This window comes from Drosophila arizonae, chromosome 2, assembly GCF_054131065.1.
Source record: "Drosophila arizonae isolate 15081-1271.41 chromosome 2, UAZ_ARI_1.0, whole genome shotgun sequence".
Lineage (NCBI taxonomy): Eukaryota > Metazoa > Arthropoda > Insecta > Diptera > Drosophilidae > Drosophila > Drosophila arizonae.
This window is the reverse complement of record NC_142922.1, coordinates 30930381-31390426: the sequence shown is the minus strand read 5'-3', so window position 1 is coordinate 31390426 and position 460046 is coordinate 30930381. Positions and strand designations below refer to the sequence as shown.

Here is a 460046-nt window from a genome sequence, read left to right as displayed (position 1 = left end):
CTGCAAGAGTATTGGCTTTTCACTAGTCACCGATTAAATCAAAATATCCGCTTTACTTATATGGCGATTTGTCTAGAGATGTTTGCAAAAATTCGTTGCCTACTTTCGCGCGCAGTCAATAAAAGACGGCAGCGAGAGATTTATGAAACAATCGGACAGTCGGAAACAATCGGACAGGCATTTGGCTTAATTTAGAGCCTCGCGCAAACGATGCAATTCATGAGGAAATTATTCACTAAATTCAATCGCGCCAAGGCGAGTGGGACAGAGTTCAATGTACTGTTGCTGCAATAAATTGCTACAAGTTTTTGCAGCGCAGTTGGAGCCGCCCAGTCGATGTCGTGGCTTGGTCAATAAAGTCAATTCCCAACACAGATTGAATGTCAAGCTGGATATCATATGCGCAACATCTTGTGTGCCAGCAGCAGCTGGGCACGGGTGGCAGGGGGCGGGACCGACCGCAGGAATCGTTAGACGTTGTCTGTGCTGGCAAAACTTGTGGCACAAAACTTTGAACAAAGCGGCAAAACTTTGACAGCTTTTGTTCATCGTGTTGCAGCAGGCAGGAGGTGGCAGGGGCAGGAGGCAGGAGGCAGGCAGCATCTGATTTTGGCTCCACCGAATATTTTGGCTTGTAAATCAGAGCTTGCACCTCATAGACCGCAGCGCAGCAGTTGGCAACCGGAGTCCGATTCGCAATGCGACCACCCAGCTGCTAATTATGCCCAGCCAAAAAATGCAGGGGGCAGGGAGAAGAAGATGGCGTGGCGCGGCGACACTTTGGCTCCATTGTCTTGTTAACACTTTGGCCCAAGTGCGTGCGCTGGCCCGTTAAATCGCCTTAGCAGCGACTCCTGGGGCCCAGGCTGATTTAACTGAAGATTTCCGCTGCTCAGTGCTCCGTCAAATTAATCCTTTAAATGAGTTTTGAGTGACGGCCGCTGCGCCCCGTCCGCTGGCTCAAATTCATGACGAGTTTGCTTATCGCACGCCCAGCAATTGGAGCGCAGCGAGGTGGTTTACTAAGAGCAACAGCAACAACAACAACAACAATAACGATGGCCAAAACAACAATGGGGTCAGCATATCAAAGGACTTGCATTCCATGAAAAAGGGTATGAAAATATTTGCACCCAAACGAAATGGGAAAACAATGCCACAGCGCAATGATATAAATACAATAAATTGAATATCATTTGTTTATGCGCTCCAATGCATTTACAACTGACAGGGTTCAACAACAACAACAGCGCGCACATACACACACACATACACACTCACGCAAACTGCACACATAAAATGTAATAAAATGCGAGCATTGCAGGTGTCATCCAATGCGACGGGCAACTGTCAGGGCGATGACGCCGGCAAAGGCCACACTTTTGTGGCTAAAATATACAAGTGCACAAGTGAATACACATGAACACACACACACACACACACACACACACATATATACACTTACATGCTCATATTTATGCAATTTAAAGTAAAACACCAAACTGTCCCACTGCTGGTCAACGTGACGTATGCGCAATATGCGCTTGTGCCGAGCTGCTGTCACAGAGTGGGGCGGCGGGGCAAGTGGAGCGAGTCGGGCTGGGACGGCTGGCTGCTGGCTGCTGACTGCTGGCTGCCTCGGTGGCCGTTGGCAGGTGCAGTTGCGTGATGGCATCTATGTTAGCTATACGCTTTTTCAATTCTAACCAAAAATGTCGAATGCGCTTAGCCCTACTCGGGCGCCAACGGCGACGCTTTGACACGAAACAAATTTAACTTTTTCATCTCGAGCGCACAAACAAGCAAACAAACAAAGCAACATACACACACTCACACACACACGCAGACGCGCTGCCACGCACACTTATAGAGTCACTCGCACTAACTCACTGCAAGTGGAATGGATGTGTGCATGGGAGGTGGGCGTGACTCTGAGCGGCCGTAATAGAGATGGCTGCGTGCAGACAGTTGTGCCTTTGCTATTAAAAAATAGTGCCAGGGAATACCCTTAATGTGCATTAAAGTTTGCCATTGCACATTCACCTTAAGCAGCTTACGGAAAAGTTACTGCAGCGTTGTCAGCTTCTATAATATTCAGAAGAGGGACAGCTTGGAAATAAAAATAAAATAAAATAAAAATTCAAAAACTGTGCTCTAACTGGATAAATATATACGCTCCAATGAGTACACCAATTTCTAAATTATATATGATTTTTTATTTATTTTTTAGACGTTACAGATTGTTGAAGTGGGCGCGTCGACAATAAATGATGATTCCCTGTCTTTATTATATTTGGGAAGCTGTCCTCTTCATTCTAAGTGTATATAGCAGGTGCGACATGTATGTGTATGTAAAAGATAAGAGAGAAAGTACTGAGCGGAACACAAAGTACCGCTAACCAGTAGGAGAACCGGTTAACATAATGCTGTTAATAGCATAACATGGCGAAGTGGAAGGGGCACAAGTTTCAAATAAAACTAACATAAAACCACTAACTACTGCGTCCTTCGACTTATATTGTGTTTAATTATATGTGGGTTGAATTTTGTTTAAATCGCCTACTCAAAGATTGGTGGTATTTAGTATTTTATTGTGTCATTTGTAATAAATTTTAAATAAAGAAATGCTATTATGAAATAATGACAAAATATAGACATATATAGCTATTCATATAATAAATAAGGAGTTGTGAGCTATCAATAGTAATCAGACCCAAAATATATTCAAACCCAACTAATTGAAGTTTTGTAAGGCATTCACTGAGAATAGGCCATAAAAGTGTCACAATCAATGACATAAGTCTATGAAGGTATTGTTTAGGACTTGTGGTAAATTCAGTTTCAATTTTGTTTATTTTGCAATGAGTTTGCTCAAATAACTTACCTGGAATAGATTTTCTCTGATCTGAGATTAATTTTATTACAATTGATTTTATTACAATGTACAACGAGAGCATTATGGGAGTTCTATAATCATCGCTCTTTTTAAGTTATCTATCGCAAAATGCGATTATTCGAAAGTGATGAGAGAGTTCTTTTGATATTTGCGTTAACTGCAGATAGAAGCAGAGTTTTCTTGAAGTTGATCCTATTTTATTTCTTGACTGATAACAGTAAACGCACAAATTTGCCTTACATACTGCTAATGCCATATCCCATTAACAGAACTGATCCTCCCACACAAAAATCACTGCTATCAACATAACTATGTTAATAACATAGCTATGCCCTCTATATAATTTCTAAAAGTCGCTATTTTCTTATGCACTTCTTAGGCAAATAAAACTACTATTACGCGATCTCATTTCCGACTTTATTTTTGCATTATTCCTGATCTTCGAAGCCTCAACTCCAGCACATTTGCATATTTGCATATTGCAATACAAATTACACATAAGGAAAATTAAAAAATCCTCTACTTCCAGTTGGCCTAATGTAATTTAATTATTAATTTTTTTCTAGTGTTTAAAAGCTTTTCTTTTTTTTTTTTTTTTGAGCATTCGGCTAAATAAACAAACGAAATTAATCAATATACACAGTTTTCTTCGTGTGCCACACGGATGTGTGCTTATCCACCAGCTTTTTACAGTGAATAAATCAGCCCTACTCCTGCTTTGTCACTCGTCCCGGGCGTACGTGAAATCGAAACTTCCGTGGCACGAAGGAATGCACGGATCGTGGCCAACTCTAGTGTGGAGCAGGCAGCAATCGGTGTGGAGCGCTTTGCATGCTTCACGCTCTGCTTCATACTCTGGGGCAGCAAAGCGATTTTGCGTTTTTGGCATAGGACGAAGGCGTCGCCGAAGTGGGAGAAAAGGACGGAGAGATGAAAATAAAAGTGCAAAAAATAGAAAAATGAGCAACGTCGCAAAATGCATAAAATATGCGCATATTTAATTTCGACTAGGCATGCGGCTAGCAGGTGATGCAGGTGGTGCAGGTGGTGCAAGTGGTGCAGGCACAGGTGCCACATGCATTGCTCTCGGTGCTAGTATCGGGTGTCGCGATTGCTGCTCTTGCTGCTACTCCTGCTCCTGCTCCTCCTGCTGATATTGTTGTTGTTGGCTTTGCCGTAGCCCCCATTGCATTACATTCATAAATATGCATGCGGCAGTTTGTACTTTTAATTAAAATGCAGCGCTGCAGCAAACAAAACAAAACAAAGCAAAAAACAAAAACAAAAAAAGATGTGTAAAAAACGAATATCTGAGCCAAGCGCAGCAAAATTTTGGGCTTGCCTTGAGATTGATTGAATTTTCGTCTTGAGCAACAATTTCAATTACACAAAGTATGCGCAAATGCTGGGCAATCGCACTAGTCGAGCGCAACTGCCACAACTTTCGGCTAATTAATTCATGCAAATGTAAGCCCCAACCCCAACTGCCCTGCCCCACAATGGGGCTAATTATGCGGCGCCTGTAGCCTAGCCCATATCCCCCAGTCCCTGACCCCGCACTCGCAGAGTAGCATTGACATTTTTGTCAATGTTGTCAACATGGAATCCCAAACAGAAGTGTCATAAACTTTGACAACAGCAGATCGAGAGCGCCCTCCCCCCCCTCCTCCCACCCCTCCCTCCACTTCTTCAAGTCTCCTATTCGCTCCTCTTGCACTGCCCCCTATATCTGGCTCCAGTCACTCGCTGGCGTTTTGTAAAATTAATTAAACAAAAATGGAAGTCGAGTACAAATAATTTTCCGGCGCGTGCTTCAAAGTCGCCAAAGTCCAACTTAAATGAATTTCCCAGCATAACAGCGCAAAGACTGTCTCCCCATAGATAGTGAAGGGCTCTTTGAAACTTTTGTATACTCTGTTTCAATAGCTGACTAGGGTATATCTATTGTATGTTTATTCATTTGCTGTTAATAATTTTTTATTAAAATAATATTTTACAGTTCAAGTTTCACTCAAACCTTTACGAATTCTTTAAAATATGATATTCAATTATTAGTACTAAAGATTTGAATAAAATCAATATTATTTTTAAAACAATCGAATAATATTGATATAAATAAAATTTATTTAAATTTGAAAAAATTAAATTTTTGCGAAAATCAGCTGAAAACTATCAAGTCGAATAAACTTAAATAAAAAACTTAAACAAAAAACTTGAAAGCGTCGATTGATATGTTTTTAAGGTAATCTTGTTTCACCCAGCAGCTGGTGATATATGAAACAATGTAATTGGAGAGCGGCAATGGACGCAATAGATTAGCTAATCATGCTAAGCCGGCAATCTTAACTTTATAGTATATATATTAATAAATAACTTACTTACTTACGACCTGTGTACCAGAAGATCTTGTAGTGCTATTGACAAATACAGTCGAGCCTCGATAATTCGTACCCAGCCAAGTCGAAAATCGCGATATATCGAAAAAAAAAAATTCGATGCCCTTGAAAATAATTCGTTCTCAATAATTCTAGATAATTAGAATTTCAGTGTAAATAAAAAAAAAAAAACTGATCCCCTTGCCGTTTCGAATTATCTGGATTCTACTGTATATTCTCGAATTAGCTCCATATTCCTCACCAATATCATTATCAATGGGATGGTTCATTACTTTGTGAAGCTTCTTCACTTTAGACAGAGTATTGCGAGGTCCGCTGCAGTTGACGACATTGTTCTCACTTACTCTTATATTTTTCAGCGCAGTAACTATTAATGTTGAGAGGGGAACTTCTGCGAAGATTAGTAGAGAATGGCAATGCATATTTCATGTGGGAGCCCCAAAGAAAAGGGAGTAAAAGCTGTAGCTGAAGTGGGGGAGGAGTGGGCGTAAAGCTGGAGCTGTGCGTTGTGCGTGGCAGCAGAACGCAGGCTCTGACACGCCCACAGTAACAATGTAATTTGCGACAAAAGGTTTTACAAGCGGCACAGGCGCAAGGCATGAGCTGGCGGGTGGCAGGTGGAGCCGGTGGAGCCGGTGGAGCCGCTGCGAGTGGTGGGGCAGCCGCGTCGACAGGCCAAAATGCAGTGCAAGGAAATCAACTCGGGCAAAACAATGGAAATTGCACTTAAGAAAATGAATTGCATGCAAATGAGCATTCAGCAGGCAGCAGCCGTGGCTGCCAAGTGGCAGCAGTCGCGGCACTCGTGGTGGTTGCGGCAGTCACGGCTGCCACAAAACAAAACCACAAGTCAACCGCTGAACAAGCAGCTAAGCAGCAACAGCAGCAGCAATACGACGCGCAGAGGTGCAAGTTGCAAGGTGGCGCCACCAAACCGCAATCACGCTTTAAAATGCTATTCATATTGTTGTTGTTGCTGCCCCCACTCAGGAACAAAGCGCAATAAATTGTGCCATGGAAAAAATTTCGTACATTTGATTTGCAGCAACTTTAACGACATTTTAATGTGATTTGTAAACAAACCGAAAAGGCGAAAATAGCACACACACACACACATAGTCACATAAGGAGAGCGCCATTCGCTGGCCAGAACCGTTAACTTTGCGCGTGTGCGGGTGGCAAATAAAAATGCGCACTTTTAATCAAATTAATAGTTACGTGTGCGCCGGCTGGGAGGCCATGGCCACAGTGAGGTCAAGTAGTCAACGGTCAGTGGTCAACAGTCCGAGTCAACCCCGCCAAGCCCAGCCCAGCCACGCCTTCACACCATTCTCGCTTCACGCCCTTGCCTTGCCCCTTCAGTGCTCGCTTCCAGCGCCATTTGAATTGCGAGCCAGCAAAGCGTGTGCCGACTGAACATATTGATACCCTGTATGTATCAAGTTAAGCTATTGCAACAAAAATCGATTACACAGTCTAAGAGACAAAGTTATAAATGATCAATGATGAATCACACCAGCCGGCAAACTAACACTAATCCCTGACATTCAAACCGATTGTAAATAAAACATAAATTAAGCCGGATAAAATATTTGTCGGAATACCCCTACTTAAGATACAAACATGTCAATATACAACGCTTTTGTCAATATTCCCATAAAGCTTGGTCACAATTTTAAGCTCTTTGCCTCTTGCAATGGGTCATGCGTATCTTTTCTCTTTTGTCAGATTTATTTAAGTGTCGAATTAATCACAGCATCAGTATACTTTTCAATAAATCTATCACAATTTAATAATTCATTCTGCCTGAAGGTCTTTACTGCTCAAAATATAAAAATATAACATCTGCATATTTATTTATATTTAAAATTCATTACTTAAAATTCGTTTAATTAATATTGCAAAAAATTGTCACACTTAATCTCCGACGTACTTGGGATTAAATATGCCTCATTCAAGAGCTTAACGGTATCCATTGTAATCATTTTATTGGTACAGGATATAAAAGTGCAGTTTAGTATGTAAGTTGGATGTGTGTGTGTTAGTGGCGTGTGTGTGTGCATAGTGAAAACACTAAAATCGCTTTGGCAATCAAACGCGAAATCAAAGTCCGAAATTGAAATGCGCCAACGAAATTCTGAAGTGGACTTTCGTTATAAAGTGTTTGAAATGCGATGCTCTACTCCCAGGGTAAAACCTTTACAATGACATGTGTGTGTGTGTGTTTATGTGTGCTATTCAGTCACGGCACTGCATTAAGTGTTAGCTGCCAGCGCTTAGCCCTGCTGAAAGTTGAAAACAGCCAAGGGCCGCTACTCGTGCTTGGGACTAGCTCGAATCAATCAGGGCAACAACTGCAGCCACAAATAAGCATTAAGCTCGACCGCACTTCAAAATGCTGTAATTACTTTAACAGCCGCCAGCCGATGGCGCTGCCTGCCGCCGGATCGACCACGACCACGCAGCCACAGCCGCAGCCCGATTAAGCCGCATGGAAGTAGGTTTTATTTTTCACACCGTTTGTCACAATTTGGCAGCAATGCGCTTTTTAGAAATTCAAACGACAAACAGCTAGTCAAGATAAATAAATAAATAATTCAATGCGATATTTTATTTAATTTCATTTCATTTTTCTCCCTCTGTGTGTGTGTCAGTATGTTTTTTTTCCAATTGATTTCCGCTGCGGCCTAACCAATAAATCACTCATTAAAGTGCCCCAAACTAATGCGACAAATGTGCGCAGCGGCCACATAAATTAAAATTAACATTTGGTTCTGCGTGTGCATGTGTGTGTGTGTGTGTGAGACATCATGTGAATTAGTAAAATGAAACCCCAACATGATGACCACAAGCTGCCGCAGCAGCAGCGCTGCAATTTAATGAGTTCTGACTAAAGCACACATCCACACACGCACTTACACTGCAAGAAATTTCCAATGGTACTCACTTTTGTGTTTTCCTAAGCTCATCTATCACATATGCATATTTGTTGATAAATAAATAGCAAATAATTCACCTATGAATCATTTGTTACTAAAAATCATTTTAATTAAAGAGAGATAATTATATGAACGCATTTAAGCATGTTACATTTGTTACATTTTCAATAATATTAGTTTACATTCAGTGGCTGTAATATCATTTCATTTTGGATAAAATATTTGCACTTTAAACATAAAATTGATTTTTAGAGATAATAGCCCCGCCTCCTGCTCGAATGCAATAATGGATAGCGAATCATTGACCATAGAAATGTGAACAGTGCTTAGATATTAATACACAAACAAGTGCAATATTTGATCTGTGAAAATAAAAGCAGCTTGAGATATTTGCTGTCTGGTCAATTTGATGACAAATTAAACAACAACAAAATGAATTTGTACAAAAATTCGTAAACATTCTAAATTATTTATGATAATCGTTTCAAAGGGCGCATTTCAATTGACGCGCTCGCCGCACCGCACACAAAACAACAACAACAACAACAAACACCAGCCAAAGCCCCAGGCTCGGGGGCAACATTAAAAAAAAAAGATGCTTACACTGAAGGAGGAGAGCAAGGAGCAAAGGGTTAGGGCTGCGCACCTGGTATGGCCCAGGCGGTGAGCAACTAAACAAATTTGCAGAGCCTCCAGGCGACATAAATTCATTCTTATGAATAAATTATTAAACTCACAGCCGGCGGGTATTGCGACAACGTTTTGGGTCCTTGGACTCCGTTTAGTTCTGCGATTCGGTCTGTCGTGACACGAGCACAAATTTCTACGAAGCAGCTACTTAAGAGATATGCGAGCTGAACCACTTGACTAGGTCAACTTGACGTGCTCCACTTGCCGGAAAATGTCTTCTTTTTGCCTCAAGCCGCGGCCAGATTGTGACTAAGCATTTGGTGTCCTTCACAGCGCACAGTAGGACCGACCTGGAAGTAGACAGTAGAACCGAAAACCCTAGCTAATATGAATATGGATAGCTATTGACTATTTAGTTGACTCAGAAAATTCACGAAAGGTCAAAATTTGAAAATTATATACACATGATATATAGTATAGCTCTCAAGCTTTCAAAACAAACTAGTAAAAAGGCTGCATTCGGGCCTTGCCGACTGCGAAATACTCATTCACGTCCCATTTTCTGATTTGTCAAACCCCCCATTACCCAAAGATACCCTGTAAATTTCAAATGACTGAAGCGTCCTTTTTCAGAATTGACCAACAATCACATGTCAACTCCAACCAGGGCATTCCCCTAGTGTGGAATCAGATCTGAAAAAATTTGGAATATATACTCGGGTTGAAAGCTGAAAGCCAACTATGATATGATGTATATATCGTTTTTGCTCTCAATGGATTTTTTAAATAACAGCTGGACCACCTACAACTAAGCGAGATCTAACCTGAAACAAGTTAAATTGGCAACACTGATTGCAGCATTGTCTGCATATTCGAGTGTGAGTAAGCGTGTGCGTGTGCGTCAGGACTTGTCACATCAGCTCCGATAAGAGCAGTTCTATGGGCTTCGACCAAATCCGAAAACAATAAAAAGTTTGGGGAGCTCTAAAATTCATTTGCATTATGAATTGCATATTTAACTATACTTTATATTTAAAATGCCAGTTTCAGCCGTATATTGTGTGGGGTGGTACGCCTGAGTTGAGCAGCAACAAAACTTCCTGATGCCAAGACAGCGAGCACAGCACCGAGAAGTATCTGGGCGTAAAAGACATCAGAATAAGATCGTTTCTTGTGCGAGAGCAAACAAATTTGCATTCTTACCAATTTCATGTTGATTGTAACGATGATTTGAATAGGGCTTCCATTTTCTGGAAGCATAGCTGCAACGAATCGAAATAACTACGCGTATACGTAATATAGGGATTTCGCATTCACTAAACTATTATATTCGGAATAAAGTATATTAAAGTAATTCGATAACTTTTCACTTTATGTGCATGCGCTTGAACTTTTTCAAGATTAACAAAATTTGCATTCTTCATCGATATCATTGTCCCAACACAAACATGTTTATTTTTTTATGAATTGTCAAATGACCAAATGTGAATGTGCAAATGCAAATTATCGCATATTCAAACATTAGCACACAAAAAAATAAAGCTGCGCACAGGCAACACAACTTGAAATAATTTACTCATTATTATGCATTGGACATAAATATGGATCATTCAATAGAAACCTTAAACATATATATGTAGCTGCTTTTGTGTGGCTGCGGTAAATATTTATTTCTTTATTTGTTTCTGGTTGAAATATCAAAAGCAATCAAACTTGAAACAAATGTCACATTTCGATGTTGAATATATTTTTTACAATTGGATTTCATTTTGAATTCATTCGACTTTTAATGCAATTTTCTAAATTGCATTGATTGGTTGTGTGTGTGTGTGTGTGAGTTTCTGTTGTTGTGTGTGTGCGGAAACAACAAGAGAGAAACCATGCTAATTCAAATATCAAAAATAATTTCGATTCAGGACAACGATTGCAGTTAATTGTGCATTTTTACAGCTAATTTAAAGGGATCTAATTGAAATTGCTTTGGGTATCGAGCTACGGGGTCAAAGGGACAGGAATTCAATTGGTTTCATTAGCTATGGGGATGCTCAGTTATTAAATTGTTATAAATAAATATGAAATAAGTTTGGCAAACAGCCAAGAGGCATGAAAACGAGCAAAGTTGAGAAAAACCGAACGAAACATATTGCAAGTTTTATTTATCCTTTTGACGATTCGTAGAGAAATTCCAGCCTCAGCCCTTAAGCCAAACATCAATCAATCAAGGAATCGTTATCCCTGAACCCCCGCCAAGCTCACCCCCCCCCCCCCCCCTATACACAAATCCATGCAAAGGCCAACGGCCAACTTTTCAGCTGTGGCTGGACTTGAGCCCAAAGTATTTACAACATATGCAACTTGTACAACGTGGCGTATGATGAATATTTAAGAGCGACCGTTTCATTATTATCATGCAGGCCTTTAGCAGCCAATGGGCATGGCAAGACACATCACACTCACAGACACCCCACCCACACACGTACACACACACAGATACACAGACAGAGCTATGTATAGTTAAATAAATCCATGGGAAAAACTTTTTTGGGGTTTGGGCGTAAAAACTTTTGCGATTGGCATAAGTTTGCATCCACGCTTTTACACTTGGCTTTTTCTACGCTTTTCTATTCATGAATAATTAACGGCATTGTTGTTGTTCAATCGACGCCGTCGTCGTTGGCGGTTTGTCAAAGCGGCAACTGCAAAATTCGAGCCCGAAAAGTAGTTAAGAACGTCTGCCCAACTGCCAACTGCCAAGTTCTCCGCCAGCCATAATGCCAAGTGTAGATCTCTCCGTCCACAGAATTGGTTAAAGGTTGCGCTTAAAGTTATAACTGTGCCCGAAGGCAAAGGAGGAGCGTGCAGCGCTTGGCGCTTCAACTTGTCCGCCAAGTGCGCAATCGCCAAGAAGCTGGCGGAAGTATGGTTTATAAAATTGAATTGGATTCTGATGCTGGCAGCAGAGAAATTTGATTCAGCTGCACCCACCGTGTGGTGGTGGTGGCCCCTGCCATGCTCCTGTCGCCCCTGCCACATTGACTGCCATTTCATAAGCATATATCCATTGACTATTTGCACCACTTTGCTGCGCTGCACGCACCACTTGGCAAACTGGCACTTTTATTGCCCCTCACGCTGACCAGCAACAAAATAGCAGCTGCCTTCCGCAATGCCAATGACCGACTACGACTCAGCTCCTGGCTTTGACTGCGACTGAGAGCAGCTTGCAGGAAATGTAGCACTCCACCTAAATGCTCACACGTGATTCTCCAACATCGCTAAGATTTTAACCAAGAACTAGCAACTTGTCCTCTGATTCGAGGGTTAATCCGGCTTGCAAATGAAATTCACGGTTCTCTGCGCTTATAATCTTCAAGTCTTATAGGAAAATAGGTCCAAAATTGAATAAAAGTGAACACAATTTAACCTTCATGGTTAAATGGGCTATAAAATCTATCAACAATGTCTTATATCTACTGCCTCATTGTCTTATAAATAGAATGACTTTAGTTCCGGCAAACATTAAAAGAGAAACAAAACAGCGCTGTCCATAATCGACGATCCCATCTGGCAACACTATACCATTTGATAGGCACGATCAAAATACGCCGTATAGACTCAAAGCGACCATTTAAGAGATATCATATTTAAAAATTGGCATCAACAAATCTAGTTGAACCAAATTATATGATTATTATCTTCAACACAAATAAAAAGTGATTAAAGAAAAATATATGTGCAATATGGACATAGAACATTATGTTATGTATGTATGTATACTTATAAGATATACTAAATTATCATTATGAATAAATATTTTTCAAATTATATCAACAACTATTCTAGATCTAAATCTTATAAAATGTCAATCATTTATGTTATTTAATTTATCAAAATATACCATTTCCCACATACTATACAACTATTTTATTTTATATTTCAAATATTACTGTCAGCCAACCTTAATTTCCTCTTTTTATAAAGTCGGGAATGGGGTCACTTCCAAGCGAACTGCAGTGTTTTTAAATTGATTATATTTGATCTAATACCATAAAACTAATTCAATTGCAAAAGATAGAAGCTGACATGTCGTGCTGTCAATTTGTGGTCTCCTCTCGTCTCCAGTGCGACCCAGAAAACCTGCCACGGGAGATTCAGCGCGCCATACGGCGCGAGAGACAGTTCGACTGACTGCATCTATTTCAGGTTAGGACTCATAAGCTGACTGCTGGCCAGCGATTAAATCACGAGTGCGCGAATTAACAGTTGGATGGAGCAGCTTTTCTAATTAAATGAGTTCATTGAAGTCCAAAGACAAACAGCAGCAGCTGCTGATACTGAGATCCAGCTGCCATATCCGTTTCCGTCGACTGCTACAACAACATCAGCTATAGTTACAATTACAGTTACTGTTACAGTTACAGTTACAATTACAATTTCGCGGCGTTAAGCAATTCAATTAGGCAGGAGCAGAGGCAAATCAGCAGCGACGCCATCCAAAGAAGCCCCAACTGATGCGAACTTTTAATTACTGCGTGAAAAGGCAGAAACAATCGAGTTTGAGTTGATGATGCTTATAAATTGTGCAGCCAGCCCCTCGATGTCACCCGCCTCTGCCTCGCGCCCAGCTGCAAAAAGCAGCGACCGGGCGCCGACAAAGCCAAGTCTTAAATCACAGCATGTTATTTCCGCTGCACGCGCCCCTGCGTGGGGCAGGCGTCTGGAGCAGGGGCGTGGCATGGCCCGAGCTGTGCCGGCGCGGCGCATTTAACGTTTCGTTTCCGGCGGAGGACAAGGACGCCAAGGACGATTATGTCGCCCGCGCACGGAGATCCCAATCGCCATTGCGAATTGTTTTTGTTGCCGTTTGTGTGTGTGTGTCTGTGTGTTTTTTGTTCCACTGCTGCTTCAGCTGCGATTGGCTTGTTTTGCCCTTTTGGGTTTTATCAGTGGCGGCTTTTATGTCATCATAACCGCAACGACTATAACAACGCACTGTGTCCACATCCCAGTCGCCGGACAGTCCTGCCTGGCCAGGCAAAGCAAGGCAAGGCGAGCGAGCCAGCGAATGTCCGTTTACATAAATTTCGCCGCGCAGCAAAGGAAAACTGTCGAGCGTGCAGAAAAATGAGATGACAAATGAAGTTTGTCGGCTAATGGCAGCGGAAATGCGAACGGGATGGGGACACCAGCGACCATAGAGACCATAGAGCCGAAGGGGGTCCCGGCAAGGCGATGCTGCCGGAAGGTTCAGTAGGTAGCAGCTTACACTTTTTGCGGCGTGGCAATGAACGGAAGTTGAAACAAACAAGTAAATAAATGGCGCCAATTGGACGGCCACCCAAGCCCAAACCCAAACCCAACCCAGCCGTATCCTGCCCTGCCCAGCTCGCGCTTGTTGTTTTAAAATCGCTTGGCCATGGCTATGGGATAAGGCGCAGGAATGGGATGCGATGGGATGGGAATTTATTCGGTAATCTGAACTGAGTCAGCCAAAGCGGTTATTGCGAGTAAACACAATCCATTTTCGCGCAATGATTGGTGGCTGCTGCCTGAAGCCGATAATTAACAGCGAGCTGAAGAGCGAAGCTTAGGCAACATCATTAGCCGACATCACAGCCCTGCTGCTGCCCTGCTCCAGCCAGCATCCAGCAGGCAACAGTTACGGCCGTAATTCAATATTAAAAACCAATATCTTCAACTTGCACAACACTTGGCCACATAACGGGCAGCTTCGCCTAGCTGCATATCCTATGATAACACAGCACACACACACACGTTGACACGGGTCCACACCCCTCAAACCGCCCATTGGGAGCTGGAAACATAAACAAGCAGAAAATCTAATCGCCAACTACGATCAAAGTGTCCAGTTTTGATATTAAGTTCAACATTAAATGTGAAACTAGCCAAGTGTTTGGGCGGCGAGTAGCCATTGCCCCGGGCCAAAGTCTCAGCTGAACACACACATACACACATGCACACATATGAACATGTACATGCATACGTTGCGTATACGTAATTTGAGGGGCGTCATGTGGTATAATGTGCCATCAGCTTTGGATATGTCGCTTCGCTTTGGCTGCCCCGCAGCCGGCAGCCAAAGCATTTACCAAACACATAAAGTCAACTTTGTCGCCATAACTGTATCTGTATAACTGCATAGATGTGTGCGTGTGTATGCGAGTGTGTCGCCCCTGGGCGTTGTAAATATTATTCTTATCTTACACTATAAATCTACATATGACAATTTTCGCACAGCTGCTGGCCAGCGGGCAGCTGTCCCATCGAGCAACCAGCCGAACCAGCATTTGCACACCTTAAAGCAGACGCCGATGCTGATTTCCCCTCACAAATTATAAGTTACTCAATTTTCCATCTGAAAGTGAGCGACAGAAATGGTATTGAAGAATGGGAGTATCTTGCAGACATAGAATGCTGAGTTGGGTAATCAAATAAGTAATTATCCGATATTTATTTATTTAAAAGTTGTCCCCATGACGTTATGGCACCAAAAAGTTCAATTTGTCAGAATAGCTGCTGCGCGATTGAAAGCCATTTTTGAGCAGACTGACAACGGCAATGAAAAGAGAGTATAAGTGGGAATCTAAGCAAGGTATTACATAGTTTTGATTTGGGAAGATGAGAGAGATCGAGAGAGAAGGGAGACTTTAAGGCTAGTAGAATTTTGTAAGTGTGGGCTTTAGGTAATAAATTAAGCACTCCATAAGCACTCCACATAAAACTTTAGAGTGAAATTGTAAATTGTTGACAGATGCTCACAGACAACAACAAAACAATTTAAACGGGCTAAGTAAAGTTAATCAATCGAATTTAAATAAACAAGTAAGAAAGCTCTAGTCGAGACAGCCCGACTACGAGATCCCCTGAACCCTTCGAGCCACTGATATTTCATGCATATTCGCATATGCACACATACACGCACACACACAGGCATACGCACGCACGCATAAACACGCATTGGCTGCAGTGCACTATGGGGAAAAATCCAAATTATCGGGTATTAATTAATAACTTGAAAACTAAGCCAGATTTTTTGATCCGGTTTTTGTATTATTAATATGTATACCATCAGAAATATATTTTAGAAAAATGGGCGTGTCACCGCCCACCCAAAAAAAATTAATTAAAATTTTGTATTAAAAAATTTATTTTTTTTAAAGAATTTTGCTTGTTTATACTTTAAAATAATAATTTTAATTGAAAACAGTCGAACTTTCATAAAATCGATATTAGTTTTCTTCAGTTTCCAGTTCCAGATCAGCCAGAAATATTGATCCGCTGAAAAAATTAGGGTTCTTCAACTGATTTAATTGTGCCTTCAACTTTATATAATACAAGACGTACAACTTCATTAGACAGCGACCTTTATGCTTTGAAACTCGTTTCTAAAGATTTGCTGAAGAAATAATCTGATCAGATGTATCCATTGCTCTATCAACCATCAGCGAAATTATGGATTCTGCTATCCTTCTATGCGTGATGAAATTAGTCTGATTTATAGACCTGGTTGTGCAAATTAAAAGCTGCCTTGCCAAAAATGCCTACAGGATGAACAGTATTTTCCATAATTTGCCTCAAATGAACAATTATTTTATAAACATTTGCTGTCATAGGCAGTCATTCATAGTTCTCAGCTAGTTTTTGTTCCTGCTGCATTTCTTCCATTTGGCATTTATATTTTGGCAAAAAAGCGGCTTTTGCTTTTTTAATATCATTAATAAGTTGAATCAATATTAGTCTTATTTAGTTTCGCCTTAAAAAAAATCTAAATTACTATTTCTTGGTTATAGTTGCCTTTTACATTGAGCCAAATATCACACAGGTCAGCTCATAGTCACCTGCTAAAAATTGATTTCCGCCGGTTGTGCGCAAAAGTGCACATTGAGACAAAGGCACTAAGATCCCAATTGATTACTCTATAACATGCAATTGGAATTATACTTATGCGCCCTTGTGGCTGTTTTATATGTCTTTGCAAAGTTTAATTTTATTTACAAGAAATGAAATTTGACAACATTTGCTATTTATACAATAAATGAATAATAAAAAAATAAGTTCAAACATCAATTGGTTTTTAAGCCAACGCATAGTAGAAGCCCTAAAAATTCATATCCTTTTTAAATTTCTCAAAAAGAATGTCTGGTCATTGAATAACGATGATTTGAAAATCGGCTACCACAAATTGTAAGCTGAAGGCAAATGCTTTTCGAAGATAACAGCTGACTTTAACAGCTGTTAGGCTTAACAGTGGACTGTTATTCAACATTTTGAGTACAGTACCTTAAAGTTTGGAGTTTTATTAAGATGTTAACATAAAAAAATTATAAATTTTCATACTTCGCAAAAATGACTAAATACCCGAAAAACGGCAAAATTCCCCATAGTGCAGTGGTGGCTTACTATGGGAATTTAATTGTTTAATAACTTTTCTTGTGGATGGACTATATTTATGAAACTTTGAGATTATAAATATAACGTAGATATATATATTTGGTAAAGCACAAGTCCCTAGTATTTGAATTACGCCTTTTACAAATGTGATGGTGAGGGGGTAAATTAGGGGTGAGGGGTAAATTTTTACAACAACCGAAATTGTATAAAATGCATATATGTATAAATGCATATACATATAATATTTGGAGACTCTAGCTTTAATGATGTAAGAGATATCAATTTATATCGATAGCAAAATATTGGGCCAAATTATCGATATTTAAAGCAAAACTCGAAATGCGCGTACTATACACACACCTAGGAATAGTCTGAGATCGACGCGTTCAAACATACGGACAGACGGACGTATGCGTGATGCGCGTTTATGCGTGCGTGCGTATCTCTGTGTGTGTGTGTGCATGATGTGTGTGTGTATGTGTCTCCAGTATTTGAAATACGCTATTTACAAACATGGTGGTGAGGGGGCGGATATGGGAGTGGGGGTAAATTTTAACAAAAACCGAAATTGCATAAATTGCATACAAGCATACAATAAAAATTTGAAAACTCTAGCAATAAAGGTGTAGGAGATATAATTTTATAACTGGTTTTCGATAAGGTTCTTTATTGATTGGGATGAGTTATCGATTTTTAATGATAAACTTGATATCCGCGCTGTAATTACGGACATTTAAAAAAAAAAATTAAAGTCTCTAGCTCTTATATCTTCTGAAATCGACGCGTTCATACATACGGACCGACGGACAGACGGACGGACAGACAAACGGACAAGGCCAAATCAACTCAGCTCGTCGCCCTGATCAAGAATATATATACTTTTTGGGGTCTACCACGCCTCCTTCTGCCTGTTGCATACATTTCAACAAAACCATTATACCCTGATTTCCCATTGAAAATGGGTTCAGGGTATAAAAACAAGTAAGAAAACTCTATTCGAGACTGATCGACTAGGAGATACCCTGAACCCTCTAATCTGATATACTAATCACTCTGCACTTCTTTTCGGCACACATACATACACACGCACGTATTATAACGCGCTCTGCTAACTGCGCAATAAGCAGCGACTGCGCTTGGGCTGCGCTGCAGTGTGGGCAACATTATAAGAATATTATTTGTTGAATAATTTAATTTCTAGACGAACAATCTTAATGAATCTTTTAAAACGTAATCATAGTATTCAAATGTATGTACATTCCAAGTACAAATCTTTAGTACTTGAAATGCGTTTTTTACAAACTGGGGGCGAAGGGGGCGTGGTATCCAAAATCTGTAAAATACAACATGTTTGTACTTAACATATCTATATACATAGTAAATCTGAAGTCTCTAGGTCTAAAAGTGTTCAAATTAGGCTGAAAAAACAAATTAAATTTTTTGATTATTCTCGAAAAAAAAAGCTATCGGATGAGTTATCCAAAAAATATGATAAACTTGTACCATACGGTTTGCTCATACGGACGGACGGACGGACGGACAGACGGACAGGGCTATATCGACTCAGCTCGTCGTCCTAATCAAGAATATATATACTTTATGGGGTCTGCGATGATTCCTTCTGCCTGTTACATACTTTTCACAAAACCATTATACCCTGATTTCCCATTGAAAATGGGTTCAGGGTATAAAAATGGCCAATATGTGCATGAGCTTGAATTTTCTCAAGATGAGCAAAAATTCAAATTAATGATATTGCTAGCATTTCACTGATAGGCAAAAGGAAGACTGGCAAACCCCACAAAATATATATATTCGTGATCAGGGCGACGAGCTGATTCACTTTAGCTCTGTCCATATGTCTGAATGGATGAACGCGTCCATCTCAAGCGATATAAGAGCTAGAGGCTTGAAATGAGTTGGTAGGTTAGTTATACCTGCCATAGTTATTAGTAATTATTATTAACTCCCAACCCTAAATCCACCCTCATCCCGTTAAATTTGCAAAATGGATATTTTAAATACTAGAGATTTGTGTTTTAGTAAGTACACTCCTTAATCCTTGATATTATAACATCTTTGAAGATAGTTTATCCCCAAGAAAATAAATCAAACAAATGAGCTCCCATAGTAAGCCCACATTACATCTAAGAGATGCTAAACAAGTTAGAAGTTATCTAGCTTGACAGCTGTCTGCTAGTTGTTTTATGGTTGTAGTGCCTAATTAAATGTTTTCCCATATTTTAAGCATAAAGTTCCAGGGAATTATAACACAAAAGTAGTGGGAATAAAAGCATTTGCTCTCTGTCGTTGGGGACAACGAAAAACGTGTGTTGGAGTTGGACCCGGGCCACGCTTATCAAAGGGTCTGTCTAGCACTTAAGGTTCTCGGAACATGAATAAGAGATTCGTAGAGTTGTCATAGAGCTCGCATAAGTCATGGCCGCATGTTACAATTGTGGCGTTGTGGCAGATTTTGTGGCTGTGGTGCAGGCACCGGAGCAGTTGCCACAGTTGGCATGCCTTATGCGGCATGTTTTGCAGAAATGTGGCACATGCATGGAATTGCATAAATCAGGAAACTGGATACATGTTGCGCTGGCATACGAAAGGATATACAATTGCTGATAGCAAAGGACCAAACACACACACACACACGGGGAGAAATGAAAAAAAAAAGGATAACAATTTCTAGTCCGACTCGCAAATACTCTATAGAAGCAAAGAAAGTAAGCAAAGAGATTGCAACATTTATTATTAGGATATTCAAGTCTTTTTTTTAACCGACTCTACTACCTTATTATATAATATATATATATATTAATTTAATGCCAATGCAACTTTTATTTGCATGTTCTCAAAAAAAGTTGTTAAAAGACTATATTTTTTCAAAATTAAAAATTTTATTTTAAGAAATAAATGACAAAACTAGTAACATTTTCGGCTGAAATCAATTTTTATTGCGAAAGAGTAAATATAAAGCTATAAACCTGTATGTTAAATTAATTAGACAGTTAGATCTTTACAATTAAAAATTTACTATTTTGCATTGATATATGTGTATACAAACCACATTTAGTTACAATGCATAGATTCAAGGTTTAATAAAAGACTTACTTAAAGAGCACTCAAAATAAATGCCGTCTTGAAGGGTATACCAAGTGTACAACAGTCCACTGCTCGGTCACAGTTGCGCGCTGCAACAACCACACATCAGAGGCAGCAGTGGACGGCAGTGGGTGGCAGTGGATGGCAGTGGGCGGCAGTGGGCGGGGCAGCAGAGACATGAGACGGGGGCGCAGCTGGACATGTCGCAAGGCAAAGCGCAAAATGCAGAAGACAATAGAGTGTGGGATCATAAAGGCAGCGGCGGCAGCGATGTTTAGTTTTATGCCATGGAGAGGGGGAATCGCACTCACACTCACACACATGGGCACAGACACAGGCAGGTGGAACAACAAATAGGTATCCAGCGAATGAAGCTGCGGCTGATAAGATAGCGGGCATCGGATGAGGCTATGCGCGAGGGTGGGAGCGGGGCGGCGGTCGTCAGCTGCACGTTGATTGCCTCGTTTGGTGTTGCGGGCATCAAAAACAAAGCAACTGGCGGAGGGTCCAGCGACAGCGACAGCGACAGGATGACTGCCACTTAACTTTGACCCTAACGAATACACGCAATAGCTGAGCAAGCCCAGCCTTGTGGCTTGTGAGCGTGGCTTGTGGGCCATTTTGCTCTGCGTTATCAGCGGTCAACGCAGCAACAGCATCCGCATCCACATCCGCATTCACATTCGCATCCGCATCAGGCGCCGTTCGCCAGAGGCCAAGTTGTTGACACTTTTATGAACTCCACAGATTGGCCATGTTTTGTGGCTTTTGCTGCGGTTTGTTGGCTTTAACAGCTACCGCCAGCACGACTGGCCTTTTTTTGCTATAGATGCCGCTGCTGCTCCTGCTGCACCAGCTTTTGCGAAAGGAGCCCAGCCTGAATGCTCTGTTATACACCTGGCAGCAGAAATTGGCCTACTGCAGTGAAGTCAGCTCTCATTTCTATTCGATTCTATGATGCCTCGAGTCACAGATATTCCAGAGACATCGCAAAGAAATAGACATGCATATGTATAGCCATTTCTTCCTTCAAGTGCAGAATATGGACATCATTATTACAACACATGGATGGTTAATTGTTTTTAAAGCTCCAAGCCCCTTTGTGGACTAATCGAGGTCTGGTAAGGAGGAGTCCTCTAGCCAGCAGGCTGCCTTGGGGCGAAGGGATTGAATTGAATTGAATTGAATTGAACCTCAATTGTTATCGACAAGAAATGTGATGAGTTGTTCTTAAAGTTATAAAAAGGAAATGATAGGTATAGTTTAACATGTAACAGTTCTCTACCTTTTGTGGCTTACTAGATCTCTGCTCATAAGTATTACGGGCAAACGAACACGGACATTATATCACAGGGCAGTGTATTAGGGCCGCTGCTTTATTCCATATACAGGGCCGACCTACCCTCCCCTAGCGTGCACCACATGTCGAATCCTGGCAAAGCCCTTCTCGCTTCTTATGCAGACGACATAGCGGACGACTCTACAGCTCAAAATGTCCCACTGAGGCAGCAAATGGAGTGGAAAGCTACCTAAATACACTAGCAGCTTGGTGCAAAAAATGGAATTTGAAGATTAACCCACGCAAGACCACCAACCCTTGCTTCACCCTGAAAACCTTCATCAGTCGCACCCCGCCTATACGTTTAGATGACGAAACACTGGATCAACCTTCGCAGGCAAAGTACCTTGGCATCACCCTTGACAAGCGTCTAACATTTGGTCCTCCTCTTAAGGCAGTGGCTAGGAGATGTGGGCAACGCATGCAACAACTGTGGTGGCTGGTCAACAGACGCAGCCCCATGTCACTCAGAGCTAAGAGAGCGGTTTATGTCCACTGTGTAGCCCCAATTTGGATCTACGGTGTGCAGATTTGGGGAATATGCGCAAAGTCCAACTATAAACGCATACAGGTCCTGCAAAATCGACTATTGCGACCAATCACAAACTGCCCATGGTACGTGCGCGGCTCCACCCTACATCAAGATCTGAAACTGTGTACAGTAGAGGAACAGATTGAGAGACACACCAGCAGATATAGGGACAGACTGGCTAGCCACCGCAGCAGACTAGCGAGATGATTGCTCCCTGCGAGGCCACTAAGGCACCTAAAGCGCTTGGGTTTTGCCAATAGTATTAGATAATTTAAGCTTACTGATATTTTTAATATTTATGATTCTTCCTGTGCATATCAGAAAGTTAGGCTCTTTATTATACCCTGAACCCATTGAAAATGGGAAATCAGGGTATAATGGTCTTGTGAAAAATATGTAACAGGCAGAAGGAATCATCGCAGACTTCTTTTATTTTCTAACTGTGTTGTTAAGCTTCTTTAATTGCATTGTACGGATTTAACGCTTAAATAAAGAAATAAATAAACGAGTAGCAAGGCCCCAGTCGAGACTGCTCGACTAGGAGATACTCTGAACCCTCCAAGCTGATATTCTAATCATGCTGCACTTCTATGAACACATACATACACATGCATCCAGACGCACTTATAGCAACGCGCTCTGCTAACTGCGCAGTAAGCAACGGCTGCGCTTGGGCTGCGCTGCAATATGGGCAATATTATGAGAATTTATTTGTTGAATAATTTAATTTCTAGACGTACAATCTTAATGAAACTTTTAAATTGTAATCATAGTATTTAAATGTATGTACATTCCAAAGCACAAATCTCTAGTACTTGAAATGCGTGTTTTACAAATTTGGGGCGAAGGGGGCGTGGTATCCAAAATCTGTAAAATACAACATGTTTGTACTTAACATATCTATATACATAGTAAATCTGAAGTCTCTAGGTCTAAAAGTGTTCAAATTAGGCTGAAAAAAACAAATTAAATTTTTCGATTATTCTCGGAAAAAAAGCTATCGGGTGAGTTATCGAAAAAATATGATAAACTTGTACCATACGCATATGGTACTCAAAAGTATGCATGCCAAATTTCAGCTCTCTAGCTCTTATATCTTCTGAGATCGGTTTGCTCATACGGACGGACGGACGGACAGACGGACGGACGGACGGACATACGAACAGGTCTATATCGACTCAGCTCCTCGTCCTGATCAAGAATATATACTTTATGGGGTGTGCAATGATTCCTTCTGCCTGTTACATACTTTTAACAAAACCATTATACCCTGATTTTCAATGGGTTCAGGGTACAAAAAATGCGCAATTTATTACAGTGATGGGTAAACAGAACTATTGGTGGAACTATCGACCACTATCGTCAGAGTGGCATCATCGATAGTATACCGATAGTACTCCACCATCAATAGTGACTATAGCGCCATCGGAAGTTTGGCACCTCTAGTGTATATGTTAGTGAGTGGGTGTGCCTTTGTTGTCTCTTGTGTAAGTTTAAAAGCAGCTTAGAATTGTAGAAATCAGCTCGGGGAAATTTTTGGCCGAGCAGTCTCGAATAGGGCTTTCTTTTACAGTTTTGCTGCTGTTAGGAACACTCATAAAATGCACATACTTAAAACCCAGACTAGGCGGGGATCATCTAATACCCTTGTCTGGCGCACCCATCTAGAGCTGTCTTTATTGTTTTTATCTCTAACTGAAATAGTCATCTCGATCCCTGTTTTGATCGACTTATACGTACATACTGTGGTTTTCAATTCTCATTAATTGACGCCCCCACGGATAACATACTATTTTGTGCAGCTCCTGTCAAAATCGGTCAGCATCGATAAGAGCAATTCGTCTACAGTATTAAATCTAAACTTAGCTACTTAATTGCTGATGGGATGTGAATGAGTATTCTGCTGATTGATCTACTTGATTTTGAATGGACTCAGGTTATAAAAACTGTGCAGAAAAAGTTCTAAAAAATCCCATTTCTTCACAGCTCCAGCGCCATCTAGCAAATCTAAGCTGAAGTAGCAGCTGTAAATTCAAACATAAGTGAATCACAAGTGCATGTTTCAATGAATGGGAAAAGAGCTTGTCGCTGCTTATCACGAGCTTTAACTTTGTAATTTGTTTAATAACTTATGTGTGGGGCCCAAAGGCTTACGATCTGAGTATTCTATCAGAATACTGTTCTAAGTTAGAACAATGCGGAGACATTCACATATTGGCAGTAAAGATTATGATTTCTCAAAAAGGAGAATTGCAAATGATTAATGGATCAAATTTTTTTCCCAGAGAAAAAATCAACGAATTTTTGAGTTAATCTACATACATATATTCTCTTAATATTTCAGTAAACAATAAATACAAGTAAAGTGCCATTTTTAATAATTTTTTATGTACAAACATTTATATTGACTTCTTTATTTACACAGCACGGCTTTAATTATATTATAAGCTAAAAATTCAACGATTTTATTTGAAGAAAATTCCAGTACTGAATTTTAAATGCCATAATGTTTGCATTTAACTATTTATTATTTTATTTACACTAGCCTCTCATTAGGGTAAAATAAGCATAAAATATATTTGTTGCATATACATACATACATGGATTATATTATGCGATTTCTAATTAAATATGGATTTTAAGTAAAAGTTGTTAGTGCATCTGAAATTGTATTTCAGATTGAGCAAAACAGACCTTTAATTTTAAAATATATTTAAATACCATAATTTTCGATAGAACAGATGTATTTCGATGCAACAGCTAAACACGATCAAGAAATCCGAGTTGCTGGAGCTCTGCCTTTGCATCCGCAGAGGAAGCTGTGGAGCTGCAGAGGCCAGCCGCAAGGCCATTGCTCTAATGGTGTTCGGTCTGGCTCAGACAGCTACGAAGCGGAGAATGCCCTGACATTGCCATGCCCAATCCCATTGCCATTCGCATTCCCTTTCTCCTTCCCGTTCCCGCTGTCAGCTGACAACGTTAACCCTTACGTGACGTTGTCAGCGACCACGACGCAAATACAGCTGCCACTCGAACAGGTGCTGGAGCTCGGGGGCAACCGCAGTGGGCGAACTGGGAGGGCGGGGATGCTGGCATCTGTGGATAGGAGATGCAGATGAGGCCTGGCGAGCTGCGGCCTCTCGGGCAGAGGCTCACAAGTGGGCAATTGAGGCACATAATTGCCATCGTGATGGCTCATAAAAATGTCAATTTTCATAAATTCCCATGAAAATCGATGCGACATAAAAAAGAAGACAACAGAGAAGGCGAAGATGGAAAAATCCGCGGTATTCATTTGCCTGCTGAAGCGAAGCGCGGCAAAGCCTTCGCTGACATTTTCATTAGCCCGGCATTAGCCACAAGGCCACTGTGAGTGCGAGTGCGACAGGAGGTGGGACATTTTCGATTGCTGCGCAGCGCATTTGCAATATTTTAATTAAAAAATATCTGCGGCTGTTCATTATGCGCCTGCATTGTGTGTGTGCATTTGGTTTGATAGCACATTAAGCCCCAACTCCATTCCATTCAGCTGGCATTCCCTGCTGCAACTAAGGCCGGCCTGACAGGCTGACAATTGTCACAGTTTGCAGCCGCACTTGAGGCGCAAGACAAGCCCGTTTTATTTTCCCTTTTCACTTTGCTACAGCGAGTCCTTGGGCAGGCGATTTGTCAGGCTTGAGAAATGACCGCATACAAAAAGACGCAATAACTTGGCCAACTGGCTGTTCAGTTTCAAATTAATTGTTTGCGCACAAATTGTATCTGAAATAGAAAACGCACACACTGCAGCTGCTACAAGTATTTATATATATGTGTGTGTGTGTGAGTGAGAGTGACTTGCAGCCCAAGCAACGCCCTTACATGACAGCAAGTGACAGGCCACATGGCGTATGCGTGCTGCCAGCTGTCGGCAGCTAATGGGATACAAAACAACTGCAAGTCGCAATGAAAGCTTCTCTTTCTCTCTCTCTCTCTCCCTCTCTCTCTTTCACTCCCTCCCTCATTCTGTATGTGTATGTGTGCTTGTATTTTAGGCAAACATAAATAATGAAACATACCACACTTGATTATAGCCCCAACGCAACGCATTGCGAAAAAAAAGTAATTAAAATTTGTCAACATTTTTTTAGCACTCACTGTGTCTCTTAGAGTATTAGGCGCTTGCTTTTAAGCTACATTTGTGCGTGTATGTGAGTGTGTGGGTGTGCGTGTGTGTGTGTGTGTGTGTGTGGTACAATACAAATAACGCGCATGTTCAACACCTAACCAAATAGCATATGAAAAGCCATTAACATGCAAAACTGTCGCAACAATTGTGTGGGCGTGGCGTCAACCACAAATGCTTAATAATAATGTTTTTTAAATGCAAATATTTAAATAGCAAACAAGCGTTAAACATAATTGCAACACTGCCAGCTGTTGAAGCGGACACGAATGTTTCATTTGATTTTTCCACATTATTTCCACATTTGTCAGACACCCCAGTGGAAATATGTATGTATATATATATATATATATATATATGTATCCCTCTCTCTTTGTCACTTCCATATATTTTTAGCCTATTTATACGGGACATTAACAATATTATATTGGTCAAAGCAAAAACATTCTCAGCTCTCTAGATATTTGAAATTTTCATATTTCCACCATCAAATGATGAATAATATTTGCGTATCTACAACAACACAAATTAATATATATAATAATAATATCTGTATAAGCCCTTATATTTCACATTTTTTATTGCCTTCTCTGTTTGCTTAAATACATTTTCGCTGCTAGTTCTGGGGATGCGTTATTTATTGTAGACCTTATGCGATTACTGACATATCACTCGATGGCGACATTTGTAATACCCAGTATAGATAGTATTATTGGGTTTGTTGAAATCTATTACTCAGCTGGCAAATCGAAAAGAAAAACTAGTTAGCATCAAGTGGGTGCATGGGCGTGGCAATCGATTGTTGTCATCATATTTGTGCGATTTTCGGCTTATCATTATTTACATGGGCTGAGCTCGAAGCGCTAATGGCTAAACTATTTTAATCCATTGTAAATATTTGCGCAAATGCCAAACATAATGGCGGCAACAATGTGGCTACATATGTCTGTGTGTGTGGCTGCATGTGTGTGCGTGTCATTGTCTGCGCTGAAATGTGGGTCGCACAGCTTCATTAATATTTAGCGAGCACTGGGCCGAAGCAAATGTATGTAAATACTGACACACTTTAAGCGCCTCACATTCCGCCACAGCCGAAAAAATCTTTTGCTGTGTGCTGAGCTCGGCATTGTGAGTACGAATATTCGATGGACCGCAAATAATTAATTCAATTTAAGAAATTGCAAAGCCCAACATCCATTTGCCGCTAAATACAATCAACTTCTTATTTGATTGCCATTTTTTGCCTTTCTGCATCGATTAGCAGCAAACGAGCAATTAACATTTGCGATAAAAACAATTTAGATTTGGCAAATCAAATGAATCAAGAAACCACTTATTTCTTCTACAGTTGAAGAATAATTGAAATTTGAGTGATTGCATTTAAAGGCTTAAATCAATCGATTGTACTTTGGGACACAGTCTTCTTGAAGTCTATATATACAGTCGAGTCTCGATAATTTGTACCCAGCTGAACCAAAAATCACGATGAATCTAACCAAAATTATATCGCCTTGAAAAAAAAAATCGTTCTCGATAGTTCTCGATAAATTGATTTTCTGTGTAAATCGAAAAAATAACTGATCCCCTTGCCAATTCAAATTATCGGGACTCGATTGTATTGTGTTCTCGCCGTTGCCCTGCTCACTCACTATAAAGATCTTCCTCGTCCAACAGAATTGCTCCAAGTCCCTTTTTTGCGTTCTTCTGTGAAACTCAGTATTTCCGATTGTATTCTTCTTGACTATCGAAATAATTGCAACCTTATACTCTCACTCCAAAGCAGCCGGGACTAAGTTCACCAACAGCTATAGTTCTTTCTCTTTCTCTCTCTCTCTCTCTCTCTCTCTCTCTCTCTCTCTCTCTCTCTCTTAGTGAGAATACATCCTTTATATTCTCTCTAATGCCACTACAGCAGGCAATCCCGATACAGTAACTTATATATAATGTCATATTATCAAACCAAAAGACAGACATAGCATATAGAGAGATTTTAAATATTTAAAATCACATATACTAGCAATGTTTACAAGCTATTGTCCACCATTGTCAATCCAAATGTGAGTACCAAAATTAATGCACTTTACTATTCACTTTCACAAACATTCTTAAATAATTTTAAAGCCTTCATAATTCATTTCTACTGTAAAATTCACAGTTTCTGTTTTATTTTCTAACATTTTATAAATTGTTGTCGAATCAAATATCAATTTGCAATTAAATCGCCTTATTTTCAATTTATGTACCTCTGCATGTGGGTGTGTTTGCATTTGTGTGTGTGTTAGCGCGTGCTGTAAGCCTAATTTAATTACAAATGCCATAAAATTGACCAGAAACTGGCTAAAAAAAAAAAAAAAAAACAGAGGCCGTTCGATTCTTTTGGACAATAACTGTGAATTTTAATTAAATGCAAATAAGTGATGTGTGTGTGTATCTGTGTGTGATTATGTGCTGAGCGGGTGTGTGTGTGTGTGTGTGTGAGCTTTTTCATATTAAATTTGCACAATTTGGTGAGTTTGATGCTTTTGAGGCCGTGCACCGTGTGACTTTTCAATGTGCGCAGCAGCTGAGCGGCATGTCGACCGCCGTCCCGAAAAGTATGCAACAAATTTCAAATCAAATTTTGGCCATTTTATGCAATTATGCATGCGATTGTGGCATGCGTGTGTGTGTGCGGGTGTGTGTGTGTGAGTTTGTTTGTGTGGTCGGTGTTCGGTGCTGCTGTGAATAGAACTTTGCGTTTTTCATTTTGATTTGATTTTATTTGCGGCAATCCAAAATTTGCAGCGGCAACGTTTCTGCATTTTTTGTTTAACCCTCTTTCTCCCTCTCTTTGTGTGTGCCTCTCTTTCAAATTTTTTCTTTTTTCCTGCTTTGAGGGCCAACGGGCATTGGAGCGACCATTAATGCCACTTCAACTAAATTATGACAATCCAGGACAACACCCAACATGCGGCAACAGTGCAACTGTGAAGCTGCGAAACTGTAAAACTTGCACATAACATGGAAAAGTCCTTCGCACATCAACATCAGCGGCTGTTGGGCGCATGTTAAACACTCGAATGCAATTTGTTAGACAAGATATGTGGCAAGCGCGCTGCAAATGTGCCACACACTGCCAACACTCTCCTAATCCCGGCTTCCTCAGGCTTCCTCACTCCTTGGCCACGCCCTATACCCTTGCCTGTCCGCTCCTGGCGCGCTGCCGGCAATGTTGGCAGCTGCGAAATTTATGCAAACGCATGCGCCAGTCGAACGCATAATTCACATAATTTGTAGCAGTTGCATTTTTCGCCAAATGCTTCATCCTGCTGCTGATGCTGCTGCTGTTGTTGCTGTTGCTGTTGCTGCTGTTGTTGCTGTTGTTGTGGCATATTTGCGTATTTTGATATGTTCGTTTGGGTTGTTGCTGCGTCAAGTGGCATAAGGCAGAAGACAGTAATCGCCGCTGATGCATTGTTGATGGTCGAACAATTTTGCCAGCCACTTTGCAATGCAAATTGCCAACTGGAACTCTGCCTTGCAGCCCACAATCAGCTGGCAATACAGACCCTCCCCAGCAACTGTCACTTGGTTTGGCCAAGGATCAAGCGGCCGGCTAAACGCTTTAACCAACTTATTTCAACTGCTTTAAGGGGATTCGATATTTAAGAGCAACCTACTGACAAAAGCTGCTGTCGACAGGCCGAAACAGAAGGACACAACTAACGCAGAGTGTTTAGGCAGTGTATTATAAAACAAGTAAGAAAGCTCCAGTCGAGACTGCACGACTAGGAGATACCCTGAACCCTCCAAGCTGATATTCTAATCATTCTGCACTTCTTTTATGCACACATACATACACATGCATCCACACGCACGCATAAGCCTGCGCTCTGCTAACTGCGCAGTAAGCAGCGACTGCGCTTGGGCTGCGCTGCAGTGTGGGCAATATTATGAGAATTTATTTGTTAAATAATTTCTTTTGTAGACATACGATCTTAATGAAACTTTTAGAGCGTAATCATATGGTGAATATGTGTGTATATTCCAAAGCCCAAGTCTCTAGTATTTGAAATACGCTTTTTACAAAAGTGAGGGTGAGGGGGTGAATTTAAGGGTGGGGGGTAAATTTTAACAAAAACCGAAATTGTATAAATTGCATATAAGCATACATTAAAAATTTGGAGACTCTAGCAATAAGGGTGTAGAAGATATAATTTTATAACTGGTTTTCGATAAGGTTTTTTATCGATAAAAAAATATCGGGATGAGTTATCGATTTTTAATGATAAACTTGATATGCGCGCTGTAATTACGGACATTTTAAAAAAAATTTGAAGTCTCTAGCTCTTATATCTTCTGAAATCGACGCGTTCATACATACGGACGGACGGACGGACGGACGGACGGACGGACGGACGGACGGACGGACGGACGGACAGACAGACGGACAGGGCCAAATCAACTCAGCTCGTCGCCCTGATCAAGAATATATATACTTTGTGGGGTCTGCCACGCCTCCTTCTGCCTGTTACATACTTTTAACAAAACCATTATACCCTGATTTCCCATTTTCAATGGGTTCAGGGTATAAAAAGGGTAGCCCAAAAGGTAGCAGAACGGTCTATTTGGGACACGAAGATTTCGCTTTGGGCAGAGCCCACACACCTGCCGGCCATAAATTATGAATGCCCTCGGGGCTCTGCCAGTTGACACATGGGCATAGTTAGGCAGATCGAAGGCAGCAGCTGCGTTGCTTTCTCCCGTGCTTTATTTATAGTTTTGCCCACTTAACAAATTGATGGTTGAATTAGGCCGAGCAAAGTCTTGAATATTTAAGTCGCTGGCAGATATTCAACTATAACTATTTGACAACCAGATACCTAAACTATCTCAGCGAGAGCACTCGCATCGAACTCATTTTGTTTTCTTTCCATACTAATTTATGGTTGTAATATCGAGCAGCCTCAGATGTGGGTGGCAAAGTTTTTAATTAAAAATCTGCCAATAAATTATTTGTCACTCGAACAAAGGCAGCAGCAGCAGCAGCAGCAGCAATGATAATAATAATAAGCAACCACAACTCAAAAGAAAATTCATTACAACAAATATTTCTCATTAACTGATTATGCAAGGCATTAGCATAGACAACAAGAAGCCAAGTTGCTGCCACAGCCTTAGCCTCCTGTCTCCCGCCTCGTGCCTCCTGTGCCCTGCCTCCTGCTGCATGCAGCCGTTGCGCACTTCTTGTCAGGCGTTGTCTGCGCTCCAAAGTTTTTCTAATTGAAAATGCAAACGCGCCTTCAACTGCACTTGGCCACGTCTCGCGCCAATGGCCGCTGTCCGAGCTGCGCGGGGCGTGGCGCGGGTGGCGTCAATTGTGGTCATGGCGGGCAGGGTGTGCAGGCGGGCAAGGCGTGCAAAGCAACAAAGCTTGCCCTATACACAATACAAATAATAAATTTAAAATAGCCACGAAATGGCATACAAAAGCGTAAAAGCGCGAAAATACAAAACAACGGATGCAAGAGCATTCGACGCAGGCATTCGAGAGGGGGAGGACTGGCTGCTGGGTTCGCTGGCAACTCAAAGTCTTAAATTGAAAATGAAACTTAAATTAAAATGCTAACTGGAGTGGAACGAAAATGATATTAAAACCGAAGCAGCAGCAGCAGCAGCAGCAGCAACAACAATTACAACAAGAACAACAACCATGGTAGACAAGGCGTGCCACGCCTGTTTTGCTATTTGTCCGTGTTGGCTGCATTGGCATTGATAGTTGACAGTTTTGCAACAACAACAACAGCAGCGACCAATAAACTGCTTCAAGTGGCATTCTGTGGCATGCCACAACAGCCGCAAGTTTGTCAACAATAATGAAATTGTCGTTAAAGCCATTGTCGCATTTTGCATACTCGGCACAAAGCACTTTTCTAATTAAGCAGCTGAAAGGTAATTTATACCAATATGCAGCTGCCACACGCTGCACACACTGGCGCAGCAGGAACTTGACAAATAATCTACGGCAATCGATTATACCTGGCCGTATGCGGCGTATACGTAATATAAAGTGCCGCAGCACTAAACTGTGAATAATTATGCATTGGCTAAGATATAGCGCAAAATTAAAAATATTTAAAATTGCAATAAATCAGAATCACATCAAATTCGCAATTTTTATCAAACATACTTTAATTTAAACTAAAAAATGGATAAACAATAATAAATAAATATAATTTAATTAATATAATTTAAGATCAAAAGCACATTTCTATATAAGTATGCCTATTCTACCCATCAATTGCTGGGATCTACGATAAAAATAGGGTATTTAGTAATCGTTTACTTTTAGCTGAAGAGCTGTCGCTAGTTATTTATTTTTGTGAAGAGCAGCCGTAAAATAATTTCTTTACTTAAATAAAGAATAATGAATTGCCAAACAAATCAATTTAATATTTTTGCATTTATATAATAATCCTTTTTCTCTGCATGATATATTTGCCTTTGCTCCTGCTATGAATTATTTGCTTTCTCAGCCCTAACAACGTTGACAGGCCAACGGAATTAAGTAACCGAAAATCCAACGAAAAACATGCAAAGCAAATAAAAATATTCTTTATCATTGGCTTTGAAAAAGACTTTCCCAAGTTTGAAAATACGCTTCAATAAGATCAAAGATGAAAGTCTTGTTACCTTTCTGGTTTAAAATTCAAATTCAACATTATTATCAACATTTTTAAAACCTTTATTTTTTCGTTGAGCCGAATTGATATGATATAGATTGGAATTTGACAGTTAATATGCACATAGTGGCATAAATTATAATTTTAAATGATCACATAGTGCCTAAAACAGCCTTCAACTAGGGTTGAGTTCCAACCTTAAAGTCGCCTAACATAAGCAGTCTGAGAGCACATTTTAACTGCGCTATTCGGCTGCACTCTGGACAAGCAAGCATAGAGTGGAAAAACTGATAGTTCAAATCATTTCAGTCATAATATAATGACCGATGCGAGCCTTTTGTGAGCGCGCAAAACAAGTTGAGAACACGCTTTAAGTCTTTGGCAAGCGGCTTACGTTGGCAGCCAAAGCTCGGGCACAAACATTTTAGAGTGTTGAAAAGGCATTCGATGGCTGTGTTCTTCCATCGTTGGGCAGTCAATAAAAATAAATGTCATAAAGAGCAGCTTAAGTGCGACAAATGCGTCAAGCGTGCAAATACAAGTGCAAGTACTCCTGCTGCCAGTCCAAAGACTCCAGCAGGAGCAGCAGCAGCAGCAGTTGCTCTTGCGATTGCAGCCAGAGGCACTTTGGCTAGCCTTTGAGCTGAGACTCAAACAAACAGGCAAACAAAACAGCCAAGCACGGTTGGAATATACGTTTGCCTTGGCATTTGCTGTTTGGTCAGTGAAGATGGCAAGATAGCAACGTGAAACAGAGAGTGGGAGAGAGATAGAGGAGGCTAAATGGCATATAAGCTCGAACAGCTAATCAAGATATTCTCTCACTTTTGCGTAAACTCAATTTGCGGGAGTCGCTAATCTGCTTTCGTCGCGGTCGGTTGTGTCACGCATACACAAAATACGCGAATTTTCTACTTAAGCTAAAAATAGCCCTAACTGTAAAAGACCTAACGGTAAACATCGGACGCTGTCCCGTGCAGTGTCGGCTGCCCGAAACAACGAACAACAAGGGGTCTGCGACAAACCAAATATACTCGTTGCCCACCAGGGCCACACTTATTACCCCTCTACGTGCGCGCCGCTGCACACGAGGGGAAATAAACGCCGTGCTCAGCTGATATTCTGCTTCGAAAATATAACAAAGTTAACAAATACGAATTAAAATGGACAAAAACCTTTCTGCTAACTCTCAGCTTAGAAATAAGCCGATTGATTATGCAAGAATGTGCCAAATAGCTGGGAAAACACCTTTTGAGCTGAGGGCTGAATTCAATAACCAACGCCTATCATGCACTGATTCTCAGAATCTCAGCACCATGACAACAACAATCACATTTACTAGTGCTACTTGTAGCACAGTATATACCACCGCAACTGCTGCAATTAACAGCGCGATCCCTAGCGGAAGAATGGATAGTCAGGCAGCCGGCTTCCCACCTGACTCTGTAAAACTCACTGGAGCTGCTACAAAACTGGCAGCAGCCCAGAAAATGCTTAAAACTAAAAGGAAGATACCTCTATCTCCCAATAACAATAACAAAAGAGCAAACAGAGTTGAGGTCTCACACTCCGCTTCAACTAATATGGCAAAATCCAGTAACAGCTTTGCTTTACTGGACATGGATATGGACGCAACCAGTGAAGGCGAGGATGATGTGAATCCCACTGCTTCTATTGTTAATCATAGCAATACTGCTGATGCAATTGATACAGTCAACAGCCATCAGAATAAAGAACCCAGCAACAACCAACAGACTCTCGGGTCATCTAAGCCACCGCAAATCGTTGTGAGTATCACTGATCTTAATGATCTATTTGAAATCATTAGTGAAGTCACCAGTATTGATAACGTATCAGTCAAGATCAACCAAGGAGTGACGGCTAGAATATTTCCCAAAGATAGCGACACTTACAGAGCTATCGTAAGCCATTTTGATGCGACAGGTATTGAGTTCCATACGTATCAGATGAAGGAAGAAAAACCTTACAGAATTGTAGTAAGAGGGCTACACCATAGTACCTTGAACAATGAAATAATTGCCAATTTTAAAAAATATGGCTTCGATGCTCTGCAAATTCACAACCCAAGGTCACGGTCAAACAGGGATGCAAAATTAAATATATTTTTTGTAAACATAAAACCTTGTAAAAACATTAACGAAGTTTACAATATAAAAACACTTTGCCGCCAAATGGTGAGAGTTGAAAGGATGCGTAAAACTTCTGAAATCGTCATATGTACCCGATGCCAAGAATATGGCCATACAGCCAAATACTGCCGTCGCCATCCTAACTGTGCACGCTGTGGCGAGGACCATCCCACCAATCTTTGCGCACGTTCACAAGATGCACCGCCTACCTGCCTTCACTGTGGAGGTAACCACATGGCAAGCTACAAAGGCTGCCCGTGGTACCAGGAGTTCTATCGACGTTCACTGGGCTCCTCTACGATCAAGAAGAATCAAGCAAGACCACAACAGCCACAACGGAAGCACCAGCATCAACCAACGCGTCCACAACCACAACCACAGCAGCTATCAAATACTTCTGGAGTTGGAGCAGGTGGAATATCCTATGCCGCGGTAGCAAGAAATGGAAGCGCATCTGCTCAAAGCCGCATACATAATATTCAAGCGCAAGCCCAGTTAGCTAAACCTATAGGACATATCTCACAGCAGCAGCATCAAGTTGATGTCCAATCTTTACTGGAACAACAACAACAACAATTTTTGAAATGGCAAAAAGACTTGCAAGTGCAGCAACAGCAGCAATTTCTTTCATGGCTTCAAGCACAACAACGCGAACAGCAACAACAAAACAAGAGAAACAGTGAACGACTAGAACGTCTAGAAAAAATGGTCCACGAAATGGCCAGCATGCTCAAGCAATGGACTGGGGAGTCATCGACTCACCAGCTTCTTAACAACGCCTCAGCCTCACAATGAACCCACTCAAGATTCTCATCTGGAATGTCAATGGCATTGCAGGAAAAGCCAGAGATGTGGAGCTATTCGCGCACAACAACAACATCGACATTCTACTATTAAATGAAATCAGACTGAATCGAGGAGATACAGTCAAAATATATGGCTACACCTTCTATCCAGCTTACAAGCCATCAAGCCACAACCATGGTATGGGAGGAGCGGCTATATTCGTTAGAAGTTCACTGCGCCACTTCCCACAAAGGGTTATTGAAACTCAAAATATACAAATGTCTGCAATCAAAGTTGCCACTGGATTGGGAGACATCGAATTTTGCGCCATATACTGCCCACCAAGGAACAGAATAGAATAAAGACAATTCAGCGACATACTCGCTTCTTGCGGCCAAAGGTATCTTATTGGTGGTGACTGGAATGCACGACACTGGCTGTGGGGAGATTCATACAATTCACCCAGGGGAAGAGAACTAGCAGAAGCCATCACGGCCAGAGGAGCTAATATTCTTGCAACAGGTTCTCCTACTAGGTACCCATATATATCCAGTCATACTCCCTCTTGCATTGATTTTGCATTATACCATGGGATACAGCATTATCAAGCAAATATTTACCAAAGCTGGGACTTAGACTCTGACCATTTAGCCCTTATTGCCGAGTTACACATCGATGGTCATTATATCAGGCCAAGCCCAAGGCTAATAACCAGCCGTACTGACATCGAGGCTTTCAGACAACAGCTAGATGACTCCATTCAATTGAATTTGTGTCTGAACTCCGGCGAAGACATCGAGAATGCGGTTGATAATCTCTCGGAGAATATATATAGAGCTGCTGCTGCTACAACGCCGCTTAATCCTGCGCCTCGTCCCAATAATTATGGCATTGTTCTAACGAGAGAAGCCAAAGAACTCATCAGAACAAAAAGGCGCCTTCGTAGAAGAGCAATTCGATCCCAAGATCCTTGGGACCGCCTTTTGTGGAACCGGGTAGCAAGACAGCTACGTAACCTTTTAAGGGAACTCAGAAGCGATTTCATTGAGCAAAAACTGGCTTCCATGGACTACACTATTGATGCAAACTATTCGTTATGGAAATGCACAAAATCACTCAAACGACAACCTTTTAGACAGGTACCTGTCCGATGCCCTAACGGCGAAGTTGCTAAATGCGAATTGGAACAGGCTAACGCATTCGGATGCCATCTAGAAGAACGTTTTACTCCATTTAGTTATGCTACGACGGAGCAGACCATGGAGATACAGCTATATTTGCAGACCCCCTTGCAGATGTCTCTGCCTATTGAGCCTATAAGGATTGAAGAAATTACCGAAGCGATCCAAATATTGCCGAAAAATAAAGCTCCCGGAATAGACAAGATTTGCAACGCAACGCTGAAGGCCTTACCTACAAGAGCGCTACTTTACATTGTACTAATCTTCAATGCCATCATCAGGCTCCAAGTGTTCCCAAGGCAATGGAAATTAGCTGCTATCTTGATGATCCACAAGCCTGGCAAGCCGGAAGAGGATCCAGAGTCATATCGGCCTATAAGTCTACTGCCCTCCTTGTCTAAACTATGGGAGAGGACCATTGCCAACCGCATTAACGCAATATTTAGACAATCCAATATCCTACCGGATCACCAATTTGGATTCCGGGAGGGACACAGCACAGTGGAACAGGTCCATAGACTGGTGAAACACATCTTGCAGGCTTTTGATGACTCTGAATACTCCAACGCTGTCTTTATAGACATGCAGCAAGCGTTTGATAAGGTGTGGCACGATGGATTACTGTACAAAATAAAAAACCTTCTACCTGCTCCGTACTATGGCCTCTTAAGATCTTATCTAGAAGACCGTGTGTTCCAAGTCAAGGTAAAAGATACACTCTCGTCCACATACCCTATGAGAGCAGGAGTGCCGCAGGGCAGTGTTCTTGGTCCGCTGCTGTTCTCCTTGTACACCTCTGATATACCTAGCCCGTCCTCTCAACATATGGATGCTCCCTCGAAAGCTGTCATTGCCACATATGCTGATGATATTGCCATCATCTATAACTCAAAAAACGTGGTTGAAGCAAGTACAGGACTACAGAGATATCTGGATAATCTCGCTGATTGGTGCAAGCGGTGGAATCTCAAAGTTAACCCGCTAAAAACATTGAACCCTTGCTTCACCCTAAAAAGGCTGGCAATGCATACCCCCCCAATCCAGATGTCGGGAGTAACCCTACAGCAACCTGCTCAGGTGAAATATCTTGGCATCACACTGGACAAGCGCCTCACCTTTGGTCCACACCTCAAAGCTACGGTGAAAAAATGTCGTCACAGACTGCAACAATTAAGATGGCTCACCAATAGAAAGAGCACCTTACCGCTGAGATGCAAAAGAGCTGTCTATGTGCACTGCATCCTACCAATATGGCTCTATGGAGTGCAAATCTGGGGGATCGCTGCAAAATCGAATTATAAAAGAGTGCAGGTTTTGCAGAACAGAGTGTTAAGGCAGATAACAAACTGTCCCTGGTACATACGCGGCTCAACACTGCATAGAGACCTCAAGCTGTCTACTGTCGAAGAACAAATAAATAAACACACAAGCAGATACTCAGACAGACTTGTACGACATCAAAGCCTACTCGCAAGAGGTCTAACACCTGCCAGACCCCTAAGACGACTTAAACGGCAGGGCTTTGCCAAAACAATGGGTATTCAATAAATATTATTATTATTTTTTTTTTTCTTTTTTTTCTCAGTCCTCACAAATTAAGTGAGGTTTGGCTCTAATTTTATGTATATATATGTGTTGTTAAAGTACTATATGTGATTGTACAGTTTCTACACTTAATAAACCAAATATAAAACAAGTAAGAAAGCTCTAGTCGAGACTGCTCGACTACGAGATCCCCTGAACCCTTGGAGTGTTAGCTATTTCAATCATTTTTCGCGTCTTTCAGCTTACACAAGAAACACACACATACACAAACACATACACATACAAGCACCCACGCATAAACACGCATGGGCTGCAGTGTGCGCTTACTATGAGAACTTAATTGTTTAATAACTTTTTTTGTGGACGTACGATCTTCATGAAACTTTCAGATTATGATTATAACATGAATATGCATGTAATTGTCAAAGCACAAGTCTCTAGTATTTGAAATACGCGTTTTACAAAAGTGAGGGTGAGGGGGTGAATTTAGAGGTGGGGGGTAAATTTTAACAAAAACCGAAATTGTATAAATTGCATATAAGCATATATAAAAAATTTGGAGACTCTAGCAATAAAGGTGTAGAAGATATAATTTTATAACTGGTTTTCGATAAGGTTTTTCATCGATAAAAAAAGATCGGGATGAGTTATCGAATTTTAATGATAAACTCGATATCCGCGCTGTAATTACGAACATTTTACAAAAAATTTGAAGTCTCTAGCTCTTATATCTTCGGAAATCGACGCGTTCAAACATACGGACAGACGGACAGACGGACAGACGGACAGACGGACAGACAGACAGACGGACAGGGCCAAATCAACTCAGCTCGTCACCCTGATCAAGAATATATATACTTTGTGGGGTCTGCCACGCCTCCTTCTGCCTGTTACATACATTTCAACAAAACCATTATACCCTGATTTCCCATTTTCAATGGGTTCAGGGTATAAAAAAAAAAAAAAACTCAATTTGCGGGATTAATAGTAAAACTGTTGCATACTTATCTGGGCGCTGCCTCCATACATACTAATGATGTGCATAGCACATGAAGCTGATTTAATTTCCGTTACACCTGAACACGCATGGGCTGCAGTGTGCGCTTACTATGAGAACTTAATTGTTTAATAACTTTTTTTGTGGACGTACGATCTTCATGAAACTTTCAGATTATGATTATAACATGAATATGCATGTAATTGTCAAAGCACAAGTCTCTAGTATTTGAAATACGCGTTTTACAAAAGTGAGGGTGAGGGGGTGAATTTAGAGGTGGGGGGTAAATTTTAACAAAAACCGAAATTGTATAAATTGCATATAAGCATATATAAAAAATTTGGAGACTCTAGCAATAAAGGTGTAGAAGATATAATTTTATAACTGGTTTTCGATAAGGTTTTTCATCGATAAAAAAAGATCGGGATGAGTTATCGAATTTTAATGATAAACTCGATATCCGCGCTGTAATTACGAACATTTTACAAAAAATTTGAAGTCTCTAGCTCTTATATCTTCGGAAATCGACGCGTTCAAACATACGGACAGACGGACAGACGGACAGACGGACAGACGGACAGACGGACAGACAGACAGACGGACAGGGCCAAATCAACTCAGCTCGTCACCCTGATCAAGAATATATATACTTTGTGGGGTCTGCCACGCCTCCTTCTGCCTGTTACATACATTTCAACAAAACCATTATACCCTGATTTCCCATTTTCAATGGGTTCAGGGTATAAAAAAAAAAAAAAACTCAATTTGCGGGATTAATAGTAAAACTGTTGCATACTTATCTGGGCGCTGCCTCCATACATACTAATGATGTGCATAGCACATGAAGCTGATTTAATTTCCGTTACACCTGAACAGCAGACACACGCACATTTGCACACACGCACACACACATACATAGACACGGTGCAATGGACACCACCGCAAGTCGCAACAGCGGCATAAAAGTCAACGGCAGCGATTCGCTGGGAATATAACTTTGCCCACAAATATAGCTACTTAGGTATGTGCGGCTGCGTATGTGTGTTGTGGGAGGCTTGTGGGTGTATGTCATGCATCAAACTTTAACATAAACTTGGTTGCCGCATCCGCTTCCGGTGCCTCTCCTCCAACGATGTCAGCTCTCTAACGTAGTCTGTTTCAACTTAATTTTCTTCTAAGAAGTTTTTGCTGTATGTATGTGTGCATGTGCGTGTGCGAGTGCGAGTGTGAGTGAGAGTGTAGGTAGTTCGTGTAGCTACTTAAGCGACATGCCACTGCCACAGATACTGCTGCTGCTGCTGCTGCTTCTGCTGCTGCTGCTTCTGCTGCTGCTGCTGCTGCTGCTGCTGTCGCCAACATTTTGTTGTAATCTAGCGTAAAAAATGAATTATGTGCACATGCATTTCTTATATGCCGCTGCGTACGAGAGCATCTGCGAGTTCACGTCCCCACATCATCTCATGCTGCCGTTTAAGCCGTTGAGTAATGAGCAAATGAAATCCGGCTGCTTATCTTTGTGCATACAAGCAGCGCCTCTTTGCGGCCGCTTTGTGTGTCCCAGCAGAACATTAAGTCCTCATCTCCATCTCGGCTCCTTACATATATTCTTTATTATTATCCACTTCAAGAGTGCTTGCTTTCCCTCTCTTCCTATCTATGTTTTGCTTACTCTCTCTCTCTCTCTCTCGGCCTATGGAGTTTTCCTGCAATGACTCTACGCACTGTCGCAAAAAGTTAATTGCATTTGCATTTCAAAAGTTGACCCAGGTAAATATCGCTAACTCAGCCAACGTTATAGTTATATGCAGCAGACAACCATTGATATCACCTTTCAAAATCAACTAGATTAAATTAGGGTCGTTAATATGACCTTCCCTTGGCCACAAGCTACTCTCCTTCAAATCAAATGGCGGCTAGAAATTCTACTCAATTGCAGAATTGAATGTGAGTTGACTTATGCATGGTGAAAAAAGGGCTTCAGAATTATGGGATTAAAGGAATTAAAGAACATAGCAATTACATGCGGAAATTCGAGAAGTAAGTAATAATTGTTAGAGAATAGAGAATGAGACTAGTTACAGAGGCATTTGCATTTGTATTTATAAAATAGATAGAGAGAGAGATGATGATACGATTATTCTATACATACATAAAGACCACATATATAAGGCTACAAAATAGGGCTTGATAGTTAAAAAGACTATATAATAAATAATCTATCCTACCGGATCACCAATTTGGATTCCGGAAGGGGCACAGCACAGTGGAACAAGTCCACAGACTGGTGAAACACATCTTGCAGGCTTTTGATGACTCTGAATACTCCAACGCTGTCTTTATTGACATGCAGCAAGCGTTTGATAAGGTGTGGCACGATGAATTACTGTACAAAATAAAAAACCTTCTACCTGCCCCGTACTATGGTCTCTTAAGATCTTACCTAGAAGACCGTGTGTTCCAAGTCAAGGTAAAAGACACACTCTCGTCCATATAGCCTATGAGAGCAGAAGTGCCGCAGAACAGTGTTCTTGGTCCGCTGCTGTTCACCTCTGATATACCTAGCCCGTCCTCTCAACATATGGATGCTCCCTCGAAAGCTGTCATTGCCACATATGCTGATGATATTGCCATCATCTATAACTCAAACAACATGGTTGATGCAAGTATAGGACTACAGAGATATCTGGATACTCTCGCTGATTGGTGCAAGCGGTGGAATCTCAAAGTTAATCCGCTAAAAACATTGAACCCTTGCTTCACTCTAAAAAGGCTGGCAATGCATACCCCCCAATCCAGATGTCGGGAGTAACCCTACTCAGCTGAAATATCTTGGCATCACACTGGACAAGCGCCTCACCTTTGGTCCACACCTCAAAGCTGCAGCCAAGAAATGTCGCCATAGACTGCAGCAATTGCGGTGGCTAAACAACAGGAAGAGCACATTGCCGCTAAGATGCAAACGAGCGGTATACGTCCATTGCATTTTGCCTATATGGCTTTATGGAGTGCAGATTTGGGGGATTGCTGCCAAATCCAACTACAAAAGAATCCAAGTACTGCAAAATAGAAAACTTCGACAGATTACACACTGTCCCTGGTATGTACGTGGATCCACACTACACAAAGATTTAAAGCTGCATACTGTCGAAGAGCAGATTGGCAGGCACACAAGCAGGTACAGTGACAGACTGTTGAGACACCGCAATCTACTCGCAAGAGGACTGTTACCTGCCAGACCTCTAAGAAGACTCAAACGGCAAGGCTTTGCCAAAACTATTGGACAATAGTAAAACCTCCACAACTTAAAATCCCCATAACTCGGTATGGGGTTCGGCTCTATTATTAATTTACCTTCCCTGTGTTGTTATGGTTATATTTTTGATGTACCGGTTCTACACTTAATAAATATATATATATACAAAAAAAATAAATAAATAAACAAATAATCTGAAAAAAGTATTATTAAAACTTAAAGCATCATCGCAGCAAAATACACTAAAAAAAAAAGCTAAATAAAATGAGTAGAGCTTTCTAGTCGAGAGAACCCTACGAGATCCGCTGAACCCTTTGAGCTACTAATATGTCCATATCTCCAAGCTTCTCAGAAGAAACATCATACACACATACAGCATGCACACGTACACATAAACAGCGGACTTACTATGAGAACTTAATTGCTTAATAATTAATTAGATGAACTATCTTCATATCATTAAAATGTGTATTTGCCAAAATACAAGTCTCTAACACTTGAAAACGGTTTCCCAAATAAATTACACCGTCTTTCTTTTCGTCAAATTTCCTTACTCAATTAATCTGAAGTCTCTGTTCTAACAGTATTCAACTGATGCGTATATTTAGCATATTTCAGGCTAGATCTGGCTTGTTGATATTAAACCCGTAAAATGATTATGGCAGACTATGCAGAAGTCCTAATCCTTAAGAGAACTATAGAACTGATGAAACTTTTGTCTACCTACGCTATTTAGCATATATATTCTTAGAGTAATCCGATTTAACTACGCGTGTTTGTTTGCATATATGTACATATATTTGTTCGTCTATATTTGTTGTTGTTGTTGTCTGTCTACTTGAGCAACGCAAGGGATGAAGAAGAACTACAGAAAGCCATATAAGTTGTTTATACATACGTATGGCTTAATATTCATTTCTCTGCTTGAAGCAGCAGAGAGTGTTCCCATTGGTCACTTAAAGCTCAACTGCAACGACCTGGCACCGGGCTCAACATTTGGGTACGAAATAGTGTCTGAGAGAAAGTCGCCCTATATAAAGTCTATATAAAGTTCTTCAGTCGCCCAGATATGGTGGGCGTTAGTTGTGCAGTGCAGTAAACTGAAGTATCTGATAGTAAGGGAAATACGTAGAGGAGATACATGACGAAAATACATAGAAGGAAATACGAAAAGGAATTACGTTGAGGAGATGCGTAAGGGAAACACATAGAGGAAATCAGTACAGACACGTAGAAGAAATACTTGGAAGATATACTTAAAGAAAATCTGTTGAAGAAATACTAAGAAAAAATATTTGGAAGAAATGAGCTTGGATGAAATATTTAAAGGATATATTGAGAGTAAAAGAATTACTTGTAAGAAATATTTGAAAGAAATACTTGTCGAAATATTCAGAACAAATATTTCTTTTATTATATTATTTGGCTTAACAAGTTGAATATAAAGACACAATTATTTACAGTACAACACTACAGAAATTTCATAACAATAACAATTTACAAAAACATCAAGATACAATAACAATTTTTAAGTAAATCACATTCAATTTTACTTGATACATTTTTATAGAAACCTTAAACTTAAAGTGAATTCTAGGCTCTATGTTATTTTTGTCGGGTTTTGTTTTTGCTGGGCTCAGGATATAAAAAGTAAACGGAACAAGTAAGAAAGCTCCAGTCGAGACTGCTCGACTAGGAGATACCCTGAACCCTCCAAGCTGATATTCTAATCATTCTGCACTTCTTTTATGCACACATACATACACATGCATCCACACGCACGCATAAGCCTGCGCTCTGCTAACTGCGCAGTAAGCAGCGACTGCGCTTGGGCTGCGCTGCAGTGTGGGCAATATTATGAGAATTTATTTGTTAAATAATTTCTTTTGTAGACATACGATCTTAATGAAACTTTTAGAGCGTAATCATAAGGTGAATATGTGTGTATATTCCAAAGCCCAAGTCTCTAGTATTTGAAATACGCTTTTTACAAAAGTGAGGGTGAGGGGGTGAATTTAGAGGTGGGGGGTAAATTTTAACAAAAACCGAAATTGTATAAGTTGCATATAAGCATACATTAAAAATTTGGAGACTCTAGCAATAAGGGTGTAGAAGATATAATTTTATAACTGGTTTTCGATAAGGTTTTTATCGATAAAAAAATATCGGGAGGAGTTATCGATTTTTAATGATAAACTTGATATGCGCGCTGTAATTACGGACATTTAAAAAAAAATTTGAAGTCTCTAGCTCTTATATCTTCTGAAATCGACGCGTTCATACATACGGACGGACGGACGGACGGACGGACGGACGGACAGACAGACGGACAAGGCCAAATCGACTCAGCTCGTCGCCCTGATCAAGAATATATATACTTTGTGGGGTCTGCCACGCCTCCTTCTGCCTGTTACATACTTTTAACAAAACCATTATACCCTGATTTCCCATTTTCAATGGGTTCAGGGTATAAAAAGTAATGAGTTAGAAAGCCATCTAATATTGTATTCTATTCTATTTACATTTGAATTGAATGCGACTCATTTAAATAGGCAAATGTCGAGCCCACATATAATGAAAGTAAATAAAAATGACATATAAATATGTGAAACAAAGACTGTGCTCATATTACCTAAATTGGTAAAAGCTTACCATCATTTATGTCAGCATTCCATTTGTTGTATTACACAATTCCTTGTGACTTCCAGCTCTGTTGTTTGCTGTCTTGCTTTTAGATATATCTATATTATATCGTTGACCATTGGCACACAAAATATTCAATTAACTTTTCGATTTATCAATCTTGCACACATTAAAGTGCTTAGGAACAGTACACAAAAGTTCTAAAAGCCAAATGGCAGCTCGAGCCATTTGATGACATTCCAAACCCATTTTTATAAACATTTTCGGCGGAGCAATCGGAGCGATAAAACTGGCAATGCAACACTCACATTTGCCGCAGTCAAGTTTTAGCAAGAAAAACTGCAAACTGCAAACTGCAAATCAATAAATCATCCGATGGCACCCAAAGAACTGGGCTAAGCTCAACTGCAACATCAATCTGTGCATCCACTGAGGGGGCGTGGCATTTGCTGTGGGCAGTTGGTAGGGATCGCATATTGTTTCAATATTTGAATTCAATTTAATGGCAGCTAATTGAAAAAATAGTGAGCTGAGCCCAAATTGCGGCAACAGTAATACATCAGCGTTTGTTGAACGATGGTATCATATTTGAATACCCTATAAAAAGAAGAAGCGGACACAAGGCAGTGCAGGCCCACCTTGGGTTCATTCTAATGCCATCATAGTAAGGATATGTTGTTCGATTTGATAGATTCCAATAATAATAATAAAAGATCTAAAATATATTCATTTAAGCTCGATATGACGTAATTTCGCCTGACGACTTCAGACGATCTAATATTATGGACCAGTCACGGACAATAGCATCTACTGGATAATGTATGAGTTGAGGATAATATATAGGCTGGGTAACTTTGAGAAAATCTATTGCTCTGTTCCCAAAATATATTTTAGGATTGTAGCACTTTACCCATAAGGCGAAACATTTAACGTCTATCGACGCGATCGAGCAAGATTCGACTACAGGATATCAGAGAATCGAGAACTTTCCACTACAAATTTTACTGGTATTGTCCTTTTTATACCCTGAACCCATTTTCAATGGGAAATCAGGGTATAATGGTTTTGTTGAAATGTATGTAACAGGCAGAAGGAGGCGTGGCAGACCCCACAAAGTATATATATTTTTGATCAGGGCGACGAGCTGAGTTGATTTGGCCCTGTCCGTCTGTCTGTCCGTCTGTCCGTCTGTCCGTCCGTCCGTCTGTCCGTCTGTCCGTCTGTCCGTATGTATGAACGCGTCGATTTCAGAAGATATAAGAGCTAGAGACTTCAAATTTTTTTTAAAATGTCCGTAATTACAGCGCGCATATCAAGTTTATCATTAAAAATCGATAGCTCATCCCGATCTTTTTTTATCGATAAAAAACCTTTTCGAAAACCAGTTATAAAATTATATCTTCTACACCTTTATTGCTAGAGTCTCCAAATTTTTAATGTATGCTTACATGCAATTTATACAATTTCGATTTTTGTTAAAATTTACCCCCCACCCTTAAATTCATCCCCTCACCCTCACTTTTGTAAAAAGCGTATTTCAAATACTAGAGACTTGTGCTTTGGCAATTACATGCATATCCATGTTATAATCGTAATCTAAAAGTTTCATGAAGATCGTACGTCCACAAAAGTTATTAAGCCATTAAGTTCTCATAGTAAGCGCTCACTGCAGCCCATGCGTGTTTATGCGTGGGTGCTTGTGTTGTGTATGTGTGTGTGCATGTGTATGTGTATGTATGTGAGTGAGTGTATGCGTTTGTGTCTGTATGCGTGTATGTATGCCTGTGTGTGTGTGTGTGTGCGTGTTTCTTGTGTAAGCTGAAAGACGCGAAAAATTATTGAAATATCTATTGCTCCAAGGGTTCAGGGGATCTCGTAGTCGAGCAGTCTCGACTAGAGCTTTCTTACTTGTTTTTTTTTTTTTTGTCCAAAGTGCCAATAGTTTTTTTGTGTACTGGTCAGTGGACACGGCTCACTGGCTGCTGTGAGCCATATGCATATGCATGTGAGCGCGCATATCTGCGTGTGTGGCTGTGAGCTAGTGTCAGCTGTATGTGTCTATCCTGAGTGTTGAGTTATTTGCACGTTTTGATAAGTGGATTTAACAATCAGCAGCAAGTGCATAAGCCAAAAAGATAAAAGTGATTCCATTCTTTTTATATATGTTTTTTTTTTTTTCGATGGTTGCTCAAAGAGTCTGCGACTTTTTTATGAGAGGTGAGAGGCAAATACAAACAAAAACGCATATATAATAACATATATTGATTTATTGATATGTATCAATGACACACCTTTGAGAAAAAAAAAGCACCAGGTTGTTTAGATTCCTTATCAAAGGTATTTATTTATTAAACTGTTAAATCAAATTCACAAAATATATAATAATAATAATAATAATAATAATAATAATAATAATAATAATAATAATAATAATACTAATAATAATACTAATGAAAATAATAATAATAATAATAATAATAATAATAATAATAATAATAATAATAATAATAATAATAATAATAATAATAATAATAATAACAAGTAAGAAAACTCCAGTCGAGACTGCTCGACTAGGAGATACCCTGAACCCTCCAAGCTGATATTCTAATCATTCTGGACTACTTTTATTCACACATACATACAGATGCACTTATAAGCACGCGCTCTGCTAACTGCGCAGTAAGCAACGGCTGCGCTTGGGTTGCGCTGCAATGTGGGCAATATTATGAGAATTTATTTCTTGAATAATTTCTTTTGTAGACATACAATCTTAATGAAACTTTCAGAGCGTAATCATATGGTTAAAATGTATGTACATTCCAAAGCACAAGTCTCTAGTACTTGAAATGAGTTTTAACAAATTGGGGCCGAAGGGGGCGTGGTATCCAAAATCTGTAAATTACAAAATCTTTGTATCCATTAACTTTATATACAACGCATATTTGAAGTCTGCAGGTCTAAAAGTGTTCAAATTAGGCTGAAAAAACAATGTCGATTTTTCGATTATTCTCGATAAAAAAGTTATCGGATGAGCTATCGAAAAAATATGATAAACTTGTACTGCCTATGGTATACACGAGTATGCATGCCAAATTTCAGCTCTCTATCTCTTATATCTTCTGATATCCTTTTGCTCATACGGACGGACGGACAGACGGACAGGGCTATATCGACTCAGCTCGTCGTCCTGATCAAGAATACATATACTTTATGGGGTCTGCGATGATTCCTTCTGCCTGTTACATACTTTTCACAAAACCATTATACCCTGATTTCCCATTTTCAATGGGTTCAGGGTATAAAAATAATACATATATTGATGGATGACGCAAATAAAGGAAAACTAAATTATCCACAATTTAATAACTATACAAATTACATCTTTGTTGTGGACTGCCTACTTAGCAACTGGCTTCCCTACATTAACATTTTAGACTCTACACTACATTTATAATATATAATTGAGTTGAAACATTTATGATTCACGTTTTATGCAACTTTCAGTTACTTGGCCTAGCGGCGCGTTTTCTGATTATTTGATTCTCGCCTGGTCAATATTTTGCGACTTGCTTGGATATTTTGAAACATGCACCATGATAGAGCACACGAATTGGCAAGCAAACAAAACAGCGCCGGCGATATTGAAAATGCTTGTTGCTGTTGCTGGCATTTGAAAATCACACAAGACGTGACCAGAAATTAAATATTGCCGCACACAGACGAAGCTTTATAAAAATTTTATAAAAAACGAAAAAAAAAACCGCAAAGACCCAGGCAAAATGGAAGCGTACACACATATTTTACAAAGAAAATAAATATGAAATACGATAGTATCACACAATATTATATCTAGGAAAAGAGAATATATGTACAATTCTATATGTAATGAACATATATATATATGTATATGTATTTTTTTTTTTTTTATATATATTTTATGAGCGGGCGGTGAACTGAGGCGCAAGTTGTCCGGGCTGCCAGCTGCAGGTGATTCATAAATTCATCAAATTGCGCGCCGCATGTCGGATTTATTGTGAGCCAACTGCCAACTGCCAACTGCCAAGCAGGCAGCCCTGTCGATAATATAGCCATTTCCTATTTCCCATTCGCTCGGCCACTGCCAACCTCTGTGGTTGGCTGGGAAGACGTAGGAAGCAAAAGGCGACGCTGTCGCGCAGCTCGCAATGTCGCTGTCGTTTCTCGCTTTTTAACAGTTCGCACACTCCAGCGCATAAATTGCTAATATTTCTGAGTGCGTAGTCAACACACTCAAGCACACACACACACACACTCACTCGCCCAGCCACACACAGTTTATAGAAAGTGCATTACATGCAATCAGAACGTTTTGTTGCAAAACGTCGACATTCAGTGCGCCAAGCAGGAGCAACATATTAAAACAACAACAAAGACGACAACAACAAAAACATCAACAACAACAACAAATATATAATACAGCTGAAAAACTCATAAAATGCAACTTTTGCCAGCCAAAAGCGTCAAATGCTGTACTAGCCAACTGGCGAATACTTCCCACAGCAAACACGCACTCAAACTAGGCGGCATTCCCATATACTATACTCTGCAGAAGAGGTACTTTGAATATGTTAAGGATTTTGACATACATGGAAGAACTTGATGTTGGCATCCAGCTATCTATCTAACACCACAAACTTGCTTATTGTTTGTATTATTAACAAACAAGAAAATACTTTACTACTATATGTCATATCTTTACTTTATATCATATCGAAAATTATTTAGCGTATAACTGCAAGCTCTACTATTATGTAATGAGCTAGACTTTATAAAAGTGAAATAAAGGCCAAATTTTAGACTATACTATACCGTATACTCTGATATATTAACGTATATACTGTTGACCATAAGACTGATTTCAAACACAATTCTACCATCTTTCGTCACTCCTTCGATATTTTAAATATTGATAAAATAGTTCAGATAAGGCTTTTACCATTTCGACTCATTTAAATCCCTTCCAAGCCATAGTGTATATTCAATATGTCATGAACAGTCTTTTTATCGTCCCTTTTTTTATTTATTTCATTTTATTCTTTTTTGTCCAGCTTGTTTTTCGAGAATCCAGCTAATGCACGAGGATGAACATGTGTTTGCATAATGAAGACCTGGGACCATGAGCGCGACTTGATCCTTTAAAAGCATGCGGAATGTGTAGAGGCTTTCGAGCAATTACTATATACATACATATATTTGATGAGCAAATCTATTTGACGTACATCGTGCGGAGCAGCGCAAAAAACTTGTACGACAATTGCAGCAGCTGTAAAACAAAATTTGAGCAGAAACAAAAAGTTAATGGACATACAAAAAACCAAATCAGCAAAATGCTAAAACAAATCAAGAAAATATACCGAAAATATATATGTATATAGTTGAACTTTTGAGTAATGAACAATGAACAGTGATGAACAATCCATAAGAATATTAATCGATACACACTTCATTAATGAAAATTTCTTTTAGGTAAATCTGATTTCTAAAGCTGCTATTGACTTCGACTTTCTCATGAAACTTACATCAGTCATGGTGCCTCTGGTGATCTGTATAAACACAGTTGCCTTCAGATAAGTTGGCTTCTGAGAGCGCATCATGATAAAGACAAGAGCTTTGCGGTAGCGCACATCCGCCTTGATCCAGTTCTGATTATAGGCCGCCATAGAAAAGCTAGAGCTCTGAATGGAAAAGGTTAACCATGGTGAAGAGCTGATTCATTGAAGAATGCAAATGTATTGCTTATGTTTTTCATTTATGAATATCATTACGTTCTAGCAACAACAGAAACATGCGATCTCTAATCTAATGTGCCATCACTAAGAGAGAAGCGACAAAACAGAAGAGATGTGCTAATGCGTAATTTGTATGTCCCATATTCTCTTCTACGCTCTTCCTTCTTGTGCCTTGTGCCTCACGTTGTAGCAAGAGAGACTGCGTAGCTATGAGGCAGAAGGAGGACGCATGCCAATTTTGTGAGTATGTTTTGCTCGATCAAAAACGAAAGATGAGCACGTGGAATTAAATGAACATGCTACATGTGTATGCACATACATACATTTATGTATGTATGTATGTACATATATAAAACTTCAAACGCAAATAACACATACTATTCATTGAAATTAAAATGTAAATAGTAAAATATATGTAGATAAGAAAATTACCTTTTGATTTACAAAACTAACAAAAATAAATTAAATAAACCAGACTAGTACGAGCTTTTGCTATAGTTTAATATTTGGTATAGTGGCTAAGTCGTATAATATAACACTGCTGCAAATCCAAATAGCGCAAATTAAACAATCAACGGGTTCTTTCCCGAAAAGGCAACCTGTCATAAACATTTTTTAACACCATATATAGCGCCAAGTTTAAATCCTTAGCCAAAACTTACCATGGGCCAAAAAGAAACAAATTTAGCTTTGAAGCAGCATAAACTAGTGCTCCCATTGAATTTGTAGGCCAAGAAAGGGCCAGAAGAAAAATTGCTCGAGTTCTGAAAATATAGCCACGATGTAGTAGGTATTTGCCTTTACCGCGTCAACTATCAGTTGTCCATGATAGCAAATCAAGTAGGCCTGGCACAGGGAGGATACGAGAAACAAGAGCAGCTTGATCGCCTCGTCGGGCTTCACACCCACGGTCAGTTGAAAGCTCACAAAGCAGAGCACAAACGAGGAGATCAGAAAGTTCAATATCAAAGGGACACCGAATATCTCGTTTAGTTGATCGGAGAGGCGTAGCAGGCGATTGTGATAGTGCACGACTTCGGAGAGGAAGCGCGAGTCCTGCGCCCAATCGCCGGTCAGCTGGTGATCCACAAACTTTTGTGAGAGATAGTTGAAGTGCATGATGATCTGGGTGGCAACGGCGCAGAGCAGCAGATCCGTAGACACCTGACCCGCCGCGGAGGTGTAACCAGCAAAGTTCTGATTGAAGAGCATCACCAGGTAGTTCAAGCCGTGCCCCGTGTCCCAGGGTACGTAGACGGGATAGGGCAGCGTTTCGGGAACAACGCGCGTCTGCAGCCACCAGTCGTAGATGACGTACTGTATGAGATTAAACAGATTAAACGTCCAGATGAGCACGGAGTAGAGCATGGAAAACGTGAAGCTGATGCGGGAGCAGGAGCTCAAGTAATAATCCAGTTTACAGGCAACCTGCGCTGGCTTGTCGCGTGGAAACAAATCCTCTAGGTCCCGAATGATGTGGCTGAGTGTCGCCTTATTCAGCCAAACGAAGAACATTTTGCTGAGGCCCACCACGATGAAGCCTATGTAGGACATGACCATGACGGCCAGCACAATTTCCTTGTCAACGACGAGGGCTTTCACCACAAAGGACGACTCGGCTATCATTATAAAGACCACATTAACGATGTTTGCCCAAAAGACAAAGCTAATCCAAGCCGATGCTGCTTTGGGGCGCGTGCGGCTCGAATAGGGCTCAATGCCAACGCACTTGTAGAAGAAGTTGGCATACTTCATGAAGCTATCCATCTTGGCCAGCGGCATGGTCGGGCGTTCCTTCTGGACTTTCAGCTGAACGGGTGCCAGCACGCACTTTTATAGCCCAGGGAAATTCTATTTACTCATTCAAATTACAGTCCTCGAGCTAACAGTTAATAGTTTACAGTTACGGCGCGTGGGAGCCATCGGCTTGATCAACCCATATGCCAAATTATAAGCTACGCAGCTCGGCTGTAATTATTGCTTACGTTCATTATTTTGTATAAACAATTGTTGGCTAGGGCTCAGCCCCAGAAGCGTCTGCATAATAGATCATGCCAAGATAAAATCGACATCAATACACGCAAGGAGTGAAGTGGGTATGAGATGAAACAGTTGAGATATGTCTGATCTGCTATATATGAACCATATATACTGCTAGTTTTACCTTATATATCACGTAAGTAGATACACCTATAGGAAAAAAATATACATTTTTTTCACATTAGATAAATTATTTTGTGGGTCTCGTGATATTTCTACAATTTGAAGGTTCAGACTGTCTTTTCTAATTTGATAAATAAGTTATCATGATATATGCCAAAAATATACATTTTATGTCATAATAAAATACAATTTTGGTTATTTCTTTTAAGGAATGTATGATTTATTTAACGAATATTTTGACAAATATTTATAATTCATCAAAAACCAATCCTCTTCCTCTTCTTCATTTTCGGGGGCTTTTAAATTTCAATCTACTAAATATCTGATAGCTGCTTTTCTGGTTTTTGTTGTCCAGCTTCTATTTTCTTTTTTTTTTTTCGAGATTCTAGGTAAAGAATGTGTAGAGGCTTTCGTGCAATTACCATATATGTATGCCGAAATATACATGACATATAATTGATAAAGAATTCTACTTGACGTACATCGTTCGGAGCAGCGCAAAAAATTTGTACGACAATTGCAACAGCTGTAAAACAAAGTTTGAGCAGAAATAAAAAGTTAATAAACATACAAAAATCAGTAAAATTCTAAAGGAAGTATACAAAATATACAGAAAAGATATATAAAAAGTTGAGCTTAAATAGGTGAACAATTTATGCGAATATTGATCGATACATTATTCATTATGATCAAGTCGTGTGATAAATATGATTTATAGAGCTGCAATTGAGTTCGACTTTCTCATGAATACTTTAACTGCAAATGAGTGGAATTCCTGTATCAACTTACATCAGTCATGGTGCCCCTGGTGATCTGTATAAAAATAGTTGCCTTCAGATAGGTTGGATCCTGCGAGCGCATCATGATAAAGACAAGAGCTTTGCGGTAGCGCTCATCCGCGTTGGTCCACTTGTGGTTATAGGCCGCCATAGAAATGCTAGAGCTCTGAATGGAAAGGAGTAACAATTAGAGGGCTGCATGGATTTACTCACAACATATGTACGTTACATAGAGTCCATTCGATATGAAGCTGAATGAGTGAGTTGGAGTGAGCTCTAGTCGCCATAACTTACGGCCTTAAACTAAACAAGAAAGTTCTAGTCGAGACTGCTCGACTGGAAGATACCCTGAACCCTCCAAGCTGCTTTTCTTTTATGCACACATGAATATACACGCAAGAACATGCACGTATATCACTTGCTCTGCTGACTGCGCAGTTAGGCAATATTATAATAATTTATTAGTCGAGTAATTTCTATTGTAGTAAGACTATCATTATGAAATTTTCAGAGCGTGATAATATGGTTAGAATGTCTGTACATTCCAAAGCACAAGTCACTAGTATTTGAAATAAAATTGGGAGCGACGGGGGCGTAGTATCCAAAATCTGTAAATTACAAAATCTTGGTATCCATTAACTTTATAACGCAACGCAAATTTGAAGTCTCCAGGTCTAAAAGTGTTCAAATTAGGCTGAAAAATAAAGCCGATTTTTCGATTATACTCGATAAAAAGTTATCGGATGAGTTATCGAAAAAAATAGATAAATTTTTACTGTGTATGCATGCCAAATTTCAACTCTCTAGCTCTTCTATCTTCTGAGATCGGTAAGGGCTATATTCACTCAGCTCGTCGCCCTGATCAAGAATATATATACTTTATGGGGTCTGCGATGATTCCTTCTGCCTGTTACATACTTTTCACAAAACCATTATACCCTGATTCCCCATTTTCAATGGTTTCAGGGTATAAAAATTAGTAACAGAGCGTCATCTGATAAATCCAGAGTAACGGCTGGAAAAGCCAGAAATCAATCCCAATTCTTAGAATATGCTAGAAGGCGTGCTTTTGAAATGAATGTGTGCACACGCATAGGAAAATAGCCCAGAACTGCTGCTAGCTTGGGGACGGTAACCAAAATATAAAACAAATCGAAATTGTTTAAATTTTAGATGTAATTGGAAAATGCTAGCTGCAGAGATGTACTAGATATAAAAGGGAATAGCTATCGGTGTTTCTCAATTTTAATGGGAAACTTGAAAATTGCACTACATGCTCCGGTTGACTGCGTTTGGGATGTGAATGAATATTATAAAGTCGGTAACTTCCGACTGCAACGTTCTTACTTGTTTTTTTTTTTTTTTTTTTTTTTAATAAACTACTACGTAATTGCTCGGCTAAGTCGTTTGTGGCATGATCACATTTTCATATGTCATGCGATATTTTTGCGTTACTCTTTCTCTTTCTCTCTCCCCCTCCTCCTCCCCCTCCCCATCTCTCTATCACACTCTCTCTCTCACTCTCTCTCTCTCTCTCTCTCTCTCTCTCTCTCTCTCTCTCTGTCACACACTCTCTCTATGCTCCCATCCACTATGTGCTCAGAAAAAAATTGAAATTTGTTGGTGACGATCACATATATTCTCTTCTGAGTAAAAAGTATATCGAACTCATGCAAGGATTTGACATGCATATGAAAGGTATGAAACTGTTGATGCGCGTTAAGAATATGTTTTCGCGACACACACATAAAAATAGTCCCGTGCTGCACGTATGAGCACATTTGTGTCTGTCTGTGTTGCTCGGCTAACTTTTCTGCCTCCGAGTCATACACGAACGCCCTCTTTCAATCAAACCGTCTTCAGCTTAGCTTCTGTGTCCCTCAACATATGTACATATGTATGTATATTGCGCATTTTTAATTCGAACACATTTTTTCTCGCACTCATGCAGCTAATAATTGTGTTCAATGTAATATAAATTGATGCATATCAGTAAAGTGCGATCTCTAATCTAATGTGCCATCACTATGAAAAGAGGCGACAAAATAGAAAAGAGGTGCGGCGTAATTTGTCCGTGATTCTCTGCTACGCTCTTCCTTCTTGGGCCTTGCGACCCACGTAGGGGTCTCACGTCTGCGTCGCAAGACAACGATTAGAGTGAGAGAGACAGAGTGCGCAGCTAAGAGGCGTGAAAAAGGTTGCTCTAGCACAAACGAATGAAGATGAGCAAGTGGAATAAAATGAACATGTTACATACATATACGCATATGTATGTGTGTAAATATGCATGTATATAGTAGGTTATGCAATTACCGCATCAACTATCAGTTGTCCATGATAGCAAATCAAGTAAGCCTGACTCAGGGAGGATACGAGAAACAAGAGCAGCTTGATCGCCTCGTCGGGCTTCACACCCACGGTCAGTTGAAAGCTCACAAAGCAGAGCACAAACGAGGAGATCAGAAAGTTCAATATCAAAGGGACACCGAATATCTCGTTTAGTTGATCGGAGAGGCGTAGCAGGCGATTGTGATAGTGCACGACTTCGGAGAGGAAGCGCGAGTCCTGCGCCCAATCGCCGGTCAGCTGGTGATCCACAAACTTTTGTGAGAGATAGTTGAAGTGCATGATGATCTGGGTGGCAACGGCGCAGAGCAGCAGATCCGTAGACACCTGACCCGCCGCGGAGGTGTAACCAGCAAAGTTCTGATTGAAGAGCATCACCAGGTAGTTCAAGCCGTGCCCCGTGTCCCAGGGTACGTAGACGGGATAGGGCAGCGTTTCGGGAACAACGCGCGTCTGCAGCCACCAGTCGTAGATGACGTACTGTATGAGATTAAACAGATTAAACGTCCAGATGAGCACGGAGTAGAGCATGGAAAACGTGAAGCTGATGCGGGAGCAGGAGCTCAAGTAATAATCCAGTTTACAGGCAACCTGCGCTGGCTTGTCGCGTGGAAACAAATCCTCTAGGTCCCGAATGATGTGGCTGAGTGTCGCCTTATTCAGCCAAACGAAGAACATTTTGCTGAGGCCCACCACGATGAAGCCTATGTAGGACATGACCATGACGGCCAGCACAATTTCCTTGTCAACGACGAGGGCTTTCACCACAAAGGACGACTCGGCTATCATTATAAAGACCACATTAACGATGTTTGCCCAAAAGACAAAGCTAATCCAAGCCGATGCTGCTTTGGGGCGCGTGCGGCTCGAATAGGGCTCAATGCCAACGCACTTGTAGAAGAAGTTGGCATACTTCATGAAGCTATCCATCTTGGCCAGCGGCATGGTCGGGCGTTCCTTCTGGACTTTCAGCTGAACGGGTGCCAGCACGCACTTTTATAGCCCAGGGAAATTCTATTTACTCATTCAAATTACAGTCCTCGAGCTAACAGTTAATAGTTTACAGTTACGGCGCGTGGGAGCCATCGGCTTGATCAACCCATATGCCAAATTATAAGCTACGCAGCTCGGCTGTAATTATTGCTTACGTTCATTATTTTGTATAAACAATTGTTGGCTAGGGCTCAGCCCCTCCCAGAAGCGTCTGCATAATAGATCATGCCAAGATAAAATCGACATCAATACACGCAGGGAAAATGTAAACGGTAAACGGAAGAGCGTAAGAGCGGAAAAGCGGAAAGGTAATGCCAGCTCTTGTAGCCAAACAAAACAGAAATCGAGCAATTGAAACGCTTAAATAAATGCAATGGCAAACGAATCAGCGCATCGAAACCAAAATGAAGTCATTTTTTACCAAGCGATAGATGAATTCAAAATGGTTGAGCGTGGAATCGAATCGAAATTGGTTTGCCAAATGGCCACCCCAGCAAGTCGCCACCAACTGAAGCGCACTTCAAATAAATTAAATCTTCAAGTTTCTCGACAAGGCATCGCACCGAATTGCTTGCATAGAACACGCTAGCCCCAATTACAAGTGTGCGTTCTACACTGGCACAAACCGGAACCGATGTGTCTAAGAAATTGTCGACTTGAAAAAATACAAAATACAAAAATGTTATTTGAAAGTGTTTTTTCTATTCCTTTAGTTTTACATAAGGTTCGAACATGACTATTATAGTTGTCTATAAGTATTATAAAGACAAGAACTTTAGTTGGATTTCATTCAACAAATTACTTCAAGAACACTTCTGAAAGATGCCAGTTATTAATAGATGTTAAAAAATTTAGAGTGTAATGTCTGTGCTTTGAAAATGATCCAACTGGGGATGGATATTTTATATCTCAGCTCTCTCTCATTAAAATTAGATGAACTGAAGAGGTATGAGATAGAGCAGTTGAAACCTGAACTATGTAAGATATTTAATATTATTTATTTTAATTTCTATTATTTGTTATAAGTACTTTAATTCATCTTCAATCCACCCTTTTAAGATATTCTGATAGTTTATTGAATATATTATAATAGATATGACCCCTATAACTTTTAAATGTGGCTTTTCAGTTTTTCCAATGAAGAGATACAAGTTCTTACTCTTGCTTTTTCCAAGTGTAGAGCATGAAGCTGTTTTTGCGTTGGTCCCCACGTTTTTTCTTCAATATGATAAAGTCGACTGATGATAGAGCAGCTCGGAAAGGTGTGCCATGCTAGGAATGGTAAAGCAGAGGGCTTCTATGTGAGCCAAAGGCACAAAAAACACGGCCAGCAAGTGCGGTTAGTGGAGACTCCTGCGAAATTGAAAGACAACCCCGATGCGCGGACTGTGTCCGGCAAAGGAAATCCAGGCGGGCAATCGGAACGCATAATATGCCGAACTTATCACGCATGAAAATGCGTATGTGTAGTTCGAGTTCGAGTTGTGCGAGTTTTGTGCAGCTTTCCACTTTAGAGTTTTAGTTTTCTTTAGCGAATGCTTGAAGCTGAAAATACAATTAAGCCACTGGGACAGAAGTTTCTCAAGTGTTGGTCCCCGCTGAATGAAATTGTTTTGTTGCACAAATCAGTGCGAAGAAGGCAACTTACGAGCACTGGGGCAAACACACGTGACACGACACGACACGAGGGGACACGGCGAGGCAACGCGACGGCAAACTTTGGCCAAACTTTTATGAGCAGCGAACTAATTTTACATGAGTTTGCCCATGTTTTGCTTTGGTTATTGCGCCGGAGACCCCGTGCTGCCCATGGTGGGAATTGATTTGAGATTTGATGTCAAAGCATGCGCCCCAAATTTGCATGTGAAGAAGGGGAGACGAAGGAATAGAAAACTGGCCGAAAGCGAAGCCATACTTTGGGCTCACTCGTGGCTCACCTGGTAATTCCAGTTGCAGCAGTACTCATAGAATCTTCTTGCACTTCATTAAGGCAATTTGAGCTAAACGGCTGCCCACAGAAGTCAATTTACAGGCACCCAACTTGGCCTGCGCTTCACTTTCAATTGCAACCGATTCAAAGCTCAAAGTTCTCATGACATGTCGCCATTAACTCGTAAAGCTGTGACAGTAAAACCGGAACTCTATCCGCTTTAAGTAAGGATTAAGGACAATCAAATACCCTGCAGAAAGATTTTTAATAATATTTTCATTGATAATTTGAATAGGTCGATATACAGACCCACATACATATGTATGAATATACGGACAACCACCACCCTATGCTATATGAAGATTCTGAATAAACTAGATTTTTTATATTTTGTATCTGAAAAAATATATTTGAAATTTTGAAATTACTGGTGTATCGGCAAAGGAACAGATTGCTTAAACATCACCCTGATTTAAAAAAAATATATATATGCTCATTACTTCAGAAAAGTGTGCTTTTTAGCGGCTACCTTTCTGAAGAAATACCTATATGTATTTACATAGGACACACCGTTTCTACTCCACTTGTTTCCTGGATTAAACTGATTTTCGATACAAATAACGATACTATAGATTAGCTTAATCATTTCTACCGAACAATATAAATATACGAAGGTAAGAAATTTCAAGTTAGTTTTATATTAAATCTTAAATTATCATTGATTTTATTGTTACTCACTTAGATTTGTTCCTGCCTAGACGTTGAACCTGTTTACAAAAGTCTGAAAAGGGTGTAGAAAAATTACACTCGCACTCACACACACACACACACACCCACATACTTGGACACATACAGCTAAGAGATAATCCATTGTTAATTTTACATTTGGTAACAGCTTCCGCATGACAAGGAAAATCGTGCAGCGGCCAGTGTCAGAGGCAGAGCCAGATGTTGGCCATGCCGAAAAGTAGATGTAATGCACTTGGCCCCAGAGTCTCTCTCTGTATGTGTTTGTGTGCGTATTTGTAGGCGTGTGTGTGAGTGTGTGACATTTGACACATTTGCTGCGGAAATGTGGACAACATGTACAGACAGACTGCGAAAGGCTACGAGTGTGCGTGTGTATGTGTGTGTCTGCATGTGTGTGTGGTGAGGCTCGTTTGTTAGCAGCAGCCGCAAATTTCTATTTGATGTGAAGTCTCTGCGGTCTTGGCCACAATTTTTGGTTATGCCCAAAGTGCGGAGAACAGAGAACAAGGTCCGCAGTTTAAACTCTTTGTGTGTGGCTTTTTGGCATTCAGTTATTCAGGCTTCAGCTTTAGCCTTCGGTCTGGCCAATAACAATTGATTGTCTATTGATGACTTTGGCCTATTGTTTCGGTTTGATGGACGGGGCAAGGGACATGGAATAAGGCCCAAAATAAATGCACCAATTAATAAAATAACAACTTTTGCGTATAATTAATTGTATATTATGGCTCGGCTTGTTAATGGCAGATGCATCAATCTACACACACACACACATGCACATGTATATATATTCTGCTTATCGGTCCAAAAACTACGGGCTGCTAAGGCCTACAGTAAAATATTACAGCAAGCACAATGTCGCCTGCTGTTTCACAGTTGCACCGGATGCTATTTGGCTTGCTCGTGTTGTTGTAATTTGTATACTCGCTCAGTGCAGAGAGCCGACCATATTGGCTTTAAGCAAAAAGACGCAATGTTAAATAAATATATTCTTGAGCAATAGTAGTGAACAGTATTAAGTGGAATTTATGGAGTAACATGATGTATCTATGGAAAGTGTTTCATATTTGAGACCTTGAGCGAGTATTAGGCAGTCAATCATACCTGGTTTCAGAACTCTGACTTGCTGTTGTTGTGGTCATGCGCACCAATGGGCAAATGAACAATTTATAACCGCTTAATTGAACTCATTTAGAAGGAACCAGAACCACACACACACAGACCCACACACACATACGCACTTGGCCATGGCTAAGCAAATCGACCGCACCAGCGGCTAGAATAGAAGACAATGCAAGGGGCAGGACAACAGGATAGATGAGCTGTCTTAACCTAGCCGAACGACATGTCTCTATAAAATCAATGGAAAGCCACATCAATGCCAGCCACACGGGCAATTGCTTCAGCAGGATATCAGGGATGGGACGAGTGCAGCACGTCGAGTACACAATTTAATAATCACGTCGTTTATTAATACCTCGACTTAACTACAGTGAACACTCAACCAACGCAAGTCAATAATCAAAAACCAAAAACTTTTGTATATCAACACTCGAGCAAACAAATCCCCATTCATTCCATTCTTTTTTCACGAAATCTCTCTTTTAAAGAATTTTGATAAAATTCTATTTATTTTATAGTCAAAGAATTTTTTAATTCGCTTGCAGGCAAATTTTTTTGTGATATACATACATATATTGATTTCCAAAGTTGTTATTTTTTATTTGTATACTCTTTCACAAAAGTGATTTGAGCATATTGGTTTTGTGCAATGTCCGCTATTGAAACTAGAGATAAAAAACTTGGCACAAATGCAAATGTATACCCAAATTGTAAATTTCTTACTCCTACTGGGGGCGTGGCAAATCTAAAAATGGATCTGGCAGCGTTTGGGCCGTGAATGAGTATTCTGAATTCGATAATGGCCGTTTGCAGCAATCTTACTTGGCCTTTGATTTGCTTAAAGTTTTTAAAATTTTATGGATTTTTATAATAATTGCTCCAAAGCAATGGCGGTTTCTATAGATCTATAGCGTTTGTTTACCTCCTGGTGCGCTTGGCTATATATGGCTTGTGTGATATAAATATGTTAAAGTTTATTTAAATTCAACTGAAAATCTTTTAAATAAATTAAAAAGTAGCTTAAATGCGCACAGACCTCTGCCTGATAGCTATCAAAGAATATACGTATGTATATTAATATATTATATTTAGCATATTTTATTTTATATTTAATGATTTGTCTAATTGGTAGTACCCATTTTTTTTATCATTTGTTACTTTTTAATTATTTGTATATTTTATTAAACACGTTTTTATAGCTTCACAGCTAAAATATATATATACGAGTATATATATAATATATTGATAGCAGTGCATATTATCTTTTAAATTAGGCGAGACATAGTATTCATACTTTTTGTTTACTTGCAACACTAGTTGCAAGTTAACCTTGTATCACTCTTCTACGCTTACACATCCATAAAGCTTTCTCTTCACGGTGTGTTCAGGCTAATATTACGAATATTTTCGGCGTGCATCACTAAGCAAATAGGCAGTCTTCTGTTTTAGTCAAATGGCAATTAGGACTTAACTGTTGGCTAATTAAATCCGTCGCCGACTGAAAGTTACGTTCGCATCTGCTACGCCCATCCGCTCGCCAAGACCTGAGAAACTCCCAATTCCCATCCCACAGTCCCTGCAGTTTCCTTTCACCTTCATCGCTTTCAGATTGAAGTGTGTATTTAGCGTCAAGTGGCATGTCAAACGCAAAGATTTATTCAGACAGTGCAGTATATCACCTCGAGTAAATTAGGTAAGTAGCTGCCATCCAATGAAGATATGCATGAAGTGATTCCCCCTACACGATGTGGGACTCTGGACCATGGCAATTGGCTGTCTAAGCCGCAAGAGCGGAAATCACACAAAAGACACCGCAATACCCAACAAGGACAAGCCAGAGCATCTACTCGTTCATATTTCTCGAATACAATTACTTAAGAACTTCAGCTTTGTCAGCTATGTCGCGTTATACCCGTCAGATGAGCCGCAACACAACAACCCAACCATCTCAGTATAATAATATTTGGTTATTCCCTACGCATTGTCAAGTGCGTCGAGTAGGGCATCTGGACAAGACACTAACATGAAGAGTGTACCATTCTTCTATTTAATTATTTTCTGAATTCCAATAAAATATAGAAAACACTTACATGTACATATGTATGACCTGTTCAATGTGTAACGAACTGACAAAGTTATCTTGGAGTACAAATATTAAAAATAAATAAATAAAAATAACGTCAAAAAAACAATTATTATACTATAATTAACAGTAATCTGTAAACAAAATATTCAATGCTTATTGTACCAAAATTTAAACACGGATAAAATTGTTATACTTTGAAAGCTAACTGATACGACACACCAGTGCAATAACAAACAGCATATATCGATACCTGTGCCAGTAACATATCGATATTTGAATATAGCGCTAACAAATTCAACAGGCAATCAGTAGGTACGTTATTTTTACACACTTATTATAATCGAAAAAATACAATTTAAAAACGAAAGGATAGATATATATATGAATGCCGCAAAAGCACAAGCTATAGTCTCATGTAACTCTCGCCGTATCAAAGTTCAAAGGTTACATTTTTGTCCACCTCATCGGGCGGTTATGTATCAAAAGCTAGCTACGGTCACACTAGAGACAGCTGTTTCAATTGTTTTGTTTACATGTAAATGGAACGCAGTTAGCGTTTCAGCACATTTCAGTGCATTTGACGCACAATTCATTCTCGATTATTTCTCCGTTTGAAGTCCAAAAGCAACTGGCTATTGTCATTTAATATCCAACACGCAGCTGTAGTTAAGCAACAACTGCTTTCACAAATCGGTTTTTAAGTACAACAAGTACGTCAAAGTCAGACAGAATAAAGTGGAAATCTGCTTTTATCAGCCTTTTGCTTGACCCGCGCATTGATAGGTCAACAGTATCATTTTGCTTGTAAACCAGCTAAATTTAGTAGTTAACGTTTTGTGTGTGGTCGTGATAAAGTTTAAATCCAGAAGTGCAAAAAAAGTACTTCAATAGATAAGATTATAGGCCAATCTTCGGACTTGTGGCCTTCGCCTTGGTTCGTTTTCCGCTAACGAACAACTTAACCGTCATTAATCCATTAATCGTTGTTAATGCAGCACCCATAATGGCAATACAGAGTAAACTGCTAGATCCGTTGTGCATTACATGCCAGGAGTTCCAGCACCCCTGGACGGATAAGTGCGTCAACGCCACCGCAGGCATCCTCCTATCTGCCACGCCCTACTGCTTGCGTGTCTACACAATTGTATACGCCTTTTCGCTACTCATGCGACACCGAGTGCCAACTTTGCAGGATCTGAAGCGCACTCTGCTGGGGATCATCCAATCAACAGCCTTCCTGGTCACCAATGCGTACACCTTTATACTCTACAATTGCTTGCTGCGCAATCTGCTGGGTCGCTACCATTTCAGCACTGTAGCCTTTGTTCCCTCGTTTCTGTCCTCACTGACAGCTATTCTGGTCGAGCGCCCGGCCCGACGTCCACTGCTGACGCTCTACGTGGCCAATGTGGCCACCGAAGCGCTTTGGAAAATGGCCGAGGCTCGCAGCTGGGTGCGTTCCATAGCACATGGCCAGACGTTCATCTTTGGCGGCAGCATGGCAGCGCTTCTATATCTGTATCGTCTGAGCGCCAACGACGACTCCATCTTCAATATTTTGCGCATCTTTGTGGGCAAAGAGGAAGCCGGGCCCGTGGTCAAACCTGAGCCTTTGGCGACGGGCGACCAGCCAGCACCCTCTCGACGACGACCCAGTGTCAGCTTTGCCACCACCGCCGACTGGGTGCGCGTCTACAGCAATCTGATCCATGCCAAGCATGCCAGCTGTCGCCATAAGCAAAGCTGTCCCAGCTATGCCATCTTAGGTGGCCTGCGTCCCTTTGCTGGCGGTTTGGCTCTGCAGGTAGCGTTGAAGCTGGCGATGAATATCAAAAACATATTCCGAGGAAGCATGCCATGGCGCAAGCAAATCTTCAATCGAAGCACCTTGCAACTTGGCATCTTCATGGGCACGTTTTCGTTTCTATACAAGGTAAGGCATTGCTCATATTGGATATATATATTTCACATATTCGGCTTGGTTTCTTCAGTCCATGTCCTGCCTGTTGCGCCACAGCTTCAATCGGGACGATGCGGTGTTCGCAATACCAGCGGGTTTGGTGGCCTCAGTGGCATTTACCCAGTATCCAGATAATACGGTCGCCTTGTATGTCATGTGGAAGGCCATCCAAGTGAGTTTTGATATTCTCATGATTATTTACCCAATCTCAATTATCGTTTTTTTTTTTTTTTTTTAGATACTTTGCAGCATGGGCCAAGAACGAGGCATTCTTCCGCGTATTCCTAATTTTATGCTCTATACTTATGCCTTCTTCACGGCTGTGCTCTTCCATGCGGGCATCGTGGAGGCACAATCGCTGCGACCCAATTACTACAAATTCTTGCAGGCCATATCAGGCGAGAGGCAAGCTCAGACCTGTGAATCACTTTACATATCTTTTCTTATATACATATATTTATATCTCTTATGACAGGCTCAACAAATTCAATTTGAACGCCTTTGACGTCTTCGGCCTCAACACGCAGCAGCAAACAAACGAAATGCTAAAGAGCCTAAAAATCGTCGACAAGCAGACACTGCCAGCATTTTCGTTTGCCTCCTGAGTGTAGCCACGTTTGAAGTCGAACTAAGGCGTGCCTACCCAACATTTCTTACAATAACCCTCAGCACTTGAAGTGCGCACATTCAACATTCGATTCGTCTCTCCAAAATGATATTTTATCATTGTACATGAATAGTATATGTTAGTATGTAAGTCGATCGATTTCACTATATAACGCTCATTCTGGGCGTGCTCGTATATAGTGTCAATAGGCCTGGTGGTCACTCAAAGTGGGGAATATTGACAAATTATCTCTTTATTCTTTTGGTATCAGCTCTTAATAAAGTAAACAAACGCTTGTTGACTTATAACTCTTTCTGCGTAATGGGTGTTATTATTTAATCATGGCAAATATATATGTTAATGTTGTTAACTCTACTCTTTTGCTCTGTTATCTTCCCCTTTGTTTTCCAACCATTTCCTCTTATTTGACTTTCTGTTTTATTTTCGTTATCTTTTTATTCAACTCTTCTATTGTTCTCTCTTAAAGACTATTTGTTGAGGGTATTTAAAGTGCGAGTTGACCCAGTCGAACTTTCATTCTATTTATATTTAAGAGAGCCGCAAAGAGAATAAATAATTGATAAAATGTCACAATGTTAGGGCTGATAAGAACGTCTGTTCTCTTGGCGTCCAATCGTTTGTTTAACTATATCTGATAAGGGCCAATATGGAATGTTCCGAAATGAGTCGTGTTTAATAGGTGGCCGGCGAGCATGCAGTCATAGCTGGAGCGCGTAGCTGTCTGGAGTACAGAAGATATCAAACTTGTTAATCGGGTAGTGAAAGTTAATTTGAGACTCAGTCGAACATATATTTAAATATTTGTTTAGCAAGCAAACTTTCGATTTCAACATAACGTTTGCATTCGAACTTTGTGCGCGACGCGTGCTTTATTTCTTAATCTTATCAATTGTGCGATAATCGTAATTGATTTTAATATTAAATCGAAACACCTATCTAACACGCACACATACAAATTATGGCCGTGCAGAGCAAACTGATCAAATGCAGCTGCCAGGAGTATATCCACCCGTGGACCGCTAGCTGCGTCAACGGCGCAGCCGGAATTCTTTTATCCAGCGCACCCAGCTCTATGCGCACCTACTGCATTGTCTATCTAGTAAGTCATAGTAAACCTAACTTATTCTCAACAATAGAGATTCTTATTCTAATTGTCATTGTCATTGTCATTGCCCTGCTCTATTTTCAATGTTCTTTTCCTACTTCATTTTATTTTTTCTTCCGTTTTTTTCTCTTTTCCTACTAAATTCATAGCTTGCACTGGTGATGAAAATGCGTATCCCCCGTTTATTGGACATTAAGCACACGATTATTGGCATTTTGACATCGTCGGCCTTTCTCACTACCAATGCGTATCTCTTCTCGCTGATGGTGTGCGTAGTGCGTCGCCTAGTGGGCGGGTTCCACCTGAGCACTGTGGCGTTTATTCCTACGTTCATTGCCAGTTTTGCGGCGCTCTGCATTGAGCGACCGGCACGCCGTACTCCACTGGCACTATACGTGGCCAACGAGGGCACCGAAGCGCTCTGGAATATGTTGGAAGCTCATGGCCTCGTCCGTTCCATACCCAATGGACAGGTCTTAATACTGGGCTGCAGCCTGACAGCCTTGCTCTACATGTACCGCCGAGGCGTACACAAGAGCAAAGTGAAAGATGTCACGTTCAAGGCTCTCGCAGTACTCATGGCAAAAGGAGAGGAGGGTCCAATAAAGCCAACAGAGGTGGTACCAAAACAAACCTCGAGCCGGCCTCCGCTCAACCTCCGCAGCATATCCGCCTATGTGCAGCTCTATGATCGTCTACGCAATAGAAAGCATCCCAGCTGTCCACACCGGGAGGGTTGCGGCACCTACGTGCTGCTTGGCGGCCTGAAGCCGCTGCTGGGCGGGGTTGGACTCCAAGTGGGGCTTAAGCTGCTGCTGAACATAGGCCGGATAGTCAAGCTGAAAATGGACTGGCGCAAACAGATCTTCAACAGAAACTCTTTGCAACTTGGCCTAGCCTTGGGCAGCTTCTCCCTTATATTTAAGGTAAATGAACCAATTACAAATTAAGGTAAATGAACAAACAGACATTTATTGTTATTTTTCTTGGCGTTTGTATTCTTATTTTCATATCAACATTGAAAATGGGAACTGTAACATTATAGGCTTGTCTAACAATTAAGTTCCCATAGTAAGCCCTAAGTTTAGCTCATGCGTGTTTTTGCATGCATGCCTATGTGATTTTATTTTTATTTTTATTTATTTTTATTTTTTTGTCTAAGTATTCGAATACAAAACAGCCTTTTTCAAATACTAGAGACTTGAGCTTTGGCAAATGCATGTATTCAATTCAATGTTATAATCTCGATCGCAAAGTTTCTTGAAGATAATCCATTTACAAGAAAAGTTATCAAACAAGTAAGTAGTAGTAGTCCCACACTTCAGCCAAATCGTGTTTATGCGTGCGTGGTATGCCTGTGTGTGCGTGTGTAATATTTTAAATATGAATTGCTTGAGGGGTTCAGTGGATCTCGTAGTCGAGCCGTCTTAACTAGAGCTTTCTTACAGGTTATTTGTGGCTCTGATCGGATAATAATTGATAGCTTTTACGGTGTCATTGCAATCTACTAAACTCACTGTCGATATTTTTTATATAATTCTGTACTATAATTTGGGTTGCGGCTACAAACACCGCAATGTTTTCAAATGTAAGTTCAGTTGAAAATATAGCAGATATGATACATATGTACATACCTAATGCAATATGAAGATCCAAGGCTACGAAGCCTTGAACATTCACAAGGTAATCAGTATAAAACGAAAGCATTTTCTCTCTATATAAGAGTGTGGTGAGTTATCAGCCCCTACTTTCGTTTCGGTGATGACGTAATCTCGATTTCTTATTCACATACAACTTTAAGTCGTTATCAAAATTACTTATTGATTAAGGTGCGAGTTTAAATTATTCATGGAGATTTGTTCAAAAATGATTTATATTAGTAGATATTATAAATTAACTTTTTAAGCTATTGCATATATATACATATATAGAATATATAGAAGTGTAATTGGGTTTGTTTTATGAATGTACATTTATATTAGATACAAGATATTGCATAGTATCATAACATCGATCGAAGGTGTTTCTGGGTATCTATTCTTCGATGACTCACGACTAGAGCTTTATTACTTCTTTAGATTTTACCATATTAATTTTTTATTTTCAGTATATATATTTTTATCATGTTTTGTTTAATAATGTTTAGTTTTCATAAGTAATGTTTTTAATTATAACATTATATTATATATCTTGGTAGGCCGTTTCGTGTGGCCTGCGCAACGCTTGTGGCTATGACGCCGCCTACTTTGCCATTCCCGCCGGACTATTGGGCTCTATTGGACTGCTGCAGTACCCCAACATCACGATCTCGCTGTATGTGATGTGGAAAGCACTGCAGATGCTCTATAACTGGGGCAGCGAGGAGAATGTACTGCCAAAGGTACCCCACTTCAATATGGTGTTATATGCGAGCTTCACAGCTGTGCTCTTCCACTGCGCCATTCTGGAGGCAAGCTCGATACGGAACAGCTACTATAAATTTCTCGTGAATATTTCGGGCAGAAGGTGCGTCTGGGCAGGGCTCTTCATAAGTCTATAAGGTCTAATATGCATTAACTTTCCTCTCCACAGAATAAATTTGTTTGATAGACGCCCTTTCCAGTCGTTGGGACTGAAAAGCCACGATCGATTGCAAGAGGTAATCAAGAGACTCAAAATGGATATGACGAATCCTTTGCCCATCATGCCGCTGACCGTCTAATTCTAACAGGATAAGTGTAAGATCATAAACATAAATAGTATTTAAAACTATATATATGAATAAATTGTTCCTTATTAATAAAAAATTACTGACTGATTGATTGATTGATCAGCAGCAAACATAAACATATAAAGAGCTTGTGATCTAAATTGGGATTAAAAGGTGATGAAAGTTTGTATAAAACCAATTTGATATTCAGACAATTTTCATGACCTACCTTGCTTTTCCTCATTTTAACCTCGCTGCACCTGTTTTCTAATAAATTGTATTTAACCTGACTATAATAATTGTTTTAAACATGAATTTAGCTTATGATACACGAGCTAATGAATCACCCTTTAAATGGTTGTCTCTAGAAATATAAATATAGAAAAACTTATGATGAGCTTTAAAACTCGGCTATGCTAATGTGCAGCTTTTCGCTGTAGAAAGGAGCTTTAAAAATCAGCGCAAAGTCTAATCTAGAAAGATTGTAATATTTTCCCATGTTCATTTGTCGCATTTTTCATGTTCTCTTGACTTTAGTTCTGTTTTCTTTTCCATCATATCAATTTGGACTAAAATTTCTTTTACATTTCATTTTTTTTTTTTAGCTTATCCTGACTTCTTTTATCTCCATTCTATCTACAAGTTATTTAGGAAATTTACTAAGAGCCGTTTGCACAAGGCTTTGCCAAAACTATTGGACAATAGTAAAACCTCCACAACTTAAAATCCCCATAACTCGGTATGGGGTTCGTCTCCATTATTAATTTACCTTCCCTGTGTTGTTATGGTTCTATTTTTGATGTACCGGTTCTACACTTAATAAATATATATAAAAAAAAAAAAAAAAAAAAAAAAAAAAAAAAAAAAAAAAAAAAACTAAGAGCCGTTTGCCAAAAATTTCTTATCTAATCATATATATTATCTTGTTATCAGTGATACCTCCTTTTTTTTCATTGTTGTTGATGTTTTTGTAAATATTGTAAATATTGTTATTGTTATGAAATTTCTGTAGTGTGTACTATAAATAATTTTGTTTTTATGTTCAACTTGTTAAGCTGCCAATTAGGTAGTAGAAAGCCTGTTTAAATAATAAAATAAAATAAAAATCTATATATATAAAAGAAAGTTGTGTAAAAGTGAAGACTGCTTATAACTTGATTTAGGCTGAACCAATTTTCATGGTTTTTGATTTGTTGGATTTGTCTCCGCAACGAGTTTAGTATAGGGTCTTAAAAATACTGAAAAAATTTGCCGAATACTTGAAAAACGCGGTTTTTTCCCCAAATGTTCAAATTTTTTTTATACCCAGTAGGCTTGGTAACAGTGACAGTTTTGACAATAGTGTAGAAGTAAATAAACAAATGTAGTCAGTCAGTCTACGGTCTCCTGACCTCGAGCAGACCTGACTATTCAAAAAAAAAAAAAAAAAAAAAAAAAAAAAAAAAAAAAAAAAAAATTTCAAATCAAAAGGAAAAATATTTCAAATCAAAAATCTGCAAAAAATCAAAAGATTAAAACCTGACTGTTCAAAAAATAAATTAAAAATTAAAAATTCGAAATTAAAAAAAAAAAAAAGGTAATTATTAAAAAGTGTATTTTTGGCTTTTTATATTTTCGGACTTTTAAACTTTATAAATATTTCAAATCAAAAATCTGCAAAAATTAAAAAAAAAATCAAAAGATTAAAACCTAACAATCAAAAATAAATAAAAAATTCAAAATTCAAAATTCGAAATTAAAAAAAAAAAAGTTAATTATTAAAAATTGTATTTTTGGACTTTTACAAAAGCTAAATATCTCGAAAGTTCAGGTATTTGTTTGTCTCAAACATAAATTTGTGTAAATTATTTATATTTATATTTCTCGATTGTTTTATATGGTTTTGTGCGAGGGCAGTATTACTATTAATAAAAATGCCGCGTCCTAGAAGATCTAATCTTTCCCGGCGGACCCATAATGCAATTAGGCAACGGAATAGCGCGAGTCAATTATCTGACGAAGAGCGAGAAATCGCCCGAGAAAGGCTCCGCGTTAGTACCCAGGGAAGAAGGGCCTTAATTCGTGCTTCTCAAAGAGAGGCAGCCCGTGAAATGGCAATAAGAAATGGTTCAAGGATTGATTTGAATCGAGCAGCGTTTCGATATGATTGCACCATTGATTACAGCTTGAATCGTTTAGTTTGCATTGGTCCAATGGACGTTGTTTGCTAGCATTGTGGCGCATTGAAGTTTGCTGGTGAAACGCCCGGTTTGTGCTGCCTTAGTGGTAAAGTGACATTGCCATTAGCGGTCACCATAGCCATTGCGTTCCCTGCTTTATGGCGAAACACTAGAATCACGACATTTTCTAGCGAACACTCAAAAATACAATGCCTGTTTCCAAATGACATAATTTGGGGCGGAAAATATTGGAGACGGATATTTAAGGTAATTTACGTTAAAAATTTTATTTTCTATGACTGCCAAAAAAAAATTTTGAATAATGTAGTTTGTTAGATTTCTGTAAATAGTGTTTGTAAATATAACTATAACTATGGCTTTGAATTTAAAGATTCAAGGCCAGATTTGCCATCGCATTGGATCATTGCAACCTATTGAAGATGCACAGCAAAAATTCTTGCAAATATACTTCATGGGCAATATGGAAGAACAACTTGACCGGCGTCAAGAAATGAACACAGCTATGAAAAGAGCAATTCTCCATGATTTGCATGCTTAGAAATTTAAACCAACCAAATTGTGCAATGGAACGCGTTTGGTGATAAGAAAACTGATGAGCAATGTGATTCACGCGTTGATACTCAAAGGAAAATTTAAAGATGAGGAAGTTCTTATTCCTAGGATTCCGATGAGCTCAACAGATATGCCCTTTGAATTTAAACGAATTCAATTCCCGCTTCGTCTTGCCTTCGCCATGACGATCAACAAGTCACAGGGCCAATCTTTGACTATTTGTGGCCTCAATCTAGAAAATGCGTGTTTTTCTCATGGTCAATTGTACGTGGCATGCTCACGTGTTGGCAAACGATCCGCATTATTTGTTCTTGCACCCGACCAAAAAACGAAGAATGTCGTTTACAACAAGGTGCTTGAATGAAAATCCGATTAATAAATTTATCAGTGTATCCCAGCCTGAACAACATAGCTTTCAACAATTTTTTACCTAGAAATAATATAGAGGGCAATGCAACGTTTGCCGGGCCAGCTAGTAAATAAATAAATAAAAAAAAAAATCATATATATTATCTTGTTATCAGTGATACCTCCTTTTTTTTCCATTGTTAAATTGCCAAATTCAAAACATACCTAAATATACGATGACAAGTGCTCACATATTGGCCTAAGCCTATCTCCGTAAATAAATATAATTGCTAGAACAAAGTGATATAATTTGCGGGCATAAAGTGTCGACGGCGCCCCGACAATAAAAAGTAGGAAAAAGTTTTGAAATTAAATGTTTGTGCATGCCCAAAGTGCTCATAAAATGGGCTGAAGCGGGTGAGCATTCATCACACGATAAAGGACAGGCCTCATCCTTGGCTGGCAAAATGCGAGATGGTAATGGGAGACAAAGGCAAACGGAGCTCCCCAGCTGACGGCGCTGCTCCAGACGAGAAGTGGCGGCTGAGCTGTAGCTGTGCTACTGTGCTACTCAATTATTTACATTTATATGTCATAGAAATTTATTGCCCGCCATAATTCACTCGGCTAGCCCAAAGTGCAGCGTTTAAAATTTACTAAAAACCAAATGGAAGTCAGAATGAAAATGTAAATAAAATAACATAAAATAAAATAAACGCAGCGCTGTCCTTCGCCCATGATTATCTTAACAGGGTGCGTGCGGGCTTAACAAATGAATTATTGGCCGGGTCAAATTTAATGCCTACACTTCGTTATTCTAGCCCACAGTAAAATCTGCCAGGCTCAGCTCCAGTCAGTCGTCAAATGGATCACATCCTTGTTGTTTCAAATTGAGATGCGAAAAGTGTAGCATACATCTCAGGGCATGCATACAGAAAATAAATATAGCATACTTCTCAGGGCCTGCAGTTGCAGCCTCTTAGTATTTATGAAATGGTATATATATATATGAATTTACATATATATGTATGTCGTTTGCTTGAGGGCCAGGCGCAACATGGAGGCAAGTCAACAGCTTGGAAAATACAAATGAACCAAGTGACAAATCGCATTAATCACAGCCAAGATTTTATTTTGCAATGAACGCAGCTGAACAGCGTCCGCTGCCTATGTCCTATATATGTATGTGTGTGTGTGTGTGTGTGTGTGCTTGTAGCTGTGAAATTATCAACTTAGCAGCTGCAATTGTTGTTATTATTGTTGCTTATCTCATTTTTCCGCTGGTGTCTAGAGGGTAACAGAGAGAGAGCGAAAAATAGAAAGAAAGAGAAGAAAAAAATGCATATAAATTGAATATTATAAATTGTCTCATTTCAACTTCTGCTCAGCTCCGTAGTTAACGCTGCGTTTAGTCGATTTTCCTTGGAACGTCTTGCTGCAAAAAGTCGTAACTTCATTTATGTCAATCACAATGCTCTGCCTCGCTAGTTCTTGTTGCGCTCGACCCAAATTGTAAACAACTAAATTATGCAAATAAATTAGCTTGCCCTAGTTCGCTTGCCATGTACCAGGCTAACAGAGGGCGACCATAGGAACGATGTACATGGTAAACAATTAAGAGGAACTACTTAAAAATTATTTATTTCTTTTAATTTATGATATATTGAGTTCCGCTCCAGGACCAACGCATTGCTGGGAACAGTTGTCTATTTCCTCATTTCATTTATTTGTCTTCCGCATTTTTTGCTTAAGCTAACCTTATCTTGGGCGTGGCAACACCCAGATAGATCGATGACAGTTTAAGTGTAGGACTGTCTGGACCTTCATCAATCAAACGGGCAACGATTTTCGTTTCAACAATTTCTGTGTTAAGCATATTTTATTACAAGCAAACACTTTATAAGTGGATTATATACAAAAATTCTTTAGTTGAGGCTTACGCCAGGCTTTCAGTGTGTGGAAAAGGATATCTATCACATATATCAAACTTAAATTGTATATTTAAAAACAAATTCCAAATTGAATTCTCATGCAAATGAAGTTGCTCCTGTCAAAAAACAAAAAAAAAATAGTAAAAAAAAAATAACAGGAGGTAAATAACAACAAGCAGAGATGTTGCACCTATGCATGCAGGTCCTTTCTGCTGTTGCAGTAAATTACATTTGATATTTTTACGAAGACAGGCCAAATGACAAGGTATGTCAACGCAAGATAAGCACTAAGTGCGACCCGGCCAAAGGCAACCGATGATGCTTGCTCTTGCCAGCCAGGAAATGGGTGTGTACTGATAGTGTCCTTGTCTATTACAGAAGCTGATACAAATTTTCTTCACTTTTCATACTTTTAGAGTTGCTTTTTTTTGCGGAGCAGTTGAGTATTTTTTAATTAAAATTTCTTGGTCACTCATTGAGATGTTTCCCAGTGATAAGAAAATTGAAATTAAACTGAATGAGCTAAACGCTGTGCAACATAGAACAGTGCAGTAATAAAAAACCATTTCGTAAAGGTTTCAAATTTAATACAAAGCAGCATTTGACGTGAATGAAACTATGGGTACAAAATGTGCATTCTATAAATATATGAAAACATAATTCTTTATAATATATTATAATATATAATATATATATATATATATATAAAAGAGAGTTGTGTAAAAGTGTCCAAGCACTTATAACTCGAGATCTGCTGGACCAATTTTCATGGTTTTTGATTTGTTGGATTTGTCTCTGCCACGAGTAGGTCAGTAGATCTTTAAAATACTGAAAAATTTTGACGAATACTTGAAAAACGCGGTTTTTTCCCTAAAGATTCAAATTTCCATTTATACTCAGTAGCCTTGACAACAGTGACAGTTTCGGTCCTGTATAGAAGTAAATAAACAATGTAGTCAGTCAGTCTACGGCACAGCCTCGAGCAGACCTGACTATTCAACAAAAAAAAAAAAAAAAAAAAAAAAAAAAAAATCAACAAAAAAAATTAAAAAAATCAACAACAAATATTTTGTTTCCAAATCAAAAAGAAAAATATTTCAAATCAAAAAACTGCAAAAATTCAAAAAAATCAAAAGATTAAAACCTGACTGTTCAAAAAATAAATAAAAACTTCAAAATTCGAAATTAAAAAAAAAAAAAAAAGTTAATTATTAAAAAGTGTATTTTTGGCGTTTTATATTTTTGGACTTTTAAACTTTATAAATGTTTCAAATCAAAAACCCGCAAAAATTAAAAAAAAAAATCAAAAGATTAAAGCCTGACTAATCAAAAATAAATAAAAAATTTAAAATTCAAAAAAAAAAAAGTTAATTATTAAAAAGTGTATTTTTAACTTTTTATATTTTTGGACTTTTAAACTTTATAAATAATAATTGTGCGCGTGCGTACAAAAGCTAAATATCTCGAAAGTTCAGGTATTTGTTTGTCTCAAACATAAATTTGTGTAAATTATTTATTTTTATATTTCTCGATTGTTTTATATGATTTTGTGCGAGGGCAGTATTACTATTAATAAAAATGCCGCGTCCTAGATCTAATCTTTCCCGGCGGACCCATAATGCAATTAGGCAACGGAATATCGCGAGTCAATTATCTGACGAAGAGCGAGAAATCGCCCGAGAAAGGCGCCGCGTTAGTACCCAGCAAAGAAGGGCCTTAATTCGTGCTTCTCAAAGAGAGGCAGCCCGTGAAATGGCAATAAGAAATGGTTCAAGGATTGATTTGAATCAAGAAGCGTTTCGATATGATTGCACCATTGACTATAGCTTGAATCGTTTAGTTTGCATTGGTCCAATGGACGTTGTTTGCCAGCATTGTGGCGCATTGAAGTTTGCTGGTGAAACGCCCGGCTTGTGCTGCCTTAGTGGTAAAGTGACATTGCCATTAGTGGTCTCGCCACCAGAGCCATTGCGTTCCCTGCTTTATGGCGAAACACTAGAATCACGACATTTTCTAGCGAACACTCAAAAATTCAAAATACCTAGAAATAATATAGAGGGCAATGCAACGTTTGCCGGGCCAGCTAGTATTTAATAAAAAAATATAGGATAAATAATAATACCTTACATCAATTTGATGGCAAACATTGCGCTGCTATTTCGCAAATCTTCTATAAATATATTAATAAACAATGTCTCCACATTGAACAATGAACTTGAACTGAACTCTTTATGTGCAATATCTTATGTACCTGACATGAGAATCTTAAAAATACTTTCAACCACTGAAAAGGTACAAATTTATCTCCTTTCAGTTATTGTCTCATTGTCCAGGCTGGTCGTTACAACTAAGATGACTTGACGTCATAACTCGGTTATCGAAATGTGCTCATGCTTGGACACGTAGTGTTTTTTTCAGCTAACAGAAAAAGGAATAAACAATGAATCAAAATTATAAATACTTTTATCTCATTTAGCTCAAACTATATTCACGCCTTTCAAAGTTGTCAGGTACGGGGCATGACGATAAGAAATACTTGAAGCTATTTGCCCAGAAGTCTCTGGGTGAAGGTTGAGCATAAGCAGATAAGGTGCGTCCCGCCTCGGCGTGCAGCTCGATTCACATATTGTACTTTAAAAACATTATCAGAGAATCGGCAGTCAGATTAAATCAATGGATTTTCGGGTTACTCGGGCTAGGCTAATCAATAGCTGGCTAATAATATATGTCTTATGAGCATTATTCAACTTTTTATAACATAAATTGCGTATGCTTATCAAAGCTCTACTAAACATGCGATAACAGACTGTAGCCATAAAGTAGCCACGGCTAGGGCAACATGTGCCCAAGCAACTGAGCAACAATGTTGCGCAACATGTGTGCAAGACACTCGAAGTTCAATCGAACACGCTCGAACCTGGCGCCAGTCCAATGCCAAATCGTTTTCAGGACGACGCTCGACTAGAGCTTCGGCACCGAGCCGAGTCCTGCAGTCCTCGACAGGAGTCGCGTGGACTCGTGACTGCAGTTAGGCGTGCATTACGGTACGCATCCTGTGGATTGAACGCGACTCTAAGTGGGTTAGTAGTACAAGTTCAGTTGAAGCTTTGGCGCAGCGTATCTGTTCCACTTGCCACAAATGAAGCTGCAACATCGTGGAACTGAAACAGGATGAAACGCCGTTGCTCGTTAGCAGGCGCCGTGAGTAGCTCATGAAATGCCGCTGGGAAAACAACGGCTCGACAGCAATAGAAATGATAAACGCCACTATAAATAGCCACAACAGCACCTAAGTGGATAAACTCATTATAAATATGTTTAATATATCAAATATATATATATATATATATATATATATATATATATATATATATATATATATATATATATATATGATGTATATATATCTGCTGAGCCACTTCAGCTGTTTAAACAGTGCTTACCAATTTGTTAGCTCGACTATCAACAACTGCTCTGCCATCTGGTCGATTTGCTGGCTTTGTCTTTGCCATTGCCTTTTGAAATGCTCTTGTTTGTGCTGCTGCAGTATCAGTTTCCTGCCTGCCACCCAGCTGGCAGCTGCAACAGCTGCCCAGTTATTGGCAAATGGTGGCGTCTGTTAAACGCTTCCCGTCTCGGCGATGTCTTTGTTCGACAGCTTGCCGTGTGTTTACCCCGCCCCATGAACCAGCAGCAGCAGCGCCACCCCGCCCTCCAGCCCCTCGGCCACACCCACGGAGCACATTTCTTTGTTATGCTTGCCGCTCGACAATTGCGCCGCTGATTGCCCTCATTTCAGACTTGAAATAATATTAAAAACTTTTACTCAACTCAATGCCGTCTGTCTGCCTATATAGCTCTCTCTTTCGCTCTGTCTGTCTGCCTATCGGCCTATCCGACTCTTTCTGTCTCTCTCGCTCCTTCTGCCAGTCTGTACGTCTGTCTTTCTGTCGTTCAGTCACACCGGATTTCATGTTCGCTCCGGCTTGGTTTTGTCTACCAGCATTCTTCTTCTGCATTCAGTTTGCTTTGTCTTCGACGCTTCTCAATCCCGCTCCTCCCTCCATCTCTCACACTCTCGCCCTGCGCCTAAATGTATGCTTCAACCGCACTTTGTCGATGGCTGCTGATGCAGCTGCAACTGCCACTGCCACAGCTACTCACGCCACTACCCTTCCCCTGCCACATTTTCTCCTGCAGCTGCAGCTGCGCCCGTATCAGCGCGCTTTGATTCTCATTTGTGTCTGCTTTTATTTACCACATAAATCACGTGCTCTGCCACTAGCCAAAGCCAAAGCCTTGGCAAAGACATTTCTATCTATCTACTTAGCCGCTCGCAGTGCTGCGAGCACTTCCTTTGCCTTTGCCTTATCTGTAGTCGCAGTTGTTGCTGTTCTTATTGCTATTAGCTTGTAGTTCTCCTTCTCGACTGTGTCCTATATCCCGCCCTTTACCTACCACGCCTACTCTAACTATACAATAACAGCACAGCTTTTCTATTTTTTTTTTTTTTTTTTTTTTTTTTTTTAAGATGTTAGTTTCATTTATACGATTGCCCATTTCTTTTTCATTTCATAGAATTTTCATTGTCTACTTGGCACACACCCTATCTCTCTCCTTCTCTTTTCTGTTTCTATGTCTTTCTCTCTCTCTCTATCACTATCTGAAGACATATTTGTTATACCCTAAAAAACATCGTCGACAAATCTCGGGCTTGAGTTTTATTCGTTTTGGATTATGTCGGATAATTAGCTTTATTATAGAGTTGTTATTATATTTACATTTTCTTTTAGATTTTATTAAAATAAAATACATAATTTAATAATACATAATCCATATTTAAAAAAAAAAAATAAAAACATATTAATGAAATTAAAATTGGAGCTATAATTTATTAACCGAATGAAATGAATAAATGAATTCTCTAAGCAGCTAAAAATTAATTTTAAGGGTTTTCTTTAAAAATTTTTACTGTGTATTTATATAATAATATCTATATTATATAAATATATTATACTAGCTGGCCCGGCAAACGTTGCATTGCCCTCTATATTATTTCTAGGTAAAAAATTGTTGAAAGCTATGTTGTTCAGGTTGGGATACACTCTGATTAATTTATTAATCGGATTTTCATTCAAGCGCCTTGTAAAGGACATTCTTCGTTTTTTGGTCAGGTGCAAGAACAAATAATGCGGATCGTTTGCCAACACGTGAGCATGCCACGTACAATTGACCATGAGAAAAACACGCATTTTCTAGATTGAGGCCACAAATAGTCAAAGATTGGCCCTGTGACTTGTTGATCGTCATGGCGAAGGCAAGACGAAGCGGGAATTGAATTCGTTTAAATTCAAAGGGCATATCTGTTGAGCTCATCGGAATCCTAGGAATAAGAACTTCCTCATCTTTAAATTTTCCTTTGAGTATCAACGCGTGAATCACATTGCTCATCAGTTTTCTTATCACCAAACGCGTTCCATTGCACAGTTTTGGTTGGTTGGTTTAAATTTCTAAGCATGCAAATCATGGAGAATTGCTCTTTTCATAGCTGTGTTCATTTCTTGACGCCGGTCAAGTTGTTCTTCCATATTGCCCATGAAGTATATTTGCAAGAATTTTTGCTGTGCATCTTCAATAGGTTGCAATGATCCAATGCGATGGCAAATCTGGCCTTGAATCTTTAAATTCAAAGCCATAGTTATTATAGTTATATTTACAAACACTATTTACAGAAATCTAACAAACTACATTATTCAAAATTTTTTTTTGGCAGTCATAGAAAATAAAATTTTTAACGTAAATTACCTTAAATATCCGTCTCCAATATTTTCCGCCCCAAATTATGTCATTTGGAAACAGGCATTGTATTTTTGAGTGTTCGCTAGAAAATGTCGTGATTCTAGTGTTTCGCCATAAAGCAGGGAACGCAATGGCTATGGTGACCGCTAATGGCAATGTCACTTTACCACTAAGGCAGCACAAACCGGGCGTTTCACCAGCAAACTTCAATGCGCCACAATGCTAGCAAACAACGTCCATTGGACCAATGCAAACTAAACGATTCAAGCTGTAATCAATGGTGCAATCATATCGAAACGCTGCTCGATTCAAATCAATCCCTTAACCATTTCTTATTGCCATTTCACGGGCTGCCTCTCTTTGAGAAGCACGAATTAAGGCCCTTCTTCCCTGGGTACTAACGCGGAGCCTTTCTCGGGCGATTTCTCGCTCTTCGTCAGATAATTGACTCGCGCTATTCCGTTGCCTAATTGCATTATGGGTCCGCCGGGAAAGATTAGATCTTCTAGGACGCGGCATTTTTATTAATAGTAATACTGCCCTCGCACAAAACCATATAAAACAATCGAGAAATATAAATATAAATAATTTACACAAATTTATGTTTGAGACAAACAAATACCTGAACTTTCGAGATATTTAGCTTTTGTAAAAGTCCAAAAATACAATTTTTAATAATTAACTTTTTTTTTTTAATTTCGAATTTTGAATTTTGAATTTTTTATTTATTTTTGATTGTTAGGTTTTAATCTTTTGATTTTTTTTTTTAATTTTTGCAGATTTTTGATTTGAAATATTTATAAAGTTTAAAAGTCCGAAAATATAAAAAGCCAAAAATACACTTTTTAATAATTACCTTTTTTTTTTTAATTTCGAATTTTTAATTTTTTATTTATTTTTTGAACAGTCAGGTTTTAATCTTTTGATTTTTTGCAGATTTTTGATTTGAAATATTTTTCCTTTTGATTTGAATTTTTTTTTTTTTTTTTTTTTTTTGAATAGTCAGGTCTGCTCGAGGTCAGGAGACCGTAGACTGACTGACTACATTTGTTTATTTACTTCTACACTATTGTCAAAACTGTCACTGTTACCAAGCCTACTGGGTATAAAAAAAATTTGAACATTTGGGGAAAAAACCGCGTTTTTCAAGTATTCGGCAAATTTTTTCAGTATTTTTAAGACCCTATACTAAACTCGTTGCGGAGACAAATCCAACAAATCAAAAACCATGAAAATTGGTTCAGCCCAAATCAAGTTATAAGCAGTCTTCACTTTTACACAACTTTCTTTTATATATATAGATTTACACAAATTTATGTTTGAGACAAACAAATACCTGAACTTTCGAGATATTTAGCTTTTGTAAAAGTCCAAAAATACAATTTTTAATAATTAACTTTTTTTTTTTTAATTTCGAATTTTGAATTTTGAATTTTTTATTTATTTTTGATTGTTAGGTTTTAATCTTTTGATTTTTTTTTTAATTTTTGCAGATTTTTGATTTGAAATATTTATAAAGTTTAAAAGTCCGAAAATATAAAAAGCCAAAAATACACTTTTTAATAATTACCTTTTTTTTTTTAATTTCGAATTTTTAATTTTTTATTTATTTTTTGAACAGTCAGGTTTTAATCTTTTGATTTTTTGCAGATTTTTGATTTGAAATATTTTTCCTTTTAATTTGAAATTTTTTTTTTTTTTTTTTTTTTTTTTTTTTTTTTTTTTTTGAATAGTCAGGTCTGCTCGAGGTCAGGAGACCGTAGACTGACTGACTACATTTGTTTATTTACTTCTACACTATTGTCAAAACTGTCACTGTTACCAAGCCTACTGGGTATAAAAATAATTTGAACATTTGGGGAAAAAACCGCGTTTTTCAAGTATTCGGCAAATTTTTTCAGTATTTTTAAGACCCTATACTAAACTCGTTGCGGAGACAAATCCAACAAATCAAAAACCATGAAAATTGGTTCAGCCCAAATCAAGTTATAAGCGGTCATCACTTTTACACAACTTTCTTTTATATATATAGATGTATTATATTATTAACTAGCTGGCCCGGCAAACGTTGCATTGCCCTCTATATTATTTCTAGGTAAAAAATTGTTGAAAGCTATGTTGTTCAGGCTGGGATACACTGATAAATTTATTAATCGGATTTTCATTCAAGCACCTTGTTGTAAACGACATTCTTCGTTTTTTGGTCGGGTGCAAGAACAAATAATGCGGATCGTTTGCCAACACGTGAGCATGCCACGTACAATTGACCATGAGAAAAACACGCATTTTCTAGATTGAGGCCACAAATAGTCAAAGATTGGCCCTGTGACTTGTTGATCGTCATGGCGAAGGCAAGACGAAGCGGGAATTGAATTCGTTTAAATTCAAAGGGCATATCTGTTGAGCTCATCGGAATCCTAGGAATAAGAACTTCCTCATCTTTAAATTTTCCTTTGAGTATCAACGCGTGAATCACATTGCTCATCAGTTTTCTTATCACCAAACGCGTTCCATTGCACAGTTTTGGTTGGTTGGTTTAAATTTCTAAGCATGCAAATCATGGAGAATTGCTCTTTTCATAGCTGTGTTCATTTCTTGACGCCGGTCAAGTTGTTCTTCCATATTGCCCATGAAGTATATTTGCAAGAATTTTTGCTGTGCATCTTCAATAGGTTGCAATGATCCAATGCGATGGCAAATCTGGCCTTGAATCTTTAAATTCAAAGCCATAGTTATTATAGTTATATTTACAAACACTATTTACAGAAATCTAACAAACTACATTATTAAAAATTTTTTTTTGGCAGTCATAGAAAATAAAATTTTTAACGTAAATTACCTTAAATATCCGTCTCCAATATTTTCCGCCCCAAATTATGTCATTTGGAAACAGGCATTGTATTTTTGAGTGTTCGCTAGAAAATGTCGTGATTCTAGTGTTTCGCCATAAAGCAGGGAACGCAATGGCTATGGTGACCGCTAATGGCAATGTCACTTTACCACTAAGGCAGCACAAACCGGGCGTTTCACCAGCAAACTTCAATGCGCCACAATGCTAGCAAACAACGTCCATTGGACCAATGCAAACTAAACGATTCAAGCTGTAATCAATGGTGCAATCATATCGAAACGCTGCTCGATTCAAATCAATCCTTGAACCATTTCTTATTGCCATTTCACGGGCTGCCTCTCTTTGAGAAGCACGAATTAAGGCCCTTCTTCCCTGGGTACTAACGCGGAGCCTTTCTCGGGCGATTTCTCGCTCTTCGTCAGATAATTGACTCGCGCTATTCCGTTGCCTAATTGCATTATGGGTCCGCCGGGAAAGATTAGATCTTCTAGGACGCGGCATTTTTATTAATAGTAATACTGCCCTCGCACAAAACCATATAAAACAATCGAGAAATATAAATATAAATAATTTACACAAATTTATGTTTGAGACAAACAAATACCTGAACTTTCGAGATATTTAGCTTTTGTAAAAGTCCAAAAATACAATTTTTAATAATTAACTTTTTTTTTTTAATTTCGAATTTTGAATTTTGAATTTTTTATTTATTTTTGATTGTTAGGTTTTAATCTTTTGATTTTTTTTTTTTAATTTTTGCAGATTTTTGATTTGAAATATTTATAAAGTTTAAAAGTCCGAAAATATAAAAAGCCAAAAATACACTTTTTAATAATTACCTTTTTTTTTTTAATTTCGAATTTTTAATTTTTTATTTATTTTTTGAACAGTCAGGTATTAATCTTTTGATTTTTTGCAGATTTTTGATTTGAAATATTTTTCCTTTTGATTTGAAAATTTTTTTTTTTTTTTTTTTTTTTTTTTTTTTTTTTTTTTTTTTGAATAGTCAGGTCTGCTCGAGGTCAGGAGACCGTAGACTGACTGACTACATTTGTTTATTTACTTCTACACTATTGTCAAAACTGTCACTGTTACCAAGCCTACTGGGTATAAAAAAAATTTGAACATTTGGGGAAAAAACCGCGTTTTTCAAGTATTCGGCAAATTTTTTCAGTATTTTTAAGACCCTATACTAAACTCGTTGCGGAGACAAATCCAACAAATCAAAAACCATGAAAATTGGTTCAGCCCAAATCAAGTTATAAGCAGTCTTCACTTTTACACAACTTTCTTTTATATATATAGATTTACACAAATTTTTGTTTGAGACAAACAAATACCTGAACTTTCGAGATATTTAGCTTTTGTAAAAGTCCAAAAATACAATTTTTAATAATTAACTTTTTTTTTTTTAATTTCGAATTTTGAATTTTGAATTTTTTATTTATTTTTGATTGTTAGGTTTTAATCTTTTGATTTTTTTTTTAATTTTTGCAGATTTTTGATTTGAAATATTTATAAAGTTTAAAAGTCCGAAAATATAAAAAGCCAAAAATACACTTTTTAATAATTACCTTTTTTTTTTTTAATTTCGAATTTTTAATTTTTTATTTATTTTTTGAACAGTCAGTTTTTAATCTTTTGATTTTTTGCAGATTTTTGATTTGAAATATTTTTCCTTTTGATTTGAAATTTTTTTTTTTTTTTTTTTTTTTTTTTTTTTTTGATTAGTCAGGTCTGCTCGAGGTCAGGAGACCGTAGACTGACTGACTACATTTGTTTATTTACTTCTACACTATTGTCAAAACTGTCACTGTTACCAAGCCTACTGGGTATAAAAAAAATTTGAACATTTGGGGAAAAAACCGCGTTTTTCAAGTATTCGGCAAATTTTTTCAGTATTTTTAAGACCCTATACTAAACTCGTTGCGGAGACAAATCCAACAAATCAAAAACCATGAAAATTGGTTCAGCCCAAATCAAGTTATAAGCGGTCATCACTTTTACACAACTTTCTTTTATATATATAGATAATACATTTAAAATAAGACGAAAAATTATATAAAAATTAGATACATAAATATTTATTTTTTGTTTGCATTTTAAATATTTTATATATATTATATTATATATTATTATTATGCATAGTTTCCCTCGTGAGGGTATATTAGGTTTCATAGCTAAAAAGAAAAACATACATTTTCCCTAATTTTTTTATATTTCTTTTATTCGACTTGTATTTGGCGATAGCACACGTTTTCGCTTTAGCGATTTTTCAGCAATTGCAATTGTTATTTTTATACCCTGAACCCATTGAAAATGGGAAATCAGGGTATAATGGTTTTGTTGAAATGTATGTAACAGGCAGAAGGAGGCGTGGCAGACCCCACAAAGTATATATATTCTTGATCAGGGTGACGAGCTGAGTTGATTTGGCCCTGTCCGTCTGTCTGTCTGTCCGTCTGTCCGTCTGTCCGTCTGTCCGTATGTTTGAACGCGTCGATTTCCGAAGATATAAGAGCTAGAGACTTCAAATTTTTTGTAAAATGTTCGTAATTACAGCGCGGATATCGAGTTTATCATTAAAATTCGATAACTCATCCCGATCTTTTTTTATCGATGAAAAACCTTATCGAAAACCAGTTATAAAATTATATCTTCTACACCTTTATTGCTAGAGTCCCCAAATTTTTTATATATGCTTATATGCAGTTTATACAGTTTCGGTTTTTGTTAAAATTTACCCCCCACCTCTAAATTCACCCCCTCACCCTCACTTTTGTAAAACGCGTATTTCAAATACTAGAGACTTGTGCTTTGGCAATTACATGCATATTCATGTTATAATCATAATCTGAAAGTTTCATGAAGATCGTACGTCCAGAAAAAAAGTTATTAAACAATTAAGTTCTCATAGTAAGCGCACACTGCAGCCCATGCGTGTTTATGCGTGGGTGCTTGTGTGTGTATGTGTTTGTGTATGTGTGTGTGTTTCTTGTGTAAGCTGAAAGACGCGAAAAATTATTGAAATAGCTAGCACTCCAAGGGTTCAGGGGATCTCGTAGTCGAGCAGTCTCGACTAGAGCTTTCTTACTTGTTTTATTTATTTTTATACCCTGAACCCATTGAAAATGGGAAATCAGGGTATAATGGTTTTGTGAAAAAGTATGTAACGGGCAGAAGGAGGCGTGGCAGACCCCACAAAGTATATATATTCTTGATCAGCGTGACGAGCTGAGTCGATATAGCCCTGTCCGTCTGTCCGTCCGTCCGTCCGTCCGTCCGTCCGTCCGTCCGTCCGTCCGTCCGTCCGTCCGTCCGTCCGTCCGTCCGTCCGTCCGTCCGTATGAGTGCGTCGATCTCAGAAGTTATAAGAGCTAGAGAGCTGAAATTTGGCATGCATACTCGTGTGGACCATACGCAGTACGAGTTTGCTTTATTTTTTCGATAAATCGTCCGATAACTTTTTTATCGAGAATAATCGAAAAATTGATTTTGTTTTTTTAGCCTAATTTGAACATTTTTAAACCTGGAGTCTTCAAATTTGTGTTGTATATAAAGTTAATAAATACAAAGATTTTGTAATTTACAGATTTTGGATACCACGCCCCCTTCTCCCCCAATTTGTAAAAAACGCATTTCAAGTACTAGAGACTTGTGCTTTGGAATGTACACACATATTTACCATATGATTACACTCTGAAAGTTTCATTAAGATCATATGTTTACAAAAGAAATTATTCGACAAATAAATTCTCATAATATTGCCCACACTGCAGCGCAGCCCAAGCGCAGTCGCTGCTTACTGCGCAGTTAGCAGAGCGCAGGCTTATGCGTGCGTGTGGATGCATCTGTATGTATGTGTGCATAAAAGAAGTGCAGAATGATTAGAATATCAGCTTAGAGGGTTCAGGGTATCTCCTAGTCGAGCAGTCTCGACTAGAGTCTTCTTACTTGTTTATTTTTATTTTTTTTTTTGCAAGAAATCGTAGTCGTTGTTGAGCTGGTTGCCAGTGTTACAGTGTGTGTATGCCCTGTTCTGTGTCCTGCATAGGTGTCTGCTTTTTGGGTAATTGATGATTTACAACTTATTTACGCTTCAATTGTGCAATAATTGAAAATTGCTCCAAATTCATTTGGGGCACTTGGCAACTGAGGTAGCGTAGCTGTTTGCTTGCTGGCAAGCTGGCTGGCTAGCTGGCTGGCTGACTGGCTGGCTAGCTGACTGTGTCTTAGCGGGTCAGCGGAGGAGGCTATTGATTTGGCCATGCGGCAGATTCTTAAAGCTAAAGCAGCTAACACATAAGAAAAATTTTAATCGGCTTTGCCACATGCCCCGCCTCGATATGCAGCACAAATGGAGCATGGCAAATGAAATGGGTAACGGATTAAGCAGCAGCTGCTGCTGCTGCAAAACTGTTGAAATCTCTGGCATGCAGACAAAGAGAAATTTTGATCCAGAGCCGGCAAGGACAAAGGACAGAGGACAGCTTGGCATGGAGCCACATTAAAATTGAAATAGATGCAGCAACGTGGCCAAAAGGCTGGCCAAAAAGACGGCAGTACGGCTTGCCGTTTAAATTCAATTCGAAGTAAATGAAGCAGGCAGCAACACATTCTTACAGCGCAGCAAATTTAATAGCTCTCAACTTGACTGCAGCAGCAGTGGCTGTGCCACATGCCCCAGGAGCTGGCAGCTGTCCGACAATTGGCTACAAAATTGTGGCCAGAATCATACGTTAATTGCATTACTGTGTGGCTTCATATTTTGTGTGTATTTCAACTGGTGCCACGTCGAGCTCTGCTGCTGCCAATTATTAAAGTCATTAGTTGACGTTGCAGTTGGCAGCTGCTTGGGTTGGCCATAAATCGCCAGCTGGCCAACTGTAAACACATGCCAGGTAACGGTCAGGACAAATGACAGCCCGACAGCAAAATGTTGCCTAATTTTTTTTACACTCTTCCAGCCATGGCCCGCACGCAGCGCCAACATCGACGTTGACAAAGTTGCAGTCAACGCTAAGCGAACCACATAAATTTTTTCTGCTTGCTCCTACTAATTCGCCAGTGGGCGTGGCCATAAATAAAGCAGCCAAAAAAAAGCAGCAGGCAGAGAAACAAACGCAACAGCAAGCTGAAATTATGCCTAGAAGCTGGCGACAACAAATGCGATGCTGCATTAGCTGCAACAACTGCAGTCGGAGGATTCAACAGCTCAGCTGGTCGCATGGCCACGAGGCCCGCTCTGCAAATGGCCTTCCACTGGCTATTAGATTACCCAGCTACCATTAAGCAGGCCTCGAGCCTCCTCCTCATTCTCTGTCTCCTGATCGAGCCCAGTTCGCAGCGCAGCTGCTGCCATTTTGCAAACCCATTTCGCATTCGCGCTGTCATCGCCCAATGATATGTGTGGCTATCTGTGTGTCTGTATGTATGTGTATGAGTATTGAGGTGTGTGTGTAGTGCTGATTATTTTGTCGGCTAGTAAAATGAAACCAGTTTCTGGCAGATTTGGTTTCAGCGCTTTAAACCCTACTTTTTGCAATTTGCATTTGCATATCAGTCCAATGGGGCGTATACGTAATATTTTTGTAATCAAGTTTTAGCGGAATGTGGCAAAGACCGGGCCAAAAGCTCTACAGGCAGGTTTTACTACACCAATTGAAGCTGGCTGAACTCAGAGCTCGTTATAAATGGAAAAATAGTCGAGTTAGTATGACAGGAAATGCTAGGCTTACAGTTATCTAGATTAGATTAGAGTTTAAATGAAAATATTTTAATATATATTATTTACTTATTTATTTACTTTTCAAGATATAATATTATTAAGAACGCTACGTTGAGGCTAATTTGGAACAGTGTCATTTTTTTTTTTTTTTTTTTTTTTTTTTTTTTTTTTTTTGGTATGCCGTATACTAAGTCCAAAGAAGTTTTTTTCAATAGTCTTTTAGTTGAGTAGTTAATCTGAATATATTTTCTATTAAATATTAAATTGTTGAATTGACTTGAATATTACTCAATCTACGCGCTTGAAGGCAAATTTCGTACAGAGCTCAAAGATTAAAAGTAACAACGAGCAATAATATAATATAAATATAGAATACAATATTTAATATTTATTAATATTAATAATATTTATTAAAAAGTTAGACCTAATTCAATTTAACTTAATATTAAGCAGTGACAGCTGGGCATATTCTGCACCGATAATAAATCAATATAATAATAATACATTATTGAGAGTAGGACTTTGTAAAGCACAAAGCCCGTCTAAACATATATAACGTATACGTCACGTATGACGAATATTCATTTGAAGAATATTCATTGAAACTGTATGCAGACATGTTCCTTAGAATCTATTGGCGATATATAGATATATACTACTTTTTAATAACATAATACACTAACATAATACACTCTATTATTCCTTTATAACGATCATATGAAGCATGAGAATCTAGAAACGTTAAAATGCGAGGGGATCTCGATGGACTCAGTTAACCTTCAATGAATGTTCTGTCAGCAATTAGTGCACTACGATTAGAGTATTAAACTTGATTTTGCAAATGGTTACGGATTACACAACAATAAAGTACTCTCTTTAAATATACTTTCCCAGGGTAGCATTAAAAAGCAATTAGAACACAGTAAAAAATTGGAATTGTCGCACACTTGGCCAAACATTTGAACTGCTCTTATCACTTCAAAGAGGCATCATGAGGCACTGAGCCAAGCTTCCAACTAACGAACACAGCTCGAGTTGAAGTCGAGGCGCTGTCATTTTCCCACTAGATGAAGTACGTCGATTTGCCTTGCATATATATATACACATAGATATACATTTATACATATACATGTACATATAGACATATATTTGTATGCCTGGTGAGGCATCAGCAGTGCTTCCCCTCACGCAGTCAATTCCAGTGCACTTAAAACGGAAACGGAAGCGGTGAGCACTCATTGTCAAGCTCAAGCTCAGGCGCAACCGTTGTTTGCCCATCGCCAACGCCAACGCCAACGCCAACGCCATCGCCAGTTCCCATTTCACATTTACCATTTACCACTTGCCATCTATCCGTTGCTCTATCTTTCTTCTTTCCGTCTATCTAGACTACGGCACATTTTTTTCGAGATGTTGCCCTAGTAAAGGGTATTTTAATTTACTCAAAGCAAGTGTAACGTATAAAGGAGAGGGAGAGATTGGGAGAAAAAATGTACAACCACAAAAAGAAAGGGTCAACAAATACTACTACTACTCGTAGTTTTCCTAATGCCAATGACTATTGATAGGGCCAAAAACCATTAATAGTGGCGCAGAAAAATAAAAATTCGATACCTCAATAGTGCCATCGATAGTTTCCCAGCTCTTCAGCTAAAGTAGTTAAATCACTTATCCCAAATCATAAGCTCGATTGAATGGGCTACCTACAGTCCGACGTATATAAATGTTTAATATATCGTCGCATTCCCGCGGTGCGTCAATATGACGTGGGTACACTTTAAAGACCATTTTCTAAGCTTTGATATACCTGGAAATAAACTTTTACCTGTTCGGCTCAAGATTTACTCTATAATGAATATAAATTCTGTATTTCGATATATGTAATCGTAATTCAAGATAAGACACCTCTCTCATATGTTCTCCCAAAAGACAATCTTTTGGAAACCCTTTCTCAAAGGAAAGGGTATTTCGTCTGCTGCGTGCCTTTCCTTTTAGTGTTTCTTTTTTGCTATCGCTTAAATACTCTGGGCTCGAGCGTGTTAAAGTACATTTGATTTGATTTGTTGTTGACGGCGTCGTCGTCGTCGTCATCGTTGCTGTTGCTGTTGCTTTTGCTATTGCTGGTTAATGGACAGCCGAGCAGCAGTTGTTAGTCTTACACTAATCGCTCAGTTAGCTGACGTTCCCAATCGAGCGACCAGAACCTAGCCTGTCCCCCTGTGCCCATCTCTATCTCCCGTTCAGATATAGCTGTCCGTCAACAGACGTTCGAGTGCCACAGCATTTTTAATGCAATTTGTCTGATTTGTTGTTGACATATCTCTTATTGTTGTTGTTGTTGTTATTTTTGTTGGACTGTTGGTTGTCGTGATTTGTTGCTGATTTTGTCATTCAGTGATTATAACGGTTTTTTTTTCTATTTTGTTTGGCCCTGCACATACACACACACACACACAGACAAATTACTGTGCGACGCAACCATTACTAATTGTCATCAGAATTAAGTGGATTTCGCGTTTAATTGAAACCGTAAAGTAAATCAACCATCTAATCGTTAGAATGGGTTTTAAAGTCAAATTAGTGCAAGTTGTTTCAACAATCATCTGCTGCTGCTGCTGCTGCTGCTGCTGCTGTTGATGCAATTGAAGCTCTTCCCCAAATGAGCCAACACGATGCCAGTTCTGCTGCTTCTAAGCCATTTCATTTAGGCTTTCTGCCAAGCTAGCTGGAAACAGGTAAGGTACTACAAATTTTAATTCATGTAAACAACAATTGAGCTATCAAATTACAAAATTCTGTCTGTAAACTTGATTCTTATGACTTGGAATCATTAGTGAGTTAAAACAGTTAAGCCTCAAAATAGATGTATTCCAAAATATTTAATATGATCAATTATTGCTCATCAAAATTTGACTGAAATTTACTCCAATTATATTGAATAGAAATTTTGAAAACGATCAAAATTTAAAATGATATGTTAGATTTAGCTTTTTGAATATCAATATCAATTGATAACAAAAAAGTGTCTGTTGATCACTGAGCTAAAAATACTTTAGAAATAGGATCAACATTAAAAGTAGGGAGTGTTGAAATATCATTAGATAATTACACAATCTATATCAGCTTTTAAGCTAATCACTGCATATATTTATGCAAATCTACACTAATCTATATCCATTGACTCAATTTGGACTGGAAGTAGCTGCAATCATTTTTGCCAGCACTGGCAAAGGGCCTCGCTCCAGGCATCTATGCAGTCTAGTGCAGTGCCGGTCCGAAGGGATGGACAACCGACAACAATTAATGTTCCCTAATTGTTTCCGAAAAGATTGACTAGCCGACTATTGTAGTTGGGGCTCAAGTAAGGTTCTGTCTGCAGTGCATGGAAATGTGCAGCAAATGTTGGCATTGGCAATGGCATTGGCAGAAAGAGCTATAATAGCAACTGCGACTGCAACTGCAGCAGCCGAAGCTGAAGCTGGAGCTGGAGCTGAAGCTGGAGCTGGGGCTGAAGCTGAAGCCACAGCAGACAACTGCTGCAGTGGCTTGTCGTTATCTCAATGATGTGTTCTACCTACTTCCGGCATGGGTCTCATCAACAACTAGCACATATGTAGCTGTGCATGTGTGTGTGTGTGTGTGTGTGCGTGTGGCAGACAATTACATGACTTAGCTGACCAACTGGCCAGCTAACCAGCAGTCCAGCGTAGCAGCTGGCAATCATGTCTGATGAGCAAGCGACTGCGGTTGGAGCAGTCGCATATTTGCCTCCGCCTGTAGATACAAGTGTGGCATTATGACATGATGAGCCTCATTCAGTGGCAAAACCATTAAGAGCCAGCTGGAATGCACCGCCAGGCGATGAAAGCAAAAACGGACTTTTCGAAAAGGAAAAGTTTGTGTGCGTCGTTAAATCTAAAGCTCGATTGTTCTAATGAAAAGAAACAACTAGAAAATTGTTGACAGGATACGCTTGCGGATATGCCTTTAATTTGTTGCCAGACTGCAAATACTTGGGTAGACTCCTGACAAATACCCTACAAAGCAAAAATATAAAAATGGAAAAATTAAAAATAAATGAATGCCAATGTTTATTATTTGGAAACACGATATTTCTTTAACTCAATATCACAAATGTTTTTTATTCACCAAATGTGTATTGCATTACAATACCCATTTCATCACTCATCACACTGAATGCCACACAATGGGTTTTTGTTTCCAACCAACTTTTCAAAGTGACCTTGCCCGTGGCTCTAAATAGTGAATTCATTCGATGGGGCATTGCAACAGGAAATGCCATTTAATTGTCCCCCAACTTGTACGTAGTACCCAATAGATTGGACTGATTTACTACCTATGTATAGTATATGGCAGGGCGGAGCAGTTAATGAATGTATAACAGCCCATGGGGCAAACTTATGAGTTCACATGGACGACGAGCTTAAGTAGCACAGCATGCTGCCTTGGTAGAAACATCAACACCAGCCCGAAGGACACCATCAGCACATCATAAGGGAACAGAGTGAAGGCTGCTGCTTGTCCTACTGCTGCAGCTTCTGCTCGGCAATTATGGCAATTCAAAGTCACGTAGTATGGCAACAGATTTTTTAAATGATTTCATAAGTGCTAAAAACGCACAGAACTTTTCACAAAGGCCAATGCCAACGAACTGTGGGACCAACTAGTTGACATGGGATGTCCCACCGTGCTTCATTTCGCACAGCTTTAAGTCTTTAAGCACTTGTTGCATTAGCAATCGAAATGTTTTTTTTTTTTTTTTTTGAAATTAAATACAAATAAATTAAGTAGGCGATCCACAGCACCGCGGGAAACACTCCCAGCAGCCCTGTGGTCGGAACATTAATCAGAACTATGCCGGCCTGCAACCAAACAGGCGCCAATAAGAGCCAAAAGGCCCATTTAAATGACATTCAATGAGCCCGCGAGCTGCTCGGCGCTGTAAAGCCCAGCGTAGCCCAGGTAAACAAGGTGAGATTGAAAAGCAACACGGCTATCGATGTCCGCCTTGCTCCTCCTGCTTACTTTTCCAAAGTGCAATGCCAATAAATAAAATGCCATCGAGAGCCGAGCAACGCACTGTGGGCGAACTCAAAGTATAAAACTGATATCATCTATACGAATGTAGTACAAATAGTTAGTAAATATATGTGAATATATACACTTAATCAAATTATACTTGTGTAACCAACATTTTTTAATTAATCATTTTTTGATAAAAATACATGTTTATATCTAAAATTTATTTCACTTATGCCACATTTTATACAGATATTCATATATGACATTTTATTGTTTAATTTTTATTTTCATTTCATCCAAAAATCCTCAGAGAGGTATTTAAACAATGCTCTAGCTTCTGGACTCCTCGACAACACAAATAACAGCGAACAAACAGAGAGTAGACTAGTAGAGAGTTAGTTAGAGTTACTAGTAGATAACGTTGGAGTTCAAACCATCCGGTTATTTATAGTTATAGTTTGAAGATTTGCTTATTCTTTTGTACAAGACAGATTGCAAATAAAAAATATATAAAAAAAAATTTCATCCATCTTAATAATTAAAATGAACATTGATATTGTGAGTGTGAGTGTGAAAGATATATATATACATAGATATATATAAGACGTTTCATTGGATTTCCATTCGCCAGGAGAACGTGAAATACTTAAATCAACCAAATATAACTGTCTAATAATTTACAGTTTCCACATAGTTCTCATAAAATATAATTAATGGTTACAATGCTATATCTATACCCATAGCTACACCTACCTATACCTATAACTATTATATAAAGAAGAAACATTTAATTCACAAACTTCACAACTTTTACACTGATGCTAAAAATTATTTTGACAACAGAACACTATATCATCTCTGATGAAAATAAGTGATAGATAATGCTGATAAAATTGCAATGAAAAACTACATATCGATTCATTCGTTGAATGCCGTTAGTAATCTATATAGAAAATAATCTATAGCATTAACAAAAAAATTGCATTTGAAGATTTCCTGCCTTTTCTGATTCCCGACATTGTCTTTAGAGTTCTATCATTGCACTTTGGTCAACATGACTGATTTTTTGGCACATTTATTTGTTAAATTTATTATAGAATTCTGGATTCTTATTCTTTACATTTTAAATAGAAAACCAGCAGCACATTTTTAACTGTAAAATTTAAATAAATTTTTTTTCTTTTTCGTTATCTAAAAGAATTTAATTTTGCCCATCATCATCAAATCGCGGATTTGAATGCATTGTTGACAATTGAGTTAAATTTAAATAATTCATTCGTTCATGGATCGTTTGAATTGTGGCCACTGTCGTTGAGCTGCGCGACGCGGTTATATAAACAATGTTTGAAATCAATTTATCAGCTTGACTTCGATGAGGTGCTGCCATAAGCTTGGCCATGGCCGAAGGGGCGTGCCTGGAGGCGTCTATAGTTTGCTTTAGCAGCCGGGTTAGCAGTCGCAGGGCTCGTCAAACTTTATTGATACGGAAAACAATGCCAAGCGCAACAAAATTTAACAACGAACTCTGTTTACCTCACCGGCTTAACACGCGATTAAATTCTAATATGGATTTTATGCGGCAAACGGTGCTGGGCACAGGTAGCTGACAAATGACAGGTTCGTAAAGCGCGCATCATTGACACGTTGGCATTAAAACCGTTTATTGTTCTTGCGTAAGGCTGCGTTAAAATAAGTAATGACTGCCTTGGCGGGATGCTGGTTTTTGGGATTTTATTAACGCGCTTAGCTGGCAAGTGGATGAATTCCTCTCAGTTGGCAAGTGGCAATGACTTGATAAAGATTGATTGATTGATGGACCGTTGCGACTGCCACGCCGCTGTTACTGCTGCTTTACTCTGTGTGCTATGACAAATTGAGCTGTCATAATTCCGTATTCCCGCTTCCCGCTTCCCGCCTCCCGCCTCCCGCTTCCCGCAAGATATGCGCGCGTTCGCGGCGTATGAGTAATCCAATGTTGCGTATACGTCGCATGACACCCAGCACAATGCAGCGCACATTAGCAACAAGAACACACACTCACACACACACCATCAGCATTAAAAACAAATAATTTTACACTACTCACACTCACACACCCACACACTCGCAAGTGCTACGACTGTGACAGTTAAGCTTTAATTTTGTGCTGCTTTATAGATGGTTTACAAGCGTTTGCTTCACACATTTAACGAGCGAACACACACATGTCTGTGCGTGTGTGCCTGTGCATGTGTGTGTGCTTGATGAGGTAAATTAAATATTGCAACACAAATAGCAATGAAAACATGATGCGTAATTGCATGCATTTTATCACACGGCCAAAGTAACGAGCATTAAAGCCAACATCACATTTGCAGTATTAAGAAAGATGACGGCGCAGACAGGTGTTGCTCGGCTAACCAGATGTATGTGTCTGTGTGTGTGTGTGTGTGTATATGGGAGACACTCACCCACACATTGTATTTAATTACCAGGCATGTAGCACACGCTTAGCTGGACATGCTGCCATTGAATCAGCCACTGATTGCATAGCTCTGCAGCCTGATTAGCGCAACTTTGTTGGCTGCCACACGATGTTGTCGCATGTGCCACTTAGGGTAGATGCAAGAAATTGAAATGCATTATTTTATGGAACTTATGCGGGGGCAGCTGCCAGCCATTGAGCAAAAAATCAAAGTCGGCAACGCCCAAGCCAAAAACAATGCCAGCCATTTGCAATTGTTGCCACTTGTCGCGCTGTGTGCCCCCATTCTCCAGGGTGTCACATGGCAGAAGGAGATGGAACAATATAAGAGATCTAGGGCAAATTGCAATTTGAATGCCCTTGCAGACAGTCCGAATGATTTCAAAATATACTTATTAGGCAGAGAACTCAATTGATAAACTGTTCACTAGCAGGTCGAAGATATTTGAAAGTCTGAGATATTATTTTTAAAAAAACTGCAGAGTTTGCGAACTGATGGTGTTTCAATTTTGTGATAGGAAATGACTTGACTTGACAAACTGTAAAAATATTTTACTATAATTTACTAAAGACTAAGTAAAGTCCGTTATATTTATAATGTGCAAAGCTATTGAAATTATAAATCAGTTTCTGCCTTTAACTAATGCTTATTAATCTGTACTTAGAAAGTATAATACATATCTATTACCATATTTTGCCATTTCGACCTTAAATCAATATTCAATAGGAAATATATGAGTTAATATATATGTATGTATATTTATAAACATTTTTATTACATATATAAATATATTTTATATTTATGTATGACCTAAATAAATTTGCTGCTCTGAAATTTTCAAAGCCTATTTATATAAAGATTTCCTAGAGTTAGAGCTCGATTCATGCATAGTTACTTTAGTATCGGCTTAACTAACTTTTATAAAAGGCTTAAATACAAAGTTATAGAAATATGCGCAAGGCATTTTACAAACATCATGAAGCATAAATTTTGTATTGTATGAATACAAATTATTTAAATAATAATATAATATATAATTTAATATAATTATGGTTTTCCAACAGTTCCCCAGAGTGGAGATCATATCAGAGTCCTGATCGATTTCAGTGCTCACAAATATAATGCTCACACCAATTTATACAGCATTGTCTGTCGCACTAACATGAATATCGATAAGGCGGTTTATTCCAATAAATAATTCAATTTCAGATATCTACATATGTATATATTCACAAAAGAATAAATGGTTCTTTTGAAAAATACTTAAGTTCTCGTTCTAAGCGTTACAAATGTTGCACAAGTATGATTAAGCTTAGTCTTAGGGTAAATGAAAATCCGTGCCACAAAAATGTTTTATTGTGTCGCATTGCATCGCGCTGCATCGCGTCGCTTCTTGTTGCTTGTCTGGTTGCTCGGCTTTGTTTCAACTGTCAGCTGTCAGTTGTGTTGTTGCGGTTGCTGCTTGGAGTCGGTTTGGTTTAGTTTAGTTTGGTTTGGCTTGGCTTGGCTCGGCTTGGCTTGGCTTGGCTTTAAGCTGCTCTCGCACGCTTGCCAGTTGGTGTGGCACAGAACTGTTTGTTGATACTAATATTTGGTCTTAGCTGTTGCTTCTGCCACACATTTGTCTGCATATGTATACGTGTGTGTGTGTGTGTGTGCGTGTGCGTGTGCGAGTGTGTGTGGGTAAATACAAAAACTTCTGCTTAACTCCTGCAACATTTCATTGTTTATTTTCTCAGTTTTTTATTCAGTATTTTTGTTTCTCTCTTTTTGGCTTCTAGTTTGAGGTTTTTCAAACAAAAGCTGCTTTCCTGCCTGTAGCCCAACGCACTTTGCTAATATTAATGCCAAAGTGCAAAAGGTGAAAAACTTGTTTACTCAAAATGGACTTCGGCACGGAACAGTTGTCTCAAAGTTGACCAACACACTTTTCTACAGTGGGCCAAAGCTGCAAATTTTACCTCAAAATTGTACACTATGACGGGAAATAGTTTAACACCATAAAGCACCTTTGTAGATGTTATTTTTTTTTTTTTTTTCAATTTGAAAAATGTTGCTTAAAACATATTACATAAGTCAACATAGGTTAGCCAGTTCAGAATCTTACATTAAAAGAATTTAACTTTAGCATTTTAAGTATTGGTTACCCTTTGCTGAAGACAGTTCCAATTATTAACAAATTTAATAATTATATGCAGACAATGATGAAAATATATGTATATTAACATTATCCTTTAACTCTGAAACGATCGAAAAAATGTGAAATGTTAGTCTTTATGCTAAGGAAATGTAAGATTGACAGCTAGTTGTAGTTTAGTTCATAGATATCTTGTAATGAGAGAATCCTAAAAAAATGCAATATGCTCCATTTTCTTTATCCCTTAACTCTTTGGGGCTTTAAAATTGCAATTTTCTACAAAATGTTGACTGTTAACAAATAAGATTACTGTCATACATTTATATGCTCCTGTTAACTTACCAGCAAGATGTAGTTATTATATGTTGAACATATTGCGATGACAGTTTTGCTAAGATATATTATGTAATAACATATATATATCATGTATAACATATTTTATCAATCGATTCCATTGCATAACGTTTTTCGAAAGAGTAACTTTCGACTCTTAAATTCTAAAATGACAATAACAAAAAACATTTTTATACCCTGAACCTATTGAAAATGGGAAATCAGGGGTCTGCCACACCTCCTTCTGTCCGTTACATACCTTTTCACAAAACCATTATACCCTGAACCTATTGAAAATGGGAAATCAGGGTATAATGGTTTTGTGAAAAAGTATGTAACGGGCAGAAGGAGGTCTGGCAGACCCCACAAAGTATATATATTCTTGATCAGCGCCACGAGCTGAGTCGATATAGCCCTGTCCATCTGTCCGTCCGTCCGTATTAGTGCTCGAGTGTACCATACGCAGTACGAGTTTGCTTTATTTTTTCGATAAATCGTCCGATAACTTTTTTATCGAGAATAATCGAAAAATTTATTTTGTTTTTTTAGCCTAATTTGATCATTTTTAGACCTGGAGTCTTCAAATTTGCGTTGTATATAAAGTTAATCGATAAAAAGATTTTGTAATTTACAGATTTTGGATACCACGCCCCCTTTGCCCCCAATTTGTAAAAAACGCATTTCAGTACTAGAGACTTGGGCTTTGGAATGTACACACATATTCATCATATGATTACGCTCCAAAAGTTTAATTAAGATCGTATGTCTACAAAAGAAATTATTCAACAAATACATTCTCATAATATTGCCCACACTGCAGCGCCGCCCAAGCGCAGTCGCTGCTTACTGTGCAGTTAGCAGAGCGCAGGCTTATGCGTGCGTGTGGATGCATGTGTATGTATGTGTGCATAAAAGAAGTGCAGAATGGTTAGAATATCAGCTTAGAGGGTTCAGGGTATCTCCTAGTCGAGCAGTCTCGACTGGAGCCTTCTTACTTGTTTAGTTTTAACATTATAATTGTAAAATTTTAAGTACGCAGTTCGAGGTCGTCATAAATGTATTACAATGAGAGATTCTAACTTCTGTTACGTAATAACATATTTCAGTAAAATAACAGCCATTGTCAAATAATTATAAACAGTTTCCCCATTTGATTAAATATCTAAATCTTAAATATCTAAACACATGTCCATAAATATTCCATAGTACCAGCTCAAGTTGCTCTCTCGTGTATAGAAATGAAACATGTGCACAAACCATATGTATTATAAAGAAACAGACATATTTGTTATATGCTTGTATATGTTGCTATGCGCTTCAAATGAGTTTTGCTTCAATGTGAGTGAATTAAAGCTCTTGCCTCTGTCATTTAGCATTTACCACTGTACATGCGAAAACTTAGCAAGCCGCACGACCACGCACACTCACATATGTATGCTGATACATATGGACTTACTTACATACACGAGGAAATAGGTTTTATATATATGCATATACATATTTATATGTGCTTGCACCTGTTTGCATCGCCAGCTTAAAGCTTTGGGTCCAGCTGGTTAGCTGTCTGTCGGGCTGTCTGTCTAGCCTGGGAAAGGGCATGCACCTTGTTTCTCATTGCAAAGTTTTGGTTGTGGCAAATGGTAGGGTTTTAAGTTACCTAGAGTAAACATAAATTTTCAACATTTTGCTCAAATTGTTCATATTTATATTTCGGCTGCATGTGTAAATAGACAGTTTAAAAGTTGTTAAGGGGCTGTGTTAGTTGACTCATTTCAGGCGAAAGCAAAATTTTAATCCAACTCATGTCATATAAACGTTTGTTAGCCACAAACACACAAACACACAAACACACACACACACATAGGGCTCACAACAACAAATAGTTAATAAAATTGTGCAAATATCTGGCATGCTGCATAGCACACATTTTGCAATATTCTTCGTCTAGTGGCAAGTTGCAAAGAAATCTGAGCAGAGTGTTGACCACAAAAAGCCAACTTGGCAACACATCCCAGCTCACATAGTGACACACACACACATGCATACTAACACAGACACACACACTAACACACTCGCCTGCGCAACTGGTAAAGTTCATGGCATCAAGTGCGAAAGCAGCTTTGGCTAGCCGCAGGTGACACAACTTGAGAGGCCACCTAAATGGATGACTAATACATTGATGCAGCAACACAATGCTCGACCCAAAAAATATACATATATAAATAACGAACGATTGCTCGCCTCTGGGGCGTGGGCCACAGTATTAAACATAACATTTAACAGCATTTGTGGCAAGCTTTTATCAAATGCTACGTTTGCGCGAAAATAGTTTATGGTCGCCCTTTGTAGTTGCTCTCAGCCTTTTATATACCCTGTGAATGCATGCCAAACGAAGACTGTCATCGTCTTATATTGGATTATAATTTCAAAACGATTGGCTTAAAATTTTATGAATTGCCACCATTTGGGGGTCAAGTTTGATGCATGCAAACTAGAGCTGTAAAATCCATCGATCCACTGATGATTTCCCCTATGAAGCCTTTTATATGGAAAGAGAGAAAGAGCAAGAGAGTGAGAGGAAGAGCGAGCGAGAAAGAGAGAGATAATAATGATAATGCTATTAATAGCATAGCATCGCCATATACAGGAAGATGAGTTCATGTTGATGAAATCTCACCTCAACAATTATTTTAACCTAGATCTGAACATCTCTGCCAGATATCAGCTCTAGAGCAGTGTGCTGCCTTTAATCCATTCATAGCCAAGATTTCTATATATGTATATATATTAGATAGCCTCCCTAAAGATCTTCAGTCTATATTGACTATGTAAGCAAAAAAAATATTTTAGATAGGGCAACCTATAACTTATAAATAGAGAAAATCAAGACAACTGCAAGGCAACTGCCAGTCGTTCACTGCCCGTACTCGAGCACTTTGAATTGTTTTTGTTTCAACTTTTTGGCTAGCCAAGTTGCCGCAAACCCAACGCCAGCCGCAATATCATAAATATTTTATGTTGCGGCATGTTTTGTAATTCGTTTGTGTTTTGCAACTCAATTCCTTCTTTTTTGTGTTCGAAATGCTTTTGGAATAGTTGCGTTTGGGCCAAAAGTTCTTTAAAGCTGCCGCAGATAGCAGCAGAGCTAACTAGCAGCAAATTATTTTAAATGCCACATCCGTCCCGGCAACCGCGAACTTATGTTTAATTACACAAAGTGCCTGGATTTTCATAATTAGCGCGTTGCATGCAATCAGGCAACGAGCAGCTGCCGCATTCAAATCGGGGCAACATTTTGCTGTAACACGCGCGGCGCGTAATTAAAAATTGCAAAGAAATAAATGCTCACAAAGCCAAGCCAGTCGCAATGCTCTCCTGCAGATCCTGGACTCTCTGTAAATCCGTACCGCAGCAAGTAGCCATCGATCTACTTTAAAGTCGCAAACTGGGCCAATTTTCAGAATCCGGTTGCGAGCCGCCTTGATAATTGAGAAAGAGAGAGCAAGAGAGAGAGAGAGAGAGAGAGAGAGAGAGAAAGAGAGAGATGGAGTCGGAAGTTTGAGTGGAGGACAATGCTTCAGGGACATGTTTGGCCCGTTGCAGTTGCATTTGCATTGTTGCTGCCTCCGCTACCTGCAGCAACTCGGCACAGCTGAGAGACCGTGCGACAGCGGCAAATGTTGCAATTATTATGCAGCAGCCACATGACGTGACAGTATACCCGGCATATGCATATGCATATGAATGTGCATGTGTGTGTGTGTGTGTGTGTGTGTGTGTGTGTGTGTGTGTGTGTGTGCTGCTGCTGCTGTGCACAAAAGTTCAATATGTAAATGGGCATTGTGTGCGTGAACTGTCAACACATGGGCAAGCGAACGAACGAGCCAACGAAAATGCAACCGTCACCTTGGGAGTCATCAACATGTACAACGAAAACAGGCACTCACACTCACGCACACTCACTCACACTCACACACACTCACACACACACTCAAACAGAGCCGTGCAATCATTGACCACGAATGCAGCAACAATTGTGTCACATATAGCTGCATTGTGGGTCACTAGCGCAGAGCTAATAGAGACAATAAAATGAAATGAATGAGAGCGAGTGGAAGTGTAAAGGGAGCTGGGTACTGAAATCGCCAATTGTGGCACACAGGCAATTTAAGCCATTTATTAATTATGATTCAAAATCAATTTCCTACGATATAATACTCATTATTGAGATATAGTAACTCTTAAGCTGTTCTGTTACAGCCCTTGCTTCAAAAGGTTACAAGATCTAAACGGATTTGATTCGGTATAAAAGGTGTATTAAAATATATATGATACAAATATGTACACATATGTGTATATTATGTGGCACACCAATAGAGTTTCGAGCTAACGCGCTGCCAATCAGCGCGAAAATATATTTTATTTTTTCGAATTAGTCTAGCTAGTCTTTCCAATTTTGGGAGTTACGCTTCAAAAATGGGTAATTTACAGGGTATTTTGAATATGCCACGCCCCATTAGTCAATAACGAAGATTGTCAACATGAGTATATATGCCAAATTCATGCCTCTAGTAGTCAAAATCATTGCTGAAATATAATATATATAGTATTTCTCGATTGATCACAATTATAGAGTATTGGAAAAATCTGAATTATAAAAATATCAAAAGAACTACTTATAGGTAAATATTTCAATATTGGTTCGAGTTTCTAGCTGCAACAGCCATGAAAGGGTTCGCACTCATACGGACAGACACACGGACGGACAGACAACAATACGAGCATTGCACCAATATGCTGTATCACATTGCGCATAGTATAAAAATGAATGCATCAAAATTATGATTTAGAATATATATTATAACTAGCTGGCCCGGCAAACGTTGCATTGCCCTCTATATTATTTCTAGGTAAAAAATTGTTGAAAGCTATGTTGTTCAGGTTGGGATACACTCTTGATTAATTTATTAATCGGATTTTCATTCAAGCGCCTTGTAAAGGACATTCTTCGTTTTTTGGTCAGGTGCAAGAACAAATAATGCGGATGGTTTGCCAACACGTGAGCTTGCCACGTTCAATTGACCATGAGAAAAACACACATTTTCTAGATTGAGGCCACAAATAGTCAAAGATTGGCCCTGTGACTTGTTGATCGTCATGGCGAAGGCAAGACGAAGCGAGAATTCAAATAAATTCAAAGGGCATATCTTTTGAGATCATCGGAATCCTAGGAATAAGAACTTCCTCATCTTTAAATTTTCCTTTGAGTATCGACGCGTGAATCACATTGCTCATCAGTTTTCTTATCACCAAACGCGTTCCATTGCACAGTTTTGGTTGGTTTAAATTTCTAAGCATGCAAATCTTGGAGAATTGCTCTGTTCATAGCTGTGTTCATTTCTTGACGCCGGTCAAGTTGTTCTTCCATATTGCCCATGAAGTATATTTGCAAGAATTTTTGCTGTGCATCTTCAATAGGTTGCAATGATCCAATGCGATGGCAAATCTGGCCTTGAATCTTTAAATTCAAAGCCATAGTTATAGTTAGATTTACAAACACTTTTTACATAAATCTAACAAACTACATTATTCCAAAATTTTTTTTATTTTTTTATTTTTTTTATTTTGACAGTCATAGAAAATAACATTTTTAACGTAAATTACCTTAAATGTCGGATTATATCCGTTACCAATAATTTCCGCCCCAAATGAAGTCATTTGAAAACAGGCATTGTATTTTTGAGTGCTCGTTAGAAAATGTCGTGATTCTAGTGTTTCGCCGTAAAGCAGGGAACGCAATGCTCTGGTGGCGAGACCACTAATGGCAATGTCACTTTACCACTAAGGCAGCACAAACCGGGCGTTTCACCAGCAAACTTCAATGCGCCACAATGCTGGCAAACAACGTCCATTGGACCAATGCAAACTAAACGATTCAAGCTGTAATCAATGGTGCAATCATATCGAAACGCTGCTCGATTCAAATCAATCCTTGAACCATTTCTTATTGCCATTTCACGGGCTGCCTCTCTTTGAGAAGCACGAATTAAGGCCCTTCTTTGCTGGGTACTAACGCGGAGCCTTTCTCGGGCGATTTCTCGCTCTTCGTCAGATAATTGACTCGCGCTATTCCGTTGCCTAATTGCATTATGGGTCCGCCGGGAAAGATTAGATCTTCTAGGACGCGGCATTTTTATTAATAGTAATACTGCCCTCGCACAAAACCATATAAATCAATCGAGAAATATAAATAATAAATAATTTACACAAATTTATGTTTGAGACAAACAAATACCTGAACTTTCGAGATATTTAGCTTTTGTAAAAGTCCAAAAATATAAAAAGCCAAAAATACACTTTTTAATAATTAACTTTTTTTTTTAAATTTCGAATTTTTAATTTTTTATTTATTTTTGATTAGTCAGGTTTTAATCTTTTGATTTTTTTTTTTTAATTTTTTCAGATTTTTGATTTGAAATATTTAGAATGTTTAAAAGTCCAAAAATATAAAAAGCCAAAAATACACTTTTTAATAATTAATTTTTTTTTTTTTTTGAATTTCGAATTTTAAATTTTTTATTTATTTTTTGAACAGTCAGGTTTTAATCTTTTGATTTTTTTTTTGAATTTTTGCAGATTTTTGATTTGAAATATTTTTCTTTTTGATTAGGAAAAAAATTTTTTTTTGTTGAATAGTCTTTTTTTTTTTTTGTTGAATAGTCTGGCCTGCTCGAGGCTGTGCCGTAGACTGACTGACTACATTTGTTTATTTACTTCTACACTATTGTCAAAACTGTCACTGTTACCAAGCCTACTGGGTATAAAAAAAATTTGAACATTTGGGGAAAAAACCGCGTTTTTCAAGTATTCGGCAAATTTTTTCAGTATTTTTAAGACCCTATACTAAACTCGTTGCGGAGACAAATCCAACAAATCAAAAACCATGAAAATTGGTCCAGCAGATCTCGAGTTATAAGTGCTTGGACACTTTTACACAACTCTCTTTTATATATATAGATATTGTAAAAGATTATAAAAGCAACCGTCCAAATTTAATTATTATCTTTATTCAAACCTCAATCATGTTAGGAATCAGGATATCAGGAGCCAAAGCAGCCTGTTGTCTCAGTAAATTACCAAGAGCCTTTTATAGCTTAGCATATCTTTTCCCAAGAATCACAACCAAAAGCAATGACCGAAATAGTAAAGTCAAAAAGAAGTCAATCGAGACTGCAGACGTACTGAAGTGAGGAAGAGCTGAACCAATTGCAAATATTCGGCAGAGAAGACAAGTTAAAGAGAAAAACATTTAGATGCGTCAGATAGAGCTTGAGCGCTTAACTCAGTAAGCCTTGAAAATGCATGGGGACATATCTAACTAAATCGCAAACCCTGCAGACTTTAGTGCTTAGTAAAAAGCGTTAATCACACTTTGGCGCTGACACTTGAGCATGTTTTTCTCGAAAATGTGAAAATGTGAAAATGCAGCAAATGATTTGCAAATATTTTGCACAAGAGTTGGCAAGTGTTGTTGCAGGAACATGCGCGAAAATTCTTAAGACGGATGACACCATCACATAGGACATACATATACACTGGCGTGTGTGTGTGCTTACAAGTGTTGTGTGCATTTGTTTTGCAGGCACGCACTCAATAATTAAGCATATACATATGCTACAAACACTTACACACACGCACACAGAGACAATCCCGAGACATGTAATCTAACTGTTCTTCCGATTCTGTATGTTGCTGCAACATGCGGCGTACTTTTGTCCGTCCAACAACCCGCTGACAGGAGCTCCGCTTCGGCTGCCACTGCGGTTTCTCACATGTCGACTTAATTAAAGAAAACTTAATTAAATGATAACACAGCAGCCAACAGAGTTATGCGAAATATTTCATGTATCCCTGCGCTCGACAACGACAACCGAAACAATCGCAATATGCCAGTTGCATTGACATTCACAATATATTCTCATTTTGTCTCTCACTTTCTCCCTCTCTCTCTCTCTCTCTCTCTCTCTCTCTCTCTCTCTCTCTTTGTCACACACGTTTGATCAGATTGTTGCCTTAGTTGAGCCGCTTAAGGTAGTGAGCAAGCGTTCTATAGCTTTTCACTTTTATGACAGGCAATTGAGGACAGCCATTCACCTACTTAATTGCCGCAACAATTGGCCAACAGGTGTCTGTAAATGGTCGAAGCACTGGCAGAGAGCCATTCAACGCTGCGCCAATTATTTTTGCCTGAATGCCGGAGATTATCAATGCTGCCAATGCTGCCAGCAGCCAATTTGTGAATGACGCAAAAACCGAATAAAACATAGTACATGGCGAGGATACACTTTGCTTGCAGTGTATTCTGGACATGCCGCACATTCATATAAATATGCTTACGCATGGCCAAGTGCATTAAATAAGCAATAGGATTCCATCAGTAAAGACAAACAAGTGTATAAGCTGTTTCTCTCCCTCGCACCCATCAAAATGCTGTATGCATATTGGTTTGCTTGAATTGATGCAATCACTCGAACAAACGCTCGCTACTCATCTCGCTCTCTCTTGCATAAATGCGCCTAGTGATCGTCATTTTATTTTCGTCATACAAATTTAAATAGCTTACACATACACATGCATATATATACATATATGTACATGCACATGCACTTAGTCAACGCCACACAGAGCGATACTCTTATTGAAACGCCTTCTCATTCTTTAGCACCCAAATATAAATAGTATAAGAGCATGCGTATGTAAATTACACAATTTGAATTGTTAAACAGCTAAACTCTGCACATACATATATCAGACCTGAACACTGATCCTACCGCTTATTGATTGATCTCTTGTACAAGTGTATTCAGCATTCAGGAATTTCTAAATGCTTCATATGTCCTTGTTATTTTTTGCTCATTCGAAAAGTGGGTTAAAAAACATGCAGTACTCAACTCCGGCTGCTTAAAAGGCCCAGCAATTCAATCGTAAACGCTGCAACGCTTGGGATACACTCGTAACGCCTCGTCCTTGCTAGGACACACAAAACAGATACATTAGCGACCATAACGCATGAGCAAGCGAGTGTGTGTGTGTGTGTCCGTTTGCATGTGTGGGTAGGAAGAATGGTAGTGCTTTTAGATGACTGTGCTGAAATGGCTTTATAAGTGTTTATGCAACTAGTCGAGGATGCATGTATGCATGTGTGTGTCAGTGTGCGTGTGTGTACGTATTTGCTGCCGCCTGTTGCCAAGAAAACAGTGACACTTTTCCGCATGTTATGCCTGTTGTTGCAATTGTTTGGACTCACCCACACCCACACAGAGCTACTCACACACACAGACTGGCACAAAGGCACACACTCTCATGATTTGCTCAGTGCATGCATTATGGCATTGTCTCTGTCAATATTGTTGCAACGTGGCACTGTTTCGACAATGCAGCCGAAAAATAACATTTTTTGCAGACATCTGGGCCTCGGCCTTTTGGCTGTAGTCCCTTAAAGAGGCAGGCATGCAAATTAGCTTTAACTCGGTTCAAGAGCTTATACATGGCAGACTTTACAGTTGCATGTCCACTTAATTTGCAATTGTGCTGAACGTCCCACCCAGCTCACACGCAAACACACACACACACTCTTAAACTTCCGGCGGAATAATGCTTCTGTGCACACACACACACACACACATACCACTCCAGTGGACACATCCTGCCCAGCGGAGGTGCCAGCGATTTCAGCAATTTGTTGTTTGCGCGCATTGATGCTAATGCCAATTGCTGCTGTTGCTGTTGCAGTTGCAGTTGCTTTTGCTGTTGTTGTTGCTGCTGCTGCAACACGAATTTTAGGGTCATCGATTCACTAGAATTGTTACTGCCAACGCGTTGGCAACGCCTGCGTCACATCCTTCCTCCTGGCCCGCTGTGTCGGCTGCTTTTTATAGCTGTTGTCAAGTTACATTTTATTATGATCACGAGCACGTGACTGCAGTCAGACAGGCTTTTGAAATTGACTCAAAAATCGAATATAAACAAGTAGGAAAACTGGACTAGAGACTACCCTGAACCAAATTTCGATATATTTAAAAATATAAATTAAAAAAAAAAAACTCATTTACTTATAAAGTGTCAAATATAATAAAGCCACAAGCTGTAACTATAAACTGCTTCAAAAGTCCTAGCACTAATATATTCTTCTTCATTTGAAAAATTGAAATCTGCTCGCGACAAGCAGCCACCAGGTTTTGATCTAAGAAACATTAGTCGAAGCTTTGTCGGCAGAGTCCAAGGGATGGCAAAAAATACATCGAGAGAGTTGGATCTAGCCCCCGTGACCTAGACCCAGAAAACCTATTGAGCTGGATCTCGACTCTCTATATTCTGCGCCGCTCTCACATAACCTTAACGAAAATATTTAATTAATTTCATATAATTTAAGACACCAGTCTGCAAATATTTCATAAGATACACATATAAGTATTTTATTAAAAAACATGTTATATATAAAAATCTTTGCAATCGCACATGTCATTTGAAATTTCCAGGTTAAAAAAATGTTCTATCGCTTCGTAGTCAAATTATCGATTATTATTATCGATAATAAAGAAATGGGAGTTATTGTTCTAGTTAAAAGAAAATTGACTTCACTGCTACAGTGACATTTAGCAAATCTAAGTATTTTACAATATTAGAGACTGCACGCACTTGAAATATGTGAGTACATGCATAAAAAACGTTCGCATGTAATATGGGAATAATGCTTGGCACTCAAATTAATGTGATGTTCCACATGACTTAGTTTCAGTACAATTAACTATTATAATTCGATTAAGGCGTGTCGGAGAGCAAATTTATTTCGTTATATACCAGTTATACGCTTATATGATTTACTCGTTCTTCGTATGCTTTCAAATAGGTATAAAAGGGAAAGCCAAACCCCGAAATCTATCATCGTTTTTGAACGGAAGCTACAATTTACATGAAACTGGTAAGAATGCAAATTTGTGTTATTTCTGACAAGTAACAACCTTATTTTGTTTCTTCTACTCACAGATACTGTTCACTGCTGTGCTCGCTGTCTTGGCGTCCAACTGCTTTGCTCAAGATGGAGCTACTCCAAGTCATGATCCACCAACTGAAGTTCCAGCAACTGTATCAGTACCTAGGCTAAAGCTCCACCAACTGAAGTTCCAGCAACTGTATCAGTACCTAAGCTAAAGCTGCTTCTTGAAATATAAAGTTGATTCAAATATTCATTCAAAATGAAATTTTTGAGCTGGTCCAATTATTTGTTGGGGCATTAAAGTCTACAAATTTGGTTTAAGTCTGGCCTGTTCAAACGCGTAAGACTGCCCTTGTCAAAAAAAAAAAAAAAAAAAAAAAAAAAAAGAAAAAAAAACAGTCACAATAAGCAACAACGCATGGGCACCGATTTTTTATGAGAATTTATATTAAAACTAAGATAGCTATAAATATTTTGAAAACAATTCGATACAATTCGATCTGCCTCGCCTTGTTCCGCATGTTACATACATTTGCACAAAACTATTTTACCCTGCTTTTCAATGGGTTCAGGCTTTAATAAGTCAACGTTTTTTAAATTCTGCGACTTCAAATTGTGTTGCAGTTAGGTATGCCATAAAGTTAAAACATTCCAGGGCGTGCACAATGAAAGCTCTGCAGCAACTCTCACACATATATACAGTATGCATTCCATCCGTGTGTGTGTGTCCACTTGTTTGTAACTTTTTTAGCATACTTTCGCGCGCCAAAAAATAACTGATGGCATTTATTTAGTACATTCCCCCCCTCCCCTACCAACCTCCCTTCTGACGACTCTTTGTGCCTATTAGCATGTGCATTATCATATGTATTTGTATTTGCCCTTGGTTTTTTATTTTGTTGCTGATGATTTTCATTGCCCGCCAACTCTTTTCCTTACATATTCCATTTGATTGGTGTCCTGTTCCAGTATTTCGATGCTGCTGAAATTGCGTGGATGTGATTTTTCCACTTGGCATCGCATGTGGAAATTAGAAAATTATTTTTACTGCTACATGGCTTTGAAGCATTCAGTTTCATGTGTTTGCTATTGCATTTGTACATAAAAAGCGATACGAACGAATTTTCACACAGATACGAAATTAAACTTCCTGTCACACAATTAGTATGGCATCCGTTAGTTAAATGAAATATAATGTCCACAAAGGGTAGAACGCGATTTTGTTGCATTTTTCATTCATCTGCATGCATAAATTTGTGGGAGCACTTGATTCGTTTTCTACTGCATGAACATACACATACATATACATAGTATTGGCCAAATCGATTTTTGATAAGCCAGTATAGAACTTGTTCACTTTGAGTCTAAGGCAAAATATACTAAACTAATTTCAAAACAGCAAAAACAATGACAAAGAGCACACATAAGGACTTGGCGAAATTCGTAACAAGTAAAAGAAATTAATTTCTTCCCAAGTCGCTAATCCAATACACTTTTCTCCATCGTTAAACTCAAGCGATTACTTGAATTCTCCTCCGATTTCCATAGATTTCATCCACTAGCGAAAGCCTGTCACTGCTGGCAGAGTACCCAGTGTAAGGGTAATAGAGACACAAGGCAATGGAATACTCTGCGCGCAGCCACAACATGATGTGGCCATGGGGCTGGCGGTAATGAAAATGACTCTTCACGGGGAGGGATGGCCGCAAAGAGTTTTTTGCGCTGATGTTGATTGATTTCGCGTTTGGTGCAGCTGACAGCAGAGCGCGATGCCCAACTATGACTTATTTTTAGATGAGCTCGCAGTGGCGATTGCTTAATTAAAGCACAAGGAAAAAGAAATCTGCTGTAACTCATGAGCAGGAGTAGCAGCAGAGGCGGCAGCAGCCGGCGGCAGAAAGCAAATCAAAGCATTTTTAAAAAGAAAACTTTTTAATGAGTTGTGGCAGGCCCACAGGCAGCTGTTTTTCTAATAATTTAACACACGTTGCGTATGCGCCGCATGTGACGCACCCATAGAGCACAATCCAATCAAAAGTTTACAATTCACGCTCGAAATGTCACGCCTCGACGTTATCTGTGGATACCTACACACCTTCCCCTCCTCTACCGCACCGACCCACACCGCCCCGTCCTAAATTCAAGGCCCACACAACAATGGATCGCGCTCTCTTTGAACGTGTCGCAGCCAAAGTTTTTCGGCATGCTAGCTAGGAGTCTAAGCCGCTTAGGCCAACAGTCCCCCTATCCATCCTCCTGTACAAGTATGCCATAAAAGATAGCTGCTAACGTTAAGTGTACCGCATTGTAAAAAATTAAGTACCATGCGCCAGCTGTGCGGCTCTTATACCTAATAACTGCCTGCCAATGTTTACTCGATTTATGCTCCCAGGCGCATGTAAATCCTTATTTGCTCAACAGCTCTGATACTTATTACGATTTAAGGTGGCACTTGTTCCGAAATGGCCATGAATTCTATAACATGTGCGTCAATCATAATTTGCCTTGGCATTAAAAGTAATCAATATGCTGTGTGCTTTGCATTTACTTATATTATACTTATATATATATTCACCTAGCTTCCAAAGTGTGGAATGGGAATGGGAGAAAAGACAATTAACTTATGGAAATCTGTTGTCTATCAAAAAGAAACTGTGCTGCAGGCAAATAGAAACTGTTATATAAGTTGGCTGATTAATAATTATATGCCAGAACGTATCGACGGAAAAGAAAAGCAAAAGAGATATGCTTTCAAAAAAGGTTACAATAATTAGAATGTATAATAAATGTGCTCTTGATTTAATTTTAAAGTTTTTCTTTCCCTACACACATACGATGCATTCATATGTATTTTTTCTCCATCACCCTTGCCATGCATGTGTGGAATGTGATGTATTTCCCCTCTCTCTCTCTCTCTCTCTCGCTCACTCTATCGAACTTTCTATTTATCTATTAATAAATCTATCTTTTATCTGTTCCTCTCTCTCTTACTCTCCCCCCCCCTTCCCCCCTCTTTCTCGCACTCTCTCTCTCCCCCTCTCTCTATCGATCTATCTCTCAATATTTTGTCTATATACATCATCAAGCGAATTCTCACTTTCTCTCTCTCATTATCTACATCATATTTTAATATATCTATCTATGCTCCTAGAATATGTATATGTATATATTCAATTTGAAGTAGCATATCTGTTATACATGTATCTGTTATATATATATACATATATACGCACAACCAGCTCACATGCTCGAAATTCATGACTTGCTTATGAATTCATTGCACATTACAGATGCAGCAATAGCAAGGGATGGGCATGGAAGGCGACTGTAGTCTATGACTTGGATCAATCTTAATGCCAGTGCTGCTGCTGCTGCTGCTCCTGCTGCTTCTGCTGCTACTCCTGCTGCTGATGCTGATGCTGATGACGTTAGGAGGGAAGCAACTATATTAGGATCCATCAATGTCAGCCAATTTATGCGCATATTAAAATGTGGTCTGCCGATGACAAACACAGCGGCTGCGACCCTTCAGACGCACAACACTGTCAGTAACGCGAGGCTAACGCGGCAAGGACCCAATGACGACAGCCGAATGGTGCCAAATTGAAGAACAAGTCAGGAACGTGACAAAAGCAGCAATATCCCAGTCATAGATCGAGAATAGTTCAGTGTGAGACGGGGCAGCAGGGGTTTCGCTTTAGCAAATGTAACTTTAATGCAAGCTCTGGAATGTAACCGAATGGCAACGGCTGCGATTAGGATATATACATATTTCAGTGTGTGTGTGTGTGTGTGTGTGAATGTGTGTATGAAACTTGAGTATATCTTGCACCTGCTGAAATAATCAATGCACACACAGCTGCTGCAGAGGGAAGAGAGACGAGACAGAGAGAGAGTGAGAGCCACAGACGGGTTACTTAAACAAGCACTCTGCCGCCAATTATGACAAATGCATTCAATTGAGTTGAAATGCATAGCCTTATCAGCACAAAGGACATGCCCAATTGTGGGCGGAACAATGCAGCCTTGCCAGTTTAAGCTGGCCGCCTTATCGACAGGTTAGCAGGTGTGCCCGATTGACACTAATACTAATGACAACGATATTGTCGCAGCTGCTTCTCCAACACTCCCAGGCAAACAGAAAACACAAAGCGACTAAACGGTTGAATGTAGCGGCTGTTGAATGGAGGGCACGTGCAGCAGTATCACATTGCCGCAGCTAATATTCCAATTGCTTACAGTGAGTGTTTGTTGAATTTGAGCAATTAATGCTCAGGTACGATTCAATATTCATGAATTTCATATTCATACCGACGATCTTGAACGAATACACTTGACTTTGAGGGCGTTTAGTTGCGTATTGATCTTTATTCTTCTGAGCCTCGGTTTTTATACCCAGACTCATGCATAATTTCAGCCCTTAAATCTAGTGCGTCTATTGCTGAGTGTGTAAGGCTCAGCATTGGTCTATTACATATTCTTATCGTATCGCAGAGTTTGTAAGGCTAAGCGTGGGTCTATTAGCTATTCTTATCCTATCGCTGAGGTTGTAAGGCTCAGCGTTCGTCTCTTACATATCTGACTCTGGGGTTGCAAGGGTTGGTGTCCATTTGTCTATTTATAGAGTCTGTACATGTGACCCTTATCTTTTTCCAGCGCACTACCTGCTAGTCGTAGAGTGCGTCGGAGTCATCTATACGATCTTCGTATATTCATATGTTCATGCGTGAACAATCTCTTTAATCTTTAATTATTTACTTTAATGCAAAGGAAATCAACATCCATTTAGTGTTGCCATTGACTTTGAGATATTTTTATTTTTTTTAAATATTCTGTATGTATTGTAATTGATTATATAAATTGTGCGATATCTGTGGAACGGGCCCCTAACTAATCCGTCTACCCGATCGTCTTTTTCAAATGCAAATTATTATTAAAATCATTTTAGTTTTGATTTTTTGTCAATTTTTATATTTCTATGATAGCAATTATGAGACAAACGATAAATTAAAAATCTGTATTTATATGCATTCATACCACCTCTCTGTTGAAGAAACTTTCAGATATAAAATATTTTTTTATATTGCGGGAAATAAAAAGCCTTATCTTTGCAACGCTTTCCTCTGCTTTTCAGAAATTGTCTCAATTTAACTTCGTCCATTTAACAAAATTTAATAAAAATGAAATTCGATTTTCTATTTCAAATTTCAACCGACATCGATAACTATCTTGCCATTTACCCCACAATAGGGTACTTTAAATAAATTTGGCTTAAGGATGCATACCTACATAGGTGAATGGCATTCTCAATCCAATCAATCTCACAAAGTGCAATACATTAACTTTTGGCCTCAGCTATAATTACGGCACACACACACATACGAAAACATGTACGAAATACCTCTTTCGGCTGTCAGGAGCTCAGGCAAGTCCTTGTGACGTCGTCCTATAGGCATCAATAAGTAATCATTAAATAAGCGAATCCATTTCAATGAATAGACACACATTCTTGCTTAGGCCAATCTGTGCAGAGCACGACACACCTGTCCGTCTGTCTTTCTCTATATTGTTATTATCTTCTGGCCAAGGCTGGGCGTAGCCGTAGCAAGGACCAGCAGGGTCAACAATAACGATAGAAGTAATTATTAACCTTCAATAAATTTGAGACACGTTTGACTAAAACGTTTGTCTAATTTTAAAGAATATGCTCGGCACTGAAAGAAAATAAAGATAGTAAATAACATGAATATTAAGCTTTACAAAATCTTTAAAAAAATATTTATGTAATAAAATTCACGCATTATGAATAACAACATTTACTTTACTAACTTCAGAATAAATAATAAATTAATAAACGAATCAGTCTAAGTTTGACTACCAAAACTTATAGCAAACTCAGTAGATATAACAGCTAGAGACTTTAAGTTTTACAATACGTCAAGCAAGTTTATCATATTTTTTCTATAACTCATTTCATTTCTATTTTACCGACAATAATTTAAGTCGTAATTTGCGTATTTCTAGGCCTAGAGGCTTCTGATTTACTTTGATTTTTGAAATTTACAGATTTTAGATACCACGCCCCCTTTTGTAAAATTAGTTCAAGTACTAGACACTTGTGCCAATACATAGTCCCATTGCAAGCGAATTTATTAAATAAATACGTTCGCATACTATCCCACTGCAGCGCCTCTAGGGCAGCGTGGCTTCATGCCTATGTATATGTGCATGTGCTCTTGAATGTGTGCATAAAAGAAGTGCAGAATGATTGGAATATCAGTTGTTTGCAGTCTCCATTAGAACTTTTTTACTTGTTATTGTCTCAGTTGAATAATAATTACACTTGTCGTCGAGCAGTGTAATATGCATTCATTTCTGTAAATGGCAATTAATGTGCAATTTCTTGAAATTGTGGACTTAATTATTTATAAAGAACGAGTAGTGGTCAGAGCCAAATCCTTTCATATAATGGTAAATACAAGTAACTAAACAGAAACAAGTTTCATTTTTTGTTGTTTAATGATTTAAGAATAACAAACCATTTGCAAGAGGAATTTTCAAGCATTATTTTGATTCATCTGTTCTATTATTGTGCGTACATAAACGTATTTGAATAAATAATTTAATCATCCAAATTAAATCTCATCAGTTTATAAATTTAAGTTTTATAAATTTAATAGATGTAATTAATTTGTAGATTAATTTGATAATCTGCTATTCGAGCTACAGCATATTATGTAATATTTATTGTGGTTTATATATGCGCAGTTAACTAACTTCGTTTATGTAATAAACTCTAGAATACATATCTGCCTATTCCGTTGGTCCCAACTGGCGTTGATATAAAATATTTGATTTATCTCAAATTTTGTCAAGACAAGACATATCTATCCTTTAGAAAGTAAACATGTAAACATGTCGGCTATTTGCAAGCGTAATATTGAGTATGCTTACCCATCAATTAAAAATATTTAATTCAGACTAAAATCTGAGTATACTGCTGTCACAAGTTTGGCAATGTGTTTCCTAGTTCGTCCGATCAGTATGGTGGGGTGGGCAACATATCAAAACATGACAGGGTGCGCTAGTCGAGACTCAAGATCTGTTAAAAGGGTGCAAATTGGGTTTAAACCTATCCTGTTGGAGCGCGTAAGATTGCCCTTGTCAGAACAGACCGCTCTAGTCGGGACTGTTCAACTACGCGATCCCCTGAACCTCTCGAGAAACCATTATAGCCTGATCTTGCATTTCAAATGGATCCCAGGGTATAAAAATCAAAAGCAACTTTCTCTCCTTCTCTCTTACTCGCTCGGGCTACACACCTACAGCCGCCGACATATTGCAAATATTAACGAAATTAGCGCGGTACCAGAAAAATGCATTTAAAATTGGGTGCAAACAGAGCTCTGGACCCCTTTTTTGCGCCACGTAAAACGCCCATAAAATGCGAATGCGAAACTTTGGCTTCTGCTCTTTTCGCGCTGAAAAAGCATTGCCACGCCCCCTATGGCAAAACTTGCAAATGGGTTTCGTGTTCGTGTACAAACTGTTAAATCAGACTTTATGCAGGTGTTGCCGATTCTTATGCAGAAAAAACGCTGCGCCAATTATAGGTCTGTGATATAAATGAAATAAAGAGCGTGTGTGTGTGGGTATATATATGTGTGTATCTATGTGTGTTGTTAAAGTTGGATGCACGCAATAAAAGTTGTTTTCAATTGTAATTATGCAATAAGCGCCGCAAATCAACTAGGGAAAACAACATCGGCCTGCGTGCCAATGTGTGCAACAGTTTTTCCTCGTTTGCAACTCACCTCAAATCAGTTAAGCATTGCAATGCATTGCATGGTTTGTGCTAGACAACAAATACTTTTTGAATTGACCCAAACCAAAAGTTATATAATAATTATTTGAGCTTTATTAAATAAATGTTAAGATAATAATTTAGAAATTCATTCATTTCACACAACTTTGAATATTGCAATTAGACCAAATGTTTTCCAGTTTGTATTTAATGAGTATTTAATTATTATTATTATTTTTTTATTTTATTTTATTTTTTTTTTTTTTAATATCCAAATATTCAGCTCTAATGGATTTGATGATTCAAAATTTAAAATTGAAGGATTTTTAGTTTTATCTTAAGAAAAAATATAGTTTACTAAGTGCATTTAATTGTTTGCAATATGTTTGATTTTAATTTTGGCTAATAATAATTTAATAATCATTACATGGTAATAGTTATACCCTGAAACCATAAAAACATGGTAACATCAAGGTAACAGGCAGAATCGTGGCTATAACAATAAGTCATCCCATTTAGCGATAGTAATCGATAAGTTGGCATTGTCTTTTAAGCGTATATAGAATACGGTAAGGGCTGGAAAAGGATTCACATTCACATTATGCGTCAACTGCGGAGTTTTAGTATAATATATTTATTTATAATTTCTTATTAATTGTTTATATATATGCATTTGATATATTTTTACTTATTATATTATTCTCTCAAAATTTCGAAGTTGCATAAAAAATTGGCTTGCCGCATATAGTAAAAAATTGTGCAAAATAATACTGATAATACGAAGCTTTAAAACTGTCAGCCATGACGGCTCCTCTATTTCCATAAGACTTTAAAAGATTGGGCAGACCTAGATCTTTTTCCAGTTAATTAAAGACCACCTAGGCAGCTTAAAGACTCCAACAACAACAGCCACAGAAATGGCCCAATGCCAGCTGATTGTAGCCCAGTCCAGATACGCGTTGCCCAAGCGCCAATACTTGTGCATATTTTGCTATGCATGTGTGTACGATTGCCGAAAATGTGGAGCAAGCACAGACACTGCGGCGTTATCATTGCACATTTCACTGTTTGGTGTAACAATTACAGCAATAGAAATAGCAACAGCAACAGCAACAGTAGCAACAACAATAAAAACAACAACATTTGGCATACATTCAAAATTGCCAGCAGCCAAAACAAGCATATTTCCGTAGCCTTGCCTCACACGTCTACCCCGCCCCGCCTGCTGTCATAAGTTTGTGGAAATGTTTTTGATAATACTGTGGAACAAGTCACATGCTCGCACTCGTGTTTACACACGTTCATACACACATATGTATGTATATGTTGCTCTGTGGGTTTTCTTTTCCTTTTTTTAGGTTCCCGCATAAAAGATATAAAGGCTAAGGAAAATAAAAGTTTATGGGTAATTGCTTTGTTTTTGTGGAAGACGACAATTGCCTGTTGTAAGTAGGTCTCGTCAGACATATCTTAACTAAGATCAAACCCGAATCTTATTACTTCTTCGCTTATTACTGAAAACTTGATTAGGTTATTGTTCAGCTAATTTGTCTGATCTAATTGAGACCACCAAAGCAAAGTATCAAAGTAAATGTATGCAGGCCTATCAAATTGAAGAGTAATTATCATTCCTTACTAGCTAAAGTTTAATTCAACTATTTATCTGAAACTCACATTTCAAAAGGGCAGTTAGATTTGATTTCCCTTAGATGTGGACAGGAGTCTAAAATACAGTTTCGAATAAATATGCCGTCTATAAACCAGTCTAACAATATTCACCCCCACATTCAAAACTTTTATCCAAATAAACTAGACACTATAACTGCATAGGCCAGGTTGAGCCAGGTGTAAATTTAGAAGGAACCATTCGACTGTTCAGATATTTATGCTTATAACATGATGAAGAGCTCAGTACACATACAACAGCACTCTTAATAAATCTGTTGGAGCGCAATATTAAAGCGATAGCCATTTGTCGTGTTTGCCGTAGTTATCTAAATAGTTGCAGCCAGGGCAGGACAAGCATTTTAATTAATTAACCTTGGTTTGACATCAAAAACCTATTTAATGCAGAACGCCAACGCATGAGAAATGGGAAATGAGCAATGGCACGTCCTGAAATGAATATAAAACGCTAATTGCATATGAAAATAAATCTGACATGACAATGCGGTAATATAAATACAAATGCACTTCATTAACGACGCTCTAATAAATGTGCATTATCCACATACTCGCTGGCATTTAAATAAGCATTTCAAATGGACATGTACATTATTTTATGAAACCCACAAAAATGAGGTCAACTTCCACGAGTCGAAGAGACATTGACTTAAATAACTTTCATATTGTGTTTAAATTTATGCAAGGAAACTGATTCAATAGAATTAAAGATAGACAGAACAGATTTTTATCATATCATATTATATAGTCATCCACTCCAGGTGTTCCTTATAGCTAATCTGTCTACTGACAGGTGAAAGAGCGATATCTTAACGGCACTAATCAATATATCCAGACAGACGTCGTAACGTGCACGTAACTCGTTGCAAATCCATATTGCTTAATCTAAGACATTCAGATGCTATAGATGAAACAAGTAAGAAGGCTCCAGTCGAGACTGCTCGACTAGGAGATACCCTGAACCCTCCAAGCTGATATTCTAATCATTCTGCACTTCTTCTATGTACACATACATACCCATGCACTTATAAGCACGCGCTCTGCTAACTGCGCAGTAAGCAGCGGCTGCGGTGCAATGTGGGCAATATTATACGAATTTATTTGTTGAATAATTTCTTTTGTAGACATACAATCTTAATGAAACTTTCAGAGCGTAATCATATGGTTAAAAAGCATTCCAAAACATAAGTCTTTAGTACTTGAAATGCGTTTTTTACAAATTGGGGGCGAAGGGGGCGTGGTATCCAAAATCTGTAAATTACAAAATCTTTGTATCCATTAACTTTATATACAACGCAAATCTGAAGTCTCCAGGTCTAGATGTGCTCCAATTAGGCTGAAAAAACCAAGTCGATTTTTCAATTATTCTCGATAAAAAAGTTTTCGGACGAGCTATCGAAAAAATAAAGCAAACTCGTACCACGTATGGTATACACAAGTATGCATGCCAAATTTCAGCTCTCTAGCTCTTATATCTTCTGAGATTCTTTTGCTCATACAGACGGACGGACGGACGGACGGACAGACGGACAGGGCTATATCAACTCGTCCTGATCAAGAATATATATACTGTATGGGGTCTGCGATGATTCTTTCTGCCTGTTACATACTTTTCACAAAACCATTATACCCTGATTTCCCATTTTCAATGGGTTCAGGGTATAAAAAGTGTCAAGTCAACAGACTTTTACATGCAGCACGCATCAGCCAGCTCATATGACTGTCACTTGCCTGAAACAAATATGGATAGTTGTAGTTGAGCACAAAAAAAAAATAGATGGACGTAGCAAAGTTTGGCTTTGAAACTGGGAGAAGGGGAGGAGTTCAGAATATCTGTAAGATACAATTGTGTGCCAAGGCAAGTCAAATTTAATGTTGTCACACAGCAACTGCACAAACAGATACTCAGATAACTGACAGGCCAATGCTGTTACTCAACATATTTCTTGTTGCTCGACTCAGAAAATAAACCTAAGATGCAATAAAGAACAGAATGGAAAAGGTCTTAGAAAACACGCAGCATGTCTTAAGCTGACAGAGGTGACCTAAAAGCAAGTCAACAAATGTTAAATGGAAAATGGAAATAAGAATGATACAGATACAGATACAGATACAGATACAGATACAGATACAGATACAGATACAGATACAGATACAGATACAGATACAGATACAGATAGACAGATACAGATACAGATACAGATACAGATACAGATACAGATACAGATACAGATACAGATACAGATACAGATACAGATACAGATACAGATACAATACAGATACAGATACAGATACAGATACAGATACAGATACAGATACAGATACAGATACAGATACAGATACAGATACAGATACAGATACAGATACAGATACAGATACAGATACAGATACAGATACAGATACAGATACAGATACAGATACAGATACAGATACAGATACAGATACAGATACAGATACAGATACAGATACAGATACAGATACAGATACAGATACAGATACAGATACAGATACAGATACAGATACAGATACAGATACAGATACAGATACAGATACAGATACAGATACAGATACAGATACAGATACAGATACAGATACAGATACAGATACAGATACAGATACAGATACAGATACAGATACAGATACAGATACAGATACAGATACAGATACAGATACAGATACAGATACAGATACAGATACAGATACAGATACAGATACAGATACAGATACAGATACAGATACAGATACAGATACAGATACAGATACAGATACAGATACAGATACAGATACAGATACAGATACAGATACAGATACAGATACAGATACAGATACAGATACAGATACAGATACAGATACAGATACAGATACAGATACAGATACAGATACAGATACAGATACAGATACAGATACAGATACAGATACAGATACAGATACAGATACAGATACAGATACAGATACAGATACAGATACAGATACAGATACAGATACAGATACAGATACAGATACAGATACAGATACAGATACAGATACAGATACAGATACAGATACAGATACAGATACAGATACAGATACAGATACAGATACAGATACAGATACAGATACAGATACAGATACAGATACAGATACAGATACAGATACAGATACAGATACAGATACAGATACAGATACAGATACAGATACAGATACAGATACAGATACAGATACAGATACAGATACAGATACAGATACAGATACAGATACAGAAAGTGCAGATAAGATACAGATACAGATACAGATACAGATTACAGATACAGATACAGATACAGATACAGATCCAGAACAGATACAGATACAGATACAGATACAGATACATACAGAGACAGATACAGAGTCCGATACAGCATACAGATACAGATACAGATACAAAGATACAGATACAGATACAGATACAGATAACAGATACAGATACAGATACAGATACAGATACAGATACTGATACAAATACAAATACAGAAAGTGCAGAAAAGACCCCACAAAGTATATATATTCTTGATCAGGGCGACGAGCTGAGTCGATTTGGCCCTGTCCGTCTGTCTGTCTATCCGTCCGTCCAAAAGATATAAGAGCTAGAGACTTCAATTTTTTTAAATGTCCGTATATATAGCGCGCATATCGGGTTTATCTCCAAAAATTGATAACTCATTCCCTTAATTTATTTTTTTTTTTCATATATCAAGTCAAATTTAATGTGATATACGTAAAAATTGTTATTGTTTGTTTGTTGATATTTTTGTAAATTGTTATATTGTTATCGTTATAAAATTTCTGTAGTGTGTGCTGTAAATAATTGTGTTTTTATGTTCAACTTGTTAAGCTGCCAATTAGGTAGTAAAAAGCCTGTTTAAATAATATAATAAAAAAATAAATAAAAAAAAATATATTTTTTTGTTTTCTCGATTAAAAACTTTATCGAAAACAATTTATTTAACTATATCCTATACCTTAAGAGTAAAAGTGTCCAAATTTCAAATGCATTTTACTGAATTTTTATTTTTGTCAAATGTACCACCACCCCTATATCTACCCCTCACCAACAAATTTATAAAAGGCGTATGTCTGAGTTTTGTGTTCAATCTACAATCAACAATCTACATAACTCATCCTAAACAAATTAAGATAGTAGGTAGAATGGTTATCTGCAGTACCAGAACAATTAGCAAATAACCCATCATTATCGCTAGGTATAAGTATTGGGTTATCTGTTATAAGATAGCCTTTTCTGACCGTAATAAAACCTTTTATATATTTATTTAGGTTTATTAAATAAGTAAAATTCCATAATCACTGTCTTGTATTGATACCTACCACCTAAAAATAGTATATAAGGCCATTACGTTCATAAAATAAATTAGTAAGAAAATAGCACTTGAAAATAGAGCAACGAGTCTCGTCTTTCACTATTTTGATACTCATCTCCGTTGTCCAACTGGTTCAAGTACTTGTTGCGACGCCCGTAGTCACTGGTTCTGTACTAGAGGCTTACAATTAAACACAAATACAACTACCTAGTCTTGGTTTTGTACCAAGGTCTAATAGATACTCAACATTTGGTGACCCCGACGTGAAGGAAGACGAATTTTTAGAAATCATAGCGTTCATTTGGCGAACCCTATTTCTAAATCAACCGGTAGACGTGGTCAACTTAACGACCAACATCTTCATAACCAAACAAAATACAGTGGATTCATTTGGCGAATCCTATATCTTCGAATTGATCAACAAGTGGTCAAACTAAGCGCTGAATCGGCCTCAACTCAATCAACCAGACTCACCAGGATTGTCATCTTGGCGACAAGTCAGCATAGGCATCAGCACTACTGCATCATTCTGATTAATCAAACATCAGACAACAAGAATTAAGAAAAAAAAGAAACGAATTTATAAAAAATAAAACAAATCAATTAAAAATGGAGAGTTTAATTAATAACCAAACCACGCTTGGTGAGGAGATCCAAGCTCTAATTAGGAACTATAAAAAGGATCCTCAGGAACGGAGGTCAAATGCAACATACTTCCATAATAAGGCTGCTCAGTTAAATCAGCTTTGGAGTGCCTTCGATCAAGGAAATGAGAAAATAAGGAATCTAATGGCGGAAAATCCTGTGGAGAATCCTTATGTAAGGGAAGGTTACTTCTCAAAGATCAAGGACATCGTAATTAAATATCAGGAGGAATTTTCCACAAAACTGAACGAGCTAAGCCCTCCAGATACAGCACGCTCGGACTTGATACCTCTCCAAAGGCATCAAACCGCGTTACTAGCAGCGCTACAAAGACTGATTGGTCAGATAACACAAGAGTCACAGGCCCGATTCAGGCCCCTTGTAACAGAATATTGGGAAAAAATAAACCATATTCACTTCGAGATCTTCAGACTGTTCGAAGATCCAATAGCTCTTGGATACAACATGGAAAATTATTTGAATGCAGAAGCAGCCATATTCCAAATTCAATCCACGCCTATTGATGTGAAGCCATCAATTAATGCTGCAGCCGCCCAAACGCAAGTACAGCTACCAAAGGTATCCATACCACAATTCGACGGATGCTATTTAAAATGGCAACAATTTCATGATCTATTCACAAAAATGATTCATGAGTCAACATTGCCAACAGTACAAAAAATGTGGTACTTAAAATCAAACCTCTCTGGAGATGCTGAAAGACTGGTTAGACACTTGGATCTAACAGAGTCCAACTATGAAACTGCCTGGACAATGCTGAAGGAGCGTTTTGACAACAAGCGAGTCCTGACTACAACGACTCTACACAAACTTTTGGATCAACCATCAGTGACAAACGATGCATCATCAATAAAAGGTTTCCACGATATTATTCAAGAAACGTTAGCTACGTTGAGAAACGGCGGCATAGAAGTCAACAATTGGGATCCACTTTTGCTAGTGCTACTGGCAAGAAAATTGGACAGGACTACTCATGTACTGTATGAGCAATCCATTAAAGACACAAGAAAGCTACAACCCATCAAGGAATTCTTAGCCTTCTTAGAACAAAGATTCTTGGCACTGGAAGCGATAGGAGGGAAACAATACGTCCCTAAAGAAAAGCAAAGGATATGCGCGTCTGCCTCAACAGAAAAGAATAAAGGCTGTCAATTCTGTGATTCAGCAGAACATAAAATTTATCGATGTGACAAGTTCGCGTCAAAATCTGGAGACGCACGACTAAAATGGGCACTAAACCAAAAACTGTGCCTAAACTGTCTGCGGCCCAATCATATGGCAAAATCATGTTTCCTACGCAATTGCATGAAGTGCAACAAAAAACATAATACGTTGCTACATCTGGAGAACAAAGATGACGTCAAAATAACTGCCGCAGCACATAGTACAATAAATAATTATGTGCTACTCGCCACTGCTCGAGTCGAAGTGCATGGAAACAACGGCCAATATGGAAGTTTCAGAGCACTCCTGGATTCAGGCTCTCAGATAAACATGATCTCTGAAAGAGCTGTAAAAACATTATCACTTGCAGTCAAAAACTCAACCATGCGAATCGAAGGCATTGGAGGAAACCCAAGTTCAATGAAATCCAGGGTCAATGTCCTCATAAAATCTCAAAATGGAAGTTACACGACACGGGTAGAGGCGTTCGTATTACCACATATTGTGGCGGATCAACCAAACCACAAAATAGACAACATATCTTGGGTACCAAGCAACATACCATTGGCGGACCCAACCTTTGCGAAACCTGGAAAGATTGACTTACTACTCGGAGCCGAACATTATTTCGAGCTCATACTACCGGAGCAAATCAAAAGGAGCCCAAAATTACCTATGATGCAAAACTCCAAACTAGGCTGGATAATAGCTGGAAGAGTTAACAGATCAACTTCGACAGTCGCCACATGCTCGGTAGCAACTACAACTAACGACACATTGGGACGAAAGGGAAACCCAAGGGCTGTAGCAGCTCCTGTCGCAAAAACATGTGATGTAATCTATTCCATCAATCACAATAATTCCTTCCGAAGACTACAACGCATTATAGCATATATAATGCGGCTACGACACCCAAACAAAAATGGTAATACACTCACACATGAGGAGTTGGAACGTGCCAGGATTGTTATATTACGTAAGATTCAACAGGTAGACTTCCCTGAGGAGTTGACGAACCTCACAAAGCATGGCGTAGTAGACAGCAAAAGCAACCTCAAATCTATGACACCGTTTCTAGACAAGGATAACATCATACGAGTGGGCGGTAGGATCGAAAAATCAGCTCTATCATTTGATGAAAAACATCCTATATTGTTACCATACAATGACCCAATTGTCAAATCACTGTTACGAGAACTCCACATAGACAACATGCACTGTGGACCACAAGCACTACTTGCAAGGTCAAGGCAAAATTACTGGATACTTAAAGGCAAAACATTAGCACGGAACATTACTCAAAACTGCGTCCGATGTACTCGAGCAAAACCAAAGATGTTTCAACAATTAATGGGCAATCTACCGGAACTACGCGTCAGCCCAGCAAGACCATTTAAAAATGCTGGGGTCGATTACTGTGGCCCATTCTGGATTCATCATAAAGTGCGTGGAAAGCGCCCAGACAAGGCTTACATCGCGATATTCTGTTGTTTTGCGACTAAGGCCATCCATATGGAAACAGTAAGTGATTTAACCACTGACAAATTCATTGCGGCCTTAAAACGATTTATGGGACGGCGTGGAAATTGCCAAACACTACACTGCGACAATGCTACAAACTTTGTGGGCGCCAACATCAAACTGAAAGAGCTAGAAGACGCAATCTACAGCGACAAGGCAAAAGACAGGATATTAGCTGAATGCCACAAAACAAATGTAAAATTCCATTTCATTCCTCCTCGAGCACCACACTTTGGCGGGCTCTGGGAAGCAGCAGTTAAGTCAGCAAAACACTTACTATTGAAAAATGTATCGACCGCCTCATTAACGTATGATGAACTTGAAACCGTTGTCATTGAGATAGAGGCAATACTTAACTCTCGGCCAATAACTCCTATGTCAACCGATCCAAATGATCTTGCTGCACTAACACCTGGACACTTTCTGATTGGAGAACCGCTAACAGCACAAGCCCATGACGTAGAAAGGGAAGACGGAAGGTCGCTTGGACAAAGATTAGAGTTAATTCAACATCTGAAGCATACGTTCTGGACTCGATGGTCACAGGAATACCTCCACGAACTTCAGCAACGTACAAAATGGACGAGATCAACGGCAAACGTATCAGAAGGAATGTTGGTACTCATCAAAGAGGACAATGTACCATGTCGACAATGGCCTATGGGAAGAATACAAAGAGTATACACCGGCCCCGACAACCATATACGAGTGGTCGATGTGAAGACAGCACATGGCACCTTCAAACGACCTATACACAAATTGGCGCCACTACTAGCCATCGATGAGCCACAACACAAACATCCACTCGAAGACATATCACAAAATGATCCCTCGGCTAACCAAAAGGCGAAACGGCTCAGAACACCCTGGACGCCCTCCCTTACAACAATGCTGCTTACCATCATATTGTTTCTACCACTCATATTGACGCAATCTATCAACATTACATATTTTGAATCTAAGCCTGGTATCTACTACGAACGAATCGGATCAGCTCGATTGGCAGTTGCAGATTGGACCATCATTGCTTATTACGATCTGGAACCATATTGGAATGAAATGAAAACATTCTCTAAAGGGATCAACCGCATAAAGAAATTATGTGCCGACCTAAGTATCACAGTTCCATGCCAGAGCGTGTATCAGCATTTCAAGCATGTGGAGACCGAATTATTAGCTGAAAATGAGCTTCTACAACAAGCAAGACCTAAAAGAGCGCCACTGGATATAATTGGAAACATAGCGAGCAGTTTATTCGGGGTGTTGGATTCAACATATGCAAAGGAAATGTCCGAAACGATTTTGAAGGTGAAACAAAACGAAGACTATTTGGTATCAGTCTTAAAAAATCAAACCTCCTTGGTGGATTCCACATTCAACGTATTAAAACGTGACGAAGCCACAATGGAAAGACGTCTAAATAACATGGAAGACCAACTTAACGCCATGATTACAGAGAAAGCCCAACATAATCTCTTTCATTGGTATATATCTCTGACAACGCAACTAACATTAACGGCAGCAAACCTTCAACGAATGCAAACAGAAATTATAAAAGTACTGATGGATGCTCGACACAACACAATTAGTCCACTGTTACTATCGCCAAGCCAACTGCGAGATCAATTAGAACAAATGAAGGATCATTTAAAAATAGGACAACAAGTTCCTAGTACAAATGGAAATGTACTCCAGTTATATAAAATGATGCAAGCCGAAGGAGCCATTGTAAACAGGCACGCTGTGTTCAAAATAACATTGCCACTTATATCCACACAGATACTGGAATTGTACAACTTGATACCTATTCCAGTGGTATCCTCCCGAGGAATCACAAAAATATCAATAAGCGTGCCACTAATTGCCGTTAATGATCATCGCGATGAATTTCTGAGCCTTACACATGAAGAATTCAGACATTGTCATCCCCTTCAAACTAGTGAACACATATGTTATCACAAACAATCATTGTTCAGAATGGAACATTGCTGTGAATTCCTCATGTTCAACAATAAAACGTCAGATAATTGCAAAACTTCAACAACAAACCACTCGCTCAGTTGGGCCAATATGTTTTTTAAAAATCAATGGATATTTGCGACACGGACCCCAATGGATCTCTCCGCTGTTTGTCCTGATGGCACCTCAAGCATTGGACTACGAGATGCTGGACTCCTCATCATGAAGTCAGGATGTAACATCCGCAACGCAGATATGATCATAACGGGTCATAGCACATCAACCAGCACCATGTATTCATCTTACATGCGATTTGGCAATTTAACCACACAACCACCTCATCAAAATCCATCGAGAAATAAGTCAAGTGAGCTACTCGAGGCAACTAACCTTAAAAATATGCACTTGATACCAGCATCTGAAATTCAACTTCCACAATGGATCTCGCCGATAAATCATTCCGTCATCATGTCATATGTTGCACTAGCAGCGTCATTGATCTTGCTTGCACTATATTTCAGCAGAAGGATTAATCAAGCAGGACCAACAACACCCAGGACACAAGACGGTATATCGGCCCCAGCAATTGGACAAGATGCCTTCCGGATCAACGTATCTGATAGTTAAACCATCGTTTAACGGCCGGGAGTATGTCTGAGTTTTGTGTTCAATCTACAATCAACAATCTACATAACTCATCCTAAACAAATTAAGATAGTAGGTAGAATGGTTATCTGCAGTACCAGAACAATTAGCAAATAACCCATCATTATCGCTAGGTATAAGTATTGGGTTATCTGTTATAAGATAGCCTTTTCTGACCGTAATAAAACCTTTTATATATTTATTTAGGTTTATTAAATAAGTAAAATTCCATAATCACTGTCTTGTATTGATACCTACCACCTAAAAATAGTATATAAGGCCATTACGTTCATAAAATAAATTAGTAAGAAAATAGCACTTGAAAATAGAGCAACGAGTCTCGTCTTTCACTATTTTGATACTCATCTCCGTTGTCCAACTGGTTCAAGTACTTGTTGCGACGCCCGTAGTCACTGGTTCTGTACTAGAGGCTTACAATTAAACACAAATACAACTACCTAGTCTTGGTTTTGTACCAAGGTCTAATAGATACTCAACAGCGTATTTCAAATAATAGAGACTTGTGCCTGGCAAATACAAGCATTTTAATGATACAATCACAATCTAAAAGTTTCATGAAGAAAGTCCTTCTACAAGAAAAGGTTTTAAGCAATTCATTTCCCATAGTAAGCCCACACTGCAGCCCATGCGTGTTTATGCGTGCATGCCTATGTGTGTCTGTGAGTGTGTGTGTTTCTTGTGTAACCAGAAAGACCCGAAGAATCATTGACATAACAGTTCCTCGAAGGGTTCAGGGGATCTCGTACTCGAGCAGTCTCCATTAGAACTTTCTTACTTGTTTTTCATGTTATTGAAGTCAGTTGCAAATTTTGCTAATGTGGGATTGAGTCTGAACTTGTTGATAGAATACTTCGATGACATGATCAGCAGATCATTTCACTAAAATCAATTGGGTGGTACAAACATAACATATCAAACCAAAAGCAAAATAAAAACACGTGACAGGCACGTGCACATATATTCAAACATGCAAGCACCCTAAGACCATTGAAAATTTAAAATCAAGGTATATCATGATAGTTTTTTTAATGTATCTAATAGGCGGTAGGAGGTGTGTTAGACCCCATCAAGTACATATGTTCTTTATCAGGACGGCGAGCTGAGTCTGAGTCCGCCAGCTCGTCAGTCTGTCCGTCCGTCTATCCATTCATCCGTCTGTCTGCATGTTTGATCGCGTCGATCTTCAAAATCTCTATCCGTATGAAAGCAATTTTCAGCGCTATTGAAGATAGAGACTTGAAATTTGGAACACAAAATTTATAAAGTGTTAAAATTTTTCCGATCCATCTATTAGGAGCATGGCTAATCGGAAAATGTATTTCCAATATGCTAGAAATCACATTAATTGAAAAGTTAGAAAGCTGAAATTTGGAAAGGAGAATTGTGTCGACCACCCAAGCTCAAAAAGTTATATACATATCTACGACTTTGGAAGCGTGGCAATTCGGGTAAAGCCGTATCTTCTACAGTTTTAATGCAGGAAGGCTGAAATTTTGCACATGAGCTAATGTTACGATATGTCCACGCATGGCAAGTCTGCTATAATTTAAACACTTGATGCTAGAGTCATGAAAATGGTATATATACTCGGGTTGACCACCTAAGTCCAAAAAGCTATAGTGGATATATCGACGCTCACACAATTTATATGGTTGATGATGCCCGACTACAAAAAAATAAAAATAAAAACATCTTTAGAGCTAGAGTCTTTAAATATTTATGTGTATTTTATAGAACCAGTTTTATTATAATTCACCTCTAGTCTCAAATCTAGTTCAAATACTATAGACTTCTGTTTAGGTAAATATACTCATTTGAATGTTACTATCACGATCTGAAAGTTTTATGAAGATGGTCCATCTTAAAGAAAAGTAAGTGTGCGCGTGTGTCTGGGCTGTTTCTTGTTAATTATTAGAACACGCCCCTTTGCCAAAGCTCTAGAACCTTGTGCTTTGCCAAATAAACACATTATCACATTCTACGTCGATTGCGCAATCAGCATAGCATTTTTTTTTATTTTAATATATGCAATAATGAAGCATAGAATGATTGGAATATCACTTGTTCAAAGGATTCCTAGTCGAGCAGACTTGACTCGCTCAGCCAAATTGTAAGTCTATAATGTAATCGAAGCTGTTTGGGACAGCGACTATAGTCGTTGTCTAGTTACTATTAACTATCATCGATTTGATGAAGCTCATTTATTTCGACTTAGGCTCAATTAGGGACGCCCACATAACTGGAGACAACTGTTACTATTCACAGGAGCATGCTAATTGAGAGATTTCTGAGCACGTTAATCAAGTGGGCGTGGGTTTGCTCTAGCTAGCAATTATCAATCGGTCGATGGTGCTATAAAAGCGCCTCAATCTGTTGGAGGTACAGGCAGCAGTAGAGGAGCTCCGATACAGAAATGGTGTGGAAATTAGAGAAGTGCTCAAAAGAACAAAAGAACGGAAAGACCAAATCACTGTACATGTTCTTTCAATATGTGGACATCTTTTATTTCTCCATTGGCATGAAGGCTTACGATCGAGCCCTTTCTAGTACCTCGGCAAATACAACCGATTGGCGCAAAACAATTTTGCGCTGTTACTTCATATTCCAGATGCTAAATCTGAACTTGACGCTGTTATCGGAATTGATCTATGTATTCCTGGCGTTCAGCACTGGCAACAATTTCCTGGAAGCCACTATGAACCTGTCTTTCATTGGATTTGTCGTCGTGGGCGATATAAAGATTCAGCACATCTGGGGCAAGCGGGGGCATATCACAAAAGTGGTCCACCGCTTGCAGCTGCTGCATCCCGTAACAGCTGATCAACAGAAGGAATATAGGTTGAATGATTACTTGAGAGGCTATAGAAACGTTAGCATCTTCTACTTTGGCATGCATATGGTGCTCATCTGGACTTACAATCTCTATTGGGTCATCTACTATTTGGTGTGCGACCTCTGGCTGGGCATACGACACTTTGAACGGACGTTGCCTTACTACTGCTGGACACCGTGGAATTGGAAAAGCAATTGGAGCTACTATGTCATGTACGTCTCCCAAAATATTGCCGCCCAGACCTGCCTCTCAGGCCAGCTGGCGGCGGACATGCTCATGTGTGCCCTAGTCACGCTGCTGATCATGCACTTCAAGCAATTAAGCAGACAGATCGAGCAGCATGTGGCAGGCGTACAGTCTGCTGACCAGGATCTGAGCTTCCTCCAGAGGAGCATCGCTTACCATCAGCAGCTACTGTGTCTGAGTCAGGACATCAGCCGGATCTTTGGAGTTTCACTCTTTTGCAACTTTGCCAGCTCCTCGTTCATCATCTGCTTTGTCATCTTTCAGATAACCATCGGGGGCAACATCGATAATCTGGTCATGCTGATGCTCTTTCTGTTCTGTGCCATGGTGCAGGTCTTCATGATCGGTAGCTACGCGCAAAGCTTGATCAATTCGGTAAGTAATTTGAGGAGCTATTGACCCAATATAATTTTGTTTCGATTGGCAGAGCGAGCTCATCGGCCAGGCCGTTTACAATCACAATTGGTACCTGTCCGATTTGCGCTATCGCAAGCTAATGCTACTGATCATGCAGCGTGCCCAGCGCCCCAGTTACCTCAGGGCTACCAACTTTTTGAACGTTTCCCTAGTTACCGTAACAGACGTAAGTTGATCCTAACGGTGCCTAATACAATTTCTGTTATCCGCAATATCATTTGCAGCTGCTGCAGCTGTCGTACAAGTTCTTCGCCCTGCTGCGCACCATGTACTCCCAGTAGAAGAGATGTAGGTGGTATGACGTAACCGTGAGCTTTCTGTCATTGTCCGATAGCGTGTGCATGCATAGCAGGCAGCCTGTGCAAGTGACAAAAAATGTGGTTACGGAAATGGTCCAGTCATGGAAGGGCAATCATTTACGCCAACCCTCCTACAATTGCAGCTTCTAATTAGATTGAGCAGGCAGTGCGATGGCATCGCCACTGGCAAACGTACAGCAATATCGATAAAAAAAAAAGGAAAACGAAAAGAGAAAAGCTAAAGAAAACTACGCCCTTTGGCCAACATGAGTAGTTAAAATCCAACACTGATTTTACTTTGACTCGGGCAAAGCGCCAATTCTTTACTGTAGTCGATTGATGCTTAAGATTACATAAATATTACTTCTTGAAAATAAAAATACTGCAACACAATTACATATTTGTTTCTGTACTGGGACTCAGTGAAATATATGTAGATTATTTATACCTTCGCAAATTTTCATTTAAATATTGATTTTTTTATTATAGTTAATAATTTCTATTTACATTTTTCTACATAGTTCTATCTCTCTACAGCCTAGAAAATTTACATAATAAGTAAAGAAATATATATTTAAATAGTCAAATTAATTTAATATAATATAATTTAAGAGGTATATTTTTTTTAACAAAATACATTTTACAAATCTATATAGTTTATTTTATTTTATTAGGAGTTGACATTGTTTAATAAAATTTTATTTATTTTATTTTTTATTTTTATTATTATGTTTAATGTGATGTTTTTCTAGTTCTTGTAAATTTTACATAGTATATAATTAATTTCTGACCAAAAGCTGTATTTTGCATACTGTGCAATAGCAAAGTGAAAAGGTGAGAGAAGAGCTCCGCAACCACAAAAGCGATGATTAATTAACGCTAAGACAAATCTCTCATTTTGAACTAATATTGGTACAGTGGCGCTGTACGATTGGTCATCGCAACATTTGCGCAGTCCTTCGTTAAGCATTTGCCAGGCATTTTAATTAAACTTGTAATCACGCTCACACACACACATACACATTTACACCGACACACATTGGCTATTGGCAGTTAGGCGCGGCGCCTGAGCTTATGCAACACTTAAAATTAATTGCAAAATTGGCTGGCAAATTGCATTTTTATGACTGTAAAATTGAAAAGTTGACATAACGTTGAGTTGAATGGAAACGAGAAGGAAACTGAACGAAAAAATGGAAAAGTGAAGCCTCTGGACGTGGCTAATTACATTTGTACGGCTGTCTGGCTTGAGCTCCAGGGGTGAGGTCCACTCAGTTAGATAGATGGCAAAATTGAAGAATTTTTTCAATTAAAAATTTTGTAAAAAGTGGCAAGAACAAGAATACGGCACGATGCTCGCACAAGCAAATGGCAATCACAACAACGCTCGCAATTCTCAGCGGACAACTCGGACAAGTGGGCGTGGCTGACTGGTTGACTGGTTGACTGGCTGACTGGCTGGTAGGCTGACCTAATCTAATTAGAAATACGCGCGTCACGAACTTGACTTCACTTGATTCCCATGCCATTACGCAGCGCAGCGCCCGGCCAAATAGTTTCGACTAATTTCATTTGTATTTGCAGTTTTCACTCGCAAAGTTGTAAAAACTTTTGCCCAGCCCCAAACCCCCATTACCAATCCACTCGCCACACATTTGGCTGTCCGTTGGGAGGCGAACCACAAGCGCATTTCCATTCGATGGCAAACCGCTATTAATCAAAGTAATTGCCAGCGGCAAGTGGCAGCAGCGCCTGTTGCCCAGGTGTGCTTTTAATCTGGCCTTTAGTCTTAAGCCTTCAACAAGATGATATCGAGCATTGGAAGTCGGGTTGACCAACCACTAAAGCAATTGTATAGCAATCACAATTTGCAGTCAAGTTATTATATGCCTACCTATCTATCGCGCTCTAAAGAACTAGTTTATAAGGCTGTGAAAATAGAGTATTGCATGGCTGTCATTTAATATCTGGATTATAGATTGGAGAGCTTCAATGTAAGAGGGTAACTGGGCGTATGATCAATATTAATGTGAAGTTACAAAATCTGTTGCATACTTTTTTGCGAGCTACAATATTTTTCTTTTCCTTTAGGAAAATAAGTACTTAGTGTGTTTATATAAAACAGTTAATTATATATATATTAGTACGTTAAGCTGTTGCAGTAATAAAAATAACGCAGAAAATAATTAAAACAACGACTATCGTGTTCGAGGCTGTGTTCATGTGGTCGTGACGTGTTGCAAGAACCAACGGCTGCTCATCTCTAAGAGAAGCAACAATTCGTAAAAGCAAACAACATTTAATTCGAATAGCAACAATGCCAAAGAGAAGCAAACTTTCATGATATTCATGTTTATAGACGCATCGGGCGAATAAATTAATTCGGTATACAAAACTTTAAATATGTATGGCCAAAGTTTCTTGGTGGCCCAAATCAGTGAGCAGCCGCGTCGCCCTGTTACTACTGTAATCCAAAGAAATATTGACTTATAAAAACGTCAATATGCAGCCAGCGGGCAACGGAAGAGCGCATTGTGCGCCAAGAAAATTGCAATGGCAATTGCAACTGAACTTTTTTTCGCTTCAGCGTGTTGGTGTTTGAGAAATTGTATTTCATTTCATCAAATGAAGAAAAATCGTATTTTTTTATAAGGTCAGTGAAGTGAACGTCTGCAGATTGCTGGCAGCCTAGTGGGCCAATATATGTTTTCTCAAGTCGAGTCGAGTCGGGTCGGGTCGAATCCTTGGCGCCGCACTAGCTGCACGTCATTTTCTCACACAGTTATTGAATTTGACATACTAGTGTGTGCAAAGCACATACACATGTATACATGCAGGCATACATATATGCATGTACATACACATATACATGGCATTTATTTATATATACTGTGACATTTTTGGAGCACATCTCATATGCCTTAAGCTCGTCAGCTTGACCCACTGCTAAGGCAAGCTCCAGGCATGTTTCCCCCCTCCTAATCGCAACGACTGCATTTGTCAATTCTCACTTACTTCATTTGAGTAAACACATTTGCTGCATTTCATATTTCCAGTCACGTTTTTAGCATAAATAACCAACACCCACACACACACACACATTGCTTATGACAATTGTGCATATTTCTTCAAGTCGACTTAAATTTTAAAGTCCTGTTACGATGCCAGTGTACCCAGAACTGTATCCAAACTAATTTCAACCTAAAATTTAAAGGTCTTGAGTGTTAATAATCCAATTTCATACATATGCCCGAAAATATGTGTTTTTAAAAACTGTTTCTTTTATTTTATTATACTTTTTATCGCATAGTATCCCATTTCCACATCATCGATAATAAGCTATAATTTGATTTATCTTGTAAGCATGTAATATTGTAATATTAAGGCCAAGAACTTTGAATAAAATTATAAAATGATAATTTTTTGATTTTGGATACCGTTGTCTTTTGCACAAAATTTACATATATGATGTATGTAAATTAATCACATTTTTATGCTTATGCTTTATAAATAGTATAATATAATCGAATCGTAAAGATATCCAATATTCAGTTTAAGTTTAAAGTTACGAAAAACAATGGGTTTAAATATCATCTGAACGAGATTAAAATAAAACAAGTAAGAAAGCTCTAGTCGAGACTGCTCGACTACGAGATCCCCTGAACCCTTGGAGCAATAGATATTTCAATAATTTTTCGCGTCTTTCAGCTTACACAAGAAACACGCACACACACACACACAGGCATACATACACACACACACGCATATAGACACACATACACACACACACACGCATACATACACAAACGCATACACACACACATACACATACACACACACATACACAAACACATACACACACATACACAAACACATACACACACAAGCACCCACGCATAAACGCATGGGCTGCAGTGTGCGCTTACTATGAGAACTTAATTGTTTAATAACTTTTTTTATGGACGTACGATCTTCATGAAACTTTCAGATTATGATTATAACATTAATATGCATGTAATTGCCAAAGCACAAGTCTCTAGTATTTGAAATACGCTTTTTACAAAAGTGAGGGTGAGGGGGTGAATTTAAGGGTGGGGGGTAAATTTTAACAAAAACCGAAATTGTATAAATTGCATATAAGCATACATTAAAAATTTGGAGACTCTAGCAGTAAAGGTGTAGACGATATAATTTTATAACTGGTTTTCGATAAGGTTTTTTATCGATAAAAAAAGATCGGGATGAGTTATCGAATTTTAATGATAAACTTGATATGCGCGCTGTAATTACGGACATTTTAAAAAAAATTTGAAGTCTCTAGCTCTTATATCTTCTGAAATCGACGCGTTCATACATACGGACAGACGGACAGACGGACAGACGGACAGACGGACAGACAGACGGACAGGGCCAAATCAACTCAGCTCGTCACCCTGATCAAGAATATATATACTTTGTGGGGTCTGCCACGCCTCCTTCTCCCTGTTACATACATTTCAACAAAACCATTATACCCTGATTTCCCATTGAAAATGGGTTCAGGGTATAATTAATCAGTTTAAACTTCCTTATGCTTGCATTTAAACGCAGCTGTTCCACAACTCAACAACAACTCAAAATTTGCTTTCATCAAATATACAGATGCATAATATATATATGTATATATTTTTTTTGCCATAGTCCTTAGCTACTAAACAATTTGAGGCCCCTTCGCAAGAAATTTATAATAAACCACAGAGTAAACAAAATGCGCGAAGCCTGCCGCAGGAATTTAAATTAAATGAAAATTGAACTGAAAGCTTGGACAGAGAGAAAACCAGAACAAAAGTTGAACAATATTTAATATATAATATTATGCTTCTACATGTATATGTATAAAACTGTATAAATTATTTCAAATAGATTTCATTGAGATCAGAGGCGCAAACCGAATTTACAAAAGCTAAATCGGATTTACATTTTGGATTATTAAAGCAATTAATTATTTAATAAACTTAAATACAAAATCTGAAAATTGATCAATGAAATATAAAAAAAATATATATATATACATATATATAATTTTTTTTTTTTTTTTTCTTGTACATTAGATAATATTGAGAGAAAGATGCAAACCACATTATATGTCTGCCATTCTATTGAAACTAGAAACTGCTTTATTCGTACTAGCTTTTCATTTATATAAGCAGCTATTAATTAATTTAATACCTTTTAATTTTATTTATTTTAATAATTATGTTTGAATTGAGGTTAGAACATTTGTTTTCGTGGCCTGAAATTGAACGATCTAAATTTAAACTCACCAAATATAAATACATATTTCAGTTTATGTAAAGTTGCAATATTTAGTAACAATGTTCAATACATATTTTAATTTCTCTTGAATTCGCATACCTTCATCTCGTATATAAGATATTATTCATTAATGTCTATGAAAAGTTCATTGGTATGAATAATTTCTGAGAAAACATATACAACAATCCCGCAATCCCGCATGAAATATTTTGTTACTGTAGAATTCCGTAGGACTGAGCAATTACACAAAGATAGAAGGAGGAGAAGAACACACACTTTAAATGCTTTGGCATCGACTGCATTTGCTGCAAGAATAGCAATTCGAGTTTGCAGTTCCATCTTGCTGAAATGCAATCGCAAAACGCTGCTCACAGAGGCTTCACCCACGCACACTAACACATATACACACACAATATAAACAACAGTGCTGCCTATTTAGACTTTTTCCTGGGAAATATAGCCCTTTTAACGATTTTTTAGAGTTTTCTGGGAAGATCTAGCCTTTTTTATTAACCCTTTTTAAACATTTTTTTACATAACTAGACGTTTTACATATTTCGTCGAGAAAAAAATGATTGTTTAATGAACATTTATATTTAATGTCCTCAAAAAATAATTTGTATACTACGACATAAATAGGAAGTAAAGCTGCAGATGTGATATACTTGTAATGAGGCATGTTTATATAATATAATATAATCTAAATAAGGCAGCAATAAGCAATCTCCGAGCCGTAGTTCTATCCATCTGTATGAAAACAAAGAGTTACATAAATACCTTGACTTGAAAATCTTTGGAGTATAGACATCCGAAGGACGTTTTATAATTCACCCTAAGCTTAAAAAAAAAAAAAAAACAATTTTAAATTGAGTTCTACATCTTTCTTTAATGTTTGTCGATCTGTCCATTTTTACAATAGTTTGCAGTACTGAGCAGCACACACATTCCACACAAACACACATGTATCCCACCCAGCTACATAAACAGAGGCTATTCAAAACATAAATAAACGTAGCCATCAATTGTTGTTGTTCAATTCTCAACTGTTTTGCATCGAACTGGACGCCACATTTATTTTGCAATTTATGCAAAGGATTCACAGCCGAGATACTGCAAATACGCAATGCTGTCCGGCTACCCCAGACAGGCAGACACAGCCGAGCAATAAAATATCTGCAAATACTTTACGGTACTCCAAATTCAAGTATACACAATCATAAACAATCAAATCAATAATAATACTCGTTGCAACAAAACCCCGGAGCGAACGATTCTGTTTGCATTTGTGTGTGTGTGTGAGAGAGAGAGAGAGAGAGAGAATGTGTAAAGATAAACCAAGACCCATATGCCAATGTAAAACGTTTTAAAAGAACTCTATACCAAGAGGTGACTTAACTATTATTTTATAATCCATAATGTATGTATGAATGCGTTTAAGTACTAAGTATTAGAAAATGAAATTGTATTTACTCACACAACTAATTAACGGCCGCACTTCTTCCTATCATAATCCTACTCGAGTGCTCCAACAGATTGTGGAAAACTCGAACGAAATTAATGCCGCAGGTCCACGAAATCAGCCTCTCTCTCTCTCCCGCTCTTCCTGTTTTTCTTACTCTTTTACTCTCTCTCTCTCTCTCTCTCTCTCTCTCTCTCTCTCTCTCTCTCTCTCTCTCTCTCTCTCTCTCTCTCTCTGTCATTATCTTTCCCTTCGAGTCCCTTTTCTTGCCACCAATTTTATGGCTCCTTCCATCTCTCCTATCCTCCTCTATGAGTCCCAACCGATTTTCCATTTTTTTTACATTGACATGCATCTCATTATACATCTCTTCTTCCCCTCCAGACTATTTTCAGATAATAATAGTACACATCGTTTATACATTGAGGGATCTGTCAGTGCTCCGCCAACTAGTAACAATAAAATACAACCGATATAATTAGTATCTTAGTAGTCGTTGAATATTACACATTCATACTTATATTATATTTTTTCATATTATTGAATACGTCTTTTTATACGAGTTCCAAATAACTTCATGCCTAAATTGACTGTTAATCACAATTTTCTATACAAAATGACTGAAATTAGCTTAACGGACAGCGAGTCGACATGGGATATGCTAGAAGAGAAGACTGTAAAGAAATTGTCTGATAAGCATAGAAAACTTGATAAGCATCTGCGCCGGGAGGTGGTCCAGCTTTTTAGGAAGCCCAGCTTTGTGCGAGAAATATCCGAGGAATTAAGACTACTAGCTCCGAAAGCTGTTGAGTCAAGCCCGGAAAATAAGTTCGTGAAGATAGATGATCTCAAGGAAACTGTGGCCAACCTCATCTCTCGCAATGTGGTCGGCCAGAGCTTGGCGATGCTGCAGGATAGCAACAAGCACTTTGGCAACGCCATTGACCAAATAACCGAACACTTAGTGCAGCTGAACGAGCGGGTGAATCAGCTGGCATATGATTTGCAAGAGATCGCCCAAGAAAGGATATCAACCGGTAGCACCCCAACGCGTCTAACCGCTGGCGCCGCCTTAACCACACGCCATTCGTGTGAAAGTCAACCGTATATAGCCAAGCCGGAGAAGTTGCGAATGTACAATGACCTAATCTGCAAATACAACAAGCAACTTAAAGATTGGTCCTCCAACGATATGTGTAACTCAAGCAGCGCATCGAAATCGGCAACTCCGGCGTCGCAGACCAATGAGAAAGAGAAGCCTGACCACTTGTGGGGCGTGCCACAATTCTCGGCGCCAGACTCCAAGTGCCCAGACAGCAGAGACACAGAATCCAAAAAGAAGCTCCGCTGCAAATATGACAGACGTGCAGCTGAGCGGCGTCAGTTCGATGCGAACATGCTCATGTATCGCAAGTCCCAATTCAGTTTGAAGCTAAATAGTCGCAATGAAAACTTCCCATATAAGCTCTGGAATCGTGGCTATACATCCGAGCACCTTAACATACCGCCAACATTTCAGTAGCACTCTCTTCTCCAGGGCAAACTTTTCTCGAATAAATGGATAATAATTACGAAACAAAATATTGTCGATTTGTCGGGCAGTGCAATGATTCTTTTCAAGGAATACTTTAGGATACTATTCTTAGAAGATGTTGAAAATAGCGAAGCAGTTTATAGACTTCGAATCTCTGTGTTGCACTAATACACTAATAGGGAGGTGGCGATTTCAATAAGAAAGAATAACATATAATTTGATTCTTTAATTTTAAACAGTCTATGCATGTAGTTATATGAGTGTTGAGATTGAACTTGATTGCAATCGCAGGCAGAATAAGTGAAACGCTTCGTGCATCGTAAATTAAAATGTAGTGTAAGAAAATAGGAATCATACATTATTGTGTTTGTCTTGGGCATAAGAAGTTTGTTTAGCTTGGTGTTTGTCATGCCATCTCTTGTGTATATGTCTCTAGCTTTAGGTGCCTTTTTTCAGCCAGCAATTGCTCCAAAGATAGCAGCATTGCATCCAGGAAATCCGATAGAGTTATCTTCTGATCAACCTCAAAGAGATCTCGGCTCGTATGCTGAGCATGTGCCAAAAGCGGTAATTTACGCAGAGTGCGTCCACTTAATCCAACACTGCGCTCCGCCAGGCTGCTGATTAGATCCTCAGAGTCCTCCTGACCTTTTTCCAAAGGCTCTGTTTGCACAATGCCCCTTACCATCAGCTCCGTTAGCATTGACTTGTAAATAGAAACAATGGCTGATATAGCCGGCAATCCTATGTACTGACGTATATCTGCACGATCCAAGAAGGCGAGATCTATGCTATGTGCCAAGTTCGATGTGGCTAAAATGAGCACATTTGAGCAGGCCTTGATGTCATCCAATTGGGTAAGCACCGCATTAACCACTCGCATCGCATCACGTGGCTCATTGCTGCTCATCGCACTGCGTTGATATGCCAGGGACTCCACCTCATCAATGAGCACGCAGACCAAATTATTTTTATCCGCAACGAGTTCACCTATTTTGCCAAAGAGGCGTGCAACCAATTTGCCACTTTCCGAGAACCACTTAGAAAACAGGCTGTGGCTATTAATCTCCACAAGGTGTGTATAGGCATACATCTTTTGCGTCCTCACAGCCAGCTTTTGAGCGAGCGCTTTGCACAGACTCGTCTTACCGGTGCCGGGTGGTCCGTGCAATAACAACAATCTATTACAAGCAATCACATTCGAGTCCACATTATGTTGCGAGAAACTTAAGGCGGACAGAGCGAACTTAAGCAACTGGAAAGTAAATTATGTATATGAGTATGATTATAAATCCATATATATGTAAATAAGCCTGACTGAACACACCTTTTCCTTCAGTCCTTCCTCGTAGATTAAATTATCCCAAAGGCCAACAAACTCACTGGCAGGCAGCAAGACATGATTGGCAGAAATCACACTATCCAAATCATCGGCGTTCACATCGCCTTCGCCATCAAAGAACCCGCCGCCTGATCGTAGCTCCGGGCGCTGCGTCATATAATAATGATAGCGGAATTTTAATCTATTGTCCAACTTCACGATTCCATTTTCGCCATTGTCTTTCTCCAGCAGTATACTTTGAATAGCTGGAATGTGTGTACTCGCATCAAAAGCTAAATTCCAACGCAAAGTCTTTAGCGATTTTAAGTACGCGTCTAACTGCGGTTCGATTTCAGCTTGAAGCGTTTGCATTCGCCTGAAAACAGAAACAAAGCTCAGCTATCTTTTTCACAAGTTTATGTCAAATAGTTTCACTTACTGTTCGCATCGGTGCAGGCGTACTTCAACGTGCACCGTGTTGCTATTACTTAAAAAGTTCATTGTTAAAAAAACGCGCCGTGTTAAATAAAAATAATTTGAAGAATGCCAATGCCAATATCAATGTGACCAAACACTGGTATTGCCAAAATATTTGGCAACTAGTATTATCGATAATTATGTAAAAATGCCGACATTTACAATGGAAAACAGTTACATTTATTCTGGTATTATAATTAACTTCAGTACTTAATCGTTGATTCTATAAAGTATTTGTTAAACTTGCGCCATCCAAACCGCTTCTTTGGATCCTTTTTGCTCCAAGACGGATTAAGGTTAGGCATTAAGCCAGCCTTCTGAGCCATAGTAACTAACGCCCCCATTTTCTTTTGTTGCCTGTGGCACAATCCAGTTATCCGCCTGGGCAGCATACAGCCATCAGATCGGACGTATTGTGATAAAATAAGCACATCAGTGTGTTTAATGTCCAGACCCAGGGTACATTCTGGACAGAAGTTCGAGGTGCAGGCTGGTTTCAGCATCTTTTCTGAACGTGGCGACCCCACATTTACACCCTCATAGACCAGTGCATTGTTTTCCAATTTCTCGTGTACTTAAAATACAAAATATTTAAGTTTCAAGCCAAATCTCAACAAGGTTATGAAACATCGCACTGTATGCATGGAATTTTACTTACTTTCTTTTATTAGCAATGGTGGGCTTGTTGCAATGCTACGCGCCTGCGAAAATGTACTCCGAAGACTACTGGTGGCAGCTCTCAGCAATGAAGCCATCTATTAATTTACTATTTTATTGATAAAGGCAAATTCTCCTATTTACAATAGACGGTCTTTTACGTCTTATCGATATAAGTCGGTATTGAGTATAAATATCGATGTTTGAAAGTCACATATTCATATGCTAATCGATAGGTGCTCCCTTTCAATAGACGAAACAATTGAATTCCCAGCTTAAAGATGTGTAAGTTTCGTTTTTTGTAAAAATGCCGGTGAAGTAAAAAATAATAATAAATATGCTTTCCAGCAAAGTCAATTTCAACCAAAAGCCCTCTGATCTCAGCCATTATATCAGGCATACTCAGCTTGGTAATTTTTGCAACGTTGCGTTTCTACGCCCACTGGTTTAACACTTCCCAAATTAACACTCTGTTTGGTGGCTACTTGTTCTCTTGGATGTTTATTTTGAGTCTCACTTGCGTGTCGAATGCCGAGACACTGGTATTTGGGGCCGATTTTCAGGCCAAGCTTGTACCCGAAATACTATTGTGCTTAACAATGACGGCAAGCGCTGCTGGCGTCGTTCATCGCGTTTGTGCCACAACCAGGTAAGTCATAGCTGATATCTACACATTTTCTGAAGTTTTAAGTAATATTTGTATTTCTCCCAGTATTTTCTTCTCCCTCGTGGGCTTATATTTCATCAATCGAATCTCTTCCAAGTATTACAACAGTCCCGTGGTTGTCGAAGATTTACCTTTGCGAAAAAGCGGCAAAAAGAATAAATAAATTTTAAATAAAACGAAACTACCTATTCTATTATAATATATATATACTAATGTATTGTATTTTATTTCTATTGTACAATCTAAAAGCTTATTCGCTTAAGAGGCGCCTCATTGCCAGTCTCTGAAGCGACTTCACTACTTCCTTCTGCTAAAAAGCTTATTATATTGTAGTCAATGAAGCGTACCAACTGAAAGAGAAATGGATTTCATTAATTTTAAATTTTAATTTTTGGTCTCGCTTACCATCAAGATGGACTTCGTTCCGTCCGCTGTATGCTTATCTTTCAGCTTATTTCTAAGCGTTTTGAACCACTGAGATATCTCATTCTCTATCTCTGCGTGAGGCAATTCGAAGCCCCGATACCCAGCTTGCTTTAAAGCCGAGTTTTTGGTGTTAAGCGCAGCCGTTGACAAACTTAAACTGAAGCTCTTTATCAATACATAAATTTTATGTATTGACCATTCGTCCAAAATTGTGTCCAAATTTATAGTTTTTACCATTTGCCAGATTTCTGAAATCTTTCCATTTTATACGCATTAAAAATCGTATAAGTACCTATTATATAAAGCACTTACATTTCTATAAATGTGCATCACAATTGGAGTTTGGTTTGCCAGTTCAGCTATAAAAGATCGCAGCAATCCCAATGATATCATTTTTCCTGTCTCGCTTGCTGTGATTATATGCGGCATGGCCCATAGGAAATAAAGCATATAGTCATATTCTGTATTGCTATCCGCGAGGCTAGATGCATATTTAAAGTTTTCAATTAATTCCCGAGTTATATAGTCAATCATTGTCGGCTTTAATGTATCTGAATAGTTTAAGCAGTCGTTCAATAGCTCAAGACGTCGATTCTGTATTTCGGGATCACTCACTAGTAACAACATAATTGCAGCTGAATATAACGACGTTACTTCCTCCAAACTCAAGTCTCTTTTAAGTGCCTTACAAAAACCTTCACAGACCTTAAATATTTTCATATGTATATAAGATATTAAAGTTATTGATATGTATCATATTTGCTGATTTACCTTTTGCACGTCACTCTGGGTCTCTAACTTGTTTTCAAGCGTGCTATTGTCATAGTATTGCTCAAGAGGTCTTAATTTTATTAGAACTTGATGCAAGTGTATATATTTCAAATTTTTAAAATTTGAATTAATGTTTACCATTTTTAGGAGTACAATAAACAGAATATCAGCTGATTTTTCTCGTCGTGGATTTTGTGATTGTATCGAATACCTGCTGCCATCGATAAGTTCGTCGCAATCGAAATACAGCAGGGTTGATTATGCTGCTCTTGCAGCACTGCATTAGTGATTTTCGCACCCTCGCACACGGACGGAACAGCTCAATTTTTTCATCAAAACAGCTTTTTTTGTTTTAATCGTAAGTACAGAATCCGAATTTTAAAAAGAATATTCATAATAAAACTAGTATAATATGGTGTCTGAAATTCATAATCTTATGAAATGCGCTTTGTACGACCTCAAGTCGTAGTCACCTATATATGAATACTTTTAGTAGCCACGCATACATATACATAAATGTGCTTGTATGTATATCTCTATATAAAGATTGTAAGAAAGGTTATGATGAGTATGTATTGAGTGCAAGTGAAATATGTTGTAAACCTGAAATACATTTAACCGATGATGATTCATATTCATTGCTTGTTAAATGTACAAGTGCGACTGTACCCTCATAATTAAATAAGAGCCATGAAATACGCTTTCATAATTTTTAATGGCGCAAGAGAAAGCAGTCACTGGGAATGAGTACGTGTAATTTTCAACGACATTCTTTAAAGATCTAGTTCATTATAGCATTTGCAAGAAGGCAGACCCACACAAACAGAACCTCGAAATTAATATTCTCACACAGGCGAAATACACGAACATTCTTGAACGTGTATATGTGTTTTTTGAATGGCAATGTATTGCTACAAAATGGCGCCGACCACATGTCGTTGTCGTGTCGTTATCTTCGGCATTCAACGAACTGTGTGTGTCATTTGCTTTCTGAATTTCGTTTAACAAAGTGGTGTGCGCAGAAGAGGCGCTCGTACGTCAAAAACACTTCAACAGAAAAGAATACACATGTATGTATAAAGTAGTCGATTGTGATATTTATTAAAAATAGAATTTTTGACGTACCACTGAATTTAAAAGCAACAAAATTGTTAAAGTTAATTATTAAACAAAATAAAATCGGCAATTTCTGCGGCTTTCTCTCTCTCCCTCTCTCAACTGTTGAGTGTATTTGTGTGCGTGCGTGTCAATTTTACAGTTAATTTATAAGAAAAAAGACGGCAAATTTAAGAAAAATATTGAATACAAATAATTGCTTTTGCTCTTATAGTTCAACACTTCAGAGGTTAAATTTTTAAGTTTCTCTGCAAAAAATTGTGTTGAAAAGAGTCCAATTACATATTCATACACGTGCCATCTAGCCCATAACTAATTTTACACATACAATACAGTAAGGACCGTACACGCGGAAGATCTTTGGCAAACTTATTTCCTTTAAGTGAAAGTGTAAGTTTAATTAAGTGGCAATCAAAACCGCTAAAACAAATGGATGTGTGTGTACAGACTATATATTACATATACATTCATTGACCTCGTTGGCAAACGCGCGTCGTCAGTAACGAAAGTCAACGCGCTTATATACATATTTTTTAAAAATTTCACTTTATTCTGGTGCTTCTATGCTCGGCTCTTCTGTAGTCAAGTTCTCGCAATTTGCCTTTCATTCGCTCTTCTGCTTTATCAAACTGTAAAAAGATTATTCGAATTGGTTGTGAGTGTGCATGTGTGAGTGCGTTGGGCACACACACGATCAAGCAAGCAAACAATTTTTTTTTTAGGTTATATATCATTGGCACACGATTTTATTCAACGTGTAATCGTTTCCATATTTACAAAATTTAGTAGCCTTGCATATCACGTCATATATATAGGTTTATTTACTACTGTATGTACATTTAATAAAAAAAAAAATAAAAATTTTTTTTTTAATATTTCGTTTAACCTCTATTCCAAATATACAGCAATTTATTGTATGAGTCAAAAAACTGAAAGACCAGTGCTATCGGGTCAACGCATCAAGACCAGAAAAAGAGGTAAGTCCCATATAGATTAAGCTTCATTTAAATATAAATGCAATTATTTGCTTTTGTGCTCAGATGAAAGAGAAAAATATGACCCAACGGGATTCCGTGATGCGGTCATTGCTGGTCTCGAAAAAACTGAAGGCGACCTGGACCAAATCTCAAAGTTTCTAGACAGCGCGGGCAACAAGCTCGATTATCGTCGTTACGGTGAAGTGCTGTTTGATATATTGATTGCGGGTGGTCTATTAGTCCCTGGCGGCTCTATATCTCAGGATGGCGAAAAGCCACGCACAAGTTACTGCATATTCGATGCACCCGAGGATATGGAGTCAATGCGCAACCATGAGCAGGTTAGTAAATCTAATATATATTGTAGAGACCAATTACTAGGAGCGTTGCATATTAATTAGAACCGGTTATTGGACCTTGCAGCTGTCAATATATGCCAAATGAAGTGCCTTATATTACTTGTCTTTACTTTGTTAAATAGAAAAAAATACAATGTACACATTTCAAAGGCTGCGACAAGTCAGCCGATAGAAGTCGAGAGTAGTCTGAAAAGTTTCCGACTACTAGAAGGAAATGAAATGTTTACTTCAATATTAATTTTCATTAAACTAAATCTCAAATATTTCTATCTACCCTCCACATGTCTATACTTGATTAATATAAACATCAAACGCATATTATTAGAACCGGTTATGCTTTCTTATAATATAATCGGTGTCAAAATAATGCAAAATTAAACGCCACATTTTACTTGTCTTTATTTATTCGGAAAACTCGATCTTTAAAGATTTCTAATGTTGCGACAAAAATATTTTGTTAAAATTATAAACCAAATCTAATTATGCCATAAATTTAAAATAATGTATACAATAATCTTTTCAGGTGTTTGTTAAACTCATTAGACGGTACAAGTACCTTGAGAAAATGTTCGAGGAGGAGATGGGTAAAGTTTTGTTATTCGTAAAGGGCTTTACGCCAAGTGAACGTATTAAACTCGCGCGCATGACTGCGCTCTGGTTAGGTAAGCATGGTTACTATATTTCATATAATTACAATATCTATATGTAGTATTTATCATAGTCAACAGTTATATTAAATGGGTTCTCGGAACAAACAAATCATAAACTCGTTTCACAGTTGACTAATATTATATTTTACTCTTGGTATACTGACTATTGCATGCAAAAATTCCAAGTGCAAAAGCCACGAGCCCAAGGACAATCATTTTAGTTATATACACAGCAGTTTTACTTACACCAAAAATTAATATAATAAACACCCAAAAAGTAATCTAAATAGCTGTTTTATCCGATTTATCAACAGTGTGATATCATAAACAAACCAAAATCGATAACAATATGATCTAGATGCAGTGAAAACAGCGTCCACCTTTTGCGTGTTTAAGCATATTTTTGAATAGATCAGTCAGTTTCATTATCCGTATCTTGTGAATCGTTGACAGTCAGTTTACTAATGGACTTTTCTATATTATTATGATTTACAGTTAATGGCTCTGTACCACCTAATGTATTGCTGGTACTAAACAATGAGCATCTGATTAAAGATGGCATTGCACTCGAGTTTTTATTGGAGCTATTCTTGACGTTCAAGCAAGAGAAGGGCATTGCATATCTTATTCAGGCGCTAAAAAAGGGTGGACTGGAAAGCAAGTAAGTATATAAGTACTAGAGGCAAATACTTTGGAATGTTTTCAGGAAGATCTACATGTATATATTGTTAATCTTTAATTAACATTCCTAGATTAAAGCATTTACTTGGAATTTAATGCATTTCGCAAATAAAGCTATTTAATTTATTTGGGTGCCCATTTAATCCCGCACATCATCAAAACAAAACCTGTGTTATATTTGCATATAGAGCTAATTAAATTATAATTATTGTTTGCAGACTTATGGACTTTTTCCCACCAAATAAACGTACTGAGGAATATTTTAAACAAGTTTTTCTTGACAAAGAACTCAATGAGATCATTAAATTGCATAAAGCGCAAGCTAGCCAAGAGGCCAAACGTGAACTGCAGCAGACTCTCATTGACGATATTAACGACGAAAAGGCACACAATGAGATAACTGCAGACATCAAAGAGTTTGCACTACGTACCAACATTCCTGATCATGAGATAATTGTTATTGTAAGCTAAATGATAAAAACCGAAATCGATAAGTATAAATTATTATTGTATATTCCCCATTGCATTCGAATTGTTAGATTTGGTCCACAATAATGTCACTGGGAGAATGGAACAAAAAGGAGGAGCTCGTCACAGATCAAGCAGTGCGTCATCTAAAAACATATTGTCCACTGTTGCAGGCGTTCGCCTCAACGGATCGTTCAGAATTGGCATTGATATTAAAAGTGCAAGAATTCTGTTACGAAAACATGAATTTCATGAAAGCGTTCCAAAAGATCATCTTATTGTTCTACAAGACCGAAGTATTGTCCGAGGAAATAATCTTGCGCTGGTACAAGGACGGTCACTCCAACAAAGGCAAGATGCATTTCCTTGAACAAATGCGCAAATTCGCTGAATGGCTACAATCTGCCGAGGAAGGTTAGTACATTATATAGATATAGGTATATTTTGTTAAAACATGAATATTATGTTTCTAAAATATATAAAAATTACATTATGTATATGATGTATCTAGATGTATATGCAGCTTGGCAATTTTTGAGAATGTTTTTGCCTTTTGACGTGGCTCTTTCATTGTACAAAATTGCAATAGCATTTGGGTTTTTTGCTTGCCTCGTTGTTTTTAAAATACAATAAACAATGAAGGCCAATGAAAGCCTGGACACTTGAAACTATTTACGCATATTTCCTTACCAACTTTTTAGTGAAACAAAGTCGCAAAAAGCCCATGTATAATATGCCAGAGCAAAAGAATGATTGGGTGTCCACATAACTAAACATAGTTAAAGTCGGCCAATAATCGTTCGGACAAACATTCATTTATATTTTTCTTTTGATTCAAATGTGCATACCCTTTTAAAGATCCAGAGTATATACTCCCCATGAGTAACACTTGATTCAAGGGTATGCCAGAGCAAAAGAATGATTGGGTGTCCATATAACTTAACATAGTTACATTTGGCCAATAATCGTTCGGACAAAAATGAATAGATTAATAACTATTAGGTAACTAATGTGTATATTTTTATTTCACTATCTTACAGAATCTGAATCGGAGGATGAGCAGAAACTAGGCGACTAACAATTATATTGAGAGCGCAGTCTATTATATCGGCATTAAAACAAATTTTGCAACTATACGGAGCCGCCATCATCCATTATATATGTTTATCAATATAAATATATATATATACCCATATGTATATGTATTTCGCATTAACAACAGCCAACCGAACTACACTCCCCTTTGGAAGATATTCCTAGAAGTTAAAGAAAAATATATACCCCCATGGACTCTGCGTCGCAATTGAGAGAGAGGAGAGAGCCAAGCCACAAAATTCGAAATTTACTGTACACCGTTTAATAGTTTTCCAAAACTACTTTCTCCATTTCAAAATGTGCACTTAAAATTGTTACATTTATTTCATTTTGAGCAATATTTAAGTGAATTTCACAAAAAAAAAAAAAAAAAAAAAAAAAAAATGAAAAACCTAATAACTGGACAAATTATTTACACATTTTTATAATATATGTGTGCGAAAAAATCGTATGCTTCAGTTACATCTGAGAACAAAAAGCAACAAACACATTCAATGTATTTCTCTTATTTTAAAGTCAGCAAGAAATGATTTTTAAAACACTGGTCAGAACTTTTAGATAAATAGCAAAGGCAATTTAAGCAGTTAGACATCGAGAAGACATTAAAGACAAGCCTGATCGGACCATTTTGAAGAGATGAAAAATATATATTAAATAAAAAATACATCTCAACTGAAATTTTGGGGAATATGAATTTGAAACGGAAATTGCATGAAAAACAATATACATACATTAAAATATACAATTAAAGTAAACAAATTGAAAACAGACAACTTAAACTTGTTTTATTATTTTTGACGTGTGGGAAAGCGTTCCGGGTAAATCAAAATTTACATTAAGTTTCGCTTGCATATTGAATGTGATGATATTTTAATTCTAATTCAAGCTTTATATTTTCACTTTACTTTTGAGATTGTATACTTAAAATCCAGAGATGGCGCAATATGTTTATAGACGAACAGGAAGTTCAAAAAGAGTCTTCGACAGCCCAACTAAATTTCACACTAATCTCTTTAAGTTATACACGAATATAATCTGTCCCATAAAATCAATTTTGTTTTACATACCAATATTGCTATGAAGCTTCCAGATATCAGATACTTTTATACCCTGGACCCATTAAAATTGGGAAATCAGGGTATAATACTTTTACCATATACTAAATGGGTATTCCCTTGGGTTATCATCAGCTGCATTATAAATTATGACATATCTTTCCTGATATATATGTAGCGTATATTTGAATATTTTAATTTTAGTAAATTAATTGAAGCTGTCAGTTTCCATTTTTTAAACAGAAGTCTAGTTTAGCTGTGGATGCCCTATTTTAAAATTTTTCTATATATGTATATAAATCTGTATATCCGTGACTGAACCGATCGTCATTCAAATGTATTTTCAGGTAATCTTACTTGGGTGGGAAGTTAATCTATTTTACTATTGCAAATAGCATTGTTAATATTAGAGCGAAAACTTTTGTTTTGTTTTTGGAAATACTGTTTTTATTCAACATAAATTTTGTTTAAGTTTAAAAGTAATTTTGTTGCATTTGAATTTCATTTTACTCAATGTTATATAATAATGCATATGCTATTGATTTTATTGTATTTGTTGTATGCTAAAGTTGTAGTTATTTTTCTTAGTTTGTGTTTTGTTTATTCATGAACACGCAAACATTTAAAATACATTTTTGTTTTGTTTTTAGAGCCAGATATGAAAGTGCGCTTTATAAAGCAAATGTGCAACAGCAGAAGCGACAGCCACATATAAATTGTGCTTAATAATTTCCATTTTTGTATTTTTACTTTAATATTATATATTTGTATATGCATTGTTTTATATGATTTGGAATTGGAAGCAGGTAAAACATTGAGGGCATTTTAAATGTTTAACAAATTTAGCTACTTGGCCGCTTGGCAATACTTCTTTAACGGATGATGCGTGCTTTCGATGCAGTAACTGTGTATTCACATGTTCATTTGTATTTGATTTCGAGTTCAAATATTCAACAACAGACATTGTGTTCAACATGTGCCAGTTGCAAGGACGCAGGCGCACATTGTCTGCGAGCCAGCGAAATGTGAACGAAATGCATTTCGGTGACGGGCAGACAATAATGCTGAGTGTGCGCATGCAGCCTTTAAGTGGCACATACATTGATTGTTTAATTGATGGACTGATGAAAATAGCTGCCGCTGCGCTCGCACATTGCAATTGAATAACATTTCTACAATATAACAGGATAACAATAATAAACAAATAGGAAATTACAAATAAAAATGTACAAGAAAAATTACAAGAGCAAAATAGTATAGGAAAATTACAAGAAATTATAATATATATGCATTAAACACCAAAAGAAAAACGGATCGCAAAGTGTTGAGGAATGTTATTATGATTAGCTTATATTGTTAACGCCGGTAAGTCATAAAAAAAAAAACAAACTTTAACAAACTCTTTAACGGATTTGAATGCACTTAGAACTTTTGCTTTATCTGAAATATACTCTAAAATATATATATATATATATATATATTGTAATAATTGGCAAATATGCAAGTACGTATAACGCATAATTGTAGCTCACATATCTGACCAAAAGGTTTTTGCTTCACTATAAAAAGACAACGGCAATAATAATTATAATTGATAGACACAATTTTGTTAAATGAGTTCAAGAGTATGAGTTTTCCTTTTCCTCCATTTTTTAGTTTTTTTTTTTTTCTTCTCTTGTGGTTGTAGTTATTATTGTTGGTATTATAAGCTTGAACTTTTTTGTTGATATTGTTGTTTTTTCTTTTACTGTTTTTTGCACTTAAAGAAGAATTTTAATCAGTGAATTTGCGATTAACGTTGCGGCCGAACAGGGCGTTGCGGATCTCTGGCACAAGTTGCTGCGAAATCAATGCTAATCTGGACTCCAGAGTATTTGGCACCTGCATAAATAATCAGGCTCCATCAATAAGACTTATGTATTAATTAAATATTTTTCTACGCACCTTGATGCGTCCGTTCAAGGCAAACAGCTCTACACCGCCACAGGTATCAGCTGGCAGAAAATCTTTCTCATCAATAACAATTTCAACGTCCTGTTTCATTGCCGCTTTGTACTGCTCAGCAGATGTTGGGATTACATCCCGGACGAGGGGTACATCAACTTGACGGCAGCGTAGGATTACTTTAGGTTCCATCACCTGATACAGGCCCTGCACAATCAGTTTGCTTAGCACGACCTTGTATTCGCTCTCGTTCTTGGTGACTTCACCGAGACGTTTGCGTGCATCATCGAGCACACTGCTTACGTGATCCTCACGCACTTTGAGCACCTGTGAAAAAAATACATATTAGATCGTCCTTTTATGTGGAACTTGGACTGACCGACCTTCAAGCGGGCTTGGTTGAGCATATTTGAGGATTGAATTTTCTTCTGCAGCTCAACCTGCTTCTCCTTCTTCTCGTAGTACTCCATTATCTTGAGACGCTGTTGCTGGACAAGACGTCCCTTCTCGATATTGAATTCTTCCTCGGCTTTGGCATCAATCTCTTCCGCTTTCTCATTGGCCTCTTGCTCAATGAAAGCCATCATATGTTTAATCTGTAACGGAAGTGTATATAAATAAAGTTATAAAAACAATGTTTGTAATAAACACCTAAAACACAGTGTAAAAACAAACCTCAAAGCTAATCACATGATTACTTATATCTAGACCTATGTATTTGAGTGCATCACAGACTCCATTAGCAGTTGTTTCCCGGCACAAACTTAACCATTAGCAAATATTATATTTACTATGTTTTTACTTTCTGTAAAAATATTCAATGGCATTGATAAGGCGCGACAAGTGCATTTACAGACAAGTCGTGTGACTGCGTTGGCAATAGGGTGTTCGGTGCTCTAGTCGTCTCGCTTTAGCACACAGCTCAAATGTAATGTCTGTCACATGACCAATAAGCATTTTGGCTAATGCGTAAAGTTTTTAACAATTGTTTTTTGTTTTTTCGTCCACCGAAACATAAAACACATACTTAATTCCTGATGAATATACATACTTTATAGTATATACACATCATGTAACGAACGACTATGAAAATTCATCTTTAAAATATTTAGCAACAGAAAAACTTTGTACGCAAAATTCACATGACTACGGCGAGAATCCCATGACTTCGCCATCTTTATTGCTACCAAATCCGTGGCATTGGAATTCTAATGCTCACTTGGAGAAACAATTATTTCATATATCCAGCTTCCCCAAAAACATTGTGCAATTAAATATTTTTTCAATAACACTTATATTTACCTGTTTTTGTACATCAGCATCGCTCAAAGCCATCTTGACTGATTTTTCTCACTTGCCACAAAATCGAAATAGAAGTTCAATAGTTCCGAAGGAATTCACGTACTACCGTGCCTGTAATTATTTTTAACTCTTTAATTAATATCTTAATTATACAACACACCAGTTAAGGTAAAATATTAAATTATTTAACACGAGACTAAAACGAAACCGAAGATTTACTTGCAGTGTGTGTGCCTTCTGTCCGTCGTCTGAAATTTTCACTACCACTAATCGATCATATGATTTTTACTTCGTGATGCGCAGTGCTGTAAAATACCCAAATTCGGGGCAAATAACAATCGCAAATATCGATATTAATATATTGCATCAATGCATCGATTTATATAAATATCAGCTGCAAAGCAATCAATCGATTAAGCATTCGATTAGAATCGTTAAAAAAATATGTTTGTGAATAGCTAAAATCAAAAGTTTATAATTAAATGTATATAAAAATTAAGCTTTCAAATTAGCAGTCTATTTCTAATACAATGTATAAACTCGATACCAATATATATCGAGTGCTCATTCTAAATTGTCATCACTAGTATCGATACATAAAGTGCAGCTCTTAAGTACGTATGTACACACGCTATTTCGTGAAAATTTATTATTTCTCTCAAATAAACAATTAGCATAATGGAGACGCTACTAGAGCAGCAGCGTCGCTACCATGAGGAGCGCGAGCGTTTGATCAAACTAATGGTCGATGAGCATGCAACGAAAAAGACCGGTGAAAAGGAGCGCATACACAGTGAACACCGGCTTAAGTATTTAATGGAACTTTACCACAATGCTACCACTCAGCTGCGCGAGCTGTACGAGGACAAAGATAATGAACGAAAGGCTGAGATTGCGGCGCTGTCCGGACCAAATGAGTTCAATGAATTTTATTCCCGTTTGAAGCAAATTAAACAGTTCTACAAATCCCATCCAGCCGAGGTCAGCGTTCCCCTCTCAGTTGAGTTTGAAGAGATGATCAAGGTCTACAATAATCCTGATGAAATGAGCGCTCTTGTAGAATTCACCGACGAAGAAGGCGGCGGGCGGTACTTGGACCTAAATGAATGTTATGAACTCTACTTGAATTTGCGTGGTGTTGAAAAGTTGGACTATATCACGTACCTAATGTCGTTTGACCATGTCTTTGATATACCACGTGAGCGTAAAAACCGCGAGTACCGCAAGTACATTGAGACGCTTAATAATTATCTACACAGCTTCATATTGCGCATCCAACCGCTACTAGACCTTGACAGCGAGCTAGTTAAAGTGGAGCTTGATTTTCAGCGCCAATGGCTGCAAGGCACCTTTCCTGGCTGGTCGTTGAAGGAGACAGAATCGGCGCTCGCCAACACGGGTGCGCATTTGGATCTCTCCGCCTTCTCAAGCTGGGAAGAGCTGGCCTCGCTGGGCTTGGATCGCCTTAAATCCGGCTTGGTTGCCCTGGGCCTTAAGTGCGGCGGCACCTTGGAGGAACGGGCTCAACGTCTGTTTAAAACCAAGGGGAAGACTACCTTGGACCCCGCGCTGATGGCTAAAAAGACAACAGCGAAAAGCGCCAACGCACAAACGCGCGAGAATGAGCGGAATAAAGAAATCGCACAGCTGGAAGCATTGCTCTATAAATACGCCGAGCTGCTGTCCGAGCAACGAGCGGCGACCAAGGAGAATGTGCAGCGTAAGCAAGCGCGTACTGGAGGCGAGCGGGACGACAGCGACGTCGAGGCCAGCGAGTCGGACAACGACGATGATCCCGATGCAGATGATGTGCCCTTCAATCCCAAGAATCTGCCATTGGGCTGGGATGGCAAGCCCATACCCTACTGGCTCTATAAGCTGCACGGCCTGAATATCAGCTACAATTGCGAAATTTGTGGCAACTTTACCTACAAGGGGCCCAAGGCGTTCCAGCGGCACTTTGCCGAGTGGCGACACGCGCACGGAATGCGCTGCTTGGGCATACCGAATACGGCGCATTTTGCGAATGTTACTCAGATCGAAGATGCGATCACGTTGTGGGAGAAACTCAAGTCGCAAAAGCAGAGCGAGCGCTGGATCGCTGACCAGGAGGAGGAGTTCGAGGACACGCTCGGCAATGTGGTGAATCGCAAGACATTCGAGGACCTTAAGCGACAAGGATTGCTCTAAAACGAACTATGCAATTTATGTCACTAAAAGTTTTGTCAGTCAATAAAAAATTCGGAGAAAATATTTATACAAGTAAAGTATAAAAGAATTATGTAAATTTCTACAAAATAAATATATTTAAATATTATATACATATAAATCATTAGTATTCACTTTCCCGCGGATACTGTGTGTTGCTGTTAAATCCATTTAAAATCGCTTGGCAACTGACAGCTAACAATTAGTTATTAATGGCAAAAGTTTCCTGCAAAATATTAGTGATTTTCTCATTGCTTTGTTAACACAATATGAGCTGGCAAAAGTCATCTGAAAATTTAATACTTAATAATTAAAGTTGTACAACTAATTGCATATATATGCTTCCATTCGCAAACCGACTTTATCAACTTTTGACAAGGGCAGCAGACATAATTTTTGTTGCTTCAGCTGGTGCGGACTTTCAGTTGACTGCAGCCAGGGAAACTCCTGGTATTGCGCGCCGTGGTTGAGCTGTGTAAATGCCGTCTGTGTTGTATGTATATGGACCTTAAACTTGGAATTCTGGCCAAGTTTTGGCAAATGTTTCACGCGATCCGCGAATTTGTAGAGGGCTGCCCTTAACTGTTGCTCGTAGTCCATTAAATACTGGTCTTGTGTGAAATCAGCCTGACTTGGTTGCATTTCCAGAAAGTAGCTCTCCTTATGCTCCGATCCGTTTGAGTATATAATTATTTCCAGCTTTAATTGTTGCACCGCATTTGTCAACAAATTCTGCACAGTTTTCAAAATATTTGCCAGGTAGGAATTCAAAGCTGGGAAAGCGACTATAAAGACTGGGGTGTTGTAGACACGCTGTTTCTTAAAGATTTGTGCCGGATAAACGCCACGTATATAAAGTATATGATTTAAAATCACTTCGATGGCTTCCACATGTATTGCGATAATCTCTTCGAGCTCCATTTATACTTTTTAAAGAACTATTTCATTTCATTAGCTGTTGTAAATAAAATATAAATAAGGCACTAAAAGAAGCCTGAAAAACACTACCTGGTCACACTTTGTTTTTTACATCTATGTATGTATATACTATATACATGTGTATATCCAAAAGGGATCGTTTAATTCCCAATCTTTCGCTGAAAATAAATTGATTTTAAAATCCAAAATACCAGTCTCACAATTGACTTCCAAATATTTGACCAGGTTTGAATATAAATCATTGTTTATATTTTTTTTTTGTTTATTTATTTGCGTAAAAAAGCATGCCTTAATTAAGCTACTAGAGCAGATGCTGTGCTGGACTCGTATTTCCAATTAGGAGGCAATACGCTCTTTGTTTTATAGTAGCGTGCCAGACGGTGAATTCTAGATTCTACCAGAATCAAACGGAACTTTCCGTCCTTATCCTTGCGATTGCGCTCCAAGTGCTTACGGATAGCGACAGCCTTCTTGATCATATGGTATAGATCCTCAGGAATGTCGGGTTTCAGACCAACCGACTTCATAATGCGCAGGATTTTGTTTCCGTTAACAAAGCGCACTTGAGCCACGCCATGAGAATCACGCAAAATTATACCTATGATTGTAGGAAAATTCAGTAAACATAACCTCAAAGCGTAAACACAAATAATAAAAATACCTATTTTTGAGGGAGTCAGGCCTTTCTTGCCAAGCTTCTTGATCTGTTCCTTAACATCTTCAGCGTTCAGTTTCAGCCATGATGGCACTGTGCGTCTGTATGGTAAAGCTGATTGGGAAATACCCTTGCTGTAAATAAAACAATTGTTAATCTCTCTTGAGACTGACAACAAGGGCGGCAAGTGTTATCGTAGGCAACATGTGCTTCTGCTCATGGCATCTTTGTCGTCACATAGTAAACGTGAATGTGTCTAGCAATAATTACACATGTTTTCGTACATGGAGCAGGTTAATGCTACGAGAACTCTTGCTCATTACACCTATCGAAGGTCCATTTTACCCTGGAGCGTGCATACGACCCATGTTGAGCGCTTAGTTTTTGACACCGAAAAGAAAGTGGAGACTTATAAAACGCCAAATTGAGCAAAATGTCTACAAATGCATAGTGCACGAACAGAGTTGATTCATTTTTATAATTATCGTGAAGTTATTCCGAAATATCGATTTTTGTAAATATTGAAATTCAAAATATAATAATAAATTTGTAAATACTTGCAGTGTTGTTAATGAAATTTAATGGAGAATTTGAACTTAAAATACTTGGTTCAGAGGGCCTATTTTAAAAATATGTAATTATACCTTTTTTATTTTAAATGAGAGGTCTTCATTGCAAATGTTGTGGTTCCGTAATTAGGTGTGACCAGCATTGCATCAAAATACTATCACACTGAAGTACTAGTTCATTTTATTAGCGGGTGGCGTCTGGCTGAAATTAATTCAGCCCTGTGAGAAAATTTTTGCTTCTAAAACTGAGAGAGCAAAACAAAATCGTGAGTACATAGATGCATACGGAGTTAATTGGAAAGAAGATACAGTTCGCGCCATTTATAATTCCTAAATATTAAAATAAAAATCAGTTGCTCATGCGTTAATATTGATTTACGTGTTTTACTGCAGACAAACAAATATTTGTTCCACCATTTTTGTTGCGGAGACGTTTGTCGCGCCCCATGTTAATTGTGTACGGTTTGTGTGTGTGTGTGTGTATGTATACTGCGAGGCATGCACACAGTTCCGGAAAATATATACAAACTGTGCTTGTTTGTTTTGAGATTCTCATTACGTCGTTAAAGAAACAGTGAAATGGATACAGATACTGAAGACGGTAAGTGTTCCCTAGCAATTCCTGTTGATATCGCCAGCTACACATTTTATGGCTACAAACACACATTAGTATTGGCTTCACTGATTCAAATCTGCTTGTGTAAGTACGCTCATATACATGTGTGTATGTGCATATACACGTGTTGTTGTTCGTGCGTTATGTATGAAGATCGCTTTAAGTCGTTCGCTCAATTGGTCAGTCAGTTGGTTCTTTGCTCTCGCCATGAACAGCTCTCATCGCCGGCGGCCAAGCGAAGATGGCGATACATTTTACGGTGATTAAGTCAGACTCTATTTTAATCTAAGCGGTTGTCGCCAAACCAAGAAGAAAATAAACCAGCCAAATCAACACAATAGGCACTGATATTTGATATTCTGATATTTGCTTACAGACGCACCCAGGGCTCGGACAAGTGATGTAATAAAACATTTGCTGGAAATCGCAAATAGTAGGCCTAGCACCAATGTGGCTAAGGCAATTCTTGCCTACCACGAGTCTGCCAGTCTGGCAACGCTTCTACTGGTCCTGGAAGAGGTGTCGAAAAATACAGATTTCTCGACAGATTTGCGCTTGTCGCTATCCTATGTAAGTAGCTGAATTATTTTATTATATGCGGTTTATCGCATTTGCGTATTTTTAGTATATGGATGAGTTCTTAAGGCAAGTCTCCGGATCAAAAGTGCCGCGCCGTTCGGTCATTGCTGCCGCCGGAAATGTTCTTCAATACTGCAGCAAGGTCTATGGCGACAGAGTGGAGTACATGTATCAAGTGGTGGAGCATCAAATCGAAGCTCTGCTCATAGCAGATCCCAAAAAGGATGAGAATACTAATAAGTGAGTAAAAAGAAAAAATGCCATGTGGTTAGCGGCTCATCATGTGAAGATCTGTCGCCATGCAGTCTGTGTCGGACATCTTATCATGCTTGCTTATCGCTGTTTCCGTAATTCTCTTCTGATTCTTCGGCTACATTCATTTTTTGTTTTTCTTTTGAAGTTATTGTCATGTTATGATAGTGTAGATAATTTTCGTCACCAAACTTATTAATCTTGATGCGTTTTATAGTAATAAAGATGCTAGCAAACCGGAGGAGCCGCGGAAGCGTCGAGTTAAGAAGCTTACACAGAAGGAATTTGATCCATTTTCGTACAAGATGGAACCGAAAAAATTCAAAATAATGTCGGAAGAGAAGCGCTTTAGTCGCGTTGGCTTTGAAACAAATAGAAATAGAAACCGTACAGTTGAGCATATGTATCAGGATCACACTCCGTCGCATATGTGGAAATACGCTTCGATTATGGATCCAGCCAACCCCTTCGAAAAGGATGAGAAGAAAAACTACAAAGTATTCACGTACCATCCGGAGCCCAGATACAATACGCTTCTGCCGGACATTCAGTTTGACCGTCTAAATCTTATCAAAGAGTATGTGAACAGGAATCAAGTGAATGTGTCTGACACTCTAAACAGGAACATGAGCAATAAAGAATACTTAGATGAGTACATAGCGTTGGAGAATCAAATGCTAGCTTCTCGCTATGGGGAGAAGTCGTTGCTGAAACGCACGTTGATTGCCGATGAAGAGGAGAAGGCGAAGCGCCTGCGACTGGAGCTGGAAAATTTGCAGAAACCTTTGTTGCACAGTTGTGGACAAAGTCCGAAGCGTATGAGGCTAGCAGATGATGTTGTTAATAGTGAGGATATGAGTGGTGCGCAGCCGGAGGCAATGATCAACGACTCGTTCAAAACGACGTTCGCGGATACAATGGAGAATCATCTCGAAGAATCGTCGCTAGCCGTGAATGATGCCAGCTGCATGGACAGCACGCGCTTGGATCAGCAGACGCATCAGAAGTCACACTCTGACGACAGTCAGTTGCAATTAGAGCTCAGCTCAGCTAGCAAAGGCGACGAGAACAATGAGAAGTTGCTGCAAATCGATTCCGGCATTGGGATGGATGACATAGCCGATACTCTGCCAGCAGGTAAGCTAAACACACGCTCAATGTTGACTCGTGCGTTATATTAACGAGAATCAGGCTGAGTTTTTTGTTAATCTTTTCTTTTGTAGACATTTTTTGACTCACCTTCTTTGTTTATTTTTTATTTTTATTTACGTATGTATTTCGTTTGTTGTCTGCTGCCTGCATCCAATAATGTGCAGCTCAATCTTTTGATGACGAGGGTGTTGTTCTTGCAGATTTAATAGAGGAGCAGCGTCTCCACTCACTGTCACCCAAGGTAATGGTGCACGACATATTGCCCGGTGTGCCAGATAAAGCGAATCTTAGCGTTCGTGTCGATGCCGAAATGCTGGCACTCAGCGGCATCAATGAAACGATCGAGGAGGAGATTGTCCAGGTGCAACGCGATGTGCACTTTGCAATTAGGCTAAATTTGTTTCTGCTACCTGAAAGAAAGCTACGCAAAGATTGCATGTTTAAGCTAAGCAAAGAGTTTGATATATTTAAGAAAGCGGTAAGCATTTGTGACTATAAGTAAAAGCAATACTATAATCGTTGTATTGATGCATATATAACTATCTACAGCGCATCCCAAGTAAGCGACAGACTGAACCGAAAGCTGCCCCGGCGCCTAGGATTTTCCGCGCCTCCTCGCCCACGAATTCCTCGACGTCGCTAAGTAGTTTCTTAGACTGGCCTTTGGATCAAATGGAATTCGATGCAGACGAAAGTATGCTAATATATAGAAAATGTCGATTATGAAGTTTAACGTTTTGATATCTCTCATTTGTAGACTTTCGTGGCTTCAGGCGTCCTACTTACGATTCAGGCATTGATCAGGAGGAGGCTAGAATGTCAAACTCGCCTGCGGACGATGGCATTATCGCTGATGTGGACACTGATGGATTGCCCGATTTGAATGCTATAGAAGAAGAATCGGACCCAGCTGAAATTCAACCAGCTAGAAGCTTAGAGCAAACAGAGAAGGACATGACTTTACCTGAAATTCTATTGGATGCAGCGGAATTAAATCAAACACAACCAATTGCTGACGATACAATCGCCCAGAATATCAAAAAAGAAAACACACTTTCTTTGTATGCCCCAGCTGGAAACATAACTGAGTTGTCGAATGTGGATACAGCCAATGACTTGGATCAAGACTGGGATGCAGAGTCTTGCAATTCGACCTTCCAAGAGAACTGCAATAGCATAGACGCTGAGACTGACGCCAAGGTAAGAAATATTTGGATAGCAGTCTACTTCTACTGACTTAAAGCATATTAGCAGTCCTGAATTTTAATTATATAAATAATTGTATTAGGAAGTCAATTATAGATGATTAGGTAACGTCAAGTTGAGACTGTCGCGTACTTTTAGGTGTTTTAATTTCACATTTTACTGATATCGTTATGACTTACAGATTATTGACTGGCATCGTAGGCTTGCGCCCACATTGGAAGCAGCACACGCCCGTCAAAACTTTAGTATACGGGATTTAAACGATGAGATAATAGCGAAGTGTCAGGAAAGAGGTGGAGTGGCCACTTTGGCGGACGTGCTGGAGGATAAGGATCCAACCAAACTATGTTGCTATATGCTGTCCTCATTACTGCTGGTGAATCACATTGATGCAATATTTTATTTGGTGTATTTTATAACAATTTTAAATATTTTATAATAGACGAATCAGCGCAACGTCGATCTACAAATAGATAAGCGCGATAAAAGCAAGCCCATTGAGATGAAACAGTTTAAAATGAATTTAATAAGCACGGAGAGGAAACAAGTGAACCCGGAGGATGATATTGGCAATATGGACAATGCCTGCCATCGAGGGAAACAGGTAGCGGGCACATCACAAAAAACGAAAACACCGCTTCACCAACAACAGCACTGTCTTAAAACAGTTAATGTAAACAACGTGCGACTTATAACACCGGTTCCCAAGGCAAATGGACGTCCGGAGGATGCCGACTCGGGGTTGGCATCTTCGGTGTCTAGCTGGTCCCTAGATACATAACAGGCGCTGTATACTAACTATTCGTGTGTGTCTTTAGTTTCTGTTTGATGGACTGGCTCTCGATAAAGAATTTTGTATCATATGTGAATAGATGGGTATATAAGTGTATAGAATTTGATGTCCACCCCCGTAGCCATTCCTAGTGTAAACGTTTTATTTATATATCACGAATATTTTAAAGCCACTAACTAAATTATTTATTGCAGCCGCTGATATTGCATGGGCTGCTACCCCTTTCGCAGGCATTCAACAAAGTTAAAAACCTACGTTGGCCGCGTAACTGACAAATGCAATATTCGACGATATATGTATATATAGAAATCTTTTTTTTTTTTTTTTTTGTCTTGACATATGTACAAAATCTAGTTTTAAGAGTTTTTTTTATTTACTTTAATTACAGTTTTAGTGTTATTTTATGCTGCCAGTCTTTAGATTGCTTTACTTTAGGTTCGTTAGTGTAAAAAGCAAATTGAAGCAGTATTATTTAGGCTCGATTTCCTTATATTTGAACTTTACCGTTTTCTGTTTATAATTTTACTTTTCATTAGTTTTTTTTTTTTACATTTAATTTTTCATTCACAATTAATTTTCTTACACTCAATTTATTTTTGTTTATATTTTTCATTTTATTTTTTCTTTTCAATTTCAATTTATCCAACATTTTTCATTTATTTCTTAGTTTTTCATTTCATTTAATCATTATCATTTATTTTCCCTTAATTATCTTTCAGCAGGCAAAAGTTTCAATGAAAAAATGTATGAAATTTAAATCAACCAAAAGGACATATTTTGGAAATCATGTAGAGCTAATAGTACTACGAAAATCAAGTACCTGATCTCCTAGTGTAGCGAAAAGATTTTTTTTTTAAGAAAAAAATATACTATGTACACCGATGCAAAAATGTATCTATTTACATCCACATATATTATATATACATACCTATGAATGTGCAAAAACAAAGCAACTTTTTTTTTTTGTAGTATATTAAGAAAGTATATAAATGCAATGGAAAAAAGTAAAAGAAACTTAAACGCAAGTTGTTTGAAATATATGGGATGTTTGGGAATTATACAATACGTATTAAAAATTCGAGAATTTCGTTACAAATTAGGTTGAATTTACTTTGCGCTAAACCGAGTACTTGATTACAATTGAAAGATTATGGGAACAATACAAATTAAAATTCTAAAACTAATCGGAATCGCTGCTGCCGTCTGATTTTGTCTTTTCCTCGTCCTTCTGTTCTTCAGTCTTGTAGTGGCGATATTCTTTCTTGAGCTCCCACATATTCTTGTGCGGGTTCTTCATATTGTAATCGCAGACATCTTTAAGTATTTCCTTCAGGTAGCTAATAGGCTGATTGGTTATTTTCACCAGGTCCTTAATATTATAGTACTGATGCTTCTCAAATGCATGGAAAAGCATATCCATCACAGCATTCTTATCGTCACGTGCCTTCTTGCCCTCCGCTTTCTTGCGTTCACGATACTCGATCTAAATTGTAAGATATTATTATTAACTGTCGCAGCAAAATAGTCGATGCAGTTCGTCTTACATTGTGTGCATGATCCTTAACTGGCTTGTAGTTTTGCACAATCTTGTCAATTGGCTGCACTCGGCGCTGTGGCTCGGAGGCTTTGCGTATGGACTCGAGCTTGAGCTTCATGTAGCAAGTGTCGGCAATGGGTCGGCATTCGAGTTTTTGGACGATACGCCCCTCCATATATAGCTTCTCACTGTCTGGCGTCGCGGAAGCTGCAGCTGATCCATTTTCCTTTCCATTGTTGGCGGCGGCTGTCGTCGCTTCCGTTGGAGCCATGTGGGAGAAAACGCCTAGGGTCTGCTTTGTAACCTGTGACACGTCGAGCACATGCTCTGTGGGTATTTTCTCGTCGGGGTCAAGCGCGAGCACTGCAGGCGTGAGTGAAAGTGAAACTTGGGCCTTCTGCCCGGGTGTTTTGCTAATTCTCAGCTTGCCAACGTCCATGTTGGACGGCGCTTTTTCCCATTTTTGTGCAATGTATTTGGGTACTTTGACTAGCCAAACGCCACGACCTGCATTCGACAGGTCTAGCTCCTTGTCGATGATTTGCACTTTGTCCTTCTCATCCTTAGACATGTTGAGGCTCAAATGTTTTATTAATTGCAACGGCACGTAAAAGATGCAACCGCAAAATGTCGATTGCCCAGCTGTGAACGCAGAGCTGCCACCGTGGTAAAAATTTACAGCAAGAGCATGTCCACAAAGTGAAATAAGGTTGTGCAGAAAACCGGCGATGTATCATATATGTATGTAAATATGGACATCTTGGGCTGCCACCGTGGTAAAAACCTAAGAAATGTCAAGTATACCAATGACGATAAGGTTGTGCAGAGAAACTCGCGCTTTCAGCAACCCAAAATACATGACGTCATAGTAAACAAATGAATCGAATACTTCTTGTTTAATATTAACATCTCAATGACTTAATAGGTGAAGTAATTTAATATTTTATATCATGTACAATATGTATGATGACTATATTATGTTAATAATTTATCTGTTATGCATTGCATTTTATTTAATGTTCCCAAAAGAGCTTGCCAACTCGCTTCGTTTAGACACTAACCAGAGAGGTTTAGACTTTGCCAGCTGTTGTTGTTTCACACGCTGATTTTCTGCTCGCGATAATTGTGTGTGGAAAAAAAGCAGTTGGAAAAGGGGATAATTAAATATGGCTCCTCCGGCGGCAAGGGCGCGCTATAATGCCAACAAGGCGGACAACCAGATACTCACCAAAAAACCACCGAAACGTCTTAATGGCAACAAAGATGCTGCCGGTGTCGCCGTTGCCGGCAACAGAAAGGAGAAGAAGAAGAAGTGCTTACATACAGCATAATAATAAAATGACAACATTAACAACTAATCACTCTTTATTTTGTTAGTAAAAACTCAGCGACCGCACCAAACGCAACCGATAAGACTCAGTCCAGCCCCAATCCGATTATGCCCAGTGTTCATACGGCCTTCAAAACATTTGTGAGCGCGCGTCTCTGCAGCGCCATTTGGGCGTACATTTCCGACTGTGATGAGACTTTCAATTACTGGGAACCGCTACACTACATAATCAACGGCCATGGTCTGCAGACCTGGGAGTATAGCCCGCAGTTCGGTTTGCGTTCCTACACATATCTGCTTCTGCAAGGCGTTCCTGGTTGGATCTATCAGAAGCTGTTCAATCCAAGTCCGATATTGATTTTCTATATGGTTCGCTGCATGCTGGGCTTTGGCTGTGCGCTCATGGAGCGCTTTATGTACAAGTGAGTTATCGTCTTGAAAAGATTGAGCCCAGTTATCATTGACTTGCTTTGCAGATCTATTTGCCAGGAGTTTGGCATACACGTTGGTCGTCTCTGGCTGATCTTCCAGCTGTTCAGTGTGGGCATGTTTGTGTCCAGCACTGCACTGTTGCCATCCTCGTTTTCTATGTACTTTGGTTGCTCTGCCCTAGCTGCCTGGTGGCAGCAGCGCTACAGCCTAGCCATATTCTTTACCGCCATCTCGGCACTGCTTGGCTGGCCCTTTGCGGCTCTAATTGGAGTTCCACTAGTGCTGGAATTGCTGTTTCGGCAGCGCGATTGGCGCACCTTTATACAGTGGACATTGATCTCTGGCCTAACAATTGCACTGCCCATGATTGCCATCGACACGAAATACTTTGGCAAACTGACCTTTGCGCCGCTCAACATTGTTTGGTATAATGTGTTCACTAGCCACGGACCGAACATCTTTGGCACCGAGCCCCTCAGCTACTACATCCTCAATGGTTTCCTCAACTTCAATATTATTTGGGTGAGTAACAGGACTAAACTTAAAGGGATAGTAGAGTCCTCATGGCGTATTTTGCATTTTTAGCTGTTGGCACTCCAATTACCCTTTATGCTGCTCATGGATTATCTGATTGTGCCTGCCAAGTTTAAGTCGACGCTCAACTTTCCGCGCTATATATCTCTGGCGCCTCTTTATCTCTGGCTGGTGGTTTTCATGGCACAGCCGCACAAGGAGGAGCGCTTCCTGTTTCCGGTTTACCCACTGATCTCCCTCTGTGGCGCCATCACTGTGGACGTCTATCAGCGCATCTTCTTCCGTATCAAGACGCTGGTGTTTAAGATCAAGTCGGGCATTCACTACTTAGACCACAGCATGTTCATTGCAATTATCGTGATGGTGGCTAGCACTTTATTGGGTCTCTCGCGAGTATTTGCTCTCTATCGGAACTATCATGCGCCAATGGATCTAATGCTGGAGCTCAATCAGTTTAAGAATTCGCCACAGTATCGTCCGGATGAAATCTACAACGTATGCATTGGCAAGGACTGGTATCGCTATCCAGGCAGCTTCTTTTTCCCGGCACGCAATTTCCGATTGCGTTTTCTGAAGTCGGAGTTCCGCGGCATGTTGCCCGCTTACTACACGGAAGGCGCCAATGCCACCCAGGTGGTGCATCCCTATTTCAACGACCAGAACTTGGAAAACGAGCACATGTACTTTGACTACGATCAGTGCCACTTCCTCTTGGACTTCGATGAGGGTAAATACACAACACTCGAGCCGAGCTATTCGAGGCGAACGAAGGACTGGTCTATCATGAAATCCTTGCCATTCCTCATACCGGAAAAATCGCACAAGGTGCTGCGCGCCTTCTACGTGCCATTCCTGACCGACAATCACATAAAATATGGAGATTTCAATCTACTTAAGCGTAAAAAGACGCGCAATGGCAGCTAGAACCTAGAACCAAAAGGATACTTTTCATCTATCTGTCATTAACTAAATTAATGTAATTTATTTTTCCCAAATAAGTTTTCTTTCCTGTTTGGTATTTGGTGCAATTAATAGTCCTTTTTATGTTTCCTGGTTTTAGTCCATAAGTCAAATGCTTTCACCTTTGTTTCGTTACCTAAAAATTGCATGCCAAAGCTGTACACATTATGCTGAAACGAACTAGAATTTAAGACCAAACATAATAAAAGCAATCGATTCTAAAAATCAGTTTCAAACTACACATATATAAACCATATTAAGTTCCACGTCAATTTGAAACTTCTCTATGAATCTTAATACCAGTCATAGTCAATGAATTCTTATATTATCCAATTAGTTCCATAGAGTTTATTCTTAAGCTTGTCGTTAAAAGGTATCGTAAAAAGTGGGTAGCAAAATTGTACAATGGAATCGCTTGCTTAAACTACAAGTGCTGGATGTTTACAATGCTATATTTGGTCTACTACATTTACAATGATTGGGCATAAAACCTAAACGCGACTTGGACTTAAGACCTACTAAAGTTTATATTAAGGTAAGCAATATTTACAGGCTGAAATCGTCTCCAGCTTAACTTGTACTCAACTAGAAGTAGACTGTCAAATTGTTTTCGGATGAGCCCATCGTATCCGACGCGGTCATCAGATTGGAAGCAGCTGCACGCCCATGCACAGCCCCATTTGCCGTCGTAGTGATCGTCGTGATGCCTCCCGTCACAGGGGCCACCGTCTTGCGATTGTTGTTCTCCGGCGTCGTCTGCTGCTGCTGTTGGCCGTGCTGCGAGAGGGAGTCGTGCTCGATCTCGTCTTCCTCGTAGAGCTGCCCGTTGGCAGAGGCGCGCGATACGATGCCTGGTAAGAAGACTACTTATAGTGAATGTTCTGGGCTGATTGGGATGGTGGGGATTAAATCGGACAATACTTACTGCGCACCGTTGCCGCATAGCTTTCCCGCTGTCGCTCGCGCTCCCTTTCACGCTCTCGCTCCAACAAATTGCTGGCACTGCTGAGCACCATGCTGCTGCTGGCGCCATTGCCCACATGATGCAGCCCATTGTTAATTGGATTGGCCATGCTGATGTTGCTGCTGGGATGCTTCATATGCAGAACGGAGACTCCACCACTGGTGACAGTGGCTCCATTGCCGTTGCCCGCCAGTTTTTCATGTGTCACCAGGTTGGCAGAGGACACGCTACTGTGCGCTTGGCTGTGCACACGATTGCGTCCGAGGCTGAGCCCGCCGGGGCTGCTCTTCCGTTGCTTCTTGGAACGCACGATATAACAGCTGAGCGCCACGATGATCAACAGGAACAGACCCACAATCATCCCAAACATGCCCAGCATGCTGTTGTTCCAGCCGGACTGGGCGAGGGTAAGTCCCTCCATTGTGACGCTGACTGGGACAGAGGTGCTACGTGGCGGTACACCCGAGTCCGTGGCAATAGCAATCAGGTGGACCGTGGACTCGTTCAGACTTTGTAGCTGCTCCGGGCGCATATAAATGTTTCCCGTTGCATCGATTTCGAAGAGACCCGCATGCTGGCCGCGCAACGACAACTCCAGCTTGTCGTTACGATCTCCATCCGCCGCCTCCACCTTGCCAATTAGCACACCCTCAAAAGAGTCAGTCCGTGACTGCAGTGACTGCTGGAATCGGATTGGAACTATTCATTAATATTCATATTCATTGGATCCCTCCTCTCTAACTTACGCTCTTGGGCACCACAAACTCGTAGTGCGTCTCCCGGAAACGTGGCTCCCAGTCGTTGACATCAATCACCTCCAGTGTGACCTCGGCCGTCGTGCTGTTGGTAAGGCCATCGCTAGCTATGACCTGGAACTCGTGTTTGGTCATCTTCTCGTAGTCCAGCGGCTTTGCTAGCACCAATTCCCCCAGTGATCCAATGCTGAAGAACTGCGAATTGATTGGATCTGCAATTGTGTACTTCAGGTGCTTGCCAGGCTTGTTGGTGGGCAGGGCCAGGATGCGATTGCCCACAGCCGTATCCTCGCGTATGCGCATCACAAAACGTTTCTGAACAAACGCGAGTGAGCTGAGATCACTGTGGGTGCCCGGCCGGGTTAGCTGCACTGTGGTCAGAGCGTATCGATCCGGATTATCTATCTGCGTAGCCTTCACCACCAGCGTGGCCCCATGCGTAAGGTCTGAGTAACCGATGGGAGCGAGCTGTGTAATCACTCCATTATGTGGATGCACGCGGAAATACTTTGCATCCTGCGATTGCACAATGGTGTATTGGATGGGCGCACAGATCCCCTCATCCTGATCAACGGCTTTTAAGGGTTCTGGCCGCACTCGCAGCTCGCCAGCCCGACCATCTGCGGGGAGCTCAGCACTGTAGGATTCACGTAGAAACTTGGGATTTTGGTCATCTGCATCTGTTATGACCACGCGTAGAAGCGTATCCGAATGCCGTGGGGGTGTGCCCTGGTCCTGGGCTCGCAATTTGACTGTGAAGTTTTGGAGTTGCTCGTAGTCGAGCGCCTTCTTTAGCACCAACGTGCCTTCGAGGGGATTTAGAAATTGCACCAGTTCCGCATATGGACCGGGTAGTACCTGATACTCAACCGTGGAGAAGGGCCCAGGCTGATCGGCATCCTCGGCGCGGGCGCCTTGAAGTATCCGTGTACCGGGCACCGTCACCTCCGAGAGGGTCAGCGTATAGGGTGTGCCAATCCATTGTGGTGCATTATCGTTGACGTCCGTGACGCGGACATTGACGGGAATGACGAAGCTCTGCAACAATAAAGAACAAAGGCTCCACATTGATTAAGGAGTTTAAAGATAAACACCTTTTGAGACCTGCGGCGGACTGCCGAGCAAACAAACAATAGGCAAGTCCTGGTCACTGACCCCAAAAATGAGTTCAAAGCGCCAACAGCTTGGGAATACGTGCTAAGCACTAGGCCCTCAATTGCTCCCCAATACGTCCCGCCCTTTCAAAAAACACTGCATATATTTGCATGTTTAGAGGGCTCACAGAGCAACCCCAAAGAAACTACGGAAGTACTAATGGCTAATTTATGGCCACTGCCTAGGCCCACAGTAAGCCACAGGCCTCGTCCTCGTCCTCCTCTTTATCCCAATGGAAGTAAAAGTTTAAGTTGGTTTCTGTTATGTTGATTCTAAAATTGAAATTGGCGTCGTTGTCTGAAAAGTTTTCAATTGTTTATAGAGTACAAGAAATAGCCGCAACTTCTGTAAATTCCCTCCCAATGGGGCTGAATGGGCCAAATGCGAGTGTGAACATTCCGAATCGTGTTTACCCGATTTCATTTAACTACCTCGCTTGTACTTCGAGATTACGCCCCTCAATACAACGGCACACGCACAGCCAACGTCAAAGTCCACTTCCATAGGGAATAAGTGGAGCTAGGGTCGATTTAGGTTAATTGGTTGCCCATTAAGTATTGGTGGACTGCATCGCATGAATGAAGGAATGAAACTTCTGCAGGTGCTGTATGCGTCTAAGAGTTTGACTCCAAGAACATTCGGGGAATAATGTAATTGAACTCCATGTTAGGGTTAATGAAATTGGTTACTAGACGTTTTTCATTGACATTTAAAGAAAATAAAAAGTAAGAGTAAAAGTGCTCCCGACTAGAATCTACCCTGAACTTTGCGCTCATATTTCAATTAGTCACGCACACTCAAGGAATAACTCGCGCATAACAGTTATCTAACTGTTACAAATTATAGTATTGCAGGGAAAACTCTGTAAATTCGAACTCTCTGAAAACTGCTTGAAACTCCGAATAAGAAATTGAAATAAATTGATAATATTGTAAGGCTTGTGGTGTGCACGTGTATAGAAATTCCAAACTAGACTTATAATACATTTTATACATATTCTTCGATTTTCTAAACATACAAAAATAATCAAATTTATTTGAACTTACCGGATCCGTCGATCGTCTTCGTATGCAAATGACATTCACATAGATCGACGATGGTCCTCGAAGACCTTCTTTATCGAGTTCTACCGATAAGACAAGATCTTTGGTTCCTGTCACAATCTGCACGGGCGCGTTCTTCTCTCTTAGCGACAGATTAATGTCACCGGTGTCCGCATTGGGATCGCCGTTAATTCGCAGTTTGCCAATGATGGAGCCCACTGGAAGATCTTCGGTAGCCAGAAAGCTCTCCGCCGACCCACCCCCCTCTAAATAGCATCTGGAGTCGAGTATGGCTGCGTTTGCAACTGCAATGAAAATGAAAAAATAAATACATAAAGTGAAACTGTGCAACTCCCATACTACTCTCTCTCTCTCTCTTCTCTCCCTCTCTCACACAGACACTCTCTCTCTCACTCTTTCCCTTTTAGCTGTACTCTATTTCCTGTTAGCAAGCAATTAGTGAGCTTTAAGTAAATTGTAACAGTGTAGTACACTGTCCAGCGGCGGACATGTTTGTTCGTACTCTCGATGCGCTCTACTAAGCTTCCGTTTATCTCTCACTCTTGGGCGAACGGTTCGCTGCAATTGGGATGCGACGGCTGTCTACCAAATCCAACTTTGTGTTGAAGACCACAAGCTGCCCGTCAAAGTGTATATGTATGTACATAAGTATGTGTGAATGTGCTTCGGTCTTGCCCAAGCAGCGCCAATTGTATGAATCATAGCCTGAGGATTAAATTGCTTCGTCTTTGTCTTTCTGGATAGGCTCTAGTACTTATGAATTCTGTTCGTTATCATATTGATATTTAATCAATTATACAAATTGCTTCACAGACATTTTGGCAGTACAGGCAAACGGCAAATGCAAAAATAACTGTTAACTGTGAATTGACGTTTGTTTACAAGCTATGTCTGGCGTTGTCATATGATCATGCATATCGTCATGCAGATCACATTGCACTAAAAATTATATTCAGTTATTTAGATTGCCTTAACTCACTAACCAGATAAAACATCTGTGAACCGATAGGGCAGCATGGATAAAACTTTTGAACAGATATTCATAAATTCATTTTGATGGTACAGATGTAGGTATGTAGGTACATACATACATACATACATATGTGTATTCCCACATACATACATATGCACATGAATACACATGTATGTATTGTATGTACATTCATATGTACATATATACGACTAACCGAACTATAACTAACTAACTATACTATATGTATATACTATACTATACTATACTATTCATGACTCTGCGGCACTCCAATCTAAGAATGGAAGGAAACTTAATTTTTGAGCACTGCACTATGTACGTATGTATGTATGTAAATCAATTGTATAGGTATATGGATATGTGATGAAGATTTAGTTAACATTAACTACATTAAATTATTATTGAAAATTAAGAAATAAAATATAATATAACAAACTGCTACTAATGACTAATACCCATTGATCTTAAGAGCTATGCATGTATGCACTTTTATACCATTCCTAATGCTATGTTAATTATGCTTAGCGGACCCTAATTGCATCATTTAAGTACATACAAATGTATAAACACATATGTACATAAGTATGTAACTATATATGTAGCTGGTATTACAATTCATTCTTACATAACTATTATCTTGAACATACATACATATGTATGTAAGACGATGGTATAACACCCTTCATAATGACTAACGTACAAAAATTAATTAAAACATAAATAACTGGACTGCGAACTTCCTATAATGTGTTCCGGTTATGTCTTGGACACCCCCTGCCTTAAGTCGAGTTGCTCAGTAAAGACATACATATGTATGTAAGTATGTGTGTATGAATGTGTTATGTTCTTTCGACCAACAACGAACGGTTCTGGGCAGTGGTTTCAAGAGCAAAATGTTAGGGTTCATCAGATGACCCTGGCGAGAATTTCTCTTTGTAGTATAGCCGTGGACACATCTAAGTGCTGGCGGATGATATACAGTGAGTCAAAAATGTATACGCACACCATCAATATGAAGGTTTCTAACGTTGGCTTTATGCACGTATGTGCATGTTTTCATTTCTATATGCATGTACATATACATATGTGATAAACAGTTATGCATAGACATGCATAAATATTTCTTAAAAAAGCTTAACAAAACATTTTCGAGTCACTGTGCGTACATTTATGCATACATATGTACAACAGTAACAACTGACTGAGATGTGGTGAAATCTTCTAGCTTGTTTTTTAGTCTCGTGCCGTCTTCGTTCCAAGATCTTTATTGTAGGTTAATTGTTATGACATTGTGCAATGCATATACATACATATGATAATATCATAAGTAGACTTTCTTTGGCAGTTAAATGTTTTGACAATCCATTTGATTGTCAGCTGAAATTATATTTGCAAAATCGGTCTTCACAGTTTTCAGATATGCTGATAAGCCACGTATAACAATTCAATTCACTTTCCTCACAAAAAGGAAAGTCAAGTTTATAGATTTCGCATTTATGAAAATACGTGCGCTCCTATTATCGCAATCTACACATTTGTCATGGAATTTCGAGCGAGTCGAGAGAAAAACAATGTGAGCATAAATATAAAGATAATACATTCGTAATCTGGAATAGTCTGGCTAGTCCTACTTTCCCCAATCGAAAGTCTGGATGTATGGAAATCGTTATGCCATTACAAAACATGTTCTTTATACATAACAAGTTCCTCTACTTGATAAGAGTATTATGGCTTTACTGTAAGTTCTTGAAAATTTGATATTCTAGAATTCTCATGGTTAAAAGCTAACATGGCACGGCATTAAATATATAAATGGTACTTAACGTAAATTAAATGAAAATAAATAGAATATAACAAGCTGTGGAGCTATGATCTTTAAGCTTGAATAAATTGAAACTTCCAATTATTATTTTTATTTTCTTTATTTAATATTGTTTACCGTCAACGAGCATTACATAGTTTGTTGCACCAGACTGAGACGTTCTTACTAATTTTATTGTTGACAAGTGACTCGAAAAATTGCATAACTGCCTTAATTAGTTTTATAGCAAAACTAATTGGGAGTCACCACAAAAACATAAAGTTCAAATATCTGAAGCGTAAATCCGCGAAAGTAGTTGGACTATATTAGGCAGAGACTAAAGAAAAACACATGAGCAGGCATTACGTAAACTTCATATGTTTTGCTTGTTTTCGCAAAGAGATGGCGTAAAATAAACTAACTAAATGAAAGTGACTGAAAAATATGAATAAAATAAACAAATTTTAGGCAAGTGTGTGAGAAGCCACCCACAAGAAATATTATGAGGGAGAGAACGATAGAGAGAGAGAGAGTGAGAGAGCGCCAGATTCAAAGAGAGGGTAGGCTTTGCTACTAAAGTAAGAAACACACTCGGTTAGCTGGGCAGGGAAAAGTTTTAAAGTTACAAAAACAAAAAACTTAAAAATAAATAATGGAAAAAAAAAAAACAAAGTTCAAGCAACAAATTTGTTCACCGTAGTTGTATGCAATCGGTTTTTGTTTTGGTTTTCTTTGATACATTTTCGTTCAGCTTGATGATTTCCATCATGAAAAATGAAATGTGTTTCGCTCGACGAATATTTGAAAACTGACTTTTGGTTTTCAATGGGCTTTGTGGTTGCAGCTTTTCGGGGCTAAAATTGCCAGCGGCAACGGCAATCTCTGATTGCTCTCTGTACGGTTAAACAACATAAGTATACAAAATATGTCGCAATCAATTCTTGTGGCCCAGGTCAAGCCGACGAACCGGTAAAGAACTGTGGCAGTCATGTCATTAAAGTTCCGGATAGAATTTCTTGAGATCTGACATACATAGTGTATCTGCGTAATCAGTGATGTATGACAATGTAATGAACCGATATTAAAGGTACTGAAAACTGGAGCAGTACGTAAATATCTTTAAGAATTACCTACTCCACTTCGAGCGGCGTTCCAGAAAAGGAAAACGCCATTTGCATGAGACCCCCCCTGAAGAGCTCTGGCTACGATTTGCCTATCCGTAAGTCACGTAAATAGTTTTATTCGTCATAAATCGTTGGACCAGAACAATGTTGACGTGTTTTGAAGTCTTAACATTTTAATGTTTTTTTTTCTGTCTTTTTCTTGTAGAGCTTTTCTCTCATTTATATAGAGCCTGCACGGCGCCATTTAGTTTTGGAATTTCACTATTTTTCAGTTTATTACTTTTTACTCTTCAGTTTACATGCGGCTAATTATTTTGTTTGTTTTCATAATCAGGCAGATGTCAAGAAATCAAGAGTAACGCACCCACAAAACTACTGAAAATGTCAAAGACTTTTGACAGAAAAACTTCTTAAGATATAGCTCAATTAGCGTTTAATTTGCTTACCTTCGGCCAGCCAACAAATTCCACAGATTGCAAGGAATAGGCACAACTTAATCCACATATTGTGCGCTCTTTTGTTTCGGATTGAAATATTTGTTAGTGTAAATGTTGTATATATCTTATATATATATATATATTTAATTGATCAAAGCAACATAATCAAGCTGGATCAGAGAAATCTTTCTTTAAATTTCCTCAGCTTGCAATTGAACATAATTTAGGCAATTGAATTTAATTTATTGTTTATTAACTTTGAATTAATTTTTTTTTTTTTTTCTGTTTTCCGTGCTGTATTCGTTTGGTATGCTCGCCGTTCACTTTGTTTATTAGCTTTTATTTAGGTAATTTACAATAGTATATATGTATATATGTATATACTTATTCACTTATTCACATGAATTCATTTTACACATCACACACATGTATATATTGTACATATAGAATATATTCCATATCAGTGCTAGAGCCTTTTACCATATGAAATTTATGCAAAATTCTCTGTTCTTATTTGAATTATTATCTTTTGCACACCTGTAAATATCAGCACCGCATATGCTATGTTACTGTGTAGATAATACATGTAAACATTTATATGTATATATGAAATGGGCCTGTAATGTGATATGACCTATAAAGAGTGTTGCGGAGGGCTCTGGCTCTGCAGAGACAGAGAGAAATATCTAGATTATTACAAGATTATTAGCTAGACAAAACATTTTAGCACAGAAACCAAAGCAACTGGAACATTAGCCGAACTCTCAACCGTTCTTTGTCTTCTGCCGTGAGTGTCGCACACATGTCAACCCTCCTGGTCTTCCTCTTCTCGTTGTTGTTGTTGTTGTTGGCATTTGCTGTATGTTTCTCGTGTTCGGTTGCCAGCACACATTGGCTGGTTGGCTTTGTTGCTTGCCATTGCAATTGGCGGCATTTTAGCCAGAGTCATTTATTGCCAGGTATTTGCAGCTGTTTCCTTGGTCCCGACATAGCCGTAAATATTTTTCTACGGTATGTACAAGTATTTCCCCGTTTGGGAGACTCGACCAGCACCTACAGCCACAGGAAAAAGAGCATGGACTCTGAGCGGGTAAATATTTAAATTGGGTCTGTTTGTCCAGTTTGACTGAAAGCTCACGTTCCGTGTCCAGTCGCTTGGAAACAGGATAAATTTGACTGGAAAAAAGCCAACCTGGCAGCACTGGTTGGCTGGTGTTTTAGCGCCAGATTTATGGCATGCCAGGAGACGCCGCACACAACCAAACAAACATTTTTCTATGACCAACGGCACTGGCCAGCGGCCAGGTGGTGGGCAGGTGGGCAGGTTGGCAGGTTGGCGAGTTGGCGCAAATGAAAACGCTTTTGACCGGAAGTCGCGGAAGCGCACTGAAAAAGTCATTCACCTGTGTAAAACCTATTTTGCAAGTGCAGCGGGGTTTTTAAAAAGGATTTTTGACGCTCGTGGCTCTAGTTGAGGCGGGATTACAACTCAGTTTGTTATACTCAGTAAACTTGAAAAACTTTTCGAGCAATTCAAATAGTTTGTTTTATATTTGACATCTAATAAGTATGGAATGGAAACCGATTTGTAAGAATTTAACTTATAATACGCTAGTAATTAATTTTTTGTTCTTATAAATTTTTATTTTTTGGCCTTTGGCCGCTCCACTTTTTAATGCAATTTCATTATGCATTGATGCATTAACTTTAAAAAAAAGTTGATTTACACTTAAGGGTCAGATGCAGATTTATGTTATTCAATTTAGCATTGAGCTACTCGTTTTACACATGCGTCCACAACGCGGTCCAAACACAAACTGATTTTCCATAGTGTTGCCAAAGCCCCTGACAACGGCTAAAGCCAACGTACAACAACAGCAACAGCAACAGCCTGTAATGCCGGTGCGTTTGCCTCAGTTGTTGTTGTTGTTGTTGGTCGTATACTCCTCACGTACATACATATGTGAGCAGAAGTCGCGTCTGAAGACTCTCTGGGTCTGGGTTGTTGTATATTTTGTTATTGCTTTTGCTTTTGCTTTTACTCGCCTTCCCTCCAGTTGTTGCTGCTGTGTTGAAAATGTTTCCACATCACTCGTCAAGCGTTTCCATTTAAGCTCTTCATAAAAACAACAAAACAAAAACGTAACGAACAACAACAATGGCAAATGTTGGCTAGTAGTGGTTGAAAGCAGATACTATGACTACGCTGGGGACTACGCGCACGCGCCCAAGCTCAAATTGCGACGCTCCATGAATGGGCCAGTCCCGCTCAGATATCTACCAATATTGAAGGCACAAGCTCGCACCTCTTCTCCTTCTCCTACCTCTTTAGTACAGACTTATTTGGTCGTTGTCGAATTTAGTGCTCGACAAACCCTTAAGTTTTGGATGCACCTGTAGTATCGTCGTTGCGCTTGGCTGAGCCGGCTTAACTTAAACTCACCCCATTGAGAGAGAGAGAGGTGGAGCGGACTGGCTCTCTTAAGAGGGAGCGGCAGCCGCTGGCTCTCTGTTTACATTGTAATTTCTCGCCCTGGCAACGGAGGCGTCCTAGTAATTGCCGAGCCGGTTTAGATACCCTCAGCTCATAGAAAATGGATAAAATGGGTATTTTGCTTTGGGTAGGATTTATGCTAGCTGTAAAAGTACATATTGTATACGGATTTCTGCACTATGTAGTCTATTGATCAATCTCTGAAATAATTGGCATATGCTTAATTACAATAAGTGTAGATATCTCAAAAAAAGGAATACACAATGTATTCTAGTCAGGCACTCTCTCCCTCTCCCTTTGCTTTTAGTTTTTGCTCCTGTATTACTTTTCGTATGCCATGAGTCAGTGACGTTGCATTTGCATTTGCATGTCGTTAATTGCTATGTTTTGAACTGGACGTCGGGCCCGGCTCCTGCACAGTTCAACCTGTCCCCAAGAACATAATTGCGTTGGCCGTGCGCCCCTTTAAGTAGTTTTGCTTTCTTGGTGTGTGTGTGTGTGTTCCGTCGATTATTTTGCTACATATACAGTTACATGCTTTCTTTGCATACTTTTAAATGTTTTTTGGGCCATGCTTTCATTCGATTTCTCACAATGGATTTTGCTTTCCTCGAGCAGTGACAGCCAATCCATTTGACTTTCTTTATGACCTGCTGGTCGATTATGCTTGCTTTATTGAGCTTTAAATAAAATTGAGCTTTTACTGAAATTGTAATGTCAAAGGTTTACAGAGTTGGTTACTTAACGCTTGCCTGACTGAATTGTGCTTAATTATTGCTTAGATAGTTAGTTAATAGATCACATCAAGTGCCTTTACTAAGGGCTTTATTATAAGATTTTGGCTTAGATTGGAATTCGATTCGACTTATGCATAGCAGTCAGATGAATACTTTAAGAACATCTACATAAATAAGAAATTAGCTAAATCTCAACTGGGACTCTATAGTTCCGTATGACCGAACTTATCATAGAAGCGCTCACAGAGTGCCGACAGAGCCTGGGATACCTCCAATCGATATTCGTCTTGGCTGTGCGCGAATCTGTTGCGCACCGTTAGCAGCGCATGCCGCAGAGTAGGACTCTGGGACCAGAGCGGCTTGCAGAGACTTTCGGTGGTTTGTAGTGCATCTATAAATTGCTCGACCACGTCTGCTTGATCCAGCATGTGTACATAGTCCTTGCTGAGAACTGCTTCTAGGGCGGCACAGTAGCCGTTCGACTGCAACCACGACTCAAACTCGAGTAGCACGTATTGCGCTAAGGCTTCTTCTTTGCCTTCGTCGAGGACATGTCTTTTCTCTAGCACTAAATCGCCAATTAAGGTGACTACCTTGGCCTTATTGCGCAGCTCTATGTCTGCACTGCGTAGCAGGCCAATCAAAGCCTGTGTTCCCGAGGTGGAGAGTACACGGTGCTGAGCCAAGGGGAACTTGCGCAACAGAGCGCCGAACGCATGCAGCGCCGTTGAGATTTCGGCGCTGTTCGTCGAGCTCATCATGATTTGTGCCAAATGAGAGCCGAAGTTGCGCTCAAAGACCTTGATCTGTGCCTTGGGATTATTCCCCGCCAGAGCGCCCAGCACTCGCATTGCAGAAACTTTGAGTGCCGTGTTCGTATCGTTCACCACAATTGGGAGTAGAACATCGTCCAGTCCGCCACTGTCGATAAAAACCAGTGCGTTGTCAATCTGATGCAGCATATATCCTAGATTCTCCAATATATTCAACTTGGGCTTCAGCTCTATGTCAAGCGGTGTTTTGCTGAAGTTACGATATTCTTCTATCAGCTGCACGACCACTTCGGCATCAGTGCGAAAGTTCTTTTGGAAATCTTTATAGGCTTTTCGCAACTCTGCATAGCTGCGATGTTCCTTTACCTTTCGCACCGACTCCTCAATGAGGTCTGCTTTATATTCAATGGATAAGTGGTCATTTGTCGACCCAGATCCTGATTTGTTCTCGCTGGATTGCGGCTGCAATGCAGTATCACGTTCGCTTGGGTCCAGTAACTTCGCCTCCTTAAGGCCTGTCTGCAGATTAATGCGAACGTGTAGCCCCTTTGGTATGGCCTGACCTAAAAGAAAAGGTATGTTAATTAAAACATGACCCGTAACTGATTGGTACACGTAATAAAAACCTTCGGCTATGACTTGCCATTCATCAGTGGCAACGAATTCGGCTGATTTGTTTACACGTGTTGATGCCGACACCTGTAGACAGACGAGCATCGAGACAACCGCTAACCTTGTGCATAATGTGGACATATGCATTATAACTGATTTGAATGTACTGTATTCTTATCTATAATCCAGACTCTATTGTGCGGTTATTCCGCTTTGTATAATACCACTGACCAGTGATAATACGTTGGTCAGTGATAATACGTTGACAAACCGTCAGTGATGTACAAAGAACTGCTACATGTTGTATTATCGATAGAATAGCCATCGATAGCTAGAATGATTTCCACTTAACAGTCTGGCTACACTATATTCTTAATCTGAAAGTATGGTCAGCTTATATTTGTAGTATAACAGAATTTAAATTCAAATAATATGATTTGCAAAAAATAATTATTTTCATTGTCTTACGGCTTATTCATATATACATTATGCCATTCAATTACCAAGTCATTATTAGTGTCAGCTTAAAATAGAAATTAAATAATCAATAGAAAGTGTCTCATGTAAAAGTGTAAAATGTATTTAAACTGGTTTTGACATAAACTCATTTGTCGCACTTAACGAGCTTATGCTATTGATATGAATAGCAGGTTTAACATTATAAATCTATTCAAATATATTCATTCGTCGAATGTCAATATCAATAGAACACTCGCGACTTTACATAAATGATTTGGCAATTTTTTAAATTTTCTTTTGTTTTGTTTTGTTTATGTTTTTTAATTGTAATCGTCGAATGTAAGCTATGAAAGCGTCTGGGAATTCGTATACCAATCAAAACAAAAACTTTAATAGTTTATACATATATACATATGTACATATCTGTATATACATATATATTATCAAATATTAAGGCGTATGGCACTGGCGCCAATTGAATGTGTAAATAAACATATTGCTTAATTCGCTTCTATTCACGCTTTTCTGACTCGTTCATGACGTAAAAAGAGTACATATAGGAATACTATAATCAGATAACAAAGTTCAAAAGCTAGAGTCTCTAGAACTCCAAATATATAATATATATGTATGATATTTATAACTTATGCATAGTTGTTCATATAATTTATGTAAAATGTATAATGTGTGCATATGTTTAAAAAAATCAATATCTTGCATTTTACAGATATGAATAAAATTAGTGCATATCTTTTTTAGTTGATGAACAAAAAAATATATATTCTCCAGTCGAAATGTCAATATCGATCTGTGAACGGGTATTTTTCAGTCGGTCCCGCCAAGCAACTTTTTTAAAATATTATTTTTAAGGTGGCTTCTCTACAGGTAGATAATATGCGAACTATTGATGACGAATGCTTTAAGATTTCGGTAATATCTGGTAATATTTGCTATATTTACACGACGCATACCATTCATAGTTTGAAAGTGAGGCCATTAAATTCACAGGTTGTCTGACTAGCCTATTTGGTATACCCTGAAATTATTAAAAACTTTTCAACAACTTTTAAAGTTGTTGTTAAAATTTATGCATAGATATAAGAAGGCGTGGTTGATAGCCGGCTGGATAAATGCACATATATATTGATATATATTAGTTCTTAGTTCTACGTTGTTTCAAGTCAATAATAACATTTTCTAGAATGTTTTCGTTCAGGGCATCTTCTGATCAGATACTCCCGATTAAAGAAAAACTGATTTTTGTGCTTTTTTGTTTGTTTTATTTTTTTAATTTTATTTTCAATGTTTGGCAAATTGGCAAACCAGTCTGACACTCGCTATATCGTTCATTATTATAGTTGTTTCTAATTGCTGTGCTGCGCGAGTTTCTAAATAGATCTTGTCTCTGATGATGCGGTTATCACCCGAAACGGAAATTCCTCAACCTGTCTGCGCATTGTGTTTTCGCTTGTGTTAAATAGTTAATCACCTTGAGCTGTTACGAACATACGCTTGTTTTGTTTGGCTTCTGCACAGTTAGGGGTTTGCAGATGATTTCGGTGATTAACTCATTAGTTGCTAGCAAATGAATAGATTCTTCAGTTAGTTCCATTTAACGACCTCAGCAAAACTGGAATTAACTAAACTAAAGTTGCATGATCTCAGTTTTAAAATGAGTATGAGTATGAGTATTTGACATGCATGTCCGATCATTTAACACTCGCTAAATTTCGCATGAAAATCTCTACAAAAGTCTCTAATCGAACCCCTTTGCAAACTGCATAGGTATATGTATGTAGCTGATGTCAACGCAAATACAAAATGAATACTATACGTATCCATACATATATCTAAATATTTATCTATATTATATTTATTGTTATTTCTGTTTTGTGCTTTGCCAACAATGCGAAAGGCAGACAATAAAATTGACATTTATAGATCTTCATACAAAAAACGCATTAAAGAGAATGTGTTATAATATGGTATATGTATGTGATATTGCTAGATATAAGATCGATGCAATGATGGAACACGATATATCCTAGATCAATCTAAAAGCTAGATAAAAATGTATACATATAACTGTACATTTATAGGTAGATATTGTATATTTAGTCTAGAACTGCGTTTTAGAATTCGCATTCTAAATTTCAAATTTTAAACAGTTACTTACATCGACGTCTATGTAAATTTAGGAGCTGTTTAGATATCTATGAATAGTATTTAGAGTTCGTCATTCGCAGCAAACATAAACGCCTTTAAAGACGTCAAAAACCAGCTAGCGAAACGGGAATTAAAATGAATAAATTCACTTTTGATTTTGTCGCACTGTGGGACCTGTTAATAATATCAATTATTAATATTCTTGCCATCGTTGTTGTAGTTACTGTTGTTGTTTTTTGCTAGCTACTCGCACAGTGAATATAAATTCGAATCTATGTTGATGCGAAGATAAAAAGCAACTGCAACAACAGTAAGAAGAACAACAACAATAACATCGCTTACGCGGCGAGCTGCGAATTCGAATTCGAGTTCGAATCTATGCTGATGAGAAGCCAACAGACAAAAACAGCAACAGACAACAACAATAAAACGACAACAACAGCGACAAGAACAGAAAAGCGACGCGAAGCGAGACGAGCTGAGAATGAATAAACTTTTTAACGTATTGGCCGAATTGTATTGGCGATCTCCGTCTCAAAGTCTATAAATGGCTGCGTTTGCTCAGAGCCAATTTACAGTTTAGCATTGAACTTGGTCGGGAGTTCGCGAAAAGAGCCGTGCGCTGCGTCGCCTTTGATTCCTGTCTTTGAGGAGCTGTATTTGCTGCTAAACATGCTTTTTGCCGTGTGCTCCGTTTTTCTGTTCGCCTGCCTGATTAGTGTCAGTGGTGGCGCCAGCCGCCCATCTAATTTTCGTGAGTCCAATGAGCCGAATTGGCGCCAGCCGAGCTCCCAAGTGTTTTGTATTGATTTTGTATTTACTTAGCCGCCGAACTGCCGATTTGCCATTACGGCGACACCGAGTGCATCATCAATGTGTCCCACAAGCTGGTGCGCCAATATGCGCGCACTGGCTTTGCACCCGCTGCATTCCCACAGGTGGAGCCGTTCCTGATTAAGCGCTTTGATATTTCGGATGGACGCAGCGGCTCGCTGAGTCTCAAGCTGAACTTCCGGGACGTGAATGTGGAGGGCTTGTCCGGCGTCAAGTTCGACCGGGCCGTGTAAGTGGACACAACAAACATTTATGTTTTTATATTATTTGGTATTCATCTCATTGGTTCTCATTGTTTACTTTCAACTCGCAGTGGCTTCGACAGGAATCCATCCACAAGTAAGTTTGAAATGTACGGCGCGTTCTCGAAAATTGTGCTGCGTGGTAAGTACCTGGCCGATGGACGCATTCTGATTCTGCCCATACGCGGCGATGGCGATGCTGACATCACCCTGCACAATCCCAAGTTCTCGGTCAAGTTCAAGCCGGCCACACAGGTGCGCAACGGACGCACTTTCCTCAGCGTGGACAAGCTCAAGGTCCTCGTGGAGCCACAGAAGTAAGTCGAGAGCTGTTCACATAAGCCAAACAAACTATAAGTTGGGATTCCTTCCCTAGAATGAACATCAAGCTGACCAACCTCTTCAACGGTGACCAAGCGCTGGGCAACAATTTGAACCAGTTCCTGAACGAGAACTGGGCCGATGTCTGGAGCGAGCTGCAGCCGTCGGTGCATGTCGCCATTGCGGATATCATGAAAAGTATTCTCGCTACACTTTTCAAACGTTTCGCCTACGAGGATTTATTTCTGGAGGAATAGATAATCGCCGCCCCCACTCTTTGAATGTGACATATCTTCATATACCTATATAAAACCTTAGTCTATAAGTCTTTAGCTATTAACGTGTACGTGTGCGAGTATTTTTTATCACAAATATGCTTCAATGGACTGTTTGCTTAAGCAACACTTACAAATATAAGAACACTTTTTAGAATATCAACAATTAATTAATAAAACAAATTTAATAACTGAAATTTAAATTTTTTACACTTGTACCTGTACACTTTTTGTTTATCTCATTTTAATTCTCTCTCCTTGCCTCTGCCTTTGTTCTAGCCAAATCAGATTATCATTTTTGTCAGTCAGTGGCTTTTGACATTAGAACAGCATTTTATATAGTATAGCACTGTATACAGTATAATAAAGTTCTTGTTTTTATTTCCGCAAAGCTGACGCATAAATTTAAGCCAGGAATTCGGCAGCCGATTCACGTGATTGATTTGCATACAAATACGACGTCAATCACATTCACATTTTAAATCCAAACTGTTTTTTCGACAGTGCAGTCTGGTCTACAACAGAGCCACAGCCGGCAAAATATATATGTATATTGTGCATGTATATGCCTCTAAATATATGTATGCATATAAAAGCTATTTAAACCTAAACCGCTGTCAAGTTCAAGTGTAGCCAACGGTAAAGCCAACAAATGAAGCAACTGATAGCTAGTTAACCTTGGAACTCTACGCGAAATCTTCCATGTAAGCTGCACGAGTCACTCAACTGTTCGATGGTTACTTAGGAACTAAGAAGCTGGCTGTCAGTATTACGATCAGGTTGTACGACTTGTTATTATTGTTATTAAATTTATTGTTGTTTACGTTCATTTTAGGAATCTGGAGGCTGGTTAACTGGACAATCAAGTGTACTATATACATATGTAGTATATATTTAGCTCTGCCTGCAGGCAATTTTTATTCATAGTATAGATATATTTACAATAAAAAGGAGTTTACACTCAGGTGTAGCCGACTACCAGATACCCTGAGATATCAAAAAGTATGCTTATAGAGATAGATATAGAGATACAGGTACAGATACAGATACAGATACAGATACAGATACAGATACAGATACAGATACAGATACAGATACAGATACAGATACAGATACAGATACAGATACAGATACAGATACAGATACAGATACAGATACAGATACAGATACAGATACAGATACAGATACAGATACAGATAAGATACAGATACAGATACAGATACAGATACAGATACAGATACAGATACAGATACAGATACAGATACAGATACAGATACAGATACAGATACAGATACAGATACAGATACAGATACAGATACAGATACAGATACAGATACAGATACAGATACAGATACAGATACAGATACAGATTACAGATCAGATACAGATACAGATACAGATACAGATACAGATACAGATACAGATACAGATACAGATAAAGATACAGATACAGATACAGATACAGATACAGATACCCTATCTGGTAATTTAAAGTGTAAATTAAACATGAATTTTTATTATTTTCATGCTCTCACCATTACTTAAGGGGATTATCCCCCCAAAAAGTTGCCCCATCATGATGTTAGGCTAATTAGTGCGAAACTCGTTTTTGGTTTTAGCTTTCAGCTGTCAATATTATGACAGGAAGACAAATAATGCGAATCATTTGTTTGATTGCCTTGTTTCAACTTGTACTTTGCTTAGATGACGATTACCATTCGTTGGAGAAGTTCGCTTCAACGCAGCCAGAAGTCACTCAGGCTTATAATTATTTATATATAATAATTAATACATATATTTTTATATTACCTTTAGATTGTGTAGTATACACTGAGTATATCAAATGTATTTTGAGGTAATCTCATATATGATATTGAAACTTAATATTTTTTTTTCCAGTTTTTAGAACCTTCAATGATGATGATACCGGTTCATATGTACAATAATAACAAGTATTCTATGATGTGAGGAAATTAATGGGTTGCTGTAATCACAACGATTAGATGTAATTAAAAAATTATCGTTTATCGTTTAAATGTGAAAATGCACTGCAAAAACTAATTATTAAAATTTCCACTTTTAAATTTAGAATATTTTTATACCTGAAATATAAAAATATTATAAAACAAAAGTTTCAAGCGATACTTATCAAAATTAAAATAATTTTATTAAAATAACAACAAGAAAGTTTCGTTTTAAACATAATTTTTTAAACCTTTTTTTTTTTTTTTTTCGTAAAGTTGGTGTCATGAAAACAATTACGGTTTACAACATTCTAAATCTAACGAAACATGCAACTGAAAAAAGAACCTGTGTTAGGAGACAAAATGATTTGTGTATTAACTGAGTAAAATGGATTCTGGCTCAAACAATAATTTTCTTTATTTGATTTAAGCATATTCATATCTTAATTTCTATATTTGTTGAATAACTAATTTGCCTCTTTTTTCTAAGTGTGTTTTTTTTTTATTTTGCAATAAAATGAAATAAGTGCTACTCATATTAATCTTCAGATTACCCACCATTATATTATATTATGAGATAGAATTTTATGGAGCTCAAACAGGGTCTATTTGTATATGGGGACATATCACTTTTTAATAGACTAATTTATATAAAAGTCATATATTTTCGTTAATAAACTACAGTGTGCTTAGGCGCCCTGCTATAAAATCGTACGTAGACTTTAGAAACGAGTTAGTTGCTACCACAATTTCACTTCAGTCAGTTTTAAGCTTTATTGCACCGGGAAAATGACGCGAATTATTTTGAGCATCGTCGTTTGTTTTGTGCTTGGTGTGCGAGCCGATTTTCGTAAGCAAGGATCATGCTTCCATATTTGAAATCCTTGTCAATTTTATCATGTCTATGTTTTATAGCCGCTGATCCTAAGCCATGTAAATATGGCGATTCGGACTGTATTGTAAAGGTGATGAACGACTTGATCAGTCATAAGGCGACGCAGGGCGATCAATCTTTGAATTTGGTCAAGCTCGATCCGCTGGCGGTGACTAAAATGAACATCAAACAGGGAGCCGAAAGTCCAGTTAACATTGATCTAACATTTACGGATAACAACGTTTACGGCATTAGCTCCATGAAGTTCCGCAAAGTCAAGTAAGTGGAGGATCACCGAATAGAAGTCATTAACTCATATATCTAAAATACAGGGGCTTTGGGAAAAGCATTGACAAAAAACACGAACTGTTGTTGAATGCAGGCAAGTTGAGCCTTGTTGGACCCTACAAAATCAAGGGCAAGGTCCTAATACTTCCCATCAGCGGCAATGGAGAGAGCAACATGACATTGGGTAATTATCATATTATGTAAATTCAACAAGCACAAATGGCAAGCGAAATAATATGTAATATGTATGTAATAGGAACCACTCAACAACTATGCGACATTTTTGCCATTCATGATCACACAAATTCATTCAAATTGCACAACAAATTCAATTGTAATTGAAGTTCAAGGTGAAAAAATGACTTGGGACATTTGAGATTGCTGTGTTCATACATGTTGACATGAAATGAAAACAATGACAATGAAATATAGCTGAAATATTTTTAAATATATATAGTCGAATAAAAAAGTTGATCAGTGAAACAGATAGCCAAAACTTGTTGAGTATATAGATGAGATTCGAAATCCTTCGTTTTTATATTGGTATATTGTGCAAGGAGATAATTTAGTCTTTTCATTAATATTAATAATATTTATCTCCCACAGTCAACTGTGACGTTATAGTAAGCTTTACGGGCAAGCCCGTGGAGAAGGATGGCGAGACCTATATGGAGGCAACCAATCTGAAGTTTTCGACCAAGCCGGAGCGTTTGTATTACCACTTCAGCAATCTGTTCAATGGAGATAAGGCCTTGGGTGATAACATGAATGCGTTCCTCAACGATAACTGGGAAGCAATATTTTTAGAGGTGCAGCAGTCGATGCAATCGGCATTTGCCGAAATATTCCAAACGATTATCTCGAATGTTTTCTCAAAGTATCCCTACGCCAAGTTCTTTGAGGAGTAAATAAGCTGTATTGTATGTATTATAATAAATTACACAAAAAAAAAAAAAAAAAAAACACACACACACACACGCATTTAAATGATAGTAGCTGCTATATAATTGACCAATTTAATGGCACTAGGTAAATGAGTGTTTGTTTATACAATAATAGGTGGCGGTATGCCAATTAATCAATTACAATTATCAGCCTGAATACATGCTCTTGGGTCATTAAGCAAATGTATATTATACACACGAATAATAATAATATGTTTACAAATAAAATAAAACCTTGGATTTTTCTTAAGTATTTAAGACCAATAAAACAGTGACTCCTCACACATGGAATAATTGATACGAATAGGTAATTTATTGATTAATAAAATTTATAAATATGACATCATATATTATATGTATATATGTATATTAGATTCCATTATATTCATAAAAGCTGCTTAGTCGAGTATGAGCGACCCTGTACTCAATGTCCCTATTAATGCTATATAGCATATGTAAAGCAAGAGGTAATTATAACTTTTTTTTTTAATTCTTGGTTTACCTGCAATCTGTCTTATATCATAAGCATATTTATTAAAATTAACAGTAACTAACAACTAACCGGACTAACTAACTAACTTTAATTTCTATTTGTCAATTCTGGAACGTGAAATCTTTTTACCATACAATTACTGTTGTCTATTATTATCTTGAGGCATGTTTAAGATAATGAAAACATAAATATTTGTTTATTATTCATATTATTATTCAGCTGAATGGGTTGTAACTAAATGTCTTAGCCACATTTAACTCTAAGCCTTGAACATCATAAATCTATACTTATTTAACTTTAACTTTAACTTTAGACTCTGGCCAGCTTGCAACAAGTTCAGGCGCCAAGGCATGACGTTATTTGCAACGTCACTTTGAAGACACTGCCTAGTCATGCGGTCTGCTTCATAGCGATGGTGTTCAAGACTATTGAACACTATCAATCAATACAAGTGGAAGCTCGATATAATAATCATGATCCACAAGCCTGGCAACCTGGAATGACAACAATTCTCCTTCGGACCGAAGAGTCTTCTTCCTAGCTGTGAGGCTGGTAAATATTATGGAAGCTCGAGGGATTTTTCCTAGTTGGTTTCCGTGGTGGACACAGTTGCTCAACAGAGCAGCTTCATCGAGTTGCTGGCCAACTTTTTACGGCCTATGACAATAAAGACTATGGTAGTGCCCTCTATCTGGACCTCCGGGAGGCGTTTGATTGAGTTTGGCAAGACCCTATTGAAAATCCCACCGGCTTTCCCTGCGTCATATTTATAATGAAATAAAGCAGTAAAATAATAAAATTAAATAATAAATTCAAATTTAAAAAGTTTGTTCGCGACAGATATCTCTTATAAAAGGGAACAAGTAGCTCCCACAGTTTCTTTCCGAAATCAGACCAGTCATCATTTTAGAAAAACCACTTCACAATGGATGTATTTAAAAATTAAAAGATTTCAATTCAAATGCGGCCTAAAAGTATGCAATTTATTTTCAATTGCAATTTGAACATACTTGCATATATAAGTATAACTACAAAATTATTTATTTTTTAGACATTAGAGTTAATATTAAATAAAAACTAATTCAGAGAATAAACATTGACCACTGGAGAATGCGGCTTATTATATCTTCAATTATATCTTGATCGGATAACATTACGATCAACTTGTTAATTTCAACTAAATCCTGGCATGATCAAATGAATCGATTTGACTTTTATTTCTCATTTATTAATCATAGAAACCGGATACCTTAGTTATACTGAACTGGCGCATTGCAAATGGTATTAGGAATTTTAGTCTCTCCTGCAGACACTTCAACGGTAGCAAAAATATTTATCAACCGCAAAAGTCTTCATATTTGTTTCCAATTACATTTAAATTGATCTATTCTCGACTTAAAGCTTACATCTGCTCAAATGCTTTTGACATTCTCAACTGAACAATTGAACAGATTGCGAAATTAATTTGCTCTATTTTCTAATTCAACATCAACATTAGATATATAACTTAATCGTTTTAGAAAATCTTATTATTTAAGCAATGAAACAGTAGACAGAGTATCCTAAATATTCAGAAAGATCTGAATTTCTCACGTGAGTCGTTTGCTTATCCTAGCTAAAGTATACAAATAACGATCTGCTTATGAAGGTTGATGACTTATATATTGTACGGAGACCAATTGAGAAGTGAGTGTTTATTTGTTGACGCAATAACTTTTTTAGTATACATTTTACCCTTAAAAACTTTTTAAATACCGTCTTACTCGCTTAGGCATTGATACACATTTAATTGATTTTAGATGTTGACCAAGTATTATGATATCCGTCTTACCCGACCCGAGGTGGAGAGTGAAGCCTCATCACCTCCCTGGCTTTTTAAAGGTTGTATGATAAAACTACAAAAAAATGTTTCAATATTGAAGTAATCCTGAACATATTGAAAATAGGAAAATTAATGTAACAGACAGAAGAATGAGTAAATGTTAATCATATCATATGACATTAATTCCAATCAAACAAACAGTGAGTGAGAGAGAAAGAAGTGCTACAAATATGCGAAAACCAGATAAATAGTTATATTTAAAATATGAAATATTGATATTTTCTATTCCGGATTAAAACCAGTTGATATATATATAAACACCAGCTTGACGTAAATAGATTTAATAGATTTAATGCCGACGGCTGATATTGTCGCATACTACTTGTAAATGGCGCGACAATATAAGACTGCGATTTCTCTACTAATTAGCTTATTTATTCCAAGTGCAATCAACAGTTATATAGGTTTATCAGTTGCAGTCAGTTAAGAACGTTTTAGGTAGGTCAAGGGTGCCTGGTATATTAACCAGTGGGTTAACAAGAGATTTGGGTGTTCACCGAATTGTAAATGTTCTACAAATTATTCCCTAAATATTTTATTAATGATTACTTAGATATTAGGTAAAAAATATGAGAAATATTAGCATTTTTAGTGGATAATTGCAATTATATGACAGCCCAATAAAAACTGCATTTGGGCTATAAAAATATCAAGATTGTTATTGCAAATAGCTGTAATAGATGAAACAAAGTATTTTTGTAACTTTGATTAACAACATAACCATTACACGTAAGCTGGGAAGAGGGGAAAGCCCGCTTGACATACCCGACTAGATATACCCTGCATCCTGCGTAGAGTTGATTTCAGTTTCGATTTTGAAGGCAAAGGTATCTTAAAATGAAATTATTTAAAACTAAAATAAAAACGACTCAGATTGATCAACGGTTGAAACAATAAAGATGCTATATATATACATATATAACAAAATGTCTCCCATACTTAAGTGTCGGGTATTTGAAAAAGTGTGTACAAAAGCTGCCTAAGCAGACGCACGAAATCTCGATGACTTTACGAGTCGAATGAGTAACTCAACAACTGGGGAGCAGAGAGCTCAGATAAAATTGAAATACAGCAGTATAATAATAAAATATGTATTTTTAATAGCTTGCTCGCGACAGATATGCCCTATAAAAGGGAACACCTAGAAGTAGCTCCCACAGTTTCTCTCCAAAGTCAGACCCGCCATCATTTTAGAAAAATCACTTCACAATGGATATATTTATAGTTTCCCTATTGATCATCAGTAGTTTGAATATGTACTCCTGTGGCTCGAGCTCTGATTTACGTAAGTATTAAATATGGAAATAGTCGATCAGAATCAAATAAAGGTTTAGCCGTCTTGCAGCTGGAAACATTACGAAATGCAAAATTGCGGATGAAAAGTGCTTGTTGGATGGCATGAATTATGTGCTCAATAATTTTGCTACGACAGGCATCAAAGAGCTGGGATTGGTTAAATTGGATCCGTTGCATATCAAGAAGTTCAGCCTTGCCAAAAACCCCAACAGTCCAGTTAGCATCGATATGACTTTCAGCAATGCGGAATTGATCGGTCTCCGTAGCTCGCAAGTTAAGCGAACTTCGTAAGTGATTAGTAATTCCGTGCATATATACATATATATATATAGCCAATATGAGCAGATCGTATTTGATATGATTGACAATATTCGTTCCGGCAGCACTTTCACGCGCGAGCTAAGTCGCCCGATTGCTTTCGAAATGTTTTCACCCAAATTAACACTCAAGGGTCCCTATAGCATAGATGGAAAAGTTTTGATACTGCCCATTGTCGGAAAGGGCGATGCGGAGATAAGCCTGGGTTTGTATGAGCTTCTAAGTTGTAAAACATTTAGTGTTTATGTGATTCATAGATAATGTCAAGGTCAGCGCCATTGTGAAATTCGTACCAGTGTCCAAGGGTCCACAGCAAACCTATGCAAAGGCGATTGAGGTTAAGATCAAGTTGGAGCCATCTCGTGCTACCTACAAGCTGAATAATCTTTTTAACGGCCAGAAGGATCTCAGCGACAATCTTCATGTCCTGATCAACGAAAACTGGCGCGAGGTCTTCAGTGAACTACAGCCTGATATATTCGGTGCTATGGGTCTGATCTTCAAATCGGTTTTAAATAAAGCCCTATCCAAATATCCCCTGGAGCAGCTCTTCTCAGACCCTTAAGTGCTTTATATACTTGCGTGCTGTTGTATTATATTGTAAGAAATTATACAAGAAATTTACTCTAGATTGATTGATTTATAAATGGTTTTAGGATGAAACAAATCTGTTTTATTGTACACATTTTCATTAAGTGCAAGAACATTCCCTAAACTTTAAAGATAAATAATTCATTTTAAACATATCCTTTCATTAAAATCGATAATGTAATATGGTTTTACAGCTTCTGTAAATTTACTTAAAAATAATAAAATTAACACAAAATTAATTCAATTCAAAATTAATTCAATTTCAATTAAAACTAAAAATACTTTCTTCTGCATTAAGTTTCAGTGTTGATTATAATCTATGATGCGATTCATTCCGTTCTTAAATTGGCGACAAATTTGTTGCTTTTCTGTGTGACTTGCTTAATCCATGTAAACAATTTCCGTCTCGCTCGAGTCTCTAAGCCCGATTACATTTGGGAACATGGGAGCGATGATTCACTCTGGGCGGTGATGATGGTGCCAAACCGAGAATGTCGACACCAAAGACCATGTTCTCTATGCCGTCTGCAAGCTCATCGATAAATACGGGTGGCAAAGGTGGCAAGTAAATATTATTCATGATCTTGGGTGGTTGGCACAAATCAATGATCTCGGGTGGGAAATAGTTCTCGGGTGAGTTGAGCAGTGCGGTTAAAAAGTCCTCGTGTTCCTTAGCACAACTGACCACATTGCGCAGCTGATAGTGCTCGGCAAGGACCTGTTCTTCAATACTAAATTGGCGGCACTGATCCGCATGCGACTCTGCGGCCGCCAGTGCCAAAGCATTCTTATTCATCTCCTCGAGACTTGCTGTCATGGTTGCTGAATAACGATGCTCTAGATCCATTTCCCAGTTGAATACATACACGTGAATGTGAGCAGACTTCAAACGCTCTTGCAGATCTTCCATTACTATTTCCATCTGAGCAGCATTCTCTGAGGATGAATGGGCTCAATCGAATTTGGAATCTAATATCTAGTTTAAATAAAAGCTTACCGTTCGCCAAACGACCGATAAGATGCAAATTGCGTTGACGCATTTCCACATTTGTGAATTGCTTAAGAATTCGGAGGCCCTGCGCGGTTCCATTGATTAGCTGATCGCATTCAACGTACTTGGTGTAATCGAAGTGACGATTGGACTCCAGTAAGCGACGCAGTCGTCCAATGAAGCGATCCAACTTGGTGCAAACCACATGCACTTGATGGCGTAGGTTCAAACTTTTCGGCTTGGTGTGCTTGCTGGGCAACTCGAAAACATAATCAGACGGTACCGAGTTCAACTGATGACTGGGAAAGTCTGCATTGAGAAGCTCATGCAGCGCCTTGAACAAGTTGATCAGGCGCAACACAATATTACGCTCGCGGCTGCTTAAATGAATTTCAAATATAAAATTGTTATCGATATCGCTTTGGCGCACTCACCAGTTGCCAAACAGCTCAATCAACTTCATCTGGTCCCTGGTAAGCTCCACCGATATGTTCTCTTTTTGCAGTAGGTTTGCATATTGGATCGCATTTGATTTCAGCTTCTTCTGATGATCAGTGTTGCTCGACAGGATCTGACGCCTTCCCATGAGCCGTGACTCAATGCAACCAAATCTATGGAACTCAAACTGTGGAGCACTCGAATCGAATGCTAGTTCGTGCACTCTGGGGTTAAATTCTTGCAAAGCGCTCTTAGCAGCACCGCCTTTGCTGCAACCCGCAATCTGTACAGGTTGTTGGTCGTCAATCAAGAAGCACAATTCCGAGTAAAGCTTTTGCAAGTTATAGTTTAGCTGCTGATCTTCAGCGTCGATTGTATTTTCATTCATTTCTAACAAGCTTTAATAACTTTGCGCCAAAAAATGAGTTTTAGTAACGCCTGAAGAAAAACCCGCGAGCGCCAAGCTGTCTAGTCTGCGAGTTTTACTCAAGTACTGAACGGAATGAAATCCGCGCGAAAGTTCGCGCTGCAGACAAACAGTCTCGTCTGTTAGCCTTAGTGATGATCGGTTGCCTATCGATATTTACTCATCAGCCATTATTCGCACTGGGCAGCACTTGAAATGTGAAAACGATAATAACAGTGGATAAATGTATCAAAGTTTACAGAGATATGTAATTGCAGGGCGCGCTGTTTGCGGCGCTTTCCAAGACTGATTTACAGTAATATGTATTTGAAGATCTATGATTTAGTTTATTGAAAATCGTGTCTTCGGTGTATTTATTGAATTTATTTTTAATGTTTTAATTTTGTATGATATACACAAACAGTTATATGTTTTACATTGTACATTTTGCTTTTTAATATGTATACTTAATATGTATTATTACTTGTAGTTATATTTGTATATGTGTACGTATTACTTATGCAAATGGTTATGTTTAATATATGTTTACCAGAATTGAAAACAAAACAGAAACAAAACACCATTTAGTTTGGATTAGCACTACGAAATTTGTTTTATATTCTCCTCTGATTGATTAAATATTATTATTGCTGTAATAATAAACAATAGACGATTATAGATTAGTAAAGCTACAACTTAGTGCGCATTCTTGTACTTCAATAAAAGACTCTACATCAAATGGGACATAAACAATAACAATAAATCATAATGGATCATCAACAAACTAGTATTGCAAAAAAAAAAAAAAAAAAAAAAAATAGTTTAAACACTTACAAAACATTGGATTTCCACTAATTCATTTTTTATATCACAAGTTAAAATTTTGATTATTGTTTGGTCAATTTTCTTTTTGTTTTGTTTGATATATATGTATGTATGTATACGTAAGTATGTATTTAGTATGCATATGAAATGTATGTAAATTGTATATGTATTTCATATATATATATATATATGTACATAAGAAAATATACTAATGCCGTAATTTAAAGATAAGCACATTTCATAAACATTGTATTATAATAATATTGGTTTTTGGTTTTTTGTTTTTAGATATTTAGTTATAAATACATATGTATATAAATTGGTCTACACTCAAGTCATGAAGTTGCTTCAATTGGTTTAGCGTTAACAATTAGATACATAGTAAAAAGATGAAAGATTTATTTGTATTTTAGAAATTATTGTTATTGTATTTTAGTATTAGATTTAGTATTAAAGAGGTTACACAGAAATTCAAATTCGAGATAGTTGCATGCAGTTAGATTTGATGGTTCTATAGAAGTTTATTTATTGATTATTATGTGGATTAAAATCGTGTTCAGCCTTTGAAAAGGTTCCTCCCTTTCAAAATGAAAACTCAACATAAAATTTGGAATTGCATAGAAGAACTTAAAGATTCAAATCTTGCGAAACTTATAAACAAGATTACCAAAAGCTAATTTACAATATAAAATATGACACCTTCTAGATATAGATAACATAGGACTCAGTGAAGAAAACATAATTGCTGCTATATAGTTGACTTTGGTTCTACTCGTATATATGTCTGTATGTATATATGTATCTGATCGTGTTCAGATATGTATGTATGTATTCATAGATTTGGTTATGTTCGAGTTTCCGCTATTATTAGTTAGCCTAAATTCAGACCAACGACTCTCTGACGTTGCCTTTTACCTGTAAAATAGTTTCAGATTCTGTATAAGTAGGGTATATTTGATATAGGGTATTTAGCTAATTAGTATTTAGTATTTAGTTTGATATTTGAGTAGATATAGGGGCGGGCGATATGTCCTTGTCGTGGTCATGGGCGTAGGTTAGGATCACGTTCTAGGATCGGGTCGCGTTCGCTTCAAGGTTGACTTAATGTTCCTGCTCATGCTTCTTTGTAGGATCGGGTCAGAGTGGCTTTTAGGGCGAGAAGACGCGCAGACTGCGCAACAGGGTGGCCAGCACATTGGCCAGACACTCTGCCTGCAGGGCCAGCTGGCCCGCTCCGATGGGTCCGATCTGCACGCCAACCAGTTCACGAAAACTACTCGCCACATCGTGCACCTTGAGCACGATGTTGCGCGTCTGCAGCGGCGCCGAGGTGTGGCGCGTCATGTCCTGAGCCAGCTCTGTGATGCGTCGGATAGCCGTCAGGCAAGACGTGAGGTGATCGGGTAGGTTTATCAGCGTCATGTCGGACATGGAGGCTACCAGAAATTTGCTGGCTGTGACTAAGGCCAAAGTCTGCTCCGTCAGCTCGTTGCGCGCGCGTTGGAACTTATCCTCATCGATGCTGGTGCCGCCGCCAGCCGACTGGGCGGCCGAGCATTGGGCGGCCACCTGGTCCAGTTTGATCAGCAGCCCAGCCATGGCCACATCCGTTTTGGCCAGCAGCGCCTCGCCGTCGATAAGGTGTCCATTCTTGATGAATAGCTTTTCGCCGTGTAGCTGCTGAGGCTTCTTCGGCAGCGTGGGTTGGCCACCATTGGAATGCGCGTTGGGTAGGCGGGTGGTGGCCGGTATAGGCGGAGATGTGTTGCTGGCGGGTGTGGGCGTGCCATTGACGGGGCGTGGGCGATTGGCTATGGGTGGCAGCGGAGGTTTCTTGGGCGCACTCACCGCCGATGTAGCCGGAGTTGCTGTCTGCGGTGTGGCTGGCTCCGAGCTGGCTGTGGGGCTGCTGCGTGGGGGCAGCTGTGGCGGGCACAGCTCACGCAGCGGCACACTTACCACCGGCTGATGACCGACGATTCGCACCTGCTTCTTGGGAGAGTACCTCTGCAGCAGCTCCGCGCTTTTGGGTGGACGCGCCGGCGGCGGAGTCGTTTGCTCTATGGTTGGGGTGCGCGGTGGCGGCTGCAGTGGTGCTGCTTCCTCGAGTGGTGCTGCCTCTTCCTTTTTGGATGTGGGACAGCAGCTGAATTTGCTTTTTCGCTCCACGGTGGGATACTCAATGACATGCGAGGCCTGGTCCTTGTGGTTGTTCTGCTGGATGCTGTTGTTGCCATTGGCAACGGCCTGGAAAAACTCGCGCTTGGCCTGCACCGAATTGCTGTAGAGGCATTCCTCGGGTCGCTCGGGCTGCGCCTCTAGGTTTGGCGGCGGGGGTATAATGAAGGACATGATCTCCTCGGGTGTCAGCTCCTTCGCGGGCGTTGCTTTCTGCGTGGGCGGCGCCACCAGCATCTGTTGCAGAAAGCTGTCCAGCTCCTCGGCCTTACCCTCAAATCCTTTGGGTGGTGCCGCATTCAGCAGCGACAGCGAGTCTAGCTCGTCGGGCGTCTGTGGTGGGGGTATGGCACGTAGATCAATTAAGTCCGTGTCCGTCTCAATGAACGTATCCTCGCGCACCTCGAAGCCATAAATCTCCGATAGCTGGCGAGCAGCGACATCTGTGTCGGGCACATTGCTGATCTCTTTGAGCTGTTGCAGATACTCGCGCAGATTGTAGTCCTTTGTCTCAGCCCCAAAGTGAGTTCCATCCGGACTGTGCAGACCAAAGCTGCTGCGTTGAGCCAGCTGCTGGTGCTGCTGCTGCTGCTGTTTGCTGCTCGCCTGCAGCAGCTGCTGGGGCCGTCGAGTCGTCGGCGATTGGGCTGGCGAGGCTACCGATTCGGAGTCGCTTTCGCTCTGCGAGAAATCTGTGCCAAGAGCCTGCAAATCGCTCAGCAGCTGACTGAAGCCATTGAACTTCCTTTGAGGCCGTGGACTGGAAGTGCTGCACAGGCTCGGCTTGCGCTTGGGTGTGGCAGGTGTGGGCGGTGCGGATGCAGAGATCGGCTCCGGTATGGCATTGAGACCCTGCGTTATGCCGGTCAGTTCATGGCTAATCGTCTCGGCCAGCAGAGTGAGCGAGTCGCTGTGCTTGAGCGAGGGCTGACTGACGTGGTTGCTTTCCTCCGTGGAGGACACTTTGCTGCTGTTCAAGCTGTCGCAGTCACTGTCGAACTCCAGCATAGCCACACTCTGGCCCATCTGCTGCTGCGTCTGCTCCCGCTGCTGCTGCTGTAGTTGCTGCAACGGCACCTGCTGCAGCTCCTGCTCCTGTTCGCTGAGATACTGTTCGGAGCATTGAACGAGTTTCTGCAGCTCCTGGACTCGGCGCAGCACCTGCTCGTTCTTCGCCTCTACCGCCAGCTGAGTGCGGCTTTCGCTGCAGTAGTTGCTGCCGCTGCTGTCGCTCAAACCAGAGTCCTTGGCCGCCTCCTCCAGCAGCTCGGTGGCCATCACGCTATGCAAGTCCAGATCGGTCGCATAGCTCAGCTGCTGCTGCTGCTGCACGGGCTGCGGCTGCGAGAGCACCGCCTGCTGTGGCATTGGGTGATATGGTGGCGTCATCAGGAAGTTCACGCTGTGCGCCCGATTGTGGAAGGGCAACAGGTAGCTCCAGCTAGCCGGCAGCACCGTGTGCTGCGACAAGAAGGCGGGCGCATTGTCCTCCTCGTTCGGTTCACGTTCCCGCAGCACGTTCAGAACATTTCCTGAAAAAAAGGACCCATTGCGTTAAGCCAACTTGAATCTAAGGCACTGTACTGCATTACCTGTCAGCAGGCGGTAGTAGCCGCCTAGCACCAGGCTAAATTCGCACGCATCGCGATCCTCCATTATGAACTTGACAGCCCGATCGCCCAGCATGTAGATCGAGACGCTGCAGGTGATGTCGTCCTCGCGATGCACCACGACATGCGTAAAGTCCTCTATGGCCGAAATGGGCTGTGGCTGTTGTTGGTTGTTAATGTGAATATCATGTAAAAACTACCCATTTAAAATATACCGTTCCTGCTTACCACTGAATTGCGTGCGCTGGATATTTGGCTTAGACCGAAGCGCGGACTCACGAGCAGAACGCGCTCCATGCCCTCTCTTTGGTTTGTGCTGAAACATTTGGCGCCGTAGCTTGGTAAACTAGCGATTATATCTAGATAATGGAGCTTCGCCTGCAAACACGATAATGTTCCATCAAAAATTCACATCGAATAACACCTCCATATTCACTTTAATTTTAGCTTACCTGCAGCTGAGTTAAGACTTTGCTGGACCCCGTCATCTCCGCATTGACCTTCAAGAAGTGTGAGAAGAGTCGACGGAGCTCCTTGCGTTTCATGCCCTCAAATAGACTAACGGGCACAAAGCGTTCCAGACCAAATTCACGTCTAGTAAAAGAGAGAGAGAGAGAGAGGGAGAGAGGTAGATAGATAAAAGTGTCAAGGAGCGGTAAATGCAGATTGTTGTCGGGACACTCACTCGACCAGCTTGACGGTGAGCTTGGCAGGCGCAAAGTTGTTGGCCAGCGCATGCTGATGCATATGCAGAGCGGCCAGACGTAGAGCCAGCTCCGGCTGCAGCTCGGGCGCGAAGCGCTCCTGGTTGACGTCGTTGCAGCACTGCATGTACAGATAGTCCAGTGCGTTCAGATCTCTCTGGGCCAGCTCTGCCGCCGAAATGGGCACGAAGGTGATGCGGAATAGGCAGCGCAGCTTGTGAGCGCCCGGTCGGGCAGCAATCTGCAAAGGCAATACAATATGCATTACAGACAAGCAAATAAATAAATGGATGGTATCGGACGTATACAAGTTTCCTCAATTCAAATGTAAGGTCTCTTGAGATCGGCCTGTTCATACGGACAATAGGGCGGACGTAGTGGTAAAGCGAATCAAGACTATGTATATACACTTTACAAGTGGATCTATAATAGTCCGCCTATTGACTTACCCGTGCCAATGACTCCTGCGGGTCGAGTAGCGTGAGCTTGTTGCGTTTCAGACTCTTGACATGCTCTAGCACCAGGCTGAAGAGCTCACCACAGCACAGGCAGAGCTTGTCCAGCAGCGAGCTAACCACATCCTGTACTGTTGTGGTGGCATCATACTTGAACGACTTGGTCTGTCCGTTCTCCAGGAACACCTTCAGCACATTTGCCATGGGCGGCACACAAATGTCGCCTAGTGAGAAGGCCGAGGGCTGCAACAAAGTTATCGCAAGCAATGTCATAACAGTCTACAATGGACTCATCCAGGATGAGTTTGACTTACCGGAAACAGGGGCGCTCCATTGACGCACACGCTCTCCGCGAATCGAACTCGACTCGGACGCGTGCGCAGTTTGGCCCGTTTGCCGGCGGAGAGTAGCGTCGACTTTCGTCCGGGCAACACGCAGTGCGCCATGGGCTGGCAGACGAGCAGCGAGACCTGCGTCTCGCAGGCCCGCACCAATTGTATGACATGATCCCGTGGCGCATCCTTCACATCCTCCCCATTAACAGCCAGTATCTGATCACCTGGCTGCAGCTTTCCTATGCTGGGCCCGCCTTCGGTAACAAATCGCACAATAACCGGCCGCTCGCTGCCCGCCACAAAGCCGAAGCCGAGACTAGCGCTGCGTTGCAGCTGCACGAGCCGTGGCTCCGGCGGATGCTCGTCCCAGCGTATGCATTCCGGCGCCTCATACGTAGTCGTCTTATTCAAATGGCTATGCGGAGCGAAGGAAATTTTAATGTTGGTTATACGCCACTAGGATGTGTTGGTTATACACCACTTGGATGAGGTCTACTTACTTGATATAATAGGAACGACCCTTGGAATCTATGGCACGCTCCCAGCCGTAGGAGAGCTCCTCATGCTTGCTCCAATCCTCGCAGGCGGGCAGCCAACCAGATGACTGCGTCAAGTGGCTATCAGAGAAATGAGAAGAAAGGGAAAAAATGTCAATAAGCAACTGTCAATTTACAACTGAGCTTAAAATACTAGTTAATGATTTTGAATGAATCAATTGATATTTGTTTAACTTTATTTTAAATAATAATCGGAGGTACACACAGTCGCTTATGCTCTGATTATAATTTGGTTATTATCTTAGTGCCTTTCTATGTGATTCTCAGAGATGTATAATTATATACTTCCTCTCCGATTGCTTTACGATCTAAAATATCTAGGCAAACACTCAACCCTGAACTTGTCGTCAAGCAATTTCCCCCTCCAATTGGACTATGGCCCCATTTTTGTGTGCTGTCTGGCGAAATGCATTTCAATTGAGATTAATCAAACCTAATTGGGTTATTTGCGCGGCTTTGCAACAAAGTGCAGCCATAATCGGGCTAACTCAGGACAGTCCCTGCCCCATGTCCATGTCCATGTCCATGACATAATCGTGCGCTCAAGCCAAGCCACCTTGGTGGCTTCCGTTGCTGTCTTTCTTCATTTCCTGGGTGCCACACAATTGAGATAATTAGTTTTGCACTTTGTCCGACGGCTGAGAGGCGAGAATCGCGACCCGAGAGCCGACAGCCGAGAGCTGGTTAGCACAGTAGCTGGTGGAGCGCATGCCAGACCCAACCATTGTTCATTCATTCAGAGAGGCAGGCTGTCTACCAGCAACCCACCCAGCAGCCCATTTGCATACCCTTATGCCGCATGTGCCATACTCGTCCGTGCCCTGAGCTCTTATGGCATTTGATGTGCAACAAAGTGTAAAATTATTTAATAGAATTTCGTGCATAATCAATTTATGTGCAGCAGCCAGGCATTCAGTCAGAGAGAGGCAGTCAGCCAGCTCGACAGTCCGACCCGATCCTTTGAAAAGGACACACTCGGCTGAAACAAAGGCCATGAGCGTGGGTGTTTGGCTTATTAATACTCTGCAAACGATACGGATATCTACATTTATATATATTACATATGTTTTTTTAGTATTTAATATTTTTTTATAAAATTATTATATAATTTGACATCAGCTGAAATTCAGAACCCAATTATATTTTATTCAGTAAATAATACAGATGCATTATCATATACAAATTTAACTCTGAATATTTGATTGCTTGGTACTAAAGAGTTCAACATTTTCTGGATGCATCAATAGTAAAATTATATTAATATATTTGAAGAAGATGTATTACGAATTGCATTATAAATTCCATATACCTTCAGGAATTAAGAGTATTTTAAATGCCAAAAAGCCTACGATAATTAAGTTAAGACACAATGCGAAACTCAATTAACCTATATAGCAATGTACATATATGTATACGAATATATATTTCTGGGGCTGTTTCGACTGAAAAATAGGCTGTAAACAGCAATGCTAACTTCAGGCTTTGTATTGTTAAAAGCCAATTATAAAGAAATATGAATTCATAAAGAAACATGCAAGCGGATCGATTTAAGGCCATGCAACCCCTAAGACTGAAAAAATACCAAAGCTAAATCAGACTATAGCAGAATCATGTAATAATAATTTTATTATATTATATAATAAATGTGCATATCAATATGTGTATATTATTGTTTGTATTTATATTTAAACACACATATAAATTGTATATCCTATTCATATGTATAACGCATTTTAATTATTTAAAAATAAAAAAAAAAATAAACAAGTAAGAAAGCTCTAGTCGAGACTGCTCGACTAGGAGATACCCTGAACCCTCTAATCTGATATTCTAATCATTCTGCACTTTTGTGCACACATACATACAGATGCATCCACACGCACGCATAAGCCTGCGCTCTGCTAACTGCGCAGTAAGCAGCGACTGCGCTTGGGCTGCGCTGCAGTGTGGGCAATATTATGAGAATTTATTTGTCGAATAATTTCTTTTGTAAACATATGATCTTAATGAAACTTTTAGAGTGTAATCATATGGTAAATATGTGTGTACATTCCAAAGCACAAGTCTCTAGTACTTGAAATGCGTTTTTTACAAATTGGGAGAGAAGGGGGTGTGGTATCCAAAATCTGTAAATTACAAAATCTTTGTATCGATTAACTTTATGTACAACACAAATTTGAAGACTCCAGGTCTAAAAATGTTGAAGTTAGGCTCAAAAAACAAAATCAATTTTTCGATTATTCTCGATAAAAAAGTTATCGGACGATTTATCGAAAAAATAAAGCAAACTCGTACTGCGTATGGTACACACGAGTATGCATGCCAAATTTCAGCTCTCTAGCTCTTATAACTTCTGAGATCGACGCACTCATACGGACGGACGGACAGGGCTATATCGACTCAGCTCGTCACGCTGATCAAGAATATATATACTTTGTGGGGTCTGCCACGCCTCCTTCTGCCCGTTACATACTTTTTCACAAAACCATTATACCCTGATTTCCCATTTTCAATGGGTTCAGGGTATAAAAAGAAAAAAAAAAAAACATAACCTGATTAACATTTTCATTTAAATTGAAGTGCTCGTTGAATAGATACAGCTTTTGAAACTATTTATTTAAATTTGCATATATATATATATATATATATATATATATATATATATATATATATATATATAAATGCTGTAAATAATTCACTTACTTGCAGTAATAAAGCCTGCCATCCTTTGCCACATGCACTGTCCAGCCAGCTTTGAGTTTTTCCTGGACTGCGTCCAAGTGGCGATCAATTTCACCCCAATTTCCGATGGGAGCGTTGCCCGCATGGCTTGGTCCCAAAATCGGGCCATAGAGGGCGCCAGCCCCGAAACCCGTGTTAACGGCGTTCACACTGGCCGCCGCTGTTGTTGCTGTCGCTGTCGCCGTCGCTGTTGCTGTCGCTGAGATTGCCGTTGTTGTCGTCGTCGCCGAGGCTGTTGTTGACGTCGCTGCTGTCGCCTGTGTTCCGGTCCCCGGCAGACTTCCGGCCGTTTCTTGTGCTAATGTCGCGGCAAAGGCGGCTGAGGAGTTGGTGCGCAGAGCTGTGTGGGCGTTGGCGCCGCCACCGCCGCCGATGCCTCCGCCATTTAACGTTTGCAGCGTCGTCAACTGTGGCGATGATGTTCTTGTCAGTAACAGAGGCTTGGATCCGCCTACGCTGGACGCTGAGGCGGTTGTTGTGTTGACATTTTGCAACGGATATACATCACTATTCGAACGCCCCGAAGGCAGTAACATCATTGAAACACATTCGCTGCAATGCAAGAAAGAGAGAGAGAGAGAGAGAGAGTGAGATAGCGATGAATGGGAGTCGAGGCGCACATATTTTACTCTCGTGAGAGTTGGCCACAAATCACATTCCACAACGTTGACCCACTTTAGCAAACAAGCTCGTCTGGATAAGCTGGGTCGGGCTACGCCTGGATGGCCCATAAGTCAACATATCAGCTGCATCTGCATTGGCGTTGCCTTTTGCGTCAACGTGTGGCAGTTGCAAAACAGGTCTCTCAAATCCCAGACTGTGACTGCGACTGTGACTGTGACTGCCACTGAGATCACTAGCAGATACACTGTGGGATAGGTTCAGGTTCAGCGGCAAACTTGCTCGGGCCAAGTTGAGCGCCTTGCTTGTAATGTTATGACACAATTTCGGATTTGGACTTTGCAGCTCTTGCACAAGTGGGAGCAGGACGGCCGCTAAACTAGTTCAGCGGAGAGTCAATGAAATGAATCGGAGCAACTAGTATAACAGATCAAACTGTCTGCTTTATACAGTTAGCTTTAAACAAACTGGCTCGAGTACCAAATTGATTTTGACTCAACTTTTGAATTGGCTCACTGGATCAAGGACAGCGGGCTTCATAGCTCCGTTAACATTTATTTAGCTTTAAGGTTGATCATATTGTAAACAGCATGCGCTGCTGCCATGATTATAATTTGCCCAGCAACCCAACTGCAGTGCGCGAAAGCATTTTCAGTTATTTAACCAAAAGCAGCCAAAAGGTGTTCAGCGTAAGACTTAAGCTCGACTAAATCGGCTTTAATGCTTGGAGCTTGGAGTTCTAATGCTGTGAAGCGCTTTCAGGTAATTGACCAAAGCTCTTAAGCGGCTGCCTCAGAATTAGGTATTATATACAACATATTGTAATCTAGCCAGGCTAAGCTGCTAGGCCTTTTAGTTCTTTAAATTATACAAAATAAAGTTGTGTTTGGCAGAGGCTGAGAATTGGTAACGGATATTTTTTTAATTTATCAGGGATAAAAATAAGATTAAATTAAAACTTAAGCACTTGTACTTGGGGCCTTTGGGCGCTTTGCTTGTAACGGTTCTTTTAATTATATTAAATGTTTACCAAGCGAACGATATTTAACTTTTGAATTTATTTCATAGTTTCAACAGTAAAACTTTTTACCATTTTGTTTACTTTGGCAGAAAGTTGAAAAATTTTAAATCAGGACTGAATGCTCTGGATATTTTTTAGTGCTTACATCAGCTGCATTTTTCTAACGAGTTTTGCGTTTGTGGCCTGCACAGATAGCAACAGAGATATGTCAACGCCCGGATGAATCCAAACAAAGAGCTAGAGAGTGACAACTAGTCAAAACAACAACAACTGCAATGGAATGTATGTGACTGTTTGCTTTCATTCTGGCGAACTTGAAGTCGGATCTGCTTTTGGAGTAGTAAGTTACAGAGAAAGAGAGAGGGGGAGGGGGAGACATAGCGAGTGAGAGAAAGAGCTGTGGCATCAATAAATGCGGCACGGTAAGCGGAGCGCAAACAGGGCGATGTCCATTAAGCAACGCCGTTAAGGACCAGTAGCTGGCGAAGACGATGATGAGCATGATGAACAAAATGACGACGACGATGACGAGGCAGGAGGCAGAGCTAAGTAACGGCTTGGCAAACAACGGCCACTGCTGCCAACTGGCAACGACATGGTCAAGTTCTCTCCTCTGCTTCGAATATAATTTAAAATTTTTTTCTTCGTTTGTGCTGTAAACAACTTTACACATATGCACATGAAAGAGAGAGACAAACACAATAGAGAGAGAGAGAGAGAGAGAGAGAGAGAGAGGAGAGAGAGATGGGAACTTTATACACATACACTTATAAGTAGATAGAGAGAGAGGAGAAAAACTGGAGCATTTGAAAAATGTTTTGAATTACATTTTTTTTTGTCCAGCGCTTTTTGAATTTGTCTTTGTTTGGAGGGGGGACAAGAAGACAAGTGCGAAAATGTTGATAAAGTTTTTTTTGTAGCTTATACATCAGCATATTTGAAATGTTTTGCAAATAATTTAGCTTGTGCTGCGCCTTGCCTCTCTCTTCACTGACATTCAGAACATTTTAAAAATGTCTGTGAACAATTTCTTGGCCAGCAAAAGCTGAAGAATAATGCTAAAGTAGCCGGTTAAATAAAATGCGCTGTTTGATAAAAGGCCAAATTTTAATATTCTGAAATTTAATACCAAGTCAATTTATTCAATTACAATTAAATTAGATTATTATATATTGATTAAATTCTATAATATTCAATTTTTTTTAGCAAACTTATAGTCAATATAATAAATAAATTCTCTTGTTCATGTTGAGCCAAGTTAAGCATATCTAAGTTTATTTAGTCAAGGTTAACAAACAAACTATTCAAACTATTCAAACTAAAATCGAAAAGGTGTACTAACATTTTGTCATGTGGTTGCAGTAAATGCCTTTGTGCTGAACCTAAGTGTAAGCGATACGAGTGCTAGATACATTTGGTCACGGAGCTCAGCCCGGAATGGAAAGGAGGCGTTGGGGCAGGGGAAACACTTCCAGCGAATGATTTGTGTCAACAGCAGCGACAGCTGTAAAATGCTCATGCAAAGGCCGGCAAGCAGAAAGAGAGATCAAAACAGAGAGCAAGAGACGGAGAGAGAAGAAGAGCAGTAGTTGGCCAAGAATCAAGCAAGACCCGGCTGTGGACAATTGTAAAATGGCGTTGCGGAAATTGTGCGAGCAATGAAAAGAAATGAAAAGATGTCGTCGACTGTCGACACCTCGTGATGAGGCGATAAAAAATGTAAGCAAAAGCACAAAAAAAAAAAAAGAAGAAAAATAGAATGTCACAAATTACATCGGCTAGCGCCATGTTGAATAGCACAAATTGCTCCAGTTCCATCAGCCACACAAAAACCAACCTGTGAGAGCTCTACAGATCCCTTTGCCCCACTCTATCCCCCAATTGAATGGAGAGCCCCCTCCGCCTCTCCATTCAATTATCAAGCAAAAATCTGCACAGCAAAAGAAATTAAACACAATTAGTATCTTTGTCTCATTTCTTCGTTTTTATTACTATTTGTACTTATTAAATACGGGCAGCAATTTGCCAAGCTGCCATTTTCCATTATCACACAGCATGGCGTGGGGAGTTCGCGGGCAATGCTATCTATAGATAATGCTGCATTATGGAGCCCCGTGCTCAACATGGCGCTCGTTACTTTTGCTTTTACCAATTATGCTCCACGTTGCTCGCATTGTTAATTGAAAAGAAATTACAATAATAAAATAATATCAAGAAATGAAAGTTGTCTAGCTGCTGCATGGTCCGGTCAGTATACCCTACAGAATATTATAAATAGATGGAAATCCCACTTGAATAATATCAATATATCAAATAATATTAGGTCGCAAATATCTTATTATTTTTTATTTTTATATTTTTATTTTTTTATTTTATTTTATTTTATTTTTTTTTTTTTTCTAGAAAATATATAACTTGCATGTAAGGGCGCAACGGTTGGTTCTCTTCAGTTGTTCAGTTTGTGATATATGAAAACTGCATAAGACGAGAGACACATATCTCTTTTGTTGGGGGCAGACTGTATTATCAAGCATAATGCGCGCTCGGGGCATTGCTTGAATGCATTCATATTGCTCGACGGCAATTACTTTCTTGCCATTGTCATTGTTGACCGTCGTTCACTTTGATTACGATTCGCTCAAAGTAAAAGTGGAAAATGTTGTCGCCCTCTTCGCGACACTCACCCAAAATGTAACTTATACTATGTAGCGCTGGCATGTCGCTTGGAATCGTAAAGCCAGAGCTGCCAACCGAATTGCAATAACCGCCGTGTGCACGTCATTTACCGAGATCGTTATAAGTATGCGCATATAGCTCGTCGCCCGTATAGTCAACAAAATATATCGTGGAGATTGTGTGGTAGTTGAACGTGATTTTAAAAATGTCACGAACAAAACTGTCGGCAACGCCAACCAATAAATAAATAAATTTCCAACCGCTTGCTGGCAGGAATATTCATCATAAAATGCTCGAGGCACTGATAAAAAACTCAATCATAAAACTTGGCTTTCACACTGAAGGCAAAGTCAAAGATGAAAATTTGAGATGAAACCAGTAGCAGCAGCTTGGCAAAAAATAAAGGTGAGCTGAGCATTTGCCCACCAGTTTAAGAAAATATTAATCAGAGAAGGGCGAATCATAATGCTATATTTTATATTTGATTACTTCTATATTATTATTATTAATTATGTATTATATTTTATTATGTATATACATTATTTATATTTTATTATTTATTATTTGGTTTTTATTATTTATTATATATTATTCATTTATTATTTACTGAACTCTATTAAGTGATGTCATTGACATCATTAAAGCTGACATAATTCGTTAGTCTGTGCAAGATCTTGGCTATGAACGTTGGCTCCTATAAAACTAACTTGAGAATTATTGCTCTCCATTAATGCGTAGACAGTCCTGAGGATGGCTATGGGCGACTGTATAATTCAGCTTAGAAAGAGACTTGGACTCGAGTAAGTGCCTTCAGATTTTTAATTTTTGTTGAAAATATTACTACCATACTTATATATACATATATATATGTTACATTTGTACTTTACGTGAATATCACACAGTCTTCAGACACTACCACCACATTTAATTGCATCACCTAAACTGAAAGAATTTTTTATTGTCTTTCATTCGGCATTACCCAAAAATGTCAAATATTTTTAATTGTCGTTACACTTGACAGAAAAAGCGCCTGAAAATTCATGGAAGCAAGAGGAATTCATTTTTGATTTTACATTAAAACTCTGAAGAATGCTAACAATCACTTAAGTTCTGTCTAGTTTATTCACCTCTATCATTCATATTTCTCTTCAGTACAGATGTACGATTATACAGATAACTATCAATTGAAAATTTTGGAAGATAATTAAACAGAATATAATGGAATATCAATAAAAGATAGCTACAGAGTACTTATCTCTCATTTGCTATGCTGTTTTTACTATAAATTAATATTAGAGGTGAAGAACTCAAAGAATAATTGAATAATGTTACAGCTTGTTCTGGTCATGCTTTGAATCCGGCTCATTAACAGACACATTTAGTTCGCCCGACAGAGTTTAGCACTCAATGAGAGAAAACACAGGACAGCACAACTTTTGTTTGGTTCTCTGCAGACGCTGTGTCGCATCATTTATCAAGCTGGGTCGAACTTTTAATTGATATACGCGCACAACAATGACCAAGCCACACAGACACCCACACACACTCATATGGATGGCAAACTTGATCTGGTAATGACCTTTTAACAAGTTTGAGTAACAAAACCTAATCATACATCCATCGAAGACAGTCCGCAACTCTCGATTGATTGACTGCGAAAGAGCAAGTGGAACCATGAGTAAGTGGATAAGTGACACACGATGGCATGCCGTATTGACAAAACTTTTTAATAAACAAACACAACTGTCACATGCAACAGCAGCACAAATGTTGTCGAACCACCTGGCGTGTAGCGCCCCTTACCTGAGCAATGAATTGCAATTTTCACGTATAAAAGCCACATCTCATGGAGGTTGGCTTTTTGACAACCCTGATTGATTTCAACGTATTTATCAGCTGGCTGCCTCAACCTTCAAGACCTGACATCCTCATTCTATTGCCCATTTCGTTTCGCATTCCGGTTTCGTTTCCCTTACATACGCATCATACTTTGGCCCCTGTTTTCCGCCGTGCACGTGCTCAGCCACATGTGGAATCATTTTTCTGGTGTCACGAATCGAGTTGCTCACAATGCCTAAGAGGATTATTCGAGCCGACCTCCGCTTGGCCTTAAGGCGGTTTCTCTTCCCAGCCAACTAAAGTGCTAACAGCCAGTGCTGCAGCACAGAGAGGTAGAGCTAGTCTCTACTAGGCCTTTAATCAGGTCTTAAAATATCTTCATGTGTACGTTGGATATTTCTGATATACAACGGATTGCCATAGGGACTAGCTTTATAAAAACATATTAATGACCAATTTATATATACATTTATATATACAGAGTATTTATTATACTATTATTTCATAGCATGTACAACATACTTATATATCATTAATGAGTTTAACAGAGCTTTACTGTTGTATTTATATATATATATATATATATATATATATATATATATATATATATATGTGTGTATTTCATTTGTTTGTACATCATGCATCTCTACAGTTAATTTGATTGTATTAAATCCATTTGTATGGTCAAACTTCACCTCATACAGGTATTTGTGTCCAACCGTACAAATATTGTATTCAATATTGATACAATGTGTCGTATACGTAACGTGTGCTAAATACTTAACAGCACGTGGTAAATCGACCGATTGACCATTTGACCATTATGTTTGTCAATATGTTAATTGAACGCTAAGAGCAAAAGCAATTTGCAATTCAAAGTAACTCAAATCTCGTACATATCCAAACAAATGTTTACCAAACAAGCCGAATTAAATTTTCCAATTGGGGAACTTAAACAACAAATTAAGAGCTATTCGCAGCAGACAACTTTTGAATGCCTCAAACAAATCCCTGAACGCATATAAGAGTTGACAATTTGTTTGTAAAGTGCGACATTTGCTTAAAATGGCCCACTAACACTTCAACCAGCCAAATGGCACCGAGAAACAGCCAAGAACATCAACACAGAGGTGAGAGTCAGTTCTGAGCATAAAAGTCCCGCTATATCATTAACAGCTGCTCGCATGATACAGGCGACAAATAATGAGGCTCACGCCTACAATGGATGTAACTGAAAAATTTCAAGTCATTCTAAATTAAAGCTGCCTTAATGATTATAAGACTGTTCGATGTTCATTTATTTCTTAAAATACCAATGTTAAGATAACATTAATATGTTAGGTAAGCTCTGCAGCTGTAAAACAGATATGTTAAGCCAAGCTAAGCTATGAAACTGAGTATTTTATGTAAGCAGTTGATACTTAATTTATCTTATTACGGAAGGAGGACAATTATGTAAAGCAATCAGCTTCAATAATATGCAAATGTTAACTGCTATGCAATAAATTTGGAGTAACAAATTAAGAAATAATTATTATTTTCATGGATAATTTTAGATAAATAGGTAATTATTAACTGACAGATTTTCTAATACTAATTTATTACAAGAAATACGAACTTCTAGCGGACCCAAAATTTTGCTAATTTATTCCATGGTTCAATACACTCACAATTCACAGACATACAGATATATAGGGACAACAATTACACGCGATGCTGTCGCTAATGTCTATGAATGAACTCCTTGACACAATTACGAGCACACGCACGCACAATTGCACACGCACAAGGTGTTGGGGGAGGAGGAGGCGCGAGACTTGCTTGAATGGGGATGGCTTAAAAGCAACTTGTGAAACATTTCAATGCCAAAGCAGGTGACAACATTTTCGTAAACGTCTCCTGCCGCCCCCAGCCTTGTCCACGCCCACGCGACGCAAAGTGACTTGGAGGCAGCTCAAAATAATGGACACAAATTGCAAAGTTGTTTAATGTGCGGACCGAGACCCCACAGCAATTTGTCGTCCTTTGTTTTCGAGCAAGAGGCATGCGGCATGCAGCCCGCGTGGGGGACATGCGGCCAGCTACCAAATGTTTCAAATAGAGGCCGAGTTATTGATTTTGTGAATTTAACGGTTTTACGGTTTATTGGCCAAGCCAATTGTGCGCCATTTGTTTTGCCTTTAGCCAACGAGCTTTGCTTTTCACTTAACTATAATGTCATTTCGATTTGGCCATCCACAAATCGTTCGTAGTGCTCGGTTTCCCAGAAGTGTTCCCCAATAGACCAATTTACCATATTGATTAAATGAGTATATTACTTTCAGAATGTGGAGCAGTCATCATTGGCTAATAACACAGCAGACCTTTTATTATTTATAGGGTATATTTGTAAATATTAGACATTCTACAGTCTCTATAGACTGTTATTTCATTTAAAAATTATTATGAATTGAATTGTATTATCTAACTACTTATTATGGGATGGTTCATATAACAAAATAAAATTCAAGTACAGTAGCACCCGGCTACGACGGTTAACGACTCTTCTTATAGCGTCCGTACCGTAATTCTGGTCCGCAGACAAACTTTTATGATCAATGAGATCACTCTCGCATATTTAACATGAATAGATAGTGTATAGGTAATTCGATCGGGTGACAACTAACTTCTCATCTTCTACTGCCTTGGAAATTGGCGCTTATGCTACACATCAAGCAATACCCGAGCAGTAGGTGTGTAGATGTGTATTGAAGGCAAGCAAGCAATTTACTGCATACATCGAGGGCGTTCCGATAGCAATATAGCCCTGCGGTCACGGGGTAAGCTGAATGGGGGACGGAGGCGGGAGGGAGAAAAGCTGTTGGGCGTTTCCAGTCAGGCGGCACTAACAATAAGACGCAGCCAGTGAACGACTTAGGCTATCAATGAAGAGTCATTTGACCTTTACCCCTCCCCCCCGCCTAGTTAACAGAACAATGTCGTCGACGCTGCGAATGCCAATACCCTTGCCACACACACACACTCACACACACACACACACACAAACAACAGACTGGAGCAGAGTCTGGTAGAAGTACGGAATCTCAAACTGAAGTCAACTTCATGGCATAACTCTGAACTTATTGCACGGCACGGCACTCACAGATTCCAATGCAGACATGTTGACAAATATTTTGCAAAAGCTAGGCGAAGCAGAAAGGAAGGCAAAACGACGCGTGCAAATGAGGCCAGACAAACCCTTTTTCAAAAGTAATAAATAAATATTAAAGCGAATTTTTTGGCATTGTATTAAAATCAATAAGAGATCAATGAAGAACTCTGTCATAATCCTGATGCAAAGTCAATGCTCTACGAGTGTCGTAAGATTAATTTTCACTCTTATTATAGACCCACGAGGAAGAAACTGTTCCAATTCCAAATTAAAACATCTGGAGAAAGTAATCCACTCCCAGGTATACTTAGTGTGATTAAGCGACACATCTTCTTCGTTTTCTTGTCCATTTTAACTTTCGTCTTGAGTAAACTTTGATTCCCAATGCACAATCACGTGCGAATGAGCACAATGCACAAACAGGGCATGGCATAAGGGTATATACACAGGTATGAATACAAATATAGAGCTGAATATGGATTGTAGAAGGAATCATATGACCTGTTACAACGGCCTGATGGAATGAGCATATGTAAATATGTATATATTAAGAATAACCGAAAGTTAATAATATATATATTGATTTAAATGTTACCGTTGATCACGTCTACTTATTTATCAAAAACAAGTGCGTTCTCTTGAGTGGCGGCACAATTATCTTCTACAGCTATTGAGCCTTAGTTACAAAATATTACAGTTATGTTATTGTCGACCTCTTCTAATTATCCAAAAGCTGATTATATATTACGTCTGTATGAAAGTCGCGTAGAACGGTATGACTCCACATTGAAGTCCGCTTTAAAATCCGAGTTTAGTGACTACATTATTTAGTAACAAGTGAATAAGCTCTAGTCGAGACTGCTCGACTACGAGAGCTCCTGAACCCTTCGAGCAACTGATATTTCAATAATTATTCGCACATGCACACCCACAGGCATACGCACGCCCGCATAAACATGCATGGGCTGCAGTGTGCGCTTACTATGAGAACTTAAGTGTTTAATAACTTTTCTTACCAAATCACAAGTCTCTAGTATTAGAATTACGCCTTTTACAAATATGTGGGTGAGGAGTGAATATAGGGGTGGGGGGTAAATTTGAACAAAAATCGAAATTCTATAAAGTACATATGAGTCTACATTAAAATTTTGGCTACTTTAGACTTAAAGATATAGCAGATATAAATTTATTACTGGTTTTCGATAATGTTTTTAATCGATAACAATATAACGGGGCAACTTATCGATTTTTAAGGCAAAACTCGATATCCGCATGGTATACATCTCTAGCTTTTATATCTTCTGAAATCGACGCGTTCAAACGTACTGACAGACGGACAGATGTACAGACGGGCGGACGGACAGACAGACAGACGGACATAGCTAAATCAGCTCAGCTCGTCGCTCTGGTCAAGAATATATATACTCTGAGGGGTCTGCCACGCCTCCTTCTGCCTGTTACCTATATTTTAACAAAACCATTATACCCTGATTTCCCATTGAAAATGGGTTTAAGGTATAAAAATCGTCAAAAATTTGTATTTTCACATTTTAGGAAAATTTAACAGTTTTACTTATTTAAATGGGAAACGAAATTAAATTTATTTAAAATTTTAAAGTATGTAAATGCAATCATGTCTTCAGATGTTAAATTTGTTGGAATATGGAAACTTCATGAAATGATAAACTATCTATTATAGATATTTTAAATTTTAAATTAAAATCTCGCTACTTATTGTTATACTCTATGTATATTAAACAAATTTAATATAACGTAACTGGATATGCCATAACTAAGCTTTAATTGCAGCAGGGTAAGGAAACAATACAATAGCTAAGGTGTGATAAACGTGCAGTATTTCCTGTTAATGCAATGTCAGCAACCTCCCCACACACAAGCACACACACACACACATACAGACTTATACATACAGAAACGGGGAGCTCTCATCTTCATCACGGTGACGAGTGTTGGCTATCCTCAGGCAGTCAAGTTTGCCCTATTGATTCATTATCAGTGCGAACCATGTTCAGGTATCGTCAATGCCAGTCGCTTGGCTGACAAAGCGCTGCCATGGCTATTAATATAAACACTCACACACGCCCACTCACACCCAGCAAAGAGATGGAGCGACGGCTCAAAGGACTCGCAGGACTCATAGGACTTGACGGTAAACGCCCCCAAGGCACACATTAATTACAACTTCCGGTTTACTGGCAGCCTCGTCAGATAAGTCTCGCACACGCACAGACAAACAAATCGTGTACGCCAGTCGGCATTGCTCAACTAGCAGATACCCAACACTGAGCTGATTTCTATAAAGGACATATAGAATAGACTTTAACTTACGCTGAACTCCTAACATACCTCAAAGCCTAAACATATTAATTGGGAATAGATTCTTATACCCAATTGCTTGATGCTAACTCTTTAATAATCAATTTCATGAAAATGAAAGAGTATCTAATGGCTTAAGGCAATTCCGAGATTGGTCATCGGATACGACTGCTGCTGCCGGTTACATACATTATAGCCAAAACATGTTAACTAGGGTATGCGAAGAGTACGAAATACTGATTGACTGATGGAATACTTTATTGAACCAATGAATGAATGACGTTCGCTGAGCTTGACTTAAAAGTCACGTTCAGTCTAAGCAAAAAAGAAGCATTTGAAATCGAAGAAGAAGAAGAAAGTTCGCAACTGCCAACTGTGAAAGCAGAAAATACGCTTTGAGGTGCCTCCACCAGCTAAATTTAACGTAACGTAATGGAAATGCAATCAATAAACGTGTGCTGCAGGACAGGTGGAGATGCGTGGGTGTCGTGCACCTCTTTGGCTCTTTGGCTCTTTGGCTGTTTATGCCACGCATTTGTAATTTTCGTCTGAAGTAATTTTTGTTTACACGCAACGATTTGTTAACAAGTGCGAACAGAAAAATTCAGCTAGTCAAATTGTGAAACGAATGCTATACACGTGTGCCTGTGCCTGTGCGTGTGTGGGTGAGTGTGTGTATTTCAAAATACCACAAACAATGGCCAACACTTCGCTGTGGCTCGTTGGGTGGGTGAGTGTGGTTGAACGAAAGGGATTATTGACTCGACGCAAGTTTATTTTACGCCAAATGAGCTCAGCCACAAAATCGATCGATTTAAATCAAAATGCTCCAACGATTTGCTGCCAAGTGGATTTGCGTTGCCGTGTGGAGTTGGGTCATTGCTGTCAATCTTCTCTCTCTGCCTCTCTCTCATTCTCTATCACTTTTCATCTCTCTCCTTCTCTGTCTCTGCCTATCTCTCTCTCTCTCTCTCTGTATTTCTATCACTCTGTGTCTCTGAGGCAGGTCTCGTCGCTGCATGAATGGGAAATCGTGCACTTGGTCAACAGGGCCAATGGGACTATGTAGGGGTGAGAATATGGAATATAGCGGAGCCCGCTGAGGCTGCCGGCGCTGTTGCTTCGCTTAGTTCTGCGTGTATGTGTGTGTGTGATTGCGTATGTGTGATTGCGTATGTGTATGTTGGGTACCGTTGACGCTGTTGATTCGCTTTATTATGTCCGTCAGTACTGCCCATTTAGCATTTTCCTGTAGAGAGATCAAACCCTTTTTAAATTGAGCTGACAAAAAATGACATACATATGTACGTGCGCAATTCGAAAACTTTTCCTATTTGTTCAAATGTATATGGGATAAAAAATAGTTATTTATATTTCACATGAAAAAAGTATAGAATATTAAAATTGGATTTTATAATCATATACAAACATGCCAAATGAATGAACTTTATCTGTAATCAAAAGCAGAAAACAAATGGAAAATTTCTGCCGAAAGTAGTAAATTGATCATGAACATATATCGATTCATATATTATTGATACTACCATAGACAAAGTCTCAGATAAGCCCATCAAGAAGGTAGGTAAAAACAATTTGGCCGTGTTTTATCTACTATTCTAAATTTCTTTTGTCTTTATTTTCACTTTATTTGGTTCCATTTTACTTTTTTGCTAGATTTAGCTGGCATCACTGATGAGTGTGTGCATCTGTGTGTGTGCGTATGTGTGCGATATTTTTAGACCCTTCGACGTCTCAGCTATAAATATTATTTCTATTTTATTACACATTTTTCAATGTGATTTTGTACATTTTTTTACGCACTCGGACAGCAGCCGTCCATAAATTTGCCAAAATGTATAATTATACTCATTCCCGAAATGAGAGGGTATATTGGCTTTTTGGAATGTCTACCTTGTTATCGAATGAACGTAAGACTTTCGAAGGTATATCTTCGCTTATTTGGGAATTGCCAAATCACATCTTCAAATGTTTTTATCCTCAAGAATCAGCAGATTTTAGGCCAAGATTGAGTATTATGCAGTCGGTAGCATCTGACTGCAAGATTCTTTTCTATTAATATACTCATTCATGAAAGTAAAATGAGTATGTTGGCTCTGTGAAATGTCCGTCTTGCTGTTTGTATGAACGCAATTTACATTCTACAGTTTATGAGCTAGAAGCTTCAAATTTGGATAGTTGAGTTACTAGTAACCTGTTCTATCGATGACCCAAACGCCATTTTATGGGCGTGCCATATTGAAAAATACGCTGTGAGCGTAAGTATCCAAATTTTGCAGTTAGCTTACCGTAAACTTGTTCTAAGAACTGGCCAAAAATGCAGTGTCAACGCCCTGTAAGGGCGTGGCAAATCGGGAAAAACTGAATTTTACAGTATTAGAGCTTATCAGCTTTACTAAATTGCTGATAGGATGTGAATAAGTATTCTGCAGTTGGTAACGCCTGACTGCAACTTTCTTACTTGTTTTTTTTTTTTTTTTAATATATTCGAACACCAAAATGTATATATTTATATATCTAAGCCGGTGTAGCATGCCTATCTAAGCTAAGGCAACATCTGCCGTACACGTCACGTGCCAATGGAGTCCGTCCATTTATGGCTAAGGCGATTGTCTGAATTGGACAACGAGTCCATAGCAGAAATCGATGTTCGAATAAAAATCATAAAGTTGGCTTCATAATAAAGGATAACAACCAGCAAATTGAAAGATTGTAAAAGAACATCAATTTTGCTGAGAGTTTATGAATTTGGCAAAAATACTCGTCAAAGGTTAAAAAATAGCTTTTATGATTTTTCTATTCTCTCTCTTTGAATCAATTCAAAGGAAGGAAGTAAGGGAGGGAAGAACGTAGCCTAAAAAATGAGCTTCTAGCAAAAATATTGTTCATAATATTTTCCTTTAGCACAGTCAAAAATTAGGACAGGCTACATAAAGAATAACATATTAGCAGGTATTTAACTGGCGAACGGCTTTCCACTTCGAGATATCTATAGAAAGAGCATATATAATATAATATATAACATATATACTATAATAATGTAACGCTGCTTCCTAAAATTTTTTTCTGATTGTATTTTTATGAAAGCAAGTAGTTTTATATATTGACCAATTGATCTAACTGCTAAGTTACATTTCAAAAACTACATAATATATTTTAATGTCAATCTAGAAGATGTCTGCAAAATTCTATCTTTGAAATTTCGATAACGTGGCAGCAAAACAATACATAAGACTGACTACAATTCTGTAGCTTCGAAAGTGGCGAAATAGTAGGAGATTAAACATTGCACATGACCAGTCCTATACTTTCCACCGGTTCCTGACTAAGAAATAGTATTTTAAATTATTAATGAATATCCAAATCTAAATAGTTAACTGGTTCCAGTTTTTCACCCGAGTTGTTATATTTTTTATACCCTAAGCCCATTGAAAATGGGAAATCAGGGTATAATGGTTTTGTGAAAAAGTATGTAACAGGCAGAAGGAATCATCGCAGACCCCATAAAGTATATATATTCTTGATCAGCACGACGAACTGAATCGATGTAGCCCTGTCCGTATGAGTGCGTCGATCTCGGAACTTATAAGAGCTTGAGACCTGAGATTTGGTATGCATACTCGTGTGTACCATACGCAGTAAAAGTTAATATATATTTTTTTTTACATTTTTAAATTTAAGTTTTTAAGTTTCATATTTTTTCGATTACCCATCCGATAACTTTTTTGTCGAGAATAATCTAAAAATTTATTTCGTTTATTCAGCCTAATTTGAACACTTTAAGACCAAGATATTTCAGATATACTGTGTGTATACATTGATCGATACGAAGATTATGTAATTTACAGATTTTGGATTCCACGCCCCATTCGCCCCCAATTTGCAAAAAACGCATTTCAAGTACTAGAGACTTGTGCTTTGGAATGTATATACATTTTCACTATTGCATGTCTACAAAAGAAATTATTGGACAAATAAATTCTCATAATATTGCCCACACTGTAGCACAGCCCAGTTAGCAGAGCGCGTGATATACGTGCGTGTGGATGCGTGTGTATCATGTGTGCATAAATGAAGTGCAGAATATCAGCTTAGAGGGTTCAGTGTATCTCCTAGTCGAGCAGTGTCGACTAGAGCCTTCTTACTTGTTCTTGATTAAATGAGTTAAAATATATAAATTAAATTGTAGTGAAGTTTACAAGATTTCTAATTTTTATTAATTTCATGTTCGTTTTTTTAGTCTCGCTCTCAAGTTAGTTTTCCTACCATGCACACGCTCTTACTTTCAAACAGCTCTCTATATGAATTACCTATGCCCAACAACCAGCACTTCAGAGGCCCACACGCTTCGGCCTTATCTCATTTAGTCTTCATCCCTCGTGGTATATAAAAATCATCATCATCACTACTGCATCTCCGACCTAGCACAATAGATTGTCTCTTTATGGCGCCTGCACAAATATTGATAAGAGACGGTAAGAGAGAAGACAATTCAACTAAATTACTTTTGTCAAACAAAGGCCTCGAGATCCTACGAGTTCACCTTGCTTCACACAACAGTTAAATTTGTCTTTATACACGGATTGGACTTGTTTTCTGATTTTATATCAGATTTTTGTTTCTGTTTTGTTTGTGTCTTATTTACCTGGCCAACAGCGTTGGGTGCCCTAAGCGGAATTCTCTTGAAATCGGCTTTCGATCTTGATAGCACACTTTGGTATTTTCGATTCTGTTTTCGTATTCTGCTTGGGAACGATCTATTTTCCGTTCGTCGCCCGTTTGAGTCTCTGCCATATACTTTGCTCATTTAAAAAATTGCTAAGGAAGGGATTCTGTATCGTTATGGAACATTGAAAATATTGTAGAGATGATGCAATGAACGAATACTTTTTTAATATCATAGTACGCCAATATCATTCACTCATACATGGGCGCCTTCGTGATTCGAATGATTGTGCGGGTGTTAAGAGTAAGCAAGATGTTGACCATTTGAGTAGAGAATATAGAGACAAGAGATCTTATGTTGTGAACATGTTTAATGTTGTTTTTACTACAGCATTTCATTTCATAATTATTTTCTTTGGGCAACAAAAATATTGCGCAACGCCTTGAAATTGAACATTGAACAGAGCTGTCCCTGCACGCATAAATATAGAAAATATTGTTAAGAGCCTATTTACTTAAGACTAACATGAAATATTGAAAACTTATAGAAGACAAGATGACAATAGCCTTACGGAAGATAAGGCCCCTACCAACCAACAAGATTTAATATAGAAATCTAATATAATGAGTATATTTTAGATATTTATTGTATAAATTTAGTTTTAAATGGAAAAATGGTTTTGTACATTTATTTCGGTATCCCATATTACCGTACTTTACTAAACTACATGGAACAGTATAATAATAATACTTAAATCTATCGATTTAAGTTAACAATTTACAATCGTGAAAATATTTGGAATGTAAATCAGTAACCATAATGCTTATATACCATATAATATTTTTAAATGATTTGAATGCATGAGGCTTAAACAAAAATGAAACTGCCGAATTTATTTTTGACTCATAATATGATTATTTCTTAAATTTAATAGTTTTTTACAGTTTCATAGTCTTGTAATATAATCGCATTTAATCTGTACGTTCGGCAAGCACCTCTCACAGCTTTCATGCTCAGGGGTCAGTCAAGTTCCACTTAATGAGTTACTCTGAAACTATTCTCACCCAGTGCCCCCCGGAATGCCATTGTTGCAATGCCAAATCAAGTTGACCAAGTGAGGCAACGGAAGAAAGAAAAGCTATACATATAAATGAACTAATTTACTTTTCTCAGCGGCCGGTCAGCAATGAAAAGCGAATGCTGGGTGGGAAATTCTCACAGTGTAAATGAGCATTGGACGCATTGTAGTGTAGCATACATTTACTTTATTAAATAAAAAAATAAAAATAAAAATACAGCAATAGCAATAATTCTTTGGCGCATTTGTAAGTGGTCTTCAGTTCCGCTCTTCAGCATCTGCGTGGGCGTTGGAAATGGTTGCTATTTTGGCTATATATTTTTTTTTTTGTTGCTTTTTTTCTATACGTAGACTTGTATCTGCATATATCTATTGTGCCGACCACGCGGCAGTCAGTCAGTCAGTTTGGCTGTCGGACTTGGTTAAGAAAAATAATTATGTGGGATACACACAGCACACACAACGCGCAACTAAATTAAGCATATATTAGCTATTTTTATATAGAAAAAAAAATCTATATAATAATGCCATCGCCGACGTCTGCTTCTGTTGCTTCTTCTTCTTGCCGTTTGTTAATGGCTTTGAAATAACCAGGGGCTGGCGAAGAACCGACCCCGCGATGAGACGAGGCCACAGCCAACGATGAAACTCTTTCGCAAGATGAACGCCAACGACAGCGACAAATTCCACCTGCATAAAAAATGCCTACGACGAGCCAGCGTCTCGTCGAGCACAGTGATCCGCACTCCCTTTTTTACTCAGCAAATATACATATATGTATATATAAATATATAAATAATATATATATATATAAATATATACCCTATATTGTAAGCGATGCTCTGTGAGCAGATTGGATATGATAATATCGTAAGCATGAATAATTGTCTCTAAGGTGTATTCCAAAAGCGGCTTGAATACTTGATATTTCGGCATTGACTTGGTGGTAGGAGTACGACTTCTGAAAGTCAGATGCCATTCCCAAAGTACAGGGTATTCAGGAATTAGCACAGAACTCATGTTACAAAATTGACTACAGGGTAACTGCTAGTTAAGTGTCCTGTCAAGTACAGAAACTTTATTTATTTTTACATTTTTTCTAATTTATTTTTAAATTCATCCCCACAAGCGACTTGCAACTCACAAAGATGCATCAGCTAAAAAATGAAGAAAGAAAAGCCCAAAACAACAAGAAAACTGAAAATGGAAAAAGAAAAAATAAAATGAAATAAAAATTGACACCGGAAGTGGCTGCCTCATCTGCGTTGGATGTGTCGCTGGGCGAGACAAATTACTTGATTTGCATACATCTACAGCTAAGGCCGAAGCCGAATACCCAAATAAAGCAAGTAATACGCATTGCTGTGGGGCAGAACCGACTGCACAGTACTCGCTTACATAACACAAATACTGACGATTTCTATACATGTGTCATCAACTTGTAATTTCTGACAAAGTTTAGATATTTAGCTATAGCTCATCCGATAGCCAAGACCCAAATAATATATCTAATCTTGGCAAATTTGACAATCAGCATAGAGAGAGTATATATTTCAAGTTCGAAGTCACTAGCGGCCTATACTATACACTTTCTCATCTACACTCTCTTTAATGTTCTCTCATCCATACACATGAAAATGACAAGAGAGAGTGAAGTATACAGAGCTAGCCATACTCCACACTCTCATTTTGTGAACGAGTATGCAGATCTCAGGCTTGTCATTTTCATACTCGCCTTTTTCCTATGGAAATGTATGTGTGTTTCATTTCATTCGCGAGCGAATTTAACGCGCAACGAAGCGCAACAACAATGAACAGCAACAATGTGAGGGCGTGGCTAAGTGGGAGTCGGCGTGTGAGCTGCTGGGCATCTGTCTGCCAGTCTGTCTTTCTGTCGGTATTTGTGTCTATCTGTCTGTCAGTCAGTTAGGCCGAGCTAGCTTAGCTCGAAGCTGTGTTCGCCCCATTCGTTTATTCATTAAGAGCAAGCGCCAATTGATGCTTTTTTATTACGCGATTCGCTTTTATTTTTCTTCCCAGATTGCAGCTAACGTAATCCCCATAAGATGGTAGCAACTGTGTCTGTTGCGTTGCCAAGGCAGCGATTACCGCAACAACAACAATGGCAACAAAACCAACAACAGCAATGCCAACTAAAAGAAAAGCCAAACTGTTGCACAGTGTGACAAACTATCATAGAAAATGCTCTGTCGACTATTCATAAGAGAAATTTATGACTTTCATAACCCCGATTCAATCAAATTCCCAATAATATTTTTATATTTATCGATTTTTGACCATTTACCAATTTCTTGAATAATCATAAGCTATCCAAGAAGTATTGTGACACAGCTTAAGCAAAACGTAATATAGATATAATGAATATCAATCTGCTTACTTATTGTTCTCATTTGCTCTGTACTTGCATTATACATATACATTTATCTAATTTTATAAAATCTCTCATTTAGTAATTTAATAATATATAACAATAAACAATGGCAAACGAGCATGTAATCGCTAGTACTATGTGCCTTTTGTCTAATTATTGATTCCAAGTGATTAGAAGATCTTTGAATATAGATTATTCTATAAATAAGCACAATAATTATATATTGTATGCAGGCTATATAACACATTGCAGGTTGAAAGTTATCAGGTGTTTTGTAAAATGGCAATAGGTCTGATTACAGAACCAGAGAATAGACTCTTAAAAGGTATTTCAAATGATTATAGCATTACTTTTTATGTATCAGACTTCGTCAAATATGAGGCTAGAATGAACTTCGAATATTTCTGATTTAACGATGACTAAAAAGTTGGTAAGCTGAGACATCGGTTGGTCTATCAATTGTGTATGCATATGATCAAATATGTATGATCAAGCTAATCAGCGCTATCAGCTTATCAGCACGCCTCAATTGCACCTATTTGGGCTGGCGACTGATTGGCGAGTTTAGGTCGCAATCATTTCAAAAGTAGCCTCACACACACACACACATACACACTCGAGTTGCACACGTAAAAAAAATTGTCAATTTCAAAGGAAATGCAAAAAAGACAACTTCAACAAAATGGACACGCAATGAAAATGAAAAAGCAATCAATTCAAGATACAGATAGAATAAGATTCAGGCAAAGATACAGATACTAATGTGTCTGTACAATCACATACATAGATAGAAGCTCAAATGTGTATACATAGGGGAAGACGCAAATACAAATACACAGAATATACAAAACAGATATATATTGAGATACAGATACAATTGATACAAGATACAGACACAGCTACAGATACATTTTTGCACACACACACACACGGATGATGCAGATACTAACAATGATGTAGATACTGACGCAGTTACAGAGATACGGTATGCGGGGCTAAAATATAGGGAATTAAGTCAGTCAGTGAGTGTGTAACTGAATTTGTCTGCCGTCTGTTGCACAATCGAGAGCGAGTGGCCTATAGACCAGATGGAAAGTCTTGCTCAATCTACATGCAACGCTGGCACGTTTAATGTAAAACTCAGCTTCAATGCAATCGCAACTGCAACTAATTAGTTTGTCGGCTGCTGCTGTGGCTGCGGCTGCGGCTGCGGCTGCTGCTGTTGGTGCTGTAATCGTAGCGCAACAAACGACAATTTTCCCACTGAATTTTCACTTTTCTTTTTGTGTTCGCTCTCTTTTGTTTTCATCCCGCAGAAGGGAAATTAAAACAAAACAAAACACAAAAGAATTTATGAGTTCGAAAACTTTTCAAATAGTCAAAGCGACTGCCAGCAGAGGCGGCCACGGGGATGGGGCGTGGTCGCATTTTCATAACATTCTATACAGTACGAGCCGAACGCGCGTATCTTTTATGTGTCCCATTGGCATCGTTTACGTACCACAGCCGCTCTCAAAATATTTAAAAGACCATAATGAGCATAGTTTAGAGTCGTTAGATGGAGTACTAAAATAACACAGCTGATAAACCAGTTGCCGCTGCTTATTTGAACTCAATTAATTAGCCAAACAACATTTAAGCTAAATAAGAACGAGCTACGTACGCCAAAAAAGAAACAATTCTGTTTTATATTTTATAAAACATTCTCTTTCCGCTCAGTCGTTAATTGCCAAACTTCACTGTTTTAGTATCCACTGAATGTAAATGCAGAGACGACCTTTAAAAAGATTTATCTGAAAAATGTTGAGAGTTCCTTCACTTATTATATTGTATATATGTATCTAAGCTGGAACTTTAGAAAACAACTTTTAATGGACTTTTGACTAGTTGGAAAATGTGCAGCAGCTAGTGAAAATCGAGTTTGATTTATCAATGAAAAATGTTTGAAGTTTTGAAGTTGTGAAGGCATTATAGAAGCAGTACACATATATGAAGAAAATTTAATACAAATATCATAAAATAAACAGTTTTAGTGAGTATAAATATTCACAGATTCAATTGGAACATTCATAAAAGTCTATGAAAGGCTTAAAGAAAAATCTATAGGAAATAAACTCTTCCGCATTATAGGAAGTGTAAGAGTACGACTCTGTATATTTATTTCTATATGAATTTACTGCATTTCATTTACACTACTTCAGTCGTATGATCAACATAGTTTCAGTATTCATTATCGTATCGCCAAATCACATCGAAGTGCTCTTAGTGGCTGTATATGGGTATCGGAATAGGTGCCAAGTACCTTTTAGGAGTATTGTGTGTTTTTGCTTTTCTTTTTGTTTTTGGTGCTGCAGCTACTTAAATTCAAATTCAAATCAAATTTGAATCCGAATTCAAAATCAAATTCAAAATCATGGCCATGGCTCACATGCGATTTCTCGATTGCGGCTTTCGGCCACAAAGCAAATACAACACATGCCAATAACAACAATAACAACAACAACAACTCAAATACATAGAAGAAGAAAAATAAACAAGCTTGGCGGAATAAATGAATATTAAATGGACAAACGACGACGAAAAAAACAGTTGAAGTGGAAGAAGCAGCAGAAACAAGTGAGAACGCTGCAATCAAGAAAAGACTTGACTGTACGATAGATACTCTGTGATATGCATACTAAGTATGCCCACTAAGTTCAAACAGTTGCAGCGGCAATAAATTAGCTGATCCATTGTAAACATTCCAAATGTCATTCCTTACCTACAATATATGGTCGAAACATTTTCGTTACTCTCACATGAATTCTGTAATAGTAATATACTCGCTTTCCCGCAGAGACTAGGGTACATCAATAATACGTAAATAAACGTATGGCAAATCCAAGCGATATTCGATACGTAAATGCCATAACATGTTTGCATGTCTGATTGTTTGCGCTATCAATTTGCATTGTGAATGGGTGCGAATGGAAGTGCGACTGCCAATCCGAGTGTGCGAGTGTGTGAGTGTAAAGTACGCAAACTACGCAAAGCCAAAGCCAAAGCCAAAGCCAAAACCATAACCAAAGCCAAAACCAAACCCCAAAGCACATGCAACCAAATGCGACGCGGCGAACGGCGCTGAAAGCGCACAATTTGATTGACGGCAACGCTGACGACGCTGATGACGACGTCATCGTCAAAGCATTTCAAGCTTGAAACTTGGCCTAAGATTTCAGCTCAGGCGACGGCTGTGTTGCCGCCCACGTACAGCCCAACAACAACAGCAACAACCACAGAGAGATACTTTTACACTCAGACCACGGGAGCGGAAGCTACAGCTCTCAAAGTCGACTGTGTAAGAGCGAGGAGTGTATAGCGGAGAGTGGTGAACGGAGAGCAGAGAGCGGATAGCGGAGACCCGTTGAGCCATGGGCAGCGCGATTGGCGTGAGAGCGACTGTCGCAGCAGCAATGTCGACGAGGGGCAGCGGGTAGCCGGGCTGTCAAGCTTTTGCGGTTTTTAGTTACAGCGCGCCAACTTGTTTGCGCACCGTGGCCCGCAATAGCGAATTTCCCATGCTATGCGAATTATACAATATTTGTTTTGTTCGGGTTTGCTATTGGTCTAGATTTATCTATTAAGTACGCATTCTATTAAATAAGTTTTAGCACGGGTATTTCGACATTGTAAAAGTAGTAGTAGCAGTTGTAAAATTTGTATTAATTTATTTTATTAATTTATTATAATAAATTATAATGCTAACTGCGCAGTAAACGACTGCGCTATATCGACTCAGCTCATGGCCCTGATCAAGAATATATACTTTATGGGGTCTGCGATGATTTCTTCTACATGTTATGTACTTTTCACAAAACCATTTTACGCTGATTTCTCATTTTCAATGGGTTCAGGGTTTAAAAAAGTTATTAGAAAAGAAAACACAACATTGACGAGGAGGGCCCACTGTGCAGCGTGCTTTTGTCATTTACATTGTGGCGAGCAATTACATGCGACAAGCCAGGCAACTGTTGGTTTCTTATGCCTTTTTTTTTGTAGGCGTGTCCCAGTTTTGGTTTTGCTTTTTTTCGTAGTTTGCCACATTTGGCAGACACAATTTATGTCAAGCCGACATCTTTGGCGCTGTGCGAAAACATGCGTAAAAGTAGCTGCAAACGGAACCTCCCAGCCCCCTATTTTACTGCTTCGGACTCAACAACAGTTGTGGCAAGGCATAAGTGCGAATGCGTGTGTGTATGCGTGTGGCTGTTGCTAATAGACGCAAAAATTAAAGCGCCAGCAAACCCAAACAAACTTTCTGGGCAACAATATAAAGTGGCCGAGCGTATATGATAGCTAGTTATGTGCGATAGAGAGAGACATATATATATATATAGAGAGAGAGAGAGAGAGTGATAGAGAGACGGAGAGCAGAGGGCGCTGGCAGAGGCTGAATTTAAAAGCGGCGTTGACAGCCACAGTGACGACGCCGGCGACGACTGCCAGGCTGTTGGCTTCTGTCAAACATGTCATACGCAAAATAGCTTAGCTGTCATAAAAACAACAGTAAGCAGCAGCCAGGAGGGCCGTAAAACTCTTTATTGCAATCCTAACAACAACAACCGCATCAACAGCAGCCGATAACACAGGCCGTGGTTATGTCTAACAAGTGCAGGGCGTAAGGTAAGTGTGGGAGGGGCACATTTGGGGGGAGGTTGCATTTAAATTCTTATTGAGGAATTCTCCTGATGTTTTGCTTGTAGCCTCAATTTACATTCATTTTTATGTTTTATTTGATTTATTTATTAACTAATCTCCTCGCTCTTGCGGCTTCTCCTTTAGCCTGTGTGCCCCCTCTCTCTCACTCTCTCGCTTGCTGAAACGCCAACGCCTCGTAGGCGCATATATGTATATACACACACTCGCAGCAACTGTAAATAGTTTTTCTTTTTGCTGTGTCCGTGTCTCTGCCTCTCTGTGTGTGCGTGCATGCGGTATTTTAATAATAGCACACACATACAATATAAAAGCTCCCGCTGGAGCTAAAAGAAGAAGAACGTAGGCAAAACATAGAAAAAATGTTGCACTAAAAACTTCAACGCCCGCATTCTGACAAATACCCACAGAGCAGAAAGCACAAAACTTCTATGTGGCTCCACGTCACACACATATATACACATATATATACACACCCACACACTAAGAGCCCTTTGGTAATGGGGATGTGGAAGGGGGATGGGGTCAGTGCTGAGTTAGGCTGCCGCAATAAAGCTCATGTTGTGTGCGGCAACGGCAACAGTTATACCCATGTACACATACATATTCGAGCGTATATGTGCATGAGCAAGCTGATTGGCTAGGCGGTGGTGGGGATAGGTAGCTGAGCTGGGGATGCAACCCTTTCCCCAAAACAGGAAGTTTGTAGTTTTTTTCAATTAACACTCGCGGAATGTATGCGAGAAACTAGCTACCCCATCTAGCAAAGCGAGTGAGCAGCAGAAGGAGAAAGAGATAGACAGAGAGAAAGAGAGGGAGGTGGAAGAGCACAAAGGCAAGTCGAGAACCGATTCGCTGCATTCGCTATATCATAATACACACACACACACATGCAATTAGATATTTACTTGTATATTTGCGCGATTGCTATTTATATTTGTTGATGTTGATATTGTTGTTGTTGTTGTTATTGTGACGGCATAAACAATCCGCTTATACAATGAAGGCGCGAATTTGGATCCGTTTATTGTTTGTCGTTGTTGTTGATTTCATGACTGCCGTGGCAAACACGCTAATAAAACATACCACAATAAAACTGCAAGTCACATATACAAACAGACATGTATACATGTATATGTAAATATAAAACTACCTTTTGGTGTCGGCACCTCCGAAGGACGTGCGGGACGTCTCTTTTGACTCCACCGAAGAACAACAAAGACGACAACGAAAACCCCGACAACCAACAAAACGGCCACGGGAACGTTAGGAGCGGCTGCACAGTGCAACGCGGCAACGGCAACTGCGGCTTTTGGTTTGAACTTTTGCTATTTGCCGCCTTCCCTAAAGTAGCGAGAACAACGACCGTTACTTATTTTCTATTTTGTTGTTTCTGTATTGCGCGTACACTCTTACATACGCACACGCATAAACACACTTACACACTTTTTACTTGAATCACAAACAAATTTTGTGTTTTAACACTTTGTACACCAAACGCGAGCGCGTAGCAATCAAACATCGACGCTTGTTCTCTCTTTTAACGACTGAAACCGAAAACAGCAAAAGCCCTGTTGAAACGGGCAGTATGACATCAGCTGATTTTCACAACAGTGCTGCCAAGTTCGATAAACTGAGCTCTGTCATATTTAGTACATTATTCGATATTTGAATGACGAACGCATTTTTCATCAGGTGGCAACTATTAAAAACAACAGCTGAGTCAGATAAATAGGCGCGTAAATTCAAATTTTTTCAACAGGCAATCTCAACAACATTGCAGGAAAACTGTCTTTCTATAATACTTAAAAGCGGTTTAGCTAATTGCTTTGCAATAATATCTTCCTATCTCTCTTATTGGCAGTAGATGGCAGTGCTTCATAGTATTTAATTAAAATTGTATTACTTAAACATCATATCATCATTTAAGGGAAAGTTAGTTAAAAATGGGTAAATATTTGTTGATTTATCTCATTTACACCATTTCCAGATGCAGCCATAGTTTTTATTACAGCCAAATTCGCCCGGATATATGTCACAAAAATCCTCGGATGCCTTGAACTCGCAACTATTACTAGGGCAGAAGTAATAGTAGCAGCCTGTCGAGCAGGACTCTCGCAAACCTTGGGCACAACCAGAACAATTCAGTACTCCTGAAAGTGTTTTTAAGCCACATAAAATAAATAGTTTTCAAAATAATTTCCAGATAGACTTACCGCTCTCAGGACAATCGGGAGTCATGCAACTCGAAATGGGGGGATTTGGTGGCATCACCAACATTCGTGGATTGCCTAACTCTACTATTTCCGGGGGCTTGAGATAAATTACTGGACTAGTACAAACCTTCGGGTCGCAGAGCTTTCGCTTTTGATTGAAGCAGACCCATTTGATTCCATATTTTCGGCAGATACGTGGACTATTGACTGTACAGCAGCTTGCAGATAGCTGCTGAGTCAAACTGACTGGTGTCGTGGTTTCGACAACAGTATTGACCTTTGACTCTACGTATGCATAACTCTGATCCGTACTGGGATCGTAGGGCTTAATGGTCTTATACTCCACTTTGTTCACATTTTCGGTTGCTGTGCGAGACTCGTGCTTGTTGTTTATTACATTATCGATCTCCAATACTGTTGTTATGTAACCAGGCTCTTGGCATTGCTTGCGCCACCACACGGTGCCCATTGGACAGGCGGGTGACAGGCAGCGACCATCATAGTACTCGCCCCGGGTGCAGAGTATCTTGCGGCATTCGTCCCTGAAGTAAATTGAGCCAGGTGGACATCGAGCTTGTTCATCGGGCTCTCCAACTGGCGGTGGATCGTAGCTGATGATCGGTTCTTCCTCTGGTGCCGGGGTTGTGGTAGTGGTGCTGGTACTAGTTGAGGTTGTGGGCATCTGATAATATGGGCTTGGAGTGGTGATGATTGGTTTGGTATCATAAGGGCAAGGTGCGGGATTAATCAAATGACACATGCCATCCGTATGTAGATGGTAGCCTAACCCAAATCAATATGTGTATGTATTGTGTGGGTATTTTATATTTGCATATATATCTTACCTTCCTGACACCTACTCGTACTATGGCACATGCCATTGATAGCTGAATAGCCTTGGGGGCATTCCATCCACTACAAAAATCCAATTAATATATATTTAATTCATATGTTTTTATTTACTACCTTGCCATTGGCATCTTGATAACATTGCGCGACGCATAATACGCTGAGTATTGACAAAATCGTCCACATTGAAGTCAACTTAAATTTGACGTGATGTTTTAGTGGCTAGGCTTGACCGACAACTAATCAACGTCTAAGTCTCTCCGATGCTTAGCTGGCGCTATAAACATTTTTTTTTTGAGCTCTGATAACCTTTTTTGATACCCTGAGCCTATTGAAAATGGGAAATCAGGGTATATTCCCTTTGTGAAAAGTATGTAAGTAATCAGCCTAACTTGAAGACCTGGACACTTCAGTCTTAATGTGTATGTACATATGTACATATATTTAATGGTTAGCTTACAGATTTCGGATACCGTGCCCCCTTCGCCCAAAATTTGTAAAAACGTATTTCAAGTACTAGAGACTTGTGCTTTGGAATGTACACAGATTCAACCATATGATCATGCTCTAAAAGTTTCATAAAGATAGTGTTACTACAAGAAAAATGATTTAACTAATAAATTATCATAATATTGCCCACCCTGCACTATACATGTATGCATGTGTGTATAAAAGAAGTGCAGAATGATTATAATATCAACTTAGAGGGTTCAGGGTATCTCCTAATCGAGCAGTCTCGACTGGAGCCTTCCTACTTGTTCTATTTTAATCTGATGATGTGCTAGTTGCGACGTTTACTTCAGGCATTGTTTTCTATTCACAGCTTATTTCTAATCGGCATGTTCGCTTATCAAGTGCTGATTTTTCCTTGCCTGCTCTTGGCTCTTGATCCTGCTGCTGCTCAATATCTACAGAGCTCCGTCGCCGTTTCGTGTACTACGCCCTACGTGCTTCAAAATGGGGCTTGTGTGCTCCCAACGGTTGCCTCGAGTGAGTGAAATTACATTAAATGTACGAGTCTAAGCGATTATTTGTGCTTAATTCATATTTATAGGCCCTTTAATCAATATTTATGCGATGACAACTTCACCATGCTCGACTCAAGCGGCTCTTCCCTCTACACCTGTGCAATCTTTACCTGCACTTTGTCCTAATCAGCCTGTAGCACCCTGTCCAACATCAGGCTCAACTCAGCCTAGTGTTCCTGCTCAGCATCTTCCGTGTCCGAATCAACCGGTGGCACCCTCTCCGACCGTTCCAGTACAATCTCAACCGCTCCCTTGTCCGAATCAACCTGTGGCACCCTCTCCATCTGTTCCAGTCCAACCTCTGCCTTGCCCAACAGAGCCGAGTGTTCCAGCTCAATCTCTTCCGTGTCCGAATCAACCGGTGGCACCCTCTCCGACCGTTCCAGTACAAGCTCAACCTCTATCATGTCCAAATCAACCTGTGGCATCCTACCCAATCGTTCCAACTCAACCTATACCTCAAACTCAACCTCAACTTCTCCCTTGTCCGAATCAGCCTGTGGCACCCTCTCCGACCGTTCCAGTGCAAACTCAACCTCTCCCTTGTCCGAATCAACCGGTGGCACCCTCTCCGACCGTTCCAGTACAAGCTCAACCTCTATCATGTCCAAATCAACCTGTGGCATCCTACCCAATCGTTCCAACTCAACCTCAACCTCAAACTCAACCTCAACTTCTCCCTTGTCCGAATCAGCCTGTGGCACCCTCTCCGGGCGTTCCAATACAAACTCAACCTCTCCCTTGTCCGAATCAACCTGTGGCACCCTATCCCATCGTTCCAGTGCAACCTCAACCTACTCCCACACCGGCTCAACCTATTACACCCTATCCTCCTGCACCTACAACAACAACAACAACAACGACAACTACAACAACAACGACGACAACCAAAAGACCAACCACCCAGCCGCCTCCTGCTCCATTGCGCCAATGTCCAAAGGGCACAGTGCTCATCAACGATACATGCCACTTGGTTTATTGTGGTAAGGGAGTCTATAACGATGTTCATTGTGTGGAGCCGCGATGCCCTAAGGGTACCTATTGGTCGGGTCTGAAATGCGTTTATCCACAGCCCGTGGAAGTGGCACCGATTCACCTCGAACGAACAATCATCCAGGAATCCAAGAGCACGCCCGACATTGCGCTCAACAATGTGCAGCATCTGGCAGTCAACGCTTCGCTGACTCTGCCTACGGACTATAGGGATTATGTAGAGGAATCTGAAGAGAAGGAGATCTTACCGCCGATTGTTCTACCCACATCTAGGCCACCACCCAAATGCTGTACGGTTCTTGCACCACGCACTTGTCGAAGCTCATCGCAGAGCAATCGCTGGCAGTGCTTCAATCCCAAACAGCAAGTATGTGGCGACGTATGCAGCGCCCCAAAAATGGCTTTAAAGCCAGCCAGGATTAGCAGCTGGAACGAGAACAATTACCAAATGCTCACCATGCCTCCCAACTGGAACTCCGATTGCCAGATGCAGGGCAACTGTCCACGAACATCAAGTAAGTGGAGCTGATTTCTAGATCTTAAGTCAATAATTTTATTTAACTGGTAATAGAAATTTACGCAGAAAATTTTCAAAGTCAATCTTGATTTATCAAATATCAAACATCTCATTGATTCATTGTTTGTATACTCGATTCATATTCAATATTTCAATATCTAATACTAATCTGTGACTTAGATATCACATATGAAATAATATTAATTGATCTTAATAATATTGATCTTAGTATCTTGAATCACTTAAAGATAAACCTGAACGATATTCATTGATGTATTCTATTCCAACAAGATCGTTATGACTGTAGCGGCTGCGCGTTCGGCCACATGACATTCTGCTCCTCGTACTGCTACAACTATCACTGCCGTAGTCCCACGTGCGCCTACTACGATCAGCAGGAGTTCTGCGATTCTCCACAATTCGCCGGATCCGTGGGCTGCAGTCCGGATTATGGATGGCGTCGTTAATTAGATTGATTGCAACTTAATCGAATGTTGTATACTTTGTTTCAATTGTATACATATATATGTACACATATTTATGTATAATTCTTTAAAATTTCAATAAAATACAAAAAATACACGCATAAGTAAGAGGGCATGCAGAAAGGAATGAGGCAAGTAGGCGAAAGCCCAATATATTCAAAATACTTACATATGTATATCTATACTATATCTATCTATCTTATGAATAAAATTCTCGTGTCATGGTATTTGTTGCCAAACTCCTCCGAAATGGTTCAACCGATACTCACGAAATTTTATATGCAGGTCGGGTAGGTCTGAGAATCGGCCAACATCTACTTTTTATGGTCCTAAGTTTAAAAGACGGGCCACCATCCGTTTTTATTTATACCCTGAACCCATTTTCAATGGGAAATCAGGGTATAATGGTTTTGTTAAAAGTATGTAACAGGCAGAAGGAGGCGTGGCAGACCCCACAAAGTATATATATTCTTGATCAGGACGACGAGCAGAGTCGATTTAGCCCTGTTCGACTGTGCGTCCGTCTGTCCGTATGTTTGAACACGTCGATCTCAGAAGATATAATAGCTAGAGTTTTGCTTTAAATATCGATACATTTTCCCGTTATTTTGTTATCGAAAACCAGTAATAAATTTATATCTGCTACATCTTTAAAGCTAGACTCCAAAATTTTGATGTATATGCATTTTATACAATTTCGGTTTTTGTCAAAAATTACCCCCCACCTCTAATTCACCCCCTCACCTTCACATTTGTAAAAGACGTATTTCAAATACTAGGGACTTGTGCTTTGGCAAATACATGCATATCTATGTTATATTCATAATCTGAAAGTTTGATGAAGATAGTCCATCCACAAGAAAAGTTAATTAAGTTTCCATAGTAAGCCAACACTGCAGCCAATGCGTGCTTATGCATGCGTACGTATGTCTGTGTATGAAATATCAGTTGTTCGAAGGGTTCAGGGGATATCGTAGTCGAGCCGTCTCGACTAGAGCTTTCTTACTTGTTTTTTTTTTTTACGCAACGAAATTTCGATATTATTCAGTGACGCAATGTACAATGAAGCTTTGATTGCTATTGAGTATCTTTGCATTGCCATTGAGAATTTACTCAGAATGCCTGATAACAGTGACAGTTTTCGGTCATGCTCTCATGTTAAACAATTATTCATGCACATTTTGTTAATACGTAAACGTGATTAATAAATATACGTGTAAAGGTAAGCCAAATAATGAGCAATCGAATACAATATTACGTCACTGTTTATCACCAAACAGTTTTTCTACTTGATTTATTTAATTCAATTCATGTTTTCAAACGAGATTGTTTGGAGCAACGGAAGTAATTGAAAATACTTCTGCAAATGGTCAACAATTTAATTCCACATTCAAAATCAAAGGCCACGTTAACCAGATCCAGATGCTGTTTGTAGCATTAAAACACAATCATCCATGGCCACTAAACTTAAACAGTGTAAAATTATTATCTGGGATGAATGCACCATGGCACATAAGCATTCGCTGGAGGCAAAGCAACGCTTGTCGGGTTTATATAAAAACTATTATATAAAGAGGAAAGATCTTCTTGTTTGTTTCTTAGTGTTGAATATACCCCAAAACTACTGGAGCAATTAAAAGTATAGACTATAGAATATTTTCGAAAATGTAAGAAATAATAATATATTATATATTATAATAATATATTCAAAACAGTTTTTTTTTTTTAATTCCAAAAACTGCTAACGAGGGAATCATAAATACGTTTTCTAGGACGAAAGTCCACAGTCGAATTTTAGCTCTCTGAATTAGATCGTCTCCTAAATACGATCCACAAATTGAATGCTCACCTTTAATAAAAAATGAGAAAAGCATACCATCGACAGGCAGTCTTTTACCACCATCAATCTACTCACTGATATTGGGGATTATAGCTATTAAGTAAATGCAATGAATCGGTCAGAGTTTGTTTAATTAATTAAAATGCATGCTACAAACGTGCAAATAATATTTATAGGTATGTGTATGTACAAGATGTTTTGTTGCAGGAATATTAATAATGAATGTATGGGAGCTGCCGAAAAAGTCGCTCTCTCTCTATCTCCCGCGTTCTCTGTCTCTCTCTCTCTCTCTCTCTCTCTCTCTCTCGTTCACCGTGACGCTCAAATCAATAAATTTTGAAAGATAACGATATCTAATCTAAACTTGGTTAATAGTGACTGCATAGCGAGGCAATTCTACAGTAAAGTAAGTGAGTTCTCAGCTGTTAAACGAACCAGGAAATAAAGTTCTCTTTGACATATTCATACTTAGACTTTTCGAATCATTCCTGAAAATGAAGGTGAGCTGCAAAAGCTGAAGAAATTTTTGAACTACATTTGATAGGTGCAATCCGTATCTCATATAATTGATATTAATTTATTAGTCATGGGCTCTGCTGCTGTTGCTGGCTGTTGGCGGCGTGGTTAGTGCCGAGGACGCAAAGGAACCATCAACCGTCAAGGACACGATTGTGATACAAACGAAGCTCCAAAACTATGAAAAGCCCTCGCTGCGCGACTACAAGGAGTGTCAATCGAATCGACAGAGCTGCTTGGATATCTGCGCTGGCAGTGAAAAGTGCGAGCTAGAGTGCCCCCTCTGCCCGGAGCTGACGGAAGAGCCACTCCTAGTACACGGCATCAATGATACCAGCTACGTGGCACCTGCTCAACCCCCGCTGAATACCACCAACATCATCAAGCTAACGAATGAGATCACAAACATTATCAAGAACGATATCAAGGGTCGGAATGAGATAAATGTCCAGGTGCATCAGAATGTGTCCACGGTGGGCGGCCGGTTCGGTCTTGGCTACAATGAGCAGGGCTCCTGCTGCTATGTGGTGCAACGTGACCGCAGTTGTGAGCACCTGGAGCACTGCCAGGAGCGCTCACGACATCGCGTCTGTGGCGCACGATGCCGTGCGCGAGTGATGCATGCCAAACGCGTGCTGCAATGCGAGCAGGACCAGCCAGAAGAGTGCCACGAGACGGTGCAGTATGTGCCCATGCAGCGGCGCAAGTCGATAAAACGCACCAGTTTCCCATTTTTGCCCAACAACCAGCCACAAACACAATCCCAAGGATGTTACTACACAAACTCCTGTGGTCAGAATATTAACAGCGCGCGACCGAGACTCGACAACTGTCTGAAATGTCAGAATCTGGCCTATGGCTATGTCCTGCAGAGTGGCATCCCACTAGAGTGCATGGGTTGCTTTCCAAGCTATATGTCACAGGCTGTGCTGATGCCACAGCCTGTGATCTACCCACACTATTTCGGTCCCATTTTTGACTACAATTATCGGCCACAGCGTGAATCACAACCTGACGAAGAAGATCAATACACATATCCGCAGCAGGAGCAGGATTGGGAACACGATGATCAGGATATTGAAGATGGAGACAGAGACAGTGGCTGGGTTCTGAAGTCAGAGAAATGCATGGATCCTAGTGGAGAATTGGTGAACTGTAAGGATGGCCAATTGCCCCCAGCACACTTAGAGCGGAACAATTATCCTGACTACAATGTAGCTGCCCAACGCCGACGACGCCGTCATGGCAAGTTTATTCGTTCCCTTTACAGTCGTCGTGCCTAACAGGAGGTCACAAAGCTTATATTGAGAAGATAACCACCAATTTAGATTTTATTAATGCTTGAATTCGGAAAATTAGTCTATGACAATAAATAAAAAACTTTATTTTTCAGTGTTGGTATTTTGAGAATGGGCGATCCGGCTAGAATGATGGTGTTAAAATATACAGGCACTGACCAAAGAAAAACTGTGCATTAGATACTAGTCAACTTCGTATTTGCTCGGCTCAGTCTCTTGAGGCTAGATCAGGGGAAATATTGCGCGACAAAGTCGGTGCGCTGCAAGCGGTCAAAAGAAACGGTCTCATTCTTATATGAAGCACGGCTATGCACTATTTGCCTACTCTCTCTCTCTCACTCTATCTCTCTCTTTGGTCTCTCAAATCACCGAACTCAGCAGCGCACAAAAATTGAATTTTGTTCGCGATGATCCCAGCTCTTACCTTTTGAGTGAAGGGCATACCTAAATCATAAACGCGTTTGTCACGCTCATGCAAACAAAATGTAAGCGTTTCTATGGTTATTCGTGGTCAGTGATACAGGCAAAAGAAGGTGTGGCAAATCCTATAAAGTGCAAAGTAAAGTCTTCTTAATCAGGGCGACGAGAGTAGAAAGAGAGTATCGTCGATTTCAGAACCAACAAGTTGAAAGAGTTTTATGGCTGTACAATAAAATTAACTGTTTTTTTTTTCGAGATAGCAAATCCAATTTCAAGAATAGTTGCGTAATAATATAAAAGCTACTACAGTGGACCCTCTGTCAAGAAAATCATTTCGTTCCAGTTTCTTGAAAATAGTGACAAAAATACACCTATTTTGTTGTTTTACACGGCTGCATTTCGCATACAATAAAGGTTTTGGTTGTTATGTAAAATGCTCGTCCTCCGAGGCGTTCGTCAACCACTGTCTCGGATGTGACACATCGTCAGCGACTTCAACACGTAGCAATGTCATCAACATACATACATGACTAATGCAGAACCAATGATAAAGTGCTGCTTCTATTGAGTCAGATCCCTTAACTTTATCAATATTTCGCAATTTGCGAAAATCGATTATGATTATATTGCTGCGTGCAAGCACTCCAAACACAAAATTGGAAAATTCGGAAATTGAAAATGCTAAAATGTATGTATGTCCTTGTATAAATTCTTGATCAGGACGACCAGCTGAGTTGATTCAGCACAGTCCGTGTGTCCGTTTGTATGAATCCGTCGATATCAGAATTTGAGAAATTTTTCAAGTATGATTAATGTTGTCGTTTAGAAATCTTATCAAAACGGAAATATACATTCTTTATATATACTCATCTCGTACGTCCTTGGAGCTAGAGTCTTAAAAGTTGGCATTTACTTTAACGCTAATCTAATAGAATTTTGAATTTTGTCAAACCGGTGTCAAATTTCGCTGAACTCTTTTCATTTTAGTAGAAAATATAGATCACATTATCATATTCTTAAGAATTGCAATTAAATTTTTGTTTAAGATTAGATGTGACTAGATTAGGGTTGCTCTTACAGCGACATAGTTTAGGATTTGCAAATTATTCATTGATAGAGATGTGGTTTCGATGCTCGCCGATGTTGAGTGTTATTTATATCAATTTGATTATAAAAGTACGTATAAAAAGAACCCGTGATCTTCTGTCGTTCAGGTTATCTGCAAGTCGATAATATGAATATGTTTCGGTTTTGCTCAACTTTATTATGTTCGTTTTTATAATGTATGTAGCCCATTTATAAAAATTGTTGATGCAATATGAGGCAGTATATCATACGTTACTAATTGGGCGTAACTTAAGGGAATTTCCCTAAACGGTAAGCGTAACTCATTTAATTTATAGTTCAATACGTTCTTTGTCAAATATATATGTATTTCAATAAAGTGCAAATAACTTTCCGAATTGCCAGATGCCAGTGTGCCACGAGTTGCAGATAGGCCTTGCAATTACATAATGTGAGGTCAAGAGATTTCTGTGTATCTGTGTACCATAGTAATAATAATTTAATTGGTTTTGATAACATTTTGTTTGTGTGTGGGACTCATATCTGCTTAAAGACTAAACAACATTAAATAGAATCTTCTCATTTTGCATAAATATTCTCGAATTGTTCTAGCTGTTGCATATGAGCGTATAAATTTGTTTAAGAAAAACAGTTGAGGCATTAGGTAGACAGTTTCTTCGTGTGGGCATTGTCGTCTCATGGAGTACAGCGTGCCCTTTGAACATGTGAAATTACTAAACTTATGGTAATATTGCGCTGTATGAATTGTTCGTAAAGCCAGTTGCTGACGACCAGGAATTGGGTTTGGTTTACTTCATTCCCAGTTCCTTCAACTCAGTTTCCTCATCCACAGAGTCCTCCTCATCGGAGCCGTGCACCGAAGGTGCGGGTGTGGTATGCCCTATATTTAATATAGACGAAGAATAGTATTATTTACGTATATATAATATAATAATATCTAATTTATAATCAAGTGGTTTTGATATGATATATACTTTAAGTAAAGAAAAGTATCAAAACTCAACAAAGTTGACAACGCTCAATGATATTTGAAAGTCACCTAAACCTACCCATTGTGCAATCAAATCAATATGAAAGCGCAAGCGAGTTTTTTTTTTATCAATCCACCTTAAATGATTTATTGGGACTTACGCGATGAACTAGGACTTGGCGGCTCGCTGTGTGGACGAGAGAAGATTAGATTGTTGCGAGAGCCATACAAGGTGCTTTCGTCCACATAATCAGGATAGACAGCCTGCAAGGCCTTCACCCTAGCCTGTCTGTAATACTGCAGACATAGAGACAAAAATACAGATATGGACAGCTGTGTCGAGCAATGGTATTATTTGAATACATACAATGCCCAGTGTACGCCAATCAAGCAAATCGCTGAGGCGCTCTGTGCGATTACGCTGAATAATGCGCTGGCGACGATTTAAGCGGGAGAACTCCATCATGAAATTCGTCAGCTGCTGCACGCTGTTCTCTAGGCCAATATAACGACGATCGACAATGTAGATGCCATACGATTTTGGATCGCTGATGTGTTCCTGCATGAAGCAACCGAAACCAGATAGATTTGTGGTTACACTTGGTATGCCCATGACGGTACACTCGGCTGGCGTATAGCCCCACGGCTCGTAGTACGATGGGAAAACGCCCAAATGACAGCCGCGTACAAATTCCTCGTAGTCGATGCCGAAAAGCGGATTTGTTGAAGTCAGAAACTCCGGATGGAAGACCATTTTGACGCGATCGTGAACCGAGTTGAATAGCTGACAGCGCCGGATCGAGGACAGCACCGGATCGTTCCAATCATCAGCCACATTGTGCGTGGTCACTGGCGGCATCGAATCACGTTGCATAGCATACATGCAACGCTTGATCTTAACCAGATCATCCTTTTGCAGCAGCTCATCGGGGCCGGGTATGTGACCCTTAAGGCATGTATCGAACATCCGCTTGCCCACCGCCTGCTGAACATTGTTGATGGTGTCACGCAACTGCTTGATCACAGCATGGCCACGCAGTGAGTCGACATTAAAGTTGTTCGTCTTGGTGGGAAAGATAAGGAAGGCCACCACAGTGGTGTCCGGTTTCTCGTGCTTCAACATCGCGTTGAGGCGAGCCAGCGACTCAATGAATATGTCAGCGCCCTTATTACCAAACTCATAGCGGCCTGCAATGAAGAAGTACAGCGTCTTGTCCAAATCGAAATCGATGTGGCTGGAAAAAAGAAATTGCATTCAATTAAATTATGTAACTAATTTCATTTAATAAATTAATTAAAGTAGTAAGATCACCGACAGCAAACTTTCGACTCACCCATAGAAATGACCGCGCACGAACTCATTGATCTTTTCCTTGGCAACGGCATGCAAATTCTGGAACTCATGAATGGCCGAGAACTTTTTCACGTTCAAGCCATTGGGCGTGATTATATCAGGTTTGCGCTTGAGCAGATGCTCGGCCTCATAGCCCGTGATCTCCGATACGGTTGTGAAGACGTGGGCCAGGTGCGTGGCACCACGCTCCAGGCAATACCGATGATAGATTTGACGCTTGCCTGCCTCCTCGTCCACCGCAAACTTGTCCAGATTGTTGTAGAAATCGGTGTTGCCGGCGCATAAATATCGACCCAGAAGCGTGGCATGTGTGGTGAACACGGTGGCGATCTCAACGAGTCGTGTTCGCAACACAATCAAGCCTACGCCGGCTTGCCACTCATGAAAGTGAGCAACGATGCGCGGTGCACTGAGCTCATTGTTTTGGGAGTAGGCGATGGCAAAGTTGCGGAACTCCTCGAGAAACTCGGCAATCATGAAGCCCAAAATGATGGCATCGTTCGTCTCAATATCTAAATGGGGCACGCCAATGTTGCACTTCTCCCACATCTCAAGCTTAAACTGATCCAGCTTCCATGCGGCAGAGCCAATGTCAAACAGTATCAGCTGAGGATTCCCATCGACGAGCCAGCGACCGGTGTGAATTTTATAGCCTCTCGAGCGCAATGCGTTGACCGCATCCAAAAGCGGGTTGCCACGGGGAAACTCCATTTCTTCCATTTCAGTGCGTGCACACTGCTCCTTATAGGGACCCATCATGCACAGCTGCTCGCCCATCTCCTCGGTGGACACATACGCCTTGGAGCGTATCACTGTGTAAATGCCGCCCACTTTGTTGGCCACCTCCCATGCGACTTCGAAGTTCCAGCGATTCTCTCGCGATGCAATATCGCCGCGATCGAAGTAGTCCTTCAGGTCCGCGCCGGACTCCACTCGTGAAAATCGCCGATTCATCTACAGCAAAAAAACAAAAAATTAAATGAAATAAAATAGAAAAAATACCGAATTTAGTATGATTTGGGAAATTGAATAAGAATGGTTGTTGCTATATGCTATAATTGTGTAACCCGGAAGGTCATAGGTGAAGCATCTTGATCTTCAAAACGATAGGACATCTGGCGCCGCATTGTCATATTGCAGTGGCAGCTCCCAGACAACCTCCAAGTCCAGGCAATCGAAGCGTACTGATAATTCACACACAATTTAGCTTCTGCTTGCCCCAGATTATAAAGTTGTAAAGCTGTAAACTGTAAGCCTTAGCATTACACCGGCTCGCATCAACATCGGAGCTAACATTAACATCGGCATCAAACACAATAGACGGGAGTGACTGACTAGAAGATACCCTGTACCCCCTCTCAAGTTGCTATTGTACATATTTGACCGCTACGCAAAAACGTTTTTACACCAATAGAAATCTATATGTAAATACATATCATTCAGGAATTTACTCTCAATCCACTAACAATCACGTTTCACCATGTTTGCAGGCTTTCATTGAGTGAAGGGTATAACAACCCGGCAATCCCAACAATCTGGAGGTGTGCCCCAATGTTCGAGCTTTGAACTGATAGTTGACAATTGATAACAACGCATGTGCCTTTTCGCCCGCCTGCCAGTAGCACTGACTTTGTCATCGTTGTTGTTGTGCATTTACCGTCCAATTCGCAAATGCTATCGGCTATATTTAGGTTGGTTGGACATGAGCTATTAAAATATCTGACGCTGCCAATTTATTCATATATATTCATATATACATATAAATATATATGCCAACTTCCGTCATTGAATGAAATTTTGAAAACATATTGAATATTTTAATATTGCAAATTATATAACAGCAATTGGAAAATATTGAAAACAGTTGAATATATTATTATTATTACATAAATAATATATATACACCATTTATCAATTAATAATTTATTGGTTCATTCTTAAATTAATTTTCTAATCTTTAGCTGGAGCTTAACGCAGTAATTTAGCAAGCTGTTATTATTCACTAATTTTCAGCAAGTGTTTATACTAACTACTAACTCAACAGTTGCCATTTAGATCTGAAGACGTCATGACAAATGTTTCAACTAATATTTTACTTTGTATTTCTGGTGCACTGAATATAATATACACTTGCAAACGTATTGCACTGCCTAAAATTAAATTGGACTGCTTCAAAAAATATTCATAATTTGTCTATTAAATTTATATTTATTATTAAAGGGTAATTTATGTCGTGTTCATGATAATGAAGAATTTCAGGACTAGAAATATTAAAATATTGTTTGGATTAAAAATTTAAAATACATGCAAAAATTCATAATCGATTCTATGCTATTAAATATTTTAGCCAAAAATATCTTTCCATTTAAATTATCAATATGAAAATACTTTCCTTTATTAATTAATTATTATTTAATATTCTATAAACATTTTTATTTTTTTTGTTTACGTTTTCAAAATCGAGAGTTTTATTTATGATTACTATTTCGTATAGTGTTAGTACTTTTAGTGAAGCCAAATTTTCAATTGTTTTTCTAACAATCTTTTCATGGGGTCTGATTTATGCAATTCATTTATCTAATTTCCAAAGAATTAAGTGAGTATTATCTTCACTTATGCTTTTGTAGTACATTTTTGGTCTATGTATTGAATTACAGTTACGCTGGTCCCATACACAAATCTTGCACTTTTTTAATGCCCGATTTGTACGCATAAATTGAGAATTTGGAACTGTTTACCATTTAAAATTAGATAACAATAATTATTTAGTATATAATTGAAAGTATAAGTTAGTGGGCATCAAGAAAAAAAAACCAATAATAATTTGTATGTTTAGGAAAAATTTAACAATAAAAAGTGAATAATTGCTCCTCCTTTGGCACATGTTCAATTTGCTTACGCTTTTATTGAATTAAATTTTTGTATTTCAACTGATGAGTGTGAATGGTGAGACGAGGCGTCTCTTGCACGCGCAACCTGAATGTGTATGTATGTACATACATACACACAGGCAGCACATAAAGATTCGAACTTTGGCTGCGCGGCTGTCTTCTTCGCCTTTGCCTTGCCTTTGCTATTGCCCGGCGCGGTCGACGGTACCGTCGCCGGCGACGTCACCAATATCGGCTGCAAGAACTTCAACAACAACAACCGCACAACGCAGTGGTATATACACAACATATGTATGTATGTGAGGCAGGCAGTGCCTGTATTTTTGTTATTCATTGCCGAGCGCAGAGACAAGAAGCGTAAAAGTCAAATAAAGGTCAGTGGCTGCGTCGCTGTCGCCGCTGTGAGGGCAGAGCATTAAAAATGTTCACTATTGTTGGTAGTTTCTTAGGTGTTTTACTCGCTCAACAAGTCTAACTTGATAATTTTGTTGTTGGATTCGTTCACACGAAGGAATATTGCTAAATGGCAGCAGTGGTGCGGCTTATCAGCGTTTTGTTTATGTTTCACCGTTTATATTATTATGTCGGCGTTGGCGCCGACGGCTATATAGCGATAATGAATTTGTTATCATATGTGTATAAATGCACACGCGCAGCTGTTAATTTATAAAATTTTACGCAAAACTCATTCACCTTACAGCCGTCGTCGTTGTAAGCAGGTACAAACAAAACAAACAACTGGCGGGTAGTGTTGTTCAGTCATTTAAATAGCCGAGCGGTGGCAACACCACTTGTTCGGTATCGATAACAATATCATGGATGCAGAATATATTATGTACTGTTTCCTAGATTTTGCCTATTATTTCCTATATTATATATATTTATTTTATTTATTTTTATTTATTGTCTGCATACAAGGTTAAAAAGGTGTTTATTGTATTGAATATATATTGTATCCCTGGCTTGCAGAGTTGCCATATAATAAGTGGGGATGATTTCATATCAATGAGCCTTAGAAGTGGACTAAGGCGCGAACTTTTAAAAAGCTACCAATTGATAAGAATTCAAGGTTCCGTCTTCGCTACCATGATTGAACTAATCGTCTTAGTGTTTGTGTTGATTGCGTCACATTTCACCTCGCAATTTTTCATAAAAGCTCATATTTCAAATATGTCCAACGCCAGTCGTAACCTTGCTCTATAAACAATTTAATATCATTTATGGCGCTTGCTCGCTCGCTTAACCTCAATTATTGCCCAGCACAAACACGCAAATTCCATAGTTCTGGGCATAATTAAAATACACAAACCACTTGCACTATAAGAAAACTTCAATTGATTTTCAACTTCATTGTCTAATAAATTGAGCTGACGGAGGAGTTGGTAATTGGGCTACCGCGGTATTCGTTACTAGCTCATTATTATACCCTGAACCCATTTTCAATGGGAAATCAGGGTATAATGGTTTTGTTGAAATGTATGTAACAGGCAGAAGGAGGCGTGGCAGACCCCACAAAGTATATATATTCTTGATCAGGGCGAATAGCTGAGTTGATTTAGCCCTGTCCGTCCGTCCGTCCGCCTGTCCGTCTGTCAGTATGTTTGAACGAGTCGATTTCAGAAGATACAAGAGCTAGAGTCCCCAATCTTTTTTGCAAAATGTCCGTGTATACCACGCGGATATCGAGTTTTGCTTGAAAAATCGATAACTACTCCCGATATTTTTATCGATAAAAACCTTATCGAAAATCAGTTATAAAACTATATCTCCTACAACTTTACATCTAAAGTCTCCAAATTTTTAATGTAGATTTATATGCAATTTATACAATTTCGGGTTTTGTTAAAATTTACCGCCCACCTTTATATCCCTCACCCTCATCCTAAGCTTTGTAAAAGGCGTATTTCAAATACTAGAGACCAATGCATGCATATCCATGTTATAATCATAATCTAAAAGTTTCATGAAGATCGTATGTACACAAGAAAAGTTATTAAACAATTAAGTTCTCATAGTAAGCACACACTGCAGCCCATGCGTGTTTAGGCGTGGGTGCTTGTGTGCGTGTATGTGTGTGTGTGTGCGTGTGTATATTTGTGTGTGTGTGCGTGTGTCTTGTGTAAGTAGAAAGACGCGAAAAATGATTGAAATAGCTATCGTTCGAAGGGTTCAGGGGATCTCGCAGTCGAGCAGTCTCGACTAGAGCTTTCCTACTTGTTTTTATTTGTTGCATATTCCATTCTTAGGCTCTACCAGCACTTAATCAATATGCAAAAACAATTCGTCAGCTGTGACACACAGTTGGCATCGTGCTCAGTCATCATTAAAGGGCATCATTCAATTTGTTGCTCTGCCTACAACCTGAAGCCAGCTCGAGCCTCAGCATCAACCTCTGCCCCACAGCGCAGCCAACTGACATTCTGTTTGCTAGACAAGGTCAAATGGCATTTATGTTTTATTATTTTTCTAGCGCCCGTCTCCCTTCTATTTCATGCTCAACTGCTTCTTGACCATGTTTTTCCTTGTCTGCCCTTAATGTGTATGTGTGTGTGTGCTCGTGTGTGAGTGTGTGCTTGCCTAGGCATTCGATAACAGACACAACAAATCTCAGTCTACAGACGCAAGTTGCTGGACCATCATGGCCAGCTTACATGCATTTTCAGTTGCACTTTTAGTTTTAGTTTTTATTTTGGTTTTAGTTTTTGGTTTTTCAATTACCGCTTAGCTCAATTTTGCAGATTACCCCCAATGTTGGCAGCTGGCTGGATATGTTGGAAAATGTTAGTGGTTATTGCAGACATTAAAACGCTCCACAAATACACACGCACACACACGTAACCATTAGCGGTACATGCAGCTGGGCTATGGAATATGTTTGACGCTATAGATTGGTCACCCAAGCATGAGCAAATTGCCAAAATATAATCTTTGACCGCAATTCATTTCAAAGCTGTGCTCACAAGTCGACAATGGCAGCAGATGACGTTAAATTGCTGAATATCTCTAACTGTACTAAAAATTCAACTGATATACGATTGCTAAAAGCTGTATTCTCAGTATTTACTAAAAATATTATATACAACAAGTAAGAATGCTTTAGGCGAGACTGCCCGACTCCAAGAAATCCTGAACCCTTGAAGGATTTTCTATTTACACAAGATGTTGCACATACACACACTCACTCTAGCTCACACTCTATTGATAATACATATATTGAAAATGTGTATGCGATGGAATCAGAAATTAAGACACACTATACAGAAGTCCGAGCCCTAAAGTGAACTATAGAGCATCTAACAATTGCCAAAGACTGGGATTTGCAAAGTGTGGAGGAAGCACGTGCTCCAAGCACTACTGCAGAGGTGGTAATCTCACCAAGGCATGAGTACATGCTGAAACTCCGTGTCGAGGAAGAGGATGCCATCCTAAAATGTCGCCAGGTGCTGCGGCGTATAAAATCCGCTGTCGCTAGGCAAAAAACATCAGTCTGCATGTTAAAAGCGGGGTATCCGACCTAGACGAACTGCTAAATATTCTAGGACACTGTAGGAACTCCTGGAAGAAGCTGGAGGCTGAAGCAACCAAGCAGAAGCAATTAGAACCAGCAGCAGAGAGGCACGGATCTTGGAAACGGTGGAAACACCTACCATTCAAAAGAGACAGGCCCCTAGCCCCTTAGAGTCAGATAAAAACTTTGCAAGGGACAACAGAATCTGTGGCAAAAAGTCACCAGAAAAGGGGCTTCGCAACAAAGAGCGGATAAAACTACTTCGGCACCCGTAGAGAAGCCGAAAGTAGCAGCGAAACCAATAAGAAAAGAGAAAAAAAATCTCGCTCAAAGCTACGTAGATGTTTTAAAAAACATACGCAGCAAAATCCAACAGGACGAAAAGACAAATGTGAGAGGCATAAGGAAATCCGATCTGGGGCACTCCTTGTAGAGCTGAGCAAAGAGGAAAAGTTACAACCGGAGCTGGTTGAAAAACGGTAGCCGAGTTAAAGCCTACAGCAACAGTGGAGATCCGAGATCTCGACTCACTAACTGTTGAGTCTGAGGTGGCTGAGGCAGTGCGACAAGTTCTTGATAATGCATAAGAGGACTTATGCATAAAAGTCACTGCCCTGAACAGTCGAGAGCAAGTAAGGGCTTTCGTAACTTTAGAAAGCCAATTAGCGGCGATGTTGCTAAGCTCAAACATCAAAATAGGGTTTTTTCAGGATTAGGCCCAGAATGTGTCAACCCATCCGCAGGTGCTACCGATGCTTTGGGGTCGGTCACCTGCAGACCAACTGCACAGGACCAGACCGAAGTACCGGTGGCATCTGCATTAAATGCGGTGAAGCAGGCCACAAGATGAAAAACTGCAAAAAACCAATAAAATGCTGCATTTGCGTTGATGCAGGGCGTACTTCTGTTGATCATATACCGGGATCGCAGAAATGCCCAAGCACACGACAAACTACAGCTAAATGTTGAAAATTCTCCAAGGTAATCTATCCCGGAGCAAAACTGCATATGCACTTTTGACACAGGTCGTAGCGGAACTTGCTATAGATGTAGTGATCATCAATGAACAATATAAGCGAAAAGGAGTCTGGTTAGAGGACGACACCAAGACTGCTGCCATATGGATACCCAGTAGCAACCGACAGCTGCTACTAGAAAGCTAGCTAGGAAACTGCTACGTCTACACACACTTCAGTTGCTACCTAACCCCTAGCGACGACATAAACACCTTCCAAAATAAATTGGACGAAATTGAGGATCTGCTCGTGGATCGACGGCAGCCCTTCATTGTGGCAGGCGATCTGAATGCACGAGCAGTAGATTGGGGAATGCCATCGACTAACTCTAGAGGACGGAAAATTATGAATATGGTCGCTAGGTCCGGGTTAGTGATAGTAAATAGCAGAGAATTGTGATAGTAATAGCAGAGTTACCTTCCATAGGCCAGGATGTGAAGACAGAATACGTGACGGAACCTATGGATCGGAGCACATTGTAGATCTGATAATGGACTGGAATATACTCGATGACCAGAACACCAATCGGCAGAACTTCCCATCGTGTCCAAGAAAGACTTCCCACAGATGGGATGTAAGTAAGGTGGATAAGGACAAATTACTAGCTGAATTAGATAGACAAGTAAGACAGTTCGACGCATGAGCGAGCACCTGTATTATTATATTACAGATACTCGTTAATAAATAAATTTGCCTATCTCGAAATTTTGTGGTCCCAGCTGTAAAATTAAGAAGGATATAAATTTTGAATGAGTGTTAATATATATTTATATTTATTTAAAATTCCAGAGAGTGTTATCAAGGTCAAACCGATTTACTCAAGGTGCAGCTAACATATTTAAGTATGCTCATATATATTAAATTAAATTAATTTAAATGAGCTTGCTTCTAAATTCCCGTATTAAAATGATTTTTGGTTACACTAAATATGGTTATTTATAGGTTCAAGAGGGACTTTCATGTGTCAAGCTTATCTTACGTTGGTCTATTTTAGAGACCACTTCACAATTGGGTCAGTTTTGCCATTGCCACGACATTAAGAGCTTCATTAAAAACTTTGGCATAATTCATTAGTGTCCCAGAGGCACGTGAACTTGAGGCCGTTGGCAAAGTCAAGTGCTGCTGCCTAGGTGACTAATTTCATTCACAGCCAACCAAATATCGCACGACAATAAAGATAATAACCCAATGTGGTGGCAGCAAAAAAAGCCGTAAGAAACAGAAGAGGCTAATGGCTGACGGAATAGTCGACTGCGAAATACCCTATAAACACTTATAGTTATTTCATATATTATTATACAGTATATTTAATTGATTGTTTATTGTGTATCAATTATAATATTTAAATATGCAAAATTTGTCCTAATTTAATTAATTTAATTTTAATTTATTTTAATATAATATTAAATAAACAACATTTTCAATTTAAATTTTGAATTTCGAATATTTATATATTATTATTTGCTCTATCATTAATCTTCTATACACATTGTTTTGACTGTTTCCAGGGTATGTAAATAGCGAACGTGAGCTCTACACCCGAAAAGAGGCGCCAACTTGCAAGGCGTTGATAGCGGACGTTGTCATTATGAATTGTTGCCTACTTATCGGCGCATGCGTCAGCTAGAATTGTTACGGACTCTGGGGCCGTGAGGCATATGCAACATGCTGAACCTTGTAGCTTATTGTTGATGGTTGTCCGCTGTTTGAGCAGCAATAGCAACAGCAACAGCAACAGCAACAGCAACAGCAACAGCAAAGCAGTAGCAGCAGCTGACGACGATTTCGAATTTCGAATATACTCGATTTCGAATGTTCGAAGACTGTTATCACCAAACAGGGTACCTTGCCTATGTGTGTGTGATGCTTTGAGTAACAGCAACAGCAGCAGCTGACGGCGATTTCGAGTTTCGAAACTTTTTTTGAATTTCGAAAACTGTTATCAACCAACAAGCGATATGTGTGGCTGTTTGTGTGTGTGTCCCACCTACAGCTACTGTTGTAAGCCAATGAACGTGTATCGCAATGGCAGCTGTACGTGTGAGCGTGCTTGCGGCTTTGCATGTGGCTGCCTGCGTGTGTGTGTGTGTGTGGAAATGCTGCTTCAGCCACAGCTTTTGCCAGATAAAAACCCATCAGTTGGCGGCTGTTGCACGTCGCGTGCGGTTCCTTTTTGCTCCTGGACTGCTGCTGTCTGCTTCTTCTTCATAGTTCTGTATGAGTTGCGTGCCGCTTCGTATTCAAAGTGCGTTTCGCTGTCTCATTTACTTTTTGAATAAGTCTACAAAAGAAATAAATAAAACGAACTACTCCATGCACCAGCTGTGGTCTAGGCAAGTGGCCAAGTTGTCATTTGCCAGTCGCAGTTCGCGGCGTAAGGTCATCCTCGCGCATTCTCCAACTCTTGGTAAAAGTGCTCTTGGTAAAAGTGATGTGACTTTAAATTAACTATAAAATAACTAAATGAAATAAGTTAACTTTTACTTTAAAACAATAAATAATTTTTTCATAATAATTAAAAATTTATCAATATATTTTAATTAATAATTAAGGTTTAAATTCAATAAACAATTAATGTAATAATACAAATAAAATAACTTTAAATGTGCTTTGAGAAAAAAGATCAAATATTTAGTATATTCAATGATGAAAATTACAATAAATTGCAGACTCCAAAATTCCGAGTACTTAATTAATTAAAATTCATGAATTTTCAAAATGTTATAAAACAGAACATTTAAATACCATTGATAGTATATAGAGAAAGTCACAAGATTATCAGAAATAACCTGAGAAATGAGAAAAACAAACAAATTAATGCATTTGATGTTTTGAAGCAATTTAATTTATTTAATACTTTTGTATACCTTTTCGAATGGATACTAAAAATACTTAAAGTTTAGCTTTATTAGAGAACTCATTAGAGTTGACCCCATAAAATTATTAAATATGATTTGTACTCCGTTTGGTAAATTCCATTTACCAAACTATTTTTCATTTTTAAATGATTAAACTGTGTCCCACACTTCTATTTAGATTACGGGGGTCAACTTAATTTTCATTTTAGTTATTCTATTTGACCTCGGGGTTCCGCATGATTATGCAATGAAGCTTAAGGGTTAGAGACATCAAAAACCACAATTATAATGCGATTGCCAGGCTCATAAAAATAACCAAAATAATTAAAATAACAAGTAAATACCTCAGCAGCCGATTCGGTTGGCTCATTTAAATTCATTACGAATTTTGGTAGCAGGTCCCCAGGATCTGAGCGCTGCCTACGAGGGGTGAACAGCATCAATTTTTCAGGCAATTTAATTGAAGAGCGCTCCAGAATTTTTGATTTAAGCTGCGTGGCAGCAGCAGTAGCAACAGCAGCGTCGTCATTAAACAGCAAATAAAAACGAGAATTTCTTTATATGGGTTGTGGAAACGTCGTTGGCTGAGATTTTGGTTTTAATTTTTTTCTTGTTCTTTATTCTTTTTCATTTTTATACAATTGTATCTCTGCGCTGAATAATTTGGGCATCGCCACGCCCACAAAAATTACAACGAAAAACACGTGCAAATTGCAAATAAAAGAAATGAATCAAAAGCAAAGCCAAAACGAAACGAAATACAATCAAATGAAATAAAATTGTATTTGCTTCGAAGCGTCGCTTTAATACATTTAGTAAACGAGCTCTTCACATACATACGTACATACCTACATATTGTTTATGACCATATCCTCCAATTGAACAGCGCCAAATCTGCTTTTCGTAATGGAAATCAAAGTACATAAAAATCAAATTAAGTGCCATAAATAAAACCATATAAACATAAATACAATTATATGCATCCTCGCGTGATCCGCGCGCGTTGCTCTCGCTCTCTGCGCTTTTAATTCTGCTCTACAAGCGTGCCGCATATTAAGTATTCAAAGTCCTTAAAACAGCAGCACCGTCATTTATAGTTGAGTGAACACTGTGTTTACCCGGACATCACATCAGCTGCTTGGTGAGTATTTGCGAGACATTTTGGGTGCTTTCCTTTATTTCGGATCTTTATTGCAAAAACCTAAATGAATTTTTTCTGCACACTGAGAGAAATAACGGTATCTATTAAAGTTTTAAGAGAGAGAATAAAATAATAGATTTAAGAGAGCAAAGGATTGCATTGATCTGCTACGTTATCAGTACAATCCTTTTCTGTCTCTTATAATTAACTACATGGCAGATTATCATTCTTTAGCTGGACAAAAGTATTTTGACATCTCAATTAATTATCATATTCCTCGTATCCCGTCTCCTGTTCGGAAAGTGTTTAGATGTTTATTTTTTCAAGTCATCTTTTAGTAAATAAATAACTGATAAATTAGACATACTGAGCGTAACAGCGTGACTTGACAAATTCCATGAAAATAGGAAAAGTTTATTTCAATGTGAGTTATTTAGTTCAAAAGATTTTATTTAAATTGTATCTTAACTATATTTGAACTTCATCTCTTGACGACATTCCAGTTAAGTCTCGAGGTCCCTTTAATTATTTATCGATAATGTTATAAATACATGTCGATAGCTAACTCTGAGCATAGGGGATATTCCTATCTACTACTACATAAGTTAATTGAATCGAGACTGCAGAACGGTCTATATTTCATTTTTTTTATTCAATGCGGTTTGAATTGAGTTTTTAAAATGTAAACAATCTGTATCTAAAGTTTTATTTTATTAATATTTAAAATAAGCATTTAAATATCAATAAATATTGTAATGCTCTCTGTCACCTCTCCTGAGTTTTATGGGGCTGGCTTCTCTGATATGTGTATACATATTGTTTAGGTATGGAAGGGCAGGGTTCCTTCAACGCCACCTGATGTAGCTACATAATACATTTGCATATATAAACAGGTCAAGCATTCCCTCAGATGTTTGCTATAAAAACGACAAAATTATTTACGGAACGACAACCACATTTCTCAGATCGCAAATATTGTTAATTTGTCTGCTGCAAATTTGCTAAATACACATATCAGATATATTCAGATATAAATAATATGATTATTTACTCATATAGATACGTTTCATTTCTTATTATTTTTGTATGTATCTAAAACTGAAATATTTAACCTCAGAAATAACGAGAACAATCTTCTTTATGAAATCTCCATATAATTATTTTCTTATATGGGACACTTTATTTTTTTAATCAATTTATGGTATACAAAAGTGTTGTGTTTTACATTTTTTTAAATTTAAGAGTACAGGACATATTATCCTTTTCTACTTAAACATAATATTTTATACCATGGAAATTGATTTCTTAGAGTTTAACATAAGCACGGTAGGAAAACTTATATAAATCCCTAAACATGGGGAACCTAAAAATCTATTTATAAAGTTAGAAGGCAGCTTATCTATTCTAGTTGATGCTAGTTCTACCTTTGGTTTAATAAGTATGTAACTCCGGAGGGGAGTCATATTTCTATATACAAACTATATTTTGTAGGGTTTTCGAAAATATATCGATATTATTTTGCTTAAAAGTTATATTTATATCGGGATATTTTGTGCGATTTTTTCAATCAATCTGTGATAAGTAAACCAAGCGCAAAATTAAAAAAGATATAATATGGTGAAAACGAATAATAAATGGAACAGCCAAATATAATATGTGGCTTAAATTAATAAAAACATGTGGTAACAATTAAATATGGTGTCGCATATGAAAAACAAGCACTATGATGCTTACACTGTGCAGTACACTGTGCGGAAACAAAGGAGCTTGTGATGTACCGCAGCTTGCCGCAAACATCTAGGGAAAGCAAACTAATCATTTTTTGGATTTCTCATAAGGCCTGGTAGCTCAGTGCCTTCGGAGCGACTTGCTTCGGCATTAAAATGTGTTGTCAGCGACAAACGAAGTCGAATGACGGATATTCATAACACATCGCGCGTTTTTTTTTAATCTTTGAGCTCCGAATACTGGAGTAAAGCGGTTTTTATCATTTTAACAAATAATACTAATTCTTAAAAAAATCGAAAAACATTGATATATCAATATTTTAAAAATTTTCAATAAAAAAAAAATTCGACAGTCCTTATATTTTGTATATCAATCAGAATTTATTTTCAAGCCATATTTAATATGATTCAATTTTATTTTCTAGTCAACGAAATAGGCTTTGCTTGTTTTGCACCTTAGCATATACATTTATTATTCACAGATCCTCTTTGGTTGGCAGCCCAATTTTATATTACTGTTGAATTCCGTGATAAGCTTTCATATATTTATATATATAAATGTATACAAAATTCAGCATGGCCTGCCGGAAGAAGCCTTTCGTCCTTTGTTTCACCCACTTACATTCCTCCAAAGGCCGTAGAAAAAAAAGGAAGGAAAACCGTATGAAACTTTCAACGCATTTTTTATTATTTGTTTCTCGTTTTCTATTTTTTGTGCTTTGCTTTTGATTTTATTATATGTATCCCTTTTTTGTTGGCGTTATTTGTTTTGTTTTGCTTTGCTTTGTTGCTGCGGCTTTTTCGGAATTCCAATGCCTCAACGCCTTCAGCGGTAGAGACAATAAAACTGAAAGGACATCGCAGATCCTCATTTGCATAACTCGCCCGATGCAAAGCCACGCGAACAAATTGTGCAAACTGTCGAAATCATTCTGTGAATCGCACTTTAAACACCAAAAGTCTGTGTGGCAAGCGTGCCTGTTGAGCACGGCAAAAACCGCTGTCTGATTGCGGCCTTTATGCGTTTTTCATTTTGATTTTATGCTGCATTCTTTTATGCTCGGTGCATAAAACTATTTATGAAATGCCACACACTTATTGCCAATGCTCTGGGTCGCTTTTATGGCTGATAGATGGCCCGGCTTTAAGCTGTCCAAGATTTTGTTTTATGCGTAGAGCCATGTAAAACTTCGTCCAGGGGCCTCATAAAAGTTAAAGTGGTTTATTTAGGAGCAAATGCGAGACAAAAAAAAAAAAATAAATAAATAAAATTCAATCTGCCAACGGCACCCGTGACGTTCAATATTAATCAATGGACCCGCAGATAAATCACAGTTCTGCTCATTGCGCAGCTAACGACTCGATTGTTGGCTGCAAAAAAAAAATGTCGAGCTCTTAAGAAGAGACAGCGCTGTGGCTGTATTTGTTTTCAAATATTTCAGTTGAATGTTATTTAATGGGACTATTGCAGGTGCTTCAGTATTTAGTGGAGATAATATGTAGCTTCTTCAAGCATATTTTATTGTATACTTACCCAAAGAGACAACGCTGCGTATACGCAATGTGCTTACCAATATATAGTCCTGACAGATGTGCGAACACCAGGCTTTTCAGTAAGCATCTGACTTAAAGCTAATTATATTTTCTTTAATCTTTAATCTTTAATTGAAGTCATCAATATCATTTCAAATATTGATGACATGTGGTCAATTAAAAGAAAATTTCGAATAGACTATATATACATACATATGTACATAAATAGATAAATAGTAAATCGACCATTTCATTTCTATTATCAAAATAGGCTTAAAACGAATATTCATATTCTTTATTATTATCGTTAAGATTCAAATTATAATTAGAAAATAAGAAATAAATTTATTGCAAAATTTTAGTTTTCAGTTAAGGACATCGAGTTTCATTTTATGTATCAATCACAAAGCAGATGAAATTACTGAGAATAAGAGCACTCGAAGAATATCATTGTAAGCAGGTAAAAGCCTTATATTACAAGTTTTTTATATGCAAGTTTTTTCTGTGGCCAGACTTGATTCCATAATCATGTTTATCTGCATTTCAAATAATGCTGACACTTTTCTAACCAATTTCGCCGTCTGTTGACGGCCTACACAGTTGAATGTGTCAAAGGTAAAATTGGAAAATTGTGCGAAAAGTGAAAACAAAATTTTCAATGAGAAAATACCAGTAGGCATTTTATCAAGCGGCAGCAGCAAAAGACAAACACTTGCCACCTGTTGCCAACGCAAGGTGAGGTCGAAGGGCCATGTCAGGTGCTTAACGGCTCGTCGAACTATAAAGTGCCAACACACACACACACTCACACTCACACACACACACACACACTCACAGTCACAGGCAAAAAAGGGGAACTCTCATGAACTACTAAAGTTGATAAACACAAAAACGGAAAAGAAACGAGTGCTTGGGCTCAATCGACTACATAACTCTTGCCCATGATACATGCATAGTTAGCTGTGTTTATTAAAGACCGCATAATGAACAAATAAAATAATTCATAGGCAATCAAATCAAATCTGTTGAGGAGCCAATAGTGAGTCAATCAAATAATCAATGAAATTAATCAATCAAATCAAATAATTTAGACGTTTATCCGTAGAGGAGGTCAATAGTGAAGCACTTGATTGATTTTGTGAGTCTCCCAGACATTGTAGAGCCCAATATGCCGCATTGACTTTGTGAACGGGTATAGTAATTTGATGGAGTCAGCTTGAAAATTGAATTCCTTACAGAAGCTTTTCCATGCGATTTTCAAGCGATTGTGTATGTGTGTGTGCGAGTGGCTGTTAAATTTAATGTTGCCTACAAGCAATTTGCATGCATATGGCCGAGTCCTTATCATTATAAACTACAGAAGGGGTAAAAAAGAGGTCTGTACGCCGTTTCAACAGGTCCTGCCACGGTCCTAACGAGAATGGTCCTACGTGCTCGGGTGCTCGCCGAGAGAGGCAGCATCGTAATTTGTATACCTAATGCTGCGGTCGGAACCTGTTTCATATTACCTTATGAGGCACTTACAGGAATATAAAAATAAAAAAAAAACTGAACCAAATATACAATTTTATGTGGAGTTTTGTTTATTTTTAGACAACAATTATATTGATAAGGTTAGTACGATAATTGGCTCTGACTGCAGCCGTGACCCCCATGATAAGCCATCGAAACAGCAACCAATACAACTTTTTGTCCATCTGTTTCAGTCAACCTCCCCATCTCCCGCTCTGCCCGCATGCCGTTGCATTAATTGTGTCCAATTATCTAGTTGCCGGATACACACGCTCCAACAGGGCCAACTGGCTTAGCGGTATCATATACGCAATGGATATAAGAATTCAAAGATACGCAATTATTATGTTTTATTAATTAAATTTTTTATGTAAATAGTATTATGAGAATTATTTTGAATACCTGTTTATTCTTTATGATGATTATTATATTATTTATGATGATTAAAAAGATGTTTACACTACTCAAATTTTTATACTTAACCAACCAGGCACTCTTAAGCGCACATGAGGTATATGAGAGTCGTGTATATCTTTAAAAAAAGTACTTCAGCTATTTCGTTTTGTGTTTGCATTCCACTTGCCATCTATTTGGTTTGTCGTTCGCCTCGTCGCTCGCTTTGTTTTGGTTGCCTCTTCGTCGTTGCGCCGTTTATTAAGTTAATCACTCGCTGTTGCCGTTGTTGTTGCTGTTGCTGTTGCTGTTGATGTTGCTGGCTTTGCTGTATCTGCTGATAAGCAATATTACACTGCGCTGTGATTATCATCAATTATTGACAGTTGATTAAAGTTTCGCTTTGGTGCGCTTTGTCTGTCTGCGGGGGAATATTGTACCAAGGCAGGAACAGCACGTCCTGCTGGTAATTGAGTAAGCGTTCCGTTTGGCATAGAACGAGGGTGATTCTACGGCCTTACAACAAAGTTGGTCCATACCTAAATGGGAGTTTAAACTAAAGCGAGCACATCGAATGGCATTGGTTAACGTCTTTTACTTTTAGGAAGCACTTTAGCCATCTAGAGGGAAGCACGATGGGTTAAATATATTTTGTGGGATTACAGAAAATGTCTCTCAATTCACTAGTCTCGATTTATCCAAATCAATAATATGTTTTGTCTTGAAATATAAGAAAATTAAATTTTCTGCTATAAAAATTCAAGGTCTTTAAATGAAAAGTTTATTTATATCACTCACTATTTTTAACTGTGTACTGAGGCATAGCTGACTAGGCGGGTAAATAAAACGATTCCATGATGTGGAGATACATTTTCTCTACAGTGGGGTTCATTTAACCTTAACTGTTTATAGAAGTAAATGCCCAATTGACTGTTGAAAGCAGGAATCGAATGAAAAGCACCTGAGTGGCACAAGGAGTTTCAATATTGAATGTTCAAATATTTCAATCTTTAAAACAACTGGAAAGTTTTATGATCCCAATAAGCAATAAGTACAATAACAAGTAATAACAATTGCACATAACGTTTCTCAGATATACTAATAATAATATTATGTATAATATTAAGTCAGTAGTCTTATTTTTAAATATTCATACATATATATGAGTAATGGTTTATTATTATTTTTATCATATACATTAATTTTAATAATTAAAAATAATTTTTTTAAATAACTCAAAAAATTATTATATATTGTCACGGTTCCTGTAATAATACATTTTTTTGTAAATTCATTTCATATGCTGAAGTTGGTGCACTCCAATTGACTTGTTTAAAATGTATGTTAATGAAGATTTTATTTACACATTTTCTGTCTCTCTCTCTCTTTCTCTCCCTCACTCTCTTCACATAACAAATCTAAATTGATAAACCAAACTTGCTTACCAACTGTTCTACTACTAAGAACTTAATAATGCAAGTCTCATACACACCCACACACACGCACGCTTATGAGCATTGAGGCCTCCGCAGAGTTTGGAGCTCGAGCTTTAACTTTCGTCTGTCTGTGTGTGTGCTGGTTTGTGGGTGTGTGAGTTGATGTGTTTGTCTCCTGGATTGTGTGGGCCAATCAGAAACTTTAACTCACGTGCCTCTAATGATGCCCCGATGCGTGGCATTCGTCAGATGCTCATCCACTCGATGATTCGCCCGCAGCGCGTGAATTGACGATAAGTTATGCATTTATGTGAATGCGGATCAAACTGAATTAATTATTCAAATGAGTTCGCATAAACCAGAGGCATAATTTGCAGCTGCCGCGCACTTCGGGACTTGTAATTGTGGGGCAGCAGAGAGCAGACTGTGCCCACAAGTCGACCTAATAATAGATTAAAATCGGAATTTCAATGAGAGCACGCAGATATTTAATGCTCGTGAATTGGGCCAGCTAAATGTTATTGCAAATGTGGCTAAAATTGTTGCTGTTGCTCAGCCAGATGCCCACAGTCGAGAGGGCTGCCCATGCAATACCAGTCAAGTCGGACAGCCTGCTGGCTGGCCATCTAATTTGCATTTTTATTCCCTTATTCCGTTGTAAATGGAATTTGAAGGTATATTGTTTTTTTCTTTTGTTTTCATTATAGAGCAAAGGTCGTGTCTAGGCTGTGCATATCTACATATAGACGAAAACTCAGGGGAAAGCCTAGTCGAGTACTCCCGACAAGAGCACTCAAGCTTGTTATGTCTGTGAGCGATGCCTCTAGCCTCCATCCCACTCACTGTCACTGACAATGAGCGTGGTTAGGCCGTGTTCTGAAGCATAAGCGAAATTTAATGCTTACCAACATCCGAGTCTTCGGCCTATCGACTGATTCACTCTCTGCCCGCCAGTGCTTCAGCCCTTCAGCCCTTCAGGCCATCAACGTTTCTGCTTGGTAGCTGTGTGATAAAAGTCTGAATTATTAAATAAACATAAATCAGACTACTACACATGTACACAGTACACATATACACGCAAGCATTGTAATCAGATGGACAAAGAGGAGGCCTGCCCTGAGACCCATCCTGCGCAGCAATCGTCAGCTTGCGAGGGCTGCTCAAAACGTGCGAAATATCATATTTGACAAACTGTAATAAATCCTAATCGGAGTTAATATTATTAATTCAAGTAATTTCTGCTTTTAATTTGATTATTTTTAAAAATAGACTTCATAAATGCGAATAATTTATATGTATATACACATATATCAAATATTTAACTTTCTTTCATTTCATAATTGATACTTCTAAAGATAAAAGGGGAACAAAATTTCTCCCTTTATTTAAAATAGTCTATTGAGTTGATCTCGGACTTTGATTTAAGTCCTTTGATTTAAGTCCTTTAGCAAACGCCGTTGGCCTTCATCAGGTCCATATCATTAAAATTGCATAGCCTTGGCCTTTAAGCATTCTTTACATGCTATTTGAGTGTGTGAGAATGTGTGGATGCCAGGCGGATGGCGCCTCGTGTCAGTGTGTATGTGTGTGTGTGTGTGTGTATGGGTGTTTTAGTTAACCAAGTCTATTGGCTATCCCCAACCCCTATCGATATCATATTTCACATGTTTACGCATTCAAGTTCCCCCATTTGCATAATCAGCCTTCACATAATTAAAAGGCTACTGAGGAGAATAAGTAGCTTTCACTTGGACTTCAGCGTCATGTTCGACGTTGCCAAGGTGCTAAGGACAAACTTTCTACACGCTATGCTAACATTTTCAGCTTGTTGCCACGTTGTGCTTTCTCGTCTTAGCCATTTCCTTTCGACGTTTATTACTCTGGCCCACTCAGCACACCTGTTACTCGTTTCTATCCTTGTTCACAGCAATGTCAATCACTGGCACGAAAATGAAATTGCCAAGGCAGTTCGCCTAATCGAAAACGGATATGATGGCGCCGAAATCCGTGCGTATGAGTTGAGCTTCACTCTGCCAAGGATCTGCACGTAAAAGTATCTGATATTATAACGGAATTGTGCGCCATTTTTCAAAGGGATTAGATGGCATATGCTTGTGCAAAAAACTTGTTGATTCAAGAAATCGGTAAATTTGTATCGCGTCTTTGAACACTAATTGAAATGCTGCTTAACGTGCACTCAGTCTAGCTTAGCTGTTTAATTGGACTTTCAAACTTGACTCTCTTCTAAGACATTCGCTGTGTAAACTTAGTGAAGTTTTGCCTTTAACTGACAGCCTAAACAAGTGACTAAATGGAAATGAGTTAGGATAAACTTTTGTGCGGGAAGAAGCTAAAAGGCTTCTTCCTCTTCTCGTGAATAGCTATTAAAAGTTACTTCACAACAATGTAAACAATTTGAAAAGCTGAACAACCATTTTATATAAAATTCAATTTCAAGGTTAAAAACGACACATTACGCATACGCAGTGTTATATAAAATTGCGTATACGCTGCGTGTCGCACAGTATTTAAACCAATGTCGTTGCTTTGAGTCTTGGCGAATATTCAACAGCCTAGCTGTGTCTGTCTGCTAGTCGATCTGTCTGTCTGTATGCCTCTTTAACAGCTGCCCAACTGCGAAACCCATTAAAGGTCTCACGTGTCTGTTCGCCTTTTATTGCCTATGTATGTATGTGCATATGTGTGTGTGTGTGTGTGTGCGTGTGTGTGAATGTGGGAAAAAGTCTTTTCTGCTCGACTTTTTGCCACGTTTAACGCTCATTAATTTGCAGCGTGTATGTTTTTAATGAAGATGCCTACCCGCGCTCACACTCACACACACACGCAAATATTCGAGTAGAGTAGCCCATAATTAATGCTAAGCCAAAAAGTTAATCCAGCGCTTGTTAAATTTATCATCAGCATTGACAACAGCAGTCTTTAAAAAGCACCCTAAATTCTTAAGCTAATTAGCTGTTTTATTTCAATTATGATTAATTACTACGTAAAGAAATTTTGCTTTAAATTTCAAGGCATTCTTTGTTGAATCCCTTATCGCCTTCTTTTATTTTTGTCTTAATATAAATCCCGCCCACGCCAATGATAATAAACGCAAATGCCGCGTAAGCTTGCCCCACAATAACACAAAATGTGCATCAAGACTCTTTAAGTGCGTTGGCTTGATTTAAATTCTTTATTTATTTACTTTGGCTCTTTAACGAAATAAAATCTTTAAGTTGTGGCTACGCACTCATATTGACACACACATACACATACAGAGATACACTAATGCAAACTAATCGCCGTTGACAGTAAAATGAACGAATGAAACACAAGGCGCAAAGGCAACTGCGAACTGGACACAGCACATTTAGCAATATTCCAGTGCAGCATAGAAAGTCATAAAAGGGACCGCCTCATATGATACACACACACGCGCACACATACAGACAAGGAATCCATTTAATAGCAGCTGCGTGTTTAGCTCTTGGCTTGCTTTTGCTTTTGCTTTTGCTTTTAATTTAAGTTGATGTGGCAAAGTGCAAATAAAAGAAGCAGATTTATAAACAGCAGCTAGCTGTGAGTTTATTTTCACAGCTCTCAGTTTTGCTAAGTGAAATATCTGTGCACAATGAGACAAACAACACGCACACAGGCAAGCAAACACACTTGCAACACAGCAGAAGGATAAACCACCGAGCAGCAAGCGGGCGTCATATGTGACTGAAGCTTTGTCAAATTCAACCATTTGTGTTGCTAGACAATTCTATTTTCAGTGAATTTGCAGGCATTTCAAAAATAAAACAAACCCAAAAACGAAAAAAAAAGAAACATTAATATACTTGCATAGCTGTATTCGATACGGCAATACCCTGCATTGAACATTATACTTTCACTACTCACAAAATTGTCTCTGTTTATGTATATATTAATACAGTCGAGTCTCGATAATTCGTAATGGCAAGGGAATCGAACTTTTTACGAATTATAGAGGTTTTCGATTTACCGAGGTTTTCATTTAACGGGGTGTAAGAAATCCAAATACGTTTTTATATTTAACTTCATTTCAACAATTTTAACTTATTAAAAATAAATAAAATAAAATAAAATAAAATTTAATTCAAAACAAAATTAAACTTAAACAAAATCATATTAACGAAAAATTTATAAAGATTTAAAAAAGCTTGTAATTTTTACGAATCATCTGCACGCTTCAAATAAAGTGAGGAAACTAATGTAAATCCAATAGAGAGAACAACGAAATTTCGCACATGAAGCGACATAAAGGCGCCATGCGTAATAATCTGCGAGGTCTACATATTTAAGGCTGCAAGCATAGGGCGCGCTGAGACGAAGAGGAAGACAAAGCTGAAGACAAGACTAGTTGCATAGTGCAAAAAGAATTGGTTGTACAAACAGCAGCGGTTGAAGCTTGCGTTTCATTTTCATCTTCGTCTCAGCGCGCACTGTTTCATGCCTAACTGTAGTTTAACAGAAAAGTCAAGAATTACGAATCACAAGAAGTTACGAAACGAAATTACGAATTATAAGAGGTTTCGAAACGGTTCATAAGAAGCAAGATCATGGCCGAGTAGGCAGAAAAATTACGAATTAACGAGGGGACCAAATTAACGAAGTTTTTTCAAAGGACCAGCAGTTTCTTACGAATTATTGAGGTTTTCAATTTAGCGGGGTACGAATTATCGAGACTCGACTGTAGTAAATAATTGAGGCTCGGTTTGTGATATTTAAGAATAATGTATAACAAGTAAAGTCAACTAGCAAATAAAGTTAATAATTTTTAAAATTCAACACATGTTTAGAAGTAGCATTCTTAAATGTTTTCTAATTCCAAATTTGAATACATTTTTAACAATTTTAATATTGGCATTACAAAAGCCTAAGGAACTGAGAAAACAAGTTTACAATTCAATGCAAATATATTTACCTCTAAATGCATCCTAAATGCTGGGTATAAAATGTAGGAGCCGCAAATCCGCAGCTGGGACAAGCGTCTAGTAAATATTCTTAAATATTGCATTTGTCTAACTCCCAACATATGAATTTCTTAAGTTTATATTACACAATAATAATAATGTGAAATAGATAAAAAATATTGAGACTAAGCTGATAGCCAAAATATTAAAATACAAAATATTATATATTCGTTTTTGTATATTTACCTAAGCAACTAGCTACTAAGACTCGATATACCTTTAAACGCATCCTAAATGCAGGGCATGCGAAGGAGAAGCCACAACAATTTACACAACTGGGACAAGCTCTGGTATTAGGAGCTTTTTAGCCAAGTTGTGTTTAACTAAAATTGAAGTAAATTGCTGCTCATAAATTAGTTGTGGGCGGGCCACTGTCAAAATTTGTCCATGCCTTGATTTTCTCGTCGTTTATTTAATGAAGATGCGCCGCTAAACGAGAAGGATTTAAGGACCTCCCGCTTGCCCTAATCCTATTTCAAATGACTATGAGAAAAGAAAAAAAAAACTGAAAGAAATTATAATCGGTCAAGAAACTAAGTTTTGGCCGAAAGCGATTTACGCCATTTTATTGAAATGTCCGCAAAAATAGACCGAAACTATTATCGAAATAAGGGTTTAAAGATAATTAGCTTTAGCAACTTTTTATGCTCAAACTAACAGTTAAGTCCAGATCAAAGGTTAGAAATACAAAAACAGGAATCGGCCTCGAGGTAAAAAAAGGATACGGTGTTACATATGTTGTGCCTCGAATTCACAGAAAAATACAAAACAATTTATGGGGTATGCAAAGCAAGAGCAAATACGATTAGGTGCCCAGGGCAACATATTTTAAAACGACAACCAAGCAATTTAAAAAAAAAAAAAAAAAAAAAAGGAGGGAAATATGCTGCATAAAGAAATACCCTGCAAATGAAATACGAAATATGGGAAAACTTAACGTGGTCGAAATACAGCTTCATTTTTAATGTGATTTTGATATCTTAGAGACCAACAAAATAACCATACCAACCAAATTATATATATAACCAAAATATATAAATATATTACATTATATACCTGTATAGCCTGTATAGAATGCTGAGATTTTTGATTGTCAAGCAACACTATATTCATTTCAATTGCAAGGGATCTAGAAATTACTCTGAAACCGGCTGATGTTTAATCACTTCGAATGACCTAGAATATTCAAACAGACTAAACAATATCTATGTAGAGCAACTTAGTTTGTTGTCTTGATCTAATTCATCCTGCTACTGTCGAATTTATCCACCAACTCATTGCATCCATATGAGCCAATATACCCTCTTTGCCTATTGTACAATGTATTCAGGGTACAGAAAGCCGGCCTAAGCTGCTGTCCTCCACAGAGTGAGAAACAGACGATACAGGAAACAGGCAGAAATAGATGCTGGGAGCTGCTTATATTATTTATGGCGTTCATTTTAATGCCAACTGTCAACGTGAAAGGCCGGAAAGCTGCTTATGCGACATTGCGCATACGCCGTGTGTGCCGCACTGAATTTGTTTGCCTGAGCCTTGTTATGCTTAATTTATCATAAAAATAAAGTGCACACGGCTCACGAGTCGCACTCGCATTCATGGCAGAAAGGCAGAAAGCAGGTGCCATATTCCAGAAGACAGCTCAAATTATTCTGCTTATAATAACCAAGTGTTTCAGCTGGGGATTCTGCCAACGAGCTGCACCAATATTACAAAAATAATAATTATAAATGTACCTTAGGGAACTGTGAAATTGAAGCCTCGCCAAAAATTCGAACTATGCCATAGAAGAGAGCTTTTACCATCACATTATATGTTATGTTTCAAGACTCTCAAATTGTGATATATGACATGTTATAATATCATCTGCTTCCTTACATTGAGCAAACATATAGTAGATATGTATATTCCCAGTAAGCTCTCATCTCTTGGCAAAATAAATGAAAATACAAAATAAATAAAAGCCAGGTAAGCATGTGAGAATTGTGTGTTTAAATTGTGTAATCTCGAAAATCAAAACTGAACAGCGGAAGAAATCAAAACCGAAAAATGTAAAAGTAAATAAAAAGCAAAGTAAATAAAGGCTAACGAACAAATTGAATTTTAGATTTGCCAACTGGGGAAATTATTTTTGGGGAAAATTATTTTTGGCACTTGGCATTAAGCGAACCTAACGAAAGCAAACAGAATGCGGCTAACTTATCCGCTTTAAACACATTGCCCCAAACTTAAGCTGGCGAATACTTACTCACTTACATATATTGTCTGGCACATTCAGCAGTTTGCTATTTTATTAGATTTTCGTGCCGTCGAGGAATTTTCATTTTAATTGCAGTCAAGCGATAATTTAAAATTCTCCCTCTGTTTGCCGTTGCTAGTTTTCTTGCCTTTTGAGCTTAATTAAATTTGAATACCCTGTAACAATTTCCATATAGATCTAGATAAGAAGATTATAACAGATATTTTTACTGTCAATGTCCTTTGACCAATTACTAGACCTGGAGCTGCTGTATGGCTAGAGATTTAAGTTTTTATGAGGACGTTATTTAAGCAAACTTAATATATAGAGTTATTACACATGTAAAAAATAAATGCAGCTTGTATTTACCACACTTTTACATAAAAAAAGACATTTCAGGGATGCAACAGAATCTTTTAAATTTCTCGTGTCAATCTTCATAATTTCAATCTTATATAATTTAAAACTGTATAGCCTTTCTATGACATTTTTGAACTGATGTAAAAAGAAACAAAAACCAGGATTCTAGTAAATTATCCCAAAAAGAGAGATATAGAGCGACTATTCCTCTCCACCCTCTCTCGCACTCTCTCTCTCTTACTCTCCCTCTCGCTCCCCCTCTTCTCTGTCTCCCTCTTCTCTCACCATATCATTTTTTGTCTCTGTATCTACATGTTGTAAGCATTCTAGTTCTCTATATCTCCGTGTTCCTCTATGAATATTTTTAAATCTAATTACATAGATTTCAACATCTTTTACATTTTAGTGTCGTGCACATGGAAAAGAAATTGCCGAATGGAATCAAATATTCGTATATATAAACTTTCTGGTAAGTTCAAATTAATGTTCATGTAGCAATTTAAAATGTGTACTTTTTAATGAAATAAATTAAATTTAAGCATACACCAAGCTCTGATTTGTTGATTAGAGCGCAGGAAATCTGTAGGTCGTGCATTTGCCACAAGTGAACTGTTATCTGTTTAACTTTTTACTCTGCTTCAATGTGGTTTCTCAAACAATGTAGCTGGAGATTCTTGGAATTATATAGAAAAGAGAAAAGTTGCAACCCTTTTGCGGAACTCTTTATCAGTTCGCAGGCCAAAAAGATATAAACTGAAGTCTCGACTCTGGTTTTTTGCAATTTCAAACACGCTTGTCAGTGGCAAATGCAATTTGAAAACTGTTTACCACAGCAAATACCAAGGAGTCGAAGTCCCTAGCTGAGTAATATAAACAGTTGCCAGGTTGTCGCAACTTTGACAGTTTTATTGATATTTTGTATAAAAAATAAAAAAGAAAAACACAGAATTCCAAGCCAAAAGGCAAACATCATTTGATAGCTTTTCGTAAAGTTAATGCTGACTCTTGCATACTTTTAGGCCTTGCCTAGGAATCCCGTTTCCAATGTGCCTTCATGTGTGTTTGATATGCTTAATCGGTTAGAAACCATATGTAAATACACAACTCAAATAGCCGAAAGTGTAAACGGTGCTATTGTGTGTGTTTTGTGAAAGAGTTGCGTGTTATTCCTCTCTCTCACACTCTTTCCATCACTTCGTACCTTTTAGAGCTTAAAGTTTCAGCGGAAATAAATCTGCTTAAAATTCAAGTCTTAACAAAGCTAAAAAGTTTTAAAGAAAATGGTTTACATATTCTAATTACCTGCGACATATGTTACATATTCTATATAAATTTAAGAAAAAATATAATAAAATTATTTACAGATTTAATCACTCAAGGCATCATGTCAAGATTTATGCAGATATTTTGAAAAATGAGTCTTTAGAATGTCCTCTAGGTTTTCTATAAACATATTTCTTAGAATTTTCTTAAGGTTTTTTATCATAATCTTCTTTGCCTACACTTAATCTTTAAACATTTCTCAAATGCTCTCAGGATGAAGCGACTTACGATGGTTTTCTTGTCGGTTTCGTGGGATTTATTTACTCTTGAGTAATTCTCATGCTACAATTATTCGCATTCCACGACATTCGTCCAGCTATTACGAGACTGGGTTTGATCCATAACTTACGCTGGAACAACTGGTAATCGCTAACAAGTGAATTGTATTTGTCTACCCTCTGGTTGTGTCGCGCATTGCAATGTCAACAAATGAGGGGCTCTTTGGCTGTTTGTATGTTTGTTTGTTATTTGTTGACGCGGCCAATTGGTGCGTATTTCCAAATTTGATTTGTCTCATTGTCATTGCTGTCGTCGACTTTGAAGTGATTCGCTGCTGCTGCCTTTCAGCTCTTCTGGTTTACTGTTCATTAACATACGGACGGCGGCTGCCATTCAAGGTTTTTCTGTCATCAAATCTACGTGCACAACAACAACAACAAATGACTTCAGACATCAGAGAGCAGATAAAAGTCTGAGTGCTATACAATGCTCGCCTCAATACAAGTAAATACGCTTAAACGTAGTATAAATAAACCTACATAAGGCTTTATGTACCTATGTGTGTGTGTGTGTTTTTGTGTTTGTGTATTTGGCAGGAGGGTCAGCATACTGCCCCTGTTGACCCACATATGCAGTCATTGACAGACGACCAGGGGACTTTTGGGGGCCTATGTGAACACATACATATATAAAACATTAAGTGTGTGCCATATATAAAGAAAACTACTTTCAAACATAGGCAAACAGGCGCAGCTTCTCAACTTTATACATTGTCCTAATGAAAAATCCAAAAATTTCGAGGAAAATAAATAGATTCTCATGACAATTTAAACAAACTTCGTAGCAATATTCAATAAACAAATTTAAAATGACAAATTTAAAATGTTTAGCATCGTTTCCTAACTAGTTTGAAAGCCACTTTAAACATTGCCTACATTTAGCTCACATACATAAATCACTTTGCCACATAAATCTTTTTTTATTTCAATTTTCATATCAAGTCGTGCAAAAAGTCGAAAACGCAGCGAACATTTTGAGGTTATGAAAATAGCCGCCAAAAGGGAAATCAGAAGCAGTGTGTATATATATGGATGTGCGTGTTTTGGTGTGTATGTGTGCTGCACACAAAATGCCTTTTATATTTGTCTTTCAATCTATAGCTCACACTTTCTCACTCGAACATTCGGCTAGCGGCGCTCTCTCTTTCTCTTTCTCTCTCAGTCTATGTCTGCACCTGCCACCACCCATTCCTCTGCTCTGTAGCCGAATGTGTGTGTATGTTTTTATAGTTCACACCTTCCCATTCTCTATTCCCATTCTTAAATCTCTTTGCCTCTGTCTCCCTACTCTCTCTCTCTCCCTCTATCTCCCTCTCTCTCATTTGCCTATCTTTTGTATGTTTCACATGCTGCGACTGCCACCGAATTGATTTTCAATTTTTACGCTCGCCTAAACGGAAAATTCATCATGAAACATGGAACATGGAACATGACAGATTGGACTTGTCGCAGGAGGAGCACATATTTCATTTTGCTCACAATTTGTTATTGTTGTTGCCCGCAAATTGCATTGACTAGAGGCCTGATTACTGCAAAATAACTGTATATACCCTTCGCAGTAGATTAGCGGAAGATATTGTAATGCCTTCAGTAATGTGCCTTAAGCAGCCATCAGCAGTTTATGACAGCGCCAACTCCCACCTAAGCACTCAACGCACAGATTCTCAGATGCCTGTCAGTTGTCACAGAAATATGCAAACAATTTGCATATAATTATAAACATGTTTATGCCCAAGCTGAAAGCTTGCTCATCTGGTGACGAAATACTGAACAAACTGAAGTTTAATTTTTTACGGTAGTCCTTTACTACACACATAAGATGCTACGTCTTGGATAAGCACGTAAAAAATTCTAGGTCTATGCATATTATTTTACGAGTCAAAGGCTCTCTCTTCAGTTGTGAGCATACCTTTGGAATGACTATGATCATTTTTGTAGATTAAAAATAGTTTTATCCAAGATCTGATTACGATTGAATACAATAATTTTTACTTACAAATATTATTTATTTTTATTTTCATTTTATTTTTATTTTCTAAGGCATTCTTTCCTTTCTTTTTATTTTGATGTCTACTAGGGTATTGAATACTCGACGCAAATTATATTGCACTTCTTATTTACTTATTATTTGGCGGCTATTGTTGGAAAGATAAATAAAAAGAAGGCGGATGAACGAAATGAATAGTGCCCAAAGCAAGAAAATCCATACGTTTTAGTTAGCTGTTGTCGTGGCATTTGGGTTGCCAAAGTAAGCAAAGCATAATTTGATTATAAATAACCAATCTAATTATAGAACGACTAATATAAAGTTATTCATAGTACAATCTCTATTTGTTTGGCATAAGCCTTATGTATGTAAACAGGTTCAAGCATAAGGTATTATTAAATTGCCTTATTAAATATCAAGCAGTTATTACATAGAGTAAACAACTGAGTAGTCAATAGGTATTTGCAATTTCTCGACTCTTCGTGCTTGCCAACATTGTTGAACTTTGCTCGTATTCCAAGTAAATGCAAGTTGCGCAAGTCGCCTACACCATTTTAAATTTTCAATTCGAATTGCCAAGCACAAAGTTAAAGAGATATTGTAGCTCACTCACAGAGCCAGACGTAGGCGTTTGAGGTGGCAGAAAGTCGGCTCACTCATAATTCACGTGGCACGAGGCGGACTTTGAGTCGAGGCTGCAAACAAAATGGGCGGCCTTGCCATTGCCTTTGTTATGGCGTCCTGAATGTAATCACTTCCGCTTCCGTGAGTCTTTCTGCAGCTTTTGGACTTGACCCCGCCAGACTGTCGAAATTCTGAGAAGCCAAGCAAACTTGACCTTCGTTTCATGCAGATTTGGCAGCTGTGACAGTGAAAGCCGCAGTAGCAGCCGCATTGGCCCCTGCTCTTGGTCAACTGTTAACTGAAGATGCCCAAGATAGATGACCATGGAGCAACGTTTCGTCCCTCACATAAAATCAACTTTCATTTGTTGCTGATAATCAGTCACACTTGTTTCATCTTTTTCTCTGAGCCTCTCACATTAATGAGTTTTTTTGCTAATCAATCAATTCACTTCAGCAGGCGCCTGTCAAATCTGTTATGCAGCTGATACATATCTGCGCATTGGACTAGCATACCCCCTTTGGCTACTTGCAATGAGCAGAGGAAATAGAAAACACAATTCAAGCAACTTTGCTCGAGCTGCTTTGCCTTTCAGATTGAAAAACTATGTTTTACTTGCAGGAACTTGGTAAGCCAGATAAGAGTTGAGCAGTACAGCCAAAGTTGGCTACATTCGCCGGCTTGCCTTGAAGTAATGCAACTTTGCCACTTGCGGATAGCTACAGGTGCGGCCCGGATAATGTCAATGTTCGTTGTCCTTGCTTCCATTTCCTGTCCTTAAGTCGGCCAGGCTGACTCAAGAAAAGACCCGAGCTGACTCTTAAGCCAACCCAAATCCTGTTTTGTTGCGCAGCTGTTACAATGCAACAATGCTGCAAATCGAAAATAAAACTGACTGCACTATGAGCAGAGGCTGGCAACGAGCAGTAGAAGTAGCCAGAAGCATCTCACTTCCTTGAGCTGGGATGTTGTTTGCGTCTTATAACTGCAGTTTGTGCAACATTTTAAGGAAATGTAACTTCAATAAAACTTTTACTTATGTACAACCATATACTTAAGAGTAAATATTGATCATTGGGCCTGTCGCTGGCACTCACACTACCACTATACACACCTGGCAAATAGGCAAATTTACTAGATCTCAGATTCGTTCACCCCATGTCAAAGATGGCCTGCTACTCGGTGTAGCCCAGTTGGCATAGGGTAAAAGCTTTTAAGTGTTCAACAAACTGAACTCAACAGGCAAAGTAAACAAACTGCGTCTGATTCACAGCTTAGCAAAACTGAAGCCCAAGCTGTCCCGGTCCCTCGCAGGAACTTAGCCAGTTACACGAGAAACCTTTCGCCAGCATCGACTTGCTCTCATTAACTTTAATTTAACCTTCAATAGAACACTTAACCCATCGCCTGAGCAAAGTCGCCCCGAGCGACAATTAAAGTTGAATCAACGTTTAAATAAATAGAATAGAATAGAAACTTTATTGCAGACAGCTCAAGTATCTGCCAGTCAATACATTCTCATAGCTGCTATTTGAGCTGCCATTGTGTCTTTGTTTCAATTAAGCGCTTTTAATTGTGGGATGTCAGACAGCCTTTGTTTGCCAGACATTTTGGCTTTCGCCGTCTGCTGACATGCATCAATTATTTTCGAAATATTTATGTTGTGAACAATGATGATTTAATTTTGGCGCACTCCAGTTATTTTTATTCCAGCAATCGACCCAGAGCTCAGTGATCCGTGCAAACTTCAATGCATGACTTGGATGCGACTTGGCATTGTTTCCATTTGAACAATGCAAAGCAATTAAACCCTTTCAGCTGAGGCGGAAACGCGCGCCTAAAAGCTCGCAACATTTTTCTTTCTTTCCCTTTTGTGGTCTCGAATATGTGACAGGCATGTCAAGAAACAATCACGCCCTCAGCCCACAAACCCCCTCTCCCCACGCCCCATAGCAATTAGCAGCAACAGTCGCTGTCAGTTGTGGAAAACGTAAAGCAAGCACATGCATCTGATGGCCAAAGTTGGCGTGGTCGAAACTTTTGGCCGAAATATAAATCTTACGCTGTCCGGACAGACGTCAGCAACAGGCGCAAGAAGAAACGTAAAAGGACAAGAGCAAAGTGACTGCCACAACAGAATTTGGAATGCCCTTTTACTAATCTGCTTTATGAATTTCTGACAACACAGAAAATGTGAAAATTATCTGAAATAGTTGCTCATACATTTTATAAAGTTAACTAAGTTCAGCCAAAGACTTCAAACTTCTGAAGTACTCGAGACTTAACAACATCAATTGTACATCATTGGGCATCAAATGAACCGCAAAATGTAAAGGCATTAAAATGAAACGACAAAAAAAAATTTGAAAGCAGTCAAAAGTTAAAATTTTTTCTATTTACATAAATACATTTTATATTTTAGAAATATACTTAAGTTCTGATAGATTTTTTTCCCCCAAGGGGGAATTTGTAGCTTAAGTATTTGTTTAGATTTGTCAACTTTTTGACTAGATCAGCTTAAAACATGAATGCTGTATAGGGTTTATATATAGAAGAGGATATAAGAAAAATTTTATTGAGGATTTAACTTATTGTGATAGTATAGAATATTAATTTACTATATATATTAGAACAATAAGAAGAATATTAATTTAATATTTATATTTATGCTATGATTATATAATTACATAAATTTTATTTTATTTATTTCTAATTTTATTTTATTTTAATTAAAAAATATAATATAATTTTATTTTAATTAAAAAATAAAAAGTCCATCAAAAAGAACTTACAAGCAGGGATGCTCTGTTACTCTATTAGTGATGAGATCAAGGTCGTAAAGATATTGCAGACTAATAAATGAAATGCTTGTACAAAATCCACATAACCTGATATACCACTAGATAGTTTTACTAGATCATTTTTCTCAAAGATTATTACATAAGTAAATTCAAGAGCAATGCAACTGCAAGGTTCAGTGATCCTAGGTTTAAAGCTGTGAAGAATGGAATTCCTATAAGCCGTGTCATATTATCTTGAAGCTTATGTCTGATCAGTGTCTTGTAAAAAGGCCGAAATTTATGCTGTTTCCGATTCTTACACAAGTGTAAAATAATGTTTGTTTTATGTTTTAAAATGGGTCTTTTTATGCAAATGATTACACCTCAACGAATAAAGCAGCCGCAAATGCTTTTTAGTATATGCGCTGTGAAAAGCGTGCTAGAGTTTCTTCTAACAACTTTGTGGCACTCCCGGTGTGTGGACGTAGGACGCAGAGCGCAGGAGATGCGGGTAATTTGACATGGAGATTAAATTTTTAATTAAACGCTTTGGGCACACATTGAAAAGGATGTCTCCACATGACTTGGCATACGCTCCGGGAACACATGAAGGATCAACGGTATACCACTTGCCAAATCATCGAGGGACACATCAAAACAACAGTTAAACGTAATTGAAATGATGTAAGAAAAAAAAGCGACATGAACATCAAATCTCCAAAGAACAGAACCCAGGCAGGAAATATAATTGACATTGAATGACCTTAGCCAATCGAACTGGTGTGAATCAATAATTAAATAGAAGAAAAATTCGAAGCAGCAAGAGAAAATAAAACATTGTAGGCAATGGTCAGAAACAATAAAGAAAAGAAAATTAGGGCGCTCCAGCACAATGGAGCGTGTGCATATGTCCATGAGGACTCGAAGGACTCGTTGCAGACTCAGCACAGCAACAGTAGGAGCAACAGCAACAAGAACACCAAGACAAACAAAAAGTGCGAAACAATTGCGTGCTAAACGCCAAAAACGTCAAAGTCAAAAAAATTGTTGAACATACGAAAAAAGTAAGTGGAAAGAGGAAACGATAGCAGCAACAGCAGCAGGAGCAGCTACAGCAAATGAAAAGATAAATGACATTGGCAGAAAAGAAATGGAAACATGGACAGTTCTATGACATGTTTACAGCGCTGTCCATTAGTTGACTAAGCTCTAGATGTTTTAAATTAATTAAGGTCAGAGTCCAGGCACGCAGCGTTCACGAAACCATTCCATTCATATTGGCCGTTGCTCATTTTAATTTCTCGCTACCCTTTGGTAGATACAAATTCGGCACCATTAATTTTCAATTTCAGTTCATGTCAAAAACTCTCTTATCTGCCACATAAATTTGACATGAACATTCAAATAGTATCGGTCAGCAAGAATTTCCAAATAAGTTGACATAAAACTAAAATGTGTGTAGTTGCTGAAGCTCAAGTCTTAACTACTTTAAGTACGCTTTTTGCAAATTTAGGGGGAACGGGTTGTACTTGATGGTGGGAATAGAATGCGCAGGAATCTATGAAAAAAAAAAAAAAACAAGTAAAAAGGCTCCAGTCGAGACTGCTCGACTAGGAGATACTCTGAACCCTCCAAGCTGATTCTGCACTTCTTCTGCACTTCTTCATTCACACGCAAGTATAATCACGCGCTCTGCTGACGGCGCAGTTAGCAGCGACTGCATTGCACTATGGGAAAAAATCCCATTTTTTTGGCATTAATTCCAAATAATGAGCTAGAGATATGAAATTTTTTGTGGATGCTCTTCAGACTTTAATTTAATTTCGGATTTTTTTGGTTTTTTCAATTTGACCCTGATTTGACCCCTATAATTTTTTTCTTTGATATTTTTTGCCGTTAGTATGAATTTGACAGTTCTTTTCATATTTTCATATTGTTGAACTAAAATTAGTCTCATTCTTCTTCTAATTCAATATTAAATGCAATATCCTCGTCTTCTGTCCATTCGTCACTTGAATCACCTTCATGATTTTTCATATTTTCATATTGTTGAACTAAAATTAGTCTCATTCTTCTTCTAATTCAATATTAAATGCAATATCCTCGTCTTCTGTCCATTCGTCACTTGAATCACCTTCATGATTTTTCAAAATATGGTCGGGAGATTCAAATTGTGCAACGACTTCAGTCGGAATATTCCTTTTTTAATTTAATTTTTGGCGTTCATTTAGGCAAAGGCTTGATAATAGAGGATCCGAAGAGTCTAATGCTCTGTTGAAAACATCAGTTATGTTATTCAATCTGCTGCATTTTCTTGCATGAGATCTTCTGTCATTCTTGTATATTTTATTTCTGGCTTCAGATGCGTTCTCTCCAAGCACTCCGACAGGAACAATGCATTTATTCATTATTTGGTATCCGTGTACCAATACTTTGTGTACTGTCGGTGACATTGGGTACCAATCATACAATTTCATGTAAAGCTCGAAAGTGTGGGCGCAGAAGTCTTTAAATTTTTCGACATTAATTCTAAATTCGGAAGATATTGCAATTAATATTATAAAAAAATTCTTTATAATTTCATAATCAATTTTTAAAATATCTGAAAACAGTTTAGTATTAGAAAAAGCTCTCCTAGCAGTATTGTCATCATTGGTACTACCACTGCCGTTCTGTTTTGGCTTACTTACATTAAGACCTAATTCTGACCACAAGTTCTCTTGAATGTGTTGCTTGCGTAACTGTACAAGCTCTTTGTCCATAGTTTTAACGTACCACGTTTTTATATGAATTCTATAGGAAACATTTAAAACAAATTCAAAAATTCTAATCCACGCGTGAAGTGGGCTAATTCCATACTGTAAATTCTCGCTTTTAACATTAAAGATTGACGAGTTAATATTTTTAGTATGCAATACTTGAGTCGGCTTGGCTAAATTCCTCGACTTCTTTTTGGATAATTTTTTCAAGATCTTCGTTCACATTGTTGTTAAAAGATTCGGCAATAAAAGATATTACAGCGTCGTTTTGGCGGTTGTTGCATCTCCAAAATTCCAGCAGCACTGAGCGTCTAAACTCAAGCGCAACTACAACATGTCAATTTTCGGGAAAAGGGGCAAAAACGGGCAAAAGTTATTAATGGGTCCTTATAGTATATGGTTTAGTTAATTACCCTCAGCTAAAACTGCCGAGGCCTAGCGAGGACTGTTAAAGTTATACTCCACAGAACACAAACATATTTGTTAGGATTAAGCTAAAAATACACATGAACAACACATTGCACAGTTACACAAAAACACAGAAGTATACAAAATCACTACGGACACTTATTATATATACCTTTATTAACTTTTTCCATATTAAGTTTTAATTTATGCGATTAACAAATAAATTTTATACAGCTAAAAAGCTGCGATCTACTTGGCGCGCTTTTTCACATTGCAATGCAGCGCTGAATCAGCTGACTTTGTAAAATTATCAAATAATAGGGGTAGTCCCCAAAAATTTAACAAAAATATTTTGATTCTATCTAATGAATTTAGAATTGGAAAAAAATATTTGTTTAGCGGTTTGAGACAACAAAAAAATTGTATTAATGCCAAAATATCGTACTTTTTTCCCATAGTGCATTGGGGGTGCGCTGCAATACTGTGAGAACTTAATAATTTCTCTTGTTGTAGGACTATTATTTTGAAACTTTCAGAGCGTGATCATATGGTTAAAATGTGTGTACACTCCAAAGCACAAGTCTCTAGTACTTGAAATACGAAATTCAAATTGAGAGCGAAGGCGGCGTGGTATCCAAATTCTGTAAATTTTCGTGTTCATCAAATGTAATAAATATATAATAAATCGGGAGCTTGCAGGCCTAAAAGTGTTCAAATTATGCTAAAAAAAAACCACAGTCAATTTATCGATTATTCTCGATAAGAAAAGTTATCAGATGAGTTATCGACAAAATCTGATAAACTTGTACTGCTATGGTAAACATACATACATGTATAAGTACATGCAAAATTTCAGCTCTCTAGCTCTCATATCATCTGAGATCTAGGCGCTCATACGGACAGACAGATGGACAGAGCTAAGTCGAGTCAGCTCGTCGCCCTAATCATGAATATATATACTTCATGGGGTCTGCCAGGCTTTATTCCGCCTCAGAGTATAAAACCGAATATATATGAAAACAAATATTAACCATTTCTATTTTTATTCAAACTCTTTACCATTGGTTTATTCCTGCATGTAAATATTAAATCATTTTTAGTCAACTTTGACTGAAAAACTTTTCAGTAAGAAAACTAAGATATTTTAAATAATTTTTAAACGCTCGACGGACAAACTCTAACAAAAAGAGTAAAGCGTTTCTTATATGTATAGAGACAGAGTTAGAATATATATATAACATATAGTATAAAACATAAGGCTGTAAGAAAGTTGACTATATTTTATTGTAACGTACGAGTATTATCAATAAATTATGAACTGAAATGTTCAACCTTATTGTTTGTCTCTTTCCTCCATCTGTAATGGCTTCGAGGATTACTAGCACGGCAGGCAGCATCTGAGTAAATGTAAATCGAAAACGCTTTGGGCTTTTTGAACTTTTTATTATTTTTTTGTTTTTTCCAGAATTTCATATTTTGTTGTAGACATATTACAAATTGAAAATATGCAAAGCCGCAGTGTTTGATTGTTTGCATGTATAATATGGCAGATATTTTCTCTTATATGCAGTGAAAGGTTCATCTATTCTTACAGCATTAATTTTATTATGAACTTTGAAATTGAAACGATTTATACTTGAAATTCGAGTATTTTTTATGTTATTGATACAAATAATTATAGTATATATATGTAGCATCTAAGATATACAAAAAAGGAACAATTTATGGCGCTCGGGCTGTTCAAGGGCGACTCATAAGAGATTTGATTCATTCTTTTATTATAATAAATGTAAATCGATTTTTTGGTTTTTCATATACTTGCACTTATTACTAAGACATGAGCTAAAAAAAAAATAAATAAAATTGCAAATAAGAATTTGATATTGAGAGTTGTTGTTAAAAAGGTTTCCCTTTGCATTCTTCTCCTTCCTTTATTATATAAGTATTATGTTTGCTATTATATTTACTACGGGAAGTAAGCACTTGATGGCAATTTTTAAAGTGGAGGCAGCACCCGGATCTTCTGGGGCTGGCAGTTTTGAAAAAATTCAATCGTTGTTGAGGACTCAAAGGCTATATATATAGTCTTTATATAGATATATTTTGCTACTTTCACTGATTTCCGGTTCTTGACTTGGAAACCAAAAAGCTAGTCGTTGTTGGTTATTGGGGACCCCATTGATGCATTCGTTGTTGTTGTTGTTGTTGTAAGTGTAGTTGTTGTTGTTTCATAGTTCGTTTTCGTTCGTTTACAAAATTGAGCGGTGAGCTGTAGGGAAATAATTCGTTAATCAAATGTTATCATAACTGAATCGATAAAGAAAACATATATGAAAAAGTTTGCGTGCAAATTTTCTAAGCAAATTTTGGTAATTTCTAATTGGTTAATCACAATTTTCTAAAGTTGTTCAAATTGTCAAATAATTGTTACCACTACTAAAATCTATATAAGTATATAAAAGTATGTGAATTTACTACGAATATCAAGGGGTTCTACGGGATAGTATGCACGAACAGTATTTTGGACATGCTGCAGGGTTTTGTTTTGTTTTGTTTTTGTTTTACATAATATTCTTACCAATTTGTTTGTATTGCATTTCGTTACATGTAATTTATGTAAATTAAAGTACAAAAAAATTACAGAAGTGCTATGTGATATAGCATCGGTTGTTATTAGAGCTAACGATTTTGAGTTGTGATTTGGCTTTATTTTGATGTTTATGTTTCATTTTTTATGTTTTAGAAAATATCCTCTGCCTCAGCTGTGTTGGGCACAAAAAAAATGTAAATAAAATAAAAATAATAATGTTAAAAGATCCATTTTGAATAAAATTACAATGGGAATTTCAATAAACTAAGTTTCGACCAAGTATGTCTAAGATTTTATATCTATCATATGCAACTCGCTCATGCTTTGAATAAGTTTTCTTTGAGCAGCATTTGAAATGAGATTCATGAATTCCAAGATAGTGGTATAGAGATTGCCAGTGAAGAGCAAGAGAAGAATATATACAGGGTGCTTTGCATTGTATATACAAAATAAATATATATCTGTATATTGGCAGTGTATGTCGGCTTGCCAGTACTTACGTGTCAGGGGTCTGGCTGGGTGTCTCGACCATAGATAGCGGTTCTTCACCGGCGACAAATACGAATCACGGGCCACGGGGCTCGAGGCGCGGGGCACCGAGGTGGCTCGGAAGGGCACCAGATCATCCACATCCCACCAGAAGGGATCGCGCACAATCGACGAGATCGGCAGCTTGGGGCTGGGGCTCAGCATATCCCTGAAGCGGTTGCGTGGATGGAAGATTGGAAGTCCTGTTTGTGGTTCGACATAGCGATTGGGTTCGTGTTGTTGTCATTGTCAAGTAGCAGAGTCATCGTGTTGTTGGTAAAGGGTATGCAATAAGATTTGTAGATTTGATTGTTTGTTGTTTTGTTGTTGTTGTTGTATTGCAATGTATACAAGAAGAGCAGAAAGAAAAATATGTTTGGCTTGGCTTTTAAACTAAAATACAAAAATTAAACAAAAAAAACAAGAAAAGACAACATAAACAATTTTTTTTCTTGATATTTCCCATGCGTATGTGAGGTTGGAAAAATTACCAAAAAAAAAGGGAAGTAGAACATGAAGAGTATATGTAGATAGGCCAAAGAGAGAGAGCGGGTGAATAATTTCAACAGGATAGGCAACAGGCGCTACGAAAAGCATTTCTAAAAGCAATATGAAGGAGGGGAAGTAGCGCTTAGGTTTAAGTACTTTAAGCACGGCGCTTACTGCTGAGCTAACATATATTTTTGTTGCCATGGCTGTTTGCAGTACGTAATAAAAATGTTGAATAACAGCCAAAAACAAATTTGATATATATATATATATATAATATTTTGACAAATTCTGCCGACAGGCACTGTCACTGAAACAGATACGAACGCATCGCGAAAAATATGGCAATAATTTTTCAACACGTTCATCAACATCAGCATCAGTGGCGTCATTATCATCATTGCCATTAAAACAACAACGAGTAAATTTTGTCTCTTCTTGTATAAAAGGAAAACGGATAAGAAGAATTTCGATTTTTACCCTCAGCATCGTAGGCGACTTCGGTGGGGCGTGGTCCCCAGCGACCGGCTTTGACAGGAGTGGGACTTGGCGAGCCGGCGCGCTCAAAAATCGAAGGCCTAGTGGCAGCTGCTACATCGGCCTCGGCATCGGCCGGGGCCACAGAAATTGTTGGCAACTTACTTTCAAAGAGTTCATCCAACGGCTCCAGCGAGCTGGCACGGAAGCTTGGCCGCGTGAACGGAGCCAAGCTGGTGGCGCGATCGAACACCGATGGTCCACCACGTGGCACGCTGCTCTCACGGTTCCAGTAGACTGGCGGAGGCACGTAGGGCTCGCTGCCAGCCCTGCTCGTGCGGCTGGGACGGAACGGCGAGGCCGAGCGACGTGCTGCAAAATATCAGAAATAATACACAAATATATAATGCTATAGTACAAGCCAGCACTCAAGTTGCCTCAACGATAATACGTTTCCTGAAGTTTTCAGTCTCTAGAAGATGATAGCTTTCTATTAATTTATGAACCTTAACCTTTGCCCCCTTATAAATATCAACCGCCTGGAGAAAGCTCAATTAGAAAATGGCCTCAATGTGTTACTAGTAACTAACACTTGCTAAGGCGCATATACATAATATCGTAATATTAACGAAATTTATTCAACTAAAGATGGTGTTATATTGATTTCACTTTGTAATTAATCTTTATCGTACAATATAATGATGACCTACGTATAAGATTTGAAATCCATACGACATAGAATCAAATAAATAAATGTAGTCCATATGAAGACCAATGTATAGAATTATCTTTTTAGCTAATTAAAATTTACAAAATATATATAATTTAGTTTAAAAGGATAATCCTACTCGCTCTGCATAAGACGCGTTCACTATTCCTTTTAGATGAGTCGAGACAGAAGCTCAAGATTAAATATATTGCTATTACTAGAGTGAGCAAGCTTGTTGGCAATTCCTCAAAGAATGTCAAAATATAAATTTAAGTCACTTTAGCCAGCTAGTTGTATATTAAGAGCTGCGAGGCACACACAAACGAATGGAGACGTGAATAAAAATGTGCTCTCTCCTGTTGATAAGGGAATCTGTTTGACAATGCCTTTGACATGTTTGCTTATTTTTCTCCACATTTCTAGCTAAGTAAGCTCAAAGGTCTCTTGACTACGTCAAAGAAGTGTGTGCACTGCACTTTTTCTGAGAAGAATATAAGAATATATTCAGTTGAGTGGCTCTGCTCTGTTGACTGCTTGCGTCGTTCACATTAATCAAATGCATCGCTTTGTCATTGCATTTGCAGTCGTATTAGAATTGACATTAGAAGAAGGCTAGTACTTACCAAATTAGTTTCCAAACAAAACCAACCAAAAAGCAACCCAACGATGATTTCATACATATATCGAAACCCTTAACAACACACTAACCAAAATACAAAGTACAAAATTACAAAACTGTGGGCACGAAACAATTTGATTTGAAATTTTTGATACAACAATTCAATGGATGTTTCACAATTATATTTATGCAATTTGCATTTCAACGGAATACTGCCAAACGAGAACTTTGAACAAGTTGAATACATTGAACATACGATGATTCGTTAAATATTTCATTTGATTTTAAGGTTTAGTCTTTTAAGTATTGGCAGTTTATTTACAGGCACCGCACAGTGTATGTATCTATGTTCTTTTTTAGTAGTTGGAAGCTGGGAGGGCGACGAAGAGATGATATAGACGAACGCACTAGTGGACGAGGGACAACAGATAGTATTAATCAAATTACAGAAATAAAAACAAAAAATACTTTTTAAAAATTAATCAAAGTAGTTAATTATTCAAAATAGGCAAACACGACAGAAAAACTCATTTGTCGACAAAAATTATATGCAAAACACAGTTTGTTTGTATTTCAAAGTTTTTATTGATTAATTCCTTTTGTAGTAATCTAAAGTTTCGCTCGGAGTAATGAGTTCAGTTCATATAGATTTCCAGCTATATACACATAGATATGCATGAAATTGCATACAGAACATATTTATATATGTATATATTGAGCTCACATTTATCTATGGTACAGCTGTTAGAAAAAAAGTGGTTAGGGCTTAAAGTAGTTGGATGTGGACTTTGGGGTTTATTGATGGGATCGAGTGAGCTGACATGATCTGAATGCAACGGGAAGTTAAAATGTTTAATATATATTGAGAGATATATGAATGCTTATAAATTTTAATGGATGATATCTGCTGAGTATGTCTAAATTAAAATTAGCATTTGTTTTTATTTTAAATATGTTTTGTTTGGTTTTATTACTTTCGTTGTTTTTTCTCATGTTGTATAAATAAGTTAAAAATAAAAATTAAGTAAAGCATCATATCATACAATGAAACATTTAACGAAATTATTTTGTTTTGTTTTGTTTTTCATTTACTATATTGGGGCTGGATTCTTTTTACAGACATATTATCATATCATTAACAATTTCTGCATAATTTTACAATTTACTAAAGCTATGCCAAAACAAAAGCCTTTAACCAGTTAGCTTTTCTCGAATGTAAACGCTCAGCGCTTCAAACTTGAATTGCTGCAAGATATAGTATATACGATACAGAGTTAAAGACATATAGTTCGATCGGGCAGATACTCGAATTTAGAAATCGTCAAATGGAAACTTGAACAAAGCGAATTTCTTGGGTTAAAAAATTAGCTTGTCAAGTTTCGAATTGGTGTTTCATGTTGTTCTTGTTGTTGTTTTTAATGTCTGTAAATTTGTTTGAGTGAATTTGAAAAAATTCTGTTGTTGTTGCTTTTGCTTTGTTTCGAATAGATGTTCGCTATTTTTTTTCGTGCTTACATTTTGTAATTTTCTGACATTTTTACAAATCTTTTTTTTTTTTTAAGTATTTGGATTCGATCAATTAAATTTTAAATTTCGTAGATTTTTATATAAATGTTGATGTTGTTGTTGTTGTTGTGTTGGTTACTCAATTTGTTGATGTTCTTGAGAGTTTTTTTTTTTTGACGTATTTAGAAAATGTCTTTGATATCCTTACCCTTGTTGAGTTCAGCCAACAGCTTATCCTCTGGCTCGTATTCCAAAGGCACCAAAGAGTTTGGTGTGAGTGGCTTGTCTCTCAAATAGAGACCATAGCGAGATGGGTATCTGAAAATATGAGATGTTTGGTTAGGTCCCTTATATGATTATCAATAATATGCAAAAATCATCCCAATGAGAGCTTTATGAATATTCTAATCTCATGCTACCTATCTATATATTAGAAGATATATACTTTGATTGTCTACAGAAGCAGGTGAATTCATATAAATTAATTTGTTTACACAGACAGATAAGTGCAAGTATTTCAATTGAGGCGCAGTCTACATTTAAAGTGTTATGTAATATATGTCTACACACCTGCGCTCGATTTCTTGCATGCGCTTCAAATGATCATTCCATGCCTTCTCTGCATCGTAATTAGCTGGAACTGTGGAAAGAAAGTATTTATATCAATATTCAGGTGTACTAAAATCAATATTGAAATACAGCTATCGAAAAGCAAAAGCAAGCAAATTAAACGTAACTCAAACAACAATTGCAATATGCTTACATTTGAAGGTAGAATAAGAGTTTATTAAAATCTATTAAGTTGGGGCTCGAAGCGTTTTGCGTTTGCGTATGCATTTAATTCCCATTTGTCAATAAAAGCAGTTGGATATACGTACGATATTTATCCAATAAAAGCGGGTTTTAACAAAAAATAGTCAGCAGAAAAGAAACAAAAATTGAAAATATAATATTAAAAAAGTTGCATTTGAACTAAATAAGCCTTGGGAATGGAAAAGTCATGAATATGAAATCACATGATGCTTAAATTCGGAATACGATACAAAATACCTTGTGAGTCTCATGAATGTTAAATGCTTTATTGAAAAATAACGTTTTCCACAGCGAAAGAAAATGTTTTCAAAAAAAAAGTTTAATATTTTTTATTGAATTTCAGCCAACATAAGGACTATATAAGAAACAGGGCTAGAAATCATTCTGAGTATTATACTACACACAGCTACGGCTACAGATTCTTCTTTTAATATTTACTAAACATATTGTATATATATATATAACTAAATGTTGATTTTGTCTAGAGAGAAAAGATTCGTAGTACGCTGCGTTGAAGCATATACATATGTATATATGTATATGTATGTTATATATATTTTGTATAAATATATTTTCTTAAAATCTTTTTCTTATTTTTTCTGTGTCGATAAACATTTATGTTTTTTCTGAAACATTTTGTGAGAAAAAAGAAAGAAAGAAAAAATTGGTTAGTTTTGAAAAACAAAAAGTACATTTGACTGTGGGGGTACCAGGGATGTGTGTAGGGTATTAAATAAATAGAGCAGGGGAATGGACAAATTATCAACAATCGCGAAATTGTTAAAGAAACAAAATGTGTATCTAAAATTTTGTGCCTCAGTCATTTGATCCGGAGCACGCATGAGCAAATAGAAAATGTTCTCCCAAGCCTTATGTATACCGCTATATAGTATGTATATATAAATATCCAACGGAGTATCTCTGCATGTGTGTGTGTGTGTCTATGTGTGTGTTTACCAGCAGAAAGCTTATGAACATGTGTATATTTTGCCTACAACTTTTGTGGGCCTTTGCCAAAAAGAAAAGAGAAAAAGAATTAAATACTAAAAATCATTGACGTAATTCTATTTTGGCTGTGCGGCGGTTCTTTCATTTTCATCTCTTTTATTATTTATATAATTATGAAATCATACAGAAAAATGTAGCGTAATTTTAGCATACCGTCAGCGATTCAAGGTGTGCTGCAGGGCGAATGCAAATGCAGAATGGATTTGCAGAATGCAAAATCAGTAAATAATATATTGATAGTTAGACTAGAACTTAGTCAAATACTTTTCTCCACACTATTAATAATTGTGATTGGTTGATGGATTGATGGATTTATGAAGAGGCTGATCCTTGAATTAACTAGCAGTTAGCAATTCAGTCTTCAGGATAGATGTCTGCGATATGCACTGATTGATGGCATGATTGAGCCATGAATGAAAGTAAAGTAAAGTAATCAATCAAAGCTCATAGGCAAAAGAGTTGTGCGGGTTACTGTCGCTGTTGCTGTAGGAAAAGTAGTAGTACATAGAGTAACGGCTCATTCAACGGGCCAACTTACTTGTTCTGCTGTAATGATGATCGTAGATGGCACGTGGCGAGTAGCCGTAGGTGTCGCGGCTCACTGGCAAGTATCTGTAGCCAGATGACTGAACGCGCTCGTTGGCCGTTGCGGGCTCATCGTAGATGCTCCTGTATGTGGGCGAATCCAGGTACGAGCTGTATGGGCGAGAAGCTCTTGGCGCTTCATGGGCACGAATATCCTCGGAGCCTATCGAGTGTTTGGAAACGAATCAAATATTAATGCACATTTCTATATACACTACTATTATTCGCCTTACTTCATAAGGCTTTTCTGAATTTTTGCGCTATTTCAGCCATTTGGCTCATTGCCAAAAAATTGATTTCATTTATGTGTTTCGTATATTGAATTTATTTTTTTCTTTTCGTTTTTCATTTCATTCTTTTGTATTCCCAATATGAGCGCCTAGTTATTTTGCCTTGGCGCAACAGCCGCATTTTCTCGCTTTGTTTGGCTCATGAGCACATAGTTAAAATATTTTCAATATGCATATATAAAAGAGATACATATATTTTAAATATAATTTCGAAAAAAAGCTCTTCACATTTATGGGACTGTGAGTGTAGCTTTTAAAAGTGACACCTGCCAAAAAATAGACCAACATTCTATATGCTGCTGAGCTATTTATGTAGCTACCAGTTCTATAATACTTTTCATAGGCTGCTTCTCACAAAATACAATACAATAGATGCTAGCTGCCAGAGATACTACTGATAGTTTTGAGCATATATCTTTCAGTACACTTACCCTTCAGGGATCTGATGTAGGATTGCCAGAATTTGGCCTTCTTGCTGGGGCTCTCATTGCGCCCAATCATTTCCAAATGGTTTTTGAACATTTTGATCGATTTGTTTTGTGTCTGTTAAGCACAAGAAATATTCGTTGAACTCGTTCGCTGCAATATCAAAAAGTTTATCAACTTTATTAACAATTTCTTTTATCTATTGTTTATTTTTTGTAATTTGTATTTTTGTTGTTGCTTGCACTTTGCACCAGTTTTAAACAGTTTTTCTTTATTTTTTTGGTGTTGGTTTTGGCTTTGTTTCTTTTCTGTCAACGCCCAAATTTACGAATCTGAATTTTGTATCGCACGTTTTGGCTCTGTAGTCGATCGTTCAAATGTCAACACGCACGAGAGAGTTGTTTTCCTCCTAGAGGTGGCTGATGTACAAATCTTGGCTGACTCGGCGCTTTTGCTCAGTTCGAAAATAAACAGACTGTGTGCCACTTAACGGCAGAGCAAAGTATTCAACAAAATTTTATAAAATAGTTGTCTACTTGTGTATATATTTACTCAAATTTATCTATTCACAACAAGATCAATCACTAAAAATAAATGTATTTCTCAAATAATATCGTCAGCATTATACATATATGCGCTTGTATGTATATACATATCATAAAATCTATATACATTTATTTCTCACACTCTCTATAAATACATACATACTTGACTAGCAAAATTCTATATACATGACTATATATTCGTGTGTAGTGTGTGTGTGTGTATGCGTGAGTGTGAGTGTGATGAAGATCGGCGCGAGCTGCAGCTAAATTTGCGTTATTTATAAATGTCCTTGAGTTGAATTTTTCCTGACAGAGCATACGACGCCAAAATTCTCAATTCAATTATATCGAATTTGATTATTCTTTCAAAAAAATCGTTTTCGGTAGTTATGCCAGATTCAAAACATTATGTGCCTTCATTTTATAATTCTTATGATTATAAATTAAAGTTTAAATTCTATTTGAAAATTATGTTTAACATTTAGATTCGGATCAGATTTGACACTTCACACTTGCTTTGCTAATTAGCAATCAACTTCATTAATGTTCACTTGGTATCAAATGTCTTTAGCTCTTATATAATCAGACATTGGCATTGTCATATTTTGTCATAATTCCATTTTGAAATGGAACCAGTTTAATGAGGGCGGGCAGATCACGATTTCAATTCGAAAATATATACACTTTGTTGATTGCTCGACACAATAATTGTTCTGTAGTAGTGTAATTGTTCCATTTTCCATTTTTTATTTAAACTGATATGCATTTATAATTATGCATTCGTTTGCTCATATTCTATTAGAGTTGATTATTTTTGATGTGGCTTACAATTTGCTTTACTCCTAAAAAATAGCGATCTATCCTCAACGAAGAATTTTTTCAAACTGCAAACCATTCGAAATTCGCCTCACCAATTTTACTCGTTTCACCATTTGCCATTTGTTTCACAAAAAAGCACGATATTCCTTTACGGCGTAGGTAGCCGATCTCTATATATCTATGTCCAAACCTCGACGACCGAGTATGCATGCGTGTGTGTGTCTGAGTGTACAAGTGTGTGTGCGTATGCGTATGTGTGGCGAAAAGCTCAGCCAGTTCGGCTATAGCTTTCAGCCGATATCTCGGTGGGTAGTCGAGGGCGGCAGCGCCCACTCATTGTTGTGGATTCAAAGACGATGACGGCGGTGCTCACAAAAAGAAAGGCCCATATTAATTCATACACACACACAAACACACACACACCCAGAGACCCAGAGACCAAAAACCACATTTCATATCGTAATATCTGCTCTTTGTGCGACTCTAACATACATATATATTTTCGTATTTTTGTACAATTTTCTACATACTTGGTCCCATTCATATTTACGCTCTTAAATCATTCAGAACAAACATTATCCATAGGAAACTACGTCAATTGTGATATTGAACTGAGCATTGAACTTGGTTTTGATTCATTTTCAATTAGAGTTGCGATTTAGCTAGCAGCACTTAAGTATATATACTATTAAACTGTTTGTTTAATGTATTTTTGCTTAAATACAACAATTCCATTCCCTTTAGAGGATAGGAGGTGTGTTAAGTTAATGTAAAGATTGCATAGTAAATTCATTAAAATTGTGCAAATATATGCAAAATAAACAAAAGGAAAGCTCTTCTTTTCATTAACTGAGTTAGACTAAGCAGATGTGAATTATGAGGGAAGTCTATATACTATGGCAATTTCTAAAGATACTCGATAAACATATACGTGTATATACATATGTGTATAAAATACAATAAATAATCCTAACGCTCTAATCAATTTCTATTATAGGAAAAAGTAATTTTTCCTAATCCTCTATCTTAAATTTTCTTTTTCGGGAACTTTTCTAACTACCTTTGCATACGATGTTTATTGCAATTTAATTTAATGTTTATTTCAGCATTTTCATGTATTTTTACATGAGGGCATTTTGCGGATACAGCGAAATACCTGTACATGCTAATTGAAATTGGAAATTGAATGCCAAACCGAAGGCTCCATGTGGTCAATAAATAAATAAATTGCCCCGTGCGTAAACTAAAAGTCCACAATTCAGAATAAACAAAGCAGATTCGCTGAAAACACAAACAGGAAAAACATCTACAGCAAGTCGAATGTGGGCGTAGGTGACATTCGATCTAAAGACAAAAAAATATCTTAACCAATCTGACTAAAAAAATATTTTTGTGTATAGTAGCCTGTTTGAACTTCCAGTTAACAGTTAATACTATGGTCGTAACTTAATGCCCAGTTTCCAATTTAGTTCTTTATATAGAAAATATAGTAAGTAAAATTCAATTTGCGTGATTTCCATGTTTTAAGACTGCGGTTGCAACTGCAATGGACTTTGCACCTGTTTGTTTACGTTATGTAAGGCAGAAGATCTGGTTTTTCCCTTAAATAAATAAATATACAAATGGTTCTGGCACAACTTGTGGACTTGATCTTGACTTTGTGGGCAAGAACACCTAAGGCAAAAAAATAAAAAATAAAAATAATTGAACAATAAGAAGAGAGGAAAAACGTTTGGGAAATACCTGGCAAAGAGCTCAATTGGCAAATCGAATTGTAAATTGCACCCATTAAAAGTTTCGTATTAAAAATCGTTTCAACTTTTACTTTCTGGCACACATTCGAATTGGCCAAGCGCAACAATTTGGTTTCATTTTTGAAAATGCCAGAAGAAAAGCAAAAGACAGAGCCAATTCGAAACTAAAAGTAGTTTAATTACTTTGATGTTCATCTAAATGCCAAGTGCAAATGGCTTTCACTTAAATGCCCCTAAATGGCCATCTATATCACTTCTATAAGAGAATAGAATAGAAATTCTCGAATGTGACTGCATGGCCAAATTTTCCTACAAACCAAAACTGAATGGCTTTTAGCTAATGTCTTTTTTCTAATTACAAACAAATTGTATAATTTGTATACTTCTATTTGCGATTATCTACTATATAATTCATCGCCATTTAAAATTCTTATATTTCTGGTATTTAAGCAAGATCTTAAAAATACATTAACACAATACTTTAGATAGATAACTATTCGAGTATATAAGTATTGAATTTTTGGTATAATATGAACGATTTTTTTGGTATTGGATGCTGTATTTAGCATAGTTAAATGTGGTATACAGATCTATGTCTGTTTGAGATGAAAAAACTACAGATATCTATGCGGAATGAACTCCAATGTGGAAATTATAAATTATGCTGAGCTGTCAAAGATTGATGCCTCGGAGGATCAGATAAATGAGAATATTGTTATGGAGAAAGGGTTAAGGATGGTCGCAAAATGCAAAACAAATTTTAGTTGGGGGAAAAATTGTAAAATATTATTGATAGCAAAAGTTGCTGGGTAAAATACATCAGACCCGATACGTTCACTGTTTGAGGCTTTGACCCCGTAATTATTAAAGTCATCTGTAGATATTTCTCCCATTTTAGGTCGAGTACCATCAATTGAATGGCTGACTCAGGCAGTTCGCTTCAGGGCAAAGCTTTAATATACGTTTCAGGGCTTAGATGAAAGCACATCAGTTACACAAGCCGCTATTCCCTGAGGTGTTTAGCACGAGCTACCGCTTATAATTCCCAATTGGCTCTGCCCACAACAGAGAAACCTCACACCAAAGCCATTAGCCAAGATGGATTTAGCTCTTTTTGCCACCAACTTGTAACCTCTTGGACTTAACCCAGCTTAACTTTAAGACAGCCGAATAAATTATTTATAAAAAAAATCCTAATTATTTGCCAACTAAGAATTTCACGCTGCGCCCACAAAAATATACCATAAATAATCTACATATATATGAGGCAATTATTAGGAAATGAGGTCAATTATTAAGATAATTTCTTTGTGCGCTGTCGCTCTCACTCTCACTCTTCGCCTAATACGAATAGATCTCTCCCGCTCGCACACTCTCGTTCTTGAAGTGCATCACAGCTGTAATTTAGCTGTTGCCAAATAATTTCCCATAAACTATTGACCAAATGCCACACTGTCAGCTTAACAGACAGCCATATTTATAATAGATTTATTCTAATTAAATATCTGCAGTAATTTGTATATTTGAATTTGTATTTGTATATATAATGAGAAAAAGCATTAATTCTCTATTTGAACAGCTTAAATTATTGTGCACTGCTGTTTGAGTGTCGAGCGAAATGGAACGAAACGAGACTGAAAACTCACAATGTCAACGCGTATGAGCAATTTTCCACATTACGCGAACTTGTCTAGAAAACAAAAGGAGGGGGCCAAAAGCGAATCAATGTTTGAGTCATGCCATTATGTTAAGTTAACCAAGAATATTTCTCGTTTGTGTGGAGAACACAAAAATATATAAATTTAAACGAAACTGAAAAGCTCTCGATACCGTATAGCCCCTATAGCCTATATGTTATGTATATTTAACCTTAACATATAGCAGCCACCTTCAAAGCGCAAAAATTTTCAAATACATTTACTCAAGAATGATAAAAATAAATATGTGCATGTACATACTCTCGGATCATATATATACACATCTACCACTCTCTCGCTCCCTCTCTCTATCTCGCTCGCTCTGTGAATATCAGCATTTTCATATGTACTATGTATATGCCCTGCTGGGTCTTGGTACATCTCTCGGCATTACCCACGCAAATGAACTTGAAAATTAATTGTTGGCCTCATAATTACAGTCATGCATGAATTCATATACATACACACAAATGTGTGTGCGTGTGTACAGCTCTGCACATAAGTCAGCTATGTATACAGCAGATATTTATTTGCCAACTAGGTGTTGGTCTGGCTTCTATAATGTATTTGCCTTTCAGACATTTCGATTGTTTATAAATTCATTAAAATGTTTTTGCCACCGTTCTGCGTATGATGTGAGTTTTTTTCGGAAACTAGAAAAATAAAAATAAATAAAAGCTTTATCCAGCGGACACCTTGAAGCAAAACTCTTTCAGCTATTGCCAAATTCAGTCTGCAACGAGTTGATTTAGTTATATCAAACTATTTCTATTCTCTTACCAAACTCTTTAAGCTTTAGCCCCATATTAAATCAAACTCAGATTGCGACGAGTTGATTAAATTATATTAAACTCTTTCTATCTGAGGCCTGTCAAAATCTGCAAAACAATTTGCACCTCATAGCACGTCATCACTCACTGTCAATGGCCATGACAAATTTGCACATCCATCTGCTGCGTTACATGGCGATGGTCAAGGACATTGAGGTCAGCCTTGTAAAGTCCAACTTGATATGCACTTTTGCAGTCTGTGGAATATGTGGTCATAATTTGACATGATTGATGATAACAAGCCGCAAAAAGCTGGCAGCAAGTGCGCATCAGTGGATCACATCGCAGTCTTTTAAGAATACTTTGATGCTTGTTTTAGTTTTTCATTTATTGCAAAAGTCATTTCTGTTTGTTTGTTTGTTTATTTTGTTGTTGTCAGTCAAATGGGAACATTTTATGGGCTTTGAAACACTGTTGCTGACAGTCGCAGTTTGTCTGGTTTAATTAGTTGGGATTTGCGATAGGCACGTGTCTCTAAAGAAAAGACAACTCATACTAGGTTGTACTATTACTTATAATTATTATTATCATTACCAAACATTATGATGAAGTTGCAAATGATCATTTTTTTTTTTAACAAAGACATAAGCTATAGTTTATACTTTCGTTTTATACAATTTTATTTATGAATACTTCACATTTTTTATACTTCATAAATAAAAATATGAATGATATGATTATTAATTTAAATAAACTTGCTTGACAAGCAAGAATTCATGTTATTAAATCATTTTTCTGAAACATAAAATCTAAAAAATATATGTTATATATATGCATATATGTTTTTCTTTTTTTTTAATAGAATTAGAATTACTTTTTGAATTCATGTTAAGTTTTAATTATTTCATAGATACTTCCATTTAGTTAATAATTTTTTATGGTTATTGCATTCGTTCGTTATCTCCGTCTGTCCATATTATTAATCTCATAACATAAAGCTATAAACTAACAATTTAGACTATATACTTGTGTAGATTAACCTTCACTAAAAATATATATTTATACAAATATATAATCAATAATAAAAATATATGTAACTCTAAATTCTACAGTTTTCGGACTAAAGGTTTAGGTTTCGTATCTGGACTACTTTAGGTATCCTTAACAAAGCGATCACAGGATTTTTAATGCAAGCTCTGTGGAATGTCTAGATTGAGTCTTTAGCATAGCTTTCAAACTACTGTTAACCGTTTTATTGTTTATTCTCAAATTCAGTTGCCCTCAGTTGCGTGAGCTATCGCATACATACCTAAAATTTCATAATTCATATTTTCAATCAAAGGTCCGGAAAGAACTCAAAAAAGGCTTCTATCCGAGCTCGTTGTAGAACCGACCTAATCGATTGCTCTCTGAGTTTATTCAAAGCGTGAGTGAAAGATACTTCTTTGCGAACACCAAAGACCGTTATTTAAGATCTATGACCGTTAGTGATTTATATTATGCAAGTATTTTTATTGCTTTTAGATGCTACCCCCAGAATCCCCTTGGCCTTGTTAAATTCCTAAACATCAATCAAGTTTTTCAGCTAGATAATTATCGACCTTCTTCGGAGATATACCCGGAAAGCTTTTATATACAATGCAGCCCTCGCTCAGCCCTTTCCCTCCCTAAGAACAACAGCTATTCTTATTCTGAGTTTCCTATCCATTCTCAATAAGTGGTACATATATGTACCACCCACTGTGCTTCCTCTCACGGTCGAGCACTTCCTCGGATAGCATTTGATCAGAACATCCAGAAGAAGGGTGCTGACGTCACATACCCGAGCAGAGAGTCACATCCTGTTTATTATTTTGGCATTTGAAACGCGCAAAATGTAAAACGCAATCATATACCTAAAATATAAACAAATGGGCAGATCTGTCGAGATATTTGCATGTCCGTCGAGTATTCCATTCATAAATAAATGCCGCGGCGTAATTGGCCAATAAAAACAAGACAACGAAAATGTAATAAAAAAATAAATAAATAATATTTAAACCGAAGAACTGAATCGTATGACAGCATTTTGGACAATGTTTTGAGGCGTTTGGCACAAGTGTTTCGAGGGCCTTCGAAATGTCCAATGCCAAATGGCTTAGAGAAAGTGAGGAGGTGAACGAGCCACGCCTGAATTGAAATCGAAAGTTATTGCTATGATTGTTGTTTGTTGTTTAATTTATATTTCTCACAATGTTGTGTTGACAATTTTGTCTAATTTCTGCTAGTTTCATGTCTAAATGTGTGATTTTGTTGTTTCTAAAATTTGCCTTGGTTCGCACATCATTGTATTTTAAAAATAGCTGCGTTTTCTATATATCGAAAAGATTTATTTGCCTTAAGGCCAGCTTTTTTAATAATGTTTCCCAAATACATATGAGCGAAAGAAAAAACACAGAACAGGAAGGTACTAAAAATATCTTTTCCCTCTCTTCTATACAGCTGACGTCAAGGGATTATGTTTTCGTTTAGCTGAAATCGTATGAGCTATTTAATTATATTCTACCTCTGAGATCAATTGACAAAAATAATAGGCAAGCAAGTAAGATCGTTGCAATCTCACGCATAACGGACTTCATAATGCTCGCTCAAGAGGCAGATGAATCATCTGAGTTGTTGATTTACATATAGGAAGAGGAACTTAGCCTTGACCTTAGTGATTCAAATTTGGAAATCCTGAAAGATATACATATGTAAATTCTTTGTATAGCCCACAGCCTAGTGGACATGATTAAATAGCTATAGCTTGATCGGTAGAGAACGTTTTCAGTAAATATGAAACAAATGAACGATATCATTTTTAGCGCACCAGAAATGCTCTTTGATCTTGCTGTAATATACATATACGGAAATGTGTTTTTAAACCCAAGACTTTAGATTAAATCGCGCACCACAAAAAAAACCAAACAAACAGATTAAATCATCATAAAATGAAGAACTATATTCTAAATAACAATGAAACGAGATGAATTATAATTATTTAGAAAATCATATGGAAATATCTAAATATGATATCAGGCATGGTTGACGTATACCTGGAATACAAATTCACTCAATTCAATTATTCAGTTGTCTCTCTGTTTTATCGACGTTGTATACTCGGCACAAAACCAATATACTCCTTTGACGTCGTAAAGGAGTATCAGCGTTAAGTTCAAAGCAAATCAATATGATTGCATTTATATGGTAATAAATTTCACTTTTTCTGAAACACAATTTCCATTAAATGCAGTGAAGTAAAACGAGCGAGCGAAATGCAAATTCCTGATTTTCCACAAATTTATTATTTTCGTTTGTTTTACTTTTTGTTTTTTGTTTTGGCTTTAGCTTTAGGTTGGCAATTTTATGCGCTGCGCCGAAAGATAAATTTATGTATGTTTGGGATAATAATAAAGCATACAATGAAATATGTTTATGACAAAGCAAATGGCAGTAAAGCGCGAATAAAGCCATGCAAAGTGAGAGTAATGTCTGATTTTATTTCCTATTTGTATTCTCCGCTACTATACGCTCTTGCAGTACTCGCCCCGTGAGTTGTCTGTCGTCTTATTAAAGCCGTGCAACGGCAATTCGTGTTTGATGTAACCACGCAGTCTCTGAGGATGTGCGAAGCGGTAATTGAGAATGTTCTTTGCGCTACTTTCGTGGCATTCCGTCGAAATTATTTACAGAATTCACCTTCAGTGTGATGTTTCCCAGAGAAACTACTGGTCTCATCGGCTATGCCAGCAAGTACTTCGCAGCCTCTTCCTAATTTGAAGCAGACTGTTGGCGAGTGCAGCCTCGAGTCTCGACTCTCGAGTCTCGCTTGCATAACTCAATTTACAGCAGCTCATGCTGAGCGCATATGACATTCAATTGACACGAACATATGCTGGCTCGGCTGCAGCAGTAATGCTAACGAATGTCACCCTGGTGTCCGTCCGGCTGGCTGTCGCAGCTGTTTATTATGCAAGTTTGCGCTGAGGCGTCTTCAAGGCAATGTTGGCTTGAATATCTGGCCAATTACTCGGCCCTAGTTAGCTGCAGCGGCAGGTGCCTTTGAATGCAATTGAATTAGCGTTGATTCGAGGCGAGCCACTTCTCAGATTGCCAACGAATGTGCCAGCAAACCATGCCGCACTATATAAATAGCAATTGTCCTGCGCATTTACACTCAATTGTTGGCTGTGTACACATAAATTGACTTGGCTCAATTAACAGCCACTTACGTTGGCAATAAAGGCCGGCCGACCGCCCTCGCCGTAAGGCATGCTCTGCCGGACGTAAGTCCAAATTAACTTGAATGGCTGACGTCCACAGAAGCATTCCAGCCATTGCGAGACAAACTCTATCTATCGGCGCACGCTGCGTATGCGTTATAATTGAATATGCTCACTCAGGTTGTTCCGCCTGGCTGCTCGTGCATCTAATTGTATTTGCTGCCAGCCGCAAATTTTATTATTTTATGCACTCTCCTATTGACAAATCAATTTACTAGATAATTTGTTGATGCATTTCACAATTCAGCGACGGGGAGCGGGAAGAGGAAGAGGAACAAATCAAATTGCTTTTACCTCTTGTTCGGCTTGCATACAAATGGAAATCAAGACCATTTGAATTTACACTCTATATATTGCATGCCACTCACTCAGACGACCAACTTTATATCGAAAGGACTCTGTTTATATCGACATATATAGGAGGCATACAAATATGAATATGAATAAGGTCAACATTAATACAATTTAGAGTATCTGTAAAAGTGCTGAATGTTGCTGGGTTAATTGGCGATGTAGTTCCAATGAAAGTAAACGCGATGTGATTCCGTTATCACATTAATAGGGAATGAAAGCTGTGAGAGTGAAATGTCAAGTACACTCATTGTATGGGGTTGCCAGATTACTATGTCTATGTTATGTTAATGTTAACTTCAATTACATTTCGATAAAATTCTGTACAAGATACAGATCTTCCCAATTTGCCATTGGTAAACACGAGTATTCATTATATACTTTAACACTCTAGACTATTAAAAAGTCTAGAGTGTTAAAATATATAAATATATAGTAGCTGTCGACTTGTTGGCGAATCTTAACATTATCGAACAGGGATATATTTTAAATTGTAAATCCCCAGCTCCAAAACCAATCAAATAGTTGTCGTTCATACGGACTGACTGACAGACGGACAGACAGCAAGGCTGACATTGCTTGAAACCAATAGACCCATTTCACATTTGTGAATAGAACCCATAATTAGAGTTCATATCGATTGCTTGAAGTTGAGAAACTCATAAATTATCCATCATTGAGATGTGGTTAAGCTAAGGTATTGGCATGCTCATTTTCTTAGCTGTCTCCTCAAGAATCGTGACTAAGCGAATCTTGAAAACGTGCCATGCCAAATGAAAAGTCAACAGTAGCCACAAATTTTCTATCACTTGGCCGCCCAATTGTTGATTTAAACCACAAGTTGATGAAATCCTCGCATCAAAAGATGAGCAAATCTATTGACATATTTCCCGAGAGGCAACATTAAACAAAAAAAATCATCGGATTTTGCTTTGCGGCTGGCATAAATTATGAGGCGCCAAATGTCTGGCGCATTGCGAAAATGTCAACATTGGTTGGTCGCTTGCCTCCGGGGATTTGCCCACAATATACACAGTTATCCCAGAAAACCGAAGCCACCCGGTGCTGACCACAAATTCTAATGCAATTTGACTGAAAAGCACCACGGGGCGTATACTTAATGTGAGAAATGTGCTAAATCAATTCGAGTTTGTTGCCATGAACCGAACAAAAATGTAAACAAGCTTGGATTTTAAGGAGCTTAGCTTATAATTTCGAAAGGCAAGAGTCGAATCTATATCTATTTAAAGAGATAATGTGGACAATAAAATTAAAAGATAAGTCACATTTCATATTCATCGAAGATAAGTGCAGTCCAATTTGAGACGAGTAAAGGCCAAATATAATTTAATTTTTGTATCCTTATTTAAAGTTAATTAGTTACCGATCCATTTATTCACAGGTCATAAATACTGTAATTCTTTAAAAATGCCAGACGCTAACTGAGCTGAAAACCAAATAGGGCCAATTAAATCGAATCTCCGCTAACATGTATGGCTTACTGCTGGAGAACCTCTCCGAGTACATCAAATCTGTGTACGGCGAGGAGAAATGGGAGGACATCAGACGACAGGCGGGCATCGATGCGCCTTCGTTCAGTGTCCATCAGGTGTACCCCGAGAATCTGCTGCAAAAACTGGCCAAGAAAGCGCAAACGGTGAGCAAAAAATTTCGAAAAAAAAAAACAAATTAATTGATAAACAAAAAACAGAAAAAAGTGAACAAAAAATATTTATTTACACAAATTTTAAATAACAATTTATGAAACTATCTACCTTTGCATATTTCATATGTTGCTTAGGTTCTGGGAGTATCAGAGCGCGAGTTTATGGACCGTTTGGGCGTCTACTTTGTTGGCTTTGTGGGTCAATATGGATACGATCGAGTGCTGTCTGTGCTGGGGCGGCACATGCGTGACTTTCTCAACGGTCTGGACAATCTGCATGAGTATCTGAAGTTCTCATACCCACGCATGCGTGCGCCCAGTTTCATTTGCGAGAACGAGACCAAGCAGGGACTCACACTCCACTACAGATCCAAGAGGCGGGGCTTTGTCTACTATACGATGGGGCAGATACGTGAGGTGGCGCGCTACTTCTACCACAAGGAGATGCACATTGAGCTGGTCCGTGAGGAGATTCTGTTTGATACGGTGCACGTGACCTTTCAGCTGACGTTCGATAATCGCGCATTCACCCTCGCCTCCCTGGCCATGACCCGCGAGGAGAAGCACTTACCCATCAGTGCGCACGTGCTCTTCGAGATATTCCCGTTCTGCATCGTGTTTGGGTAAGCAGAGCTGTCTGAATATATTACACAAGTCTCCAAAGGGCTTTAGCAACAACTAACTCTAATCCCTGCCTGCAGCGCCGACATGGTGGTGCGCAGCATTGGCAACTCTTTGATGGTTATACTGCCCGAGCTGCTAGGCAAGAAGATTACAGCCTGGTTCGACCTGGTACGCCCGCTAATTGCATTCAAATTTCAAACCGTATGTGCTTTGCTAGTCCCCTGTCTCTGCTTGCTCTGCCTAAATTCTCCTCTACTATCCCCCATTAGATACTCAATCGCACGAACAACATATTCGAGCTGGTTACCGTGGATCCAGTTACGGAGCGTTTGGATGCCCAAAATGAGGATCTGCTGCTGCATGATGATGGCAGCGAGCCGGAGAAATCTCTGCGACTGAAAGGTAACTCAGTTTAGAGTAGTTTTTAAATTAACGCATTAATGATTTCATCATAGCGAGAATAGGAAATATTACAAATATTTTGGAAAAAAGTTTTAAGTTCATAATCAAATTACATATTTGGCTTAAGAAAAGATATATACAACAATCATCATCAGCGAATTTTGAACCCCTCTATCAATACTTTTATATCCCAGAGCACCATCTATCAAAGTGAATCACAAAAGTGAATTAGTATATTGGTTTTGTGCAATGTCCGTCTGTCCGTCTTGTCTGTCTGTCCATATAAACGCAACTTTTTCGGCGCTATTGAAGCAGAGACTTAAAATTTGGAACTCATACTTGGGTATATCTCCGATTTATAAAGTCTTAAAATTTTCCCGATCCGCCCACTAAGGGCGTGGCAAATCGAAAAATGCATTTTCCGATTTGCCATGCCACTTCCTCTATCGATGCCCCCAAAAAAATTTTTACGCCTCTTTAGAGGCGTGGCATATCAAAACATACCCTGTAATATTTACATTTTTTGAGCATAAGCATTCAAATTATGCAGTTAGGGTACCGTTAGCTCTTTCTAAGAACTGACCAAAAATGAGGTGTCTACGCCCAGTAGGAGCGTGGCAAATCGGGAAAAGCAGAATATTATACAATACTTAGCTACTAAATTGCTGATGGGATGTGAATGAGTATTCCGCAGTCGGTAACGCCCGACTGCAACGGTCTTACTTGTTTAGTTTATGGATTTTAAAGAAATTTAGAGGATATGATCTATTTGTTCGATAAAAAATTGGCCCGCCTAGACCAAATTAAAACTTGTTCACATATATGGATATATTTTCAACTGACAAAGGAACAGACGGATGGACAGAAAGACAAAAATCGACCTCGCTCGACATCCTGATCAATAATATATACATTCAGCAACTATTTTAGCCTGATGTCCCATTTTCAACGGTTTTAGGGCATTATATCTAACCTTCAGTTTACTTCAAATGTTCTATAAGCACTGACTAACACACATAGAATCTTGCAGGTCAAATGGTTTATATGGAAAATTGGAGAATGATAATGTTCCTCGGCACTCCAGTGATGCCAGATCTGACGTCTCTGATCACAACTGGTCTCTACATCAACGATCTGTCCATGCACGACTTCAGCAGAGATCTCATGCTGGCGGGCACACAACAGTCCGTGGAACTGAAATTGGCCTTGGACCAGGAGCAGCAAAAGTCCAAGAAACTGGAGGAGTCTATGCGTAAGCTGGACGAGGAAATGCGACGCACCGATGAGCTCCTATATCAAATGATACCCAAGCAGGTGGCGGATCGTTTGAGACGCGGCGAGAATCCCATAGATACCTGTGAGGTGAGATTGCTTCAAGATTCCTCTCGGGGATGCAGATCAAGTGAAAGTTATATGAATATCAATCCAACTGCAGATGTTCGACAGTGTGTCTATATTATTCTCGGACATAGTCACGTTTACGGAGATTTGCAGTCGCATTACTCCCATGGAAGTGGTATCGATGCTGAATGCCATGTACTCAATCTTCGACACGCTCACAGAGCGCAATTCGGTCTACAAAGTGGAAACAATTGGTGATGCGTACATGGTAGTGGCTGGAGCACCCGACAAGGATGCGAATCATGCCGAGAGAGTCTGTGATATGGCGCTGGATATGGTCGATGCCATAACCGATCTGAAGGACCCTTCGACGGGACAGCACTTGAGAATTCGTAAGACCATTTTATCTTCTATAAGAGTCCCTAGCTTCGTTATATCTCACACGTTTCTCTTGTTCGTGCGGAGTAGGCGTGGGCGTTCATTCGGGCGCCGTTGTCGCCGGCATTGTGGGCCTGAAAATGCCGCGATATTGCCTGTTCGGCGACAGCGTTAATACCGCCTCCCGAATGGAGTCCACCAGCATCGCCATGAAGGTGCACATATCGGAGTCTACAAAGGTGCTGATCGGACCCAGCTACAAAATACTCGAGCGCGGCGAAATCGATGTCAAGGGCAAGGGCACCATGAAGACCTACTGGCTGGAGGACCGAGAGAATCGCCTGCCGCTGCAGCTCACCTCTGGACTGCAGTTGAATCCCATGTCCGCGGCACCGCCGCTTACACCCATACCCAAGGCCATTCTGCCAGCGTCCAAGCCACATACACCCAATGCAGCGCAGACAGCCGAGGCCCCGCCGGCGGCTATGTCGAACGTGGTGCTGGGAGCAAGCGGTGCCTTGGTGGCTGCCTCGGCTCTGACTCATCATGCTGGAGCCACCGGAACGTCTGCAGCTGATGAGCGGAGCAGTCGCATCTACTCGCCGGTTACTTTCAAGGACGTGGCCAGGAGAAGCATCGCCAACTCACCAGTGCGGACAAGCGCCTGTTATCCAGAGCAGAATAAGCGCCGCGAATCCCGTTCCAATTCCACTGGTCACGTTTTCATGCGCTCGCCCAGCGACATCTTCGGCTCGCTTATACTGGACACCGAGGAGTTTCTCGAGGACTTGCAGAGCTCCCGAGGCCCACTCACCGGCAACAGCAACAATAACTGTGAGTCGCCATGTGGCTTCAGTAGTCCCACGCCACCCTTCCGCATCGGCAGTGCCCCGCCCAAGCCACGTCCCAGTCACCCGGACAAGTTTACGCCCGAGGAGCTGGCCGCCATGGATCAACTGACGCCTCCCTCAACTGCGCCGGCACGTGAATCGGCCACATGCAGCAGTGCGAGCATAAAGCCCTCCACATCCAACGCATCTCTGGAGCGGGACAAGGCTACCAAGTTGAAGTAAGTGGGACTACTTGATGTAGAACGACACCGACTTCACTCTAATCAGAAAAATCACGTTTTCCACCAGCACCACCCTGGAGGCAATCAACGTGCCTATTGCGACGACAGCCAAGGATGCCTGTGTGGCTTCAGGGGCTCCACCTGAAGGAGCTCCGATTCCAAAAGTTTGTCCTATGCGCCGCAGCACGTCGCCGCCGAACGGAATGGGCACAGCGCCAGCCGCAGTGCAAGCGAGCAGCAGCAACAGCCGACCAGGTAGTAAGGATTCCATGTCATCGATCTCTCTGCATTCACCTCCACCACATCGTTCCAGTTCTGCGCCAGCCAGGTGAGATCTAGCCAAAACTTGAGTTGAGCTAATTAATCGAAATACATTTTTGTTTTAGACCCCATTCCATGTCCAAGGCAGCGCGGAAAGCTTTCCTCGCTGCCAAGCAGACAAAGGCCATGGAGAAGCTGGACAAGATGATTGAGGAAGCGCAGGAAGTGGAATCACAGTCGGTGGCCAAAGCGGCCAACGTGCGTCTTGCCATTTTTGGACACGACGGCGGTGGCGATGACCCGGCTGCAGGCGGCTGTCCACTATTTCTGCCACCCCCACCAGCACAGTCAATGGGTCGCATAATGCCGAGCTCCATATCCGACTCGAGCATTTGTAACCATGGGTAAGCCACTTTCTGACATGTGACGTGTGCAGCAACAGCAACATCTTAGCAAATCTCATGCAAATCTTTGCAGACATAGTCATGCGCCCAGCTGCCATCACACGCTGCACGAGCCGAAGATGAGCAATAGCCAGAGTTTCCAGCACGCACGCAGATCGGGTCCCATTACTCACCAGTGCTGCAGCGGATTCGGAGGCCATGGCAACGGCAGACACTCGCATCGCATGCACTCCAATGCCTGCAGCCTGCTGTAGACCTCTCGAATAGGGAAATCTCGGACTCCCAGTCATATCGTCTCTATGTCAATGTGCTTTTCTAGAGTATAGTCAGCAATTGTAAGCTCTTAAACTATGGTTGGTTAACTGTTGATTCTCATATACGAGAGTGTATATGTGTATGTATCTGTATTCAAATATACATACATATACACCTAACTACTCTCGTTTATACTGGCTGCAGTATATACACATATATCTAAATATATATTGTAATTTTTAATGACAATGAAATTTACTTTTAATTTTTAAGATTAATTTTAATTTAGTATAAAATTACTTGTTTGATTTAAATGATTTAATTATAGTAATTTATTAAGCTATTTATTTTTTACGGCCAGAAAGATTTCAAGCTACTCTCACATACCCATACATATGTATGCAGTTTGTGTAAGCCATAAATATAAATACATATACATATACATAAATGACTGTAGCTAGCGAAAAGGCTTTTATGTGCATGTCTATTAAAAACACTGTAGAAACTATTCAAATTCAATAGCTAAATGCAGATTTGTAAATGTACCTTGATCAATGTTAACACAAGATACAAATTCTTAACCTCTTGAATATGACAATACGAATAAAAAAAAAAAAAAAAAAAAAAAAACTAAATATCAAACGAAATTTTTAAACTAAGGCTTCAGACACCACCTGACACTTATATTTACGTACACATAAATGTGCTCAAACATATTGAACTCTGCATATATTTAAATAAAGAAATTGATTGTATTATATTGTACTACGCGTGCTCCAGCTCAAGTAGTAATTGCTTTAGAAAGACCAAAACTCATACTCAATTGATTATTTTTCTAAAAATGTCATTCAAAGTCTATATTTGTATTTCCAGAAATGCATAATTTTAATTTGTGGATAAAGATAAAGATAGATCGTACTTTCAACAATTCGTGCATATATTGAAAGAACACAAGGCAAAAGCAACGCTGAATTCTACTTAAATTATAATTGTTAGGCAGAGCTTAGCAATATATATTTATATATGTTAAGTCTAAAAGTTAAGAGCCGGATTGCGTCTGAAGTTTGTTTTCTATGTATCAACCCAAAACGAGACCATCTGAAGAATTATAATTAAATAAATGTCAATCGTACAATCTTAGAATACTTAGGAGAGAGGAAAAATATTGTATTGTACTTAAAGACGAGTTCCACTGTTTGTTATGAATTTTAAATGCATACTATTTTAGAAATAGTTTCTCTGCTTACAATATAATAGTTATAAATATGAATTTTGAAGTTTGTTTGCTCATAAATAATAATCAAAATAATTGTGTAAACCAAAGATCATAAAATGGTCACATATTACATATATATATATATATATATATATATATATATATATATATATATATATATATATACATATATATATATCAATATATATTAATGTGCCTACTATTTAATTTAGTGTGTACTTTGTTTTAGTTAATAGCGCTGTCTAAATTGCGCTCTAGCATATCACATCTCAAATGATTGCAAGCATAAAAAAGCATGCAAAATGAATAACTAAAGTTAAAAATATATAGCTATGTATGTACTTCTGTGTAAACCACCACACGTTAAGCGTAGCAATTTTTTCAAAGGTGACTAGACGTTCTTTGTGTACTGCGGTGGGTTTTTACTGTTGTTTAAGCACTGTCGGTAGCGAGCATTTCATCATTGGAGTAGATGAGGGTGCCATCCAACAGTTCGATTGTCTGTATGGTGGTCTTGCAATAGAAGCACACTTTGGAGTTCATCATGTGCTGCATGATGCAGTCGCTGCAGGATTGATGCTTGCAGGGCGTAAACACGGCAGTGATTGGCTTGGCACAGCAGATGGGACACAGCGAATCCTCCGACGGCAGCGTTATATCTGAGAGCAGGCTCTGCTTGATGCGCAGACATTCAATTAGATGGCGAACATCCTCGATTTCTTCGTGGGAAACATGCGTCGGATCTGAAAGAGAGGATTAGTTATTTAAACTGAAACTATCTACAAAGTAGGATCACAACTAACAGTCAGAGAGCGCGAACTTAATGATCGGTGGATCTGCGCGTATGCGCTTCGAGTTGTTGAGATGGGGCAGGCGCACATCGTTGGTCAGCGGATCGATGTGTGGTCGCGACGAAGGATCGAAGTTGCCACGTGGTATCTCTTTTTGCTCCAACAGCGGCGTTCGTATCTCACCCAGCGCAAACTCCAGCGTTGCGAATTGAAAACTGGGATCGGTGAGAAAGGCGCGAGATATGCGAGTCACCTTCTGTGGGGTCACATCACTGTCCAACTCACCGCGCATCAGTGCCATCAGAATACCCAGTGCGGCAGTGATAATCGGAAAGTGGGTGACAGCATTCAGATCCGCCGAGCACATGTCCACCACAAATTGAAAGCAGCCAGGTGGGACAGTGACACGCGAGAGCACTTGACTGATAAGCTGGCAAATACGATTCAATAGCAAGTCACTATTTGGACGCGACTCGTCTGTCACAACGTCCGGCGCAACGGTTATTATCATTTCCAGGCAACGCATCAGCGAAACAGTGAGCTCAAAGCACATGGAGCAGATCTTTAATTGTTTCGGCTCAAAGAGCGTGTTCTCCTGCCGCTGGGCCGTATTTTGTATCTAAAAGAAATGAATGTGAATGTAATTGAAAAGGAAACTGTTAAGAGCTCAACATTTTACCTCTTGCAGCAACAATATAAATTCAGAGAAGGCCCAGTTCAGCTGACTCAGCACCGAGTTCATAAAAGTCGTGGCAAACGGCTCGTCTTCATATAGCTTAGATCCAATTAGTCGTTGAAAATGCTTTGAGGGATTTGCCGGCGCCACATTGTGCAATAGTCCAGTATGTGTTTCGTTTCGCGAGCGACTTCGGCACAGGCCCTGGTGTAGGGGCTGCGAGCCACCTTGCCATACGCTGGGCTGGCGTGCATCCTTGAAAGCATAGCCCTCGCCTAACCAGAATCGCAGTAGTAGCCAATTACTTTGTCCCCACGCACGGTTCTCATAGGGGCGCAGAAGAGCGCGCACTAAAGACGATTGAGCCCGCTTTGAGCTACGCTCGAGAGCACGTACGCCCGCCTTGTGGCAGGTGAGGGTGCCCAGAGCCTGCAACAGAGAGTCCTTGCACGATGCAAGCACAATACGCGAGTCCGCCGAATGGATTGCCAAAAACTCTGCCGCCGAATTCAAACTGCACTCGGCATCCGACACATCAAACTGTGTACACATATCGTGATGACTGAAGTCCATCACGCTGTCCAACAGAATAGGCAAGGTATTTATATAAACCTCTGGCACAAACGCAAAGAGTGAGCCCACGCTCGAAGCGCTCTGTAAAGGAACAAATTTAATTAAAATAAATCAAATGCAATTTATATGAACTGCCTACCGATAATGAGCGCAAAACTCGTTCCAATAGCCATATCAACAACAGGCGTCGGTGATTATTTAGGGCTACTGCTCGAAGCCAAACTTGTTTCCGTGCAAGAGATATAGAGCGTGTCTGTAGAAATTTATGGATTGTGTTATATAAAAGTATATAGTTGATAAGTTGTAGTCAATAAGTGAACTCCTTGGGTGCACCAATCAAATAGCTCTCAATATTGATCTACAATAATTAATGAAGTATTCTTAGTAAATTCTCTTACCGCAAACACATTTTGCCGCTGACTGAATTTGGAACGTAGCTCAGACATCACATGCTGATGATTCTCATTCATGCAGACACTCGTATGCTGCTCAAGTGCTAGCAGCCGACGTTCAATATCTTCGCGATAGTATTTCGTCTCTTTGAGCACCTCATTGAGTGTGGCTATTTCATCCCGTACAGACGCTATCTTAACAATGTATTTGTGTCCTGCGGAGTAGTAGAAGAGCACGCAAATGTCTAGCAGCTCGCACAGACTCGCTTCGGAAGACAAGTTGCCGGGACCTGCATCCGTAGTTTGAGGTGTACGCGGATTTAGGAAATGGGTGAAAGTTGAATTATTGGCACCTTGTGTGTGTCCAATGACCGCAACATTGTTAATATTCTCGCCTAGTAGGTAGAGCGTAGTATCTGAAAACGTTGTATATCATCAAAATGGAAAGTAAGTCCAATGCACTCATCATACATACCCACTTCGTTAACTCTTACGGAGTTGCGATCTTCGTCATAGATTTGCTGAGTGCGCTCTGTGCCCAGGTATGTGTCAATGTCCGATCTGTGGACCTTACGCAGGTGCGACAAGACGCCGCCAACGCGATCAAAGTGCATATAATCAAATGTGCCATCAATAAAATAATCGGCATTCACTTCCATTGTGTGAGTGGGCAGCTCCTCCTTGAACAGTGAGCGCACCTGATCGATTAGTATGCAGACGAAAGCCAGAGCCACCGGTGAATCCAGCGGATGTTGTATGCTGGACTGCATGAAGAAAAAGGCATGGAATGGCTGCAAACAACACGTAAGAATTAGTTCACTTAAAGTGGCTGCAAGCGTCCATTTCATACCCGCTGCTCCATGCTTAGGTCTATCACATAGCGTCGCATTTTGCTTAGAAACAGCTTCCGACTAGAAGGCGAATCTGGTCCCCCATCTGAGTTTATCATCAACGTGTTGAGCAGGTCCTTTTGAGCCGCGTATAGGTTTTCTGTGAGCTTGCGTACCTTTTCCACAGCATTTAAATACTTATCCTTAGGTCCATCAATTCCCTCCGTCCAGGTCATATAGTCGGGCAGTAGTTCCTCCAATATATAAAACTCCAGCGGATGTATATACAAAAAGAAGGCAAGGCTAGATTTTAAGAAAGAAATTTTAATTTTAAATAATTTCTATTTTTAAATTAATAAAATTTTAATTTAAAAAATAAAAATAATAATCATCATCAAAAAATCGATTTGTAATTGAACAAAATTATTTCTTTTCACCGAAATTATTCGTATAAAAATTAAAAAATATAAACATTAAAATTGCTCATATAATATAAGATTAAAAATAAATTATCTATCTAAAATTCAAATTTGTATAACTTAACCCTAATAAAAAATGATAACAGCAAACATAACTAAACTTACAAAATATTTAGTAAATATATAAATTTATATATAAACATTTAAATCAAAATGAATCATCCGATTTATAACACTTACCAGTGTTTCTTGAACAGTTTGCTCTCGAGCAGGTATTTACGGGACTGCTCGTGCAAACAGATGCAGTGGAGGGCGTTTAACGTCTGCCGATGCTTCTCATAGTCCACGCCCTGCACGGTATGTGTGTAGGTGGCCAAGAGGGCGTTGACAAGCTTTCGCAGCACAAACTTCACTTCATCGGCCTCCATGAAGTTCCAGAGCAGGGACAATAGGCCCTTAAGTACACTATGTGGGTTTTCCTTCTCAGCCTGTAGCGTGGTCATATGCGTTATCCGTGTCAGCAGGACATCCTCGATTATGTAGGGATCGAATACCTCATTCGTGAAGCGTTCAATAAGCAACGTTGCGAAAATGCAGTAGACTGTCTTCTTCGTTGACACGCGTATTTCGCCAGGCACTTCGTCCTTTTTGTCAGCCTGCGCGTTATAGTGTGAGAAGATACCGGCCAAATTGACGAGATAGTCCATAATTAAATTGGCACGGCGGAGCTTCAGAATGGGCCGGGCCATCAGTGGCTGAAAGCCGGGAACTGGATAGACAAACGGTCGGTTACCAAAATTCGCCTGCACGCCTTGTGTGTAGCCCAGAGAAATGGCAGGGAAGAATGTGATTCCCGGTCCCCGCTGAATCTTGTCAAATGCCACGCCCATAGAGCGCCCGTTACGATAATATTCAATTATCTCCCTATCGACGTCAATGGTGACACCTATGATATCACCAATTTGCCACTTGTCGCCGTACCTAACAAGGAGTCTGTTGTTAGTAAGCAACCTTTACGGTAGACTTCCACATACTTTCTGGTAGAGATGTGCCAGACCTGTTGTTTGCTGCCGTCATAGCCGTAGCTGAGCTTAGTGTCGCCTACACCGCTATTCTCATTGAAGCCACAGCTGCTGCCACACCAACCCATTTGCATGACACCCTTTGTGTGTAGTTGAATCTAGGGAGGAAGGAAGAAGGCTCCAATTACAAAATGTCGATAGCGCTTTTATCGATAATTGCCCAGTCTCCCGAAAGTGTTTACGCCTGTTCAGTGTCATTGACCGTTGGCCAAGCAACCACCATACGTAACTCGAAACTCGCAACTCATGGCCAACTATTTGACAGTAATAGCGATATGATTACCTCATACATCCAACGGCCTCCGTAAACGCAACAATTTGCGCGCACCGTATTAAAGCTGCCTTGCGAACGTAAGGCCAATCTATCAGTGGACACACGCACAGTAGTGGTATAGTCCACATCGAATATGGCCAGTTCCGGACCGATGCGCGCCTCTGTCTCCACATAGAGCTTGCGTATTTCCTCATTGCTGTCCGTTTGAATCTGCTGGAACTTGTCGTCCAGCCAGTTGCGCACAATGGTCATCTGCCTGAAAAGGATGTGTGTGGATATAAATATTGTCCTCATCGCTAAACAACTGACAACTGTTGCAACGCACTTCGACACGGAGAGCTCTTCGAGCTTTGGCGATCGCGGATCGGGTATGGTCGAACAATTGGCTCCTTCCAAATCATCCTCCAAGTCAGAGTTGTAATTATCCTGATCCAATTTCTCAAATATGTCTTCATTGAAAACTTTCACGAATAATTTTGAGATCGACATATTCGCAGGGTTAGTGTTTGTAATACATCGCTTGCTTTATGCACACATGCCTATCAATTCACATATTTTTATGTCCGACAATTCGATCCAAAGTTGGTTTAAATATAATAATCCTTCTGAGAGGTGTGACCGTATGTTGGCCGTTCTCAAAATACCAAAATTATAGCAAATGTCAGTCAGCTGATTGCCTGCAAATTAACAAACCGTTAAATTATGGCAGCCCATCAAAAAATTTAAAAAGCAAAATCTAAAGCTAGTATTCACTTAAACACAAATAGCAATTTATTAAAAATAAATTAATTTTCTTTAATATTCTTTCTTTTAAAATAATAATGCAATTGATTTACAAAATTTGTATAAGAGCAAAACAGCTGATTTATCGATAAATTAACGATAGAAATAGATTTTTGTTGACGCGTCACATTTCTGATTTGGATCAATTCAATAAGATTAATTGCAATAATTATAAAATAAATTTTTTAAAATGAGCAGCGATTGGGACGAGATAAAACGCTTAGCCGCCGATTTCCAGAAGGCACAGCTAACGTCCACGCTGCAAAAGTAAGTGGAAAACAACTAATAAAGTATATAGCTCAACAGCTGTCATGCATATTTTCATCTTTTAACAGGCTCTCGGAGCGGAATTGCATTGAAATAGTTACGTTGCTGCTGGAAAAGCAGCTGCTGGATGTTGTTTTTACAAATGACGGAAAGGAGTACATAACACCGGAACATCTTGAACGCGAAATCCAAGATGAGCTGTATGCAAATGGAGGTCGGGCCAATCTTGTGGAGGTCAGCAAAACTCTTAACGTGGATCTTTCACGGATTGAAGCGGTGGCGGAGCGCATTGCAGCAGAGAATCCACAGATTCACCTGATGTTGGGACAGCTTATCGATGAGGACTACATCACGCATATTGCACAGGAGATCAATGAAAAACTGTCGCAACGTGGCGAAATCTCCATATCGGACTTGACATCCCAATTTGATTTGCCATCCGAGTTTCTTCAACACAATGTGATGGAGAAGCATTTGGGCAAGACTATCAAGGGTCGCCAGGACGCCACCAACCCGCGCGTGTTCTTTACCCAAGCGTACATTCAACGCTGCAAAGCAAAAATACGCGGCGCCCTAGCAGCCATCACCAAACCCACAAATGTGTCCGTGATCTTGCAGCAGATCAATGTGCAGGAGAAAATCTTTCACTCGCTGTTAGATGAGATTATGCCCGCTGGTCAGGTGACATCGAAGCAGGCCAACGCCCAATATGTGCCGCACATTTATGCAAAGACGCAAGCGGAGTGGGTCAACTCGTTCTACAAACAGAATAGCTTCCTGGAATACGAGGCCATCAATAAGCTGGGCATATCCGATGCCAAAGCCTATATTCGCAAACAGTTCCCCAACGAGCAGTTCCTGTTCTTGAAGCGTGTGGCACTCGGTGCACATCTCATAGAGCTTACAGTTGTATCTGCTTTGAATGAGTGCAGTGCAACGAAGCAATATCTTGATTTGGCTACCATCTTGCCATCGAATTTGTCAGAGGAAGACATCGAGGAAGCCTTCGAGGCTGTGATGGCCCAGAAGCACTGCAATCCCAGCCATTTTGTTTACCTGCAGAGCATTGGTAATACATTCGTTTATTGACTTACTAGTGTATCAACATACTCACTTTCCATTTGCAGTCTTCTCACAGGCATATCTTACTCAATTGATACAACCTTGTCACGACATGGCCCACGCCCTGGCCAAAGCAGCCATCGACAGCGGTGCCTATCAGCAATATATTGTGGAAAAGACGCTGGCGCAGAAGGGCAGCAATTCGAGCGCCAACTTCGATGCGGATGACGATGGTAAAGTGGACAAACGAGATGAGCGCCGGAAGAAAGCCGCCTCTGGAAAGGCGGGTGGCGGTGCGCAGGGAAGGGAGACGAAAACCAAGTCAACCAAGAAGCATCAGCGGGGCCGCGCGGCTGCTCACAATCATGACAGTGACGATGATGAGGAGACAACTCAACAATCTGCGGGCAGCTCGCGAAAGTCCGTCAAGCCATTAGAATTGGTTAAGAGTTCAGATATCATAAACCGAATCAAAAGTACGCTGGAGGAAGAGGGACTCGAACATCTTGCCAAGCCAATTGCAGGACTCTTCGTGAAGTATGCTAACCTCACTAACTTTCTTTTTCGTCTATTATTAATGATGTCTGCACATTTATAGCCAATTGAATCAGGCTGCTTTAGCTAAGGCGCAGGAACTGTATGAGGCAACACCCCAAACGAATCGACGCCAGACTCATGCCGCCATTCAGGAACGCGTGAACACGTTACTAGTGGATCTACGCCTCTATGAGAAGGGTATAAAGCTATTCAATACAGAGACCCAAGCGCAACTAATCAAGTACTTGCTCAAGTCCTTGGGCAACGACATTTGCAACGAACTGACCCTCTATGTGGCAGCCGAATGCAGTTTGTCTGTCAAGATGACCAATCTAAACGTCGATCAACGTATCAAACTAATACAAGAGTGTGGTAACTAAAATCATATCGAATAACAAATAATACTATGAAATATAACATATTTCATATAACCTCTTATTCACGAAATAGATGCACAGTATCGCAATGCTCTACTTGAACAAAACAAAGCGCTGAACAAGAGCATAGAAGACTTTGAACTGGCTACGGAGGCGGTGCTAAAAACCTGCAGCATGATCATTAAAAAGGCCGACAAGAAAAAGGATCGCGCACTGATTGTCAGTCACAAGGAGAAGCTCATGCAACAGCTATCAGAATGCCGTGAACCCGCTCTCTTACTTCACCTTGCTGCACTGATACTCTTCACCACAATTACAGGCTGCATTTTGCACGCGTCCGGCAAATTTGTTTCGACCATTCTGCAACACATTCGACCGACTCTAAATGAGTCACAAAATGCGCTCCTTCTGCGTTATCATGGTAAGGCTTGTGCATTGCACTTCGTTTTACGTTCTTAAATATTAAAGATCCAAATCCTTCGCAGATCTTGTTTTGCAAATGCTGCAACAAGGCACTACGGACAGTCCAGAATCCAAATCCCTCAGCGAACAATTGCAAACGCTGCAAGCGGAAGTTGTGGATCTCGCCCAGAACTTTTCCCGCGTTTCGGTATCCAAGGCTGATTAACCTTTTATTCGATAAACTAGAATAAAAATTGTTCAGTAAACGGTAAACACACTCTGGATAAATGTTCAAATGAAATTGCACTTTTATTGGTTATGGTCTGCATGAAGTAATATGTATTTTGGAATTGTTAAGTAATGTGTACATAATTTAAAAATTGTTTTTATTATTGCTATGCACGCAAGTGTCCTAAATACAATGAAAGTAGTTTTAGCAAAAAAAATAAATTTAAAAAAGAGTGCATTTTTATCACTTTTGTATCATTCCAATCGAAACACTAGGATTTGTCGCCATTGAAACGCTGAATCCTACATATATACTAGACAAGATTTCCTAAATGAAATTTGTTTTTCATAGCCTTTTTGTCTAACCAACAAAAGCATAGAAATTCAAGTATTTCAATAAACATGCTTAGAAAGGTATTTACAATCGCGTCAATTATGAGCAAAGTTTTGTTATGAGGGACCTATGTATTGCTATGTTTCCATTCTTGTTTATCTGGATTTTTTGATTGTGTTTCGACATATCAAAGCAAAATAGCCTTCATTGAGCTAAGTATAAATTCTGATAAATGTATAATCATTTCATTTTATAAGCTGTGTAGTCTTTGTAGTATCTGCTTCGCCTTGTCGCAGGATTGCCTAAAAGTAAATATACATATTAACTCATTACAGGTAAATTCTGATTTTCCATTTACATACATGAGAAGCGGGTTAGTTGCATCGCAATTGTCCAACGTTTGTCGTATATAGCTAATGAACAACTCCAAATTCTTTAGCGTGTCACTGTTGGTCAGCAACCAAACCGTTGGCAGAGTATTCACAATAATCGAGACCTTGCTAATAGCATCATTTGGTGTGCACACGCGCATGGCCATTAGCAGATAGCGATTCAACAGAGCTCCAATAGCTAGTTCTCTTAAGGGCTTGTCTGCCAGTATGCCCTGCCAGCTAAGAAAGTTGCGGAACAGTTTAAGCCCACTGCAAAACTGACGCTGGAAGAACGAGCCTTTGGCCTCCTGCACCCTACAATCAGCATTGTATATCAATTTGAATATATTCATATTATAAATAGTGTTCTACGTACTGTTTAGGAAAGATGGGAATGAAAACATCATTTTCGAGTGCGAGTCGCATACGATCCATAATTGACTCGAAAAGCTTCTTCAGTTGCTTACTGCTGCTGCTGAGCGGGAATTCACGAGTCAGACGATTGATGAAGCCGACAAGACGAAGCGTCTGTGTCGTGGACAATGGATCCCAGCATTCCGCGACCAGGGCTTAAGCATTCAATAAAAAAAAAAAGCCCAATTAATAAGCAACTCAAAATTATAATTGTGCCACTTACAATTCACTTTGGGCAACACAATCTTTTCTATAAGCGAAGGCACAAGGTTGAGGTCTGGATCCTGTTTGAGTTGTTCAGCCGTTTCATTAGACTGGCAGGCGTAGAGCATACAGGCTTGATACCAATTCATTGTCTCAATGTCTGTGTATTCCTCCAACAACGGGGACCAGAGCAGGAGCTCGTGACGCACTAGCGGTGCGAGCAGCTTGGGCAGACAAAGACTGACAAAGGCGTCCTGATACGAAGACATGTCTGTCTTACGCCAGGCATAGAACTTCATAAGTATAAGATCAATTTTGCAGAAGTCATCGTTGACGTCTTCAAAGACCTCTGCCGCTTGCGCTTCGATCAGGGCCTTCGTCGCGACGCACTGTTCCTGTTGTTGATCGGCAATCTCGTCATCGCTGGACATGCCATCCAGGTGGGTGGCTAATAAATAATTTCGTTCACGTTCGCAACGTCGACGCGTGCGTCGGCCTTCCCGCTCAGCTGCTCGCCGCACTTGTTCCTCATATTCCGGCGTTTTACGTGCTGCCGCTTGCACAGGTTCTACGAATATAAATTATATATAGATTCATTTTTTTAATATAAGCAAATTATTTTCGGTTCGTTTACTTGAAGCCTCCGCCATTTCCTTGGCCTGATCACGGACATCCTGCCGCCTTCGATTAACCAAATAGCGTTGATTCTTGCTGTAGAGCTGCAGAGCGCGTTTCTCCAAATCGTTGATCACCGGAGATTTGGCTGCCAGACAATCTATCAAATCGTTCACATAGCACTTGATCTCTTGATAGAATTTATATTTAGCCGCCGCCGTGGGCGCATTCTGTTTGCACTCGCTCTGCTTCAGCTTCAAAGATTTCAGCTCCGCTTCGATGCGCGTGATGCTCGCATTGTGTTCATCGTTCCGCTCTCGCAGTTCCGTAAGACGCATTACTATCGTGGAGCGCATCTCCTGTGGAGTACGCAGCGCGGTTGCCTTCGTTTTCTCTCGCTTGGTCTTGTGGAGAGTGGCACGAATGCTGGCTGCCATTATACTATTTTTGTCCAGGTTGGTCTTCGCATAAGCCTGCTCCAGCAATGTCGCAGTCGATGGCGTCACTGGATCCACATCCATCTCGTAAGCCCCATCATCTGCTCCACTATTCGCGGCCGGTTTGATCATGAACCGCGATAGCACAGTTTCATGCTGGGCGTGAACCAGCTGAGCACCCGTAACGCCTTTTCGTATTTGCTGATTCTCCCATTCGTGCATTTCGCGATCGGAATCTTCCTCAGTTACTAAAGTGAATTGAACATATTGAAATATTAGGCAATATATCCACATCAATCATAGCAACATAAAAACGTCGTCTGGTCTTGGACAGAAAGCATTAGCTATCTAAACTACTACATACAATCATTCTCGACGGCATAGAATTGTTCGCGACGCTCTTCGCGCTCCTTGCGACCCGTTATGTCGTTCATATCCATGCGCTCCTCATCGTCCGACTGATCGCCCTCCACATCCTCGCGTGGCAAGCGTGTACTCAGCTTTGGCGTTTCCTTCGGCTCCTCGATGGGTATGTAGTCCACAGCCCCTGGAGATATGTTTACATTTATTAATATACATATGTATATGTCAATCAGTAGATTATCGAGGTGTTTACCTTGCTCTCTGGCCCGCTGTCTACGCTTCCGTGCCGCATGTATCATTGCAGCATCTGGTATAGAGCCGCTCTCAAGCATTTGCTTCAAGTGCTCGGGCTTTGAGAACCGATGGCGCGTCTTATCGCTCTCGCCATCATCAAACTCATCATCATCGCTCATATCGTCTCGACCAGCACAAAGAGCGGCGCGTCCATTTAATAGCACATCTGGGGTTTCCGACTTCTTGACCACAAGCTAAATTTTTGGAGCAAGATTAATATAATACATTATTGAATGCATTTACGGCAAGATTAAATACATAAAACACAAATTTGTACACAGTCCGAGATAGGTTATGGTATATCATGTAACATCTCATCTTTAATCTAATCTCGAATAGTGTTTTGGGTTTAGTAAACATGCAAGAATTAGTTATGTTGCAATGGTTCGCTTAAAAATAATAACTAAATACGCATTTGAAATTTATCATAGGCAAAAACATATTTACAATATGTATTATAAAAGTACAGGCAAGGATTCGTCTTATGACTGTAGCATTCATTATTTTCGATTTAATTTGGATTTAAAAATTGAATTCGATGGTTTTAATTATATATGCAACAATCAAGCCAAAGAATTATCCATGATTAAAAAAATTTTCTCATACTGAGCTCTACTTCATATTGATTTAATGCATATTTGATTTTGTACGTAAAACGTAAATAATTGTGTTTTTTATAAGAAATTGAATAATAATAACCTTACCACAAAGTCGTCTGTGCGTATTTCGGTTTGGATCATATCATTATCACACTTTTTACTTTTACTTTGTACGCTCGCATTGTCGCTAGCTATCGGAGTACATTTATATCTACTAGAGAGATTGGCTGAACCAGCAGCACCAGAACCCGAAGCCGAAGCAAAGGCCGAAGCCAAAGCCGAAGTGGCACTGGACGACTCTAAATGCTGTGTATTACCACCATTCTCATAACCAATGTGTCCGCTGTGTCCAGTTATATCCGCTCGTTCCTCGCGCTTCTTTTTGCGACGCTCCTTGTCCAGCATTCGCATTACTTTCTTGCTGTGCGACGATTTGCGCACTTGGAACACTTCTCCGTCGTCCTCTGCATTTATAAATGAATTAATCAATAGTAAATATGAAATATTAATTGAAGAACTAAGGAATTTCACTAACCATCGTCAGCAAAGCTGAGAAGAGCTTTTGGTTTGTGTTGGACGGCAGCTCCGCCAGATACTGCTCCACTGTCATCGGATAGTCGAATTGTTTTCTTGCTTTTATCTTTGTCACGCTTGCCGGATAAGGAGATTATTGGCGGCGGGGGTGGGGGCGTTTCCAAATCGCCATGGATGTCCACAGCCGAAATATCCTCGTCCTCGTCTGCATTGCTGGAGAACACCCGTCGCTGTATTTTCTTGGGTTTGCGAAAAAGCGACATTTGCTCCACGTGTGCCTACTAAGTTAATCGTAAATTACAGTAACTAACAATAAGCAATTCCAAATTTAGCTCACAAGACGTTTTTGCAAAAAAAAATTTCTTCGCTTTTTTACTCGATACCACCGACTCGATATGATGTGGGCAATCGATTTAGTTTAAGGGCTGCAGTAAAAATGTTCAAGGAATGTTAGTCCTCTCGTTAACAGCTCACTGCTTTTCAATGAAAAATTTGTTATTTAAACATATATTGACAACAAAAGTCCACGCGGCCAAATTTATTATTAAGTGAACATATTAACTTAGACCTAATTATAAACAACGTCAGCTCGTGATTTAAGATTTTTGTTAAGTAGTAAACTTTGGCGCCATTCGCAAATTTGAAAATATTTAAGATCAACATTTGCTATACCTGCCATTACAATTAAAAATTAAATTGAACGAATTTTTATATATGTATGTTGTATATTACTAAATTAAACGAGCAACTTGGAGGCAATATTACATGCAAATTTACCCAATAGAACAATTTACCTCAGTCATGACGTCACGACCATCAGCGCTATGACTTATCGATAGCTGGGAAAGGCGTAATTAGTAATTCGATAGATCATGTAAATTAGACAGTCAAAATTGAGAAATAAAAACTCACACATATCGCACTTATCGCACTCGTGATATCGATATAATATCAACAATCCTAGTACTGGGCAAAGATGGCTGCTTTATTTTTCATGGAATTTTTTGTTGCTGTAAAATTAGTACATTCCGTGCGTTAAAACATTGTTGTGTGTGTAAACGTGTTACTAATAGAAGTAAAACCAACTGCACGGGCATTCGGCGAAAAATAAAACAGCCTAGCAGTTGTCTGGCATGTAACAGAAAAAGTGTAGAAAATTCCATCCAAAAAACAGAAGCAAGTTGGGCCATATTTATATGTATGTGTATATGTATATATAAATATATCAGTGTGTGCCAGCGTGTGTGTGTACGTGCAAATGTTTATAAATAATTTATAATATTCAAAATCAAAATGTGCATATGTATGATCGCTGCTTGATAGTCGGCAGCGTCGACTTCGTCGTCAGCAGCAACAACAGAAGCGGAGCAGCAGCAGCAGCATCAAAGGCGTAGAGGAATGCCAGACAACAGCCGCAGCAGCAGCAGCCGCCGCAGCAGAGCAATAGGAATCAGGTAAGGCTTCAAATGTGAATGTAATGTGAATGAGAATGATAGTGTGTATGTGTATATTTCTGTGTGTGTAATATTATGGTGTTGTTTTGACGTAAGGACTACCCAACGCCCTTTTTGCGCGTCGTGCTGTCTGTCTACGTGCGTGTGCGTAAAGGCGTTTGTGTGGGTGAAAGTGACGAACACTGGCACAAAAAGGATAAGGCAATCAGCCAGGCTGCTGTGCCAATAAGAACTAAAGCAAATTCATGCTCTCAATTTTTTTTTTGTTTTTTTTTTTGCTATCTGCCATCTACACGCATTCCACGCATAGGGCGCGCCTTGGCAGTCATCTCTCTCTCTCTTTCTCTCTCTCTCTCTCTCTCTCTCTCTCTCTCACTTTGTATGTTTTATGAGTGCAGCTTTTGTGTGAGTGTAAATTTTTGAGTAATAGCTAAAAATTGCGTAAAAATATGTTTGCAATTTTGCACAAACATACATATGTATGTTATTTATCAATGGAGTGATAAACTTCGTAATAAATTAAACAAAAGCTTTTATCAAAAATCAAAACAAGCTTTTTTATGTTTGTTGTCTGAGGTCAACTATTGTTATGTATATACATAAGTTGTGAGAAATCTTTTTAGTAAATATGTATATCTCGATGTATACACACATACTCTTGTCTGAATTTATTTGTTTTTGCCTTATTTGACGCAGTCAAAAACGAAAGCAAAAAGCAAAAAAAAAAAAAAAACAAAACAAAAGCAAAAAAAAAAAAAAACTACGCAATTTCAACAACAAAAACAGCAGCAGGAAAACAAAAACACGTTTTACAACTCTGCGCTCCAATGGCGCGCAATTTTGTTGCTGTTGCCTTTTAGGCTTATTGTGAATAGCAAGCGAGGCTTCACATTCACACACACACATAGATTCATATATATCTATATGCACGCATGCAAAACAAGCGGCTCCATGAATGACCAAATTTTATACAACTACAATAACGACCACATAGCAATAATTAACGGCAATAGCCGAAGCGTAGCGCATCGTAGTTTCCGTTGTAGTATGTGTGCGTAACTGTGGTGCTGTTGTTGTTTTTGCTGTTGCTGGTCAGTCGGCAAATGTGTTCGTCGTAGCTCTGACGTCACACAGCCGCTGCTCTTGTTAATGCTGTAGCAAAGCTTTCATTGGTTATTGCAATACGGCGTGGGCGCTGTAGACAGGCTCCTGTCTACGTGTGTGTGTGTGCGCGTATGTAAATGTCAAAAGTGCGTGAACTTCTCATACTCTGGAATTTGAAGTTGGTAAGTTACCAATTAGTCCACATTCTGATTGTGTTATATAATAAATAATTTATATTAATAAATATGTGTTAAAAATAAAAATTATTAAATAAAAAACTTGTAATTCAGTTAGTAACTGTGAGAATTTCGCAGCAAAATTGTGGTTAACATTGCTTGCATAATTTAGCACAAGTAATCGCTTATCATATACATATGTATATGTATTTATATCATCAGTCGGATGACGCGTGGGTTTCAATGGAATTACATTGGAGCACCTGTCGTTATCGCCCTCGTTATCGTTATCGCCGCACACAGCAATGTGTAAAGACACGCAGCAGAGCAAAAACAACAATAGCAGCAATGTTATTGTTGGTGCTGCTGTGCTTTTAATTCAGTATGTATTTTCGCAGTGCTCATTTTTTGCATGTATTTGTCTTTTGCTCTCGCTGCATATTTGACCTGAGCTTTTCGCTTTTGTTTTTGTTTTTGCTTTTCATTATTTCTTTGCTTTTCGCTTTTTCCTTTGTTTACTTTGAATTTGACTTTTGTTTGTGTTTAACGTGTATTTGCACCCAGACTTATTTTTAGCACACTTTAGCTGATGCCTGTTTGTTTGCCTGCGCGTGTGTCCACATCAGTGTTGCCAATTTTTGTTGAGCAAAAAAAGCTGTTTTTAGTGGGAAGATACTTAAAAAAAAAGCCGAAATTTTGTGAAAAAAAATCAGAAAAAAACTGATTTTTTTTGCTTTGATTTGACTGATATTTAAATGTATTTTTTAACAACTTATAATCATGGCATCATTTCTTCAACCACCGCAAGCCGTATCTTTGAAGTTTTATAATATATATGTTTGACCTGATGCTTAAAATTGAGTTAAGCATCACAGTATTGATCTGACGAAAAATGTTACCCACTTGGGCATTGACAAAGAAAGAAACGCAAAAGTGGCCAAGTTCCTAAATTTCTTATATCCTATCAAACCCTTAAAACACGCTTCTCAACTCAAAACTTTATAGCGTCTTGAATAGTTTCCTACTGAATTGGGTGGATGTTCTTATATTGGGGTTCAATACTATCAATGTTCTCCAAAAATATATATGCATGAAAAGGAATCAACATTTTTCACTATACGAAAATTTGTCGGCAACCTTAAACACATCAATTCTTGTACTACACACTATCAAATTAATCTTTTCGTTTCATTTACATAGAATCAACAAGTTCGATATTGTTGTTCACAATAAGTTGTTCTGAATTAAATATAAATTATATCCTAGTCTAGTTAGTTCCATATTATTACAGCTTGGTTCGTTCATTAAAAATTGAATTACTGAACTATTTGGTTTTAATTTAACTACAATGAAGAAAACTTCATTCTTCATACGAATTATATATACAAAATACGAAAATTTCTTCAATAAATAAAATAGCGTAAATAAAGCAAATTATTCTTTTAAAAAATCCAGAATTCCCGCTGCCCGCTGTTTTGGAATTTTTCCCGCAATCGGCTTTTCAAAAAAGCCAGATTTGACGGGAAAAAAGCTGATTTGGCAACACTGGTCCAGATATGTGTGTGTGTGTTGTACGAGAGTATCAGTGTTGCTGATTGCGCTTTTTCCAACACCTAATTTGGCTTGTTTAAAGCCAAACTGTGGAAAATATGAAAATTGATGATTTATTATTCACGTATGAAGCAAATTAGGGCCGAGTTCCTTGACTAACAAATATATTGAAAGCTGACTAATTATACCACGACAAAACGTCCAGCAATAAATTTGCAAAAATATAAAATACAATATATTAGTTATTAGAATATATCTCTATTTATATATACACAACTATTCGCAACATTTTTATTCTCAATATATATGGACTGAACGGTCTAGCATATTGCTGTTCCTTTTTTTTTTCGAATTCCATTGCAAATTCCTCACTCTCTCTCACTCACAGTATCTAGAAATGATTTCCCTTCGTCTTCTCGTCATTTTCGTATGCAATTTCTATTCACATCAAAGTGCTAAGCCTCAGTACAGTTCAAGTTGGTCATCGTCATCGGAGAGCGGAGGTATGTGTGTGTGTTTGCCTATCAGTGCTAACTGTATACTCATACATACAAAGAAAATGCAAAGTAGCGAAAATTGGCAAAATATCACGAACTGCAGTAACAATAATAACAAAGTTAACAAACAACGCATTTGTTTTTTTATGTATGGTTGCAATTTGTATGATTATGATACCCCTCACTCAACCCATTGAGAGAAGCGAATTGAGGGTATATTGTTTTTGTGGAAAAGAATATTATAGGTGGGATTAGGCTTGCCAAACCTGATACAAGCTCAGCCAATGTCTCTGTTTCTGTTAGATTATTATGTCTCATTCCATTCTATGCTTTAAGTTAAAAATGAAAATGAAAATTCTTAATAAATATGTTAAAATAGAAAAAGTGTTTCTTTGATAAATATTCACTTTTGAATTAAAATTTTTCTATTTTTCCCTCAGACCAAAACAAAAATTATTTTGAAACCAGTTATATATAATAGATATAATTTTATATATCTTCTACACTTTTATTGCTAGAGTCTCCAAATTTTTAATGTATGCTTATATGCAATATATACAATTTCGGTTTTTGTTAAAATTTACCCCACCCTTAAATTCACCCCCTCACCATCACTTTTGTAAAAAGCATATTTCAAGTACTAGAGACTTGTGCTTTGGCAATTACATGCATATCCATGTTATAATCATAATCTGAAAGTGAAGATCGTACATCCACAAAAAAAGTTATTAAGCAATTAAGTTCTCATAGTAAGCGCTCACTGCCGCCCATGCGTGTTTATGCTTGTGTGTGTATATGCATGTAATTGTTTGTGTATGTGTGTGTATGTGTGTGTGTGTGTGTGTGTGTGTGTGTGTATGTATGTGTGTGTATGTATGCCTGTGTGTGCGTGCGTGTGTGTGTGTGTGTGCGTGTTTCTTGTGTAAGCTGAAAGACGCGAAAAATTATTGAAATAGCTATTACTCCAAGGGTTCAGGGATCTCGTAATCGAGTAGTCTCGACTAGAGCTTTCTTACTTGTTTTTTATACTTTCAATGTAACTGGAATGGCAAGAACAAATTACTTGTGAAACGAACCCAAAAGAAAGACAAGCACAACAACACAAACGACTAAATAAATTAAATTTGCAACAGCAAGAGAAGGAATTACAATTAGAATGTACTCAGGGAAACGAATAATAAAATAGAGATAAAGAAAATAAATAAATATAGATAAATAAATATATTTAGGTTAATGGAATTAAAAAATTACTTAAAAACCATCTTGCGAACATTTCATGAAGTAATGTTTAGCCTTATATTTTTTGGAAATGTCATTTAACACAAGTTGAAAAAAAAAAATAAAATAAAACTAAATAAAGCGACTTGCTTGTTTTGTCGGCCAACAAAAATGGTCAGAAGCCCAAAAAAGCTTCCCAGAAAATTAAGTAACATTTGTTATTGTTAATTATGCTTTGGCAATTAAATTTTAAGTCTAAGCCTAAACAGAGCGCAGCTAAAGCAATTTCGTATAGCATGCAATAAATGCAAGTCAATAGATATGGGTATATGTATGCATTAAAATACTTCTCTCATGTGAGAAGCCAATCCATTTGTGTATATCGCATGAAACTTGAATCGCATACACATACATAAGCATACCTTTTTCAAGAGAGCTGCACTTGTTATTCTCTTCATGACTAACTCCACTGCAACGGCTTTTGCACTGTTATTTATAGGCTTAACATAGAAGTGTGCTGTTTGGTAATTACAACACTAGCAAAGTCGACTTAACACGCTGTCGCTTTCGTATATTCCCAGAGCATTTAAGGCTATGCACACACACGTACATGTACAGCCCATGTTCATGAGCTGCACTTGTTACACTCTCTATGAATACAGTGTGAGAGCACTGCATACAGGTTTAGCAGAACAGTGCAATGCACTCTCTTAAGCTGCACACGCACAAGTCAAGCTGAACTCAACTTAACAGCCGCAGCGCTGCGCTGTCAGCTCTTCGGCTTGTCTTGTTTATGCCGGTCACCACTGTTAGACTCAAGTCAGTCTGCGACTTGCAAGCAAGCCGATCGGTTGGAAGAGCTCGGTTCGTTTCGCCCATGCGCTACGGTTTTCGCTACGCGTCGCGTGTTTAAATTTCGTTATTGCCAATTATCGAATTGCAATTGCTTTGTCTTTTTTGCAACTAGCAACAATTAATTAAACTTAACGGCAGTGTGTACAAATGCCTAATAATGCAAAGCATGATTGTGTAACAAATATCTTTTAAAAATTTGTAATAATTAATTAAATGCAGGCAGAAATAAGTTTTATTTTTTGGCATTTTATGTATTTATTTGTTTGCCCCGAGGGAAGATTAAACTCTTTCCATATGCAAATTACAAAATCGCTAAAAATAAAAAATAATAATAGCAAAACCCTTGACTCTCAAACGTGTTGTTATTATATATGCAATATAGTGTGTATATATAATGTATTTAGTTGTTGCTGAGTGTTTGAGATGAAATTTATCAAAGATTGGTTGGTGGCGCAATAAGCTTTTGTTTAAAAGGATTTCTTTCGATTTGTTGTTTAATTATATCTTCCATCTCTATTGCATATTGCAGAAAAATTGATTAACATCTGTTCAATGTCATTTATGATCATTATATAAATCTCTCTCTGTCTTTGGCCGGATCCATAAATTTGGCAAAACTTTTGGATATATTACTTTTTTCTTCAGTAAAAAAATATCTTATATAAAATTTATGAACTACTGTTATATACGAAGAACCACTGTTTTATATGTTTATATATGTAAAGAACAAACATGTTATACATATATACATTAGCAATTTGTTTATCTCCCCCGTTACTCCATAGTTAATCCCAGTTACAGCTAATTCCAATTGCATGAATCATTAGCTTTTCGCAATTGATTTCCACGCTAATTTTGGCGACGTGCTGGCACTCGAGATCAGAGCCAAGAGAGTATTTGACAAAATGTTCGTGGGCCCGAGGCTCGTTGAACGTTGAACGTTGGCGAAAAGTTATTTTCAATTTTCCGGCGCATTAGTCACCGTCTCGCCTTAAACTGTAACTAGTTTTCCCGTCTCTCGAAGTATCTGTCTCTCTCTATCTCTCTTTGTTCACTCCCCTCTTTAGCTTTGCTCCTTGCCAATTTTCATGTGGCAAATCCACATGAAACGTCATCATCCTGAGAGAGTTGCTCTTGCCCAAGTGAAAGTGGACAAGACATCAACAACAACATCACTGCAGACGCGTGAATTCAATTTTAATGTATTTGCTATACTCCAAACATATTGTTTCTGTGTGAACGGGGTATATTAGTTTTCATGAATTGTATTTAACGAGCTGTAGTAAGAGTGATTAAAAGCTTGACCCAATAAGAGCTAGATTTGATGTTTGCTTTAATCATCGAAATGTTCTTCCATATTTAATTAATTTTATTACATTTATAAATTAATATAGAATATATTCAATTTTTAGCTCGACTTAGTTTACTTCAGTAGTTCAAATACATTAATACATATAGACCTATGTATAGAAACGTCTATTGAGTTGATAAAGAAGAAGAAGCAGAACCATAACGTGTCTCAGGGTATCTCCAAGTCGGGCAGTCTTATAACTTTTTTGGTCAATTTTATATGTTTTGGTTTTTGTTAGTTTCTTATGCACATATTTTCTATCTAGTTAGGCAATTTGCCATTCACTGCACACGACGCAAAAGACTAAAACAAAAATTAAAAAAATAATTAATGAATAAAAAGCGATTCGAACGGAACCGATCCCCACAAATAACCCATAGCCCCAACAGCCAATGGCGCATTTCATTTTCCAATTGCATTTCATTTTATTTTTTCACCTCCATTTTTAATGTTCGATTATTTCTTTTAGTTTATTGCTTTTACCTTCTACACTCTTTGTATAGTGTGCTGTTTATGGGGCATTTGCATTTAGTTAAAATTTTTACTGAGTTACTCAAAAATTGTTTCATTATATTTTAAGATGCTTATGAAAATATAATAACTTAATATATGTAAACGTGCTGAATTTCAAAATAAGATTTTATTTGATCTAAAAAAAGTATTGATGGCTTGAAAACTGCTTCATGTCGTTGGCTCTAATAGATTTCGGGATTCATGATGATTGATGCATCGAATTATTGAGTATGAAGAGCCTTCTGCCTCTTACATAAATTCGAATCAGAACTCATTTCTATCTTATATGATATATCTACCATGATGAGGTTTTCTTTCTGTAGTTTTCACATTTTCCACACGTTTATGTTTAATGCGTGTCAGCCAACAAATTAATTGTACATTTTTCAATACTTAATTAATCTTAACTGCAACGCCCTACAACGCGTACAATGTACGAAGAGCAAAGTAAGAAGAAATACATAAACAAAAACGCAACTTTCACTTAGACATATTGCAGATATTTACACGTATGTATATACTATATACATATGTATCCATATTCATGCAACAGGTAGCTCTGCAGGCTATCCAACAACATCAGCAAAAAAAAATAAAATAAAAATAATAAAATATAATAATTTGAAGTCAGCTTGAGGATATCCCCATTGTTTTTCTGTTTCTTGTTGCTTTGTGTGTGTTTTTATGGCCTTATTGTTTTATATTATTGCCCACTTTGTTGTTTAGTCAAGTTCAGGTTTTGTTTGTTTTTGTCTTTTTCTATTTTTGTTAGTTTGCTTTTATTTTAATTTCGCTTTTCATTTTACATTATGGTAAGGCGACAACAAAAACTTGTTGTCTCATATTTCTGTTGTTGTTGCTTTTCCGTTTTTTTGTTTTTTTGTTGTTTTTTTTTTTTTTTCAATTAGCTTCTTTTTTTTGAAATTCTTCTTTCGGCTGTTTCTTCCACTTCTTCTATGTCGTCTATTTCCTGTCCAGAGAGAATTCCCGTCTCTCGATAAGCAATCGCTTTCCACGTGCTCAATTCTTTTGGGTTTCAACTCATTTCCATAGTTAATTATTCCCTCTCGATTGACAATCGTTCTTAAGTTTCTTGAAAAATGTTAGAGTTGAAAAGCTCTCTAACAGAAATTAAATCTAGCTTTGGTAGCAAAACTCTAGAGTTGACATTTAGTTCACGTTTATTTGTGAATCAGATTCATGCCCCTCTAGATTAGTATGTCTGCAGGCTTCATTTTGATATTCAAAATAATCTTATATTAAAAGTTGAATCTTATGAGCTTTACGTTTTCCTTACTCTGCCTCTTTGATTTTAACAACTCTCTGGTTGAAAAATAAAAGAGCAAACAATGAAAATATGCATTAATTCACACTCAATTAACGTGAACTATGCAACTTTTCGTATTTAGCTTCTTTTCTTTTCTGTATAACACTTTTAGCTGCACTTTGAGTGTGTCGAGATTTGCACATAACTGTAAACATTTCACCTGCTTGTTATTTGCAGACTTTCCCAGCGTATTTGTGACTGACTTGATTAAGATATAGTATGTACTATATAAACAAAAGCTATAACAATGGGCGTTGTCTGCATTCCCACGCCCAAAATACACGTCTCTACGTAAATATATATAGGTATATAACATACATATGTATATATATTTATTTAGTTTTTATTCCCGCAAATTCCTATTCAATTCATGCTTCGTGTTTCCCATCCCATAAAAATTGAACAGAAAATAAACAAACAAAACCAAAGTAGACAATAAGTAGTTGAGCTTTAGTCAAGAGGCCGCATGATCGGGTACAATAAGCCCTGACATCCACTATTAAAGAGTTCAATAAGTTTGATTCTAGATGTGAATTAATTTTATAATGATAGTAGAATCCACACTACAATCTAGTTTGATCTTAAAGTTATGCAAATCTTATTGAAATCAAGTATGATGAAATAAGAGATGGAAGTTATAGTATATATATATATTTATATATATATATTACAGTACAAATTTATAAATACTTCGGTTGGTTATTTTGGCTTGATCGATCAACTATCCATAATTGATTGATTATTTTGGATTAAAAATCGTCATCTGTTACATTTATGAGCACTAAAACAATAGACCCTCCCAACCCATATTCAAGAGATTTGGCAAAAAGAACAGAACATTGATATTTCAACTATTTTCATTTCTATCATTTATTAATGAGAAAAATGTAATAGACATTTTTCTATGTGATATCCATGTAGACATTTTTTGTTGAAGTACAATTACAGTTAAAATAGCAAACTGCCTCCGAAAAAGAAAATCAACTTTACAATTACTCTTATTACTGCTCTATAAAAATCTCCCCCATTCTGCTCCCCTTTTATCTCAACTAGTGTTGACAAATATGGAGCACAATTTCTGCTGCTGCTGTTTTTGTTTCACTTTTTTTGTTTGCTCGCTTGGATTTTCTCCACAGATATTTTTAATTTGCGCATTTTGTTGTCTGCTCTGTCGGCGTCTCGGGTATTATCATTATTTGTAGCTCCTTTATTGCCTCGGTGCTCCATTGATTTTTTTAGTTCCCCCTATTGTAAATCGAAAAAAGTCCAAGTTTAATTAGTATTATTACAAAGAAATACAATTTTCGCAGTGCACTTTGTTTGCCTTAGGCATTAGCCTCGATTCAACTGGGGCAGCTCTGAGAGCTCTTTTGGGCTTGTCTCTATAGAAGCTTCGCTCTCCATTGTTGCTAATGATCTCGATAATGATGATGATGATGATTTTGATGAGTTCAATGGCATTTAGAGTATATAACGTTATATATAACGCAAAAAGCTTTAGATAAATGGTTAATAATACATATTTAACAATTGTAGTTTAATTAGGACTACGAAATGTAAAACGATGTAATCATATTTACATAAAAAGGAATTTCGCTGTTAATAAACATTTTAAGGTTGAAACCTAAAGCAGAAGAGCTACAAAAGCTATTTATAATCAGCAATATATTAAATAATAAATATTTTGAAAAAATGAAAAAATAAAAAACTTCTCATATTTGCAATTAGACAATTCCAAGTTGCGCCACCAAAAAAGTTTAGTTAACGTTGGCTGTAATGCAAAAATAATATATTAAATAATATTTAGCACACATGCATATACATACAAATAATTAATATCGAATACATGTATATGTGCAAAGTGAGTGGCTAGGGGCAAAGGAAATGCCGCGTGGAACATGGTGACAACTATAAAAATTACCTGCGATGGCGTCTTCATCCAATCCAATTCGTATCTCACGCCTACGCAAACGAGCGCCGCCACAGCGGCAACTGTTGCAGCTGCAGCAACAGCAGCAGCCGTTGCCACCGCCAAGGGACACAGTTTGAGCAACGACAGCGACAACTCGCAGACAAGCAGCGGCAGCCAAACCACCAGCGCTACCCACCAGAGCTACAACAGTCACAGTGCCAAGGCCAAATCCACGCGCTCCAATTGCAGTCGACATCATCGAGGTGGGGGCGTGGCAGCCACGCAGGATACTCGCAGGCGTTACTATTACTTTGGCAGCAAGGATGTTTATTGGTGCAAGCAGAGCTTGACGCGCAGCGCCAGCAGTCTGGGCCACCGCGAAGCCCACAGCAGCACCACCTCAACCACCGTCAGTAGCGGTGGCCAGCTAATTGCCAAGGCGCGCCGCCGTCCGCTGCAGCTGTGCAGCAGCCTGAGTGCCGCTTATGCACCGCCAAAACGCAAGGAGTTCTACTTTTGTGACAAATATGCATCCGCTGGCTCTGGCAAATCCAGCAGCAATAGCAACAGCATTAGCAGAGGCAACCACACGGCTGCAGCAGCCGCAGAAGCAGAAACTAACGCAGGTGCGCAGCCAATCGATGTGCGTTTGCTGAACTTTCTGCGCAATGCACAGCGCAAATTTCAATCAGCAACGACAACAGCAACAACAACAACTAAGCCAAAGTCTGAAATCAACAGCAGAAGCAACACCAAAGAACGTGCCTCAGCAAGGAACTGGAGCAACAACAATAATAAAACCAGTAGCAAGAACAACAACAACAGCAACAGCAGTTCCCTGCCGCTGATAATCAGCACCGATGATTGGTTTGGTTAGTATAGTAACTATAGATTATTCTATAGAATAAACCAGCTACTTAACATAAGACTAACATTTATAAGTTTACATAAGGTGCACTATAAGATGCTGTCATTTCTTTGAGAAGAGATGTTTAGAGAATAGATTAGTAAATGCGAGTGGAAGATGTGGCTTAGTACGCTATGATAATCGTTATCCAGTAATAATAATTATCAGAAACGGTTTCTGTTAGCTTATGTACCGACTGTTAACTGTTGTTTGGAGTGGAGGCGTATGACCTCTATTTGTAGTAGATAATTAAAAATGCTTGTTTTTGAAAAATCATAATGCTTTATTCAATTGGAATATCAGCTTCTTTTTGAAATAATATGCAAGTATCAAGCAGAACTTTAAGAGTAGAGCCAACATATACAGGAGTAGGAGCTATGCTATTAACAGCGGATAGTGCTGTTAATAGCGTAACATAACGATGTAACGAAGGAACAGCTCCCGTTAATGAAATCTAACATTAACAACTCATAAATGTTTAATTAATTAATTGTTGATAATTTGTATTATTATTTGTTATTTTATTATAATGAGTTATATATGCGGCTTAGACAACTCAGCAACACGTATCATGGCTCAAATTCCTGGCTATTGTACAGATCCTGTTAGTGCCTTAGCCGAAACTTAATCAAGAACCTAGCCAGCTGACGAACAAACGTATATTATGTTTGCGGTTTGTGTGGTTGTCCCTCTCTGATATATGTGCTGTTGTTTTTCGCCTTGCATTAAAATTTCTTAAAGCGCAATGTAACAGCTGTGTTTCTTTATATCATGCCAAAAAAAAAACCAAACAAAACAGCCCTGTGCTCAATGTCGCAAGTGTTGTACTGCATATAAAGATATAAAGTTACCATCGTTGCGCTTGGTAAATCATCAAACATCGAAACCAGACAAGAGCTAAGCCAACAACTAGCCAACTACACATTCAGCGCCTTATTTCGGTTGACATTGATGTTGGGTTTAGAGTTTTGGATTTAACAAAACCATAGCAGTTAGTGTCCAATTGCAAGATGTTGCCGAATCCAGGGGGCTGACCGACTCGTCGATGAGGCAATAAACCAACATGTAGTTGTTTTTTTTTGGCTAGAAAATGAAGATTTTTGCAAAAATATTTCAAAGTGAATGGAATGCGAAATGTGTTTCTCACAAAGGAAAAGGCCCCAATCTGATTGGATTAGATAATATAGTTTATATATAAGTATGTAATATTCGTTTAAAAAATGGGAAATTTTTAATATTCATAGGCTCAATTCCTTAATCGAAGTAAATTCGAAATTAATTCGTAAGCTGGTAGGGAAGAAGAAACAGCTAAATAACTGACTGAATGCCCCACAGGGGCACTCGCAACAGCAACTGGAAGGGATCGAAATTGTATATGCTGGCAGTAAGTAGAATGAGTAGGAAAAACAAAGCAAAATATATGCAGTTCACTTGTAGAGGTAAAAAGTACGTGAGAATCTTTTGTATTGCTTCCTCATTGTCTGCAGAGTTAAGGAAGGAACCGATGGGAGAGAGCATGGGCGGGAGTAAGGGAGCCAGAAAATAATGTTTAGTTTCGAGCTGGAAAGTGTAAAATAAAAATAATAACGAAACGAAAGAAAGAAAGAAACAAACACAAGTAAGTAACTTTAGTCAGTCATATGAGAGAGGCATAACAAAAGGTGTGAATGGAACGAACAGAGGAATGGACCGACCGAGCGGCGGCCACATGCTGATGATGGTATGAATGGCGTGCCACAGTCACATAGAGAGAGAAGACGGCAGTCGGGGGAGAGAGGGAGCGGTCCGTTGCTCTGCTGCCTTTTTGGCCAACAATTTGCATGCATATGTGTTGCATGCATGCGGGCCGAGGCAGAAACCGCAAGCAGACAGCAGGAAGAAGGAAGCCAATTTACATACATACATGCATATGTATGTGCAACATGCAAACTTACCTACATAGAGATACTCGTGTACATCAGCTCCTATATAATTACTAATTGCATATGTCAGGCGAGCAGAGACAGAGCCAGACACCAAGTAGGCAGTGCCGTGAAACAGTTTAAAGTTTCAGTTGGCTAAATGGGAATGAGCCCTTGAAAAGGATATTTTCCATTTTGTGCTCAACATCTGAAACTCTATTGGTATAGAGATATTTGTTCTTTAAGCTTAAGCTGTCTGCTATTGACTTCTTTCGCCTGGCATACGGGTGAGCTAGGTACAATAAAGGCATTCGACTCGAATAATTTAACGGATTGACTACAGCCGATTTGAAAATTTGGAAGGGTGTTTATATAACTTTTTTGTTGCACTACCGAACCGCCACGATTATTATTAATATCGATATTAGGAGAAAATCGATCAAATCAGTTGTTAATATGCAATGGCATTGATTCGTCGTCTGTTGTTGCTATGTACAGCAAATGCATTCTTCCTCATTTGATTTACGTAGTGAGCTTCGAGTTTTGCTTAATTAGTTCTTTATTCGTATGGCAATTTGCGCAAGCTAATGAGAATTACCTCATCCATAGCTAAACCGATAATATAGCCATATAAGCAATCGTCTATTGGCTGGCATACTGCGCATTTTACACACACCCACAGCACGTTTCCTACATCGAGTTACTGAGTGAAGTATGTGTGTGACAAAAGAGAAACGCCAACAGCAGACGTGCCAACTAAGAGATACCCTAGACAACGCACCTAATAGACGTTTCATGATGCTGTTTAAGAGATATCGTAATCCATGGGAGAAGTCGATGAGCCTATCTAGAAATACCTATCGATGTACCGCTATGCATATCAGAAGTGCTGTCTCTAAAAAATCAATACCCTGTCACCCATTTTTATAGCTATAGGGTATGCAAATAAATAAAACAAACAATTGTCCATGAATCATTGATGTTTATGAGGATGCTTTTGCGCTCATGTCCGGCAGATCATTAACTTTTATTTTTAAAGCCAACCCTTTCACAATTTATTTATATACGTATTGTAAACACGCGTACAACAACAACATTATTTGGTTTTGGAATTGCCCTTTGTTTTTGTTGCTATTGACAATCACTTTTTTGTTTGAAGTTTCGCAAGAGATATTTTGCTTATGTTTACAGATCGTGCGTGCGTGCGTCTGGAAGCGCAGCCAAGTTAGTGATGCGATATATTAAATATATCGCTAGCACGCATTGGCATTTAAGCAACCACAGCTCAACTGACATTGCACTTGCACAAGACTCAAGTGCAAAGCGAAAGTCAGAATCTAACTGAGAACCTGCACACATTATAATGTTAATGTAGATACGCCCATGATGTCAGGTCTAGCGGGTGTTGTCATCTCTCTGTTGACAGTTATTGTACTATTTGCCCCGCCCACCCACAAGTCAGTTATCATGCGTGTGTCATATACGTAAATATGTAATTATATTCAGCTCTGGCTCACAATGACTCGTCTTTGTTTGCTCGTCAACTCTGTAGCGTCAGCATATAGATATATGTATATGCATATAGCATCCATATGGCATATGCTCAAGTCTGACTCATGCATGACAATGAAGTACGTAAAATTATTAAAATTGAAATTGAAAGGCAATGCGACAGGCTACTCTCTCAGATCCTACAGCCGAGATGACTCTGGAGGTCAAGCCTCAATTTATTTTAATGCTGTGTGACAGTAAGGTACAGAAAAGTCTATTCCAGTCAAGGCTAGCCGACTTTCTTTACGTATAAATTTATCCTCTACAACCATTTAAAACTATGGCGAGATACACTTATATATTTCTGTTAAGATCTATTCGATGGTGCAATTCTGTAGTGTCTCTTGAAGACCTTAACTACAGAGTAGAATGAGTGAAGGGTTCGTATCAATAATTGATACTGTCAGGGGTTTAATTGAAGTGAAATTTAAGAATTGATATTAATATTGGCATGAACGAATAAAAATATAAAGTACAAAGATAATTTTAATACAAATTCAAAGTTAATCTAAACTACATCTATATAAATATACTGAATGTCAATATAACGTTGATTACGGATCTCTCTTTTTCTCGGGAATGTTGCCTTATTTGAGCAAACACTTGCTCAATGCAATCATTAGGGTAATTGCACTTTGTTTTAAATGTGTATCGATTCGCGTGACTTTCGATCAGGAAACTGGCGATAACGTTGACTGCCTGACTGATGACTACAAACTCTATTTTCGGGAAGTCATGCTCAAAATAATTTCCAAAACATCAAAAAGTAATAATAAATGAGTGATAAATCGTACACAAAAGTGTGAATAATTGCAAATGGCATGAGTCTCAGGCACAACGGATGTGGCTTAAAAATGCTATTCGTATTGCTATTGTGAATTGGGCAAGGTCAAAGCTGAGCTTGGCTAATTCGATATGCTTTTACCACAGCAATTGGAGTTGCAGCACCTCCCTTTCACACAATTGAAGCATAGCAGAGTGATCTATAGATGATTCTCTCACGATAAATTGCTGTCTCGCGCCGCGCAGTGAGAAGAATCGAGAAATTAAATATGCAAAAAGTGTTTCCGCAATGAAATTTACATAAACTTTGAAAATTAGGCAATGCCAGCAGAAAAATGCCCAACCCAATTAATTTCAAACACAATTGCGAACCAAATGAATCCACAGAACAACAATTAAAAAACAAATAAGAAGGCCCTAGTCGAGACTGCTCGACTAGGAGATACCCTGAACCCTCTAAGCTGATATTCTACTCATTCTGCACTTATTTTATGCACACATGCATACACACACATCCACACGCATGTACAATCACACGCTCTGCTGACTGCGCAGTTAGCAGCAACTGCGCTTGGGCTGCGCTGCAGTGTGGCCAATATTATGAGAATTTATTTGTTGAATAATTTCGTTTGTAGACATACAATCTTAATGAAACTTTCATTCCAAAGCGCAAGTCTCTAGTACTTGAAATGCGTTATTTACAAATTGGGGACGAAGGGGGTGTGGGATCGACAAAATCGTATTGTTCGTATCGATCAACTGTATATACACAGTAAATCTGAAGTCTTTTGGTCTAAAAGTGTTCAAATAAGGCTGAAAAGACAAAATCAAATTTTCGATTATTCTCGATAAAAAAGTTATCAGACGAGCTATCGAAAAAATATGAATTTGTACTGCGTATGGTACTCACGAGTATGCATGCCAAATTTCAGCTCTCTAGCTCTTATAACTTCTGAGATCGACGCACTCATACGGACGGACGGACAGGGCTATATCGACTCAGCTCGTCATCCTGATCAAGAATATATATATATACTTTATGGGGTCTGCGATTACTCCTTCTGCCTGCATAATGCTCGTTTTCTGTATTCTTTGAATATATATTTATAAATAACTGAGGACGTGCAAAACCAATATACTCTACTTACTTCGTGAGCGAGTATAACTTGAATATGTAAGATCTGCGACAGAAACTAAAAGTGAGTGGGTTTTGTCACGCTGCGGATTCATGGCGAAGTTCATTTGAAGAATGCCTTCAGAATTTGAATTGCCAACCTGGTCAATTGCTGATTGATTGTATAATTCAATGTGAAGCATTTTGCCTATATCTATATAGGTTTATATAACACTAGACAAGACTACAAAATTATCTTTAAATAGTATACCTATTTTTATTGGGCTTATTCCTTTTCTCAGCTCTAGTAATTAATATTAATTTTGGCTGTAAATATCAGCTAGCTCCCATTGTTGTTTGTTGCATGTCACATACCCAGCTGGGGAACTGAAAGTCCCCTTTATATGACTCACTATCAGTGCAGGGTATTCGGCTGGATGTGAACAGTAGCTGAAAGTCACTCCCAAAATTGCGCAGTAAAAGTTTCAATTATGCATGTCACATGCAAATTTTTTACATTTGCCAAAATCTCCTCAACCTTCTCAGTCGCTCTTTAAACGCCGTCTCGCTCCCGCTCGATTTCATATTCATCTCTCTCACTCTCTCTGCCTGTGCGTGCGTGGGCGTTGCCACTGCGTTTTATTATCGCTCATTTAATATGCGAGTAACGTTTCCACAAGCAATTTAAGTTTTGTAGTGTAAATAAATGGATGAAAAAAAAGAAATGTATATTTGTAATACATTTATATGTATATATGTACATGTGTGTGCTTTTTAGTTCAACAACTTTTTGCGTAATTGTTGCTGACTGTTTGGTTAAATTGTTTCACCTGATTAAATAAACGTGCATCGGATTAGCTAAGCACATATATGATACGTCTTAAAAATGACACTGATAAACACTGGTACTTTAGTGATATATTTTATACACTCTAAGAGAAGATTATAGCTAAACACGTGTCTAAATAGAAATTAAAATCACTTAAGAAATTAATTAAATAAATCGACCAATTTTTGTAATATACTCAAGCTATCAATCTTATCAATCAATTAAGCTAGCAGTATTTATAATTTTGTACTCGATCACGATGCGAAAAGAATATATTTTCTAAAATATCAAAATATAATATTTTTAGATTGGGCAATTGGGCCATTTACTTCATATATGATATTTGTCTTAGAGAATAAAAACCTAGACTCTTAAAACTGCAACAACTAATCTATATACTTATATATAGATCCGTCGTTAGAATCCTACAATTTTCAAACCACTTCAAATTATACATGCAAATATTGTATTTTAATGTTAATCGTTGGATCATCAAGTTTTTCGAGTAAATGCCTCTCAGCACAGATAAGCTTATTCTTGGGAAAATCTTGGATATCTTGAGTATAAACCAGTAATGTACTGATCTTAATAACAATCACAAGAATTTAATTTACAAACAAAGATAAAGATGGGAAAAGAAAAACGACAGTTAATTAACCTAAATTAATATTTGGATAATTTGATGGTGGCTGGGACGTTTTCGGAACACTGTCGTAATTCCCTAGGTGACCAGGGCGTTGTCTAACATACGTAACATGGTTGCAAATAAAAATGTGTTTGCTTCATGGTGAGCTGCATTTGAATATGAATTTGAACTTGAAATCCTATTAGCGAATCTTGTGAGTAATGCTTGAATAGTTGAATACTTAGTATGATTTATGAATATATAATGAGCGTATACCTTGTATATGCACGATTGTGTGTGTGCGTTTGCGTGTAATGGTGTCTGTGCCAAAGTTAAATTTACAATGGCAGTTGAGCTGTGCGCTGTGTTGTGATTAGATTAGCACAAAAGTGCTAAAATTGTATCAATTGGCTAAATGAAATTTCCACTTATTTTTACAGACGAAGAGGGAAGCGAAGCAGCAAAGGAAGCACAGACAGGCGTAGCTAAGGCAAACGACGAGGCGCTGATAGCCGTTCGTATCAAGCAGGGGAAACACCAGCAAATCCCATTGAAACAAAAGAAACAACGCCAACCAACAGCAGCAGCAGCGCCAGCAGCAACAGCAGCAGCAGCTGGGGCAGGCGAACAGGCGACAAAGCCAACAGGTGAACCGAACGTTGGCAGCTGCAAGGTCGAGGATATGAACAGTCACGCGACCGCCACACAGAACGGACAATCAACGGTAGTTGGCCATCATCGCGGCTACTCGCAGCCATCGATCGCTGCCACCGCCGCGACAGCCGCGTCCGGCGGCACTGCCGGCGATCCATGGTATCTACAGGCGACTGGGCATCAGATGCCGCCAACCGCTCCGCTGAGGCACAATAAACGGCCCGCACCTCAGCCCAATTCGCTGGGCGTGGTCGGCGTCGGCGTCGGTGTTGGTGCGGCAGCAACGCTGCTGCATCAGCAACAGCTGAGTCAATCCCAGCCACACATTATGCCGCCAAGCATACCACCGCACCATCATCATCATCATCGGGAGAACAATGCGGTATGTGCAAAGCTTGCTTAATGTAACTAAATTGAGTTTCTAATCAAATTGCATTAGCAGAATGCAATAAGTACAGTCATCTTGCTTTTAATTGAATATGATTTTTTTTTTAATTTTCACGAACATGTAAATATATGTTCTATTGGTTCAGCTGAATAGACAGGAATTTCGCAGTGTTTTACATTAAGTATATATGCTCATCCTAATCCCCAGTAATATCAAGTATACGCCCTTGGCAAATCTAAGTGAACGATTGCATTCAATTTTCAATTATCTAGGCTCAGTAGGTTCAGCAGGATATGAAGCGAAAATGATAATAGTTTATATCGTAATTAGATATACACCTGCGTCATGCGGAACTATCTTATCTAATAGATAATAACAATAAAAATAATAATCATTGCTCGTAAAGGTTTAATGAATTAATTAATACAGTCAATGAAATGGAATAAAAACATTATCAATTTAATGAATGGAATTGACTGACTCATGGATAAAACAAAAATTTGTTTCTCTCATTCGATTACAGCACCAAACAGCATCAGCAGCAACAGCCGCAACAGCTTTGCATCTGTCATCGCATGCGTTAAATAGTCATAATTTAATCAACAATCATTCGCCAAAATCGCCCAATCAAACACAACAGCAGCAGCAGCAGACGACGACAATACAACAGCAGCAACAGCAGCAACATAGCATACTGTCAACGTTTGCGCCCGCAACGGCAGCAGCAGCGGCAGCAACACATGTCCAGGCCGAACAGGCGGCAGTAGCAGCAGCATCTGTAACGGCAGCAGCTGTTGCCGCCGTCACCCAGCAGCAGCAGCAGCAACATATGCAGATGCTGGCCAACTGCGCTTCCAGCAATAATCTAATGTCCTCCTCGCTGACGCTACAAGCGCCGGTTGGCGTATTGCCGCCAAAAAGCTTAGCCCTGAGCAGCAGCAACAGCGCGACCAGCAACAGCACCAGCTTGCCGCCAACAGTTGCCGGCAGTGGGAGCGCCACCAGCAACAGCATTAACAACAACAACACCGCCAACAGCAACTGTAGCACCGGCAACAGCACCACAGGCATGTCCACGTCGCTGCACAGCTTCGATATAAACGGCAGCGTCGGCGCCGGCACCATGGACAAATGGGCAAGTGGCTCCACAACTGCAATGAATCATGCGTCGCTATCGCCTACGGGCGCACCGCAGCAGCATCACCTACGCAAATGCGAGGTCAAACTGAATGCAATGCCGTAAGTTGAGCTGATTTATGCATTATTATCATTGGTATTGGAAAATTGGAAATTGAATTGGAAAAATATTTATATATATAATAAATTATCAACATATAGTATGTATATCTGTAAATCGAATTTACCTTTTCAACTCTCCAGTATCCAGTTGAAGTCAGTTTTTACTCCTATATCACTCTCAATTCTCATATCTGTGTTTCCGCTTTCTTCCCTTAGCTGGTTTCATGGCAGCATAACGCGCGATGAGGCGGAACATCTGCTCCAGCCACGCGAGGATGGGCTATTCCTAGTTCGTGAATCGACCAATTTTCCCGGCGATTACACGCTGTGCGTTTGCTTTCAGGGCAAGGTTGAGCATTATCGTGTCAAATATCTGGAGAATAAGTTAACTATCGACGACGAGGAATACTTTGAGAACCTGGGACAACTCGTCGCGGTAAGTCGATGCTGAAGCCAGCCTCAAGGCATAAGCATTATTAAACTTTCTTTCTTTGACTATCGACAGCATTATGAGGCCGATGCGGATGGGCTGTGCACGCAGCTGGTTAAGTGTTTGCCCAAACTGGGAAAGCAAGAGTACTGCATTAACTCCAAAGAGTTTGTGGATAAGGGCTGGGTCATACCTGAATCGGAGCTCCAGCTGCGCGAAAGCATTGGCAAAGGCGAGTTCGGCGATGTCCTCTTAGGAATATTGCGCAACGAGAAAGTCGCTGTCAAGATGCTCAAAGATGAGGGCGCTGTGCAAAAGTTTCTCGCCGAGGCGTCAGTAATGACGTAAGTTATATATATTTATATCTATAAATATAAGTGCTGAAGCAACACAATTGTATTTCTCATTAACAGAACGCTGGAGCACGAGAATTTAGTCAAGTTTATAGGCCTTGTTTTTACAAGCAAGCATCTGTACTTGGTGACGGAATACATGAGCAAAGGATCGCTGGTTGATTATTTGCGTTCTCGTGGACGACAGCACATAACCAAAAAGGATCAAATCAACTTCGCATTGTAAGCCCCTTATAAATATGTGCATATCATCGTTTTATTTAATACGGTTTATTTTCATGCTCTTTCGTAATTGCAGCGACACGGCCTCTGGCATGGAGTATCTGGAAGCCAAAAAGGTTGTGCATCGAGATTTGGCTGCACGTAATGTTCTTATCTCGGAGGATTGTGTGGCCAAAGTATCCGATTTTGGTCTGGCACGCGAGGAATGCTATAATCTTGATGTTGGCAAACTGCCCATCAAATGGACAGCTCCCGAGGCACTCAAAAATGGCGTACGTTTTTTAAAGCTAACAAAATCCAGTTTAAGGCCTCAAGGAATCAGAACCAACTAAACGAATAATCTTAAAAATTTTATTGGGCTACGTTATTTAAAAACTTTACTGTTTAACTAGTGTTCTCGTGTTTTTAATATTTATTTATATTTTTCAATAATAATATTTTTATTAATTTGTATATTCCCTTAGCGCTTCTCCAATAAATCGGATATGTGGAGTTTTGGTATACTTCTGTGGGAAATCTATTCCTTTGGCCGTGTGCCTTATCCCCGAATCGTAAGAATATATAACCAATATCTATTGCTTATAACACTTACGAGTTTTTCTTATAGCCCTTGGCGGACGTGGTAAAACATGTAGAAGTTGGCTACAAAATGGAAGCACCCGAAGGTTGTCCAGCGGAAATTTACGAGATGATGCGTCAGGCGTGGGACTTGAATCCAGTGAAAAGGCCAACATTTGCGGAGCTGAAAGTGAAGTTGCAGCAGCTAAACAATGCAACAGCGTGAGAGGCGTGTGAAAGCCAAAACAACAATATTTAAAATTAGAAATTCAAAGGAAATCATTTCAACAACTAATCGAAATTTTTGTTTCAAAACAAACCTTAGTTTGTGGGCTGGAAAATAAGAATGAGAAACCGCCAAGGCATAACGAAAGCTTCATTTATACACTGACACTGAACGCAACAATTTTTCGTACCAATCTATATATATATATTTATATATATATGTAATTATCTAGACGTATATAACTAACTTAAAACAATTTATTTACATATATAATTTATACGATAAGTTTTTTTGTAAGCTTAAGCGAAGAAACCCAACACAATCAAGCAATGTTAGTAAGTTGCTATCCAGCTAAACGTATAAACACATATGCAGCATTGTTTAGCTTACTATTACTATTCGTGTTAATGTAAGTTTGCTATTTATATAGTTTGGCCCCTCCAACTCCTTCAACTATTCATCTTACCGTCACTCTCTATCTTATATATATATATATATATATATATATATATATATATATATATATATATATATATATATATATATATATATATATATATATATATAAATCTATGTTTTATGTTATAAAATACACATACATATGATTATTAAAATTGTTTATAGATTTTGTTTTTAACTATTCAGCTAATTTGTAAATCAAAATTTTAGGTTGAGTTTTGTATATTTTCTGTTAAACATTTTCTATTTGTAGCACAAAAGCGAAACGAAAAGAAATAATTGTAATAAGTTGCTGAATCACTAAATAAACTATCACTACATTAGCAGTATAATTAATACAAATAAAATGCTCCTGCAAATTAGTTAAATTTAGTTACATTTACATTTGTATATCTAATCAAAAATGAGCAAAAATTCAAGTAAATTGAAAATGAAATTTGGTAAAGAAATCGATATTTTATCAGCTTGGGCTGTGTGTCCTTAGATCCACATCAACAAGAAACAACAAATATTGTGAAAATATGCATTACATTAATAATACTAATCATAAACTAAAAAAAAAAAAAAAAAAAAAAATATGAAAACATTAAACTCTTAATAACATACTTAGTATATTATGTGGCATGTTTATTGTATAATAATCATAATAATATAAATTTAAATTATTACGCGAAAGTTTCATCTATGTAAAATCCCCTCAATCGTTCTGTCTATTTGTTTATGGAATCTCTTGCAATTTTATATATACATGTATGCTGATATACCATACTGTATATGTATATAAATAGATAATCAGCAAATCAAAGCAGCAGCTTAAGAGAAATTTTTTATTTACTGATGCATATTAACAACAATATACAGTTTACTTAATTCTTTATGTTTATCTGTAATGTCTAATACGTTTCTTGTTTCATAAGAAACTTGTACAATTTTGCTTTAATACTTACTTTTATTTTGCACACGCAGAGACACACACACGTACACGTCCACTTAAATTTACAATTAATTTAAATATAAAGTTATTACTTTTTTAAAAGAACGACAAATCTTAAGTAAAATTTATACATAACACTTTTTGTCAAACAAATTTTAAGTTAGCAAAAAAAAAAAAAAAAAAAAAAAATCATATACAAAAATCGCACGAACACGTAATATTTAAAAGGAATGGAGTTGCAGATTGAGATGAATATAAAACTTTTAATAAAAGTGAAAAATTATACAAGCTTTTGGTTTTTACATCAATGTTAAATGTGTTTCTATCTCAATGTTAATTTATAACAATTGCTAAATTTTTTTTTTTTTTATTTGAAATTTGAAATCTGGAAAAGCTGATGGATCCGACAATAGATTAGCGTGTGTTACTCAGAACATGAAATGGTTTGATAACACATTTCCGTTTTATAAACACGTCCTACTAAAACTAGATCTAATAATATTATATCATGCAGCTAGCTCTTAGGTATATAAGACCTTATCGACGCAATAACGAATTGACTTTGATTTGAAACGTTTATCGAATCCCAAAAATGCGAATTACGACTGTAGTTGCAAGCATATTGTTATCAGTATGTGCCACTTCTGTCAGCAAGGTAAATCTAGAGAACCTAGTATTTTATATAAACGGCAAATATAAGCATACCTGAAGACATTTTTCCAACAGCGCCATTTCGATGCTCTAATTCTGTCTTTTGCTTCTAACTCTACGGATGAGAGCAAATCAAAAGTTGATCTGCGTGTCGACCGAGTCTCTCATGGCGAAACTGTTTTAAATGGGATTTGGGAATGGCAATTTGATGTAGACAATACTACGATGGTAATGTTAATGGGCCTTACTAATTTAAATTGGTCACAAATGACGGACCTATTTTTGTGCCCATTATTTTTCTTTACATAAGTTGGAAACGACATTCTATAGCTCCGATAGTGGATCTGAGAATGAATATAAGAAGTTACCCCATGGTATTCCACCAATTAGCTTTGAAGAGTTTTTGGACCAGCACTACAATGATATTATATATGAAAATTTTAAAAATTGCTCAAACCTCAAAGCATATAAAAACAAAGTGGAAACGCCCTGGCAAAAAGGAACTTACACATTTAATCAATGCCGGCCGAAAGGACATGGGATGCCCGAAATTTTAGCCGATGGCTTCTATAAAATATATATCCGACTAAGCGCTGATCCTGAAATCCATATGGTTGTTGTTTTCAAAATCTCTAACACTTTTTATTAACTGAAATCCGCAAATGGTTTTAATATTTATATATTCAATTTTAATGCAATAAATATTAAAAGAGCATATTTTGGATTTGTAGATTCTTTGAATAGGTCAATTTCGGGAGATCTCTACTGCCTGATGACCGATTAAGTGTTATCCTGTATCAAGTGCTAAGAAATATAGCATTATAATTATATTGTAAATATATTTTACTTTGCTATTTAAAAATGATCAATTATTTAAATTTCCAGTATCAAGTCCTAGCCTCAATTGCGGAAATGGTTTACAATTTGCTTGCGTATTTACACATTTATTCTTTTGTGATTTTTATTTATTTTTTATTTTCTCATTTGCCAAATAACTTAATAAAGACTAACTATCGTTGCAGATTATAACTTAACTTCATGCATGGATCAATTGCATTACTGAAGGCCTAAATTTAATCAGGATATATCTTAACGGTCGAGTTGATTTCTACTTTTGCAGCCGTCTCGTGGCGCGTCGTATGGGTCGGTTTTCCGGAGTGGTGGGCGGTGCAAAGCGATTCATCTGCTGGCCAGGCATGCCCGGAGCTGATGTCGGCGTGGAAGGAGCATTAGCGCCGCTACCAAAGGTAAAAGGCGCTGAGCCATTCATAGACGGCGCTGGGTTGCCAAATGTAAACGGTTTATTGGCCGCATTGACCCCGCTGGCCTGCGGTGATGTGATACCACCAAAAGCAAACGGCGCATTGGCATTTCCATTGGTTGCGCTGCTGCTGTTAGCCGTGTTGCTAGCGCCAAAGGAGAAGCCACCAGGCTTAGTCTGCTGCTGGTTCTGTACAGCGGACACTGCGCTGGCGAACAAGTTTCCGCCTTGATTTGCTCCATTGCTGGGAGTGGCACTGCTCCCAAACGTAAACAGTTTCTGATTGTTGGCAGCAGAAGGCGCCGGTGCTGCTGCCGGTGCCGGTGCCGCTGCCGGAAAACCACCAAAGCCGTTGCCTGTCGTGGCTGCGCCCGCTGGAGTTGCTGCTGCTGTTCCTAATGTTGTGTTGCCTCCAAAATTAAAGCTTGGCTTCACTCCACCGGCTCCGACGGCTAATGGTGATTTAAACAAATTTGTAGATTCGCTTTTTGGAGCCACAGCTGAAAATGAAAAGCCGCCCACTGCTGGTGCTGTCTGCTGCTGCTGTTGCTGTTGTTGCTGCTGCTGTTGTTGCTGCTGCTGCTGTTGCTGCTGCTGCTGTTGCTGCTGCTGTTGCTGCTGCTGTTGCGTGCTCTCAGTGACACCAAATGTAAATGGTTTGCTTTCTGTTGCATTGCTGGCTCCGAATAAGGGCGTTGACTTATTTGGTGCACTGAAACTGAATGCATTTGTAGCTGGTGCACCGCCCACTGATACAGCAGAAGCTGATCCACCAAAATTAAAGGCGCTGGGCACTGCAGCTGGTGCTGCCGTGGCTGGTGTTGCTGCCATTTTTGCTCCATCGCCGCCAGCGCCAAAGCTAAATATATTGTTGCTGTCGCTTTTGTTAGGCAGCGTAAAAGGCGTGGCTTTAACCGTGGGCTTGCTGTCACCGCCAAAAGCAAATATATTCGAGTTGTTTGCTGCTGGTGTTGCGGCTGAAACTGCATTGGTAGTTGAAGTAGTTGCACTAGCGGCAGAAGCAGAATCAGTAGCAGTTGCTGTGCCACCAAAGTTAAATGCAGGCTGTGCTGTTGCTGCTGTTGTTGTTGTTGCTGTTGAGCTACCGAATACGACAGGAGCGGCTGGAGTTTTGCCGAAACTAAATATTGCTGGCGCGGCTGGTGCGGCTGTTACTGCAGCTGCTGGTGTTGCAGGAGATTTAAAGCCGATGGCAAAGCTGTTGCTATTGCTGCTGCTGCTGCCAAAAGGCGTCGATTCCTTGGGCTGAGATGCTGCTGGCGCAGCTGTAGTAACAATTGTTGCTCCTGTTTCACTGTTACTGTTGCTGCTGCCAAATATGAGAGGATTGTTGCTGGTTGCTGCTGTAGTTGTAGCTGGAGCTGTGCCAAAACTGAACACGGAAGTGCTTGCTGCTGTTGTTGTTGGCGCAGTTGCTGATGTTGCAATTAACGTACTACTTGTTGCCGCACCTGATGCAGGCTTCCCAAAGTTAAACGTAAGGGGTGCTGATGGCGCTGCCTGTACTGCGGTTGATGCTGCTGCTTGTGCGCCTAATCCTGCTCCTGTTGCTTGTGCATTATTTGCGCCAGTGCCAAATGTAAATGGTGTTTTCGCTGGATCCGTTGTTGCTGGTGTTGCTAGTGTTTCTGTTGGTGCTGGAGTCTGTTTTACATCTGTTGCCGCTGCCGGCTTGCCAAAGGTAAATGCAGGCAACCCAGTCGATCCGGCTGTGGTTGTAGCTGTCGTCTTCGAATTCATAAACGTTAACACAGGTGTAGATTCTGCTGTTGTTGTAGTTGCTGGCTTCTCTGTTGCTGTTGGCAATGTAAATCCTAGCACAGCACCTGTTCCAATTGTTGCATTTTCGTTCGATTTTCCTGGTAACACAGACAATGTGCTATTGTTGGCGGTAGTTGGCGCTGGTGTTGGTGCAGACATTGTTGTTGCCGCCGTTGTTGTCGTCCGTGCTTCTGTTTCAGTTATTGTAGATACACCTTGAGCGGGGGCGGTTGATACGGTAGCAGTGGCTGGTATAGTCGGTTTCGTCGATGCAGTGTTCGTTGTTACATTTGTGTTTGTTGCTAGATTTGTATTTTTTGTTGTCGGTGCGACAGAAGATGGGGTTGTGGAAGTATCTGCTTCATCAGCTGACGTTTCATCTTGAAAGATTTCACCCCGCAGACTACTCAACATCAAAGCCAGCTTCGTTTTCTGTGTACGCTCCAAATGGGAGTTTTTGCTGGTGACAAGTGATTGATCCTGTTTGGGCCTCACAAACTGTATGCCCGCATATTCGTTGGCATCCACATCGGGACTATCCAAGTCAACCTGCTCTTGAGTGTGTTGTTGTTGTTGTTGGGGCTCTGGTGGTTCTTGCTGCTGCTGCTTCTGTTGCGGTTGTCGTTGTTGTGCATTGAACAATGTCAATTTGGGTTTGTGGTCGTACTTGGCCTCTACCAAGGGAGCGGACGCCGCGCGCTGGGCTGGAGTAGCTGGCAGTGGAGTGATCGGCGTGCTCTGCGTCCTAGTCAAATTCTCTAAATGTAGATCCGTTGTAGCCGCCTGACTTCGCTGTATCTTTGCCACCTGTGGGCGCGGCGAAGTTTCAGGTGAGCTACTGTTGTTGCTGCCGTTGCTGGCATTGTCGTTGAGTGCGGACGTATTGCTAGCTGAACGCATGTCATATAGCTTCCGCTTATTGCTATGCAGCTGACTGGAGCTTAATGAGCTTGCGATGTCATTGCTGTAGCTGCAATTACGGCGCTTGGCCTGCTGCTCCGGTGACTGCTGTGGGGAAATCCTCTCAGGAAAATGATGTGGAGACATATGTAAAGTGTGATGTTGATGCTGGTGAGGCAGCGCTATGGCCGTATGTTGCAAACGGCGTGGTACTGTAACAGTCAATTCACGCTGTCGCTTGAAACCCGACTGAGATTGCAGCATGGATAACTGATGCTGCTGCGGTTGGTGCTGCTGGTGTAAATGATGATCCACATAGTCAGTTAAGCGATTACAGCTCTTTTTACTAGTGTAATCGTTAGGTTGTATTTCCTGCAAATAATTTGTATTAGTTGAGCCAAAGCAGTTTCCACCATGGCAGTCACCAATGGTTAGACGTTGACTTACACCGCTATTGATGCGCTTGCGTGATATCTCCTTCAGCTCCTCAAGGACACTGCGCGTGGGTTCGCTTTCGTGCTGCAGCGGAGGTGGATGCATAATTGGACGATTCTCTCTCGACAACTGCTGGTCACTTTTTTTCTCCACGCCAACCAGCGAATTCGAGCGCAGCAAGCTGGGCAATGTGTTGCCACAGTAGAAGCTTCGCTCAGGCGGCGCTATACGTGTTATAGACACTGATGGCAGGTTGGGCTTATGGGATAGAGGCGATGAAACTATACTACAACGGCGTGGCTGCGTAAGTGGATTATAAATATTATTATAGGAGATGCTGCGTTGCAGACCACGGCCACCAGTGCTACGGTCCCGCTGGTATTCCACAATACGCGACGCTAATCCGCTGCTGTTTACGTCCGCAAACGTTCTAAGTGGGAGAGTTATTATAATTATAAGTATAAAGTATTATATGCATTACTTACTTGGGATCCATATGACTGAGATTTAGCCGTTGTCGTGCCGTTTTAGATACACTCGATGTTCTCGATGTTGTATGTAGACTCCTATTTTGCGGTGAATCATTTGTAAAGCTATTGCTTAGACAAAGGCTCGAGTTGTTGTGCTCCCTCGATATAGAGCTCCTTTGCATTTGCTGTGTCATTGATCGCTGCGTCCTGGAAAATAAAGTTTAGCATTAACAATGTACATTGATAAATTAATTTATTTTAATTTATGCATACGCAGACATGCCACCAATCCATGTGGAATCAGCCATGGGTTTTGACAAACGAGGCGAATTGCTTAAGCCGTAACGATGTTCCATGGCTTTGTTTCTGTGGATGTACTATATACGTAATAGTCAGTTTTTTCTGGGTTAATATGGGCACCAAACAATTATGTTTGAGAATCAAACTTACAGATGTCGAGTGAAACGTTTGTTACAATACTTGGTGAAACAACAAAAAACACGCCAAGCAGGCCTTACGAGTTGCGCCTTTGTACTAGCTATCGATAAGTAATAGCGTCCGGCTGCGATAATAAGAACATGCAACTCTGCCGATTTTGACAATGCATGGTAACCCTGTCAATTTCCGTCCTCCATCTTTCTGCATTGGGTTTTCACGATGGTGAGTTCGGCTGCTAAGGTTTTTTATACTTTTTAAATGGTTTGCAGCATGGAAATGGCATTTAAGTGATGGATATACTGTAATAAACTGGCGATAATGTGGTGGGCTATAAATTAAGTTACATTTGTGAAGCCAAACATGTCGGAATCTACCTGTGCGTGCAGCAAACAAACGAGAGATCCATAACCTCGAAAGTGAACGTTTTCAAATCATATGTGCATACCAAAATACACATAATTTATTTTGAAATTACATATATACCCATTGTACATAATATGTGTTTGTTTATTCGTAACAGCCGCCTAAGAAGGACGCAAAGTCGTCGGCCAAGCAGCCGCAAAAGACACAAAAGAAGAAGGAGGGCTCCGGTGGCGGCAAGGCCAAGAAGAAGAAGTGGTCCAAAGGCAAAGTCAGGGATAAGCTGAACAATCAAGTTCTGTTCGATAAGGCCACCTACGAGAAATTATACAAGGAGGTGCCCGCTTATAAACTGATCACACCCTCGGTTGTCTCTGAGCGATTGAAGATCCGTGGCTCTTTGGCCAAGCGCGCTCTAATTGAGCTGCGCGAAAAGGGTAAGGGAACATAATCTGATTGGTGCACATATAGAGCATAATTTCAAAACAAACTATTTCTAGGTCTCATTAAGCAGGTCGTGCAGCATCATTCCCAGGTCATCTACACACGTGCCACCAAGGGTGATGAGGCGTAAATTTAGTTTTACCACACATCTACAGTGCCGCACGCGATTTTACAATATAACAATTGATTGTATGGAAGTACCAAGGCTCTGCTACATGTAGTAGAATGTTGAATAAACTTGCTTTTTGATGTAAGAAACATGAGTGTAACATTTGATTGTATTGCATTTTGAAATACCAGAGGGAATGGGAATGTTTTAGTTTATTTAAGCATAAGCTGTATTGCAGCTTATAGGCTATTTACTACATACTTTTTAAATTAAATATTTGTTTGAGTAGACTGCATACACGGGTTCGATAGTTTTGTGTGAATGCCAATATCGTTAGTTGTGCAACCCTGTTGACGGAATGAATGTTTACTGGGTAACCAGACGTCTATTTTGATGACAACACGGCAGATTGGTGCGGATTGTGTTTTCGACTGATTTAAAAAAGAAAATGAATTAAATTGCAAGTCCTCAGTAAAATAAAAAAATTCAAAAACAAAAGCGGTACTGCCAACACCTGTGTAAATAAACGGCTGTCTGAGCGGCACGTTGACGCAGCAGGAAACGTTGCGTGCGGCTATTTACACAAAAAAGTTGCCGCCGACGCTGCAGAGAAATTCTTAAAGCGTTTAAAGCAGCAGCAGGTGGAGTGGGCCCAGGCTTAGCCCAGCGATAATACCACGTATGCAAACAATTACGAGCTAAATTAATGTGTGTATGTGTGTGTGTGCGTGTTGGTCGTGTGTGTGATAACAACAGTAAAGATTTTTTTTATTGTTTCATATCTCTGTCTCAGCACATTCTACACGTTTACCGCTAAAATGATACCATTAACGCACAAGGATCGCAGCAACTTTGGCTACCGAGTGAAGGAGAAGCTGAACAGCTGGAAACGCCTGATCTTCGCCGATCCCAATTCTCGTAACTTGTTTCTCTTTTTGATGCTCAATCTTAGTTTTGCCTTCGTGGAACTCTTCTATGGCATCTTGACAAATAGCTTGGGTTAGCATAACGAACATATTTATATTGTATTACTTATAAGGTTCATAACTATATTTATGTTTATAATCAGGTTTGATCTCGGACTCGTTCCACATGTTCTTCGACTGCACGGGGCTGCTAGCTGGTTTGGCTGCCTCGGTCATAACGAAATGGAAAGCGAATGATAAGTTTTCCTATGGATATGTGCGGGCCGAGGTACTAGCTGGCTTTGTGAACAGCTTGTTTTTGCTCTTCATTGCCTTCTTCATACTTTCCGAGGGCGTCGAGCGTCTCATAGAGCCGCCCGAAGTGAAGCATGAGCGGCTGTTTGTGGTGTCTGTGCTAGGACTTCTTGTCAATCTCGTAGGTATCTACGCGTTCAATCATGGCGGTCATGGCCACTCGCACGGCGGCGGCGGCGGAGGACATGGGCACTCTCACGGCGGAGGGGGCGGAGCACATGGACACTCTCATGGACACAGTCATGACGCTCATTCTAATCACAATCATCAGGCTATCTCTATGGACAATGGTAAAGAGTTGCTATAGGCGTAGTTTGCCAATAACTGTATCTCTCTCTCTCTTGCTATGGTTTTCCAGGTCACGGACACTCACATGATCACAGCATGAGCCATGGACACTCGCATGATCTTGGTACTGGAAGCAATTCGCAGATCATGCGCGGCGTCTTTTTGCACATATTGGCCGATACGCTCGGCTCGGTGGGCGTCATCATTTCTGCAGTGCTCATGCAAATGTTTGGCTGGATGATAGCGGATCCAATTTGCTCCATATTCATAGCGCTGCTTATTGGGCTTAGCGTGCTCAGCTTAATCAAGGAATCCATACTGATACTGATGCAACGCCAGCCAACCGCACTGGATCGTTCGCTGCTGCAGTGCTACCAAAAGGTGACTGGCTTGGCTGGAGTCTATTCGGTGCAAGAGCCGCACTTCTGGACGCTTTGCTCAGATGTCTATGTGGGTGCCATCAAGCTGGAGGTATCGAAGAATGTGGATCCCACGTATGTGGTAACGCATACGCGCATGATCTTTGAAGCGGTGGGCGTAAAACAGATCTACATTCAGCTCGACTATGTGTGATCCAACTTCCTCCTGTCCATGTATATATATGTTATTATATATATATAAACACTATGTATATTGAGCAGCGCGAGAGTTGTGTGTGCGTATTTGTAGTACGATGATAATTATGTGCTTTTATTTACCCAAATTTTAGTTTAGTAGGCTAAATGCACTATAAAATAACAAAAACAAGCTGTAAAATGTAAATCTAATTAATTGTGAAAATTTTGTTAATTTATTTTCTACTTAAATTTGTTAAAATGATTCATTCCAACATTATCAAAGCGAAGCAAAGTGAATGTAGTGCAACAATTCAGCAACTGCTGTCTATATAGAATCCTAGTATAATTGTAATATATAAGTCCAAAACTTGTGCATTCTTCATGGTACATGGAGTTTATTTAGTCTTTTTTTATGATTGGACAGAACAAACCTACTTCATATACATATGTACGAAAAGTTTGACTGAATAATACACACATCTACCAAAATTCCATTGTTTAAATGGAAATGCGAATCAAAATTGCAATAAGCCACAGTTTTTGCTGCATCAAAATACGAACGAAATAAAATAGAATTTGTTAAAATCGTTTTTATAAACAAAGAATGGTTTAGTTTTTTTTTTCTCAGGAGTACTTTCTGGCCAGGCTATCAGAAATTCCATATTCCTGTCTAAGAAGATAACATCCCATAAACAGTAACTAACTTTAAGAAATATCTTCATTTTGAGAAAGAGCTTAATAATGAATATTAAAATATTATCAAAACTAACAAATAAAAATAAAATATATATGTATATATGTATTTATATAAATATATTAAAATACGTGCCTCACATGTAGTCATTGTAGGCAGTCCGCACTGTACGCAAACGTACACGCGATCTAACAGGTATACACGTGCGTCTTTGTGAATGTGCGAAAGTGTGATTGTATACGATAAGCTTCTAGACTATAGACGCTCGAGCAGAGCACACACAAACAAATGTGAAAAAGCTTTCTTGACGTATGACGTACATATACATATATATACATATGTGTGCATTGCACAGCTCAGCAAAGTGGTATGCAGATGATTGAGGTTATATTGAATTTCTCAAAGCCTTCAAAATATAGGACAATTTACTTACGGTGGTGCATCAGGACAAGGCGAACAAATGTACATTGCGCATGACAGCAGTCGTACAGACAAACATTCGTATGTATCACTGCCAAAGGTCAATAACATTTGGGTTGCCTAGACCTTGTCTGAGTCAATGCCACACGAAGCGTGTGTTCATAACAGTAGACGCAGCTGCAATGCCGTCTCGCCTGTGCCTACTTGAACCCACCAGAGGAAGAAAACGTGTTAATATAATTTACGAATTCAGTTTGTGTATATGGTTTCCGTTTTATATATTTGTTTTAATACATACAAATTTTCTTATTTTTCTTGTTCCTTTTTTTTTTTTGACATTGCGTGTTGAAAACATATAAGAAACTACACAAAAATTGCTTTGCTGTATAAAAATATTAAATTACGCTGCATTCAATTACAATAGTTATACGATAATTTAGTTATTTTTAGCTACTGTGTGAGTGTGGCTCCTGGTGAACTGGTTCTTCTTCTTCGAGGCTCTCCTTCAGTTATAACTACAAATTTTGCTCATTCCATAAAACAACATTTACATTCATTGATTCTAAATAATAAAACGGAATTAACTCTCCAATTTGTTTTCAATTTTTCATACATAAACATAAATTTTATCGAACTGCTGCCAAAAATAAAAAAAACCGTAACTAAAGAAATCCGTTTGAAATGGGTATGTATGCGTGAGTATGTGTCCGCTGTCTGCCTTTGTGTTTTTGTTAGTTTATGTTTGTTCGTTCAGTGGTGGCTGTTGCTTTTGCCTTGCATTGGGCGTTGCTCGCTCTTCTGCAGTGCAAGCCACTGAATCGAAACATACAGAACGGAGCGTGCAGCTTAGACCTTCTCCTCCTCAAGTCCATGCTTGAAGAACATGAAAACTGGAACGCTTTGGCCATCGATGTCTCGGTATTCACACATGGCTACCATGCCGTCGACATCCATGGATTCTCCCGTGAAGAACTGGAGCTCCTTAAAACGGCCCAGAATGTCTTTCATAGCTTTGTTCATGTTGGTTTTGAAAATTTCAACCTGGTCGGGGGCGGTTTCCTGCAGTTTTGCCAGAACTTTCTTCATGTATTCTTTCAGGTAGACAGTGTACGACTTTTTATCTCCGAAGGCAAAAGATTCTGCCAGACGATGATTCAGAACAATATCGACTCCTCGCTCGACATTTACTTCTGTGCCTTCATCTGCTTCCTCGGCCGAGGGATTGGCGCCTGCAAGCTGAATATCTCCCTCTGTACGGCTGATTAATTTTCCATAGACTTCGTAGATAACCTCATCAACCAGTTTTATTTTGTAGGTGTCGGTGAACATCTCATCACCGGTAATGATATCCTTGTAGATTCTCATCTTGGCGTTGGTGTTTTAAAATATGAGTTCAAATTTCTGGCAAAATTGCAATTAACAACTGCACGGAACCGGGGCCACAACTGCCACGCGCTGAAACAGTAAAAAGAAGGAACGATACGAAAAAAATGGCGCATGCTGTTAACTTAGCATTTTGCTCAACTGTTAAGAGCAGTGAGCAATAGTGTTACCAGTGCTACTATCGGAACATTTTTATTGTAAAATAAATTTCATACAGCAAATAAAATAAGTTCTAACTACTTAAAGTCTTGGTAAAATTCGTTTAATATTGCATGGCGACTCAATCTTTGCTAATGGAATAAAATTTGTAGAATTAGCATCAAGTAGAATAGAGAAGCTGCATTCTAACTTCATAAATAATGTTCAGGTTCCATTTACCCACACATTAATAATATTATCTTACATATGTACATAGTAGAAATAAGTTTAATTTAAATTCTTGTTTTTAAGTCAGTTATTTTTTATGGGGTTTTTATATATAATTATGTTAAACTATAACGAATCAATTTCCATATTATAAAAATATAATTGTATATAAGTAGAAAAGGACAATGTGTCCTGTACTCTTAAATTTAAAAAATGTTAAACACAACACTTTTGTATGCACTAAATTGATTAAAAATAAAGTGTCCCATATAAATAAATAAAATGAAATTAAGAAATAAATATTGACCAACAGTCTCAAATGAGTAGATAGGAGTGGACATTGATAATTTTGGACTATCGTCAAAATTTGTCGATGAGTAGCTTTCGATTTTATTTTAATGTCCGTTCAATTTAAAAGTTTGAGTACTTGAAAAAATAAGTAAACCTACGCAATCTGTTGCAATGTACATAGTTTGTAAAGGCAGCCTTGTAATGTGCATTCAATTCCTTGTAAAAAATTGTGGAGCCGTTTTGGAAATCAGATAAACAAGTTTCGTATTTATTATCAAAAAATTCTCAGCGTTATTTTTTTAATTTTTTTGCGTCATTCATAGAACTTTGGAATTGTGCCAAAATATGAAATATAGAATATATGTATGTGCATACCGTATATTGAGAAGCTTTTTATTAATTCAAATCAGCATCTTAAAATAAAGGGAGGAATATATGTATGTATAAAATACAATATATTCTGGGTAGTAATATGAATAGAAAATATATTAATACTTAATTAAAACCACTAATCATAGAACACAGTGGTCAGTGATAAAACCTATACATGGTTTTATTGATGTGCAATCGATAAGCTAGCACCACTAACCAAACACGCAAGCATCTATCATCTAAAGATTTTGACGATAGTCACACACATTTCTATAAAATTATTTAACAGTTCCATGTTAACCAATATTTAATTAATATTTAGATAAATATGTTTTCGCCAACAAAAGTATAATCATCTTATATAACTTATCTAAGGAACGACTCATTCTATATTTCTTCTTTTTTTTAAATTTAATTTTATTGCTGGCCTTAATTACTATTATCAGAGATTAGACGATTGGTGATATTCTAGCATTTAAGATTGATTCACATCACTTCGGCCTCCATTTGGCAACCATTCAAAGCCGCCAAAATATTTCTGGCCGTTATACGGGACATCTCCTTGCGGGTTTCAATGTCTGCGCTGCCAATATGCGGCAATATAACAATATTGTCTAGTTTTAAGAGTGGATCATCAAGTGGCAGTGGTTCAGGTGTGGTCACATCCAAGCCTGCAGCAAGTATCCGCTTCGAATGGAGAGCGTCATAAAGAGCATTTTGATCCACAACTCCACCTCGTGCCGTATTGATAAAAATGCAATTGGGTTTCATTTTCTCAAATGCAGAAGCATTAAATACTTCCTTGGTATCAGGGGTTAGAGAGCAGCAAACCACAATAAAATCCGATAAGCAGAGCATCTCGTCAAAGTCCACGCGCTGAGCATTAACCTTAGCTGCCTCCGCTGGCCTAGCAGTGCGAGTCGTATAGGTTATCTGAGCTGGTTTGAAAGGTACAATGCGAGCAGCAATCTCCTGACCAATGCGTCCAAATCCATACAAACCAACACGAGAGTTCTTCAATCCTTGACCACACATCCACATGGGTGCCCACGATTTCCAGCCGCCATTGTAAACCTGCTTGCTGGCCTCGAACAAACGTCTATTAGTAGCTAGCAGTAATGCGAGCGTTAGCTCGGCTGTGGCGTCGGTCAGTACGTCGGGCGTGTACCCAACGCGAATGCCACGTTTTTTGCACTCCTCCACATCAATGTGCTCAAAACCTACTGAAATGGTGGCCACGCATTTTAACTGCGTTCCAGCCGCATCAAGCACGGCGGCATCGATTTTATCCGTTAGAGCACAGTATAGAGCATCCTTGCCCTTAACCTGACGAAGTAATTCATCTCGCGGCACTGGCAAAGGCTGTGACCATGTTGACACATTGCAACTGCTCAAAAACATCAGATAACGAGATTAAAAATAATTTAAGGCAACAAACAACAAACAACCTCTTACGCAGCAATTCCAGTCCACTGTCATCCACATCCGGACGAGTCACATAAACATTTGGCTGGGAACTCATTGATACCTTTTGTAACAGTTGAGAAAGGCCTCTGGCCTGTTGAATGTGTCGTAGCTTTATTTTATGCATGTTAACTTCAGCTCGGGCTCAAGAATTATGTTATCCAGTTTTTCTTTATTGTGTGCATTTGGATTGTCGACTATTGGTCACACTGTTTTTCTAAACAGTTTCTTTTGAGTTTAACAGTTGATTGTTAGTAACTAGAAGAATCTAAACAGTTTTCCAACTGAAATATTCGGTAATTTTTCTGCAATGGATTGGTACGTTGGAAAAGAGTGGAGCGACGTAGCTCGTGGTCTGCAGAAAAAAGTGCTAAGTTTAGAATTCCAAAGGGTTGAGAAACCTCTTTTGGTAAGCACTGTCGCATTTACCGTAAAAAAGCCGTGCGCTAACCTGGGCTCCAGGCCCAGTAAATACTTGGTTTCCAAAGAGCCACAACAGTACACATTGGATATGGGCAGCGCAGATAGCCCCATTGATTGCTATATAGAAATATTATTGCAACAGTTTGTAATCGGCGAAACCTCAGCTTGCAGCATTACCACCAAAACTGGCGAATGTTTGGAATTTGAGCTGAAGTTAGATCGAATTGTGAGCAATAAGCAAATCGACAAACTGAGCGCAGGAGAAATGTATAATCTGGCATTAAAGTACAAAGAGAACGGCGTAGCCATGTATAAGGCATATCCGAAGTTTGCCTGTGACTATTTCTCACGTGCAGCTAAATTACTAATCACGTACAAACCATTCGACAAACTGGATAAGCAAAAAAATGGCATCGCTGGCAATGAAATGGAGCAGCTCTTCGTTCAGATACAAACCAACTTGGCTGCTTGTATGATACTAGAGAAACGTTACGAGCACGTTATATACCACACAGAATTTGTGGATACCCAGGAGCAACCGAGCGAGAAGAGTATCTATCGGCGCGCATTGGCCTTCTATTACCTGAAAGAGTTTGAAAAGGCGCAAAATTTGATCGAGCGAGTACCCCAGTACGAAGATAAACGAGAATTTACTAAATTGCGGGACAATATAGCAACAAGCTGGAAAAGCAGCAATGCCAACTACAAACAGCTGGTGCAGCGAATGTTTACCTAGATACGGATGTCACAGAAATAAATCACACTATGTATTCATAATAATATTCTGCTTTTGTATTTGCTACTTTTCCTTAGACTTCTTTAAAGGTTTCTGATTTAATTTAGCTTTCTTGTTTTTGTGCTTCATACCGGCTGGTAATTTGGGCCGCTTTCTTGACGCCGTGTTATCCAACTTAAAAAGTTCTGTAAAAAGTGATATAAATAAATACATATAATAAATATTGATGCATCAGGACTATATCAACACTAACCCTCGTCCGGTTCTTCGCCAACTTCATCTTTGTAATATTGAGCATCATCGTCCGCATCACTTGCATTTTCTTCAGTTTCTTTGCGCCTCACTTCCCTGTTTTGCTCTTTCTTCAATTTCAAATTGCGTTCGCGATTCTCGTTCTGTTGCTTCTTGCGCAGCTCTTTCAATTTGCGTTTCTTTTCAATTAATTTACGTAGTGCTTCCTTCTCTTCCTCAGTTTTGACAATATGATCGTGATAAAGCACTTCGCCGGTTAGTAGACCCTCCTCGATCTTCATAAGCTGCATTGTTAGGCGAGGTCCAATTTCGTGCAGCTTCACAGAGCTTTTGTGGTTTTCGAAATTCCCTTTGCCTTTCACTGTTTGGGGCAACACCACATGTGATTGCTCATCGTCGTCGGCATCCGCTTCCGAAGCATATCCATCCCTACAAAATTTCAATAGTACATAAAATGGCTTCAATGTTAGACAATATTGGTCTTACTTCATCACAAAATCGACAACTTCCTCACATTTGTTGAGATTTGGCACATTACCGCTGACAATTTTCTGCACAGCTCGTTTTAGACCCACTGGAACCACCTGCACCGCATAATGGCGCATGTCTACAAGCTTTGTTTCTGAATTATAAGAGAACAGAAGGCAGCGGCGTATGGTATCAATGTTAACTTGAGCCAAATTGATTGATGGAAACATGTTCTGAAATGTTGCGGCCATTAATTTCAAATGTTTCCCTTCGCCGCTAAAGTTGTTCATGATCACAAGCGGTGGATGTTTGAAATAATCAACATCAAACATTTGCTTCTTACTGCTAGAGATGACGTCACGTGCAAGCGTAAACTGATGTACCTGTTGACCACGAGAGGTTTTATCATATATGTAGACAATTCATTTTCATGGTAAAAGCAAATCTATTCAAAATACCTTGAACGTTAAAGATGGGCCACGCGGTAAGCGAAGCACTTTAAAGGACAACTGTGTAGATGCTTTGTTGAAAATTGCCATGTGCGAGACGTGAAAGAAGCTGCTTAGACTAACAAAATCTTTGATGCGATTTATTTTCTTTTCACGCAAATTGGATGCAGTAAACGGCTCCATTATTCGACGAAAGTCAACAGTTAAATCCGCGATATACGGACAGGACAGACCGCGGTGTATGACGAACGAGTGTGGGGCCTCAACTATTTCACTTGGTTCACTGGCTTTGAACGCTGCAGTGCGCGTTTTCGGATGTACTTTCTTTTTACCACCTCCCATTTCCTTTCTTATAAAAATATATTTAAACAATTATCAAAGCCACAACCGCACGTGTTGCTAAAGCATTCAGCTGATTGGCTCGATACATCGATAAATGCATTCAAGAATTATAAGGTGACCAAATATATATATATATCTATAATAAAATATATCGATAAATTTTTTCTTAAATATTGCATTCCATTTATTTTAATAATATTGGACACTACAATTCGTTAATAAATTGATTGATGTATATGTAAATTTATATTTAATATATATATATAATTATCATGAATAAATGCACTGCACATAGAATGTCGTGGATTATCAGTCACAAGTTAGAGTGCCCATTTACAACCATTTTTTGAAACGAAAAACTGTGGCGGAAAAAGTACACTTTAAAATCAACAGTTGATATACAAGCGTAAACTTGATTTATTTAAATTATAAACATTTTCCAACATAGCTGTTTGTTTGTGTATTTAAAGTTTCATTACTGTTTATTTTATCAGCTAGCTATTAACGAATTCCTGTGGTCAATTTTAAATTGAATTTTCGAAGTTTCTGCATTTATGAACTTTAATGTTAAAACTAAGCATAATATTTTAAATTTAAGTTTCAATTTTATTTCATGCTTAAAAAAGGTATTACATTAACCAATAAAAAAGGGTTTGTAACGACGCAAGCAACTGCAATGTAGAGAAATCGTTTGACGTAAGGGAAACTTGAAACTTTAATGATAAATAGACTATAATGAATAAGAGCCAGGTCAAAAGTGTATTCATTTTATATGTATATGTTAAGTATGCCTAATTTTGCTGGAAAAACAATACGACAACTAATGGAACTTACAAAGCAATTTGTAGTTGTTTAATTTCCTTTTTTTTTTTGAAAATTACAACTATATATTTATATTGTGAAAATTAATAATATTAATATATTTAATATTAGCATTTATGTATATTTATATAAATTATAGTTACAGCTACAGCTTAAACTGAATTTGGAGTGTTTTAGTGTTTCCCTTTATGCTTTTGTAACTATTTTCATCAGACCTCGAAGTTATCGATGCTTTATGCGATATATATTAAAACTTCAGTTTAAACTGCTGTTAACTACAGCCGGATGTTGATGTTGCGATTGTTGTTTTGCTTTTGTTGTTGGTATTTTTTTATGCATATATGACAAACTGCTTGTGGCTGTGGTTCAAAAAATAACATCTTATGCCGTTGTTATAGTTGTAATTGTTGTTGCTCTTGCTCTTGCTATTGCTGTTCTGGCTGTTACAGGCGGCAGTTGCTACTCCTGCCGCAGTGAATCGTTGGGGCGGTCACTGACAACACTGTTTGCGAACATCGGCTGTAACAGTGGGCTTTACATCGATGGGCTCCACATTTGAGGGACGAATAACATCACCTTCAGGAGGATCTCTAATTTGTTTCTGCGACACAATGCGATAGATCTCTGTAAGCGGAAATCCGGTTAGAATTTTTAGATTTACTTTACAGTAAGTGGAATTTTATACCTGTGAGTATATTTTGGAATGCGGTTTCAACGTTCGTCGAGTCCAAGGCCGATGTTTCTATGAAACTTAAGCCGTTGCGCTCCGCAAACAGTTTTGCTTCATCCGTCGGCACCGAGCGCAAGTGTCGCAAATCAGATTTATTGCCCACCAACATTATTACAATATTCTGATCGGCATGATCGCGGAGCTCTCGCAACCATCGCTCAACATTCTCGTATGTCAAATGCTTGGCAATATCGTAAACGAGCAGAGCCCCAACAGCACCACGATAATATGCAGAAGTGATAGCTCGATAGCGCTCCTGACCGGCTGTATCCCAAATTTGCGCCTTAATTGTTTTACCATCCACCTTAGAGAGCAAAAAAAAAAAAAATTTGAGTTTAAATTGCATTGCATATGAAATTGACTTAACACGGTTAGAGATATTTTAAGAAAATATAAAAAAATTAAAAATGAATTTTGTGAAATTAAATAAACTATAAAAAAAATGGCCTAATTTGTACTATATATTAATCTGAATCTGAGTAGAAAAATTTTACTAACTAGCCTTTATTCTTATTTTTATTTACTATTCGCAATTCATGGATTAATTGATAATATAAAAAAAATCTGAATTATGCTAATTTTGGCGATAGTATACTCTATTTTTTAAATCTCTCGATCTATTATGTATCTATCGATCAATAAGTTTCATCTCTTTCATTATGATATTTAACTCAGTTTTAATAAATATTTGATCCATTCATACATACAGCATAGATGGAGTGGGTTGGATCGGCATAGGTCGTGGTCCTAACCAAGAATGTATGTATTGGCCAACATTCGATTTGCCGATATAAAAAATCTCCATATATTAAGAACTTTTCGGTGATTTAGAGACACTATACTATGATATTACGTATGCATATGAACAACTGCAAATATGTGTATACATTAAATGTAAGATGATATTTGTCTGGAATCTGGAGCGCGGATTGAACATTTGTAGAATCCAAGTCCCTTCTCAACACACTTGTAAGAATTGTTTAGTTTTTCAATGGAAGTCCATCTGGAGATGGATAACAAACTTAGCCAGGCACACTTACCTCTATGCTTCGTGTGGCGAATTCCACACCAATTGTTGATTTGGACTCCAAATTGAATTCATTACGCGTAAAGCGCGACAGCAAATTACTTTTGCCTACGCCAGAGTCACCGATCAGGACAACTATAAAAATTGGGATTAAAGAAAACATTAACAGAAATAAAGCAATAATTGAGCTTCGTCTCTGTAGTTGCATAATTATTGGCTGCGCAGTTCGTTTGCTGGTGCATGGGGTCAACGGGTCATGGGTCATGGATAAATTCCCGTATTCAATTATTGACGGTGCGTGCCTGAAGGTCAACTAATTTCTTGTTATGCTCTTGTGGAATTTTAGTGATGGTGATAAAAAGTAACGCTTTATGGACAACCAGATCACTCAAATTTGTCAAATTTACTGATTCCTACATTTGAATTTTGCTACACTGTTAATAAATTGATAACATATTCGGCATAATTTTTATTGTCACATTTGCAATTTCTACTTCTAGCACTATGTGTTTTGTTTATCTAGTATATGATAATATAATCTCTGTACTCTCTCACACTCACACACACGCTCTCACTCTCTCTCCTTCCCTTCCTTTCTTATTCTATCACTTTCTTTCATTTTTTTTCTCTCTCTCTCTCTCTCTCTCTCTCTCGCTCTGTTCTCTGTTTTCTCTTACTCTGATTATCGCTTTCGAAGCTTTTTTTTTTAATGTTGTAAATGTGAGTTCTCAGTCTGAAGCTATCAGCATTATTTTTGATTGCTTGACAGCTGCTCACGAGTAACGGTGATTCATAGCTTTATTTTCTTTTTAAAGATCTGCTCTAGGTCCATTAAGTTAACACAACATCCATTTATGTAGAAGATATTTAGCGTGCTTCTACTGTCTGTCACAATGTACAAAGAGAAAAATGTATAGCAGATTTTGGATTTCAGACATGAAGTTACCAAGTCAACTAATCGCTTATCTTTTTTTTTACTGTGCGTCAGACTTTAAATATTTAACAAAATTCTGATAATTTGACAAATTTAATCCCACTTAATAGTCACAACACTCTCGCGCAATGCAATAATTGTTCAAAAAATCTTTAACTATATAACGGGGCGACTTCACTTTAGAATTGAGCATTTTGAAAGCCTAGTACCTAGTACCCTCGTATGCAAACGAGAGTACGAAGAGAAAATGCTGACCCCAAAATACCTAAGCACACACAAAAAAGCTGACAACAAAGAATAAGTGAGAAGTTTGTGACTGGCTGCCCGCATACAGCAGTAATTTATTTAAGAACTACAAAACTTACAATGTAGATGAATATGCTTTGAGAAAATTGATCTAGTCACACAGTGCAAGCAGAAAAAGAGTAGCTTTAGCATCCGCTGAGCGTCTACATACTTATAAACTCTCCGACAACAAAAACATGTAGTTTTCATTCAGTTTGTGAGCAGAGTGAGAGAGCGACAATAAAAGCAAAGCCAACTCATAACAGATGTGAGCGAAAAAAACATGCAAAAGAAATTGCAAAAATTCAATATAAAAGCTATCGGACAGAAAAAAAAACAATAATATATCCACATGTATATACTAAATGAGCTGCTCTTTAACCGCCGTCTAATTTAAAAAAAAAAACACACACACACACACCTAGTTTTTGTAGTTTTAATATAACTAAAAGCTAGTCAAAGTAAAATCATTGTTTTTACTATTTGACTCTTTTATCATGATTATTATTACGATTTATGCAACGTGTCACACTGGCTGCTGCCAACAGAAGCAAAGAACGAACAGCAATGGAAACGCAATGACAAACTGACAGCACTTAACGGCGAAGTAGTTACGGGTGTATTTGAACAAAGAAAGGGGACGATGAAGAGGCACAGCTATAATGTAAAGAGAGCACGAGAAAGCAAAAGGGCACACAACAACAACAACAATATACACACATAAAAGTCGTATAGAATTCAGCTAAGCACCGCTAGGGGGCGTATTTTGTGATATTGCCCTGAAGAACATTTTTACCAAATAACGCGATCGGAAATAATAATAAAATAAACGACATATGGACTTTAAAGCATAGGGGTCTGTGGATGTATGAATGCCATGTCTGCATTTGTTATGCCAATTAGTTTTAATTAGTGCCGTTGAACTACTGCGTCATAATTGCCACATTAAAATTGTAAGCCTTGTTCCTTTTCGAAATTCTCGAGTCCCACGACCAGTGAAACCAACCAACAACCGGCTAGTGGATAATTAATTACAAGCAACGCAACCTTAGATCCATGTTTATAATTTTTACCTTTGAAAAGATAATCGTATTCGTCTTCCCTTGCACCCATTTTGATGTGTGTTTAAATAACTTGTTCCTCCTGCTCCTACTGATTGGGATACTCGCGTGTGTGTGTCTGTGTAAATGTAAAATCCAATAATCCTTACGCGCCGCCGTTTCTTAATGCGTTTTTCTTTATCCGTGTATTTTGCTCTCACACTTTGCACACTTTTATTTGTAGTTGTAATCGGGACAATATAAAGAAAAGAAAAATTATATCAATTTGATTTCAAATGGGCGTTTGCAATTTTTAATCTTGCTTTCACGTAAGGTAACCGTTGTGCGACAATTACTGCAATAACAGTTGCCAGTTTGTGGGGCGTATTAATGCATTTATTATTAATTTTCTTAGTCGCGACACACACTCACTTAGACTTAGTCACTCCCAATATATTCAGCGACGTGAAGTAGGCTGCGGCATGTATGACAATGCAAGTGACAGCCATGAGTACTCGATACTCGATACCCCGCCATGTTGATGACGTCAGTGTAGACCCCCTATGTACGTTAAAATTTGATTTAAATCTTCTTGTAAATTGAACTTTCAGTTTTAGAAAAAGGCATAAAAATGCATTTATTAAAGTATATAAAATAAACACAAATGGAAAAAGAAGAACAGTAGGTTAAGTATTTAAGGCAAGTAATACTAGTGGTTGCTATTTGTTCAGTAAATGTACATTAAATTTTATATGTATATAATTTTGTTCTTATTCCACTTTTAAAGCAGATAGATAGCTTTAAATACGTGCACGCTGCAAAGCAAAGGCCGGATAGACAAGTAGCAGTCCACCAGCTATATACGTGATCTTAGAGCCCACGCACCAGAATGCTAAAAATAATTTAAAGATTTAATATAAATCCAATAGAATGCAGTAGATGAATAAAAATTACGTATTAGAGTGTAGCACTTACCTATAGATCCGACAACTGGGCCCAGGGCACGAGCCAGCGCACCTAGCGAACGGAATATCCCTAATACTGAACCCTTTTGATCATCGTTGCCATAGCGGGACACTAAGGTAGTCAAACAGGTAACTGCAAACGCAGTGGAGATTGCGAATAGTATCATGCCGGCATAAAGCATTCGACTATTGTCTGCTAGGCCGACTAACACGAAAGCAGGCACAATCAAGTACAGGCTGAATATGGCATAATTTTTTATCTTTGCTTCTGGTAGACGACGTACCACGGATCCCTGTAGCAGAGTCATAACGAGCCCTGTCGTTAAAAACATCTTGGCCTGATCCATCGATGTGTACCCGAACTTATGATACATCAGAAACGTAACAGTGAATTCCAATCCCGAATAGAGGAAGAGATAAAGAAAGTAAATGAGGCCAATGCTGCGTAGTGCTTGTATATCTTTTTTAGGCACATTTTTGATGGCGGCAAACCTGCAAAACAAAAGAAAGTTATTTTATACTATTGGGCTGGCATATGGGTTACAATGTAGTAAATTAATTATGGGAATTTGCGAAAGTAAGCTAAGTTAAGTATTAGGTATCTAAAATCCAAATCGTATAGAGCACTGTGTACTCCTTGTAGTGGGGTATGTCCTACCTCATTCTGCCTATTACATATTATGTTATATATTATTGGAATTTTAAACAGTAATCATAATATTTATATCTTCTAATATATTATAAATCCATATATTTATATTCTACTATACATTTGTTAAGCACATAGATGAATCAATTTTTTGATCACAGATATTAAAGTGTATTAGCTAGGAATTTTGAAACATATTTATTTAATATTGTGAAAGAACATAGTCTGGAAAAAGCGAAGAAATCTATAGATGTGAATAAACAGTTTTTGTTTAACTTTTAATATATATGGAATATATAATAGCACTCATTTTGGGAATATTAATATGTATATTTAAAAAAATTGAAATTTTTTTTTTTTTCTACAAAACCTACCTCTCTGAATTTAGGACATATTTAGAGATACACAAAACTTTGATATTATATAAAAACACTAGTTAGCAATTTAAATATACAATTATGAAGACAAATAATAAATAAATTATTAATATAGTTATCACATAGTATAGTGCATCGCAAGTCGAATAAATAATAGGTTATACATTGCACCTTTATGTTTAGTCATTTCACTTTATAATTGAGCGAAACAAGTAATCATGCGCATTGATAAGGCAAATCAAATAATGTCCAGCTAAAAACGTGGCCAAGTAGGGCTAAGATAGCGGAACGGATAGCGGGCCATCGCAACTAAATAACCTGTTGGACTAGCAACTGGGCAAAGCATATATAAAAAGACTTGCGATTTGTTTCGAAGATGTGTTCTTTAAGTATATAAATAATCGAATGGTAATAATAGTAATAGTACTCACTTAAATATGGAGGAGACGTTGAGCAATTGCAGGCCATATGACAAAGCAGATGATATTTCGGGAGCACGTTTCTCCTGCACAAAAAAGTAAAAATAAGAACTTAAACAACAAACATACAACATACATTTAAAGAGTCACTAAAATACCTCAGGTAGTGTTTCCCGCAAACAGAAAGCAAGAAGCAGCACATCTCCTAAAGCCAAGCCCAGAGCCAAGAGGGAGGGCAAAACAAACCAAGCACCGCCGCTGGCGCTTTTATTCGAAAATATTGCAAACATAGCACCTATCATGGGACCCACAATAAACCCAAGGGAAAAAGCAACTCCGACGAGAGCCATGCCTTTACCACGCGTCCGTACGCTGGAGACATCTGTGATGACGCTCATAGAGAGGGAGATGTTGCCTTTGCTGATGCCGCCAACAACGCGCGCCAGCACAAATAGGGCGAAATTGCGGGAGCAGGCCCAGATAAGATAGGAGAGAGCGATACCCGACTGAAATTGGTAATATTAAATTATAGTAGTACATTGACTGGAGGTTCTCCCATGGTAACAAACATACGGCACAAATGAGCAGAACGGGCTTCCGTCCATAGTAGTCCGAGAGGCTGCCGACAATGGGGCTTGCCAGGAATTGTAAAAAGCTAAACATTGAGCCCAAGAATCCACCAAAGAGCACTGATAAATACCGTTCCGGAGCACCGAGTAGCTGCTGGAACCAACGCACACGCGTCGTCAACCAGGCATATAAGCCGGAACTATCATTTATGCGATAATACTCCAAGAGCGAAGGCAACAAAGGCAAGATGATTGTAAACGCAAGCAAATCAAAGAGGAGTGACAGGAATATTATATATATCATGGGATCAGTTTTCTCTTTCGGCGCAGTAGGCTTTCCATTGTTGTTATCTTTGTTGTTGCCTTTGCTTTCAAACGGTTGTTCCGTTTCTGGTTCTGTTATTGTTGTTGTACTGTGGCGACTCCGAATGGTGGCCATGTTATTCTAGTATGGGTGCTAAATTGCGTGCGTGTACATAAATTGATTGTATTATTGTTGAATATGATGACACGGCGTCGACCGCATAACTGTTTATGCGCCCAACTAGTAACTTGGCAAAACAAAAACCAATACGCCAAGTAACCCGCTAAGAAGCAACAGAAGTGAAAGTTGAATTCGAGTGGTTGAGTTTAAGCAACGTTCAGACGGTATGATGAACATTTGAATTGAGCAATTTCGTGTTGTGCTTGCTAGCTGAAAGTACTATTTTTAATTATCTAAATAAATAATTATAAATTGGAATATTTTATAGCAACTTGTTGTATATCTCATCACAGCGCACTAGACAATTGTCGATAACATAAAATGGGATCAACAGGTTGTTTCAGAGCTGTATCGTCTACGCGCCCCGCGTGATTAGTGCTGCACAACGTTCGTAAACAGCTGTGCCAAGCGCGTTGATCAACACGCAACAATCAACTGAAATAAATAGGAAATTTTACAGAAGTGCAATATATTGGTTGGGAAAGAAGTAAAATAATGGCTAAAGTGACGGTACAAGACATAGAGGCCGTTGATGATTATTGGGGGCCCACATTTCGATCAATACTAGAAGGTAAGTCTGCATTTGTCTAGTTACAGCGCAGCATGATGATTAACGCCCACTTTACCTCGTCGCAGGTAACAATACCAAGGCAATCAGTGAGCAGTTGGAGCAACGCATACGCAGCCACGATAAGGAGATCGAGCGTATATGCAACTTGTATTATCAGGGTTTTATTGACTCCATACAAGAATTGCTCCAGGTTCGTACGCAGGCCAAACAGCTACATGATGAAGTCCACTCACTGGATACATCGCTACGCACCATAAGCGCGTCACTTATACAGCAGGGAAACGAGCTTGTGCGAGCTCGTCAAATCGAATCAAATGTGGCCAGTGCCATTGAGGCGCTTAAGTCCTGCCTACCCGCTTTAGAATGCTACATGAAATTTACACAACAGGCCAAAAACAAGCAATATTATCAGGCACTGCGCACGCTAGAGACCCTGGAAACGGAGCACCTATCGCGCCTAAAGCGACACAACTATCGTTTTGCCACACAAATGCAAACACAGATACCCATCATTAAGGAAAATATTCGCCGCTCATCGGCGGCAGATTTTCGTGAATTTTTGGAGAACATACGCAAGTTTTCGCCGCGTATTGGGGAGCTGGCCATCACCCACACGAAGCAACTTCAAAAGCGTGATATTAATGCCATTATTCAGGAACACAAACAACAGAGTAATAGTGGTGCTAGTGGCGATGATGATGGTGGCAATGTAAGCGCACAAAACTTAATCGATTTCTCACCCATTTATCGCTGCCTGCACATCTATATGGTGCTTGGGCAGCGTGAGTACTTCGAGAAGGACTATCGCCAGCAAAGGCGCGATCAATCGAAGTTAGTTTTGCAGCCTCCACCAAATATGCACGATAATCTCGAGGCCTACAAAACATACATATGCGCAATTGTGGGCTTCTTTGTGGTCGAGGATCATGTGAAGAATACAGCAGGTGATGTGGTCACGAGTAGTTATCTGGAAGAGCTGTGGTCAACATCGCTAACCAAGTTCGTCAATGAAATCAGCATGAGCTCCTCCTCATGTACAGATCCAAATATATTACTACGAATCAAAAATCTTATTATGCTGTCTATAAACACCTTCAAGTGCTATGGCTACACGGTACAAATTTTATGGGAGCTGCTGCATGACATGCGCGATCATTACAATGAGGTAAACCGATAAAATCAGATATTAAATAACCAAAATCATGCCTATCCCCTTTTTCAGGTGTTGCTGCAACGGTGGGTTCACGTTTTCCGTGAGATTCTGGACAAGGAGCAATTTGTGCCCATGGTTGTCGAGAACATAGAAGAGTATGAATGCATTATTGAGCGATTTCCATTTCATTCCGAGCAGTTGGAGAATGCTCCTTTCCCAAAACAGTTTCCATTTTCGCGCATGGTGCCTGAGGTTTACCATCAAGCGAAGGAGTTTATGTATGCTTGCATGAAATTCGCCGAGGAGCTGACACTGTCACCCAACGAAGTGGCCGCCATGGTGAGAAAGGCAGCCAATTTGCTGCTAACCCGCAGCTTCAGCGGCTGTCTTTCAGTGGTCTTTCGCCAGCCAAGCATTACACTGATTCAACTTATACAAATCATAATAGATACGCAGTATTTGGACAAGGCTGGCCCTTTTCTTGATGAATTTGTCTGTCATATGACGAACACGGAACGCAGCATTTCGCAAACGCCTTCGGCCATGTTTCACGTGGCCCGGCAGGATGCCGAGAAGCAGGTGGCAGTTCGTATATGCTTCAAAATCGACGAGTTCTTCGAATTGAGCGCCTATGACTGGCTGCTGGTAGAGCCACCCGGTATAGCCTCCGCGTTCATCACGGACATGATCTCGTATTTGAGGAGCACCTTTGACAACTTCTCATACAAGCTGCCCCATATCGCCCAGGCTGCCTGTCGTCGCACCTGCGAACACATAGCCGATAAGATCTATTCGATTTTATTTGATGAAGAGGTCAAACAAATATCTACGGGCGCACTTACACAAATCAATTTGGATTTGATGCAATGTGAATTTTTTGCCGCTTCGGAGCCAGTGCCAGGTCTTCGTGAAGGAGAATTGAGCAAATATTTCCAACGCAACCGACAGCTCCTCGACTTGCTTATATTGGAAGAATGGAGCACGTATTTCCATGACTATGGCAAGCAGGAGAATCGATACCACTTAGTCCAACCCCAGTCGATAATCACGATACTGGAGAAAATACGAGAAGCGGACAAAAAGCCAATTTTCTCTCTGGTGCGTAAAAATGATAAGAAAAAGCTACTTGAGACGGTTCTAAAACAGCTGAGGCATATAGCGGAGCGACAGACTTAAAATGCATTCAAACAACACTGTTCAACAAAATGCAACTTTTTTCAGGCTACGATCTGATCGTTGCTTTACTTTACCCTAAGTGGTCATTATATTATATATTTGTCTTTAATACATATTTATGTAGCTTTTATTGTTGTTTGATTTACTGAAAAACAATTAATAATATTGAATCGATGATCGTATTAAGGATTGTAATTAAAAGAAACAAATTATTTATAATATAGAGCACCAAGATTGAAAAGTTTTTATTTTTTTAACACAAAGTCAAAATAACGATTTGATTATTAATTCAGCTATATCTCGCGTATAAGGAGATAGGAATATTCTTAGGCATTAGTTTCACCAGCACACATTTCATATTGCATGGACTCGTTCGAAAGATATATTCCTTTTGGATAGTGCATAAATTGACAGTCGTAACAGATTAAGAAGCATGGAGCATATTAATGAGTCAGATATTTCAGCACTTCTAATTTAAAGCAGTAAATTCTGAATAAGCAGTTATTTGCTAGAAATTAACAAAGAATTAGAGAAAGCAATACCCGAGCAGAATTCATGCTGTGCCAAAAAAATGTAATCTCTCACACAAGAGAGTTTTTTAACTCATCCATTCATTTAGCACCATTCCATTTTCTTTCTGAGAAAGTTGATAAATTTTGTTGATTTCGCGTTAACAACTCGTATTTTTAAGTTATCTGAATCAAACGAATGAAGAAGTCTGTTTACCTCTAAACAAAATATTTTGTAATACAATGAATGCATTTTATTTTTTACTATGTATTCATTATTAGTCGCATAATATAAATCGCAAATATAGTATATATCAGATTGTTATTTTAAAATCAACTGACAGCCCCCAAAAAATATTTGATAATAAAATTTAATGGGGTTTCCATATATTTTTTATATTTTCGTATTGGCAATTTGAATTATGAATACACAAAGTATATTCGATGTATAAATTTGATTAACTATATTTTATTTTTATTCATATGAGCTTTAAACACAGTTATCAATCATTTTTGCATTTGGGATTTGCGAGTCATTTCAGTTTATACAGAATATTCATTAATATTAGTTTCCTTTTGCTTTCTGGAAGTGTTTCTAGCTTGAATATGATTTCTATTTAAATGTTAAAATTGGAAATTGGAAATCGGAATTTTATATTTATATACAGAAAATGCGTATTATAAATTTTTAGCTTTAACTCAGCTCAAACAGAAGAAGAAAACGAAACACGCAAACATGAAACAATAAACGAAACCAAGAGCTAATAACAAATTGTATATATAATTTATAATGTATACGTAAGTTTATGTCTGTGTATGTGTGACTGTCTGTCTGTGTGTATGTGAATATATACCAGCAAAAGGTTGTAAACTAATTTCTATTTTACGTATCGTATATGCATCATTCAGGATCCGGATTGCTTTTGTCAACTTTTCGTCTCCAGATGCTTGGGCGCATCAGCATATGTGAACTTCAAGCGAAACGCCTCAGCGAGCAGCACATTTATTTGTCGATCGGACCAATTATGCGTTGGCAGATTTTGTAGCAGCAACATAAGACCCTGCACAATATAAAAAATAGTTTAATAAGCTGATAGAAGCAAATGAGTTATTTCTAGCTATAACAGCTATTTCGTAAAGCCGATCATTCTCATTAAAGAGATTAAGAGAGTTACCTGAAAGTCATTCTGTTGCATTAGCTGCTCCTTCCAGTGCAGCAAAAACGCCGCACACACATACAGATGGAAGAGCGCAAACCCATCCGATTCGGCCAGATATGTGTCCCACAATCGGATTGTGCAGTGGAGGGGTAGCTCGCGTGTCAGTAAATTGTTCATCCAACGAAATGAGAATTGTAGATAGTCAACGCCATGTGTCTGTAGATGACGATGCAAATTGACTGCAAAACACAAAAGGCATAAAATAATCAATAATATATTACAATCCATTATTTAATATAAAGCTCTAGATTTCAATACAATGCACCAACGCAAAGATATTTATATATGTATATATGTATATACATTATATATACTCTATATATATAAATGGAGTAACGCTGTTGTGTTAATAGAACTTACCATCGATACGTTGTATTAAATCCTTCAGCTGATTAACTTTCTCCTGTATGCCCAGCTGGGCAAATATGTAATTATCCTGTATGCAGTCAAGAAACTTGGATAGGCACCAAAAGGAATCGGCTTCGATAATGTTGCGCGTTTCCTCTGGCAGTTGTGACATATCGTATTTCTCAAGATCTGTATCCGGCGTGAGTGCTTCCTGCAGAAAGACTATGAAAAACGGCGTGACCAGATCGTTGATGCCTTGCACATAGCCGGAGGCGGGGTGACGAATGGCCCATATGAAGAGTACACGCTCGAACATTTCCTGCACGAGCTGTTGCTGGAAGAGCGGTATTTGTGGATTCATGCGCGGCACATCGATATGTATCTGACGGTACGTGTCCTGTTGCGTTTCATCCTGGCTGTCCACCTTGAAATAGTTGTGTCGCAGATCCTGATATCCTTGCCGTTTACTCTGCAGCACGGCGTTTCGCCTCTCACTTGATGGAGGCAAATACTTTGATAGCAAACGCCAGCTAACAGCGCGCATCTGCCGGAAAAAATATTATTAAGAGTTCATTGTTTTTCTTTCACAGTCCGCTTTAAGACTTTACTTTTCGCGGCACGCCCGACCAGCTTAGTTTTTTGAGCGCTACCAGATCCAACTGTGGCGAGTCCAGCAGCAACTGAAACTTTTCTATCTTTGTCTCGAATTCCCCATCTTGCGAATTAGTGCTGATTTTCTGCAGCTGTGGCCGACCGGGATAGTTACGCAATCGAGATCTGTAAAGAGTTTAAGCCGTCAAATCAATCTGAGCAAAAATGGGAGCTTGTCTCTGAATTTAGATTTAAATTTAAATGAATCGCTATTGTATTAACTGTTAATACAGGTTTTGGGATATATGTACAAATTACGCGGCAAATTGGGGATTAGGTAAGGACGATGACGACATTCGAACATAAAACGAGCTTTACCAAACTCCTCTACCACTGTGTTAAAATCAATTTAATAGTTTCTTAGCTTGCAAAAATTGCAAAGTCAGCCATGCATTTACACAAATTAATAAAACATTTTTATCAACTTCTTTCAGTTTGCAGTTATGATTTAAATATACATTGTTTACACAACTGTGACAGGCTGTTGATTGTAGAATGTTGACTTTTCGATGCCCACCTGTTTTCGTTGCTGTCATGCGATGACCTGCGGTCCTGCTTAATGTCTTCCGCATAACTAGCAGCGCCTGGAATGAGATCCGCATTGCTAGCCTGCACATCAAGCATTTCACTGCTGGTTGAGACGTGATTTTGATTGCTGCGCGAATGCGTTTCTATGACGTTAAGGGCTACAGTTTGTGAAACCTGTCGCGATATGCGCGTGGCATCTGAGAAAGTAAATGTTCAGCAATGAATAAATCAGCTTTTATGTGTTTGCTGTTTACCTCCAACTGCTGCGGCGGCGGCGGCTTCGTTGCTGCTTATTATGCAAAATTCATCGTCACCGGTGTCCCAGGCATCGCTCACCGATTGCTGATAGTCCCGAAAGGTTGACACCATTCCGCCAGCGGCCGCACGATCTCCACGCTGCACCGCTGTCCCACCTCCACCGCCCGACTTGCCGATGTTTGTGTTTGTGTTGTCGAGAAAATCGCGTTTCGGACTGGGCCGCCCGGGCACTGCACGGCCGCTGTTCTTCCAGAACGATGCTGAGTTGGTTAAAATGTTTGTGACTGACCTAGCGCCAATTGAAGCGCTGTGTGTCGCCGCAATTAATTCGTTCGAATTAGCTGTTGTCGTCGCAATTTTTTGTTTTTCTTCTATTTGCCCTACATTATTGTCCATAATAAATATCGAAGTCCGATGTCAGTGTCAGCGTCATTGCATTTGTAGCGGTGTGACCAGCCACGCAAAAGCAATAAAATACCGTGCCTACGGCCAACTGTCTGTTATTTGTGTTATTTTTAGTGAATGGGTAGCACTGGGCATCAATGTAAATAAAAAATAATTTTTTTGCCATTAAAATAAAAGAAATAATTTCTAAAACATATGATTTATTATTGACAAATTTCAATTACAACAATCTTGTATATGTTTATGGTTTTTCATATTCTTTAGTAATTGAATTGAAAAATTACTGCAATGACTTGCACTTATTATTATTCATTATTCACATTTTTTAATAATTGATATTATTAATACATAATTAATTATATTAAATAGCATTCTTGGTAAAAAGAAAATTACCATATGTCACCGGAATAAAGAAGTATAAAAGTCTTACACTTTTTGTTAATCGGTCACACTGCAATTGAAGCAAGTATTATTTGGTGTGATAAGGAGACGGATTTCATTACTCTTTATAAAATTGCGTACCAAAATATGCTTCTACGGAACTAGCAGAGAGAAAAGTTCGGCCTAAAAATGCAAAAACAAGAGGAGATCACTACGCGCCTCAAGAAGATCTTCGATTTATTTCTGCGCGACAACTTTTCGACAACCGACAGTGTTTACTTTGAAAAGCTCATAACGCAACTGCAAGCAAAGGGTAAGTTTGTTTGTGTGCGTGTGTGCAACAGGCGGGCGGCATTTCTAACATTGTTTTTGTGTTTGTTTTCCGATAGAGAATGCTTTTGTGCTGCAGGTGCCTTTCGTCACGGATTGGGTGGACAAGTGTCTGACTCTAATTAGCGCCGATTTCCATCGAGTGCATCCCAAAGTGATATCGTTTATGCTAAATCTTATCAGTTTCATGACATCCAACGAGTGGATGGTCCTGCGGTTGCGAGAGCTAGACATAATGCATAGGTAATGGCGCATCATCAGCTACAACTTTGTTGACATCATTGTACGAACTTTTGCAGGGTTGTGTTCTTTATGCAGGCGCAGGAGCGCAACTTTAACCCTTCGATTAAGCTGAGTGGCATCCGCGTGATGAAGGCCGTCACAAAATACAGCATGGGTCTGGCATTTCTGCGCATGCAACGCACCTGGATGCTGCTCATCAACTATAGCAACAACGAGCACACGTTATATGTGGTGCGAGAGGCTCGAGAACTGCTTTACGAGATGATATACAAGTTTTGCGATAAAATGCACGACGAGGCTGTTACCCTAGAGATTTTAGCAGAGATCATGAAGCCCATACAGGAAAATGTCTACATAACAGAGAATACCAGTGAAAGTACCAGCGGCAAGGAGGAGCGTATTCATGTTATTGTGGATGATAACGAACTGCTGCACAAAATCTCCTCAACGGTGGATCTTCTAAGCTACATACTTCAACAGACGCTGCTCAGTGAGGAACGCACGAAGCTAGTTTCGCTGCTTCGAGAGCACCACAACATAGACATAAACATCTGGAAGCTCGTTGAGATGACACATAATACTTATTTCATGGAAAAGATGCTCAGCGCGCTTTGCAGTTATCATTTTGCCACGCTACTTCACGAGAAAATATTGAATCCCGATTGTGGGGAGCCACCAGAGCAGTTTACCGAGTTTGGACTCGCATTTTTTAATCTCATGAAATTCTGCATACAGCGTAATGATGGAATCAACTTTGTTAAAATGGCTGAACTGCATCACATACTGTGGAAGAAGCTTGGCAATCGGGTGCCTAAGGAAATCATTATACAAGACGAACGGGTTTCATTTGAGAATCAGTTAATCTGCTTCCATATGATGCCGTTGCTCTTCTCAATGAAATTTGCCATGAAAATGGCAGATGAGTCGAAGAGCGAATTATTCGACACGTATATTATAAAACTTTTAGAAATGTCCTGCGAGCAAACGTTGCGATTGTGTTATGCATTAAGAGATACATTTATCACGCCTGAAGGTCGCACCAATTGTAACTTGTTCACACCTGAGCTGGCCTGGAAATGTGTGCACAGCATTCTCTCATTGGAACATATACTAGATCGCGAGCAGGCGGTCACCGTCTGTCAGGCCTTGTTGTATGCCTTGCGTGAGGTTGTGGCCCTCAATCATGCCAGCACTCACGCAGAGCCAGAGGATTGTCATGGTGCAAGTACATCGAATAGCTATTCCGACATTTATCCACGTGGCTCGGAAGTTATTATCAAGGATCCCAAAGTGTTACATTCCGTGATGGTTGGCCTCCGCACGCTCATCGAGCGATTCAAGATCACGTGGAAAGAGTCTGTAGAGACAATAGGCCTGGTTAACTGCTTGGCATTTGTGTTGGAGAACTGCAACATGGATCCAACAGTGAATAGACTGAATTAAACTTTAAGAAACTAGATACTAAGTCTTATTTACTTGCAGTGTACTGTACAGGCCCTGAAGCTTGTTCAATTGGCTGTGGAGCATTTCCTGTCCCCCAATATGGCATTGCTTGTCGATAATCTACAGGGCTCGGCATTGGTTTGCCTCGGTCCGATAATAATTAAGCGAATGCACGACACCGCGTGGGAAGTGCGCGACTCTGCCCTCGAATTGACCACATCCATTGCCTGTATCTCTCGCATAAGTAATTGCTATTGACACTCTTGAATAGCTCAAGTCTAACTAGTCCTGATATACATATTTACAGAGTTTCCCGCATTCCAACAATTTCTGATCGATGGCAAAATGCCAACAATCGTTTACGAAATGGCCAAGCATGACAGTGAGCCATACGTACGTGCCTCTGCTTACAAATGTCTGTCGCAAATGGTGCCCATCAATTCGATATGGGAGAACGGACTTAGCCAATTGGATATGGTGGTAAGGATTGGATATTTATTATAGAATAAGTAGCAGCGTGAAATTTGTACGATAGTAAGTAATATATGCTAGAGTACTGCTTATCTGCAAATACTCTCTTTTAATTATGAACCAAATTAAGTGGTGTATATAAAAAATTCAATTTTCTTTGCAGGATCATCTGCTCTACGTGCTTTATCGCGAGAATGAGGATATTGTGCGCTCCGAGGCCATTTTAACTCTTAGCAAGATCTATGATCATCGCAAGATTCCCAGCAAATATAAGAATACATTATTTTCAACGCTCAACTATTGCGTGGTTGGGGATCATCACTGGGAAGTCAAAGTGAATGCGCTTTGCTTTTGGCGTATGGAATTCAATCGGCAACTGAACAATCAGGGCATGATTGATGGCTCCTTTCCCACCGTCACGTTTTCCAAAGAGCACAAAAAGATAGTCACACTGACCAGACGTGAGGTTAGGCTGCGCGTAGCTAAAGTTTTAGCGGAGGTACAGCAGTACGGTTACTATGGCATTATACTTAAGTGCCTTCAAGAGGAATATTCCAAGGAGGTGCTGAGTCTAATAGTGACAGGCATCAAAGCAATGAACGATAAACTAGTTGAATATGACTTTGAGATCATGTTAAATGAGATTGAAGCGCTAACTCCGCCCATAAACAGTCCCAATTCTGACCCTTCATCAACGGTCGAAGAGCCAATGTCAGTTGAGGAGGAAGTGGAGGAGTCTGAGCTAAATGTGAATGCTGAGCAGACAGACGATATTATCGAATCTATATTAAATGCACAAGACGTTCATCTATTGGAGAATGCATTTAGAAACCAAATGCAAATCGATAACGAGGATACATCGAAACGTCATATTGATGAATTCTATTATAAGCAGTTTGCAGTTTCTGTGCGTGAATGGAAACAACAAATTAGTAAATTCGATTTGGATAAGCTCGTCAAACAACAGGAAGAGTGGTTTGATTGCAATGATAATTTGGTTTGCCTTTTGGATGACATACTGAATGCTATAAAACGTGACGATAATATGATATCTGATTGCTATTAATTCAGTCAAAGTTGTCTAATGCTTAGCTATTTAAGCAAAAAAAAAATTGTTTTCCTCAAAATAAAAACTATTTTTTCATAAATACGGAGATTTTGAATTGGGAGCGCTTTTTAGCAATAATACACATATAGATTATTGGTACTCACCACAAAGAAATACAAGTATGTACATAGTTTGGCTGGATTGATTGCAATGCACAGCCCTTTCCGATATCAGAAACATAATTAAAAATTAAAAATAATACATTGGTGCCTACTTATAATATTAAATATAATAAACCTTAGAACCGTGATATATTGATTGAAAAACCGCCAGCTGGTCTTGAAAGAAATATTCACTTTCTAAGTCGTTATTTTATTTGGCATAAATTAACTTCCAATACCTTCAGTTTTTTATATTTGTATCAAAGCAATCTTAAATTTAAAATTTAAGAAATATATATACATATATTCATCAATGTTTTAAACGACGTTAATATTTAAATCAAATTAACATTTATATTGATCGATAACAAAATTACAAACTATGATAAGTATCAGATTGCAGCTGGGCTCATCTCTAAAAACGATAATATTTCATGTGTATTTCGAGCACATTACTCAGCTGGCAATGTTATTCTATATGTATTCAGTTAATGCTTTAAAAACAGGCAAGCATACAAAAAAGCCTATAAAATGGGTACCTGAAATGGAATCTGTATGCAAATCTACACGGACTTAACCAAAATCCGACTATAAGTTAATCGTTAACTAAATATTATGTTTACCATGCGATATTTGAACTATCATAATTGTGTGACACGGTTCCATCTCCGTAATTTCAAAATGTTATAATGTGGTCACACTGTTTGACCGACACAGTTAGTCATGGTGGAAAATTCGAGGAGAGCGTACCTATGCGCAAGAATAAGCTAAGAAGAAAAAAGTTGAATATTGATTAAAATTTCTGCAAAAAAAATATATATGTAATTATATATTGTAAATGTCTTTAATTTAAGTGATATAAATCAAATATTTGTGTAACGTTTAATATTTTAATACGCGTCAAAGTACAACGAGTGAAGCTAATCGCACACAAAGAAAAAAAGCAAAAGCACCAATTAAATATATAAAAAAATTAACGCAAAAGCGAAAACTTTTCTTGTGTGTGGCACAACTACAAATTTAAGATTGCAAGCGGTCGCCGTGTACTTTGCGAAAATAATAAAAAAAAAATTGTAATGAATACAACGTTAAACAGAACCGAATCAGAATCAGTTAATAGTGTGATTTTTTTGAACCTTTGTCTGTAAGTGAGAGGAGAAAGCTTTAAGCGGAATCCCTTTAAGCAAACATCCCGTCGCCATTTTGAAAGTGATTTTATATACATACAAATAAAAATATATATACGTACACACATACACATAACCATCAGAGAAAATAAACAAAAACAACAAACTATTCACGATCCCCCTACAGAATAACTATCGCAAAAGCAAAAATAGTTGAACAGTGAAAACAAATTCCTAAAAATAAATTCACAAAAATTAATAATCCGTATAACAGAAGTGGAAAAGAAAAACCCCCCGCAGCTGCAAAGCAATCAGTAACTGCGACACACATACAGTCGTCTTCTTCACTCTCACACCGCGTTACCAAAATCAGTGAGTGTGCGAGCAAGCTAGACTGAAGCAGCAGCAACAGCAATATTCGTGTGAAAAGGTTTACAACTCAAAGTAAGTCGCAAATGTATTAGTGTATTGTGTATAGAGTTTGTCTTTACATATGTGGATTCATTAATACACGTTTGACGTCGTTGCAAACATCACATACATATTTTATTTCAAAAGGCAATCAGAAAAAATTAATGTACGTGATTCCATAGCTAAATACCTACAAGTAGATTATTTGGCATAAATAAGGTCGACACATTGTTTAAACTTTCTGAAAATGTACAACCCTTTTTTCAAGTGTCAAGCAATGGACGTAAATAGAACATACATCGTATATACATACACATATATTTACTCACATAAATACATGTATACATGCTATGCGCATGCATGTATTTATACAATGTTTGTTTGTAATTTGCTTATGTATTTGTGTTCGCTTTCGTTACGTTTTTTGCTCAACAATTTTTTCCCGTTTGTTTTCTTTCTATTTTTACTTACACCAATGTACAGGACCCGGGACCCAGGCTTGGATGACAGCTACGACAAAGGCAAAAAAAGAAGAGAAAAAAGAAAAGTAAGAGAGTTGGAAAATTAGGGCTAAGAAGGATAGCCTAACAAAAAGAGATAAATCAACAGACTGATAAACAATACATAAAGTTAAACTATATAAAGTATATTAACTAAAGCTGTATATATATAACGAGACACAAACCGAACCCAGCAGCTACAGAAGTAAATAAGAAGAAAATTGAACAACGTGAGCAACCGTAAACCCGTTAGCCGCTACTATAGGATAGATTGAGAGTGGAGCAGGAGTTGAAGAGGGAGAGAGAACGGTAGTAGCATCGTCGAAGCGAACCAGAGTGACGAAGGAGACAACGGATACGGAGGAAGCAAGGTAGCAGCAGGTCGCGTTTGTTATCGATAAATAAAAAGAAAACTATAAATAAAAATTGATTTTAAGTGCGTGTGATATTTAACGTTAAGCATTAATTTAGCCAATAACCAAAAAAAAAAAAAAGGCAAAAAAGCAGAAATTTTAACAAAGAAAGAAGAGAGATAGATCGAACGAGAAAGGAAAAGAGGAGAGAGCGCACTTTGGGTTAAGCTCAGTTTAGATTGAAAAAGAAGAGGAAGAAGCAGCAACAGTGTTGGAGAAGCTTTTAACAGTGAAAGCAACGAAAAGCAAGAAATTACTATGACATACTCGCACAATAGTGTTAGAAACAACATCAAAATGACAACAGCATCTGCAACAAAGTCCATACGCTTGAAAAAGGGCGCCACAACCCCATCACCGCCCCCAACATCCACAACAACAATAGATACAGCAACACCCACGGTAAATGCACATTCCAACAGTATTGCCAGCAGTACAAACTTCAGCAATCAGCACTTCCAGCAGCAGCATGTTTTAAGCACATCGCCCACCCACTGTGCCCCCATCACGCCCAACAATCGCATGCAGCAGCAGCAACGCCTGCAAAGCCAATCCGCAGGCGCAAATCAGCGTAGTCGCCAGCAGCGACAATCGCCCCAGCAGATGGGCGGTGGCGGCTTCTTCTTCGCGAACAATAATCGACGCAATGGCGGCGGTCCCCGATCGCCACAGTCAGCAGCAGGAGCGGCAGGAGCTGGAGCAACCGGCAGCAACAACGGCTATGTACGCCAATCTCCGGCTACGATTTTGGGTGGCGGCTTCTCACCGGCTGCATTTGGTTCTGCGCGCAAGCAACGTCGCAGTCCAACAACAACACCAACGAGCAGCTTTGGGGTGGGCGGGAAAATATCACCACAGCATCAACTGATACCCACCGCCTTGACGCATTTCGCTGGCAGCAAATGCTTCGATGCACCAGCACCAACGGCATTGCCCAAGCCGCCGCAGCACTGGACATCACTGTCCAAATCCGAGGAGAAATTGGTAGCCAGCAGCGCTGGCACCGCCTTGCAGAGTTTGTTGCGTGGCGGCGACAGATGCAGTGCGTCCAAATTGCAGCAGGGCCATGGTGGCGCCGGTAGATACGTGGTGAAGTCGTCCAAGCGCAATCTCCTGGATGATTTCGATACGCACAATCTGAAACTGTTGCTGAACATGCAGTCGTAACGCAGGAACCACATCTAGAACTACAACAATAAACTGAACATGGAGGACCCAACACGAACCCGTCAGACTTGGAAATGAGAAAGGAAACGATAAACAAAAATAATAAAAGGATCAAAAAATATAAAAATTGTAAAAACTACACTTTAAAAAAAAAAAAAAAAAAAAAATTAAAAAACTACAAATCATTTCAACTGAAAATTTGAACTTTTTTAACAAAAACAAAAAAATACAAAAAAAAATAAATAAATAAAAACGATGAGTAATGTTTGTGATCTCAAATGTATCATAAAACAGCAACAAATTGGGAAACTAAAAATAAAAACAAAAAAAGAAAAATTCCAAATGGAAAGTAAACAAATGAAAAAAAAAAAAAAACAACAACGACAAAAGGTACACAACAAAAAGATGCAAAATTCCCCGTTGACAAAAACAACAAGAACAACACACTACCACAAAATTCAGCTCTAAACTTCAATATGTAAACTTTGAATAGCCAATCGACGATTTCAAGATTGAAAACCTTAACCTAAAAAGATGCAAAACAAAAACAAATTTAAATTTAATATATGGACGCTTGGCTAGTTGGAATTTTGGAGAGAACAGAATGGCTCTATATGTATGTATAACGGATACAACAACAACAACACACACAACTGAACATTGTTTTATAAACGTGATACGCAAATAGACTTGAAAAATGTAAATGTAATTAATAAGTAAAATTATAAATTATATAAAATATGTACGATTGTATTTATGAGTAATTAAACAAATGACGCTAGAAGCGCATACGCATAAGTACACAGCTTATGTTTACATATATATAGATTCCCCAAGCGGACAACATGTGCAACGTACCTTAAAGATGATGAAAGAGTAACTGTTGAGAGATGAGCACACACACATAGAAATTGAAAACTGAAACCAGAAAACAGCGAAAAGGAAGAAGGAGTATGGATAAAATTTAAATTAAAAATCTTTAAAACAAATAAAAAGAAAACATTTATAACGATAATAAGAAAAATGATAATAATACCACCCACCAAATCACAAAAGACTAATTCAACAAAAAAAAAAAAATAAATGAAAATGAAAATGAAAAAAAGAAGAGAAAGAGAAAGTAAAGAAAGACGACAAACTCAACGCTGCAGCAACAGCAGAAGCAGCGCAAAATGCATTCAACTTGCCTAATATATATTTAAAAGAAAAAAAAAACACACACACACACACTCATACCCACACACACAAAACGAAACTCAATGGCCTCTCTACCTTAAGATATCATATAAAACAATCACCACAAATACCCACACACTAGCGCCAGCCTCACTGGGTATATACATAGATAGGTGTGTGTACACTCATACACACATAGACACTCAACCGCCAGCCTCACATACATGCATATATAGTAGTTATATATGTATATAGCATAAAAACTTCCATTAATTTTAGTTTTAAAAACGAAAACATTGTAAAATGATTTAAACACAAAAACCAATGGCTTTAAAATTATAATTTAAACATTCTTGAATTGTATATAATGTAACTGTAAAAAAAACATAAAACCAAAATATATCTTGAACGAAATTGCCTATGTTTATATAAAATTTATATTTTGATGAGCAATTTTTTAGCGCAGGCGCAAACATTTTATTTCAATTGCAAAAATAAATGGTTTTTGCGCCCCAGCTAAAGAAAATTACAAAATTAACAATTTCGAAAAATTGAAACTTTGTTGCAATTCTCCACACCCCCCGCAAAATACGCTTTATGTAAGATTACGATATGCTTAGAGTTAGAGAGGAGGGTGATAATCAAACATTTAAAAAAACAAACTACTTTCTGTGTAAACTATGCTCATATATTGAAAATAACTAAAAATACGAGAGACAAAAGCAAGAAAAGAATGAAAGATGAATGATAATGAAGAACGAAAAAAAATGAAAAAATGAAACACTTGAACCCAGTACCTTATTTTCATTATTAGCATTTAATATTAATTGTTAATAATTAATATGTATGTAAATTATTTAAGCATAAAGTGCCCAATCTAACCTGTGTCTATGTATACCCCACCCTTCCCACACCCCGTTCCACAAATCCCAAAGTTAATTGTATTTTGCGTAAAATATGTGAAGAACTTAAAAAACAACAACAAATAGAAATGTAAAAAAGCAGCGTGAGTTTTGTTGTTCCAAATATTTTCTTTTCCTTTTCTTTTTATTTTTTTTTTTTTAAATTTTTATTTTTTTTTACATGAATTGGCTCTTTGTGTGATATGCCAAAAGAAAGGAAAGAAATCCCGCACAATTTGATTTTTTGTTCTACATTTGTAGATAGTTTGTTAGTTAACTTTTCGCTACAGCAAAATTTTTGAAATGGAAACGAGATACGATGATGTTAGTTTTTAGTGTTGAAAAGAAAAGCCAAAAAAGTCATGCATTATTGATTAGGTTTACTTGAGAGCAAGTTGTCATATATATTGGTAGCTTTAAAGCTTGTATTCTTCAAGTTACTATACATACATACATACACACTCAGACATACACACACACATATAAGTTTAAGGCTTGTATTCTTCAAGTTACTATACTCACACACACACACATACATATACAATCACACATGCATGTACCCATACATATACACATTTACACTATACTACTAAGAGTATTTTATGAGGCAATTGTGTTCGAGCAGTGCTCAACACTAAGTCAATAAACTAAAAACTACACAGAAATACACACACACATACACTCATTTGCATGCATGCATATATACATACATACGTACAGTTTGAGGTAGCTGAGAAGAACTCAAGAACTTGTCGCGCAGAATTTTGCATTTTTTTAAGAGTGTAAGCTATTAAAAAATAGAAGATGAATAAATAAATAAAAAATAAAAACATTTGTTACTGAACGTCAATTTAAACAAAGCGTACATTTGATAAATATGAAAACAAAAACAAACCTATAATAGAAAACACAAATACTATAATGAAAAACTGTACCCGAACCAAAATGGAGCACATCTAGCATGTGCTTTTTTTTTACTTGCCTTCGAGTCGTATGAGCGCCAAACTTTGATAACTTTTTAAATACAAAAAAAGAAAACACCAATCAGTACAAATTAATTTCCATTTTAAAGTTTTGGAGCCTTTAAGAGCCAGGCCCCTATTACAAAGTGTGTCGCACCACGATTCGAAGCTAAATAAAAAATAAATGAAATGAAAGAAAAGAAAAGAAAAAAGTTTTAAAAAATTGTTAATTTTTTATTTTATTTTTTATTTAATGACGTTTTGAAATGTAAAATCAGCAATAAAAATATTTGTATTGGAGTTCGAATATTAATTTTACCATTTTAAGCAGAGATTTGTCGGTCTTACCTATATATATATATATATATAATTCATTGATCTAATTTACAATTTAATTTGCAATTTTTTGTGATACTTTGCTATATAATTTTAAATCCTATTTATATATATGTATATATGTAATTATATATGTATATATAAATAAATTAAAAAATTATAAAAATAAACCTCACCCACACACAATTACCATAAATGGACCACTGTACCAACTGAAGAAAAGCTTTGTAAAATTAAAGAACATTTGTAAAAGCAATACTTGGAATTGTGTTAAAAATCAAGTCAAAAAAAAGAAACGAAAAAAATGAAAGAAAGAGATGAACCCAACCAACAAAAAAAAAAACAATAGAAAAAGAAAAAAAAATAAACAATTGTACACTGCTTTCGTAAAGAAATTTATTGAAGCTTTGTATAATTAAAAAAAAAAAACTGAACTTTTGTGTTTTTATTTGATTTATTTACATACATATATGTATGTATGTGGCTATAGCCCACGCTCTTAATGTCTCCCCTACACAACAGGTTATAGCGGAACGTTTCACACAGAAAGACGACGCATGGCTTCCACGTGTGTTTTGCCCACACATTCTCGCTTGTTCCAGACTCTTGTGGAACAGTATTTCTCATTTTCAACATGTCCATATACATACATACACATTAGCTGCATGTGTATGTTTGTATGTGTGTGAATATGTTGTATGCTGCACTGCAGAAGATCCGATCCACATGTAGAAAAAGGAGAGTAGTCGAACAACGCGATGAGAGACAGAGAGAGAGAGAGAGAGACAGCGACAACGACAGAACTTTGTCTTTTGGGTTGTATGAGAATTAAAATACCCTTGCAGAGATAATCACCCCTTGCGTTTTTAGTACTGTTTGTGGATATATGTATGTATGTACTATTTGTGGATCATTTCAACATTAGAGATCATTAGCGAGCACAAAATTTTAAAAATAAATTAAAAACAATGTTTTCTAGTAGACCACCTTAAACAGCATGATACACAATTTTGTTATTTATAATTCTAAATAATTATCCCTATGTAAATGCGTCATTTCATACGTACTTAAAACTACCAATCAACCGCACACACAGATCAACAATCCTTAAGCCGCCATCCTAAAACCAACAACCAAACCCCACCCCCCTCCCCCTTAAACCATGATACAAAGAGATTTGAAAAATTTTCAATGGCCCTCTAGACGACAACGTTGCGGATGTGATGTGACTCGATGGAGGCTATGCAAACATCATTGAATTTTGACTCAAAGGTAGGTGGGTAATACCCCTTAAAACTCAGTGTCAAATGGAAACAGAAATACAAGATAGATACACAAAACTGGTATACTACGCTCCACTTATTAGCAAACATTCATACATATTTACATATGTGCATATGCCTATATATGTATGTTGAGCATGACTCATTTAACACGGTTTCTTTAAACTAGTATTATCTGGCTTGCTTATAAAACTTATGTATATGCACACATACATATGCATGTATATATATACATATAGTTTTGAATTGGCATAGGTGCCAGTTAACAGTATTAGTAGTGGTTGCTCGACGTCTCTTTTAACAAAGACATCAAAAGAAGAAGAAGAAAAAAAACAAACAAATAAACTGTAAACGTGCCTAGCAGCAGCTTCGCCTCGACGTCACTCTTTAAAAATTAAGCTCAGTTTGTTGTAAAGAAGAAGAAGAATCGATCGCTTCAAAGTTGCTTATTAAACGCTGTCGCAAAATAAAAACTGGATTTACAGCAATAAATGTACATACATACATGCATACGCACGTGTATGGGCAGGCAGCATGTCGGCATACACACACATACATACATGTGTATATACATACATTTGTGTTTCCCATTAATTTAAACATGCAAAATCACTCCATTATAAAAAAAAAAGCAAAAAAAAACGCTGAGTAAACGAATTTCATGCCCTGTGGAAATATATACATACATATATACATATTTATATGTGTATGTATGATTAAACACGATTTCTATATTTAAAGATGTATGTACATACATTTTAAATTTACTTATGTACATACAAACAACATATGAATTTTGAAATACATAGATATGTACATTCATAGACGCGTAGTTAGCTAGGATTTTTTCTACTAAATACATACATATGCTTGTAACTAAAAAAATTATTCGCTCTAGAAAGCTGTTAGGAGAGCTTTCACTGTGCTCGCATCTTTTTGAATATATGTATGTATGTACATACATATATACGTATGTGTATACATACTGCACTATTTTTTATGCATACGTACTTATGTACATATGTCTACATATGCGAACACGCACATGTGTTTCATTATGCATACGTAAGTAAACACACATGCATACATATAATGCACATATACATTCATCCATACATACATACATACGCCAAGCTCATCATATGTATGTATGTACATAAGTACACCATTTTAAAGAAAACGCGTAAACAACATTTATGTTTTGTTATTTTTTCTGTTATGGGTTCTACTTGCGATAATTGCAATCAGACACAACCGTGCAGACAAATACAGTTGAACGAATAGCCGCGACACACTCATATACACATATACGGGCATGGATGTGACACACAAACGTATGAGTGTATATGTATTGAGACATAGCGCGATGTTGACGTTGACTCGCTTACGTCTACCGAACGCGCTTTCTTCCAACAACCGCGTGCTCCACCCCCCGCCCCATTGGCCGTAGCTGTAGCCACGATAGCGAATACGAATTCATGTACATATGTACATATGTATGAAAGACTAGAAAAAAACAACACGACGGGCGCAAAGCGGTGGTCTTTAGTTTTGTCTACGCAGTTTGTATCTGTGAGATAAATAGAGGCCTACGTAGCCGTATATATAAACCATATACATATGTATGTATGAACAACAAACGTAATTTTGTAAGTACGTCTGTATGTAACCGCCAATATGCCCTCTTACGCGTACGCACACACAGATATGCACGCATACACGCAGTCGGACGTCGCTCATGCTTACAAGCTTTGTGCGTTGGGCTCTCAAGCTCCGGCAACACATACAAATTTATGATGACATGTATATGCTACATGTGTGTATACATACAAATGCGCGACATATGCACATACATACATATGTATATGCTACGTAAGCGTTAAAAAATACAAAAATAATTTTTGGAACACAAATACTTACATGTGTGTGTATATGTATTATTTTGTTTATGCGTGATAGGTACATACATACATACATGTGTATGTATATACGATTGTTTGCGCGAGCGTTTGCCAACGGCTTTTTAAAGCTATGGAATTATTTTATTTTACTGCGCAATTTCTACTATTGATTTGCCCGCTATTTTTTTGCTTGTATATTGTTTTTTTTTTTCTTTGTTTACTTAATATTGCTGCCGCAGCGCCGTTGGCATTGCAGCTAACGTTTCTGATGCAAATGCGTGCACATTCATATCTATGTACATACATACATACATATGTACGTATGTAGGTACATATGTATGTATGTATCTATATTTTTACAGTTGCATAAAGCAGTGCATGAATAAATGTTTGCTTATATGTATACAAAAAACAGTTTATAAATTGTGTACATCGTACAAATGTATATACATATGTACGAATATTGTCTATGTATATCTATACATATATATATATGTATGTACATATAAATGTTGTGTAGAATGCTTGTTGCTGCTTGCTTGCATAAACAGCACAAACATATCCATATGTATGTACGTACGTATGTATGTATGTATGTATATTAAACCAAATGTTTACATACATACATATGTACATATGTATGTGTAGAGGGCGTTATTTCGATTTCAGCTTCCCAAGGTATACATAAATATTAAAACAACGACTTCAGATGGCCTACGTGACTTGCGGCAACACAAAGCAAAGCCATCATAATTGTATTTAAAACATTCAAATAATCACAAAATATGCATGTAAACTTTTTGTTTATATACATGTGTATGTGAACTCTTTCATACATATGTATGTATGTATGCAGTTTGATTCGAAGGATAATGTTGTCCAAGTCATGTGGTCCATTCTATTTATTGCATTTCATATTTACGAGTGACAATAAATATACATATGTACATGTGCACATTTTCGCACACACATATTCAAATACTGTTAGAAACAGCTTTTACGGAATTTAATCACGTTTTGAGTGGTTTCTGTTTACAAAATAAACTCTTTAAGCGCACACATATACATAATATACACATGCACATACATATGTACATATTAAGATAGTATATACATACATACGTAAACAAGCACACTTCGGGATATTTGAATAATGTCAACTGACATTTAATGTATTTATTTATAATTTTCAGGATAGACCAAAAATGATATGAATGTGTGTTTTTTTAATGAAAAATATATAAAGGGAAAGTATAAAAATAATAATAATAATAATAATAATTATAATAATAATTTGACTCATTTAAGTTTAATGCATTAGTTTTTATTTGTTTCTGGTCCGTTCCGTCAGAATTATAATGTAAGGTAATCCGATTTAAACATCAATTTCATGAAATTAAATCCACGTGACTTATGGATCGCCTTTGACAGAGTGGCAGAGGCCAACGGGAATTGAACCCTGTGCGCTGCCTGCTGCCTGCCATTCATTGAGTAGTAAAATTATTATCAGTTCAATTGAACTCGGTGTGTGGAGAATGATAAGCCGGCGGGCTCAGTAATAAATGGTGTGATCAGTGGCTCATCGCAGTTGAGAGTCCAGTTGAGTTGTTTCCAGCTACGTTGCAAGATGTTCCCCACTTGGCTAATACTGTGCATCAGCGTTCTAGGACTGTGCCAGGTAGGAGGAATCAACTAATTCACCTCTCACATATTGTCAACATTTTATTGTGAATCCTAGGCAAATGTTATATTTCACTTTGCGCTGGATTTCCATGTGAAACAGCCGGAAAATTCAACGGAGCCCATAGACAAAACCATCCTGGTAGATCATAATCAGGTCTTCGTACAGGACAGTAAAGTAAATTCATCCTGGCTCGAGCAAGATCGGTATACTGAGGAGGCGTGGCACCTATTGATGGACACCAAGCGCGTGGTGCAACAACTGAATGTGGAGCTCTCTCCCCTGGTGGGCCGAAGCAACGATCTGGCAGCTCGCCTCAAGCAAACCATGCGCTATGCAAACGATGTGGACGCGTGCCTAGAGAATGGCCATTTCGGCCAGCAGGTGGAGCAGTTGCGCAAGTACGTCACCCTGGTCGATGCTCTCAAACTGCCAAGCAACACGGCCGGATCGCGCACCCTGGAATTTGTGGTGCTCAAGCTGGCCCTGGAGAAGTATCAACTGCCAGCCAAGCAGCTGCAGGTCGCCGACTATCTGCAGCGGGCGGATGCTGCGTGGACGACATATAAAAATACACAGATCATTCTAGCAGATAGCTGAATCTAGAATTCCTATATATAGCTTAATTTCACTATATTTGTAGATTTCCCTCGATATTTCTGTATCGCAGGAGTTGAAGAGATGTCAATCTAAAATGTATATACATACATACAAAGCGTGTATGTATATATGTATATTTAAGTGCGTTAAATTAAGAAACTGATGATAACATTTGACTAGTTTACTTAAGTTATTTATAAGAATACAAATGATCAAATACAATTAATACATCAAACTGCTTGCTTTAACATGAAATATATGTATTTTATGTGCCACGAAGTGCAAGTAACTAAAAGCTTATATCAATCAGCACCTGAAGACACTTTAGGCATCAAAAATATCCAAACTAAAAGAGATATCGTACAAAATAAAAATTGTAATTGAATGTAAATTAGAAAATATTACCATACTTATTTCAAAATATACTTTTTAATACATTTTTTACATAATTTGTTATATATGTATTTGCTTATAATAATTAATTATACTACTTAAACACCATCCCATCATGCGAGTAGAAATAGCGTTCTTTACAGTTTCATCATACTGCGAAAACAATACCTAAAACACAAAAAGGTTTCTATCGTTCCATTTACTAAGCCGCGATGTAAATGGTTGAAATCAGCTGTGAAAATATATTCTTAAAAACCGTTAGTGCTAGTCAGTTGCATTTAATTTTATATTCTGATATCTCTTTTAATTTAGATAAAACGTACGTAATGTGCATACAGCTAGCTATCTTGATAAGCCTATTTGAAGCTAGTTGTCTAGCAAAGAAGGGATCATGAATACATTGGTGATATTAGTTTAGCAGTATTAATGGAAATACTGTAGGACAAAGGTTTTTAGAAAATAAATTCAGCTTAACAGTTTAATACATGGCTATGTATTCACATATAAATTCTATGTATGCATATATGTATTCTAGGGAAGGGCCCGAACAAAAGCCGACTTCTATTAAGTGAAACAATAAGTAAAGGTGGCATTCAGAAAAAAAGGACTTCCTGTCGCTGCGTTTCGGTGTTCCACTTCAATGCTCGGCATTGCTACAGGTACAAGCCATAGCGAGAGCGACTGAGAGAGACGTTCATCTGACCTAAATCTCCCCTGGGCTGGTCCCATGGAAAATACGTTACGCACGCCGGGAATACGCTATAAGTGGAGGACCTCAGGTAGTCGCAGACAAACATAGCCACACACAAAGTGCGCCGACTGCCGCTGCCAGCTGCCACAGCCGTTGCCAATGCGCATGAAGAGAACAGACGGCGCAATAGGGTCGCTCCTCTCTCCATTCCTCAGTTCTGATATTCCTGAAACCCAAAACCACCACCACAAGCGTACAAGCTGAATATCAGAGTTGCCCATTAAAAACTGCCAAGTTTAGCAGTTAGTTGCAGAGTGAAGAAAAGGATAGAAACAGTGCTTAAACAGCTGAAAAAGATTAGAAATCCCGCAGTTTGCGCAATTAAATAGCTATATTTGGCGGGAATATGAAGGGTTCCTGTCAACACTGCTGCTTGTATATGTATATATGTGTATACTTGCATATGTATATACATATATACTTTTGTGTTGTGCGGGTAGGTACTTAAATGTGTATAGTGAAATTCTTATCTCAAATATGTGATACTCAATCACTTACAGTACTTGGTGTACTTGTCTGCTCTCAGTTTCCCTTAACGCTTCATTATGCTGTCAATAAGAACTACCATGAACAAAATTTTAATTTTTTCGTTGTATACGCAGATGTATACACACATACATACGTGCATATACATACAAGTCCTGCTGAGCATTGGCGAAATAATAAATCGGTACATTTGTAAGTGTATATAAAAACACGATTGGCCAATGCTGTAGCCAAATACAGGTTTCAGTAAAAACTGATCGAACCACTTTAAGCTATATATGCGAGGGCTGTTTTATGTTATGGTGAGAGATTAAAGCTAAGTAAAAACTTAGCAATATATGTATATACAAAAAATTTATGATGAATGAAGGAATATCAAAGGATATCACAAAAATTAAGTACACATAAATTTGAATCCAAGTCGAGTGTGGAACAGAACAATTCCTGTTTGAAAATAATGTTAGCACTAACAGCAAAAATCGATAACGATTGTCCTTTACAGCACGAGCTCAAGTTACACAGTGCCACAGAAAATATATCGACTATACCAGTATTTCTTAAAATGTATTAGTAGGTTATTGATCAAATCGATCGTATTACCATAATTATATGCTACTTTGATCATACAGCGATATCGATAGTTACGATTGGTGAAAGCTATTAATTGTCACACAGAATACAAACAATTTTTTACTCTTGTGATTAACGTTTTTCAAAGTATCTTATTAAGGCTTACCAATGCCAAGTCACATTGGATTTTAATAAATATTTTGAAATTATGTTTTAGGAATATTTCAATATGCTTATAGCTAATCTTAAAGCTGTTGTTTCTATTCAGAAGAACAATGTTTATTAATTTGGTTTAAAATTCCGTAGTATTTTCAGCACCTCGATTTGAAAATCTAGTTTCTGATCACTGCTCATGCGCTGCATGTGCGGCTTAATGCTATCGAAAAATGCCTGATCTGGATCCGGATCGGCACTGATAGCTGTTGCAGGAAGCGCAGATGAACTATTGAGTTCCGCAGTGTAGGAGCTGCTCGTGTCGGTTCCCTTAGCGACAGGCAGGGTTGCGTCGGTGCCTGTTGTGTAGTTTAAGTGATCCAGCACCGAGTTGACACTGTCCTCCGCCAATGTCGTCTCATTGTCTTGTTCTGGTGCAGGGTTTTCTGATGCACGACGCCGTTTTACCGGCGTTCGTGATATGCGAAATTGTTTGCGTTTCTTTGGTTCATCTTTTTGTGAGTCTGTGTCGTCCTCTGCTTTGACATCGAGCAGGAAGTTCAGCTCCTTCTCGTAAATGTAGGAGGCGCGGCCGATCTCCTCGCCGCTTTGTCGCAGCCGATTTACGCGCAGATAACTGTCGCGCGTGTTCTTCCAGCGTTTGAGCAATGTTTTTGCTATAACAAATTCAATTTAGATTAAAGGCTCTATTTCTGACCATTCATTGAATCATTTACCGATTTCCTGTTTCTCTGCGCTGCTCGACACCTCGAAATTCTTGCACAGCTGTTGGCCAATCTGTTGCCAGGCCAGATCGCGAAGCTCGCGGTTGTGGAAATTTTCATGCTCTCGATCCCAAATGATGTGATGTTTCTTCACAGCCTCAATAAAATCGTACATGGAGTACCTCAGATTGATTCCAGCTGTTTTCAGCACTTTGTGATTGCCCATCGCAATAAAAATTTTCTTGTTTATGCGGCAAATTTTTATTTGTGTGTGTGATTGTGAACAAAACGCGCGCGTAAACAACGTGCTGGCTACAAAAACAGCTAAAAACTGATACTAGACGCGTGAGAAAAACGCTAGCAAAGCGCACGACAATCGCTAATGGTGCTGCCAGACTGTTAGAAAAAGATATTGGTGTTGATTCCAGCAAATTGAATTCTTTTTCTCACTTCTTTATTTACGTTTAAAAGCTTAAGTATGAACCAAATATTTAGTTTTCCTATAAAATGCACTTTTTAATTGTGTTATGAAAAATAATGTTTCATTTTTTTATTAGACATAGGTCAGTATTACATATATTGTTCAATAGGTGCAACAAAAGAGGTCTGCGTTTTATGACAACTAATACATGTGACAGATTGTTAGGCGAACTAGCGATGCAAGTGAATGTTTGAGAAACGCAGTTTGTGTATTGTGGTTGATGTTTCGTGTTGTGTTGATTTTAACTCTTTTTTTATTTTAAATTGTATTTTTCTGCTTTACATGGGCCTGCCCATACCACGGCCCATGCCCATGCCCCCACCGGCCATCGGTGGTTCACCGGCTTTGGGGCTTTTTATTGTCTCATCCACGGAGAGTATCATGCAAGCGGCCTCTGCGGCAGCGGTGAGCGCATTTATCTTAATAATCGATGGCTCCCACACGCACTGCTCGAAGTTATCGGAAATGTCTTCCTTGGTGATGTCAACACCGTACCATTGTCCACCTTAAAAGAAATAAACAAATAAAACGAATAAATAAATTATTTGAAAACCCAACTTACAAATGTATCGATACATTAAATTATTCGTGTAGATACGCTCATCTCTAAACTTTCTTTCAACAGAGCAACAACTTTGAGCACGTTGGCATCGCCGTTGTAAACATGACCGCGCGCAAGACAGAGCAGCAAATATGCAGATGGAGGCAACTGGTGCGAAAGAGCACACACCAGCTAACAATGGGTGCGAAAGAGCACACACTATGTACAACAAATGCCCAACGAAAGAGCTGCCAAGACAGACACGCGCTTATTTCGAGCAGAAAATTCCACATTATAAATCACAAATAAGCAGAAATAAATAAAGCAAAATGTCAACATCGGGACGGAAACGTAAACAGCAACTAAAGCCGCGTCAAGATGTGCACCGTTCGCCGGTGAAGCGGCAAAGTTTAGACGTTAAAACGGAACCGCTGCTAACCAGCGTCTATCCCCTGGCCGACTATGACTGTGTGGACATAAAACCCGACCTGACCGAGCTCCAGCTGCAGCTCGCAGTGGCAAGTCAAAATGAAGTGACAGCAGCAGCCGCCGCAGCAGCAACAGCTACAGTTGTGCCATCCTTAGGCGATGATGAAAAACCAGAGTTGGAGCAGCAGAGTGATTCAGACGAGGATGGTTATTCGGAAATTAATTTTGGTGCAGAGCACGATGTTTTTTGTGATGGTAAAAATTCTACAAATTACAATATTTGGATATCACGAAAAGTACTCAAAATTAGCTATTTCTATGGCTGGGCTCCAAATGTGATTTTATGATAAATAAATTATTATATAAACATATACTTATTTATATACTAAAGTATTTATCATCAAATTTCGGATTATATATTACTTATGCCGTTAATGATAAGATAAATGGGGTTATAATTTGAAAATCAAACAGATCGAAGTTGTCAATTTGAAAATTTAGTTTCTGCTCAGCTGTTATTTACGAGGGCATTTTGAAACATAGGATATAATATATATAAACATATATATTATTCAGAACTGGTTTATAAGCCTATTTTACTTAATTGAAATATATATATAGGAATGACAATTTACAATAAAATTGTTACATTTGGAAACATTTATATTAAAAAATTTGTCAAGCTAACTTCGTAAATACAAGACTAATATTCTCAATTGAAATTGCTAGATATAGAATATATAATATTTGTCTAAGGCTAACTTCTACTGCTCGATCTCGCTTTAGATGAAGTTGACGACTATGATCCGGAGTGGACGGCAACGCAAACGACGCCCCGACTGATATTTAAGTTCTACGCACAACCTGGGCAAACGGGACTCAAGGCACTGAGGAAGTTGACCTGCCCCTTGTACTACTTCAACCAGCTGCTGGGCAATCGGGTCGAGTTCTTTGGCCAGCTGGCGGGTGGCTGCAATGGACGCAATGCCACACTAAAGGCCAGCGCCGAGGAGCTGGAAACATTTGTGGGGCTCAGCTTGCTGATGTGTGATATGAAACTGCCTCAGCTGAGCGACTATTGGAGCGAGCACACATTTCAAGGATTTTCGGGATTCACGTCCAAAATGGGGCAGCAGCGCTATCTGGATCTGCTGCACTCGCTCAGCTTCGCCATGCTGCCAGGAGCGGGCACAATGGAAAGCACAGCCGCTGGAGATGCGGGCAAGCTGATAAACTTCTATAATGCGCGCATGGCGGAGCTATATGCGAGCGGGCAGCAGCTGGTGCTCAACGAGCCCATTGTCCAGTGGAAGGGACGATTCAGTTACCACAACGAGCTGCCGCTGAAGCAGCGCAACAATGCGCTTACGCTGCACCTGCTGAGCGAGCAGAGCGGCTTGGTCATACGCATGCTGCCGGAACGCGTGGACCCACAGCGACAGCTGGCGCGCAATTCCCGGCAGCTGGTGGCCCATCGCTGCGAGCTGGTGCTGCAGCTCCTCCAGTCGCATGTGCAGCGCGGCCACAGTGTCTACGCGTGCAAATATTACGGCAGCTATGGACTGGCGCACGAGCTGGCCAAGCTGGGCACCTATTGCAGCGGGCTGCTGGACCGAAATCGCTACGGGAACAGCAAGGCGCTCATCTACCAGCAGCTGTCACCCAATAGCATCGCTACCAGATATGCCACGCCCCTCATGATGGCCAAGTGGCGGCGGCGCCGAGAGAAGTGCGTCTATTTCTACAGTTCCGACTGCCTGGCCATCTACGCCAAGGAGATGTCCATGCAGAAGATAAACGCCCGGCCAAAGCTCATTCAGGAGCTGGACTTCCAGCTACGACCCACGGCTCAGTCCACGCGCCAGCAGCTGATCAGCTCCCAGCCGAGCTGCGCGGGTCTGCAGCAGCAGCAGCAACTGGCCATCTTCCTGCTCAATCTGCTGGTCTTCAATGCACATGTGCTCTACGTGGGCAATGCACAGCCGACGCGCGGCTTTGATGCCACCAAACTGAAGAGCTACGCCGAGTTCCGGACGAGCATCATCAAGTCTCTGCTCAAGGAGGATCAGGCGACGCCGGCTGCTGCCGCAACTGCAGCATCGCCGACCACCCCCAACGCGAGCAGCAAGCGACAGGACCAATCACATTCGAAGAGATCCACCAACCAGCGGGGATCAGCGGCATCAACCGCACAGCCCGAGCCCGAACCTGAGCCCAAGCACGAATTGATACTCATTCAGCGAAATGGGAAGCCAACGCGCAAGAACTGCAGGCATTGCCACAAGGGAGGCATGCTGCAGTTCACCCGGTACATGTGCAAGCTCTGCCCGGATATGCCGGGTCTCTGCCTGAATCCCTGCTTTCGCCTCTGGCACGACCTCCTGCAGCAGCAGCAGAAGAGTCCGAATTGAGTCGCGTTGGATGCAAGACGAATGAAAACATAATGAACTACAAACTGATTTCAAATGGATCAAGATATAGATAAGCCATAATATTATATGCCTAGATAGCTAACATGGATATCAAGGGCTATCTTGTTTGTTAAGAATTCTAATGAATACCTCTTATAATGAGAATGTACATCCAACAATCAATATTTTCATTCACTATCTGTGTCCCCGTTTATTGGAAGTACTTCAAGTCGAGAATGTTTGTATATATTAGAAGCACGCTAATTTTGTAACTCTATTCAAATACATATATTCAGAAATCATATTTCATGAGTACGTTTCGACGAATTCAATGTTTTTATATGATTTTATTCTATGTGTCCTCGTCCATAAAAAGTATTTCTAGCTGGAAATATTTGTATATATAGTTTCTATTAAAATATATATACCAAATATTATGTGTTTGATTGGCTAATTGAATTTACATTCTGTATATGTACCCCCGTTCATATATTCTATAGGAAATTAATTCTTTATTCCTATACGAACATATACACATTGTCCATTGGTTTAGTTTAAATATAAAGTATTGCAGAGTATATTTCAAGTTAATTGCAGCTAAAAATTGTTAGTTTGTCTTTAATATGGAAAATGTAAGCCCACTCAATATAAATTTTGGTCATAGCATTTTCGGTATGGAATACCTAAAGTATAAGAAAAAGCCAAAGGGATTGAGCGAAAAGTTTCAAACAACTTGTTTGTGTCAAAAAGTTTAGATTGATAGATCCCTTAGGAGTAGATCTAATATAATAACAAAAACTGTAACTGCTAATATAAATAAAAATAAATATAATAAAAAAATTCAAATTTTCAAAGTCTATTCCCAAAGAAATCAGACTAATCGGATCTAAATTGAATTGACAGCATCAATATTGAATAGAATCAATTATTGAATAAAGAACCCAAAAACTGTCAGGTTGAAGCTGATAGGAATTTTTCACTCACCTTGGGCATGTTTCTGGCGCAACTTGTTGAGAATGTTGGTGGCATCGAAGCCAGCATTGTCGCACAGCTGTCGTGGAATCACTTCCAAGCCCTTGGCAATGGCGGCAATCAGCAGCTGCTCCTTGCCTGCAATAGTGCGTGAATAGTCTCGCAGCACCTTGGACAACTCCATTTCGATGGCGCCGCCGCCGGCAACGACCGAATCGTGTTTAATGGTGCGACGCACGATCATGATGGCATCGTGCAGAGAGCGCTCCGTCTCCTCGAGGAACTGTTCAGCTCCGCCGCGTAGGATCAGGGTGCTGGTCTTAGCATTGGGACAGCCTACAGAATATATATATGTCAGACTGGAGCTGTATTTTTTGCAATAGTATTTAATGCCCACCTTGGAATAGATTGAATCGGTCGCCACCCACTTGTCGCTCCTCGAAACGCTCGCAAAAACCGAGAACACTGGGTTTGATGTCGTTGGCCGTGGTCATGACGGCGCCGCCGCAGGCCTTCATTGTACGCTTGAGATCCTCATCGGGGACGCGGCCAGCGCAAAACATGTTACGATCGGCAAAATACTGTGTGGCAACGTCGCCAATTGGCAGCTTGGAGAGCACCACATTGGCGCCGGACTCATGGATTTTGGCCAATTTGTTGTACAATATCTGCCACTCGGCGTCTACGACTTTCTGGTACTCCTTGACATTGTCCACGCGGATCTCGGCATTGTCACGCTCGGCCTTCAGTTCCAGTTCGATGTTGAGCAAAGCTATTTTGCACTTCTCATAGGATTTGGGCGCCATCTCGAAGCCGGCGTACGAGAAGGTCTTCTTAAATGCAACACCAGAGACCAGCTGGGATTCCTCCAGAGAGCCGCCGGCCACCTTCTTGATGCCAATCATATTCAGTGGCAGCAGCTCATCCAGTGACAGGACAGCGTCCACAACGATTTTCGAAAAGAAATCCTTTTGCTGATGAATGAGCTTGGAAGACATGGCCGTTGCGGCGCACTTCTCCAGTAGAGTACGCTGCTCCTCCTTGGACTGCTTCTCAATGCGCACTGCCATCTCGTTGATCTTCTCCATGCAGAGCTGTAGCGCCTTACGTATGGCTTTGATCACAATGCGTGGATGGACGCCTTCCTCAATGAAGGGTTTCACCTGCTTGAGGAACTCGCCAGCCAGCAGTACAACCGATGTGGTGCCATCGCCCACCTGTTGATTGATTCATAAGTCCCGTGACCAAAAAAATATCAGACTCGAATCTTACCTCGGCGTCCTGTGACTTGGCGATGTCTACCAATGTTTTGGCGGCAGGGTGCACAATATCCAGGAGCTTCATGATGGTGGCGCCATCATTTGAGATTGTTGCCTTGCCCTGTGAATTCACAATCAGTTTATCCATGCCTCGCGGGCCCAAGGTAGTGCGCACTGCATCCACAATCGATTGGCAGGCATTGATATTCGATATCAACTGCGGCTTGCCTTGGGACGTGTCAGTGCCTTCCTTCAGGAGCACAATTTGTGGCTGCTGTAGATGCAAACAAAATATAACAGTAAGTTAGTCAGCCGTTCTGTCATTCCACACAGCTTGCAGCGAGAGCGAAAGAGAGGGCAGTTCGGGGGTTGTCGGTTTTACGAGAAGCTTCTTTGCAGGTTATGTTCTGTGTGCCGCATGATGGACAGCTGCATTTGAATGCAGTTCAATAAGAACTTGTTGCTTATATTATTAGCTGATTGCACTTATTGAAAATTTATACAAATTAACTATAGTCACGCGGTGCACATGGTGTTTGAAACGATTAGTGTGTGTCATTACTTAAATAAATTAATTAAATCGCTGCATTTGTATTTCTCACATGGTAATTTACATCTTTACTAACCATATTGGAGTGATGGATTTGCCGTTATACGTTTATACTAGCTAGAACAATCAATTTTTGTAGCAGACAGGCGGCAATACGATTTTCTTTCACGTTTTCCGCAATGAGTAAGCGGCAGACCAGCGCTTTATCGATAACAATAACGATATTCAAGTAGACCTGCTAACTTATTTGAAATGATAAATTGCAAAAACAGTATTATATTTGTATCGAACATAAAATACTGCAGCTTGTATTTTTTGCAAGTTTATTGCCGATAATTGCTTATCGAGTGTTACGCTGTGACATATGTAATGATTTAAATGTAACCGTTAAAAGGGCATTTGTAAATTCTAAATGAATTAAAATTAGTTAATGCTTGTAACAAGAAATGAGATAAGAAGAGCGAAAATTGTAAATATCCTTTTATAGATAAATTGAGCAGCTCTGATTTTATTTGTCCCATTTTATACAAACTTCAAATATAGCTTCGTTATTTTCTAGCTATTTTTATAATATTGGCGATCTTCCACACATTTTCCATTTTAGAATGTGTTGCGTGCTTTTAGTTTGTTCCGACCGCTCAACTTGAGTGAGTTGTTCGTTTCGAGCAGAGAAGCTAATAAAGAAAATAATACAAATAAATAAAGAAAAAGAAAAACATAAGTTCAATTTATTTAAAAACGATGTTCAAATAGTTTTCACCTAAATCTAATTCGGTAAATGGAATTGGAATTTTAGTTGCTCAACGTTAACTAAATTGAGTAAAGAATCGAAACATGTCAAGTGAACTTGCAAATTAATGTGATTACGACACCGAGCTTGGATAATGAAATGTAATTGCATTCAAGGAGTAAGTATTTCAAGCAATCTGCATATAGAAATACTCAATCACACTGAGTTCTCTTTAAGAATTCTATTTATGTAAAATCTGGCTGTCCTAATTGTGTCTATCATTCAACATGTCGTTAAGTCGTTGTCAAAAATTTATGTGTCATTTGTAAAGCTCCAGCTGCTGTTGCTGCTGTTCCTGCTTCTGCTGTTGCCGGCATCAAATAGTTCTCATAGCATATATATCCATTACAAATGGCCAGATATGGTATCTAATAAAAATGTTGAGTAAGCATGTGACATGCTTAAAGATTCTGCTTTGCTAATAAGGTTTAATTATACTCTCTCAGGTAGTTCATTGACCTGAAATTGGTCTAACATTTAAAGAAATCAAATTGGATTTTTATTCAATCTTTAGGATAATATTGAATTGTTTGTTTGGAAATTTCATATAAGGAATAGAAATAAATATAAATAAATATTACTGATCAATACTTATGATTATAAGTGGTATTAAATAAGGATGAGGTTTCGATTTAAATGCTTAAAGTGCTGCCTTAGTTATATGACTCAATATTTTTTAAAGAAGATACAGGGTATGCACTCTTCGAACACTCTTTCGTTTGTTTTGGTTTTTGAAACAGATAAAAATTCAATTGTACCTTTATTTATGAAATACTAAGTTCATTTAACTAATTAGTATCATTTAGCATTTAGTATAAATTATTTGGCTATTTGTGAAAAGCATCTTCAAATTTCTTGAAAACGATAAATATCGATAATCGCTTCTAGATTGATCACTGGCTAAATATGTTCCTTCTTTATTAGAGACAATTTAGTTAAATTTCAATTTAGGATCTCGCACAGAAGATTCTGATCGCAGGGTATGAGCACGTCGGACAGTCCCTCTAGATGTTTATGTTTCTTGTTGTGTTTTGTTATGAATGCAGGCAAAACAAATACTTAAGATTTAAACAATTTGGTGTTTCCGGCAGCGCCTGAAAACTTTTGTTGGTTTGGTCCGAAAGCTTTACACCCCTCCAGGCGGCGATTGACCTCAGTTCCCACCCCACACACACACACACAAACATACACTTGCAACTACACACCCAGAGAGATATACAAATGCCAAAGCTTTCCTTAATTAAATGGAACAAAATGTGAAAAGCTACAGAAAAGCTTTCTGCCGAGTTAGTCAATCGGTGTCCGACCGAAACGAAAGATCTCCGCAACCGCTAAGCAAAACGAAACTAGAATAGAACGTTTTAAATAATTAAGGAATTGAATTTAATTAAGAGATAGAATATTTATACTCATTAGATTCTCGACAACAGCTGAAATATTTTTGAACGAAACAAAATATTGAAAGGCTACTTGTAACGAGCTCCGCGAAGAAAGCAAAGCAAATCGCAACGAATTGTGTGAAAAGTCGAAAGATGATTTATTGAAACAATTACAATTTCAGCATATGTATATTGAAAGTGAATATATACTACATTTGTATATTTGTTTCCACTAGTCCGCGGCGCGTTCTATACTAAAATAAGCCGTGGTATAGATATTGACGTCATTGCGAAATACACTGTGAGAAACACCAGAGACCGACAAGTAAATAAACATTTGTGCGTGTTTTTTTATGTTACGAAACTTTCGAGGAGTGGGAGCAACAATTTCTTTATGTTAATTACGAGATGCCAGCCAAGGCAAAGCCCAAATCAAAAAGAAACTGTTTGTTCTAGTTAATAGATATCCAAGGTTTTCAACATTAATGGTGCGTATATATATGTATTTATTTATATATATGTAAATTTTTGTGTGTTTATGTGTACGGTCTGCAATGAATCAGCATTATAATTATCTATAGATACATATTGTACAAGTATTTTAACGACTCATCATTTCGAAATCTTTTGCTCATGTTGGACAGCAAAGTTGTTTTCAAATTTTAAAAAATTGTGCACTAATTTTGGTTATACCCTGTATTCAGTACGGATCGAGTAACTTATACTATAGCTCTGGTCATTTGCTTATAATATATATTACTTATTAAAGTGTACATTTATATATTTTTATAAAAACTTAAATATTATTATGATCTTGAAAAGTAATTTACAGAAAGTGTCTTACGCCATTCACCAAATACCAATTTTTATTTGTTAATATATATTTGCTAAAGAATAATCCGTTAACGGATAATATATAAATACCATAGATCTCTTGGATAGATATATACTTATATTATTTTTTACGTATATTTCATAGCTAACATTTCAAGACCAGAAAGTTTCTTAAGCCATTTGCTGGGTATATTGAGGATGCGCATACCCCAGCAGGGCAATTTTACTTGTCCATGGTGAGAGCTGTTGTAGGCGGCCTGACTTGCCTTTCGATGTTGATGTCACCATGTCGTGTGTTTCAACCCGAATAACACTTCATTCATCTATTCGCACATTTTTAATTAGATTAAACATTTAATTAATTTACTTTATTATTCAACCAGAAGTTACTTAAGCAATATGCAATTCAGACTCAGCCTTATCGACTATATATATTTATAGTACCCAGTATATGTACAAAGTATATAAAGCTTATGTAGATCGATGGCCTTGATAAAGATGATCATTTAATATTTTATTCGAGAGCGTGTGCCTTATGAACCGCTCTCAATCTGCTCTATATATATACTATATATTCTTTATATATATTTATACTTGTGTATCGTTAGCATTAAGCGGATGCATGAACAATGTAAAGAATTTTGTGCGGTGCTCCATTTGCCCCATCATAAAATACAATTCTCATGTGCGTGGTACAGCAACGCCCCACCGGGTGGCTCTACATACGATATATCATGTTCAGAGGCGCGCCGCTTGACGTCATTTTAGATGTAGTCAGAGCTTACTTAGTAACGCTAACTAGTCTGTTTAGCTGGTGTGCTGTTAGCTACGTGCCACATGCCGCATGCCGCATGCCACTAGCCCCAACAATAGTGTGGCACTTACCATATCACTTGCTGTATAAATCAATAAAAGGGGTCTAAACTTGTTGATAGAACACATAACAACATAACAACAAAGTGGAAGAACAAGAGAGAACGTTGCGGTCGGACGCAACCGACTGCTTGATACTTGTTTACGTTTCAGGCATGGTAGACTGAATGAATGTACTATTTATGTTTTCCGATTCGAGTACACCTCTAATTTACGACTAATTATGGGATGGTTTCTGATTCCGACGCTTCCAGTGGACGCATTTATAATTATACTCAATTACAAAGTGCAATGAGTACATTAGTTCCGTCCGTCTTGCTGTCTGCCTGTTCGTACGTAAATGCGTAGCACTAGCAAAGGTCTTATTTGTTTATATTTATGTTTATGTCTGAGCTATAGCCATGGAGTTTTTCCCTGTTTGTCATATTCAAAGAGGATATAACTTTTATTTTTCCCGATTTTTGCATGTCCCAAATGGACCATGCTTTTTAATCCTAATCTAGAAATATACAAATATATTTAAAGTCTCGATCTCTCATAGGTAGAATCGATATACTCTTTATATGTGTAAAGAACGAGTATTTTCCTACTAAGCAAACAACACAAGGCGCTTAGAAGTAAACGAACGCTGAAGAAGCCTCTCAAGTATTTTTCCAATTTGCTTGCAGATAAATCCTAAATGGTACTCAGCGGGTGCAGAATTGATCAATATATAGATGCCATATATTGCCATGGGTCGAGGAGACTTTCCGTAGGTCGGACCACACCGTATATGCAGCATATACATTATAGATACATATATTAGAATATATTTATTGAAAAAAAAAAAAAGAAATTAAACGACGGCTATATTTTTGTATGAAGTTTACACAGAAATAAAACCGAAAAAATGGCTGAAAATCAAATAATAACGACCTCTAGCAAAGGGTTAAATGAGAGAAACGCACACATCCTGTCGCCCCACAATGGGGCGGTGCGTAAACAGGAGTACGAGAGGAAATCCAATGAGAACCAGAGCTTCCAAGAAGACTTGGTCAAAAACAAACTAAAGAGAAAGAAGAAGCTGAGCGCATCGCTCACCTCCGTTGGGGACGCCGTCAACCAGGAGAAACGCACACGCATCGAGGGCATCAATTTGAATATTAAGCCCCGTTACAAGGACACCAACGGCACACACGAGTCGGGCGCCGCGAGGCCCCCAGCAGCCAGGCCGACTCCCAAAGTGGAGCGGCCCATCATCATAGGTGGCGTCAATGTGCTTTCAGCAGCGCCGCAGCGCTTCAAGCGCAAACTTCAAGAGAATGTGGACACAATACAAAAGCTGAACGCACTCGCCGAGCAGCTGCGTTTGGAAGTGAATGAGGTAGCTACATAGTATAGCAAATAATTAGCTGCGCTATTTAGTTTTTATTTCCACTTTCAGCTAAAGTCCAGCCTGATAACAGAGCGCGGTGCTGTGCGCGCCCTAAGGTACGTAACGCCCCGACTATTGACTCGGATGACACAAGCTACTTTCTTTGTTTCCACACAATTATTTCCATATATTTAGTACTGTCAGCAGAGAAAACTTAGACATGATTCTTTATTAGTTCATTTTTAAGACTCTGCTCTGATCAGACATATTCATAGAAATGATTGATGAAGATTCTCTTTCAACTATTTTAAAGGAAGGATTACGTGGAAGGCATATTAAAGATGGCTCTTATGTAGACCGAAAGGAATAGAGAGAGTGAAAAAAGGCAGATAGGCAGATGAGAAACAGATAGACAGAGAGAGAGAGAGAGAGAGAGAGCGAGAGAAAGGTAGAGAGCGAGCGAGAGAATGTCGAGAGATAGAGAGAGTGAGGCAGATGAAGAGAGAGAGAGAGAGAGAGAGCAAGAGAGAGAATGCGAGAGGGAGTGAAAGAAGGAGAGAGTATGTGAAAGAGAGGGTGAAAGAAGAAAATTTAAAGAGGGAGAGAAAGATAGAAATGGAGAGAAGAGACAGATGGATAGGAAAACAGTGATTGTGAGAGTAAGAAAGAATGACAGCAAAATTAAGATAGCGCGATAGAGACAGAGATAGAGGCAGTCAGAGAGAGAGAGAGAGAAAGTAAGTAAGAAATAAAGGAATAAAGGAAGAAATAAAAATAGACAGAACGAGAGTGATATGATAAAACCATTATACCCTGATTTCCCATTTTCAATGGGTTCGGGGTATAAAAAGGAGAACAGACAAAGAAAGAAAGTTGTATAGAGTAAAGCGGAAGAGTCAGCCCAAGTACTTAATTTCACTTTCGGCTCGCTTACAGGGCACAGAACGATGCCGACAGCCGAAAATGGCGAAACGAAGTAAAGAAGCTGCAACAGACTCTGGAGACAGCCAGAAAATCATCAAGTGGAACAAAGAAACCCAACGAGCCGGCCTCCGCTGAGGCTGGCAGTAGCCTTGTGGCCGCCGATGGCCTAATCAACTATGAAATCCAAAGACTGACTAATGAAATTGCCATGCTAAAGGAAGCAAACAAATCCAAAGAGGAGAAAACCCAGGTACATATCTCCCATATATATATGCATGTTTATATTGTATGTATAGAGCTTATATGCATGCCGTTGTCTAGCGATTGCGCTTTGCTTTGGCCCAGTTATGTTGCAGCAACTCCCATAAGTGTATCAAGACCGCCAGAGCCAGGCCAACGCCCCACAGAAAGAATACGGCGTGAAAGTGCTCCAGTTTGAGAACGACCGGATCGTCGCTGTTGTTGTGCCGCCGATTGTTTTGCACCTTGGTGCCAGACTTAATGAAGGCTGTGCTCATAATACGATCCCAATAGCGCTCGAAGCCGAACTCGTGTGCCCCGCGAATGAGCTGATTGATAAAGCCCAAATAGGGCGACCCATAGGGAACCGTGTAGACCCCGTGGAAGGGCACCAGGCAGCTGTCCATGAGGTGAAATAACGGTCGTCCGAGATGCATGTGCTGCCTGGCATTCACCTGAAACGAGGCAATGTGATACTTCTCCAAATAGGCATACGACTGGTCGTTGTGATTGAAGTGGTTGAGCAGCTCCGTATCGGGTACCTCCTGCATCAGTTCTCTAATCCTCGCCTCGTGCTCGCGACCATTGCTCAGGAACTGGCGTATGTGCTTCATGTGACGCGATCGTATGAGTATCTTGTACGACGAAGCGGCTAGCTCACTCAGGTCATTGATGTCCGGCATCGACTTCCGATAGACCATAATGCTGGTCAAATTGCCCCGAAAAGCGGTGCTAATCAGCATTCCAAAGTATAGCCAAAAGATGAGGAACATGCTGACACAACTGTTGCGCGGCACATGTGCCAAGGGCTGCGCCAAGGTGGAGGAGAACAGGTCCAGGGCCCCTCCTTGGCCAAAGCGACGTTTGTCTAGAAGTGCGTTTGATGTATAAGACAGTCATACTAGACTAGACTAGAACGGAATCACTGACTAGAAAATAGCTCAAATGTAGGCTGTGCAGAAGGAAATTCCTGTAAGGGCAAATTTTTTAAAGGGAGTTGCTGGGGAGTTGGAGCTGGAGTTGACGAACTTAAAAGAAGAAAATAAGAATGATGAGATATAGAAGAGAGAAGACAAGGAAATTGCTGTGTGGGGAATAGGCGAATACAAGAAAATTTTCCCGTTAAGGGGATTTCATGGGAAGGAATTGTGGACAAGAAAGTAGTTAAGAAAGAAAGTAGGGGGGAAAAGAAGAGAGTTACAGAGTAGGGAGCAGGTAAAAAGAATGGGAATTTCCTTATTCTGAGGAAAATTAAAAAAAAATAAAGGTGTTGGGAATTATTGATAGAAGAATTACTGATAGGGGAATTTCTGATATGAAGAGCAGGGAAAATCAAAGTCGAAAAAACGAGAAGATATTTCACTCACACCGTCCGTGCCTAGGTAGGGATGAGGTGGAAAAAAACAACAGCTGGCAAAAGAGATAGGAGAGCAGCACGGAGATGCCTATGGCCAGCCAAACCCAGCCTCCAAAGGAGCGGAATATGTTCCAGAATAATAGTTCCGCCTTGGCTTTGGGTACGATTACGCAGAGATCGTCTCGATTGTGCGCGATGGTCGGTTCGATGCTGTTTTTGAAGGTTTTCGGTGCCAGGAAACGGATATTCATAGCCACGTCATCGAACTCGTTGGCTATCTCCTTGGAGCATATATCCGTACTCCGGTTGTAGAACAACGGGCGTGTGATTATTCTGGTCGCATTCAAACGCTTAGCTATGTAGCTGGCCAGCAGTCCATCGGAGCCCATGAGCTTGCCCTTCCGGCCGTAAATAGCACGCACATCGTCCATGTAGAGGCACATACGCAGCGGCTTGCGATGCATATTCGGGATGCTCTTTGGGAACAACTGCTGCAGGGTTGGCGACTGGTTCTGGCTGAGGTCCACGGGCAGCAGAAAGTCATCCGTGAAGGGATTGTAGCGATAGATATGGAGTCGCTCATCCCGGTAGAATATTATAACAATGTTCAACAGCCAAATGCTCCAGAATTGACGGAAGCTCGCGCGCATCCAGCCTAAGGAGAGATTCTCTGCATTCCGCACGAGCAGCAGAACATGGGACAGATGCTTGGCCGCGGACTTCTTGTTGATCAGGGATAACTTTAGGGGCTGCGATATGTCCTTGATTATCATGACCATGTACATCAATATGCCGTCATCTTTGACTGCCTCGAGCGGAACTGATTTCTTCCTGTTGGCGAAATTTCAATTTACATAATACTTATAATGAGTGAAAGATAAATATTTTCTATATATATTTTTATTCTTATTTTAAAGTTGGTAATATTCCAATGAATACCAGACCAGAAATATTATAATATTATAATATTGTGAATAAATTTCTCGAGAGTCGCGAAAATAAGAAACAAAGCAAACTGAGAAGCGGCAGTAGTTTATAGGGTTAATCAAGTCGTTTATAATTTATTTTGACTTTGAACGACACGAGCAGCATATTTAATCTTGAAACTAAGCTATTGAATGATTCCGAATTTCAGACGTTTGCTTTGTGGATTCACCTTTTTATGTTTATATGAGATAGACCATTTTTTTTTTAGAGTAGTACTACTTTCTATATAGCTTTAAAAATGGGTGCGATTACTGTGACGGTTCACTGATTAAACTTGTTTAGTATACCTGATAGATATATAGGAAGTATCGCATTTGGTGACCTCGCGCAGTATTTCGCCGGAATGATCGTGTGTCGTTTGATTTTCAAAGTACACGAAGAGCACCTTGATGCGGGCACGACAGAGAATTTTGCCAACCTCTACCATAAGATTCGAGTCCTCATCCCAGGGCAATAAGAGTGGATTCGCAGCGGCATTTAGCTGGAGTATTCCCTCCAGAAAGAGGAGCAGGACAGTCAACGAGTGGAGCGTAGCTGCCATTGTGAACTAGTGCGAAAATTTGGGGCACACATCCTTGCTTTTATAGCAGCCAGGTGTAATTTAATTAATGCTTCGCCTGTCTGACAGCCAACAAATATTGTTTTGTTTCTTGTTTTTTGTTTGCTTGGATTACATTGTTTGCTATATGTCACGTTTCGCTAATGGAAAGTGCGACTAAGTGCAACTAACAGCATGCCAAATGAGCTTTTTGTTTTAGTTCTTTTGATGTTCGATAAGCTGGTTGCACATTCGAAAATATATGTACAGTTATGGCAGAGAAATAACATAAATACACGGCATACGTGACGATTTCTTGCAGATCATTGGGCAAGCTGATAGACGAAAGGCAGCTGATATGCGCCAATTGAAAACTGCATATGAAAACCGATTGACTCAGTTACAAAAGTCAGCCAAAATTGAAATAACACGTTTGGTAAGTTACGCACAGACGGCTCTGGCGAGAAATTTGGAAGCCAAACGCAGTACGTCGATGCCGTCGAAGCGGAGGGGCAACTTTTTATACCCTACCCCTGAAGCAGGGTATATGATATCTTTGCTTGAGATGAATGCAATAGGCAGAAAGGGAAAGGCTTATATTATTTATATATTCCTCAACTGCCGATTATATACACGTTAAAAATATTTGAGACAGGGTATATGGTATTTGATTGAGATGCAAGCAGTAAGGGCAATAGAGGCTATAGAGTTATATTTGATTGCTATCTGACTTGAATCAACATCTGTATTCAACATACTGCTGTCTGTTTATCTATTCGTCCGCTGCACGAATCCCTGAAACACTCATACATAGTAGAGGCAGCAATAGAGAGAAAGGTGTTTAAAATAATTATAAAAGCTTAACTTCTCTCATGATTATATGTATCTTTACTTTTTCATTAAATATATATGTATACTGAAGAGCTTTGAAGTTAATTGAATATATAATTTATTTCCTGGGAAAACAAAATTTTAGAAAGAGTTCAAGGTATCTGCCAGTCGGACACAGCCGACCAGAGCAGTCTTTCTTGTTTATTATATCTCTTTCATACCCATACTTTATACATATATATCCAGTATATACATATATAACGAAGTATTTGCGTTGAAGTCTCGATGTTAAATGTGTGTTTAACTTCTGTCTCCCCTGTGTGTTATTGCAGCTAGAGGAAATCAAAACCAAAGAACGTAATATAGGACAACTGAAGAAGGATTTGCAGACACTGCAAAATGGCAAGAAACAATGTGAAGCCAAAACGAAACCCAAAACGAACGAATCAAGCCAAAAGCTTAAGAAGCCAACTACGAAAACAACAACTAAAACAACAACAACTGCAACAGCAGACACAATAACAATAGCAACTGCAAATGCTAAAAACGAAACAGACATCAAAGATACTCTACTACCAAATCCCCTACACCAGGCTCAAGTTACAACTGAGGTGAGTTGGTAACGAAAATTTCACATTTTAGGGTTGTCAACCTACATGACCGTATGATTCGTCATATATTTAATTTATATTTAATATGTATTTTGATATTTAAATATTCATATTTTGTATAATTATATATCATTCTGTTCACATAAGAAGAGAAAGGTTTTTATCAAGGTAGCTGCGCTGCTTCACTAAGTCTTTAAATATGCAAATATTGAACAACATTCATATGAGAATTTTGGGCATATTTCTCAACACTGGTGCAGAATTTTCAGAATTATGAGTTGTTTACCAACACTTATGAGATACTCCAGCTGGTGCAAGTAAAACTTTTGTTCTTACCAGTCAAAAAGACGTAAGAAACTTTACTCGATTTACTAGAAAGCGCGATAGTAAACGTAAAACAGATTAATCCCCATTTCATCGTCGCCAAATTCGGTTTATTGCATGTGACAGCTTGAAACAAGCTTAATTATATTGGCTCGTGAAATTGGATTACACTGAAAGTAAGACTGCCCCACACAACTGGATCTATAAGAGTCTCTCTTGACAGCATTTTTATTATACATAGGTACAAACTCTCAAGTGTTATTGCTATTTTAGTCAAGTGTCATTTGACCTCTTGTGGTTAAGTCCAGGTACTTGAACTTGGTGCGAAATAAAAACACTTTCAGTGAAACATAGCCGGGTTAAATGTTAAGATCTACCTGGAGATAACTTTGTAAAGCTACATATATGCATTTGTATCTGTATTTGTATGTGTATCATTTTTTCTGCTCTCGGTTATGCGCGATTGGCATGATCTATGATATAATTTTGCGTTAGTTATGAGAACGGCCGAAGACAACAATCGCCGTCTCGCGATAAAAACCTGCTACGCGGCTGAAACGTGAGACCGATAAAAAATCAAGAGTACTCAAGTGAGTAATACCTGGCTAAGAGATACCCTGATGAAACGAAGCTTTAGGCATTCCAGCTTATAGTCGTATACATGACGGATTACTCTTGTTCAACTCGAATCGCCTATTGATTCTGGTCAAGAATATAGTTGCCTTAATATACCTTCTGTCATGCTTTCGTCTGCCTGAGGCATTAGTTTCTGATCAATCAATATACCCTGCTCATACATTTCCAATGAATTCAGGGTGTAAAGACGAAAAAACGCACGACAAACACGCTGCAAGCAACTGCATTGCAGCGCAAGTGTTGCAAGTCGATCAAACAAGAGAGCGAGCAGCAGAGCGTGCGGGAGGCGAAGCAAAAGAGAGCGTAAAACAAAAGCCGGTTTTGCACTAACAGACACACACACACACACACACGCATGTAGAGAGCGAAAGAAAAATAAGCATAAACCACGAAACCAACAACAAAAGCAACAGCAACAGCTGCAGTCGCACTCACTCACACTCACTTTCTCTTACCTGAGAGAGATGAGAGCGCTAACGTTATGCCGCTACGCCGCTCTGCCGTTGCGACGCGCCGCTGCTCGCCTAAGCCTAAGCCGCCAGCAAGCGAGGCGTCAGCGTCGGCGTCAACTTCAGCTTCAGTTCAGTTTCGTTTTAGTACGCAGGCAACGCAGGTGCGCATGGCCCGTTTTCCAGTGCGTCGTCGCTCTCGTCCGTCGCCATTCGCGCAGCGCAGCCAAGTGTCAAGTGTACTGAGTATTTATTTATGTTTTGACGTTGGAGTCGGAGTCGGAGTTGGAGTTGGAGTCATCTAAAAATACCACAGCCCATGCAAAGCAAATGAAATCAAAAATAAAATTATTCTACTGTCAAATGTGGACGCGACGCGTGTGCTCGTTTTCCATTGTCAATAATTAGGTGAAATTTGTTTGGCCTTTTCCAAAGTGCCGCAAAATGTGAAAGAGTAAATCAAGTGCATTGTGTTTGTGGCTGTGTTTGCGCGCCGAAATCGAACACAATAAATACACATGCCCATACATACATATATGTATATTTATACACATAAAACACCTTCTGTACATCATTGAACATACACACACACACATACAACAATCATTGGATCTGTGTTGCTGTTGCTGTTGCTATTGCTTTGAACCTTTGAATCGCTCAACAAAACATTGTACATATTTACAGTTTGTCTTTCACTTTTTCCCATTGTTTTGCAAAACTGTTAAGTTTAACGCACTATGGGCCCCATGCGGGCAATGGATGGGAGGGGGCAGTTGGGAACTGGGGAGGTAGGGAGCACTCATAATTTCACCAAATTTGCAGCACAGTTTAACTAAAGCAAAACAAGAAATAAGAAAGAAAAACAAGAAGAAAAACACTGGGAAAAATTAATTGTCTATGCAGTGTTCCGTTTCGTTTCGTTCCACTGATTGAATTCAATTTTACAGTTCATTAATCGCGCCCGCCTGCTATTGCTCTTGTTTTATTAATGCCATCTTCTTCTTCTCGATTTGCGCTATCGAAGCATGTCGAAGCCTGAGATTTGCATTTGATTAACAGTTTAACAGTTCTTTGGGCAGTTGTCAGGCAGGCTTTCCGCCAGCTGGATCAATCAATTTGCATAGGCTAAGTGCAGCCGCAGCAGCAACTACAGCGCCAAGATGTCATCTGGCAACAGCATCAATATGCGTCTGTGTGTGTGTGCGTATGTATGAGTATGTGTATGTGTCTGAGTGTCTGAGTGGGGAGTGTGTGCACACCACCAATTGGGGTCAGTGAAAATCTTTTAAATGTTAACGCTATTTTAAATACGATACACACACTCTCACACAGACAGCCAGACAGACAGACACACAGAAAGACTGCAAAAAATTGCCGAGGCCATCTTCAGCATCATCGTCAAACGACAGTAAAAGCGTAGCCCCCCTCCGAAAAATGAAGCTGTAATGCTAATGATCATCACGATGATGATGATGTTGCTAAAAAATAAACAAAAACAAGCTTACAAGGCATCCAAGTTTCCAATATGCAAAGTAACTACAATATATATTAGAAAATAAACGGGGTGTGTGAAATGTGAACCATATGCAAATCTCTGTGAATTGCCGTTTTTCAGCCCATTTTTAAAGTGATTTGTTTCTTCTTCTTCTACATTTGGCAAAAGTGTTTTGGTCTATAAATTTGCGTGTTTTTATTATAGTGAAAATAACGGTGGTGAAATCAATTTTGTGAGACAATGTTGTAAATCGCATCAGATACGTAATTTTGTCAAAATGAATAACCAAATCAATCGAACAATGGATTACTTTTACGAGTGTCGAGATGTGAAGGTAAACACACAATCAAATACAAACCAAATATCATTCAAATTTATTCTGCTAAGTGTTAAACTCAAAGTCTATGAAGAATAAATCCTAAATGTCCGACCACTGTCCCATTGTTCGGCATTGCTCATGCATTCATTCATCCACTCATGCTCATTACGCATACAATAGATGGGGGATATGATGAATGCGAAGAGAGGTTTCACGATTTGCGTATAGATAGACTGGCACTATGCGAACAGATGAGAAATCAATGTTTGCGTTTCCTCACTTGGCTTTAAAGCAATTCGGTTGCCCAATTTGTTAGATCATTTTTGTCGTATTCTATGTCTATTCCAATACATTCACATTCTATATATATATTTGAATGCGTGAATTATTTGCAATATATTTATGTAGTATATATATATATATATATATATATATATATATGTATATCCATAAATATATTGCAAATAAATAATTCACGCATATATGAATGCGTTCAGAATTCTGATTTACATTATTTGCAAAATAATTTTTGGCAACATCTACTTTTAGTCTTATATCTCTTATGCTCTGCGTGCGTTTTGTGTGATCTTAAGCATTTTCATGTTGTAGAGGTTCTAGAGAAATTTGAAAGATGTTCTCAGATATACTCTGGTTCGATAAACTGTAATAGTTAATCAGCGAATCGGAACATGCCTAGAGGTATCTTAAACTTTTCATGTTCATTTGAGGAAATATTTTATCTATTACCATCACGAAGCATGAATTACGGAGTTTTTGCAGAATTTTAGATAAGCTTTACTCATTACCTTCTTGGAATTAAAGTTAGCATATATAGCCTTGGATGACTATTTATAGTTCTTGTTAGATTTAATTAAATCTACCTTTGCATATAGGTATATGCTTTCTATGATTTTGTTTGATTGACCTGCATATCTGAACTCTGTTAAATGCCTTTCTCTAATTAAATTTTTGCGGCAATAATTTCATTTATTATGAATTTATACAAATTATATAAACATTATATATATATGTATCTGTATATCAGATAGATTTGTACACTTTAACGAGCTACTTCACATTTCTATTTCGGATTAAAGGCTAACAATCCGAAAGCTTGGCATGTGATTAATAATAATTTGACGTCCATTCGTCAAGCGAGCGCGGGAGAAATTGTAAATGTTTTTCGAGTTTGTTTTTTGAATGAAACAGAAGACCACTTAAACATTGGGATTAACCGCAGGCGGAACGGCCTATCAATACAATTAATGAGCATCATGTCAACAGATCTTCCCAGTGTCCATTCATTAGTTCAATTAGCTTGTTGTAAGGTTGGTTTTTGGTTACGGCGATCGAGTGGAAACTGATAAACAATATAATTCATTAGCGCATATAAAACTTTCGCTTTCGCAAGATCAAATCAAAGCAATGGCTATATACAGATGTACGTATGTTTCTTGTGCAGACAAACCTGTCTTACAATGCCAAATGCAAATACGTACATAAATAACTTATCAGACATATGAGAGTCCATATACATATATATGCATGTGTTCGGATATAAAGCATCGCTGGAACTGCAGCTCTTGACACGTAATCGTTCGACGGAACGGGGGGTTCGAACCCGGAACGCTACCAAAAACTGCATTCGATCGAATGAAACCTGTCCGCTCTGTGGCAGAAAGGAAAATCTTTCACACCAACAATCACTGCCGCAACGGCCCCTTGTGGCTTGTGCAAACAGACGAACAACAAACAAACAAACAACACAACTGACGTCGAGACAAACAATACACACACACAAACACACACAACTGACACACAAGACTCTCTCAACAACAAACATGGGCAGTCCAAGCCGCAAGACGACCAAACACTTGTGCATTGCCTTGCAGCACCGAGTCTACAAAAAACTATACACATGCTTGCTCAGAAAAAGTCTGCGCTTGCTACCCTTTCCCAAAAGCAATTATTGAATCAATCATTGATTATTTGATGTGAGCTTGGTGGCTGCTTTTACTATTTTTGCAATACCCATCTATTCAAGAAGGGAAGAGATGCTCATTACATTAGAGAGAGATAGATATTGAGAGAGATAGAGAGAGAAGAATGAGTCAGAGAGTGAGAGCTCTGTTGTGAGTAAGCAAATGTTATGATGGAGAGACAGACATATATATATATAGAGAGAGAGAGAGAGAGAGAGAGAGAGAGAGAGAGAGAGAGAGAGAGCTACTATCCGCCTCGATCGTGCTAGACTTTATGACTGGGAGGTCACATCGCTTGATGTGAAGAAACTCGTGAAAGTATGAAGCTGTGATGTGGGCGTGTGTTGATGCGCTGATGAAGTTCGTTCTAGATATACCATCTACATATGTGCTGCATGGTAGACATGGGACTTAGGGGAATATTTTAGGTTATATTTAGAATACATATTTAGAAAGATGTATGCAATATATAGACTGTCGCTTTGTTATTCATTTATAAAACTAGAAGTAATGAAGATGATAAATGATAATGATAATGATAATAATGATAAACTTAGAGTATGGAATGAGCTTTTATGGCCCTTTAAGATTACTTGAGTGCCGATATTCTGATAGAGGTCTCTCTAGCGGTGAGTCTGAAGCAATTGCTTAATTTGCTCGGCACGTTGGTGCGACTGGGCTCGTTCGTTAACTTGTGCCGTTACGCAAAATGTTCTTTTGGAATCAATTCAAGAAATTACCATAACGGTTAGCCCATCGCCGATCATTTCAATTTTGAGCCGAGTGTCGAGACAAGAGTCAGCGCGACGTGCAGGCATTCAGGCGCGACTCTACTTGGGGGCCTGGAACTTCGGGGCCTGTTTAGGTATTCATGGCTCTTTCAACGGCCCAATGGGTCGGTCTGTTGTGAAACAACAATGCGATATGCGAGGCGATTGGTCATTGCACTGCGCTCTGCTGTTTTCATACCCTGAACCCACTGAAAGTGTGTAGGCACTGCATTATCTTATTGAAAGAGTCAGAATGCGATGTGGGCTGAATTCATAAAGCAATTATATTCTTGAACAGGACTAAAGGGAGAGTGGATCAGCAGGAAACTGATATATCATTACATATGTACATAAATTGTTCTTCCTTGATCATATATAAAGCCTTCCACAAATTGATGAAAACCCGTGTAAAAAATAGATAACCTTTTTTCATACTTCGACCAAACAAAATTGTTTCTTCTCATTGCTTGAAAGCGGGTTCAGGGTATCTCACAGTCGTATACTGTCACTAGTTGCAGTTTTTGGGTGTAGCCCACCTCATTTCACAATTGATTAATGATTTCACTGTGGCGCATACCCACTCCCAATTGAGCTCTGCAAATTAGCATAATGCCCGGCTATATGCGTATAACATGACCATAATCGGTGTTATATAAAAATCAATTTGATATGAAAGTGAGAGATAGACAGAAATAGACATACACCCATACATATAAACATATACCACACTCCGCATTGGAAAATTGATATGAAATTGGGCGTGTTTGATTCGAAAGTGACTTCAAATTTTTTTTATTACTTTTGTGGGGTCAATTAGCCTGTCCGAGCGAATAGTATTGTATATTTATATATGTATGCATGCTGGGGCTCTCTAGGAGTCGGGCTCTTTGCTTTTGCTTTGGCCAACACGATTCGTGACCGTGAAATTCGTGACATGCTCCAAAGATAAACAGTGAATGGTGTATACGAATATATAGTGTATGTATTTATATATATATACATATATAGTCATTATATATGTATTTATATAGCGTGATTGTGCACCAAATGTTTGGCTATAAAAGTGCCTAAATATGCGTGTAGCTGCTGATTTCAAGGAATCACGATATACACTCATACACACACATACATTCAGTTGTAATGGATAGCTATATAAACACACGGACACAGTCACATACATAGGTACAACTGTAAAATATAGTTGCTTGGAGAGGTACAGTGGGCTGTAGCAAAAACAAATAAATAAAGCAAATAGTTGTAAATTTGTAAATTCATCAATTTAATTTCAACAACCGATAAACTGCATTCATGGTTTAAAAAAAATGTAAAATATTTAAAATTTTGCTGAAGCAGTCCAAAGTATATTCGTTTTGCAGTTATCCCCAAGGTTTTGGAAGATTTGTCTAATTTGTCCCTCGTCAAATAGGTGTTTAATTACATCTTTTGATATATCTACAAAATATGCCGTTTCTTATAACTAAGTAGAAGTTGCTATCGAGAAAGATTTAACCACTATAATACCCACGATAATATATTCCATATATATTCCTTAAATATATTTTATATACTATACGTATACAAGTCTCTTTAAGTAAAGAAAATTTTCTTCAAAATTTAATACAATTCGTTAAACGCACAGAAGCAAGAATCATGATAATGGAAGCACATTAGCAATTGAGGTAAAAACTATTTGTTAAAATTATTTGGTTGATGTCCAAAGCCGAATAGTTTACAATCCAATCCTTTGAAGAGCAGCGACAGACTTTTGTCTGTCTGTGCCTATTTTTATGCTGCTTGCCCCGAACAATACGCTGGGCATAACAATAAGTTCTAGATGTGCTTGGGTCTGGTCTGTCCGAGTGTTCTATAGATCTCTTGCCTTCGGCATCGTTCTTGGAGGGGTCAACGACCTGCTGTTGGCGTTTAAATGTATCAAGCTGTAAACCTTCTATAACAATGAATTGGCAATTTCGTTTCATATTTCGGGGGCACGAAATCAAGTGATAACTGTATGCGATGACAGCAACATGTTGCACGCTTCTCATACTCGTTCGCAAAATGAAATGAGGGTATATTGGTGCTGTAGATAAGCCCATTTTTAACGGCTCCATTGAAACTAGAGACTTATGGTATTGAAACTATAGAGCGCGGCAAATCGCGAGAATTTTATCTTTAGGTTACTTCCGGTTGGTTCTACAGATTGCAGATTTGCTTCGGGTATAGTGAATCTTAAAAAACCGTCATCCATAGTTTAGTGGCAGGGAGTGGTAAATATAAGTTGATATGTTCTTGAGGTCGTGGACGAGTATTATGTCAAAAGTCTCGCCCGACTAAAACATTCTCTTATACAATATTTATTCTTATTAACTGGAGCATCTTTTAGAAAGACGGCATCTCATTTTCCCTTTCCATTCATATTCGTCTCTTTAGATAACCCAACTCAAGAATATTGAGCTAATCAATAACACGAAGAATGCGCATAAATCAAAGCCCGAGATGCGTACAACAAAAACAACAAATCAACAACAAATGCAACAGCAACAGATGAGTCATCAACAAATCATGACTGGAAAGGGAACCACGACAACGACAACAACAACATGGATGGAAACGCTGCCCCCAAAGGCAGCAACAATGGAATACAGAACAAAGGTGAGAAAATGTCAAGCTCAATTAAATACAAATTTATAAATCCCCAGCCAGAGACGAAAAATGAATTGATCCACAATTAGATACAAATAAAAATTTCTTTCTTCTCAAATTGTATTCCTTTTTTTTAACTTAGAGTTTTATTCATAATCCACCTGTGAGTGTAAATTTGTAAGCATATTATTCAATTTAAAACCAAAATTTTTGGTAATTGACTTTAAGTAGTTTCCAAGGTGGAATGAAGAGTTTGTTTTCATTATTATTATTCTTTTTTTGCCTAAGTAATTTATTTATTTAGTATTCAATATCAAAGATATTTAATATATTTAATTCAATTAAAGATGTTTAGGTAAAGGTATTGCGACACCGGCCCTGGGAAAGAGTTGAGAAATCAATAGATTTTTTGTATATTACATTGAAATATTTCTCTGATTGCATTTTGCAGGATCACAACTCGGATACGGACTCAGCCTTGTCTTCGGCGCCGCCCTCGATCAGTCCACAGCCGCCGTCCAGTGGCGCCGACAGCGGCGTCATGTGGCAAGCAGTGAGTACCTTGGCAGCTGCCTCAGATGCTTATCTATTTGCAGATTGCACATAGACACATACAGATATTAAATGTCAATGCCTTACAGCTGCAGGACTTGGACAAGTTGCAAAAGGAAGTCGAGATCTACCACAAGGAAAACGAGCGTCTGCAGACCGAATTGCAGCTGATCAAACAGGAATTGCTAACAGCTGAGAAGGCCGCGCTGTCGGCTAGCAATAATCACACGCATATCAATGAGCTTCTGCAACGGATCAAGGACATGGAGGAGGAGCAACTGCAGCTAAATGCGGAGGCCAACGAGCTGCGCGAACAGAATGAACTGCTCGAGTTTCGCATACTCGAACTAGAGGATGATAAGGTAAACAGAAAAGGAAAACAAATAGAGAAATAGTCCTATAAAGGATATCAGATATATATATAATTAACTGGGAAGATCAGGAATCAATGAATAATCTGTGATATAAGATTAATAAGTATATTTAAAATAAGTGAGCTAATCAGCTTGATATAGATAGAGATTTTGAAGGCATTTAATGTATTTAATTTCTGGGAAAATTTATCTATTGATAGCTTTTATGGAAGTTGTGTTAGAAAATATACTAAAAAGCGCTGTAAACAGCCTGTAGGAATGCAATTTGAGGAAAACTCTATATATATACAGTACATACATATGTATTATATATCTAGTACATCAAATATTATATGTAATCAAAATTGTATCCAATGTGATATACATGATAACGTCTCTTAACCAGATCCAAATATTATATCAGAAAGCACTCGAAAGAGCAACTCGAGTATGCCGAACGAGTTTATTGAATGCATTAAAAAACACTCAGAAGCCAGTTTACGCAAAACTCACTCGAACACTCACAGTGACTCAAAAGACTGCACGAGTTTTATGAATGAATTGAGTGAGCATTGAGAGAGTGTGTGTGCGTGTGTGTGAGTGTGTTTATGTCTCTCAGCTACAGCTGCTGGTTGAGCGACTTCAGCAGCTAGCTTCGTGCCTTAACAATGGTTTAGTTTTGTTTGGCGTCTTATAGAGTGCGGAAATTATTTTGATTAACGGACAACAGACAACGGACAACGGTAATTGCGATTAAAAACTGGATACATTTTTACTAGAGCAAACACATTTATTGTAATTGTGATAATGATAATAATGACAATAACAATGAGCATTCGCATGATAATAACTATGATGGGATTTTTATATAAACCAAAAGCGAGTGCAGCAATTGGCGAGTGTTGACCAAACGTTAAGATTGATTGCCTTATATGCACGCAGCTCAACTATCCAATAAATACAAGTATTTATATTTTTGATTTCTTTACGAGTTGAGAAACAACTTGAAGCCCACATCAGTTGCCTAAAAGGCTATGATGAGATGCTTTATTTTGCGTTTTTCATTTTTGGCAAAGTTCAAAATTGCTGTTGTCTTTGTTTGTTTGTATAAGGGTCTGCTCTTCAGGCATGTGTCAAACATTATTTGTGAATATATATGCATAGATATATAGTAGGTATATAGAGTCCACATTACTCACGACTTTGTTACACACCTTCTTTCGGGTTTTGTGTATTGTTGCTTTGAATTTCTAGAGCCGAACGCCAGAGCTGCGAAGCCGTTCAGCTTGAAAATCTAATTCGTTTGCTTAATTGCAATAACAAAAGCTAATTACTCTATATGTACATATATAAATATAAGTATATATACTTAAACGGCAGCTTAGTTAGTGAGTAGGTTTGCCAGTAAAGTGAAAATAACTTCAGAAGCATCGTTAATCAGTGGTGCATTAAGCGAATGCTAATTGAAGCCGTTGCTCGCATTACAGTTAAAACAATTTTCAGAGTCCACTATGAGATTGTCGAAATTTCACCTTTATTTACAATTTCTAGAAAACTATTTCAAGAAATATACAAAAGAAATCATAATTTATGAACCGAATATTACATTATTGGATAATAACAAATGATACAAAATATCCAAATTTGTGCACAACAAAAAAGTATAAAAATAAATAAATAAAAATGAGTTTGAAAATAACTAATATGATTTATAAATATTGAACGATAATAAAATAAATATATCAAGATATAATAAAATTAAAGAAATAATATTTGATAAATGTTTTGAAAACGTACTAAAATCATTTTTATTAATTAAATGATACAAATATAATAAATAAATATTAAAATGTCAAAAAATAATCAAATGACAAATATAAAATTTAGTAAATAAAAAATTGTAAAATTAATTTCAGAATGAACTAAAATTATACATATAAGTTGAATAATAATAAAAAATATTAAGTTAAATAATTGATATTTGAAAAGTGAAGGCAATTAAATTTATTAAAGTGTTTTAGCTAAAATTCTTTGTTATTGCAGCAGCTTGAAATGATTATATAACAAAGAGAGTCTAGTCTGTAAGCACGTTAGGTAGTCTGAAGCTATTTAGAGCAACACAGCTGTATAAACAAATCCATTTTGCACGCTTAAACGAGTAATCCAGGTGTGCATTACACGCTCAGGGCTCCTTTTAAAGTGATTTCTGTCTGCATGACTCATTCGCGTAGTGACAAACACAAAACATAGATTGGACTCGATTTGTATTTCGCTCAAAGGTTTACGTTGAACTGTTCCATGTGACACACTCAAGTCCCAAGCAGCTGAGAACGAGAAATGTTTAGAAGTAATAGAGGATTGTTGATTTAGGAATAACAGAAATATTAACGATATGATTGCTATTGATATTGCTGTAAATAATACAAATTTGTTTATATTTATTACTATTTATATAATATACAATCATAGCAGAGATTAAAATTATATATATTATTATTTACTTTACCTTTAAGTAAAATAGTATACTAATTATCCACAAGAATCATTCGATCAAGTTTCATTCTCATATGATTCTCTTCCATTATTCCCAGATGGATGGCACATGTGCGGATCATTGCCAGCGCCTGGAGAGTTTATTACGCAAGACCTCGCAGCAATTGGAGGAGAAGGACAAGCGCTGCTTGCAACAGTTGCTGCTGTGCGTGCAGCAGCTTGATCTAGATGCGGTCGTGGAGCAGGAGAGCTGGCAGTCAACGGTGCGTATATACTCTAAACGAAGGTGTGTCTGCCTGTGTCGGTGTGTGTGTGTTTAGATGTAGTCAGAAGTCAGTCAGTAGTTAGGAATTTTTTGATTTTGAGTGATCGAGATTTATATTTTGACCCCAGCAGAGGCAGACAGTTTTTTAATCCTTAAGAAAATCAATAACCACACATAAACTTTCTATAACATAAATTCAAGTGCGGCTTCTTGCTCTTGCAGACGAAGGCGGAACCACGGACGAGGCACAGTCGGATCGTAGCCACCGTCCAGCCGTACAGCAACAGTGCCACTCCCACAGCTCCGGCGACGCCCAGCAAGCAGCTACACAGATTGCAGAACAGCAGCCTCAGCGAAAGCGGCGTCTTTGTCGAATGCGATCTCTCGACAGCGTCCTCAATCGCGGAACACCCTCACCTGCAGTACTATCAGGAGCGGCTCATCCAGCTGGAGAGCAAGCTGCTCGTCTATGAGAGCAGCGGCGAGACTCAGGCCAAACACTTAGCGGAGCGCCTGCAGCGCGAGCTGCAGCTGAACAAGCAGGTGAAGGAGCTGAGCGAGCGCGTGGAGCAGCTTCTCGAGCAGAACGCTCTGCTGGACGAGGCGAAGTGCGAGTTCGAGGAAGCCGAGAACGATACACGCTTCCATTTGCAGCGCAACGAGGAGGAGCTCGAAATACTGCGACAACGTAACGTGGAGCTAGAGTTTAGCAAAGACGCGTTGGCCGCCAAATACCGGGACTGCCGCGCCGAGTGCCTAATCCTGCGCGACGATCTGTGTGCAGCCGAGAGGCAGCTGGAGCACTTGCAGGCGGAGCGACAACGGGTGAAGCAACAGTTGGAGAGTTTGAATCGTTCACTGCCTCTGCTGCTCTTCTACCGACTGCTGCAGCTGGCTAGGATTAGCGGTGGTGGTAGCACCAGCATGGGCAATGAGCAGTCTCTGCCAGAGCGGGCGACCGCTGGTGCCGGCCCATCGGGCTGCGGGCCCTGCCCGTCCAGTAAAGTCAATCAGATGATCAAAAAGAACTGCAACAAGATGATGATGAATAATAATAACAGCAACAATAACAACAATAACAACAATAACATTTGCAACAGCACGAATGCCCCGATGGATGCTGCTGCCGCACGTGAGATTAGCTATCTTAAGGAAGAGGTCAAGACTTTGCGTTGTTCCCTCAACGCGCTAAATACGCAACACTACGAGGCCATGGAGACCGCCGACTCGCACTGGGTCGATCTGGAGCGCGAATATAAAGCGAGAGAGGAGGCTTACCGTACCAAAGAGATGTGCTTGAAGCAGAAGATCAGCCAGCTGCAAGATTGCCTGCGCGATGACTCGCGCGCTGCTGCTGAGAAGATACAGCAGCTGGAGGAAGCGGAGCTTGGGCTGAAGACGTGCCTGGTGCGCCTAACCAAGGAGCATCGGGACCTGATGGAGCAGAAGCTGGCGCTGGAAAAGGAGGTCGACAGTCATGCCGCAGACGCGGAGAAGCAACAGCCGCTGGCCAATGAGCTGGAAAGCGAGAGACGACGTTGTCAAACCCTGGCCGAGGATCTGAACTTTGCCAAGAAGCTGCACCAGAGCATGGAGGAGCAGCTGAAAGCGGAAACGGATTGCCTGCGCCAGCAGATCTACGACCTAAAGAAGAACCTCATGCACCTCGAGGTGACCAATGGGGAGCTCAGGGAGGAGGTGAATACGCTTGAATCCAAAATCGCTGAAATGGAGCAGCAGCTGAAGGCGAGCTCGGAGCACGTCTGCTGTCTGGAGGATGAGCTGCGTACCAAGGATGAGCTGATCCAGCGCATGGAAAAGAAGCTTGGAGTCTGCCCCGAGGGCTCTAGCCTAGCCCACGAGCTCTTCGACAGCCCCATGAAGCGTGGAGAGATCGACAATTTGGAGGCGGCCAGTCAAGGTCTTGGTTGTGCTCTAAGAGATTTGGAGGTGGGTGACGTTCTTCTTATTTTCAATTGATACAAAGATGAGCTGACTTTGCATTTTCTTTTCTTTCCCCCCATTCCCTCTGTAGCGCCGAGAGCGCGAGCTACCCACGCACAAGGACTTTCAGACCATCGCCTGCACTGTGAAGCAGCTGGCGGACACTATTCTCCACGCCCAGAAGCCGGTGAGTGAATGTCAATGTCCGGACGATGAGCCCCTGCCTCCGCCGAAAATATGCAAAACCTTTGAAGTTACAATTGTTGACGTAGAAAACGCTGAAAATGAGTCAGAGTCTAAGCCAAAACCGTCCGGTAAAAAGCCGGGCCAGGATTTAAGGCGTAGCAGTAAGGCCAGTATAAGCAGTCGAGCCAGTCGAGGCAGTCGAGCCAGTTATGGCAGTCGAGGCAGTAGACCCAGTAGGCCCAGTTTACCCGGTTTCCGCGATTCACGGCGCACAGAGGGGGGCGGTCTGTCAATTGGGGACTGCCTTAGTCTTGCCCGCGTTGACGAGCCGCCAAAGCAAGAACCAAGTGAGAAGCCCAACAAAGTGTGCCAGTTGGACAAAGGCAAGAATCCGATGAATGTATTTAGGGAGCGGAAGCATCTGCTTCACAAGCGAAAGCAGTGCAAGCGCTTCAATAGTCGCTACCAGTTTCATAGTCGCGTGCGACGCTGCGGCGCCACGTGTCGTCCAATTTACATGGATGTCGGCGAGACGAATTCCCTTTGCAGTTTCCATTCGGCTGCCTCTGCCCATACGGCACACTCGGATCGATCCCGGCATACGACACGCACACAGTACGTGAAGGTGGTCGATAGCGAGTGGGATCGTGCCCAACTGAATACCTTGGTGCAGACGGAGCCCGTCGGGCGGCACAGTCGGGTGGTACAGGTGGCGCCCTCGATATGCGACGAGCAGTTGCAGACGGACAGCTGTAGCACCCAGGACTGTGGCATCCAGGCAGATAACGTCGGGGTGGAAGCGCGCCTGTTGCTGCTGCCGAGCCGAACGCGGGCATTCCTGCTGCTGCTGCAGGAGTGCATCAAGTGTGAGAGCGACAGCGACAGGTTCAGGGCGCGGGTGCTGCAGCTGTGGGAGGGCAGCGAGGAGTTCCGCGAGCACATCGAGCTCTTGCAGAATCTCTGCACTGACCAGGCGCAGGCAGCCCATCTCTATGAGAGCTACGACGTATTTGTCGCGGTGCTGGGCTGCGTGCGTGCCCTGAAATTCGCCCTGAAGCCCGGCAATTCGCGCTTGCTGCAGCAGCTGGAGGAGCGCATTAATGAGCGCTTGATCAATTTTCACAACCACAAAGTGGAATCGGAGTTCTATTGCACTATCTACTATCCGGTGGAACGGCACAACACCTTGAATTTTGGCGAGGAAATGTGATTAGCAAATTCATCGGACCTATCGCCAGCTGTACCTAGGCTTAGCTGGCGGTGCGAGTTTTTTTTCTGACCTTAATCGTTCAGTTGACTGTTTTTTTTTTGTACAAAAACTGGGATTAGACTTCATTATATAGTATCATTGTATTCTCTAAATTGTGTGTGCATGTTTGACTAAGGCAATAAAAAAGCAAAGTAAAAAAATTAAAAACAAAATCAAACAAAATTTCAACCCACCATGGATGACATCTTTCATGACTGTCGCAGTGAGAGTGACTGCGATCGCGAGTGTGCACATAAGGCGGGCATATTGAAGGCCTGCCAAGGCGACTTTCCGCAGGAGGAGCCTCAGCAACGCAAGGCGCCCATGGACATGCGGAGCATCATAAGACGCGCCGCACAAAATACGCAAATATTGCTGCGCGGCCTGGGCGTTCACTCCGAGTGCACCGAGATCGAGGAGCCGCCGTCTACATGCAAGTTCTTTTATCCCGCAACGCTCGAGATAAGCGCGCGAGTGCACACGGAGCCTTCATGCGGCGTGCCCCCGCATTGCCAGTGCATACTGCGCGGCAGTCCGGTCACTCTCAGTCTCCCCATGGAGCTGGATCCACACAGCGGCCAGGTCAAGGTCAACATATTTAAGCCGGCACCGAATACATTGGCTCATCCCTGCGAATGCGCTGCTGTTAGCCCTGTTGGGGGCGGGGGCGGGGGCGGTTGCGTGGGAGCGGGAGCGGGCGCAGGCGCTGGGGACAGGCGGGCTTGTGGCCAACCTCAAAATTGTATGCGCCGGCAATCGTATCGTTACGGAACCGCCCGGAAGGCCGTGAGGAGAGTACGTTGGGATGCATAGGCAGCTCAGTATTTGCCGTGAAACGCCGTCAAGTAGCAGCTGCTTACACCCAATTAGAGCGGGCGCTGGGGCATTCAGCTTGGGAAAGTGAAGGAGAAAACAACATGTGCAGTTGCTCACTGGAACTGAGGGAAGCGCCGTATTTGTCAACCATGAAAACGAGTAACGATGTCATATGATTGTCTGCAAACGAGTGATGTGAACATGCGTGTGTCTTTACTTTCGAATTTCTCATCTGTGGATACTAAGTTTTGGATAGTGCTAATATTTGAACTGATTTTGATAGAATAAAAAGTGAAATAAAAGAAATGTCTATATTTGAAAGTCGAGGTATAGTAGGCAGCGGCATTGTTGCTGTGCCTGACAATTCAATTCGTAGGCCAGTTAATTTTAATTCTTTCAAGGAGCAACATCGTAGAACAAATTTTATGTAAATTCATATAATAGTTGGAATACATTTGGTGCTTTGGTCCATTTAGCCATGGACAAGGACAGAAGTAGAACAATTACTGATAAGAAGACATCACCTGCCGCACGGCGATGTAAAAAACCAGAGACCTGCATTCACTTGCGCAGCCAGCGACAGAAGCAGGGAAATCCCTCCACCCAAGTGCTGTATCGGGGCCCCAATTTTCAGGCCCATCGCAGCGACGAGGATATTTTCTTCGATTGCCTGAGCATCAGCGACACCGACTTTCCTCGAGAGGGTCAGAGCTGCAAGAATATTGATAGCTGCAGATCGAAACCGGCTAACAACGAACAGACTAAGCCCGTAAGCTGTAAGTCCACGTGCAGTGGTCAGGCGTCCGGCACTAGCAAATATGATGATCCGGAGGCTGTGCGAGCTGCCCTCAGACGTGCCGAGAATGTGACACAAATGCTGCTCAAGAACTTTGAGAGGAATCAGGGTGATAGTAAACGTCAATGCAATGCGACCCTGGAGATAACAGCGCGTCTACTGACCGATCCGAGGCCAAACGCCTCAAAATGTCTGCAGGGCAGGCCAGTTACAGTGCAAATGCCGTTGAGGTTCGATCCATGCTCGGGCCAAATGGTCACATGTGGTCCATCCCAACCAGTTGACAAGTCGCAAATGTCGGTGTGTTCGAAGAATGCGTCTAAAGGTAGGGCTCCCTGTAAAATATCATGTTTCAGCTTTAAAGATGCTTCGGAAGCTGAGGATTGTAACATTTTATTTAAGGGCTCTTGTTGTATCCCCAAAGATTACAGTTGCCCGGTATCCACATGTCACGCACACCAACCGGCCCCCGTGCCAGCACCCCTCCCAATACCTGCTCCGGCACCTGCTCCACCACCTGCTCCTGCACCTGCTCCAGCACCCCCGCCAGCGCCAGAGTCAACATCAAGCTCCGATACGGAGCTTGTTCCCCTGCCCTTAGTAATGCCCATACCAAGCTCCGAACAAAAGCCCGCAACAGAGCCCGTAAAAGAGCCGGTACCTGTGGTACCTGTAACAGCGCCTCGATCCGAACCAGAACCAGTTGAATCCAAGACTTTGACACCGCTACTCGAGAAGTCGCCAGTCCCCTCCAAAATAGAGGGACAACTGAAAAAGTATTTTTTGGCGCTACCTCAGCATAAGGAGTTCTCGAACTGCTCCCCGTGCCGCTTCGATCCGAGCCCCATTATGGACGAGGACGGCAATGTGTTTTGCCCAGGAAATTGTGGATGCTGTCAGTGTCCCTGGAAGCAACGTACTTTAGACGACAATCGTGAACGCGTCAATGTGAAGGTCTGCCGATGCGTGCAGCGTGGAACCATCTTCTCAAACTTTGACGAGCGCGACGCTTGCAGTCAGACATCCTACTTTGACTTTTGTCCTTGTCGGGAGAAGGCTGAGGCCAAGTTTCTCGAGTTGTACGACAAGGAAATGTGGAGTGAGCCAAATTCGACGCGCGGTCGCGAGGTTCTGCTCTCAGAGATCAAGGAGCTTAAGATACCGCCGCAAGCCCACCAATCATAGACTTTCTCAACCTTATCGCAAGCCCTGCTTCGTCGCCCAATCAGTTCCTTGTTCCATGGCTTTCTAATTTCTAAATTTAATGTTCTTTCCCATCAGAATAAAATGTGCAAATCATGTCCAACGGCAATCTAACGACTCTTCTCTTTCATTTATTTTTTTCAGACTGCCCAGCTCTGATGTATATGCAGGACGAGCACCGCGACCCAGGAGTTTGCCACAATAGCCAAAACATTCAATCCGACCAATCCTGTTTGAGAAATAATCCCCACGGGGCTAACAACCAATGGCAATGCGCCTGTCAGTCAACCCACACGCAGCCGGAAATGGACTACCCAGCAGGGAGTAAGCCATCTCAGACGAACACATCCTATCTCTACAAACACTATAAGCAGTCACACTGCAGCAATTTTGTACAGGATCAGCCATCGCAGACGCATGACTTGAATCTAAATTTCAATGCCCTGGATCAAATTCAGTATCCCTCCCCACAATACATATGCAGGATTATAGACAATAATGATGAACGTGATCATCAGCAGGAGCAAAATCTGCAGCCCTCGTGTCTAGAGAATTTGCCGAAGACCACTCAGGATGCCAATGACTGGAGGGAAAGGGTCCTGCCCGAGTCCCGCCCACAATACCAGCAAACAAGTATATGTGGTATCTCCAAATCGAAACCCAGTATACCCTCCACAACAGCCATTGAGTCCGCGACCTGCAGTAATGCAGCTAAACTTAATGCGCTCAAGTATTGTGGCTCTGCTGCAAAATCTGCAAGCCACATACCGTGCGTATGTCCACCGTCTCCCTGTGAGCAATTGCCTCCCGCACCACCTCCAAAACTTGAGTCCAAGTGCCCAATAACGAGTTACTACACCATGGAAACAGACGAGCTGATTGAGCCTCCGAATCCTCAAGAAAGCTGTCCTGACAACTACCGTCCGCCTCAGATCTGCGGTACTCAAAATGAGATTGTACCCACATATGCCAGCAATGTGTATATCCTGCCAGACAATTTGAATGCCCCAGCGAATCGAGTCGAGGAGTGTCCACACAAAATGGAGCCCAATCTCACCAATTCACTCCGACGAATGAGTGGACAGCTGCCATGTATTGGTGAATCAGAATTCGCCTCTTCGAGTCGGTACTTCCCCTTGGACACAGTCTTCGAAACTGACGTGAGTTGCCGCAAAACGGAAGAAACCATGAAAGATGAGGGAACTAGACGACAATGCGCGTGCGATAAAAATGATAATGCTGCCACTTTACAAAGCATGCAGCCCAATATGGTTGACCCAGTCGAAGCTTCCTGTGAGCAGAAGGAGGAAGTCCTAGAATCGAGTTCAAGTGAACTGACCTGTCTGTGTAAAATGGAAAAGACAGGCGTGCCACCAAGCACTTCTCGTCCCCAGAAGATCAACGCTGGCTACTACAGTTGCGCATCCGGCGCCAGTCAACTGGTTGATAATCGAAGTAAGGGCATCTTTGGTCTTAAGGATGAAAATCAAAGCGGTCCGTGTCAGTCAACCCTTGGGGATGGAGGACCACAAAGATCTGAAGCTGCGAAAGCTCAAAGCTGTGAATGTGGTAGCCAGGACCAAGAAAAACTAAGCCCAGTAGCAGTTTGTCAGAGCTCAGCGCCATCCGAAAATGTTCCAGAGTGTTCAGACTTTCAGGAGGAGACGGTTGGTGAGCAACAGTATGAAGAGCCTGACGATCAGCAGCCATGTCCGCCACCACCCTGCCCACCACCACCATGTCCACCTCCACCAAGTCCACCAGCATCATGCCCGCCACCGCAGCCATGCCCACCACCACCGTGTCCACCACCATGCCCACCAAAACCATGTCCAGCATCAGCTTCTGCCAATCAATATATAAAAAATGAAGACTACTTGGAAATGGAATCGATTTGTACAACTAAGGCAAGCAAACCAAGCCATTTGATGGATACAAGTGTGAAGAGTGAACGGTATTTCAATGTGGACACCAGTCACATAACGACGTCAATTAATTGCAGCAAAGTTGTCCAAGGTAAAGGAAATAGCGCCAAGATGGAATACAATGCAGCGCCTTGTACTCAGAAGTCATCGATGGGTTACACGGACAAGACCTCGTCTCGTTCGCAGTCTTTCATGGCGAACGTCACGTGCTTGTGCACGTCCATTGATAAGATGAAGCTATGTCCGACTGGTCGGGAAGGTCCACCATTTAAGAGAATTCAGGATAAGAAAGCCGAGCCTAGCTGCAATGCATCTCAGAGCACAAAGGTTGTGTTTATGAACTGCGGGGACAAGTTCCGAGACTGCAATTCCTCGTCCGACACATCCGTATGCAAGAATTCATCCTGTGTTTGCGCAAATACACAGAGCGCGGATGGTAGAGCCCAACAAAAATCACAATCAAGATCAGTTTGCTCAAAGTCTTTGGGTCCTTCGATGTCCGCCGTAAACGCTGAGCAAGAGAAATGCTCAAAATGCTCTTCTTCCCCTAATGAACAATCGGCAAGCAAAGACTCCAAATCTTGTATAACGACTTCGGATCATCTCATTGAGACGAAAAAGTCTAGCGGACTTTTTGATTGTTGTTTACCTGGTCGAAAGTCAAAAACCAAACAGTACGAAGAGCCACCCTGTGGCCCGTCATGGGAAGAGCCCTGTCAACAACCGGATGTCATCTATTGTGATTATTGTGCTCCTGAACCTCCTTGCAGTCAAGATCATGTTCAGCAACAAGATAGCGTCTATCAATCTGAATGCGCGATAGAGCATGGAATGCAGAAATACCAACAACAACATCAGAAGCGGCACGACGACTATTGTGAGTGCGGTCCGGAACAGCCCAATTGGACTGTTCCTTGCGATCAACACCAGAACCAAAGCCAGCAGGATATCTATTGCGAGTGCGCGTCGGACAAACAAATGTCCAGTTTCCGAAGCTGTGAGTCTGTACCAAGGGACCGCTTAGCAAATATAATAAATTTATTGAACGACACCAACGATTGTCGACTGGATCGCACGGCTGTTATACAGGAACTGTTTCGTGAGCTCACGGCAATGCTGCGCGAGGAGGAAGACGACGAGCAGGAGGATATACCACTGAGCTATGAAGATTGCATGGCGGCCGTAACTTGTGGTCGAATGCCCCCAACTAAGGTGGCGAAATCAAGGGATAAAGAGGAGCGTATACAGTGCTTGGAAAAAATGGAACAATATGTGGAAAAATGTTTTCCCAGTAAAAAGACGTGTTTCCCTGTGGAACCGATGGAAATAGTCGCATTCCAACCTGATCCAGCCTTTGATCCATGCCGCAAAGCATATTCGACGGGCTCCGAGTCCAAGACTTTTATGGGTAGCTGCACTACCGCCACAATCTATAAGTCCTGCGAAACGGCCGACTCAAAATCAAAAGGATACGAATCTTGTGTTTGCAAAACAAGTGAATCCAAATCGTCCTGCTACAAATCTTGCGATTGCAAATCTCGTAGTTCCAAAAGAAGCGAATGTAAATCTTTTCAGTCCAAGCTAACGGACAAGACCCCATGTGATACTGACACGATAGGTAAATCGTTACTGAGCGAAGAGGGTGGTAAGTCATCCGTATCACCTCCGAAAGCCTCAGCTTCAGGCTCTGGCTCTGGCTCAGCACAGCCGGAAGCGCGAACAGATGATGAAATTCATCTTGAAGAAGAGTGTTGCCAACTAACAGTCCGTGAGGAGCAGAGTAGCAATAAAAGCCCTCTTGGACAATCAATTCAAGAGCAGAGCAGCAATAAAAGCCCTCTAGGAGAATCAATTCAAGAGCAAAGCAGCAATAAAAGCCCTCGGGGAGAATCAGCGCAAGAGCAGAGCAGCAACAGAACGCTACGAGGAGAATCAGAGCATTGCAGCAGTACTGGCCGTCGAGGAGAATCGGCACAAGAGGAAATGAGCAACATGAGTCATCGAGGAGAATCGTCAAAGGATCGTTGCAGCGAGAGAACCCCTCGAGGAGAATCTTCAAAAGAGCTCTGCCAATGTGAATCTGGAAATTCTGGTGCGTTGCAAAAAGCTTCCTGTCAATGCGAGTCTGAAGTGGATGATACATTAAGTCCGCTTACGGATAGAGAACGACTACTATGCGAATATATGATGCGGCGCATGTGTGAATTGTGTGAAGACGATCAGCAGCTGGATGAGGAGGCCACAGAGCAGATGGATAGACCTGGAGGACCTTGCATTTGCTGTCACTGTCGCGCGGTCGTCTGTGATAACCAATGCCTGACGGTCTCCAAGACACTGGATGCAGTTAAATATGATCCCGTGGCCGAAACGGTGAGTACACTTGCTGGGATTGCACAGGTTCGAGCCAGTCCGACCGAGAAATCTCGATTTTCAATTACCCGATTAGGGAAACCTTCGCTTAATGCTGATTTCTTGATGCATTCTTATAAGTTCACATTTTAATTCTTTCAGAAATTTTTCATTGATTCCATCATCTGCGACTTGCAAGCCATGAACCATGTAATGACCAAGAACAAGATAAATCCCAAGGTAAATAATACTGCATGCATTCATTTATACGCACATTTATTTCAATGTTTATTTTGGTTACTGTCATAGGATCCCAAGCCCTCGGTCTGTATGGGCAATGCACCGGGTGACAGTTTCCCGGTGACCATTACGAGTGTCTCCAGCCTGGGCTGTCGTGCGCTCTATGTACGCTGGGAACTGGAGGACTGTGCCGGCATCGGTGGCTACGAGGTGAGTGCTTGTATATTAATCTACTAATCTCAGGCAGTTTGAATAATAATTTACTCCCGTTCGTTCGATCAGATATATGTGGATGGCCATTTGACCAATCGATTTTATAGCTATCGCCACGAAGCGGGCGTCGTGGCCAATGTGGACGTGACCAAGCCGCATCAAGTTATTTTACGAGCCCAAGCGGTGGGTCAGGAATTTCCCAGCGATGGACCTGGTTGCCCCAACAATAAGATGGCGCCCGCCTATCCCGAAATGTCGGTGGGCGCCTCCCGACCCTGGACCCCGAGCATCTTCTTTTATGCGCCCTGAACCCTGAACAAAGTGCTAGTCAAAAGTTTCTATTCGAGTTTTGTCCAATCCTATTGTCTTTCCCATTAGTTTAAGTTTTATCGATTGATTTTTGATCTGATCACTCTGATGTATCCAAGTTTTCCATCAAACTAGCAACTAGAAGAATCTGAAGTCCACTCATGATGCATTTACTTAAATGTGCCTTTCAAATCAAATGTTTTCACCGATGTTGCACGCGTTGCTGCGTTTCTGTACGCATTATTATGTACATAAATAGGATGTTTGAATCTGTTATATCAAGAAATTTAGAGATGGGCAATGCGAACAAATTGTAACAATTCGAAATTGTCTGTCTTGACAAAATATGAAAAAACGTTATTAAAATGATATTTTGAAACTGTTTTGCTAAGAGGCAATCTAAAGTCGTTATTGCACTGCACTAGAAAACAGTGTTGAGAAGTTATCAGTGAGTGTTAAACGGAGTTGCGAAGCAACAATTGCACCTTGTATATAATATCACATAATCTGTCCTGAGCAGCTAGAGTTATGGTGAATCACGATTTAGATTGATTTGATCACAATAAGTCACAATTTATTCAAATGAATTGAACTCATTTACTAAATTTTATTGTTGAGGACTATCAAGTCATAGTTAGAGAGGAGTGTGAACGAATCACAGTTGAATCTTGTTGAATTTTAGAGAATCATAATTGAAGAGATAATCATGTCACTTTACACCGATATCAGGCAATATTATCACAATTAATTACATACGTGTATATTTTATATAAGCATATTGATAAGACTCTCAAAGCAGCGCTACTCTCGCAAAATACTCATACACGAAATTATCTATGAGGCTTCTCGGCGCCCATCTCTATGGAATTTACGAAGTTACCTATATATAGTTAGTCTGCCGTTTTAGGCAAGCATAACTCTTGCATTGCTGTAGTGAGCGTTATCTAGGAAGCACCACACATACTTACCACCTGGAACGTAGCAATTGTGAACCGAGGTTCATGCTTGAATATACGTAGTTTTACTCACTTATTTAATGCGCATTATTTTTACTGTGAGTGTATACAATAAAGTTAACATTTAAATGCATGAATCGATGCGAAGGCGGATTTTCTGGGGCGGCTATGAATACAATATATGTCAGCTAATACTAGGACGGTGCGTAGGCGCGGCATGTGATATGTGGAACTTAAGTGTAAGTGCAGTTAACTATCTACGCAAACAGGGCTCGCAGGTGCCGGGCACCACAAAGGATGGATGGCACTCGGGGCACTTTGGATTCTCGCCGAACCATCTGCCTTGAGTGGAACTGCTGCTGAATGAGCTACCGCTTCCGGCTCTTCGTTCCGGTATCTTCAGCTGAAATGAGTTGTAAAGATCCCCGGCCACACTGGAGCCGGGTGCATAGCCCGTCCGTCCGATGGTCTCCAGCGGAAAGGCATATTCCGGTATGAGCAGCTGCTTGCGCAGCTGTGTTATATCCGATGTCAAAGGGGAGCTGGAGCCCGAGCCGGAGCCGGTGCTGACCACATCCGCGCGTCGTTGTGCTTTCTCCGTGGACCCCAGGGGCAGCTCGTTGGGCTTGATGGAACGCGAGCTGGGCAGTCGCTTGGGTGCAGCTCCACTGGCAGCCGCCACAGCATTGTTGTTGGCAATGTCATTGAACTTGGAGTTGAAGCTCTCCAGTTTGACCTTAACATTGTAGTCGGCCTTTGTCTCCGGGTACTCGCGTCCATCCACGCCTATGGGCGGATCCAGCTTTGGCGGCACCAGCCCATTGGCGGGCACCTTCCACTCGTAGTAGATGGGCGGTCCCTGGGTCGTGGCTATGTCGTGTGGCACAAAGTCCACAAATGGCGGCAACAGGTCATTGAAGGGCAGCTCGCCCTTGCCTCCAGTTCTGGGCGCCACTGTCGAGGTGGGCGTGGTCTGGCGGAACGCTTGCGCCGGCGTGGGTGTTCGATGCTCTGTCTGAGCCACAGCTGGACGATAATTGGTTGTTGTGCTCGCCGTGGTGGCCGCCGTGCTCTGGGAGAAGGGCTGTCCGGCGTAGGTGGTGGGGCGACTGGGTGGCCTGGTAGTGGTGCTGGGTCTGGCTGCTGCCGCCGAGAAGCGGGTCTGCGTCGCGGCTGTGCTGAAGGGCATCGCTGACGATGTGCGCAAAGTCTCCGTAACCGGCTGCACCTCCTGGACGTCCTGATTGTAAATGGGATATACGAACGGAGGCTCATAGATCTTCGATGGGGGTTTGATGAACTTCACCAGCTTGGTGGAGTTCTTGGTCGTCGGCTGCTCAGCAGAGTTAAAGTCCGCCGAGGTATTGTAGCGCGTGCTGTGACTCGTGCCCAGGTCATCCGCTTCTATGTCCACAGTCCGTTGATACAGCGCTTCCGTCCGCTTGTGTGACACAGGAGCCGGCGTGGTGGTGGGTCTGCGAGTGCTGGTGGTGGTGGTGGTGCTGCTGCTTACTCTGGGTCGTGGTTGAGGCGTGCTGCTGGTGAGCTCTATTTGGGGCTCAAAGGCGGGAGGGAGAATAGTGCGGCTGGGTGGGGGAATCCTCCAGCGCGTTTGACCATTTTGTGTCAGCTGTGAATCAAATTTATCGGGGCTCTTTACGGAATCATCGCGTATCTGATTTTGACTAGGCGTCAGCTGCTGCTTAGTAAGAAAAAGAGAGAGGGAGAACATGCGAGGTGAGTGATAATAGGGATTTATATAGTGCTCCATGCTTACCTTGTATTGGTTCCGGAAGGATTCGCCAGAATAGTCAGGAGCATAGGGACGATCTAGCAGATCGGGACGGGGCGTTCGCAAGCTATTTTCCTCATCATTGACAAACGGCTTATCGCGCTGACCTAGGAAAACATTTTAAATGCAAACATGTATGCTAATTTCTACAAAAGCTAACGTAATCTTAATGGAGTTCGAGACAAGAGTCACTGAGACTTACCTATCAAAAGATTGGCCGCATAGTTGCTCTCAGCCTTGGAGCAGTTGACCATGTACCAATGATCGCAGATGAGCATGCGCTGCTGAAAGAGCGTCGTATTGGGGCACGTATAGCTGAACTGACGGCCCAAGCCATCGCACATGTGATAGACCTAATCATAATCAAGCATAACAGCAAACAGCATAACAAATAGAAAATTGTGTATTACATTTGGTCACCCACCTGACAGCCAGTTTCCACATCCGCATAGTAGCCCGCCGGTCGTCCTGCACACGAGAAGGAAGTCTTTTGCGTGTTCAATGCAGCTTGGCACTGAAAAACATTAAATTATGTTTTTTTTTTTTTTATTTTAATAATTTATTTATAAAAGTTATATTAATATTAGAATAACTGATAAAGTTCAAAGTTACAGGACCTTAAATTTGAATGTAATTTAAAAATATATTATTTTATTATTGTTATATTATTTTATTATTTATTTAAATATTATATACTTAAATAAATTATTGTAACTTAAATTAAGTTGATTTACGAACTTAAGTAGCTTTGTACATATTTTTATACCCTGAACCCATTGAAAATGGGAAATCAGGGTATAATGGTTTTGCGAAAAGTATGTAACAGGCAGAAGGAATTATCGCAGACCCCATAAAGTATATATATTCTTGATCAGGACGACGAGCTGAGTCGATATAGCCCTGTCCGTCTGTCCGTCCGTCTGTCCGTCCGTCCGTCCGTCCGTCCGTCCGTATGAGCAAAAGGATCTCAGAAGATATAAGAGCTAGAGAGCTGAAATTTAGCACGCATACTCGTGTGTACCATACGCAGTACGAGTTAGCTTTATTTTTTCGATAAATCATCCGATAACTTTTTTTTATCGAGAATAATCGAAAATTTGATTTTGTTTTTTTAGCCTAACTTGAATACTTTTAAACCTGGAGTCTTCAAATTTGCGTTGTATATAAAGTTAATGAATACAAAGATTTTGTATTTTACAGATTTTTGATACCACGCCCCCTTCGCCCCAAATTTGTAAAAAACGCATTCCAAGTACTAGAGACTTGTGCTTTGGAATGTACATACATTTGAATTATGATTACGTACTGAAAGTTTCATTAAGATTGTAGGTCTACAAAAGAAATTATTCAACAAATAAATTCTCATAATATTGCCCACACTGCAGCGCAGCCCAAGCGCAGCCGCTGCTTACTGGACAGTTAGCAGAGCGCGTTGTTATACGCGCGTCTGGATGCATGTGTATGTATGTGTGCATAGAAGAAGTGCAGAATGATTAGAATATCAGCTTAGAGGGTTCAGGGTATCTCCTAGTCGAGCAGTCTCGACTGGAGCCTTCTTACTTGTTTTATCTAACACTTAATTCGATTCTTTAAGAAGAAGAAGGAGTAAGAATGGAAATATTCATATTCCGTGCACGTATTACAGGCGTCTAAGGCTCTCTACACATGTATGATGTGGAAAAGAGGTGATCCTTATTAGTAGAGGAAGATCCAACGGATCTAACGGTGGGTCGTGCAGAGATAAATACAGAGTTGCAATATATCTGTTCATGCATAGTTGCTATAGGAGAATAGCGGCGCTTGCGGCGCTTTCCCAAGCCAACAGCTATTAGTGAAGCTAAACAAATGATAGCGAGTACCCTGCTGTCTGATCAAGATCTATTCATAGTCGAACTGAGTACTCGTGCCAAGACCAAGACCATGTGCGATTGTAGCTGCCTGACTGGCTGACTGTCTGGAAGTCTGTGTATGGCACGGCTTTGGGCTATAGTCCACCAGTTGATGAATTGAAGTGATGTCATAACTTGGCACATGGTGCCACGGCTGCTTGGCTTGCAACAGTCGATGGGCCCAATGCGGCGACCTGCTGCTGTGTGAAATGTCAACTTTGTGTGTTGTGATTTTCATACTTTTTTGTTGTTTTGTTTGCTGTTTGTGTTTTTGCTTTTTGTTTAATTATATAGAAAAAGTCTTCATGTGTCTCTCGCAAATTATAGCCCAATGACTTATCGAAATCTGCCACTGGGCCGCCTCAGCGACAGCTACGTGTGAATATGTGAATAAGCTTCCGTAGCCAAGTCTTCAAAGTCCGTGAAAAATTATTTTCCCAGCTGCCTCAAAACAATATAGTAAACCACGTGAGGCTACCGCCGCGCAGCCCTACAACATCTTATATAATCTTGCAAAAAAAAAAAAAAAAAAAAAAATCAGGAAAAAAATCTGAAAATAATAATAAAATATGTATGTACTGGACAACAGATTTTTTGTTCAGATAAATTCGTTGGACGTTCGCTTTTTGCTGAACCCTTCGAATTCCTGAGTTAACGTGTCACAGTTGATTCGACGGCTGTGACTAAAGTGAGGCTCCATTAACGAGATAAAAGATATTTGCTGACATTTTGAATTTCATATTTTCATATTTTTGTTCAAGCTACATAAAATAAATCTATTATTTATAGCACAGCGTTGTCTAAAGATCTACACATTTAGAGCTATAAAGACTGCTATATTTCTTGATGCCATCTATGTACATATATAGGGTATACAACAATACCACAGAAAAACATTTATGTATAAGCATATATACATACAGAGCGAGAGAGACAGATATACAGATCTTCAGAGAGAAGGAGGGAAGAGAAGTAGAGTAAAAGGGGCCTAATAGTATAGTGACGGATATTGCATTTATCTGGGCAAAGGCAAAAGCGTCGTGAGTATGTGTAATTATTTGTTATTTAGCCATTTCCAGCTTTTTTTTTTTTTTTTTTTTTTTTTTTTTTTTTTTAATTTAGCTAATATCTAATCACGTCTTTCATTATTTATTTACTACTTATTTTCTTAATTATATTAAGATTATGATAACATTTTAAGAGTCTTTGTCATTAGCTCAACTAGTTTTAATTTATCAGGCTTTTTGTGTCATAGAAAAACAACCAGAAATACAATAGCAAAGCAAGAAAGAGAGAGAGAGAGAGAGAGAGAGAGAGAGAGAGAGAGAGAAGGAGAGAGAGAAATAAATATTTATAATTATAATTTTATAATTTCATATATAAGTGATCTACAGGGTATCTTAAAGTCGCGCTCTCCTAACTAGAGCACATTTGAGTCGCGCTTGAGAAAAAGTTCTCCACACTTTTACATAGGAGCTCATCTGATTAGGCTTCCCGCTGGCTTATAAGGCAAAGCGATTAGCATTCATTTGCGACACTGTGGGCTGACAAAATTGTTTTGCATTCGCCTTATAAGGGCGCCGAGACGGTGATCGACTCGGAAACTGTGAAGATCTTAAAGATGTGGCTGGCTGGCAATTTGGAATACCGAATGGCTGACTAACCAAATACTTGACTCGGGGCTAATTTATGTAATTTGCAATCCGCAATTTGATCACATGCTGCGAGTAGTTGTATTCAATTTCATAGTTAAATGCATTTCATTTACTGTCGATGCTTACGGGGCTTTGTTTAGATAGCGGCAATTGGCGGATGCTTTGGGAGTTGCTTTTGAAGTCCACTGTTTCATAACCATAGGTTTAGCCTCAACTTCATCTTCGTTTCCATTTTCATGGCTCAACAAAATATCAAAAAATAAAAATAAAAGAAGTCAGAAAACAAACTTTTTTGTTACGTATTTTGTTCCATTTATTGTTGTAGCGTTTTTCACCTCTTTTTCGCGCTGTGCTGCAAAAGTGTCAGTAAAAAGGTCACTTGGCCAGCGACTGCGTCAACGTCTTTGTTTTAATATGCTTGAAGACCTTTGCCGTTTGTTTTCGGTTGTGTTTTTTGTTTCTGTGGCATGTGTGTGAATGAATACCCATATCAGAAGGCGTACTCACATAGACAGACCATAGAATAAATTAAAAATGAAACAAAGCGTAAAGAGCGCAGAATTACAACACTTTCCGCCGTTGCTTAAAAGCACTTGGGAAGTAACGCTACAAACAACAACAACAACAACAACAAAAGAGTCAAACCAAACTTAAAAAACCATAAGAAGAAGCTCAAGACGAAATACCTCTCAGAGCCCTAACCCAAAGGCTATTTCCAGTTACTAAAGCGGTAAATTTTTCGCAAAAATCATAAACACCCAATTTCTATTTGAATTTGCTGAGGTAAATATCGCATATGAAATATAAACAGACTAGAGTTGAGTCATTGAAATAACTCAATTAATGCAATTATAATTATTAGACTTAGACGGTAAGAGTTTTGTAGAAAAATAATAAGACAATAATTATTGTATTCGAAGAAATATATTTAGATATATTATTAGGTTCTGAATACTCTCTACTATAAATAGAAATTATGAAGACAGATAATAGACTCTGATTAATGCATAAAAGGTCTTTGCATTTCTATATAGATAGAACCGAATTTGAATAGTCGGTTATCTCAATCTTTTAATTTATAACTAGGAAGTGCCTAGAATGCATTTGATCACGATATATGTTAAATGAAAGCTTGTATATAGTCACCGTCTAGATGACAATTTACATGTTTAAATGGAAATGATTGCTAGTTGAATAGTCAATGGGTATTACGAGCCCTATTCTGAAGCACAGTGCGTAAAATTTATATATACAATCAATATAAAAACTCTAGTTTCAGAGCTGCGATTACATATATTCTGAATTGTTGTTTAATATGTACTTAATTTGAATACTCTTTTATGTAAACGAATCTTCCAAAATCTTTTACATTTTGCAAATAGTCACAAATTTTTGATAAATCTGTCTAGTAAAACAAATTAATGAATAGATACCGATGTGGCAATTACTAAATACAATTGTTAAGACATACTATACAAATATTTGATGAGCCAATTGAATAGCGAATGTGCTACAACTCGACTCTTAATTTATACATAGTAAATGCAAACCTCAGGAATGTTAATGATGATTTCTATATATGTATATAAATGTACATGCATATGTATATAAATTTATATTTAAAATATGTAATATGCACAGATCTCTTCGATTTGTATGAAGCCTTAGAGTATTGTGATATTTTATAAATTTTTATAAGTATTGTATATATAAATATATTAATTGTGGATACAACATACTTTAATGATGTAATAATAACAAATTGATTATGATTTTAATTGACTGGGTAATTGGTATCTCAATTTTAAATAAAAAGTCGATTTAACAAACAATTACTGTACTTAGCATACTACGTATTGTAAGATATCGCAAGATACATATTGCTCATATGTATTTATTGTGTACAAAAAACAAGTTAAGTTATATTTGAATATAATCCCTTTTTATTAGAAAAGTTTTCTGTCTTTAAGATGTAAACGAAGCTTAAAAATTTTTATTGAATTTTCTAAATTGATATAAAATAGACATTTTCTTCTTGGGCTCAGTCGAATCGACTGCATTCTTTTATGGTTTGACAACCATTAGTTTTATCTAAAAATCAATATATTCGAATATAAAATTTCTTAATTTTTTTCATTAGTGCTTGTGTGAAGAGGTATATTATTTACCTATTTACCATGACGATGGCTTTGTGTACTCCCATATGGTATTCACTCCATGAAATGTTAACACTCATTTGAGGTTGCTAATTTATTTTACAGTTACACGAAACTTTTATGTATTATTAGTTTTTTATGCTCAATATTTGCAGACTTTAATAACGACGAAAACAAATGAACGAAGCAGTGGACGGTCAGATTGCAAAGAAAAAATATCTCAAGAATGCAAATAAATGTCAGCGTAGGAATCTCCAGAAACATAGTTGCCATATTTGTATGATTGTTTTTAAAACGAAAGAGATTTAATAAAAGAGTATATTCAAGATACTTATAGCAGCGAAATGCATATGTTTTGCATATGTCAAAGATGTATATAATCAATCAAGTATCTTTAAGATACTTTTCATTAAAACTAAAAATAGAATAAAACAAGTAAGAAAGCTCTAGTCGAGACTGCTCGACTACGAGATCCCCTGAACCCTTGGAGTGCTAGCTACTTCAATAATTTTTCGCGTCTTTCAGCTTACACAAGAAACACACACACATACACAAACACATACACACACAAGCACCCACGCATAAACACGCATGGGCTGCAGTGTGCGCTTACTATGAGAACTTAATTGTTTAATAACTTTTTTTGTGGACGTACGATCTTCATGAAACTTTCAGATTATGATTATAACATGAATATGTGATTGCCAAAGCACAAGTCTCTAGTATTTGAAATACGCTTTTTACAAAAGTGAAATTGTATATATTGCATATAAGCATACATTAAAAATTTGGAGACTCTAGCAATAAAGGTGTAGAAGATATAATTTTATAACTGGTTTTCGATAAGGGTTTTTATCGATAAAAAAAGATCGGGATGAGTTATCGAATTTTAATGATAAACTCTATATCCGCGCTGTAATTACGAACATTTTACAAAAAATTTGAAGTCTCCAGCTCTAATATCTTCGGAAATTGACGCGTTCAAACATACGGACAGACGGACAGACGGACAGACAGACAGACGGACAGGGCCAAATCAACTCAGCTCGTCACCCTGATCAAGAATATATATACTTTGTGGGGTCTGCCACGCCTCCTTCTGCCTGTTACATACATTTCAACAAAACCATTATACCCTGATTTCCCATTTTCAATGGGTTCAGGGTATAAAAAAAAAATGCGTCACAAATACAATTATAAACTACACAAATAAAACTATAATGAACTTTAAGATACTTTTTCAGTCTGTCTCTCTCTAGCTTGGAGCTACGCAGACAAGTAAATTTTGAATAAATAATACATTAAAACGAAAAGAAAGAATGACAAAAATATGATGGCTCTAATATAGCCATGATGTGATATGAGCGGCTTGGCGAAAACTTACCTCACTGGCCATAAGCATGATGAAACAGCAGATTGCGAATGCTTCCCGATGAAAATCTTTCATATTTGCTGGCATTTTCGTCAACGTTTCGCCGTCTTTGTTGTTGTTGATTTATGTCGTTTTATGGTGTTTTGATTTTCTACTACTGCCTCCAATTGCCTAATCAATGGGCCAGCTTAGTGGACGCTTTGCTGGTGGTGGGGGGCTGGAAGTGTTCAAAAAAATATTGTAAATGCTAGCGCTCGAAAGTGCTCACTAATTGAGTTTTATATTGTTATCATAGCTCCAATTGTGCCTCACTTTTATATTGTTAACTCCAATTGTGTCTCGCTGAAGATGCTCGAAACAAACTTTCTTCATCAGCTTTGTGCGACTGATCAACAATGGGGCTAGGGGCTGGGGGCTAAGAGCTAGGGTAGGCAGCCAGGGTGAAAACAATTTTCGATTTTAAGTTCGTAATTAATTGTAATTTAAAAAACATTTGCAGTTTAGTTGTTGTATTTGCTGTTGTTGTTGTTGCCGTTGTTGTTATTGTTGTTGCGAACAAGCGGCATAAATTGTTGCCATTTTATGGCTGGCAGAATTAGCAACGCATTGCCTCTGCCTCTGCCTCTGCTTCTGCCTCGACCTCCACCTACAATTCAATTTGCAACCTTGCAGCTTCACTCTACACACACACACACACACACACCCATATATATAGATAAACTCTGAGTAAGTAGCTTGTCGTGCTGTATTAAATGCAGTTTCTTGTTGCTTTCCAAGCTTTCCAAATTTGTCAATTTGAACTTTGAACTATTTAACGTTGTTGATTTTTTGTTTTCAAGTTTTCGCTTTATTCAGTTGCTTTCCTTGAAGTCACATAAATCGGACCATTTTTAAAACAATCTCCAAGTCTATAAATCGTCTTCAACCAGTTGCATTTCGAGTTTTCTGTTCTTAATCTACATTCGATGACTGACTTTGCATGAGTGCTTCAATAAAATGTTGAAATACTCCATAGACTGAGTATTTTAGTGATCAAGTGTGGGCTTCAATTGATAAACTTGAGCATCGAAAGATCTTAACAGATATTGTATGATCATCGTAACTATATTATCCTTGAGTATCCCATAATCCGAGCAGCTTTTATTATGATTACGATATATTCCTTTTAATTTTTGTTAAGGTTATCCTTAGGAAGTCTTGACATCATTTATAATTCATAATTGAGTTCTCAAATTGAAAACCAATTGAAGTCTTTCCTGTTATTTGCGGCATTCCTCAGAGCCATTAACAAGATCATTTTATGCTCAACAACAAAACAAGTAAAAATTTGACAGAGTTTGTTTTTCCCTCTGTTTTGGGAAGTTTTTGTGTTTTGCTTTTGCTATTGGTTTGACCTTTTTGACAATAAACGGCAACTAGCAACCAAATATTTGCAACTTTATCCTCAGCTCGTGATGCTGGTTTTGTTATTGTTATACCCTGAACCCATTGAAAATGGGAAATCAGGGTATAATGGTTTTGTGAAAAGTATGTAACAGGCAAAAGGAATCATCGCAGACCCTATAAAGTATATATATTCTTGATCAGGACGACGAGCTGAGTCGATATAGTCCGTCTGTCCGTCCGTCCGTATAAGCAAAAGGATCTCAGAAGATATACGAGCTAGAGAGCTGAAATTTGGCATGCATACTCGTGTATACCATAGGCAGTACAAGTTCATCATATTTTTTCGATAACTCATCCGATAACTTTTTTATCGAGAATAATCGAAAAATCGACATTGTTTTTTCAGCCTAATTTGAACACTTTTAGACCTGGAGACTTCAAATTCGCGTTGTATATAAAGTTAATGGATACAAAGATTTGTAAAAAACGCATTTCAAGTACTAGAGACTTGTGCTTTGGAACTTGTGCAAAAGAAATTATTCAACACATAAATTCTCATAATATTGCCCACACTGCAGCGCAGCTCAAGCGCAGCTCAAGCGCAGTCGCTGCTTATTGCGCAGTTGGCAGAGCGCGTGCTTATAAGTGCATGTGTATGTATGTGTGCATAAAAGAAGTCCAGAATGATTAGAATATCAACTTGGAGGGTTCAGGGTATCTCCTAGTCGAGCAGTCTCGACTGGAGCCTTCTTACTTGTTTTTTATTGCAGTTTTGTGCCTTGCAGCACAACATGAAAAAAATTTGAGAGAAACGAGCCGAACTCAGAGCCTATTTGACATTTTTGCCAGCAATTTCCACAGAAAGAGCAGCAACAGCAGCAGCGAAAACAACAACAACAACAACAATTATTCCAATTAGCTGGCATTACAGGTTGATTACGACTCTGGCATTATTCTTCTAATTGTTGGAACTGAGTGGAAGGAATTACTAGCAGTGCTTGCAATGGGCGGCAACTAATCAGAGATCAGAGCTAGTTTATAGCTCACCTGACTCTTAAACTGAGCAAACAAATTGCTGTGCTACACGTAGGTGTTGCTTTCGATGGGATTCCATATGGTCTCAGTTGAGGTTCGCACTAAGCACACATCGCGGATCACACGAGTCGACCGATCTTAGTCGATCTTTAGCAAAGATCAAATGTCAGCTGCCAGTCTGACTGTCTGTCTGACTGACTGACTGATCGAATGTGGAAACAAAGTCAAGAGCACACGCGCCAAAATTTCAAATTTGAAATTTGAGATCGGAGATGCAATCACGTTCGATCGCTGATCGGTCCATCCACAAGACTAAACTGGCATAAATTATATATTTATTACGGCACGGCACTTAACACTTAATGCCTATCTCGGTTAATGCACAATTGCAAATTGCGAATTGCACCTCAAGAGACGCACGTCTTCGTCTTCGCCTTCTATCTCAACTTTGTATCTCCGTGTCTTTGATGTCGTCGTCGTCGTTTGAAGTTGGCTTTGCCGCTGTATCGACCGTACCGCACAATGTCTCGTACAGAACTGATGGCTGCGAGTGCATTCGACTTGGCTTAAAATTCACATTAGGCCGCTGGCAAAGTCCGCCCGCTAGACGCCGCACAAAAGAAGCGCCAAGCGATCGTCATCAACGCCGACACAGTGCACAGTGGCGCAAACCTGTTCAAAATTGCTGAAATCGCAGTTGAAGGCTTTAGTGGAATTTACTTAATAGCTTATAAATATTTCATTTGCTTTATTTTTAAATTAAACTATAAAATCAAATAATTGTGATAATTAAAAAAAAAAGATATATATATATATATATAAATATATATTTAGACAGGAATCAACTGTCATAAACGGTCAACAAATAACATAGTTCCAATTTTTGTAGAAATGTGTTAAATTATGTAAATAATTTTATTTGTTTGTTCAGCTTTGTTTGCTTTGGAAAACTAAATTTTTTAAATAAAATAAATAATTAAATTGAACTTACTAATAAATGATTTTTTAATTAAATATAGCGAATTCATCTTCATTTTTATGGTGTTTTGTTATTTGATTTACAGACGATTATATATAAAAAATTGTTGTTCAGTTTTGTGTCGTCTTGTTTTGGAAAATAAAATAAATATTTAATTCAACATAGATGACAAATGTAATTTTTTGTGTATGTATTTTATTTATTAAAAAAAATTTTTTTTTTTAATTCCAATTTTCTTTCATTAATTACAAGTTTTTTTTTAATATTTTAATTCAGTAATTTAATATAAAAAAATAAATTAATTTCAATATTATACAATAACTCATATAATCTAACAAATTAAAAATGCTTTCAATTAGTTTTCAAAATTGCTAAGGTAAACACGCAGATGTGAGCCACTGTACGGCGAGCATCTTCGTTAACAAACGAAGCTGCTGTAAAGATCGGCTAAGTGTAGCCGATGTAGGCAGCGCAGCTTGAGCTAGAGATCGGGCTTGGGTGCGAGTCAGAGGCTGAGCTGGCGCCAGAGCCAGAGCTGGAGCTAGAGCTACATCTACAGCTACAGCTCTGGCAGAGGGCAGTCAACAAAGCGTTAACATTGCAGCTACAATTTGATTTTCATTTTCATTTTCATGCTGAATGCTTGGGACTCGGGTTATTAGCGTCGAGTATGCATGCTACCGTTTACCAATGTTTATTTGTCTAATTTATTGGATCAGCATACCGTTGTTGGCTAAATAGAGCGATCGAAACGGCAACGGCAGCTAGACTGAAGATCTAAGTGAGATTAGACGGCAGGGATTACGAAAGGCGGCAGCTATCTAGTACTCGTTGCAAGGCAGCTCGTCTCTTGAGCGTTGGCGTCGTTGCCGTCTTCAGATTTCAGTTTTCTGTTTACAGTTTTCAGTTTTCAGTGAGTTTTGTAAGATGAGATTTCCATTTTGAATTCATGCCGTTTATTTACTTGTTTCGCCGCCTTTCAAAGCCCTTTGTCGTGCTGAGGAAAAAAGTTGAGAACCGCAAAGAGGGGAGTGTGGGGATAGAGCGAGGCGGAGGGGGAATCAACTGGGGCTATTTGCTGCGCCGCTTAGATGTTTCACTTTGGTGTTGCCTCATTGCATTTCTAGGTTTATATATTCATATGGCGGCAGCAGAGCTTATTATTTGGCTTTTGCAGCGCTCGGGTCGTGATGCTGCAGCTGGGCAGGAAGCGGCATGAATGCGCCGCCAATGGGAGGGGGAGAACGATCAAAAAATACAAGGCAAGGCATGCCAAAGCAAGCCAAAGCATATAAATATAAATAGAAACCACTACAATTGAACCAAATAAATGCGTGTTGTCGAACAAACAAACTGTACAACGGTACGTATACATAACAAGGAATTTTGTGACGTCCTATCCTACAAATTGTATATATGTGTCTAAATGGAACTAGTTAAAACGAGTTAAACATTGGGCTGTTGCTTCACTTGCTGGGAGGAGCGCGTGGCCAACGAGTGTTGCTGGAAATCGGCCAAGATACGACTCTCTGGTATGTCAGTCTCCACACGGCTGCCTACGATGTCGATATCACTCTCATTCTTGTCGAAGAAGATGTCAATGATGATGCGAACGCCTGCGGATGCGAATGCAATAATGAAGTTAGTAGGAGGAAGCTCTTCTTATTTCTGTTCATTTACCCACCCTGTTCGGTGCGTCTAATTGTTGTCTTGCTCTGATATGATTTCTCCACGGATGCGCCGCTCTGGGCGTCCGTCTGCGGCGACTGTCGCAGTGATGTCTGATCATTTGCTGTGGTCACGCGAAAGTTGCCCGGTTTCTTGCTGTGTATTTGGCTGTGTGACAGGCAGGTGCTTAAGCTTGGTAGCTTTCGAATCGTGTGCATCCCTACCTGCTGCTGCCGCCGGCACGACCCATACCCGTACCTTCCATGCCGGGAATCTTAAGGCATGTGCCATCGCAGCACTCCTGCTCCGCTTGCTGTTGCTGTTGCTGTGCCAGTTCCAAGTCGTTGAGATCCATTGATGTTGCGCTCCTGTTGGCGCCGAAATAAATGGACTTGGCGTGCGCCAACTCCTGGTTCTTTTGCGTCGCGAAATTGTACAGGTTGATCATGTCGCGCACGCGTATGGGCGGCTCCTCTCGAGCGTCATCCGAGGCCTCAGTTTCTGGCTGCGCACTTTGTGGTTCAGGGGAGTCTTCGGGGGTGGTATTGTTGCAGCAGTTTACGTCCTCACAGCTCTGAGTGCAACTCTCGTCGGACTTTGTCTCTTTGCTATTCATATTAAATATAAAAGAAATTTCTACAAACTTTTTATGTAAAGTTTTTCCTTCAAATGTGAGAACTAAAACAGCTACAACAAATCTAGATTGTGAGTAAGTGCTATGCACAGACTTCCGATTAATACTACTCGTGTGCTCAACGATTGCTCAGTTTCGATTGAATTTTGTGTGCATTGAGTACTATATCAGTCGATCACTCCAATATCAACGTTATGGCTATCTATCAATACCAAAGTGTGTAATGAGATCGTTAAGAGCTGGGCCAATGTCTTGCACTTCGACTCATCTACTTCCATCTTCCGCTGGCAAGGTAGGTCATTCGAATACCATTCAGAAGCCATTTAAATCTGTTTCATAAAACAAAAGAAATATCCCATTGCGCTGGGCAATTGTAATATCATGTATTCTTCGACATTCGGCATCCGCTATGGCTTCATCTCTTTTGGTTTTTCTTGTTGTTTTCATTTTTTTCGTTTTTTTGTTTTTGGTGGCCCCATCTTCAGATCGTTAACAATTACAAACAATAAACAAATGTAAATGTAATTCATATTTGAATTGAATTTACAGCTTAACCTTCGCTGTGGCAATCAAAATCCGAAAAACAAAAATCGAAAACCAAATCGAAATCGAAATCGAACCCGCAGCGACTTTTTGTTGGTGATTAGAGAAATTCGAAACGTAATTTGAATGCCGTAGCAATGCGCGGATTTAGTGGAACTGGATGCCCACATGCTCTTAAGTACATATAAGCCACATTTGCTAGTCCCTGTCTTTGTGTTGTGTGTGTGTGTGTGTGTGTGTGTGTGTGAGTACTCTTGTACGTGTTAATATCTTTTGAAATTGGGTGAGCAATGACTTGCAGCAGCATCAAAATTATGTTTATCAGCGGCAGCAGCATCATCATCATCATCATAATCATCATCATCGTCATCATCAGCAGCATTAGCGCCACCTCCAATTGGCACACGCTACCAAAAAGCCGCTGTTAAGGTCAAGTAATTGCATGCGACATGAGATGATTTCGTTACGGGCAGCATCAGTTAAGATCTGCTGATATGTGTGTAATTTGCCAGATCCAAGCCCAAGGATATATTCAAGATATACACCATACTTGATGAGCATCTCAAGATGAACAACTTTCTTTCTTATAAATCGCTCTCAAACACATCCATTACAAATGTCCCTGAAACTAATGTGATATCAATTTATTTTTAGAGAACACGTATATGGATACTTATAGACTTATACATTTATTCTACATATTTTCAGTTGGGATTCCTAATGCTATGTGGCTCATTAGCCAGTTCACAATATTAAATTAACAGAACAATAATCTGAATGCCGAGCTTCGTTTCTTGCATATCACGAGTTTGCTCTGCACTTGTTGCTGGCGCATCTTTTGGCAATTAGCGGCGATGTCAACGGGTTCAATGGAAACCAAGTGAAGGTGTGGGGCCTCCAGCTCTCTATGTATGTTGGCTGCAAAGCTTAATCGCTACAAATACTCATTGAAACAGAATGTTGCTCCCCAGTTTGCAGCTAGACCACATACCCGAACATGCCGGCGAGGTGTGTCATCGACATCTCTAAGTTCTCTCGGTGCTCCGACTGAGGGGCAGCGGGCAGGGGTGCCAAAGGCGTGTGATTCTATTCAAGGTGGCCTTCAGCTCTACCTGAAAACAATAACAAAATACGTAAGCAACAAGTGTTTACGGCGCGTAGATACACTGCTTTTAGCTACGTGCTTTGAAGAGATTTGGAATTTATAATATGGACATGAAACTTTAGAATAGATTTGTAATGGGGAAATTTCTGTTTGTTTCTTTGATGTTATATGACACTATACGACAGATGTTTGAATGTTAAGGGTCAAGCCTTAACTTAACCTCAATTGAATTTTTACAAGCATACATATTATACATCAGCTAAAAGGAATTACTTCGTAGATCATATATATAAGAATATATATGATCTACTTCCATCCAAAAGATGTACCAGTTAAATTTTTACTTCCAATTTTATAAAAATAAAAATTAAAATAAAGTTTTATATTTGGTTTTTATAACAAAATTTAAAGATAAAATTTTATTTATAAATTTAAATTTTTAAATTTTATTTATATATAGATTAATAAATAATAATAATTTTATTAATTAAAAGTATTTTTTTTTCTAGTTCTAATTTCTTAAATTTGTTAAGCAAATTGAAATTGTTACGGTCCCTGCAATTAAATATCTTGAGTTTTGAGTTCAAAATTATATGAATTTTTATACTTAACTAATTATAAAATAAACATAATATAATATTTTCAAATGAGCTTAATTTTGAGGCTCCTTCATATCCATATAGATACTGTTAAATAGGCTCACAAGTCTTTTACATATTCTTCTTTGGTTACTATTCTTCTTATTCTAATACTCTTTGACATATGGCCTCCTTAAAACTTGTTTCCCAAATTACAGAGTATTAGAAGCGAACACAATGACTGCTTGCCATTTATTTAAGCTCATTTGCCGAACTTCTTCTTGTTTCGTTCGTGCCCAATGGGCAGCATACATATGTTTAATTGCTAAATTGGTGCAATTCGGCATAATTCATGTTGATAGTTTACGTCTTGTTTCGGTTTTTTTTACTTTTTGTTTTGGATTTGGCAAGGTCCCATTGAACCGGCCCAACAATAACTAGCAGCAAAGAGAAGCACAGATTCACACGTTGATTAAAATTGTTTAAAGCGACACAAAGACACAAAGCCGCGGGCCAAGCGCTGCTTCTGAGCATGAAAAATGAAAGTATTTGTGGAGTACCCAAGCGATGCTGCCTTCAGATGTGGCCAGATGATGTGTACATATGTGTCTGGCTTATATCGCTGATAACAGTTAACTGCGCACAGTTTACAGCCTACAGCTGGCATCAGTTAGCAGATTGTCAATTATTGCGTATACGCCCCCAACAAGCGACAATGGGCTGGAATTGAATGGCGCACATAATGAATAGCGACTAACGAATAACGCGTGTAATGAGGTGTGCTCAATTGTCTGGCGATTACGCGTATGCCTAGTTAAAGGTAATATAAACATACACTCGGAAAAACAAAGAGCAACTTGGCAGCAGCAAAGTCGAAAGAAAAGAATTTTTAATTTTAGTTAAATTTGTATATAGGCAGGTAGAGAGAGAGAGAGAGAGAGAGAGAGAGAGAGAGGGAGGGAAAAATAGAGAAACATGAAATAAGAGAGAGAGAGAAAGATAGAGTGACATGGAATAAGAGAGAGAGAGAGGGAGAGAGTAAGTCATGCTGCTTGTATATTAATCATAAAAAAGTCAGAGTAGAATTCTCCAACGAAATAATTAAATAATAATTAAAAATGATCTTGCATAATGTAATGATGTAATCATGCACCGCGTTTTTTCAGAGTGTAGAAATTGCCGTTGATAAATAGATCTAGCGAACAGGGAAGTCAAAAGTCAAATACAAATTTAAAGCCACCAACTACGGACTACATTTACATAAACACCTTCGCCTTTGCCTTTGCCTTTGCCTTCCCAGCTGCAAGTCGCAAGCCGCAAGTCTGTTCAAGTCCAAGTTCGATGCGACGCGAGCGGCTTAGGCGAGCATCCGGTCACATCGCGACCGACATTAAGTGGCAATTTTTCTAACTGGGGTGCTACAAATTTGTCAAACAAGCAACAATGCCTCAAGGTCATCGAACAGCAGCAGCCAAGCCGCTGAGTAATGATCGCAGCCAGCATGCCCCATGCCCACATTGACCTTAAGTGACGATCCGAAGTGACGCGTCTGGCAATCTGAAGAGCACTGAATAAGCCAAGATTATCACCTTTGGATTCATTTATTGCACTTAGTGAAGTTCAATTTGTGGCACTGCACAGCATCGCACCGCACCGGACCGCACAGCATAGTTCAGCATATATCCAACTCTCGCCGCCGCTCTATAGACCTACTTAGACGGTATGGCCGATGGCACTAAATGTGTACAACACGACTGTTAAAGGTCAGGCGATGGAAAGCGCACAATGCTAAATAAAACAAATGAATAAACAAATAAATAAAACAATCGCCTCACTCTGTTAATTGTTGTACATTAGAAAATGGTCCAAACGAAAGACTTAAGACACGAACTTGCCGCCACACAATAAACCGAAAATATGCAATATTTGCCTACACTCGAGCAAAGTATTATTAGTATTATGGCTTTTGTTGTCAGGCTTGCTGTACTGCATAATAAAAGACTTCCTCTAAAAGTAAATTAAATTCAAAATAGTTCTATAGTCGGCTCGTAGATATCCTAATTCCCGCGAGGAGCAACTTCAGCTTAACCTTCATAAATAAATACAAACATGTCCGTTGTTTATAATATATTATGTACCGATGTCCCCTTAACAGATTTACTTTTTTAACCAAACTTAATTCTCCTTCAGCATTATCCCATTAAAAGACTTACTATATCGAGTAACTAATTTCATTATTCATAACTCATATACATCATTTAAGCTTCCCATCTTCCCTTTCATTTACACTACTCTTCATACTACTGCTAATGACTAGCGTCGTCTAATAATAATAATTATAAAAATATTAATAATAATTTAATTTGTTTTTTGAGGTCTATCGGAAAGTAACTCAATTTACAGAACATACTCTGGGAATAGGATCAATTGGTTCAGGTTATAAATAAAAAGAAACAAATTATTGACAAGATGATATACATATATACATATGTGGTAAAATTTAATTCTTCTCTCTTAGTATACAGTGAAGTATGCTAAAATGAATAGTTTAACGTTGCTATAATAAATACAAATCAATAGTTATTAATATTTATTTATTATATATTATTATATGTTCATATGTACATATGGGTGTATGTATATATGGATGGATGACAGTGATTGTAAAAGTTTATCCAATATGACCACAAACTAACTTAACAATTTCTGTATTATTTAACGGATTTATAAAAATCCTATTAACACTGAATATATGATAGTTGCCGAAAATACTTATATACTAAATGCGGAAAATAATTTATCATGTACGTATGGGTGGGCAATGAGCCCTAACCTACAATAAATAAGTTTATAACGAGGCTGGCAATGAAAAACATTTCATTTCCAGTTCATAAATATTTACGTATCATATTGTATATGGGTCTTCTATAGCTGTTGAATAATTTAATGTTTATCATACATTTCAAATTGCTATGAAGAACTCTGACGGGTAATAATGAAAATTAAATTTTCGGCAAGCGCAAATGCTTCTTCTGTTTGTACACACACATTAACAAGCTTATCATATCCTCTTTGGCATATGTACAACGGTTTAAGGGTATACAAAAGTCATCACATCACCTGTGCATACCAAGTAGGTCTGCGTGTTGTATGAGAAGCGTATTTCTATATGAAAAGATTACAGACGAACTGTTCATGCTAATTAATTTCGTGAGTGCAATCGTATGGGAGTCGCATTCCAGTTCTGAAATGACAAAACTCTGACTATGCCAATTGTATTGTTGGGGATTTCTCTTTATATCGCTGCTCTACTTGACCTTGAGCACTTGGCAATGAGGCCAGGAGCACTTGCTCCG

At 38.9% G+C, this 460046-nt stretch overlaps 60 protein-coding genes and 12 long non-coding RNA genes across 132 annotated transcripts; 34 read left to right on the top strand and 38 right to left on the bottom strand.

Moving 5' to 3' along the window:
* The first annotated feature begins 30149 nt into the window (after positions 1-30149).
* On the top strand, positions 30150-130318 carry LOC149270885 (uncharacterized). The gene is made up of 2 exons (XM_089471436.1): positions 30150-30995; positions 124710-130318. Exon 2 carries the CDS (start codon positions 124747-124749, stop codon positions 130072-130074), a length of 5328 nt encoding a protein of 1775 aa, XP_089327562.1. The 5' UTR covers positions 30150-30995; positions 124710-124746; the 3' UTR covers positions 130075-130318.
* LOC149270895 (uncharacterized) lies at positions 34242-36367 on the top strand. The gene has a single exon (XM_089461882.1). It carries the CDS (start codon positions 34243-34245, stop codon positions 36022-36024), a length of 1782 nt encoding a protein of 593 aa, XP_089318008.1. The 5' UTR covers position 34242; the 3' UTR covers positions 36025-36367.
* Positions 50724-53229, bottom strand: LOC108620421 (odorant receptor 85c-like). 2 transcript variants are annotated; one of them, XM_018017323.2, is made up of 3 exons: positions 52207-53229; positions 51193-51348; positions 50724-50936 (listed from the first exon to the last, which is right to left on the bottom strand). In XM_018017323.2, exons 1-3 carry the CDS (start codon positions 53182-53184, stop codon positions 50880-50882), a joined length of 1191 nt encoding a protein of 396 aa, XP_017872812.2. In that variant the 5' UTR covers positions 53185-53229; the 3' UTR covers positions 50724-50879. The 2 variants fall into 2 exon arrangements, with proteins under 2 accessions (XP_017872812.2, XP_089324636.1); XM_089468510.1 differs by lacking the exon at positions 50724-50936 and having other exon boundaries at positions 51333-52001; positions 52065-53229.
* On the bottom strand, positions 53778-57751 carry LOC149270894 (odorant receptor 85c-like). Of its 2 annotated transcripts, XM_089465564.1 has the most exons (4): positions 57583-57642; positions 56658-57472; positions 54355-54510; positions 53778-54091 (listed from the first exon to the last, which is right to left on the bottom strand). In XM_089465564.1, exons 1-4 carry the CDS (start codon positions 57599-57601, stop codon positions 54035-54037), a joined length of 1047 nt encoding a protein of 348 aa, XP_089321690.1. In that variant the 5' UTR covers positions 57602-57642; the 3' UTR covers positions 53778-54034. The 2 variants fall into 2 exon arrangements, with proteins under 2 accessions (XP_089321690.1, XP_089321689.1); XM_089465563.1 differs by having other exon boundaries at positions 56658-57751.
* On the bottom strand, positions 58691-60107 carry LOC149270893 (uncharacterized). The gene is made up of 3 exons (XR_016269456.1): positions 59923-60107; positions 59621-59863; positions 58691-59486 (listed from the first exon to the last, which is right to left on the bottom strand). It is a non-coding gene; the product is annotated as an uncharacterized LOC149270893 (long non-coding RNA).
* On the bottom strand, positions 62611-63766 carry LOC149270892 (uncharacterized). The gene is made up of 2 exons (XR_016269458.1): positions 63576-63766; positions 62611-63525 (listed from the first exon to the last, which is right to left on the bottom strand). It is a non-coding gene; the product is annotated as an uncharacterized LOC149270892 (long non-coding RNA).
* On the top strand, positions 63745-66446 carry LOC108609016 (transmembrane protein 135). 4 transcript variants are annotated; one of them, XM_089465549.1, is made up of 5 exons: positions 63745-63883; positions 64567-65504; positions 65563-65703; positions 65770-65936; positions 66007-66446. In XM_089465549.1, exons 2-5 carry the CDS (start codon positions 64575-64577, stop codon positions 66134-66136), a joined length of 1368 nt encoding a protein of 455 aa, XP_089321675.1. In that variant the 5' UTR covers positions 63745-63883; positions 64567-64574; the 3' UTR covers positions 66137-66446. The 4 variants fall into 4 exon arrangements, with proteins under 4 accessions (XP_089321675.1, XP_089321671.1, XP_089321669.1 ...); XM_089465545.1 differs by lacking the exon at positions 63745-63883 and adding an exon at positions 64090-64281; XM_018000686.2 differs by lacking the exon at positions 63745-63883 and adding an exon at positions 64091-64505.
* On the top strand, positions 66841-70835 carry LOC108609018 (transmembrane protein 135-like). The gene is made up of 5 exons (XM_089465554.1): positions 66841-67258; positions 67414-68190; positions 69462-69769; positions 69836-69981; positions 70559-70835. The coding sequence occupies exons 1-4, from the start codon at positions 67118-67120 to the stop codon at positions 69963-69965; spliced, it is 1356 nt and encodes a 451-aa protein (XP_089321680.1). The 5' UTR covers positions 66841-67117; the 3' UTR covers positions 69966-69981; positions 70559-70835.
* Positions 74837-77957, top strand: LOC149270891 (uncharacterized). Of its 2 annotated transcripts, none has more exons than XR_016268495.1 (3): positions 74837-75310; positions 75381-76439; positions 77279-77957. It is a non-coding gene; the product is annotated as an uncharacterized LOC149270891 (long non-coding RNA). The 2 variants fall into 2 exon arrangements; XR_016268494.1 differs by lacking the exon at positions 77279-77957 and adding an exon at positions 76526-77017.
* On the bottom strand, positions 80164-82797 carry LOC149270890 (uncharacterized). Of its 2 annotated transcripts, XR_016269439.1 has the most exons (3): positions 81386-82797; positions 80770-81299; positions 80164-80642 (listed from the first exon to the last, which is right to left on the bottom strand). It is a non-coding gene; the product is annotated as an uncharacterized LOC149270890 (long non-coding RNA). The 2 variants fall into 2 exon arrangements; XR_016269438.1 differs by having other exon boundaries at positions 80770-82797.
* On the bottom strand, positions 82878-85648 carry LOC149270889 (uncharacterized). 2 transcript variants are annotated; one of them, XR_016269436.1, is made up of 3 exons: positions 84219-85648; positions 83603-84132; positions 82878-83475 (listed from the first exon to the last, which is right to left on the bottom strand). It is a non-coding gene; the product is annotated as an uncharacterized LOC149270889 (long non-coding RNA). The 2 variants fall into 2 exon arrangements; XR_016269435.1 differs by having other exon boundaries at positions 83603-85648.
* Positions 92059-110567, top strand: LOC149270886 (uncharacterized). Of its 4 annotated transcripts, none has more exons than XR_016269420.1 (3): positions 92059-92077; positions 110230-110301; positions 110367-110567. It is a non-coding gene; the product is annotated as an uncharacterized LOC149270886 (long non-coding RNA). The 4 variants fall into 4 exon arrangements; XR_016269427.1 differs by lacking the exon at positions 92059-92077 and adding an exon at positions 109448-109466; XR_016269409.1 differs by lacking the exon at positions 92059-92077 and adding an exon at positions 110009-110027.
* LOC149270888 (uncharacterized) lies at positions 104175-105291 on the top strand. Its single transcript, XR_016269442.1, has 2 exons — positions 104175-104261; positions 104344-105291. It is a non-coding gene; the product is annotated as an uncharacterized LOC149270888 (long non-coding RNA).
* On the bottom strand, positions 104956-106341 carry LOC149270887 (uncharacterized). The gene is made up of 2 exons (XR_016269440.1): positions 105616-106341; positions 104956-105528 (listed from the first exon to the last, which is right to left on the bottom strand). It is a non-coding gene; the product is annotated as an uncharacterized LOC149270887 (long non-coding RNA).
* A 103-nt stretch (positions 130319-130421) lies between the features above and the next one.
* Positions 130422-134337, top strand: Or85d (Odorant receptor 85d). Its single transcript, XM_018018894.2, has 3 exons — positions 130422-133567; positions 133620-133775; positions 133834-134337. The coding sequence occupies exons 1-3, from the start codon at positions 132527-132529 to the stop codon at positions 133888-133890; spliced, it is 1254 nt and encodes a 417-aa protein (XP_017874383.1). The 5' UTR covers positions 130422-132526; the 3' UTR covers positions 133891-134337.
* Positions 134338-142407: 8070 nt separating this feature from the next.
* On the bottom strand, positions 142408-144113 carry pch2 (pachytene checkpoint 2 protein). The gene is made up of 3 exons (XM_018018891.2): positions 143957-144113; positions 143524-143893; positions 142408-143451 (listed from the first exon to the last, which is right to left on the bottom strand). The coding sequence occupies exons 1-3, from the start codon at positions 144016-144018 to the stop codon at positions 142603-142605; spliced, it is 1281 nt and encodes a 426-aa protein (XP_017874380.1). The 5' UTR covers positions 144019-144113; the 3' UTR covers positions 142408-142602.
* A 38-nt stretch (positions 144114-144151) lies between these two features.
* Positions 144152-144795, bottom strand: mRpS18A (mitochondrial ribosomal protein S18A). The gene is made up of 2 exons (XM_018018897.2): positions 144653-144795; positions 144152-144568 (listed from the first exon to the last, which is right to left on the bottom strand). The coding sequence occupies exons 1-2, from the start codon at positions 144747-144749 to the stop codon at positions 144198-144200; spliced, it is 468 nt and encodes a 155-aa protein (XP_017874386.1). The 5' UTR covers positions 144750-144795; the 3' UTR covers positions 144152-144197.
* A 5-nt stretch (positions 144796-144800) lies between these two features.
* Positions 144801-145521, top strand: LOC108621523 (protein KRTCAP2 homolog). Its single transcript, XM_018018898.2, has 3 exons — positions 144801-144936; positions 145000-145300; positions 145364-145521. Exons 1-3 carry the CDS (start codon positions 144933-144935, stop codon positions 145479-145481), a joined length of 423 nt encoding a protein of 140 aa, XP_017874387.1. The 5' UTR covers positions 144801-144932; the 3' UTR covers positions 145482-145521.
* Positions 145507-146657, bottom strand: LOC108621519 (uncharacterized). The gene is made up of 4 exons (XM_018018895.2): positions 146516-146657; positions 146057-146449; positions 145724-145999; positions 145507-145668 (listed from the first exon to the last, which is right to left on the bottom strand). The coding sequence occupies exons 1-4, from the start codon at positions 146654-146656 to the stop codon at positions 145561-145563; spliced, it is 918 nt and encodes a 305-aa protein (XP_017874384.1). The 5' UTR covers position 146657; the 3' UTR covers positions 145507-145560.
* A 152-nt stretch (positions 146658-146809) lies between these two features.
* On the top strand, positions 146810-152252 carry kra (basic leucine zipper and W2 domain-containing protein kra). 2 transcript variants are annotated; one of them, XM_018018892.2, is made up of 8 exons: positions 146810-146873; positions 148537-148608; positions 148672-148949; positions 149491-149629; positions 150113-150278; positions 150517-150760; positions 150838-151180; positions 151807-152252. In XM_018018892.2, the coding sequence occupies exons 2-8, from the start codon at positions 148548-148550 to the stop codon at positions 151842-151844; spliced, it is 1269 nt and encodes a 422-aa protein (XP_017874381.1). In that variant the 5' UTR covers positions 146810-146873; positions 148537-148547; the 3' UTR covers positions 151845-152252. The 2 variants fall into 2 exon arrangements, with proteins under 2 accessions (XP_017874381.1, XP_017874382.1); XM_018018893.2 differs by lacking the exon at positions 146810-146873 and adding an exon at positions 147521-147585.
* On the bottom strand, positions 148537-156536 carry Vha26 (V-type proton ATPase subunit Vha26). The gene is made up of 5 exons (XM_018018896.2): positions 156382-156536; positions 156163-156273; positions 155244-155456; positions 154861-155187; positions 148537-154797 (listed from the first exon to the last, which is right to left on the bottom strand). Exons 2-5 carry the CDS (start codon positions 156193-156195, stop codon positions 154690-154692), a joined length of 681 nt encoding a protein of 226 aa, XP_017874385.1. The 5' UTR covers positions 156196-156273; positions 156382-156536; the 3' UTR covers positions 148537-154689.
* An 83-nt stretch (positions 156537-156619) lies between these two features.
* On the top strand, positions 156620-158491 carry noi (splicing factor 3a subunit 3 noi). Of its 2 annotated transcripts, none has more exons than XM_089461998.1 (2): positions 156620-156776; positions 156837-158491. In XM_089461998.1, the coding sequence occupies exon 2, from the start codon at positions 156841-156843 to the stop codon at positions 158350-158352; it is 1512 nt and encodes a 503-aa protein (XP_089318124.1). In that variant the 5' UTR covers positions 156620-156776; positions 156837-156840; the 3' UTR covers positions 158353-158491. The 2 variants fall into 2 exon arrangements, with proteins under 2 accessions (XP_089318124.1, XP_089318125.1); XM_089461999.1 differs by having other exon boundaries at positions 156666-156780.
* On the bottom strand, positions 158441-159291 carry PolZ2 (DNA polymerase zeta subunit 2). The gene has a single exon (XM_018000058.2). The coding sequence runs from the start codon at positions 159289-159291 to the stop codon at positions 158695-158697; it is 597 nt and encodes a 198-aa protein (XP_017855547.1). The 3' UTR covers positions 158441-158694.
* A 259-nt stretch (positions 159292-159550) lies between these two features.
* On the bottom strand, positions 159551-160470 carry LOC108608604 (small ribosomal subunit protein uS15). The gene is made up of 3 exons (XM_018000059.2): positions 160310-160470; positions 159971-160098; positions 159551-159907 (listed from the first exon to the last, which is right to left on the bottom strand). The coding sequence occupies exons 1-3, from the start codon at positions 160330-160332 to the stop codon at positions 159603-159605; spliced, it is 456 nt and encodes a 151-aa protein (XP_017855548.1). The 5' UTR covers positions 160333-160470; the 3' UTR covers positions 159551-159602.
* Positions 160471-160654: 184 nt separating this feature from the next.
* Positions 160655-166080, top strand: Cap-H2 (Chromosome associated protein H2). 7 transcript variants are annotated; one of them, XM_089461995.1, is made up of 10 exons: positions 160655-160799; positions 160927-161134; positions 161526-161719; positions 161775-161968; positions 162198-163117; positions 163297-163610; positions 163682-163826; positions 163890-164332; positions 164520-164714; positions 164781-166080. In XM_089461995.1, the coding sequence occupies exons 2-10, from the start codon at positions 161113-161115 to the stop codon at positions 165117-165119; spliced, it is 2766 nt and encodes a 921-aa protein (XP_089318121.1). In that variant the 5' UTR covers positions 160655-160799; positions 160927-161112; the 3' UTR covers positions 165120-166080. The 7 variants fall into 7 exon arrangements, with proteins under 7 accessions (XP_089318121.1, XP_089318119.1, XP_089318120.1 ...); XM_089461993.1 differs by lacking the exons at positions 160655-160799; positions 160927-161134 and adding an exon at positions 161282-161408 and having other exon boundaries at positions 164781-164942; positions 165851-166080; XM_089461994.1 differs by lacking the exons at positions 160655-160799; positions 160927-161134 and adding an exon at positions 161282-161408 and having other exon boundaries at positions 164781-164942; positions 165326-166080.
* A 135-nt stretch (positions 166081-166215) lies between these two features.
* Positions 166216-167394, bottom strand: TfIIFbeta (transcription factor TFIIFbeta). The gene is made up of 2 exons (XM_018000057.2): positions 166676-167394; positions 166216-166614 (listed from the first exon to the last, which is right to left on the bottom strand). The coding sequence occupies exons 1-2, from the start codon at positions 167237-167239 to the stop codon at positions 166312-166314; spliced, it is 867 nt and encodes a 288-aa protein (XP_017855546.1). The 5' UTR covers positions 167240-167394; the 3' UTR covers positions 166216-166311.
* A 342-nt stretch (positions 167395-167736) lies between these two features.
* On the top strand, positions 167737-170165 carry Alg9 (alpha-1,2-mannosyltransferase Alg9). Its single transcript, XM_018000053.2, has 4 exons — positions 167737-167980; positions 168046-168420; positions 168475-168952; positions 169016-170165. The coding sequence occupies exons 1-4, from the start codon at positions 167835-167837 to the stop codon at positions 169886-169888; spliced, it is 1872 nt and encodes a 623-aa protein (XP_017855542.2). The 5' UTR covers positions 167737-167834; the 3' UTR covers positions 169889-170165.
* Cad96Cb (protocadherin Fat 4-like Cad96Ca) lies at positions 169154-181209 on the bottom strand. 4 transcript variants are annotated; one of them, XM_089461997.1, is made up of 6 exons: positions 179943-181209; positions 178225-178752; positions 173845-174146; positions 171635-172681; positions 170850-171570; positions 169154-170787 (listed from the first exon to the last, which is right to left on the bottom strand). In XM_089461997.1, exons 2-6 carry the CDS (start codon positions 178280-178282, stop codon positions 170510-170512), a joined length of 2406 nt encoding a protein of 801 aa, XP_089318123.1. In that variant the 5' UTR covers positions 178283-178752; positions 179943-181209; the 3' UTR covers positions 169154-170509. The 4 variants fall into 4 exon arrangements, with proteins under 4 accessions (XP_089318123.1, XP_017855540.2, XP_017855539.2 ...); XM_018000051.2 differs by having other exon boundaries at positions 169154-170775; XM_018000050.2 differs by having other exon boundaries at positions 170850-171567.
* A 138-nt stretch (positions 181210-181347) lies between these two features.
* Sil1 (Sil1 nucleotide exchange factor) lies at positions 181348-183139 on the bottom strand. The gene is made up of 2 exons (XM_018000055.2): positions 182846-183139; positions 181348-182782 (listed from the first exon to the last, which is right to left on the bottom strand). Exons 1-2 carry the CDS (start codon positions 182976-182978, stop codon positions 181650-181652), a joined length of 1266 nt encoding a protein of 421 aa, XP_017855544.1. The 5' UTR covers positions 182979-183139; the 3' UTR covers positions 181348-181649.
* A 2876-nt stretch (positions 183140-186015) lies between these two features.
* Jhbp7 (Juvenile hormone binding protein 7) lies at positions 186016-187325 on the top strand. Its single transcript, XM_089462000.1, has 4 exons — positions 186016-186210; positions 186282-186519; positions 186604-186849; positions 186909-187325. Exons 1-4 carry the CDS (start codon positions 186129-186131, stop codon positions 187108-187110), a joined length of 768 nt encoding a protein of 255 aa, XP_089318126.1. The 5' UTR covers positions 186016-186128; the 3' UTR covers positions 187111-187325.
* Positions 187326-189781: 2456 nt separating this feature from the next.
* On the top strand, positions 189782-191217 carry to (takeout). Its single transcript, XM_018018927.2, has 4 exons — positions 189782-189942; positions 190008-190245; positions 190299-190438; positions 190861-191217. The coding sequence occupies exons 1-4, from the start codon at positions 189882-189884 to the stop codon at positions 191160-191162; spliced, it is 741 nt and encodes a 246-aa protein (XP_017874416.2). The 5' UTR covers positions 189782-189881; the 3' UTR covers positions 191163-191217.
* A 3480-nt stretch (positions 191218-194697) lies between these two features.
* Positions 194698-195854, top strand: LOC108609328 (protein takeout). The gene is made up of 4 exons (XM_018001098.2): positions 194698-194858; positions 194919-195156; positions 195253-195392; positions 195445-195854. The coding sequence occupies exons 1-4, from the start codon at positions 194783-194785 to the stop codon at positions 195750-195752; spliced, it is 762 nt and encodes a 253-aa protein (XP_017856587.1). The 5' UTR covers positions 194698-194782; the 3' UTR covers positions 195753-195854.
* bam (bag of marbles) lies at positions 195838-198556 on the bottom strand. 2 transcript variants are annotated; one of them, XM_089462790.1, is made up of 3 exons: positions 197204-198556; positions 196776-197149; positions 195838-196714 (listed from the first exon to the last, which is right to left on the bottom strand). In XM_089462790.1, exons 1-3 carry the CDS (start codon positions 197593-197595, stop codon positions 196197-196199), a joined length of 1284 nt encoding a protein of 427 aa, XP_089318916.1. In that variant the 5' UTR covers positions 197596-198556; the 3' UTR covers positions 195838-196196. The 2 variants fall into 2 exon arrangements, with proteins under 2 accessions (XP_089318916.1, XP_017856620.1); XM_018001131.2 differs by having other exon boundaries at positions 196776-197146.
* Positions 198557-198705: 149 nt separating this feature from the next.
* LOC108608672 (uncharacterized) lies at positions 198706-233115 on the bottom strand. 4 transcript variants are annotated; one of them, XM_089462783.1, is made up of 11 exons: positions 232956-233115; positions 232667-232857; positions 206981-207571; positions 204221-204337; positions 203700-204135; positions 203380-203628; positions 202912-203171; positions 202679-202820; positions 202455-202604; positions 202209-202386; positions 198706-202148 (listed from the first exon to the last, which is right to left on the bottom strand). In XM_089462783.1, the coding sequence occupies exons 3-11, from the start codon at positions 207556-207558 to the stop codon at positions 199588-199590; spliced, it is 4671 nt and encodes a 1556-aa protein (XP_089318909.1). In that variant the 5' UTR covers positions 207559-207571; positions 232667-232857; positions 232956-233115; the 3' UTR covers positions 198706-199587. The 4 variants fall into 4 exon arrangements, with proteins under 4 accessions (XP_089318909.1, XP_089318911.1, XP_089318910.1 ...); XM_089462785.1 differs by having other exon boundaries at positions 232960-233099; XM_089462784.1 differs by adding an exon at positions 232422-232585 and having other exon boundaries at positions 232667-233080.
* Positions 209886-213797, top strand: LOC149270883 (uncharacterized). 2 transcript variants are annotated; one of them, XR_016268660.1, is made up of 3 exons: positions 209905-210380; positions 211065-211742; positions 211959-213797. It is a non-coding gene; the product is annotated as an uncharacterized LOC149270883 (long non-coding RNA). The 2 variants fall into 2 exon arrangements; XR_016268659.1 differs by lacking the exon at positions 211959-213797 and having other exon boundaries at positions 209886-210380; positions 211065-211897.
* On the top strand, positions 231331-237696 carry LOC108608673 (uncharacterized). 2 transcript variants are annotated; one of them, XM_089462789.1, is made up of 4 exons: positions 231331-231480; positions 235402-235568; positions 235633-237114; positions 237408-237696. In XM_089462789.1, exons 2-4 carry the CDS (start codon positions 235418-235420, stop codon positions 237581-237583), a joined length of 1809 nt encoding a protein of 602 aa, XP_089318915.1. In that variant the 5' UTR covers positions 231331-231480; positions 235402-235417; the 3' UTR covers positions 237584-237696. The 2 variants fall into 2 exon arrangements, with proteins under 2 accessions (XP_089318915.1, XP_089318914.1); XM_089462788.1 differs by lacking the exon at positions 231331-231480 and adding an exon at positions 234833-234952.
* Positions 233368-234841, bottom strand: LOC108608674 (uncharacterized). Its single transcript, XM_018000161.2, has 4 exons — positions 234696-234841; positions 234575-234644; positions 233730-234512; positions 233368-233666 (listed from the first exon to the last, which is right to left on the bottom strand). The coding sequence occupies exons 1-4, from the start codon at positions 234762-234764 to the stop codon at positions 233485-233487; spliced, it is 1104 nt and encodes a 367-aa protein (XP_017855650.1). The 5' UTR covers positions 234765-234841; the 3' UTR covers positions 233368-233484.
* Positions 237697-239792: 2096 nt separating the features above from the next.
* Positions 239793-241349, top strand: LOC108609351 (uncharacterized). The gene is made up of 2 exons (XM_018001132.2): positions 239793-239941; positions 240026-241349. Exons 1-2 carry the CDS (start codon positions 239936-239938, stop codon positions 241238-241240), a joined length of 1221 nt encoding a protein of 406 aa, XP_017856621.1. The 5' UTR covers positions 239793-239935; the 3' UTR covers positions 241241-241349.
* A 1569-nt stretch (positions 241350-242918) lies between these two features.
* Positions 242919-248827, bottom strand: Glys (glycogen [starch] synthase). 3 transcript variants are annotated; one of them, XM_018000413.2, is made up of 5 exons: positions 248670-248827; positions 245066-246039; positions 244099-244966; positions 243893-244028; positions 242919-243641 (listed from the first exon to the last, which is right to left on the bottom strand). In XM_018000413.2, exons 2-5 carry the CDS (start codon positions 246037-246039, stop codon positions 243550-243552), a joined length of 2070 nt encoding a protein of 689 aa, XP_017855902.1. In that variant the 5' UTR covers positions 248670-248827; the 3' UTR covers positions 242919-243549. The 3 variants fall into 3 exon arrangements, with proteins under 3 accessions (XP_017855902.1, XP_089318913.1, XP_017855899.1); XM_089462787.1 differs by lacking the exon at positions 248670-248827 and adding an exon at positions 247985-248627; XM_018000410.2 differs by lacking the exon at positions 248670-248827 and adding an exon at positions 246153-246310.
* Positions 248828-254617: 5790 nt separating this feature from the next.
* Gyc88E (Guanylyl cyclase at 88E) lies at positions 254618-308165 on the top strand. Of its 10 annotated transcripts, none has more exons than XM_089462708.1 (13): positions 254618-254715; positions 256245-256499; positions 271103-271165; positions 302535-302789; positions 302934-303421; positions 303500-303623; positions 303692-303824; positions 304855-305186; positions 305260-305557; positions 305634-306612; positions 306662-306943; positions 307002-307280; positions 307354-308165. In XM_089462708.1, exons 4-13 carry the CDS (start codon positions 302622-302624, stop codon positions 307532-307534), a joined length of 3264 nt encoding a protein of 1087 aa, XP_089318834.1. In that variant the 5' UTR covers positions 254618-254715; positions 256245-256499; positions 271103-271165; positions 302535-302621; the 3' UTR covers positions 307535-308165. The 10 variants fall into 10 exon arrangements, with proteins under 10 accessions (XP_089318834.1, XP_089318833.1, XP_089318837.1 ...); XM_089462707.1 differs by having other exon boundaries at positions 254621-254745; XM_089462704.1 differs by having other exon boundaries at positions 254628-254907.
* LOC149270882 (uncharacterized) lies at positions 261416-262461 on the bottom strand. The gene is made up of 3 exons (XR_016271100.1): positions 262263-262461; positions 261674-262203; positions 261416-261558 (listed from the first exon to the last, which is right to left on the bottom strand). It is a non-coding gene; the product is annotated as an uncharacterized LOC149270882 (long non-coding RNA).
* On the bottom strand, positions 282278-292429 carry Mf (myofilin). 6 transcript variants are annotated; one of them, XR_001916418.2, is made up of 9 exons: positions 292269-292429; positions 290901-291048; positions 290133-290342; positions 288344-288413; positions 287982-288091; positions 284943-285311; positions 283946-284176; positions 283434-283617; positions 282278-283124 (listed from the first exon to the last, which is right to left on the bottom strand). XR_001916418.2 is itself a non-coding variant. In XM_018018566.2 (8 exons), exons 2-8 carry the CDS (start codon positions 290989-290991, stop codon positions 283105-283107), a joined length of 1101 nt encoding a protein of 366 aa, XP_017874055.1. In that variant the 5' UTR covers positions 290992-291048; positions 292269-292429; the 3' UTR covers positions 282278-283104. The 6 variants fall into 6 exon arrangements, 2 of the variants coding, with proteins under 2 accessions (XP_017874055.1, XP_017874056.1); XR_001916419.2 differs by having other exon boundaries at positions 285105-285311; XR_016268479.1 differs by lacking the exon at positions 292269-292429 and adding an exon at positions 291287-291412.
* LOC149270881 (uncharacterized) lies at positions 297377-302774 on the bottom strand. Its single transcript, XR_016268642.1, has 3 exons — positions 302635-302774; positions 301244-302579; positions 297377-299724 (listed from the first exon to the last, which is right to left on the bottom strand). It is a non-coding gene; the product is annotated as an uncharacterized LOC149270881 (long non-coding RNA).
* A 197-nt stretch (positions 308166-308362) lies between the features above and the next one.
* Positions 308363-314445, bottom strand: Kpc1 (Kip1 ubiquitination-promoting complex subunit 1). 2 transcript variants are annotated; one of them, XM_018018557.2, is made up of 11 exons: positions 314135-314445; positions 313819-314065; positions 313488-313633; positions 312694-313434; positions 312055-312337; positions 311680-311995; positions 311211-311620; positions 310952-311065; positions 310243-310893; positions 309576-310182; positions 308363-309515 (listed from the first exon to the last, which is right to left on the bottom strand). In XM_018018557.2, the coding sequence occupies exons 1-11, from the start codon at positions 314296-314298 to the stop codon at positions 309205-309207; spliced, it is 3990 nt and encodes a 1329-aa protein (XP_017874046.1). In that variant the 5' UTR covers positions 314299-314445; the 3' UTR covers positions 308363-309204. The 2 variants fall into 2 exon arrangements, with proteins under 2 accessions (XP_017874046.1, XP_017874048.1); XM_018018559.2 differs by having other exon boundaries at positions 311211-311599.
* Positions 314446-314615: 170 nt separating this feature from the next.
* Positions 314616-317709, top strand: Ufl1 (UFM1 specific ligase 1). Its single transcript, XM_018018565.2, has 6 exons — positions 314616-314859; positions 314928-315928; positions 315987-316458; positions 316520-316830; positions 316909-317256; positions 317321-317709. Exons 1-6 carry the CDS (start codon positions 314783-314785, stop codon positions 317461-317463), a joined length of 2352 nt encoding a protein of 783 aa, XP_017874054.1. The 5' UTR covers positions 314616-314782; the 3' UTR covers positions 317464-317709.
* On the bottom strand, positions 317522-322055 carry LOC108621322 (PAX3- and PAX7-binding protein 1). 2 transcript variants are annotated; one of them, XM_089462713.1, is made up of 10 exons: positions 321968-322055; positions 321632-321911; positions 321202-321560; positions 320457-320691; positions 320205-320387; positions 319423-320088; positions 318808-319356; positions 318547-318739; positions 318162-318485; positions 317522-318101 (listed from the first exon to the last, which is right to left on the bottom strand). In XM_089462713.1, exons 2-10 carry the CDS (start codon positions 321891-321893, stop codon positions 318050-318052), a joined length of 2823 nt encoding a protein of 940 aa, XP_089318839.1. In that variant the 5' UTR covers positions 321894-321911; positions 321968-322055; the 3' UTR covers positions 317522-318049. The 2 variants fall into 2 exon arrangements, with proteins under 2 accessions (XP_089318839.1, XP_017874051.1); XM_018018562.2 differs by having other exon boundaries at positions 321632-321908.
* Positions 322056-322064: 9 nt separating this feature from the next.
* LOC149270880 (uncharacterized) lies at positions 322065-322683 on the bottom strand. 2 transcript variants are annotated; one of them, XR_016268644.1, is made up of 3 exons: positions 322543-322683; positions 322363-322469; positions 322065-322302 (listed from the first exon to the last, which is right to left on the bottom strand). It is a non-coding gene; the product is annotated as an uncharacterized LOC149270880 (long non-coding RNA). The 2 variants fall into 2 exon arrangements; XR_016268643.1 differs by lacking the exon at positions 322065-322302 and having other exon boundaries at positions 322336-322469.
* On the top strand, positions 322595-347049 carry Csk (C-terminal Src kinase). 7 transcript variants are annotated; one of them, XM_018019350.2, is made up of 10 exons: positions 328443-328659; positions 333539-334460; positions 341739-342334; positions 342864-343579; positions 343796-344015; positions 344085-344353; positions 344423-344584; positions 344661-344856; positions 345049-345135; positions 345192-347049. In XM_018019350.2, the coding sequence occupies exons 2-10, from the start codon at positions 333575-333577 to the stop codon at positions 345366-345368; spliced, it is 3309 nt and encodes a 1102-aa protein (XP_017874839.2). In that variant the 5' UTR covers positions 328443-328659; positions 333539-333574; the 3' UTR covers positions 345369-347049. The 7 variants fall into 7 exon arrangements, with proteins under 7 accessions (XP_089318826.1, XP_089318827.1, XP_017874839.2 ...); XM_089462699.1 differs by having other exon boundaries at positions 333484-334460; XM_089462696.1 differs by having other exon boundaries at positions 333405-334460.
* Positions 347050-348355: 1306 nt separating this feature from the next.
* Positions 348356-352851, bottom strand: LOC108621820 (uncharacterized). 2 transcript variants are annotated; one of them, XM_089462694.1, is made up of 5 exons: positions 352711-352851; positions 352534-352637; positions 352276-352467; positions 351803-352220; positions 348356-351727 (listed from the first exon to the last, which is right to left on the bottom strand). In XM_089462694.1, exons 2-5 carry the CDS (start codon positions 352614-352616, stop codon positions 348521-348523), a joined length of 3900 nt encoding a protein of 1299 aa, XP_089318820.1. In that variant the 5' UTR covers positions 352617-352637; positions 352711-352851; the 3' UTR covers positions 348356-348520. The 2 variants fall into 2 exon arrangements, with proteins under 2 accessions (XP_089318820.1, XP_089318821.1); XM_089462695.1 differs by having other exon boundaries at positions 352534-352626; positions 352711-352828.
* RpS25 (ribosomal protein S25) lies at positions 352779-353760 on the top strand. Its single transcript, XM_018019354.2, has 3 exons — positions 352779-352920; positions 353219-353495; positions 353559-353760. Exons 1-3 carry the CDS (start codon positions 352918-352920, stop codon positions 353630-353632), a joined length of 354 nt encoding a protein of 117 aa, XP_017874843.1. The 5' UTR covers positions 352779-352917; the 3' UTR covers positions 353633-353760.
* Positions 353761-353950: 190 nt separating this feature from the next.
* ZnT86D (solute carrier family 30 member 7) lies at positions 353951-357911 on the top strand. 4 transcript variants are annotated; one of them, XM_089462720.1, is made up of 4 exons: positions 353951-354319; positions 354405-354610; positions 354681-355121; positions 355190-357911. In XM_089462720.1, the coding sequence occupies exons 2-4, from the start codon at positions 354430-354432 to the stop codon at positions 355690-355692; spliced, it is 1125 nt and encodes a 374-aa protein (XP_089318846.1). In that variant the 5' UTR covers positions 353951-354319; positions 354405-354429; the 3' UTR covers positions 355693-357911. The 4 variants fall into 4 exon arrangements, with proteins under 4 accessions (XP_089318846.1, XP_089318847.1, XP_089318845.1 ...); XM_089462721.1 differs by having other exon boundaries at positions 354373-354610; XM_089462719.1 differs by having other exon boundaries at positions 353951-354323.
* Positions 357028-358280, bottom strand: Tctp (translationally controlled tumor protein). Its single transcript, XM_018000774.2, has one exon. It carries the CDS (start codon positions 358153-358155, stop codon positions 357637-357639), a length of 519 nt encoding a protein of 172 aa, XP_017856263.1. The 5' UTR covers positions 358156-358280; the 3' UTR covers positions 357028-357636.
* A 1211-nt stretch (positions 358281-359491) lies between these two features.
* On the bottom strand, positions 359492-360842 carry LOC108608978 (glyoxylate reductase/hydroxypyruvate reductase). Its single transcript, XM_018000634.2, has 2 exons — positions 360651-360842; positions 359492-360589 (listed from the first exon to the last, which is right to left on the bottom strand). Exons 1-2 carry the CDS (start codon positions 360791-360793, stop codon positions 359689-359691), a joined length of 1044 nt encoding a protein of 347 aa, XP_017856123.1. The 5' UTR covers positions 360794-360842; the 3' UTR covers positions 359492-359688.
* Positions 360843-360881: 39 nt separating this feature from the next.
* Bdbt (Bride of doubletime) lies at positions 360882-361869 on the top strand. Its single transcript, XM_018000635.2, has one exon. It carries the CDS (start codon positions 360977-360979, stop codon positions 361823-361825), a length of 849 nt encoding a protein of 282 aa, XP_017856124.1. The 5' UTR covers positions 360882-360976; the 3' UTR covers positions 361826-361869.
* ppan (Brix domain-containing protein peter pan) lies at positions 361860-363439 on the bottom strand. The gene is made up of 4 exons (XM_018000633.2): positions 363004-363439; positions 362564-362928; positions 362079-362506; positions 361860-362010 (listed from the first exon to the last, which is right to left on the bottom strand). The coding sequence occupies exons 1-4, from the start codon at positions 363334-363336 to the stop codon at positions 361889-361891; spliced, it is 1248 nt and encodes a 415-aa protein (XP_017856122.1). The 5' UTR covers positions 363337-363439; the 3' UTR covers positions 361860-361888.
* Positions 363440-363722: 283 nt separating this feature from the next.
* Rab11 (RAS oncogene family member Rab11) lies at positions 363723-368749 on the bottom strand. The gene is made up of 5 exons (XM_018010819.2): positions 368607-368749; positions 368208-368405; positions 365929-366050; positions 364844-365192; positions 363723-364782 (listed from the first exon to the last, which is right to left on the bottom strand). The coding sequence occupies exons 2-5, from the start codon at positions 368245-368247 to the stop codon at positions 364649-364651; spliced, it is 645 nt and encodes a 214-aa protein (XP_017866308.1). The 5' UTR covers positions 368248-368405; positions 368607-368749; the 3' UTR covers positions 363723-364648.
* A 111-nt stretch (positions 368750-368860) lies between these two features.
* rtet (major facilitator superfamily domain-containing protein rtet) lies at positions 368861-371592 on the bottom strand. The gene is made up of 5 exons (XM_018010737.2): positions 371158-371592; positions 370743-371090; positions 370597-370670; positions 369150-369631; positions 368861-369066 (listed from the first exon to the last, which is right to left on the bottom strand). Exons 1-5 carry the CDS (start codon positions 371590-371592, stop codon positions 368975-368977), a joined length of 1431 nt encoding a protein of 476 aa, XP_017866226.1. The 3' UTR covers positions 368861-368974.
* A 406-nt stretch (positions 371593-371998) lies between these two features.
* Positions 371999-374778, top strand: Sec15 (exocyst complex component Sec15). Its single transcript, XM_018010670.2, has 3 exons — positions 371999-372208; positions 372274-373373; positions 373431-374778. Exons 1-3 carry the CDS (start codon positions 372133-372135, stop codon positions 374535-374537), a joined length of 2283 nt encoding a protein of 760 aa, XP_017866159.1. The 5' UTR covers positions 371999-372132; the 3' UTR covers positions 374538-374778.
* Positions 374779-375486: 708 nt separating this feature from the next.
* Tbc1d22 (TBC1 domain family member 22) lies at positions 375487-378676 on the bottom strand. The gene is made up of 6 exons (XM_018010714.2): positions 378048-378676; positions 377783-377990; positions 377223-377391; positions 376627-377158; positions 376222-376445; positions 375487-376107 (listed from the first exon to the last, which is right to left on the bottom strand). The coding sequence occupies exons 1-6, from the start codon at positions 378445-378447 to the stop codon at positions 375973-375975; spliced, it is 1668 nt and encodes a 555-aa protein (XP_017866203.1). The 5' UTR covers positions 378448-378676; the 3' UTR covers positions 375487-375972.
* Positions 378677-378873: 197 nt separating this feature from the next.
* Positions 378874-384665, top strand: LOC108615833 (integrator complex assembly factor Brat1). Its single transcript, XM_018010645.2, has 7 exons — positions 378874-379150; positions 379227-379410; positions 379467-380835; positions 380893-381097; positions 381161-381333; positions 381488-384104; positions 384555-384665. The coding sequence occupies exons 1-6, from the start codon at positions 379027-379029 to the stop codon at positions 382388-382390; spliced, it is 2958 nt and encodes a 985-aa protein (XP_017866134.1). The 5' UTR covers positions 378874-379026; the 3' UTR covers positions 382391-384104; positions 384555-384665.
* A 153-nt stretch (positions 384666-384818) lies between these two features.
* Positions 384819-387235, top strand: aqz (aaquetzalli). Its single transcript, XM_089462722.1, has one exon. It carries the CDS (start codon positions 385243-385245, stop codon positions 386149-386151), a length of 909 nt encoding a protein of 302 aa, XP_089318848.1. The 5' UTR covers positions 384819-385242; the 3' UTR covers positions 386152-387235.
* Positions 387236-394037: 6802 nt separating this feature from the next.
* On the top strand, positions 394038-395441 carry LOC108615959 (uncharacterized). The gene is made up of 2 exons (XM_018010845.2): positions 394038-394389; positions 394450-395441. Exons 1-2 carry the CDS (start codon positions 394339-394341, stop codon positions 394990-394992), a joined length of 594 nt encoding a protein of 197 aa, XP_017866334.1. The 5' UTR covers positions 394038-394338; the 3' UTR covers positions 394993-395441.
* Positions 395442-397324: 1883 nt separating this feature from the next.
* hng2 (hinge2) lies at positions 397325-398414 on the bottom strand. Its single transcript, XM_018010796.2, has 2 exons — positions 398083-398414; positions 397325-398022 (listed from the first exon to the last, which is right to left on the bottom strand). Exons 1-2 carry the CDS (start codon positions 398294-398296, stop codon positions 397475-397477), a joined length of 762 nt encoding a protein of 253 aa, XP_017866285.1. The 5' UTR covers positions 398297-398414; the 3' UTR covers positions 397325-397474.
* A 169-nt stretch (positions 398415-398583) lies between these two features.
* Positions 398584-404949, bottom strand: CCT7 (chaperonin containing TCP1 subunit 7). The gene is made up of 5 exons (XM_018010725.2): positions 404790-404949; positions 404177-404437; positions 403302-404121; positions 402917-403240; positions 398584-399056 (listed from the first exon to the last, which is right to left on the bottom strand). Exons 1-5 carry the CDS (start codon positions 404790-404792, stop codon positions 398830-398832), a joined length of 1635 nt encoding a protein of 544 aa, XP_017866214.1. The 5' UTR covers positions 404793-404949; the 3' UTR covers positions 398584-398829.
* Positions 399264-402259, top strand: LOC108615858 (piggyBac transposable element-derived protein 4). Its single transcript, XM_018010682.2, has 2 exons — positions 399264-399776; positions 400308-402259. The coding sequence occupies exons 1-2, from the start codon at positions 399422-399424 to the stop codon at positions 401930-401932; spliced, it is 1980 nt and encodes a 659-aa protein (XP_017866171.1). The 5' UTR covers positions 399264-399421; the 3' UTR covers positions 401933-402259.
* A 1833-nt stretch (positions 404950-406782) lies between the features above and the next one.
* Positions 406783-431219, top strand: Pif1A (PFTAIRE-interacting factor 1A). The gene is made up of 12 exons (XM_018010607.2): positions 406783-407370; positions 409258-409952; positions 410013-410059; positions 410880-411117; positions 414312-414425; positions 415153-415431; positions 423837-424058; positions 424501-424602; positions 424691-424963; positions 427546-427710; positions 427935-429662; positions 429748-431219. Exons 2-12 carry the CDS (start codon positions 409479-409481, stop codon positions 431050-431052), a joined length of 4947 nt encoding a protein of 1648 aa, XP_017866096.2. The 5' UTR covers positions 406783-407370; positions 409258-409478; the 3' UTR covers positions 431053-431219.
* On the bottom strand, positions 409401-414120 carry Ir85a (Ionotropic receptor 85a). Its single transcript, XM_089462718.1, has 3 exons — positions 413739-414120; positions 412475-413295; positions 409401-411975 (listed from the first exon to the last, which is right to left on the bottom strand). The coding sequence occupies exons 1-3, from the start codon at positions 413990-413992 to the stop codon at positions 411185-411187; spliced, it is 1866 nt and encodes a 621-aa protein (XP_089318844.1). The 5' UTR covers positions 413993-414120; the 3' UTR covers positions 409401-411184.
* A 67-nt stretch (positions 431220-431286) lies between the features above and the next one.
* On the top strand, positions 431287-432213 carry LOC108615954 (uncharacterized). The gene has a single exon (XM_018010831.2). The coding sequence runs from the start codon at positions 431287-431289 to the stop codon at positions 431902-431904; it is 618 nt and encodes a 205-aa protein (XP_017866320.1). The 3' UTR covers positions 431905-432213.
* A 40-nt stretch (positions 432214-432253) lies between these two features.
* On the top strand, positions 432254-440035 carry Pif1B (PFTAIRE-interacting factor 1B). Its single transcript, XM_018019167.2, has 5 exons — positions 432254-433028; positions 434051-438201; positions 438343-438420; positions 438490-438630; positions 438703-440035. Exons 1-5 carry the CDS (start codon positions 432386-432388, stop codon positions 438940-438942), a joined length of 5253 nt encoding a protein of 1750 aa, XP_017874656.2. The 5' UTR covers positions 432254-432385; the 3' UTR covers positions 438943-440035.
* LOC149270879 (uncharacterized) lies at positions 433035-434020 on the top strand. Its single transcript, XM_089462723.1, has one exon. It carries the CDS (start codon positions 433307-433309, stop codon positions 433886-433888), a length of 582 nt encoding a protein of 193 aa, XP_089318849.1. The 5' UTR covers positions 433035-433306; the 3' UTR covers positions 433889-434020.
* js (jiangshi) lies at positions 439046-451748 on the bottom strand. 4 transcript variants are annotated; one of them, XM_089462714.1, is made up of 7 exons: positions 451196-451741; positions 449075-449184; positions 448775-448979; positions 442115-442204; positions 441893-442043; positions 441676-441797; positions 439046-441597 (listed from the first exon to the last, which is right to left on the bottom strand). In XM_089462714.1, the coding sequence occupies exons 3-7, from the start codon at positions 448847-448849 to the stop codon at positions 440152-440154; spliced, it is 1884 nt and encodes a 627-aa protein (XP_089318840.1). In that variant the 5' UTR covers positions 448850-448979; positions 449075-449184; positions 451196-451741; the 3' UTR covers positions 439046-440151. The 4 variants fall into 4 exon arrangements, with proteins under 4 accessions (XP_089318840.1, XP_089318841.1, XP_017866183.1 ...); XM_089462715.1 differs by lacking the exon at positions 449075-449184 and having other exon boundaries at positions 451604-451748; XM_018010694.2 differs by lacking the exon at positions 449075-449184.
* Positions 451749-453479: 1731 nt separating this feature from the next.
* LOC108615935 (uncharacterized) lies at positions 453480-454579 on the bottom strand. The gene is made up of 3 exons (XM_018010808.2): positions 454055-454579; positions 453847-453998; positions 453480-453778 (listed from the first exon to the last, which is right to left on the bottom strand). The coding sequence occupies exons 1-3, from the start codon at positions 454444-454446 to the stop codon at positions 453609-453611; spliced, it is 714 nt and encodes a 237-aa protein (XP_017866297.1). The 5' UTR covers positions 454447-454579; the 3' UTR covers positions 453480-453608.
* Between the last annotated feature and the right edge of the window lie 5467 nt (positions 454580-460046).

What these genes read in the sequence shown, in the direction of transcription:
- LOC149270895 (XM_089461882.1), top strand. Translation starts at nt 34,243, where the DNA reads ATGGACAAAAACCTTTCTGCTAACTCTCAGCTTAGAAATAAGCCGATT.
- Sec15 (XM_018010670.2), top strand. Translation starts at nt 372,133, where the DNA reads ATGGCTAAAGTGACGGTACAAGACATAGAGGCCGTTGATGATTATTGG. An exon ending in ATTTCGATCAATACTAGAAG is followed by an intron (nt 372,209 to 372,273) that starts GTAAGTCTGCAT and finishes ACCTCGTCGCAG; the next exon opens with GTAACAATACCAAGGCAATC. An exon ending in TGCGCGATCATTACAATGAG is followed by an intron (nt 373,374 to 373,430) that starts GTAAACCGATAA and finishes CCCCTTTTTCAG; the next exon opens with GTGTTGCTGCAACGGTGGGT.
- Gyc88E (XM_089462708.1), top strand. Translation starts at nt 302,622, where the DNA reads ATGTATGGCTTACTGCTGGAGAACCTCTCCGAGTACATCAAATCTGTG. An exon ending in GAAATCTCTGCGACTGAAAG is followed by an intron (nt 303,825 to 304,854) that starts GTAACTCAGTTT and finishes AGAATCTTGCAG; the next exon opens with GTCAAATGGTTTATATGGAA. An exon ending in GACAAGGCTACCAAGTTGAA is followed by an intron (nt 306,613 to 306,661) that starts GTAAGTGGGACT and finishes CACTCTAATCAG; the next exon opens with AAAAATCACGTTTTCCACCA.
- aqz (XM_089462722.1), top strand. Translation starts at nt 385,243, where the DNA reads ATGACATACTCGCACAATAGTGTTAGAAACAACATCAAAATGACAACA.
- LOC108621519 (XM_018018895.2), bottom strand. Translation starts at nt 146,656, where the DNA reads ATGGTAAACATTAATTCAAATTTTAAAAATTTGAAATATATACACTTG. An exon ending in CCCAGAGTGACGTGCAAAAG is followed by an intron (nt 146,450 to 146,515) that starts GTAAATCAGCAA and finishes AAAATATTTAAG; the next exon opens with GTCTGTGAAGGTTTTTGTAA. An exon ending in TGATGCACATTTATAGAAAT is followed by an intron (nt 146,000 to 146,056) that starts GTAAGTGCTTTA and finishes TAAAATGGAAAG; the next exon opens with ATTTCAGAAATCTGGCAAAT.
- rtet (XM_018010737.2), bottom strand. Translation starts at nt 371,592, where the DNA reads ATGGCCACCATTCGGAGTCGCCACAGTACAACAACAATAACAGAACCA. An exon ending in CCGTTCTGCTCATTTGTGCC is followed by an intron (nt 371,091 to 371,157) that starts GTATGTTTGTTA and finishes TACCAATTTCAG; the next exon opens with TCGGGTATCGCTCTCTCCTA. An exon ending in AACGTCTCCTCCATATTTAA is followed by an intron (nt 369,632 to 370,596) that starts GTGAGTACTATT and finishes TTTGTTTTGCAG; the next exon opens with GTTTGCCGCCATCAAAAATG.
- bam (XM_089462790.1), bottom strand. Translation starts at nt 197,595, where the DNA reads ATGAATGAAAATACAATCGACGCTGAAGATCAGCAGCTAAACTATAAC. An exon ending in ATTGAGCTGTTTGGCAACTG is followed by an intron (nt 197,150 to 197,203) that starts GTGAGTGCGCCA and finishes AATTCATTTAAG; the next exon opens with CAGCCGCGAGCGTAATATTG. An exon ending in TATCGGTCGTTTGGCGAACG is followed by an intron (nt 196,715 to 196,775) that starts GTAAGCTTTTAT and finishes ATTCATCCTCAG; the next exon opens with AGAATGCTGCTCAGATGGAA.
- LOC108609328 (XM_018001098.2), top strand. Translation starts at nt 194,783, where the DNA reads ATGGATATATTTATAGTTTCCCTATTGATCATCAGTAGTTTGAATATG. An exon ending in TGGCTCGAGCTCTGATTTAC is followed by an intron (nt 194,859 to 194,918) that starts GTAAGTATTAAA and finishes GCCGTCTTGCAG; the next exon opens with CTGGAAACATTACGAAATGC. An exon ending in TCGCAAGTTAAGCGAACTTC is followed by an intron (nt 195,157 to 195,252) that starts GTAAGTGATTAG and finishes TCGTTCCGGCAG; the next exon opens with CACTTTCACGCGCGAGCTAA.
- LOC108615954 (XM_018010831.2), top strand. Translation starts at nt 431,287, where the DNA reads ATGGATGACATCTTTCATGACTGTCGCAGTGAGAGTGACTGCGATCGC.
- RpS25 (XM_018019354.2), top strand. An exon ending in AATTGAGCTGCGCGAAAAGG is followed by an intron (nt 353,496 to 353,558) that starts GTAAGGGAACAT and finishes AACTATTTCTAG; the next exon opens with GTCTCATTAAGCAGGTCGTG.
- LOC108615935 (XM_018010808.2), bottom strand. Translation starts at nt 454,446, where the DNA reads ATGAATAGCAAAGAGACAAAGTCCGACGAGAGTTGCACTCAGAGCTGT. An exon ending in CGTGCCGGCGGCAGCAGCAG is followed by an intron (nt 453,999 to 454,054) that starts GTAGGGATGCAC and finishes CCTGTCACACAG; the next exon opens with CCAAATACACAGCAAGAAAC. An exon ending in AATTAGACGCACCGAACAGG is followed by an intron (nt 453,779 to 453,846) that starts GTGGGTAAATGA and finishes TCGCATCCGCAG; the next exon opens with GCGTTCGCATCATCATTGAC.
- Cap-H2 (XM_089461991.1), top strand. Translation starts at nt 161,297, where the DNA reads ATGAAGATCGCTTTAAGTCGTTCGCTCAATTGGTCAGTCAGTTGGTTC. An exon ending in TGCGCTTGTCGCTATCCTAT is followed by an intron (nt 161,720 to 161,774) that starts GTAAGTAGCTGA and finishes GCGTATTTTTAG; the next exon opens with TATATGGATGAGTTCTTAAG. An exon ending in TGCTGTCCTCATTACTGCTG is followed by an intron (nt 164,715 to 164,780) that starts GTGAATCACATT and finishes ATTTTATAATAG; the next exon opens with ACGAATCAGCGCAACGTCGA.
- noi (XM_089461998.1), top strand. Translation starts at nt 156,841, where the DNA reads ATGGAGACGCTACTAGAGCAGCAGCGTCGCTACCATGAGGAGCGCGAG.
- ZnT86D (XM_089462720.1), top strand. Translation starts at nt 354,430, where the DNA reads ATGATACCATTAACGCACAAGGATCGCAGCAACTTTGGCTACCGAGTG. An exon ending in CATCTTGACAAATAGCTTGG is followed by an intron (nt 354,611 to 354,680) that starts GTTAGCATAACG and finishes GTTTATAATCAG; the next exon opens with GTTTGATCTCGGACTCGTTC. An exon ending in GGCTATCTCTATGGACAATG is followed by an intron (nt 355,122 to 355,189) that starts GTAAAGAGTTGC and finishes ATGGTTTTCCAG; the next exon opens with GTCACGGACACTCACATGAT.
- Tbc1d22 (XM_018010714.2), bottom strand. Translation starts at nt 378,447, where the DNA reads ATGGACAATAATGTAGGGCAAATAGAAGAAAAACAAAAAATTGCGACG. An exon ending in CATGACAGCAACGAAAACAG is followed by an intron (nt 377,392 to 377,782) that starts GTGGGCATCGAA and finishes AACTCTTTACAG; the next exon opens with ATCTCGATTGCGTAACTATC. An exon ending in TGCAACAGAATGACTTTCAG is followed by an intron (nt 376,108 to 376,221) that starts GTAACTCTCTTA and finishes TATATTGTGCAG; the next exon opens with GGTCTTATGTTGCTGCTACA.
- Bdbt (XM_018000635.2), top strand. Translation starts at nt 360,977, where the DNA reads ATGGATTGGTACGTTGGAAAAGAGTGGAGCGACGTAGCTCGTGGTCTG.
- Kpc1 (XM_018018557.2), bottom strand. Translation starts at nt 314,298, where the DNA reads ATGTCGATCTCAAAATTATTCGTGAAAGTTTTCAATGAAGACATATTT. An exon ending in GAAGAGCTCTCCGTGTCGAA is followed by an intron (nt 314,066 to 314,134) that starts GTGCGTTGCAAC and finishes CATCCTTTTCAG; the next exon opens with GCAGATGACCATTGTGCGCA. An exon ending in TAAGTTCGCGCTCTCTGACT is followed by an intron (nt 309,516 to 309,575) that starts GTTAGTTGTGAT and finishes CCTCTCTTTCAG; the next exon opens with ATCCGACGCATGTTTCCCAC.
- hng2 (XM_018010796.2), bottom strand. Translation starts at nt 398,296, where the DNA reads ATGGGCAATCACAAAGTGCTGAAAACAGCTGGAATCAATCTGAGGTAC. An exon ending in CGCAGAGAAACAGGAAATCG is followed by an intron (nt 398,023 to 398,082) that starts GTAAATGATTCA and finishes AATTTGTTATAG; the next exon opens with CAAAAACATTGCTCAAACGC.
- LOC108621322 (XM_089462713.1), bottom strand. Translation starts at nt 321,893, where the DNA reads ATGTCGCTTTTTCGCAAACCCAAGAAAATACAGCGACGGGTGTTCTCC. An exon ending in TACGCACAGACGACTTTGTG is followed by an intron (nt 320,692 to 321,201) that starts GTAAGGTTATTA and finishes CCAAAAATTTAG; the next exon opens with CTTGTGGTCAAGAAGTCGGA. An exon ending in GGAAATGGCGGAGGCTTCAA is followed by an intron (nt 319,357 to 319,422) that starts GTAAACGAACCG and finishes TTATATTCGTAG; the next exon opens with AACCTGTGCAAGCGGCAGCA.
- LOC108620421 (XM_018017323.2), bottom strand. Translation starts at nt 53,184, where the DNA reads ATGCCGCTGGCCAAGATGGATAGCTTCATGAAGTATGCCAACTTCTTC. An exon ending in GACAACTGATAGTTGACGCG is followed by an intron (nt 51,349 to 52,206) that starts GTAAAGGCAAAT and finishes TTTTCCATTCAG; the next exon opens with AGCTCTAGCTTTTCTATGGC. An exon ending in CCAGAGGCACCATGACTGAT is followed by an intron (nt 50,937 to 51,192) that starts GTAAGTTTCATG and finishes TTTGTTTTACAG; the next exon opens with CTGCTGCAATTGTCGTACAA.
- LOC108609016 (XM_089465549.1), top strand. Translation starts at nt 64,575, where the DNA reads ATGGCAATACAGAGTAAACTGCTAGATCCGTTGTGCATTACATGCCAG. An exon ending in TCATGTGGAAGGCCATCCAA is followed by an intron (nt 65,704 to 65,769) that starts GTGAGTTTTGAT and finishes TTTTTTTTTTAG; the next exon opens with ATACTTTGCAGCATGGGCCA. An exon ending in CAGGCCATATCAGGCGAGAG is followed by an intron (nt 65,937 to 66,006) that starts GCAAGCTCAGAC and finishes CTCTTATGACAG; the next exon opens with GCTCAACAAATTCAATTTGA.
- LOC108608604 (XM_018000059.2), bottom strand. Translation starts at nt 160,332, where the DNA reads ATGGGTCGTATGCACGCTCCAGG. An exon ending in GGTCGTATGCACGCTCCAGG is followed by an intron (nt 160,099 to 160,309) that starts GTAAAATGGACC and finishes TTTTATTTACAG; the next exon opens with CAAGGGTATTTCCCAATCAG. An exon ending in CCTGACTCCCTCAAAAATAG is followed by an intron (nt 159,908 to 159,970) that starts GTATTTTTATTA and finishes CTACAATCATAG; the next exon opens with GTATAATTTTGCGTGATTCT.
- Vha26 (XM_018018896.2), bottom strand. Translation starts at nt 156,195, where the DNA reads ATGGCTTTGAGCGATGCTGATGTACAAAAACAG. An exon ending in ATGCTGATGTACAAAAACAG is followed by an intron (nt 155,457 to 156,162) that starts GTAAATATAAGT and finishes CTTCCGTTACAG; the next exon opens with ATTAAACATATGATGGCTTT. An exon ending in CCTTGAACGGACGCATCAAG is followed by an intron (nt 154,798 to 154,860) that starts GTGCGTAGAAAA and finishes TTATTTATGCAG; the next exon opens with GTGCCAAATACTCTGGAGTC.
- LOC149270885 (XM_089471436.1), top strand. Translation starts at nt 124,747, where the DNA reads ATGGAGAGTTTAATTAATAACCAAACCACGCTTGGTGAGGAGATCCAA.
- Tctp (XM_018000774.2), bottom strand. Translation starts at nt 358,155, where the DNA reads ATGAGAATCTACAAGGATATCATTACCGGTGATGAGATGTTCACCGAC.
- LOC108608672 (XM_089462782.1), bottom strand. Translation starts at nt 233,035, where the DNA reads ATGTTTGATTGCTACGCGCTCGCGTTTGGTGTACAAAGTGTTAAAACA. An exon ending in GTGATTCAAGTAAAAAGTGT is followed by an intron (nt 207,572 to 232,955) that starts GTAAGTGTGTTT and finishes CTTGCATTGCAG; the next exon opens with CGAATGTGTTTCAATGATGT. An exon ending in CTACTACCGCCTGCTGACAG is followed by an intron (nt 202,149 to 202,208) that starts GTAATGCAGTAC and finishes CCTTTTTTTCAG; the next exon opens with GAAATGTTCTGAACGTGCTG.
- LOC108609018 (XM_089465554.1), top strand. Translation starts at nt 67,118, where the DNA reads ATGGCCGTGCAGAGCAAACTGATCAAATGCAGCTGCCAGGAGTATATC. An exon ending in CCTACTGCATTGTCTATCTA is followed by an intron (nt 67,259 to 67,413) that starts GTAAGTCATAGT and finishes CTAAATTCATAG; the next exon opens with CTTGCACTGGTGATGAAAAT. An exon ending in GTGAATATTTCGGGCAGAAG is followed by an intron (nt 69,770 to 69,835) that starts GTGCGTCTGGGC and finishes TCCTCTCCACAG; the next exon opens with AATAAATTTGTTTGATAGAC.
- js (XM_089462715.1), bottom strand. Translation starts at nt 448,849, where the DNA reads ATGCCAGCAAATATGAAAGATTTTCATCGGGAAGCATTCGCAATCTGC. An exon ending in ATGTGGAAACTGGCTGTCAG is followed by an intron (nt 442,044 to 442,114) that starts GTGGGTGACCAA and finishes GATTATGATTAG; the next exon opens with GTCTATCACATGTGCGATGG. An exon ending in TGCGGCCAATCTTTTGATAG is followed by an intron (nt 441,798 to 441,892) that starts GTAAGTCTCAGT and finishes ATGTTTTCCTAG; the next exon opens with GTCAGCGCGATAAGCCGTTT.
- LOC108615833 (XM_018010645.2), top strand. Translation starts at nt 379,027, where the DNA reads ATGCAAAAACAAGAGGAGATCACTACGCGCCTCAAGAAGATCTTCGAT. An exon ending in AACGCAACTGCAAGCAAAGG is followed by an intron (nt 379,151 to 379,226) that starts GTAAGTTTGTTT and finishes GTTTTCCGATAG; the next exon opens with AGAATGCTTTTGTGCTGCAG. An exon ending in GAGCTAGACATAATGCATAG is followed by an intron (nt 379,411 to 379,466) that starts GTAATGGCGCAT and finishes GAACTTTTGCAG; the next exon opens with GGTTGTGTTCTTTATGCAGG.
- LOC108615858 (XM_018010682.2), top strand. Translation starts at nt 399,422, where the DNA reads ATGTCAACATCGGGACGGAAACGTAAACAGCAACTAAAGCCGCGTCAA. An exon ending in GCACGATGTTTTTTGTGATG is followed by an intron (nt 399,777 to 400,307) that starts GTAAAAATTCTA and finishes ATCTCGCTTTAG; the next exon opens with ATGAAGTTGACGACTATGAT.
- Alg9 (XM_018000053.2), top strand. Translation starts at nt 167,835, where the DNA reads ATGGCTCCTCCGGCGGCAAGGGCGCGCTATAATGCCAACAAGGCGGAC. An exon ending in AGAAAGGAGAAGAAGAAGAA is followed by an intron (nt 167,981 to 168,045) that starts GTGCTTACATAC and finishes TTATTTTGTTAG; the next exon opens with TAAAAACTCAGCGACCGCAC. An exon ending in ATGGAGCGCTTTATGTACAA is followed by an intron (nt 168,421 to 168,474) that starts GTGAGTTATCGT and finishes CTTGCTTTGCAG; the next exon opens with ATCTATTTGCCAGGAGTTTG.
- LOC108608673 (XM_089462789.1), top strand. Translation starts at nt 235,418, where the DNA reads ATGTTCGCTTATCAAGTGCTGATTTTTCCTTGCCTGCTCTTGGCTCTT. An exon ending in GCTCCCAACGGTTGCCTCGA is followed by an intron (nt 235,569 to 235,632) that starts GTGAGTGAAATT and finishes TCATATTTATAG; the next exon opens with GCCCTTTAATCAATATTTAT. An exon ending in CAACTGTCCACGAACATCAA is followed by an intron (nt 237,115 to 237,407) that starts GTAAGTGGAGCT and finishes TATTCCAACAAG; the next exon opens with ATCGTTATGACTGTAGCGGC.
- to (XM_018018927.2), top strand. Translation starts at nt 189,882, where the DNA reads ATGACGCGAATTATTTTGAGCATCGTCGTTTGTTTTGTGCTTGGTGTG. An exon ending in ATGAAGTTCCGCAAAGTCAA is followed by an intron (nt 190,246 to 190,298) that starts GTAAGTGGAGGA and finishes TCTAAAATACAG; the next exon opens with GGGCTTTGGGAAAAGCATTG. An exon ending in AGAGAGCAACATGACATTGG is followed by an intron (nt 190,439 to 190,860) that starts GTAATTATCATA and finishes TATCTCCCACAG; the next exon opens with TCAACTGTGACGTTATAGTA.
- Ir85a (XM_089462718.1), bottom strand. Translation starts at nt 413,992, where the DNA reads ATGGCAGCTACGCTCCACTCGTTGACTGTCCTGCTCCTCTTTCTGGAG. An exon ending in ACTTCCTATATATCTATCAG is followed by an intron (nt 413,296 to 413,738) that starts GTATACTAAACA and finishes TTTCGCCAACAG; the next exon opens with GAAGAAATCAGTTCCGCTCG. An exon ending in CCTACCTAGGCACGGACGGT is followed by an intron (nt 411,976 to 412,474) that starts GTGAGTGAAATA and finishes ACGCACTTCTAG; the next exon opens with ACAAACGTCGCTTTGGCCAA.
- Jhbp7 (XM_089462000.1), top strand. Translation starts at nt 186,129, where the DNA reads ATGCTTTTTGCCGTGTGCTCCGTTTTTCTGTTCGCCTGCCTGATTAGT. An exon ending in CAGCCGCCCATCTAATTTTC is followed by an intron (nt 186,211 to 186,281) that starts GTGAGTCCAATG and finishes GTATTTACTTAG; the next exon opens with CCGCCGAACTGCCGATTTGC. An exon ending in GTCCTCGTGGAGCCACAGAA is followed by an intron (nt 186,850 to 186,908) that starts GTAAGTCGAGAG and finishes TTCCTTCCCTAG; the next exon opens with AATGAACATCAAGCTGACCA.
- CCT7 (XM_018010725.2), bottom strand. An exon ending in CCAAGTCACAGGACGCCGAG is followed by an intron (nt 404,122 to 404,176) that starts GTAAGATTCGAG and finishes ATCAATCAACAG; the next exon opens with GTGGGCGATGGCACCACATC. An exon ending in CCGATTCAATCTATTCCAAG is followed by an intron (nt 403,241 to 403,301) that starts GTGGGCATTAAA and finishes TATATTCTGTAG; the next exon opens with GCTGTCCCAATGCTAAGACC.
- pch2 (XM_018018891.2), bottom strand. Translation starts at nt 144,018, where the DNA reads ATGAACTTTTTAAGTAATAGCAACACGGTGCACGTTGAAGTACGCCTG. An exon ending in CGCCTGCACCGATGCGAACA is followed by an intron (nt 143,894 to 143,956) that starts GTAAGTGAAACT and finishes TTCTGTTTTCAG; the next exon opens with GCGAATGCAAACGCTTCAAG. An exon ending in AGGAAGGACTGAAGGAAAAG is followed by an intron (nt 143,452 to 143,523) that starts GTGTGTTCAGTC and finishes TTTACTTTCCAG; the next exon opens with TTGCTTAAGTTCGCTCTGTC.
- Cad96Cb (XM_089461997.1), bottom strand. Translation starts at nt 178,282, where the DNA reads ATGTGGATTAAGTTGTGCCTATTCCTTGCAATCTGTGGAATTTGTTGG. An exon ending in GAAGACGATCGACGGATCCG is followed by an intron (nt 172,682 to 173,844) that starts GTAAGTTCAAAT and finishes TTATTGTTGCAG; the next exon opens with AGCTTCGTCATTCCCGTCAA. An exon ending in AGTTTGTGGTGCCCAAGAGC is followed by an intron (nt 171,571 to 171,634) that starts GTAAGTTAGAGA and finishes ATCCGATTCCAG; the next exon opens with CAGTCACTGCAGTCACGGAC.
- LOC108608674 (XM_018000161.2), bottom strand. Translation starts at nt 234,764, where the DNA reads ATGTGGACGATTTTGTCAATACTCAGCGTATTATGCGTCGCGCAATGT. An exon ending in ATCAAGATGCCAATGGCAAG is followed by an intron (nt 234,645 to 234,695) that starts GTAGTAAATAAA and finishes GGATTTTTGTAG; the next exon opens with TGGATGGAATGCCCCCAAGG. An exon ending in TCCCGATTGTCCTGAGAGCG is followed by an intron (nt 233,667 to 233,729) that starts GTAAGTCTATCT and finishes AAACACTTTCAG; the next exon opens with GAGTACTGAATTGTTCTGGT.
- Sil1 (XM_018000055.2), bottom strand. Translation starts at nt 182,978, where the DNA reads ATGCATATGTCCACATTATGCACAAGGTTAGCGGTTGTCTCGATGCTC. An exon ending in ATGGCAAGTCATAGCCGAAG is followed by an intron (nt 182,783 to 182,845) that starts GTTTTTATTACG and finishes CTTTTCTTTTAG; the next exon opens with GTCAGGCCATACCAAAGGGG.
- Ufl1 (XM_018018565.2), top strand. Translation starts at nt 314,783, where the DNA reads ATGAGCAGCGATTGGGACGAGATAAAACGCTTAGCCGCCGATTTCCAG. An exon ending in CTAACGTCCACGCTGCAAAA is followed by an intron (nt 314,860 to 314,927) that starts GTAAGTGGAAAA and finishes ATCTTTTAACAG; the next exon opens with GCTCTCGGAGCGGAATTGCA. An exon ending in ATTGCAGGACTCTTCGTGAA is followed by an intron (nt 316,459 to 316,519) that starts GTATGCTAACCT and finishes GCACATTTATAG; the next exon opens with CCAATTGAATCAGGCTGCTT.
- Csk (XM_018019350.2), top strand. Translation starts at nt 333,575, where the DNA reads ATGGTGACAACTATAAAAATTACCTGCGATGGCGTCTTCATCCAATCC. An exon ending in ATCATCGGGAGAACAATGCG is followed by an intron (nt 342,335 to 342,863) that starts GTATGTGCAAAG and finishes ATTCGATTACAG; the next exon opens with CACCAAACAGCATCAGCAGC. An exon ending in GATCAAATCAACTTCGCATT is followed by an intron (nt 344,585 to 344,660) that starts GTAAGCCCCTTA and finishes TCGTAATTGCAG; the next exon opens with CGACACGGCCTCTGGCATGG.
- Rab11 (XM_018010819.2), bottom strand. Translation starts at nt 368,247, where the DNA reads ATGGGTGCAAGGGAAGACGAATACGATTATCTTTTCAAAG. An exon ending in ATACGATTATCTTTTCAAAG is followed by an intron (nt 366,051 to 368,207) that starts GTAAAAATTATA and finishes CAATTTTTATAG; the next exon opens with TTGTCCTGATCGGTGACTCT. An exon ending in TCGCCACACGAAGCATAGAG is followed by an intron (nt 365,193 to 365,928) that starts GTAAGTGTGCCT and finishes TTGCTCTCTAAG; the next exon opens with GTGGATGGTAAAACAATTAA.
- Mf (XM_018018566.2), bottom strand. Translation starts at nt 290,991, where the DNA reads ATGTTCAAAAACCATTTGGAAATGATTGGGCGCAATGAGAGCCCCAGC. An exon ending in CTACATCAGATCCCTGAAGG is followed by an intron (nt 290,343 to 290,900) that starts GTAAGTGTACTG and finishes AACACTCGATAG; the next exon opens with GCTCCGAGGATATTCGTGCC. An exon ending in AGTCGCCTACGATGCTGAGG is followed by an intron (nt 284,177 to 284,942) that starts GTAAAAATCGAA and finishes AACCACAAACAG; the next exon opens with GACTTCCAATCTTCCATCCA.
- TfIIFbeta (XM_018000057.2), bottom strand. Translation starts at nt 167,239, where the DNA reads ATGTCTAAGGATGAGAAGGACAAAGTGCAAATCATCGACAAGGAGCTA. An exon ending in TTAAGGATCATGCACACAAT is followed by an intron (nt 166,615 to 166,675) that starts GTAAGACGAACT and finishes CTTACAATTTAG; the next exon opens with ATCGAGTATCGTGAACGCAA.
- LOC149270879 (XM_089462723.1), top strand. Translation starts at nt 433,307, where the DNA reads ATGCCCATACCAAGCTCCGAACAAAAGCCCGCAACAGAGCCCGTAAAA.
- LOC108621820 (XM_089462694.1), bottom strand. Translation starts at nt 352,616, where the DNA reads ATGGAACATCGTTACGGCTTAAGCAATTCGCCTCGTTTGTCAAAACCC. An exon ending in CTCAGTCATATGGATCCCAA is followed by an intron (nt 352,221 to 352,275) that starts GTAAGTAATGCA and finishes TCTCCCACTTAG; the next exon opens with AACGTTTGCGGACGTAAACA. An exon ending in GCAAGCGCATCAATAGCGGT is followed by an intron (nt 351,728 to 351,802) that starts GTAAGTCAACGT and finishes AATTATTTGCAG; the next exon opens with GAAATACAACCTAACGATTA.
- LOC149270894 (XM_089465563.1), bottom strand. Translation starts at nt 57,635, where the DNA reads ATGCCGCTGGCCAAGATGGATAGCTTCATGAAGTATGCCAACTTCTTC. An exon ending in GACAACTGATAGTTGATGCG is followed by an intron (nt 54,511 to 56,657) that starts GTAATTGCATAA and finishes CTTTCCATTCAG; the next exon opens with AGCTCTAGCATTTCTATGGC. An exon ending in CCAGGGGCACCATGACTGAT is followed by an intron (nt 54,092 to 54,354) that starts GTAAGTTGATAC and finishes TTTGTTTTACAG; the next exon opens with CTGTTGCAATTGTCGTACAA.
- kra (XM_018018892.2), top strand. Translation starts at nt 148,548, where the DNA reads ATGAGTCAAAAAACTGAAAGACCAGTGCTATCGGGTCAACGCATCAAG. An exon ending in CAATGCGCAACCATGAGCAG is followed by an intron (nt 148,950 to 149,490) that starts GTTAGTAAATCT and finishes TAATCTTTTCAG; the next exon opens with GTGTTTGTTAAACTCATTAG. An exon ending in AAGGGTGGACTGGAAAGCAA is followed by an intron (nt 150,279 to 150,516) that starts GTAAGTATATAA and finishes TATTGTTTGCAG; the next exon opens with ACTTATGGACTTTTTCCCAC.
- mRpS18A (XM_018018897.2), bottom strand. Translation starts at nt 144,749, where the DNA reads ATGGCTTCATTGCTGAGAGCTGCCACCAGTAGTCTTCGGAGTACATTT. An exon ending in ACCATTGCTAATAAAAGAAA is followed by an intron (nt 144,569 to 144,652) that starts GTAAGTAAAATT and finishes TTGTATTTTAAG; the next exon opens with TACACGAGAAATTGGAAAAC.
- PolZ2 (XM_018000058.2), bottom strand. Translation starts at nt 159,291, where the DNA reads ATGGAGCTCGAAGAGATTATCGCAATACATGTGGAAGCCATCGAAGTG.
- LOC108621523 (XM_018018898.2), top strand. An exon ending in CGCGTTTGTGCCACAACCAG is followed by an intron (nt 145,301 to 145,363) that starts GTAAGTCATAGC and finishes TATTTCTCCCAG; the next exon opens with TATTTTCTTCTCCCTCGTGG.
- LOC108608978 (XM_018000634.2), bottom strand. Translation starts at nt 360,793, where the DNA reads ATGCATAAAATAAAGCTACGACACATTCAACAGGCCAGAGGCCTTTCT. An exon ending in CTGGAATTGCTGCGTAAGAG is followed by an intron (nt 360,590 to 360,650) that starts GTTGTTTGTTGT and finishes GTTTTTGAGCAG; the next exon opens with TTGCAATGTGTCAACATGGT.
- ppan (XM_018000633.2), bottom strand. Translation starts at nt 363,336, where the DNA reads ATGGGAGGTGGTAAAAAGAAAGTACATCCGAAAACGCGCACTGCAGCG. An exon ending in GTTGTCGATTTTGTGATGAA is followed by an intron (nt 362,507 to 362,563) that starts GTAAGACCAATA and finishes GAAATTTTGTAG; the next exon opens with GGATGGATATGCTTCGGAAG. An exon ending in TGGCGAAGAACCGGACGAGG is followed by an intron (nt 362,011 to 362,078) that starts GTTAGTGTTGAT and finishes CACTTTTTACAG; the next exon opens with AACTTTTTAAGTTGGATAAC.
- Or85d (XM_018018894.2), top strand. Translation starts at nt 132,527, where the DNA reads ATGGTGTGGAAATTAGAGAAGTGCTCAAAAGAACAAAAGAACGGAAAG. An exon ending in CGCAAAGCTTGATCAATTCG is followed by an intron (nt 133,568 to 133,619) that starts GTAAGTAATTTG and finishes TTCGATTGGCAG; the next exon opens with AGCGAGCTCATCGGCCAGGC. An exon ending in CCCTAGTTACCGTAACAGAC is followed by an intron (nt 133,776 to 133,833) that starts GTAAGTTGATCC and finishes TATCATTTGCAG; the next exon opens with CTGCTGCAGCTGTCGTACAA.
- Pif1A (XM_018010607.2), top strand. Translation starts at nt 409,479, where the DNA reads ATGGCTGAAAATCAAATAATAACGACCTCTAGCAAAGGGTTAAATGAG. An exon ending in CAATGGAATACAGAACAAAG is followed by an intron (nt 424,059 to 424,500) that starts GTGAGAAAATGT and finishes TGCATTTTGCAG; the next exon opens with GATCACAACTCGGATACGGA. An exon ending in AGGAGAGCTGGCAGTCAACG is followed by an intron (nt 427,711 to 427,934) that starts GTGCGTATATAC and finishes TTGCTCTTGCAG; the next exon opens with ACGAAGGCGGAACCACGGAC.
- Pif1B (XM_018019167.2), top strand. Translation starts at nt 432,386, where the DNA reads ATGGACAAGGACAGAAGTAGAACAATTACTGATAAGAAGACATCACCT. An exon ending in AGAACAAGATAAATCCCAAG is followed by an intron (nt 438,421 to 438,489) that starts GTAAATAATACT and finishes TTACTGTCATAG; the next exon opens with GATCCCAAGCCCTCGGTCTG. An exon ending in CCGGCATCGGTGGCTACGAG is followed by an intron (nt 438,631 to 438,702) that starts GTGAGTGCTTGT and finishes TCGTTCGATCAG; the next exon opens with ATATATGTGGATGGCCATTT.
- Glys (XM_018000410.2), bottom strand. Translation starts at nt 246,218, where the DNA reads ATGACAATGCGGCGCCAGATGTCCTATCGTTTTGAAGATCAAGATGCT. An exon ending in GTGCGCGGTCATTTCTATGG is followed by an intron (nt 244,967 to 245,065) that starts GTGAGTCGAAAG and finishes TCTTTTTTCCAG; the next exon opens with CCACATCGATTTCGATTTGG. An exon ending in GCCAAGTCCTAGTTCATCGC is followed by an intron (nt 243,642 to 243,892) that starts GTAAGTCCCAAT and finishes TATTAAATATAG; the next exon opens with GGCATACCACACCCGCACCT.
- LOC108615959 (XM_018010845.2), top strand. Translation starts at nt 394,339, where the DNA reads ATGTTCCCCACTTGGCTAATACTGTGCATCAGCGTTCTAGGACTGTGC. An exon ending in GCGTTCTAGGACTGTGCCAG is followed by an intron (nt 394,390 to 394,449) that starts GTAGGAGGAATC and finishes TGTGAATCCTAG; the next exon opens with GCAAATGTTATATTTCACTT.